The following is a 526311-nucleotide window of genomic DNA, read 5'->3' as shown; positions in this document are numbered from 1 at the left end:
GTCGTGAAATATTAGAAAGTGATATTAATTATAACATTTCAAGAGTAACGCGCATCTAAACAGCATATCGCCGTAATTCGGTTGTCAACATTTTAAGCGTATTGCTAGTTTTTTTTACGAATAACATAATTATAACATAATTATAACATTTCAAGAGTAACGCGCATCTAAACAGCATATCGCCGTAATTCGGTTGTCAACATTTTAAGCGTATTGCTAGTTTTTTTTACGAATAACATAACAGTAACAGCCTGTTAATGTATCACTGCTGGGCTAAGGCCTCCTCTTCCTCTCCCTTTTGAGGAGAAGGGTTGGTCGAATATACATGTAGCAGAATTTCAATGAAATTAGACACATGCAGGTTTCCTCACGATGTTTTCCTTCACCGTCAAGCACAAGATGAATTTTAAACACAAATTAAGCACATGAAATTCCAGTGGTTCTTGCCCGGGTTTGAATCCACGATCATCGGTTAAGATTTCTTACCACTGGGCCATCTTTTTATAAAAGTACATATAATATGTACTTTTGTAAATAGCTCTGTGAATAAATATAAATTGTTTACCAATATCGGAGATCAAACGGCAAATGAAACTAAGAAAGGCCTTTCCACTGTTTACACTATAATTTATTTTGTCTGATCGTTTTAACAAAATCACTATCACATTATAAATATTCAGTAGCGAATCTAGACAGCGCGAATCAGGAAATTGACAGATTTTATTACCGCCATCTATCGCTACCGAGTAGTAATACACAATATACTCAATGACGCTAAAGACAAGGATGAGGTTATTTTATTTGATAATAAGCAACATCTTTTTTTATATATAGAATAGGAATGGGTGGTATCTACCCAGACGAGCTTGCACAAAGTCCTACCACCAGTAAAAATGTACAAATAAAGCATTATTTTAATAGCGTTTTTTATTAGTTTCTAAGTTATTTGCTTTGGTATTATTGTTCAAGATTACTATTTGATATAAGGCCAGGTCTACACATCGTGAATATTCACTGAAACAACGGAAACGCCAATCAATGTTAGAATGGGGTTTGAATAATTCTTAGGAATCCGTTTTAGGGATCCGCTCATTTCTCATTTGGTCCGAAGTGTACAAATTACGAGCGTTACTGAGTTGCGTCAGACGTTACGATCCTACTACGAGTTTTGATTTTTTTTTGTTTACACCAAAAAAGTATTTATTTAAAAATATTTTCCGAACGTGGTGAGGGGATTGTTAGGTACCCTATATACTTTTCTGTACATGATCGGTGGAGTAAATATGTGAAAGCGTAACAAACAAACTAACTTTCGCATTTATGATATTATATTAAATATCTAATGAGTTATGTTACCAAAGAACTCAGTGAGATTTGACAAAATAGGTCAAACTCGATGAGAGAACGATAAGCAACTAAAATTTAACACGAACATCAGCAGTCCTTAAATTACAATTGAAATGTTGCTTTGAAATAAAAACAAGTAGGCGCATTCATACTAATGTTACAAATGCGATAGTAAATTTGTCTGTCTGTCTGTATGTTATATTCACGAGAGCCGTGATAGTCCAGTGGTTAAAAGATGAGAATCAGTGATTAGAAGATTAAAATCCGAGCACGCACTACTGAATTTTCTTTTTGCTTAATTTGTGTTTATAGTTAATTTCGTGCCCGGTGATAAAGAAAAACATCGTGAGGAAACCTGCATTTGTTGGATACTCTTTCATGTGTATCTAGCAATCTACAATGGATCAGCACATCGATAACCTGCTAGATAAAAGAGGCTAAAAATATCATAACCAAGCGGCAACATTTATGCGATAGAGGTTTATAATGATATTTATTAACAAGTAGTAAGGGCTACGATGTGGAACAACGCCGGGTCGTAACTACTCCTAATAGGATTGTTTAGCTAATGAGTGCTGCAGAAAACTGTTCGTTTTGCTCTATTACGTTTCCAGATATCTGATGTTTCTTAGTAGGTAAGCGATTTATTACAAAGCATGATATGCTTATAGCTATGTAACAAGATTGGTAATTTCAAACTTTCCGACCGTTTGCTGTACATTGGATAAATTTACAGAAAAAAAAACGATTGTGGGCTTTAAGAACATACATTTATTAAATTTTTGCCTGTCTGTATGTACGCGCTAATCTCTAACGGATTTTTTTTCAGTTTTAACAGGTAAATTAAACTTGGAGCATCATTTAGGCTTTGTTTCATTGAAATCACATGACAGTGAAAAAGTTATCGTTAATTAAAGATAATTTTAAATCCTTCTTCTCTACATAATTATATCAAAGTAGTAAAAACCGTGTCTATACATTGAATAAATTTATTAAAAAAACAAGCGTGGGAGATAAAAAGAGTAGCAGAACACGAAAATGCATTATTTTTATATATTGTAATAAAACCGGCTTTCATGCAGACGAAGTCGCGAGCAGCTTAATTTTATATTTTATTTTATTTTTCATTTATTTATTGGAAATAGTTACACCATCGACTTATCACTAACACATTCACTTAGCATTAGATACAGGGTATTAAATCTAGGTGAATAAATCATAACAGGTGTAAACAACATTGACCTTAAGATAAGACTATACTAACCTAATTATGTCTTAACTAAAAATTAAAAAAGATAAATAAATTATAGATAATCAAACAAAACATAAAATAAAATTTAAATACAACAACAAAAATCTACAAGGGTTGAAATAATAATTTATGAATAAAATGGTTTTAAAGTTATACTATGAGATCTTTACAGAGCTTCACAAAAGTTGGCTTGCTTTGGGCAAAGATGTCGATATTGCCGTTAGAAGAATATACATTATATATAAAATGTTAAATTTAGCTTTATAATAATAGATGGCGTTACTAGTCATCTAAATCACCCTAATGATTGTATCACGCTAAATGTATATAAATATGTTGTTCAGCTTATGTTCCCTAGAGCTCAGCAGCAGCAAAAGCGCTCTCCACCCCACCACACCATGAGCCGAGGTGCAATCTCATAGAAGATACCCTCACTAGTACTCACAACAATGCCCAGTGACGTTTTAAAGGCCAGTAGGTTCAACACCCTTAACACAATTAAAACAAAAAAGTCTTTAGTAGCTAAACAGTATTCCACTGTAAAAATATAGTAACAATGGTTTTGGATATAGCTTCACAATTCTCTTTTACAAACGTTAAAACCTAACATTTTCAAAACATCTTTTATATTTCCCCGACACAACTCCCCGCGGTCCGCTCAAATGTTATCGATAACGCAGAGTAAAAAAATGACACGAACGGAATACATATTCGCCAAGCCTTCCCCGTGGCTTTGAAAACATAGTTTTTATTCAATGTTAACTGCCATTTATTTATTATAAGAACTTCTATTATATATAATCATATCAAATTATATATATTTTTTAATACTATCCATTTTTTGATCAGATATTTTGTAAGAATATATTGAAATATTAAAAAGTGTTTCTTTTTAGTATATTCAAATTTTGGATGATTAAATATTTTTATTTATTATCTTGTAGTCTTCACAAGAAAACATAAATATATATTGTATATATGGGGTATACGGCGCACCACACCTTGATGGAGTGTGCTGTTTGTGGGCCCTAGGGGTATACCGGCGGCGATAGTTGGCGGAGACCTGGATGTTGGATGGAGATGGTCTCTTTTTGCGAGAGTGTCATGACGCAGAAGGAGGGCGCGGAGAGAGGGCGTGAGGGGAGTGCCGTCGCTGACCCGCTCCGCCGAAGAAAACTGGGGGGAGGTGCCGAATCTATGCGCTCCTTTTTCCACAACGTAAGTGCCATTGAGGTTAGGAGGGTATTTCGTACCCCGGGAACCCCCCTAGGAATGGAGGCCCGCTTAAGAGGGCCAACCGTCGGTGTGTCACGGTAGGATGCGCAAGCGATCCCGTGACGCCCCCTCGAAAAGAAGGAGGGAGTGACGCTGATTTTTTAGTGGGTATACCGGCGCCTTCAGCGCCGGCGAGTCCCACACACACACACCCCAAATCATGTGGGCGAAACGCGTAAATGCGTTTTCCCAGCGTATATAAAAAAAGGCCCGTCTGGGTAGGTAACACCCGCTCATCAGATATTCTTCCGCTAAACAGAAATACTTAGTATCGATGCGTTCCGATTCAAAGGATAAGTGAGCCAGTGTAACTATAGGCAAAAGGGACATAACATCTTCATACCCAAGGTTGGTGGCAAATTGGCAATGTAATGACTTATATTTCTTACATTACCGATGTCTATGGGCAGTGGTGACCACTTAACATCAGGTGGCCCTTAGTCCGTCCGACAACCAATTACATAAAAATATATACAATAAATATTCAGACACTTTTTTACATACTGAATATCATATAGGTTTTATATTTTCAAACAAAAATCAGCGTATATATACATATAATAAATGTCTACATACATATACCTATCAGCGAAATACGTAAAAAAATCTATCCTTTCCAAGAAACATCGTTGTTTTATATCCATTTACACCCGTAGCGTATGTCTTCCGTAAAATTGAGACCGTTGCGACGGAATGCGGTCGACATTTCGAACAAATTGTTTTCTATCACATTAAACCGTATTATATTTTCCGTAGAATTTAATTTCATTTAACTCAGTCGCAAGAAGGATTTACTGAACCATACCTATTGCAGTATAAAAATATAAGACGTAAGTGAAAGTTTCGTTTTGTTAGGTTTTCATAACGCATGAATTGCTCACATTACGAAATTGTATTTTCGAAATTTATTTTTGCTTTATTAATTATTGTTTATTTATTTATTTAGTGTTTATTTAGTGTACAGGAAACAAACAGTGAAATAATTACAATAAAATAAAAAATATAAAACAATTCATAAACCAAAACAGTTTCCATTTATAAATTAATCATAAGTAATTACAAAACAAGACATTTTTTATATTTAATAGGTGCATGAAATTATATAATTCATTTATATAATTTAATTTAATATAAATTTAATTTTTAAATCAAGAAAACATAATTTAATAATAAATAATCAATTTATAATTAATTAATTAAAAATGCATGAGTAAATTAAGGCTCTTGAGAGTATAATATTTCTTTTACTTGCAGTTTGAATTTTTTAAGGGAGAGATGAAATATATCACATTCAATAAATGTTTTATTGTACTGTTTAGACGATCTATTAATAAATGCATTTGCTGCATATTTAGTCTTTGTCAATGGAAAATCAAAAATAGATTTATTGCGACTACCAGGGCGAGGACACTTGATATTTATTTTAGAAAGGAGATAAGGGGAATCAAATATGTTGTGGATCAATTTATATAAAAACACCATATCACGTTCAAGTCGTCTCTGTTCAGTTGTCGGTATCTTTTCTATTTGATTCAAATTATTTATAGACGAAAATTTTAAATATTTTAAAAACTTTTCCTGAATATTTTCGATGAATTCTATATATTTACTATACCGTGGATTCCAGACAGTGCAAGCGTATTCTAGAATAGGTCTCACAAATGATTTATATAAAAGAGCAAAAGTTGAAACACGCTTAAACTCTCTGGAAATCCTCAGCACAAATCCTAGCATACGAAACGCTTTAGAAGTTATGGAATTTATGTGTTCATCGAAAAGAAGTTTAGAATCGAGTGTTATTCCAAGATCTTTGACCACTGATACACGTTTTATATCATCTTCCTTAAATCGGTAGTTGTAAATGATCACTTTTCTTTTTCTGGTATATGTTATACAATTACATTTCTTTATATTCAAAAACAGCGAATTGGTAGTACAATAATCGCTAAGTAAGTTCAAATCTTTTTGCAGACTAATACAATCATCAACACTCTTAATAATTTTATAAGTTTTTGTATCATCAGCATATAATAGAAATTTAGAAGATGCAAATACCGAAACAACATCATTTATATATATATTAAAAAACAGTGGTCCAAGATGTGAGCCTTGAGGGACTCCAGATGGAACTGGTAGAAAAGATGAGCAATATCCTTTCACAGTAACGGCTTGACTTCTATTCAATAAATATGACTTGATCCATCTAAGGAGGTCACCATGTACACCGATGAACTCCATTTTTGCTATTAAGATAGAATGAGAGATTTTGTCAAACGCTTTGGAGTAATCGGTGTACACAACGTCCACCTGATATCCTTTGTCCATTGCAGTCAAAACATAGTCAGTGAATTCACACAAATTAGTTTCAGTTGATTTCTTGTTAATAAATCCATGCTGCTGGTCAATAATTATGGGACGTATGCTTGGAAAGATTTTGTCATAAATTATACGTTCAAAAAGTTTTGGAATTGAACTTAATTTCGAAATAGGACGATAATTTTTGATATCATGTCTATCTCCATTTTTAAAAATAGGCACAACATAAGACTGTTTCCAAATTGAAGGCATAGTACATGTATGAAGGGAAATACAAAACAATAAATGTAAAGGAATAGATATAGTCATATAGCATTTACTTAGAAAAAGAGGTGGTATACCGTCGGGTCCGCTACCTTTTTTAATATTTAAGGTTTTCAAATACTTACGAACATCAGCAAGTGAAATATCAACAGATGACAAATTAATTGTATTAGCATATCCACTATTATTTTGACTGTTACAGGAAAAATTGTTAAGATGTGTACTATGTTCAAAGGATGTATAGAAATATTCATTAAATAGATTGCTTATTTGCTGACCGTCACTTGTTGAGATATCGTTATAATATAGCCGCTCAGGTATGTCATTTGTATTCTGTTTGGTCTTGACAAATGTCCAAAAACACTTAGAGTTTCTCAAAATATTATTTTCCGCAAAATCAAGATAGTTATCGTAGCATGTCTTTTCAACCCTTTTTTGTCTATCACGAAGTAATTTAAAAGTACTGTAATCACTGTAATTATCATACATTTTCCATTTTTTGTGATATTTTAGTTTTTCTTTAATTGTTAAAAGAAAAAGAAAACCGTTAACGTTAATGTGTAATATGTCCTGAAAAGGTAACTTTTTAGGACACATCACGGTACACCATTCACCACTTATATAATGTGAGTACAAGGAAAATATTTTATATAATTCTCTAAGTTGAAAGCGGTTTATACCAAGAAATATTTATAACTGAATTACATGAAAATTGACGCAAACACTTTTCAACATAAATTCTTCAGTATATATTTAAGTTTTTTGCGAAGATTTAAGCTCTTAAGGGATGAGAAGGGAAATTATTTACTTGGTAAAATAATATTCTTCGGATTACTATTCGATTATTATGATATGGATTGATATTCTTCGGAATTACTTCAAATTGTCATTGCTTAGATTACAAGATATTAAATACAAAATGTAAATCTGCACTACGTTTTATTATGCCATAATAGCCAGTTTAGTTAATTTTCAAAACACACGAGCGGAGTTTTTTATAAATTCATCGCAGTAACACTACGCTTCGTTTAAACTATACTTTAATTCCAATGTAAACTTTTTTATTGAACTTGGTGGTAGGGCTTTGTGCAAGCCTGTCTGGATAGGTACCACCTAACCATCAGAAAATTCCCACCAATAGCAGTAGTATTATTGTGTTCTGTTTTGAAGGGCGAATGAAACAGTGTAACTTCAGGCAACATGGACATAACATCTAGTTTCTAATGTTGGCGGCGCATTGGCAATGTAATGGTTAAAATTTCTTACAGCGCCAATGTTTATGGGCGGTGGCGACCACATACCATCAGGTGGCCCATTTATCTGTCAGGCTACTTATTACATTTATCGTTAGTGTGGATGATATTACATTTTTTTTTTTTTTTTTTTTTATATCGCCGGGAGGGCAAATGACTCTACTCCACCTGATGGTAAGTGGTAGTAGAGTCCAAACGCGACGACGGCCAGTACAGACGGGAAAAACGTTCTGCACTAGCCGCCTTCGCCTTGCCGGCCCGCAAGATGCCTCTTCACGCCTCGTTTGAAGGAACCTGGGTTGTAAGAGGAGGGGAATACGTGAGCTGGTAAGGAATTCCATTTTTTGGAAGTGCGACAAAGAAAGGAGTTGCCAAATTTCTTTGTTCGCGATGGAATTGATGTCACAGTTAGGCGGTGACATCGAGAACCAGCTCGCGTGGACTTAAGAAGGAAGGGGGAAGCAGGAATTAGAGAGAATAATTCCTCAGAGCACTCGCCGTGATACAGTCGATAGAAAGCGCTCAGTGCTGCTATCTCACGACGCAATTGTAAAGGTTCAAGGGTGTTTGTGACCTTTACGTCGCCAATGATGCGTACGGCACGTCGCTGCAACCGGTCCAAGGCCTCAAGTAGGTACTTAGCGGAGCCATCCCAAAGGTGCGAGCAATATTCCACGCAAGACCGTACCTGTGTTTTGTACAGCAGGCACAGTTGTTGTGGCGTGAAAAAGCGCCGCACCTTGTTCAGAACTCCGAGTTTCCGTGAAGCTGTTTTTATAACAGCCTCGATGTAATCCCTTGGACTAAGGTCGCAGCGAACGTCAATCCCCAGCATGGCGATTTTGCTTTGCATCACCAGCGGAGTACCACAGAGGGAGGGAAGAGGGGAAAATGTTGACTTTTTCGCCGTGAGAGCGCATACCTGTGTTTTCTTGGCATTAAACTCAACAAGATTATCAGAGCCCCATTTGGCGATGAGATCTAACGTCCTATCGAGTTCAATGACAAGATTCTCCCGCCTCTCCTCAGTTTCCGCCCGCCCAGCCACTGCGCGTCCGTGGTATCCACCATGCACTGTACTATCATCTGCATAGCAATGTATGTTCCCAAGGGAGAGCATATCATTGATATGCAAAAGAAAGAGTGTGGGAGATAGCACAGATCCCTGGGGGACCCCAGCATTACCTACATAGAATTGTGAAGCGCAACCATCTACTAAAACACGAAGGCTACGCTTGTGTAGGAAGCTGGCAATCCAGGTGCATAGCTGAGCAGGCAGACCATATGCCGGTAGCTTGGAGAGAAGACTTCTGTGCCAGACCCTGTCGAAAGCCTTGGAGATATCAAGGCTGACAGCCAACGATTCTCCATGCTTGTCGATAGCTTCACCCCAGAGATGTGTTACGTACGCTAGAAGATCACCTGTGGACCGTTTTGGTCGAAACCCGTACTGACGATCATTAATTAGACAGTGATCTTCTAGGTAATGGATCAGTTGGTTGTTTAAAATCCGTTCCATCACCTTACAAAGTACTGAGGTGATAGCTATTGGCCGATAATTTGCCGGGTCAGACCGATCCCCTTTTTTGGGAACCGCTTGCACATTAGCTCTTCTCCAAGCCTCCGGCACACTTCCCGAAGAGAGAGAAAGTTGGAACAGGCGCGTTAACACAGGAGACAGCTCCGCTGCGCACTTCTTCAGCACTATGGCTGGTATTCCATTGGGACCGCTAGCTTTCCGTACATCAAGTGATTGCAGCTCCGCACGCACATCACTTTGCCTGATTTTAATGTCAGGCATCGTATGGCCACATGCAGGTATTGTAGGTGGCAGTGCACTACAATCATCGATGACGGAATTGTCGGCAAAGAGTTTAGCCAGGAGATCAGCTTGCTCTTGCGGACTGTGAGCTAGCGATCCGTCCGGATTTCTGAGCGGTGGCAGCGAAGGTTGGCAGAAATTGTTTTGCACAGACTTGGTCAGACGCCAGAAGCTACGGGAGCCCCTAGGATGCGAAACAAGGTCATGACCAATCTGTACAATGCGCTGTGCATCCGCTCTCGTGTATGCCTTTCTACAGGACTTGGAATTTTTATTATAGTTTGCTTTCAGTGAGTCAATGTTAGATGCCCCGCTAATGCAGCCGTTGATCCACTTGCGATATGCCGCCTGCTTAGATGATACAGCATCGGCACATTCACGAGTGAACCAACGGTTACGCGTACTCCTACTGACGAGATCTGAGCTAGGAATGTAGTATTCCATTCCCAGCATGATCTCGCCAGCAACAGCAGCGGCACTAGCTGTCGGGTCATTCCCACTGAAGCAACGTTCCTTCCAAGGGACCGACGCATAGTAATCGCGCATACCGTCCCAATCCGCCGACTTATAGTGCCAAACGCGACGTTTGCATACCGCTAGTGGCGGCAGCTTGGCCTGTGGCACTCTGGTAGAAATAAGGCTGTGATCCGAAGAGCCAAGAGGAGCCTGAACCACAACCTGATATTCCACCGGGTGAGAAGTCAGCAGAAGGTCCAGTAGAGAAGGTGCTTGCCCATCAATGTCTGGGATCCTGGTGGGCTGATCAACCAGTTGGGTCAAGTCATGTGTGAGAGCAAAAGCATGAGCAGTCCTTCCAGCATGGTCAGTTTTGAGGGATTTCAACCAGGATTCGTGGTGAGCATTAAAGTCCCCCAAAAACACCAATTCCGCGTTAGGAAATTGCTCTTGCGCAGCATCTGCCACCCGACTAAGATGGTCAAATAGTCGGCTTGTCTCCAAGTCACCATTGTGGGATCTGTAGAGGCACACGTAGACTCGGCTCTGACGAACCAGGTCCACACGTACCACCAACATGGAGAAGGAGGGGTCCTCCAAGCAGCGCAGTCGGTGACAGCAAACATCCGTCCTGACGAACAAGCATACTCCGGCTTTCGCTTTGAAGGATTCTTCAAGCGTGTAGCCGGGATAATTAAGGTAGCTGGTATCGGCAGGACGGAGTATTTGTGTCTCCGTGAGAAACAACATTGCTGGCCGTGCTGTCTCGAGATGGTGGTGGACAGCGTTGAGGTTAGTGTGGAGTCCTCGGATGTTAGAGAACTCGACCTCAAACAGCGAGGGTATGGTGGGGGTGAGCACCGCTGTACGACCGTTATTTCTTTTTTGTTGCGCCATTTGGGAGAAATTAAATGGAAAAGAGACGTGAAGCGAGCGATGTATTGCCACGATAGGGATGGGCAAAGTGTGGAGGCGTGTTTCCCCAAGTGGTTGCCAAAAGGAAAAATACACTGACCCGCCGGACGGAAGGGCCCCCGAACCCCCCCGGAAGTGGCTGCCGGGACCCCACCTACCGGTCACCAACCGGCACGACGGTCCACCCCGAGATTATGCGTGGCCTGGTGGGGCAGCCTCACGAGCTGGTTAGGCACGCTCGGGCCCCTGTACTATGCCACGGGCGGCCAGCGGAACAGCCGTTTCTTCGGGTCTCCCTGACCGGCAGGTCAATACAGTTTCCCCCGGCATTGGTTCAACAGCCGTCTCCAACCGGACCAACACCCATCGCGGCAATACTCGCTCGGGCTCTGGCTGTACGCTGGCTGACCTCGAAACGCGGCTGCAAGCCACTTCACGAGTTTTTCACCATGCGTACGGTGGTAACAAGCCAGGCGGATGTTAGCATCCTACCACCAGATGAGCAGATGGTCGCTCAGATTATTTCTCAGTAGATATTATATACGGAAAATTTATAATTACATAAGGGACCTGTCCAGGCCTGTGCTAGGTTTAATTCTCTATTGTATATAACATGAATTTATAGATATTATATATATAAGTCTTACATACAAAATTTCATATATCTCTTATAGTTTCTTAAGCGTTTGATTAGTAACCGAATAGATAATTTAACGACTGCCTTGTAATAATATGTCTCAAAAAATCTGCAATATAGAAGCACACTATCAGCTTGTGATCAGCGGTGAAGGAAATCATCCTGAGGAAACCCACATGTGTAGGATGCAAATCTGTTACATAAATGTGTCATGTGTATTCTACTACTCCGCATTCAACGTGGTGAAATAAGTTACTGACGTTCTTCTCACACTGAGAAGAGAAAGTCACCTTAGCCCAGCAGTGGGACATTTAGATTAACTTTACATATTGTTTTTAATTTTTACTTTTATTTTTACACATTGAAACTAGAAAAAACAAATAGAACTAAATATTAATACATATATTAAATCTAATCGTTAATTGCCACGGTGTCGCAACATCTTTATAGTAGATATTCTTTACCATATCATTACTTTTAAATATCGATGACTGCCTCTTTAGTCTAGTAGCTATAGTAGATGTAAAACCAGACTCGGAGGTCCTGGGTTCTATTCCCAGGTCGGGCCAATAAAAAGTTATTGAAATTTTCTGTCAGTAGCAGCCCGGAGTCTGGAAGTTGGAAGAGTGTACACTCCCGTGCCTTGGAAAGTCCTGCACCTGATCTATTTCCGATCGTGTCGGATTGCCGTCCCATTGGATTATGAGAGCTAGGGAATAGTGAGTGCACCTGTGTTTGCGCACACATTTGTGCACTATAATATCTCATGCGCAGTTAGCTAATCTCTCTAGAGATTGTCCGAAATAGGCTTGGAGGATATTTTTTTTTTTTTTAAATAGAAAAAAAGTCACGCGTATGTATATTCCTCATAAAAGGTACAAACACCAAGCACATTACGGAACTTTACGATACGCACAAACGCTCCAGACACTTGACTAAACCAAATGACTACAAGCATTATTTATTTTCTGCGCTTGTACAACAAAAGACATACATTTTTCGCAAAAAAACTATTTATAAAAGTTTTTTTAACCTAATTATTGTAGCAAATAATTAAAATAATCGAATCAATTGATGATGTACTCTTGATCGATTTCGGCCACAGTGTCGGCCACAATCTCAAGAGAGTTTAGTGTTATATAGTGCACAAGTGTGTGCGCGAACACAGATGCACTCTTTATTCCTTCACTCTCACAATCTGATGGTACGGCAATCTAACTTCCAGACTCTTCAGCTTCTACTGAGAATCCAATATTTTTCAATTACCAAGAAGTTGGTATAAAAGTATGGCATTTGAAAAAAAAAAAACAAATAAAGTCCAAGTAAAATATAATATGATTTTAAATTATATAAATTATTAACATTTTTAAAGGTTCACTGACGGCGGCCGTTAGTCAAAATTATATGGTGCATAGTTTACATGGCCGCCATTGCACGTTTTCGGAGTACATTTAGATGAACGAACTTCGCGGCAGATGTAATATGGGAAGGAAAAGTATTTTCTGGAAATGTTAGCGATTAAACACTGCGGCATATCATATTTTGAATCGGTTTTATACGGCATTTTAATAATAATGGGAATTATGAATAAATATATGTTTTGTAAATATTTTAGTGAAACAAAATGCAATACTGTGTATACGGGATTTATATGTAGTTAGGACAAGATATTTTCGTTTATATACAGTTTAGTTTTCAACAATATATGTCATAACATATGCCTAATTTTATATTTATATTATTATGTATATAATTCATCTCGTTATCGGATCATGGTATCCAGTATGTTTCTGATGAAATCTTCCACATGTGCTCCACCAACCCATATTCGAGAAGCGTAGTGGAATAAGCCCCAAGCCGTGTCCTAAAAAGGAGATGAGGCCTTAGGCCACCAGTCTCAGTTAGTTTTTTATTTGTGTACTGTACTGTAACTAAAGATTTTTGTTTATATTTGGCGGTTACTTTTTAAAATTGATATATAACTAAAATTAATCTACCGCTTTGCTTCAGTTATTAAATCAACTTTCAATACAAAAATGTGTCAACATTCTTAAAAACAATTTAGGTAAATAAAATTTTAGCATATTTGATGCTAAAATATATAGCGCAGCGTATGGAACTGTCAATTTGTCACCACATATTGAAATACCGGTTAAATTGTTTTGAAGCGCCGCAAAGCGCTGTCGTTTATGATTTATGAAATAGATTTTAGCTACCTGTTATAAGATAAGGAAAAATAAAATTACGAACATCAAAGCTATTATTTCTACGGACGGAACAATTTCACGACTATTAAACGCAGAAACAGTCTACCAAAGCACCGTGGCAAAAGATTCCAGGTATTTCACAAGGCTGTTGGAATTTTGGCAGTAAAGTGTGGTTTGGTCTGTCAAATGCTTTCCTCGAATTGAAACATCTAAATACAGATGAAATCGCATTGGACGACCACCGCAAAGCACTTCGATCATGGTTTAGGCAAGTGGACACTTGTGAAAGTGTAATTCAATTGTTGGAATTCTGTTAACAAATTATACAGACGAGCTTCAGACGAGCCAATACTTCGCACGACTAAGCTTAATCATCTCGTGTTATATTTTTTATAGGTAGAGGTAGGTTTAAACAAACCTTATAATGCAGTCAGCTAGAGGATTTACATACCTTGAGCTTTCATCCAATGCGCATATCACATTGACCATTAATAATTTTACAATACAAATATACTATAATAGTTCGTTTTGTGAAAATGTTATCATGTATATCACATGTGGCAAAATTTATCCAACACTTTTTTATTTTTTTGTCTTTTATCTTTTAGCCATATCGGCTCTTCACTTTTATTACTAGTAGAAGAAAAATAATGATAATGATTCGAGAAGCTGATACTTATAAGCAATATGTTGAGCTAAATTTAGCATCCAATTTTTGAAATAAGCTTGTCGGCGCCTGAATAACTATAATAGTAACTATAATCGGTGCGCAGGGCACGACAAGATGCATCGAGTTAATTGCGAATTACATCGATCATCAAGACTATATATATCTATATTTTATTGATAAAGCATGGGTATGAATTAAATTAATTTGGCTTTAAAATGAAAATGATCGTTGGTCAGTGGTAGCTGATTATGCAAATTTATAGGCGCTTAGATTAATGTCAAATTAATATTATTAATGAAAGAGTTAATTTATATAATTATTATATAATTGTTTTAAATCAATTTAAAATATTTGTACAAGAATTTTCTTGACATAGTTACTTTGAACTTTCGAAGATGAATTTTCAGACTACTTCCATCAATATCTTGGAACTCACTGACCTAAAATCGTTCCCGGGAAAGTTTTTCCGATATCGTTGATATTACGCTACTTAGCAATAGGTACTTGTATTGCTCAGTAGCAACAAACATAGCCCGCCTTTTAGGTTTAGGCTTCTTTGTGAAATTTTTGAATGACAAATTATGTTCCATTATAAAAAAATTATACTACACAACCGCCAAAGTGAACTACTATATAGTAGTCTGATCCGAATTTAGTTTCTTAATTCCGATATATAATATAATTGATATGATATTAAAGTCTGATTTTTAATATATACTTGATAAATGTTTATTATAAGCGATGTATTTATTAAGTATTATTATCTTTTTTTGTTTAGATGACAATACAATAATACATGAATATCAAGTGAACATAAGATTTATAAATTAAAATAGATTTCTCTATATTTTTAATATATTTCCCCTGTTACATAAGTATCCGCTAAAAAAATATTTTTGGTAATTTGTTCCGAAGTCAGGACGGGCAGCTAGTATAAAATATAAAGTGCTATCTTAAAAGACTAATAAGGGCATTTTCGTAAAGCCACGTATTGTGATAGAAAACCAAAATGTATCTTCAAAAGCATTCCCAAGAAAACGTTACTTAGCACACATCAGGTCGACCGTAAAAGCCTGACAAATTCTTTTTTCTTGCAGTTTACAGACGACACCGACCCTAAATAAATGGTATAAAAGCAAGCCAGTATTTCAATATGAAACACTATTCTTACGAGCTTTCTTCAAAAAAGCCTATAAATACAGACTCAAACTGTAGAAGAAATGACAAGAGATATTCTTTTTTTTTTAAGTTTTGACGAAATAGGTTTCTGAATTTCCCAAATGTGGGATCAACAATCATAAATTAAATAGTTTATTTTCGGCGTTTATATAGCCCAAACGCTGATTCTAGCGGTGCAGAGAGGCAATAGTGCTAGCGTCTTGGGTACAATGCCACAGGACAATCTTTTAGACGGCGTGTTTTTGCTATTAATTTGTAATGTGTATTTTGTTTTTTTTATTTTATTTTAATTGTACATACTTTACTAATAAATGTTTATTTTTTATCATATTCAGATTCGGATTATCATAATTCACCGCTAATGGTGAATACATATTATTAATTATTAATGCTAGCTCCAAACTTGTAACGTTAAGATATACCTATTGTATATATACTGGTGGCAGGGCTTTGTGCAAGCTCGTCTGGGTAGGTACCACCCACTCATCAGATATTCTACCGCAAAACAGCAGTACTTGGTATTATTGTGTTACGGTTTGAAGGGTGAGTGAGCCAGTGTAATTACAGGCACAAGGGACATAAAATCTTAGTTGCCAAGGTTGGTGGCGCATTGGCTATGTAAGGGATGGTTGACATTTCTTACAATGCCAATGTCTAAGGGCGTTGGTGACCACTTACCATCAGGTGGCCCATATGCTCGTCCGTCTTCCTATTCTATAAAATAAAATAAAAAAATTACCTATTTATAGTCTATTCAAATAGAAAAAAGATAAACAAGCCTTCGATTTACGTATTTCATGCGACGCGCTAATAGCTCTGCTATATTATGCACTGCAAACAGTCCCTGATCAATAAATTTTATTACATCACTAATCGACTGAATTACTTATATCCACTTAATTTTGATTGTAACTTTGGTGTCTTCAAATCCAGAGTAAACAGGTTTCTTATAGGCAAGCATGCTACTAAGCCGTGTCGATACTTAACATCAGGCAAGTCAACGGTCAACTTCAAGAAGTGATAATAATATTATAGATTATTCAAGATATCGACCAATGATATCGCGTCCATTTAATTTCAAGGTTGTTTTTTTGTCTTTATTACTCTTGTGGTTGGCATATTTTACATATAAGTGTTCTTATATTTCCATAAAACTAGCAAACGTTATCTTGCTTGTGTATTTACTAAGTAAATGTGACGCAGCGATCTAATGGCGAGATACAACAAAATTGATTGTATAAAAACGTTATCCATAGAAAAAATACATATATGTCCTAACTTTCATGGTAATCGGTCAAACGCTAAGATGTTAATCGTCATATGTTTTATATACGAGTATATAGATAATAGATATAGATAAAAAAAAATCGAGATGACCCAGTGGTAAGAACGCGTGAATCTTAACTTAATCGTGGGTTCAAACCCGGGCAAGCACCACTGAATTTTCATGTGCTTAATTTGTGATTATAATTCATCTCGTGCTTTACGGCGAAGGAAAACATCGTGAGTAAACTTGCATAACATCTTAGTTCACAAGGTTGGTGGCGCATTGGTGATGTAAGCGATTAACATTTCTTACAATGCCAATGTCTATGGGCGCTGGTGACCACTTACCATCAGGTGGCGCATCTCTCCGTCATAATCGTCCACCTTCCTATTCTATAAAATAAAACTACTCTCCTAATTAAGATTTAATATATAAAAAGATATTTTTCATCCGTAAATTATTTCAAAATACCGACTAAAAACTTATTAATACATATTTTATAATAAGACCCTCCACAGCAACGAGCTTAAAATTAAAAACATTTCAGTTATTTTCCGCAGCTTTTCAAGCCAACAAAAAGATTAAATTGAGCAACTCTTCAACTTCATTCCGGATAACCCTAACTAACTTTTTTAAACCAACGTTGTTAAAGAATTTAACTAACTGTTCAGACATTACTTTATTTAATGTAACTCAAGACTCTAAATACGAAATAAAGCGTTTTTCTTTATCTCTTGACTATTTTAAACGTTTTACTGTTATATTTAACTGGATACTTCTTGTTTTATAACTTGCCTCGTTGGCATAGATTTTTTATTGAAAATAGGTTGGCCGACTGGAAAATGGGTCACCTGATGGTAAGTTATCACCACCGCCAATAGACATTGGCGTAGTAAGAAATATTAATCAACCCACTAAGATGTTATGACTTTTGTGATTGTAATTTCTCGCTCCCTCATTAAAAAAATACTATTGCTATTAAAATATGTATTGCTGTTTGGCGGTAGAATATATGAGGAATTCTTATTGTCTACCCAGACGGGCACAAAGCCTTTTGTAAACTACTATGTAATGAATCAATTGGGTCAAATTGCTAGACTTTATCTATTCATTATTAATAATAGATAAATAGCATGAAATAAGTCAGAATTACTTGGAAAAGTAGTTCTTAAATTTACAATATCATCCGATGGTTTTTTTTAAATATTTGTCTCGCTAGATTCACAGATGACAAAGTGACTGAGTTTTCGTGTATATTCTAGTATAATTTTACTTCTTTAAAAAATATTAAAATGTACAATATATTTCTTATAAGTTTAAGTAAGATGATGCTTATATAAGCAATGGTTCCTTGATTGGTATTTAATTGGTTCTCATTTAAGAATTTAAAGATATCAAAGATATCAGAAAGTTAAAAATACCTAGAACTTTTAATCTTGAGCACATCTTATCCCCAGAAACTGAAGGTCAAGTAAAGGACGGGCAGTGATTAATTGACGCTAATGAAGCAAACCACCACTCCGCTACGATTTCACTAATTTGCAAACATTTATACGTACCATTTGGGAAATGAAGGCTCTTTAATTAAAAATATAAATACGTCTGAAATTTTGTTTGCTCATGTATTTAATGGCTTCAACTGTTATACACGTTTAAAACAAAATATCCTGCAATTTACTTGTTGCCATTACTTTGTAGGTGTTTTTGTGAGGCAAATTGTGTACTGGTAAAATGCTACGAACCCACGACCCGACGAGCCTCCGGTCCGAGCAAAAAAGTAACTTAACATTTTGAACAAATTTTGGTAAAAAATATAAATTTTATATAATTACTTAAAATCAATTAATGTTAGACATAAATAAAGAACATATACGAATTCAAATAAATTATTAGAATTTCAACGCATTCATTAAAATTTTAGTCATGGTACGGACGAGCTAATGATGTATTTGTTATTGACAGACTAGTCGTCAGGACGTCATTATAATATTGACAGCTGACATTTGCACTGTAATACAGGCAGACTGGTCGTCAGAAGGTTATCATCATATTAACAGCTGACATTTGCACTATAATACAGGCAGACTGGTCGTCAGGAGGACGTCATAATATTAACAGCTGACATTTGCACTATAATACAGGCAGGCTGGTCGTGAGGAGGTTATCATCACATTGACAGTTGAAATTTGCACTATAATACAGGCAGACTGGTCGTCAGGAGGTTATCATCACATTGACAGCTGACATTTGCACTATAATACAGGAAGACTGGTCGTCAGGAGATCATAATATTAACAGCTGACAAATTAAATAAAGTTAGACACAACTAAAGACCACTTACAAATTCAAATAAATTATTAAGATTTCAACGCATTCATTTAATTTTTTGTTGCGGTAAATTGGTGGTGCGGACGAACTTATGATGTATTTGTTATTGACAGACTGGTCATCAGGACGTCATACTATTGACATCTGACATTAATTGCTCTATGATACAGGCAGATTGGTCGTCAGGAGGACATCATTATACTGACAGCTAACAATTTAATTAATGATATTATTATGATAGTCTAATATTTTATAATGCTAATCTAAATCTAAAGAACTATAACATATAAAGATTGATAAGATTTTTGCGTTATATTGCCCACTTTTTGAAAAACACTGTAATATATTATACTGACTGACTGATATATCGACGCATTGCCTAAACTTCTAGGCCAGAACCATAGGATATTTGCCTTTCACACAGCAAGTTAGCACTAAGGAAGAATTTTTGAAAATGAAACCCCTAAGGTAGTGTTAAAAATTTGTTTGGAAATACTTCAATTTTGGAGAATATATGGAAATTGCTAATTAGCAATTCTGAATTATGACTAGATATTATAATAGACTATATATACATCACGTTACCACTGACAAGACGCGAAGCCACGCGAAAAAGATAGCGCAGGAATAAAAACAAACATTAAATTATTCAAAAATTTATCAATAGTAAAGTAGAAAACTAATTTTAGGACATCTACAATATTGTCAACTGCTAGATTTATCCTAGTGTAATTTTAAATCTTGCCACCAGAGGGAGTTGGTTCTCAAGAATAGCTTGAGGCTATAATCCGTCAGAATGGAATCTCTTTACAGGCGACGTGATTGTGACAACATTTTAACGATTTCACACGAGTCTTGCAACGTTGTCGTGGAATCAATTTAAATTTTGCTACCAGGAGGATTGTTTCCCTAGAAATCGTCATAACATTTCTAAAAATGGCTTTTAACATGTTACGTGCTCGTAACGACCTCGTAACGTTTCCCCACAAGTATTTCTGCTACATTGTATGGAGTGATCGTTAAAGCATATAGGACATTAATTATTTGTTATTTACATTAGGCATAATCAAATGTAGGTGGACTGGTTCATTTTACTCTCATAATTCTCTGGGAATTGCAATCGCGATTCGACGGGTAAATTCGTGTCGGCTATATTTTAATTTGATATATTATATTTAATGTAACTAATTTTTATATAAAAAATAACCTAGTAATATAAAAATAGTTTATTAATAAAATTACTTAATATATACACATGTATATAATTAATTAAATGACTGAAACTGACTGACTGAAATGGAAAATATCTGTTCTTCAGCGCCATATACGTTAAAAATAGTTATTATAATAATTATAAAGCATAAAATTTCTGTACGAAACAGTTTTGAATCAAATAAATACAGTTCAGTACAGCGGAATGAAAACTCCCTTTTTATGTATTCAATGACTGGACTAATGTTAGTTTGTCCAAATTAAACATTAAACGTAATTATTAGACTACACGTTACATTTTACATTTAATGATATAAATATTTATGAAATTTGATTCAACAAAGGTTCATTTCATTTATTAATATCATACAATTAAATGTCGAAGATTAAAATTAAAGTTTTTGATTAATGGAATTATAACGATTGCGATTAATTATAAATAAATATTTTTAATGTCAATTGCAGATTTAATAAAAAAATCGTTATATGGTTAATACAGTGCTTAATTTTTTAATAAAATATTTTAACAAAACTAAAAATAATTACAGCGTATCTAAAGCGGTTTTGTTGTCAAGCCAAAATGCGCTGCTAAATTTCCAATAAGAGACCGTGTTCCCCGCTAACAAATTTTTCAAAAGTCCATGTAACTCGACGAGGTTACGAGGTAATTTTTTGGTATCCGCAGTCCCTACGACTGCCTTTTTTTTACTTCACGTGACTTACCTGCTTATATGCGGATCGGCATTGGTAGACATTCACTGGGAGAATATTTCTTGCGCTGTAAGTGTCTTCGAGCATCCCGTTGTGTTTGCGCGGTTAGTATGATTGTATGTACCGCAGCAATTTGGACAATAATAAAATTAGCTTACTTACTTAGTGGTGATAGTGTTTAATTTACTTGATGGTAGAGCTTTGTGGAAGCTTCGCTAGGTAGGTTGGGTGGTACACGCACTTATCACATATTCTACTACCAAACTGCAATACGTTTTGTTGAATTTCAGTTGGAAGGGTGAGTGAGACAGAGTACCAAAAGATACATGTACATACATATATTAGTTCCTTAGGCTTGTCCCTCGTCATAACATCTTTTTTCCCAAGGTTGATGGCGCGTTGATTATGTATACCTATATTATAAAAAGAGTACTTGTTAATTAGTCCTCTACTATTTCACTAATCATAGAGATCGCGTCTGTGTCTAAAAGACTTCGTGCTGGACACGCTACGTACTGGACTCATGCTACGTGCCGGACATGCTACGTGCTGAACACGCTACGTGATGATCATGCTACGTACTAGACATACGATATAGACATGCTACGTGCGTACGAATTTACTTTTACGTGTAAATTTTTTGTTACAAGTGTCGTATCGCTGTCGTCTCGTGGGCATATACAGGAGGTCTACGGCTAACAAGCGACCGAACTGTGTTCTTAGCGATACTGAAGAATCGTCGCCCTACGCTAGATTTTAAAAATACTGCGATAGAAATTCTATTTGAAATGTTCAGCAATTTTCTATGGTAAGCTGGAAAAGTCTGTGTAATTTACGTAAATAAACTTTTGAGATTTTAGTCCGATGCTATTTTTATTTTAAATTGATAATATTTTTTTATTTTAATCGATGATTGCGGGTTCACACCAGCTTCTATTTGAATATAATTATTATTTATTAGAGATCTTTGTCCTAAGTATTAATAAATTGTAATTTTTCTTATATTATACTAAAACTTTCTCCACGGCTTCGCTCGCGTCACTGCCTTAGGAGTTAATTTTTTAAAAATCTTCCGTAGTATTTACTTAATGTGTATACGAAACCCGTATGCAATAATGCAAAATTTTCATGAGTATAATCACAGTAGTTTTGGCTGTGAGTTGATACGACAGATTCTTTAGAATAACTAAAATAACTTTAGGTTTAACTTTTATAAGGTTATATTTATATATATATATATTTATACCACATAAATATATATATAAATATAACCTTGTATCAGTTATTCGATACCAACTCAAATACTAGTGTTAATTCAAGCCGATTAATTCGTATTCAAGCCATTATTACTACTGATTTTCAGTATTCATTGCTGTCGGTAATTCTACTTCGGGGAATTGACAGTTCATTGCTTTGTTTGGGAAATACGGTAGCTAAGTTAATCGTCCAGCTAGAAATACGATACCAACGAATGAAGTTAAAGGAGACATTCTTTGACGTTGTTGAATATTTTAAGAATTTATTGTTATTAGTATTTATTTTTAAATCCTTAAATAATTATAAATAAAATTAAAAATAGTTACTGTACAAATCGTGACCACGTGGAATCGTGTAATGGTGGAAAGAATGCTAGCAATATTTCCCCATTGAATTGCAATTTACAAATAAAAGAAAATATTTTTTTATTCAAATTATATGCAATAATAGGTTAATAAATTAAGAAAATGTTTGTATTCATGAACAATATGACATTTTGTTTTTTGCGGTAAATAATTTTGAAAAAAGAACGTGAAATTCACGCTTATTACCTTAATAGTCTACACAAGCAAGGAAACAAGCAAAGAAAAAAACGCGAAGCGCAGTTACTTATATTTAATTTATTATATAATATTTTATACTATACCCTCTAGAACGCGCTGCATCTTCCGTTTTAAATCTTACGTTCTTTTTCTAAGTTTTTTTTTCAATTAGCCAGATATATATATGAAATATATACTTTTTTAGAAATAAAATAACAGGCCAGGTTAAGAAGCGATAAGCAGCTGGAATACAGGAATATACATTTTTATTATTATTTTATTCTAATAGGCCAGCGTTTGACGCTGAAATGCCCGATGTTGAGCATTATTAGTTTATTTATTTTATTTTTTTAACATTATTTATCCTGATTTTTATTTTAAATTTAATAAAATATGTTGTCTTTTTATTTTTAACGTAAAACGATTTTTATAACGTTGCTGTTGTTTTAAGAAGAAAAATATCTTTGAAATGTTTTTTTTTAAGGAAATAATAGCATTAATAATAAGTAAAAGTTAAAAGGGTAATTATTTAATTATTCATACATTTATAAAGATATAATATAATAATCCAGTGGATCGTGACCCAAATTTGTCAAATTACATTTGATTGTATTGTCGCTTTCGACCAATTACATTATAATCACGAAAACATGAATCTAATTAGTAACAGCCTAGTTGCTAACCTAATCTGTTATATGCTTATGTAGGATATAATATTACCAAACCTTAGCTCAAGGTCAGATGTATATGGTTTCTTTAAAAAAAATATCCTTAGGTATGTAAATTAACATCCTGTATATGTCAAATTGCTAGAATAGGAAATTGCTCTCCTTTTGAGGAAAAGGTTTGGAGCCTATTTCATCACCCCCTCCATATTAGCAGAATATCAAGCGACACATTGTATTACAACATAAATTACTACAATAACATATATTTAGCCGAATTTGAACCAGTGATCTATCCGACATTGAGCCTCTGAGCACTCCCCTTATTGTAACAGAAGTATCAGTATCACCTTGATTTATTGTGTAAAGGAAATGAAATTCGAACTTATATCGAAATAGATCAGAAGTGTTTCGACAAATAAAATATTCGATTAGGCGAGCTCACAATTTAAAACTGTCAAAACTTTACCGAGGATACCGAAGGCAATATTATATACAATCGTAAGTCTGGAATCCTGGATTCCAGCATAGTATATCGTGAGTTAGTTCAAGTGAATAAATTCTGATACTACCGATCAATAAGCACCCGCTCGACTGTGAGCGAAGCTTAAACTATGAATAGCGTTATAAATAAAAAACTATTTAATGAATACTGATAGCAGTCAATGGACTGGTCTGATGTCTGGATGAACCTTTAAAATTGATCGGATTGACGTTTAACGGATATGAGTAATGGTTTTTGTCACGGAATATTTATATTAAGCCATTAATAGCTATAGCAGATCAGTTTAGTGTCGATAAAATAAAATTATATAGAGGTAATTGCGGTTCTTTCCAGTTCTTGATATGATTCCGAACTAGTATCATATTTAACAAACTGTATAATGATATTCGTTTAGAAATCTAAGCACATGAATGGATTTTGTTTTAATTTTGTAATTTAGCAGTAAGACAAATAAATTACTCTAAGACAATAATAATGGTTTTTCCTTAAGAAATAAAAGGGTAATAAAAATATTTATTGTTGTTTGTCTATTAAATGTATAATATTATGCTATCGTGGTCATTTAGTAGACCAACAAATATTTTTATATACGTATATATTTGGTTGAATGTTTCCTTTTGTGTTGGCTTCGGTATAGTCGAAATTCCGAGGTGGCCAAATATCAATTTCATTAGCGTTCGAAGTTTACATTTTATTTGAAACAAAAAAAAAAAAAATCAATTTAAAATAAAAACTGACTTCTTACCTGTGTAATAAGAATACAATATAAGAATTACAATTTTTTTTATTTAAAAGTTTTTGAAAACTGGTCAAAGCGATGATTTTTTTTTTAGAATAGGAGATCCGGACGGATAGGCGGACGAGCATATGGGCCACCTGATAGTAAGTGGTCACCAAACGCCCTTAGACATTGGCATTGTAAGAAATGTTAACCATCGCTTACATCACCAATGCGCCACCAACCTTGGGAACTAAGATGTTATGTCCCTTGTGCCTGTAATTACACTGGCTCACTCACCCTTCATACCGGAACACAACAATACCAAGTACTGCTGTTTTGCGGTAGAATATCTGATGAGTGGGTGGTACCTACCCAGACGAACCTGCACAATGTGCTCAAACGCCATATTGTGGCGAGTTATTATGGTGGGTGGTGGTAAGTAGTGAGCACTTACCATTAGGTGGCCAACTTTCCTACCAATAAATAAAGAATACAATCACATACATTTAATAATTATATTATGTAAAAATTTAAATTATGGTTAAATTGTATTTTCTATCGTTCGTCTATCTTTCAGACATAAGGCTCTATTTAACCTTCCAATTGGATCTGCGATTTGCACTTAGCGGTTATAAGTTTCGCTTAGTTTAAATTTATTTTATCTACCTCCGTTCGTGGGAAATTAAAATTAACTACAATTCGATAGATAAATTTTGAGGCTTAAACTTTTTTAAGCATATTTTATTGGTTGGATCCCGAAATAATTTTATTTTTGTGTTGATTTTTTTTAACTGAATTAAAATTGTCTGTTAAATTCTTAATAATATGGTAAATACGAGTGTCTGTTTATTGGCTTATCATTCTTTCACGCAGCATGGACAAGTTTTTGTAAGGAAATAGTTTAATTACCTGTGAGTTTTTCTCCTGGAATAATGCACAGTTCCTATAGGAAACCTGTGCCTTTATTTTATTTTTTCACGTTCACCTGTTGTTAAGTGACTGCCTTCGCTCAAGGACCATTGCATTGCTGATCTTTAAGGTATCTGCTTTTTGAAAATTCCCATATTGTATTTTTTAACACAGTAGGTTGAAGTAGTTACGTACACCATAGTATGTTGGTACGTAGCAGTAAATACCTAGAATAACGAAGTGGAAGAAGACGAGGCGTCCAGGTGAGGATGATATTTGTTTCTGTGAGATCCTAAAAACACAAAATAATAATATATAATTATAATGTGATGAAATGATTTATATGAAATTTGGTTTTTATTTTTTAAATATTGATCCTTTTTTGATTTGATTTTCATTCCAAATTTCACATCGATATTATTAGTCATGTCAATTTTCATTTACATATGTACAATGGTTCTAACTATAGTATATCTAAATAAACATGGATTACATAGCCCTGTAAATATAATAGTATGTAGCTTTTTCAATAAACGGATTATCACGTATTTTTTTTTACATAGAACAGGCCTAAGATTAACCCCTTTAACCGTACTCTTTATCAAATAAAATAAATACAGATTTAAGCAATGTCTCGGCTTAAAACCGTCGGGGCTTCACGATAGTATATGCGACCTTGAAGACCCCCCCCCCAAAGACAAAGTTTTCACCGCTGGTTTTTAGTGGGTAATCTGGCGTAGTCCCGGTGAGTGCCAATTAATATGGGAGAAATAAGTAAATGTGATTTACCAGCGAGATAAAAAAAAAGAATTAAAAACAGTTATTTTATACTTTTCACCCCGTATTCGAGTATTTTATTTCGAATGTGATTTTTTGTTTCAGACAGTGAATGAACTTGAGTTGGCGATATCCGAATTTATATCCCGATTCGAGCTCGATAAGTTCACGTTAACTGCAATTTTAAGTGAAAAGTGTTTTATGTACAGTCATTTGAATTGGAAATGTCGGAGATAGACTACGACTGAAAACTTTTCCGGAAGCTTTTATTATTATTTTGAATCGTTTGATTTTTTTCATTAAATGAAGTGATGAAATAGACGAAAATTATATTAAATCAGATTAATTTGATATTTCAACAATTGGTTATATGAAATGCCACTAAAAGTTATCCAGCAGCCTTGGTAGGTAAAGGCTTGGATTTGCAAGTGATAAAGATAATATATTCTACCGCCAAACAGGAATATTTAGTATTGGTGTTTGTATTTAGTATTGTGGGCACAAGAGTCATAACATCTTAGTTCCCAAGTTTGGCGATTCTATAATGGTTAATAATTCTTACAGTAGCAATGTATGTGGCGGTATCAATAGTGGGCGGTGTGATAACTAGCTACCTTTTTGTCTGTCTTTATTAATACGAAATATAAATACGAATGTCATTATAAATACGAAAGTAACTCTGTCTGTATGTCTGCATTGCCTTCACTGCTAAGCTATTGAATCGGTTCTGAAGAAATTTGATATCAAGCAAATATGTAGGAAGGGTGACGCCGCAGGCGAAAACTAGTTTTAAATAAATTAAAAATAATAATAATAATTAAAAAAAGGTTCGTATAAAGTTCATAATTGCTATTATTATTATACTGTGTAATTATCAAAACCAACGTGGTCTCGTTGTATTTAAAACAAGAAAATTATTTAACCCGTCCAAAAAAAGAGAGCGCGGAACAATAAGGTACATTGTTTATTATGCATACCTCTCCATTTAGTTAAGCTATGGCATAAATTTGTGGAATAAAAGAAACGTTCAAGACTCATTTAACTTCCAAAACAAAATGGACAAATGGCAACCAACGAATAATTAAGACCTATACACCGTATTTCAAGCAAAAATTTAGAAAAGCTTTCTATTTGCATATATTTAAGATATAATGTTTGCGTATCAGCTATCGGCATGCCTTATGTCTCTTTATTTTATTTTGTAAATCTCAAAACACCCTGAATAAAGGTTCAATTCAATTGGATAAGTGGTAAAGTATACGGGACAAATAAATAAAGACTAAAGTTTATATATTTGTAAAAAAATATATATCCCAACCAAACTCCAGCTATTGAATGTTGAATATTCACATTCAAGCAATTGTGAACTGTATAGAGGTATAACTCAATATATATAGGGCTTCATACTCGACCAGTTAACGACCACGACAGAATGTCTGTCAAAACATTGGGCGAAATAATAAAAATCATATGATCACACTTAATATTATATACATCATAATAATCTTCCAGACCGATTTCGGCCACGGTGGCCAATCTCAAGAGAGATTAGCCAACTATGCAGGAGATATTATAGTGCACAAGTGTGTGCGCGCAAACACAAGTACACTATCTATTCCCTAACTCTCGTAATCCGATGGGACGGCAATCCGACACGACCGGAAAGAGTTCAGGCGCAGGACAAACGGCTTTACGTGCTTTCCGAGGCAAGGCAGTGTACACATTTCCAACTTCTAGACTCCGAGCTGCTACTGAGAATTTTCTGACAGAAAAACCCAATAACTTTTTATTAGCCCGACCTGGGAATTGATCCCAGGACCTCTGGGTCTGCGGCCTTACATCAAGCCACTAGACCAACGAGGCAATTTATTATATACATAATATACAAATAAATAAAGTGTTATATATACATATTTGGAATGTCAAAATACATTATTATAACACGTACTTTTATAAATGATGAATAATTGTAATAAAACGTGCGTACCACTCACCAGTAACGTTTTCAGACATTCCGGATATTCGACCACTCTATGATTATGTTAAGCAGTGGCTCAGTAGAACGCGTGAATCTTAACAGACAAATGCGGAATCCACACAAGCAAGCACTGAATTTTAATATGCTTCATCTGTCTGTCAATCTTCATGATGATTTCCTTTATCCAGCGATGAGATCTCCATATGTCGGTTGTAAATCCATCACATATTTATCTATCAAACCGCACTGGAGAAGCAAAAAGGTGAGAAGGCTGTAGCATAACAAGGGGAAATTAACAAGATATCGTTTTAATTACCGAACGATTATTGTGTAGCTGTAAACATATTAATTTTGTTGGTATTATTAATGATGAAGTAAATTATTTTTTCAATTGCTTTATTTACTGCTATTTAAGACTATCATGAAACTGTAATTAAAACGAGCTCGCGTAATTAATTGTTTTTTAAATAGCGAAGTTCTCATTTTATTCAGACAAGCTATTTCGTAATGAATTTGAATTATTAAACGGAAATGTTAAGCGCGATATCATATTTTTTTTTTCGAATAAATAAGGAAAGATCCAAAAAATACTTTTACCTTGTTTTATTATTTTAAACTTAATTAATATAAGCAACCAATACCAATACAGTTAGTACTTTTTTCTACTCTATTTTGTCTTGTCTATGGCTAGTTTGTTCAGTAGTTATTGACGCGCTTTAAAAAAATTGAAAATAGAAGTAGAAATAGAACATTGTTTTCTTATGTTTTCCCTTAATTATCAATAATGATTAGTAAATTAGTAACTTGAAAGAAATATCAATGTTATTGATGATTTATATATGTTTTATACTTTATAATGATTGATCGTTCAAATTGCTTAATAAGTTATTAATGACCTTATTATAGATAGTTGTATATACCTACTCATGAATGTTTTGTCAAAACGGGACAACTTTACTGGTCAGTGAATAATTTCTTGTGTATTAAACTCAATATGTTATAAACTGTGCGTAAAAAATATGAATTTCACATTAAAAAAGTGTGATATGAGTGTTGATATTGTTGTTATATATTAACATAAAAGTAGTATATGTAACAGCCTGTATATATCCCACTGTGGGCTCAGGCCTTCTATCTGTTTGAGGGGGCTAAGAGCTTATTCTACTACGCTACAATGCGAATTGATTACATATGGGAGATTTTCATCTGATAAATGTAGATTTTTTTACAATGTCGTCAAATTCATCGTCAAGCACGAGATGAATAAAGACAAATTAATCACATGGCAGTTCTTTGATAGTTATCCGTGTTTGAACAATCAATCAATTGTTAAGATTCAGGTGTACTAACCAATTGGCCATCTTGCTTTTTAGACCTGCAATGCATAGCACTCTTGTAAGGCGTGAAGAGGCATCTTGCCTAGTCTTTGGGTAGTCTTACATTCTTCCCGACTGTACTGGCAGTCGTCACGTTTGGACTCTACTACCACTTATCATCAGGTGAAGTAGAGTCATTTGCCTTCCCGGAAAATATAAAAAAAAGAGAATACAATATATATTAACTAAAAATAGTTTCATAAAGTTGCTAATGTGATACTGGTTTTAAACAACCTAATTACACTCATTGTCTCATACGATTATTCAAACAAAGTGTTGGCGCTGCGCCATTTCGCGGTTATATTACGGACCGTGACTATATCGTTCTTGTGTCGGCAGATTTATTTTTTAATTACCGCCATTTCTACAAACAATAATGGTTTTAAATAAAATTTTGTGATTTATTATTGTTATATATTTGCACTACTGTTTTTTCATGTTTATTTTTCTGAGAAGTATTTTTTTTTACAAAACGTATATTTAATTATTCGTATTAAGCAAAAGAAATGAGTTTTTTTTTAGTTTATCCCTAACTCAAGCCTTACGCCTTGTGCTAGGTAGAAACTAAAAGTTATCTGCGTGAGACGAAGTAGCATGCTTTTTTCGTTTTTTTTTTCATTTTTTTTGAACTCTGGAAAAACGCTTTACGCGTTTCCCCCACGGGAACAGTGAGGGTATGTGGGGCTCGCCGGTGTCAAAGGCGCCAAGTGCGCCCCGAACATCGGAATACCCACTAAAAAACCAGCGGTACCCTTTTCGTCTTAACGAGGAGCGCCACGGGATCGCTTTCGCATACTACCGTGACGCTCTGACGGCTGGCCCGTCTATGCGGGCCTCCATTCTCTAGGGAGGGTTCCCAGGGTAAACCCTCCTAGTCCCGGCGGCTAGTGTTGGCGGTCTACCGTAACCCGGGGATTCTTAAATATTTGTACTGATAATATTTAGTTATTTATTATTATTTACTTGTGTTTATTTATTTATAGCCATTCCATTTAAATCATGTACCTGTAGCACTAAATAGTGGGTAATATACCCATGTGTGATCCATATCAATAGAATAATGTTGGTTTAAATCCATGGCAAATACCGCTGAATTTTTACACACATTCATTTGTATATGCAACTCACACTCTCAATGGTGATGGAAAATATTGTAATTGTTCGAAGCGTCAATAGCGCAATGTTATACAGCCTAACGATGAAAAGATTACTAGTTCGATTCTGACTCCTTGGCCTATTGTCGTTCCCAAACGTACTACAAGTTTTACGCTTAATCGGAAAGTAAATAGGAATATTAGTAATTCCTTGAAAAATGACAGCAGTATTACTTATTACAAACAAAAAGTTAATTTGCATTTGTCAGATACAATTCTGCCACCACCAATATTCACGATGGAATAAAAAGAAAGCTTTTACCCGATAGTTAATATATGCCCTGTTACTTATTTAATTATCATATACTTTATTGCTGAATAAAATTCAATTACACCAAAGTTGGGCTTAACCCATTATCTACCAAAACGTATATTAACAGATAATAAATAAATAATTAATAAAAAAAAAATAATAATAATTCTAATGATAATGTTTAATCATTTATAAATAACATATCGTAATTTTTCATCACTGTCATAACTCATACTATAAACAAAAGTGAATACTGTTAAACATTCGAATATATTTTCTGTAACAAATATATGCTAAAGTATCCCTGTCACTTATCTTCTGTTGTTATGCATTCGGAACACAAATCACCTCTCCCTTGCCTTGTTTACGGTTTCTAGTGGCCTGATAAATTATAGCACTACGTCATTCGGTTGATTTCTCGAGACAACGTTACGCTATTACTGCTTTATGAATTTATAAAGTAAATTAATTACATTAGTTTTTCTTTCTGTACAGACATTCTTATAAAATACAAAATTAAAATAAAAAGAACAAAATACATATTATCAATTTATAATTCTTTTAGTTTTCTATTATATTGATAATTATATCGTAAGAGTCTGTGAATGTCCCACTGCTGGGCTAAGGCCTCCTCTCCCTTTTTGAGGAGATGGTTTGATGCTTTAGAGCTTCCACCACGCTGCTCCAATGCGGGTTGGTGGAATACACATGTGGCAGAATTTCAGTGACATTAGACACATGCAGGTTTCCTCACGATGTTTTCCTTCAACGTAAAGCATGTGATAAATTATAATCACAAATTAAGCACATGAAAATTTAGTAGTGCTTGCCCGGGTTTGAACCCACGACCATCGGTTAAGATTCACGCGTGCTTACCACTGGGCCATATCAGCTCCAATGTAAATGTAATGTAATGATAATTATATTTAATTGTAACGATTTATTGGTGTATTGAGATATACTAAATAATAATTTAAATATTAAAAAAATACAAATTATTATGAGTAATTATTATATGTATGGATAAAATATAATTATTATAAAGCTGAAATATAACAAAAGATATTAAGAAAATTGCCTTCCTCGTATTTTCCGTGCAATATGTAAAGTTTAATAATTTCACCGCTTCGTACGAGAAGTTTTACATTAACCTAAATATTCAATGTATAAAAACTGCATATAAAAGAATCCGAACTAGTCCCACTTATAAATTAATTCAATTTTACTGCGCCAGAACTGCAGCTGCAGATGGGACGACTGTCAGCGACAAATACTTCGGTTGAGATGAGAAAATATGCCTGAACTACCTACAGTGAATGTAAGCCACGAACAAAGTGTGCATTACACGTTTAAAAATGGCGTACTATTTAGGATTCTTATTTAAAAAACTCGGTAGTATAGAAGCTTACAAGATTGGAAAGTTAAGTTGTTCTTACAAGAAATTTTCAGTAGCGACCTGGAGCTAAAAAGTTGGTAGTATTATACTCCGGTGCTTAGGTAAACATGTAAAGCCGTTAGCTGGACCATATCTCTCTTCAACAGTATAATTTTTGGATAATTGTTAAGAGTATACGTACCAAATCCGACGCCACAGCCTGGTGATTAGGAGTTGACCGCACCCCTACTACGCGGTGACTTGTGGCGACATGTCAGCGACTAACGCGCTCACTTGTCCGGTACTCGAATTATAACAATCATTAACTGTCAAAGGAAGTAGCATATACATATATAAGGTTTTACAACAAGTAATGTGATATGAAGTCGCATTCTAATCCGCGATAATAATAAAACCGCCAACGTTTGCTGGCCCGCGGCCTTAGTGTGTAGACATTTTATTTCATGTCACGTCGTTACCAGCTCACAATGGAGCATGGCGATAGAATAAGTGTAAGACTTAAGAGTATAGAAGGCGTTTGTCTATAGTTTTAAGGGATGTTACATACTATTGGTTGATTTGAAGGAGCAAGCAAATTCATTTTGACATGAAATTTACAAACCATCTTTTATCAACTGGGATAAACAAGTGTTCTATTTTTTTATCATAATCTAGAAAAGAACCCTATGTCCTAATTCGTGACGTAGACGACTTCTATGGCTTATGATAATTCGTGTAGCTAATTGAATTTGATTGTATAACAAATTAAAATACGCAAATATTAAATTTCAATGTTAAAAGCATAATATTCTTATCAGCCGTATGTTCATAAATTCGTGGTCTGCATCGCTGGTATTACGACAAGTCTGGAAATATTTAGCACTCGTTGTGTGGTGAAAAATAAATATTTTATATCGCAGACATCCGATTTGATCCACGATAAAACCGGAATAGTGGAAGTTGAACTATGTAATATAGGAGCGTTTGACTTACTCGTTGTGTTGTGTATGAACATACGTTTTAAGCCAACTTTAAAAAGAAACAATTAAGCTGTAATTTTTGTATGTATATGTCGCGAGTATATATCTTTACACATAAAGTAATACTTAGTAGAAATTGTTCTTTTAATAAAATTAATTTAGGCAAGGAAATCTCGCTCTAAGCTTATTTTTTGTATAAAATTGTATAATGTAACAAAATCTTGGGTTTGATTTACTTCCGTTTATTTCCTTGTTTTCAGAACTTTTTAATAAAAGCCCGTTTTGTTAAATATGTTTTTTTTTTGTTAATCTTAATTTATTTACCATAAATTTGATTAAAAAGACATTCAATATCTTATGATTACTTGTTATCATGAGCTAATTGCACATTCTCTAACTTTCATAATCTGCTGGCAAGCCAATACTGCAGAGCTTTATGTTCAGGATTGAAGATTTTACGTGATTTCTGGGGCAGAAAAATGAAATACTGCTATAAATTAACTCCAAGTACCCACTGGAAATTTCAGAAAAACTCAATAACATTTTAAACACCTGGGATTTGAACCGAGTCCCCCGGTACCTACATACCAACGAATACGGCAAGCCACAAGACCAACGAGGTTAGCACTTAAAACATACTAATAAACCCTCAAAATATTTGTAGATGTCGATATCCAACTGTGAAAAAAGAAATGAAAAAATATCACAATCAAACACGTTGAAAACCGATCGAAGCACGTTGGCGGAAATTTCCACGAAGTTTTCTGGAAAAAACTGATGACGTCACTGTTTTTTTAGTAGCGATGAGATTAGTCTGTGAACGACAGATCGGCAATATAACACTGTTGACTGCTGCTGAGAGTTTAACGTGACAGACGCATTTGTTTTGGCTCTTACAAGAATGTCAACAAGATACAAAAACATAAGTGAAAAAGTGAATTTGCATTTTATTTTATAATTTAGGTAGTAGGACAGGTAAATGCTGATACCATCCATAGACAATGGCGCCGCAAGAAATATTAACCATTAGTTACATTTCGTCACCAACCTTGGGAACTAAGATGTTATGTCCCTTGTGCCTGTATAGGCCCTACTAGTACTCACCCTTTTAACCGGAATACAACATTTCTAAGCATTGCTGTTTGGCTGTAGAATATTTTACAAGTGGCTGGTACTCAGATGGGCGTGCATAATGTGCTACCGCCAAGTAATAATAATAATATAATTGTATTATATAATTATTTTTGAATATGTCAAATTATTGTATACAAGATTATGTACATGATAGAAGTTCATAATACGTCAGTGACGCGATGGCGACGCGTCCGTTTTAAAAAGCTTTTTAAAAAAAAATTGTTAGTGAAAGCTTAGTGCTGTGTTTTATTATTGGATTTTGATGAAGTATTTAGATGTAATATGACCCACTGCTGGGCTTAGTCTTCCACTCCGCTTGTGGAGAATGCATAAAGTTTATTTCAAAACGCTGCGTTAACGTGAAAAATACATGCGGCAGATTTTTATCCAACACATGCAGGTTTCCTTCACAGCCTAAAAAGATAAATCATAACACAAATTATGCACATGAAAAGTCTGCCCGGTTTAAATTTGCGGTTCTAATTTTAGTACCATATTCATCAACTGTTTCTAGGACAATTATAATACAAAATATAAATCTGAGATGGTCCTGTAGCTTCGATTGAATTAGTTCCATTGGTCATCATAGCTTGATGTACTGACTCCTTAGATGAAAGATTTTAATTAAGATGTCAAGGAGAAAGGACGAAGTAATATCCTGTCAGGAGCATCCGTGAAGGGTTCAAACTCGTTATTTCGTGTAATAATTTAACCAAATTAATAAATTAACCAAAATCGACTATTTGTTGTAATTTAATATAAAACAATCACTTTAAATAAAGAACCGAGATGGCCCAGTAGTAAGAACGCGAGAATCTTAACCGATGATCGTGGGTTTAAGCCCGGGCAAGCACCACTGAATTTTCATATGCCTAATTTCTATTTATAATTCATCTCGTGCTTGACGGTGAAGGAAAACATCGTACGGAAATCTGCATGTGTCAAATTTCACTGTAATTCGGCCACTTGTGTATTCCACCAACCCGCTTTGTGCAGTGTGACATTCAAAGGCTGCTACTGTACTGTACTTTACTTTATATTACTAATAATTTTGTACATCTGTCTCTGTGTGTGTATTTTTATACATTAGTGTTTATATTTAATATTTACATTGTTAAAATATAATTAATATTGAATATTTGGATTGGTAATGGATATTACAATTGAATTGAAAATTAGATGTATATTTATGATCATATCTATTAGTACAAATGCAAAAGTGATATGTCACTGGTGGTAGGGGTCAGATATTCTACCGCAAAATAGCATCAGTGTAATTACAGGCATAAGGGACATAACACCTTAGTTCCCGAGGTGGGTGGCCACATACCATCTTATGCTCGTCCACACATCACATTATATATTAGTTTGTTTTAATCATAAATTAATATTATTTTATTTATTATAACAGCACCTACCTCATATCCTATCAGCTATTACTTACACCATTGGTTGCCTGGAAGAGATCGCTATGTAGCGATAAGGTCGTCAAAATTGTATGCTACTTATATTTAGGCTGTATCTATTTTTTGTATTTATTTTTCTCTTTGTGGTGTACAATGAAAGTAAAAAGTAAAGTAAAGAAATATTAACCATCCCTTACATTGATATTGCGCCACAAAACGAGGTCACTTAGATGTTACGACTAATGTTACGACTGATGTTACGGACTGTATCATACGCACATTGGAAGCTAAGATATGTGATGAGTAGGTGGTATCTATCCAAACGGTCTTGCACAATGCCCTACCACTGAGTAAACCGTTCACCGTACGATGCAATTTATTTGAAATCTCAAAGGTTTTATTTGCTTCTATAAGTTTACACTTAGTTGCTGATGCAAACCCTTAGCTTGAAAACTAAAATAGATTTTAAATCCTCGAGAGCGCGGCGCCGTCTCTCCAAAAGCTAGCAGTCTCTTTGACAGATAAGATGTATCTTATAAGCCACTTACTTAGTGAATTTCAAATTTAGAATTTGTTTCATATAAAAATTTAAAGTTTTTAAATATAGAAACATTCCTTTTATTTAAATCTTTATGTATAAAAATCCGGTGTGCGTGCGTTCGTGATTATTCTTCTCCTAAACAGTTTGATCGATTTTGATAATTTCAAGTGAATGTTATATGCTACTGGACCCAGGAGATAAAAATCATATTCTTTGTTGTTTTTTTTAACTTTAGCTCATGAGTAATGTATGTTTTAAAATAGTCAAATTATGACCTATACCGTATATATTTAAATCGTATTGTTGCAAATAATGTGTATGGATTGTAAAGCTTCGTATTGTGTGGTGCTCGCATTATGCCCTGGATGGATTAACATCCACAAAAACGTAACAACATATCTTAATATATGTATAACGTTCGCTTCCTAATTAATAAAATAAAATACATTTTAATTTGATTTGATTGTTTATCCACAACAAAACTCACTATTTTTCTTTTATACAGACGCTCTAAGTATCTCTTTTAATAATATCTTGAACTGAATTAATATCGCTATCCTAAATTAACGCGCAGCAATGAAGCAATTATTCGAAAACTTCTTAATTTAGCTGGAACGTGCAAATTATGCAATTAAATGAATATAGGTGAGATGCTTCGAATTCTTCCTACAAGAATTTGGTATTAAAATGTAACATATATTATTTCTATACCATTGTAAATATGAATTGAATTGGCATTGTAAAATAAAAAAAATCATCTTAGGGGTGTTAAGCAAAATTGCTACTATATTTTTTATTTTGCATGATTAAATCCAGATCAAAGATGAAAATAAAATGTTTTACGTATAATATTAGATTTTCAAGGTTTGTGTCTAATCAGAAACATTAATGAATATGTAGGAAATGGGTCGGACATAGTGAATGAGAGAAGTACACATGATGATAAAATAAATCCAAGATAGCTAATATAAATTGTAGATACTAAGACAAAAAGCCGAGATGGCCCAGTGGTTAGAACGCGTGAATCTTATCCGATGATCATGGGTTCAAACCCGGGCAAGCACCACTGTATTTTATTGTGCTTAATTTGTGATTATAATTCATCTCGTGCTTAACGGTGAAGGAAAACATCGTGAGGAAACCTGCATGTGTCTAATTTCATTGAAATTCTGCCACATGTGTATTCTACCAATCCGCATTGGAGCAGCGTGGTGGAATAAGCTCCACAACCTTCTCCTCAAAAGGGAGAGGAGGCCTTAGCCCAGCAGTGGGACATTAACAGGCTGTTACTGTAAGACAAATTTAAAGTTGAGAATAATAATTTATTCGTTTTCACAAATTAATTATCTAGGGTGTCTAGTATAAGCTACTACTAGGCATGCCTTTTAAGTTCTGTCGTTTCCATATTTCCCGGCAATTTTGAATTTGGAACTGTTCTAAATTCGAATGTGTTTAAATTTTGAATCTAAAACAGTTGAAAGTATTAGGATTAATGCTATTGTTTAGTCACAGCGTCGATTGGAATCTGTCAGGTTACGTACGAAAATGAATGTTTCTAAGGAAAATGTTCGTGCAATAATTTTCTACAACTTTAGAAGAGGCTTGACAAGGCTTCAGTGTTTTAAAGAGCTAACATCTGTGTTCAGTGATGAAGCCTCATGTCTGCGGGCTGTCGAACGCTGGTATTTAGAATTCCAGCGTGGACATACTAGTGTTAGTGACAAATCTCGCAAAGGACGCCCAAAATCCGCCTTTACTGAAGATAACATCATTGCTGTGAGACAACTAATTCTCGAAGGTCGTCATGTGACATAGACACATCGAGAGATAGAATCTCTATTAGGCATCTCAGGGACAACCATTCAGAAGATCTTGCATAAAGCGCTTGGTGTGAGAAAGCTAGTTCGCCTTTGGATACCGTATCTGCTTTCCGACGATCACAAGGTGGACCGCGTCAGATGGTGTAAGAAAACTCTGTAAAGGTTCAACCGAGGAGAGTCAAATCACGACTACGACATAATCAGTGGTGACGAATCTTGGAATTATGCCTACGATCCTGATTCCAAACAACAATCTACCATCTGGGTCTTTCAAGACGAGCCAAAGCTGACTAAAGTTGTTCGTTCTCGAAGCACTTCAAAGAAGATGGTGGTCACGTTCGTTGGAAAAATCGGCCATGTAGCGACTATTGCACTTGAAGGTCGTAGAACGGTTACCGCAGAGTGGTATACCACAGTTTGTTTACCACAAGTCATCGCCGAATTTCAAAAATCTAACTCAAAGCGATGCATCATCCTACACCACGAATACGCAAGCTCACACAGCGCTCGTCAAACAATTGAGTATTTGAAGCAGGAAAAAGTAGAAATTCTTGACCATCCTCCATAAAATCCTGACCTAAGCCGTAACGATTTCTTTACGTTTCCTAAAATTAAGAAAAGTCTTCGTGGTCAAAGGTTCCAGTCCGGTGAAGAAGCTGTCGACGCTTTCAAGTCAGCCATTTTGAACACGACCCACTTTAGAGTGGAATAGATGTTATAATAATTGGTTTGAGTGAATGGACAAGTATTTTAAGCTACGTGATGAATACTTTGAAAAACAATAAAAAGTACTATAAGCTTCTAGTTGGGTTTTTTCTTCAAACGACAAAACTTAAAAGGCATGCCTCGTAGCAGATCACAACAAGTGCACCGTGCCACGCCAGAGCCTAGACTGCCTTGGCCGCGATTGCTGCGGTCTTACTGATCACAACGACTCGAATTCCCCGACGGCGGGGTCGACGACCCTCTTTCATTACGTCCCGTCGACGCTTAGGTGTATGACGGCATTATAATGCAGGAGTCCTCCCCTCCCGATTTCAACGGCGTCCTAAGCCGAGGTCCGGCCTCACAGGAGGCACCCTTAGGACGTCCGTCTCGTGTGGCTCCCAAAAGCAACTGACATTACGAAAAAAAAAAAAAAATACTCGAATAGTATGGTCGAATGATAAGCTAGGTGGCGTGAGCGGTGCACGTGTTGTTTACAGATTTATTGCCAGCTGCGCACGGCGGCGCAGACGCCGTCAAATATATTTTTTTTTGATACAGAAATAAAGATGTTCATATTTACAAATAAATAATCGATGGCTGCCTCTCGAGATTTTTTATAAACGATTTCATTTTATTTTTACAACAAAAAAAAACACCTGTTGGCGCCTATCAAATTTTCATTTTGCGAAAAAAAAACATCTCCTGTCGCATGTCACTCATACTTCAAATACATATTTGTTTCTTAAATCAGTCGCTGCAGCGCTGTTGAAACGAGTGGAGTACAGCTTTTTTTTTGACAGCGAAAAACTGTATCATATTCTTTAGAATAATTTGTAAAATATCTGTAACACGAAACAAAATAATGAGATACAATACTGATCGTATTGTTCGTATTAGATAGAAAATGTATTGAAAATTCGATAGTTTAAGGCACGTGGGGTGAAATAAGAATGGCTTCTAGATTTAGATGCGCTAAGTTTTGAGGCTTTTCCACTACGTCATTTTGCATGATTTTTATATATGGCAAAGATTAGGCACATGAAGATGCATTGAGAATTAACCCAGTTTGAACCGTAACCTTTGATTACAACTCACGTCTTTTAATCATTCAAATATAATTAATTGGCTTTAAGTCGCATTTCGTTTGTTATAACTTATATTTGAAAGTCGGTTATTATTATTTATCGTTATGTATATTTCTAAATGTTTCGAGAATGTTTGCAATAATAAATAATATGCATTAAAATAAAAAATAAAAATAGCGATTTCCATGAAGGTGTGATCAGTTTATTTTAGAAGTGACACGAACTATACGTAAAGAAGAAGCTGTAGCTCAGGTAAATAATTCTTTTTTTTTTGTTTTTCATGTTTAATGGTCATTGAAATTTCCCAATTTATCTTATATAATTTGGCAACTCCTTCCTTTGTCGGAATTCCTTACCAGCTCACGTGCTCCCCTCCTCTTACAACCCGGGTTCCTTCAAACGAGGCTTGAAGAGGCATCTTGCGGGCCGGCAAGGCGGGGACGGCTAGTACAGAAAATTCTTCCCAACTGTACTGGCCGTCGTCGCGTTTGGACTCTACTACCACTTACCATCGGGTGGAGTAGAGTCATTTGCCATCCCGGAGCATATAAAAAAATATATATTTTACGATAATTTTGTTAATAGACTTAATAAAGATTATTTGTATGCCATATTTAATACATATTGATGTATTTAATAATATTAAAATAAATATAAACAAACGCTCTCAGTATATTAACCTCATTTATTTAATTAATTTTACCTGACAATAAGTTATACCAGTTATTAATATCATTCGCGAATTTCAAAGGAGAACCCATTTGTATTCATTAAAGGGTCCTGGGTACATTTGTTTGTGTTTGTGGCACTGACAAACAAAAGGAAATCGTTTTTTAAATTATTTTCACGGTGATGTACGAATTTATACACCTCATTTACTTTTTTTTATTAGATTCTATTTAATTGGCGTGCCTTAAGGATCGACTCGCATGCCGTGACGGCAAAGGGCATGTCGCTCTTTTATGCCGTCTTTCCACGTATGTGTATACTGTATACTTCGTTACTTCTGTGATGTGTAATGCAAAGGTAGAAGAAATATATTTATTTTACTAACAATACTCTTATGTTTTTATTTATTTTGCTCCATATTTATACATTGTTTATTAGTAGTTTTTTTTTTTTGAATTAATATATTCAATAATAATAAAATAGAAATTGTATTCAAGTTATCAAGAGAAAGAAATAATAGTCGTTAAAATCTATTTAAAATTATACAAGTAACTTTAATAATCACGCTTGAAATGTAATTTTAAAGATTGGACGAATTAAAGTTACCTAATGGATACTAATCAACTATAGTAGACCAGTGCAGGGGTAGTACAGTTCTGTATACGTGCAGATGTAATTGCAGCTTATGGTTTACCCTCTTCTAAGGGCTAAGAGCTCAGGACGAGTTGGATTGTGATGTTGAACGAAGTGATGAATGAAACATTCAAATAATGGTTAACTATTGATTAATATTTCCTGTTATAATATTCTACATAATAATGTCCTCCTGATCGATTTCCACGATAGCCAATCCCCATGGAGGCTAACTAACTATCATGAAAATTTGTAAGGGATTTGAACATTCCTAGGTTATATGGTCTATCTAGCCACTAGACCGACGAGGTACTCAAAATTATACATAATACGAATAACTAATGAGAATGTCATAATGCATCACGTACTGTAACATCATCATCATAGAATCATCTTTCAGTGTCTTAAAATTTGTAAGGGATTTGAACATTCCTAGGTTATATGGTCTATCTAGCCACTAGACCGACGAGGTACTCAAAATTATACATAATACGAATAACTAATGAGAATGTCATAATGCATCACGTACTGTAACATCATCATCATAGAATCATCTTTCAGTGTCTTGTTACATGAAACGTAACCTTATATACACTGCAATAATTAGGATTCTAACTACTTATCTAATATAGTTTATATACACGTTATATAATTTATTCATAAATATTTCTTGATGTATTGATTTTATATAAACATAATATCATTACACGAGGACGGATGTTTGATAAACTTTATTTGTTACAAGTAGATTTAGAACTATTTGTGTATTTCTTAGAACAATATAATATAATATAAGTATACAATTTGAATATCGTCTATCAGAACTTCAGCATGGGTTCCGTTCGAGTAGCTCAACTTGGACAATGTGTCAATATGTTGTCATTGAAGAGTTATGTGACTGGAGATATGGATTCATAGCTGAATACTATATAGGTACTTTGATATACAACTTGAATATATATATATATGCACTTAATATGTCAAATATCACTATGATCAAAGTTGCTTGTAGTGATATTCAATAATAAAAATTTATTCATTTAAATATATATACCCACATAAAATAAAAATAAATTGTGATGAAATTTTTTTTTTATCTACAATTATAAAATTAATATATAATTTCAATAAAATATAACACAAAAACAAAACAGGATAGCAATCAAAGTCAATTAATATGTTATAATTAATCATTACATAATATTTAGTGTTATCCTAGTATTTCTAGGTGGTAAGGTGCAAGCCCGTCTAGGTAGGTACTACCCACTCATCAGATATTCTACCGCCAAACAGTAATATGTACTTAGTATTGTTGCGTTCCGGTTTGAAGGATGAGTGAGCCAGTGTGACTACAAGCACATCGACGATGTCTATGGATGGCGGTGACTGTCCGCTTACCCATAACATAAAAATAAATGGCACTCACAAATTAAATGGCTCGCAAGCCGTAGGTACCGCAGTGCGTTTTTCGTCCAAGATGAACATTGAGATAACTTTGTAATTTTGCACGATTATGCAGATTAATAATTAAGCTAACTCAGAGGTTGCTATTAGATTTTAATTTTTTTTTTATTTCATAAACTGCCGTGGAGTACCGGCTTAGAATAGTACTCCCCCAATCTCATCCCGTGGGTGTCGTAAGAGGCGACTGAGGGACGGGGAAAAGGGGGGATGGGCAGCAGCGTCCCCCCTCCCATAAACATCTTACCCCCTACTGCGCTCGCCAACACGCCTGTCCAGCGCGGCGAGTATGGGCAAACCCCTCCCTTAATGGCAGATGCGCCCAAAAAAAGGCCCCCAGTTACCGGCAAGCCCGCTAGGCCCGACCAAGGTAGCGGTCGCGGTATCGGCAGGGCAGGGGGTGCTAAGAATCACCGGTTCACGGCAGGCTACCGTATAAAACGACTGAAAATGGCAACGTATAATGGACGCTCGATGAGGCTGGACCATCACCTCGCCGAATTAGAAGTAGAGTTAAGTCATATAAACTGGCATATACTAGGGTTATCTGAAGTCCGAAGACAGGGGGAGGACACGATAACTCTAGAGTCCGGTAACTTACTCTACTTCCGCGAAGGTGATAACCTCTCCCAGGGTGGTGTCGGTTTTCTAGTTAAAAAGGATCTCATTAGCAGCATTGTGGAAATCAGTAGTGTGTCGAACCGGGTAGCGTACCTTGTCCTAAAACTTTCCGACAGGTACTCCCTGAAGGTTGTACAGGTATATGCGCCAACTTCGACATACTCTGATGATGTGGTCGAAGCGATGTACGAGGACATCGCAAAGGCCCTCAACGACACCTCGAGGGCCCACTACAATGTTGTTATGGGAGACTTTAATGCTAAAGTGGGAGTACAAGATAGCGGTGAATCGAAAGTCGGACCTTACGGCTTGGGCTGCAGAAATCACAGGGGGCAAATGCTGGTAAACTTTCTCGAAGCGCAGGGGCTTTTTTTGATGAATTCTTTCTTTCAAAAGAAGCCTCAGAGGAGGTGGACCTGGCGAAGCCCCGATAACGTGACAAGGAACGAGATAGACTTTATCATTTCAAATAAAAGGCACATATTTAGAGATGTTTCAGTGATCAACAGGTTTAATACCGGAAGTGATCACCGCTTGGTTCGAGGCACTCTAAATATCAACTTAAAAGCCGAAAGATCGAGAATGATGAGGTCTACTCTCCGACCTACCATGCTCCAAGCTGCTCAAGGCTCCGAAAAGTTCCAAATGGAACTTCAAAATCAATTCACCGCGTTGGAAACCATAAGCAGCATTGATGAGAGAACCGACACGCTGGTCAAAATACTGCAAAACACATCCCGCAAGTGTTTTCCGCCACAGAGAAGAGACAACGCACCAAAACTCTCTGCTGAGACACTCGAGCTCATGAGAAAACGACGAGAACTACCATCGTTTTTGTCAGATAAGGCCTTAAACCGAACAATAAAAACGCTGACGCGACGCGATCTCCGACGCTCCAATACCCGTGCCATCAAGGCTGCGATTGAGCAAAATCGGGGATCGAAAGTGTTCGCTCGCAAGTTTGGGAGGCCGCGTCTGACAAAACTTAAAACTGAAAATGGTGGGGTCGTTACCTCTAGGCCTGAGATTATCGGAGAAGTAGAGAGGTTTTATGGGCAGTTGTTCTCTTCAAGATCGGATAAACCCGTGGGAATCAGTATTGATGACCAGCGCGCCCCTCTTATGCGCCATTACTCCGAGGAGCTCCCGGTCGTTGACCAAGGAGAGATTAGGGCGGCTCTAGAACAGCTTAAAAACAACAAAGCTCCGGGAGATGACGGAATCACAACAGAGTTGCTTAAGGCAGGCGGGACTCCGGTCCTGAAAGAGCTAGCAAGCCTCTTTAATTCCGTCATCCAACATGGCAAGACCCCGGAAACGTGGAGCGGGAGTGAGGTGGTACTGTTTTTCAAGAAAGGTGATAAAACCCTCTTGAAAAACTACAGACCAATCTCCCTCCTGAGTCACGTGTATAAGCTGTTCTCAAGAGTCGTCACGAACCGTCTCGCCAGACGACTTGACGAGTTCCAGCCCCCAGAGCAAGCCGGCTTTCGATCAGGCTACAGCACCGTGGACCACATCCATACTGTTCGGCAGATTGTGCAGAAGACCGAAGAGTACAATCAGCCGCTGTGTATGGCATTTGTGGACTACGAGAAAGCCTTCGACTCCATCGAAACCTGGGCAGTGCTCGACTCATTGCAGAGATGTCATATCGATTGGAGATATATCGAGGTACTGAGATGTCTGTACAACGCCGCTACAATGACTGTCCACATCCAGGACTGTAAGACGAAGGCGATCCAACTGCGCAGAAGGGTGAGACAGGGGGATGTAATATCCCCGAAACTGTTCACCAACGCGTTGGAAGACGTTTTCAAAACGCTGGATTGGACTAGGTATGGAGTCAATGTAAACGGCGAGTACATCTCACACCTTCGATTTGCCGACGATATCGTCATCATAGCAGAGTCGCTGGAACAACTCACCGAAATGCTGCGTAGCCTAGGCGAGTCTTCCCGGTGTGTCGGTCTCGGTATGAACTTGGACAAGACCAAGGTCATGTTCAATAGGCATGTCGTGCCGGGACCGATATACGTCGAGGGGAAACCTCTCGAAGTTGTTAGTGAATATACCTACCTAGGACAGATAATACAAGTCGGTAGGAACAACTTCGAGAAGGAAGCCGATCGAAGAATTCGCTTGGGATGGGCAGCATTTGGCAACCTTCGTCAAGTCCTCAAGTCGTCTATACCGCAATGTTTGAAGACGAAAGTCTTCAACCAATGCGTCTTACCTGCCATGACATACGGTGCCGAAACGTGGACACTAACTGCGGGACTAGTCCACAAATTCAAAGTCGCTCAGCGTGCTATGGAGCGAGCTATGCTCGGAGTATCTTTGAAGGATAAGATCAGAAATGAGATTATCCGGAAAAGAACCGGAGTCACCGACATAGCTTGCAAAATTAGCAGGCTGAAGTGGCAGTGGGCTGGTCACGTATGTCGTAGGACCGATGGCCGTTGGAGCAGACGAGTCCTAGAGTGGAGACCGCGAATCGGCAAGCGCAGCGTAGGGTGCCCTCCAGCCAGGTGGACCGACGACCTTAAGAAGGTGGCGGGCACCAACTGGATGCGGAAGGCGGAGGACAGGGAGCTTTGGCGCACCTTGGGAGAGGCCTATGTTCAGCAGTGGACAACGATTGGCTGTTGATTGATTGATTGATTAAATTATACTCATAAAGTAGTCCTTTAATAGATTCTCTATTCAAACAGCAGACACTAATTAATAACAATAACTTACATACGTATATGTAGTGCATTAATGCATTAGGTGGAAGAGATCGCTGCTTTCGCGTAAGCCAATATATTGCACCTCATGCGACCTTTGTTAATATTAGTGTTTATTTGAAAGTCTTTGTGTACAATAAATATTATATGAATAAATAAATAATATTTAAACAACCATGAATCATATAAGCTTTACACGTTCTCCTGAAAAAGGGAGATCAGGCCTTTAGCCCAGCAGTGGGACATTCACAGACTGTTACGGAATCATATAGATAAGATATGTTATTATTATATATGTATTATTATTGGGGCGAAGTTCAGCATGGGCGTGACTGCGATGTTGAACGAAGTGAGCAATGAAACACTCGAATATTTAATAACTACTGATTATTATTTTTCATTATATAGTGGATAAATTCTACATAATGATGTTCTTCTGAACGATTTTGGCTACGGCGGCCATTCTCAAGAGAGACTTGTCAACTGCTCGGGAAATATATGATGTGTATGGCAAACACTTCTGTCTTTATTTTCTCAGTTCCATAATCCGATAGGACAGCAAATCTGTCATGACTGGAATGAGTTCAGGCGCAGCATTAAAATTTACGTGCTTTCTGAGGTACAGGAATCAAGGGAGTGACAACGGATGACTTCTAGAATCTGGACCGTTATTGAGATTTTTTTAAGTAATAATTTGGGGCTTGAAACCCAATCGTCATACTATCTATGGTGCAAATATGCTTTCAAATGTGTCAATTTTTTAATATTTTAATTAATATAATAATAACGTAAAAATATAATTAAATTTTAATCAATATTTCTATGATTTTTTTATCCTTCTGGTATTCTTCAGTCTTTTACACAACACAAAGCAAAAATTCCGTACAAAATAACAATTTTTTAAGCGTTTTTAAAAGCTTGAAAAAATGATGAAAGGTGATAATATGAACGTGCAAACTATTATATTAATATTTGGGCCAATTTATTCTGTTGATTTTCGGAAAAGTTTTGATTGCCCAAACCCCTAAGGATTGTTGTTTCAAGTTACGAATTATTAGGATATAAAGTTATTATATAATAACACAAATATATTAATTTCAAAGTATACGTAAACATTACCTTGACTATATGAACAACAATAACAATAACATGAATATATAAAGAGTAATAATAATCAACTATTAAATTTAATATTTTAAGTTTTGGTAAATAAATCGTATAAAAATACGACAGTCTGTTAATGTCCCACCCCTGAGCTAAGGTCTCTCGTATGAGGCTTTGAGCTGATTTCATAACGATGTTCCAATGCGGGTTCACCGCGGAGTTTGAAATATATTAGAAACACAAAATAAGCACATTAAATCTCAGTGATACTGGTCGCAATTATCAGTTAAGGTTGTTACATCCAAACCTTATTTTTTATTACACGTATTAATAAAACATGTAACAAATAAATTTGGGACAAAACAGTTTATAAAAAATACTGAAATGGACAAAAAATGTTGAGCTATAAACATTTCTACATGAGGATTATATTCTAAATCCAAAAGGTTAAAAGGATATAATGCTATATATCGCAAAAAGCGAGTTGAATTACCGGCTCCATTTTTATCATTTTCATGCGGCTGCTGAATGACATTCATCATAATATTACTTATCATTACCGAGGTTTGAAACAAAAGAAGACATCAATCTCTGTCGAGTTGAAAAACGTGTGTTTTAGGGTTCCACCATGTGATTTCTTTTCGAATATTAGTTAATAATTAAATTATATGTAGATATTTTTTAAGATCTCGTGTGGCGGGCGGGCCACACATGATGAAGTGGTCATCATGGTCATCAAAAACATTGGCGCTGTAAGAAATATTAACCTTTCCTTATATTTTTTTTTCTCGCTGGAAAAACCCATTTATGCGTTTCCCCCATATGAGGTGGGGGGGGGGGTAAGTAGGACTCGCCAGCCCTGAAGGCGCCGCAATACCCACTAAAAAACCATTGGTACCCACTCCGTCTTTTCGGGGGATGTCACGGGATCGCTTGCGCATACTACCGTGACATCCCGACGGTAGGCCCGGCTCTGCAGGCCTCCAAATCCTACGGAGTTGTCGGGCTACAGAAACCCCCTAGCCCCAGCGACACTTACGGTGGGTTGAGAAGGAACATAGCGTCGACACCCTCTCCTCGGTCTTACATACAAACCCCCCAGTCTTGCACGCTAGTTTAATCTTAACAGACCGTGTTGTTAATATTTCAGTTTTATAGTCACGATTTTATTTTATTATCTTGATATCATAATAACAATTTAAATATCGAATTGGCAATGAATTATCTCTGTAGAATAGTAAATGTAATTAAAAATGATATAAAAATGGCGAATTTTTTTGCAAGCACTTCTTACTTCTAATGGCAGGCAGGTGATAGATTTTGACAAGCAATAAGCAAGTATAACGCTTCTATGTTGAGTAAAGTTTTTAACTTTGTTGACGGAATCTCACACCTTTTTCGTACTATGGGGAGTTTCTAATCTTCCTTTGCGCTCTTATTAAGAAAAGTGTATACAGACATATCATTTAATTAAATTTTGTACAATGAACCCGAATAATAAAATTGTATTGCATAAATTTATGAAATCTTCTCGTTGGGGTTTCTTTAAATTTCTCACATACTTTAAAAAAAGATTAATAAACTCGCTCCTCTACATAATTGCATTTTAAAATTTTAAGTCACGCCCAAAATATTTGAGATTGACTCGTTTGTTTGTACATTAAACGTAAAAATATAATTGGAAATATTTTATTTTTAATAATGATTTTTTTGCTTCCTCCTATGTTTAATCTCGAACGTTTTTTTTTACAAAAATTATAAATTTATCCATCTATTCAAAACATTTCTTATGTGCGAACCATATATTTTAGGCTTAAAAATAATGTTCTAAAAATCGTGGAGGTTTAGATTGTAGAGATAAAATATAAAATGAACAATCAGTAAAAATAAAAATCGTATTAACTATCATTAAACGCGTCTTTTGTATTGAAATATATTGGATATTTAATTGAACAATCCCGATACCGGTATCCTTTTTAGCTGCAAAAAATACGCTAAATTCCAAAGCTACGATAAAATCGAATACGCATTGAATAAAAATGTTGCGTAAAATGTTTCCATCCGACGGATTACCCACTGCAGGCTATTTCACCAGAAATTGATGACTATTTTAATTGTGTACAGTTAACACTGGAAACAATTACTTACTCTAAAAACTCTATGTACTCCCACTGAAGCGATTTATTAGATTATTCGATTCGGCTTTTTTATGTCAATAAAACTTTTCATAAATTCAAAACTGAATAGGATAACGTCTAGGATAGTATCTGAAACTCATTATTATTTTCGTCTTCTGATTGAACTCGAAATAGCATGCACGGATGACATAATAGACAAAGTAAACGATATCTAGTTAGGTAAAATACTTAAGTGTAAATATGTTTTTTTTTTCTGGCATACATAGTTATTGGACTTTTTTCTATAAATAATTTAGTGGCAACACTTATAATATTCATAACGATAACGATCAATTAAAATGTTTCAGTAAATACTAGTTTCCACCCGTGGCTTCGACAGCGTGTTAAGGGGGATAGGTGTAAAGGTTATCCTGTGTTCTTTTCAAAATCCCTGACAATATTTATACAAAATTTCAGTTCGATCGTTGGAGTAGTTTAGACGCGAAAGCGTACCAAATAAATAAATTTTTAATATTAGCTAGGATTATATTACTGTATTGCTAATTTAATTCATTATAATCGTTAATTCTCTATCCACTCTGAATTAGATGAGCGGTCTCAGCGGATATCCCGTATATCACAGACGGATGCCGAATCGACAATCTCAGTTCCAGCGTCGAGTTTAGTAACATCTAAATTTCGATATATCCTCGACACTAGTGCTATATCGGAATATTAAATTAGTTTATTTATGCAGATGCAATTGAATGTTACGTCTTATCATATAACTGAATATAATGCAGAATTGAATCTTATTCTCTATATGTCTTGTGGTTCCGGTGATAATCACTCCGTCTCCAGCTTGAGTGAGGTAACTGGTTGAGCGCTTTTCGTATCTCGTTTATCAATAGAGGACTTATGCCTCTTTGTTTCATTCACAAATGCACTCTCATAATTCAATGAGAAGGCATATCCAGTACGACCTAAAAGAGTTCAGGCAGAGGATAAACGGCTTTACGTGTTTTTCGAGGCACGAGAATCAAGCATTGCCAATTTCCAGAATGAGGACTGATTCTGAGAACATCTTGACAGAAAAACCTTATAACGTTTTAATGGCCCGAACCGAATGGGCTTGACCAAGGCCTTCGTTATCAACGGCCTTAAAAGCTAGCTGACGCAAACATTTCGTTTTAGATTGCACTGATATATCCTGAGGTTAACGCGTTCAAACAAACAAACACTTCCACTTTATAAAATTAAAATAGAACTGTAGGAACTTTATAATATCTAAATTAAATTTGTTCACACACATACGATCATAATTTATGATTATTATTATTAAATGTCACTGTGTAGAGTGACAATAATTTGATAGATATGGTGATACTAATTGGCGTTTTAGCTTAATTAGGAAACGGCTGTGATGACGTCATAAACCAGATGGTTTCGAATTGTTTGGGAAATCGAATAACATTGAGTAATTATAGTACGGATTTTGATTTTGCGGTAAATTATAAGTGAATTAGTTTGTACAATAAACGATTTTGGGCTATGATCGATTAGTGAATGTCTTAGTGACGTCAGATGTCAAAAGTAGTAGCAACTTATATAGAAAACGAGGCTTCTATTCATACCTCGAGCCTTTACGTACGAAAAAGAGGTTTAAAAAAATAACTTTCCCTTAATTATAGCATGTTTTGGAACTATATTTTATACCTTTGCTAAAGTTTTATATTTATTTATCATTTTGATATACATATATTGCTTAGATTCCTTGTGTAATATATAAAAATGTGTAACAGAATGCTAATGTCACACTATTCGGCTCCTTTTATTTAGAATAGAAGATTCGGTGTTTATTCAACCAGATGCAAATTCCTTTACGATATTCGGCATATTACATAAATAACATTATTAAAAAGAATGTTCCTTATAAAATTTTAAGAAAATAATTATAACAAGTATACTATGAACTGTATAAAAGCTCGTAATTAGATGAGACCTCAACCATTTAAGCTTACTTAAACATTAGAAATTTGAACTCGTCTAAGATTACCTTAATTATCAAATACATTTTGGCTATGAATGTATCTATTTCTTCAACAGCTAAGATATAAAGCCGTGCTATAGTTTCTTTATTTGGGTTATTTCCCATAGGAAAGGGCGTAGAATTGGGGATGGAAGATCCTATTAAAATCTTATTTGTTGGTTCTCTGCCAACACGTTTCATTATTTCTTTCATCTTCAGTTTATAGTGTATATTGTTCATAACAAAGTTTTGCTTTCGTAAAAATTAACGGCCTTACTTATAAATATTTTAGCGGGTGTTTAGTTAAACACAGATTTCTCTCTTTCTGAAATATTTGATTTGACATTCGAAAGAAGAAGACGGCATTATTAACCACATTACGCCCTAAACTTGTACAACTCTAGTTTATGTTTTAGTAAAATATTTAACTCCCTCAATAAAACAAAAACTTCTATTATTCTTTAAATATTTTAAGACGAATGAGTCGATTTCATCAAAAAATTTTGATTTTATGTAATAACTTGGCCGGATATTAGATACAAACTATATGTAATACAAATATAATGTTAATATGGCCTCAACGAGTTGTATTCTTCGAATTTAATCAAAAGGTAATAAAAACTTCATTAAAACATTTGTCTTAATTTATTTCAGGCAAGCAAATGGTACCTGATGGTAAGTGGACACGCCTTAGATAATACACGACTTACACCATCAATGCGGTGCTAACCGTGCAATTTTACTTTAATTTATTAATTTACTTGTAATTACATTGGCTTATCTGTAGAGTTTTTGCAAGTCACCACAGACTCATCATATATTTTACCGCCAAATAGCAATACTTAATATTGTTGTGTTCAGTCTGAAGGTCGAGTGAGCTAGTGTAACTACAGGGTACATAACATCTTAGTTACCAAGTTTGGTGGCTCATTGGTGATAGATAAGAGACGGTTACTATTTCTTATAGTACCAATGTGTGGCAGATTTGCCACTCTGCATACTAATTTTTTTAAATTAAAAAAAAAAAAAACTTACCATTTAAAGGGAATACGGTGTTAGTGATATATAAAGTTTTCATCAATATATAAATAAACATGCATAAATAACTCTCATCCCCTCTTTATTCTAGTAAGTGACGCCAAATGCGCTCCCTACTACATTATTTAGAAAAGCCAGATTGTAACAATTTCGGGACATACATAAAAACAATTGCGGTCCGCCCTAATAGCCTATCTAAGAAATTATTCAAGATACGTCGAAGTTAAAACAACCCAGCCGAAAACACATGTAGCAGTTTTAATGCTTTACCGAAAAATAAAACTGAAACGAAAGATATATTACGTTATAAAGGCGCTTGAATAAATAAAATTGTTTAAATTTATTTGCTTTTTAATAAAAGTCGAATCCGATTGCTTGAAAGCAAAGGATATAAATAGCTTATGACTGATAAGAGTAAGTCACTGCAAACACAATAGTCAAATGTCAGAATATATATATGTATATAATATAAAAAGGCATACGGACAAATAAACAACTTGATTGCGTCATTGTCGTTGCAAGTTACAACCAATGCGCCACCAACCTTGGAAAAAATATGTAACGTTCCTTGTGCCTGTAGTTACACTAGCTTGCCTTAAAAATGGAATCCAACAATACTAATTATTATTGCTGTTTAGCGGTAGAATATCTGATGAGTGGTACCAACTCAGACAAGCTTGCACAAACCCGCCAAGTGAATTATGCAGTGGTTTTGCGATATTTTAAGAATAGCTTATCACGGAACGTCAGTTTACAATATTTGACGCGTGCGATGAAATTTTGAATAAAGAGTGCACCTGTGTTTGGGCACATATATATATTGGCGTTGGTGACCACTTACCATCAGGTGGCCCATTTGCTGGTCCGTCAACCTACACTACAAATAAATAACAAAAAATTATCGTCCTCGTTATCATATAAAATACTTTGTGAAAATCAAAGATTTTTTTTTATTTCATTCAAACATATCTCATTGAAACATCTAGTAATAATAACTGATATCGTTAACATTAAAACAAAAACAAACCTAGCCAGAATAATACACTTAAAGTTAAACATATTATTTCTTACCTCACTATTGATAGAAGAGCTTACTTAAGCCATTTATTACGTATAGCCAAAGGTAAGTGGACTTAGGAGATTTCCCGCATCAGCGCGTTGAAACATTGCTTGCAATAATTATCGAGAAAAGAAATCGGTTGGAGAGAATTTACGGATTGTGGCTTTGGATTCATAAGTCTTGATTACTGTTATTGGGGTATCTATTAGGATTGGATTGGATGTGAAACTATTTTATACTTTTAGTATCACATATGTATATATTATATATGTAGATTCTTTAGAAAAATATTGCAGACATACATAAATTACATTTTAATAATAATCTCATGAATGTAAAAATTAAATGAAATAATTTACAGATTTTGTTATAATCAAAAAGATAAGAAAAATGTTCAATTATAGGGAGTTCGGAAAAAAATAGCTCAAGGATTCCTCAGTATGCCAATTAAAAAAATTAGCATAAGAATTTATAAGCAATACTTAAAAAAGATTGCTAGAATCTTTTTTCTTTTTTAGTTATATATAAATTTTGTAATTATATATACAAGTGTAACGTTTTAATGAGTAAGCTACCATTTGAAAAGTAAATATTTAAACTAAATGTTATACAGGGTTACAGGGTAATATGTCACGATCCTTTTAAAGGGTTATAGTTCAGGACAATAGCTATCAAATGACCCCCAAAATGCTTATGCAAAAGTGTATCGTTTTCGAGTTTTAAAAAAATATTAATTTTTTAATATTTTTTTTATTTAAAGGATGTTTAAGATTCTAAAATTCAATAAAAAAAAAATCAACGTATTTTCGCTATTTTTTTTTGTATTTCTTGCTAGGGTACATCCTAGTTAATAATAACCAGTTATAAAACAAAAACAATCTTCAAGCATTTTTAAATTACAGATCCAAAACTGTACAACTTTTCGATTTTTAATTTTGATTCTTTAAGTTACTCGCAATTTTTTTGTAAAAATCACTATGGCTGTTATCGTGCGGATCATTTTAAAAACATCTGCGTTTCCTTAGCTATCCATCGGTACATAAAAAGTACAGTAACAATCATAAACTCAGGAGAAAATTAGATAACAAAGAGACCAGGTAGGAAATTCTAAGAAATGCTATTGTTAAGAAATTAAATCTGGATCAAAGACAAAAGGACCTGAATGCAAAGTAGTTAAAGATTATTTTTAATAGGGGTAATAGGTAAAAAAGGAGAGATAAACCAGAGCTGTTTGTGGAATACTATTATCAATTCCTTTGAATTTACCGTCATTTTTTCTAATTTCCTTTTATCTCATTTCTTTTAGGAATAAGAGTAATAAAACCTTGTCGGGGTACATAATACTCACTGTACTTGCACTGCTCGTATAGTGTGGACGCGTTTTAGTGAATATTGATCTCTTAAATTTTTGAAAAAAACCGCTTCGTTTACTGGACTCTGTTTCTTACAACTTCGTGACTCGGCTAGCTAAAAGGAATTTGTGATTTGTTTACGATAACTTGGCGCGTAAAAAGGACTATTATGGCTGCAGAACAAAATTCTTCTCGTCGTTCGTACTCTGATGAGGAATACGCTGACATCTTATTTTGCTATGGATATTGTAACGGTGACGCCGCAGCTGCTCGTCGTGAGTATAATCGTCGATTTCCGGATCGCCGGACACCTGACAATAGTGTCTTTATTGGTGTGTATCGTCGAATTAGAGAAACTGGTCGCGTGCAAAAGAGACAATCTGATTCCGGACGCCCTCGTGTCCGTTCTCCAGATGAAGAAGATGTAATTATTCGTCATTTTCGAGAGGACCCTACAGTTTCCACCAATATTGTGGCAAACCGACTGGGCGTATCTCAATGGAGAGTCTGGTTTACTGTCCACGCGGCTGGATTGTATCCCTATCATTACACACCCGTACACGTGATTGAAGAAGGAGATCCTGCAAGACGTTTAGATTTTTGCCGATTTATGCTACACTGTGATGCAGAAAATCCCAATTTTTTGAGAAAAATTTTATGGACAGACGAGTCAAAGTTTGACAAAGATGGTATTACTAACTACCACAATATTCGATATTGGTCTCAAAAAGAACAGGGAAACCCTCACAAAAAGCGATTAAGCGGTTCCCAAAAACGATTCTCGGTAAACGTCTGGATGGGGATTATCAATGATAATCTTATTGGGCCACATTTCCTACCTGATAACTTAAATGGTGAAAGTTATGTAGTAAGTAATGTACTAATAAGCTTGCTTAGAGAAATCCTGCATGAGTTACTCGAAAATGTTTCGCTGAAACTTAGGCAGAGATTTAAGTAGATATTCCAGCATGATGGTTGCCCCGCACACTTTCGAATGTCCGTAAGACAGTGGCTAGACAGCAATTATCGTAATAGATGGATTGGCAGAGGAGGACCAATCCCATGGCCAGCGAGAAGTCCAGATTTGACTCCGATGGACTATTATGTCTGGGGGCATATGAAAAGCCTGGTTTATGATGTTTCACCAGTACAAACAATTGAAGAACTCAAAACAAGAATAATGAATGCTGCAAATTCTATTCGACATAGCTTGAGTAGTGTTGTAGTAAAAAGTGAATTAAGAAAAAGAATGCGTATTTGTATACGAAATAGGGGATCTCATTTTGAACACGAATTATGAATAATAAACAGTGTAATTTCGAAAGTATGGAGTAACTAAAAAGATTAAGTATTTTGCTTTTGATTTAAATTCAAAATTGCAATGACAGCTCTGGTTTATCTCTCCTTTTTTACCTATTACCCCTATTAAAAATAATCTTTAACTACTTTGCATTGAGGTCCTTTTGTCTTTGATCCAGATTTAATTTCTTAACAATAGCATTTCTTAGAATTTCCTACCTGGTCTCTTTGTTATCTAATTTTCTCCTGAGTTTATGATTGTTACTGTACTTTTTATGTACCGATGGATAGCTAAGGAAACGCAGATGTTTTTAAAATGATCCGCACGATAACAGCCATAGTGATTTTTACAAAAAAATTGCGAGTAACTTAAAGAATCAAAATTAAAAATCGAAAAGTTGTACAGTTTTGGATCTGTAATTTAAAAATGCTTGAAGATTGTTTTTGTTTTATAACTGGTTATTATTAACTAGGATGTACCCTAGCAAGAAATACAAAAAAAAAAATAGGGAAAATACGTTGATTTTTTTTTATTGAATTTTAGAATCTTAAACATCCTTTAAATAAAAAAAATATTAAAAAATTAATAACTCGAAAACGATACACTTTTGTATAAGCATTTTGGGGGTCATTTGATAGCTATTGTCCTGAACTATAACCCTTTAAAAGGATCGTGACATATTAACCTGTAACCCTGTATAGTACCCGCATTGGAGCAGCGTGGTGGAATAAGCTACAAAACCTTTTCCTCAAAAAGGGAGAGGAGGCTCTTAGCCCAGCATTGGGACATTCACTGGCTGTTACTGGTTATATAGTTTAGTTTTCCTTGAAGTGAATAATGTAATGCCTTTGGTGAATAATGTCTTTTGATGAACTTTCTTTGTCTAGTGGCTAGCTTATGAGGCTGCACTCTTGAGGTCCTAGATTCGAAAACCCATCTTGGACCAATAAAAGTTAAGATTCGAAGTGTAAAGGTTCACAGTATTTACACCATTCTGCCTACGCCTAAACTTGTTCCTTTTACTGTATAATTACTACACATTATAAAACAAAACCCACCGCCGCGTTTGTTTCACTATCTTACCGGTGTGTTTTAAAGTATTGTCTGTTTGTAAAGTTTGTAAAGTACTGTCATTTTGACGAACCGGTTGGCGTTGTTGGTGGATTGCATTTCACGCCGAATTTTGTGGGTTCGATTCCCACCCAGGACAGATATTTGTGTGCATGAACATGCCTGTTTTCCTGAGTCTTGGTGTAATTATCTATATAAGTATGTATTTACAAAAGAAAAATAGTATATTTAGTATATCAGTTGTCTGGTTTCTATATTACAAGCTCTGTACAAGCTTAATTTGGGATCAGATGGCCGTGTGTGAAAAACGCCCCAGGATATTATTAATATTATTTTGAATATCTACTTAGTTTAAAAGTTGACTAGCAGTAAATGCTTAGATGGCGTTAATTTCGATTTTATACAATACATTGGTTTATGGACAATAAAGTTAAATTATACATTAAAAAAAGAAATCTCACAACAACAACAAAATTTCGATATTGATTTCGAACGCTGTTTTAAAATAATATTTTGTAAACATTTAAAAAACGTAATGTTATATGAATTTGCTTCATAATTAATACAAGCAATTTTAATGCAACGAAATTAGTTTCATATGTGTCATTAAATGTATTTTATATGACATGTCACTCTGAATATAGACTAATATATTTTATACAACGTTGCGCCCGCGGTTTCGCTCGCATAGAAGAGGTAAAAAGAAGTATATATCTTTCCTTGCGGTTCAACCTTGTTTCATACCAAATTTAATTAAACTCGGTTCACTGATTTAATTGTGAATAGGTAACAGACAGAATCACTTTCGATTTAATAATATGAGTACAAATTAAACGCTTTTTAAAATGAAACGCAATTTAGGTCCTTACAATTGAATTAAAAATACTTAATTCGAAGATGACGTCATGATACTCAAGAAATCAATAATAACAACTGAGCTTTACAGTGATATACATATACATATATGTTTTCTACGTGTATATGTAGTCTTATACCGATATACAGAGTTCGATTAACCCGTTAACCGCGCCTGACAAGTCCGACCTAATGTGACCAAACAATTCGATACTTAAGGATATGTTATTGATAATGTCATATTGATTATTGTATTGAAAATTGTAACCAATTACAAAATTTGCCTTAAAAATGCCTACTTTTCTTTAGTTGGTATTTTTAGATCTGGTCTCTTTGAATCTGCGGTACTTTGAGTATTAATAAGAAATTGTTTTTTACCATACAGAAGCGTAGTTGTTCGTATGTATGCGTTTACGTAATTAAATTAATGGGAAATTTTTATTTCAAAATATTATTCTTTTTATATGAGCATTTTAAAAAGTACACGTTTTATATGTATTTCTGTTATATTGTGTTTTTTAACAGATAAAGTAATAATATAATTTTGTTTTTTTCTTCTTCAATCATACAAAGTGGCGCAAATCTTTTGATAATAATGAAGGAGTTAATTATATAAAATAATAAAAAAAAATCATTTAAGATTCTCGTGATTTATCCATTGTCAAAATTTCTGTTTTATACTTTATAATGATGTTTATTTTAATTATCTGCTTTATAAAAATTTTCTATAAATAAATATGTCAAATCTCCTGCATAGACTGACCATCTGATCAATCTATGAGACTTTCTGTTTTATACAAAATTAGGTTAAGTGGACTTTATTACTAAAACATAAAATATTTTTTTATTAAATTATAATCGCTTAATTTTATATTTAGTTTGTTACAAATGAAGTAGTTTCAAGTATTTCAAGGACATAAAGTAGAACCGTTATAAACGAGCTAGATAATTGAAATAGTATTTTTTCAAATAAGATTACGTCCCGAAATTTACACGATTAAGCAAATAAATCATACAGGCTTATAATGTTAATACAGATAACAATTGAAATTTCATTAATAGAAATGTAACATTAGTTCGAGCGTCTCAAAGCCTTAAGCAAATTATAACCGAATACAGCACCTTAAATATTATAATTACGTATCGTTCTAAAGTTTATTTCATTATTGTAGAATTAATTGTCATTCTTTATATATATTTTTATATAGAATAGGAAGGCGGACGAGCATATGGTCCACATGATGGTAAGTGGTCATCAACGCCCATAGACATTGGCATTGTAAGAAATGTTAACCATCGCTTACATCACCAATGCGCCACCAACCTTGGGAACTAAGATGTTATGTCCCTTGTGCTTGTAATTACACTGGCTCACTCATCCTTCAAACCGGAACACAACAATACCAAGTATTGCTGTTTTGCGGATATAGATATAGTATATCGGATAAATGTTCTAAAGTTCCTACTCTGGAAAATGGGTTGGAAAGTGTTCTCCATCGCCTATAGACAAAAGCGCTGTAGCAGCGCTGATGGTAACTAACCAGACGGGTTTGCACAAAGTCCTACATCCAAGTATTTTATTTATAATTCTTATCGATTACATTAAAACACATTACAATACTTAAGTTATCTATAAGACAATTGAAGAACATTTTATTGAGGCTTATAATAAGAATGACGGTATTTTCTTAGTATTTTATATTTTAATTATATATTTTGAGGAGTACAAGAAAAAGATAATAGATAAATCTTTCAACTATCTATGAAATGCATTATTAAAAATAAATCAATCAAAATAAATTTAATTATGAACATATAAAATAAAATGATTACTTTGTTCGTTATGTGATATGTCAATGTGTTTATTAATTAGTATTTGCTGATGAACATATTTTATTACAATAATGATTATTTTTTGCCCATTAAAATTATGTTTGCCTTATCGATTTCATGATTTCATTGTGGGTGTGGACAGATGCTCTCTCTTTTCCTTTATTCTCATAGCCCAAAGTGACCGCAAACTAAGTCGAACGAAGAGATATCTCGCGCTATGCCAAGCGGCAACGTCTTTACGAGGTACGGGAGTGTAAACATAGAGAATTTTTATATAGAAAAATCCAACAATTGATTTGAACCCAAGACATTGGGACCTGCAGCTATCGTAACCATCTAGTGTTAAAAAGAAATTTATGTATTTAAGTTATTATAAATATATTTTGTTTTCTTTGATTAATCAAAAGTAACATCGTAAGAGTGATTGGTAATTGAAACATCTCAAACTTAAGCGTTAGACAAAATTCACGTTCAAGTATGCGAAATTTTATGTTTAAAATAGTTTAAGTTTTAAATAATTGAGTTGTACTTAAATATTTAAGTGATGTTTCAGTATTCGGCCGTAAGTGGGCGATTAGTTGAAAACGACTAAAGTCCGAAAATTCCCCAACACGTGGTCACCCTACCGGAGGCCCATTAGTGAGTTCAAACATTTGTACTTTCACTGTCAGATGCGGAGTTCAGCGAAATTGAGACGATACATTTAAGGGTTGACTTATTTTTGTTTCGCTTTTGATTGTTTAGTTAATGTTTTGAGTACATATATGTTTTATATAAATAAAAACATAACGTTTCTTGTGTGTTTCTAATACGCAATTTTACAAGTAACTTAAATAAGTATACCTACGCCCACAGAAAATCTTCTGTAAAAGAAATTTACTACATTTATTTATTACATTTGCTTAGTTATATACTCACTCGGTGACTTGGCATGAGTAAGCCCGTCTTGGCAGTTAGGCTCTTCTCACATATACTACCGCCAAACAGCAATATCTAGCATCGTTATGTTCTGCTTTAAAGGGTGAGTAAGCTAGTGTATATACTTTACTTGTACAGGCATAAGAGACCTTAGCTTACTATTTTTGGTGGCACATTGCCGATGGTTACTATTTCAGTTTAAAGAACTGTATTACTCATACAGAGCCTTACATTCCACTTATACAATGAGCATATACATATACATATTAAATAATATACATAGTTAGGTACAGTGGTAAAATTTGTGGCAGTACAAATAACCATGACTTAAAAAAGTACATTATATATAAACATGTGCTTAATTAATTTAGTAACATTAAAATTTACATATAGAATTTTACTCATATACATTTTCTCTTACAAAAAGTTTATCAATTTAATCCCTAACTTAGGATATTTTTAACCACACGATATAGTTCTCTGGCTGAAACTCAAGTCATGGAGATAAGGTAATCTGAACTAATATCACTAATGTGAAAGTCAGTTTGTTTCTATGTTTGTTACGCTTTCGTATCTTAACGTCTTTTCATTGACTGAAACTAGTATTCGATAATTAGGTTAATATACAAAATATATATAATATACGGAAATGGATACTGTTTTTTTAATGAAAACGCATAGCGAATATTGTTTAAAAACATGTGAACAATTGGTCTTTAAAAAGTGGTCTGCCTTGAAACGACTTGACATGTGTCAAAAACAGATTAAAAACTTATTTTTATAATTGACATATGACATCTGTCTTCAGAATGTAGTATTTTATTTGTTCATCGAAAAAAAAACACATATTAATCAAAATTTATTACAGGCACTATTCTAACCATTTCATGAAATTAGCCAAACTATGGCGCTTGATTAACCTTAATTCATATTGTTTGTTGTTCCATACTAACCGTGTTAATTCAATTTATATGATAATCCCTTCTATTATCCTTATAGTACTGTGAATGTTTTATACATTTTAGTTTCGTGACGTTTATGTGATCACGACGGATATGAACATTCGCTTATTAAATTTATATTGCATTAACTGCGGCTCAGCTTTCAGTTATTTTGCTAATTGTTAAATATCGCAATATACCGTAGTGTTATGGTAACTAAGGTTTGTAATTAAACCACTGTATCTTGAACTCTTGAAAGTATGGAGGTATTTATTGATGTTCACTGGACAATATAATTCTATATTTATACCAGCTGGTTGTCCCGACTGTTACCAAAAGTAATAAAATCAATACGACGAAGTAATGTAATCAATGTAAATTCAAATACACAAAAAATTAAACAATATCGATCCAGTCGTTTACGAGGAGTTCAGTGACATGCACACGTACAGAATAATTATTATATAGACTATTTACGAATAACAGAGATTCGTGATATAAACTAGGCCGATAGCAATGAAGCCATGCACTGACATCTACTGTCATATGAAACTAGGAATCAAGGCGTTAAATGGGCAATTTTCACGAAAAAAACACGAGGGTATCGCTTGTTCGGCTATTAATTTTTCCAAAAGCTTATATTCAATTTTTTCTTGTTCCTTCTCGTGAACAGCGTCTACATAAATTCGACGCCATGTAAAGCTATAATTGACAACTATTATACGAAGTCAGACAATTATTGTTTTTTATTTTAGACGCGAAAGAGTAACAAACAACATTCGCATTTATAATATTAAAACGGATTATTGTCACGAACACATTGTTTTGTAAAGTTACGAACGCTGATGACCAAACACAATACCGACTGTGAATATTTTAGAAATCTTCGAATATTATTCAAATTCATGAATACACAAGTGATAAATTTCGCGAGATAATTTAAACGTTTTTTTTTTAATTTATAGAATAGGAAGGCAGACGAGTATATTTGCCACCTGATGGTAAGTGGTCACCAAACGCCCTTAGACATTGGCCTTGTAAGAAATGTTAACCATCGCTTACATCACCAATGCGCCACCAACTTTGGGAACTAAGATGTTATGTCGCTTGTGCCTGTAATTACACTGGCTCACTCACCCTTCAAACCGGAACACAACAATACCAAGTATTGCTGTTTTGCGGTAGAATATCTGAAGAGTGGGTGGTACCTACCCAGACGAGCTTGCACAAAGCTCTACCACCAGTAAACGTCTTGAAGATAAGAAAGTGATCATGCGTGAGCTATTACGTTTACTGCCTTATACGTAGTCTTTGATTGGGCTATTTTAAATAGCCTTTTAAAAGTATATTTATAAAAATATACACAGAATACATCGTACTAAATCTCCACTAATAAGACGACTTATTTTTTGAAATACGAGCATATACATAGATAAGATTATTTTCTATAAAAACATATGTATATAATATATCCGCAATAAAGAACCTTTTACTGGTGGTATAGCTTTATGCAAGCTCGTCTGGATAGGTACCACCAGATGTTCTACCGCAAAACAGCAGTACTTAGTATTGTTGTGTCCCAGTTTGAAGGATGAGTGAGCCAGTGTAATTACAGGCACAAGGGACATAACATCTTAGTTCCCAAGGTTGGTGGCGCATTGGTGATGTAAGCGATGGTTAACATTTCTTACAACGCCATTGTCTAAGGGCGTTTGGTGACCAGTTACCATCAGGTGGCCCATATGCTCGATCACTTTCCTATTCTTTATAAAAAAAAAGAACCATAATCAAGTTGGAGAACGGATTTATTTAAAAAGTTGTATGAAAAAGATATTAAAACAAAACATAATTAAAAAAAGGTCTTTTCTTTTAATATAATGGAAACCCTAAATGTGACACGACTGGACAAAAGGCCTCCATTGAAGATCGGGAATGGAGCTTATTCAACCACGCTGCTTCAAAGCGGCTTGATGAATGTCGACCTAATATAACTAAGACTGTATGCGTGCGTTTACGTAAGACAACTTTGCCTCACGTATACGCAAACGTTTCAAGAAATCGAAAAGGTCAACGTTGACAAAATCTCAACAATATTTCATATTTAGTCGATCGGATTCAACAAATAATTATTTATCGCCTTATATAAAGTCGTATTTCAAATATTTCGATTTAGCTTTATTGAGTTAAATATATTGTTCGCGGGTTTGTTTTTGTCTTAACTCGGTGGTGAATAATAACAAATACAATTTCAACTTGTATAATTTGTCATAGATATATTGCTAAGATATGAGTTAAACGTGTACAATTTTCTGATATCATTTAATTTTATGGCCATTGACTTATTTGTATATACAAGTTTTAATAAAGTATATGTATGTGACTAATGTAAGCCGAGATGGCCCAGTGGTAGGAACGTCTGAGTCGTGGTTTCATACCCGGGCAAGCACCACTGAATTTAAATGTGCTTAATTTGTGATTATAATTCATCTCGTGCTATACGGTGAAGGAAAACATCGTGATGAAACCTGCATGTGTCTAATTTCACTGAAATTCTGCAACATGTGTATTTCACCAACCCACATTGGAGCAGCGTGGTGGAATAAGCTAAATACCTTCTCCTCAAAAAAGGGAGAGGAGGCCTTAGCCCAGCAGTAGGACATTCACAGGCTGTTACTAAAGTGACTAAATACCTTTGTTATGTTAATGAAGATAATTAAAACGTCATTCCAATACACTTGACAGAACGCACTGGCAGATAAACATTTATATTAGTTGTTTTTTTGTACATGTTTTGTTTTTCTATAAATGTTTGGTTTTGTTCTTTATATATATATAAGTAGGCGGCTAGGTCATCCGATGGTAAGTGATCGCCATCGCCAGACATTGGTGCCGTAAAAAATATTAAACATTCTTTACATTACTAATTCCCCACCAACCTTGAGCTAAGATGTTATGTCTGTGCCTGTAGTTACATTGGGTCACTCACCCATTCTTCTTCTTTTTCGAGTGCCACTCCGACTAGTGAAGGTTGGCAGTCAGCTTTAAATACTCCACTCACCCATTCAGAACACAGCAATACTAAGTATAGCTGTTTAGCGGTAGAATATATGATAAGTGCGTGCGATAATCGAGACGGGATTGCGCCTTGCACGAAGTTTTTAATTTTCAAATTTGAATATGAATTATAAACCATTGTATAATAGAAATAGGCCTATAGGAAGAGACAATAGATAAGTCCATCTCATATTATAATTCAAACCAAAGAATAATTCAAATGTAATTAAAATGAACGGCAATCCGTCGATGACGTCCAACCACGATATATGGTTGTCCGTTTGACGTTCTCCAGAGTGAAATAACAATAAAAATTCTTCTATCACTCTCGTCTCAAATTTAAGAGTCGAGATGGCCTAGTGTTAGAACACGTGAATCTTAACCGTTGATCGTGGGTTCAAATCCGGGCAAGCACCACTGAATTATCATGTGCTTAATTTGTGTTTATAATTCATCTTGTACTTGACGGTGAAGGAAAACATCGTGAGGAAACCTGCACATACTTCATTGAAATTCTGCAACATGTGTATTTTACCAACCGGTATTGGAGCAGCGTGGTGGAATAAGCTCCAAACCTTCTCCTCAAAAGGGAGAGGAGGCCTTAGCCCAGCAGTGGGACATTAACAGGCTGTTACTGTTACTACTGTTACTGTTAATCGATGATGGCGCCACACTCTCGCCGTCGCCGTATATATAATGAATTGATGATTCAATGAATACATCTATTGTCTTTGATATCTCGAAACAAAAGATTCCACGGTATCACGAGGGGTAATATCACGGGGCCGCTCAACCGTTACTTAGAGTAGCAAGTCATATTAAATCCATTCAATATTTTGTCTAACATCCGTTTTTACATTTAATAAACGAAATGACATTTGCAACGTATAGTTTAATAGAATTAATGAAAGTTTAACCAATCGAAAAATACATTTTATCAAACTCAAGATAAAACTATCTCAATCAAGAGCTCATCAAGTAGAAGTCTAGAGAACTGAAAAGCCTGACATTTCCTATGTGATTCGACTTTATCTTAACATTTGAAATGCTGCCAAATTTATCCAGATAACTTTTTGGACTTAGAGTTGAACAAAAGGTCAAAATCATTTTAATTTTTACCAAATAATGAAGCTATACTGTCATTAATAAAAATAATAATAATAAATGTTTATTTACAAATAATAATCCATAGTTTTATTTACAAAGCTTAAAATATACGTTAGTAAATCTACTGACTATTATTTAATTGTCTCTATTAAGCATACATAAGGGTTCTAAAACAACGAGTAGATACATCAAAAGGCATTAGTTATTTTCATATAAATCATGTGAAAATAATCCGATAAAAACGTTTTAAGTTCATCAAAATATGTTTACGTTTAGGTATGATTTGGGGATGTTCAAATTGGAAAATTGTTTCTAAAGTTCTACGTAAGAGTATTTGATTGAATACTATATATATTTGGAAACTATAAGAGCACTCCACGTCTGTGGATTAGCGATGTGCTTGCATTAAAGTCGTGATGATCCAATAGTTGGAAGACGAGAATCGAAACCAATAATTTCATTACTAATCCGGGAATTGAATTTTCATGTGTCTAATTTGTTTTTACAATTATGTTAGTTTAAGAATTAATGAAAAAATGTATTATAATAATAATATAATAATATCCTGGGACTTTATTCACACACGGCCATCTGATCCCAAATTAAGCAGAGCTTGTGTCATGGAAACCAGACTACTGATATACTACATATACTACTATTCTTTTGTAAATACATACTTATATAGATAATTACACCCAGACTCAGGACAAACAGACATGTTCATGCACACAAATGTAGTCAAGTAAAGTTATTATTATTATTTAATTTAAATTTTGATATTTTTAATTCATTAATATTCATAGTTTTTTATTTAAATTATTTTGTTATGTGTTATTAATGTGATACATGAAATTAGTGCACTCGTTAATTATAAAATTTACAGCTTCATTTTCTATGTTATTAATGATTATTATTATTTTTGATTGAATCTTTGTTCTATAGAAATTTAGTTAGCAATTTTTAGTATTTTAGTATTATAAAAACTGTTGTTTATTTTATAATCTATTATGATTGATACAAAAAAGAATGTGTATTGTACCTTAAAATGCATGTTGTGGCCGCCTTGAAGAGTCGCACGCTTTATATTAAGTCTGAATGTGTTTTTTATTATTACATGTTTAAGTGTAGTGACTGCTGATGGTCCTTCATAAAATAAATAATTCATCTTGGACAGTGAAATAGCGCAGGAAAATTCTTTCAGATGAAAATCTGCGATGTGTATGCCGCCCGCACTGGAGCAGCATGGTGGAATAAGCTCCAAACGTTCTCAATCGGAATACTTTTTATGACTGGTATAAAAACTGTTTCAACTCAGTTCTTATATTATATTAATACATTGATGATGAAAATGGATAATCTATTTGTTAAACATTGGGGGCATCTTCATGTATCTACTCGTTGTTTTAGACCCCGTATATGTATAAGCTTTGTTTTTTCATTATTCACACATGGCCATCTGATCCCAAACTAAACATAGCTTGTACTATGGAAACCAGACAACTGATATACTACATATACTACTTTTATTTTGTAAATAAATACTTAGATAAAAATAGCTAAATGATAGTTAATATATCGACTAAAATAGTTTTTAAGCTTGTAAATAACTCTATGGATATTTATCCGTAAATAAACATTTATTATTATTATTATTATAAATCAGAGTTTGTTTCTTCAACAAATTGATTTAATTTTTATCTTTGATTCTTACTTTTGCGGTTGATATGGCAACGGCCAACTAATAAACACCGCAGCTGCGGCTTTATTACTCACTGGACTACGGTCCATTTCATATTGATTTAGTGGTTACATATCAGTTTATTACTTTTAAACTTCGTAGTATTATGTATGCTCATGTTTTAGTATTTCTATATAAACCATATATAAGCCGAGATACCCCAGTGGAAAGAATGCGTGAATCTTAACCGATGATCGTGGGTTCAAACACGCGCAAGCACGACTGAATTTTCATGTGCTTAATTTGTGATTATAATTCATCTCGTGTTTTATGGTGAAGGAACACATCGTGAGGAAACCTGCATGTGTCTAATTTCACTGAAATTCTGCCACATTTGTTTTCCACCAATCCGCACTGGAACAGCGTAGTGAAATAAGCTTCAAACCTTCTCAAAGAAAAGGGAGAGGAGACTTTAAGGCTAGCAGTGGGACATTCACAGGTTCTTACGGTATATATAGTTGCACAGCTGGCTAGTCTTCATTTTATTGTTATCGTTTTTGCACGATATTTTTGTTGTTAATATTATTATACAAAATCAAACTACACATATTGACAAGTTTAATAATATTTAATTTTCAGGAAATAATATTCTTAAAAGTATAGAATAATGTGGACATTTTTACGACATTTCTAACTAACTATGGTTCTAAGTTTGAAAGTTTTTCATCGTGTGTTTTTCTTTTGAGTCTCGGCTAACCTTATGTTCTATGACGTACTTACATGAAACTTTAGTATGCTTACAATTTAAATAGTTCAATATGAGAAGCTTACGTTTAAGTTTGTAGTTGTGTCTAAATACAAACCCTAACGATTTTTCCTTCACCGCTAAGTGATGAAGACAAATTAATTAACATGAAAAGCGGTGGTTTTTTGTGTACCGATTTTAAATTCGCATTCCTCGGTTAAAATCTACGAGCTCCGTCAACTGAGCCATTAGTCATAGTCTTTACTATTTAAGGATAATGTTAAAGTTTTTTCGCCGTAATTATATTATCTGTCTTATAATAATTTATAATTGAATAAATTATTCAAGTTGAAATTACGTTTTCACTTTAAGGTAAACTTTCCTAGATACATTTAAAAACATTAATATTGTTAGTCGAGTCGCAACGTCAGCAATCTGTATAATTATAAGCAATCCGTTAAGCCTACAAGGAACTAGAACCGATGAGGGATTAGGCTGAACCGTTGTTATCCGCAGCTGTAGGACGGTCTTTAACAAGACTAAGAACTGCGGCATTATAATAACAAAAAAAAAAATAGTTTCAAAATGGCATCTTTCATCAACTTGCAAGGAAATTAGTTTATAAGATACGACGGTAAATAAAATACCTACACTGTTGTTTTATCTTGGCATGTTCTTGAATACGTTTGGGTGTGTATATTCACATATACATGCGAGTTATGTGTGTAGTAATAATACTAAGAAGTCACTGTTATTTTATCTTCTGCATGTTCTTGAACTTTTGATATTCAATATTATATTATTATTAAGGACAATCATAAGTTAGATTCAATTTAAAGTTATCGTTGATTAAGACATTATATTTTGTTTCATTGTTTAGAGATTTTATACATTAAATAAATTTAACCGTTAGAATATAATAGTAGTGTGTAGGTATATACGGCTATTAAGCTTACAAGGAACTTGTCGACCAATGAGAAGGATTACGTACAGTTGTTATCCGCATCTGCGACACTCGCCTCTTACACGACTAAATCTTGAACGTATGCCAAATTCAACGTTTGTTATCCGTTTCTATGGAATATTTACACTTATTTAATACAAGAAAAAATATTTTCTACGTAAGTATACATACCTAGATCTTAATTGTATCTATGTTTAATATATTGTTTGGTTTTAATGTAAGTGAGCCGCTGTAACTACAACCGTTCAGACTACCACGAGGGACATAACATCTAACTTCCCAAGGTTAGTGGCGCATTGGCGCTATGAGGGATAGTTAATATTTCCTACAGCGCCAATGTCTATGAACGTTGGAGACCATTTTGATCAAGTTTCCCATTTGAAAGTCTGCTAATATATTTTCAATAAAAAAACCCCTCCAGAGAAAGTTTTAAATAAAAATCCTAAAAACAAAAATTGCAATTATTATAAACAATAATAAAATATACTTATGAACTTAAAATATTCAAAGTCATAATGTATATAAATCGAATTTAAAAAGTGTAATAAAAACCAAACATATGTATTAAATATACTCACGGCCAGGAAATGTATACAAAATATTCTTTTAACATTTTTCCTAGCGCAGTTCGCGCGTATGGAAATTTTTAAATTGAAAATTATACCCCTTTAGGAGTAGTTAAATGTGACCAGAGAAAAGAAGTTTTTCTAGTTTATATTACAATTATTTTAATAATGTAACTTTTGTTTTAAATTACTGTGTATTCTGCAATCTATTGGTTATCGTTGTTAAATTTATTGCGTTCATATATTTTTAGTACATAATAATGCGATTTAAGGGTAAGACAAAATAATCTTTTATTTGATTTTGTAGGGGTAAATCCCATATAGTATTTTTCCATTTGCTTAATCCACCAACCTGCATCGTTGCAGCGTAATGGAATAGGCTCTATACCGTCTTCTCAAACAGTAAGGCATGAGGCTTAACAGTAATCGTTTACAATCTTTTAATTTACTTTAAAAACTAAAGAACCAAATACCTTAAAAGCTAATATAATACGAATATAATACTACTTCCTTACAATCATTGTTTAGCGGGTGACTAATTAAATAATATTTTCTTCTTCTTTCAAATGTCAAATCAAAATGTCAGAAAGGGATAAGTCAATGTTTAACTAAGTGTTACTAAGTATACAACCGTTGTAACGGTTTATATGCACTCAGTGCTATCTAGTGCAACTGATGAGTAACATGCATAAATTTTGCGTGTCTTTCAGTCAAAGTTGAATCTTACATATTGTAATGAGGTATTTGTCATAAATTTAATAAAAAAACGATCATTTCAAAGAATAACATCGTGTCCGTTATTCAAGTCTAGATGTTCTACAAGGGCCATTAGAACGTCATTAAAAGCAATCGGAGCCCTAGTCACGTGCGTAATGTAGCTTGTGTATTACTGTTTTTTGTTCTTGCATCCCTAAAAGGAGGGCCACGAAACTTGCTATTGTACATAAGCATGCTTTTTTACAACGTAAAGTAAAAATAGCAGTCATTATTAATATTAATAATAATTAATAATATGTATTTCTTTTTACAAAAACATACATTAAATAATTAAAAGGTAATATTTTTATCTAATGATATTCATTAATAGTCTAGAATGTGTGAAGAGCTAGTGTCTTTTTTGTCGCTGTAAAACCGCTTTTATGCTTTTCCCTCATAAGAGGTGGGGGCTTAACGGGGGGTATGTGGGGCTCACCGACGCTGAAGGCGTCGGAATCACCAATAAAAAACCAGTAGTATCCTCTCCGTCTGTTTGAGGAGCGCCACGGGATCGCTTGCGCTTGTTACGACGTGACGACCAGACGGTCGGTCTACCTGTGCGGGTCTTTATTTCCAGGGGGGTTCCCGGATAGAGGGAACCAACTTAGACCCCGGAGAAGATGTGCATAGCGCAGACAGGTCTTCTCCCCTGGTCTTCTTCGTTGGATCGAATCAGCGAAAGCACTTTCCTCATGCTGTCATGGCACTGACAGGGAATGCCTCTGGGGCCCACGCAGTACATTCCATCAGGGTGAGGTGCGCCGTGTCCAGTGGCGTATCACACTTGTAGCAGGAGGCTGATACCTTCCGAATCGCTATCCAAGAGCTGGTGTCTAAGTTGCTGGCATATGAATGTATGTTTTACTGATCACCAGGTCTCCAATCTACGGAAAAACAAGAGCATTATTACGAGATCATTTATAATACGAAACATACTAATATGCCTAATATAATAAGGTTAATAAATTTTACAATATTGTATTTGCAATACTGTTGAACATTAAATGCCTATTCTCTTGAGGCTTAGAGTTTTTCTAAGGCTGGTCTAGTACGGCTTGGATATATAAATACTAGTTTCCAGCCGCGGTTTCGCTTTCTTTTATAGGCGTTATTAGGTACATAAAATTTCATGACAATTGCCTAAAACCCTATAAATTTTAATTTATCGATATTTTTATTTTAATTATAATATTTTTTGTTATTTTTTTTTTTAATTATTTTTATTAGTAAGTAGCTAAGACGTGAAAACGAAACAATTAAAAAAAACACATTCACATTTATAATATAAGAATATATTAGTCAAATCGATTTCACGTTTAAAATATTCTTATAACAAATCTTATGTACATATTCATGCGTCGAAAAACCGTTCTCACGATCTATTGATCACAGGATTTGTCAATTTGACATTTATCAAAAAAGTTTAATACTATTTAATAAGTATATTAGTTTTGACCATATAACAAACAAAAAACAGAATTGTGAAATAATAATTAAATGGAAATAAAGTTTTATGTATTAGCGTTAATGGCCACGATCTGGACAAGAGCTCGCAACGCGTGGATCGAATGGAAAATGTTCTCATTACTCCCGACAGAGCAAAATCTTAGCTTTTTACACTTAACAGTACCGTGCAATATCTAAGTGCCAGGACTCCTGAATTGTATTTTATTACACGTTTTGCTAAACTTCTAATAAACTGTCGTCAGCCTGTCATAATAAAAAAAATTAAGTAAATAGTAAACGGTAAATTATTTACGCGTTCAACACCAACAAAAAAAAAAAAAACCACAAATTCCTCAAATATACCGCAAATAAATCAAAATAACTTAACATAAATTTATCCTAACTTAAAATTAATCCAACACACCCATAACTATAAAAAACGGTTAACAAAGATAAGGGTAAAGTAATTACAACTTAATTCACAACCCTGTACGGGCTCAGCGAAATTAACATTTAGGTACGCTGTTAATTTTATACTCCTATTAAATTACCCACTATGCATGTTTGTATAGATTAACTTATTTTTTTTATTATTAACATTGAATAAGATTAATTTATCGGTTGTTTTTAACAGATTTTATTTAATAGCGCTTGTTAATAAGTGGTCTTACTTTGCTATTGAATTTTATACCAGTTCTTACCAACGGATGGAACTGTTTCGAATATGTATGTTACTTATTTGTTTTTATATAAAATAAGTAGGTATAGCTCCAGATGGACCATCTGAAAAATTAACAACTTCTTACATCTCCAATGCAACACGAACCTTGGGAACAAGATGCTATGTCGGAAATCCGACGAAAGACGAAACTCAAAGATATTGGGAAGCGTATCACGAGGTTAAAGTGGAGATGGGCTGGACACTTGGCCAGACGGGAAGACGGAAGGTGGACTAAAGTCGTCACGGAGTGGTGGCCTAGAGAAGCAAAAAGGCCAGTGGGCAGACCACACGCCCGATGGTCAGATGATTTTAGGAAAATGGCGGGTGCTCAATGGATGCGACTAGCATTAATGTGGGCTGAATGTGATGAGAATATCTGATGAGTGGGAGTTACCTACGTAGACGGGCTTGTTCAAAGCCCTACCACCAAGTGAAAATCGCCGACATTGCAACAATATAGTATCGTAGTCTGTCTGTCTATTTGTCTGCGGTAATATTCAAAATGTCAAAAAACTGATTTATTATAAGGAATATACCACGGTACCGTTACTTACCAAAGTTAGTCTTTATTTCATCAAAATCAAGTCTGTCAAAAGCTATAATAACTTACAAGTTCATGTACGTGTCTTTGATGTCTACTATTTAGGCTTATCTATACAAATAAATATCGAAGTGTCCATCTGTCTGTGATTTCAAAATAACTACCGCTTTTTAAGTTATATGGCTATTTGGGAGTTACCAAAACCAAAACAGCTATTTTTTTTTTATTTTAGGCCGCCGTTGCTATCTAATATTTTATGTCTAATTCAATAAAAAGTAAGAAGTTAAAATTTTTATGTTATAATTTAAAATTTTTGAGGGAGAGAGAGTTCTTCCTGACTGGCCCAAATGCCAGTCTGGGTACGGGCCTCGGGGTTGCCTCTTTACGCGGGCTGTTATCTTGCCGTGTCTTTTAATTTTGGCCCGAAGAGCCGGGGTCTTAATGAACCTGTGGCTGTCGAGGTTATAAGTGAAATCATTTATAATGTAAAATTAACATACGTTCAATTGATGGCGCTGATATACTTCTAAATCGCGTTATAATTTCAATCACATCAAAGGCATATTAATCGATATTAACTTCTTGCTACCGACCACTGGATAGAATTGTACTTGTATCCTTGACCAAGACCGTTTCGCTCGATTAATTGTAATATCGATTTCGTTACTTTAATAAAAAGTTAAGTTCAATAACAGTGTTGAGTTTGATTTATGTAGTGCAAATAAGTTATCTTTTATACGTTAAAATGGCCGTATTTAAAGGATTTTCATTGAAAAATGAAATCCACACTGGCATAGCCCCGGATTTAGCTAATCCTTCTGTCTGCGCCATTTAGTAAATAAATAAAACTAAATAATAAACAATAAATACATATAATTAATATGTATGGAATAAAATTGAATATAAAATGACTGCCTCGTTGGTCTAGTGGCTTGATGTGAGGCCGCAGACCCGGAGGTCCTGGTTTCAATTCCCAGGTCGAGCCATTAAAAAGTTATTGGGTTTTTCTGTCAGAAAATTCTCAGTTGCAGCCCGGAGTATGGAAGTTGAAAGTGTGTACACTTTCGTGCCTCTGACAGCACGTAAAGCTGTTTGTCCTACGCCTGAACTCTTTCCGGTCGTGTCGGATTGCCGTCCCATCAGATTATGAGAGTTAGGGAATAGAAAGTGCACCTGTGTTTGCGCACACACTTGCGCACTATAATATCTCCTGCGTAGTTGGCTAATCTAAATTACATTGGTAATACTCGCACGCACACAAACGAGAGTTTCAATCCTTGTCCCTATTCGCTCCTCCCTCGCCCCCGCTCAGTTGCTTGTTTATAATCAATGCAGCGCGCGCGTTGATTACCTCCGCAATTTGTTATAAAATCACTACAATTAGTGAAGGGACAATTACTATAAATTATTATACAAGTAACTAAAATGTCTGTGTATTGTGTGACTTTAAAACTAACTACTGTTGGTGGGTAATGATCACAAAACTACGTTGGGAAATCCTCTACTCGTCCTCTATCCTCTATATCAAAGAACGTCCAGTGAGTACCTTCCTATACATCCATCCTAATTGTCTCACACATCTTCAAAATGAACGTTATATATAGACAATTTTTTCACACAAAAAATTTGGTAACTGGTAAAAAAATAAAATTCAAACTAGAAATACGTATGCTATATACTTTAAGATTTAAGTAAAGCTAGCTTAATCACAGCATGCAACGCAGACAACTCAAAACGTTTTACTTAAGAACTACTCAGACGGCAAGTAACGCTTAAACTACTGTTCTACCTGACGCAATGTACTCTGAAGTCTTATGAGTGTACATAAAGGGGCGTGCTCAAAGAACCGTGTGAGTATTTCACATTTTATAATAATAAAATGAACATATAACGCTTGTTACGTCAATAAACGAAATTAAAATTGGACGAAACTGCGTAGTGTAACTGATTATAAAATTAAAGCACTTATAATTTTATGATATTTTTAATTAGATTTTTCGGTTAGATATTTTTAAAAAATCATCCTAATTTATGTATTAAAAATATTACCATGAAGCATTCCTATTCACTTGAATAAATTTACGAAACGAGTTACAAAATTCCGTTATACATTTAGAAGCATTACACTTTTATTAATAGTCAAATTAAAACAAAAAAAAAATGGATTTGCATGTTAAATTTTAAAATTGTTTATAATTTTTGAATTAAGAAAACCGGGAGGCGATTTATTGAAATATTTGCTATATATATATATATTTCACAGACGCCCTGATGTTGTAACGGATTATATTTTAAAGTCGATTGAATTCTCTACCCTCTCATCGTATATTCCTTTCCATGGCTTGACGTTGCTAATACTACTTTTTTACTTATGGATTATTTTTAAGCATATTTTGATAGCATGAGCAATTTTGTTGAATTAAATTTAATTCAAATAGAAACTTTTTTGAGGATGTAAACAACATATTCATAGTCTTATTTCTTTTACTGTAACATATTTTTCTTTCTATAAAACTCCGTATAACATTACATAGATGTAAACATAAACGTTAAAATTTAAAACATCTTATGAAAAGGTTTTTTCGTAGCTTTGATAAAACTACGAAAAAACCTACTCATTTGAGAAACAGCTAAATTAGCTTCAGTCTCGCAGCTCCAAAAAATTAAAGCGTTAAAGTGGCTTTTAAAACTTTTTCTGAAAGGAACTCACGTACTCTGCTCCATGCTTAAAACTATTAAAATGCAATTTTGATATACGAACATCTAAGGTTGAGATTTTGTGATAAACAAGAATATATATCGCTTCTTTCGAAATATTTCTTTCATTTTAACGTGTAAAAATTAATATACTTTTTCTAAAATATATAACATACATATACGGTTAAATGTCCAAGGACGAAAAGCTCCCTAGGACACTTGCCGCCTCATAGGATATGTTGTAATATTCCCGTACTATGTAGATGGCCAATGTTCGCTGCTTTCGAAGTTTAATTCTGAAGTGGCGCATGACAGTCTAACAGGATAACCCCGTATCATCAAACGCGCGGCACCGTCATATAGACAGCAAACTACAAATTTTGTACATATATGATATGGTTAGTATCAAATTAATCCGTCTTATCTTAATATACGTAATTTAACAAAGTATCTACGCAAACTAATCGATTAAAAAATGAACACCAAAAACCACAAGATAAATTATGAGAAAAAAACCTCGTAAGCCTTAATGAAATGTCAAACCCATTACAGCATTTAAAATTCTAGAATGATATAAAGGTAATTTGTAAATTGTATTTATATTTTAAGTAAAATTATATTTAAAAAAAAACATAATAAATAGTTCACCCAAGAATCAATAGTGACGGAAAAACGATTTTTGAGTATAATGAATGCCCTTAAAGAAAATTCAAACGTAGAACAATTCTTAAAATTTATAACCAACAATATTTTTGTTAATTTTGAGTATTTAATCTCGCTGCTTATATATGAAACCTTTAGTGCATTTCCAACATCCTTATCGATACAACATCTAACTACCACTTAACCTAAAAGATCTGTATAATTCTTAATTTAAAACTATTTTTTATTAGTCCTATAAAATTTTACCCAATTTAAAATGATCTTATTTGTAACATAGCTATCTTTGAAACATTCTTAGTTTGATCGGGAAGTTACAGAGTCGTTGATTTAGTAACGGAAGTCGCCAGCCTGTCTGCTGTGGTTAGGGTGGCCATAGTTTCAGTATAGTCAAGTGTTGATACAATTAAATTGTAAATTACCTGTACGTATAATATATTTTAATATATCTTGAGGAGCTGGTTGGCGTGGTTGGTAGATACTTTCACACCGAAGGTCGTGGCTTCGATTCCCACCCAGGACAGACATTTGTGTCAATCATGATTTGACAATCTTAATTTGGGATATAGATGGCCGTGTGTGAAAAATGTCCCAGGATGTTATTATTATTATTATTATTTTGAATCACTTCGTCCATGGTTGAAAACCATATTAACCATATGGATTGCTTGATAGTTTTCAACTTTATCGCGTCATAAAGTTTCTTTTTAAAAAATACAGATAGTATACATATACATATATAAATACTAGTGTTAGAAAACAGTATGGAAATAGGTTTTTAAAAAGAGATAAATCATTCCCCGCCTACGTACGAAGCGCTTTGAGTTTACATTCATCATTCGCACTGCGAAACTTTGGAATGCTTTGCCTGAGTCCGTATTTCCCGATAGGTACAATGTTGGTGTCTTCAAATCTAGAGTAAACAGGTTTCTTATAGGCAAGCATGCTACATCTTAGACCGTGTCGATGCTTAGCATCAGGCAAGTCAACGGTCAAACGCTGGCCTATTAATAGTAAAAAAAAAAAAACAAAACATCTATACAACAATAAAGTAAACGGGTGATGAGCTCGGCAGGGCCAGTACCCACCACTATGATCATCACGTGATCAAGTCGAGCCGCTAGGCCACGCCCAGTCGGAACACAATCCTAACACTAGAATAATAGGTAGTTTAAATTATATGATAAAAAAAATGATACATCGGATATCGAATAAAAAAATACAGATTTAAAAATAGAATTAATCTGTATATTTTAAATTCGACACAAGCTCACTACAAACACATATACATTGCCACAAAGCTAGCCAAAGCTTATGGATACGCCATTACGGTAAAAAATAAAAGATCCCAGAGGATTAAGGAGATGGCAGTGCAGTTCGTTTAAATAAATAACAGTGGACATTGATGAAGTAAATAACCACCGTGTTAATGTCCCATTGCTGGTCTATTTTTTGAGGAAAGTGCTTGGACCTTATTACACTGCTCTAATGCAGGTTATAAAAACTTAGTAATGTAAATCATTTTTTTTTATATTTGCGATGGCCTAGTGGTTAGAACGCGTGAATCTTAACCGAAGATCGTGGGTTCAAACCCGGGCAAGCACCACTAAATTTTCATGTGCTTAATTTGAGTTTATAATTCATCTCGTGCTTGACGGTGAAGGAAAACATCGTGAGGAAACCTGCATGTGTCTAATTTCATTGAAATTCTGCCACATGTGTATTCTACTAACCCGCATTGGAGCAGCGTGGTGGAATAAGCTCCAAACCTTCCCCTCAAAAAGGGAGAGGAGGCCTTGGCCCAGCAGTAGGATATTAACAGGCTGTTACTGTATACAGGAAATATTTATTAAATATGTAAGTAATTCATACATTCATTATAATCCGAATCCTGGAGTAACTATTTAGGTTTTAGACCATTACTTTCGGTAGTATATACAGTCTGAACCAATGATAACTATATATAAAATACCGTATAGTATCAGCCTATGAATGTTTCACTGCTGAGCTGAGACCTCCTCTCCTTTTTGAGGATAACGTTTGGAGCTTATTCCACCATGGTGCTTCAGTGTGGGTTGATGGAATACATTTTTCACGATGTTTTCCTTTACCGTCAAGCACGAGATCAATTATAGACACAAATTAAGCACATAAAAAGTATTTGGTGCTTGCCCGGGTATGAACCCACGATCATCGGTTAAGATTCACGCGTTCTAACCACTCTCGGCTTTATACATATATAAATATACTACTCCTCAGTTTGTCAATGGATTTTACAAATATTAACAGTATGCGTAAAATTTAACAACAAAATGTATAAAATTATTTAAAGTTTTCCGGTAAACTGTAGACCAGACAATGACGTAATGTGTTGACTGAATATTGCATTATAATTCTCAAAACGGAACAATAGGAAATTGCTTACCACTGATTTTATCATTTGTTTTTCATAATTAATTTAAATAGAATTATTTGTAAAGTCCGTTAATGTTCAACTGTCACGATCACATCGGACGAGATGACATTTCAGTAATTTAAATTTTGTTTTAATTATCTCCTGTCAAATTAATTTGTATTATAATTAATTAAACGACTTACAACAAATCAATAAAATAACATATAATATAATAGCGAAAAATATATATTTTATTAATTCCGATATCATGGTCATCCTATTCACGGGGTCAACATACAAATAAAAGTGAAGTGACTTGTTTGTCGATTGTCACCGAGAGGATTAAATTCATCCAGTTTCCTTTTTTCACAGATGAAAGGTAAATATATAAAAACTCTTTTCCGGACTCCGACAGCCGAAATATCTTTTTTTTTCAATTATATAGGTTTATGCGCTATGACATCTACGACCTGCTTGTGTCTACGCTCTCGTGATTTAGTCTGTTTTTATTTACCATTTATAAATAATACCGATTAATACATTAACTAATAGGTCCATTATTAATAGATTATAATAAATACTCTGAGAATTTAGAAATCTTATAAAAGATCCTGAATTGAATTCAAAATTTGCTTTTCTTTCTATTTTTTCCTGTCTGAAAATAGGAGGAGTTTTTCATATCGACCGTATGTCTGTTCAGATATATACGAGCAAGAATTGTACGCTTCAATGGAATGGTAAATGGGAAAACCAATGAAGATTTACAAATAAACATAGCTTATGTATATCTTGATAATACTGGCATAATTTTATTGAAAACTTTATTATCCTTTATTATTGGAAACTTTATTCGTATGTATTATTTCTCTGCTTTAGATAATAATATAATAATAATATCCTGGGACATTATTTACACAAGGCTATCTGATTCCAAACTAAGAAGAGCTCATACAATGGAAACCAGACATGTTTATACACACAATTAATGTCTGTTCTGGGTGGGAATCGAACCCACGACCAGCGGCGCGAAAGGCAAAGGTTCGTCAGATACTTATAAAATGTTTTATGCACCTACTTTTTTATACGATCCATGTATGAAACTTAATTTATTAGAAATCCAACGTGAGATAAAATATAAATCGAAATTTCAACATCAAAATATTATTTATTCAAGTAGGCTTTTACAAGTGCTTTTAAATCGACACTTTCCAAGATTAAATTAAAACTACCACTTCGAAATGTAGATCATAACAAGAGAAACGTGTGAGAAACTCAGGAGTTACTCTTTAATAACAATAAAATGTCATTTTATTGTTATTAATTGTTAAAAATACTAAAACTTTACAAGCTAACTCTTTTTTATATTTTTTGTATAAATATTTAGTAATTGCCCTCTAGAATCAGACATTACCTGTTTTTTTTACCATGCCTACTGCGTTCATTCTTAATTTCAACGATTTTCTGAGAAATTCTGTTATTTTTAACAAAAACAAGAGGAACAAGCACAAACTTATTATACTTATCACTCGACTGCGGAGAACTAGTAACTCTTTTGTTAGGCAATATATACGGTGTACAACAGTTCAGGCTACGTTCAACTTGCCTGTGTTTCTCATCTTAAGCTTAATAGAACATTTGCATCCAAAAAATACGTATTTAAAAGTGACGACGATGATGTCATCCTGACAGTCTCAAGTGAGAGTTCAGGATATAATAATTATTATGTCCTCCAGACCGATTTCGGCCACGGCGGCCAATCTCAAGAGAGATTAGCCAACTACGCAGAAGATATTATAGTGCACAAGTGTGTACGCAAACACATGTGCACTCTCTATTCACTAACTTTCATAATCCGATGGGACGGCTATCCGACACGACCGGAAAGAGTTCAGGCGCAGGACCAACGGCTTTACGTGCTTTCCGAGGCACGGGAGTGTACACACTTCCAGACTCCGGGCTGCTACTGACAATTTTCTGAATTGTGGTTTGAACCCATGACTTTGGGTTGTGCGGTCGTATATCTTGCAAAAAGAACAACGAAGCACGGTTATAAAATATAAAAGCATTACGTTTCATCCCGTGACAATTTGTTCAAGTGCTTACAAAGGATTTTCTTTAAGGAGTCACGTACGTCATTTGAACTGGGGTGAAGAATAGCTGGAGAATCACGAGTACCTATGTATGTTATGTGATTAATTGTTACAGGTGAAGCAGTGAATATTATTTATATAATATGCATCTTAAATATAATATTTGATGTAAATCATCGATAATAATATTATAAATATACGAAAGTTACTTTGTCTGTTATGCTTCCATGGCTAGTACCGATTTGGATGAAATTTGACATGAGCAAGTTTGAACAAGAAGGAAGAATATAGGCTACTTTTTATATCTAACAATTGGTTCCCTCCCCACCTATCATGCGGACGAAATAGCGGGCGAACACTAGTACCTTATAAAAGTCTCATTGATTTTGTTTTTTTTTATTTTTTTATTTTTAATTGACTGGAACTATTTGCAATACTAAAAAATAGCCTGGAATTAGGCAGTGATGACACTCCCGTACCTCGGAAAGTGAATAAAGACGTTCGTTTTGGACCTCAACTCTTTCTTTCAACGAGTTTGAGAGAATAGGGTAATACCTGTGTTTTCGCACACACCTTTACACTAATCTAATATGTCCTGGGTAGTTGTCTAGCCGCCAGAGTATAGCTAGTGCTCGTGACTAAAATCGGTTACGAAGACAAAGAAATTTGAGTAAATATATGGGAAAATAAAAATACAAATAAATTGATTATAATATGTTGTAAAGTATACAAAGTAGTATTATAATACGAATATGTAACAAAGACTGTCTTGTTGGTCTAGTGGCTAGATATAAAGCCACTGACCCGGAGGTCCTGGGTTCAATTCTCAGGTCGGGCCAATAAAATGTTATTGGGATTTTCTGTCAGAAAATTCTCAGTAGCAGCCCGGGGTCTGGAAATTGGAAGTGTGTTCAGTCCCACGCCTTGGAAAGCACGTAAAGGCGTTGGTCCTGCGCCTGAACTCTTTCCGGTCGTGTCGGATTATGAGAGTTAGGGAACAGAGAGTGCACCTGTGTTTGCGAACACACGTGTGCAGTATAATATGTCCTGCGCAGCTTGCTAATCTCTAGAGATTGGCCGACTAATTAATGTAATAAATATAACCCGCCGGCAAGCACCATTCGACTGTCCAATCAACTGTCAACTACGAATTATATCATTCGTATTCTTTTATATATGCTTAAATATCTTCGAAGATAATATCGGAATATAAAAAGTTATTTTACAGGAAATGTTATTTCATGGTTATTTTATTTATACACAAAACTTATAACAAAGTTGCAGCGCGTTTAAGAGAAAGTATATTATATTATTTTACTATAAGTAGATGCGCTTCGCAGTTATATTTATGTATATACACAAAAAAATATTAATGTTAATATTCATTTTATGTTATAGGACGGGCAAATAGGCCAAAATTTAATTTTTATATTAATTATTTTATAATAGTCCGTTTGTTATTAACCATTTAAAGCGTTCTTGTTCGCTCAATTCTTTTTTTATGTTATAGGTAGACGGACGGGCAAATAGGCCACCTGATAGTAAGTGGTCACCACCGCACCTAGATATTGGCGATGTAAGAAATATTTACCATTCCTTAACACCAGCTCCACCAACCTTTGAAAATAAGATTTTACGTCCCTCGTGCTTATAGTAACACTGTTACTCACCCTAAAAATCGCAACAACACTAAGTATTGCTGTTTAGCTGTAGAATATCCAACGTATTTTTGCTCCGCAGTCGAATTCATCCGCATAGAGTATATAATAAGCTTTCTATGAAAGTTACTGCAAAGTTTCTACGGTTTTCTGTCATACTTCACTCGGTTATTTCAGTTCAGAAGCACAGTATGAAAAATTGAAAACTTTAATTTCTAAGTAGGTTTTTCTTGGTAGAACTTACATTCCAAACAGGACTTCAATCATGATTCCGACTCTCGTCGTCGAGATGTAAAATAAGCCAGCTCGCCTTTCACTATTGAAGATATTCCAGGTTATATTGATGCGTAGTTGAGAATATAATAGATTAAATGCCTGACGAAAAAATCCCTTAATTTTTACGATACGGCAGTTTTAGGGTATCATTGCTTTGTATATGCATTACAAACTGCATTGTATTACAAATTAACAGTCTGTGAAAGTCCCACAGACTAGAAGAATATCATCCGGATCGACTAAGGAATCTAGAATCACACGACAACTAATACCCATTCAAGTAAGTCAACTGCCACACATTTTGAATGAAGAAGTCACCTGGACTCTGCGCTTAATGCAAATCAATCTTTATTTTCATATGAACATCATATTGTGCCGCGTGGGGGCCCAGAGGCATTCCCTGGCGGCAGTTGTCGGTGGAGACCTCTCCTTGCCGAGCATCATCAACGCGATAATCAGAAGCGTGAAGTGCTAATCGGACATGGTCCCTTCTGTCAAAATATGATGTCGCAGAAGGAGGCTGCAGAGCGGGAGCGGGAAGAGGACGCCGCTGCAAACCTGCTCCGCCAAAGAAGAATGAGGCGTTATGCGCACCTTCTCCCTCCGGCGCAATAGGCGTCGCCGGGACTAGGGGGTTCTCAGTAGCCTGGTAATCCCCCTAGAGAATGGAGGCCTCCATATGCGGGCCGTCCGTCAGAGCGTCGCGGTAGCATGCGCAAGCGATCCCGTGGCGCTTCTCGTTATGACGGTAAGGGTACCGCTGGTTTTTTAGTGGGTATTCCGTTGTTCGGGGCGCACTCGGCGCCTCGGACATCGGCGAGCCCCACATACCCCCCCACTGTTCCCGTGGGGGAAACGCGTAATGCGTTTTTCCAGCGTAAAAAAATGAACACTATGTCTCTCTCAAATTCTAAAACTTAGATGGTGATATTGCTTGGTAATAAGCATGCAGGTACATTTAAATAATATTAAAATAAAGATAAGATACACCAAACGCGCAGACGTGTTGTCTGTGCTGATTCATTGGTGGTAGATCGTTGTGCAAGCTCGTCTGGGTAGATACCACCCGCTCATCATATAATTTACCGCAAAACAGCAGTACTTTGTATTGTTGTGTTTGACACGGTTTGAAGGGTGAGTGAGCCAGTATAATTACAGGCACAAGTGACATAACATCTTTGATCCAAAGGTTGATGGCGCATTGGCGATGTAAGCGATGGTTAACAGTTCTTGCAATGCCAATGGCTATGGGCGTTGGTGACCACTTAACATCAGGTGGCCAATATACTTGCCCTCCTACTTATACTATAAAAATAAATAAATGTTAGTAATTATGTATAATAATCTTATTATGTCTATTTAATCGTGGTTTTTTATATGATTTTGATTCAATAAACAGTAAACGTAGAACGTAAGGCATTTAATTATAGATTCGAATCCCTTTTGAAATCTTAACATTTATTATCTCGTAAAGGTGAGGATCGGGTGCTTAGCTCGTGATGATAAGGATTTTAGTCTTAAGATGCGGTATAGATTAGATTCAATGTCAAGAAAGGATTAAAGAGGTGATATACCTTTCATTAAGGTACTTGATTTATATTGTACGACCTAACATCCCAAATGTATATCTAAATATAACATAATCATATTAAAAAATTAGATACACTTAATAAATGTACTAGTTCAATTTTTAATGTATCTTTTTGGCATTTAATGACATTCAAAGAATTCTTATACTTCTATTTGTATCTTTAATTAACAAAAATCTGCTTTTTTATTTATTTATTTATTTACACACATTTTACAAACATATAATAACAAGTAGTACATTTAGTATTCAAAGGCTATCACTTACAGTTTTGCCTGTGAAGAGAAATATTTATGTTTTTTTTTTGCCAGGATCATGAATCTAAAAAGTTGTATTGTAATGCTATAATAGTTTGTATTGCAATTGTGAAAAATACTATGGAGTCGAATATATTAGAACTGTAGAATTTCTAATATAAATTATTATAATTTAAAAAGTAGCAATTAATAAAAAAAAAACTACAAGCACAAAATCTGCCATAATATTTGCATCAAATGAGTAAACAGAAACAAAAAAAATTATTAAAAGTATGTCAAATAAAAAAAAGTTTCTTTTTAATAAATCGTCCCAAAATAAGTTAAAAAAACACATAGATTACAATCAAATCAAAAATTCTTAAAATATACCGTAACCGTACCCGTAACAGCCGGTTAATGTCCCACTGCTGGGCTAAAGGCCCCCTCTCTTCATTTTGAGGAGAAGGTTTGGAGCTTATTCCACCACGCTGCTCCAATGCGGGTTGGTAGAATTCACATGTGGCAGAATTTCAGTGGAATTAGACACATGCAGGTTTCCTCACGATGGTTTGCTTCACCGTTAAGCACGAGATGAATTATAATCACAAATTAAGCACATGAAAATTCAGTGGTGCTTGCCCAGGTTTGAACCCACGATCATCGGTTAAGATTCACGCGTTCTTACACAGGGCCATCTCGGCTTTTAAAATATACAATGGAATAAAATAGTTGGATAATATATTATCATCAAAAATAATCACATAATCATTACAATTACATAAGCATTCGCCCTATCTATGTTAACGTATATAGCTATTAAGATTAAAACAACTAGTAAATTATTTTCGAGTTACGGGTGAAACGAACGTATCGACGCCAGTAACCAGTAATTATACTCGTTCCTACATTTAAGAAGTATTTAAATATACTGGAGTTTCACGACGTTTTAGCTTTTTATTGTCCTTAATATGACTAACTGCCTCTATAGTTTTTAGATAGTTTGTACGCTTACAGATCACAAGGTCCCGGGTTGTATATGTAAGTTAATGTTTTTTTTTTATTGTTAAATATGTGTAAGTCAGTGACAGGAGGATATCATAATGGGGAGGTCAGTGACCTCAGCCTATGAAACCAGAAAGCCAATGACAGGTGTAAATCCATCATGTGTGTATGTAAAACGTATTGGAGCACATTGGTGGAATATGATCTAAGCCTTCCCCTCAAATGGAGACAGCCCAGCAGTGGGACATTTACATATTGTTACTTTATAACCAAATATTAATAAATAAACTCTATCTCTCTTGTTAATTAATTATTATTAGTGATCACTCAGAGTGATCAGAATAGTTATATTCTGATCACTCTGAGTGGCCCCAATCAATTGAATTGATTAAGGACCTTATCTTCAATTAGCAACACCAATTAGTGATGAAAACTTTGGAAACATGCAAATTAAATTATTAAGTGAGTTTCGAATATTATCGGAGCATTTGCGGCACAAGGGACAGAACAACATGCAACTGCACGGTTAGTTGTGTATTGGTAAATATTGCGCGAGCAATTCCCCTGGTATTACCAGAGACCATACTTTAGCTTATTACTTTATCGACGATAAGTTGAAGTCGCAAATTGTGAACAGTTATGTTTCTAATAGTAGAAGTATTTATAAATGTACTTTTTTTTAATTGTATTATAAGCTTTATACGGGTCAGTATTCATTGTTTTGACGGTTTCTGATAAACTACTATTTTAACATTAACCGAGTGCGCTTAACTTTTGGCTATACTTCTATACTAGTAATATTTACTTTTCACTGAATATTATCTGATTAGTTTTGACTGCCATTTTAGTCTAGTGGCTTGGTTTAAGTATACACTCCCGTGCCGCGGAAAGCACACAATGTCATGGATACAGCGCCTGAACTCTTTCCGGTCGGGTTAGATTTTCATCAATCAGATTATCAGAGAGAGAATAGAGAGTGCACCTGTGTTTGCACACACACATGTACAGTATGTCTTACACTGTTAGACACAGTGGACGCCTCTCTTGAAACTGGCCGTCGTAATCAAATTCGGTCAAGACAAATTATCTGTTTCAAATGATGTTAGGATAGGACCTTTTGGAATGGGATACCTGCTTTAATTAACTCATATCCGTGAGCAGTACCTCTTTAGACTTTATTTATTACATTGTTTTATTTTCTACATTATCTTCTTTTACATTTATCTTTAAATCAAAATATCTTTTTCTTCAAAGTCATTGCATATGCTGGAAATATTGGCCTAGATAAGATGACAATGGTACTTAAGTAGGATGGTTGGAGTTGCTCAAAATACGCACGTCTTATGGGACGGCTCATGTGAGGTCAACCATGAGAAATATGAAAGCTCATCTAAAAGATGAGCTAATGTACTCGGAAAATGTTTTGGAAAGTAGCATGGTGTCTCTTTTGAATAATATAGATAATTTTTTTAATTATTTTCAACGTGTATCAAACTATCGTGGTGATAGAGTATAGATTTTTTACTTTTTATTTTCATATACTAGGTACTGGCTTCTTTATTTCCTATAATTGATAGTATATTCTTAAATAAGATCAATCAAAAGGCATTAAAGAATTAAAAGTGCAACGTTATACATTAGCTAATGCTACGAAAATTGAATTTGTTCGTAACAAATTTCACTTTAATGAGCAAAGCAATTTCATAATCCTAATGAACCAAGTCGCGTCTGTTTTGTACTTGAGACCCTCTGCTGCGAATCCAAGCGTTAAATTGGACTTAGGAATTCTGCCTTTTATATGATATTTATGAATAATATGAACGCGCATGAAATGTTTTGTGTTTTATTTGTTTTGTTGTATATACTCTCTCGTTCAAGGATTTTGATAACTTCTCTTGCAAAATGTAATATGCCTTGTTCAACGAATATTATATTCCGATGTTTTTTTGAAATATATTTTTGATGGAATTTTCAATATATTTATTTCATCATGTTAAATCGAAATAGTTTTTTTTTATTGACAGGGTCGTTAGCAGTTTTTAATAAAGTCTCTTGGATATTTTTTTTACGAGCGAAAATATCAACTCATGTGGTTTTTTTTAAATTTTTGTCTTTAATTACAACTGTTTGTTCTATGATTATGTACTAATAAGAATAATTAAAAATAAAAACGAGTGTTATTAAAGTGTAATTTGAGCAAATATATGAGTTGATACTTGATAAATGATGGCCAATATGTCGAGCTGTTGAAAGGTTAGAAAATAGCTCAAATCAAAACGTGATAATGCATTGCCCGAAATTTGACGAAGGTTTTATACACGCTTTTCACCAAATTAAAAATAAGCTTTATTCAAGTAGGCTCTCGCGAGAACTTATGAATCGAAATCGTACAATTTTAATTTAATTGTAAACCTAACACCGGGTTATTATGTAGATTTAGTTACTATTTTTAACAAAAAAAAACACAGGTATACTATGATAGAATAACATATGTAGCTCATGAATGATTACAACTTGTGCTTTTTATATTTATGGGCCAATATATTATATAAGCCCTTCTGGGTAAGTACCCACTCAACAGATATTCTACCACCAAACAGCATTACTTAGTATTGGTATGTTCCGGATTAAAGTGTGAGCTTAACTACAAGGACGTAACATCTTAAGTTTCCAAAGCATGATTAATATTTTTTAAAGTTCCTTGCCTATCTCTATTTGCGGTGGTGAACACACGTTATCGTGTGGCCCATTTGCAAGTAGAATAATAATAATTAGTATTATTATTTATTTATTCAAGTAACAAGACTCATATACAAAATTGCAAAAATTAATTAAACAAAAAGAAAAAAAAAATAGTATCTACTACTTAAGTAAAAATAGATTGATAAGATAAACCATAAACCATGAAACATATTTTGATTATTGTCAAAATAAATGTAAATGATAAGTTATATCAGAAATTTATAAACATAGAAAAAGAAAATTGAGTCTTAATCTGATCCAATGAATGCACAAGGACAAAAGGATATATAGGATATATTAGTATATAGTATAACGGCTTACTTTTAACTTTTACAGGAAAATCGTTACCTATCACAGTGCATATCCTTATTGTCCTTATGATAGGCAGTCTATGTGCAAATGTTGACCGTTTTTACGCGTACTTGGTTCGAGATAGGAATTATATGCTCATTTATGAGAATAAGATAGCGGTTCTCTTCCAGTGACATATATTTATAGAATTTCCAACATTTCTAACGCAAATATTTTTACCAACATTGAACACCATCGTTATAACATCGAATTGATCGATATACATTCAACATAAAAATAATTTTAACGCACTTGCGCATGCTTTTACACATACACACACACACACACACACACACACTAAACCATATTTTAATATTTAAGAATTTCCGTGAACTTACAAAATAAGTTGTATCAACTGAGGGATGATGACCTAGTGTACTTTTTTAGGATAATCCATACATGATGGAGTACATAGTTAATATGACGTGTCCTTGTAATGTATGAAAAAATTCAATCATTCAATTTTCTCTGAATGTTTTTAATGATCCATATAAACCCAGATTGATTCGCTCGTCCCTTTGGAATTAGATAAAACGCTAACGTTTTCGTTTTGATTTTTAGTTTGATTTGATGATCTATTTCTCTCGACAAGAATAAATCTTATGGTTCATGTTAAACTAGCTGCTCCAGTTTCAGACTTCAAATGTTCAACCTAACTTTACCTCGTTAATTGTTAACCTTCCTCAAAGACTGGGCAAATAAAATTTTCAAATCCGATTGGAACTATTCCAAAGATTAATGTATCTGAACAAAAAAAGCAAGCTTTATTATAGAAATAAAAAAATACATATAAAATATTTATAATAATACCATTTAACATTCTTATATATATTATAATTAAAAAGAAATAACATTTCTAGTGAAAGATATGTTATTTAGCAAAAAAGGCAATATTTATAAAAGTGCGCTTAAGTATCTTGTTAAAATCAAGCAGCGTCAATTTACATAAATGAGAATAATATATTTTACGTCCGCAACCCGTGAAAGTGAAATAAAACCGAGTTCATATCATGTATGTGATGAGAACTCGGTTTTAGCTTACTCACGACGGTGCATTTTCCGTGTTAATCGTGTTATCATTAATGTCACGGAAGATTTTCCTTCACCTTCCCACCCTTCCTCCTCTTAACTTATACTTTTTTTACTCTCTTTTATAATTTCACATACTATGTTTTTCAATTGAAGACCCTACGGCTGTAATATTAATATTTAGTTTTCAGTTTAAAGCGTATTTCTTTTACAGAGGGTCGAAAACGAGTCTATTTCAAATAATATATGTTTAGCATACCGAATTGAAACTGATTTTATATAAAACCTCGAATTGGTCTTTTTTAAAATACCAAATTATAAAAATTGGTGTAAATAACTCACTCTATTACTCTTAAAAATCCAAATAACACATTTGAACACATTCAACAATTCACAAGTCGCGCTAATGATTAATAATTAATTTCTGTCTACTAACAAAATGGCGGTTTTAAATCAGCGCTCGTTTTTTTTAACAAGGCTGTTGTATTGATTAAGGAGTCGCCTAACTATATATATTATATTTAATTTCAAGTGGGTAGGTTGAAGGGAATATTTAGCAGACTGGCTACCTTACCTGGTAGTGATCACAAAACATAAATTATACCCTTTCACTGATGCGCCACTAACCTTGAGAACTGAGGTCTTAATTAATGGCCCCTTTGCCTGTAGCTACACTTACATACTCACCAATCATAGTGGAATACAACAATACTAAGTATTGCTGTTTGTTGGTAGAATATGTGATGAGGGTGGTACCAACCCAGTCAGGCTTGCACATTACCCTACCACATGTGTATGGGTTAATCACTAGAAACCACTAATTGAACCACTGCCCTTATTATAGTCATTAAAAATTCCTCAATCGATTTAGTTCGCTACGTATATTTTTACGAAGCCCTCGCGTATAAGATATTGTAATCGGGTTTGCGATAATGATAATAAATAGCCATTAAGATAAGCGTCCACTGAATTTTGTGCTATCAGTGCATCTCGATTAATTTTGTTTTATTATTTACCTGATATTTAGCAATATTTTCTGTCCACATTGAAAGACGTGATTATTTTTCTATTTTTTATTTTATTATTTTTCTAAAATAATATTTTAAGATAAATATGTTAAGACTTAGGAAATATAAATATTAAATATATATATACTGTTTCTGAACTGTGTTTTTGGCCCTCTGTAGTCGGAAGAAACTATGAGCTTCATTAATAAAATTAATATTATAAACTACTTTTTATTATTGAAGAATATAGTGTTCACGCCATGCCAAACAAAAGAGTAGATGCAAGAGATGGAAGGGGCGTATCGGTAGCTAAAAAAAGTAGCAAAAAAGTAGCTTGCTTATAAAACTCTAAATTTTGAGGTCTTCTAGTCGGACCAATGAGTAGTTATTGGGCTTATCGGAAAATTATCAGTAGTCGCCCAAAGTTTGGAAGCAGGCAGTGTGCTGAGTGCGCTGAGAGTACCTGGAACCGATAGTCCTGCGCCAGCTAGTCAGAATGGAGGACGCTCAATCCAGTTTTTATAAATCGATATTATCTAGTTACCAAATATTATATCCCGTCATCATATAATTTAAGCACCTATGCACTCTGAACTCATATCGTTTTTGCATCTGAAATAGCTATCAACGAAACCATACATTACGATATTATCATAATAGAAGAAATCTATTACTTAATTATAAATCAAGTAATGAATTTAGGTTCCTGTAGACAGTTCTCTTTTTAATTCCAGTAGAGGATTACTATTATGTCGTAGTTCAGAATGAATATGTCGGGACAGTATTGAGCCAAGGTTGGGCGTAAAATATCCATGAAATCGATTAGATGTTGAATATCCTACACAATAATGTATTAGCATCACAAGGAACGTTACGTTACGATCGGATTTATGGACATACGTACAATAGAAGAAAATGCATATAAATTGTTAGATTTGATCCCTCCTTTTTTTTCGTTATTTGTTGTTCTTTTTATAAATACATTAAAAAAACGAACCATGAAAAAAATGCTTAATCTTTATAATGTTATAGGTTTATGATAGGTTTCAGTAAAGCTTAAATCTGTTATTTTCAATTAATATCGACCTGAGGAAAACTGTTAAAGTAACAAGAGAATATTATCCTGTTTCCAATTTTCAACTTTCCTTAACAATTATAATTTGTAACTGATACAGCTCGGAGAGAAAGCCTCCTCTCATTATCAAGGCGTGTTATCGCAATTATAGATGCCACAGTAAGTGTGGCATTAATTAATTTCAATTAAACTCCACAAAGTTAAATGAGTTCATAATACGTTATGCTTCTATCGATTCCCCTCAACAACCTCTGCTCTGCTCTGCTCATAATAAATTGATTTTAAAATCTGTTCGTTAAAAAACAGGACACTTCAACGTTTGAAATTTCCATGTGCCTGTAAAAATAGAAAGTTTATAATCCGTGCCGGTATGGGAGGTGATCTTGGTATGTAAACCTCCTTTTTATGATACTTGAATACTCATAAAATGTCATTTTATAGGTTAGTTTTACACCGACGCTGTGTTCAACTTGTTTCAAGTTGTAGAACGTAAACTTTCATATACTTAGCGATAAGAGAAGAACTTGGCTATAAATAAATATAGGGCTTAAGTACTTCTCGCTTTTAACGGACTAAGATAAAAGTACCTACAAGTCGTTTCAAAAATAACTTTTAGAAATAAATTGTTTTTTTTTCATCGGCGTTGTTTATATTTTTATTTTTAACCATTAAATTGTTTGTCCTGTTTGGCAACTGATTAACGCAAAGTCAAAATTAAGTCTTGAAAAATTAAATTTGGAACATTGGTGTTTGGGGTTACCCGGTAGTACTACTACTGTACTGTTATACTTTAAAAATAAATTTACCAAATATGCACTGCTGGTCAGATAGCCTTATTGTTCTCTCACATTTTAAATATACCAGGCCTTATTAAGTACTTACAAAAATTTATAACTATAGTGCCACTTAAAATAGCGCCATCTGTTAACGAAAAGGAAAATTAAAATAATATTTGAAATTATGTAATTTGATCTCGAACAATAGGTTTATTTTATAACGTAAGCATCCGCTAAGAAATAAGTTTTAGAAATTTCAAATTGAGCGGCGGGAAACGGATCAGGACGGGCAGCTAGTCTTGCATAAAAGATTGTGTTAACACTGATTGAGATGTACTTTGTACAGTGATTGTTGGCACGTGCATGCTTTACTTGATGGTAGGGCTTTGTGCAAGCTTATCTGGATAATTTGCACCAGCTCATCACATATTCTACCGCCAAACAGCAATATGTTGTTTTATTTTATTCTATTAGGAGGGTGAACGAGCCAGTGTATTATTAAGAAAAAAGAAACGAATAAGAAAAAATACACTATAAGCTTTCTGGTATCATCATATCATTAAGTATGTTAAGAAGTTATTTCAACACAATGTTCCAATGAATGTTCCAATGAGGTTTGGTGTTGCGTGGGACACATGCAAGTTGCCTTGCAACCTATTTCTTTACTGCTAAACACGTGATTAATTGTGAATGTCTCACTACTGGGCTAAAGGCCTCCTCTTCCTTTTTGAGGAGAAGCTTATTCCACTACGCTGTTCCAATGTGGGCTGGTCGAATACACATTTGGCAGAATTTCAGTGAAATTAGACACATGCAGGTTTCCTCACGATGGGGTGCATGTCAGTCACCTACACGTGGTGCTCCCTGGGCAACGGGGTTGATAAGTAATCTGAGGTTTTCTCGGAGTGCCTGTCAACTGCGGCTGAGACTGACACGGCGGAAGTACCACGGGCCGTTCCTGGTACTTCTTTGTTCAGCAGAGTGGACCATGCGAGCGGCTTCGTGGCAAGTAGGTGGACTCCGGGGTCCTTTTGGGCTGCCGGAGAGAAGAGGAGTTGGTCTCCGGGATCCTTTCGGGCTGCCGAAGATTGGAGAAAGTAGAAGGAGGAGGGAGAGGCGGGTTCGCCCAGTGTCGATACTGAGTGGACAGACTGTTGTCACCGCCTTCTCAAACTCGTTTCCCCATCCAGGCGTCAGCCTGTGGTCCCACCACAACGTCACCACAGGCTGACGAGGGCCTTGCCTTCACCGGCTGGGCCAAGAGGAGACAACCTCAATAAAAAACTGTATGTATGTTCAGAGGTAGATCGCTAACCCATAGCGACGGCCGTTGGCGGGGTCATGGTGGTAAACCATGCCGAGCGTTCCCGTAACCCCACCGTCATGCGATGAGGCGGAAACAGGGGAGGTTTTAGTGGGTAGGACGGTGGCCTTCTGACCCGTGAGTCCCACATACCCGTCCCAGTCGTGGACCGGGTGGTAGGCGTAAATGCCTTTCCTCCCCGAAAAAAAAGGTGTCCTCACGATGTTTTCCTTCACCGTAAAGCACTAGATGAATTATAATCACAAATTAAGCACATGAAAGTCAGTGAAGTCAGTTGTGCTTGCCCGGGTTTGAACCCACGATCATCGGTTAGGATTCACGCGTTCTTACCACTGGGCCGTCTCGGCTCTTGTAAACACGAATTAAGAATATAAAAACACAGTCCTGCTCGCTAGGGCTTGTACCAGTAATCAGTATATCAGTATATATTTATGTGTTCTTGCAATTTGGTTTGAAAAATACAATTTTTGTGACAGAATAAACTATAGGAACTATCCATCGTATCCCAAAGTAATTCTTTTAAAATCCATCTCATCTCAAACACATAGCCGAAATGAATACAGGGAGAAAACAAAGGCACATTTTTCCGTACAAATTATATAGCGGCGGGTTGTACCGGACAAAGCCCTGTCACTCCGAGTTAAAGAGGAAAATACTTTTAAAGAAACTGAATATCCAGACATCACGGAATATTATCGTAACATTTAAGTGGATTATGTTCTTTGGATACCAAGAAAGCTTGATCATAACAACATAATAGCATTTATAATTATTATTTATATAAGCACTTTAATAATTTGTTTGTATGTGATTGTGAGTTAAAAGAGGCACATACGTTTGCTGAAAATATGAATGTATTAAAAATACTTATATCTAGTAAATATTCATATTTTAAATAAAGTTTAACTTTTTTATAATAGATGAAATCATTCGTAGCTTCTTTCTTTTAAATTGATGTTTATGTATTTAACAATGTATATATTATTAAGGAAGGCTGCGAATAGACAATTATTTGAAATTGTTTTCGCGTAATAAACATTTATATAACAAAGCTAAATATACACGCTATTTTACATATAAACAAATTTATATGAGAATTATTCGACTTATTTAGATATAATACAGCTTCTCACAAGGATCCTATGGATCTAAATAATCATAATAACCAAAAAGCAATGTACTATGAAATATGTAGATGTGTATAATTGTATAATCCAAATCAAAAGAGGATGAAACTACGGGGTACAGCTAGTAATAATTATACAAGAAATGAATAAAGCTTTTAACAAAATTAAGTAGGTCGTACAAACTGACTAAGTGGATATGATTGCCATTTCATGCTCTTAGTATGTTTTGAATTAGTCCCTCAATCGTTGAATAGAACAAAAGACTCCGTCGAGAACTCAACTAATTAAACTTCAACACGCCTTAGATCTTGCAGATATGTAAGAGCCTAGATAAATGACAAATTAAAGATATATAATTATCAAAAATACTATAAAATGATATCAACAAAAAGAGAAAACAAAATAACGAAGAACTTTTTTATTTTTTTATAGAATAGGAAGGCGGACGAGCATATGGGCCACCTGATGATAAGTGGTCACCAAACGCCCTTAGACATTTGCATTGTAAGAAATGTCAACCATCGCCTACATAACCAATGCGCCACCAACCTTGGGAACTAAGATTTTATGTCCCTTGTGCCTGTAATTACACTGGCTCACTCACCCTTCAAACCGGAACACAACAATATCAAGTATTGCTGTTTTGCGGTAGAATATCTGATGAGTGGGTGGTACCTACCCAGACGAGCTTGCACAAAGCCCTACCACCATATATCAATTACATATATACAATGTTTAGTAGAACGATTGGAATCAGATAACTCGCTTACTTAATTTATTAACCACAGAAAATTTATTGAAAGAAATTTCTATAACTTATGTAACCAGAATCAGGATTTAAGCTCGGCCAGTACTTACAGTACATAACCCAGTCTTTCTCCTTTCTCATTATACGCAAATATATAATGTTATATATTTTATAAAATAAAATTAAACGTCGAAGTAATTTATAGTCTTCAGTGATATGCTTTTCTGGAAAATACTGCAAAAGCGTTTCAAGCTATGCAAGAGCTGCAAAATGTTGCTAAATTATTATGTTTTATTCGTATGTAACTTGACGAGCAAAATTGTGACTAGCTCACGTGCGATAATTATACCTTAATATACTACAAGGACTCTGCGAGATGCTTCGAATTTATAAAAATGAAGAGCTAAATTCTAGATGTTAAGCACATGTCCTCATCTTAAAAGGCTCTAAGTAAAAACCTTCTAAACGAAGAACATCTGTGATGAACGTATCTAGATTCCAGATCTCTTAATTTTGTCGTGTTACAATTTTTAACCTTCTCCTCGAAGAAAGACGAGGCCTTATTATTCTTTATTTAAATTTTAACGCAATTCGGTATTAAAATAAGAAAGATGTGCTTATAAAATGTACTTTTAAAAACTAACAAAGGGAACATTTTCTACGTGTCATATACGTGCACTATCGCTCCGTTGCTAACGTACCGTTCATTGTGCTAAGAATGTCTTAGTCTTAGTCTAGTAAAGATGTTATCCGATCGGATGTTCTGCCTTTCTTAATTCTATAGGAAATTACGGTTTGTTATATTTGTATGTGTAATAATAGTGGCTCGTTGATAATAATGATGATGAAATTTGTTTCTCTTAGTAGTTTTTTGTGGCGATGGCCATATGGATCAAGGGAGACTAGCTAACTGCACAGGAAATATAGATACAGATATGCTCAAATGTGTGAAATACAAGTGGAATGGGCCTTTTGTAGTTTCTCTATCTGACGTGATGACAAATCCGACACAACCAGAAAGAATTCATACACTATACATAGAAAGATTGCACATAAATTCGATATTTAAAATATTTTTCTAATCGCACCCATAGAAGTTTCATATAAAAAATCTGATAAATGTGGTAACTTTAGTAACGGTGTACACCGAAGCGTAGTGGCCCACCCCCTTTTAAAGTGTAAAATTGTTAAGAAAAACATAAAAAAAGTTATATAAGAGGCCCCATTTAAGATACATTTCTTTTTTTAATAAGACGGCTAATGCTATTAAAAACTGATGATTGCAATCGTTTTACAAAAAATATTAATATTGGACCAATTATAAAAGAAAATATACTAAAAGAAAGGTAAGTTACGTTAAAAAAATATTTTTTGTCTCGTTCAAAAGTCAAACAGTAATTTAATAAATACAATTCGCGCCAAACTGAGACAAGATCTAATTTCCAATGACCGTCGGTTTTTATATTGTTTTCGAAAGTCTCAAGAAATTGAGAGATTAATAAAATGCAAATCTACCGTAACGGATTTTTTTATTTATAAAAGGTAAAGTACGACGAAAGATACTGAAAACGTCTTTAGCAGATTAAATAAAACTTCACTGCTTCTGATTAGCTTAATTTATTTTTTTAAGAGACCATTTGATTGTATTTTTTAACTAAAAATTTTATATAATATTTACTTCAATAGTATATGAATTGCCTGCCTCGTTGGTCAAGCGGCTAGATGTAATCCCAATTCAAATCCCAGGTCAAGCCAATAAACAGTTATTGGGTTTTTCTGTCGAAAATTCTCAATAGCAGCCTGGAGTCTGGAAGTTGTGTGTACACTCCCGTGCTTCGGAAAGCACGTAAAGCCGTTAGTCCAAGACCTGAACTCTTTCCGGTTGTGTCATATTGCCGTCGCATCGGATTATAAGAGTAAGGGAATAGAGAGTACACCTGTGTTTTTGTATATACTTGTGCACTATAATATATCCTGTGCAGATTGCTAATCTCTCTTGAGATTGGCCGTCGTGGCCGAAATCGTTTTGGAGGACATTATAGTAGACAGTATAGTAGTTTATAAATTAAAATTAAAAAAAGCTACAACACATTTGTACACGACTGCGGAAATGGTGCATTTCCAAGTCTTTGGGCGAAAAATGAATGAAGTTTTTCCTAGCTTTGGCAAGGTAAGAAATATAATACAATCCTTACATGGCTAATGCGCCATTTTGAGAATGATGAGAAGATGTGTTGTGGCTGTAGTTACACTGGTTCACTCACCCTTCCAAACGGAGCACAGCATGACTAAGAAATACTGTTTGGCAGTAGAATATATGATGCGTGGGTTGTTCCAACCAAGCGAGTTTACACAAGACAAGTAAATACGGGGTGTTATATGCTTAAGAATTTTTTAAATGATCGTCTGTCTATTTAGATCAGATCTGAGCATTTATCAACTGAAAAGTTAATTATTGACTAAAATAGTTTTTATTTTTCCATTTATATGTTTATGTTATAAAGATTTTTGTGTGTTTATTATTGTTAATATTTTTTTATTTAGAATTTCTAATGCATTTTTTTATATTTATGATAAAGTATACTTTCAGTTGATATCGTAGTTAAACATATTATATATTTTTCCCAGGGACGAATATCTTTTTCTAAATGTCCATTTAGCTTGCATACAGCCATATGCCATTACAAGCATTGGCACTGTAAGAAATTCCTTACATCGTCAATGCAATACGTTAGTGCTACTGTTTGCTTGTAGAGTTATTGATGTCTGAAGAGCTTGCACAGTCTTACCAGTAAAGGAAGATAGTCAAACAACATGTGTTTACATAGCGAATTCTATGAAACTTACGGTTAAAGTAACTATTTGCGAATATAGACGTCTATGTACAGAAAGGAGCTGTTCTGAAAACTATATAGGAAATATACAGTATTAACGTGAAATATTATTTTATATGTATATTTATATGAAGCCGAGATGGCCTAGTGGTAAGAACGCGTGAATCTTAACCGATGATCGTGGGTTCAAACCCGGGCAAGCACCACTGAATTTTCATGTGCTTAATTTGTGTTTATAATTCATCTCGTGCTTAACGGTGAAGGAAAACATCGTGAGGAAACCTGCATGTGTCTAATTTCATTGAAATTCTGCCACATGTGTATTCTACCAACCCGCATTGGAGCAGCGTGGTGGAATAAGCTCCAAACCTTCTCCTCAAAAGGGAGAGGAGGCCTTAGCCCAGCAGTGGGACATTAACAGGCTGTTACTGTATGTATATTAGCTGCCTATTCCGACGTCGTGCGGGTGAAATAAGAATATACATATATATATTTCGATTTCGTAACGCTGTTGATTACAAGTAAAAATAAATAAATAAAATTAAAAAAACATGGTGGTCGTATGGAGCGACACCTTCCGGATCCAATCTCAACCGGGCGACGGGTCTCTCAAACACACAAAAATCATCAAAATCGATCTAGCGATTTAGAAGGAGTGACAAATATATAAAAATAGTTCAAATATCGCAAATAATTGTTCTGTTTTACAATAAGTAAACCTTGTGTGACCGACCCGATAAGTGTATCGAGCTACCCAAGGTGCGTGATATTACGGACCGACGCGGACCAGCCCGCGCCCTTGGAAGATACCTTAATATATTCTTTAGATCATTCATAGAACTTATTAATACAGTCAAACAATAAAATTACTTTGGAATTGATTTCATCATCATCGTTAATTTTCCATGCAGCACGCAATCCCACTTTAGTATCTGTTATTATTATTTTTTGTCATTTGTTTAAAGTCGCAATTTTTTTATGACGAATAAATGTTATAAAGTGACTTATAATATCTTGATTTAATTTAATTTTCATTATACAACTAAAATACCATCCACTTGCTTATGAAATATATATATTGATAGAATATGTATATTTATTGTAAGAAATTTAATCCTCAGAGTCCTGAGTTGTTTTTTTAATGCAATATTATAGCATTTGGACAGACACTTTGTATTATAGAATTATAGAATCTTCATATCCCGATGATATTATAGCTGTAGCTATAGATATCTTATCGGCTTTCATCTCGCGTCCACTGGCTATTTCCCCTGGCAATTGGACACACCTGCACTGCATGGCTTCACGAAGTCGAACTTAAACTGTTATGGTTACTAAGCTCAGACGATATCCTTATACGATCATATATGAATAAGGCAGAATGAAATTTACTTATAAATAAGTTGTCTAGCAACCTATTAGAATAATCTTATTTTGTAGGATCGAGAAAGAATAGTCACCTACACAACACATGTGTAAATTTGTTTTTTACATCTCGGATATTTCGAGAATAATCGATTAGTCAAACTAATCGCTACCAACACTTAGGTGTATAATGATTTTCATTATACTAATTGAGTTTTCATTTAATTCAATTCAGCGGATTTATATAAAAAAGCTGCATACTAGCGTGATATGTTGAATTGTCTTTATATAACAAAAAAAAAAACAATATATATTCAAACAACAATACACTTGTGAGTTACATATTATCTTTTTATACGTGCCAACAACGACTACGTATAGAAAGAATCAACTTGATTGTATGAGTAATTATGAACGTTTATAATCCACCATACATTAGAGTAGCGCTCAAATTTACAGGCTCAAATTCAAATATTCGTCATACATTTTTTTTTTATAGAATAGGAAGGCAGACGAGCATATGGTCCACCTGATGGTAAGTGGTCACCAACGCCCATAGACACTGGCATTGTAAGAAATGTTAACCATCGCTTACATCACCAATGCGCCACCAACCTTGGGAACTAAAATGTTATGTCTCTTGTGCCTGTAATTACACTGTCCCAATCACCCTTAAAACCGGAACACAACAATGCCAAGTACTGCTGTTTTGCGGTAGAATATCTGATGAGTGGGTGGTACCTTCCCAGATGAGCTTGCACAAAACTCAACACCAGTAGAGTGGTGGAAGATTTCTTATAAATATATACAAATTATTATCCTTAACTAAAAAGCGCTATTTAACTCTAATTCACTAAGACATTAGTCTGTTTACTGATTCCATACAACTTTAACTTTGTAATGCAACTCTTTGAAAAGAAATTAGTTGGAAGGTGAATGAGCGAACTTTTAATTCATTCACTCTGTAATTTGAATATGGAACTAGCAACTAAGAGTGCGGTTTTAAACATGCATTAAATCGTTATGAAAGGAATTGAAAGTTATAAGCGACAGAAGCTTTTAGTGCTTTTAAACGTAGCTTTCATTTGTTCCTGGTTTTAATTTAAATGGATTTTTTTCTAATTATTACGGAAATATTTACGAAATATTGTATGAATAATACGATATAATTGCAAGAATTTTGCGTATTTTGTGACTTCTTACAATGCATTTATAAAATAAATTAATAAACTTATACCCATAAATAAAGATTAATATTTTAAGATGAATAAAACTACTTCATGTTTTTTTTTAAATATTTTGAATAGAATATTATCTTGACTAATATCGCAGTCAATGTAAACGGCGAGTACATCTCACACCTTCCGCCGCTGGAACAACTCACCGAAATGCTGCGTAGCCTAGGCGAGTCTTCCCGGTGTGTCGGTATCGGTATAAACTTGGACAAGACCAAGGTCATGTTCAATAGGCATGTCGTTCCGGGACCGATATACGTCGAGGGGAAACCTCTCGAAGTTGTTAGTGAATATGCCTACCTAGGACAGATAATACAAGTCGGTAGGAACAACTTCGAGAAGGAAGCCGATCGAAGAATTCGCTTGGGATGGGCAGCATTTGGCAACCTTCGTCAAGTACTCCAGTCGTCTATACCGCAATGTTTGAAGACGAAAAGTCTTCAACCAATGCGTCTTACCTGCCATGACATACGGTGCCGAAACGTGGACACTAACTGCGGAACTAGTCCACAAATTCAAAGTCGCTCAGCGTACTATGGAGCGAGCTATGCTCGGAGTATCTTTGAAGGATAAGATCAGAAATGAGATTATCCGGAAAAGAACCGGAGTCACCGACATAGCTTGCAAAATTAGCAGGCTGAAATGGCAGTGGGCTGGACACGTATGTCGTAGGACCGATGGCCGTTGGAGCAGACGAGTCCTAGAGTGGAGACTACGAATCGGCAAGCGCAGCGTAGGGCGCCCTCCAGCCAGGTGGACCGACGACCTTAAGAAGGTGGCGTGCACCAACTGGATGCGGAAGGCGGAGGACAGGGAGCTTTGGCGCACCTTGGGACAGGCCTATGTTCAGCAGTGGATAACGATTGGCTGTTGATTGATTGATTGATAATATCGCAGCAATCTCAAGAGAGATTAGGCAACTGCGCAGGACATATTTTTATAGTGCACAGCAGTGCGCTCAAACACAGGTGCACTCTCTATTTCCTATCTCTGAAATTCGATGAGACGGCAATCTGACCAACGGCTTTACGTGCTTTCCGAGGCACGGGAGTGTACACACTTCAAACTTCCACACTCCTTGCTATTGAGAATCTTGGACAGAAAATTCAATAACTTTTTTATTCGACAGACCTGGGATTTGAACCCAGAACCGCCGGGTCTGCTTTACATCTAACCACTAGACCAATGAGACAGTCATGCTTCATAATAAGTAATAATTCAATAACATTGCTAATATCAAAGGAGAAAAATATACATTTTACCAAATTACCTGTCATTGTGTTAACGCATCTCGTAACGCCACGCGAAAGTGTCCATTTTTAAAATTAATAAATTTCAATATTGCCTTAAAATAGTTTTTTTCGTATTATACAAGTTAAGCTTTTACGCAAGAGATGTTATCATTATATTCATTGAATAAGAGTTTTTCTCAAAAATTACCTAATAATTATTCTTCTGTTTCCAACAACAGACCTTAATATCCACTGCCACACGAGCTATCCACAACACCGACAAGGTATTTGTGTATATTATCAATAAAAATTCTTAATAAAGGGCAGGTTACATGTTTCATTCGAGTCACGTGCGAGATCCGGTGACCTCAATTATTACATTTCTACGAAGGTATGAATTTCATTGGCATAGTCGAAATCTTATTCTACGAGACAGAAAAAAATCGTGAGTATCTATATATTAATATTGAATTTATTCGTAATACATATTTTATTATTTCATTTTTATTAAATATCACACCTGTCGTAGAAAGTGAAATGAAAACATGCCTTTTTATTTAAACGATAATCATTTCCACTGGTATATTGAAACAGTTTTCATTCTTTATGATGGCATCATCGCTAAAATTGAAGATGTGCGATATACATATGCAATATCCAGTCCAATTAAACGTCTTCTAACGCGTTGATGAACAAATTCGTTGATATTTCCGTCTTATATCTCTACACAGATGTGAGACGGAAATATCAACGAAATTATAGATTTGGACAGTTCTCGTAAATGATATACATACATGTCAGCACCTCGATATATGATATGTGTAGTGTGTGCAAAAATCGATATATCAGCTCCACCCAGGTTCTGAAAGAGTTAAAGCATATGGTAAAGGTGTAGCGACTGGCCTATTTCAATTATTTTCATACATTAACAAAAGCTTTAAATAGAACATTTTTTGTGTTATTATATTAACACGTTGACTGTCCAGGCCAAATCCAACAACCTTCACGTGGCGTCCTGCGGTTTTTTTATTAAAGGTAGTTAGAAATACTTCACATTTAATAAATTTATACTTGAAATCTCCGTCACTGTAATATTACAGTTATTTTCAGCATGTATCACATGTGATACAAGGACGTCTCGTCCTTAATTTTAGTGTATCACATATGATGCAGGGAACGTCGAAGCAAAAAATGTGGGTATTCATATAACTAATTGTTTTAGTTTTCTTGCGGTAGTTGCATAAAAATAATTATAAACGTTAATCATAATTAATCGAGCATCGCAGATCTATTGTTGCACAAAATAGTTAGCAAAAATGAGTTCCCGACCGTTAAGTGATGCTAATTTGCTGCGTATTTTGGAAGAAAGTGATGGAGAAGATGAAGTTTTCTTGGAATTAGAAGATGCCGCAATCAGTGATTCCATTGATATCCAGTTACCTTTGGAAGAACAAGAACTTTTGGAAAACGAAGATTCCATTGAGGTAATTGAGCAATTTATAATGGAAACTAACGATCCTGTCGAACCAAGTGGTTCACCAGCTCCCACTTACCCGCCCTCTCAAGATTGGCATACTAATTTGGTAACTTTGCCCTGAGAAAGTTTTACAGGTTATAGTGAGGGACTACGCCATGAAGCCTTATTCCATGTAAATGACGATTTATTATGGAATATTTTTTGTGCTATTTTTGACCGTGATCTCATTCTGTTAATGGTGGCCGAAACAAACCGATATGCAAGGCAACAGTTAGAGTCAGGCAGAAGCAACACACGCAATTGTCGTGTTACTCGTTGGAAAGATGTGTCTCCAGAAGAAATGACCAGGTTTTTGGGAGTGTATCTTTTCACAGGCCTTTTAAATTTTCCTACTCTAGAATCATACTGGAAAAAGGATAAGTTGTATTACCACCCACTTCTTCATGAATTTGTGGAACTGTCAGAAAAATAAGGCGAGGGCTTCCTTATGAGGTGGTACACCAACCATTGAAAAAGGGTGAAGTCGCCGCTCAACAAAATGACTGCATGACGTGCCTCAAATGGCACGACAAACGTGATATTTTCATGTTATCTACATGCCACAATCATGAAATGCAGCTATCTGGAGGTTTTCGACCTATTATGAAACCAAAGATGGTGCTTACGTATAATAATGGAAAAAAAGGAATTGATCTAGCGGATCAATTAGCAAGCTACAATTCTCCTGTGCGAAAGACATGTATTTGGTACAAAAAGATAGCAGCAGATATTTTGTCTATTGGAGTTGTGAACGCCATCATCCTTCACAATGAATTAAATCCAACCAAAAAATTTAGATTATTAGCTGGCCATGAATACATAATAAAAAAAATATTGACAATTGGAGCATTAGCTGTACCCGCTACAGGGCCATCAAGATCTCTAATGGCTTCATCGCATAAAATTACCAATATACCTAGAATAGCTAATGGTAAAATTGCAAGAAAACGTTGTCTTAGTTGCTACAAGAAATTGAAGGATGCTGGCAGCACCACAAAAGAAGCTCAGAAGATATCACCTCAGGTACACACAGAGTGTAAGCAATGTAATAAGCCATTTTGTATCCCATTCTTTAACGAATTTCATTGATTTTTTGTCTTAGCAATATTTTCATTCAGTAAAAAAAATGTGTTGGTTCATTGGTGTTTTACTTTTCTTAATATCTATTCTAGACGTCCTAATAATATTTATTTCCCTAACTCAGACGTCCTCGCCAATAAACGGTGTAGAGTCTGTACGCCTACTTGCATCAGATGTGATGCAAGGACGTATGGTGAAAGATAAATTTGTATCATATGTGATGCAGGGACTGTCAACGTGTTAAACATAACTGTTGGTCCTTACCCTTTGGGATTAAACAGCTTAGTTAAATAGAATGTTTCATTAAATTTATCATTTTGTATGTTCAAAATGTACAGTTTTTTTTTACAATAGTATAAATTTTTAGTTTTTTTTGTTAATTTTTTTTTAATGGGTTGAAAATGATCCAATGGGCAGATGAGGGTTATTTTCTGTCATGTGTTCAGAGTTGCACGCGCCCTATTTTATTTATGAAAAGGAATTTATAAAAAATAATTCAAAATTCTTTTTCACTTCGTTAAAATACGAGTAACTAAAACTTAATGTTAAAAACGTGTATTTAAAACTGGAATACCGAATTTGAAATGTTTTCAAGAGATGCGTTAAAAAATTAATGGTTTTTTACATCACGTTTTAATTTCATTTTATCCTGTTTTTAAACGTTGCATTTTCCACTTAAAACAATAGTAACATTTGTAACTTTAACGAATATTAAGGCGCGTTTCCATTAAAAATAGTTAATCATTTCTCGAAAGATTTTTAGGATGGATACGGCTTACTCATTGTGCAATATATATACTTAATATTTAATAAAATAAATTCACAATCGAGTAATTTCACATAACATAACATCTTCGGTAAAATACAAATAACATAAATTTTGTCACTGACGAGGAGAAGCATATTTTTTATTACGTATTTGGAAGAATTTATCACAATATATACATAGCTCAATGTCTGCTTTTCTATTGAATATATTTTGCTTTTTTTGTAAGTAGTTTATTAAACTATTTTATTTGGTCGAAATTTTAAAATGACATTAATGAATACGATAAATATACGTGCTGTATAAGATCTTTGCAATTTAAGTATCGGAAATTAATATACAAATATTATATATAGCTCAGTCGATAGATTGGAACTATTATAGTTTAAAATGCAGTTATGACAGGTGAAGTAAAAAAGAAACATGCAAAAACGATAAGTTAGCAAAACTAACTAGTTTAAAACTAATTTCAAGGGGGGTAAGGTACCTACCTTACCTTATGTCTTTTTTTGTACCCTTAAGTAGTTAAAAAGAAGCCGAGATGGCCTAGTGGTAAGAACGCGTGAATTTTAACCGATGATCGTGGGTTCAAACCCGGGCAAGCACCACTGAATTTTCATGTGCTTAATTTGTGATTATAATTCATCTCGTGCTTGACGGTGAAGGAAAACATCGTGAGGAAACCTGCATGTGTCTAATTTCACTGAAATTCTGCCACATGTGTATTCCACCAACCCGCATTGGAGCAGCGTGGTGGAATAAGCTTCAAACCTTCTCCTCAAAAAGGGGAGGAGGCCTTTAGCCCAGCAGTGGGACATTCACAGGCTGTTACGGTAAGTAGTTAAAACGTGAAAGCGTAAAAAACAAACAAACTCACTTTCACATTTATAATATTAGTTAGGATTTTGTTTAATTGGAACGCTGACTTATTTGTTTTATATCAAATAATTCATAAGATATGACCACTATAATTATGAAGTAACTATTTATTTAAGAATTTTTATTTACATTACTAGTTAACATAAGGTATAAGAATAGCATAACATATATTATTATACGTCAGCCTTAGTTGCTTCAGAATCATACACCCAGACCAACTATAAACTTGTAAATATAAATATGTAGTTTTAATATTTTTATTACTATAGTAAAGGATACCTATATAAGATATTAAAGGCTTTTTAAGGAACTTATATTGAACAATATTGAAATGGTGGTCGTATTATTCAAATAGTTTTATTTCTAGCTTGAGAACCCAAATACTTCTCAGTTATGCTTCAAGTGAAAATAAATTCTTGATTATTCTGAACTACAGCAGCTATCTTTCACTGTTTCCGGTTTGATGCGTGAGTGATCCAGTATAACTAATGGGAAAAATCTTAGCTCCTCCTTAGGTCGGTGATTCATGGACATCATGAGGGATGATTAATATGTCTTAAATTGCCTGTCTACAGGTGATGACTACGTACCATAATTAAATAAAAAGTGGGGTTAATAGTTAACATGCTAAGATTATAATTGAAGTGATTGTTAAAATAATCGTTTCTTCATTACATGATTAGTAATAATAGTAGTTAAAGTAAAAGCTTCCAAACTAAAATATAGTGGCCTGGCCAATTTCGTGGACGGTCTAATACTAACGGAGACTGGCCAACTGCGCAAGAGATACACAAGTGTGCACACCTTGCGCAAACACAGGCTCACTTTCATACTCCGATGAGTATTTTGAGACACGGGAGTGTAAACACTTCCAAATTTCGGTGACAATTTTAATTGGCCTGACTCCAGTTTTGAACCCAGGACTTAAGAATCATTATAACCAAGAACAACGCGGCAGTATACCGGGAAAGCAAATGACTTCACTCCATCTGGTGATGGTAAGTGGTAGTGGAGTCCAAACCCTACGACGGCCAGTACAGTCGGGAAGAATGTCCTGCACTAGTCGCCCCCGACTTGCCGGCCCACAAGATGCCTCTTCACGCCTCGTTTGAAGGAACCCGGGTTGTAATAAGAGGGGAACACGTGTGAAAAGGTAGAGTAATGTAAAGAGTTCAATTTTTTAATGGTGCGACAAAGAAAAGAGTTATGTAACATGATGTATTCTTAAATTGTTCTGAATTTGCTCGTGAGCAATAACTGCTACATACATATCCACCATAGGAGAGCGTTCTGGAATATGCTCTATACTATTTCCTTAAGAGAATCGGAAATTTATGCCCATCAGTGGGATATAAACAGGCTGTTACTTCATTTATACTTAACTAAAATAGACGCAACCTCTCACAGGAACTCACGTCTAGTTACGAACCCTCTAGTGATTTCACACACCTGCACTGCTCTCTATTGCTTCGTTAATGCGACTTACTTTAGCTGAAATTGTTATAGTCAACTATTTATTTTAATGAATGCTTGGTTCGTATAATTTTATATAATATTAGTTTGATATGAAACTCTGGTTTAATTTATTTCTTTAATTCTCAGCAAATTCATAGTACTTTCTGTATTTTTTTTACTAATTACAATGACTATTTCAAAATCTGTGACGCATGAATTATGTAGTAATTTATATAACGTAATGATTATTGGATGTCCTCTTTTTTGAGGAGAAACGAAACTTATATCACAATACTGCTTTCATACAGTAAGTAAGTGCTCTAGTGGCATTTCATCTTAAACATGCAGGTTTCCTTGAGATATTTTATTTAACCGTTGAGCACAAGATACCTGAATTATGAACACAAATTAAATACATGAAAATTTACTGGTAATGCATTTGATTTCTTTTAGGAATTGTTGTAAATATTGAACATATCCAAAAATATATAAGATTTACATTTTTTTGACTCTATTAAATCTTATATCTATGTGATAAAATGTTTTTAAGTTAATGAAGGCTTTCATTAACTTAAAAACATTTTATCACATAGAATAGTTTGTACAGTTTGGTTGTTATCAGTCTTAATCAAAATCACACCTGACAGTAAGTACTGATTATACTAGCAAACTGGATAGCAACAATAGTAGTATGTATTAGAGCGAGTATAAGCTATTTTCTTTTTGACAAACATTCTCACAATATCTATTTACTTTAAAAAATATATTTAAAATTAGCTTAAAATTTTGTCTTATTTTACGATTATAATTTTGATGTATTGGTTGATACTCCGTTCTAACCGAAATCATTATCACCGCACATAAGGTTTCAAGTGGGCTGATACGGCACGACGTTCCATTATAAGGGTCATACAAAAACGGCCTCAGTCAGCTTTATTTGAAGTTCCGTGGTATCTGCCACGGGCTTAGTAGGTAAAACATTTCCACGTAGGAGTTTCCCTTGTCGTATATTATTATGTTCTCAAAATTCCTATTGTAATATAATTGAAATTTTAACTACAATATTTTCAAGAATAATGAAACTTGATTTCTTTGTTTTCTACTGAGATAAATTACGCAAATTAAATAATTATAGAATGAAAAATATAGGATATTCGAAAGGCTTTCTTATCGCCACTAAGAGATCGATCTCTATCAAACTTATTTCGGATAGATGAAGTAATATTTATTTATTTTATGAAAAACATGTATATGTGGTGAAATATTATAATTGTATATATATATTATATAATAGGAAGGCGGAAGAGCATATGAGCCACGTGATGGTAGTGGTCACCAACGCCCTTAGACATTGGCATTGTAAGAAATGTCAACTATCGCTTATAGCCAATGCGCCACCAACCTTGGGAACTAAGATTTTACGTCCCTCGTGCCTGTAATTATAAATACGAAAACTATTAACATTATTATCTAATTACCTGCATCAAACCTGATTGAAATATGTATGATAATTGATTACAAATTCATAATATGAAATACGTTCTCGAAATCTTGTTACATTTCCACACGTGTATGATTCGCGTATTAATTATTTAAAATATTGTTATAATACAGTATTTCACTATTTTTTTTAAAAGTAATTTTTTGATACAGCACACACATTATCTATTTTTCGTTCGTTATATTTTATTTATGTTGATAAATTATTAAATAAGCTGATAAATAATCTTTGTCTCGAACAAAGCTAAATATATGCAATGTGGAAATGTAACAAGATTTCGAGAACGTATTTCATATTATGAATTTGTAATCAATTATCATACATATTTCAATCAGGTTTGATGCAGGTAATTAGATAATAATGTTAATAGTTTTCGTATTCATAATTACATATATATATATATAAATATATATATGAGGAATATAAAGTAATTTTTTTTTATAAAATATATGCAGGTAATTAGATAATGATGTTAATAGTTTTCGTATTTATAATTACATATATATATATAAATATATATATGAGGAATATAAAGTAATTTTTTTTTGTAAAATATATTTAATTAATCAAAGTATGCACCGTTATTATCAATGCACTTTTGCCATCTCATAGGTAGTTCATTGATCCCTTTACTAAAAAACATGGGGGTGAGAATCAATAAAACTTTTGAAGGCGGTTTGGACTGCCGCATCGGAGTTTAATTTTTTTTAATGTTTATGGGCGTTGGTGACCACTTACCATCAGGTGGCCCATATGCTCGCCCGCTTACCTATACTATAAAAAACAAAGAAAATTTAAGGGTAGGTATTAATTATTTTCTTATCTTAGAATATACGGTTAATAATAATTTAATAAGCTAAGTTTAACACAAGTTGAATCGCATAGGTATATGCTCTTTCCTGGCATCATGGATAGTACCCTCAAAGAGTGATGATGATTGTTAATATATGAACCTTTTAACACCTTCGTTTACGCTATCACTTCAATCCTCAATCACTTTTAACAAGTGAAGCGTGGTTTTGTTTATATGATTGTGTTCATATTATGTCTTTAGTTATATGACGTCGTCGAATTGAACATTGACATTGAGTATCTTAAATTCTTATAATATAACTATTTTACCGTATTGAAGCACCTCATCGACGGTCGAGCCCAAATTGAATTTTTCTGACATAACCTCACTTTATAATATTATCTATAAATAGAAAATTCTAAATTTATCACATGATGAATATTCTTGGATCCAAACTACTCCTCTGGATCAGTACTTTGGTATCGATACTCGCCTTCAAGTGTTGCTAGTATAACTTGTCTCGCTTATGTGCAAAGCAATAAATACTCTTATAAATTAAAAGTTTAACTTCTAATTAGTTACTTCTAATTTAATGAAAGGATAAGTATCAAGATGATAATATAAGAAAAACTGAGCCGAGATTTCCCAGTGGTAAGAACGCGTGAACCTTAACCGATGATCGTGGGTTCCCGCACCACTGAATTTTCATGTGCTTAATTTGTGATTATAATTCATTTTGTGCTTAACGGTGAAGGAAAACATCGTGAGGAAACCTGCATGTGTCTAATTTCACTGAAATTCTGCCACATGTGTATTTCACCAACCCGCATTGGAGCAGGGTGGTGGAATAATCTCAAACCTTCTCCTCAAAAAGGGAGAGCCTTAACCCAGCAGTAACACATTCACAGGCTATTACTGTTACTGTTTACTGGATACACAACATAATTTGACAGAAACTAAAAAACCGTAGTCGGTATTTAACTTTATCAAATTTTCACCTCATTCGTTACATGAGATAAGGTACACGAACCGATAAACTACATTGTTTTTCTTGTGTAAGTAAGTGTAAGTATTGAACTACACTATCGCATTAGGACTGTCCGTAATTATAGTTGTAAGAAGTAAAATAAAAAAAAAATAATAATTTTTGACACTATATATTCATATTATAATTAATAGGTCTACTAATAACACGTGTGCTTTAAGCACTGATTTCTTTATAGAAAAGTTATGGACTGTAACGCTATATTAAATGTGCGACATTTACCTCGTATCATGAAAAAAATGTTAAGAACCGTAGCGATTCCAATTTAAATTATTCTACATTTGCAAAGGCAAATGCTGATCCTTGCCACCATTCCACGTGTCATCATTTGTATAGCTATCGTTATTATTGATTTGTATATTCTTTGTGTAAGTCTTCAAAGTAAGTAATCATGTAAATAAATGTATATACACAATTTCTCTATACCTGAATATACATGGATAGATTTTTTAACTATTTTATCTGAATAACGAAGTGAATAATTCAAAACATCACTCCCAAAACTTCTTATACAAAGTTACACTTGCATGGAATTGGTAAGCAACCTTAATGAACTTATTCTGTAAGATTAAAGAGTTCCTTGGAGTTTTGTTTAAGGCATGTTATTTATCGGATAAGATTTAGATAATGAAAATATTATAGATTTCTTCATTCTATACTTTAAGACATTATTGTGATATAAATATTATATAGAATAATTGACTCCAGACTGCCTCGTTAGTTTTGTGAGAATTATCTATATAATATTGATATAAGGACACAAATCCCGAGGTCCTGGATTCAAGTTCTAGATCGAGCCAGTAAAAAGTTATTGGATTTTACCCGTGCCTCAGAAAGGACGTAAAATCGTTGAACCTGCGCCTGAACTCTTTCCGGTCGTGTCGGATTGCTGTCTCATCGGATTATGAGAGTGAGAGTGTATCTATGTTTGCGGACACAACTATGCACTATATATGCCTTTAGCCTTTGGCTTATCGAGAGATTGGCTGCTGTGTTCAAAATTCGACATAGTCTATCATAGAATAAATGGTAACAAGAAGACAAGTTTTCTCATAGTACAAACACAAATCGAGTTAAATTAATATGACTGACACACATATCTTTCTCGCCCTTAACAAATACATGTATCATTTGAAATATAATTTAAATGTCATAGGTTAATTCAATTTCTTTAGTAAATACGAACACAAAATTAAACTGAGAAGGAGTTGAAAATAACAAAATATCTTCAAAATTTAATTATTAACTTGATACCGTCTTACTTAGATCCGAGCGGTATTCATTTTAATTGAGACAAAAGATCAATATACACATTCAGCTTGTAACGGGGTCAGTATCTGAATATAAAGTGATGTTCTTCTTCTAAATCAATCACCTTTGATGTAATACTGTTTTATATATATATTATTAACCAACCTTGGGAACTAAGATGATATATCCCTTGTGCCTGTAATTACACTGGCTCACTCGCCCTTCAAAACACAACAATATCAGATATTTAGAGATAGATATTTTGCGGTAAAATATCTGATGAGTGGGTGGTACCTAACCAGACGATCTTGCACAAAGTCCTACCAGTGAGTATTAGAGGAGCTATCTCTTTTGCTAATATTATCTAATCTACAGGTGGCAGGGCTTTGCAGGATCACCACGTCACCATTTACCTATTGATATACAGAGAAACATTAATACTTTGTATTCTGGTTTGAAAGTTAATGAGCCGACGAAATTGAGGTCGGCAAAGGTTTAAAAATCTATTGGTCTCCTTTGTTTCCGGCATATTGATAGGAAAAAAACTACGTAATGTTTTGAGTCAGTTATCTTTCTTGTTGTCAATTGATCTTAGGCCGGTTCTAGATTCTGCCAGCCTGCACATGATAGGGTCACCCCTGTTATGGATCGCCATTTTAAGGTCGTCATTGTCGTTGGTGTTATATAAGAAGTTCTTGGTGTGACGCGTTACTGTAACCATAGCATAGGATACGATGTGCAATTGTAGCTTTTTAATATGAGGTTGATCGTCTCGTAATTTAGTCGCAGTGCCTCATGTATTGTGAGAAATAAGACATTTAAGAGTTTTAATTGATATCCTAATTTAATATATGATCGCCTTACTTAGAGATATGAAATCTAAATACTGAATTACTATATTCACGAAGAAAGTAGTCGGCAAAGCTCATCTTTCTCGTCGTCTAACTAAAATGAATTAATTAACTTTGCTTCACGTAGGGTTTCCAGATATTCGGGAAATTTCGGAATGTTCAGGAATCTACCGTGTTTAGTAATTAAGGTTGTCCAAGATTGTAGATTCTAAAGTTTTGAACAAGTTCCCTGACGTTCAGAAACAGACAATGCTATTGAATACACCTTGTAGATAATTATAACAACTTCACAGCGGTATGATCGTAACTATTGTTATTAATCTTTCCGGTTCTTTGAGGCAGAATCGAAACGGCGGTGGCTGTATATTTAATTTGTATAATTAGAAACTTATTAAAGACTTCTTAATTAAAGTATACTTTGATTTATTTTATATACGATTCTCATTACTTTGCCGTTCGATTTTCAGAATTTGTACAATTATACTTTTCACGATTTGTGGTTCATATAGTTCAGCAAATATTTTGTTTTAATTTAGTTAATAGTCTAATATACAAAAACATTAAAATATACAAATGGTTCTTCTCGGAATAATCTATATTTCGACCTATATGTGGGCTTATATATATCATTTCATATGACGATTCAAAAGTTCTCGTAAGACCCTACTTGAAAATAGCACATTTTATTTTTGTTGATATGTCGAGTACAAAAATAAAGCAAGTATGAATAAACTTATATATACATATAACAACTATAATAACATATAATATGAATAATACATAAGCGTTGATATGCTAAATGTCTGTTCATTCATTATCTATTCCTTTTATAAAAGCGATAGTGAATTTTCTTTTTTTTTTTTTATTATTATGTGTTATGATTACATGTCTTGACTACTCAACTATATGTAATTTGGCTTCCACATTGTCAGAGGTAAGAAAAGGACATAAGGTACCTTCTCACAGTTAGAAAAGAGTCAGGCCAGAAACTAATTTAAAATAAATTGATTAATAAAAAACGACATATTATTCTAAAATTAAAATTGATTATGAACATAATCCCAGTGAATAAATGAAAATCAGTTGTTTACTTTTTAAAAACTGGAGCATATACAAACATATATAGAGAACAAAAGCAATTTTTTAAAACGGTTAAAAAAGAGGTTTTCAAATTAATTGAAAATTCTATGCTCCGCTTTATTAAATTTCTGATAACGTAACGTCTGCGAAATTTAACTCTTCTACGAATTTAATTACGGCTGATTCAACCATATGTCTGAGACATTTAGACCTTATATTAGATTGATTACAAACACATTTTAGGTAGCTGTTACGATGTGGAAAAAAGTCTTCGATTTAGTCTTAATAACAACTTATAAGTATCGGATACCAAGGTATTACAGGTATTAATTACAGGCACAAGGGACATAAAATCTTAGTTCCCAAGGTTGGTGGCGCATTAGATATGTAAGCGATGGTTGACATTTCTTACAATGCCAATGTCTAAGAGCGTTGGTGACCACTTACCATCAGGTGGCCCATATGCTCGTCCGCCTTCCTATTCTATATAAAAAAAAGGTAAAAGTTTCAGTTAAAAAAAAATAGTAATTTTGTTTATAAGTAAATTTATTGTACTTTTATTTTTTGGTTATTAAGATTATCTTTTAGCTATCAGTAATAAAATTCGATTTTGATCCTGTTTGAAAATAAAAACATGCAGCGCTTCAAAAATAAAGCCTATAAAAAAGTAAGGAATAAGTAACTATATATAATAAAAAAAACGATACCCAAACAACAAACTATCCGTTACAAGTGTTTATGTTTTTCATATATATTTTTAAATCAATTCCGAATTTAAAAATGTTTGAATTGTTTTTATTTAATTTAACTTTCCGAAGATGTTAAGTTAGATAAAACCTATAATCGCGGTGCGAGTGAGAAAAAACACAGTGCACCATAAGATAGAAAGAGATATCAAGAGCTTCACCTTACAACGTGGTGTTACGTATTCAATGGATGGTAAGAACAAAGAGGTTCGATCGACATAATTAATTCTCTTTCCAATTAAACGTAAACATTTGGTACATATTGGTCGATAACAATGCACGTGTAACAAATTGCTTGTTCTTATTTCAATGTTAATTATCAAGTTATTGTTATTTGTATATAATTATAAGGATATTAATTCTTTTTTTAATCCAGTTTCAGTATCACCTGCCTCGGCTTACACCTCGGTGTCGGATTTCCGTATAGCACGGATTATGCGACTCAGAGAATAGATCGAGAACCTGTGCTTGCACTTTCACATGTGCTGTAATACCTCATGTGCAGACGGAAAATATTTGAGATTGACCACTATGTCCTATAATTCGGAGAACCTAACTTCAGGTCAGCACAGACGGATTGTGTGCATTGTATCATGTATTTTTGTATTCAATGAAATATAAATAAAAAAAACTTATGGTCACCGTATTACATTTGTATTCGAAATTCAAAAAATCCTAAGTATTTTTATAAAAATGCGTAGCGCAAATGACAAAAGTGACGGATGAAGCAATACGACTTTAATAAAAGTCTTCAAGACTAGACCCAGAGTGCTGTATTTAGTAAGAATATATTTTATTATGGTCCTTATTTTTTGTTTAAGCATAGATAATTAATTTATATTCAAGACGTAATGTTCCACGCCTATTAATCAGTTTCAAGTAAATCTTCGTAATGCCTGCTTATGTTTATGATAATGTTTTAGAGTTCAGTTCAGTTCGAAAGTTTTTTTAAATATTTTGAGAACTGTACTTTTTTAGTTGTATCTTATGTATGTTTTGATATGCCTGCTTCGTTAGTCTAGTGGCTTGATATAAGGCCGCAGACCCGGAGGTCCTGGGTTCAATTCCCAGGTTGGGCCAATAAAAAAGTTATTGGGTTTTTCTGTCAGAAAATTCTCAGTAGCAGCCCTGAGTCTGGAAGTTGGAAGTGTGTACACTCCCATGCCTCGGAAAGCACGTAAAGCCGTTGGTCCTGCGCCAGAATTATTTCCGGTCGTGTCGGATTACCGTCCCATCTGATTATGCGAGTTAGGGAATAGAGAGTGCACCTGTGTTTGCGCACACACTTGTGCACTATAATATCCCCTTCGTAGTTGGCTAATCACTCTTAAGATTGGCCGCCGTGGCTGAAATCGGTCTGGAGAATTATTATTATGTTTTGATATTCATTTTTGTATCTAAGTATATATAATTCAATCATACATCTTGATTAAGATTGTAAAATGAAATCATTGTGACTCGCAGACCTGGTCTGGCTTATAGTGACGGGATGAGGTGCGTTTATCGCTGTCTCTTTCGGTCATCTTTGCCGAAGCGAGTTAGAGGAAGTATCATACGCTCCGAGGAAAGAAGAGAGAAAAAGAAGGAAGACAACGCCGATAAGCCTCTTTCGCTATCGATCATTATACTTACCACCTTTAAATACCACCTTACCATATCTTTAAATCCATCAAGTCGTTTGGGTTTAAAGAAAATGTAAAAAATAAACATATAATTGCTATATAAAATTAAAAAAACATTTCCTTATTTTTGGGTCAGTTGGGTGAAAAAAGAAGTTTACACTAGTTGTGGTTTAACTGTCCAGGTTTTTCCGTAGTCCGGATATAAGAACAAATTAAAATGAGTACATGAATTCCTCTGTATACACACACGCTAGTATATATCTAAATATGTTTCTTATTAGCTTGCTTGGTAACAGCCTTTGAATGTCCTACTGCTGGGCTAAGATCTCCTGCCTCCTCTACCTTTTTGAGGAGAAGGTTTGGAGCTTATTCCACCACGCTGCTCCAATCCGGGTTGGTAGAATACACATGTGGCCAAATTTCAGTTAAATAAGACACATGCAGGTTTGCTCACGATGTTTTCCTTAACCGTGAAGTATGAGATCAATTATAATCACAATTTTGCAAATGTAATTCAGTTGTGCTTGCCTGGGTTTGAACCCACGGTCATCGGTTAAGATTCACGCGTTCTTACCACTGGGCCATCCTTGTTTTTTTAGAAGCATGTCTATGTAGCAATCCGAAAAGTTTCTACGTTTTTTTTGTAACTTTTCCAAGTTATAAAATTAAGTTTCATTTTAGAAAAAAATATTTTGTATTGTAAAGAAAAGAATATTTGTTTGAAAGATGGTGTCAATTAGGTAATAAATGTTTTATATCAGGAGTGAATTTTTTCACCCTGCATTGCTAATTACTTTAAAAAGGCCCTGGTCTAATAAAGCAAGAAATTAGGTCGATAGGGTCGCGATAATTTTAACATAATAAGCATTTTTTTGTATAAAACCAATTCTGAATATTATGGAGTGATTAATTCCAGGGCTATGATATCGGTTATGGTTGGCTCGATAGTTTAGTGGCTAGCTTGTATGGCTACAGAACATGAGGTACTAGATTTATGGTCCAGGCAATTAACGAATTGATTTTTCGAGATGTCTCTTTCAAAATTCGATTTCAATATATGGACTATAAGTCCATATTTAGGAAGTTTGCTAAGTTACTTGCCTGAGCTTTCAAGCTTGTTGCTCCTATTAGCTGACTACACGGGTTTAGTAAGTAAGCTATTTTGTGACGCCTAACATCTTAGATCCCAATGTTGGTTGCGCATTTGGTTAATATTTGTTACAGGACAAACGTGCCAAGAATACAGAAAAAGATAAAGATTACCTAGCGGGTAGCAGGCTACCCACTATTCGGGCTCCATGGGCACCATGGATTGAAACTATTATAGATTATATATTGAATACACTTATGATAATTGCTTAGGTAATACTGTTTTAAAATTATGCTCAATCATATCATGATTATAGCATATCATTATGTAGTTGACACATATCTGATATTATTATGAGTCGTCTGTTACTAATATATCACGGTGTGACTCTAAAATGCCCGCCTTGAATCTTTATAAGGAAACGCCTATTTTTTCCTGGGACCCGCGTCAAAAGAGGTTGTTCAATCACCTGCCATTGTGTTCGGGGCACAAGATCAGCGTGAAAATTTCCTAAATATTGTATCAGAAAATGGCGTAAATCTCATTCAATTTCGAAGCTCAATATTAATTACAACTCACAAGTTATTTCCACGATAAAGTACTCAGTTTTGTTTTTGTATCAAGAATTAGTAGGCAAGTATAATTTCATAACAATTATCGTTCATATTTTTGCCATTACATAACATACACAATGTTCATAAGTGTGTGCGGAAATACAGGTGCACTATGTTTTATCTAAAAGGATGGTAAAACATACCAATGACTTTCCGAAGCACGAAAGAATACCTTTGCTAACCAAACTGGAACTTTTATGTCAATTTATCACCTGAAAACCAAATAACTTAAATAATTGTACCTGGATTGGTGTAATTTATGTTGTTGACTTGTTCATCTTGTATTCGAAACTGAGAACTAAAAAATTGCAGTCGTATAAAGAAAATGATATATTATTATTTCTTATTTATAACAACTAGGTTTTAAAACCGATGTATACTACGCTTACACGGTGGCCCCACAATAGATTCTACTGCATCTGCCGGTGACAAATGAACGCGGTTTTTTAAGCGCAACGTACGCTACAATGTTTCGTTTATTCATTCAATTATTTGCTTTAGCGTCTAAGAAATAAAATCTAATTTCGAATGTATTAGTCTTATGCGATAACTAAAGATAAACAGGCGAAAGCAAAACGTCGGTCGTTAAAGCTATTTAACGTTAAGTCAAGCTGAATATGTTTTGTTTTGTAACAATTTTTCGCGTCACGTACGAAATATTAGGGTTCCTTATCGATAAAAGAAAAATGGACAGCTGTAGCGAATTTCATTTCCTTTTTCAAACGGTATTTTTGAAAAAATACACTATTTTTATGATATTTTTAATTCATTGATTATTTCTTGATAATTTTTTTATTATCTTAAGATTTTATCTTAAGACTTCTAAAATATAATGGATTGATACATAAGACAAAACTATTATATTAATAATATATTAAAGATATTGTTAGATAAGATAAAGTTTTAATATGTATATTTGCTTGTGCAAGCACTTGTACAGTATGATATATCTTGTACTGAGTGCTGAATCTGTATGGCTACTATCCAAAAAGAATGACTGTCGCACCCAAAACCGGTGAGATGGACATCATATTACAAATTAGCTGTTACCCGCGACTTCGCCCGCGCGTAAGTATAAGTGAAAAATAAATGATTGTACTTCTTGTACGTGATTTTAAAACATGAAATGTTATTCTGGTAAAAAAGTATATTATAACGATTTTTAAATTTTAGAATAATGATTATTATTTTAAAAATCATCAGTGAAATTAAAGTGAATGCTAGTAGTACTTAATATTTTTATACTGACCTAAATGGGTTATAAAGTAGCTCAAATGCATGTTGGAAATAATTAATGATGTAAATAAGAAAATTTACAAATATCTATCTATTCTAAAATCACATTGAAGAAAATTATTTAAGTCACTGAAAATATTATTTATGTCAAGCTATCAAGCGGTCCAGGCAAATAAGCCGGAAGCTGCACTTTACCAGCAAAACTTCACTTGGATAGCGAAGTTTTGTACAAAAAACATATTTCTTGTACCTGCCTAGGAGATATTTATCTTGAGACATTGTGTATTTTGCAATTCATTATTTGCATTATGAAGTATGCATATAGAGCTTTTAATGTAATTCAAAAATGACGGACTCGTTATGCAAATTTTCAACCCCTATTACAACCTCTTGGGGTTAGATGTTCTACTGGTGGTAGAGCTTTATGCGAGCTCGTCTAGGTAGGTACCACCCACTCATCAGATATTCTACCGCAAAACAGCAGTACTTGGTAATGTTGTGTTCCAGTTTGAAGGGTGAGTAAGCCAGCGTAATTACAGGCACAAGGGCATCTTAGTTCCCAAGGTTGGTAGCGCATTGGTGATGTAAGCGATGGTTAACATTTTTTTATAATGCCAATGTCTATGGGCGTTGGTGACCACTTACCATCAGGTGCCCCTTTGCTCGTCCACTTTCCTATTCTATAAAAAAACCCTAAAATACATATTTATTTATATCTCACCAGAAGGCTGTATATAAAATTTCATGCTTCTAACTTTAGAAATGACGGGCTTACATACAGTTATCAACCAACAAAATGTCAAGTTAATAACCCGTGGTTTAGGCTCTGCGTTGATGAATCAGTCGGGACAAGTCATTATATATTTATTAATAACAACAAAAATAAGTATGTTTTTATAACTTGTGACAGACTCAACCGATTTTGATGAAATAAAGACTAAACAAAACCTTGAAATACTTATACTTTACTTATTAATTCAATTTGTAATTTTTAGCCGTTTCGAAGATTAGCCTGGACAAACAGACAGATGGACATACAAAAATTAAATAAATATTGTTTTGGTAAATCGCAAATTGCATTGCATTGCAATTAACTTTAAGAAAGGTTATTTTGAAATTACAGACAGACACAGACACTGAAAATTTTCGCATCATATACAAAGTGTAGCTTTCTTTTTGGATTTGGTGAATTATGAGATGCATTAAAAGGAAAATATTGTCTCATTTAAATAAATTACATAACAAGTTGTGACTAAAAGAGATAAACAGGTATGTACACTCACACATATACGTGTAGAATCATTAGCCTAATGGGCTTTTCCAGTCGAATTTTGCGAAAGTAATTTAGAAGCGCCATGACTTTAATGGCTAACACACATCAATTTTCATAACATGAATCATTCATGTCGATTTGAATATTAATGAAATAGAAGTCAATAAGCCAAATTTACATAAACATGTAGATAGGCATCCAAGTTCCCTAGATAGCTTGAGATATATTAACGACATGTGGTGGAGGCAGACGAAAATTTTTACTTTTATTCATTAGTCTGCGATTGCGAATACTTGCGATTTGCAAACAGTAACAGTACAGTAACAGTAACAGCCTGTTAATGTCCCACTGCTGGGCTAAGGCCTCCTCTCCCTTTTGAGGAGAAGGTTTGGAGCTTATTCTACCACGCTGCTCCATTGCGGGTTGGTAGAACACACATGTGACTGAATTTCAATGAAATTAGACACATGCAGGTTTCCTCACGATGTTTTCCTTCACCGTCAAGCACGAGATGAATTATAAGCACAAATTAAGCACATGAAAATTCAGTGGTGCTTGCCCGGGTTTGAACCCACGATCATCGGTTAAGATTCACGCGTTCTAACCACTAGGCCATCTCGGCTATGCATCTATGAATTATAATATTACTTGCGATTTGCAAGTAATATCATAATTCATTCTGATTGTTGTTTAAATGTTTCAATACGATGTTACCATTAAATTTATTATAGTGTGAAAAAATGAGCTATGGGTTGAATTCCAGGCACTGTTCAACATTAGTACGAGTTTATGGGGCTTGCAGTAACAGCGGAGGTGGGGCGGATCGGGGTTTTAGACCAATGAAGGGGTCATTGGTCTAAAACCCCGATCCGATTTTTTGTTTTTTTTTTTTTACGCTGGATAAACGCATTACGCGTTACCCCCACGGGAACAGTGGGGGGGTATGTGGGGCTCGCCGATGTCTAAGGCGCCGAGTGCGCCCCGAACAACGGAATACCCACTAAAAAACCAGCGGTACCCTTACCGTCATAACGAGGAGCGCCACGGGATCGCTTGCGCATGCTACCGCGACGCTCTGACGGGCGGCCTGCGTATGGAGGCCTCCATTCTCTAGGGGGATTACCAGGGTACTGAGAACCCCGTAGTCCCGGCGACGCCTATTGCGCTGGAGGGAGAAGGTGCGCATAACGCCTCATTCTTCTCCCCAGTCTTCTTTGGCGGAGCAGGTTTGCAGCGGCGTCCTCTTCCGCTCCCACTCCGCGGCCTCCTTCTGCGACATCACATTTTGACAGAAGGAGACTATTTCCGACCAGCACTCATCGCATTGATGATGCTCGGAAAGGAGAGGTCTCCGCCAACAACTGCCGCCAGAGAAAGCCTCTGGGGCTGGTCAGGGTGTGTTGCGCCGTCTCGATTGCGCACCACACTCGTGGCAGGAAGGTGACATTTCCCGCCGTGCTATCTTGTATAGGTACTTATCGAAGCAGCTGTGTCCGGTAAGTACCTGCGTCAACCTAAACGAGAGCGTGCCTCGTTTTCTTTTGACCCAGCAACTCAAGTGGAGACGTATCGCCTCCACTGTCGCCAGGCCCGCTGTGGGGGACCCCAGATCTTCCTCCCATCGGGCTATCAGGGCTTGCTGGGCTAAAGCCCTGATCCGCTCGACTTCCGCCGACCCTGGACGGTCGCCGCGGTCTCTTGCCTCGGCCCGGAAGCGGTACACCTCTGCGAGCACCTCCGCTTGGAGTTTCCAGGGCGGATCGCCCACGAGGAGCATCACCGCTGTCCAAGACACCGTACGATACCCTCTTATCGCTCTTACCGCTATGACCCTCTGCGGCCTCCGCAGGAGGGCCCGGTTGTGAGCAGTGAGCGTATTGACCCATATTGGGGCACCGTACAGTGCCATCTACCTCACTACGCCGGCATAGAGGCGCTGACATAGCGATCCCGGTCCTCCCACGTTGGGTAGGAGGCGACCCAAGGCGGCAGCTGTGTTGATGAGCTTCAGGCCGAGTTGCACGACGTGCTGTCTGAAGCTCCATCGCCCGTTCAGGATCAAGCCCAGATACTTCATCTGGGCCTGCACCTTGATCACCGTCCCGTGGACGGTCCAAACGCGACGACGACCAGTACAGACGGGTAAAACGTTCTGCACTAGCCGCCTTTGCCTTGCCGGTCCGCAAGATGCCTCTTCACGCCTATGACTTCACGAGCTATGCTCGGAGTATCTTTGAAGGATAAGATCAGAAATAAGATTATCCGGAAAAGAACCGGAGTCACCGACATAGCTTGCAAAATTAGCAGGCTGAAGTGGCAGTGGGCTGGTCACGTATGTCGTAGGACCGATGGTCGTTGGAGCAGACGAGTCCTAGAGTGGAGACCGCGAATCGGCAAGCGCAGCGTAGGGCGCTCTCCAGCCAGGTGGACCGATGACCTTAAGAAGGTGGCGGGCACCAACTGGATGCGGAAGGCGGAGGACAGGGAGCTTTGGCGCACCTTGAGAGAGGCCTATGTTCAGCAGTGGACAATGATTGGCTGTCGATTGAATATGTTATAATTGTATTCTTTATTCTATTTACATCGTAATCAAATGATTCTTTATTAAAGTAGGCTCATAAAAGCACTTTTAACTCGCCATGTTACAGTAATGAATAACAAGTAAAGCTATCACCAATTCCAAATTCGAAATTCTAGCCAGAAGAACCGGCAAGAAACCCACTCGTGCATCCCCTCTATCTAAAGACAGAGAAGACATGATTCATTGCTGCGTCTAATATAATTTTAACAAATTACATACCGAGATTGGATGAGTAGAAAAATCCTCTACACAACTAGATTAGTAGGAGAGCGTTCAAACGAATATAATTGTCATCAAGTTATTTCATACACTTAAGTTATTTTACGTTTCTATATTAAAGGACCTTAAAGAATTTTGGGCGTCAAATGGCATGTTTTAGGGACAGTAATAAAATTATACGTCGTACATGTGTGAAAGGAAGCTGTCAATACGAATATTGGATTAACTGAGAAGCGTTGACATTTGAAATTCGTACATTTAGGCTGCATATTGTAAATGTATATCGATCTTTATTGTTATGGCTATAAAGATTATAATCCAGTGGAAGTATTTAATATCTTGAATTTCGGATGGCTGTACAATCAATATCGGGAGCTGATCTTGTTCTATTTACGTTTGAACTGTATTTTATTGCCAAACCAATTTAGCTCATTCAAAGCTTTGATGCGATGGTAGTGAATGTCTTTTCAACAAATAAAAAGACTTCATATTTGATCTTTGTGATAATTTACTTCAATAATATACTTCTTTGTTTAAGATTTAACGTTGTATTTTTGTTATACTAAATATGTTACACCAAAATGTTCAACGCTTTAAAATAAAAACTGATTAATTGACAATACATAAATATCTCCTAGTAGTGATCGGCAGTTTTTTTTTTTATAGAATAGTTAGGCGGACGAGAAAAAGGGCCACCAATTGGTAAGTGGTAACCAATGCCCATTGATATTGGTATTGTAAGAAATGTTAACTATCGCTTACATGCGCCACCAACCTTGGAAACTAAGATGTTATGTTCCTTGTATCTGTAATGCTGTTTACAAAAAAACTGCTGTTTTGTGGTAGAATATATAATGAGTGGGTGGTACCTACCCAGACGAGCTTGCACAAAATTCTACCACTAGTAAAGTTTTACTTATTTAAGAATATTAACGGACGGAAAACAACGTTTTTATATTTGTTGTTGTGGTTCAAGACGAAATTACATTCTAACAATAACTTAAACCAAGTAAGGTTTATTTCCAATGTGTATGTATTAGAGAGATTAGATTTGACAGTGGAAGCAATTACAAGCATTTCCATAATCAATATATCGCGCTATTATGTAAAATCAAATATCAGAAATTGTAACACGCATCAACACAACGTATAACTGTGAGTAGGTTTTCAACATTTCCAGAGTGAAATACCAAAAAGTTTTTTTTTTTTTATAGAATAGGAAGGCGGACGAGCATATGGGCCACCTGATGGTAAGTGGTCACCAACGCTCTTAGACATTGGCATTGTAAGAAATGTCAACCATCGCTTACATATCCAATGCGCCACCAACCTTGGGAACTAAGATTTTATGTCCCTTGTGCCTGTAATTACACTGGCTCACTCACCCTTCAAACCGGAACACAACAATATCAAGTATTGCTGTTTTGCGGTAGAATATCTGATGAGTGGGTGGTACCTACCCAGACGAGCTTGCACAAAGCCCTACCACCAGTAAATTTTACAGAATAGCACTGCCGTTTCTAGACATAATGGATTCATACATATAAATAATATTTAAGTGTTTTAGAATTCAAAACTGCGATTATTAAAGGTACATGATTTTAAAACCAAAACGGGCATAATTTCTGTTTGTTTGTCTGTTAGAGATAGACATAGAGAGAGTTTTAATGTTATAATGAGTATATTAAGGTACCGGTTCGTCTTCATTTAACTGAATCGGTTCAGTATATTAAAAGTTATGATAACTTTAAGTTTACGTGCATATTTTTTATCGCTTTATTATATACACTGTTAGGACGTTCGGTTACAATTTTCTTTTATTTCCATTTGACAGCAGACGTCTTGCGTTGAATATTGCTCGCACCTTTGGGGTGGCTCCGCTAAATACCTAAATGAATAAAATAAAATAAAATGAATGAGCGACCGAGAAGGTTTACAATTGTATTTATAATATCGGCTTATGACGTCAGTCTACAAGTGACGCCACTAGATTCACTCAAGTATTTTAAGAAAAGTAAATTACAAAGCCATATATTGACAACACATTGAATAAATACATTAAATACGATACTGAGAGGTTGAGTGGAACTAATGACTCACAGCGCCATCCGTTGATATAATATAGTGCTAAAATAACACCTAACAGTAGGTAATTAATAAGCACTATAAACGATTTTTAATTTGTAAGGTTCTATAAAAACAATGGTAGTATTATAATAACAGTAAGAACCTTTTTAGTTTGTCATGATCGTTGTATTTCGTATTTACTAATTTGTGTCTAAACTGTGAATAAATAGTGGTGTTTTTTGCATATCGATGTGGAATGGTTTTGTCTATCAGCTGTCTAGACGTGTTCGTGCCTTCATAGTTTTATCCAACCCACAACTTGTCTCAAGATTGTTTAAGTGCTTTCACGGCATCATTGTACCTACATCGCTTTATCACGTGTTTAAAACGGTTTTGTATGGAGGTGTCGACGTTTGTTTTAAGTACTTTTTATAATAATTATTTGAATAATATATAATATATTCAAAAAAAAATGTCTTTATTAAGTATTAGCGAGTGAAGGGATAAGTCATCGAAATTGATATTTATTGAAATAATTTATAAGTAAGGAAAAGCAATAAATAAATATGGTTTGAAAAAAATGAATATATTTTCGTTATTTAATTAAAAAAAAATTATCATCATTTTAATTACATATATCAACGAAGTATGTAGAATACACGCCACGCACACGCAAGATACAGCGCGGGGGCGAAGCAGGGGTATGACGACTTAAGAGACTGTCGGTCTTAATACAAAAGCTAGTAGATGAAAACATCTTACATAGGCTTCCATTTGTTAATAATGAGTTTTTTCCAATGAGAGGTTGGGTACATATGTCCAAAAACTTCAAACGATACCTCTACGTTTTCACACAATTGTTTTCTTTTAACTCCAAGCAAAAGACGTAAATAATAAATATATAATATTTAAGTGCATAGCTAACACGTGTTCTAACCACAAATCTGCGTTATTTATTTTTAAAATTAAAAGAAAAATTACACAACATTTTCAATTGTCCAGGAAGTAATGACGCTGTAAAAGTGAAAGTCCGGGGTGGCAAATTAATGAGCCGAATACCAACCATTAACTTCATTCAGGATTCACATTGTCACGGCTCAAGTGTTCATGACGGAATAAATTTTCCTTGTCACTGAACACTTCTGACACACTGTTGGATAGTTGGAAAGGCAATTTGTGTGTTGAATGCATAGCAATCAAACGCTTTGTAACCGTAAAATAGTTTTTAGATTTTTCCTTTTATATATTTGATCAATTTAAGCCACAATACAGTATATACAAAGTAATCAATGCAAATAGAATATAGTATGTGTTATTACTGCTTTATTGGTTTAATTGCTAGCCTAATAGGTTGCCGTTTCCGAGGTCCTAGGTTCAACCTCTGAGTTGATCCAAATAAAATAATTCGGAGCTTCCGTCGAAAAGTCTTGAAAATGGCAATATATACTCCCGTTATTCGATCAGTTTCACTTGGAAAATAAGTGAAACTGATCGGATCGAGAAGTCGAGATGGCCCAGTGGTAAGAACGCGTGAATCTTAACCGATGAACGTGGGTTCAAACCCGGGCAAGCACCTCTGAATTTTCATGTGCTTAATATCTGTTATAATTCATCTCGTGCTTTTCGGTGAAGGAAAACATCGTGAGGAAACCTGCATGTGTCTAATTTCATCGAAATTCTGCCACATGTGTATTCCACCAACCCGCATTGGAGCAGCGTGGTGGAATAAGCTCCAAACCTTCTCCTCAAAAAAGGGAGAGGAGGCCTTAGCCCAGCAGTGGGACATTAACAGGCTGTTACTGTACTGTACTGTACTGTACTGATCGGATCCATCGGATTTTGTGAGTAACAGAATGGAGAGTGACAAGTCTTCTTTAACTATATGAAACTTCGTTTATCACATGAGGCTGAAGTCTTTGATGTTTGAACTCGTTAATCTCTAAAACTATAAATTTATAAAACATTTCGCTACGACCCAGAGGAGTTGAGCAACGTTACGTTAGTTATTGTTACCTGTTTAATAAAATGAATGAAAATAAAAATCGCGCATTGTGATTTCACCTTGCATTCTTAGCTTAAGACTCTTTATACAAATTTAATTAGAATTTATTGTTTTGTTTTACTCATTTCGAATGGAAAATGTTACTTTATGAGTTCAAGATTTCTTAAACAGAAAAGAATTAATAACAAAACATTTTTCAAAGAAAATAATTTTATATAATACCTGAGATAATCTTACCTACCGTATAAGGGCATTGTGCGAGCCCGTCTGGGTAGGTACCATCCACTAATTATATATTCTACAACCAAGCAGTAATACTTAGTATTGTTGTGTGCCAGTTTGAAGGGTGAGTGAGCCAGTGTAACTTAAGGCACAAGGAACATTCGTGCAATAACTTAAATATGATTATTATTGAATTGAACAATAATGATTTGGTTCCATGGCAGTTATATCGCAAGTGTTGACGGAACATATACCTATCGAATTTATGTGTTTGAAATGTAAATGTGTGCGTATATTTTGAAAAGGCTTATGAAAATCGAAGTGTGAGTGCCAATAGTATGATACATTAGCAAAGAGTGATAAGTGGTCTGAATCAGCTTTAATATCGCTTAGCGCGATGCTGGGCCTATTGTAATATTTTTTATAAACAACTAGCATTTCCCAGCGCGGTGTCACAAATATTTAAAAATAAATATTATCAAAGCGACATATTAGCTGTATTATACTAAAAAATTAAATCAGGTATTTATTTATCTTCCTATGATAATATATTTGAAGATTGAGTTGAAAATTGAGATGTGTAGTATTCTCCTTAAAGTGAAAATTCCCATCAGAATATAACCAAAGTATTCCAGTTTCAACGAGTTACAGTTTTAATTGTGCTTTATAGGCTTTGTTTATTTCAATCGTATATGTATTTCTATAGAAGGATATTTTTACATTGAAATTATATTATTATTATCATCTTTAAATCGTTCTTTTTTAATTTTTGTCTATTATGACATTATTCATCCTATCATAAACTAAGTCTATAAAAAACCTGTAATTATTAACTATTAAATATTAGGTTTCCTCACGATGTTTTTTATCGATATCCTGGGTTAAGGTTCTATTGATCTAACCACTGAGCATGATTATTTATTTACTTATTCAACAGTGGACGATTTGAGACCAGAACTGTGCAGTAAAATTTTAGTGTCCCACGAGCATCAAGAACACTTCAAGCGATCGTGGTACAAGCCGATTACAATCAATTCAGATAGTTTGAGAACTCACGTACCTAAGTGATTTGATTTAACTTAGTCGTATTGAGCTATGTTATAATGCTTGTCCAGACGACGAGTAAAATTCGTACAAAGCTACCCTTACAATTTGTCCCCCTCCTTAAAGTTGAAATTTCTAATAAAGTAATAAATCCTTTCTTAACGGATGCTTACGTAATAAAATAAACCTTTGTTCTGTGACTGCGCTTAGTTCTTTTTATGTTATCGGTAGGCGGACGGGCATATGGGCTTTATGATGTTGGCATGACATTGGCGATGTAAGAAATATTAAACATTCCTTACATCACCAACGCGCCACCAACCCAAAGAACGAATATTTTATGTCCCTTTTACTTGTAGTTACAATGGCTCACACACCTTTTAAACCGGAACGCAGCAATACTAGGTATTGCTGATTAATACAACAGAGCGATCGCGTAGAAATCATGTTGCCATGTTGCCATCTTATTATTAGTAAGTCCTGATGTGGTAGAATTTCTCGACACGTATACATAAATATAACTATGTCAAAGTGAAACTGCTACATTAATAATATTAATATTATAAGTAACTATTCACTCACACTACAAGCAATATTGAATCGTCATTTTACAAGCGTAAAGATACCACCCACTAGAATCTCAGTAGTTACTCCTTTTCATCAATTATACTCGTATATTTACAGGTATGTAATAATCATATACAAAGAAATATATGTTAACTGTTTGAAAATCAATGAATACTAACTCCAAGCTCTTTTACATATGCGCTAAGATTATTAATGTGAAAGTAGCTCTATCTGTATGTTACGCTTTCATAGCTAAACCACTTGACTGGTATTGATCAAGGATCAAGGAAGGACATAGGACTTTTTTATACCTAACAACTCCCCCCCTCCCTATCTAACACGTGATTGAAGTCGCGAGCGCAACTAGTCATCTATATAATATTATACATATGTCCCTTATTTAATAATACTTAGGAATATAATATATATTTTTAATGCATCATTGGTCACTGATTACAATTAAAATCAATATATTAAGTTTAAAAATAAGTATGAGTGAGAAAATGAGAACAAAGTTTCTCTTATTCACGTAACTGCAAGCATATTTATTTTAATAATTGGCTATTATTATATATCGTGCAATAATAAACATTTTTAAGTTTCTTATTTTTTCTTTCTTGTTTTAAAACTAGCTTATTCATATGAATAAGCTAGTTGCTATATGCAGTAATATAAGTAAATTTATATAATTTACTTATATTACTGCACCTCTTACCATTTTCTTCATACCTTTAATGAAAAATTGTGCAATTTCTTTTAGTTACCTTTGTGACAGTTTTCACGATAAAAGAGTGCTTGCTGTTGACCTACAATTTTAAAATATATCATAATGTTCTCGCTTTTGAAGTTGATAAAATAACTCATTTTTATTATGATGGCGTATAAACTTATGCTTGATTATAAATTATCAGTCTAACCCCCTTTGTTATTAAGCATAGAAAAGCAGTTACCAGATGGTAAATACCACTGTCCAACATTGGCAATGTAAGTAAAATAATAATGTAATGTAATGTAAAATAAAACCTAAGTAACATTATAAATGCGAAAGTGTGAACTTGAAATTTCATATCTTAAATACTCAAACGGTGTACAGAAAAGGATATAGCAACATATTATCCTGACATCTGTCCCTCTCGCACGCGGGTGAAGCGGTGGGCCAAAAATAGTTATTCCATGTACCACATAACGCCAATACGTTGCCAACCCTGGGAACTAGAGTATACACTCCCTAAATACATCAGTCCCTCTACCCCAAACTGCAATACAATTTGATTGTCTTTAAACGATATTTTTTCTGAAGTTGTTTTTAGAAATAATCTAAATTAATTGTAAGATTTATCATATAATTTTCTTACAAAATTATTCAATCTGTTTAATAAATCTGAATGAAAAATAAGGAACATTGATGAAAAATAAAATTGTATATTAAGATTTTAACATAATCGTGTTAGGTTAATGCGGGCGTATAAATTATATTTATTATAAAAAAATCAAGATCATATTTCGTATCAATCAAAACTTTCTGTCACGTTTTAATTATTGGTTGGTTATTTTTACTCGATGTTTTAAAATACTACTTGAACAAAGAATATTTTGATGTTGCATAGATTATTCTTAATACCAATTATATACTTTTATCGAATGTCTAATTAAAAATGACAGAAAGAGCGAAATTAGGCAATTTAGCTAATTAATCAACAGTATGATGTTACTCATTTTTATGACAGAATAAATTTTCTCTACCGAACTTTTCCTAACACACAGTTGGACATTTGGAAAGCAATTTTAGTGTCGACTGCACTGCGGCCAACGTTACGCTTTGCCGGATGAAAGGTTATTTCTGTTGATTGATTCTCTAAAACTTTTTAGAAATACTTTAAATGAAATTCAAGAAACTCGCATTTATGGAATTGAAAAATATTGGAATTTAAAATTCGAACAGAATAAAATTATGTAAGTATTTCTAATTGGGTTTGATAAAATTGATCAATTAATGTGATATAAAATATATATTTATATATCGATAAATACTTTTTTCTCTGCAAAATTCTCATTGTGGATAATTTATCTTGCGAATTTCTTAATTCCAACTCAATGTATGAGTGAAACAATATTTAAGTCATTATTATACAAAGGTCAACTTCATTTTGTTTTATTTTCTGTAGATTTTAAGGCAACTCGAAAACAAAAATGACCGAATAGCTTGCAAATGTTCGCGTGGTCATTTATCACGCTTTGTGGCCACGACACAGTGATTTTTTACCAACAATGGCTTGCATTTGGTTGTTTTATTACGCTCTTAATAAGTTTAATAATGTCATTTTTTTGTTGTATTTTTTTCATATACAAAAATTTTCATCAAGAAATAAAGTATAAGTTTGTTCACATTTCACTGGAGAACCAATGTCTCCTTCCTTTTTTCAGGAGAAGATTACTGGCTTGTCCCATCACGCTGCTTCAATGCGTGCTAGTGAATTACCATGTGATATAATATTCTGAACCAACACATGCAGATGTTTTTCTTCATCGCTGAGTACGAGATGAGATATTTATGGTGCTTGCTCAAGTCTGAACACGGAATCTTTAGTCATGATTCTAACCACTGGACCATTTTGGATCCTTGTTTCATAACTAATGGCTATCAATTATAATTAATTTGATTTTAATAGACATCTTGTTAATTTGTGATTGTTAACTTTGATGATTAATTATAGGCACAGGATGTGACTACATAGTCTCCTGCGTGACATAACACTTCCAAGTAATAGCATATTTAATCAAATCAAATCAAAATCCTTATTCACGTAGCGTTACATTTATAAAATACCACAATAATAAGTAATATGTCTAAATTTAATTGAGATCAAGTTAAATAAGATAAGGCATAGCTGAACACAGTTCAGTTCGACTAAGGGGAATGACAATTCCCTAAAAGAATGCTTATATAAATATCTAACTTTCAAGTTACGTTTTTTTTAATTAGTATTAATATTTAATTAGCTTAATAACCTGTAAGATGGTATAGTTGTAGTTATATAGTTATAACAGCAATTATTTTTGTTTATATATTACCTCCATTTATTCATTAAGTAAGAAGATTTTACCATTTTAATTTAAAAAAAAAGGATTTTTTTTTTATCTATTGGCTAAATATTGTTTCAGATTTTGTACCGACGATTCATCGCAATGTTGTCTAATCTGATATATTTAGATATATCATCCAAATGTTAATTAAAAGAAATTGACTTCGTCAAAAACAGCTTATGCACAGACACGATCCCGTTATTTTTATTATATGTAAAAATTAAGATTTGCCGTTTAGGTGAACAGACAGACAGAAAGATTATAGATACCGTACCGAGTCTCGGCTACGGAATGAATTTCCATCGCCTTTTCGATGACACAGTTCAACGGTTAGAAAAGCAATTTTGACGTAAACTCCGCGGTAGCCACTGAAACGCTTCGCTCACTGAAAGGCTATTTCTCATGATTGATTCAACAAATTTCTAAATATACTTCATATTTGAAACTTGAAAATTTGTTGAATTGAAAATATCGTCTACTCACTAAGTTATTTATTTATTCCTACAATTTACAACAGAAACCGTTTCTTAGAAAATGGCTACCTATTTGGAACCTTTTGATATTTAAATATAAAGGATAGATACAATTACGACGAAATAGTTATAAAATAATTGTTATTATATTGAGCCAACATGGCCTTTGTAACACGAGAACCTTAACCGAAACTGTAGGTTCAAACCCGGGCACAGCTGATTTTTCATGTGCCTAACTTGTGTTGATGATTCAGCTCCCTCATTGGGACAGCATGTTGCAATAAGCTACAATTAATTAACATAGTGAAATTATTTCTTGATATTATTAAAAAATTAGGATTCGCTCGCACCTTAGTATAAGGAAAGGATAAATGATTATTTGGAAGTCTGTGATTTTAAAGTAAGAACCATAAAATATCATTCTGATTAGAAAAAAGGTAAAGGGTTTTTTATTTTTACATTGAGGATTATTATTTTAATAATCATCAGTGTATTTACTGTGTGTGTTTCACTTAATATATTTTATAGTGACTTAAATGGCTTGAAGAAAAAAATATTTTATACAAATATACAGCAGATCTACGATTCTGTTGCTTAAATACCCTGGCATCTATTCACGCCGTTGGATATAGTAAATACTGTAAATGAGCAAGCGTTTTTTTATTCTATCAAACTCAGGTTAAACAAAACTATTAAACTCACTGAAAACTTTATTTATAACAACCCATTACAGATATTCTACAGCTAAATAGCACTACTTTTATTTATATTAAGAGATGTATAAATAAAGTCAAAGTCAAAAATATTCATTCAATCTATATTGAATGAATATTTTTGACTTTACAATCTATAAGTAAATGTAACGGTTCTATAACCGTTACATTTACTTATAGATTGTCATAACCTGGTTATGACAATCAATAAGTAAGTGTAACGAGGAGCGCCACGGGATCACTTTCGCATGCTACCGTGACTAAACTAGCTAACAACCTAAACAACGTACCCGACTACCCGTTGTAATAATATCTCAAAACTATAAAAAGTACTAAGACTGTCTATGGTATTATCTCGATATCTTTCACAAGAATTAATATTTTATAAAAAATGACTTTTTAAATAATGCATTATTTTAGAACAACCTTGATTACCGTACAAAAGGTTATCAAACTTAAAAGATAGACGTATATAATTGATTTATAAATAATAAAATTATATTATATATAATAATAAAATAAAACAACACTAAATTTTAAGTGATGTTAACCGCGATCAAATCCGTCAAGCCGTTTCTAAGATTATCGTGCACAAACGCACAGACAAACAGATAAACAGACAAGCAGACAAAAATTCTAACAATCATTGCTTTGGGTTCTATTTACTATTTTACTACTTTATTTATTACTCATTTTTTTTAGCCTTTTGCCTTCCACTGCTGGACGAAAGCCTCCCCCATAGAACGCCAACCATCCCGATCTTGGGCAGTCCGCCTACTGCTCGTATATCTTCAATGTACAGACAGCGATCAGTTACAGATTTATTATATTTATAGATATAGTGAATTTTGATAGATTTATTTCGTATGAGTATTACAATAATACAACGTATGATCTATTGACAGCTGTATTATAAGCAATACGCGTTACGAAAATAGAAAGAAGAGAAAAATAATTTTCAAAAACTAATCCATTTTATATCAAGCTCATTGTTGCTCACAATTTCCGCGGCATTTAAGCTCAAATGCCTTAAAAACAAAATGTTAATTAAAAAGCTGGTGAATGTTTGCGAGGGCATTTATAACGCTTTGTGACGTTGATTTTTCTCGACGATGGCAATTGTTCAAAGTTTAAAAGAAAATTGAATTGTTTTTAATTTATCTTCAACTATATTTTTCTTGATTTAGAATTATTGTAGGTGTGTATGGAGATCTCTTAACAAAGGTAAATAATGGATCTCGGAGTTATATACTATATACTTTTTAAATAATAGTACTATTCTATTTCTAAATATTATCAAGTAAAGAAACAGCCCGTATGTGTCCCACTGCTGCTAAGCCCTCCAATTTTTTTTAGGGTAAGGTTTGGAGCTTATTCCACAACGATGCTCCAATGCGGTGAAAATTAGACAGTTAGTTACAGATACTTGATTTTTTTATAATATAGGTTAGCGCTAATAGGCCACGTGATGGCATGTGGTCACATAGACAGGCTTGCACAAAGCCGTTTGCAAACCAACAAACACACACACACACATGTTGTAAATATTGCCATATATTATACGGCATTCATAATATTTGTTAAGAAATCTATACTAATATTACTATACATATGATAAATAAATATCTATAAAATCTATAAATTTTTTTTTATCAAAATCGCACACAAAGGGTAGTAATTGGATTTTGTTATAAATTTCTTTGAACTCACTTCCTTAAGAGGCAATTCTTCGAACTCAAGTGATCCTTAAAACTGGAGAGAAATACTTGAATATTTGAACAAATTCGCACACGCTTTATATCAAAGGTGATGAAAATTAGTCAACCGTTGAATTTTTAAATAGGTTAAAAAACTTACAAAAAAAGTTTACAATACATTATCATACCGCTAAGAAACTATGACAGTATAAAAATTCATCATTTTCATGTTTTTAATATAAATATAGAATAATAAAAACGTCATTCATAATAAGTTAACTCATACAGTTATATTTAATAAAAAACTTATGTTTATTATATATTATTCTATGCATATATATTTTATATATTCACATCATATTATTTTATTACGTTTCGAAGTGTTAAAAAGTCTTTCACGGCTACCGTTACCCTCGTTTATGACTGGTCCTACAAAGTTATTTTCCTTGTTATGGGGGGTGCGTTCATAAGACTGACGGGTTCTTTATGGGGGTCAATTATGTTCTTTCGTAAATAAGTGTGATGGTATTACATACATATTATAGTGATATATATCTTATGTAAGCATATGTACAACCAGAAGCGCGTGCATTGGCGATAAAGAAAATCATATTTGGAATGTGTCGTAGGATATATCCTACATTTTTTCACATGGATAGGAATAGCATGATGAAATAATAGGGCTTTGTGTAAGCCCGCCTTGGTAGGTACCATATACTCGTCAGATATTCTATCGCCAAACAGAAATGCTAGGTAATGTTGTGTTTTGGTTTGAAGGGCGAGTGAGCCAGTGTAACTACAGGCCCAAGAGACATAATATATTGGTTGCCAATGGCGATGTAAGGATTGATTTTAGCTGGCCCCAGGGGTATCCCAGTCCTCCTACCTCATACATAAATAAAAAAATTCTAAGCCCTTTCCAAAAGAGAGGAGTTGGCCTAGCAGCAAGATATATACAGACTATTATTACCTTACTTTTTTAACCTCATTCCTAAAGTCATTGGGCTTGATAAAAAATTTATCCGTGTACATTTTATTTTATCGAATTACATATTCGACTGGGTTTCATATAAATGGTTATGGGTGATTCAGACGTGAAAACAAATGATCGTTGCCATTAATATTAAAGTCTTTTGTGAAATACATAAGCAAAATGAATTGTTTCTTGAATATAATAGGCATAAGGGAGATAAATAATAATTTACTGTTATTTATCAACAACCTTAGCACCTTTTTTATAGAAAGCAGATTCTAGTTTTACTAAGCATAAGTGGCCTTTTTGTTGTTGTGATATCGTCGTAAAATTGTATGCAATATTTTTATTAAATCAAGTAATTCTGGCGGTAGGGATTTGTACATGTACTCATTAAATATTATACTGCAAAACATCAGTATTTGGTATTGTAGTGTTCCGGTTTGAAGTGTGAGTGAGAAATTACAGGCACGTGGGACATAAGCCGAGATGGCCCAGTAGTAAGAACGCGTGAAACTTAACTGTTGATCGTGGGTTCAAACCCTGCAAGCATCACTGAATTTTCATATGATTAATTTGTGATTATATTTCATCTCGTGCTTTACGGTGAAGGAAAACATCGTGAGGAAATCTGCATGTGTCTAATTTCACTAAAATTCTGCCACGTGTGTATTCCACCAACCCCCACTGGAGCAGCGTGGTGGAATAAGCCCGAAGCTTTCTCCTCAAAAAAGGGAGAGGAGGCCTTTAGCCCAGCAGTGGGACATTTACATACTGTTACAAGACATAATATCATAGTTCCCAATGTTGAAGGCGCATTGGCGATGTAAGCGATGGTTAGCATTTCTTACAATGCCAATATCTATGAACATTGGTGACCACTTAGCATCAGGTGGCCCATATGCTAGTCCACCTACATATTCAATAAAAAAAGTTAAAGCTTAACTTAATGTTTTATATTAATAAGTAATGCATAGTATTTTTTAATATGATTTTGGAAATATACTTAATTGATATACGAAAAACTCACTTTTTGTTTTTTTTATTTGTTTACTGTTAGTCTAAAATCAAATTAACTTATTATTTTAATTTTTTCGTTATATATCGTGAACATTAAACAAATAAATAACGTCAAGTCTTTTATAAGACCCTCGGCTTAAGCAAGCTCTACTACCAAAACGGATGCTTTTAAAAAAGTGTTTTAGTATGTTACAAACATAGTACTTTATTATTTAGCCTTAGCAGCATGTAAAATGGTTGACCAATGCTTGTAGAAAAACTCCCAAATTAATTATAAATTTAATGTTGCACCTAAAATTCGTCGGCGCAAGATCCACGCACGGAGACGTGTGACGTCATAAGAGAGCGTCATGCCGTTTGCCACCATGGCATACGATCGATCTTACCCCTAAAACGCGAAAATAGTTTGCTTAATCCCTAACTGAAAGCACAACTAAACCAATTTACGTAAAACTTATACTAACAGATGCGTTTTGCAGTAGGTTTTAGTAAATACTCATAATATTATTATATAGGCAGCTATGCTTCGCAGTTTTACTCGCTTAATTAGACTTAAAATTAAGTCTATGGACATATACCTGTATTTTAGCCAACCCTGGTAGTATTTAAATTTGGTAGTCAAAGGTCGAAAGTGAAGTAATCTCTTTCGGTATTTCCATAATATATCCTAGAAGCGTCTGATACAGGTTAGTCAAATGTCGAATTGTTTTGCTCTTCTTTATATATTTGTAACAGTTACTACAGTATTTAATGGGATACCCGAAATTAGTATACCGTCCATAAATATTACCTCTGTAAGAAATATTAACCATCTCATACATCGTCAATGTGTAAAACCTTAGGAAATAAGATATTATGTCCGTGCAGTTACAGTTGCTCAGTCACCTTTCAAAATAGACACCACAATTTTAAGTACACAACAATATTGCTTTTCGGCAATAGAATCAGTTAGTTGTATTTTACTTAGACAGACTTGCAATCGCCTTCTACCAAATAATACTGTCCAGCATTGGAAAATTTTCAGACTGATCTTTCTAAAATCATTTTAATTTTCCTAGATATAAAGTAAAAAATAAAAGTAAGAAAATACTTGCAGTACATCGTAAATTTTTTATAGAGAACTATAAACAGTGTTGAAACTATTACTTTTTCACATCTTGGTCTTGACTTGAATATATTTCAGAATATGATGTTATAAATATTTCATATAATCTAGCCTTTTTAAGTAATGTTTTATTTATTTGTTTTTTAGGTAGTCACCTAAGTATACATGAGTCTAATAAAACAAATAACAAAATGAAAAGGATTTCTTACGTATAAATAACAAAATCAAAAGGATTTCTTATGTATAAAAAAAGACCGGATCCTAAGTGGTCTACAAGGTTTTTTTTTATATATCATATTATGTAGGCGGATGGGAAATGGGCCACCCATGTGGTCTCAATTAATCTAAGACATTGCCGCCGTTATAAATATTAATCATCCCTTACATTGCCAATACGCCATCAATTTTGCAAACTTGGGAAAATGTTTTTTTTTTATTTATATATATATATATAGAATAGGAAGGCGGACGAGTATATGGGCCACCTGATGCTAAGTGGTCACCAAACGCCCTTAGACATTGGCATTGTAAGAAATGTTAACCATCGCTTACATCACCAATGCGCCACCAACCTTGGGAACTAAGATGTTATGTCCCTTGTGCCTGTAATAACACTGGCTCACTCACCCTTCAAACCGGAACACAACAATACCAAGTACTGCTGTTTTGCGGTAGAATATCTGATGAGTGGGTGGTACCTACCCAGACCAGATGTTGTATCCCTTGTGCCTGTAGTAACACTGGCTCACTTTCTACACACTAGTCTTTCAACACAATAATACTAATAAGTATTGCTATTTGTCGGTAGAATATTTGATGAGTGTGTGGTACTTACCCAGGCGGGCTTACAAAAACCCTTACCACCAATTATTTCACAACTCCGCTCCTTTATGTGTGAACACGTGTAATATAATTCCTACGACGCATTCCAATTATCTCACGATGATTTTCTCTATCACCAATGCACACGCTTCTGGATTTGTACCTCTGTATATGTAATCTGATATATATCACTATAATATGTAAAACCATAACACTTATTTACGAAAGAACATTATTTAACCCCAAAAAAAACCTATCAGTCTTATGAGCGCTTACCCCGTACTTACCACCAAGTCATTTAATTTTACGTAACTAAAGAAAAATAAAATAGCTATAGACTTTTACATGGTTACAAGTGCTCCCATCTTTTATGCATATCAACGTTTTAAATCGAATTCATTCACATCATATATAAACTACTGATATCGGTATGCAGTATTTCAGATCGTGAAATGCCAGCAAATTGTATACGACATTGCTTATAATAATTATAACGTTTAATGTATCCTACACATCATATTTGCAACATTTCACAATTAGGATATGAAGTCAGATCATACAGATAAGCACTGTTAATTAATATTTAATTAACATTTTAAGCTGTTTGTTTTCACATTTTGATATTAAATTATGATAGAATTTGTTGAAAGGATATATTTATTAACTATCAAATATATTAACCCAACGAAATAAAGTAAGGCGGGTGAAGTACACGTGACTAAAAAGTCAATTATTTTTGGAACCGAAAATTTGAACGTAAACGTTACATGTATAAACTTTGTATCCAAATTTGACCTTAAAGAAGATTTTCTATTATATTTGCTGATTAAAATCTCCATCTAAGCGATTTCTTACATTGTAACCATTCTCAAATGAGACTAGCCAACCGCATAGGTATGAATGTGTGTGACTTTTTATTCACACTCACTCATTCTCAAAATCTTATGGGATAACAAATCTTACACGACCGATAGAATTCAGGCGCAGAATGGTTTACGTGTTTTCCGAGAAACCAGAACCACAACAGAACGTTGCAGAACTCAGGCTGCTACTAAGTTTTTTGCAACTGACACCCTAAAATTAGTTTTTTGTTCTGATCCTGGAGTTTTAACCCAGGACTTCAAGATATACGACCTTATAAGCTAGTCACTAGACTTAAGAGTCAGAGTCGATAATAATACGTCGACGACAATAATTTTAGTCACTTAAGTCCTTTCGTCACATCTAGTTCAATGAAAATCGATAAAACACTATATAAGACTTGTAGTTAAAGATATACGTCATAGGAGATACTGAACTGTGAGCTTATTTATTTTATTTTGTAAAATAGTCAGTATTGTAAGAGCAATAAGAATCACTGATTTATATCACTGTGAGGGCAAGTATACGTGTGTTACCTTAGGGGATTTCCTAGGGCGAACGGATCGATGCACTAGAAAGGTGTTGTTCGAATATTACCACTATTTTTATTTCCACTGAAATGTCGCATGAGCAACTTTAATGATTTATCTTGGGAATTGTAAAATAATGTTTTACAAAAAAAATTTTGGTATTTGACATTTTTACTCATCTCATAATAGCCCAGTGGTTCGAGAATCTTAATCAAGTGTTACGGTTTAAGGCCCACTTGCTTGGGGGCTATGAAAAGTACTCTGAGAAATACTTCACGTCTTGGATGATAATCTGCCACATTTGGATCCAACAACCCGCATTGAAGATGGTGGATTAAGCACATGCTTATCCAAGGCCAGCTGTGGTACATTTACAGGTTGTTCAATATACGAAAAATAAAAAGATACTAAATGGAACTATACACTCATAATTTTGAATACTAAACTTGCGGTATATGATTTTTTAATAATATTAAGATATCACTAAGTATGGTGTAGTAGATATTTTTGTGTGTACTTAAATACCTATAAAACACTTTCCAAACCAAGTAAGTACTTACTGTTAGATTTTGTTAGAAATAGTTGTAACTCGAAACATCTTAGCTTTGTCTCAAAATCAATAGAGGATAAAGTTTCGTAAGAGTAAGTACACACATCGAGTATAATAATAAAAATTATATGTTTATACGCTTTGAAATACCTAACCGTAACAGCCTGTGAATGTCCCACTGCTGGGCTAAAGGCCTCCTCTCCTCTTTTTGATGAGAAGGTTTTGGAGCTTATTCCACCACGCTGCTCCAATGCGGGTTGGTAGAATTCACATGTGGCAGAATTTCAGTGAAATTAGACACATGCAGGTTTCCTCACGATGTTTTCCTTCACCGTAAAGCACGAGATGAATTATAATCACAAATTAAGCACATGAAAATTCAGTGGTGCTTGCCCGGGTTTGAACCCACGATCATCGGTTAAGATTCACGCGTTCTTACCACTGGGCCATCTCGGCTTTTTTTTTTTGAAATACCTGAATGATTTTATTGGTGATGTACTCACTACACAGCACTACTTAGTAATATTGTGTTCCGGTTTGTAGGGTGAGTGAGCCAGGGTAATTTAATTATTACAGGCGCTAAAGACGTACCCTTTTAGTTACCAAGTTTGTGGTCCATTGACGATGAAAATAATAGTTAATAGTTCTTACAGAGCTCATGTCTATAAGCGGTAGTGATCACTTACCATCCAGTGGTACATTTGCCATTTCATCTAGGTATTATGATAAAATAATATATGTATTTGATATATATTATTTTATCTTAATACCTAGATTAAAATCAACATAACTCGTGATAAATTGTGTAACCAATAATATATTTAATGCCAATTGGTTGATCTAAAATTAAACAAAATCACATTTATGTCGCTTTCACCTATTACACTGGCATATGATACACAAGGCAATGTATTTGTTTTGGTTGAAAAACTTATACAAGCTGTAGAGGAATTTTGATTAATAAGGTTTTTTATGTGTTATAAGCGCATTACGAGCCAGCTAAGGAAAATTGAAAACATCTACTTATGAGCTATTTGTGAACGCCATAACTCTAAAAATGCGTGACAGAGACTCCCGTGGAAGTGATGAAGTGATTTAAAGACCTTGGAATGTACATTGTTTGTTACTTCTTAAAGTCCTGAACAAAAATAAACAAATATAATATTCAATAAAAATATTTATAAAAAATCCTTAGAGGCCAATGCTTGTTACGTGCGCGTCTTCTATAAAATTCTCTCGCTGGTCAGTCTGGGAACAGTAGATAGTACTTTACTATTGAGTGGACTTTAGGATCTGTTGGTATCAGTTTATATTGTGGGCCTCTTAGTACCGATAGATCTGGAATGTTCGACGTACTTTAGTATTTGAAAACTAAAGACTCTTAAATAAAATCATCTAAAGTCAGAATACAAGTAACATTTACTCTCATAATACATGACGTCATGACCCAATTTAAATGAAAGATGGCCGTTATTTAAGAAATTATATATGACAGATAATACAATTGGTGTTTAACAATACAATTAAATACGATAAAGATACACAATAATTCCATTACTTTAAAGTTAATCATGACGAGGCTCCAAACCTTCTTCTTAAAAAGCAGGAAGGACAAGCTGTTAGTCTTGTTAGTCTTAGAAATTGTGATAGAGTATTATAATCATGGGCAGAATATTCAGTTTAAAGTTTCTGCATATCTCAAACATATACTTTATCCGATCTCCTCAGTTTGATTCAAAGATCCGAGTAAGAATACGAGGCGTACGTGATTCTACTAAATTCAGCTTTGTAACTGTGAAATAGAGTGAAAGTTTTTCGCGTGACTCAACTTCAAGTCCGGTCTCTGATTACGCAGACTTTCTTTGTTAGACTAGTTTATTTGGTATAGTTAACATTTAATAATCGTTATCACAAATTAACAATACCTTATATATATTAACAGCTATATATTGTAAGTAAACAATTTTATTCGCTTGACTTTTACAAATATTTAATAGTTTAATTTTTATTTTTGGAATAATTCAGACTTTATTTTTAAGACAAGCGAGTAAGTTTATAAACATGTGTCTGACCATTAATTTGTCAAAGTTGATTTCTTGTCTCAATAAATCTTAAAGATACATAAAATTTATACTAAATTGGCTGAACGATTTAAACTTAAAATGGAACGCACATGACGTATAAGATTGATCAAATAAGATTTTCGAATCTATACCATTCCGATATTTGCTAGCAAATAAAATTTTAAATGTGTGCATGCTGGTATAGACTTTAAACATTAGACTTTACTTAAAACGTTTAACAATTTCCATTTTTAAATCTTGTACAATTATTTTTAATGATTATTATATTAATATTTATGTAAATAAAATTTACAATATGTGCTATTGCTGCAAGTTGAAAATAAGGTTTTTGTATTTCTCAATTTAATACTATTTTGTCAGAAATAATGCCTTTAACTTCAACTCGTGGACTGATTTAAAAAGGAGCCCAATTTCTAACTTTATGTTCATCGAAGTTTTTAAAAATATAATGAACAATAACCAAAGTAGACATATTATAAATATAAATGCTTAAATAAACAAATTGATATCATTTTATTTTTTAGTGATTAAACATATAAAAAAGCCGAGATGCCGTATTAAGAATGCGTGAATCTTAACTGATGATCGTGGGCTCAAACCCGGGCAAGCACCACTGAATTTTCAGATGCTTAATTTGTCTATATAATTTATCTCGGGCTTAGTAAAGGAAAACATCGTAAGGAATTTCTGAAGAAATTCTGCTACATATGTATTCCACCAACCCGCATTGGAGCAGCGTAAATGAAGGAGAGGAAGCCTAAACCCTGCAGAAGGACATTCACACCTGTTACTTCACTTAAACATATAAAGTATATACATATAAAGGACGTTTAAACTTTGTATTTTTATAACTAATTTACTTAATCACTTTGTCAACGTTGTTGAGTAGAAAAACATATGTCATATTCATTTAGATAAATACATCAATTATTAATGAAATATAACTTATCTTCTTTGTTGTTTGTTTAAAAATATTGGTCCTTTTTTAGATGAACGCTAAAAAACTATAACATATTACATACACCCCGAATTCGCATGGCAGCAATTAAGGTATACATCCAATGTATACTTTCTCAATTATATATTTGTATTAATTATACCCGTGCCGTATTGCGGCAGGTAGCTAGTATTTCATATTGTTAATACGCTGTCAGCTGAACGATCTAGCTTAGTTATAATGTCCCTGATGCGACCTATTGCAATGACCTTGTAATTTAACTAACAACAGTATATATAAGCCTTACTTGACTGCCTCGTTGGTCTAGTGGCTTGATGTAAGGCCGCAGATCCGGAGGTCCTGGGTTCAGTTCCCAGGTCAGGCCAATAAAAGTTATTGGGTTTTTCTGTCAGAAAATTCTCAGTAGCAACCCGGAGTCTGGAAGTGGGAAGTGGGTTCACTCCCGTGCCTCGGAAATCACATAAAGCGGTTGGTCCTGTGCCTGAACTCTTTCCGGTTATGTCGAATTGCCGTCCCATCGGATTATGAGAGTTAGGGTATAGAGAGTGCACCTGTGTTTGCGCACATACTTGTGCACTATAATATCTCCTGCGTAGTTGGCTAATCTCTTTTGAGATTGGTCGCCATGGCCGAAATTAGTCTGGAGGACATTATTATATAAGTCACATAAAGATCAAAATATAATTGATTTTGCTTAACACGTACAACTATGTCTCATAATTGATTGTCATCGAACTATTGCAGTGACCTTATGATTTAACAGACAATGGTTACCAAAGTGGCTAATGGCTGACAATGGTTGGCAATGGTCAGTGGTCTTATATATAACCATACATATAGTCTTATTCATTCAATTGATTTTGTTTTACAATGCGACGCATTTGCTTTTGTCAATGTTATGTCATTAGTGTTTAGGCGAGGCGATATCGTATTATTTGACCAAATGTTTGTGCAACCACAAATATGACAACAGTATCAAAGACAATTGTAATAATTTATAATAATATCGCAACAGCAATGCTATTGTGCTAGTGTTTTAATGGTCAATATTATGCCCTATTTAACTCCTTTTATGCGAAACCAAATACCGACAATCTTATTCAATAGCTATTTGTTATTTACATTATTTACCGAATAAATTGCCGCTAATATTTTTTCATTAAGTAGCAAATATAGTCGAAAGGGTCTTGTATAAATAAATTTCTTGTGTGGCTTAAGTTTTTTAGTTTATTTGCAAAAAGTACTTGGTAGTCATATTTTCCTTTATCGAGTTACAATTCATAATAAAATTTAAATATGCTCGACACAAAAAAGTGTCGCGTCGTTGCGTCGGGGGACTGCTTTTTCAAATTATTCGGACCTGTGAGTTGTCCTTTTGTCAAGTAAAACAGATGTTTATAACTTATAGCTATAAACCATCTTGATCACTTTTTTTTTAAACTGAAAAAAAAACCGCATTAAAATTCGCATTCCGCATCGCATTTGTTTTAGAGCTACAGTGCCAGACACAGATTCACAGGTACACACGTTAAGCGTCTGGGGGTTAAAAATGAGAATGAGATTAAAAAGTACAAATAATTATTAGGAGAAAGCAAAACATACCGAGTTCGTGATAAAACTCAAATGAACCCAATGAGCTATGAAACAACGTTTACGATTTCTGCGGGACCTAAATGTAGGAGCGAGCCTCTGCTATATCTATCTTAAAATTTATTTAACTGAAAACTTAATTAATTATTGTAAAGTATAAAAGGTTCTATATATATGGGTTATATTACTGGCGATTACTGGTTTTACTGATGCAAAAACTTTGGTCAAGCTCATCTTAAAGTTTCAAGGCTGTATGAGTTTAATTATAGGAAATAAGGATGAAAGATCTTTGTTTCCATAGTTCGTATCACTTTGGGGTTTGACAAATAGTTTCAGAACGTTTGTGGGCGAAGGGTTTAAACGATGTATATAACACTTATTGCAAAACTAATAAACTAAACTAGCGACTTAATGCATAGCACGTTGGAAATGATATGACCACTTTCGTTTGAGTCCCTTTTATTTGAGTAAATAAGAACTATAAAATCGACATGTTATTGTTATATGATTAAATTGAATGTAAAACTAAACAGTAAGTCCAGTAAGTTCAGTTACAGCCTGTTAATGTCCCACTGCTGGGCTAAGGCCTCCTCTCCCTTTTGAGGAGAAGGTTTGAGGCTTATTCCACCACGCTGCTTCAATGCGGGTTGTAGAATACACATGTGGCAGAATTTCAACGAAATTAGACACATGCAGGTTTCCTTACGATGTTTTCCTTCATCGTCAAGCACGAGATGAATTATAAATATAAATTAAGCATATGAAAATTCAGTGGTGCTTGGCCGGGTTTGAACTCACGATCATCGGTTAAGATTCACGCGTTCTAACCACTGGGCCATCTCAGCAAACTAAACAACTGAACACTTAATTTCTTTCACAGGTTCCTTCTAGCCCTTAGACTTTTAATTTATCACACTTCCAATATCTGCGGTTAGTGTACACTTACAATCGTATGGTTCGACTATTGTCTGCTTTAAAAATATACTATGAATATATTCTCACTATTATTATAAATACTGCCTCGTAAGTTTAGTGGCTTGATGTGAGGCCGTAGACCCGGAGGTCCTGGCTTCAATTCCCAGGTCGGGCCAATAAAAACTTATTGGGTTTTTCTGTCGGAAAATTCTCAGTAGCAGCCTGTCTAGAAGTTGGAAGTGTGTACACTCCCGTGCCTCGGAAAGCACGTAAAGCCGTCGGTCCTGCGCCTTAACTCTTTTCGGTCGTGTCGGATTGCCGTCGCATCGGATTATGAGAGTTAGGGAATAGAGAGGCTAATCTTTCTTGAGATTGGCCGCCGTGGCCGAAATCGGTCTGGAGATTATAAATACAAAATTTGCAGTTGCCACGACCCCAGTTATTATATAACTATTATGATTCAATGATCATTACAAACTCATCATAACATCTTATCAGATAACAATATACAACTACACACGTACAAAATTAATTGTTCAACATATTATTTCTTATGTATTAGTATTCTAACCATAGATCCGGTTTACCGCTAAGCCAAGCAATCTTATCATTAATAATAAATAACAACGTCACGGTTATCAAAGTGCCAAACATTAATTAATTATTTTAATGCATTTGATACATTATTTCTATTAGTTAAAACAATTGAAATTTCATAATAATAGTCTGTAATTGGTTATAAGTAGTAAAGTCCATTGGATAACAGTAATAAAAGTTGTGCTCTCGCGTGTGTGTGTTTGTTCGATGTAAGGGTAAATATCGAATGAATGAACCGATTACAGTAAAGTAACAACTTGTTAATATTCTACAGTTGTGCTAAGAGCTCTTTATCTTTGGAGAAGAAGTTTTGGAGAAATTATTTGAACAATGCACTAAAAGAAATATTTAGTGTACTAGTTAAAAATTAAATTATTATTAGCACCTAAAACGTGCGTATATACTATATTGCATTCTGCAATGCGTTGTATGGAACTGGTATAAAAATATTGAAAATTTATAATAATTAGACCCACACGAAAAACAGGTGAATAGCAGGTGAAGTTCAATAATACTTGTAAAATCAGTAGCTAGCTTAAAGTACGTTTTTTACAAGACTTATTTTTAGAGAGTATTATCGAGTTATTTTTAAAGTCCTTATATTGTTTAAAGTCTGATTATTATTTCTGTGTACTTTACAGAAATGATAAATAATAATGAAATATAAAAAAATGCTTATTTAATAGTTCTTACAAGATAATTATTAGGCTGAAGCCTCCTTTTAAGTACAGTGAGGTAATGGTGAGTAAGTTTATTTCATAGCGTTACGTTAACTTTGATTTCTGAGGAATGCCACTAGATGGTGCTATTTTCTTTACGTATAAATCTCATTTAATGTCAACGCTATCGGAAAAGTGATTTTTTTTTCTTTTTCTGCGTGAATTTGCAATCAGCCCTAAGACTTAACAAATTTGTTCTGTGATGCTGTCATGCGGATTGGTTTCCCATTGGAAGCGTCTACTCATCTTCTGCCAAGAGCTACTGCCGGTCTTCTAGCTCTAGGATATGATGAAGTTTTAGTCGTCTCACATAATGGTCCATGGTGAGATGGTGAGCGAGTTCGTTAGGGTGATAGATTAGCTATCGGAAAAGTAAAAAAAAAACTTTCACTAAGCACACACTAAGACTTTACCGGTATCCTTACATATCGACTAAGACTTCGCCCTTCCATATCGACGTATGTACATACTGTATAGAATATGTCAGGAATAACATTATACGATCATTTATATAATAAAAAACAACGAACAAAAATAAACTCTTGTAAATTTACTGAAATGCCAATTAAACTTAAGACCCACAGATTAAAAACGACAACATATTACTGCACAATAATTAATATAATTCGGTGTAATTTAATTGTTCACTGTCTAACGAAATTGAAACGAAATTTACTTAACATTTCAGTACATGTTTAAAGACAATTTACTGAGATAAAATATGTAGTCTACATTTACCAAGAGCATGTGGTGTCTGGTAGCACGTAACGGTTGAAATTGTTTTGAACTTAGAGTAAGAAACGTTGTGAAAATGACATCCAATCTTGTGATATATTTATTCGGCGGCTGTGTAAAATCGTTTGTGTGGGTACCGCCCACTCATCATATAATCTAACGCTAAGCAGCATTACTAATAATTGTTGTTTTCTGGTTTAAAAGGTGAGTGAACCAGTATAACTATAGGCATAAAGGACATAACATCACAGTTGTGGTAACTGTAGGCGGTGCATTGGCAATCTTAGGAATAGTAAATAATAATAAGATTTCTTACAGTGCCAATGTCTAGTGGTGATAATTATTTACCATCAGGTGGCCCATTTGTCAGGCTGCCTACCTACCGATGGCGTTACTATACCTATGATGAAGCAATTAACCTCTTTATCCGGAAGACCAAGACTCCATATAACGTGATCATTATGACTTGAAAATTCCTATGAAAACTGATGCGTTGCGAATTTCAACGAACTGACCAAAAACAATGATTACGAAAAAAAAGTACTTTTATTATGAATCAAAATATAACGATTCATAAAAAGTGTGAACAAAAATACAAAAAAAAAATGACACCATATAATGATAAGAAAGAAATAATTATAAATTTAGAAATATTTACAGTATTAAAAAATAAATATCACTAAGCAATTAATAGTATTAATACGCATGCCACTTCCATTGTACATATATTCTAAGACGCTGAATAATTAAAACACGCAAGAATATGCGTCATCTAAAACTTTGGTCGCAAGAGACTCGAAACAAGAGCGAAATTTTAAGGACGGCTTTTGGAAGTTTGTCGTCTCATTTCTGCAGTTTTAGACGTTTTGTTGTTTTAACTTGAATCACAAGTTTATCAAAATACTCTATACAATATTAAGTCTTGGTTTAGTCTTCACAAACTCTTTAGTGCCTTTCTTTAATACTTCAAATTGTATAAAGATTTTTGTCATGTTGCCCAAAAAAATTTATAGTAGAAACTGGAGTTGGAAATATGGAATGCCATGAAGAAATTAGAAATCCCGTGCCTCAGAAAGCACGGAAGCCCTTTGGATCTATTATTATTATACATTATTATTTTGAAATATAAGAAAAAACTAAATATATGTTTCTAGCTCACACGCAAATAAATAATACTAAATAACACGATATTGAATATTTGACATTAAATAGGAGAATTATACATAAATATAAATACATGTTAGGTAATTACAATCGAATTCGCTGACATTTTTTGTAATAAAATTACTATAAGCAACATCAATAGCTCTAGACGTACGCTAGGAACAAATAATTAAATTACATCTAATTAAAATTAAAAATGGCATTGTTATGTCAACTTTCAACACTGTGTTTGTATCTCCAAAGATGTGTTGTCCGTACTTTTGGTATCTTATGCTTAATTTACATTAACGTTATTCAAATTTGCCTAAATGTTTATTACAAGGCATCACTGTAATGTTCACCCTAACTGTGCTTTAACTTGTAATATCAGTATTACAAATTAAATAATACAGATTATATTTTATTTATCAGCTCGCTATGCACACACACCGTCTTCACTTCGCGCTAAGACCAATATATATATTATATTTCCCCGCGCTCCGCGATGTGTGTCATCCGAGATAACAGATAAATAGATACGCAGATAATACACAGATATATATAAAACAGTAATTAATACATTATTGTAGATGTGTGTACACTACAATTACAATATACGTTTCGAGATTAAAAATTGCTCGAGTTATTATGGTATTCATTTGCAATATAAATATTTGTTTCCATTTGACGTCGTAAAGTCCAAATGAGTTTTTGATTGACTCGGATTGTATGCCAGTTGTGTGTTTGTTGTCTTGAACTGTCATATTACTGGACATCCTCATGGAGTTATAATTGTCTGCTATTTTTCTCAGATATCATTCTTTAGTTCCGTTTCATTTGTTCCATTTTCTTGTATGATTGTTAAATCTGCGATTTTAAAAATAAGCAATTAAAAATATGAGTTTACTCAATCATACTCAGATTTTTAATTATTTATTTGCTTCATCACTTAAGCTTCTTTAAGTAGTTTTTGTATCAAGCTTGGATATAAGTTTTAGTTCATAAGTTGTAAAAAACTTTGTGACTGGAAATTTTCATCATTGTGACATATTTCATAATTAAGATCAAAACTTCGGGCGACTTGTACTGCAGCTCTGACTTTAGATCAACTCTATCTAGTCTGAGAACTTCGAAGTATATGCTGGGATGAAATATTTTGAAATTGGAAATCGGTTGAAGACATTTTAAATAAAACGTGCTTTACGTTTTATTAATATTTTCAAAACAAGTGAAGATGTCATTATAACTTTAGATATTTATCAAATCAAATGGCAAAAGATGTCTGCCATACATACATGAACGTTTCGTAGTGCTTGGGTATTTTTATTATCTTTTCAGCAGTAGTTTCATCATTTCGATGCTATAGACTTATTCGAATGTTAGAATGGCTAATTACATTCATAAAATATTTCAAGTTAATATACTATTTCGGCTTGTTATCCACTTGTGGACTATGACACGAGAAAAGCTGCTGCATACATAGCACCAACTATACTTATGTGAAAAAGGTCACATCTCATCATCATCATCATCCCTGATCTGTGTTGGAGGCAACCGATGAGGTTTTAGTGGATAAAAATAGGTTGGTACTGATAAATAACCTAACCCACGCAATATTTTTAATACGCCTTTAGAAATCGTTTTGATTTACTTTAATCTTTATTAAAACAAACAAATTAATAACAAGCTTTAATTATTAATAGACATATCAACTTAGCTCAGAACATGATAAAATTTTAAATGACGAATGTTTAAGTAAGGTAATGAGACTTTTTCCCCTTTTTAACTACCTCTAAAATGTAAGTTAAGTAATACTTCAACAATAAAAGTAAAACTAAAAATGAACCTTAAATTTGAATGAGTAAAGCTTATTTCAGAATGACAGGTAAATTTATGTCTTACATTACAGTACTCGTCGCTACGAAAGAGGTTGTAAATTAATTTTTGTACGACTTACATTATGACAAATTATATAAGAAGTTACTTAATGTTACGTGTTGACGGCGTATTATTAGTATTGGGGTATTCATTTAATATTATACTATCTACCAATCCTGATTTCATACGGGTAAAATTCATAGAAAATTATCGATTTTATTTCCTTCCTTAAAGTTCAATTTTACAAAAAATATTTTTTACTAGATGCTTACGTTATATATACAGCTTCGTAGACTTTGTATTTTAATTATGGTGTTTACTTTTTATGGAATATATATTTGTAATTTATGTTACAAAACAAAATTCCGCTATCAATAGTAATTAATATCTACGTAAGATATATTAAAAAAAAGTATGTTTTAACGACGATAATTATATAAATGCGGTCGCACGCAATTAGAATGGTTAGTTAGGCACTAAGTATGGTAGAAACGGAGAAGTATTAAGTCTTCATTTCTTCTAAGGATGGTAATTATGATACGTCTTATTGGCCTGAACTACCAACCAGTGCAAAATTATTATTTGCGATGTATATTTCGAGATTAGTGTGTTATAAGTGACCTTACTACTACCCTTACTCTGACAATCCTATGGAATGGTAATTTGACACGACTTGAGAGAGTTAGGTCAGTGTGCCAGTTATTTTACTTATTCAATAGCGTTGACGTTAAATGCGATATGTATATAATGAAAACGGCGCCATCTAGCAGTAAAAATCTTAATTCCATACAAATTGCAGTAATTTTTTTATTTTTGTTTTTCTGTATGTCTGTCTATTTATTAGAGTGCATATTTTAAAGTTTTATTTTATTCGCATCGTGTGGTGGGTACCTTAAGATGTATGCATAATTAATAATTTATATAAAATGTATTTACACTTTATACATTTCACTGATAGTTCAAGTTTCGCGGATACAATAGTAGCAGTAGTTAATTATTATAAATAATATCTATATTCCGGTTTCTCTATAATTATTCCAGTATAGGATAAACAGCATTGTCGCGTTAATTACTATTTTTGTTTTAGAATTTTGTGCATATAATACAAATTTAATGCTTGTGAAACTGCGGGGCAGTGATATTATATAAGTCAATTTACATATACATTAAAATTATATAGGATATTTAGTGGGAGTGGATTTATAATTACGTTGACGACTGAAAAATATTTTGCATTAAATAAATACAAAAATATACCGAGTCGTAAACATTTTAATAGTCCACTGACCCGTTTAGTTGATAAAGGATACTGAAATATATAAAACGAGGCTTGAAACATCTTTGCAGAAAAATCTAGCAAAAAGTGAATGCAGCGATTATGAATGTACCGTAAATACTACTTGGATGAATAAAATGCTGAAATACTTAAACCTTTAAAGCTACAAGATAGTAAGAATGATCAAAATGAATTCAGATTTCAGAGCTTTCGAGATTAGCGTATTCATACTCTCTGAAAGCGGGTAAGCAACTCTTGCCTCACTTTTTAAAAGATTCAGCGACCATTTTTTTATTTATCTTTTTGTCATTTTAAACGAAATATAACAGTTAGAGGTTTTCGATTGGTCGTGTAAAATAATAATAAAACGTTGTGTTTAGAATTCGAAAATGAAATCTCGATTTTATTATTTGTTCTTGATGAAGGTTTTTGGAAGGTAAGAATATAACCATCACCAACAAGCTTCTAGCTTTAATTCATAGTGTATTATAAGCCGCGTAGGTTTATGATGCAGCTGTCTCACAACTACACAAATAACATTAAACATACATTAAAAAATTTAATAATGATATTTACTATAATATATTACACGGAATTTTAGTTGTATAAGTTATACCATTTTAAAACGCAATCAACGAAGCACATACAAAAAATTCAAAAAAATGTCATGAGATTTTCTCTATGGAGATAAAATTATTATTAATAAAAAAAATTGTAAGTACCATTATCATCCATAGATACTAACACAACGAGGAGCTCATTCTAGTCATTACACTGTCATTGTGACGTCAGTGTGAGGGGTTTCAGATCTTATGTCCCTTTTGCCACTGGCTCATCTCATATCACAATTCATTAAACAGGAAAAAAGCAGTACAAAGTGGAAAGAACTTGATCTCAACATATAAACAAAAGGGTTCCTGTTATTATTCGCAACCATAAAATATCGTCATAGTGTATTTTACCACACAATGCTCCGTAAGAAAAATTAAGAGTGAGTCAATTTCTCGCCATGAAGATTAAAAACGTAAAATATTATTGTTTAATAATATAATAAATAACACACTCTTCAGTAATATTAAATAACAATTCGTATAACATGTAATGATATCTATTACAATTTTATTGATTATTATGATCTAAGGTCCAAACTAGGGTTGATCTTCACCCATCTACTTACCGGATGATTTTTTTTGGGTCAAATGGCGTGGTAATTGTTCATGACCACTTTTTCTCAAGCAACCCTTTATCATTATATTCGTGATAAAATTATCTTTAGTTTTATATAAAAATCAATCGGTAATCAGATGACTACAAATTGCTAAAAAACTCACCTGTTTACATGTGGCAACCAAGGAGTGGTGACAGGAAAATGTGGGCAACCTAAGTGTAGTATATTCTTTATATTTCGTATTTTCGATTGGTGTAAGATTCGAGTGGTAAGCACATTGGTGAAGAATTTAAACAATAATTAAGAAAAGAATAATTAATTCGAGATAGTCATGACCATATTTTATTGGGCAACCTTACAAATGCATCTTTATTTGATTGTAAAATTTAAGAAAAAAATATTTTCGTCCGGTAAGCAGATGGGTGAAGATTAACTCTAATTCGGATCTCGTACTATTACGAAGTATGAATATTTAGTGATAGAATAGCTGATGAGTTGGTACCTAGACCATCCTGTATCACACATTACTTCTTACATAATAATCTTAGCAATAGCAAAAGTAATATTGGCAATGAAACAACTACTCTAAGTGGCTTAAACAATACTTGGATGAATTGCTTATACATTAATTTATTAACAATATTAATACATGTAGTAATTATTTTACCACTCTCGCGTTGATTTTCTAGTGTAACATGTTTTTGTTTTTATTTAATTATATTTTTTGTCTCACTTTAATTTACATACAATCATAGCAAACCAATGGGTCTGCTATTATTAAAGAAAAACAAAATTTCATTGTAATTCAGCTCCATTTTAAATATCCATGTGATGTGTCATTTTTAAAATAATTATACAAATAAACAAATAAAAAAAAATAGCTTAACAACAATCTGATATTCTCGTGACGATTAGAATCTTATTCTATTGCTGCCTTAGTCATTATTGTCTCGTCAATTTATATGGTTTGGAAGCGTTCGATACAAATCGATTGAACCCAGCGATATCTCCCTATATTGAGTCGTTCGTCTATTTTACGACCTCTACGTTGTTTGATCAGCTCGGACCGTGTATTGGACCTTTCCTGTGATAAACGGGTTAAGTATAAGATCTTTTACGTATCTACAAGTTTTATGTCTCACAATATAGATTTAATATGCATTTCCTATTTTAAATAATAGTGTGAAATATATACAAATATAAATCTCGAACTTTATAGTGCCGATAAACCAATGAGAACAAATTTTAAGTAAACGGATCACAAAGTATGGAAGCTCATTAGAACGGAATCTATCTATCTGTAAACAATATTTGTAAACATAATAAAGCTATTAATAATAATGTCATCCAGACCGATTTCGTTCACGGCGGCCAATCCCAAGAGAGATAAGCTAACTACGCAGGAGATATTATAGTGCACAAGTGTGTGCGCAAACACAGGTGCACTCTCTATTCCCTGATTCTCATAATCCGATGGTACGGCAATCCGACACGACTGGAAAGAGTTCAGGCGCAGGACCAACGGCTTTACGTGCTTTCCGAGACACGAGAGTGTACACGCTTCCAACTTCCAGACTCCGGGCTGCAACTGAGAATTTTCTGACAGAAAAACTTCATAGCTTTTTTTATTGGCCCGACCTGGGAATTGAAACAATGACCTCTGGGTCTGCGGCCTTACATCAAGCTACTAGACCAACGAGGCAATCATAAAGCTATTACAGTTAATTTGATCACAGAATATGTTTATCTACCTGCTACCATAACAAGTAAACAAGTAAGTAATTACTCGAGTCCTACTCAACCTTGTCCGGTTTTATCGAAGCCGTCACGTCCAACTACTGAACAAAGCCCTCATTTCCTCCTAAGAAGGTAAGCCGCGTTATTAATTAAAATTGTCATCTCTCATTCTTATCACTTACTTATCGTGTACTTTATTTTATTACTTAATATAAATGTGTTAAGAGCTATTATATTTTTTATGCTATAAACGTGACATAAGTCATTTTGAACTCGTTTACCTAACGATGACAAAGAGAAACATATGGATGTGAAAATGAGGACCATCTTTACCCCGTTCATATAATGCATAATAACATTTATAAAGTACGTGCATTCAAAAATCAACTTTATGTCGAAAAATATAAAGTTGCATTTACGCTCTTAAAATTTTAGTGCAAAATTGATGAGAACAACTAAATAACGCCTCCGCACATTATTCTTACTTGACGATAGGAGCTACAAATTAAATTTTAGGACTAGTTTTGCTATGACAAAGTAACAAATGCTTTTAACAGTAATTCCTTAGTTCTCTTAATGGAACATTGTCCCCCATAAACCGCAAATATTTCTTTCCGTGTGAGGATATTTTGTAGCAAGAAATTATTCCCATTTACTTTATTAGCCTAAGATGTCATAACCATCGCACATATGTATATTCAATTCTTGCTATCATGTTCATACACTTGTCAAAAGCAGATGTTCATTCCGTTTACACTTGAGAACCACATACACACAGACATCAGTCGAATCATACACTCACATTGGTGATAATTTTCAATCGATCAATAATAGTAATGATAATAATTTAAAAATAAAAGTTTTATGTGTCGTGGAGCCGATATAGCCTAGTGATTAAATACGTTAAGCTTAACCGAAGATAGCAGATACAATTCGCACAAGCTTCATTGAGTTTTTATGGGTTTAATTGTGCTTAAGATCATGTCTTGCTCGGCATGAATCATCGCGAAGAAACATGTGTCGAATGAAAATCTGCGAAATGTTTAATGTATATCTAGATATACATTAAACAAGCCGTATACAAGCCGCATTAGATTAGGGCGATGAATTACGTCTGACTGATCAGGTATATTTCTAGTAATAATATTTTAAAATGTCCATAAAAGAATTCTAACGGAATTTCGTCAAAATGAATAGCATTCAATAATAATGAAAGGTCTGAAAAAAGTATGAATACCTTATAAATATAATACCAACAATAAATTTCACATGCTCCAGAAAACCACCGTCATCTACATCTGCCGTATCTCTCGAAAGGTTATGTTCTTCATCTCTACAACCACGTGCCTAGTATAAACACTCCTGATCGTTTGGCTGCGTTCCGAATTTTAGGTTTGAAAAGAATCGATAGAATCGTTCAATCATAATTACAATATGGTAGTATGTATTTGGTTTGAAGTGTTAATTTCCACCACGGGGGTTGATTTTTGACGATCAATAACAAAGTGTGCAATAGTTTCTTTCTTTAATGAATAATTGATTTAATTGAATTGAAAAAAAAAACTGCACCATATTTGAATAGTAATTCCTGCACGGCACATAAAATATGGGCATATTTACGGTTTTCTGGTATATTATTGTTAAATAATAACTAATATTTATTTTTAGATAATACTAAAATAACGATTTATTAATATTAATATGAAAATTAATGTAAGTAGATTTATCCCAATAAACTGCTTGTGCTATATGTTGTTTTAGGTCCTTTAGCTTGAGGGTTAGGTTTCGACCAAACTGCTCATCAACAAATTAAATTGTAAGTAATCCGAGGGTAATATGCGTGTCATTGATGCAAATTATAAATTATTCAGGGTAAACGTATTGAATACCCACTGCAAGTATGGAGTAAACGCGACAATATATTTTATATAATCGATTTTACACATGGCCTGCTAATAATTTACATCGAGAGCGCGCCTATGGCTAGAAAATTTTGAGATTTCACCCACGAGTCCCTTTCACGCCTCGGTGCGCGAACTCATTTCTATGCTTTTTCTATCTACAACGACCGGCAGTATAATGTTTATATTTTTTTGGTGTAATTATTCTGGATAATATCAGTTCAGTTCAGTAAAGTCCTTTTAACTATAATATGATAATTAATCCATAATTTTTTTTTGCGATGTCCTCTCGTCTTAACAGCGCCGCACTGACTGATTTCAGAAACAAATAAATATTTGAAGTATGTAAAACAAAAGGGTTTTACAAAAAATCCTTAGAGGCAGCCTTAAATTATTTGTAAATATAATTAATTATATAGTTTTTGTCTCAATAGCAGATAGAATTACGAATATAAATTACAAAAATAGAGATAAGAGGATATCAAAGAACAGAACCCTTGAAAATATTATGTATTATTTCGAAATTAATTGATCCATTCAAAATCAACAAGATTAAAAATTATAATATCTAGATATTGTAAGTTTCACTCGGAAGATAATTTGTATTTTCCAAAATATTATTCCAGTATTTTTAATTACATTTATATTTTATCGAAATTTTTATTTACGTTTATATTTTATCTTATAGTAAGTAATTATGTTTTTTTAATAAATAAAAAAAATGAAAACAATTATCATTAAAACAATATATTACCTGAATGTAATTCAGGCAAGACACTCGATGAAATTGTATAATGTAACAAAATTATGGGTTTAGTTGATAACAAAGTTTATTTAATGGGTTTACTTTATTTCAAATTCTATTCTTGGAAACAATTGCCTCTACGAACTTTATGGTCGTAATGTATTTCACATTTATGTATGAGTAGTTGAATGTCGTCACGTTTTCTTTAAGATATCGTTCCATCCGATGTTCTGTGTTTTAATAATAGTCCAAGGCAGAACAGAATATTTTTTGGGCTTTATTCATATTTTTTCTTTTACTTACTAAAATAATAAAATTAAAACTAAGTTAAAAGTAAAGAATAAGGCTCGCTACCCGGGATAAACCTCGCTTTGAAGAGAAGGTTAGGAGTAATTTCCACCAAGCTACTCCAATGCGTAATACATAATATGCAAATTTCCTGACGATTTTTTCTTTCGCAGTCGAGCACGAAATGATTTATTATTATAAACACTTTGTGTTTCAATGATCCCAAGAATATTTCGATGTTCTAACCACTGGCCCCTCTCGCCTCTTGGATGCAACTTGTGATGACAATATTTACACAAATCTATTTAGTCGGTTTTATCCTGCTTCTGATTTCTAATCAAAAAATAGTTACCAATTATGACAGCCCCAGCCACGGTGACTAATCTCAAGACTAAAGAAACTAAAGCAAGATATATGCTCAAAAATATGCACTATCGTAAAATTATATGGAAAATGTATTTCATTATGATGAATATAAATTAAATAAAACGCTTTACGCCTTTACTTTAAGCCATACCAAAAAAGGCAACGTATTCTCATGGTAACTCGTTATTTTAAGTTCAATTTTACTATCCAGTATTGCATATTATTGTAATAATATAAGATTAATATCTTTCATATACACAGTTGGATAAATAAAAAGATTAAGAACGTAGGTTTATAGAAAAAAATAAGGGCCTGTAAATTGTGCTGGTAGTAGGGCTTTTTGCAAGCTCGTCTGGGTGGGTACCACCTACTAATCAGATATTCTATCGTAAAACAGCAGTACTTGATATTATTGTGAGACAGTGTAATTGCAGGAACAAGGGACATAAATCTTGGTTCCCAAGGTTGGTGGCGCATTAGCGATGTTATGATAGTTAACATTTCTTACAATCCCATTGTCTATGGGTGTTGGTGACCACTACCATCAAGTGGCCCATATGCTCGTCCGCCTATTTTCTCCACTCCTTTTAAGAAGGTTTGGGAACTCATTTCACCACGCTGCTTCCAAGTACCACGTACAATCAGCTTGCCTATTTGCAAGTCTGCCAACATTTTTTAAGAAACAAGATAAGTAAAAAAGTGACCTACTAAACGCTAATTAATTCTTAAGCAAATATGAAATCTGCTTACGAAATTTTCTCGCTTATGAAGGCATTTTTTTAGACTTTCCTGATCTATATATTATCTTTATCTCTCCGCTCCTCGTTACGACTAACTGGCGTAATAATAAAATTTTACGAGTCCTAAAGATCGAGTAATAACACTAACGGTTTTGCCATTCAGAATTGATTCTGATGATAGTGATTTTAAGATTGATTTTAAGAAACTTTGTCATTTCGTTCTTCTGACTTTTTGTATATTTAAATTTATGAATATTTTAACGAATCGTAACTGTGATTGAGTTTATTAGGTGTATTTATTATTTTTTAAATGATAGTATTGTTTGTAATGTTAAAGTCTCTCTCTCACTCTGTCATATTTAATTTATAATTTTTTATTTCAATTTTATTATGTTTTGGTTATATACATCATCTTCTCTCCAAACTTTGATATTAAATTAATCATTCATCAGAAACTATTATTGGTTGAGTTTCATTAATGTTTCTTATTGTACATTAGTGGTGTCCACGCGAATTCGTCCACGCGTAAGGTTTTATTACGATAAATTAAAAAATGCATTTTCGTTTTCTGTTACTCGTAGTTTATCGCCCACACTCTTCTTATAAATTTATAAAATGTAAAGATACACCATTTCCACTGCTTTATTATTTTTATAGATATTGTAAAAATTGTTTGTTTTCAAAAAAAAAAAATTACAGTAATTGAAGCACCTCACAGGTTATATAAGTATATAACCTGAATATTTGAAATAAATTCTGAATGTGGAAATTGCGGGTTCAAATCTGAGTAAGCACCACTGAATTTTCGTGTAGTATAAATCATCTCGTCCGCAGTAGTAAATGAAAACATTCGTGAGGTAACCTTGATCTGTTGGATTAAAATATATCACTTTTATCCCGCTATGGGACAGTTACGGAGTAACTTGTTTAATTTATATATTTTGAAATTAAATATAGGGTTGGTCATTTTAGATCAATAGAGAAAACCTGATTATGGATGGACTGGCCGTCTAGATTAACCGAGGAATTTACAATTCCACGAAGACCAAGAACACCAAGGAAGACGACTGAGTCACTGACATTATATGAGTGAATTAAGAAATTATTGAGTCCAATGCAAACTTTAATATTATTAGCATAAGACTGCTAGTAGTAGACTACTAGTAGTATGACTACTAGTAGAAGTACTAAATTGTTATCAATTTGTAATCGTAAAATAACGTAAATTCCAATATAGACAAAAAAATTATATCAATAATAAAAAAGGTTACGTGTATAATGTGTATGAAATATACTTAAAGAACCTGAAAATTATCTTTTGTACGTGGTATTTTGTTAATTTAGATATCAAGCCCTAGTTCAGTCACCCGTGCTTTAGGGGTGAATTTAACCAGCACTAAGCTCCTTTTATCTCGCTACTTTCACGTCGAAAATTTCAAATATGAACTTTAAATTTTAGATTTCATACTCAAAGAAGGATTCTATGTAATAATATGTATGCATTTCTACTACATCTTTGTAAAATAATGTACAAAACGTCACACTTACGTAATAACGTATTATTTTTCCACATAGTACTATTTTGTCTTATACTAGTTACCCATCCTGGCTTCGCACTGGTAGAATAAGGGTCGAGATATAACGTTTTATCGTAAAACACATAACTCTAATGGTTTACGCAGTATACATTAATAAAGCTTTGAGTCGATGTGTTTTTTTTCCAATTCCACCTACTGTGTTTCCCATAATTACAATATGGAACTTTTCAAGAAGTGGATTAATAAATAGTTTAAAAGCTGGCAACGCAGTGTTCAACTTGGTTCTGCAAAAATCCATGGAATCTGGTAATCACTTAACATCAGCTGGTGAGCAATTCACTTGTTGACAATATAAGAGGCTAAAAATGATAAAATCTTTTTTCGAATATATGTATTTTCGAATATATATATATAAATTAACCGAATGTCATTTTATTTATGAATATTTATAAATTAATTATTAATTTAAATCTATTTCAAATTTGTGTTATCAATAGTTATTACCTACAATTATAGTAATTTAATTTTCAACCTTATATAAACAGAAACAAGATCTAAATTACGAAAGTCAACCCATAACTGATCAATTTGCAACTTTTATCGATGATCTCGTGAACGTATATCACAAGTTATGAAGTTTCAAACAGTTTATACATCAGGAAGTTCACGCGTGACAAAGTCGATAATTGCTCTCAATGTTAAAACATCCTGAGAGGAATATTAAGCGCGGGTTGAGTGTGAAGTAATACCAATTTTTACGACGCTATCATCGCTGAATACGTAATAAGATGGTAATAGAAAGAGTTGCTTTATACTTGTAATGTATAGTGTGCGACCTCATCCAGATAATCGATCGTTGTGAATATTAAATTGTGCCGGTTAATATACCGTAGTGGTTCTCATTATTGTAAATAACAACAAAAGACCATTATATCTGAAAGTGAACGTTACCCTTTAAATAACTGGTGATGAAAATTGTTAGTTTCAAAATACAATAATAATACCCTTTATACATTTATTGCATCCCAAAATCATAATTGCTTTACATTTTACTAGCAAAATACGCGGCTTCGCCATCGTGGAATTTAATTAGAAAATATCGAAAAACCACAACAAATCCCACAAAAAAATATTAATAAAAAAAATTGCAGATTCCATTTTAAATTTAGATTTACGAATATGTGTAAGATACAAATATATTATACTCATAGACAAATCTAGTTACTTTTAATAATAATAATAAATATTCTGATTGCACACTCAAGCAAAGAAAAATATAAATAAGAGAGTAAAAAATGTTGAGACTATGAATACAAAATAATAGCATGCAGGGGACGGGACGGTAACTGTAATAAAATTATTTTTATATTTTTAAAGGTAGCTTACCTTCGATCGATCGTAAGTTATTAAGTACTTTCATTAAATAAGATTCGGATGCATCTGGTTACACTGGATTTATCAACATTCAACCAAAACTTTGCTGTTTTTGCGGTAGAAAAACAGGCGATACGATGTCTTGCAGTACTTTTCTGTAAGAACTCACTTCATTACTCACCCGTAAAATGTAGACCGGAGATATACTATTTTGATGCGTGTAGTCTTGAAATATTATCATTTTTATGGTCAATGTTGCATATCACTTTTTGCCATTTCACGACCGTTTTCTTTGGAATTTCGAGTTTATTCTTACAGAATAGCTGACTCGAAGGAGTCATAGTTGTCCTACTGATTTATTATTCCAACACGGAAGTTACATTTGAGATCCCCGTGGTATTCCTTATTCATTAAGCCGTACACGCTACTTTATTTTTATTACACGGGTTTCCACCTTCAAAAGTTATTCGACTCCCAATGACAGCGTAGTATTCAGCGCGCATTCGGCAGAATTCTCCTCAGGGAGGGGAATGAATCGTTTCGATTCGGGCTAAGTACGAGTTGAGATGAGGTAACATTATTTTACTCCGCCGGAAACCACAAGGTAATTATATTATATTATATTCATTATATTGTAGTCTATTTCGAACTGAACCAACACCACAATTGCTGTTAGCTTGTAACACTGAAATCCAAGTAATATTGGGTGATCGTAGAAAATAAGATGTATATTACGTGTCACTTATATATATTTTCCCATCTGAATACCCAAATGACAAATATTCTATTGTCATCATCATCATCATCATCAAACTTTCGTCGTCCACTGTTGGACATAGGCCTCTCCAATGGCACGCCACTGAGCTCGATCGTCAGCTCTCAGTCTCCATCCGCAGCCACTGAGTAGTATTCTATAGTATCTATATTCTACATCTATTTAGATATATGTAATTATATGTATGTTTATTTTATTTAATAATCTAGCAAAACACGCGGCTTCGCCAGCTTGGATTTAAGTTTGTGGTAACAATCATTCAAAATCTATCATTTTAATATTGTAAAATCTGTGTTCTCTTATATTTAATATCACTGGACTACATACTAAAATCTCTGTAAATATTGTTTAGTGAGTGGTTAGCTAAACAATGCTGTCTTCTTCTTTCGAGTGTCAAATCAATACTGACAGAAAGAGAGAAAGTGTTTAACTAAACAGTCGCTAAGCAACGTACATAAGTAAAACCGCAAATTCGTTTTTGGGCTCAATAACCTTCAAGTGATCCATATATAAAGCTATTGATTGTAGTTTGAATTATTCATAAATTCATTTTACTAGAAATCATAAGCTTTGTAATATAATTTTTATGAATGCACACGTTTTGTTTTTTTATTACATCAATTAGCGCCATCTATCGTTAACCTATGTAATGTATGTAATACATAATTACAACGCTTACTCTAAGAGATCCTAAGACGAAAGACGGCGTTTTTCTTTTTATGCTTAAATCATAAAAAAACAAGTTTTCACGCGCACTATACATATAAAATTGATATGTAAGAGTTATAAAACTTATATTATTTGTAATTTCGTTCAGAATTACCTGAGCCTTATACAGCCAACCCTATTGTAATAGTAAGGGCCAGTATTCACTCAATCAGCGCAAAAAAAATGTGACCCATATCGACAAGGTTCCTACGGGATCCCCTTGAGAACTACGAAGAAGAAAATTCAATAGATATGAATTTTTTTGTTATATTCATACGATTTTTATTAAATTTATGCAAATACAATTTCTTAACTATGATGTCCTTCTGACCAATTTTCGTCACGTCGGCCAATTCAAGTGAATTTAGCCGACTGTACAGGATATTATACAGAATGCACTCTCTATTCCCTCTCATAATCTGATTGGACGGCAATTTGATACGACTGGCAAATGTTTAGGCGCTGGACCGACGGATGTACGTGCTTTTCGAGGTACAGGAGTGTGCACACTTATAACTACTAGGCTGCTACTGAGTATCTTCGACAGAAAAACTCACTAACTTTTTATCGGCCCCACCTGGGGTTTGAATCCAGGACCTCTAGATCTGCGACCTTATATCTAGCCACTAGTTCAACGAGGCAGACAAACTCGACTATAATGGGGTTATGTATTGACATGATTTTTGAAATAATGAATACGTTGTGTAATATTTATACACAAACTATATATATTCAAAAGTATTTTATATATTTGTGTAACACAAAATCTTATATATGTATTTTTGAGTTTAAATTTCGAGTGTTTAATATTTGTTTTGCTAACTATAAACAAAGATTATTACATTTCTAGTACACTCTATGAAAAGTTAATTAATATTAAACTAGAAGTATTTCCACATCCAGTAAAGCGTATATCAGGTTAAGTGGGTACAACGAGCCAGCGTTGGCGCGGACAGGTGTAATAGTGCGAAAAATCGCTTCGAGGTCAAACGGACAAGCCGTTATATTGACAACTTTCGTTTTATAATGGTAAATGGGAATTTTATGTAGACCTGACCTTGATTTTTTGATGTTTTGTGTTTTGCGTTAGTTGTAGATATTATATATGTAATGTATCGAAATCGCGAAAGGAGTAAGGGCGACTCGTACGCCGTGACGGCAAACGACATGACGCTCCCTTATACTGCCGCTCTCCACTCGCTTGTCTGTGCGTAGCACGTATAGCTTTTTTATATATTTTTATATTAATAAGAAAAATGTATTTATTGTGTTAATGAAATTATTATTATTTTATTAATTTCTCTCTTTATATTAATAATAATAATAATAATAAAAATTTATTGCTTCAGATAGGTCGTACATTACAAAGTAACTCTTAAGAAAAACATACATTTTTTTATGAGATACAAATTATTCATACTGGACACATTTTTCTAATTTACCACTCTTTTTCATTGACGACCGTATCGCAATTGGTTGCAAGCTCAGCTATGTGCTGTGCTATGCCCAGCGCTGATTTTCAGCTTGCTCCTTCTATATTATGTTGATTTAGTTGAGAGCGCCGCACCGTTCCGTATCATATTAAAGTATAATGAAAATGATAAAACAAAAAAAAAAAAAAAAACAAAAACTGATATAAAAGCAAGTAAAAGAGAAACCGGTGACATAATTATATAGCACAAAAAGAAGTAAATAAGCAATTTCTCCAGGTCAATAACTACATTTTAAAGCTGAACATTAATAGAACAACCAAAAACTTAATACACGCACGCACATCTTCGCATCATAACAACCATAACTCTATGTGTACGTCACGGCTAGGACAATTGAAACTATGACTAAATAAAAATAAAGAGAAGTCCAAGTTTTTAGGATTCTATTCTTTCATATTTTGCTTCATTCGCATTAATTTGTAAAGTTTTTGTTACGTAGCCACTTCTACTTGTAGACGAAGGTAATATTCTTTAGGGCATTTTTTTAAAATTACAATTGAAAAATGACATTCACGTAAGGGAGGTGGTAGGTTATTCCAAATTTTTGCTGCAGCATATTTGAAAGAACCTTTAAATCCTACTGTCTTATGTTTAGGAATTAATAGTTTAATCTTCTCATTTTCTCGGACACTCCTATCTTTTCTATTCTCTAGCCAGTCAAGCTTTTGATATAAGTAATTTGGCTTTTTTTTTTTTTTAATTGATAAGTTTCCCTTATTTATAAATGATCAACAACTAATTTTGATGTGATGTGATTAATTCTCATTTGCGTGAGGTCATAATATTTTTTTTTTCTTTTCGATGACAAAAACCTGGAATGTAATAAACGAGATCGGCAAATTGAGCACGTTAATCGTAAAGATGGTCTAAAATCTAAGGAAGCATTACTAACTATTTCTAAGGTACTAAATTTGTGGATACATTGTATTTCCTGCACAGATAGAAATAAAAATCTAACGGCCTTATAAACGTCACGTTATAAACGTCAGTTGCTGTTTAAATGAACACTGATTTCGCTCTTTCTTTCATTATTGATTTGACATTCAAAAGAAGAAGACACAACATTGTTTAACTAATAATCCGCTAAATGTCGTTTATAAGTAAGGCCGTAATTGTATAAAAAGTGTTATTTATTAATTTTCATTTGGCATTAAAAATCCTAGACTGTTAACGTAAACATTATAATTGTTTAAGTTTATACAGACTAACAGAAAAAGTGCGATTAGTCAGGACTCACTCTGTGTCACTCACTAAATATTCTAATTCATGATAACAATGCTTGCAAGTGTGTGTGGCTTAATTTTATTATATATAATAATAACATAACGATTTGAATGTTAAGGGTATCCTGTATATATAATAAGCTCCAAACATTCTCCTCCAAACAAAAAGGAGAGGAGGCCTTAGCCCAGCAGTGGGACATTCACAGGCTGTTACAATACAGTACAGGTAGCCTGTAGTAATTTAAAAATTGGCAAATGCCTTATGTGATTGTTAGTTCTTCCTTATATAAAGTTTTCAGACATAGAATATTAAAAATAAATAAAACAAATAAATACATATTTCCTTATAAATAAATTTTTTTTTTTTTTTATAGAATAGGAAGGTGGACGAGCATTTGGGCCACCTGATGGTAAGTGGTCACCAAACGCCCTTAGACATTGGCATTGTAAGAAATGTCAACCATCGCTTATAGCCAATGCGCCACCAACCTTGGGAACTAAGATTTTATGTCCCTTGTGCCTGTAATTACACTGGCTCACTCACCCTTCAAACCGGAACACAACAATATCAAGTATTGCTGTTTTGCGGTAGAATATCTGATGAGTGGGTGGTACCTACCCAGACGAGCTTGCACCAAATTCAATAAAGTAAACAACTCACACATAAAAAATATCTACAAATAAATGTTCATATGTGAGTTTTCATTTCTGAACAAAAACCATAGAAATCATTTATAAAATATTAATCATTACCCACATCGCAACCCACATTATTGACAAATGCCTGTGTAGTGTGTTCGTATAAAATATCCGTTTGTCCGCTAACGGGACACGCATAGCCCAGAATAAATTATCCCTTATTTTTATCCAGATTGCGATAAAATGGGTTTTTATACCATTTCAGAAAGCTTTACCTATCTAACATTTCGGATGTAAATTTAGCATTAACTGATAGTTGGAAATTGTTTGTCTATAGCTATATTGAATCTTAAGAATTATGCCTTTACAAGAAAATAAAATGTTCCTGTAATCCTGTAACAGCCTGTGAATGTCCCATAGCTGGGCTAAGGCCTCCTCTCCCTTTTTGAGGAGAAGGTTTGAAGCTTATTTCATAATTAATAATAAATAAAATATAAATGAAATTTGATATTATTATGTTTATCCTTTTTCTTATGAAATATGCGGCTGGGCAAATGGGTTACATGATGGTAAGTGGTCACCAATGCCCATAAAGATTGGCACTGTACGAAATATTAATCATTCCTTACATTGCCAATGCGCCACCAACCTCGGGAACATTACGTCTCTTGTGCCTATCTTTTTTGTTTTATTATTATTTATTGAATGAGCACCGTGACCGATAGTTTTGGTGGACCTCATCTTCTGGGGATACGGCAGTGATCCCGCCAAGATAAGACAACGGAAGCGCAGGGCATTACTTGCCTATTCTCGAAGCGTTTCGGCGTATTTTTGTATATTTATAGATCCAGTCAGTGCTAGAAAGTCCAAATTCCCAGAATATCAGGTCAATATAGTACTTATTAAACATGCCAAGTTTGAAATATTCTTCAGTTCTCTACAAACCCAACAGATCTAAAAATCTAAATCTGTAGTTTGGTCGTTTTGACATCTTAAGAAATAAAAAAAAAAGATTGAAAAATTTCAGCAGATACTTACAAAATATGTTTTTAGTTTTTTTTTTATATTAGAGTGGGCAAACGAGCAGGAGGCCCACCTGATGATAAGTGACTACCACCGAACGTGGATACCTGCAACACCCGAGGGCTTGCCGGTGCGTTGCCAGCCTTTATGGAATAAGTACGCTCTTTTCTTGAAGGTTCGTATGTATATAGGTTATATTATATCGGTTAAGGTCATGTGTGCTTTAAACATCAACATCACCTTTTTATTCCCTTGGTATTTTCGGAAATACAATAACAAAGTTAGTTTTTTCTTTGTATCTGGAACTTACATTCTATTTTATAGTTAGAACGGGATTTTTGAAGTTGAAAGCTCCTGGGAACTTCCTTAGCTGTTAATATTTATTAAAATCAGTAGAACTTAAAGTAAAGATCATATTTAGAAGTATTATCCGGAATCCTTGGGGTCCAGTACTAGAGCGGTAAAAATGCGGTACTAGGTTGCAAAAAAAACTGTTGTCTTAATTTCAAGGTCAGGGACTTAATCACAACTACCAATTTAGAGGTAGCAATTGATAATAGAGATGACATACGATGTATTAATTCTAAGTATAATACGCGAATGATGACATCACTACTTCTTAAAAACGTTTTCAGTGATAAAAAACTAAGTGAATGGCCCTCAAAAACCAATTCTGGGCCATTATATTGGCAACGAGGATCACCGGTGCGACGAAGAACTTTCTTAATAGCGATATAAACCAGTTACTATTTATCGGCCATAATTTTTTATTTCAATTGAAATAAAAATACAGCCAAAAGGCCAAAAGTTCAAGCACATAAGACATCAATTAGCTGTAACTTGCACGCTTGGGGAACCTATTGGATGTAACTTAAGCTACTATATGTAACGAATAAGCACGTAGACTTTATATGAAGACATTTTTACTCTCTGCGTTAAATCCTTAGAGCTGATAAGATGAAAACACAAGTGCAGTACCTCGTCAAAACTCAGACACAGGGGGAGTGCTTTGTTAGGGAAGGCTATGGTAAGGCTATTCTCACTAATTGTAAACGAAGCACAAGGAGAAAGCTTGTAAAAAGTAGGACAGTGGTTTATATACGTATAATACCGGTGGTAGAGCTTTGTGCAAGCTCATCTGGGTAGGTACCACCCACTCATCAGATATTCTACCGCAAAACAGCAATACTTGGTATTGTTGTGTTCCGGTTTGAAGGGTGAGTAAGCCAGTGTAATTACAGGCACAAGGGACATAACATCTTAGTTCCCAAGGTTGGTGGCGCATTGGTGATGTAAGCGATGGTTAACATTTCTTACAAGGCCAATGTCTAAGGGCGTTTGGTGACTACTTACCATCAGGTGGCCCATATGCTCGTCCGCCTTCCTATTCTATATAAAAAAAAAATAACTGTGAAACTGCAGCTTTGTGATAGCGTTTTAGCTACAGATACATATCATGACACAGCCGCCCACTTTATTCGAAAGACCACAACTGCTTCAAACAACTTGATAAGATATATTATACAATTTATATATAAAAGTAACACGTAGCTTATTAATTGGCAAAAATGACACTGAACTGAGAGGACCCGGTGTAAGAAAATCGGAAGAATTATTCTCTCGACAGTTTCAATTAATAATTAATAAGTCACGTGACCAAAAATGTAATCTGCCCACTTAAATATCATTTATTATTATCATATTTATTTATTTAATAAATGCCTAAGCTATGTTTTACTAACTTCTTTTTGTTTAAACATACCAACGAAAAACAATCTAAAATATTACATTTTTACCCGTACATTAATTTCTGAATTTTCACACATTGTCAAAAGCCCCATAGGATTCACCTTGTCATGTCTTGAAAACCTAAAGGAGAGAAATTCCTTATTTCATATAAGATAAAGACTATTTTTCGTCAAAATTCCCTCATTTGTACATTTAAGGGACGTTTCCTGAAGTAAACCACATCTCGCTATCCATTGGTTTCACAACGATGAGCTATATAAAATATATTATATCAGTATGTATATTTTGTAGTAGCAAATTTAGCAAATTTTAATAATATATATATTACGGTTAAGATTAAACTTTGAATATCAGAAAAAAATACTATCAACATTTCATACATTGAATATAAAAGGCAAAACATGAAATTGATACTGGTAATAGTTTGTCATAAGCCATTATTCTAAGCTAAAATTTAATATTGCTATTATTTATTATCTTTAATAATTTAAAAATATATATTTATTACAAGGAATTCAATCATAAGTGTAATAAGTATTCCCTACCATGAATAATCATTGTTTTTCAATTAATACAGTGACAGTCAAATCTAGTATTTTCCATGGCAAAATATAGCCCTATGTATTCGCTGGATAACAAGCATCAGGCAAGGTGTTAGCATAAGTTTTATTTCGCTTGGGGAGAGAGGAAAGTATGGAAATAGCCACTTGCACTCAATCTACATAATAAGGCGGTAACGCGTCCCAGGAATGATAAATTGACGCTGTTTTATTCATGGACATTTCACTACGGACCTATTTTCATCATTGAATTTTAAAATATATTATCTGTAACGAAATACTTGGGAAATTAATAAGGAAGCTCTTGAAAACTTACGGAGACTGTTATAATAAAAACAATGTATTAATATTGCGATCCCTTTCTTGTGTGGAGTAAAAAAATATATCCAACGACTAATGTCAAATTATATAATTTTTTGTAATTTATTTGAATTAAGAAGGCTGGACATATGGAGCACCAGATAATTTGTTAATTTGTTCATAGATACTGGCACTCACTACTGCAAGAAGTATATATTACTTCTTAAACGACCTCGCCAATAACGGGATCTAAGATATTCTCTTGAGTCGGCTCACTCGTACTTTAAGTTGGTTCATAAGATATAATGCGTATAAGTTTGATAGTATAATAAATGATGATGGCCCATAGATATTGGTGACGTAAGAAATATTAATTAAGATGTTAAGTCCTTTGTGCTTCTAGTTATACTTACTCACTCGCCCTTTAAATTAAAACAAAACTATACCAAGTATCGCTGTTTGGCGATAGAATATCTGATAAGTGGCTGGTACCTACTCAGACGAGCTTGCACAAAGCTCTACAACCAATTAATCCTTAAAATACGTCACAAGTAAATAAGACCCTGCATAACACACAAAAGCGACTACCATCGTCTATCACCAGTCTTATAAAGCGGATGGGGATTTTCATCAGATATTTTAATCACTACATTCTTGCCTTCTTTTAAACATAACAAAATGTAAGCAATACCTTGCCTTTCTATGTTGCATTTGCGTTTTAAATATTATTATTAAACACAACATGTATTATTTAGCTAAAATTTAATCTGACCTAATAGAATTAGTTCTTTTCATAGCTGCAAAATTAAAACAGTCAGTCAAGTTTGGTGTGGTGAAAAAATTATATATCATAAATCAAAAATACATAAGCAGTTCATTCGCTTCCTTCGACCTTTATATTTGGATAGACGATAGTTATTATCGTCTTCGTTTCTTTTATCATAGTTTTAATGGTCCGTCTTTATAGTTTCTAAACAACATTTATTTATGATAAATAAATTCTAAAAGTTTTGATTGCAGAAGTTACATGAAGTATAATAAGTATTATACTTTTTAAATATCAAGTTTACGACTGTTAATTTGAAATTCTATTATTGAAATTAAATCAGCTTTACTTTTTATTGTATTATATGTCGGATTAAATTCATTTTTATGTTTAAATTAAAATTAATTAAATATGGTTAGGCTGACTGGAAAATTGTTACTACAAGAGTCCATATACTGGCATTATAAGAAACATTAACCATCCCTGACATTGTCAACGCTCCACCAACTTTGGAACCTCTTCAAGCCGAAATATAAAAATATTCAGTATTGCTGTAAGGCTACCAACTTTCTGTAACCACATGACCTATCTGTAAAGAACCAAGATGGCTAGAATACTAGACCATCGTAACCGAAGAATGCGAAGAGAAGGGTTCGCTTAATTTTTATGTGCTTAATTTGTAATTTACGGACACAGATCAGCGAATAAGCGAGCTGACTTGGACAAATCACATTTGCTGCAGAACTGTTGGATAAGACTGGTTCTTTAATGGACACCGTGTCGTCAAACAGGGGATCCTGTAGCCGGGGGGGGGTTGTTCATAGGGTATAGAGCAGAGATTGGAGGAAAAAAGCTAAAGATCGAGCTCAGTGGCGTGCCATGGAAGATCTCTGTTCATTCAAGCTTCCCATGTTCAGCTCTGGAGTGAAACGGGCTGATGATGATGATAATTTGCATTTCTAATTCGTCTCGTACTCGGCGGTGATGGAAGCACGTGTGAGTCAAAATACATATTATGTCGAATGAAATTCTGGCACATGTGTCTATCCACTTGAGTGTTGGTATATCAACTTAATGGAATAAACTTATAGATGATAAAGGTGATCCGTCTCAATTACAATTTCGGCTTATTACCTATTAATTAAGAAAATGAATTAGATTATATGAAACATTCATAAAACTTATAAGTGAGTACTTTTAGTGAGAGCTTAGCGATTTGCAACTGTACTTAGTTCTTTTCAGAAGTTCTGGCCTAAATAAGACTGACGACTATTAAATAGGCCGAAACATAATGAAGTATTAATCTTCGTGTCGGACCTTTGTCTGGGATTATTTTCAAAATTGATGAATAATTTTCACGAAACTTAGAAATAGATTGATGAAAGAATGAAAGACACATAGATGAAAAATAATAATATATTTGGATTACATAAAAAAATAAGCCGAGATGGCCTAGTGGTTAGAACGCGTGAATCTTAACCGATGATCGTTGGTTCAAACCCGGGTAAGCACCACTGAATTTTCATGTGCTTAATTTGTGATTAAAATTCATCTCGTGCTTGACGGTGAAGGAAAACATCGTGAGGAAACCTGCATGCGTCTAATTTCATTGAAATTATGTCACATGTGTATTCTACCAACCCGCATTGGAGCAGCGTGGTGGAATAAGCTCTAAACCTTCTCCTCAAAAAGGGAGAGGAGGCCTTAGCCCAGCAGTGGGACATTAACAGGCTGTTACTGTACTGTTATTGTTACATAAAAAAACCTTCATAATAATAATAATCGTAACAATAAAACGAAACCGCATATTGGTATAGGTAAGAATTATAACATTACTCCATCAAACTCCGGTACTTATAATAATTAAGTAAATTTATTTGGATTTCGTTATAGTTTTTCTAGATTTGCAAAAAGCTTAAATCTCTATGTACATGTGTCTGGATAATAATGGTGTTTACAGTATATATTACAAAAAGTGCATAAATCCGCTGATCGTGTGCCTTTCCGGTACTGTTGGTTTTGTCATCCCATCGGAGTACCATCATCATCATCATCTGAGGCGTTACAGCCGCGGGTGGACCTTAGCTTGGTCCAGTAAAACTCTTCAGTCCAATCTATTCGTGGATTTTCTTCTCCAACTTGGCACCCCTAAGACCTTGGTGTCCTGATCGACGCCGTCACAAACACCCTTGAACCTTTACAATTGCGTCGCGAGATAGCAGCTCTGAGCGCTTTCTATCGTCTGTATCACGGCGAGTGCTCTGAGGAATTATTCTCTCTAATTCCTGCTTCCCCCTTCCTTCTTAAGTCCACGCGAGCTGGTTCTCGATGTCACCGCCTAACTGTGACATCAATTCCATCGCGCACAAAGAAATTTGGCAACTCCTTTCTTTGTCGCACTACCAAAAAATGGAATTCCTTACCAGCTCACGTGTTCCCCTCCTCTAACAACCCGGGTTCCTTCAAACGAGGCGTGAAGAGGCATCTTGCGGGCCGGCAAGGCGGGGACGGCTAGTACAGAACATTCTTCCCGACTGTACTGGCCGTCGTCACGTTTGGACTCTACTACCACTTACCATCAGGTGGAGTAGAGTCATTTGCCATCCCGGGGAATATAAAAAAAAAAAAAAAACATCTAAGCTTGGCCTTCCAGGAGGTATTTGGGTACCATTGGAGGTGTTTGCGCACACACTTGCGCACTATAATATGACCTGCGCAATTGGCTAGTCTTCTTTTAAAATTCCTGCCGCGACGGTATCAATCACACAAGAGGACATCATCATCTACCCAAATGGTCTTGCACAATTGGAAAGAATAATAGGAGTTATTACATCTAAAGGGAGTCATGATTTATCAACATAATAAAATGTTCGTTATCATTATAAAATCCTCTTATGTTCAACAAAATGTCGACGTTTAATATCTCACATTGTGTTAATTAATGTTTACGTCCATACGAAATTATTGTTTATTGGTCATTATCACCAAGTTCGAAATTACAATGGGTTGTGGTTTTATGTAAGCTTCGTATATATGAGGGAATTTTCACCTCGCGTTTATCGAATATTTACGAAATTCGTTAATTTTTTTGTGAATAAAGTAAATGAATAACGTAAAAAAACGAAAGAATAAAATTGTTTCATTGATTACATTATTATAATAAGCCACTCAATAAAAAATTAAAATGACTGACTGATTAATACGTATAAACTAAACTGCTGGTACGATACGATGAAATTTTGCACAGAAATTTCGTCGTATTATTTTCGTATTATTTTTCGTTTCATTTCAGAGGTTAAATAAGGGATACATGTTTGTATGGAAATGTCATTTCTGGCACTGGCACCTTCTTATTAATGTGTGTTCTTTAACACATAGTTAAGATCTTTGGTACAGGGTATATTTAGGTTCTAAGCTATTTATATAGATTACTGCAGTATGAGTAGTTTGAATGAACAATAATATTAAATAGTTTCATCCATCATTTAATTAACTATTTTTGGCATATTGATTATGTGAGCTTCGGATTGGTTTAGAATTTTGTAAATTTTGCGGCTGTATCCATAAATTAATAACGAGTTCGCTCTCAAATCTGAAAACAAAATGAGGTAAGCTGTGAAATCTCATAGTTAATTCATTGCAGACAACTTTGTTGGTTACCAAAAAACTCTAATGCTTTAGAAAATTCGATCGGTTTCTGAATTATATTTCCAATGATTCCATCGTTCACGGCTAGTATAACATATAATTTTCACTATCTATATTGGAATAATTTCGTTCCTGGGTACATAGGAACATAAGTAACTAGCTGATTCACGTGATATCACCTCTGTACGTACGTACTTACGTTACTGTTCCCCAGTGGGTTATAGCGTGATGTTATATTAAAAACCTTTCTCAATTAATAGGCTATATATAACGCAAAAATATTTTTTTCAAATCGAACATTGATCAAAAGATCCTGAGATTAGTGTCTTCGAAAAGAAAACTCTAGCTTTATAATATTAGTATAGACTAAATAAGACCACACATTCATTAGTATCATATGTCAATACAAACTATTAACTTACTTTTAATACTATATAAAACATAACACGGTTAAAAACAAATTTTTATTTGTTTCTTAAAAAAAAATCTTTTTATAAGTAACCGATTCCCCATATTTTCTCATAATTTATATTTTTATCCTGGACATAAACTATTTCTTCACAAAAATAAAATTACTATCGGTTCAATGGTTCAGAGATGATGACCTAAACAGACATAATTACTTTTGCATTTATTTCTAAAAACAAATGTTGGCAGTTAAAAAAAAAATGTTCTCGTAATTGGTTTAAAAATGGAATGGAGTGTATTCATCATCAAAGCAAATCATTCATGTTTGTTAAATGAGTTATCTATAAATATATCTATTATAGTTTTAATTTCCGTTTGTCTGCCTTTATTTACTACAAATTATACTACTAATTTTATCTCCATAAAGCGCTTAATCCGTACCAACGAGGTGATGAAAATTATTACGTCACATATTTAATGTCATAATAACGAGAATTTATGTACTCTACGAAAAAATGAAATTCAATTTAACTAAAAAAAAATAAATTTCAAATTCAATAAATGAATGGCGAATTAAATTAATATAATATGATCCGAACACTGGATATAAAAAATATCTCTTACTGTCTCTTTAGTCTGTCCATAAGAGATTTTGACCTATTTTCTCTGATGATGACCTATTTTCTCTGAATCTACTAAAAGAAAAAAGTTACATTTTAGTACTTATAACTTTTAGTACTTATAATTTTTCTGGTCCATAACGTCACAAATTTAATGTCGTATTGTTGACAATAATTAAGATTTACGCTCTCAAATAATAGGCATAAAAATGTATGTACGAGAATGATTATATTATTGTCTAAATTATTTTAAAACAATTCAATTATTTAGTAAGCGAATGAAGTATACACCTAATAACAATCTAGTCCTGTCATCTGGATTACTCTAGAGAATGATGACCGCGCGTAATGCTTATTGAAATTTGATGTAAACACGGCTAATACAATTATATTCCGCAAGAGCGGTGATCTATAAAATTGTTAGTTATTCAACATCATATATCATGACAATTCAGACCGGAGCTACATCCATTAGCGTTTGGTTAACCATCTCATTAGTGACGTTAGATTTAGGGCTATATTGTGACATTGACATGAAATTACTAGATGAATTTATTTGTAACCTAATAATTAATGTTTGATTTTAGTGGTAAGATTATCTATTGGCGCTCATAAAATGTAAAAAATACTCGTATACCGTGACGGTAAACGGCGTGATAACCTTTTATGCCGTCGTGTCTCTGCTACTTTGTGTGTGTCAATTTTTATAAAATTATACCAAATTTCATCAAAATCGGTGCAGTGGTTTAGCCATGAAAGCGGAACAGACATACAGAGTTACGTTCGCATTTATAATGTTAGTACAAATATCAATTCAGGTGTTTCCCATCGGAGAGGCATAACGGTTCCGATACCGCCTTCAGTTCTATCATGTTACACATGATTTCCTATGGCGATGATCTAGTAATCTGTAATATGGGTTTATGCCAGAAGACATTAGCTCCACACATACGAGTACCATAGCTGTAAAATATTATTTTAATGTTTGTTTTAGGTCTATATTCTAAAATGTGGTTTAACGCTGAGGAGTAATGATTCATTTACCATTTATACGAGTTATGTAAGATAATTATCTACATAATCAGTATGAAATAACTGCCATGGAGAATGAATTGTGCTGGTAAGAATCTTCACAAAAATGAGTTCTTACTTTTAAATTTTAATTAACCCGCACATAATATAAATAAGACGTATTACAACTTATTTTTACAACCTTGTAAATAAAATATAGAAGGAACAGGTTCTCAATTCGTCTGTACATGTTTTTTATATGTGCGGCTATAACTTTTTGCTTATGAACCGATTCTTATGATGTTTTTTGCGGTGGATTCAGTATAGCTCTTTAGCGGTCCCATCGCTGTTTTATTGATATCGGAAGTCTGATTTGAAGTGCACATAACAGTAAGCTCTAAACCTTCTCCTCAGAAAGAAGAGGGGACTTTAGCCCAGCTGTGGGACTTTAACAGGTTGTTCTTTATTTAATATTAAACAGGTGTTTAGTCTGGCAAATGCACTAACTGATGGTATCTGGTCACGTCCGACCACAGATACAAGCACTGTATGAATTATTTCATATGCTTATGCTAACTATCCCTTAAAGCGCCACCTACCCTTGAAACCCCTGTTCCTGTATTAAGTTTATGTTTTTTTTTTAACAATAAATAATATATATTTTATTATTTTTATATTTTTTATTCGTTTATCCTAAAAAAGCAGATAAGCCAATTCCACAAACCACCAGGTGATAAATGACATAGTAAGACTTCTAATCCAATTATTAGGTACCTGAAGGCTCATTTATCCTTCAAATTATAATACATCGAGACAAAATATTAATATTCGACGATAGCATAAATGAATAAGTAATACTTAACAAAACGATCTTCACAAATTTACCTTACCTTGACCTTAGTCCAAGAAATTACATCGAGGCTATTATAAAAACAGCTTCATGGAAACTCTGAGTTCTGAACAAGGTGCGGCGTTTTTTCACGCCACAACAACTGTGCCTGCTGTACAAAATACAGGTACGGTCTTGCGTGGAATATTGCTCGCACCTTTGGGATGGCTCCCTACTCTGTCTCTAATCGCTAAGTACCTACTGGAGGCCTTGGACCGGTTGCAGCGACGTGCAGTGCGCATTATTGGCGACGTAAAGGTCACAAACACCCTTGAACCTTTACAATTGCGTCGTGAGATAGCAGCACTGAGCGCTTTCTATCGACTGTATCACGGCGAGTGCTCTAAAGAATTTTTCTCTCTAATTACTGCTTCCCCCTTCCTTCTTAAGTCCACGCGAGCTGGTTCTCGATGTCACCGCCTAACTGTCACAACAATTCCATCGCGCACAAAGAAATTTGGCAACTCCTTTCTTTGTCGCACTATCAAAAAATGGAATTCCTTACCAGCTCACGTTTCCCCTCCTCTTACAACCCGGGTTCCTTCAAACGAGGCGTGAAGAGGCATCTTGCGGGCCGGCAAGGCGGGGACGGCTAGTACAGAACATACTTCCACTACTACCACTTAGCATCAGGTAGAGTAGAGTCATTTGCCATCCCGGCGCATATAAAAAAAAATCCCTACCACTATTTAAAGGTTCCGTATCAATCGGTATCAATTGCCTTTTCCAGTATCAATTGTTCTTCAAACCACTCAATATTAGAATGTTATTACGTAAGTTATAAGGGATTATAACCTATTTATGCGATGATTAATTGACATTACATTCAACGGACACCTGTCTCGGAAGCTGGTGCTGATTGCGGCTTAATGATGTAATTAACTTAGTCAGTACTATATCGTATTAATGTACGTTTATGTCAGCTATTTGTTACGAGCGCCCGATCTGTAACTACGCGTGAATATCGACAGTTGTCGAACTTTTATTTTATTGTTTAAAGGAATCAAGAAAAAAAGTAAATCATATTGGTTCACTATTTTATACCATTGATTCCTTTTTTACCGAAACATCAACATTAATGATTATTGAAGTAATTTATAACAAAAAAAAAAAAAAACAAATTTATAGTATAAATATAAATAAATTTCGTTAAAAAAAGAATATATTTTTAGTATTATAATAAAATATAGAAACAAAGTATATAGTACTTAAGTGCCACGAAAAACAAGGCGAGGAGAGGGGCCAAGACGACACAGTTAAGAAAGTGTGTACCCGTTTATCGTCACGGTATAGGAATCGCTCCGTCGTGGCAATTTAAAAATAAACAATATGTGTATAAAACATAATAGTAATAAATCACTTTTCTAAAATATATATAAGTTAACAAACTTGTCTGTAGTCACAATCTCCCTTTGACATAATTTGGTTACCTTGGCTAATCTGGACGATAAGCAATTTTTTCAGAAGACACTGGTGGTAGGGCTTTGTGCAAGCTTGTCTAGGTAGGTACCACCCACTCATCAGATATTCTACCGCAAAACAGCAGTACTTGGTATTGTTGTGTTCCAGTTTGAAGGGTGAGTGAGCCAGTGTAATTACAGGCACATAGGATATAACATCTTAATTCCCCAGATTAATGGCGCATTGGCGGTGCAAGCGATGATAACATTTTTTACATTGTCAATGTCTAGGGGTGTTGGTGATCACTTACCATCACTTGCTCGTCCACCTACCTACAATCTATATATAAAGATACTATTATGCACAAGCAAGTGCGCAACTACACCTGTAGAGAGCAAGAGTCCTTGCTATTACCTTACCCTATTAATCCAGTGGAATATTAATTCAATATGACTGGTGAGAATAAAACACAGGAGATGTCAATGGCTTTACGTTGTTTGCAAAGCTTTCCGACAATTTCTAGAAGAATAACCAAATAACATGTTATTTACTAAATGAGTTCGCTATGGAAACGTTTTATTAAATGTTATATGTAACCTCCGACTTCAGTGTTCCAATCGAGTTTTGAACAATGTCTCCAGGGATCAATATGTACCTCAGCAGCGAAAGACAACTCGTACAATAGTCAATAAACAGCGCTCGCGTGCAGCAATTTTGCGGCGCTTGTGTTACTCGAGGAAGATAAACAAATACACGTCGCAATTTTTAAATTTCTATCAGACATTCAATTACCTAGCTAGGATATGTTCTTACTCGAATTTGTTGTTGATGATGGTGAATTTAAATTAATGCCACGTCTTATAAAAATATCAATTTGATCAGGATCCAGAGTATACACAAGAAATACAATTTAACTTCACAGGTAAGCTCGACTTGGTATTTTAGCTAATGTTTGCAGAGTTTTTCATTCACCAACACATATGGACCCTAGTCCAAATACTACCTTAAATACACTATTTTGGTAACACGTTGTTGAAACAATATATTGTTATTTAGATTAAATAAGGTTGCATACAGTAACGACTTCTGCAGCAAAACGAATACATTATAAAATTTAATTAATATGATCGGGCTATAAAAAAATATGTTTAATGTAATAATGTCCTCCAGGCTGATTTCAGCCACGGTGGCCTACTTCCAGATTTCGGGCTGCTACTGAGAAATTTCTGACAAAATACCCAATAAATTTTTATTGGCCCGCCCTGGGAATTGAACCCAGGTCCGCGTCAGCGGCCTCCTATTTCGCCACTTTTTCTTTCACGCAGTAGAAACCTTCAGAAAGGTACCCAGCTCCCATGGGGGGGGACTGGGTTATGTGGGATTCTTACCCACTAAAATCACTCCGATGGCCGTCCTCGGCACGGGTCGGAGAGGCTGTGGGATCGTGTTGATATAACGCATCCGCGGCCTCTCCCGTGCTTTGCTCCCCTCGTGGCTCGGCGTTTGGATTTTTTTTTTTCAAATTTCAAATTTTGGCCCTTTCCCGTTCCCGCTCTGGACCATGTCTCCTTCTGGACCATGACGGTCTCACAGAAGGAGGCTACGGCCCTCCACGCCGATTCCCTGCGGAGCATCGCCAACACGATAGCTCGCAGGGACAGGTCTTGTCTGACTTCGCGGACCAGGATCTTCCTCTCCGCATTCAACGCGAGGCACGCCTCCAGCGTGTTCTAATATAGAAGTCGCATGAAAACGTGTACAAAAATAGCCGAAATTTAAAACCAAAAATAAAAACAAAATTCGCATACTTTTTCTTAATTTGAAAGTTATACTGAAAATAAGCTGAGTATTAGAAACTTTTTAATAAAAACATTCAATCGTCTTTTCTTAAAGTTTAGCGAAAGATTGTTCCGAGTTAATAAAATGTAGATGAAGAAAATACGAATTCAGCCGGAATTTTATTCATCGAACGCAGGCTTTTCTATGTGGCTTATTACACTTTTTTCATGCAAATGTTTAAAAATGTAGTCCGAGTGAAAAGTTTGAGCATCACTGAGCAGTTTGGGTAAATTACACTGTTATCTCAGTAAATGTTGTAAAACACCAAAAACATTTTTGAATCGGCACTAATGTTATAAAGGATAAAGTTGTTAGCTTGTTACACAAAATAGCAACTACATTAAATTTAAAAATGGAACGCTATAAACAATGTTGTCTGTTGTTTCGTAAATAGTAAATACGTTCATAACATTGTTATTAGATTATTATAAAATAACTAACGACCTATATGATACTTGCATGCAATGATTTTAAAATTTTTTGAGTTATTAATTACGTATGTTATACGAATTATCCCCCTATATTGTACGTTCGCAGTATTGTGCTAAAGACCATCCCATCAAAAACATAAATATGAAATGAGGGTCAAGTTCAATATTGTGATATTAACTAGGATTTAGTATTAATTATTATTTCAATATTTAGCGCACATCAATAGTGTAAGGAGAAGGTTATGTAAGATAGTGTAACTTACAAATAACTATTAATAACGTAATAAATACGAAAGTCGACTATACTCTTAGTTATAAGTAGTTATAAGTAATTAAACTGATACGTTTGGATTTAAAAAAAAATTAAGGGTGGTATTCCACTCGTTATATATTCACGTGAAGACTTTAAAATCCACATAAAGACCGGCTGTCATCAATTTTAATTGCTGATTCTTACATTGCCCTATAAGTAAGTGTTCCTAAAATAATCAATTAATTGAAAAAATTTAATAAAATGATAAAATTTTACTAGTTTTTGATTTATTCCTTCGTATTCACCCAACTTCTTATCTGAATGCCAAATTTGAACTTTCTAGATCATCTGGGACTGAGTTGGAGATTTGATCTATAGGTCAGTCAGTGATAAAATTTGTCGATTTTTGGACGTTAATATCTAAATAGCCGATTGAGGTGTGTTCATAAAATTTAGAGCACATATGTATCTCGCAAGTTTCAATATATGAGTCGAATTTGACATATTTAAGTGATATAGTTTTTGAGTTATGAGGGGGTCATTACACACGGTGCTGCTCGCCAGTTCTGTAAGCTTGAACTTGGCTTGACACGCTACCGCGTGTCTAGATAAATGAAATTGGTAGCGTCTTGTGTGTTCCACAGCAGAGCTGTAGCCGCTTCTCCTCTCTAAGACAAGAAGTTTAAGATTTATAGACATTCGTTACGCATAAAATCACTCTCGATTTATCGATTGGATTATGTTAGAGAGTGCCCCATAAGTATAAAACCGAGTTTTTGTCATCCCAGAACGTGAGCGTTAGCCGCTATTTTGAAAAACTTCTTTAGTAAATATCTCAGAAACGGTGACTTTTGCGTTAAAAATAGTAGAAATCCTTTTTGTAGAAGATAAAATTTCCCATCGTTTTTATTTAAAAGTTTTTTCTCTAATGTTAATATTTTCCGAGATATAGTTCTCCAACTTTGATTATGAATTTTTTTCGTATTTCCAAATATTATTAAGATAATTTACAAAAACAAAATTAGCTGTTTTTAATTAAGTATATCTCGAAAAATATTAACAAACGCATTTTTGGTGCTAAAATTGTTGGATTTCCGTTATAGGCTTACTCAAATACACTTTAATGCGGGTTTTTCTTCACGAAGTTGTTTTTCTAATTCGAATTTGATTACAAGCACATATTAAGCAAATGAAAAAATCAAGTGCATGCAACAATTGCTGTAATAAATTCAACTCGGATGAATCATGCGTAAACGATCACGATCAAAAACAAGCATTAAGGCCTAGATATAATTATGAGCCTTTTTCCACATTAATAGCTATCGAAAAAAATAAACATTAATCTACATCATGTATATATAGCATTAAAGATGAATTATTTGCTTAATATATATATTTTTTAAACAATATCAAATAATAGGAATAAACATTTTACGTTAACTTTTAAGCTACCTCTCGATTTTTTATGGATATCAGCATAATAAACAAAATAAGAACAGGTTTGCAAAATATTTCTTCTTTGTTTGACCCTATTCCTAGTTCAGCTGGGATCGGGTCTCCTTGTACGACTGCGCCAGAAAGCTCTGTTCTGGCTTGTCTGATTATTGATGTCTCTCTCTCTCTTTGCATGTTTGATTACCAGGTTGCGGGTTTGAAAAAGCTTGCAAAATATATTTCATAATATTTTTTAGGGATTTTTTCACCAAATCGATACTTGAACTTTTGCGTTGCTACTTCTCTGTGGCCCAATAAATCAGCGCGGAACGAGATGCTGTGCAAACTAGTGACAATTTTCTCCGAGAACAGTTAATCAAAGTAGAAAGAAATAGGCAAAGGGTACTTGTCCTGCTTGGGTATATTCATCGACAACCTCCAATCGAGCAAAGTAAACGGCCTATATCTAACTCTTAATTTTACATAATAACATATTCATAATAATTATATTTACTATATTAAAACATAATAAAGTAATTTTATTTGATTTGATTTTCGTGCATCATTTTTCTATTCCTTGAATGGTATTTGTTACAGTAACAGTACAGTAGCAGCCTGTGAATGTCCCACTGCTGGGCTAAGGCCTCCTCTGCCTTTTTGAGGGGAAGGTTTGAAGCTTATTCCACCACGCTGCTCCAAATGCGTGTTGGTGGATTTGTTAAATACCTCCTATTTAAAATAATTGATAGGTACAAAGTACGACTCTATCACATATACATAAACGCACAAATAAACACATATGTATATATATAAGTACAATCATACACAATTACGGAAATCTATAACATCGCCTTAATACAAGTGACTTTGGTTATTAGTGAATGACATTAAATGACAAAAGATGGCGCGATATTTGAACACGGACCCAATGGATTGGAATGGGCAAGGTTTGGTAAAGGAGTATTTTCCTTAAAAAGTACAAAGGCGGAATGATAAAAGGCCTTTGACGCGGATAAGCGACACTTTTCCCTAAAAAAGAAAATAGAAAAGAGAATAAAGTTTAATTTTGTAGAACAAATTTCAATTATCTCTGAACTAATTCCGGTGAAAGAGGCTTTGGAAAACCTGCCATCTTTATTATAATAAAGATAATCAGTAAATTAAGACAGGAAAAATGCTAGTATCTTCAACTATAAAAATAAATGTTTATATTTACAACAGTAACATAGAATATTCGTGTTATGATCGTCATACTTTACTTACCCTTCTACCATTTATTTAAGTCTTCATCACATTTATCGCGGAATTAGACAAACTTTTACGACCTAACTGACATCGATCTTCTTTGAAAATGCTTTTGCTGGTGTGCAAGATCGTTGTCAATGTACGGGACATTGAAATATTTATGTGCTTGGAAGTGGTTGAATAATAATCCAATTATCCGTAATAAAATAAATAAATAAATAAGCCTTTACACGTCTTTGCCACATTTTACATATTACTAAAATTATCACTCTGGTGAATTGACATCGACAACTTAGTATGTTAGCCACATTTGGCAAAGGCATCCTCCATTCTTTTTCATTCTATTTTATTTAGTGCGGTCCTGGTCCATGTATGCTCTGATGTTGCTTTTATTTCATCTTCCCACCTTCGAAACGAACATATACTTTGTCAATATACTAGTTAGTTTAAATCGTTTATAAGCTTTGTTTCATTAATTTAAATATAGTTATTGCTTTTTTGTACTATATTATTGATAATTGAGCAATAATATTTCGTTTTGACACTTTAAAAATTAACTTCTTCTTCTTTGTTCCTGTCTAGGATATTCTTAGGACCTTTAGTGTTTAAGCAAGATAGGTAATAAGTTGTTTTATTCACAGAGAGTGTTTTTATATATAGTTTGTAAAATATATTACAAAAGTAATATAATATTGTTCGGTGGTCTCAATTGAGGAATTGTTGCTGTCTCCAACTCTCCAACTCTACTGTTAAGTGGAGGAGAAGAAGCTTGTCCAGTATCGTGCTGTTGCTGCTGTTCTTTGTCGCTTTGCACTATTTTTATTTTTGTAATGGAACAAGGATTTGATTTTCTTATTTTCACTGCATTGAGGGTTTGCACCATCCTGCTTATTTTTTAAATCTTTATTCTATGTTAAATCGCTCTAATCTCTTTTTTTAACAAGGGGGTGGCCTTTTTATGTTATAAGCAGGCGGACGAGCAAATGGACCACCAACCATGGGAATTGAGATGTTATTTCCCCTGTGCCTGTAGTCAAACTGGGTGATATCCACCCAGGCGGGCCCGCACAAAGCCCTACAACCAGATATATTGTTAATTTAAAAAATTAAAAATTTGATAACCTAATGTAGGTTTTTTTATTAAAAATGCTGACTTGGTTTAACAAACTCTTTTATTTGTTTACCGATCGTAACAACTTTCTTAACAAACTTTGTATCTTACGTTTATCTTCTATTAATTTTATATATATATTTTTTTAAAGCTAATTAAAATTTTATTTCAGCGTTGCACTCATTCCAAAACATTTTTTTAAATAAATAGAAATATCTTTTATATTAAGAATTTTTTATGTACTTCTTAATTTTCTTTTTAAAATATACATCAGCACTCAATACTTAACAGGATTATCTTGGGTTCTCGAATATATAAAATTTAATTAAAATGGTAAAATCAATTCATACAAATACATATTCTTTGGTAATTCAAAACAACAATGAGAAATAGCTGTGCCGCGAGGTTTCATGTTTAATTTATGATTATGTAATATTTACTGTTTTTCTTTTCTGCATATGGATTATAAGAAAAAAAATATCCTATTATTGTCTACAATTAATTATATACTTAATAGGTACATTACACTTCATCTCAATATAACAGCTATCTAATACAAAAAGACCTTTTTACTCGTAGTTCCTAAAATCAGTAATTCAGTAATCAGTAAAATGGTACAAAATATCCAGCTGTACCATATTTATAAAATAAACATTCTTATATGGTGGTATAAGCGTCTTAACGGACGAATGAATCTCGTAGGTATTTACGTCTTTGCCTCTATACAGTGTCTTCCTATTACATCTTAGTTTCTTAAGAAGATTAAAAACTTATATTTTAATGCTACTACGAATCTACAAAAATAAATAAAATTGAAGTGTCTGTCTGTGATTTTAAAATGACTGCCTCTTAATTTTTGTCTGTGTGTCTGTCTGTTTGTCCAGAATAATCTTGAAACGGCTAAAAATACAAATTAAAATAGCTGAATTATTATAAGAAGTATTTCAAGGTTCTGCTTAGTCTTTACTTCATCAAAATCGATTAACTCTATCAAAAGTTATTAAAACGTACGTATTTTGGTTGTTATATGTTGCGGCCAATAGACCATAGATGCGGTGTGCTAAATTGACTTATTTCTGAATCGAGGTGTCCAGATTTTACGGAGTGGAGTGACCTTCTGCTATGCATTCTGTCGTTTTTCCTTTGAATTCCGTTTAATTAGATTTTCAATAATGGTGGGTGAAGCCAAGCGCTAGTTTACTAATTAGTTCGCAATTCAAGAAAAATTATAATATCTATCAATTTCTCGAAGAACGGCTTATAACCAAACTTCAAACAATAATAAATTGCAAGTATTTAAAGTTGTATGAAAACGTTAAAAGTAGAGGTATACGATATCCTTCAAAATAACAACATATATTCATATGTCAGTGTAATAGGTTTTTATAAAGAACTTAATTAAAATAAACCCATTAATCGAAGTTCTACAGCACTTATTACTATTTCGAATACGTCAAAAGACGTCCTCCTAACTAATTTTGGACATTCGTAATGAAAAATGCCAAGTTTATTACGCAGGTGAAATTGTAGCTTACGCTAATATACGTGCTTCCTCTATCTCTGTACTTTCATTGCCCAATAATCCAATATGAACAGATACAGTTCAAGCAAAGAACCTACAGCTTTACGGGTTTTCCAAGAATTCCTTGTAGGATAACGTGCTTGGATTTCAACTATTTCATAATATATTATATTCTATTATATTTAGACAGACAGTTTTGTGTGATACGTATAAAACAGGCAGATTAAAAATAAAAGTCCAATTTCTGTACTTGTAATAATAACCCTGCGATTAATCTTTTATTGTGTGTAGGTTTTCAACATTCCGAAGCCACGAACAATTTTCAGAGATCAATTTCAATGGAATACTCGGTCGAATGGCTGTTTCTATATCACGAAATGAAAAAGAAACATTCTATCTGAAATAGAAATTGAGACATATTTTCGTTTAAAAATAATTACATAGAAACCAACCGAGTACAAAATACAAAGATGAAAGTAAGTTTATCTTATTCATCTTTGAATATCTATATTCAAAAGCAAACTTTAACTGTAAACGACCGGTCCGTTAGACCGAGTGCTAATCACAATTCGTGGAAATTGCCATTTCTCCCACTTGGGTGTGCTAAGCTTCTAAGTACCTCTCAGTTTAGTAGCGCTTACGGCGGTAAAAGTAGTGTTTATATCGGATCAAATTCGGTAACTTACATCGATTTGAAATTCCAAAGCTGTTAATAAGGCTTGTTTCGTCAGTGTTTATGTAGTTTTTTAAGCTTGATTGAAAACAATTGAACTTCTTTTTCTGTAAAAAACTAATAAGTTCTCTCCTTTTTTTTCAATGCCATTTGGTGGATATTCATATCACACATGGACGTTTCATATTTTTTCTGTGCAATTTTACAATATAAATTAAAATAAAGTTCAAGAATTCGATTTGATTAATTTAGTTCGTGATTATTTTTATGTACCATGTATGTGCGCAGCAGTGCTGCTGTTGCTGTGTATTCATTATTTAAAATTATTTTTTTATAAGCAAGGTAATACTAAATAGGCGGCTCGTTTACATTGCTGATGAAAAGAAAAAAAAATCGCTTAAATAATATTTCGGACGAACCTTTTCAACAAAAAAATAATTACTTTTAAAATATGAAATACACAGAAACAACGATTACAGAGGAAACTCTACCAAAATAACATATTCATACATTCTCGTTAACGTATTATAAATACGGTTAGTTTGAAATTGAGTCGAGTGTTGAGAATTCTGTATAAAATAGAAAGATATTATTATACTACACTATATTAAAATATTGTTGAAATTAGCATCAGCTTTACTCATTTACTCAACATCTGTGTAACTACAGGCAAAGGGACATATAACATCTTAGTTCTTGGGGTTGGTGATGTATGTGAATAACAATGTAAGCAGTGGGTGGTAATATTTCTTACAGCGCCAATATTTATGGGTGATAGTGAAAATTTGCCAGCAGGTGTTCCACTTGACACTACCTGTTTAAAAAAAATTATTCTGATCGATGCAACTTATTATCCACTTAAATGTCAAAATTGTAGTCTACTAGTTACTTGCCTGTTGCCAACAATTTTCGGGAATGCTTGAGCTGGTGGTTCGGTCCCTTGCCACCATACAAACTACTGAAGCGCTTCTGTGCTCAGATTAGCTTATTAAGCGATAAGTTATATTCTACTCCAAATGAAACACCTACGTTGAAAGTAATAATGACTGTCTGTTTTAATACTAAGCCAAAATAATGATGACAGACTAACACCGAAGGACCAATTCAATCTTACCTATAGGTAAGGATCGCTAATACAAAACCGCACAAAGCATCAGTAAATTAATGGATCAAAGAAACTTGTAACATTAAACAAAAACAGAAGTTCAGAAAAATGTTTTAATTCATTTGAAATGAAAATTCGTTATTTTTTTTTTTAATATTTACAAAACATCTTGTATATCTCCACAATTTGTTGGAGTAATTTTACCTTTTTAAAAGCCCCATTGTACTTATTCCATTGTGATATTGGACTTCTAAATTATTTCCATCATATTGAATGAGCGCTGGCTTTGAAGGGTAACACAAATATTCGTTTGCGGAAATTTCATTTGTTATTATGTACGGATAAATATCGTTCAGCAGTGTTATTTGAATTCTGTATGTTAGGAAGGGATTTTAACATAACATATAAATATCTCGTATCAAAGTCAAAGTAAAAACTTTTGTTCGATGTATTTTATGATTTAAAAAAAATATAGTAGATAATATAATTATCGCAGTATAATACTCCATCCAGATTTATGATTGAACATTTGAAGATAGAAAAGCCGAGATGGCCCGGTGGTAAGAACGCGCGAATCTTAACCGATGATCGTGGGTTCAAACCCGGGCAAGCACCACTGAATTTTCATGTGCTTAATTTGTGATTATAATTCATCTCGTGCTTTACGGTGAAGGAAAACATCGTGAGGAAACCTGCATGTGTCTAATTTCACTGAAATTCTGCCACATGTGTGCCAACCCGCATTGGAGCAGCGTGGTGGAATAAGCTCCAAACCTTCTCCTCAAAAAGAGGAGAGGAGGCCTTTAGCCCAGCAGTGGGATATTCACAGGCTGTTACGGTTACGGTTATTTGAAGATAAATAGCACCAACTATGAAAAGATTTTTTGGAGTGAAAACTTCTTTAGGCGTGTTGTGCTGTTTTGTCGTATGTGATTGACTCGTGGTTTTGCGTCACCGACATGCTAATGTTAATATAATGAAATCGTTGAAAGTACAAATAATTGAAATATTTGAAATTTATATAAATACTAACAGTATATACAAAACTATAATTGTATTTTAGCTCTTATTTATTTAAATTAAGCTATATTCATATGTTGTATCGAGTTAGCGACATATTAACTGGTTATTAACTGGTGGCTGGTAGGGCTTTGGGCAAAACAGCAGTACTTGGTATTGTATTGTGTTCCGGTTTGAAGGGTGAATGAGCCAGTGTAATTATAGGCAAAAGGGACATAACATCTTGGTTTCCAACATTTCTTACATTGTCAATGTCTATGGGCGTCCACATACCATCAGTATATGCTCGTCCACCTACTATTTTTTTTTATGAATAAAAAGCTTTATAATAAAATGGGATAGAATTATTACTTGGAGTGCCAATAGATGTGGAAATTAGACAAATATATTCAACAGTGTCAAGATTTCACTTCTATGGGCAGTCCTTATGACTGCTTCTTTTTTTAATATATTAGGTTCTTACATATGAAATTAGCTTTTTATCGTAATAACCACTTTGATCTGAATTCTAAATTCAAATTTATAAATTCATTTAGCTGGTACATTTGAGTTTTGAAAACAGTCATTCGTTTGTTTTTCCTCATTATTTTTTTCTTTGGCGTCGCTTATTACCACACAATGGAAAACATGAAATATCGGTATATTTACGAGTATGAGTTCTACCGTGGCACCAGTGCTGCAGAAACAGCTCGAAGGATTAATGATGTGTATGGCGCTGGTGTCGCAAAAGAAATCACTGTACGTTTTTGGTTTCAGCGTTTTCGTTCTGGAGATTTCGGCCTTCAGAACCAACTCCGTGGACGGCCGGAGATCAAAGTGGAAAATGAAGAATTAAAGGCTATTGTGGAAGCGAATCCATCACAAAGCACTTCAGAGATAGCTGCTGGCTTTGGGGTAATTGATTAAATTGTATAAATCCACTTGAAGCCAATCGGGAAGGTAAAAAACTTGAACGATGGGTACCTCATGAATTGAGTGATTCGAACTTGCAAACACACGTCGACTGCTTTGTTACTTTGCTCAACCGACACAATAATGAAGGGATTTAAATCGAATAATTACTTGTGATGAAAAGTGGATACTGTACGATAATCGGAAGCGCTCGTCGCAATGGCTGAACCCTGGAGACCCAGCCAAATCCTGCCCTAAACGAAAATTGACTCAGAAAAAATTACTTGTGAGTGTTTGGTGGACTAGCGCCGGTGTCGTTCACTACTGCTTTCTAAAATCTGGCCAAATGATTACGGCAGATATCCAATATCAGCAACTTCAAACCATGAAGGAAGAACTAACTGTTAAACAACCGAGATTGGTCAGTCGCTCTAGGCTACTGCTGCTTCACGACAACGCAAGACCACACACTGCACAACAAACAACCACTAAGTTAGATGAGCTACAACTGGAATGTCTGTGACATCCACCATACTTCCCGGCCCTTACTCCAATAGATTACCATTTTTTCTGGAATTTGGACAACTTCTTACAAGGAAAAAAATTCAACTCCGATGCGGCAGTCCAAACCGCCTTCAAAGAGTACATTGATTCTCGCCCCCATGGTTTTTTTAGTAAAGGGATCAATGAAATACCTATGAGACGGCAAAAGTGCATGGATAACAACGGTGCATACTTTGATTAATTAAATATATTTTACAAAAAAAAAATGACTTTATATTCCTCCCGTACAAAACGCCAATTTCATATGTAAGCACCTAATATATAATTTGCTTATTGCTAAATAATAGCTTACCAAAACCGCTTATGGAGAAAACAATCGAACAATCGAAATTTTTTATAGTACCTAAAGCCCCCCCCTACCTACTACCATATTTGTACATATACTTACAATCTTAGCGTTGAGGGCAAAATCGTTATTGAACTAATATATATTTTTAAAATTTTGTGTGCAATATTAATTTAAACGAAATAAAGTACAAGTTTTGAACCTCATTTTTTATAAATTTCAGGAGTAGTCTAGAGTTGGTAAGGTATTCGTGTCTTGAGCGAGTAAGGTGAGTAAGTAAGATAATTAATTTTTGACTCGACTCCTACAACTAGTCCAACTTTACAAGTTAGAAGCTCGAAATAATTCATAAAAATAAATTTAATCTTCTGCAAATTATATCCTATTAACAAAATCACTCCAGAAACTCAATGGATAAGTTAACATAATTTGTAGGAAACTAGCTTACTTCCGTGGCTTCGCCCGCATATTAGGCACATTTGACAGGTATGATAAAAGTACGTAATCCTATAAATTTTAATTTAGCAACAATTTAATTATAATTAATTTTTTTTATTTATTTTACTTAATTTAATCGGTTTATAAAACAAGTTTCGGTTATTGAATCGGCATTCATTGTTTCATTTTATTATTTGTTTGATTTGAGAGATGGCAGCACTGCGTTGTTCGACGTTGACGTCGTTCATTTGGTCGTTGAGCAGGCGCCAGTCGCTAATGGACTCATGTAAGTTTTCTAACGATTAAATATAAGAAGATTTGCAAGTATATTAATTGAGCATCACAGATTATTGGCATGGAATACATTGTTTGTACATTTCGTTTTTTGGTTTTTATATTCGTTTCAGATTATATACAAATCTCATGTAACGGAGGGTTACCTACTTCATCTACTTTGTAAAACTTATTAAAGAAGTTCGGGTTGCCAAACCGTAAGTAAAACTCATTGTATTCGCTTAGTCGAGGCTAATTCATTTTTATTTGAGTGGTATTTAATCGATTATTCGTTCAATTCCAGTTTTTCTATCAAAATCCGCCACGTGCAATGTAAGTCATATATTGTCTAAATTTCGAAATATGTAAAAACTCTTGAGGTTGGTAATAATAAAAATAATGCATTAATTACATTCAGTAATCAATATTTTTTTTTATTAATTTCTTCAAAATTGACTCAAAACCTGAACAAAGACTTTATCAATGTAATGGGTGACCTAGGCGATTTAAATCATTCAAAATCTGTGTTTCATTAATTATAATATAGTTCTTGCTTTCTTGCACTATTTTATTGCAAATTAAGCAATAATTTTCCATAATTTGACAGTTTTAAAATTGTTGCTGAGTTGAAGCTGTTGAATTCTCTGCTGTTTTGTCCAGTAGCCTGCTATAGCTGCTGCTGTTGTTTGTTGGTTTGCACTGCTTTTATTGTTGAAATAAAACAACTGTTTCATTTTCTTATTTTGACGGCGCAAAAAGGGTTTGGTTTGTTTGGGTTAAATTTATCACGTCATTTTAACCGATGCCAACTCACTTAATCCTCACTTATAACAACACCACTTATGATATTTTTCTTTCTTATGATATTTTTTTTATTTCATAATTTCATTAAACAAAGATAAATAACTTAACTCTTAACTATAACGGTTGAAATACATTATAGTATGTATCAATACATACTATAATGTTTTTTATTATTTTTAGCTTAAGTTATTTTATTATTTTTACATGACCGGATGCTGTTACAACAGCCCACCGCCTGATTTTTTATTTAGTTATAAAGTAATTAAAATTTTATACCCTAAATTTTATTTTATTTATAAAGCTGTATTTGTGCAACAATAATAAAAAATAATAATAATAAAAAAGACTAAACAATTATTTTTCATTTTTTTAAATTTATTCTTTCTTCTCTTGAAAACATATTATAAATGTATTTATTATATGTACTAATCAAAAAAACTCAACATGTAATATTATTGAACACTTCATATTTCATTCACAACGATTTTAATTAAAATATATAATATTTACAATCGCAAAACTATTAGGAAACTCAAGTAGGTAGATGAAATTAAAATACTGTAGGCGAGCAGCATTATCGCGTGTTGACGTCACGCAAGGCTTTAGGTGCTTATTTCAAGGACCGGGCCGATTCATAATATTGTATATATTATAACTTGATAATGCCTATGTCCTTCCTTGGGGTTCAATCTTATATCAATTTTATCAAAATCGGTTCACGGTGGTTTAGCCTTGAAACAGACAAAGTTACTTTCGCATCTATAATATTAGGGTAGATGTAGTAAACGCTACCGATTGACAGTATCATCGTTAAAAAATACGAAATAATCTAATAAAGTTAAATAAAATGTATATAAAACAAAAAGGTGTGCTGAAATCGCTTTTTCGCTTCGATATTGAATAAACCTGTCCACAAAAAAGTCTTTATTCGGGAGTGAACCACGTACGAATTAAAATAAATTACACTATAACACGACGCGCTACATCGGCCAATCTCTGTTATTGCAACCATCTCATGCATGTTATATCAGATGAAAATCCAATTATGAATGTTATGGTTTTTGTGGAAATGGCGTAACTTTAAGTTTTAAGTTTAAAATTATTATAAACAGAAACAGAGCTAAGCTATGAGCTCATTCAGGGACTCTACGTGTTGTATAAATCTGTACTCATATTATAAATGCGAAAGTGAGTTTATTTGTTTGTTTGTTACATTATCACGTCTTAACTATTCAACAGATCATAATGAATTTTGTATACACGTTGTCAGGGGTATTGAAAAGAGATAGGGTACCTAAAACCACCCCGTAAGAGTAGTAACTAATAAATGCGAGCAAATAAGTGAAAATAAGTGAATAAAAAACAATTGAACTACTTATGAATAACATCCTGAAAATTATTAAAAAAAACTCATTCATCTTAAATATTAATATTCAGTTAAAGCAATCAATCAAACTATAGCAACACATTTAAATTATTGAAGAGAGAGAGATTGAGATATTTTTTTCGATAGGAAAACCCTATAAATTTTTATCAGCCCACCTTGAGGTTTGGACCAGGACTTTAGGGCTTTATATATAGCCGCTAAATTATCGAGACAGTCCCCTAAACTTAACCAGACTATGTAAGCCAAACAAGAATTAAGCGTTATGTCGTGGCCACACCGATGTTTCGTATTCTATAGCGTGATGATTAACAGCATTACTTGCAGCAGCCTTAGTGTTACCGATTAAATACACTTGCGTTTCTTCAGTGTTATTTTACTGATCACCACTATTACAAATCATTGATTTACTTTAATCATGACTATGATTCTCTTTAAACACAATCTTAGTGCAAAGATATTTTTTTTTTATAAAAATGGAATTGTTGTAGTTACAATCATAATAATTATAGGATTTTTTGTTATTTTCATATTGCAATCTCTTTTGACCATTTTTAATAATATGCTATTGGATATATTTTAAGCTCCAATAAAAATTTTAGAAAATAGTTTGTAATTGATTGATCTTTGTTAAGATTTTCTTGTTTATTACTCTAAAAATCTTCATAAAACGTCTGTTACATCTTAACATTAGTTCATTCATTTATATTTAATCATGTGGCGTACAAAATATCTAAGGCTTTGAAAGGCGAAACAATTCGCGCTAACGTACTTTGAGCGTTGGAAGTCAAAACGCTTCTCGCTAAGGTGTTTTAATCGTTGGAAGCAGAACCGCTTAACGTTTGTGTAATGTAGAGCTGGAAGCCAAGACGCTTCGTTGAGGTGCTATGAGTTCTGTAATTCGTAATGCTTCAAGGTAAGCTATAACGCTTTCTGCAAAGGATTGTGGTTTTATAATGTAGTGATGTTTTCCTAGTGCATTATGGCATGGGAACTAAGCCACTTGCGGTGAATATGTGATTACATATATTAAAAGTTGAGAATAGCGACGGCCGCTAAAATTACTTAATTGTTTTTTTTTCAATGTAGTTGAACATAGTTTACTAACATACTACACTACATATTAATTGTATTTTCAAATTTACGTTTGAGAAACCGCGATGCTTCGCTAGTATTATATACAAAATTTCTATCATACGCTTGAATATGATAAACGCATAGGGAATCAATGCTAAGTGAGATCTGGGATGGTAATTCATACATATAGTGTTATAGTTCATGTATTAAATTTGATATATGGGTGTGACATAGCACAAATGAAGCGCTTTGAGACAAGTGAGCGTTGTATATTGTCAAATCAATCTGGTATTCGTATTATTTCTATGAAACACGTTATCTGCTTCAAATATATACGTTATGTTTATTATCTACACTAATATTATCAAGCTAAGGTGTTTTGAGCCGAGATGGCCTAGTGGTTAAAACACGTGCATCTTAACCGTTGATTGTAGGTTTAAACCCGGGCAAGCACCACTGAATTTTCATGTGCCTAATTTGTGTTTATATTTCTTCTCGTGCTTGACGATGAAGATAAACATCGTGAGGAAATCTGCACGTGTCTAAATTCATTGAAATTATGCCACATACATATTCTACCATCTTCGATTCTATATAATAGAATAAATAAGAAGATCAATATTTTCTCACTTACGACTTACCAGTGTAAAATGCAAATGACCAACTGGCTTCTCAATTTGGGCTATGATGAGACTGAATTATTACTAAAACGATCAATATAACATTGACCTAACTTATTTTTCCTTCCTACCCCATCCCTTCCTTATAGTATATATATTTAGATGTATATATGTTTATATTATATTTTGTTAAATTAAATGATATTTGATTGTTATGTTTGCAATGAACAAATAATAAATAAATGTGCTGTAGAATTGGAGGGCGTTAGTAGCTACGACACAGTATTATACCATTGTAGTCACTATCGTATATATTGTTTAAGATATGTATAATTTGTTCAAAATGAATAAAATAAATACCAATCCGCATTGGAGCAGCGTGGTGGACTAAGCTCCAAACCTTCCCCTCAAAAAGGAGAGGAGGCCTTAGCCCAGCCGTGGAACATTAACAGGCTGTTACTGCTAGTAAGATATATATCAACGACGAACTCATTTGTGTATCTATTTATGTATGGTTATGGATATCCTCGTAAAAAACTTACGTAAATTAACGGATAACACATTATTTATATCATTTATTTATTTTTATTATTACCAGACATCTAATATGTTAGTTGGCTATATATTATAATAATTAAACTTCTCCTCAAAAGAGAGAGGATGCTTTAGGCCTTAGGATATTAACAGGCTGTTACTGTACTAAGGTGTTTTGACCTTAGATTGCCCATTTAAAAAATATATAAGAATGGTGAAATTTCACGAAATTTTGACGACCGCAATTTTAATTTTGCCCATTTCGGAAATAACTGTATTATAATAATTGTAAGCACTACACATATTATAATAACACAGATAATAAATATGATAATAGATGATGATGTTCTCCTGATTGATTACGGTTTCGGTGGCTATTCTCACGAGAGACTAGCCGCAAACATAAGTGCATTATCTATACCCTTACTCTTATAATACGATGGGTCGGCAAATCCGCAGCCAGAAAGAGTTCACAGTATCTAAATACGCTAGCTTAATGATTGTGATTTGTATTGAAACTTTAAAATTATTATTAAACCGCACCTTTAGTCTCATAATTTACTGATAACATAATCGTGGTCCCAAATTGTTATTCCAGGTGCGGTGATGTGACCAATAAAAATCAATGGGTTTATTGAAATTAGTAAGGATAAAAATGAACCTCATTAAGAATATAAGTGAGTTCGTGATGGGCCAGCAGATAATTACGAAACGTTCAAATTGTTATTAAAAGAGTATAATTGAAACAAAACCAATAAATATGGATCAATATAAAATTTAACAACAACATTGAGTTTCGTTATTAAAGCAAATATATTAATTTTGCGTGTGCAGTACACATACACGGAAAATTAATGAAATACATAGTATACGCACCACGCATACACAAGCGTGTAGAGATTGGTGACGAGGAGGCATGACTGCTTGCCATTTGCCGTCACCTCATATGAGTTTTACGGATTTTACCTTCAGAGCGAGTCATTAAATGTTTCACATAAAAAAAACTAGAATAAAAAGAAGTAAAGTAACAGCCAGTAAATGTCCCACTGCTCGGTTAAGGCCTGAACTCATTTTTGAGGAGTTTGGAGCTTACTCCACTACGCTGCTCCAATGCGAGTCGGTAGAGTTTCAGTGAAAACAGACACATGCAAGCTTCTTCGCGATGTTTTCCTTCACCGCTGAGCACGAGATAAACTATAAACACAAATTAAGTACATGAAAATTCAATAGTGCTCGCCCGGGTTTGAACTCAATATCAATGTTTAAGATTCCTGCTTTTAACCATCATCCATTACGGTTCAGAATGAAACCTTTTATAAAGCATAGTGGGCCTTTAAAGTTTTTTTCGCATACATGTGAACACTAAGAAGAAAGATGACGACTTCTTACGACTAATGGGCCATCACGGTTCGGAATAAACCTTATGTAATGGTTACAGTCTTCATAGCAGAGGACATAATGAATTTATAAGAAAAAGTAAATAAGGACCTTGGCCTTAAAATTTTTCAAGTATTTATCTTCAAATGGCGAAAGAAAGAAATAAAACACACAACGTATTCAAATAAGATAATCGTATAAAAAAATAACATCCTCTGGTTTTACGGTAGACTTTTATGACGAGATTTCGGAGTTATTTGCATATAAATTATATTTTCATTGCTAGTGTCCTAATATATTTATTTTAATACAAGTACGACTCACCAATTTTGTGGATGGATATTGAAACTTAGATATTTTATTAAAAACAACTTATCAACATATTTAATATGTAACTTCCACTTGAAGTAACTAAAATATATCTATCTTTATCTGTAAACAGATAAATTATAGATTAGACGGGATACTGGTGGTAGGGCTTTGTGGAAGTGGGTAGGTACCACCCACTCATTGCAATACTTAGTATAGTTTTATTCCGGTTTGAAGTGAGAGTGAACCAGTGTAATTACAGGTACAAGAGACAAAACATCTTAGTTCCCAAGGTTGGTGGCGCATTGGTGATGTAAGCGACCACTTACCATCGAGTTCACTTATAATCTAGATGTCAAGTCACCTTCAAGATAACCTCTTAGCTCAGCAATGTAACATTTACAGTGGTCACTTTAATTTTAAATAATCTTCACGTATAAAATACACGCTATGTACTCCATTATAGAATAAAGTTGAACAACAAACGTCTCTAATAGTTGAAATACTCAAAGATAAACGGAAAAGTTTTAGAAATTCAACTTCCCGTCTCATTTGCCTACACCGGTGACAGGAGGGCTGGTTCATTTTCCGCCCAGAGAATTCGAATTGCGTTTCAAAATGGAAATGTTGCCAGCATTCTTGCTACCATTCTAAGCGTTCATGATTTGTATAACAATAGTTATTTAAGTTTTTTTATTTATATTTTTTATCTGTGTTATACTATATGTCGCGATAGTTATTTTTCTGTTGTTCTTTTATTTTAACTAATGTCTTGCAGCGGTTCGTCGTATTTTTGTACCCTTATAAATTCGGTTTGGACAGTGGTAAAAAGTCCAAATTTTCAGATTATAAGTTGCAGATTCCGGCCCCCTTTGGCTATTAACCAATTTAATTGGATGGAGGTTACCCAAGCTTAATTAGAGAGGGTAGATAAGATATTAGCTATTTTTTACGAGTATTTTTTACAAGATGTATATATATAAAAATACTCGTAAAAAAACTTATGAAGGTTAATTATTAAAACAAAAGTTATACTTTACGATATTTATTTGTCAAAGTTTACCTTAAATCTAATTTTATTACATATTCTCTGTTTTTCTAAATTAATAATTTCTGTGATTAAAAAACGTTTCATAGAATTTTCTGTTAATCCTATTACGTATATTTCGATATTCCTAAAATAGAAAATTTTAAAGTGTGATATAAAAAAATATATATAAATAAATAATAAACGTTATTAAACATCTATTCTAGTTTGATCCATACTTAAAATATATAACAGAAGTCTTAAAAAATGTTTTAACAAGTTTGTATATTTTTACTTCTGTAGTACTGGAAACTTGGTAAATTTCAATTTATTATTTTTATATTAAATTATATTAGAAATTAGTATGACTAATTTCTAATATAATTTATAGTCATAGTCAAGTCATAGAAAAAAACAGTCTTACTTATAAGCTTTGCTTAGCTGTTAAGTTAAGCACCTACTCATTAAAATTTCACATAATAGTTAATTTCAAAAATCGAAAAACACGCAATAGGATCAGTCGTTTTATTTATTATAAAGTTAAAAACAATATTGCCATATGGAAATAATCATACTTTTAAACATTATTATTTACAATTTATTTACATATTACAATTATTATTATTAAACAATATCAATAAATAATTCTAATTATAATCATCTAGCAAATAATCTACAATTAATAAGAGATCGGTGCTATTTCGAACAGTGAATTAAGTGTTTAATTAATTTTAAATTTAAACAGAGATGTATTTACAGAAAATATAAGATTTTAAAATTTAGAATTAAAAAAGTTAAATTCAACACTCGATCATATCCTTTTTAAAAGGTTCTTTACTAGTGCGTCTTATTTAAATATTGCCGTAACGATTTTATCAATCGTATGAAACTTTCATGTCATATAAGTGATTATATTTATATACAAGCACCAACGTTTGTATAAAGATTTCCAATCAAATAAATCATGGGCAATGTGCCCATTTGTATGAATCGATTTGATTCTTCATCCTATGTAATAATTTCGCACCATTTAGATGATTTGATTATATAGACAGGCTTGGCTCTTCAATGACTAGTAAGCCTCTCAAATTTGAACATATTTTAATGTAACGAGTTCTGTATTTTACATTGTCATAAGCGTGCTTTCAATTTGACTAAATTATACTGGATAATAATAACAGAAATATATTTTAAAATCATTTTGAATGTTTAATATTTCACAACGAGTGTGTTTTTAAAATTTAAAATATAAATTTAGTTATTGCCTTATTAAAATAGAATTGCAGTGTGCTTAAAATGTATGGCTAATTAAAAAAAACTGCTCTTAAAGTAATTAATAACGATAAACGTGTCACTGCATGAAAATTTTTAAACAACGCTCTGAAGTTTAACCACGCTTGCTTGCGATAGCTTGCGCTTACACTTACGTAGGTTAATTTATGTGTATAATTCATCTCATACTTAGCATTGAGGAAACTGTGCCATCAATCTCATCATCATCACCAGCCCATATATAAGCAGCGCAGTGGAATAAACGTCACAAGGCTCTCAGTGGAGTAGGCATTTTCCAAGCAGTGGGATACTTACGAGCTGTTATTTTACAGTGTAAACTTTAGGCATGATTGCCTGATAGATATACGAATGAAATGCTTTACAACTTCAAAACTAAACAAATATTTGTTAAACCACTTTTTATATAGTAATTGTCTTACTAACAAACATTATATAGCGAATTGAATATTTGAACAGGCCTCTCTTTCCGTCATCAGTAATTTGACATTCGAAAGAAGAAGACGAAGTAATTACAGAATAGCCTTACATTTTTCTTTTGTCAGGGGTTAGCTTTTAATTAATTAAAATAAACATTATGTAGTACAAGAACAATTCTATTTGTTGATTCGCGTCATACTTATACTTACGTCTCTTTCTATCACAAGGAATTTGACATTAGAAAAAAGAAGACACACAATGGTGTAATTATCAATTGCTGTTTATGTTTATTAGTAAGGTTTGATTTTATATAATTAAAATAAACATTTAAATACAATAAAAAGAAGTTGCTTTATTCGTTCAATTCTAACTTATTTTCTTCTACTCAGTCTGATAAAATTCTGAAAGTAATGAAAAATCTAAGAGATATCTAAGTTGAGATAATTTTCGTTCTAAAAATATTACCGCATTGCTTTATACAAATCATATAAACTATTTACTTTAGATAATAATGACAATCTTTTAACTCTCTTCATTTATTTTAAGTGGACCGTACTAATTTATGTAATTTCAATAATAAAACGGCTACAATAAAAAAGATTAGAATACGAAACAAAAGAATTATTAAAATATCTTTCAATATTAATTATAACATATTGCATTTACAGAGTTCATTATATTGAAAGTACATATTATTTAGTAAGATCCAATTAAATTGCCGATTTCTATACAAAATGTAAAAGTCTTTACAATATTATATCTATTTAATTTACACTTGCATTGGAATCTGTTAAGTTTTATGTAATTTTCACCTGAGCCCGTCAACAGTGCTGGTGTAAATCGTCGCAAGGGTGCAATATAGTGAAATTAATAAGTTTACGGATAGGGCGCACGGTGACGCAGTGTTCGCGTTTCCGTGCTGCATAGCTGCTGGATGTTCACCTGTTTAAAAGAAAATTATTGATTATTTATTTGAGTAATATTAAAGTAACAGCTTATAAATGTTCCACTGCTGGACTAGGGTCTTTTAAGGTCTCCTTTTTAGCCGTGATGGGCCAGTGGTTATAAGAACGGGAACCAGTAATCATGTGCTTAATTCGTGTTTAAAATTAAACTCGTGCTCGGCTGTGGTGGAAACCATCGTAACGACACCTGCGAGTGGTGAATGAAAATGATGAGTAAGCTCCAAACATCATACTCAAAAAGGTGAGGCCTTTGCCCAGCAGTGAGATATTTACAGGCTATTGCACACCTTACGATTGTATATTATATGATATGACTACGATATATACATTGATTTTTTTCGATATACCCACAAATCTTATTTCATAAGCTTACAGTAAATCTAAATTTTGTTGAACTGACAACATTTATTTTTTGTATGAATAAAAATATATTAATCATGACGACATTAAGGAAATAATAAATAATACCGTTAAAATTTTAAACCCATTCATGTTGGTTAATAAGGTCTTAATATAACGACACTGTATTATATCTAAGCGAGAATGTTTAATCGTCTACAATTATAAAACAGTCCGTTATATTAATGAATCTCAACTCGTTCGTAAAGACCTTATCATCATCTGTTATTTTGAGAAAACAGACTAATCGTCTGCGTCATGATATAATTAGAGCAATTAAGTGCACATTTAAGTTTACTATGTTTTCGGTTGACAGTAACAGTAACATTCTGTTAATGTCTCACTGCTGAGCTAAGATCTCCTCTCCCTTTTGAGGAGAAGGTTTGGGGATTATTCCACCATGCTGCTCCGATGCGGGTTGGTAGAATACATATGTGGCAGAATTTCGATGAAATCATACACATGCAGGTGTCCATGGATCACGAGATGACTTATAAGCACAAAATAAGCACATGAAAATTCAGTGGTGCTTGCCCGGGTTTGAACCCACGATCATCGGTTAAGATTGACGCGTTCTAACCACACGGCCATCTCAGCTCCGGTTAAATTATACCACTATTTGCAGTAGTTATTTTATATATTATATAAATAATATGTGGTGAAATAAAATTGTTTTTACTTAGTTATTTTTTCTTGACTCGTGCAACAATATTTGGTCGTGATTTTGTGATTTATTTGGCACTAAAGCAACATAATTGTATTACTTTACATATGCGTCATTCTACCCCGTACGTAAAAGTTTTTGCTTCACTCTTTGTAGTAGTTTTTTTTCTTTTTATTTACACACATCATGTGAGGAATTCTCTTTTATTTAGTATTAGTAGATAATTTTATAACGTAACAAATTTTCAATCCAGTACAATTCGATATTTAAAAAATTTCATTAATCTTAATATTTCGAACTTCGATCAATCGCATAATGGCCAAGAGCCAGCGATCGGCAGACTTACGGTATGTTAGCAAACTTCATATTGATGCTATTGAAACTATTTCAACTGCCGCAGCTGAAGTGGGAATTTACTCCTTACGAGGTTTTGAACAGTACGCAGAGAAAGCATCATATCGTCTGTCCGCATATTGAAACCGACCTATGCGTCTACTGCTTCAAATTTATATGTTTAATCATAATGTAAATAACATATATAAATTTCAGCTTTGCAGAAATAACGTAATTTTTTATGAAATAACTTTTGAAATTTTATAAAACACACTAGGAACCGGAATAGGGCGTGGTATTGATTTTTTTTAATAAAAAAAGTTATATACTTTAAGGTATTAAAACGGCAGACAACCTGAGATCACGTTTTAAAGTCAATTTTGACGTATTTGACTTCTGGATGTTCAAATGTACCATCGACGGGAATTATAGTGAACCGCCATTTCACCTACGTGAAAAATAGTAGGTGAAATAGTATACCTAGCATCAATATAGAGTTTGATAACATATTGTAAGTCTGCCGATCGCTGGCTCAGTCCATAATATCAGCTTTCGGTTCGATATGAATTAATAAATTTTATCTCAAAAACAAAAACAACCGCCATTAAACTCAACAAATCCCATATCACCCCTTAATATCAAAGTTTCCCACGATAAAATATTTCCACATTTCGTATTATAGTAAAATCCGTTTCTTATAATATCTTTTCTATCAAACTTACTAAAGATCCATTGGAAGAACTTAAGTCTATTTCGAAACTCACGACACCGACTTTCCACAGACGCAAGTTTTCTATACTTATTTATCTACAAAAAGGCATTGACGTTACAGATGGCACGCCTTAAGTAGTTTTATTTATAAACGACGAGTAAAGTTACTCAAATGTAAACAGGATAATGTATCAGTGAACACTTAGATACCTTAAACGTTATATCAAAGTGTGTTTTAAAAGCTTTACAAATACGTTTCCATTCTAATAGGTTATTCAACTACTATTATAAGTTATGAAGCCGATTTAAATACCAAAATAACAAAATTTTATATCGATAGCTCCCCATCATTCAGATGAGATTTTGAGAGTATTTGAATTGAATAATACTTGGAATGAATGTTTCAATTTAATCTTTTTCAATTGAAAGCTTGCAAGAAACAACCATTAATATTATCAACATTAAAAGTAAATTTGTTACCGTTTATAACGTGAACATTCACAGAGGCAGCTTCAGCCATCGTTGGCACACAGCTGTAGTTCCCGCTATCAGTCGGCAGAAGTTTGTCGATCGTCAAACGAGACGTGAGCTGCTCCGTCCATTCTGTTTTAAGCCTGATTCTTGGAACTTCTATAATTTCATTCGCATCTACCTCCTTATATTCTATTAATTTTGATCCTGTAATAAATGGTATTTAAACAATTAGTTATAGAAAAAAAACGTTACAAAGATTGTGTGATGTTTTGAGGGTAAGATTATTTTCATAAATTACAAACAAATCAAATGCGATAAATAAAATATAGCCTACCATAAATGCTTTATTTTTTTAATAATAGAAAATAATAGAAGCTTATTGAAACGGAAATATGGCAGACAATTGAAAGATTGTTCCGTCTGGTTAAAACGTATTAGGGCAAGAATAAAGAGCGAAGTAACCAGAAACGCTAGTACGGCAACAAATAGGCAATTTGCCAGAAGATACGAGTTTCCGTCCAATTAATGGTCTAAAAGAATCGCTTCTGTTATAAAAGTGTAAAATGAAAGTAGTTCGAAATCGTACTTGGTGCAATCAAAGCGAGAATCATAGGGCGTGCCACGAAAAAGGTTTTTTTAAAATGAAATTGGGTCAAAGCGTTTAGCGTTAACACTCTCTTAAAACTACATATTTCAGAAAAATCATACAAACAATTCAACACTATCATGAAGAGAAAATGATAATAGATATACTTTCTGAAATTGAAAAATTAAAAAGAGATGGTCAACAAAAACAATAGTGAAACAGTGAAGTAATAGTTTTAGTGTCTATTCATTTTAATTGACGTTAATTTATACAGCATAACTTCTTAGCAATCCTAGGTTTATTACCTCTAGACTTAGAACGTCTTCATCTATTTTCAAATTTTAATTTATAATGCTATTAAATTATTTAAAAAAAATCGTTAAGGATGCTTGAAATATTTTTTTTTTTTACATAATTAGAAAAAATATCTTTATAAAGATCTGTAAAATGATTATTTTCATTTCCTTTTTAAAATTATGTTCTTATTAATTCGGCTTAAAATGTTAATAATTAACATATTGCTGTAAGAAAAAGAAGAGTTTTTTTAACTGTAATTACTAACCCTAGAAACCCACTGTATCAAGATGTTTATATACATATATAAGCTAAAGGATCTTTGACGTGTTACCCCCAGGCCATTATTCAAGTCTTGTTTTGTTAAAACTTTAAACATGGTTTTGGAAGTTGTATTTCTTAGTATGGACTTCTGCAATTTTAGGCACAAGTTACACGTAGGTCTAGGTAATGATTGGCATTGCATTCACAAAGTTGTTAACACCTATTTTCTATTATACTTATTCATACAGGCTTAGTTGCTTATGTATACTTGTAAGGTACTATTTCATGCATTTTATTTAAACGACCAACAGAATTGTATGTATTATGATCTAAAATAAAGGTGCTCAATACACATACATAACCATTCCAAGGCAGTTACAGCATGCATTTAAATAATTCAATAAAAATAAAATATCAACCACATACCCTTATACCAAAATATCGTCCCCAAATCATGAGGACCTTGACTCAAGATGCAAGTCAGTGACAACAAACTCCCTGTCTTCACGTACAAGTCTGCTGGACCGAGAACCTTTGCTTTCGCTTCTGTCACAAAAAATGCTTTATTAAAATTAAACACATAATAATTATATAAGAGCAAAGTTTACGTTAGTGGCTCTGGACATATCGGATTATTTCTCCAAGTTAAATTGTTAATGTGACTCGCATAGATATTTAGGGATTATAAGGGTACAGGTATAGGAGGAAAAGCCGAGATGGCCTAGTGGTAAGAACGCGTGAATCTTAACCGATGATCGTGGGTTCAAACCCGGGCAAGCACCACTGAATTTTCATGTGCTTAAATTTGTGTTTATAATTCATCTCGTGCTTAACGGTGAAGGAAAACATCGTGAGGAAACCTGCATGTGTCTAATTTCATTGAAATTCTGCCACATGTGTATTCTACCAACCCGCATTGGAGCAGCGTGGTGGAATAAGCTCCAAACCTTCTCCTCAAAAGGGAGAGGAGGCCTTAGCCCAGCAGTGGGACATTAACAGGCTGTTACTGTACTGTAGGTATAGGACAATTACGTCATTTCGGTTATGTGTTAGATTGTTTAAGGTAATAAAGTGTCTACATATATTTGAATAGGATTCACACTAAGCATAAAATTAAACATTTAATTATAAATTCACAGCTTAAAGTTTTAAGGAAATAAATACGAAGGTGCAATGACATATAAAATGATATAAATATTGTGACGACACGAAATCTTAATTTGTTCAAACGATTATAGAATTCAATTAGTTCAGATTACATTGAAAGTAACGTTACAGTAAGAATATTTTATTTAAACAAAACTTAGTGAAAAATATTTAGCATTAAAAAGGCTTACCAAAACGTTATATGTTGAAACTGTACCTAAATTCGAATCCCTTATTTTAGTAACACGGTTGACAACTCTAAACCATGCAGTATATACATGACTATTAATTCTATCTGTCGCGTAGCAATTTCAATATGATATTTGAATATAAATAATGCATTATTATATATAAAAAGACTGTCTTCTTATATTGGGACCATCTCTGAAGCTTTATAGTTATCAAAGAGAGATTTTTAAATAAACTTTGTAAATATAGTGTTGTGTGAGTTCTAGAAACAAGAAGAAAAATATATTTTATTAACTGCTAGAGTTAGCTTAGTTGACAAAAAAAATTAATCCGTATTCTTCAGAAGCTGAACAAATAAAAGATCTTTGCAAGGAACTGAACCACGCTTCTAGTTACCAAAGAGCTGGTGTATACTCAGCTTACCAGTTCAGAGGAAATAGCAAAAGCGTTCTGCGTTACATTTCCTTTGGAAAATCTATTGGACTGCATGTATTTACTAAAAAATTATATTAAATATTTTTGTTTTTGTATCTCCATGGACATATTGTCCGTGCCTCTGGTGTTATCTTTAACATCTTGTTCTATATTTCAGTATAAAAATGCTGGCTTGCATTAGAAATCGTAGTCCAAATAACTTTATCAATTACTCGGATTATGTGCAAGTTATTATTAATTGTATGGCTATTTCGTTTTATTTTTAATTTATTATTTTATATTTTTACTCTATACAATTAAATATTATATAAGTCGTAATTATGACAAACTCTTATGTTTGTCTGATTATAATTTTTCAATGTTCGAATAATTTTGAAGATAATTCAATATGAAATAAAACTTAATTAACAAAGTACATATAATAAATTATGTAATATTTGTTTGACAAATACACAATTACCATTAAATCGGTAATAATTGAATAGTATAATAAAATTTGCAAGTTAATTTTGATTCGGATTTGCTTAAACAATTAGTAAATTTTATAAATAATTCAATTTAATACACATTTAATTTTGTCATGTGCCTACGATATATAGTTTATTTATATATTTTAATATACGGCGGTGTTCTTCAGGAAATTGAGAAAATGACTTTCATCGATGTTAGATTGCTATTAGTTTTAATTCTTGTATTATCACTGAGTCCATGTGAATAAATTATATATATTATATATTCTATAAGTATATATTATATATATTCTATTTCTATATATATATATTTATAGAATAGGAAGGCGGCCGAGCATATGGGCCACCTGATGGTAAGTGGTCACCAAACGCCCTTAGACATTGGCATTGTAAGAAATGTCAACCATCGCTTACATAGTCAATGCGCCACCAACCTTGGGAACTAATATTTTATGTCCCTTGTGCCTGTAATTACACTGGCTCACTCATCCTTCAAACCGGAACACAACAATAACAAGTACTGCTGTTTTGCGGTAGAATATCTGATGAGTGGGTGGTACCTACCCAGACGAGCTTGCACAAAGCTCTACCACCAGTAATAAAGTATATGACGTAATATTGATTGTATAGTTTGTTTAAAAATATTAATGTAAAAAAGTATTTCAAGGTCAAGCGTTATTTGAACCGTGCGAAGTCGAAGCGGTTAGCTAGTGTTATAGCCATAGCTAGTAATTATTTTTAGCAGTGCTTTGTATTGCTATTGATTAATCGCTCCCCCGGATCGAGACTAAAAGATTTATTATTTTCGATAAATATTTCTAATTAATCACATCCAAAAGATTAATAACCTAAAGAAAAGCACTTTATTACGTCATGAGCTCTTGTTATACAATTTCTGGGTCGTTATTAACAGTTTTAATAAAAAGGCAGGATTCTTATTAAGCGCCTTCTTTAATCTAGCAAGGAACGCAAGCGAGATAAAAGGTAAATAATACCCTAAAACAAATTTAAGATTAAATCCAAGTATATTCAACAACCTTGAACATTTTCATTCGGAGATTTAATCTTCTCACTGCTTTCTTGAATGTTTTTGGGTGACTTTTTGTAATACCTTTAAGTTGATAGGCCAGGGGAAGTGTCATTGGCCAATCTAAGTTGGATAGCGAAATTGGTTTTCTCTTGTATCGGTTAGTTTATTTTGACTGAGTTATGTTTTTTTGTGATCAACGAAATTGAATTATGATATGATTGAATATTGCTTCACATTTGGGAGATATTTTAAATTAAAGTAACAGCTAAAAGTTAATGTCCCACTGCTGGTCTAAGGCTTATTCCATCAAGTTGCTCCAATATACATGTAACAGATTTTTATCCAACACATGCAGGCTTCTTTACAATGGTTTCCTTTACAAATTATTAAGCACATGGAAATTGACTTGACTGGGTATAAGCGTGCAATCATCAGTTTAAACCACCACTGGCATTTTAATATTATAATGAAGTCCAACTTTTAAATTCCGTACTTTAGAAATGAAAAGTAAATAATAAAATAAAGCAAATTACAGCGATTAAATCGCTTTTAAATCTGTACACATAAGCCAAGCTTAAAACTCTCTTGCGATACTAATGTCTATGAACTAAGGTGACAGCCGAGATGGCCCAGTGGTAAGAACCTTGGTGAATCTTAACCGATGATCGTGGGTTCAAACCCGGGCAAGCACCACTGAATTTTCATGTGCTTAATTTGTGATTATAATTCATCTTGTGCATTACGGTGAAGGAAAACATCGTGAGGAAACCTGCATGTGTCTAATTTCACAGAAATTCTGCCACATGTGTATTCCACCAACCCGCACTGGAGCAGCGTGGCGAAATGAGCTCCAAACCTTCTCGTCAAAAAAAAGGGAGAGGAGGCCTTTAGCCCAGCAGTGGGACATTCACAGGCTGTTACGGTTACTGATCGTAATAAATTATATTCGATTGGTAGAAATTCATCTTAAGAATAAGTAGTAATATTAATTATACTCAGCATATCATTCCTAACCTTAATTAAATTATTGCTTTTATATTAACAGCAGTTGTTGTTTATGACTTTTTCAAACAGTATTTTCTTCTTGTGACGTATCTTTTGTTAAATTACGCTGTGATTACAGTATTATAATCAAAAATCGTATTTCAAGCCTAATACTTATTATTTCACTGATTTAAATAAAGTAGTATTCACTTAATAAGGTCCTCCAGACCGATTTTGACCACGGTGGCCAATTTCAAGAGAGATTAGACAACTGGGCAGGACATATTATAGTGCACAAGTGTATGCGCAAATACATGTTTACACACTATTCTCTAGCTCTCATAATTCGATGGGACGGCAATCCGTCACGACCAGAAAGAGTTCAGGCTCAGCATTTTGTGCTTTCCGAGGCACGGGAGTGTAAACACTTGAAACTTCCAGACCCCGGGCTGCTACTGAGGGTTTTCTGACAGAAAAACCCGAAAACTTTTTAGTGGCCCAACCTGGGAAGTGAACAAGGACCACCAGGTTAGCGGCCTTATATCTAGATACTAGGTCAACGAGGCAGTCATTCGCTTAATAATCGATATTTAATCACAGTTATTATTGAAAAATAGAGGATAATGTATATCGGTTCAAAAGTTTTGATAGTTGTAAAGATTGTCAGTTTCTCAACCCAAATTCACAAAAAATACTGTTTTAATTTAAAGCTTATTTTTTATTTTAACGTATTCTAATATATATTTAAGAAGATAAATATTTAGACGTAAATTTCCTAAGGCTATATAGAGACTGTAGTAGCCAACACTCTCACTAAATTTTGTAATAAATAATAAATTTGTCATCATATAGGCCTCTGCATCGTGGCAGATGATTTAAGCGGCATCGCGAAGGCACTTGCGTTCATGACTGAAAAGACCAATGCGAGAGAGGATCCTTCGGCCGCACTCCCGACAAATGTATGCGCCCCTAGATGGGCGGGGGTTTGAAGCCCGCTCATGACGCCTAGTGCGTTTTTCTTTTAGTAATTTAAACCAGGCATCGTCATGCTTTGATTGACCTTCGTGAATAAGGCGTCGCCACTTGGCACGGTCCTCTGCCAGTTCCTCCCATCGATTACTAGGGATGTTAAACGCAACCATATCACGCTTAGCGCAATCTTTGTAACGGAGCATAGGCCGCCCAACAGACCTTTTTGCATCCACAACCTCTCCCAGTAGTGTTTGCCTTGGAAGGAGTCTGCTCCATTCGATGCACGTGTCCCAGCCACCGTAACCGATTTTTTTTTAGAATGGCCATGAAGCTAGGCAGCTGTGCCTCGCCTAGAACAGACTCGTCACGCGATCCTGCCATGTGATGCCCAGAATGTTTCGAAGACAGCGCAAGTGAAATGTGTTTAGTCGGCGTTCTTGTTTTGCGTACGTTGTCCACGTTTCTGCTCCATACAAGAGTGTGCTTAGGACACATGATTGGTAAACAAGCATTTTCGTTTTTACCGTAAGGTGTCTGTTATCCCAAGCCCTTGTACAGAGCCTCCCGAACGCAGAGGCTGCTTTGCCGATCCGGAAGTCAATCAGCAAGCGAGAGATTGCTCGACAAATGCGACCCAAAGTAGCAAAATTTGTTAACCACCTGTAAAGGTGCGCCGTTAAGCTAGATGACTGGTTGCTCTAAACTTCCTTGCGCTAAAATAACGGTCTTCTTGCAGTTTATGGACATTGAAAACAGGTCACACACACGCTCTGGCAAATTTGTCCATTAGAATCTGGAATTGAGCTTGGTCATGAGCAACGAAAGCAGCGTCGTCAGCGAAAAGGAGACTATCTACAAATAGGTCCTCTCTGTGGCGTTTAGACTTGATCATTGAGATGTTGTACAGCCTACCATCGGTTCGCGTGTGTAAGTGGACGCCTTGCTGTTCATCACCAAAAGCAACCTTCAGAAGCACCGAGAAGAATATTCCGAACAAGGTGGGGGCCAGTGCACAACCTTGACGAACACCACGGCGTACGTCGAATGGCGTGGATGTGTTGCCATTGTGCAGGACGGTGACTTCCATACCTTCGTGGAACGATTGCACTATCCTTAGGAGTTTTGGTGGCATCCAATTCTGACAAGAACCGAGTACTTTTTTTTATTTATTTATTTTTTTTATTTTTTTTATATGCTCCGGGATGGCAAATGACTCAACTCCACCTGATGGTAAGTGGTAGTAGAGTCCAAACGCGACGACGGCCAGTACAGTCGGGAAGAATGTTCTGTACTAGCCGTCCCCGCCTTACCGGCCCGCAAGATGCCTCTTCACGCCTCGTTTGAAGAAACCCGGGTTGTAAGAGGAGGGGAACACGTGAGCTGGTAAGGAATTCCATTTTTTGGTAGTGTGACAAAGAAAGGAGTTGCCGAATTTCTTTTTGCGCGATGAAATTGATGTCACAGTTAGGCGGTGACATCGAGAACCAGCTCGCGTGGACTTAAGAAGAAAGGGGGAAGCAGGAATTAGAGAGAATAATTCCTCAGAGCACTCGCCGTGATACAGTCGATGGAAAGCGCTCAGTGCTGCTATCTCGCGACGCAATTGAAAAGGTTCAATTGCGTCGCGATGACCTTTACGTCGCCAATAATGCGTACTGCACGTCGCTGCAACCGGTCCAAGGCCTCCAGTAGGTACTTAGCGGAGCCATCCCAAAGGTGCGAGCAATATTCAACGCAAGACCGTACCTGTGTTGTGTAACAGGCACAGTTGTTGTGGCGTGAAAAAACGCCGCACCTTGTTCAGAACTCCGAGTTTCCATGAAGCTGTTTTTATAATAGCCTCGATGTAATCCCTTGGACTAAGGTCGCAGCGAACGTCCATTCCCAACATGGCGATTTTGTTTTGTATCATCAGCGGTGTGCCACAGAGGGAGGGATGAGGGTAAAATGTTTTTTTGGCATTAAACTCAACAAGATTATCAGAACCCCATTTGGCGATGAGCTCTAACGTCCTATCGAGTTCAATGACAAGATTCTCCCGCCTCTCCTCAGTTTCCGCCCGCCCAGCCACTGCGCGTCCGTGGTACCCACCATGCACTGTACTATCATCTGCATAGCAATGTATGTTCCCAAGAGAGAGCATATCATTGATATGCAAAAGAAAGAGTGTCGGAGATAGCACAGATCCCTGGGGGACCCCAGCATTCACTACATAGAATTGTGAAGCGCAACCATCTACTAAAACACGAAGGCTAAGCTTGTGTAGGAAGCTGGCAATCCAGGTGCATAGCTGAGCAGTCAGACCATATGCCGGTACAACCCCTCTCTGCTCACGGAGTCAAAATTGCTTAGGTCTACAAATGCAATGACTAGGGGGGTATGTAGCTCCCTACACTTTTCTTGTAGCTGTCTGAGTGAAAATATCATGTCGACAGTTGAGCGTTGGGACCTAAAACCAAATTGTGCCTCAGGGTATACGCGGTCGGCAAGCCTTTGTAGTTTGCCTAGAATGGCCCTGGCAAAGGCTTTTCCGACGATGCTAAGAAGAGATATTCCGCGGTAACAGTTGCAATCGTGAGACGATGATGAGAGTGACGATGTTAGCATCTCGCATATCCTGAGAAACGTAGTTTTCTTCCCAGCACTTAGTCAGATGGTTATGAAGGATGGACAAGAGGCACTCAAGCTTGACGACTTCGGTGACAATCGTCTTTTCCGGGGCTCTTTCCGCATTTGAGCTTCTTGACGGCCAGATAAAGTTCTTCTACTGTGGGTGCAACGTCTAGCTCGTGCCAAGTTGCCAGATTCGGGACAAGCTCCACTGCTTCTGGCTGAATATCCACTGGGCACGCGTAGAGCCCCTTGTAGTATTCTACCCATCTTGCCATCTGACGGGTGCTGTCTGTTATAACAGAACCGTCAGTTTCCTTGAGAGGTGCCGTCTTTTGTGGAGTAGGTCCAAGAGCTCTTTTGATGCCCGCGTACACCCCGCCAATATCCCCCGCGTTTGTGCACGCTTGGATGCTTTGGCAAAGCTTTGTCCAATACGCATTTAAAAAGGAACGCGTGCTACGCTGAAGTGAGGCTTTTGCCTTCGTGAGATCTTCACGTGTCGCATCGCAAGGGTAAAGGCGAAAATTTAAAGCGGCTTGACGTTTTGAGTCAATCAAGGGAAGTAAGTGCTTCTCGTTTTCTTGAAACCAGTCGTAAGATTTTGCCTTATGATAGCCAAAAACCTTGTCTGCAGTGTCAGTGAGAAGAGACTTGACTTTTTCCCATTCGACTCGCGCTGAAGTCGTACTGTCCCAAGTTGCAACTTCTTCGTGGACGAGTTCCCCAAATGACTCCACTACTTCCATGTCACGAGTCTTGAAAAGATTTATCTTTTTTCGACCGAGTGGCTTGGAAGAATGGACTCTCCTAGGGACAAGTCGGACTTTAGTAGCAACGAGGCTGTGATCGGTGTCGCACTCGGCACTGTGAAACGCCCGCGTGTGGAGCATTTCCCGTAGATCCCTCCTTCTTGTAAGAGCAAGGTCTAAATGGTGCCAGTGTTTAGATCGAGGGTGCATCCACGAGACTTTCCGCATCATTTTGCCTTTAAAAAAGGTGTTGGTAACACACATCTGGTGCCTTGAGCAAAATTCCAACAATCGTTCTCCGTTGTCACCCAAAATGTGCAGTCTGTCAGTTGGATTTACCCTGCGCACTGCCTCATCGAGCTGGCCGTAGAATTGATCCTTGGTCTGAGGTTTTGAACTAAGCGTCGGTGCGTAAGCGGAAATTAGCGTGACAAAGCCGCTTTTTGAGTTTAGACGCAAGACCATAATCCGCTGGTTTCGAACCGCGAAACCTACACCATGCTCTCGTGTTTCCAAGGAACTTTTGCCCTTCCAGTAAAAAGTGTAGTTAGCTTCACGCAACGACCCTTCGTCTTCAGTTCTGGTCTCTTGTAAGGCTACAATATCAATATTGAGCCTTTTAAGCTCCACGTCGATACTGTCAGTTTTGCGCAGTTCTTGGTCACAATCGGAGCTTCCGTAGGTGTTCGGAAAGCCTGTCTTTATCGTTCGGACTTTCCATGTCGCAAAGCGCATGTAAGCAGCGTTGGTGTGGGTTTTTTGGATTTTTGTTCCTTTGAGCAGGTGGTTAATGTCACAGCGTCAACGTCGCTGTAAGGCTTGTGTTCCGTTCACCCAGGCGGAACAAGTTAACGCTGAGGCGGATAGCGGCAGGCAGTAGCTGATCAATGGATCTACGATGGATCCTTCTACTGTCAAGAGTGTACCCTGGCGTCCGCACTTACGCCTATTCATGCTGACTTATAACCAGTGACTGCCACTCTCCGTGTTGTTTTCCACCTGCAAAAGAGGTGAGCGAAGTGTCCTCTCCGTGGATGCTGCTACGCCTGGGCCAGGCTACTTTATGGCAACACGGGCTTGCCCAGTACCCATGCCACCCTCTCCTCCTCCCCAGCAGGAATGACGAGTCAATACGTGTGGTGCTGGTTTGGCCGCAGGCTTACGCCTAAACGGAGGCACCGCTCCGGGCTTAATATTAGTTTTCCTTCTTTTTTAGAGACTCGGTGTTGACGACTCTGCCGTTGGGACGTGGGACGTGGGAGCAAGGGCGTGACGCTGGGATAATTTTGGGAAACAGCGTATCAAGAAGAGGGGTGAGGATACTGTGATCACGGAAGATACAGGAATGTGACACAAGTAGCTAGAGCAGTCCGGGGTCGCGTACCCGTAGTGATTCCAATAATAAATTTGTAATAAAAATATAAATAATTACTAAATTTATCAATTCGAAATTTAAAATTCAACAGATTATAAATGCTTATGAATACTTCCATATTGCAGTTGCATTAATTAACACATATAAACCTTCTTTATTATTATACGCTGCAATGTAATTTAACGATACATAAAAGAATTAAATTGATATGAAGTATTATATTTTCTTTGGTAGATTTAAAACAAAAAACATGAAACGCGCAAACGTTTTAATATCCATATTGCAGGATGTACTCATACACGTTATATTACAGTATCTTCCTTGGATACGTTTCATTTTCAAGTAGCTTCAACTCAAGACCGTTTTACGAATATGTAAAGAGATTTTGATATTATTTAATCGTAAAATATAAGGCTTACTTTTTTATTTAGCTTTCATCTGAAATGTTTTAGTATCGTATTATTATAATTTTATGTTGGTTTAGTGGCTTATTCGACTGCAGACCATGTGATTGAGGTTCGAATCACACTGACCATTAAAATTATTTTTAGTTCTTTTCCAGCAAGCAATTTTCAGAAAGTGCGTAAATCTTTGCGCATGATCTCTTTCTGATCATGTCGGATGACCGTCCCATCTTATCTTGAGAGTAAAGAATATATAGTACTTACATCAGTGTTTGACACATAAGTAAAACTTTAACGTTTGTAAATGTCATGTCAATGAAGTAGATTTAACTACAATATTTATCACTCCCTAATTATACCGTATAATATGATAGTATGCTTCTTTTCACATTATTTCATGAAAATATCCCGCGCCAAGGTAAAATAAATAAGATAAGAAAAATAAACTTTTCGCGTTTAAATTTACTAGTTAGCAACTGTTGAGCAATTCTGAGAGAAAAAACTCGACTTAACACGATCGCAAAATATCAGAAGGTGATATGCGACATTGACTTTGATAATATAAATATATTAATTGCGCATTAAAAAAAAAGAAATAATAATAACGATATTGAGGAAAAACATACAAAGGTCTTAACCACCACCATTTACCATTGAAACAGTGACTTTTTTCAAACAAAGAAAGATACTCACAGGATACATCTGACAATGTATAATATATATATAATGTATGTGCTATTTATATATAAATGCGTATAATATACATAAATATACACTCATTATATGCCAAGCGTTAGGCTTATTTTGTGTTATCTTAGTCTTTAGTTATCTGTATTTTGTGTGCAGTAAAAATATTGTTTTTTTTTATCGCACACGAATCAAAACGTCGGGTCCTATAATTTCACGAAGTGGATTAATACAGAACAACACTGCTTTGCATCGTTATGAAAACGAGTTTTTGCACGTATAAGGTAATGATAAATATTTTTATAATACAAGCGGGTCTTTGTTGTTGTATCCGTGTTATGTTCAAGCTGACAGGGCCATTGTGGGTGAGGTGTTTATTAATATATTTTATGGAGTGACAATTTATCATTTCGCTATTTTCAGAGCAAAAGGTTGTATGAAAAATTGTGAATTTTACAAGAGAGTGTACACCTGATTATTTCTTTATGTTTTATAGTTTTTTTTTTAAGATGTGAATGCCCAGTGGTCAGATGAACTAATGAGTGCCATGAAAGCTTAATTTGTGTTTATATTTTCTAGTGAACGATGACAAAGGCAACGTTGTAAGGAAGCCTGCATGTTTCCAATGAAATTCTGTCACATGTGTATTCTATAACCCGCATTCGTGCAATTGTTAGCTCAGGGCGGTAATTATATATTATATTAGTTTATACTTTTATAACAAGAAAATCAACAAGCGCATGTCTTACATCGAACACGTGACCTACATCGGGACTACATTAAAGATAAAATGTTTTACTAATTCAAACGTTCATTCATTCTTAATGACGTCAAAAGTTCAAATGAAGTTTAAAGAACGATAAAATTTTCCATATCATTAAAAAGGCGAGAGCTCGGCCATGAAATAGTCAGGAAACAGGAAAATTGCAAGAAATGTCGGCGTAGACTGCAATTGTCGAGTCTGCGACAACTTTGAACACAATGAAGCTTAAGATTTAGAATGAAAGTTTTAATGGTTAGAACATTCATTGTAATTCAATCTTAAAATCTTGTTAAGTTTCCAGATCATGGATATTTAATCGAAACTGCAAATGTGCAAAAGGAACTGCTTCCATATAATTTTAGTTTTTTTATTTCATAGTCGAAAAGACTTAGAAGGACCAAACCCAAAGGTTGATGCATTAAAAGCAATTGGATTTCTCGGTCAAGATATGTTGCTGTAGTTTAAAAATTGGCATTGTTCTTCTGTAATTAGACCTGAGCCTGATCTCTCACCGGTCCATGTCTGATCGATGTCCAATCGGACTATAGTAACAGCCTGTAATTGTCCCACTGCTGGGCTAAGGACTCCTCTCCCTTTTTGAGGAGAATGTTTGGAGCTTATTCCACCACGCTGCTCCAATGCGGGTTGGTGGAATACACATGTGGCAGACTTTCGATGAAATTAGACACATGCAGGTTTCCTCACGATGTTTTCCTTCACCGAAAAGCACAAGATGAATTATAAACAGAAATTAAGCACATGAAAATTCAGAGGTGCTTGCCCGGGTTTGAACCCACGTTCATCGATTAAGATTCACGCGTTCTTACCACTGGGCCATCTCGACTTTTTTTTTTATATCGGACTATAAGATTAAGGGAATAGTGAAATGAGTCAACTGTGTGAAATAGGTGCTGCACTCTTATAAGCTGATATGAAAAAAAGGATTTACAAGCTTTCACGATAAACACTCCCAGTTTCCAGATTTCGGACTGCTATTGAAAATATCTGGACTGCAACATCTAATAACCTTTTAATGGCCGAGCCGAGGCTTGAGGACCTCGGATTTCAATGTTGTATTCAGTAATACTCGGTTTGCTACATTCAAATAAATTGATACAAAATGGTTATTAAAATTGACATGTTTTTTAACTGTGTCTTTGAAATAAGTGCAACGAGTACCATTATGTAATTAACACGAATTACTATGTAGTCATATCGTCTGGGCTTTGAGTGTTTCAGTCAAGAAATGGTCCGTCGTCTAGAGGTTAAGATGCCCTAAGTAATTACTGGGCCATGTTAGTTATCTCAGCTTTGAGCGGAGAGTGAATTTGATTAATTACGAGTCCGGGCTATTTGGCTATGAAATTCATTGGTTTAAATAATTTAACTTGATTGTAATAATTTCAACATATTATGTTTTATTTTACAATATCAATTGTTTAAACAATAAATTACCAAAAAGGAAATGCTACAAACCAGTTTCATTAGCTTACTAACATATTAAATGTCTGGTAATAATAAAAATTAATAAATGATATAAAAAATGTGTTCTCCGTCAATTTACGTAAGTTTGTTACGAGGATCTCCATAAACATAAATAGATACACGAACGAGTTCGTCGTTGATATATATCTTACTAGCAGTAACAGCCTGTTTATGTCCCATTGCTGGGCTAAGGTCACCTCTCCCCTTTGAGGAGAAGGTTTGGATCTTATTCTACCACGCTGCTCCAATACTGGTTGGTATAATACTCATGTGGCAGAATTTCAATGAAATTAGACACATGCAGGTTTCCTCACGATGTTTTCCTTCAACGTCAAGCACGAGATGAATTATAAACACAATTAAGCACATGAAAATTCAGTGGTGTACGCCACTACTGGTGGTAGAGCTTTGTGCAAGCTCGTCTGGGTAGGTACCACCCACTCATCAGATATTCTACCGCAAAACAGCAATACTTGATATTGTTGTGTTCCGGTTTGAAGGGTGAGTGAGCCAGTGTAATTACAGGCACAAGGGACATAAAATCTTAGTTCCCAAGGTTGGTGGCGCATTGGATATGTAAGCGATGGTTGACATTTCTTACAATGCCAATGTCTAAGAGCGTTGGTGACCACTTACCATCAGGTGGCCCATATGCTCGTCCGCCTTCCTATTCTATAAAAAAAAAAAAAAATTTTGGCGTAGTTTATTTGCAATAAATATAAATGTAATTTACGAAAACAAACTTTAATATTTAGTCTTGTTAGTTAAGCGTGTGTTACTCACACAGCGTTGTGATTAAGATGTCATATAAATTTTTCATGGTTTTCCTTGAAAGTTTTCGGGGGTCTTTCGCTTTTCGCACCGACGCTTGTCCCAAACGCTGGCGTCAAATTCCTAAGGGTGTTCCCGGGGTATACAGAACATAGCGATATAATCATAAATTATTTACTTTTTTCTACTACTATTTATAAAATAAACGACAATGTGTTATACATACATAATATAATATATAATTTTCTCTAAATTAAAGTAAAAATGACATCAAAAATTCATTACGTGTATATAAATACAACATATAGATATATATGTCAACTGACTTACTGGCAAACATATCAATGCACAGCCCAAACTACTGGGGCAACATGAAAATCGGGAAATACTTTTAAATAGCAGAAACATAATATAAATAGTAGTAAGATAATAAGTAATACTTATTATTGTGCGTGTATATGTTGCATTCCGGTTTGAAGGGTGAATAAGTTTAATTACAGGCACAAGGGACATAACATCTTAGTTCTTAAGGTTGGTAGTTCATTGACAATGTTATTCTTAAAAGATTGTTGTTATTACTTACAGTGCCATATTTAAGGTGGTGGTGATCGCATACCATCGGTTGGCCAATTTGTCAGCCTGCCTATATGCAGTTTTTAATATGAGCTTTTATAAAGCTTACAAAATTACCGATTTGTTATATAATATAATTAAATATTTTGTCCTCACTTTGCAAAGTTATTGTTAAAAAAATTAAGATTATATAAATGAATATTATGAGTTAAGGTAAATTCGAGCTAAGTGTAGGGAAGACGCTAGACCGCATTCATTAATAAGCTAAAAATTTTCAAAGTCAAGTATTCGTTATTCACAGACACGATCTTTGTAAGAATATTACAAAAATAACGTAATGAATGGATCTCATAAAATATATCACCTAAGTCAAAATTTTGTTTGAAACATACATATAATTTTTAATATTATATTAATACAATTATAATGTATAATATTCTGAAATTAAATTATATCAAAAGATGGATAATGCATATTTTTGTTTTTTTTTTTAATTTTTATTAATATCGACCACAATCAAAAACATCAATTTATGATGTACATGTACAATTTATATATACAATCTTCTAAGATGGAATAAGCTCTCCTATCTTAGAAGATAGTTTGATTTAATTAATGGCCAACCCACTTGTAAAATCATAGCATATGTTATATAATTATAAAGCAACTTATTTTCGTATGTTGGTTGCTTTGATTGGTTTTTGGTTGTTCAATCAATCAATTTATTTCTTGGATGTGTTTGAGTAAATATCTATATATATACTATTTTCTCCTTTGAACTCTTTTGTTACGTTTCCGGCCCGTATAATAAAATGTTAAGTAAATTGATATTTATGACGAACGCAAAAACATCTCTGGCTGTTTTCTAAGGTTTTTAGATTGGAGACATTTTTTCGATTTAACGTTTATGTGTCTCTCGGTGACTATCTCGGTAATAGTTTGTTTATATTACAATAATATAAAGAAGCAGTCACCCATTTCCCATACTATTTATATAATATATATACTGAAAATATGAGTTAGTTATCAAATATTTCTACCATATAAAAAATAATTGATTTAATATATATGAAATATAAACAAGTGAAAAAAAGGTCGGTGGGTGAAAATACATATGGCAGAATTTCATTTGACATTTAAAAGATTAGTCACAATGCACATTCACCACAAAGGACCAAGAGATGAATCATAAACAGCAATTAAGCAAATGAAAATTCAATGGCTGACTGGAATAGAACGCGATTCGTGTATTCAAGTCACTGAAATATCTTTATAATAATATTATAAACGCGAAAGCTTGAATGATTATAGTCTGGAGATAATAATTATAATAATAATATCCTGGGACAGTTTTCACACACGGCCATCTGATCCCAAATTAAGCTTGTACAAAGCTTGTACTATGGAAACCAGACAACTGATATACTACACATACTACTTTTCTTTTGTAAATACATACTTATATAGATAATTACCCCCAGACTCAGGACAAACAGACATGTTCATGCACACAAATTAATCTCTGTCCTGGGTGGGAATTGTGGGAACCCACAACCTTCGGCATAAAAGGCAAGTATCTACCAACCACGCCAATCGGCCCGTCAGACAGATTATACTCTGGAATTTTCCATAAATCCAAACTTTCGCATTGAGAATATTAGTAAGTAGTGAATGTTTCTCTTTGGTTTTACGATTTTATTTACGATGAAAAGGATGTTGCTTTTATATATCTTTAATTTAATTAAGTATTTTTATTAGAAAATAATAATATCTAAGCTTCGTACGATGGCAGATGAAAGATTTACTTGGAAAAATTTAATACTACACGCGCGAAGCCTCAGTTTAGTTTAGCTAGAATATTATAAAACAGTAGAGACGATACCTCGTTAAAATATAACAATCTTTACGTAACTTCAATAAGGAAAGTATTATATTTCTGAGTGGTGAAATTGTATCAGATAGGACTTTACATTATACTACTAATTGTATCAGAGAGGACTTTAGACTATATTACTAATTGTATCAGACAGGACTATGGACTATAGTACTAACTGTATCAGAAAGGACTTTAGACTATACCACTAATTTAGCTACGACACAGTATTATACTATTATTGTTACTATCGTATATATTGTTTAAGATATGTATAATTTGTTCAAAAAAAAAAATAAAAAAAAAATCTATCAAACAGGACTATGGACTATAATTAGACTAATCTATAAGGCTAGGACTAGTAACATGTTTGATTTTCTTCCCTTTGAATAGAAATATTTTTATATTTGTTTTTTATTGAGTTTTCAATCGTAATAAGAAATAATAAATAAAAGTTTAATGAAATATAACTTCACGAATATTAAAATGTTAATAATAAAACTATATACAAGACGTAGTTAATTGAACCAATCTAATATAACAAATGCGAAAATTAGTTTGTTTATTTAATTGCTTGTTACGCTTTTACGTTTCAACTACTCAACCGATCGTCATAAAATTTTGCATACATATTTTCAGGGGTACATAAAATGACGTAATGTCAACCTAGCACACAATCTCTCCTCTCCTGTACAGGCGGACGAAAGCACGAGCGGATACTGGTTCGAAATATCTATATCAAGCTTATTAAAATTCAGTTGCGTTGGTACTTGAATTTCAACTCTCAATGATCAGTTATGACTTATGTGAACCTCTGAACAATGTATTATTAAAGAGCTAAGTTTATCGTTCATTAATTTCCTTATTGTTTACCGAATGACCGTATTAGAAAAACCCCTCAACACAATATATAAATGTTTTTCATACTATATAAGTGTATGCTATCACGATTTGTAAATTGTATGGTAATCGATTTAGTACTTTTGATTTTACTTCATAGTGCGGCTTGTGAAAACCTTCAACTCAACTACCAAGCAGCAATAAGTATTGATGTATTCCGAGTTTAACGGCGAGTGAGCCAGTGTAAGTTCAGGCACAAGTGACATAACAGCTTAGTTTTCAAAGTTGGGGGCGTATTGGCGGTGTAAGAAGTGTTTAATATTTGTTACATTGGTAATATCTATGGGTGGTGGCTTATAACTATGTTTGTTACCTAAACAGACTAACCGACTGAATAAGGATAAACACATTTAAAGTTATTAATAAAGGATTTACAGGAAAATATCGGATTTATGGGATGTCTTAAGACACGGACATAGTCGCGCTAATTATTAACATCAAGGGAATGCGAATCACAAGGAAATGCGTTCACATACATAATTAATTTTCTCATCAGATCTAGATTAAAAAAACATTGATTAACTTAAACTACTAGATTTTTATTTAACAGATAAGACTAACCGACAACATTCAGTTGAAACGCCAACGACATCTTCGGTTCTGTGTTCACTTGGCATTCGTAGATGCCAGCGTCTCGCTCTTGTGGAAATTTGATTTGCAGCGTCCAGTTCTCTGACTTGTCCGGTCTGATAACCTAGAAACATTCCGAAACTTCTTAATCGATACAAATTTATAAATTGAAATGTCTGGTCGTAATTTCAAAATAACTGTTCCATTTTAATTAAAATAATTTTATGGTCCTATTTACTTTATTTCATCAAAATTGGTTGATTCTTTCAAAAGTCAAGTTAAGTTGTCATAACTTAAAACTTCGGTATATATTAATTCCGCCGCGAGACAGAGATATTCAATAATTATCGCTAATTTGTAAGAAAATACTACAGATTTAATTAAACTACGATGTCAACAAAAGTCTAAACAAAATTAACAGTTCATAACTGTCTGAAAATGAAAAATGAATAATTATCGTCTTAATAACTCATTTATTACATAATTATTGCATTTGTTGTCGATATCATCATTTCTTAATTGAATACATAAAAAGGAAACACGGAACGATAAATATTAAATTTTATTTCACTACAATTCTGTCGCTACATATATATTATAAGGTGGTTTCACTAGCATTCACTGAACGTGTCGGTACATATTGAAATCAGCCATACCACTAATTAATAATATTTCATACACTTACTTGAAATCTTTGATCTGATGTGTATGTTAAAATTCCAGCTGTTAAAATATGAAGATCTCTTTTCCTTATCCACGAAACCTGCAACAAATACGTAGAAAATGTATATAAAGCGTTTACATGGGCTAACAAATGGCCGTCTCATATTGACGAATTCCATTTTAGAGCGGAACGTAAAGGAAATCTCAAAGATACATTTCACAGAACAATAAACTTGTAATAAAACCTATTTGCTGTAGCGGCGTAGGAGCATGAAGCGCTTTGTAGGTGCATTTAAGTGCCTCGCCTTAAGTATTTAATAAGTAAGGTCCTCCAGACCGATTTCGACCACGGCGATCAATCTTAAGAGAGATAAGCTAACTGCGCAGGAGATATTATTGCGCACAAGTGAGCGTAAACATAGGCTTACACTCTATTCCCTAGCTCTCATAATTCGATGAGATGGCAATCCGTCACGACCAGAATTTTCTGACACAAAAAAACAATAACTTTTTATGGGCCCGACCTGGGAATTGAACCCAAGACCACTGGGTTAGCGGTCTTATAGCTAGCCACTACATCAACAAGGCAGTTTTATTTGTTTTAAAGTAATGTGCTGTAACCACATAACCTTCTGTCAATTTCAGATCATATAACGTAAACATATTCTGACATATTGTAATTGTTGGACACTCGGCAAACGTTAAACATCGATAATTACGGTTATCGAAAGAGAACATAATTAAACAACATAATTAAACAAAAGCAATAAATAATTAAATTAATAGTGTTATTAATAAAAAAATAGATACATTATTCATGTTATTATAATAATATATAGCAATTAAGCATATAGCGCCACGCACACACAAGCGAGTAAGAACCATTGGCCGTCACGGTACTCCAATAGTTTCATATCAATATTTCGCTTTATTCAACTTAGTTGTGATATTTTTTTAAATAATATAAAATGTTTTAATAATCGCGTGTAATCTTAGTGTTTTTCAACTATGTTCGACCATTTATTTTGCGTCATATTTTCGTGTAATAAATTCTCTGTCTGCGGTATAATCTTCCGGCTAATGACCCTTCTTTCAATGTTAGTAAGTAGAGCGTGAACTCCTACCTACTTACGTGCTGGGTTAGTGAATGAATCGAGGCGTTTATTATACTAATGTTATGTGTGTGTAATTAGTTTAATGTATTCTAGCCCTTTTAAGTCTTGAATAGACGTGACGCACTTATTTACGTTTATACTTACATAACGAAATACTTGAAAATTATTTAAAAGCATTTCTATATATCCTATATTATGATTTTTTTTTAAAATCAAATCCAGACGTGCCCTTGTCTTTGGTGAATCTTTTATTTTTTATTTTAATACTTTCTTATATGCCAGCATATCTTTATTTCTAAACGACATCACAATCTTAAATTTAATATTACCTACTATTTAAATTTACTTCTTTGTATTTCCATATATTATCAAATCAAATAAACTTTATCAAAAAATACTCTACAAACTTCAGCCACCAGTAGAGCACCAGCTAGGTGGTCAGATGGATTTGGAAATATTCAGGATCTCGATAGATGTGACAATTTGCGTGCGTGAGGAGAAGCCTATGTCCAGTACCACCGGTTCTGAAAGTTTTTTCCGAGAATAATTTGCAAAAAATTCAATTTCATTTAACATTTTTCCCAAATTAAATAATTTAGGTATGTTAAATACATAATAAAAATAAAAGTTCATAAAAATTAAAAAATATTAATAAATTAATAAAAATATATAAATACATTAATATTTTAATAAAATTTAATTAAATTTTATAAACAAAAGTATGTTATTGCTTTATACCACATTTATATAATTAAACGAAACCTAATATAAATATATAGTAAATATGAATATTGTTAATACTGTTAACATCCTTTGATATGGCAAATATCTTAAATCATTTAGACAAATATTGGACTCCAATATTTGTCCAAATCATTTAATCAATCCAAACATATTCAATGCAGGTAATTAAATTTGCTCAGTGGTGTCCTGGCCTGGAATCCAAGCCTCGACTTGTTTAACTCATCACCTGCTGTATTTCGCAAAACGGCAGCGGAATACGTACAAACAATAATAATTAAGGAATAAGTGTATTAATTAAATAAGTAAATGCTTTAGGTTAAACCTGTAATGTTTACTTATATTTTGTAAAAAATAAATAAATAAATTATATCGTTCTTAAAATAGTTTCATTTAATACTCTATTTAAAAACTAAGAATTCGAAATTTAAAAATATTGTTGCTAAAATATGAATTCGTATTTTGAAAAAAATGTAGTTAGAAACTTATTTAAAACGATTTAAAAAAGAAAGTTTTCGAAGAATGCTATTCTTATTTATCAAGCAATAAAACGGCTACTTCTTATATCGAAATGGTACACAGACAAAAAGGAATCGTTGAATACTCGTCGAAATCAATTTCAATGCGCTTATAAACAACGTCAATAGAAACCCTTTGTAGAACAAAGAACCATATTTCGTATTCCATATCATATTTGGAAACGGACAACTTAAAGCGATCTTATATTTTTTATCGTCTTGGTATAGTTTGATATAATGTTTGTTTAGGATGAGAAATCTACCCTCGTCACTTTCGTTTTTTGGACTTTTATAACACACTGTATATAATACGAAATAAAGTTTTATTAAAACGTTTATGTATTCTATATTATCATAATTGCATCACATTATGTACATTGGATATATTTTATATTATTAGGATTTTTTTTTTATAGAATAGGAAGGTGGACGAGCATATGGGCCACCTGATGGTAAGTGGTCACCAAACGCCCTTAGACATTGGAATTGTAAGAAATGTCAACCATCGCTTATAGCCAATGCGCCACCAACCTTGGGAACTAAGATTTTATGTCCCTTGTGCCTGTAATTACACTGGCTCACTCACCCTTCAAACCGGAACACAACAATATCAAGTATTGCTGTTTTGCGGTAGAATATCTGATGAGTGGGTGGTACCTACCCAGACGAGCTTGCACAAAGCCTACCACCAGTAAAATATTTCCAAAAAGGAATACAAGTCTATAATTTACACTACAAGTCTATAATTTACACTAGTTATTTGTCTATGTGCTCCCTAAATTATAGGAAACCGCAGCTTCCATAATATATAACTAACAGCTAATATTACAAATGATAATAAGCGATCGATATAACAAATACAAACTTAAATTTTTGTATTTAATAATATTTAGTAATATTTAAAAATATATTACAGACTCTAAAAGAAAAATGTTTGGCTTGAAAATAAATGAAAGAATGAAATGTTATACTTTATAACATTTTTTTATAGTATAGGTAGGCGGACGAGCATATGAGCCTGATGGTAATTGGTCACTAACGCCATAGATATTGGCATTGTAAGAAATGTTAACCATCGCTCACATCGCCAATACGCCACCAACCTTGGGAACTTAGATGTTATGTGCCTTGTGCCTGTAATTACTCTGGCTCACTCACCTTTAAAACCGGAACACAACAATACCAAGTACTGCGATTTTGCGGTAAAATATCTGATGAGTGGATGGTACCTACACAAACGAGCTTGCACAACGCCCTACTACTAGTAACTAATAATTAATAATAATTTATACAGTACAGTAACAGTAACAGCCTGTTAATCTCCCACTGCTGGGCTAAGGCCTCCTCTCCCTTTTGAGGAGAAGGTTTTGGAGCTTATTCCACCACGCTGCTCCAATGCGGGTTGGTGGAATACACATGTGGCAGAATTTCAGTGACATTAGACACATGCAGGTTTCCTCACGATGTTTTCCTTCACCGTTAAGCACGAGATGAATTATAAACACAAATTAAGCACATGAAAATTCAGTGGTGTTTGAACGCACGATCATCGGTTAAGATTCACACGTTCTTACCACTAGGCCATCTCGGCTTAATTAGGGGGTCCTGGTCTCCTCGGTAAGTCGTATATACGTGTCAAAACGTATATACGACATGAGATGATTTCACTTTGACCAAGTCAATAATTTATAAACTAATAATAATTGTTTTCATTATTAAATGTAATAAAATAAGAAAATATACCAATGGTTAATATGTGTATTTAAATTTATCTGAATTTTTGCTCCACAATATTAAACGCGAAAATTAAATAGTCATTATTTTTTTAATGCGATACATCAACAAAGTTTCTTTCTTTCTTAACATATAAAAAAATGTAAACATAAGATATTTCATAAATATATTCTATAATTAACAAACTGGTAGAAAAGTTCACAATGTATAGTAAATATACAAGAAATGATTATTATTTTAATATAAATTATAAATAATTTTAAATTTAGCTTCCCGCCGTCTGAACTATTTAAGTACATTGCACCGGACTAAAATAGTTTAATCAATACTTGTGTATTCATAAAGGGAATTCGTATATATCAAGCATGTGTCGGCTTCCATATTATATTGATAATGTTACTACTCTCGTCATTAAATAATTTCATAAAAATAATATGACATAGCTTATGAAATCTTGGCGGTAATAATATGTTGTACAGAAAAGTATAAGGACGACAAGAATACATTCTTAAAAATTAAATAAATATAAAGACTTGTTTATTTTTTAAATTTTACACTTTAAATTTAATAAATTTAATAAATTAAATAAAAAGTGTTATATTTAAAAAATAAACAAATACTTCGATATGTTTTAATATTTATCGCGTTGATATATATTGTAAATATAATAATAAAATAGCTAGAATGTATTGACAGAAAATCCAAATAACTTTTCATTGACCCGACTTGGTGGTGACGTGGTTTGAACCTAGGGATCTGAAACATTATAAGCTACTCACTAGACCGCCAAGATAGTCTAGACTGAGTACATAAAAAAACCAATTTGATCGTAAAATATTTTATAAGTAACTCACCGCCTTGTCACCAAGCTGCTCAACCCTGCAATGCAGGAAAGCGGTCTGCCCAACCACCGTCGTCACATTTCTGGGGACATTGTACTCGAAGTATGGAAACGAGCCCTCGCTATCTTCTCCATAATGTGCGGTGCCTGTAACAATGATCGAGTATTGTTATTGACACGAGAACAAATTAAAAATTATTTGTTTGAATCTGTTTATGCGAAAAATTAAAATATAACTATCTATCTCAAAAACTATTATATTTACACATAAATACGACATTAGCTAATGGCTTAAAACTTTGTTTCTATATATAGCACATAACCATATATATATAATACTGTTATATTAATCGCGAATTCATTTACAAAAACCGAAGGAAAATAAACGTATATTTCGTTGTAAATTTTGGCTTGGCGATGGTTTCTTAATATTATTTAATATTTAACAACTACAATTTAAAAAAAAATATAACTGTATAGCTCTAAGATAAATAAAATAAACCTAACCAACATGTTTATCGGTATCTTTATATTATTAGTATAAATTAATACAAATTTTAGGTATATTTATGGTACGATATTGTAACGGAAGCGAAATCGACCAAACCGGACGCTTTCGTAACGAAACGAACGGAACGATGACAAAACGAAATATAACAAAACTAAATTATATATCTCAGAAAATTCTAGACAATTTTATAAGAACAAACATATTTACTGTATATAATTGACTTTACTTACAAAACCGATATGATTGATTTTACGTTGAAGTCTTACACAGCGGTTATCACGTGAAACATATTGGTGCTCTAAATGATACATTTCGTACGTTAAAATTCAAGCGGGAGAACATTATGCACTATGTAGAAATTCGAAATTCAATCAAAGATGTAAATAAAATTAAAGATTAAGGAGCTAAAATAACTTTTCTATTTAGAAAATATAAATAAATTTTAAAAGGGGGTAGAAATAAAATTCTATCTAGAAAAATAAAAAATCGCACAACACACGTTTAATACTCGTTATTGAGACAAAACTTGACACTTGAGATTTTTTGTAAAACCCTTTTGTTTTTATTTTATATAACTATATCATCCTTTCACTAAATATTTATTATATTTTTTTATACAGAATAGGTAGAGGAGAGCATATGGGCCACGTGATGGTAAGTCAATGGTGGTCACCAACGCCCATAGACATTGGCATTGTAATAAATGTTAACCATCGCTTATATCGCCAATGCGCCACCAACCTTGAGAACTAAGAGTTATGTCCCTTGTTGCTGTAATTACACTGATCCACTCACCCTTCAAACCGGAACAAAACAATTATTACCAAGTACTGCTGTTTTGCGGTAGAATATCTGATGAGTGGATGGTACCTACCCAGACGAGCTTGCACAAAGCGATACCACCAGTAAACATGCAATACAACAAAGATATTTCTTCGAAATATCTAATACCCTACAAGTAGGATAAAAATAATTTAAGGATCAGTTAATTACTTGATTGTATAGTAATCGTTTTTAATCTTAAATATATTACATGAAAACATTGTGAAAGGAAATCAAAAATTATTATTAATTTTCATATATGATACATATACTACTTTTCATATATGAAGCTGCTCTTTTACTTCAACAATCTGAACTAGTAAAATATATTAAAAGTTCTTAGGTAACAGCTGGCTTGGTATGAGTAGATCGCTTAGTGTAAAGTTAGAATAATGCACGAATATATTCGCATAGTGCTATATATTTTTTTCTTAAATATGTACAAATAAAAATTAAAAATAGTTACTGTACAAATCGTGACCGCGTGGAATGGTGGCAAGAATGCTCATTTCCCCTTTGAATCGCAATTCCGATTCTCTGTGCCAAAAATGAACCAGCCCCCTGTCACCAGTAGAGGCAATAAGACGGGGTGTAATATTTGACGAAAAAGTGTTATATTTAAAAGAAATTCACTAACTAAAATTTCAGTAATACCCTTGTTAGTAAATCTAAAATATATTCTCTTTAAAACGCCAAATACGAGTTATTTACTTTGAACAATAATTAAGGCAACGTCACTCCAGTAATACATAAATAATGTGACAAAGCTGGAGTGTGGGTAAATCTGAAATAAATTTCCATACGTGTTTACAAACCTTTTACAAGGCAATGTTTTTTGGAATTCTGTTTGTAACTGGGCCCAAATAGAATGCCAAATGACACAATTAGCTTAAACAAAGGTGAGTTGATTAAGAAATTATTCCGTACTGCGAAAGCATCTGAGCTCTAATGTGGGTTTTGGCAAAATACCCTTAATATTAAGGGCTACAAGGACCTTTTTTACGTGGAATTGATGCTAGAAAGTTTGGACTTGGCAAATTAGGGTTAGCGGATTATATTTTTTTGTTTTTGAGATTGAATTACAATCTCTTAAAGTAAAGTTATAATCAATTAGGCGAAAAGTAAAAAATTAGAAAAATCTAAAAAATAAAAAGAATTTCTTAGATAAAGTTTCGAGATATAATTTTAATTTCATCTTTCTTAACGAAGAATCAATGGCTTTGTTATAAATATTCAATCGTATTAGTAATCAAGGTAATTAAAAATATTAATTTAAAGAAGTATATATCAATTTATTTTTAATAGTACACATAGCAGACAAAATTATTTCACCTTTACTTACTATTGAAAAATATCAATGAAATATTTATTCAAATAGGTGCAAACGTAACTCCTTGGACAAACAAATATTCTGAAAAAGTATATGTAGTAGAATAAGCTATTTATCTAGTACTTAACAGAATATCATGATCTTGCCTATCTTCAATAATGTAACAGTTAAATTCATTAATTGTTATAGGTGGGGGTGGGCGGTGGTGGGGAGTATAGTATTGAATAATTATTGTACATATCCATCTTTAATAAAATATTTTAAAAAAGGTTTTCTACTTTAATTTTAAAAATGGATACGTACATTCTACTGAAAAGTTTATTCGTAATGTTAGGTAGAAAGGTAGATGAATTTAAAGTTTTTTTCAACGGTTTTCGCACAATGACAGTAATGATGACGCAACTAGGATACACTTGGAGCCTTCAAACTGAAATACATTCGGATGTATTTTCTGTAAAGTATTCAAAATTAGTTGCTCACAGAAATAAATTGTTCAGGCTATGGAGATTCATTTCTTTAGAAAATTTGAAAAATTTGAATTCGGTTTGCTTGAAACATTTTTTAAAACACATGCAAATTTCCTGAAGATTATTTTTGCTGTTGAAATCTTGCTTTTTGGAGACTCTAGTTGTACTTAAGTCCTTTGAATTTGCAGAATATGACTCATTACGTCACTTCTTTCTTGACACGATTGCGAAATGTTCATTCAGGTCTTGGAATAAACATCAAAGGATACGTGACGGCATGATTATGATGGTAGAGGTGATATGTATACACTAGCTTCTGTCAGTGGCTTTGCCTGCGTGTGGAAAGGGTTTTAGGCAGATGTTACATAGCTTATGTGCTTAGTTGAGTATAAGTTATTTCTATTCAAAACTTTATCAAAAATCGTCAAGCATTTATAATATTAATTTGATATATAATGCATATACACAGACAAATAATTGCAATTGTATCGTTGTATAAGGTGTTTTTCGATTATAGACTTAAAGGTTCTGATGTTAATTCTTTTCAAGCTGCTGAAAGTAATATATTTGTAGAAAGCTTACATATTTGGAAAACAAAATTACGATAACGTCACAAAAGAGAACAAATTAGCAAATAAGTCTGAAACAATCCCTATATTTAGAGGAGAGCTCTGTGTCAAATGGTACGATATTTACTGCGATGCAATAAAAATATCAAGCAATGACATTCGCACTAAAATTACAACACACATGAATCATAACATCACAATTAATAAATACGAAATATTACTCGTCGTTATTCGAAATTTACATAAATAATTCAAACATATCCGATTCAAAGTTACTTAATGTTTTGTGTACCTCGATCTCATTATTAAATGAACAAAACTAACTTTGTCTACCACATCCAACTTTGTGACATCGGCCCTTTTAATGTAGGTACCGTCATTTAACTAAATTGCTAGCCTTAAATCGCGTGGTTCACATCTCATTTACCCAGTTTTTACGATTCCAGAGGTGTTTTTAAATGACGAACTCAAATATAATGGGTATCGTCTCGTGAATTATACTTTTTAGTACTAATTTGGTAACTACCTTTGTTGTAAATAACAACATTTTCTGTATAGTATTAACCTTACTCTACTTTTCACATAAAATTTTTCGGTAAAGTATGCTGTTGAAAGGTTTGGAGTTCTTGTTTTAAAACATTATATTTATGAAATTTATACCGCATTTAATGTATCGTTACTTTTTTTTAGAAAATACGTAATGTATTATTTTATCTAACCAAGAATATTAGAATATATTTTAGTATGAATTAAGTTTCTGGTAAATGACTCTGCCTATTGACGTATGGGATTGGTTGTCATGAAAAAAAACAATAGACATTTATAATTCACTGCCACTCATAAATATAGAATTATTATATTATTTAAATCTTATAGTTCATATAACCAAACATAACTCTGAGTTTCTTTCGCTGGTTTTTCTCAGGTCCGAGAATTTTCTTTTCCAAACCGGTGGTAATTTCTAATTTGACAATCAATAAGTAAATATTGCTATATTGCTTCTATATTGAATGAATGATTTTGATTTGATTCTTAGACTAATTATGTCTGCACACACACTTGTGCACTATAATATGCCCTGCACCGTTGGCTAGTCTCCCTTGCCACTATCGTAATAATAACTACCGTTGAAATGTGTTAGTAAAACATCATCTTCCTATACCCATTACGAATATCTAGCCAGCGCAATAAAGAAGCTTATCCTTTTAAACTAATTAAGAATCAGATTATGACAAAACTTTATTCAACAATTTCTGTAGCCTATTTCTTATAAGGTTAATAGTTCTCGAATTGTTATTGTTTCATTTGAAACAATATTTGGACTTAGAAACAAAATAATTACAAGAAATACAAAACCATTAATTATCTCGATTAATTTTAATATTATCTTTATACATTTTAAACTGAATTGTCCGCCTTATTTTGTAAGGATATTTAGGTTGTTTGAAAGTGAATTTCACTAATAAAAAGAATGAAACATTCAACAACAACAAGAAAATAAATTAGAAATAAACGTATTGTGATCTCTTTCGCCAATTATTCCATTTATAAATATATTGATGGAGGAATTTTAATGATTTATTTTATGTGCGTTTGAGTGGATGGTTTAGATTGGACCTGGCGGTGTTGCGATTGGATTTCAGGTTATTTTAAAAACAAATCTATATTAAGATTATTAATGTGAAATTAACTCTGTCTAACTATCACAAGAAAGAACATAGGAAGCACATTTTTAAAGCCTACGCCTAGAAAAAAATTCAATCGGCCTATGCAGAATTCGTGTGATTGATCTTTTCTCTTTATCAAGTAAAAATTTTTTAAACCTAGAGTAGGTAAGTATTATTATAAAATGTATGTAATACTTACTAATAATAATATCAAATTATATTTTCACAGTCTGTGCAATATTTATTTTACCCACACATACACACATGTAAAGAAGGCAAGAGGTAAAAAAACCTTATAATGTAAGCTACAATAATTTAAAATTTAATTTCAATTGGAATAATGTTGTCATAATTATGTACCATTAAAAAACCAACATAATATATTTAAATATAGCCGAGATGGCACTGTAATTATTACCCGTGAATGTTAACCGATAATCGTGGGCTTAAAACTATTGAACTTTCATGTATTTATTTATAATTCATTTCATGCTAGGTGGTGAAGGAAAGCATCGTGAGGAAATCTATGTGTTTAATTACACTGAAATTCTTCCACATGTGAATCCCAACCCACATTGGCGCAGCGTGTTGGAATAAGTTCCAAACCTTCTCAAAAGTAGAGTAGGCCTTACCCCATCAGTCTTACTTTTTTATTAATTTAAATCCTTAATGCCACGCAAACTATGTTCTATATTCAAAATTAAGTTATTTTATAAATTAAAAATATACAAAAGTTCAATTACGATATTCTGGTTTTGAGATAAGCCGTAATTTTAGCTTTCAGTAAGTCTATTTCGTGTAATACAAGCATATTAAACGTATAATATTGTTGGTTGAATTTGAAACTAGTGTTATGAAAGTTTAAGCCTGCATTACAATGTTACGTTAAATCTAAATTGCGGTTTCGGTAATGGAGGTTATAAAAGCAAAATATTAGAAAACTAAAACATTGTTCTAGTGGGTAACATGTGATACATGCAGATCTTGAGGTCTTGGTTTTAAGCCCAAGTCCAAAAGTTATTCAATATACTTTATTTAAGTAGGCTTCAAGGTGATAAGGGTTCAAACCCGGGCAAGCACCACTGATTTTTCATGTGCTTAATTTGTGTTAATAATTTATCTCGTGCTTGACGGTGATGAAAGAAAACGTCGTGAGGAAACCTGCATGTGTCTAAGGTCACTGAAATTCAGCCACATGTGTATTCCACCATCCCGCATTGGAGCAGCGTGGTGGAATAAGTTCCAAACTTTTTCCTCAAAAAAGGAGAGGAGGCCTTAGTACAGCAGTGAGATATTCAGACTATTACTTTACATTTTGAAACATTTGGTTCTGCATCTAATCTTTCCACCCGTGTTGAACAGTAGTTCCATACAACTATAAAAGCGATTTAAAAGACAACCGGTGCCTCCGGACACACATTAGCACTATAATATTACATATGCAGTTGGCTAGTCTCCTAGACTGGCCACAATAATCGATACTCATTCAAGAGAATATTTCTACATTTTTATTTGATTATATAATAGACAACATTGTAAGAAAAATACAATATTTTTCTTACAATATTTTAATGTGTTAATTAGCTAAACGAAAATACCAATTGCTATCTAATAGCTATAATACAAACTATACGTAATATTGCATCTTGGTATTGTCATACCCACATTATTTTAAGTGAAGAGTTTAATTTGTTGTTCTTTATATTTGTACCGCCCGTGTGTTGTATATATAATATTTAAGTATGTTAATAATTTTCTCAAATATTTAAGGTGAATTGTATTCTTTTTTTGAGAAATAAATTCTTAAACTATAATATTATTATTTTAATATTAATACCATGATCGCAAATGATATATTTCAATAAACACAAGATGCGTATCGAAGACAAATGAAACATGTCTTAATACACTAATATAAAAATGAGAATATTTTTAGTTCGTTCGTAATGATTGCTCTGTAAAATTTTCTTTTATTACTTTATAAAATACTTGACGTAAAAGAATGAGTTAGGAATGCCCAGAGTGAACCGTTTTCATATTAATGGTTATCCTGCGCTGTTGATTTCTTACGTGTTCGGATGAAATTTGGCCGTGTCTCCCAATCCGCATTGGAGCTTGTGGAATAAGCTAGCAACTTTTTCAACCATACATGTTTTTCCATTCTTATCTAGCTTTTGTATACCAGCAAGTTACTTTACATAAAAAAAACTCATATTTTATTGATGATCAACTAGCAAAACAAAAGACTGTCAAATGAATCATATATTATTATATATAAAAAGCATACAGTAAATAAATAAACGTACTTGTTATCCTATTTGATCTATGACGCAAACATAAATAAATAATAAAAGGTATAGTGTTCTCGTTTCGTTATAAAAAATATATTGTACGAGTATAAAAAAATGATCGGCGTCAGTTACAGTAATAGGTAAATATAAACGATTTAATCCCTATATTTTTATTAGTTGTATTAGCATATTATTATAATGATGATAATATCAAATGCCTTATTTTCTTTTAAAGGAATTTAAAAATAGAACGCATATTTGTGCCAATAATCATTTTGTATTTATTAATTGTATATAATGTGACTAATATTATATATTTTTATAATTATATTTAATCATATTATGTTATATTTTATTTTTGCAAACTTAGAAAAAACCTTTAGTGTACGTCTTGATATTGGTTAATAGAGAATGCAAAAGAGTTTTGACCTTTTGTGCAATTTCATTTTGTTATGCTGTAAATTAAGTATCATTGTTGAGTTTTGTTTATTCGATCACAATATTAAAGTATTCATTGGAAATAATTCGACAAACATAATATGTTTTTTATTCTGACGTCATTCTATTTGTACCTAGAAATAATAATTTTATATTTCTAATGTTGAAATAACTAAAGCGATACGAAGTTATGTTTGTATTTTTATCGATTATAAATTGAATTTGATAATATATTAAGTAAGACATAGTAGACAAGTAAGACCCTTATCACCTAAATAATCTACTGAAATTGAGCGTGACTACCTGGAGGGAACTTAGTTTTTAGGGATAAATGTTAATATTTCCTAAATCCGAGGTCACGTCGCTTAGAAAGGTGTGCTTAAATTTTTTGAAAAATTGAAACATAATAGGTTTATTTTTAATGATGTTTACCATGGATAAGCTCAAGGGGAAATAATAGTGCACAAAAGAGCATTTACAGATACGCTTTCATAATCAGATGGGACGGCACTTCCGACATACCAAGTACTATTGAGCATTCAGCGCCAGATTTGAATCAACGTTCTTAAGATCTGTAGCGCTAGACCAATGAGTCATGGGCATATTAGAAAAAATAAAAGTCTAGTCTTATCTATATATTTCTTAGGTTTCATTCATGATCGATTTATAAATCTTGCCTAACGTTTTGAAAGATGTACGTGTCGTCGTTACGAGCTAGTTGATTTCCATGTATTTGTCTCTCATAGATAAATTGTCTTTAATAGCGTCTGCGCTCTCCGGTCGTTTTTGTACAATAGAATAAACTATATAAAAGTAACTTTATTTATACTGACTATATTTTTGTATTATACGAAACAAGACGATCTCTCAATTATGATGAATCTACTGAAAATAATAAAAAGGTATAATAACAGCCTGTGAATATCCCACTGCTGGGCTAAGGCCTCCTCTCCCTATTTGAGAAGGGTTGAAGTTTATTCCACCGCGATGCTCTAATTCGGTTTGATGGAATACACATGTGGCAAAATTTCAGTAAAATTAGTCACATGCAGGTTTCCTCAAGATGTTTTCCTTAACCGTAAAGCACGAAATGAATTATAAACACAAATTAAGCACATGAAAATTCAGTGATGCTTGTCCGGGTTTGAACCCACAATCATCGGTTAAGATTCATGCGCTCTTACCACTGGGCCATATAGGCTTTTTATATAAAAAGGTTTAATCATAATATATGATACACAGATATATATCGTATATCACACTATTGCTCACATGAAATGTATATAAATTGACTAACAGTAAGTGAATGTAGATGTGTGTAAATTTTAACTTAGAATAAATTAGTAACGGGATCAAAATTTAGCAAAACTCTTAAAGTGACATAAACACCTTGCACATAAAAAAAATGTGTACAATATAACAAAAGTTCTACGCAATATCAAACAAAACATTCAAAGTACTCGCTATTCGATAAGCGATTCATTTATACAAACTATTTTGTTTTTCTTTTCTGTTAGAAGATTTTCAAGGTAAAGGAATGGTAATTTGAAATGTTTTTCTTGTTTTTCAGTTACGGTTCATTTGCTTTTAGCGTTTTATTTCTTTTGTTGTGGCTGTCTAGTCTTCATTCTGCTGTTACGCTTTGTTAGAAATTTCTCACGATATCTTGAATGTACTAAGATTTATTTTAAAACAAATAGTAAATAGATGGAATGCTTTAGAAACTCAGTGATGGATTACGCTTCGTTGCATGACAAGTTAATAAGCAACTATACAGAAAAAAACATCTTTGTTACTATAATTGGCTTTTTCAAATGCATGAGGAATATAAAATAAAATTTTATAAGTAAAAAGTAACGAGGCAGTGAATGAAAACATAATGAGGAACCTAAATGTGGTAGAAGAAAATATGCTACGTGTGTCCACCGCATTGGAGTAGTGTAATGGAGCTCCAAACTTTCTTCTTAAAAAAGCAGAGGAGCCCAGCAGTAAGATTGTTACAGGCATTTATTATAACTTAAAGTATAGAATAAATAATATAAATAAAAGTAAATGTTCCACTTCTGGGCTAAGACTTCTCGTCTAAAGAAACTTCGAAGCTTATTCCAGGACATGGTGACAGATTTTGGTCTGACACACATGTGTTAGACAAAATTAATACATTTATTTACATAAATGTCCTCACTATGTTTTCCTTCACTGATGAGCCCGAATTTAAAAACAAGCAAAAACAAGCACATTGATTTGTTTTGAACCAGCTGATTCTTGGTCCAGTTAGAATCAATTTGTTTTTACTACTAAACCATCTCCGATCATAGATGAAGTAAACACGGTAAGAGATTTTTTTTTATTTACATTAAAAGAGTATATTAAACACAATGCTAACCCCTTTTCTCTTCCAAATATAAGCTAGGTCGGGTTAGATCAAAATCAGGCACATAAGCAGCTCACGTAAGTGTTGAAACCGTCTAAGAATTTCCACTTTAGTCAAAGGAATAACACTTTCGTTTTAAAACTAAGCGGTTTAGAGGCAGGTCAAATGGGCTCGTGCGGCTTCTAAGCCAGTTACATTAATAACGATACATAACGTCCATAAGTCTTAAGTTGTAAGGTATAAAAAATATCTTTTATAATATTAATCTCCTTATCTACCTCATCCTTCTTTATACATATATAGTAATTTTCGTTGGTGACTGTTAAAAATTCAAAACGAATCGAATTTATTTTAATTTTAAAATAAAGTTATTAAATTATTTTGTTTTTCAATTATTTATACTACAATTGCTTGTAGTTGGAATTTGTTGAATTTTGTATTGGTGATATAAATTTAATTTTATTGTTAATTGAACAAAAGTACCGACTAAGTTTTTTGTCACACATTCGCAAACAGTCGTAGCTTTAAATTTGATTTATTTTATAAAGTGACATTTTAAAAGAGCTCTTAAGCCGACTTAAATAAAATACGTAGTTATATTTTCGATTTTAATATAAAATACAATAATACGCGTTCATCACTATGTCGGTAGGCATATTCTTTGTTCTAATTAAAATCAATTATTTTGATTTGATTTAATATCGCAGAAACTGTTTAAGTTATGATATTTTGTTTTTATAGTTTTTTGAGCATTCGCCATAAAACCCACCAAACAATCAACTTTTCACTTCGTATTTTGGCATTTTGAAGCGACCAACGATCAATCTTATGTCAAATTTGATGTAATTCATTTTGTCCTATAAAATTCATCGAAAATAAACATTCAGTGTATGACTATCTATAATGTTGTAATCAGTAATATTTGTAATATTTATTTACAGAATATAATCAGGAACTACATTAAAATTACGAACCTATACAATTTCAAATTAGATTTCATTCCTGAGTACACGGCATGCTCAAGTAATATGAATACAGTCAGTTGCTTATATAATAAGCAATAAAATTAGGGTAAATAATACATTAAATTATGATGAAAATTGATGAACTATTTAAATTAATTGATTTCGAAAATAAATAAAATTAAAAAATATGATCGTCCGATACAATAAAATCATAAAAGATATTTCTAAGAAACTGGTACATACTTCTGGTGACCCAAGAGCTGGCGCTTATTTAGCTCAAAGTCTGAGTCTAGCGGTGCAGAGAGACAATAGTGCCAGCGTCTTGGTTACAAGGCCAAAGGACAATCTTTTAGACGCAGTGTTTTTGCTTTTAATTTGAATTTTGTATTTTATAAAAATGTCTGTACATAAATTAAAAGTTACATATACAAAAAAAGTTAATTTTTTCAGCCTTTTGCCGTCCACTGCTGGACGAAAGCCTCCCCCATAGAACGCCAACCATCCCGATCTTGGGCAGTCCGCATCCATCCCGAACCTGCCACCTTTTTTAAATCGTCGGCCCATCTTGTCACACTTGTTGTATATATATATATCAAGCTATAATTTATAGCACGCAATAAAATATATAATTTTGTTACTAATAATCTCACATTGCAAATCTTATCTTTTAAAATCGGTTGAGAATAAGCCCTTTTCACTCACGACATTGCGTGTGACAAGGCTCTGACAATTCTAATCTCGGCATATTCAAGTCGGAGACCCATTTCGTGAAAAATTTAGTGGGTGCCCGTGACATTCCAGAGCTTGGAATGATTGATAATGTTTCTACGAATATCCGTCAAATCGTTTCAATGTGTACAACAAATGACATTTGATTATGGTTGTTAGCATATTTTTCACAATGATAAAAATATTTATCAGCTCACATGAACTCTTACTAGAAAAATGTCTTCCTTTTAAGAAGGTTTCGAGTTTTATCTATCACGCTGATCATATGCGGGTTAGATTTACGTGAGGTGGATTGTTATCAAAGGTTTCTTCAGGATCTTTTATTTTACCATCAAGCAAGAAACAATAGTGAAAACTCATGTTTGTAGAACTAAATGTTTGTCTGATTTAATTCCACGATTTTTGGTTAATTTACACGTCATCTAAATTGACCTAGCTTGGCTCATCACATCTCAAGCAAGTAATAATTTTAAATGGCCACTAAGGTATAAAATACCTATTATTTTGTATACGCGATATACGTTATCTTGTTAATATATTCGAATTTAATAACGCTCGTACCTAATACAAGTATTATTTTGGCCTTAAAATAAGAAAAAGGTTAGATTGGTTCCAACCCGGACAAACGGTAAATTCCATAGGTATTAGGTAGGTAATTCATTCCATGTTCAGTGGTAAATGAAAACGTCGTGAAGAAACCGGAATGTGTCAGATATATTTCTCCTACGTTTACCCATTGCGGGTAAAATGAGGCACCGTGGTGGAATAAGCTAAGAAGGAATATTGGCTCAACAATCTTACTTTACTTCTAATTTTCAACTAAATTAACAAAAGTATTCGATCTGTATCAAAAAAAGGTGAAATTGAAACCTGTATGATATAATTCACTAGAAATTAGGAACAAACTTTAAAAATATCAAAACATTACTGGTCTTACTTATAAATGTTATTAAGCTACTATTTAGTCAATCAATGTTTTCGCTCCTTCTGTTACCATCGATTACACATTGGAAAGAAGAAGACACATTTATTCACCACCTAAACAACACTTACAGGTAAAGCCCTGTTAAATGAAGCCGTAACTAAAACTTTTTCAACAAACTAAATCATGACACGTTCACGATTAACCTTTCAAGTGGAAGAGCTATGATATTCACTTTGAATGTGGAACAAGCACCTAAACTTTAGCAATAAACTTCGGCGTGCGAGTATGTAATGTAAGTTACCGGAACGGAGAGAGCCATATCAGTGTATCACAGTTTTAAAGCAAGTGTTTTTAATATGCACGTGTTATAAAGTTTGAATAAAGAGACGATAAGTTCTCATGAATTTTTTAATGGTTTACGAAAGGAGCTGAGATAAACCAGTGTTGAAAACATAAATCTTAACCAAATGATTGCGTGTTCAAACTTACGCAACGACTGCGCTTTTATGTGCTTAATTTGTGTTTATAATTCAGCTTGTTATCGGTGGAAAACACCGTAAGAAAACCTACACGTGTCATATTTTCTGCCACATATGTATCCATCAAACCGCATTAGTGAAGCTCAAGAGAAAAAGAGGATTTTACCCAAAAAAACAACAAGAATACATTCAAATAAAAGGTTTTTCCGACTTTTAAATTTTAACAAGTTTAATACGAATACACGCAGAGATGTAAAATAAAAGTACGTAAAATATTTTTTCCTTCCCCGTAACGTACGACAAAATGAGATTTTCGGGTGAAGAATAAAATATAATATAATACACGGAAGATGAAAAATTTTAATATTTGCACAAGACCTACAAAAATTTAATAAACCTTGTATATTTTTGTCAGAGCACTAAGGGCATGTAATTTATCTGTGCTCTGTATTTGAGAAGTGAGTAATATTACTAAATATCCATCAACTTTCATCTATGTGCACGATATAGTTGTAAACTTCGATGAAAATTTTCAGTGCCTGAAGTTATCACTAGTATAGTATAGTAACAGCCTGTTAATGTTTCACTGCTGGGACCTCTGTCTCTTTTGAGGAGAAGGTTTGGAGCTTATTCCACCACGCTACTCCAATGCGGATTAGTGGAATACACATGTGGCAGAATTTCAATGAAATCAGAAACACGCAGGTTTCCTCACGATGTTTTCCTTCAACGTCAAGCACGAGATGAATTATAAACACAAATTAAGCACATGATATTTCAGTGGTGCTTCCCCGGATTTAAAACCATAATCATCGGTTAATATTCACGCGTTCTAACCACTAGGCTATCTCAGCTTTTTGAAGTTTTTTTGAAGTTCTCATTAAACGAATTAAATGTAGCTCAATAAAGTAAATTCCTGTAAATTTCCCACAGCTGGGCTTCGTCCTCTCATTTTAATAAGAAGGTGTGGAGTTGTCACTGCTCCTACTCCAACGCGATTTGGTGCTAATTTAATTAATAAGAATAATGGAAACACGATGAAAGGAACTAAATTCGGGCAGAGATATTTGAAAAAGCATCTAAATAATTTATATGCATAATTTATGTTAATTAAAAACAAACATACGTACCTACCTTTCTACCCTTGGATGAGTGTTGATGAATTTTTAATAGTAATTCCATCCTATTTTCACTTAAACAATATTACTCTTTTTAACCGACTTAGAAAAAGTGGGATATATGTTTGGAAATGGCAAAACCATTTTTTTTTTTGGTCAGGTACATAGAACAGATGGCTGTTGGAATATACGAGTCCCAAAGTGGTCAATCAAATCACGAATAAGCATAAACAAATAAACTAATTTTAAGTTTTATAAGTCATAATATAAAATATTAAAATAAATATATAAGAAAAATCTAATTAGCTAACCGAAAATGCTTTAGTAATTTTGCATTTTATTATCTTATTAATCAGATTACTTAGCTCCTTGTATTCATTTCAAATTGTAAAATTAACTTACTTCACATATAACAGAAAATTCACTTAACATTGAAAAATAGCCCAATTGGGTTTTTTTATTAAAAGGTTTCATGTGTTCTATGAAACTGTTTGAAGTCGGTGCCAAGCGCAAAGTGTAGTTCGGGATCACTTTCAGGAAATTGTGGGCTCATTCAATGTGTGTAGTAATGAGTATGAAAAAGCTTTGAGACGCATTAGAGAGCTGGAAATTAATCTTTCTGAGGTTGAAAAGTCAGCGATTGAACTAGAAAAAAATTAAAGTGTCCTAGGAATATAACAAGAACCAAAGAATTTACAATGATTTGTTTTTTATACTTTATATTTTCCTTCCATCTTCACAGACTTGCACTCGTCTTTTTTTGAGTTCCCTTTTAGTATATGTAACAATGATACATTCTTATTAATACAATTCTCATGACTATTAGCTAATTTTTTGCTTTTTTGTGTAATGTGTAAGACGTTATCTTAAACGAGACGCACAATGACGTATTTATTACTAGAACATATTTTTTCTTAAAACATACCTCTATTCACAAGCTGTGAAATTTTATTAAAATTCCACTCAGGTTATTTCGACAGTATGCTTTTTAGAGCCAAAGCCTTCTACAAATTGAACACTTTTTTATTAATATAAATTAGTCACAAAATATAACTTCACTCACACTACAAACGCACTTGATTGTATGTTAAATGAATCAAAGTTAAAAACTTTGATTCATTTAACCAGTCAGTAATTTCTGAAACATTAATCTTTTAAGATTTAGAAAATCGTTCTATTTCGTGGTTTTATTTTATGTGTTGTAATTTTATGTGTATTTAAAAGGAGAGCTTGTTTTTATACACTCCGTACAAATAACCAGTACTTTAACATTACTGTTATTTTTTTAATTAATACAAATTCAGCTGTGTGGAGAATTATTAAAAATATTATACGTTAACGTTTTTGATCTCGAATAAATTAAGCCGTTTAATTTTAAACATAAATATTAAACATATACAAATCTATTTTGTTATTTTAAAATATATAATTTATTTTTAATAAGTAATATAACATCTGACCATTGCGACTACTCTTTATAAACCATTTATTATTTATTTAAAAATAACATACGTATGCAATATAAATAGATTTTTTTAATATTGTGATACTATATTTTTTTTAATCAATTTAATAACATTTTAAAAATTTAAGCAGGTTACGCGTCTGTTAGCTTAAATATACAAATAAATTATATAACTGGGGATAGAGTTATGTGCAAGCTCTTCTGGGTAGGTACCACCCACTCATCAAATATTCTACCGCAAAACAGCAGTACTTGGTATTATTGAGTTACAATTTGAAGGGTGAGTGAGCCAGGGTAAATACAGGTGCAAGAGACATAACATCTTAATTCCCAAGGTTGGTGGCGCATTGGCGATGTAAACATTTCTTAAAATGCCAATGTCTATGGGCGTTGGTGACCACTTAACATAAGCTGGCTCTATAATATTATAGGATGAGCACATGGGTTATATATATATATATATATATAACGGATATCCATAGTAAGATACAGTGTTAACAATAGGCTACATTCTTAAAATATGTTAAAAGATGCTCTTTAAAAATGTTGATATATTTTAAGCAATTTCTATAGATGTAAATAAATAAATAATATTAATAGCTACTGGGGAATAGATAATAAAAGTTGACAGTTTCCCAAGGATATTAAGAAGGAAAGTTTGTTCTTCGTTAATAATCTCAGTAACTACTAAGACGTCAACTTAGTTGCTATTTTACTTGAGATCTTATCGACTACATTATTATTGATAAAACTGTAAAAAGTATATAAGCATATAAGAGTCAGGATTCCCCTTGGGACCTCTTTTGTTATTTTGTAATCATATCTGAAAGCGTTAGCTTTTTTTGCTAAAATAATTATGTTATCATGTCTTTTATTTTTGTAGTGTCGATAGTATTTCGACTAACCTCACCAAATCTAAATCCAAACCTATAACTGATGCCTTTTACATCGTTGTATAAAGGAGTGTATTTTACTATCATTAAAAAAAAAACAATTTTATTTCGAGACAAGAGATTAAATTGTTTTTTTTTTAAATCAAAATAAGCGAATGAATTATATCTTTAATTCTATCTTTACTTGTCTCAGTAGGTAGGTTTGTCTGAGACTTAGTACTTATGCCAAACAGCAATATTTTATTATAGACAGACACACATTCGCATTTATAATATATGTATAGATATATATTATATTGCCTTGATGGATATCGATGACGGCGGCTAGACCGGCCAACAGCTGCTTAGGGCATAAAATCGTGTGGATCAGGGCTATACTCGCACTTTCAAAATACGATAGAACCGACCAGAAAAAGCTTAATCGTCCAGAGGTTTTACATAATTTCGCACAGAAATGTAAGCACTGTCATCTACCAGACTCCGGGCTGCTACTGAGAATAGCTCAAAAGAAAAACCCTAAACCTAACCTAACCTAACCTTATACTAGGCCAACAAGGGGTTTGACCTTTGGATCTGCGTCCTTGTAAACTAGTCACTAGACAAATAAAATAATAATCAAAATTATAAATCGTGAAGAATTGTAGTGATTATAATTATTGAATTTAAACAAAGGTTTCTTAGGATAGGGTTTCTTGAGTTATTCAGGGAACTTCAGCACGAACCACTACCGTAAAAGGTATAAAACGGACCTGCTATTGTATTGAAAAGATCCTACCTAATAGGTAGTAAAACTAAAATAGGGTCTGGTGGCGTCTTAAGTTGCGGATGGATCGTAAAATAGTTGACGCGGGAAACGTCCAGTTTAAAGAGGTCGCCTTTGAAACTTTGAGTAGGATAAAAGCTATACGTAACAACTCCGAACAACGAATAATATAGACATCTCGCTTGTACTTAGTGCGATATCGTCTTCATAAAAAAGAGAGGTCAGTTGTCGTAGATTACGTAATCTTATATCTCGTACGTACGAGAATACAAAAAAGGGTTGGATTGATTATCAATTATCATAAGAAAAATTACCGAACTATGATATTCCAGCCAGTTATGTGATATAGAAAGTACATCATGAACCGGTCGTATCTTTTAAATTAACGAATTTCGAAAAATAGAGGTTCAAATATTTAAAATTATACGAGCGTACCCAAAAAAGGTTTAGTTTAAAACTAAAATTTAAATTTCGAATCAGAATGCAATGAGGTTCAAATCAATTTTCAATTACAAACCACGCGAGTATAACGTTCTAGTATTTTAGTTGTATATTTGAATTTGCTCTCTGTATTTTGTTTCGGAAATTGTTGAGTTTGCGGTCAAAGAGATATCACATTTGTGTTTGTTATTAAACATGAATTGTTCTTTAAATTTAATTATAATATTTGTTATAAAAATTAAACATTAATAATTATTTACCGTAGCAGCCTGTGAATTTCCCACTGCTGGCCTAAAGGCTTCCTCTCCCTTTTTTGAGGAGAATGTATGGAGCTTATTCCACCACGCTGCACCCGTGCGGGTTTGTGGAAAACACATGTGGCAGAATTTCAGTGAAATTAGACACATGCAGATTTCCTCACGATGTTTTCCTTCACCATAAAGCACGAGATTTTAATCACAAATTAAGTACATAAAAATTCAGTTGTGCCTGCCCTGGTTTGAACCCACGATCATCGGTTAAGATTCACGCGTTCTTACCACTGGGCCATCTCGGCGTAGTTTATTTCCCATAAATAGAAATGTACGAAAACAAACTTTAATATTTAGTCTTGTTAGTTAAGTGTGTGTTACTCACACAGCGTTGCGATTACGATGTCAAATAGATTTTTCATGGTTTTCCTTGAAAGTTTTCGGGGGTCTTTCGCTTTTCGCACCGACGCTTGTCCCAAACGCTGGCGTCAAATTCCTAAGGGTGTTCCAGAACATAGCGATATAATCATAAATTATTTACTTTTTTCTACTACTATTTATAAAATTAACGAGAACGTGTTATATATATATATATAATATAATATATGCTTTTCTCTAAATTAAAATTGAAAAGACATCAAAAATTATATATAATTTTATAATAAGTATAGATAAATACAACATATAGATATATATGTCAACTGACTTACTGGCAAACATATCAATGCACAGCCCAAACTACTGGGGCAACATGAAAATCAGGAAATACTTTTAAATAGCTGAAACATAATAAAAATTAGGAAAATTGAACTCCTAAGGAGTTAAGGTTAGGTTTAAAGGGGATGAAAGTTGCATAAAAATCCTTAATTTTTGAAGAGCTATGGAAATTGGTATTTTACAATACTTCATTATTATGAGAGCGAAGCCGGATACAGCACTAGTATAAATATAGGATAAGCCTGTAAGAGTGTACAATAGTTTTCTTATAAACAACATTTTTTTTTCATATAAAATATATAAGCTATAAAATTAGTCTTCCAGGTAATTAAGCAAACTTTTTTAATCGATACTAGCGCTCGTGAAATAATTAATCTTCTTAAAAGGCTCTCAAACTTTGTAAAGTAGTTTGATAACTTTGATGGGCTAGACCTATCTAGTGACGTAATCTTTAACATATTTCCTTTATTATGAAGTTGTTTTCCAAAACTATTGCACGGTCAGCATCAATATTCTTCTCAAAGTTTTCTTTTTCAATAATATTATTATCTAAAATCAAGACTTGTGTTTCATAATTAATATAAATAAATAGATTAGTTGAACCAAATACCATTTTTTTTTTAAACTACAATAAAATTTAGCGAAAGTAAAAACGTCTATTGAATGATAAGACAAACAATGCTATTCTGTAAGAACTTACTTCATTACTCACCCGTGAAATGGTGACAACCAATTTATGGTTATGATATACTTAACTGTTTGATGCGTATATTCTTGAAATGTTTGAATTATTATGGTGAATATCGCTATCAATTTCTGACGTTTCTGATATTTTTACAGAATAGTCCTAAAATTTACAAATCTCTAAATATTATTCATCAATTTAAAAAAAACTACCCATCGCTTCGGAATGTAGATTCTACCGAGAAATACCGGCAAAAAACGTTTTTTCGTTTATAGAATAGGTTGGTGGACGTGCAAATGGGTCGCATGATGGTAAGTGGACGCCCAGAGACATTAGCATTGTAAGGGATGTTAACCATAGCTTACATCACTAATGCGCCACCAACTTTGTGCCTGTAATTATACTGACTCACTCATCCTTCAAACCGGAACACAACAATACCAAGTGTGTGGTACCTACCCAGACGACAAAGCCCTACCACCAGTGGTAACTCAGTTGTAACTCTCCATCACCATTTAATTACATAATTTTTTCAATCAAATAAAATTAATTTATATGTTATATGTAGGCAGGATGCCTGGAAGTCAACACTATATAATTATATTATTTTATATCATTTATATAATCTTGCGATTAATATGGTTATACCAATGTGGCTTGTTGGTCTATTGACTAGTTTACAAGGTTCGGGTTTTTAATTATGAAGTTGAAAGGGTCGACAATAACCACAACACCGTTAGGTGTGCGTCTGATCTCTTCCAACACACGTGACTATTTGAGTTAGGAAAAAGAGAGTGCTCCTGTGTTTACACCCATACTTTTGCTCCTTTATACAACTTTTACTGAGGGTAAGATAAATATATCAGACGATCCGATACTGTTATACAACTAGTAAAATCTTAATTTAGAGTCCTTAAGCTGAAAAAAAAAACTCTTCACCGACGCTTACCATAATAAACTCAGAGTGTAAACTGTTCGTCGCTAGTTCGTCAGTCGATAGAGAACTAGCAGCTGCTTCAAACTTTGTTACAATCCAGATTTGCATAGAAACCGAGGAAATTTAAACCATTTCAAGACTAACAAAATGCTTTTCGAATGGTACCAAAGTGTTGTGCTTACAAGCTAATCTGGTAATGTCGCCAAATCGGAGTGAGTTATCGTATCAGCCGCCGGCGCTCAGTAATTCTCCAAATTAATATACAAATACTTTTAATTACGTTTTTTAATGTGAAATCAATTCGTATGATGATGTTCTCCTGAACGAATTCGGCGATGGCGGCCAATCACAAGAGAGATTAGCCAACTGCACAGGACATATTATAGTGCACAGGTGTGTGCGCAAACACAGGTACACTCTCTATTCTCTCACTCTCATAATCCAATGGATCGGCAACCCAACACGTCCGGAAAGAGTTCAGACGCAAGAAAAACGGCTTTACATGCTTTTCAGGGCACGAGAGTGTACACGCTTTCAAAGACTCCGGGCTGCCACTGAGAATTTTCGACAGAAAAACTCAATAAATTTTTATTGGTCTGACTTGGGATTTGAACCCGGAATTACTTTGGGATTGGCTTTATGTCTAGCTACTAGACCAACGAGGCTGTCAATATACTGTGGCAGCAAATGGAATGACGGTCTTTTATACCGTCGTTTTACGGCCTGTTTTTTCTCCCTTGTGTGGAGTAGCACGTAAACGTACTTCATTGTTTTATATTATTATAATAGTAAAAAACATATATTTCTAGTATTGGATTTTCTTTGTTCTTATTTATTTTATTCCGTATTTATTTATTTAATAGCAGTAATTATAAATTATATTAATAACTATTAATTTCGATCATTTTTAACAGCTCCCTTAGTTGTACGAATGGGCATGAGCAGCGGTAATCATTAAGGTGATCCGCCTGCTCAATTGCTCGCAAAAAAAACCAATGATTAAATAAAACGTGGAATTACAATTAGAAAGCTAAAACTTTAATCACATAATTGTATCTCAATGAATACTTTGTAAAGGAGCCGAGATGGCCTAGTGGTTAGAACGCGTGAATCTTAACCGATGATAGTGGGTTCAAATCCGGGCAAGCACCACTGATTTTTCATGTGCTTAATTTGTGTTTATAATTCATCTCGTGAAATTCTACACATTCTATCAACCCGCATTAGAGCAGCGTAGTGGAATAAGCTCCAATGCCTTCTCCTCAAAAAGGAGAGGAGGCCTTAGCCCAGCAGTGGGACATTGTTTTATAAATAAAAATATTCTTAAATCTGCCAGTCACTATGTCCGTGTGGACACTAAGACGACTTTCGGGTTTAACTGGAACTCATTAGTCATACTTACTTAAAGGGATGAGTTTTGTTTGTTCTACCGGATGTCGTGGACCGTTAGTTTATACATTTAAGAAATATATCGTTGTAACTTCATGTTTATTTGGTGTCGGTTTTATTTTTTATATGAGATAGATTACGCTTAATGCCAACGTAGTACTATAAGAATCTTGTAGCTCTCCGTAATCGTAACAGCCTGTAAATATCCCACTGCTGGGCTGAAGGCCTCCTCTCCGTTTTTTAATTTCTGTAAAATTAGAAACATGCAGATTTCCTCGCGATATTTTTTTTTTCACCGCAAAGCACGAGATGAATTTTAATCTAAATTAAGCACATGAAAATTCAGTGGTGCTTTCCCGGTTTTGAACCCACGATCATCGGTTAAGATTCACGCGTTCTTACCACTGGTCCATCTCAGTTCTGTTAGAAAGTAATATGCGATATTTAATGTAATGATTATAACATTAAAAGTAAACACTGACCAAAATAGCGTATCAGTGTAAGTCGATTTACAACATTAATTTACGAGTGAGTGATGAAGTAAAGAGAATGAAACGTCATACAATGCTGAACGGTTTTAAAGTCTAAGGTTCGCTTAGACTAGATATTCTGTAAAAAATGGACAATATAAAAATATTATTTAATTTAATTTATCGAAACACGTTCAAATTGATCATTATTATTCTTTCCTGTTTTACAATTCAAATATTTTGTATATAATTCTTATTAAAAATTGAAACATTTTTATAATAATTACACTTAAATTTACTGTTTGAAAAATTCGGTTTGTACCAGTTGTTTTGATTTACCGCCGTTTTGTTTTATTATATAAAAATTAAAACAGGTTTAGCAGGTTAGATAAAAGCTAGGATAGTATAGAATAATTAATAAGCGGAAGCTAATAGGTTTATAAAACAAAATTGTATCCCGTTTCAATAAAAAAAAAATATTGCTTAAAATCATAACACAGGTAAAATCTTTAAAATTATGCAGCAAAATTAAATCTCAGCGCTCAAAGTTTTGAAATTAGCGCTGTTATTGTCGACTCTACATTGTATTCCTTTTGGGAACCATTGTTACGGTACAGAATTAGTATGCAAATGGAAAAGGCAAGCGCTTAACGCTTAAAGGTACGTCTTGAAATGGAATCGCTTTAAACGATCACGATTAACGGTAATGGGAATATTTTGGTGTTGTCTTTATATGTATAAGAATACTCAAGAGGACAATGTATAAGTAATATAACAAACATTATCTTCTATCTATATAGAACATACTAACTGTTTAATATTGAAAACTAATTTTGAAATTGACGAACTCCTTTGATCAACCTTCACATAAAAATAACGTCGTTTATTTGTTTGTCCCTAAACACAACAGTGATGAATGAAGACTCTGCCAAAGATAATCGACAAGAAACTCTAGTTACTATTTTCCAACATTTACATTATATTTGAATGTAATTCAAATAAGAATTAATTATTATTTATCAATAATGATAAATAATCAACAAACTTACTGGTGATAGGGCTTTGTGCAAGCTCCTCTGGGCACCATCAACTCATCAGATAGTCTCCGCAAAACAGCAGTACTTAGTATTGCTGTTTTCGGTTTTAAAGGTGAGTGAGCCAGTTTAATTACAGGCACAAGGGATATAGCATCTTAGTTCCCAAGTTTGGAGGCGCATTGGCGATGTAAACGATGGTTAACTTTTAATGCCAATGTCTATGGGCGGTGACCAATTACCATCTGGTTTGCCTACCTATTCTATAAGAAAAAAAATACTAGTTTCTTACTGAAAAAAAATTTTGGTGTCGCTTTTGGATTTTAAGTCGTATGGACGTGTGTCGTGCAAAATATATACAAAGTTTCGTAACATATTCTATATTTATATTCGATTATATACAAAAAAAATATTAATTTTGTGTACAAAAGATGATTTTATCGCTAAGAGAGCTATCTCGCACAGACAACCTTTATATAAAAGACACGAGGCTGATAGAGCGGTAAGGTGGTCTATAGTTCTAAGGATAAATATTATAAACAATATTATAAATACAACAATACATATTTATGTCTATATATGTATGTCTGAGATGACACAGTAGTTAGAATACGTATATCAAGGGTATTACGGGTTCAATTAACATAAGCATGACTTAATTTTCAAGTACATAATTTCTGCTTATAATTCATCTTATGTTTGGTGTAGTTTACTTTTATATATATATACACAAATGTAAGATAATATTATGGTTCGTTTATTTATTATTGTGTGTAAAATACTTGTGAAAAAATCATAAGGTCAAGGACGACAATGAATTTAAATATATAAAGGTTGAAATATAGCCTTAGCACTCCTTTACCAAGATTGGCCCTGAAGGGTAATTATCAAAGTACGTTTTATAAAATATAAGCTGTACAAGCTTAATTTGGGATCAGATGGTCGTGTGTGGAAAAAAGTCCAAGGATATTATATTATTATTATTTCAATGCAACAACCTGATGTTAAAAGTAAAAGGTCAAAATTGTTTTAGATTGATATTAAAATTCAATACATATAGTACATTTGTCAATTAGTATTTTTTGATTTGGTAAAAATAAGAAAACAATTCAGTCGCTGAATTTCTCTATCGATGAGCAAAATAACAACCGCGTTCTCAATTAAACTTTTATTTTATAACCGTTTTTATTTAGATGTAAGTGATCACCTTTTCACAAAGACATTCACTCTTTATGATATCATTCATTCTGCATTCTGCAAGTGAATGTCAGATACCTAAACAATTCACCACAAAGTCTACAGATAAAATATGGAAATATTTATAATTTTTAATTTTTTTAAATAAAAAAAAATCATTTTAACTTGATATTAGCATATTAGACCCTACGACCTTTCTTTTAATAATCCTTACTCAGGATTTATTATTATTAAAACTTCAAAATTTCATTCATTTTTTTTTAAATATTACACTCAAAACTGCTGTCTTCCGAAACACAAAAACTTATTAAATTGAAATCTATTTATTGGTTCAGTTTTGATACAAAATTGAAATTGTCTGAGAACATATAAAATGATAAAGATGGATGCTTTATTGCTTTACATTATTGTAAGTCTGTTCAATAGAAAAACGCAAATCGGAGTTTCAATAGCGCAATCGTTTACAAGCTCCTTAGCGATGTAAAAATCGCAGGTTCGATCATGATTCCTTGGCCTTCCAACTTCTAAATATTATTAATATTATTTCAAGAAAAAATATATAAAAAAGATGTTGTATAAGATGTTTATAATATCAACGTTATATTTATGATGGTTAGAATAAAATTGTCTACTCGTTTTTGAAATGACTAAAATCATAATTGTTAGAGGACGTTAAACATATCTGTCTATGTCATTGATTAATTATAACGAATAAAGAATAAAACATAAAACAATAAATCACTTTCACGTACGATAATTAATATTAACGTACATTAATTCCTGTCACATCCAGTTTCTATGTATGCAGGTACGCTCTAATGAAAAACATTAATAACATCTGTGTACACTAAAATGTCCTTTGTTTCTTGGGCGATTTCCGAAATTGTTACCTTTTGTTACGATGACGCTCAGAACGATCTGCTAAGAAATGATTTGAACTTTTATATACTACTTTGTCAAATCCAAAGATATATTTTATTAAAGTTAGCTGAACGGATTTATTATAAATGGAATTATATACATTATTCGGTTTGTATTATACATGGAATAACCTTGAAAATTTTTAACAATTTCATTGGTCATGGCTATGTTATAAGATTGCAAAACCCGTGGTCCTAGTGCAATCTCTGATTCGAAAATGCTCCTGTGGTTATGCACACATTATAATATTTTTGTGTTGTTTGCTAGTATCCCTTGAATACCACCATCATCTTTATTTATCATCTCCATGATCATCTATTCTATGTCTAATACGATATTTTATATGAACCACAAAAGGATAAATATTAATGAAATGTTTGTATAGTTGACATATATATTAAAAACAATATTCGTAACATCGTTTTAGGTACAGTAACAGCCTGTTATTGACCTACTGCTGTGCTAAGTGCTCTCCCTTTTGAGGTTTGGAGCTTATTCCACCACGCTGCTCCAATGCGGGTTGGTAGTATACACATGTGGCAGAATTTCAATGAAATTAGACACATATAGGTTTCCTCGCGATGTTTTCCTTCACCGGCAATTACGAGATGAGTAATAAATACAAATTAAGCACATGAAAATCCAATGGTGCTTGCCCCGTTTTAACCCACTATCATCGGTTAAGATTCACGCATTGTTACCACTAGGACATCTCGTTATAAGTATTTAAATTTATTTATCATGCTTTTGTAAATTTTCTGCAATTGAATTTAATCTTCAAACAGAACGAGGAATTGTAAAAATGTAAATTAGTATTCGTTAGAAGCCTAATTATAGGTAAAAATAGGTTATACATGCTATTTTATAGTCGCAAGTTTGATCATTCTTGAACTATGGACGTGAAAATTCCTACTACAATATTTACGAATTACTAAAGATAAAACATTTGTATCATGTACCAATTGACATCAAGCAAGCTTTTTTTTATATATATAAAGTATATATTCCCTAAAACTTGTTGGTTAATCAACATTCATATACATTTGTATTACATGAAATTGTCATCGATTTGAAATTATTTTTTACAATATATAAAATAAGAAACATTACTAAAATAAAACAGCCTAACTAGTTGCTAATAACGGCTCTACTATTTACTGTTTAGTTAAACAGTCGTCTCTCTCTTTCTGGCATTATTGATTTGACATTTGAAAAAAGAAGACTCAACATTTTAATGAATAGCCCGCTACACAACGTCTAAAAGTTATCCCATAAAAACATGATGACAATAGAATATAGTGGAAAAAAATTAAAGGCATATCCGTCAAATAAAGTGAAACAGTATAGTTAATCTTTAAGGGTTACTTATAATGGCTGTTAAATGTAATTACTTAACTCTGCTGGCTGATATAATCCCCAACACATACATCATACGTAGCCAATTAAGTAATTAGCGTTGGATTGTCTGTGGCGAGATGCGTAATAAATTTATTCATAAAATAAAATAAGCCTTTCAACTACCACAACTAACATTTTAGATTTTAAGCATTTATTTCACAGATTTCACGTTATTTATTTATTTACTCACAACTTTTGTTTACAATTATAATACAAGCCTTGAATTCCAAACTAGCTTTCGCTGTGTTTTTGTATATCAGTTCCTTCCCAAATATTAGTTTAACTAAAATTTGTACTATAATTTGTATTATAAAGTGGTCACCACCGTAGACATTGTCTATGTAAGAAATATTTGGCAAAGGATTGGCCATAAAAAATCTGTTCTCTTAATAAATATAATGAAGAGAGAATTATGATGATGATAATGATATCCAAGGAATACATACAATGAATTTAAACAGAGAGCAGTGAAAAATGTATGCTAAATATAGTACAGCTAAGTGAAAATAGTACATTACTTTTTATATTTTTAACTATGTATATATTCGAAACGTAAAACCACACAAACTTGATGAAAGTATGTAAACAAAAATCATTATACTGGATGATTTTGCTTTGCGTGAACTGCTTTGAATGTACATCAAAAGTGATAAAGTGTATATCCGCTTAAGCTAGTGTACTAACAAGCAAACCAAAGAGATATTTTCATATCTCTTCAATTCAACTATTTCCTTTTATTATTTGTTTACACAAATATAAATATCAATGAACCACTCACTAATCGATTACAGCCTTTTCTTTAAGACGGCTGAAATTATTAGAAATATTAATAATTATAGTTAAAAAAGTAATAAAATTGAAGCGATAAGCGTTCCTGAAGAGTGAAAACTGTTAAGTATAGAAATAACTGTAATTTTGATAAGGTGCTATCTAATGGACCTAACTAAAAGGACCATTCATACTGATGGTAAAATATGTTATTTTTATAATAATTCGAAAATAAAATACCTATTTTCGGTTAACAATTCATCCACTCATGTATATTTATTCAACAAGTGTATTAAATCACAATAAATTCATCGAAATCGTAATCACTGTTGCAATATTTAACATCAACATTCCAATTTAAATGTCAGCGCAATACATCGTCCAATCATAAAACATGAGTTCAAAGTAAAAAAAAACAGCCATATTTGTTCAAACATTTGTACAAACATTGATTAAACGTGTTGCAAATACATATTGCAAATTCCCAATATTTACAAAACCAACCCATTGGTAATAACATACTACGTTATGTGATAAATCTATTTGGCCCAAATAATCGCATTTGTTGATCAAACAATTGGGAACAAACATTGTATAGAACATATTTACTAATGGAGGGTTGGCTAAGCGAAATAGTTTTGATGTCGTAATCGTTCACAATAAACAGTTCTTGCTTAGGTCAAATATAATAATTTAAATATAAATAAAATAATAATAATAGTCTGGTCTCGTTTAGTCTTGTATAAATTAATATAAATATTTATAAAGTAAATAATATATCCTTTGAATGCCTCGTTGGTCTAGTGACTTGATGTAAGGCCGCAGACCCGGAGGACTTGGGTTCAATTCCCAGGTCAGCCGAATAAAAAGTTATTGGGTTTTTCTGTCAGAAATTCTCAGTAGCAGCCCGGAATATGGAAGTTGGAAGTATATACACTCCCGTGCCTCCGAAAGCAAAAAAAGCCGTTGGTTCTGCGCCTGAACTCTTTCCGGTCGTGTCGGATTGCCCTCCCACCGGATTATGACAGTTAGGGAATAAAGAGTGCACCTGTATTTGCGCAAACACACTTGTGCACTATAATATCTCCTGCGCAGTTAGCTAATCTCTCTTGAGAATGGCCGCCGTGGCCGAAATCGGTCTGGAGAACAATTTTATTATTAAAATATCTTTTGATTTTAGTGTTTCATGGTTTATTTAAAATCATATTTTAAGCCTTAAAGGTTCTCATAATACAGTCTAAGTGAAAACTAAAAGACATAAATACTGTACATAAGCAGTATTTAAAATAATTATAATATTAAAAACATATACGCTTCTAAGGTCAGTATCACCGTACGTCAGTTTTCAACATGTATAAGTGTTCATAAGTTCATAAATTTTACCAGGAACTAGTTCGATTTGAAAAAAAAACTTTTTACATCAGAAAGTCATGAAAACCAAACCTAAGACTCATAAGGAAGCGAAGCATCTTACATAAACGACAAACAATAAAAAAGCAATGCGAGCATGGACTTCATCGAACACTATTAATAATAAAGCAATTTCGTATTTAGAATGCACATAAATTCTAAATACAAAAGTTACTCGTAATAATTTCAATAAGTCACCGATGTATTTGGATTCCATTATTGGAACGGTAATTATTGATAAATCAATAGAAGCTTCCGAGTAATAACAAACAAAATTCACTTCCATATTGAACAATCTGTAAATTCTCACTAATATTATGAATGCGAAAGTGTGTTTGTTATTGTTTCATAGCGTAACGGAGCAACTGTTCGATGTATATTTTTACATTGTTGTTCTACTATTAAAATTTATGTAAACATTAAACCGTAATTTAAAGCAAAAAGTCAACTGTATTCGTTATTTAAATTGAATAATTTGTGGATTTTAAAGTTATTAAAAAATTGTAACACATAAGGGTAAGTGGTCATCACCGCCCATATAAAATGGTGGAAAAATTAGTCATTCCTCACATTGCTTATGTGTTCTTGGGAACTAAAATGTTATGTCCCTTGTGCCTATAATTACACTGGATCACTCACGCTTGAAACCGAAACACTTAGTGTATTGCTGATAAGCGATAGAAATGTGTCGAGTGAGTAGTACCCGGACCCTACCATCAAGTAAATGAGAAGGTTTGCAGCTTATTCAATCGTGCTGCTCCAGTGGAGGATGTGACAGAATTCGAGAGTCCAAATTAATTATAAGCACAAGTTAAGCACAAGATAAATCAGTGGTGCTTGTTAGAGTTTGAAACCGAAATCCGTGTTCGAACCGCTACGCTATCTCAAATTTTTATACAAATAAAACAAATCAGAACTAAACTTACATAATACTTCATTTACGTAACGGTAATACGATTAGGCTACTTTTATATACTCGTATATAATAAAACTCGCAAGTTATAACTAGTTCAATATAAAGTGGTAACTAAATTGCGAATCGAGGATTTCATATTAGCTTTACTATCATACAAAGCAAATATGCTTTGTATAAATAAAATATAAAAGTGGGATTTCGTTCGCGTCAGTCGCAAAGACAAATATTCCATTTTATATGTAGTTGTTTGAAAAAAAGAGAAAGTGCATACGAATTATCAGTTATGAAAGTTTGTGTGAGATAATAAATAAATAGAGACTGGAATAAAACGTCTGTTTATACGTACTTATTTTGAAGACATTACAATTATGTTATATAAAATGTAAAAAGCAAGAGCCTGTCCTTTTTAGCGGTTGAAGCTTATTCCAACGCACTTTAATAGACACTCGTTTCAAAACACGCCATTTGCGGTTGGTATTTTTTCTAGAACGCATAAGCATTTTTGCTACTTATAAACAGTAATTTAAAACTGAATTGTTGATTCAAAAATAAAACGACTATTATCATTTTGATAAAACATATTTAAATTTAAAGCTGGTATGTTTATAATTACCTACATTTATTGTAGCTAGATTTATAATAATATAATCAATTGGCATGAACCCGAGTATCGTATTTTTTTTTTTTTTTTTTATATCGCCGGGAGGGCAAATGACTCTACTCCACCTGATAGTAAGTGGTAGTAGAGTCCAAACGCGACGACGGCCAGTACAGACGGGAAAAACGTTCTGCACTAGCCGCCTTCGCCTTGCCGGCCCGCAAGATGCCTCTTCACGCCTCGTTTGAAGGAACCCGGGTTGTAAGAGGAGGGGAATACGTGAGCTGGTAAGGAATTCCATTTTTTGGAAGTGCGACAAAGAAAGGAGTTGCCAAATTTCTTTGTTCGCGATGGAATTGATGTCACAGTTAGGCGGTGACATCGAGAACCAGCTCGCGTGGACTTAAGAAGGAAGGGGGAAGCAGGAATTAGAGAGAATAATTCCTCAGAGCACTCGCCGTGATACAGTCGATAGAAAGCGCTCAGTGCTGCTATCTCACGACGAAATTGTAAAGGTTCAAGGGTGTTTGTGACCTTTACGTCGCCAATAATGCGTACGGCACGTCGCTGCAACCGGTCCAAGGCCTCAAGTAGGTACTTAGCGGAGCCATCCCAAAGGTGCGAGCAATATTCCACGCAAGACCGTACCTGTGTTTTGTACAGCAGGCACAGTTGTTGTGGCGTGAAAAAGCGCCGCACCTTGTTCAGAACTCCGAGTTTCCGTGAAGCTGTTTTTATAACAGCCTCGATGTAATCCCTTGGACTAAGGTCGCAGCGAACGTCAATCCCCAGCATGGCGATTTTGCTTTGCATCACCAGCGGAGTACCACAGAGGGAGGGAAGAGGGGAAAATGTTGACTTTTTCGCCGTGAGAGCGCATACCTGTGTTTTCTTGGTTAAACTCAACAAGATTATCAGAGCCCCATTTGGCGATGAGATCTAACGTCCTATCGAGTTCAATGACAAGATTCTCCCGCCTCTCCTCAGTTTCCGCCCGCCCAGCCACTGCGCGTCCGTGGTATCCACCATGCACTGTACTATCATCTGCATAGCAATGTATGTTCCCAAGGGAGAGCATATCATTGATATGCAAAAGAAAGAGTGTGGGAGATAGCACAGATCCCTGGGGGACCCCAGCATTCACTACATAGAATTGTGAAGCGCAACCATCTACTAAAACACGAAGGCTACGCTTGTGTAGGAAGCTGGCAATCCAGGTGCATAGCTGAGCAGGCAGACCATATGCCGGTAGCTTGGAGAGAAGACTTCTGTGCCAGACCCTGTCGAAAGCCTTGGAGATATCGAGGCTGACAGCCAACGATTCTCCATGCTTGTCGATAGCTTCACCCCAGAGGTGTGTTACGTACGCTAGTAGATCACCTGTGGACCGTTTTGGTCGAAACCCGTACTGACGATCATTAATTAGACAGTGATCTTCTAGGTAATGGATCAGTTGGTTGTTTAAAATCCGTTCCATCACCTTACAAAGTACTGAGGTGATAGCTATTGGCCGATAATTTGCCGGGTCAGACCGATCCCCTTTTTTGGGAACCGCTTGCACATTAGCTCTTCTCCAAGCCTCCGGCACACTTCCCGAAGAGAGAGAAAGTTGGAACAGGCGCGTTAACACAGGAGACAGCTCCGCTGCGCACTTCTTCAGCACTATGGCTGGTATTCCATCGGGACCGCCAGCTTTCCGTACATCAAGTGATTGCAGCTCCGCACGCACATCACGTTGCCTGATTTTAATGTCAGGCATCGTATGGCCACATGCAGGTATTGTAGGTGGCAGTGCGCTACAATCATCGATGACGGAATTGTCGGCAAAGAGTTTAGCCAGGAGATCAGCTTGCTCTTGCGGACTGTGAGCTAGCGATCCGTCCGGATTTCTGAGCGGTGGCAGCGAAGGTTGGCAGAAATTGTTTTGCACAGACTTGGTCAGACGCCAGAAGCTACGGGAGCCCCTAGGATGCGAAACAAGGTCATGACCAATCTGTACAATGCGCTGTGCATCCGCTCTCGTGTATGCCTTTCTACAGGACTTGGAATTTTTATTATAGTTTGCTTTCAGTGAGTCAATGTTAGATGCCCCGCTAATGCAGCCGTTGATCCACTTGCGATATGCCGCCTGCTTAGCTGATACAGCATCGGCACATTCACGAGTGAACCAACGGTTACGCGTACTCCTACTGACGAGATCTGAGCTAGGAATGTAGTATTCCATTCCCAGCATGATTTCGCCAGCAACAGCGGCGGCACTAGCTGTCGGGTCATTCCCACTGAAGCAACGTTCCTTCCAAGGGACCGACGCATAGTAATCGCGCATACCGTCCCAATCCGCCGACTTATAGTGCCAAACGCGACGTTTGCATACCGCTAGTGGCGGCAGCTTGGCCTGTGGCACTCTGGTAGAAATAAGGCTGTGATCCGAAGAGCCAAGAGGAGCCTGAACCACAACCTGATATTCCACCGGGTTGAGAAGTCAGCAGAAGGTCCAGTAGAGAAGGTGCTTGCCCATCAATGTCTGGGATCCTGGTGGGCTGATCAACCAGTTGGGTCAAGTCATGTGTGAGAGCAAAAGCATGAGCAGTCCTTCCAGCATGGTCAGTTTTGAGGGATTTCAACCAGAATTCGTGGTGAGCATTAAAGTCCCCCAAAAACACCAATTCCGCGTTAGGAAATTGCTCTTGCGCAGCATCTGCCACCCGACTAAGATGGTCAAATAGTCGGCTTGTCTCCAAGTCACCATTGTGGGATCTGTAGAGGCACACGTAGACTCGGCTCTGACGAACCAGGTCCACACGTACCACCAACATGGAGAAGGAGGGGTCCTCCAAGCAGCGCAGTCGGTGACAGCAAACATCCGTCCTGACGACCAAGCATACTCCGGCTTTCGCTTTGAAGGATTCTTCAAGCGTGTAGCCGGGATAATTAAGGTAGCTGGTATCGGCAGGACGGAGTATTTGTGTCTCCGTGAGAAACAACATTGCTGGCCGTGCTGTCTCGAGATGGTGGTGGACAGCGTTGAGGTTAGTGTGGAGTCCTCGGATGTTAGAGAACTCGACCTCAAACAGCGAGGGTATGGTGGGGGTGAGCACCGCTGTACGACCGTTATTTCTTTTTTGTTGCGCCATTTGGGAGAAATTAAATGGAAAAGAGACGTGAAGCGAGCGATGTATTGCCACGATAGGGATGGGCAAAGTGTGGAGGCGTGTTTCCCCAAGTGGTTGCCAAAAGGAAAAATACACTGACCCGCCGGACGGAAGGGCCCCCGAACCCCCCCGGAAGTGGCCGCCGGGACCCCACCTACCGGTCACCAACCGGCACGACGGTCCACCCCGAGATTATGCGTGGCCTGGTGGGGCAGCCTCACGAGCTGGTTAGGCACGCTCGGGCCCCTGTACTATGCCACGGGCGGCCAGCGGAACAACCGTTTCTTCGGGTCTCCCTGACCGGCAGGTCAATACAGTTTCCCCCGGCATTGGTTCAACAGCCGTCTCCAACCGGACCAACACCCATCGCGGCAATACTCGCTCGGGCTCTGGCTGTACGCTGGCTGACCTCGAAACGCGGCTGCAAGCCACTTCACGAGTTTTTCACCATGCGTACGGTGGTAACAAGCCAGGCGGATGTTAGCATCCTACCACCAGATGAGCAGATGGTCGCTCAGATATCCCTTAGTCGCCTCTTACGACACCCATGGGAAAGAGAGGGGCAGTGAAATGTATTCTTTCTCCGTCACTGCACGGATAAAAATCATTATAAAGCGTACTTTCTTACGAAGTATCAAATACTTCGTAAGAAAGTACGCTTTATATAAAAAAAATGTTAACATTGTTAACTTCTTGTTTAATTCAAATAACATTTAAAATAGTAAAAATAACTAAACAAGTAAATAAATGCTGAATATAAATATGGATCCCTATGAAGAGATTACTTCCTGACAACTCCAGAAGTAGTGACAGATGAGGTTACAGGCCAGGTAGCTCTGAAGTTTTACAAATTAATAGAATACCTAGAATTATTAATAACGAGGCTTATATAAAACAATTATTTAATAAGAAAAAATCATTAACTTAAATAATCCTGTATTTATAATTATAATAGCTGAGTCCTGTGACTCCGTTCGTTATCATAATTTTTTTCATTAATTTCATCATTTACATGACTATGCCCTTATCCAGATCTCAGATAGCTACTACGTCAACCTTCATTATGATTAGTTTAGTGACTTAGTCGTAATTAGTTAACAAACAGACAGAAAGAGTTACTTTCACATTTATACAATATCATATTTACAGTACAAATATAAACAATTAATATAAAATAAAAATTTGAAATATACGTAGTTTTACATTTGTTGTAATCTAAAAGTGTAATAGTTACCTTCGTTAAAAAACGAAAACGTAAATCATTTAACGCATTGTATTCAATTAGTATTTGCAAACCACATATCCGTTCATTCATTACTAACAGCGATAAAACCAACCATTTGAAAATAGTTTAAAACTAAAAAAAATATTCTAATAGCTGCGACTACATTTTCCAATTAAAATTGAAACCGAAAATTGCTTTCAAATCGACTTTCAAATAAAAACACGCACAACGCTTCTGTCTAATTCGATAATCCAGACTGAATTTACTTACAAGCCGGACGCCGCATTATGCGATGACGGTAGTCAATTTGTATGGCCACTAACTAATATTCAACGAGTATTCTGCAGTTAGCAATTGCAGTTAAGTGAAAGCGGTCGTAAAAAGTAAGTAATGGTCGATTAATGTCCTAACGCAAAGACCACTAATTAGGCTTATGCAGAATCGGGTAATTGGAATAATGCTTTGACCTGTTTTTGATTACAAACACTGTTCAGAATTAGAGAGAAATACGTAAATGAGGTGACTCAAAGTTAATTAAATGCAGATGTTCAAACAGATTTGGACGCAGAATTTATGAAGGCTTTGCTGTGTTCGATTCAATTGCACCTTTAACAGAATTTAAGTATATATATAGCTTGGATGACTCAGTGGCCCGAAAATTGCGGGTGCAAATCGAGATGCCACTGAATAATAATAATAATAATTTTTATTTATAATTCATCTTCGGCGGTGAAGGAAAAACAGTGTGAAAAACGTGTATACCAACAGGTATTGGAGCGTCGATGCGGAATAAGCTCCAAGCCTGCTATCAAACAGAGAAGAGAAGTTTTTTGTCCAGTAGTGTAAGCTTGACAGGCTGTAAACTTCTGGACAAAAGATTTTGCTTTCGTTATATAGAATTCCTGAAGTCTATAAGACAATTTACTGCACTGCGGATCCATGAATAGTTTAATGTTTAAAAGTTTCTTGTAAGACTTTTACAATTATCAAGTAATTAATTTGACTTTCTTGTTGTCTAGTGGCGAATTCGATTCGATCGAAACCCCGATTCGGGCCAATACCTTCCCTTTTAACCAATTACAGAATTTGGAATCAAAAGTTAATCTAAAAGCCTTGAGGTTTATTTTAAAAGAAAAATAATACGAACTTGTATATCTTGAGATTGGAGTGTCCATACGAATAATATCTTCAACTTATATAAATATAGATAATCTTAAAATTATTTTCCATATGGAATATTAAGCAATGAGTAATATTGCGATACCCAATTTAAACTAAGTAATACTGCTTTCTTTTCTCATGTGCGACTAAAAAAGATACAAGTCTTCCAGTGCTATTGAATTATTTTTAAAAATGTACTATAGATTCTACATCAAAAACTACATTCAAAAGTACAAAAATAAAATAAATACTTTGTTGTCGTTCATAATAAATTGCAACATATCATAATAAATCACAATATCGGACAAAAAAACGTTAATTTATATTTCAAATCTCGAATTGAATCACGTTCTCTAATTTATTTTAAATGATACCAAGTTTATTAACGCTCGTTAACATAACGTTTAATATTTAGTCGCCAGTAAAATATTTAATAACTTAGGGAATGGATCTTTATGATAGAAATAATTAAAAAAAACGTATCTGAAGGAAATTGATAATAAAAAAAATATTTAACACAGATACCTGAATAAAAATAGCTAAGGGAGGAAGACGTGCCAATGACCTGATATTACGCTAACGGAGAACTTCTCATTGTAACATTGGCTCGCTTATACCCTATTTGGTATATCAGCTGGTGAGTAAGTTTCCACGTAGATGGGCTTGTATATAAAGCTTTAAGTCTTATGTCTAGTACAAAAAAATTAAACCAAAAATTGATCTTGGTCGGGCAATAGAAAATATTTCTGACAGAAACCCCAGCGCAATCTCGGCTAAGGTCTTAACCTTCGATTAAAATCAAAGCCAGATATTTAAGCTCTCCTAAACAAAACATCCGTATAAACAAATTAACATTGTTCCAATCATAATCATCTTATATAGGTATATTTGTCAGTCTGACATGACATGACGTCAAGTACGTGACACGACAGCAAATATTCCACATTCAAAATTATATCTTCATAAAACTTTGTTGAATTGACGCTAAAAAAATACGGATGACATTTAAAAAAAATGCTTTTCGTCGTCCATATATCATGGTGTAAACATTTTTTTTCTTTTATTTGTATCGCCACCAACGTGTTATCCGTGCCTTTAGTGTAACTTATATTTAATCTTTATGAATGTTATCTTAATGTGTTTATCATCAAGCATCATAAATTACATTTAAGGATTTAAAATTTTATTTTTATTAGATCTAACAAATCAAAACTAGTAATAAGCATAAGAATTATTTCATGACTTACCTTGACTTTCATTGAAGAACCCAAGAACCATAATGATAATAACCACCAGACCAATCTTGAGCCGGTAGCCCAAGAGACGAGCTGCTCGCATTTCGACTAGCCACGTCATCGCCCCGCTAGCCCTGACGAATCCATTCGTTATACGAAATGCTCAGTAGCGAGTAGATTCGATGCATTGTCTGAAATGAAAAATATTAAAATAATCTCTTTTTATCTTTTTTAAATTGATAAATCTCTCTGTTTTATAATATGCAAATGGACCACCTGATGGTAAGTGATCACCACTGCAAATATAAAATTCTATTTGGCAGTAGAATATTTAATATAATAAGTGGGTGGGACCTACCCAGACAGGCTTGCACAAAGCCTTACACCAAGAAAGTCAATTTCAATCAAACAAAATTTTGTTTTTGTAAACATAGTATTATGTAAGTTGTATAAGATTTTGTACACACTGTTTGCAGGTGACAGGTACACTATATACTTTTCTGTAACCTAGAAAACGTGTCTGCAAAGATTTATGATTATTTATGGTAGTATTCTGTGATTCTAACTCATTTCAATAATAAATAAAATTGAGAAAAAAAATAAAATTAACATCGATTTGTTTTATTCATCTTCCAATAACACAATTTTAATGAGAAGTTTGCCAGCGCCAATACTCGTTGCCTTTTAAGACATCGTTGAGGAAATTTTAATTAAAATACACTATAGCGATGCAAATGCTGAAGTGAGCATCGCATCAAAGGTCTTAAGAGGTATTGTCAATTTTAAAACTGGAATTTATTTATACATAAAATTTTATACAAAAAAGTATAAAATATTTTATTGCACTATGTTCCAAATTTGTTTTTTTTCTATATAAAAAGTAAGTAACAGTCTATGAATGTCCAACTGCTGGACTAAGGCCTCCTCTCCTTTTTGAGGAGAAGGTTTGGCTTATTTCACCACGCCGCTTCAATGTTATAATAAGGTAATCAATAATTAAGCTTGAGCCGGGATGGGCCATTGGTAATTGGTTCAATCCCAAGTAAGTACCACTGACTTTTTATGTGCTTTATTTGTGTTTATAATATCATATATATATATATATATCCGTAATCCGTAACAGCCTGTGAATGTCCCACTGCTGGGCTAAAGGCCTCCTCTCCTCTTTTTGAGGAGAAGGTTTGGAGCTTATTCCACCACGCTGTTCCAATGCGGGTTGGTGGAATACACATGTGGCAGAATTTCAGTGAAATTAGACACATGCAGGTTTCCTCACGATGTTTTCCTTCATCGTTAAGCACGAGATGAATTATAATCACAAATTAAGCACATGAAAATTCAGTGGTGTTTGCCCGGGTTTGAACCCACGATCATCGGTTAGGATTCCCGCGTTCTTACCACTGGGCCATCTCGGCTCCACTGGGCCATCTCGGCATGATATATATATATATATATCATACATATCCTGCTTGACGGTGAAGGAAAATATTGTGAGAAAACTTGCATGTGTCTAATTTTACTGAAATTCTGCCACATGTGTATTCCACCAACCCGAATTGGAACAGCAATGTGGAATTAGTCCAAACCTTAACTTGAAATAGGGCCTTAGCCTACTAGTGGGACGTTTACAGATTACCTTATTATTTTTTAATTAAACTTGGATCATCAATAACATAATACACAAAGATAATTTGGCAATAGATATCGATTATCTTGTATTGAATACGTTAATTATGTAGTTATGATTTGAGTTTCTACATATAGTAATATTTCACAGCGATTCTTGTGTCAAATTGACCATAAAACCTATTATCAGTAGTATAGACAAAAAATACAAGATTTAAATTGAGAATCAAAATTGGTTTTTTGATGAATGGCATCACTGTAATACATTAAAGATCGTAGTCTGTTTTTAATAGATATATATTTTAGTTGCACGTATATAGCCGTAGCTTTTGTATACTGCAATGTAGGATTTACTTATAATCAAAATTTTCTTAACGTTATTAGTAAATGAAGTTTTTATTGCATAGCAACAAACATACTACATTAGACTAGGCACCAACTTTCGCCAGTTATGCATTACATTAAATTGGTTTTTAATGCTTTTTCTGTTGACAAGAAATTCAATAGATAAATTTTTATACGGATTATAAAAATGATTATAAAAGTTCATTTTGTTTGCCTTTAAATATTATTAAGCATTTATATATTATATACCCAATAAAAGTATATTACATTTTTCTTTCAACAGCGTGTTGTTAGAATTTCTTTAAAAGGATAAACTTTCAATTACAGACTTCAGTCTACTTTTTTAAATGTCATTGTTGCATGTTTTCTTTTTTGTCTTAATTTATAAGCGTCACTGTGCTACGGTATTACTTTCCTTATGTATTTTTACTCAATAGATAAACTCGCAAAGTTAATACTAATATTATGTTTATGCAGTCTGTACAGCTTACAGGTATTTATGTATCGTCAATTTACTAGATCGAATTAAATCTAATCTTTTTTAGTTTAGATTTTTGTGTGTTTTTCCTCGATATTTTAAAAATAATTATTAAAATTAGTCATAATTGGAGAATTTTGAATAATTTTGTTATTTATTTTAAGCTTAATAATATATTTTTATTAAGTCGGTTATATCTTGGACGTGAAAATAGAATCAGGGTAGAAGAGCATCGCACTTTTTGTAACGTGCACCATTTATATTAATTTATATACTTAGCAAATGTGAAAAGATGTAAAGAAAAAAGTCCTATGGATGAAATAATGAAGGATGAAATCAAACTTGATATTTTCGCCGATTCTCACCCAAAAGTAACAGATTAACGCAAAATAATTTAATATTAATTCAACCTTCTCTCTAGCTTTAGGTGAAATTGTTTTTATTATATTGTAATCGACTAATATTGGCGGAAATTCGTTAATTCTGCGCTTGTTTATCTTTGTCCGATATGACTTAAAAGGGAAATCTAATATAAAGTATTGTCAAGGTGCTTATATTATAAGGAGGAAAAAGTTTTGATGTATGTTAATTTTTTTTTTTGTTACTTGATAATAGATGGCGTTGGTAGTCAGTTAAATCGCGCTATAGCTTGTTACTTGTTAAGTGATTATTTGATATTGTTTTTGTATAATTCAAGCAAAATTTAAGTGTACATCAAGAAGTATTAGTTTAATTGTGACGTAGTATTAAAAGTGAAGTGCTTGGAAAGTGGAGTTTGTAGAGTGTCGAACTTGATGCATTACAAAAAGCTATATTTAATTTCCATTACGAAGATTTAGTTTATTGTAAATGTTTTGTAGTCACGTTTTCAACTCATATAAAAGCTTTATTGTTTGTTCGTAGAAAACAGAACTAAGCTCACATTACAAAAAAAAGATAGCACTAGACGTAAGTTTGGTCGAAAAATCTACTTTTAAATTAAAATGAGTTAGAAGGTAGCGCCTAAGAGTAAATCCAATTTGTCGACACACAAGCCTTGGCCGCCATCTTGAATCGTTCGTTTTTGTTAGTATAATATAATGATTTTGACGAGCCGGTTGGCGTGGTTGGTAGATATTCGCCTTTCACGCCGAAGATCGTGAGTTCGATTCCCACCCAGGACAGACATTTGTGTGCATGAACTATATATAATGTATATAGTGTATTTACAAAAGAAAAGTAATATATGTAGTATATCAGTTGTCTGGTTTCCTTAGCTCTGCATAATTTGTAATGTCGCAGGATATTATTATTATGATTGCATTAAAAATAAGGACAGTTTTTTGTAAAATAATATTCAATTTCTCGTTTTTTTAAATAAATTATTGTGTTGAAGACGTTAAAAATGTAATAATGATCGAACTTTTACAACCGACTCTATCTCGTAAATTAAAAACATCGAAAAAGGTTACAAATAAAAGTTATAGAAAACGAGATAATTCTACAAAAAAGGTCTTATTATTTTTAATTTTTTTATGTTTATATTTTATATAAATAAACTTCTGTGTAAGAGCTTGTTTTTTGCAATTATTTTTATATTTTATATATTGCTTGCGGCCGTTTATTATGGTCGTTTTATATTTCATATTGGGTTTTATTTCTTTAGCACAGCAGTCATTTGCAGTGACTACTGTGATAACCAGATTATTAGACAGTCATTGTGATTGAAAATTATTAATAAACTTTAATAAATTAATTTAATAATGTTCACTAACTAACGCATAAATACTTCGGATATATAAATGTTTCATATTAAATCCCGACCGCAAATCGCAAAAATAAAATAACCGTGTTTCAAATGCAATTTCGATTCATATTTGACTGCGTTAGCGTTTTCCGTCGCAGCTTCCGCGCTTGACGTCATATCCTTGTCACAAGTTGAAGCCAATGTATCAACGCATATTGCACTGTACAAAGGGCCCGTCACGGTCAATAGATAACAAACGTCTGAGCTGATGTTTGTTCCATTGAGCATCAAATGACGGAAATGTCGATGTAACCAAAAGCCTTTTAAATAACAAGATTTTATCACACCTGTCATGTGTAATTCTACTTTGGTAACAAAAAACTAACCAATTCCACTAATCGACAACAGCTGACCTGAAAAAATATTATTTAAAAATGTCTGCCAAATAAAAGATTATTATAAGAATAGTTTTGTTATATTTATTATAATATTAAAAATAAAAAATAACCTTTTATTTAAAATTAACAAACAGCTTGTGATTGCAGATGTAATTGTATCAAAAGTAAAGCAAAATAAAAGAAGCCTAAAATCCAGTTCAATACCTAAATTATACATCCAGGTAAAATTGTTTAGCATCTTTAATCTTTTTATAACCTAACTGTAATCTGCATACCTTTGAAGTACAATAACATCAAATATATATTTATTTTCATTCTAGCCGTAAATTTAATTTAATAATAAAACACGATGATATCGAAGGGATTTAAGCATACTCAAATTAAGTATATTTTGATTTGATATTAATTATTTGTGTGTATTTAATTGTATCTTAAATTGATATTTTTATTATAATTTGAAATTGTAAATTAAATAACAAATGAAACATAAATTTAATTTATATTTCGAAATTCTAATTTTGCTTCCATTTTCTTTGACATAATAAAACTTAAGCCTTACATTAAAATTAAGATTATGTGGTTGATATGCAAATAATAATTAATGTTGTTACCACTGAGAGGAATTTCTGTAAGAAGATTATAAATTTTGCGTAGCTTAATACATTTTTGCATTATTGCTGTAAAGTAATAAATATAAATTAAAATTATTTACACAAAAAAAAAAAATGCTTAACAATAATTAATTCGCATTTAAAAATAAAGCTGTTATATACTTAGTGGTACGGTTATGAGCAAGTTAAGTCTATTAAAGTCTGCGTAGGTACGTCCCACTGATCAGATATTCTACCGCTAAACGGCAGTACTTAGTATTATTATTTATTTATTTATTGACACTTTATTGCACCCAAACTCAAAACTAAAAATTACAATTTTTAAACAAAAAAGTTGCATGAGGTGCAACAGGCGGCCTTATCGCTAAGCAGCGATCTCTTCCAGGCAACCTTTGGGCAGAGGATATTATGTTCTGGTTGGAAGAGTGAGCGAGCCAATTTAACTACAGGTACAAGGTGGTAGGGCTTTGTGCAAGCTCGTCTGGGTAGGTACCACCCACTCATCAGATATTCTACCGCAAAACAGCAATACTTGATATTGTTGTGTTCCAGTTTGAAGGGTGAGTGAGCCAGTGTAATTACAGGCACAAGGGACATAAAATCTTAGTTCCCAAGGTTGGTGGCGCATTGGATGTGTAAGCGATGGTTGACATTTCTTACAATGCCAATGTCTAAGAGCGTTGGTGACCACTTACCATCAGGTGGCCCATATGCTCGTCCGCCTTCCTATTCTATAAAAAAAAAAAAAAAATAACGTCTTAGTTCCCAAAGTTGGTGGCCTATTAGCGGCGAATGGTCCGTAAGACATACTAATCATTAGTTAATGCCAATATTTAATAATAATATTTGACGAATAATGCAGACATTTGTGTGCATGAACGTGTCTGTTTGTCCTGAGTCTGGGTGTAATTATCAATATAAGTATGTATTTACAAAATAAAAGTAGTATGTATAGCATATCAGTTGTCTGGTTTCCATAGTACAAGCTCTGCTTAGTTTGGTATCAGATGGCCGTGTGAATAATGTCCCAGGATATTATTATTATAATAACTGTGGTTACCACTTACCAAAAGGTAACCCATTTGCCCGTCCGCATACCATGGATATAAAAAAAGTGATTAGAGAGCGTCAACTTTATCCCGTGTTTTAAGAAACATCTCTTTTCAAACACTTCTCAAACTTCTGAGTTCCCCAAACATTTTTATTATGTGTAATCTTGTTTTTCACGGGACCGACCAGCCGTGACCGCAACAAAAGGAAATTTTCGTCGAAGACATTAAAACTTGTACGTTAACAACTTGGAATGATCCAGAAGCCTTTTAATAGGGGAAAACTTTCAGACGGTTCTTTTTTTAAACGTAAACTTACTAATTATGAAGTTTTATAATAAAAAACGATAAATGAATCAGTGAGTTGTAGTTAACGTGTTTTGAAGTAACTGAGGTGGGTGTATTTTCGTTGCTCGTTTGAATGGAAGTTAAATTAAAAAAAAAAAAAACATTAAAATAATGACAGTGACATTAACTTCTACTAATTGGTATTTTGAACGACGTCGGAACGACTTGCAACGACTTGAATTTATTTGAAATTCGAACGTTCTTTTATCGTTGGAATGAAGTTCTTTTTGCTAAACATTAGGTATTCAATAAAAGTTTGTGAGTATTTAAATGAAAAATAAGATAAATGGTAATTATGTTGATGTTGACGTGTCCATCGCACGTTTATGTACTGCAGTTATATACGAGTATCTATACATATAGACATACACTTGTGTTAGCCTATAACATTATTTAACAGATTAAAAAATAATTTTAAATAATCATTTTAGGTTATATAAGTAAAGTTGTATTCTCTCAGTTATTTAGTTATATTTAATTAAAGATTTTTATTAATGTAATAAATACTTCTTGATATAGATAATGATTGTTGATAAGATATATAGTTATTGCTTTTTGAAATAAGGAATAAATATAATTACCGTATTATTGTTTTTTTTTTTTTTAAACTTCCCGTTATCCTGAATCCGTGTGTCTTTAAAACACTATACATACAAAAAGTGACGTAACAATCTATATCTTATACTTATTTCAGCCTAGCTTTCATCTGACAAGTGCCTGTTTTGTAATGTGCTATTTCTGATGATATTGTATGCGTTCATGCATCGGTTTAGCATTTATGTGAATACTTCTGACTGTTAATCACTTGAATTTTGAATTAAATATCAGACGTTTTTTATTTTATTTTATGAACAATGAAGTAAAAGATTCGATGTCCTCCTGGCCAATTTTGGCTACGGCGGCCACTCTTAAGAAATATTAGACAACTGCGCAGGACATTATATATTAGTCCCATGTGCCCTGTGTGCGCAAATATAAATGCACTCTATATTCTCTCACTTTCATCATCCGATAGGACGTCAATCTGACACGACCAGCTTTATGTGCTTTCTGAGGCAGGGAATTGTACACACTTCCAACTTACAGACTCCAGTCGGCTACTGAGATTTTTCACAAGAAAAACCCAAAACTTTTTACTAATCCGACTTGGGGGTTGAATCCAGGACCTCGGGTTTGCGGTCTTATATCTAGCCACTAGACTGAGTCAGTCATATACTAGTAAACATTCTTTTTTAAACTAATATGTTATATATCATAGGTGTTAATGAAATCTGTATCTAAAAATCAATGGAATTTATCTAATAGAAATATTTATTACATAGTTTAAAATATTAATATAAAACAGCGTATTGCATATATACATATATAACATTTTATTTCAAATTGAACACACAATTTACGCAAAGGTTAATCTTATCGATAAAATAATATTTAAACCTCTGTTTCATATAATATATGGGTGAGATAAATCAAGTAAACCGAATAGAGGAAAGAACTCCTAACAAAGATATATAGCCATACATATTTTATGGGAAAGGAAGAATATCCTTGAACGCCTTTCGAACTTACGTAAGGAATGTTTACGTTCATAAGCGGAACGTTAGTGGAGCGGTAGCGGCAGCAGGAAATATTTATTCGTCACTTAACAGTAGACGAGCATATATTATAAAACTTTAAACACTGTGAGATGCTTAAATCATTACTGTTAATAAGCTGCTAATTTTGCGATCGAATGTTACGTCCCTTGTGGCTGTAATTACATGGACGGACTCACCCTTCAAACCGAAACACAGTTTAACGGTACAATTTCACACAGACGGTGTACCCGTTACAGTATTAACACGACTACATGTTATAGTTGTTTTAGGAGTGAGTACGAAAATAGTTTAATTGATGACCCGTATATGGTTTTAATGTCTTATCTCTGTGTTTTACTTTTAATATTACGAGTACATTTCGGTATGGTGAATCTTTGTAATAGTGTTTTAATTGCAAATCAATTATTATAAGTCGAGATGGCCCAGTGGTAAGAACGCGTGAATGTTAACCGATGAACGTGGGTTCAAACCCGGGAAAGCACCTCTGAATTATCATGTGCTTAATTTCTGTTTATAATTCATCTCGTTCTTTTTGGTGAAGGAAAACATCGCGAGGAAACCTGCATGTGTCTAGTTTCATCGAAATTCTGTCACATGTGTATTCCACCAACCCGTATTGGAGCAGCGTGGTGGAATAAACTCCAAACCTTCTCCTCAAAAAGGGAGAGGAGGCCTTAGCCCAGCAGTGGGACATTTACAGGCTGTTACTTGTGTGTTAAAATATATTTGCACTCAATTTTCCGTCATTCACATAAATTAAAATATATACAACAATAAAGCTTCCTTAATAAACTGTGATAAAATAATAAAATAAAACGAAAGCTATCCAATAAAAAATATTAAAAATCAAAGAGAATAAATTAATTGACTTAACATATACGTAATAAATACTAAAAGTAAATCTTTAAACAAATAAATAAAAAGGAAATGCAAATAAAATAAATAAAAATATGAATTGAATAATCATTTATATTTTTACATTACTGCGTACAGACATTTTTATAACATACAAAATTAAAATAAAAAACAAAACAATATACACATTACAAATTTATAGCAAACACACGCCGTCTAAAAGATTGTCCTGTGGCATTGTACCCAAGGCGCTGGCACTATTGCCTCTCTGCACCACTAGACTAAGCCTTTGGGCTAAATAAGCGCCAGCTCTTGGTTCACCAGAAATGTGGACCAATTAAATTTTATTAAGTGCCTAAATTATTGTAATGATCTAATGGGACAAACCGCTCAGTATTAGTGAGGTGAATGACACCTAATACTGATTTTCAGTGGTACTGTGGTTGCGGCTAACAATAACAAAATTATACAATCATATCAATATACAATTAAAAATATGATTCATAATTGTGATATTTATTTTCATTGTAAAAATATTATATATAAAAAAATAAATAACTTGCTGTCTATTAGTTAACGATTAAAGAAAAGAAAACACGCTATCGCTTCCGCAATATATTTAAATCTCACGGGAATCGTAATCTTAACTTCTTTAAGCTATCGGTGAAGGTCAGATAAGTGGGTCGAATAACAATATTTTTTTTATCTGTGGTTTTTACAAGGGTTGAAACATCGTCTATCGATGTAAACAATTGCGGTCTATTTTATTTTAATCGTTCATATTTTATTACCTTAAAAACTGTAGGTCATAATCAAAGTATCTGTAAATTCTCTGCTTATACAAAACTACTAAACCAATTATGAAGAACCTTTTTTTGTATTTAAAAACTTAGAAGGCTTAAAAAAGGTATACATTTTATCTATGATGACAGGAGCTGGACTTTTTAACATCCTAATTTAACTAAAACAAAAAGACCATATAAAATATATAAATATGATAATGTATAGTTAAGTCATAAAGACAGGGGGAAGGAAATTTTGAATGTCTGTTACATAGATGATCTTGGGTTCTAGCCCAGGCAAGCACCACTGAATCTTCAAGTGCTTTATTTGTGTTTATAATTACATATCGTTCTTGATGGTGAAAAAAACATCGTGAGGAAACTTGCATGTGTCTAAGTTCACTGAAATTCTGCCACATATGTATTCCACCAAACCGCATTGGAACAGCATGGTGGAATAAGCTCCAAACCTTCTCCTCAAAAAAGGAGAAGGCCTTAGCCCAACTTTGGGACATTTACAGGCTGTTACTGTACGTTAATGATGCAAAAGTGCGTTTATTCTTTCTATATTCATTCCTTTTCCTTATACAGTGGAAACATAACGGGTTAAAACGAGTAACGTTTAATATTTTCTCTTTTAATACCTCCTGCCTTTAAATATACTGAAACTCAACAATTTTCTTGTTGAACGTTACTTATGCTTGATCACGTTTTGTACAGAGCATGACAAGTGATCGCTAAATTATCAGATCGTCGAGGCGAAAATGTCAACTTTTAATATCGATTTTCATACAATATTCCGGTTGATTTCACCATTTTTAGATTTATTATAAAAATGATTTAAAATTAAAATATTTTTATTCAGATATGCAATAATGAATCACTTTTTTAAGTTATCCTTATTAATTTAAAAAAAAAACGGTTATTATATTAAATGATTTGAAAAAAGAATCACTCTGCGATCAGATCATATATATATTTAATACTAAAACCTTCCCTATAAAGATATGCATTTAATAATTAAAACTCCATCCAAATCAGAGATCAGTAGTTCTTGAGAAAATCTCGGACGTACAAACAAACACACCAATTTACGGAATATAATAGATAACTCTACTATTTGTATGCTGTCCGTGAACTTGTAAATACAGATTGTGGGACAACTGGGTCTGGCCTGGTCTGGGTCCTGTTCTCCCTTCGATGGGTAGATTCTGGAGCTTATTCCACCATGCTATTCTTATGAGTGTCGTAGGATACACATGGCAGAATTTCAATGATGATTAATGACTTAGACGCATGCGGGTGTCCTCATTATGTTATCCTTCAACGCTTAGCACGAGATGATTTATATTAAATTAAGTCCATGAAATCAGCGGTGCTAGTCTGGGAGTGAACCCGCGATCTTCGGTTAAGATTCACGCATTATAACATATGGGATATCTCGGTTCGAAAGCAAGGCGGCAAGCAAAAATGTAAGAAAATCTTTATGATAATATTTGAAAAGTACTTAAATAACAAGATAGCTGAGAGGCCCAGTGGTAAGAACGGGTGAGTCTTAACTATACGCTGAATGAAAACATCGTGAGGAAACATGCATGTGTCTAATTTTACTGAAATTCTGCAATAAGCTCCATACCTTCTCCTCAAAAAGCGAGAGGAGGCCTTAGCCCAGCAGTGGGACATTCTAAGGCTGTTACTGTTCTGTACTGTACTGTACTTAAACAAGAGATATTAAAATGAAAACTTATTTTAATGTTATACGCCCTTTCTGCCCTTGATATGTCGATATCTGAAAACATAAATTAATCCGAAATTTTAAAATAATTTTATACAAGAATAATGAACTCTATCAGCAATACACTAAGTTATAAAATAAATTGACAAAAATGTTATAACTAAATGAACCAAGATTTTAAGTTTATTCCATCACGCTGCTCTTATATGGCAAAATTTTAGCCGACAAATGCAGGTTTCTTCACGATGTTTTTCTTTACCACCTAGCCTGAGAGCTTTTATAAACAAAATTTGCACGTGCACTCGCCTGATCCACTGAACAATTAAAATATGAAAAATTAATTAAAAACTATTAAGCAAATATTTACGAAACGCGAAGCAATTTTAAGTATATAATAAAATTATATAAGCAGCTATGCTTCGCAGTTTAATCCGCAGTTTTATCACGAACGCTTATTCTGTAGAGATTCAATAAAAAATATAGATATATAAAACATATTATTACAATTTGAAACTGAGCTAAACAATCCAGAACAACTTATTTTTAATATTTATAGAATATTTTTATTATTTATTTATTGAGTAGAAAAAAGTAACAGTACGAAACAAAATACATAGATAATGGGTAGGAAAAAGGTTCTAATTGAAGGCCTAAACTGTAGTACCTGAAGCATTTATTCAGTCTAGGATTACTACATGACAGACATTTGTCGTAATATTTGCTAGGCGCGTTAAGCTCTGGATAAACATTATTCTTACGGTATTAGGTTTCCTCTTATAATAAAAGTAAGCCACTTGATCAGAAGTAGACTTTTTAGTAATTGGTACTAGTTCTTATGATCTAAATCACTTGATGAAGTACAACCAAATCAGATGAAAAATATGACAATATTAAGTCATGAAAATTATTCAACAAAGATACGAAATACTTTCGGTATCACCAATGTATATCATCATCAACATCAGAATATTCATAATAATGTTGTATTTATCTACATTTATACCGATTATTTTTATAGAAACATTGATTGAAATGTGCTGAGGTGGCCCAGTGACGCTTGCGGGCTCAAACCCAGGCAAGCACCACTGAATTATCACGTGCTTAATTTGTGTTTATAATGAATGTCTTGCTCGCCGGTTTTCGAAGACATCATGAATAAGCCTACTTGTAACTAATTTTGCTGAAATTCAGCTACACATATATCCACCAACCCGCATTGGAGCAGCGCAATGAAATAAGCTCTAACCCTTCTCCTGAAAGGAAGATGAGGCATTAGCCCAATTAAACGATATTCACAAGTTGTTACTTTATTGACAAACATTGTATAAACATGAAAGAAAAAAACGAAGAAGCTACTATAATAAAATCTGGCAAATGGCCAGATTTTATTTTGTTAATATCATATCATAAAAATATTAATAAATAATTAGTGAATAAAAGATTATACAGATGATAAACGGGCTTGGATTAGTATTCGTTGATTTACATGCAAGATAAGAAATTAATTGTATTTAATTAGTATACTTATGTAATTTAATCGATAGTAAGGAGGAACTACTTCTGTTTTTCTTGCTGGTCTCCTCAGTAGTTCTCCCTTTGTTAAATTTAATTCGTGTTAAATAAAAAAATACTTATATTAATGATTATATTAGAAAATATTTTTATGTTTTTAATTTGGTTTAGTACCACTAAGCTGTTAATGTTCAAAACAAAAGGTCAAGACAAAATGTCTGCAAGTACCTTACTTTTTTTTAATAGACAGTAAAAATAAAATATAATAGTATAACACTCTTTTTCTCTTTCTGTCATTTTTGATTTGACATTTGAAAGAAGAAGAAACGGCATTGCTTAACTAATACCTCGCTAAACAACGCTTAAATGTACGCTATAAGTTCATAGCAAATTACTAAATATATAAATAGACATTATATTATAATGTCTCTTCGTATAATATAAGATATCTATCAACCTATATATTTTAAGAAGTTACTTCAAAGGCTCAGTTTCCAATAAATTCTTCGACGAAGGATGTCCTCAATTTGTCTATTTTAATTGCTTATAAATAATGAAATCGGTTATTTGCTCAAATTCCTGAAATTGAATGCAAACTCGTTCTTCATTTAAATGGATTAAAAATTCAAAATTATTAAATTTACATTAACATTTTACGTTATAACAGAATTAATAACAGTAATAAACGGTTAATGCCCCTATACTGGTCAAAAGACTTTTTTCCTGTTACGAAGAAAACTTTGAGCTTATACCAAAACATTATTCCAGTTCAGACTTAGATTTTCACCAGACACTTTTTTTTTATTGAATAGGTAGGCGGACGACCATATGGGCCACCTCATGGTAAGTGGTCACCAACGCCCATAGATATAAGCATTGTAAGAAATGTTAACCATCGCTTAAACCGTCAATTCGCTACCAACCTTGGGAACTAAGATGTTATATCCTTTGTGCCTGTAAGTACACTGGCTCACTCACCCTTCAAACCGGAACGCAACAATACCAAGTACTGCTGTGTTGCGGTATATTCTATTACCAGTAGGAAATGTGTCGAAATGAATAATAAACTCAATTATGCAAAGGAACGTTACCCAATGTTACTTTGTAACCCTAAAAATTTTAATTTTCCAAAATTTTAATTTTTATTAAAATATTGTATTTATTTTACCTAATCTAACTGGTTTATAAAATAAATTATGGTTATCGAATCGGCATTCATTGTTTCGACATTTATTATCTATGCTGTTTGAGAGATGGCAGCACTACGATTTTCGTCGTTCCGTCCTTTGGATCGTTGAGCAGTCGCCGGTCGCTTGCCGAAGCCTGTCAGTTTTAAACAATTAAATATATTCCTTTTTATTATATAGAAAATTATACTAACGGAGGGTTACCTACGTCATCTATTTTTTAAAACGTATTTGAGAGGTTCGGGTTACCAAACCTTTTTGTATCAAAATCGTGCCACGTGCCACGTGCAATATAAGTCATATATTGTCTTATTTCTACATATTTAAACACTCCTGAGGGAGTGTTTATTTTTCTATAAAATTTTATATATACTTTGTATATTGCATTACAAACTAATATAATATTTTTCGGTGGACTCAATCGAGGAATTGTTGCTGATTTGGAGCTGTTGGAGGCTCTGCTGTTTTGTGGAGGAAAGCCTGCTTATTCAATGGCCTGCTGTTTTTGCTGGTGCTATTTGCTGCTTCGCACTGCTTTTATTTGTTTGCTCACTCATTGTGACATTGCGTACAGGGTTTGCACTATCCCGCTTATGTATTTAAATCTATCACTTAATTTTAACCGATGCCAACTCACTTACAGCTTACTCACTTATAATATTTTATTGTATTAATGTTAACTTAATTAACCAGATACTGTCAACGGCCCACCCCCTGATTTTTGATGTTGTAAATTTTATAATTGAAAATTTATAATCTTTATGACGAGTTTTATTAATGTAACGGTCTTGGTGAAAAAACCCCTTACACACGAGAACCCCGTGACCACTTGTTTAGATTTTGACCCTCAATGTTTTACTACCAAACTAATATATAAAAAAAAATCAAACTTTTTTAATATAAGTTATATTTACCATGTCATACGTCTTCATTGCAACAGTTAGTAATTAATGTATTTGCAATTTTTACAATTTACCGAGAATTACTAACATAAAATAATAAAGGTTATTATTGACGAGTCTAGTTAACAGAAAATTTGAACTTAAATTAAGGTAAAGACACACCAACTCGTGTTGAATACACAAGCTCCCAATTTCCTATTGTGATGACGTAGCTTTATTGTAAATACATATACGAAACGGCTACAAAGAGAACACGTAGATATACATTTAATGAACTCAAGACACGTATTACTCTATATCAAAACACTAATCATCTGTAAAAATATTACCACAATAATAGAAAAGTCCAAATATAGCTCTTTGTATCCAACTTCATAAAATGAACACTTTATGAAAACATAACTTCTACTAGTTGTCTTTATAGACGAAGCTTTTATGGCCTCGTAATAAAGTTCAAATTGGATTGATAATATATTTATTACAATGGATTGACATGATTTTCAATGTTTACAATATTATTTTACGACATTCTTACATTTTCTAAAATTTCTTATAGTATTAAAGAGTGTTGAATTGTCTCCAAAGTACGTTTTCTATTAAGTAATATATTTTTTAAATCGGTTAAATTGAAACTTGGATAAATAAAGTATAAAATAATAAAATAAATATTGAATTAAAACGTAAGCGGTACAGAACTCTTTAAATAATTCAGCTTTTTGATATAAATTTAACTTACTCTTTACTTTTTGAGGTTATTTGTTTTTGCTCACATTTCAACTACTTGTCGTCAAACTCACATTCAGAGCAATTTTCATGCACCCAAAATTCACATACAACGCAGGGAAGTCTGTCTTAATAATTTGCTTTTCATTTTAGTTTTCTCCACTGTTCTCTATACTCTATTATTTTTATTCTTTTATTCTTATTTTAATATGTATAATTTTAATATGTTTAATTAATTTAAACATATAAATTTAATCTTTAATTTGCTTTAAAAGACGCGTTGTCAGATCGGGCTAGTAATTAGCTAAGAATTTTTTTGATTTGTAATCTCTTTCTTATTACTATTCGATTTGACAAGAAAAACGTAAGCTGTTTTTTAAGTAGTTATCGGCTTCTTAATAAAATAATTTTAGACAACAGTTAGTTACGTTTTAAGTAAATTAAAATTTTATTGGTGGTAGGGCTTTGTGCAAGCTCGTCTGGGTGGTGGTACCTAACCACCCACTCATCAGATATTCTACCGCAAAACAGCAATACTTGATATTGTTGTGTTCCGGTTTGAAGGGTGAGTGAGCCCGTGTAATTACAGGCACAAGGGACATAAAATCTTAGTTCCCAAGGTTGGTGGCGCATTCGCTATGTAAGCGATGGTTGACATTTCTTACAATGCCAATGTCTAAGGGCGTTTGGTGACCACTTACCATCAGGTGGCCCATAGGCTCGTCCGCCTTCCTATTCTATAAAAAAAATACAGTTTTAAAGTTATGTGGGTAAGTTGTGTTAGCCTTGTATGTTTGAATATATTTCATCGCCATAGGAATAAACCAATATGTTACGTATTTTAATTATGTTCTTATGTACTATTCTCGTCAAAGGATAAACTTTTGTTTACATTTTTGGGTTAATTAATATTTTATCGCAAATATAGCTATTGATTTACAAGTTGAGAAAACGTTAACTTTTAATCATAAATATAATTGATATATGTAGTATTTAGTGTGGCCTACCAATAGCAGTAGGCTGCTTTATAATAATTCTGAATAATTAAAATAATTAATTGTATTCTTTATTGCACACCGTCAATCAATCATCCGCGTCCAGTTGGTGCCCGCCACCTTCTTTAGGTCGTCGGTCCACCTGGCTGGAGGGCGCCCTACGCTGCGTTTGCCGATCCGCGATCTCCACTTTAGGACTCGTCTGCTCCAACGGCTATCGTTCTACGACATACGTGACCAGCCCACTGCCACTTCAGCCTGCTAATTTTGCAAGCTACGTCGGTGACTCCGGTTCTTTTTCGGATAATCTCATTTCTGATCTTATCCTTCAAAGATACTCCGAGCATAACTCGCTCCATAGCACGCTGAGCGACTGAATTTGTGGACTAGTCCCGCAGTTAGTGTCCACGTTTTGGCACCGTATGTCATGGCAGGTAAGACGCATTGGTTGAAGACTTTCGTCTTTAAACATTACAGTATAGATGACTTGAGGACTTGACGAAGGTTGCCAAATACTGCCCATCCCAAGCGAATTCTTCGATCGGCTTCCTTCTCAAAGTTGTTCCTACCTACGACGCGCTGGTCATCAATACTGATTCCCACGAGTTTATCCGATCTTGAAGAGAACAAATGCCCATAAAACCTCTCTACTTCTCCGACAATCTCAGGCCTAGAGGTAACGACCCCACCATTTTCAGTTATTAGTTTTGTCAGACGCGGCCTCCCAAACTTGCGAGCGAACACTTTCGATCCCGGATTTTGCTCAATCGCAGCCTTGATGGCACGGGTATTAGAGCGTCGGAGATCGCGTCGCATCAGCGTTTTTATTGTTCGATTTAAGGCGAATCTGACAAAAACGATGGTAGTTCTCGTCGTTTTCTCATGAGCTCGAGTGTCTCAGCAGAGAGTTTTGGTGCGTTGTCTTTTCTCTGTGGCGGAAAACACTTGCGGGATGTATTTTTCAGTATTTTGACCAGCGTGTCGGTTTTCTCATCAATGCTGCTTACGGTTTCCAATGCGGTGAATTGATTTTGAAGTTCCATTTGGAACTTTTCGGAGCCTTGAGCAGCTTGGAGCATGGTAGGTCGGAGAGTAGACCTCATCATTCTCGATCATTCGGCTTTGAAGTCGATATTTAGAGTGCCTCGAACCAAGCGGTGATCATTTCCGGTATTAAACCTGTTGATCACTGAAACATCTCTAAATATGTGCCTTTTATTCGAAATGATAACGTCTATCTCGTTCCTTGTCACGTTATCGGGGCTTCGCCAGGTCCACCTCCTCTGAGGCTTCTTTTGAAAGATAGAATTTATCAAAAAGATCCCCTGCGCTTCGAGAAAGTTTACCAGCATTTGCCCCCTGTGATTTCTGCAGCCCAAGCCGTAAGGTCCGACTTTCGATTCACCGCTATCTTGTACTCCGACTTTAGCATTAAAGTCTCCCATAACAACATAGAGTGATAACGTCTTAAATGAGTAAATGAATGAAGCAATTAAAGCTAAGTCTAGAGATAATTTAAATAATAACAACCTTCACAATGTTATCCTAAAATTTAAATCGTCCAATAGATCTTAAACTATTGAATGTTGGTTTCGTAAATGAGCATCACAAAATATACATATATATATATATATACTGGTGGTAGAGCTTTGTCCAAGCTCGTCTGGGTAGGTATCACCCACTCACCAGATATTCTACCGCAAAACAGTAGTACTTGGTATTGTTGTGTTCCGGTTTGAAGGGTGAGTGATCCAGTGTAATTACAGGCATAAGGGACTTAACATCTTAGTTTTCAAGGTTGGTGGCGTATTGGTGATGTAAGCGATGGTTAACATTTCTTACAATGCAAATGTTTATGGGCATTGGTGACCATCACCACCACCATCAGGTGGCCCATATGCTCGTCCGCCTTAAAAATCACTTTATAAAAAATCACTTGGCTATTAAAGCGGAATACAACTGCACTAATAAATATTGCTATTTGATGGTCAAACGTTCTCAGTAGTAGCCCGGAGTCTGGAAGTTTAAAGTTTGTACGTCGTTAGTCTTGTGCCTGAACTCTTTGCGGTCGTGTCGGATTACGGTCCCATAGGAATATGAGTGACAGAATAGAGAGTGCATCTTTGTTTGCGGACACTTGTGCACTCTAATATGACCTGCGAAGTTGGCTGATCTATCTTGGGATAGGTCGTTGTAGCTGAAATCATTCAGGAAAACTACATTTAGTTGTAGAATATGTGATAATTGGGTGGTACCTACAGTGAGGGGCTTTCACAAAACCTTACCGCAAAGTAATCTAATAGATTACATAAAGGTATTATTGCCTTGATTCTGGATATGATTTGCGAATAAACATTCTCAGTCCTCAATTATACATCAATTGTCATGGTGATTGGTAAAACGGTAAAGTTGATGAATGTGATGCAGGTCCCTAGAAAAAAATTACCACAGAGTAAATAGAAAACTTTCTTCATGGAAAAATTAATGTTTGTGCCACATGGTGATCGGGAAAACAGTTTTGAAGTTTATTAACCTCAAGCAGATATACCAAAATTAAAAAATAGACTGCCAAAACCTGGCAGACGTTTTTTTTCTCTGTGTATATAACTTAGTGCCATGCCAATTCATGGTTATCGGTCACACGGTGACAAAGTCTATTAATCTCATATATCAACAACAGTTTTCATATAGATATAAGATTAACTTAACTAGTATAAGCTGCAATCGTTTTAACTTGTGTTTTATTATACGTCGATTGGTATTCCAGAAATAACTCCATCGGACGAGTGGTATAGAAATGGTAATGGAAAAACTGTCATTTTTATATACATCATATTTATATATAACGATTTTACCTCGTCCTGGGCTAAGCCCTCCTTTCCTATTGAGAAAAGCTCAACGCTGCTTTTATGCGCATTGGATACACATATGCAGGTTTCCTTATATACCATGTCTTCCTTATTATATATAAAAGTAATTTAAGTTTTATTTCTTTTTTGTTTACATTATATTGAAGAGTAACATCGTGACTTTGTAAAATTACGATTGATAGGAGTGTCTAAGTAAAGTACATTTTGATCTGGGGATTATTTTATGTGCGTTATTAAAATATATTTCAATATAAATTTACTTCCACTCTAAACAGAACATGAATTAATTATTTATTATTTACATTTATTTTATTTATATTTGAAAACTGGTAATTTATTGTAAAAGGTTATCAGTACTGTTTTATTATTTTAGTAATGAACGAAATGAACAAAGTTTTGTTGAATTTATTATAAATCTTATTCGTAGTAAATACTAAGTATTTTAATTAATTATATTTGACAGCCTAGTAACGGGAATAATATTTACAGTTGAAATTGACGTTGGACCAGAAAATTCGAGGATTTAATTATCACTAGATGAATAAAATTGTGTCTAGTTATATTTTTATCATCATCATCATAATAGATGGATTTAATTTCCAGGAAAGATTATTTCTGTACACAAATGTTTCATTGTTTAAGTGACATCCTCTTAGCAAAAAATAGGTTATCTCATTTGTCATGATTTTATTTTTGTAAACAACACCAACCAATCGACACCAACCCGATCAACGAATTTGCCTAGCGAGGTGTTTTTTTTATTACAGAAGTAGGTGGAAGAGCAATTAGTAAGTGGTCATAAAAGAAATATCAACCATCTTCCACATCACTAATGTACCACTAACTTGTGCCTATACTTACACTGGCTTACTCACCCTTCTCACCAAAATACGAAGTATTGCTTGTTGGTGATGTTTGGTGACGTAATGAGTGGGTACCTACCCGTCGGGCTTGCACAAAGCCCTACCACCAAGTAGTACTCTACTTTTATAGCCACTACTGTGCAAGAAAACTTGAGAGTTGACTTATTTATAACATTCATGCATAAATAGTAAACTATCTTAAACAATGACATCATGTAAAATATTATTTGGTGTTATTTGTTTTCACTATTACTGTTTAGACGTGGTGTACATAAAATCTATTATTATTATTACCATCTGACTCTTAATTTGTTACTTATTTAAAAGTGAAAGTTTGTAGAAAATTATTACAATAAAGATGTATATTTCTAGTCGCCAGAAATAAATATTATTAGCATTATATTTTTTACAACTACATGTATAAATTTTTTTTTATATTTATATTCAATAAAATATTGTTCTATTCATTAATAATTTTGGATTTTCTTATATTTTTAGACTGTTTTTACTGCACATTTTTCGCAATAGGGGGTAACTTTTAAAACGCATATGTTCAATAAAACATTCGATATCGAATAGATTCGTAATATTTAATCAATGAATCATAAAAATCCGTGGAATTCATACATCCGCAAGCACTATACAGTTTTTATTGTTGCTTAGAGCCTGTGATAAATTGGAAATGAAGGAACAGTCGCACTGCGGGACTCATATATTGTACAGAATTTGATTTATTTCAATAAAATGCATTTTTATTGGTCAGTCTAGTACTGGCGTGATCGAATATTCATAGTCTATAAATGTTTCATCTCACAATATTAGTTTTAGTTTTTATGTCTTTTGTTTAAGAACTAATTCAGATGTCAAATTCAGATAGCAAAATACTTTATATCTTTATCTTGTATATCAATAATGAAACTAATATCATGAAACTGATATTCGATTCTGCTTCAGAAAAGTTACTATTTTAGTACATTGGTTCGATACTTAACTCAGGGAATTTTAGTTAAGTATCTTCATTTTAACTGCCATTACTTAAAGAATTGAAAAATGTACACTAATTGTTGACTAGCCCACACAGACAATGTCGCTAAGCATGATAATACGAGCTATACTTGGAGCATCTTTGAAAGATAAAATGAGAAATGAAATTAACCGAAGAAATCCTATAATTACCAACAAAGCTTGCAAAATCAGTAAATTGAACGGGTAGTGAGCGTCACTAAATATGTATATCAAAGTATAGTATATATGTAAGTATGTATATCAAAGGACTGATGACCATGGCAGCAAACAAGTCCTAGAATGCAAACTGCGGATCGGCATATGTAGCGTAAGGACGCAGTTGGACCGATGACCTTAAGAAGGTGGCAACCCGACTGGATGTGGAAGGCGTAGAACTAGGAGCTTCGGCGCACCTCAGTGAAGGTCTATGCCCAAGTTTGATAACAATTCGTTGAAGATAATGATGATCTTCTTCCAACTAATCACTAACCACTGATTGGTTATCCGTCTGTAAAAGTCTGTCTATCCTTTTCACACACTACCCTAAATAGATAATACAAAAGCAAGGGAATGATAATAAATAATCTATAAACTTGAAACAATTGATCATTTCAAAGAACTTTTCATTTACATACATAGTTCCGTAACAGTTTTATCACATTAGATATGGATGCGAATTTGTAATGCTCATGTAAGCAAAGGATATGCAAATTCGTCTGCTAGTGTTCAAAGCCCTCGCACATCTGTTTAATCTGAATAGCTACATTTCTTCAATGCAAGAAGTAGAATACATATATCTTAAGATACTGTAAAATGTGTTCTTGACTTAATAGAACTCTAACCAATACATGCATGCTACCACATTGTTTTCTGTTTTTAGTAAAAAACTAAACTGTGTCATGTAAAGATGTATTCCTTCAATTTTGATTTCTGCGCGCTTCGCATAGGTTTTATTAATTATACACAATGTCTACTACACTTTTTTATCCGACTTTAATTGTTTTTGTATTAACAATAAAATGACGAATTTTGTCAAAGTTATGGAAATGAAAAATAACGGGTGATTTCATGTTATAATACAATAACATTTTATTTATTCATCATTGAGACAAACACGTACAGACCGGTATTGATGTAGCAATTAAAGTAATTGATGAGTTTTACAAAATGCAACTTTATAATTTTTATAATAGAGTTGCAATTTGTAAAGCTCAAGTATTTTTTACATGACATGAAAATATAAAATCAAATATTACGTTTTAAATGATATATTGTATACGGCTTGCGAATATTTCAATATAGTAGAATGCACAACCTGCATTGAAGCGGAGTCCTGACTCCAACAATAAGAAATTTAAATTTTTGTATTTAACGAACAACATTTACCTAGCAAACAAGTATAATGATAAAAAATTCTTTCAATTGTTCTAATCAACGACACAGCAAATGAAAGGGAAGCACGATTTACCTAAAATGAAAGCAATTTCCTCTTGAAATCAACAATTATTCCGTAAACTTGTAATTCTCTGTTTACCTTTACAAGTGATAAGCTCGTTTGTCCAATTAACTAACTCCTGAATTTGATGGAGTTTAATGATGAACTTTGTTTTCTAATTAACCAGTGAGTTTTGATCAACGATGTTCTGTTGTTTACGGGATTACTAACTAAAAGCAAGACCATTTAATGTTTCTTTTAGTATATAAAATAGATTATCCTTAAAAAAAAATAAACTATCTTTTCAGGGTAAAATTTCAGGCGATTTTTTGTAAGGTTTGATTAAAATATTTCTGATATGAATAGATTTCATTTTTAAAACTGTAATTATATATATATATATATATATATGTATAATTATCTATTATATGCAAGCATATTATTTTTTTTAATTTAAAACTCGATTTTTTTTAAATAACGTAATATTCAATACTAGATGTATTGTCCTTTCTTTCATTATGTTTAATTTTGTAGATTTTGTCGTTTGTAAACGCAAAAAAAATCACACGAGGATCAATCGAACACTAAATATATATATATATTTACATAGGTACTTAACAATAAAATTATTAATTTTAATAAGTACTGGATAGTGTGCTGAATATATTTTTCTCTATTTAATAATCCCAAATTCATATAAAGCAAATATGTAAATTTTTTAAAACAGTTATTGCAATAATAATATTCATGTATGCTTTTCATTAAAATAATTGTTTCACTTTATGTAAAACGCCATTTCGTTTTTTTTCATGCTGGAATAAAGCATTTCGCGTTTCCCCTTACGGGAACAGTGAGGGGGGGGTATGTGGGACTCACCAGTGTTCTGGGCGCTGAATCCGCCCCGAACATCGGAATACCCACTAAAAAACTAGCGTCCCCCTATCGTCTTAAAGAGGAGCGCCACGGGATCGCTTGCATATGCTACCGTGATAATATAAGGATCTAATAATGGTTCAGTAAACATAAAAAAAAATTAAATACACGCGTGAAACATACGCCCGTATTACGACGCATTATTACTGTCCGCGGAAACAAATTTGTTGACGAATGCTTATATCTCATTCGTTTAAAAATAGAAGGAGATAAACTGTATGAAATTGTCATAAAATATTATATATTTTTGTGATTAATTATATCTTAAAATATTGTTTATATCAATATTAACTAACAAGGCTGTTCGTTGTCAACCCCACGTGTCCTCATTCAAACATACCCATCCTTTGTATAGGAACATTACATTACTAATAGGTAGACGTGTACCGGTACAAAGCCCTGCCATTATAAATTGGTTCTGAAATCTGTACAATGTACAATCAATTGTGTCTTTGTATTGTACCTATAAGAAAATCTTACCTAAATTCTGAAACGAACGTGCTATTATAAGCATCGACTTTGAGAAGAAAAAAATCTATTATAATAAATTATTTCTATTTGCTTAAAAAGACGTCTATAAATGTAGTGTATATAGTGTATATAGATATGTCATTTAAGTGTGTGCGTATTTTTATGTATGTTTATTTCCCCTCGTACTTAATAATGTTAGGAAGAAATTTTAATGATGATTAATGATTTATGTATATTTAATCATGATTATTATCTGATTAGAATTTCAGTTTTATTTTATTTAAAAGTTTATTGTTCGACACAAATGTTTATAGTAATCAAACCGTAGCCATCCTATTGGATTTCATGCCTAGCTATTGCTAGGCACGAATATTAATACATTTTATTCAATCTGAAGTTACCGGCGGTAAAGTTATCAAAATATGAATAAACTACTATTAGAGTATAAAAGATATATAATAGATGCCAGAATATTTGTGTAACAATAAAAAGTAAATTAAAATTTTCATGCTGCTAAATTTTCACCAATAACTGAAAGAACCTTGTCAGTTCCTTGGCGATTCTTATCGGTTGAATCTTCACTCCGAAACGGTGGTAGCGTTACATTAATGTAATTGTGCAATCGTCATTATTCAAGTGTTCGTTAAAGCCAAATGTAATGAAATAAAATGCAAATTCATATTGAGGGATAATATAAATTATAATTAGTGGGTGGTAAGCTAAACGAGCTGCACAAAGCTATATCAATACATGATGCTAGTTAAATGCTAATAGGCTATTTTCAAGCCATTATCACGCGTGTCTGACCTCTATAGTTTCGTACATAAACTAATTATCGTTCCGACTTTACAATAAGTAAAAAAATAAAAATATTTATATATGTATGTTTAGAAGCAGGTTCCATAAGCCCATAAATGACAAAAAAAAAATATAAAAAAACCATCGTTGGTGTTTTCAGTATCCCGATAAGCTCTTAACGCGAGAGAGACCTGCAGATACAGGCTAACAATCAGAACGATACAGTCATATTTGCAAGTCAACCCATGACGCCTTCATTGCTGAAGACGTTACCACTATTGTTTTGTGGGTAGTCTGACATTCAACCAGCAATCACAAGTACACCTATAGGGCATTTGAATGGTTATACGAGACGACCAAAAATATTAATATATAAGACGAACAGCTTGACATGCTCTTGATACAGGATACAGGAGAATTTATTTCTAGCTTACGGTTATAAAAAAATCTTGAATTATTGAATCCATAATAGTCCAATCCAGATTAGAACTTGGAACATCATAATCTGCAACCATATAACCTAACCACTAGACCAACAAACAAATCGATCGATAAAGTTGAATTATCGTGTGATTATATAAAGCATCGTTTATTTTAAGTTTAAAGATACTTTTAACATTAACACCAGTTCTAACTGCAATGAGTGTTAAGTAAACTTGTAAACACACTTTACTTAATGCCTTTTCTTACTTATTAATATCCGAAGTTAATGGAATTATCGCTTTTCGTAAGGTAAGTTACTTAAGTAACTTCTGAGATTATTTTGTACAATGTTATTAAATAATTCTGAATATTTATTCGGGCTCAAACTCATTCAAACAAATTGATTGATTGAACTTAATAAAGTTCGGTTAATCGTTACCTGTCGTATATTATGTTGTGTGTATTACAAAGGAGTTTTCGAACTTAAAACGTTACTTAAATGATATGATGTACATAGAAATTATTTAATGTTTGTAATAAATTACTCCAGTCACTTTAGTCTCCAGGCGCATTGATGGCCGATGGAGCCGACACGTGTTGGAGTGGAGACCACGCTTAGGCAAACGTAGTGTAGGACGCCCTGTGACAAGATGGGCCGACGATTTAAAAAAGGTGGCAGGTTCGGGATGGATGCGGACTGCCCAAGATCGGAATGGTTGACGTTCTATGGGGGAGGCTTTCGTCCAGCAGTGGACGGCAAAAGGCTGAAAAAAAAAAAAAAAAAAAAAAAAAAAAAAAAAAAAAAAAAAAAAAAAAAAAAATTACATAATTTTTATGATGTTCTCGTATAATGGTAGTTAGCTCAATGAGGAATTTTAATCGAAGATCGAGTTTTGAAACCAAGAAATCATCACTGAATTTTGGGCTCAGTAAACTTTATAAGGAAACCTGCATCATATAAAAATGTGGAGAAGCGTGACGGAATAAATTTCAAACCTTCATTTCAAAGACGTCTACAGGCTATTTACTTTACATTAATCATATTTCATGCATTTTCAAACGTTACATTTATATATGAACATAAATTTAGTAACTGCCGTTCTGCTTATTACTTGCCGGTCCAGAATCTCCAGGTCCAGTCTAGTCCGAGAACTTTACGTTCCATTTATGACTTTGGTAATCTTTAAATAAGATACTTTAAGAGTGTTTAAAAACATACTTATAAAAATAAGATATTCAATGCAACTTCTTGTTGCATTTAGGAATTGCTCCTTTAATTTTAACAGGCTATCTCGTTTCAAAGCCGATATCATTTGAGCATTTGATTTTAGCTAAATGGCGCATAAATGACCACGCACCACGCACACGTTGCTAATCATATTATGTTTGGTATTATTCAAGTAAAATCTTTAGTGTTTCTGACTTTGATATCAACATCGATTAGTTTATTTAATATTAATACTAACTAGCTTAATTTATTTCTTATATTTTTATTTTACCATTGTTTATTGACATGACATCTATTGGCGTGCCTTGAAACAATCAAGTTGTACGTCATGATATCAAACGGCATATCGCTCTTATATGCCATTTCTCCGCCGCCACTCTTTATTCCCTTCTGTGTGCGTGGTGCGTATTCTTCGTTGGTATATATTAATAGCTAGCTGGTATCTGCAACTTCTTCGGCGTGAAAGTAGGTTTTATTACGACATGTTAAAAACTAAAATACACGCGTGTTTTGTTACTTTTAATTTATAATATTTCCCACATTTTTTGATTAATTATTAAATAACGATAACTTTTTATTGTTATACGATTTCATTGAAACAAAGCCTAACGACGTTAAGTAATATAATCTAGTTTTTAAAAGCACAATAAAAGCTGTTCAGTCGTTTTGGAGATTATCTTGTACATACAGACCGACAAATAAACATTTCATGGTCAGAACAAAACATATTCTATGATCAGCGATGTCATATATCATGTCATGTCATATATCAGCGATGATAGTTTAAGGAATGGTTAATACTTCTTACAGTGCCAATATCTATGAGCGCATGTGATTACTTACTGTCCATATACTTATCTGCCTTCTTGATGTAAATAATATAAAAATGGTTTTGTATAAATATATAATATAATATACTTATATTTAAATTATATAAAGGTATAGATTGATAAATATATAGTAGCTATATTCTTATATAAAACACAAAAGTTTATTTGTTTCAATACACTTATTTAAAACGTTTTGAGAGGTATTTCAAATTTTATAAAGCTTACAGCTATTGACGCTTCTATTTTCGAGCTGTCTTGTTTGACTTTTAATTTGGCTACAAATCTAGATTTGCATCCAAAGTTTAGAAAGCACTATATTTATTTTGTATTCTGAAATAAGGAAAATAAGTGGCTCTAGTTGTCATCGTAAAGGATGACAAAGGATCTTGAATCATAACTCCAAGCAACATAGGCTATTATCGTGTACGGTGAACGAAGTTTTATTTATTCATATTTGGAAACCATCCAAATAGGTTTCGGGGTTCATGTGCGATTTATTTACGACGCGGAATATTTTATACGAGAATTATTTTAACTGTTTGTGGAAATAATACAGTATTGTTGAAGGTAGTTGTCAAAAATTCCCAATCCATCAAAAACTAGTGTCATTTTTAACCGATTCCAAAATTAAATAAGTTTTCAATTTGTCTGTATTTATGTATATGTCCGGGTATAACGTTATTGCTTATGAACATGAGTCATTTACTGGTGGAATGGCTTTGTGCAAGCTCGTCTGGGTAGCTACCACCCACTCATCAGATATTCTACCGCGAAACAGCAGTACTTGGTATTTTTGTGTTCCGGTTTGAGGGTGAGTGAGTCAGTGTAATTACTGGTAGAAGGGGCATACCATTTTAGTTCCCAAGGTTGGTGGTTAATATATATTACACAATTTTTCAAATATTATAAAATTTGTCACTATAATTATGAGGTGCAAATATTTTAAATAAAAGTAACTATTAAAAAAATCCTTTAAATTACACTTATAAAATTAATATATAAATATGTTAAACATTTATTGCAGGAATTCTTTTACGTAAATTATATATATGAAATATTTTAAAATTACTTGTTTAAATGATAGCTTATATTTAAAAGTATATCTGGAAAATATTAAAATTTAATACTTGGTGAGTAAAACAAATTTTTCTTAAAATACAAAATAACATAACATTGATTATCCAATTTTGATCTTGTTAAACTAAATTGACTGAAATACTAAAAACAATTAAAATATACTCCAATACAAATAAAAAACCTGCACTAGGATTACAAATTCATTTTATCAAAGACTCATTCTAAATTAAAGCTTTCCTTTGTGTTAAATATTTGATATTTTAAATTATCAGACATTTCACTCTTGAAAGTAATCGGTAGCATAATCAAAATATCATCTTGAAAACCTCTAAGGCTATGAAGTCAAACTCCTATCTCCGTTTCTAAGAATTCCGTTTGAAACGGTGTCTAATTTGCACAAGCATTAAATAACCGTTTAATGTTTTATTCGAGGTCAAATCAACGAAAATCCGTAATGACTCAGTGAATAGATGTATTAGTTATCATTGAAGATTGCAAGTTCAAAAGTTCTCTCGTCTCATCAACGAAGAGAATGATATTTTTCAACACTGTAATGATATGAATGTAAATACTGGCAACGCAATTGTGATAATGTACATAATTTGAATCTGTCAATTAAAAGCTTAATCGTTATATTAATTGAAGCTATAATTGGTTAATATTACCTATTCATTAGAAGACAACGATACAAAGCGATATTGCTTGACAGTTAATAAGGTGGATAATTAAAGAATGTTATCTCTTTCTAACTTATTAGAGAAAACAATTCTATTTTTAAGAATTGGGCATATTATAGCCTATTTAAAACAAAAATCGGTCTTCATGCTTTACAATTTGAACGAAGATTATTATTGAAGATATTTTACATTCGCATATGAATAGTCTAGGTCTAGTCTATAGTCTCTTACTTAGCTTAAAGCTTGACTTGCTGATGATACTTAATGGCATTACGTCCAATATTTGCAACAATTTTTTGGGCAATAAAGTTTAAATAAATAGCTAAAGATCTCTGAGTAAAGTCACGATCGTATCCGTGCAAAGTTGGGATGAAAAAACAGTAAAATTTATAGCTATATAACATTATAATGCTAGCCCTTTAGGGTGTGACAGAGCGTACTGCAGGTGCGGAAGTTATGCATGAATTCCCATTTGGGTTTCGTACATATCGATTCCATTATTTCGGGAAAATGTTTTGAATTGAATATTTAATAGAATTTGGTGATTCAGTAACTATGTTATATAATTTCAGAAATGTTTCCTCAAATCTTGGAATTGAGTTTAAATATATAATATATTCTCAATATCTAAAATCTAAAATCAATAAAAAACAAAGTCTTCAGGTTTAAGAAATTATAATTTTGCTAATTTTTTTTTTACATAAATATTACTTATTGTGTCTTTTACGTCACAAGATATTTAGGTTTGGTTGATTGATTTGTTTACTAACACTTTGGTTAAGTTAGTTTCATGTGTGATCATGCGGGTTGAAACAGAAATCATGCCTGTCCACAAAATAAATTCATACAAAAGTAAAATATATATATAATAAACTTACTTATAAAGTGATATATAATACATACTACGCAAATAAATAATTGTAGTGTGGAGACGGTCGGGTTCAGGGCGACAGTTTGAGAAACCAGCAGACTATAATAATAATTATTAGTTGGCTATTCATTTTTCATAATGCCATCATTATTTTACTTACCTTACCTACTTATTTAGTGTCGGTTGTGTGTTTTTTATTTCCATTCATCTCATATCTTTAGTCAAATTTAACAAGATATAATTTGTTTTGTTTCCCGAGTTATTTCTTAATATAAACATAATCTAACATGAACATTATTGTAAAAAAATAGTAATTTATTAGGAAACTGAAACCTTATGAGACGAGCCGGTTGGCGTGGTAGATAGATAGATAGATGGCGTGATAGATACTTGCCTTTCACGCCGAAGGTTGTGAGTTCGATTCCCACCCAGGACAGAGTTTTGTGTGCATGAACATATCAGTTTGGCCTGAGTCTGGGTGTATTATCTATATAAAAGTGTATTTACAAAAGAAAAGTAGTATATGTAGTATATCAGTTGTCTGGTTTCCATAGCACAAGCTCTGCTTAATTTTGGATCAGATGGCCGTGTGTGAATAATGTCCCAGGATATTATTATTATTATTATTAAATAAAGTAGTAGCTAGTAAATTTCCCACTGTTGGGCTAAGCCCAGAAATTATATCATTTTAGATTCACGTGTTTTAACCACTACACTATCTCAGTTCATATACATACAAATAGGCTAGTTTTTCTTGTTGTTGTTTTTTTACGTAATATGTAGGTGGCCGGCAAATTGGCTACCTGATGATGAAGAAATAATAACAATTCAACCAATGTTTCGTTCTAATTCTAGTTCTAATTTCAGTTTTGTTCTTGTAATTTTTTATATTTTTAATATTTAATTTGTGTTATCCCCGCGTAAGATGTGAGAATTAAATCTGTCATATTTTGTTATTTTAAATATTTTATAATTATTATTATAGACTCATAATAATATGTAAATATTATACTCATAGTTATTTCATTTATAAAATATTATTTCCTTAATATTTAAATATTACGTGTTCATTTGTTGCCAAAATAACTTAATGTAGGTCTTTTATTAAATTTTTTTATTACGTAATCCTCGAAATTGAAGACAAAATAAAGAAAGTATGACGCGGAGACGAAATGGATATTTCGAAACGTTTTCACGATTTCAATTACAATATTTAAAGGTTTAATTTAATTTGCTTTAATATTTTTATAATCAAATAAGACTTTCGGGAGTTTCAAGGATTTTAATTTAATGTTTTGCAGAGTCCAATATAGTATAACTTTTCTTACAGCAGTGACAATAAAATTTTTATAACTTCAAAACAATACTTATTAGTATTTTTGTATTTTATTTCGAACGGTGAATGAGCTAGTGCAATTTCAGATACAAGGGAAATTATTACTCAGTTCATAAGGTTTGGTGCGATTAGTGATTTAAGGATTCATTTCCTACAGCTCCAATGTCTATGGGAGGTGACTACTTACCATCAAGTGCCACTTGATAGCCCGCCTACTTACTTTAAATAAATATAAAGTAGATAATAGTGAGATCTAAGAAGATATGCTCAGCTCAAATTGTATTAATAATTTACATTTTACTAAGATAAAATATCACGAAAAAACTAAAAAAAAACCACAAATGCCCTGTGAAGCAAATCAAAACAATAATATTTAAAAGAAGATGTTTATGTCAAACAATGTTTCTTTTACAGTTTGTGTGTTTATTTTTTTTATATGAAAAGTATATAACGTTTTAAATTCTGTTACGAGTCCCAATACGACCATTCGACAGACTAGCCAATAGTACATGGCTCCAAAGCCGGCTTTTCTCAATGTATTTTGCGGGCACAATTTGTCGACGAACAAACTCTCCACTACGTGAATCTTCTCACGCTTTGCTATTGCTTTGTATGTGGTTATAATCTCTTGTTCTTCCGATAAAACGGATTTCTAAATGGCTGACAAAGCTAAAATATATATACTGTATTATGTATAGTATTTCCTAGGGCTATAATTGCTAATATTAGGTCCTTACATATGAAATTAGCATTTTGTTGTGCTGACCACTTTGATCTGAAATATCTCCTGTTTGGTTAAGAATTCCAAATTCAAATTTATAAATTCATTTAGCTGGTACATTTAAATTTTGAAAACACTCATTCATTTGTTTTTTCCTCATTATTTTTTTCGTTGGCGTCGCTTATTACCGCACAAAGAAAAACATGAAATATCGGTATATTTACGAGTACGAGTTCTACCGTGGCACCAGTGCTGCAGAAACAGCTCGAAGGATTAACGATGTGTATGGCGCTGGTGTCGCAAAATAAATCACCGTACGTTTTTGGTTTCAACGTTTTCGTTCTGGAAATTTCGACCTTCAGAACCAACCCCGTGGACGGCCGGAGATCAAAGTGGAAAATAAAGAATTAAAGGCTATTGTGGATGCGGATCCATCACAAAGCACTTCAGAGATAGCTGCAGGCTTCAGGGTAAGTAATAAAACTGTATTAATCAACTTGAAGCAAAACGGGAAAGTAAAAAAACTTGAACGATGGGTACCTCATGAATTGAGTGAATCAAATTTGCAAACACGCGTCGACTGCTGTGTTACTTTGCTCAACCGACAAAATAATGAAAGGATTTTAAATCGAATCATTACTTGTGATGAAAAGTGGATACTGTATGATAATCGGAAGCGCTCGTCGCAATGGCTGAACACTGGAGACCCAGCCAAATCCTGCCCTAAACGGAAATTGACTCAGAAAAAGTTACTTGTGAGTGTTTGGTGGACTAGTGCCGGACAAGCAAGACCACACACTGCACAACAAACAACCACTAAGTTAGATGAGCTACAATTAGAATATCTGCGACATCCACCAGGACCTTTCTCCAACAGATTACCATTTTTTCCGTAATTTGGACAACTTCTTGCAAGGAAAAAAATTTAACTCCGATGCGGCCGTCCAAACCGCCTTCAAAGAGTTTATTGATTATCGCCCCCATGGTTTTTTTAGTAAAGGGATGAACTACCTATGAGATGTCAAAAGTGCATAAATAACAACGGTGCATACTTTGATTAATTAAATGTATTTTACAAAAAAAAAATACTTTATATTCCTCCCGTACAAAAGGCCAATTTCATATGTAAGGACCTAATATTTACTAGGGCAACTATATCATTACTTACACATATAAAATATAATACGTATAAAAGAGAAACTATTGAGTATTTTCCAGGTCTTCTGGGTGTAATTTACTTTTTGATCGGATAGCTTAAATTATTCCTTCAAAATAAAGATTTTAAAGTGAGGCATATTTGAATGCAAATTACATTTTTGTTTGATTAAACGAGCTCGCTTATCGCAATAATAAATTGGCTCCTAAAACCAAACCTATATTTAGATAAACATTTGTCATAATCTAGAATTGAACACGCTAATATACTACATAATGCAAAAGCATGTAAACTATTCATAGGAAGCCTATTACATATGTAAATGTAATAAAATTCGAGTTTGAAATGAACTTAGCTTATCTATTTTTAACTCGACGCTGCTAATATTCGAGCATTTTCGCTGTACACCTTGCTGTTATGCTGCGGTTTTTATTTGCACTCAATTGTACGTACTTATACAAGTGTGAGTTTATTAATTATGAACATGGTTTGAACCCGTCTCACGGTCGTGTGGTCAGGTTAGAAATTACTTCATAGCAAATTCAATGAATTAAAATTAGGTCGAGTTTATTATATAAATAAATTTATATTTACAATAAAATACTTTGAATAAATAGATACTTTAAATTAAAACTGAATATCTAAGTTTTCTGGTGTAATTAATGCTATGAAGAAGGCCTAAAAGATATAAATACCTATACCGTGGGGGTTTTCAATCTAAATTGCAGGTTCAACCTGAACCGAACACTTCTTAGTTTTCACATGATTTATATATTTTTTTATTTTATTTTTTCTAAGCAACAAATAAACGTAGTTTCGTATGTGTGTTTATTTGTCTGTTAGATAATGCATTCTGTTGTGCAATAAAGTAAATAAATGTATAATTCATCTCGTGCATAGAGGATAAAAAATTCTTTAAGTGATGGATGAAATTCTGTGACGTGTTTATTAAAATCATCTCCTAAAACAAGAGAGGTGATACTTTTAGTCAGGGAGCACATGATGGTATTTAACTATGTGAGTGAAAAAGAAATACTTTGTATTCCTGAAATGAAATGATGGGTGAGTGATATTAACAGGAGCAAACGACGTGACATCTTAGAGTCTGTGTTTAGCGACGCGATGTTATAAAAAGTGGCTTATATTGATAGCTAATATCTACATCCAAAGATGATTAATTATTATCAAGAAACTGGTTTTTGTATATGCCTAAAATAAATTTAATGAAAGGTTACTAAGCTTATATCTCTATAATTAATATTAATTATAAGACGTTGTCATTTTGAATAATTTAATTAGTTACGGTAATACAGCTCGAGGGGCCAGTTAGGAGAAAGTTTCAAATTTTGTAGAACACGTAAGAACTTATTTAACCTTAGCGACTTTTTTGGGAAATACTATTGCTGGTATATTTTGAAGTGTTCATGATAATAAATAACATTTTAACCCCTACTAGAATGAACATTATTGGTCGATAAAAGTGGTATGGTGAATTGGTACGTGAATCTTAACATAGGAGGACTAGGCAAGCACCATCGAATTTTTATTTTGTGTTTTATTTTTAGTGTTTAACTAATACATCATTAAACCACGTGTGGAATGAAATTCTATTACATGTCCCTGTATTGGAGCAGCCTGATAATATAAGCTCAAAACTTTCTCCTCGAGGATAGAAGGTCCTTGGTTACTTTTGTGACTTAGCTTATTTATTATTACAATTTAATTAGATTACATATTGTCTTAAAATCAACTTATATAATAATCAACTGATATTCTACGCTTTTTATCTTTAGACTAAATCTGTATAGAATAATAAGCTTAACATAATTATAATCTTATTAACCAAATACGACTGTAGTGAATTGATAATATCAAGGAATAATAGAATGACTATGGATTAAAATAGGTTGTGCATATCTGTGATGTTAGTATACAAAAATGGTTCCACTAATGTCTACATAAAGATTATACATTCAAAAGCAACTCTGCCTGCCTGTCTGTCTGTTACGATTCCACAGTTAAGCCACTGAGCTGATAATGATGATGAATAATGAAATTTTGTATGAAGCAAGCTTGAACTCCAAGAAAGGACATAATATGTAGGCTTAGTACTTTTTTTATATTTTATAACATTTAGGTATGTTATGCAGGTGACGCCGATATATATGCAAAATGCTAACATATCCATGAAATTATAAAATTGATAAGTACTGTTTAAAATATGCACCCTCAATGTTACAGCAATGATAACCACTCGAGAGTTAATACTGAACTTTGTCTTCTTAAAACACTATCCATCACCCTCGACGGCCAACGACAAAGAAATTAAGTATTGGAATCGTTTTTTAAACGGCTCAGCCTACCATCAATCATATGCTTAGTAATTTTTCACTGTCTATTTAAAATGAAATGGGTGTACCGAAGAAGTAATGATGTGATTTTTTAGCAAATGAGGCCATTTAAAGGTTACTGGTTGCCTGTTCTATTGATATTAATGATGTTCAATCGTTTTCAATAAATCTGATGGGAGAATAAAGCTTTAGGATTATTCCAACGCAACATTAATACTTCGTATTGGTATATTTCAGTTTGAAACCAGTGAGATAGTGTAAATACAAGTGTACGGGTTGTGACAATTTCAATCCTATATTTGGCATTTGAAAATGTTAGTTGAGAGTTGAATGTCTTAAAAAATGCAGAAGATTATATGTAACGTATTTTTAATGTATATTCATTTATGAATACCTGTAACCAATTTTAGTAATTATAAATATTAAACACCAGTATTATATGGAAGAATTAACACCACATTTGAAAAAAATTTATTGATTTGTCTTTTTATATATATTTATATTGTTGCAATGTGTAGCTTTTAGAAGCCGATATGGCCCATGGGTTAGAACGCGTGAATCTTAACCGATGATCGTGTGTTCGAACCCGGGCAAGCACCACTGAATTTTCATGTGCTTAATTTGTGTTTATAATTCATCTCGTGCTTTACGGTGAAGGAAAACATCAAGTGAAAACATGAATGTGACAAATTTCACTGAAATTCTACCACATGTGTATTCCACCAACATGCATTGAAGCAACGTGGTGGAATAAGCTCCAAATCTTCTTCTCAAAAAAGGAGAGGACGGGTTAGCCCAGCAGTGGGATATTCACAGGCTGTCACTGTCAAAGGCTACCTTTAGATTAATTAAAATCGAGGATTTAATACGTACATACAAATTAAAAAAAAAATTGTTCAAATCGAGACTATGTGGTATGGAGGAATGCTAACAGCGTTCTCCCCTTGAATCACATTTCCGATTCTCTGGATGAAAAAGGAGCAACCTTCCTATCACAATGGGAGGCAATAATATTGGGATTGGATGAATATCTTATAGCTCCATTATAAATAATTATATTGCTCTTAAACGTTTGAGCCAGAAATCCCTAGCGGAGAAAATGAATCAGAATACTTTAAAAGTATAGATTGTTTTATAAAGTATGTTTTTAGAAATAACGTACTAAATTTTGGAGCGTACGAGTATAATCTTCTAAGCCGCTCAAGTGCTCGCTTTTAGAATATAACATGTTCCAATTTAAAAAATCCACAAAAAGTCTTTATTTTCAACTTATTCTTTTTAGTGATTATTTCCCTATATATGCTGTGGCTGGCAAGGCTATAATTAATGAGGTCGATGCAGAATAATTTGCACGTGACATAATATTTAAGGGCCATTTCTAGTAAAGCCATATTGTCTAAAATTAAATTTTAAATAAAAATCTGTATTAAGTACAGTTTAAATAATAGCGATACATAATTAATATATCTATTGATATACAGACAACCAATAATACTCGCAATTGACACGATTTCTCATAATTTTGGTATCATACGTGATATTGGATCTGCCTTATGTTACTAATACAACGCCATTTACTTGATGTTTTAACACTTTAATATATACCCATTACGAAATTACTCTTCATATCATTGTTGTATATAACCAACGTGAGTTCTTCAACAATAAGAACAGATTTATTGTCTCCGCATTTTATTTCATTGTCAACGTAAAATAGTAGCACCATTGAATTCAATTCAAATACTTTCCATCACAATGTTTCCAGACGTAGATTTTCGAGTGCAATGTAGAATCTATTTTCTCACGGAGTTAGAAAGTTGGAAGGCTAGAGATGTCAAGATCCGAGACGTGTTTTAGAGGCAGCGTCAAATATTGCTTTTCCGCTTACAAGCTCCTCTGGTTTCAAAACATCTTAAAATTTTGTTAGAGTTTCAGTATTTGTATCATTTATTAAACATACTGTAACATTGTTTGTTTTCAGAATGAAATCTAATAAAGTTCTATTTGTATTGTTTTCTTGTCCAATGGATAGATTGGACTGCAGATTATTTCGTCCAGGTTTCCTATTTGGTCCAATGAATGCTATGATATTTTCAAGATATTGTCAGTCACAGCACGGTATTAGAAAGTTGGCTCCACCTCGGGAAGCACGCAAATTCTTTTATGCGCGTAAAACCTCTGCTGTTGAATCAACTTATGGCAGTAGTAAATATAATTTACTACTACACAAAGGTACACTTTCTCCTGTGCATTTTGTTAATCTCTGTCTAGAAATAACGCCATGTCTGAAATGTATTCTGGTTTGAAGTGAGAGTGAACTACACTGGTTCACTTTCACTTAAAACTACAGGTACTAGGGACATAATATCTTAGTTCCCAAGGTTGGTGGCGCATTGGCGATGTAAGGAATAGTTAATATTTTATTACAGCACCAATGTCAGTAGGCAGATGGCCCACTTAGCTACACATATCCCACTTGCCCGTCCTACAAAAGTTAATTAAAAATTATTTCAGACGGTGATCAATATTCGCATAAATACTTCATTTTTCTACTTCATAAAACTTAAGAGATATTATTATTTGTTATTGCGGTTATTACGCTATTTTTTCCCCGCTTCAAAAAAGATTCTCTATTCATATATGTGTACAGTTGTGTATGAATTTACTTCAATGAGTCTCATTATAATGGACGTTTTAAGCGTTCAAAACTTCGACTGATTTTTATATTATATAACATTATTGTACAATATACGAGCCATCACAATTTCCAATCTTGTGATTGGAAATTATGGCGGTGGTCAGTGTCACAGTATCATATTCTAGATTTCAGAATTATCAGCATATTTATACATAATTACATAATGTTCACTAGTTGATGTCCGCGACTTCATCCAAGTGAAAGCCAGTTTTATTACGATATATGGCATGGCATTTTCGTATACTGTTACTATTCTTTTATCGCCTATACTCGATAAATTTATTTAATGCAAGCCGGCTTCTACCGCTTTATTATATATATATATATATATAAATATAATACATTACATACATAGATTTTGACGCGATGCAATGCGATGCTTGCAAGATTTAAAAAACATTAAAATTCCGTATACAATTTCAACCTTTATTTACGTTATTTATTTAATAGCTCGTACGTATTTTTTATCTTTTACATAAATACCTCTGTCGTTTATAATGGGATATTGGATTGTATGAAAATGATGACGCAAAGGGTATGAAACGACCCAACATATCATTAGCGCCATTTTACGTTAAAATTGGTTTATTGTTTCCAATTCATTTTGATCGTCATTAAGAATATGTGTATATAATAAATTAGTCTACACATAATAAAACAATAGAAACCGTGTGTCTGTACAATGAATATTTTTTTTTAAAGAATGTGAGCGATGATAAAAGATTAACAGAATACAAAAATACATTTATATAAATATATAATAAAACTGCTTTTACGTCGAGATAGTATATATAAATTAGATAAAAAAGCAATTTAGTGTTCATTGATTTGAAGCAGCTTACACAAATTTAATTGAAGGTAACTGTTCTATTTAGAAAAAATAATAACAATTCGCCATAACCATTTTTAATCCCAAACTGACACATTCTAAACTTATGTCAAATATACTACTAATTATTACTTGCCAGTAACGGCAATATTAACATACATTAAATTACCATTACAATTAGAAATATATCAAGTAAACTTACAACCAACTATATATATTAAGAAAATAAATAATAACACATCACATGACTTCAAATACATAACACAAAGAACAACATCCATGCAACAACTCTCGCTGCCAAGCATGGCGTTAATCACGTTCGGCGGTGAGAGGTCTCCACTAACTATCGCCGCCAGGGTATGCCTCTGGGGCTCCCACGTAGGCAAAGAACATTTTTGTATAAAATCTTAAATAACTAATTTGGGTATCTTACAATTGGTACGCATTTCTGTTTTGGTCTACGTGTGGAGCTAGCTATATTTAGACAGGGTGCTAAACTGTCGTTACTACTACCACCAATTTCATCTGACCCACCATCTCCTACTGGTCGTGATATCGTGACAGCATTCTCACCCTCAACCACATTACACTCTTTGTTCGGGCTAGGGAAATAGAAATTTGGTAAAAGTGTTCTTTTTTGACCTGGTCAACGTCTCTTTTTAATATCTGACCTTGGGTATTCTGTTGATAATTAGATATTGTTCCAAACGTTCAACCTATAAATACCAATCATCTGAATTTACTTGTAATTTACCAATTTTACCTATTGACATATTTATTTAATTTTACCTTCGATTAATTAATAAAAATACATACGCATTTGTGAGTTTTAAACCACTTCGTCGCCACTAAAAAATAATATCAATTCGCTGTAACCATTCTTAATCCCAAACTGACACATTCTAAGCTTATATCAAATATACTACTAATTATTACTTGCCAGTAACGGCAATATTAATATACATTACAGTAACTTAGACTCCAGCTGTTACATTTATGAAAGAATTGTTCCCAGTTCTTGAATTTGTACATTTCCAACCAGTGTTTCTGTTAGTAAATTTATATTTAGTTAAGTAAAATTAATCGTATACGGTGAAGTTTCATAAAAATATATAAAAAAAAGAAACAGCACATAAATGTTTGAGGAAATAACTTGGATAACTTATTGTAGATGCAGTGATGCTTCCCCGAGTTTGGATCGGCAATCTTCGGTTAAGATCCACATGTTGTATCCATTGGGCTATGACGCCTCATACTCAAATTATTGTTTTATAATATGTATATATATAATTTGTATTTGTAATACAAATTCATCATCATTCATCATAATAAGTATATGAAAATAATTTGTAAAACTTTAAAAAAACTTATAAAATAAATATTTTGTATTGTATATATTGTCAGAAGTCAGATGTGTCCCTAGCCGTAGTCTAGAGGTACAGTACCGTAACAGCCTGGCCTCTTCTCCCTTTTTTGAGAACCTCTTTTTATATCTCTTCCGTTATTGATATTCTTTTTCAAAAAAGTAAGTGACATTAAAAATGTCCACCATATTTTTGCAACCTTGATAAATGATAAACGCAACGCAACGCAAACGCAAATCAATTTTAAAGTCTAGATAGATATAAAAATGGAATAAATAAGAATACATAAAAAAGGTCCAAAATCTCGTATTATCCTATCAGTGTTACTTCGTAAGCAACTCAAGAATTCCACGTTATATTCGAAAATCAATTTCCTGTGTCTTTACATTGGATAGTTCTCCGAAATCCATTATCTTTCAATGTTTGCTGTTAAACTGTAAGTGGACATTTTATTCAATATAATATATAATTAGTTTTTTCTTCTGTGCATTTATACTTGATAAAACCCATGTCACTTGTAAAGACGAAACTATATACTTTGAAAAACGTTCAGATTTAAAACGAGAGCTAAATTTTCAATTAATTATAACAAATTTAAATATCGATACTTCTGACAGAATGGGTCTGTATTTATAAAATACTATAAGTAACGTAAGTATTGTAACGTATGTGTAGAAATTTAAATAACATTTCATTTATTTCATGCTCATATAAATTTACTATTCAATTTTAAATAGGTAACAGACACCGTCGTCTGCCTTCATACATTCGTGTTAAAAATATGAACAACTTATTTGCTACGAATAAAATTCGCTTAAAATTTAAAATAGCACAGATGTATTTAAATATATTAATAATGTGATATAACACAAATGGCTGACTAATGGCTGACATACAATGCATAGCCTAAACCGAAGGGTCTAACAGGATCATTTATAGGTGAGCACTAAAATAGGACTTTTCAATTCACCTCCTAAGGGGCTTAAATAAATGATGAACCCTTGTGTAATACAAAAATGTGTCGTCGTTTAAGTAAAATCACGCGGCATTTTCAAGGCTAAAGGCCTGTCACCATATTTTCTTCGAGTGTTGACGCTCCGCCTTCGACCACTACTTTCAGTGACAATATTATTAAAATATAGGGTACAAGGTTTTATTTTGCCACTCAAGCCAACCAACCACTCAAGACTTGGTACCAAGATGAAGTCCCTTAGAAGCTGTCTGTTATTAAAGATCAAAAACATCGTTTATTTTACGTTCATATGTAATTGATTTTAAGAAAATTTAAAAACAAAACAAAAAACACTAATTAAAATTACTTCTCAATATCTCTTTCTCTCCATTTCGTGTAATAAAAGTACTTTTCTTTTAATCACATGTTAAGAGCAACACGTAAATGGAACGTGCTTCTACTAAAAAGGCGCATTGCTCGAGTTTTAAAACTTATCCTTGAGCTGATGGCATCCGATGTGATCCGATCCTCCCGAGACCACAAACAAACAACTAAACAATCCAGGGGTCCTATTCAAAGACACACAAAAGAAATATGAAAATTGGTTCATCAGTTTAGGATGAGTTCAGTATTATACACGTACATATTTCAGTATATAATCATAGAAAAAAATAAAATATTCAATAAATCGCAAATGTGCTAAAATTACTCCTTCGGGATTTTGTGTCAGGGTCATTATATTCTAATGAATTTTTTCACGAAGCTATTTCTTATTCGAAAAACTTTTGAAATACATTTAAATTTTAGATTTTATTCGTAAATTATCATAAGCGATTAATTATCATTATAATATATGAAATGTAAATTATCACGAAATTCGTTGTACAATTTTGTTTGCAATTTGTTTTTACAAAATTAATGACTTCATAGATAATGGCATGGTTAAGAATAAAGCTTTCGTTCAGTCCTTAAAACAATAAATATTTACTGTAAACAAAAAAATAACCTTTATATAGTACATACTTCATACCACGAACTGTTCACTAGATATCCGAACCTATAGGTTCTATCGACTTGAAATTTAGATACTTACTCCATTCGCAACGTAGACGCTCACGAAGAAAGAACTTTTGGAAATATCAACTCCAAGGGGGAGAAATGAGAGGCGTATTCTTTATGAATGAATTGAATGAACAAAGTCGTGAAGCTAGTTATGTATAAAGCAGCTGAGTTTCTTGCATTAATTTTTCTCAAATCTGATAATATTTTTCGGAACCGGTTTTAGAAATTTTCGACATTACTAATAAATAAAGTAAACACCTAATACTGATACACTAAAGATTTCGATTTTCCTAAAAATCACCTGAATTATGGTGAAAGGTTACAATCACATTAAGATGTATAAGAAAAAAAATAAACTATTTCTTACGCCGTCAATGCGGCACCAAAAACAAGAACTGTGAGCCTGAGTGTGTCTCTTGTACCTCGTTCCTTATACCATATATTGTATGTGATAAAAACAACTTCGATTCTTATCTATCATTAGATCTATTCTAGATATAGTCAAAAATATTGTTTCATAATGTAAGCAAATAAAATATGCAAATTTATAATTAAATATTTAGTGGCTATTCAATTTAAGGAATGAAATAATCTTTACTGATAATAGAATAATTATTTCTTGAGTTTCCTCACCCCTAGAAATCAGACATCATAAATTGACATTACAAATTATATAATAATAGCAGCGGACATAAAGAAAAATAAAGTCCATTCGGCACATAATCGTACGATTGTTGGGCAAAATGCCAGGAATGAAACTGGGATGAGAATAGCCTCTTTAATAAATAGAAAAATATTGATATAAAATATTGATGTACTAAATTGATTAATTACTTTACTAAGTACATTTATTTATTATTTATTAAGTACTTCCTACATAGAAATTTACAAACTTTTCCCTCTTTACGTTATAGAAGAAGATAGATGAAATCAAAATATTACAAGAATGTATATTTTAATCTAAATTCACGAGAATGTTTTGAAATATATTCACGGGACTTAATGACATAATTTAAGATGCAAATCCAATTCTAAGTTTAAATTAGATGGTATGAACGTTCTTAAGGTAGTAAAATATATCGTCGCTTTGGGAACCCTCAAGATACCAATGTGAGAATTTAAGAATTAATTATAATGAATACATGAAAAATTCTTGTCTTTTTCTTAGGAAAACCTGTTTTGTTGAACAGAGTAAGTATTCATTAAAAACGTAGACGTAGATTTCAATTATCAAAATACGGAAGCAGAATTTTAAGCGGACAACAAAAACGATCGTTATGGCACGCTTTAAAATTTCATGATATACAAATATATTACCAAATGTATATTTTAACCTTTATCATTCCTTGTTAAAATTATAAGAAACATAATTGTGTACGTAATAAGTGGCTCTACGTTTCATTAACTTTATTACAAATTTAACGTTTCAACGTTTTTTCTTATTACATGAATTTATTTATCCTCTTTATAATATTTGTGGATCAAATCTTGCAACAGAATTTAAAATCATTTTTTCCCAACATATTTAGCTGATCTTGTTTACAGTTTAAGGACATTAGGAATTATTCTCTCTAATTCCTGCTTCCCCTTCCTTCTTAAGTCCACGCGAGCTGATTCTCGATGTCACCGCCTAACTGTGACATCAATTCCATCGCGCACAAAGAAATTTGGCAACTCCTTTCTTTGTCGCACTACCAAAAAATGGAATTCCTTACCAGCTCACGTGTTCCCCTCCTCTTACAACCCGGGTTTCTTCAAACGAGGCGTGAAGAGGCATCTTGCGGGCTGGCAAGGCGGTGACGGCTAGTACAGAACATTCTTTTGTACTGGCCGTCGTCGCGTTTGGACTCTACTACCGCTTACCAACAGGTGGAGTAGAGTCATTTGCCATCCCGGACATATAAAAAAAAAAAAAACATGAAATAAATTATAAGTTTGTATTTAAAAATAATTTCTTTAACATGTTAGAATAAATAATTTTATGCCTTTGCGTTAAGTGTCATCTATGTGTTATTTTGTTATCGCGTTGTTATTTTACATTTTCTATCTGGACATTCCTAATTAAGGATTTGAAAATTTATCTTCTTATAGAGTTCGATAGAGTTGCACATATAATCACAAAGCAGTTGGGAGATTCAAAAAATGAATTATGATATAATTTTTTATTTATATTTTCATATGACCTAAAATAGAAGTTTTTTTTTTAATTTAAAATAGGCTGGCAAATGGTTGACCTGATGGTCTGATAAACGGTGCTTACCAACCATAGACATTGGCGCTGGAAGAAATATATACCGTTCCTTTTAAGATGTTATATCCCTTAAGCTTGTAGATACAGTGGCTCACTCACCATACTTACTAGAACTCAACAAGAAAAAAAAAACAGTTTGTCGGTAGAATATGTGATGATTGCGTGGTACCTTCCCAGTCGCATGTACGAAATCCTACCGCCAAGTTAATATAAATACAAGTAAAAAATACACCTAGAGACTTATCACCAACATTTTGCAAATTCAACTCATGCCGCTGTTTTTGCTGTTAAAACTTTACTCTGTTATCTGTCAAAAGTTTCGGGTTTTCAAACAATGGATTACCGACGAGGTACAGAAGCAACTTTCTGTGTGATCCGCATCAGCTTGTGTTTGACGTGCTCTTATACAATTCTGCTGTTCGTGTATTGAATAAAATATAAAATAAATTCGAAGTTTTTTTAACAATAATAAAGACCAGCAAAGTACATCAGAGAAAAAATAAGGTATATTAAGTTAATATTGTAATCATAAAATTATTGGAATTAAAAACGGGTTACAAATTAGAAAGATGATTGAGCACAAGAGAAACGTATTATCGGTTCCCAATAATATTCCTTACATCACTGATGTCTATTGGCAGTGGTGAATACTTATCCTCAAGCGGTCCACTTGCTAGAGAATTAAGAGAACCTTACCCAATACAATAAAAGAGTTAAGTTAAAAAGACATAATGCAATATAAAATATTTTATGTAATACAAGATATCTAATTATTTGCTTGGTTACAAATTTTATTTCTCTGCGTATTTTAACTTTCATATTAACTGACTAAATATCGACATACACAAAATAAATGTGACTGTGGTTTGAATCACTCACTAGCCAATTCGTTCCAAAAAAATTTGGATTTTATTCATTTCCAAATATATCCTTCATTTATGCCTTTTGCCTTGAATAATTTTATTTAAGTACAAAAAATAATATTTATTCCAAATACAAAACTTTCTTAAAAGTTGAAGCTAAAATGCCAGAAGGAATTATAATTACATTTCAATGAGTTTGTTAAAGCTACGAGGTCAGTAAATAGCTTTCGATGATGAAAATATCTCAGCTACTTAAAACAGATCTATTTATCAAAGAGAGCTTATGATTTTAGGAAACGATAAGCTTACTGTCTTGTACCTGTTAAGTGAATAAATTATTACAATATAAACGCGAAGAAAATATTTAGGTTGTGCGAAATATTTTCATATTTAACTAGATGTGCCCCAGGCTTCGCCTGCGTGGATTGTGCTTATAAGAGAATTGTTATAACTGGTATAAAATATAGCCTTTATTACATGTTGAGAAAGTAGCTTTGAAATGGCGATAGAATTAAATAGGTTCAATGTCACATATTGTATTGATAAGGAACAAAGAAATATTTTCTATTTATACTATAAGTATACATCCAATACTTTAATCAGTATAAAATTTTTATCTTAAGTTTTGTCATAAGAAGTTGTATGTTATTTTTGGTAATGATTTTCCAAAAATAATATACAATTGTATCTCAAACATAAAATATTGTAAACTGATTAAGGGTGATACGCTATTTTCTACGCGTATCCTTTGGTTGTTATAATAATTAAAAACAATGTCGCATATCATTTTCTGAGATTTCACGATCATATAGCTTTACAGCATAAGAATCGTAAAAATACAGATACTAGTAATGAATACAAACACAAATACACATATACGTGTATTATCTAAAAATCACAAACACATTGATAAAAATTAATTTCTATTTCATCGTATATACGTGGATATACGATGAACCACCACTCATCAGATATTCTACCGCAAAACAGCAGTACTTGATATTGTTGTGTTCCAATTTGAAGGGTGTGTGAGTCAGTGTAACTAAAGGCACAAGGGACATAACATCTTAGTTCCCAAGGTTTATGGCGCGTTGGCGATGTAAGGGATGGTTAATATTTGTTATTGTCAATGTCTATAGGTGGCGGTGATTACTTAGTCTGGCTTCATTTTGATTTTTCATTTGCTTAATTTGTGTTTATAATTTTTTTTTGTAAATGGTAAATGTAAATATCATGAGGAAACTTGCACGTATCTGATGAAATTCTATTACACGTAAAGTTATTAAAACGCACCCACGCCTGTTTTTTACTACCTTGGTATGTAAAAATATTGCATATCAATATTAAATTAATAAATAAAATTAAAGGCAGGCGAATGAGCGAATGGGCTACCAGATGGTAAGTAGTCACCACCACCATTGGTGATGTAAGAAATGATAAACATTCCCACATCGACAATGCGTTACCAACCTTGGGAACTAAGGTCTTATGTCCCTTGTATCTGTAGTTACACTGGCTCACTCACCCTTCAAACTGCAATGCAACAATACTAAGTGTTGCTGTTAAGCGGCAGAATATGATGATGAGTTGGTGGTACCCACCCAGACGGGAATGCACAACGCCTTACCACCGGGTACCATATAAATATTCTCGATAAGATTTAAATTATTTTTGAAAAACTAATTTTGCTGAAATAAAATCAGATTCTAATATGGACAGTCAATGAAATGGTTTTGAATTAATGATTTAGTAAGCCTTTAATATTCATCCAAGTTGTAAACACGATTGGAGTTTGATTATTTCCTGATATTAATATTATAAAATTATTTAACCACGAAAAAGTCGGTAAAAGCTATTCATTTATGAACTAGTTTTGCTTATATGTCGCAACAAACTTGTTACTAACAATTTCCCCGATGGCTACTGGTTTACCTTTTAACCCTCAATGAAGTCCTACCACTATGTGTTATAACAAAATTAATATTATATACTATTTTAGCCTTTATATCTATTGGTAAATGTAAGCATATAAATTGTATTTATGAGGTTTTTTTAACTTTTTTGTATGAATATAAAAATAATAATAATGGCATTACTGACCGTCTACTAAATTTTGATATATTTTATTCTAAATTCTAGTTTTTAGTGTCGGTGAAAGATAAAGCACAGTTGTACATTCCCTTATTTATTATATCTTTTATATAAACTATACACTGCCACCATCTTGACATCTCACATCTGGGAATTTCTTGATAGAAAAAAAAATATAATTTTATACCCGAGATCCGAACCGAGGACTTTAGACCAGTTTCGTTATCAACAAGAACAACAAGTTCAATATTATAAAACAAAGTATACATGAATTCTAATGGAAATTATTACGTAACTTTCCCTTTTACTGCTTGCTAAAGTAACGGGGTCTTGATTAAATTATATCAATAAAGAAGGGTACAAACAAATTTGATTAACCTCACTCATTTCTTCGTCAAACCATTCGGTTACAGTAACAGCCTTTTAATGTCTCACTGCTAAGGGCTAAGGCCTCCTCTCCCTTTTGAGAAGAAGGTTTGGAGCTATTCCATCACGCAGCTCCAATGCGGGTTGGTAAAATACACATGTGTCAAAATTTCAATGACATTAGACACATGCAGGTTTCCTCTCGATGTTTTCCTTCAGCGTCAAGCACGAGATGGATTATAAACACAAATTAAGCACATGAAAATATCAGTGGTACTTGCCCAGGTTTGAACCCACGATCATCGGTTAAGATTCACGCCTTCTAACCACTAGGCCATCTCAGCAATCAACCATTTAATTATTATTATTAATTACATTTTATGTAATAAAGATCTTCTTTAAAGAATAATCGATTCAATATCTACATTATCATGAAATGTATGATAATATTTGATGAATCCAGAGTAAAGATACTATAATAAAAATTCCGTATACATACCGTACAATACCGAAAATATAGTATAAAATCCCTTGTTCTGACTGTTTTTAAATGCGGAGCCAAAACTAGTAAGTCTAGAAAGCTGAAATTTGGACAAGGTTTATTCTATAACATAAACATTCACTAAAAAGAATTTATTGGAAATTTTAACTCTGTTCGTCAAATGAGATTTTTTATGAGTTTTATGCGTACGATGCGTACGTTTGATACGTACGTTTTTGTATATGCCGTCCGATCTGGACGGCATATACAAAAATATATGATATTATTTTACAGGCATATGTTTCATTTAACTGTTACCAAATATTTTACATACTAATATTTTTCCGGGCGTGAATAAGACAGTGAACGAAAGGTACAAAGATTCAATCAAACACAGACATTTCCGCCCCTTGAGACTTAAAAAATGTCACTTATGCAAAAAATGCTGCGAAAAAAGAGAACGTCGAAAAACTTCAGTATACGTAATTTAAATTGAGATTAAATAAATTTGTCAATTCGTGAATCTAAATGTTCTCGTACTTAAGGAATAGTGCTCAAGCTCAAATAACATTATATCAAATGACATTATACTTTTTCTTAACATCAAAAGATGGCGCTTTTTGTATTTTAAATCGCGCTGTAACTATGTATTTTTGTGAGTACTTAATAAGGCTTGACCTATTTACGGTTAAAGATATTTATTTTCACAAAAGATTTACATTTAAATCACTTACAGAGAAAATTACAAAACAATTAGAAAAAAAATAATAATCGAATAGGCGTACATATTACATAGTATTTCATAGGATGAATGTTACAATAACCTGATAATATCATAATAATATCGGTACAGTAAGTATGAATAGTTTGTGACGTGAAGTAGGATAGTCCAGTAAACAATATAGTGCGTATACAAAGTAATGATAACTAAGGAATTTAGAGTGAGAGAACAATAAAGCTATCTAACCAGCAGATACTACTCGGTAGATTCATTTTAAAAGTGTCACAGTACAAGTGCTACCGGGTAACCCCAAACAAATAATGATCAGGAAGAATCAAAAACCAAAAGATAATAAAATAAAAATATCATTATCATGCTTATTAATTTCTATTCATTATCTTTATACGAGGTCTGACTTAAGCTGTACTTCCATTCAAAAGAATAAATAAGAAATCTAACCATAAAAGGGTTTATACTTATACTTTATTCAGCTTGAGTTTTGATCTGTACCTAAAACGAGTTTTGGATGATTAGAGTTTAAACGCTACTTGAGTCACTTTCTGTAATACGAGCCTTAAACTTTTATCATCCTTTATATCTTACAACAAAAACTATAGTAAATAATTAATATGTCATTTTATTAAAAAAACATATATTATTTATATTCATTAAATTTTATCAATTATTTTATTTACTTTATCAATCTATTCATATTTATCAAAGTTAGTAACTCTGTTAACAAGAATAATGCCTTGGGTATTAATAACTTGAAGTTTATTTGCTTCTAAGATTCAATTTATAGCAGCAATTATTATTGAGGAAATAAATCAAACTTTAAATTAGTTTTAACTTACCTAACAATAAAATATATTATCTATTAAAACGTAATCTATCAATGCTTTATGTACTATATTAATATACGTCAGAGAAAAGTCGTCCAGATATTTTCAGATATACATATATGGAAGTGCACATGTCATTTTTCATTAATAGGTAATAAGTTCAAGTGACAGTAGCAGTATATATGATCACTTGAAATCTATCCAAATCAACTTAACTAAAAAGCTTAAAAAAAAAATTCCGGGTCAGTCTGTGAATGTCCCACTGCTGTCCTAAGGCCTCCTCTCCCTTTTGAAGAGAAGGTTTGGAGCTTATTCCACAACGCTGCTCCAATGCGGGTTGGTAGCTTTTTATTCTATCTCATATAATTAATACTTAAAGTCGCAGCAAATACGCAACGGTTCCTGTCAATTGTTAATGTGATGGTTATTATGTAAAATTAAAAATAATGTATGCTAATATTTGATGCATACTGGAATAGTCTCTCACAACCTGGAAGTGTTTGTGTATAAACAGATTATCAATTGATAACGTAGACGTTTCAATTGATTTAGGCGTTTACAAAGTATAAAGTATAAGTATAAACCCTTTTATGGTTAGATTTCTTATTTCTTCTTTTGAATGGAAGTACAGCTTAAGTCAGACCTCGTATAAATATAATGAATAGAAATTAATAAGCATGATAATGATATTTTTATTTTATTATCTTTTGGTTTTTGATTCTTCCTGATCATTATTTGTTTGGGGTTACCCGGTAGCACTTGTACTGTGACACTTTTAAAATAAATCTACCGAGTAGTATCTGCTGGTTAGATAGCTTTATTGTTCTCCAGCTGAATCTTATTTTAGAACGAGTTTTAATTATTACTCAGTTGAAACTAGACTCCAGCATCGAATTGATATCTGTTTAAATTGTCTTTGATTGAAATCCGTTCTCATTTACCATTTTTTAATAATTTTCTAAGATCTAGTAAAAAGTGACGAAATATTCCTATTCAAAACAAAACTTAAAAATACAAATAATGACATAGTTAATGTAATTAACAAGAATATGTCCAAAATATTAAGAAATAGCAGCTTATTACATAATAAAATAATATATAATACCTCAATCTAATATTACACTAAATTTAAATAGGAGTGTCTAATGTTATACTCGCCAAAAGTCAACATTTTTTGTCAATTTAAAAATTCAAGTTTGTGTTGCGGTTCCACTTTATTTGCGTTTTTTTGTGATAAAAAATTTCGTGAAGTGAAAAAAACTAACCAAATAAATTATTTAATATTTTGTATTCTTCTCATAAATCTTAAAAATTAATAATAGATTCCGATTGGTCAGTCCTTTTGAATCTCTCCGAATAGATTATCAGTTTTAAAATATAACTTACGTTTATTTTTAAGCTTATTCAGCGCTTGTTAACTATAGTAAATAATAGATATTAAAAAGAGGATGATATAGGAGTTAAAATTAAAGTCTAATTTTTGGACTGTATATAATATTTTTAACTATTGAACAGTTGTCAGTCTCGCGCTTCATATCATACACATTTAGTAATAAAAAAATATGTGTAGTTCATTATCTCCTGTCAAATGATTTGACAACTGTCAAAGCAACATTCAACTGAAAGTTGGTCGAACAATTAAACTAAATTCCGAACAAGAGGATAGTAGTTGTAGGTTTCCGACAGAGTATAATAGAGCTGCAAGTAAGATAAATTTTGGTGTTAACCCTTTATTACCTAATAGCGGTCCATTATGCCGGGGATGTTATTTATGTCGATTCACTTGTTTCTGTTCTCGTATGCCTTCCATCCATCAAATCCATCATCAAAAGTGCCATGCATATTCCAGCAAGATCTTAAGTGCACGAGTTTACAAATGTAATTAAAAACTTTTATCACCGATCTGAGCGACCTTGGATAATTTTATTTTGTTTTAACATCAAATGTGATTGAGTAATCACGCAATCATTGAGAACTGGTTGGACGAAGACGATTCTGATGATGAGAAATGAATTAAGACTGCAATGACAGTCAACGGATGAGACTATTTAGTGCTCGATAAATTGAAATTTTAGGAAAAGTCGGTACTTATTATAAACTCAACACTTCATCTTATGTTTTTGATATTATATGATTTTTTTATTGATTTATTTATTAAAACTAGTACTAACACCTTAAACTCACTTGCATTGAAGAGGCAGTAGATGTGACCTATGTGAAAATAGCTCTGCAGCTTCTTCGATCCTTATTAAGGACGCAAAGGTTTGGGAAGATAAGAATCCCTCATAACACGGTTCTTCCCTAGGGCTAAGACTTGAGTCCTGTTCATATCGGACCACAAATAAAAAGGATTACTTCAAGCTAAGCTCCAATAATGATAAATAAATAACAGAAGTAAAATCAAATATTAATTAATTATATTATTAATGAGCGTTTTTGCAATTCGAACGAAATTGGAATACATAATAAAACTATAATATATTCAAAACGTTTCCACGAAACTTCGATTATTCAAATATTCAGAAGAAAATAATCACAACATTATGAAGACTAGAAGAACCTCGTATCATAATCTACTTATCCAACGAATGATCTATATATGGTCTAATGGAACGTCAGCCCAATAAAAACTCAGGTATGATATAGGCACGTGATATATTATCCTGGAATGCGTCTGACAACATGCCATGAAAGCGATTTGCGTATGATAATGTAATTTCTCTGTATTTTTTGCTGTTTCTTCGACGTGGCATGAAATTGAAGCGTGAAATCACTTTGAGCGATTATATTTGTTGATGAACTTGCTGGTCTTTATATGATATTTTTATATTTTTAAAGAAAATATTTAAATATGATTGCATAAGCGTCCAGAGTTTGAATCTGGAAAAGCATTGGTGACTTCTCATATTTAATATTAGTGTTCATAATAGACGATGAAGGAATCCTTTATGTATTTACACAATTATACCGAATATGTATCAACTCACGAACGTTTGGAAATGCCATAAGACGGCTATTCTATGAACATCACTACGTCTATATATATACTTACTATATGATAAATATTGAATAATTTCTATATAAGAATGTCAGTCAAGAATATTTTCTTGTTTCGAATTCTTCATTAAATTTATAGGTCTCATATGAAAACGAATAAAAGCTATAATTAAAATTAATTAATAGGCAATGCGTTGCACACTTCTTAATGAAGCATCAAAATCGTGAGAGCATTCGAAGCGTACAAAGGGAACTCAGCACAATATAATTATGAAACTCGCTAGAAATCCGTTGAATTAAGCTATTCTAAGCGTCTTAAATCATCAAACTTCCGGCTTTCCTCAGTATATGGGAATTCCTTTGCATTGTTAGTAGGCTATTTTAGCCTCGCTATTAAAGCCCCTTAATAAATTTTGTATATTTTGTATTGCTTAATCGCTTTTGAACAAGGTTTTAGATAAGATTTAAAAAAAAAATCGCACAAAAATATTTATAGTTTACGTTAATTTCATATATATTTGTTTTTTGTGTTATTTTTATCCACTGTCTTTTGTTCAGGATGTAAATGGCAAAAAGTATAGTGTTGTTTTTGTTCGATGTCCCCCTGACTGATTTTGGCCACGGTGACAAATCTAAGGGAGACTAGCTATATTATAGTGCACAAAAAGTGCAATATCTATTACCACAGTATATCAGACTATGGAAGAAGAGCCCGATGGGATGGCACAGATGATTTTCTGTCACTAAAACCCAATACCAAAAATAATAATAATATCCTAGGACATTATTCACACAAGGCCCTCTGATCCCAAACTAAGCAGAGCTCTTACTGAATACATACTTATATAGATAATTACACCCAGAGTCAAGACAAACAAACATGTTTATATATACATATCTGTCCTGGGTGGGAATCGAACTCAGGGCTTGGGCGCGAAAGGCAAGTATCTACCAACCACGCAAACCAATTTTTTATCGATTCGACCTAAACTCAGGACCTCAAGATTTGCGACTTCATATCTATTGATTATTACGGAAACTGTCACAAAATGTGTCTAGAGAACATAAGTGATGTATGTGTCAATTCAAAAATGTATTACAGATTGCGTGTGATATACGCAAAAAAAAAATTAAAATTTAAAAATGTTTCGAATCGACTAGAATAACAAATCTGACGTTTACGTGTATTGACTATATTTTTTTATCATTTTGAAATATATAACGCTTCAATTCTACTTAATATAACCAGTGACCAGTGACAAACAGTAAAAAATAATTTAATCACACAACTGAACATTATGTAACAGTATGTAGACCAATTATATTGAATTGATTATTCTTCTTCTTAGATTGCCATTCCGACTAGCGAAGGTTGGCAGTCAGCTTTGTATACTTCTTCTTATTTATTTATTTTCAGCCTTTTGACGTCCACTGCTGGACGAAAGCCATCTCCCATAGAACGGCAACCATCCCGATCTTGGGTAGTCCGCATCCATCCCGTACCTGCCACCTTTTTTAAATCGTCGGTCCATCTTGTCACAGGGCGTCCTACACTACGTTTTCCTAAGCGTGGTCTCTACTTTAACACGTGTCGGCTCCATCGGCCGATGGAGCTCCTTCTTATATGAAGTTATTATTATTACTTAAGCTGAAAGCAAATGGACTACAGGGTTTGAAATGATAAATATTGAAAGGTTTTCTTTGTATAGCGTAAAGCTAAATAATCTTTAGAAATCTTATGAATTATTACAATACAGTTTATTAAATTATATTTCCACTTCATTAAGTATTAATAGAAACACTTCGCTTATTAGCTTTCTGTATCACAAATCCATAAAATCTATTGTAAATGAGTATGTCATATACAAATACAAATCATTTTAGATTTATCAATAAATAAATTTATAGCTTATTTGATAATAACTAAGGTATATTATTCTTTGCAGGATTATATCGATGATGAAAGTGATTGGAGTAAAGTTCGTTGATTTTCATACAATATACATAAATGTAATTGTTATTACAAGCATATATTTGTTTAGTATGGAATCGATCTTCAGAGCCGGTGATAATTTTAATACATCTGTAAAACTTCGATTCAAAAGTGCCTGTAGGTTAAAAGTAGAATGAAGTACATATAATGTCATTTAGAATTTACTTTTAAATACTTTTTAATTGGAAACGTATTGATGATTTCAGATTTAACTCTTCTCCAAAATATACTCAACTCGTAAATAGAAATATAATTTCGTTTCATGTATCTATTTTTGAAGCATTATTAATAGGTATTATGTTTTAAAGTGCTATTCTCACAATAGGATTTGATTTGATGAAATATACTTTAACAAATTACGCTCTTAAGTGCCTTGTTATGATCAATTTTATTTGGAATATTTGCTTATCAACGAGGTCGTTTTCATCAATCAATAGTGGAAACGATTATATGTTTTACAAGTTATAATATTCTGACGACACTGTATCAATAAATCTGTTATTTTTTATCATTATATTTTTCTATAAAAAAATATTTTCATGTTTGTTCTCTAAAAATAATATATGACGAGAAATTGAGATGTAACGTAAAAAATCTGTTCGTTTGTACAGTATCGTTTGTGTTGCTGCAGTATCTGCCATGTTTGTCGATGAATATTTCACGTAGGTACCTTCAGTTACGAAAATTATGAACTAAATATTAAACCCTTATTGGTTGAATATTTCGTCACCGACTATACTCGACCAATGATGATTTAGATAAAGATTAACAATTAAAATTTGATCAGCGTTCAACAGTTTGTAAGAAAGTGTCTTTATGATATCAAAAATGAGCCTTAGCCATACAAGATACGTTCGAGCACACGTTCATTTCATTCAAGTTCATTCGTGCTTGCATAACTAGCCAGCAACTGAAAATTCTCTCAAACATTTTGATGCGCTTGTTTGACATATATGAGTATAGATAGCGTAATATTTCGAAGTGTATAACACACACACACACACACACACATATATATATATAGTGTTGGTTCAATTCAACGTAAATACGAGAAAAATGACAAATTATACGCTGTCAATTTGCCGTCATGAATAAAAGATTGCAATCACAAATTCATATAACACGAAAATATTATACAGCATCTATATAATCCTGGGAATTTAATATTTATCGAATGCTTTGAATATTCGTCTCATATGCGTCATAAAGTCTCTTCAAATGTATTTTGAAATAAATAATATTATTGTTTAAATTTCAATTGAAAAATTGTTTATTTTTATTTACTTACTAATTATGTACCAAGAGGGCGTAGTGGCTTAACTCGTAAATCTAAACTGTTGATTGCGGCATCAAGCTCAGGTGGGCACCACTGAATTATTATGTGCTTAATTTGTGATTCTTAAAATTGATCTCACACTTGGCGGTGAAGAAAAACATAAACATCACGAGGAAACCTGGCATGCTTTGACATACCAGGTCTCCTCGTGATGTTTTTCTTCATTATTTGAACACACCAACCCACATAGGAGCAGCGTGGTGGTGGTCTTAGCCCTGTAGTGAGACATTTACAGACTGTTACTTTATTTAACTACTTACTATGTTATCTGTCCACTTTGCCCAGCGCAAATTAATAAATGTATTATAAATATCCTATATATTTATACATTTATTATATAATACGGACAAAACACAATCGATCTATATTAAATATTATTAAAGTTACATTAATGAGCAAATAACATATTTGGCAATCAGTCGAAAATGCTTAAAGAAGACTTATAGTGATTGGCAATTTTGAAACTTTTATTATTTAAATATTAATATAGCTGGAAATGTCGCTAATCAAAATAGATCACTTTCTGACATTTCACGTTCTAATTTTGCATTTATTTTTACAGAATAGCTCCCCTGATATTTACTAACGAACACATATAGTAATTTTATTGCGTTCCGATTTCAAAGGAGAGTGAGCCAGTGTAACTAGAAGCACAAGGGACATAACATCAAGATTCCCAAGGTAGGTGGCGCATTAGCGATGTAAGAAATGGTTAATATTTCTTACATCACCAATATTTATGATATGGTAGTGACCACTTACCATCAAGTAGTCCATTTGCCCAATACCTAAACCATAAAAAAGAAAAGGTTTTAAGTCTGACATTAGCTATATCCACGCTGCTTCAATGCGGGTTGGTGGAATACAAATGTGACAGAATTTCAGTGAAATTCGACATATGCAGGTTTCCTCACGATGTTTTCCTTTACCGTTAAGCACGAGATGAATTATAAACACAAATTTAGCAGATTTAATATATATTTTTTTATAGAATAGGAAGGCGGACGAGCATATGGGCCACCTGATGGTAAGTGGTCACCAAACGCCCTTAGACATTGGCATTGTAAGAAATGTTCACCACCGCTTACATCACCAATGCGCCACCAACCTTGGGAACTAAGATGTTATGTCCCTTGTGCCTGTAATTACACTGGCTCACTCACCCTTCAAACCGGAACACAACAATACCAAATACTGCTGTTTTGCGGTAGAATATCTGATGAGTGGGTGGTACCTACCCAGACGAGCTTGCACAAAGCTCTACCACCTTATATTTATTCGTAACACACATTATATCTTTACCCTTTTTGCATTTTTCGCCTTGGTGCAGACAATATGATTAAACAATAATAATAATACAAAGTCTTTAAATCACATATATGTATATACATTATTATTTTTCGACAGACACGTGACTATTCATATTATATAAGGCGTTAATTTTTTGATTGAAATATTTAATAAAATATATATGTATATATTAACAAAAAAATCCAACAATATATTTTAGTATATTTTTAACATAAAAACGAAATTAATTAAAATATCGTTAGTGAGTGTAAATTGCCTCCACCGAAATTTTTTCAGTTGCGATAAAGTGTACGAAAATGGGCCAAGAGGGGAAATTCGGGGAAGAGTGCCAAGAAATGGTATGCGTTTCAGCGCCATTTCGTACTTAGAGGCTCTGTATTATACTTTCTTGTGAATTATTCATGTTTCATTTTTATTAACATTAAAACGTTAATTAATATCTTATTAAGAATAATCTTCATCTCACTCGTTTCTTAACGATGCTTGCTATCTGTAAGAAAATAACTCAAAAATGTAACTGCGATATTGATTTTAATAATAACAACATTAAGAGGATAAGCGTATCAAAATAGCGTACCATAGAAAGTCGGTTTCGACGTTTCACGATTTAGATACATTCAACATACATATGAATAAGCCATGCTTATTTTTCAGCAGGCAACATTAATACAACCCGCCTGCAATACTTGCGAGTATTGTATATGAAATAACTGTCGAACCATTATTTATTTACTTTTAAATTTTCAATCGATGACCATAAAATCATTGATGTATAATAATATTATGAAAGAAATCGTGTCGTATCGTATATATTATTCATTGCAATTGATAAACTTAAATATTTCAAATAGATAAAGCGACTTTTTGACAAAGCAATTTAGATACCTGGCTTATACTTCTTATGGAAATAATATATTTCTTAATTTTCCTTTTTATTTTAGTACAAGTTAATATTTGTGCTTCCGTATATTTTTTTTTTTTATATATATATGAAGATGTCTTAAGCTCCAAATCGTTTAGCCGTTATAAAATGACAAATGACATGACCTTGATAAAATGACAAATCAGATTATATTTATAGTACCAGGTAGCATGAGCCTCGCTCGTAATAAAAAAATAGTGGTTTAAATAAACTTAAAAATCAATTTTCCATATCTTTATCCAAGAATTGTTCATTGAATATTAGTAAGGTAAATTCCTCCAGACTGATTTCGGCCATGGCGACCAATCTCAACAGAGATTAGCCAGCTGGGCAGGATATATTATAGTGCACAAGAGTGTGCGCAAACATAGGTGCACTCTATTCCCTAACTCTCATAATCCGATGGGACGGCAATCCGACATGACCGGAAAGAGTTCAGGCGCAGGACCAACGGCTTTACGTGCTTTCCGATGCGCTAGTGTACACACTTCCGACATCCAGACCACGGGCTCCTACTGAGAATTTTCTGACAGAAAAAAAAACAACTTTTTATTGGCGCGACCTGGGAATTGAACCTAGGACGTCCGGGTCAGCCTTATATCTAGCCACTAGACCAACGAGTCTAGTCATTTAATATTATGTGACTGTAAATTAAAATGTATTGTAAACAAAATTACCGACATTTTAGAGTCGCTTCTAGTCTGTTTTAAATTAAAAATAAATTGTTGCAAACAAAATATATATAACCTCACAAATATTTTCAATCGCTTTGTCGTCTTGCAATATTATAACAACATAAAACATATTTTAAGGAACCTTCTTGGGATGTCAAATATTAACACAAATTCAGATTTTTACGGCTGGAATAGAACATGCGGCGAGTCACTCTTGTTCAGTAATTGGCTTTATATTTTTCGGTATACGAGTCCAATTTCTCTCCGATTTTCCGATTCGGTTTTCCTGACAGAATATTTTACAGTTGTAGGAAGCGGAGAAATTGTTCCGGACGTCTTAATTTTTTATTGTTTTTGCGTGACCGTTTGTTTTTTAATTCCTTTATAATTTGATCAGATTTTAACAATTGTTTTAATAAAGAATTTATTTTGAAATAAACTATATGCTTGATATAACAATATAAATAATAATAATGTATTTAATTAACAATTTATAATGTAACTTTTTAAAAATTTTATTTGTATTTATTTAAGGCTTTCATAATATCAGAGGCGTAAATTATTATGTATTATTGACTGTAAATGTATTTAATGAACATGTCTATGTAATTTGATCGTCGAATATAAGTGACGATGTTAATTAATTTTTTACCTTTTCTTCTCAATATTATCTACATTCCAGAACTGTGACTATCCTGTCTTAATTGAACTAGTGAAAAAAAGTTTATTGCGAAAAGCACACACAGTAGACAAAACATAAAATATTAAATGTGCAATTCATGTGTATGTATAAACTTATTTCATGTATGTCGGAAACGGTTCTAACAATTGTTTTATAGTATAGGTCGGTGGACGAGCATATGGGCCACCTGATGGTAAGTGGTCACCAACGCCCTTAGACAAAGGCATTGTAAGAAATGTTAACCATCGTTTACATCAACAATGCGCCACCAACCTTGGGAACTAAGATGTTATGTCCATTGTGCCTGTAATTATACTGGCTCACTCACCTTTCAAACCGGAACACAGCAATACCAAGTACTGTTGTTTTGCGCTATAATATCTGATGAGTGGGTGGTACCTACCCATACGAGCTTGGCTATTTTGTATTTTGATAAGGTTTTGCTTTTTAAGTGTACCTACATATGTGTGAAAAACGTAATTTTTCAACACAAACATACAAAATAAAAGCCGAGCTAAGCTCGGTCAACCAGGTCATATAATATTAATGCAGGAGAAAATTTAAATTTTATTATAAAAACGTATACAATACATATTCAAAGTATTTATAACGAAATTATCATAAACAAATTTAATTTACCGTTGCAGACGTTGGACGAGAGTAAATAAAACCAATCCATTCCTTCACCGCCAAAAAAATAGTATTGTTGTGTTTCGGTCTAAAATATGAGAAATCCCTCGTATACGCGCAAGAAATTTAACATATTAGATCCCATATAAACGACCGTATAAGGAAAACTTTACAGATTGCCGCTTGCCTTTCTATTTTCATTAAATTAATCATATTATATTGTGGAGAGATTAATTTTGTTTATTTGTTAGTTACTAACATAACTAAATCGATTAATATGGAACTTCTAATAGGATGGACTTATATTGTATGAAGATGTTAGAGATAATAATTTAAGCGGGAATACGACGTCACTTATTTTATTCGAATGACAACAACACACAACGTGATGGAGATTGCCAGACGTCAAGTTGTGAAAATATAAGACGGGTACCAAGTTTACTATGCAGCCGACTGTTGGAAATATAAAAATATAATGGTGTATTTGTCAGTAGTGCGTGTGATCGTTTACGAATGATACACTTGGTTTCTTGGTCTCTTACTCTCAGGACAGCGCCAGCGCTGGACGTGCCCATTGAATGATTTTATACAATCAACATGTTGGACTACAATGGCAGCCATTTAGATGGCGATCCATTTGTATCCGCGACATATATATGTTTAAGAATTTCAGAGACAGCTCATTATATCCACGTAGTCGGTGAGAAAATTGTCTTTCAGTCGGTTTTCAAGTTATTGGTCTGGTTTTTTGGCAAATATTGACTGGCTGTAGATTTAGGTTGTGGTTTTTATTTTTGCCGTGAGTTTGGGTATATTATAGTATATATTTGTACACTTATTTAAATGTTGTCAGCTGCTATCAGCAATACTGGCATTAAGTTGCCTACCTATGAAACAGACGGCCTTGTGTGTAATTAAAAAAAGTACTAATCATTATTACCGATACATACAAATTATGTATGAAATATTTGTAAATATCTAAAACCACACATGCCATTAACGATTAATGGCGTTACATTACAAGAAAAATCAATGAAAGATATCTGGGATTGAGACTGGATAGCAATTTGACGTGGAAAACTCACATAGAACAATTAATCAAAACGAAACTTTCGTCATTCATTGGTCCCATTCGTAATGTTGTTTGTTGTATTCCACGACCACTACGCTATAAAATCTATAACTCCCTAGTTAAACCACATCTTTTATACATGGTTGAAGTGCGGGGTACTGCCGCTAAAACTCTTTAAGCAAAACTTCAGATTATCCAAAACAAAATTATTAAACTTATTTTTCGATTCCCATATTTAACACCTACTACAAAAATTTATACAGACACTAAAATTATGAATATTAAACAATTATATATATATATATATATATATATATATATATATATATATATATATAATATATGCATAGTAATACACAAACTACTAAAAAGTTCTCTCCATACTGACTTGGCATTCACGTTTAAAAACAAAGTAACAAAGCGGAGTTGTCGCCGAGATAGTTGGTTGGTACTCCCGTAGACTCGAACAAAACTACAGTAAAAAAATAATTATCTTCGAAGGTGCGCAGATTTATAACAAATTACCTCAAATAAATAAAAATTATAACTCAATGCAAATGTTTAAATCCAAACTAACACAACATGTTATAATGACCTATTTTTAATTTTAATTATGTACACCCCTACTACCACCGTATTGTTTACCAGTTTAATTATTATTTTCTTTTGTTTAATAACGACATTACTGTTTTTATAATTAGATTAACATTATATTACATACTCAGTATTATATTACTTTCACAATATTATTAATATGACAAGAACAACGAACTACATGCATTATATTTTTTTTTTAATTGTAAACCTTTCTCATGTGAGTGACAGTACTGTCGTTTTGAGGAATGAATGTCTATAAACTGAACTGTCTTCAAACATTTTTCAGAAGTAGAAATTATCATGATAGTTGGTGGTAGAGCTTTGTGCGAGCCTGTCTAGATAGGAAACATCACAGATCGCCATCACTTATTACATTTTCTACTAAACAGCAATACTTAGTATAGTGGTGTTCCAGATTAAAGAGTGAGCGAGCCAGTTTAACTACAAGCATAGAGCCATAACATCTTATTTCCTAAGGTTAAGCGCATTAGCGATTTAAGGGATGGTTAATATTTCTTACAGAGCCAATGTCTATGCACAGTGGTTATCACTCGCCCATTGCCCATTTATTTTTTATTTTTTATTTTTTTATAGATTAGGAAGGCGGACGAGCATATGGGCCACCTGATGGTAAGTGGTCACCAACGCTCTTAGACATTGGCATTGTAAGAAATGTTAACCATCGCTTACATATCCAATGCGCCACCAACCTTGGGAACTAAGATTTTATGTCCCTTGTGCCTGTAATTACACTGGCTCACTCACCCTTCAAACCGGAACACAACAATATCAAGTATTGCTGTTTTGCGGTAGAATATCTGATGAGTGGGTGGTACCTACCCAGACGAGCTTGCACAAAGCCCTACCACCAGTGCCCTACCACCATTTGTCAGTCTACTTATTTTTAAATTAAAAAAAAAGTATAAAACAATATTTTTGTAAACAACATTTTCACTTTAAGACTTGAAGTTGAGCGCTTAATACACTTCAAAACTTTTCTGCAAAGCAAACAAGAGTGAGCGCTGTGACAACGAACAGACATTTTTTAACAAAATAAAGACACGCTTAAAATAATACGAAGGGTATGCAAACAGATCTAACGGTATGAAACCATTGGACAAAGACACAGATGTCTTTGTGGATTATTGACGCTTATGTGTAAGTTTTTTTTTTTTGTTTAATTTGGGAAACTGTCAAATGCATAACCTGATAGTCAACATTATCCATAGACATTCGACACCGTTTACGATTAAATTTAAATAATTCTAATAATAACATTAAATGTATTCTTATAAATATAGATTTATAAAAGTTAAATTGAAACAAAATATATTTATTCTTATACATATATAGACTTTTTCTAAGCATTAATGCGAAAAGGTGTGCCTCCTTGGTCCACAGGGTGCGGGCCAGCTCCAAGAAAATTCTAAACATAGTTGCTAACATACTAGACTGTATATTTATAAGTCGCTGTTTTAAGTTTCAGCTGGACCAGTAAATTATATAAGTAGTAAATAGCATATAGAAGTGTTTATTTATTTTTTGTAATTTTGTACATTAGTCTTGTTACTTGAATAAATAAATTATTATTATTATTATAAATGATGTTTGGTTGAGTAATTAAGAATCGATAGCGTAACATATAAAAAAGAAAATTCACTTTCAAATTTATAATATTAATAAGGATATCATTGCATTGCTAATCATTGGTAAGCCAGGTTCGGTTATTATTTTTCTCACTGATTAACTCATCTATCTCAGTCAGTTAAGGTTAACGTGAACCAACTTTTTTCACCAAATTGAAGTTATATTAGTACTTTTTTAATAAGCAAGTCAGTACTGGACTACTAATCTGTCAAATATTCACAACACATAACCAAAAAACTAAACATTATTAAAAAAATACCAGCGAAAAAATTATTATTCTTCAGAATTTTTGCTATATAAATCATGTTCGTCATGACAATGGCCATAAAGATCTATGTGTCGTCAAGGGTGAAAATGTCCGAAAAAACGTAAATAAAACTAAAAGCGTTATTTTTTCCGCCCACGAACACTCGCGAAACTAAACTTGTCAAAACAAGATGCTATTTTCTTGAAATATTCCCCTTTAAGACATCGTGTCATTTATCCAATGTTTGTTTTGGATGCTTATGTATCAGAGCTATCTCTCAGCCATTTAATGACCACGAGTGAAATATGGTCAACACTTAAGTAAGGCATTGAAGAATTGAACAACGGATTTTATACAGAATCACTCCTTCAATGACAATGTTAGTTATTTATGGTATCGATTCTGTATAAGAATCGGTGGACTGTGATCTTAATGTTTACGGTAAATTATGGGTAACTAATTTCTGCCCTTGGCTTCGCTCGTGTGTAAAGATGGAGTTGCTAGGTATCCTTTGTCCTTTTCTGTACCTCTGACAACGTGTATGCAAAATTTCATAATTATCGGTTGATTAGTTAAAATGTGAAAGCAAATAAATTAACAAACTCAATTTTTCATTTTTATTATTTGTAAGGGTATGATAAAATAAAGAATAGTTTGACAAAATCGATTTATTTTAACTTAAACGAAAACTTTTTACAGCTAATAAATGTCCTACTATTCTTTCTCCCATATTTCTTCTATTATTGGAGGTAACTTAATCAATAGGCTGTTCTAATCAGTGGATACACATGCGGCAAAACTTCATTTAACTCATATCGTTTCCTCACGATATTTCCCTTTACCAATGAAAATGAGATAAACTATAAATTGAAAATCAACGAGACTTGCCCGGGCTTAAACCCACAATCTTCAGTTAAAATAATAATTTCACCGGTTCCAGTCACAATTATCTCGATTCTATTAACTCGTATAAAATGATGTTTAAAACAATGCACATAACACAAAATAGCTAAAATATAACTTTTTTAAAAAGGGTGACGAAGCAAAGATTGACGGAAATTCCCTAATGAAATATTTTTACAAACAAATATTTATTACCGACACACACGACGGGAATGTTTTTGCGTTTAAATCACAACTAACACGTAAGAAATCGGAGTGTTGAAAGTTGTTCAATTATTCAAAGAAACATTTTGTAGCCAAACTAAAAACTATTTCCATTGTTATGAGATGTCTATTGTTTATTTATCATTTGTGTCTATAACTACAGTATATATAATTTATACTTACTAATATAAACTATACGAATATAAGATTTTCCTTATGAAGCATTAAGATAAAAATATTTTAGGCAATTACTTAAAATAATTTAATATTTTAAATTTCATTAATTGTTTTATTTTAATCGAGTGAATTAAGAAGACAAGATCAAATTTAACACAATTAGATTTTACAACGGTAGTTGTATTTATAGCTATAAATTTATTAATAACACGTCTTTTGGCTGAAATAAAGGTTAATATTATAAATAAATATTGCCTTACTTATGTCACAATTTCGAAAAAACTTGTTTTTCATTTTTATGGTATCAAAAATGTCGTAGTAGAATGGAAATGATGTCACAAGACGTTGCGTGCTAAAGATACAGAATTACACAAGTTAGATTATTGTATAACAAGGGTCGAGATAACGCTTGTAAGCGAGAATTATTGTTTGAAATGTTGGAGCAACTTCGTGCGTTTTGACTTAAATCGTGTTATAATTATTGGGATATTCACTGAGTTTGTAGTTATACCAAAAGTCTTATATAATTAACTTAGGAATGTATTTATGAATTCATTTGGTACAGTAATCAGTAAAGTCATCGAGCTTACAGTGAGTAAATTGATTTAGTCAAATGTAGACTGAAAATATAATTTTGATAAAAATAATATTTACAATGAGAAAATTAAGGACAATGTTATTTATTATCCAATATAAATTTTAGGAGAACTTTATAGCCTATACTTCTATAACTAAACTAACTATACTTAAACTCTGTATGTGTGTCTGTTACGTTTTCACGATTAATCCACTAAACCGATCTTGATGAAATCTTTTATAATATGTATATAAAGCAAGCAACCCCAAGGCAAGACATAGGTTACATTTTTCCTATTTTTATTTCATACCCGGAGATGACCACATTCGCGGACACTCTTCTTCACACTTCAAACAACCAAGTCTATGCCAAGTCTAAGTCTATGCCAGTTAATATGACCTAAATCTACTTCTAAGTAAGCGAGCTGATGCGTCAACCTCCTCGAGCTCGTTTATGGCTAAGTAATTTTAAAACCATCATCGGGAATAAAAACCTTCCTTTCGAAATATCAGTAATACATTATATAAATTTTTGGGATCCAATGCTCGTTAAAAATTACATTTAAAATTTCTGATATCCATTTTTATTGGAGTGAAATATATGATTCCATTGCATATTTTATCTTTAAATAAATATAGTAATTCAGATCCAGATACGACATCTGATTTATGTATCGCTCCCATTATAACATCAGAAACTTAATTAATGGTTAACTGATCACTAATCAATGACATTAAGCAAATGTTTATATACACATTTACCAATATTGTACTTAATTATGTTTCCGCCATGATTGTTACCATAATATGTAATATGCATACAATATATTCTACTAATTTTATCAACGCAAAGCAAGTTAAAATTATGAAACTTGTCAATGCACTGGTGGAATAAAATGAATTTTGTGTGATTTACGTGTGATGGAAGGAACAGTGCAATTCTCTATCTTTAGCTTCATAAAATTGACTTGTCCGAAGCGTTTGTATTACTGAGAATTCCAATAGCTTTTATTAGTCGAACTGAAGATACGAGACTCAAGATTACAAGCTAGCACTAGAGTCTAGTGAGGAGACCATTGATACTGTTTATTATAATATTTACTAAGTTACTCATAACAACAATATATTGACAATAATGATTATGTCTGATATATTCAGGAGAGAAAATGATTAATGGAACAAAAGAAATTGGATCTTTCCGCTGTAAGTGATCACTTCATTATTTTTTCTTCCATTATATAATCTTAGGTATAAGTAGTAAGGAAAAATCTTTCCTGCGTGATTCAGATATCACGCGAATCAATTAGCACCAATTTATTTTACCTAATTGTAACATCGTTATAAGAATAAATGCTGTAGCAAAAGGTCGAAAATTATTGACGACAATTTGTGTGGCGCTTAAAGCCCTTTTAGCACGGAGTTATGAAAATGACTCGGAGAACATAAAATATCATATGAGACCTGTGTTTGATTTAGCTCCAGTTGTGACGGATGTCGACCCAAAAAGATTTAAAAATTAAGGAATAGTGAATGCATCTTGAGTTTTTGTACTTGGCATGCACACCTATCTATTCCGTCATAGTTATCGTATCATATTACGTATTAGTCTTTAAATAATGAAATTATAATAATCTCAAGTAATGAACAGTATCAGAGATATTTGTAAAGAGCAACCGGAATTTTCAATTAGAGCGTCCGAATTGATCAAAATTAATCAAAACAAGCAAATCGCGTAATATAATTTCAGTTCCACATTTGTATTGTGAAGACCTTTGATGAAATTCTCATATATATTAAGTGTACGGAAAACGATCTAAATGGCTCTAATAAGCTTTGTGTACTGTACTATTTAAAATATTTGATACATTTTAAAAATATTCCGGAATTAAGGTAATTTTTGAAGTGAAATGTGAAATTCACCAAATTTTGTATACATGCAGAGAAATTTGAAACCAGTGTTACTTTTTATGATAAGTTATAATTTATATATTAAATCGGTTAGGACTTCTAGTTCAATGCTACAATTTATTTCAGCCACTTAAAGAAAATATATGATAAATTGACAATTATTAAAATAACAAATTTAAGAAATCTATATAATATCTGGATTAAAATTTTGTTCCTTTTATGAAATCGATTAATAAATAAACACAACGCATTAACGAGAGTATACAATGAAACCGGCTTGCAATAAATCCAAGAGCAAGAAATATGAGAAGCAACTTTAAAGTTTTTAACTTTCTCCTATAATGTTGCAAGTCTATAAAGTTTCTCCAATAAATAAAAATAAAAACTAAGTCTAGTCTACACACACATATTTACATATTCGACTAAATTTATAATAAATATAAATATATATAAATAAATGCTTTCAAAATATGTTCACACATATCATGTATATAAAATCAAACTAAAACGAATTATATACAAAAATTTAAATAATACATTTTAATGAATATTATATTTTAAATAAAGAACGTTAACATTTTTAATACAGCTATATTATGAAATAAGGACAACATTTTAATAAGTAAAAAATGTTAAATTCTACATATTAATGAAAAATTTCACCGTATTACAAAAAGTTCTAAATCATGCTATCGTTTGAACAATGCAAATTCTACTAATGAAAACATTTTACTTTATAATAAGGAATTGTACGCTGTTCCAGATTGAAGGTCAACGAACTCCACTTATGATAATCTCCCATTTGCATAATAATAATAATATAAAAACATAACTGTCTTAGTAATATTGTAGTAGTTTTAACAATTGATAAATATTGTAATGTTTTTGAAATTTTAATACACTCGGTGGTAAAGCTTTATACAAGATGCAAGTGCGACTAGATGGTTCTACCTCAAATACCATTAGCTACAACTTTGATGGTTTGATGAAAAATGGTTAATATTTCTGACTGTGGCAATGCCAAGGTGGTCGTTAATTACCATTTGACCACCCGTTACCGATCAGCCATCCTATATTAAATTACCAAAGTTACGTCATACTTAAAATAAATTATATCCAACAATCTTTTGTTTACATTCTGAACAACTTGCACCGAAATGGGTCATACATATACCGTGAAAAGATATCACGAAAATTTTAGTATTTTGTCGCCAACGCCATTATACGTACACTGTTGCAGCTCAGAAATGTGTTATTCCTTAGAGAATCACGTTTCAAACATTTCATGTCGTACAGCTGAAGTGAGAAATACTATCGCGTATTTGATAATATCACTAGCGTGCTAAGAGAATTGTGACAGTGATTTATAAGTGAATATTTTCTTTCTTGTAAAATAATGATAAGTGATTAATTTGTTAAACGCAATATAGATTATGTATTACGAAAAATAACTATATATATTTTGAATAGTTCAGCAGGCGAACAACTTGCCACCTGATGGCAAGACTTGGTGGTAAGGCTTTGTGAAAGCTCGCGTGGTAAAGTACTGCATACTCATCAGATGTTCTATCGCAAAACAGTAGTAAGGGCTATTGTTGCGTTTCGAAGCATGACGTCTTAGTATCCAATGTCAGTAGCGTATTGACGATGTAAGAGTTGATTAATATTTCTTATAATGCCAATGGTTATGGGTGTTGTCGACCATTTACCATCAAGAAATATAAAAGAATAAAATGAAAATAAGTCACGATGGCCCATAGACATAGACTCTGTAACCATATATTAATCCTCCCTTATATCGTCAATGCGTCACTAAGTTAGGGAACTAAGATCCCTTGTGCCTGTAGTTACACTGGCATAATTGTAAACTAATATTTTTTATGTTACACGGAAATTAGACGACGTAAAACGAAGCATAACTTTTTAAATAAATGAAAGTAATATAGGCGATGGTATTTTTTGTTTTAATTATGGCATATTTTTAAATGAGCTGCGTTGAGTAATTCGTCACCGTCATTTACTTATTAGCACTGTAAGATATTAATGTGATATAAATAGCTTACTGGGCGGCATGTGATTTATAACGAATTATATTATTTTTTATATTGTTTAAAATAATAATTAATAACTAACTAATTTATAACATAAAACACAGCATTATTTTGTTTGTTTTTTTTTGTTTTTATCTTCTTATACCACCGCGCTGCTCCAATAAAGGACATAAAAATTCAGTACTGCTTGCCTGGATTTGAATCCGCAAATCGATTAAGATTCACGCATTTAAACTAACTTGCATCTTGGCTCGTCGGGAAATATTATTTGTAAATTACTTTTAATGTATTCATTTTGGTTTGATTAAAAATTAATATAAATTAAGCACTTGTATTCCTGTAAAATATGAAATGCCTTAATAAGAAATATAGGACTTTAATGTATTTTTTACAGAATAATGTATATAATGTATAAGACACATAAATATTCAGCATCTTACGTTAAATATTTCACTCAGTACAAGTTGAGTCAGAACTTGCTATCGCGTATTAGATAATGTCTCCAGCTTGCAGAGAAATATTTCTCAATGGCGTCAAGGGAATGTATGGTAAGTATATATGTTTAACATATGGTTTTTTTATTTATTGGATTTATATTAAATATAGCTCGTTCAAATTAGGCCATCAAGACAAACATTTACTGGTGGTAGGGCTTTGTGCAAGCTCGTCTGGGTAGGTACCACCCACTCATCAGATATTCTACCGCAAAACAGCAATACTTGATATTGTTGTGTTCCGGTTTGAAGGGTGAGTGAGCCATTGTAATTACAGGCACAAGGGACATAAAATCTTAGTTCCCAAGGTTGGTGGCGCATTGGCTATAAGCGATGGTTGACATTTCTTACAATGCCAATGTCTAAGGGCGTTTGGTGACCACTTACCATCAGGTGGCCCATATGCTCGTCCACCTTCCTATTCTATAAAAAAAAAAAAAAACATTGTAAGAATCTGTGTGTCGGATGATTCTAGTACACGTGTTGCACCACTTGAGTGGTGTGGTGAAATAAGCTTCAAGTCTTTTCCTCAAGAGAAGATGAGGCTTTACCCCAGTGGGACATTATAAATATTATTACTACTAACTATGATTCACGTAGCCGGTTTTTAGTTTCATTGTATACAAGCGGACATTCTTTTTACGAAAAATAATGATTAAGATGTTTATTATATAATAAATAACTGCCTAGTTTTTGTTTTATGTAATAGGTAGATGGAATGGCAAGTGGGTAAATGGTAATCGGATTGGCAAGTGGGTAAATGGTAAGTGGTCACCACTGCTTATAGTCCTTAGCGATGTAAAAAATATTAACCATTCCGTAAATCGTCAATGCGCCACCAAACTTAGAAGTTATGTCCCTTGTGGCTGAAGTTGCTCACTCATCCTTCAAACCGGAACACAACAAGATACTAAATATTGCTGTTTATTATAATATATATGGAGTGGGTGGTACCCACCGCCAAGGGAATTGCTTATATTTTTTATCAAAAAATGCTATAAAATATGTTGTTACCGTCGTTTCTCAACGTCAAATATTTCACTTTGCACGTTTCAAGTCAAGTAAGGAATTACTATCGCGTTTTTGATAACGTCACCAGCTTGCTGAGAAATATTGCTGCTATGTGTAGTTTACATTTTAGTGCTTAGTAAATTTACAAAGTGACTGTTATAAAATATTTATTTACGTGTTATATTATATACTTGTTACGGTTTTATTATATATTACTATACTATAATATACTGTAAAAATAATTAAATAAAAAATATTCATCTACCTACTAAGTAAATGAATACTAATAATTATAATATAACCCCTTTAGAGTTGCTAACGTTACAAGCTTTAGTTTACGTCACACCATCAAATAGCTCATCTTAACAGCATTTTGAAAGCATAATAGATTTTTACAAGTATTTTTTTATTATTAAATTACTCACCCTAATGAACTAGGAGTAAGAGGGTAAGCCGTGTGGTAGGAAGCACGAACATATCCCGAGCCGTACCTGTAAAAAGCAAACAATACGTAGAAATACCTAGAAATTTCGGGAATATTTTGATAGCTTTTATTATTTTAACAAATTATTATTTACTTGTATGATATACTCGTACAAGAACGTGAATTTCACGCGTGTCACGTCATTACGCTAAAGCGGGTTTAACTTACAAGATAACTTACAAGATAATATTATATACTTAAACTATACCCGAAATGCCCTTTATCTTTTAAAAATCACGAGAATGGAGACCATAACTTTATAGTCGGACAATGAATAAAATGAAAATTAGTTTTTATATTAAGAATATCGTTATGCACACTTTCATAGTACAAATCTCTTTGGTCTAGTGACTATACAACTCGAGTCAAATCATAACTTACATTTATATATCACAAATGTACATAAAATATTTATAACTGTTTTAAATACATATTTTATTTATTTATACATATTAGCACAAAACAATGCATATTTTTTTATTTAATTCAAATCGCGACCTCAAAAAATATGGAATATTTTAAATTATTCTAAAAATAAAATAGTATTACCTGCTCAATGTATTATAAAATGAAGGCTTTTTTATTTAACAAAAAAATCATGTAATTTAATTTCGCCATTTCGCTTAGGACGTACAATATACTTATAGTAGCAAATCAAGAGTGGGTCTAACAATTCAATACAAATAGACTTTATTGTACATCAAATCATGAGCAAAAAATAGACAAGGAATACTGAAACAAAGTTGGTACAAAGACTTACTCATAAAACAATTTCATCCAGACAACGTTTGGGTAGACGATATCATGTTCAATAGATCCTAATCTAAAAGAAAATGTTGACTTTGTGTTGATTTAGTCGGTATATTTATTTTTATTGTTCTGACTATGATAATAGCTATAAATAACGATAAAAGAACCTGTAAAATAATGTCCTAATGCTGTACACAGATCTTCTCCCGAGCAGAAGGTTTATTGCTTTATATACGACACTGTTCCAAGAGTCAATGATGATGTTGATCTTCTCCTGGTCAATTTTGCTCACGGCCAGAAAGATTCTTAAAAGAGATTAACCAACTGTACAGGACATATTATAGTGCATACGTGTGGGTGCCAATACAGATGCACTCTGTATAAACTCACTCTCATAATCCGATGGCACGGCAATTTGACCGGAAAGAGTTCAGGCGCTGGACCGACGGATCGACTTCCAACCATCAGACCCCGGGATACTACTGAGTCTTTTTCGAGATCTTCGACAAAAAATCCAATAGCTTTTTATTGGCTCGACCTGGGGTTTGTACCAGGACCTTAGACTCTTCGGCCTTATATTTAGCTAGTAAACCAAAGAATCAGTCTATAGTCGATACACAATATGTGGCGTCATGTCATCTGACACATGCAGGTTTTTTTAATTATGTTTTCTTTCTAGATTAATTATAATCAAACATACTTGGCCATCTCGACTTTATCTTTGCTCATCTGCCTATCTTAATACTCATATGTATCGCACGGAACAGGATATTGGTTAGATATAAAAATAAAAAATAAACTTTTGAAATTGTCATAGCTGCAATACCTCATTCAGTTAACGTTCGTTAGTTATACGGCTTTACTAACACCTCACGTTTTGTTTTGACAGCTCTTGACGGATTTCCACTTCACACGTACTCATGCAAAAATCGCAAAGGATAACCTTTGACAATGATTTCCTCTTCTCAAAAGACCAACTTTTCAGGGTGGAATCGATTGTTAGCTTCCGCATGTTTTGCTGAAAACTGTGTTTAGTCAACCATACTTATGTCTACTGACTTTTCCAGTGCGATAACTGACAACTAAGATCTTACAAAATACATTAACGGGAGATTGCCGGTTCAAATCCTTGCAACTGCCACTGAATTTTCATATGCTCAAGTAGGCGAATAGGGCACGTGATGGTAAGTGGTTACTACTGCTAATATACATTGGCGATGGTGATATAATTATGTGGGATTACCAACCAAAATCACTGCGATGTTGTCCTCGGTATGGGATCGTATATATATCGCGTCCAAAGACCCTCCAGTAATAGAACATTATTTATATATATCCCAACTAAAACTGACTTTAAGCTATAAATTGGCCGATTTATCAATAAGGTATAATAATCATCATCAGAATGGACACCTTTTCCTTTAACAGTAACAAACAGTAACAGCCTGTGAATGTCCCACTGCAGAGCTAAGGCCTCCTCTCCTTTTTGAGGAGAAGGTTTGGAGCTTATTCCACCACGCTGCTCCAATACGGGTTGGTGGAATACACGTGTGGCAGAATTTCAGTGAAATTAGACACATGCTGGTTTTTTACGATGTTTTCCTTTACCGTAAAGCACGAGATGAATTATAATCACAAATTAAGCACATGAAAATTCAGTGGTGCTTGCCCGGGTTCGAACCCACAATCATCGGTTAAGATTCACGCGTTCTTACTACTGAGCCATCTCGGCTTTTTTTCGTATAAGCACGTCCAAATTGCTTGATATATACATTTGTAAATATAACAATAGGTTAATGTGTATGTCTTAAACATTTTAGGAAAAATATCGTATTACGTATATAAACAGTATATCTTCTTAGTTACGTTTTGTGTAACCAGTTTTGCTGTTGTATCATTGTAAGACACATTGATATAGGCTACTTATGTAACTTGGTTATGTAATAAATTAATATTTAGTTTTAGAATGTTCTTTTTCAATGAACTTTATAAACTTAGGCTTTTGGTAAATAATTATAGTTACTGATGTATTAACTTTAACTTTTTATGATCAATGGTTTTTAAGATATATTATATGTACAAATTGAATTGAACATTACAATTGTAATAGCACAAATTGTAATTCAACCCTTTAATTTGTAATGTATTGAACTCATTAAAAACATTATTAACATTAATATGACGAGCCTATCCACCTAGCTTCATCGTCAAATCAGGGCAACGCCGCTATATAACTTAGTGACAGGGACTTGTTTAAGCTGGATATGTACCACCCACTCATCATGTATTCTACCGCCAAACAGTTCTAAGTAATTTAATTGTTGTGCTTCTGTTTGAAGGGTGTGGACCATTGAAACTAGACACAAGAGACATATCATCTAAGTCCCTAAGATTAGTGGCGTATTGGCGATGTAAGGATTGGTTAATATATGTATGATGTTTAACGTCGTTAACGTTATGATATATAGCCGAGATGGCCCGGGGGTAAGAACGCGTGAATCTTAACCGATGATCGTGGGTTCAATCCCGAGCAAGCATCACTGAATTTTCATGTGCTTAATTTGTGATTATAATTCATCTCGAACTTTACGGTGAAGGAAACATCGTGAGAAACCTGCATGTGTCTAAATTCACTGAAATTCTGCCACATGTGTTCCACCAACCCACATTGGAGCAGCGTAATGGAATAAGCTCCATACCTTCTCCTCTAAAAGGGAGAGGAGGCCTTAGCCCAGCAGTGGGACATTCACAAGCTGTTACTGTATAGGCGGTGGTGACTTACGATCAGGCGATCCACTTATCAGTCTTCCTGCCTTCGATACGATAAAAAAAATACATACGAATTTTAAAATCGATACGACGATTTTTATAAATATATTCAAATCGAATGTACAGACACAAAGTCAATATTTATGTAAATATAGTTAAAGCTACAGTTAGCGAAGAGTCAAAGCTACTATAAAGCGTACAAATAAAAGTATTCTGCGTTATTTCTGTTAGCAATAATAAAATCTTTAAAAACAAAATGGTATGCATTATGTTACTTTTTTTTGGGCAATTTGTAGACAAAGGATTGAAAATTTCACAAACTTTATTATAATCTGTATTGTGTCTAATTTATTTCTTAGTTTGATTTAGTGATTATTTCTAAAAATGAGACATGGTCCTCTAGAATCATGCCAAGTAGAGCACGGTCCATGCCAAAATAAGGCAGAAGATATTTTTATATATTTTTTAATTTTAACTCTATATGGCTAAATATATACTATTGAGAGGATGTTTTGGAAATAAAATATTTATTACACGTGTTTGCTGTATCGAATGTAGGTTTACAATATAATTGGATTTTTTACCCAAATAAAAAAAAAAAACGTTCCAATTTCGAAAACGCTTGTGCTATTGATTGAACCCATTGATGCAAATTTGATCATAACAATTATAGAAACACTTTGTTTAATACAATTATTGCCAATTTTTTCGTTGATAATAACACTACAGTTGGTCAATTGATAACAAACAAAAAATGGTTGACAAACAGAGAAATAAAAGATACTAAACTGTTTTCTTTTTGCCTATTTATATACAGGTTTTATACAAACCGGTTTTATTTATGTTTTCATACTCGACGTCAACGATCAATCACTGATTTAGATACACCCAGTCCAGGATTATAGGAATAGTAGACTTTTCGAAATATGTCGAGTGCTTAAATGAAACCAGAATCTATAATAATATATAAAATATAATAGATATGAAGTTAAGTCAAAGCAGTATTTTTTTATTATTAGTTTCCATACGTAGCTGTTTTTATTTATGTGCTTTTTTAACAAAAATTATAAACTTTATTCAAGTAAACTCTTCTAAGCGTTATTGAATCGTCTTGTCACAGATTTAAATTCATTCGGATTGTGGATTATGTAGTTACACTTTTTTACAAATTAAATATATAATCAACTATTTATTATATTATGCAATTAAATTTATATTATATGTAATGAAAATCTACATAAATGAACTCCGCGGTTTTATATCTTTTATTTAAATTTTGACACGAAGACTTGGAGTTATAAGTATACCTTTACTTCTCGTGTTGGATAAATCTTATTTAATATTCCTTTTCAAACATAAGATTTATAATAATATTCAATTTTGTATTCTAAATATGTTTTATAATTAATTTACAAATTTGAAGCAGTACCGAGTTTTCATGTGCTTAATTTGTTTTCATAATTCATCTCGAGTTCTACAGTAAAGGAATATTGTGATGAAACTGGTTGAAATTCTATCAAACTAAATCACTTCTCCTCAAAGGGAGGGCTTAGTATTAGTCCATTTAAACGCTCTGACTTTAAACTTCTTTTATATAATCCTAACTAATATTATAAATGCAAATTTGAATTTGTTAATTTGTTAACGTTTTAACTACTAAGCCTGTTATCATAAAACTTTGCATACTACAAGTATGCGAAAGTCACAGATACAGTAAGACACCAAACACTTGCCCGCCGGGCTTCACATGTGTGCGCAGCTACGTATGGAAACTAATAATAAAAAAATAGAAAGAAAGAAAAACGTCATATATTAATATTTTTTATTAAAACAACACATCAAAGTAATCATTTAATCAACTTTGTAATACTTTTTGCTGGCGATTGTCTCAATCTTAACTGAATGCAGTTCAAATCTTAAAATATTCAAAGTGACGTAATTGCTCTCTGGACCGAGGTCGCATAAAAATAAGACAAAGGGATTTTTCTCGTCTGACAAACAAACACAATGTCGCCTATTGTGGCAAACAATAACTTGACAACAAAAACGGCGGGCAAAATGTTTTTTTTTTTTAAAGGAGACCGACTGAGGTAATTGCCTCACGGCAATGTCAAGTACACAATCGTCATATTTAACAAAAGAATACGAGAAAATTAAAAAAAAAGTCATAAAGGGCTTCTACTTAAGATATAATAACATTATTTATTTAGGAAAATTTTACTACGGTATAAAAAAACATGTACGCGCTTTCACTCAAACAAAATATATCCTTTGGAACACAGTTATATTGACACAACTCCTAAAGCGCCATTTTTAATATAATGTTCAACTTTGCCATAGAAAATGTCACCAGCAATATTAACCATTTCCAACATCAATTGTCCAACCATGGCATCTAAGATGTCACATCCCTTGTGCCTTTAATATTTACACTAGCTCACTCACCATCAAAGTTTTCATCACCATATCTAGTACAACTTAGTACTAGAAACTGATAAAGAGTACATCTAGATGGCCGTGCATTTCAATATGTAGAAAAATTCAATCAAATGTCACCGTTCTCTATATCCAGCAAACTATATCCAACTATACTTGAATATTATATAGACTACATAAAATTCAATTATACAAGCCTGTCAAAAAAATCTAGATAGCAGTAATAGTTTTTTGAACATCACAACGATTATAAACTCTATTCGAAGTGAACTTGAACTATTATGAAAACATGTTCAGTTTAAAAAAAAAACACGTGAGTCTTTTTTTTAATATGGAAGAGCGTTTAGGATAGCAACAGTATTTGTTATTAGTTTTAAAATTCATACGAAGCTTAAAAACTTTTTTGTTTCTTATGATCGAAGAAAATATTTGGATAATAATTCTCCACACGTATTATTAAAGGCCTTTGTATTGATAATAAAGCGAAAGGAAATCCAAATTTATTGGAATGTTTCATTCCAAAGTATGTGTGAAAAACCGTACTTTTTGTTGAATATTTATTCTTATAATTAAAAAAAAAAATTTCAATTTACACGAAGCCAGATTTGTTCATAAAAATCTGAAACAAAAGATAATGAGTGTGTGCGACTTTAGCTGCATGATAATTACAAGAGAATAATAAAAGAAGAACATTAGTTAGAACAAACGGTAATTAGCCGAAAATATCTCTTGCGAAATTTGCAAAGGCTTACACGCTAGTTAAGGAGGCCGTAAAATATATATAACAGAAATGCAAAAACTTCGCTTACAAACATGTGACAAAGTATTGTTCTTAAAGAAGAAAATATTAAAATATTTTTTTTAGGATCTAAACAAAACACACAAAACTTTATATATATATATATATATATATAAAACTTTTAATTTATACAAAACTTCAGACGTTATATTTTCTATGCTACAAATTCTCTCTCTTGAACTCATTGTAAAGTAGATTTTGTACTTTTAAACCACTCGAAATATTTTAAAGAATATCGGTATTTATTTATGATATATTTCAGATACATTGTTCTGTGTGGTCTTATAGAAGAAAACATTAAGAAATTTTTTGTTTTTTGAGCAATGGTGACCATATATCATCTGGTGGACCATTTGCCTGTCAAGCCACCTATCATAAAATAAAATTATTAGTTGTACTCTCCTTATTCAAAATAAACCTCAAGGCTTTTCTACTCTATTTCTTCTGAGATACCTTCCGGAAAGAAATGTGTCGGTTTTGTACTTTTGTAAATGTTCTTAACATGTTTATTGTAAGACTTAGTCAGATTGTAATATATAATACAAATCGAGATACGAATTATTTTTAAATATTATACTACTGAAGACTTTCATTTTTTATATTTATCAATAATAATCTATATTTTTAATCTGGCAACCAGAACATCGACAGATACTCTTTATGGCGGGAAACTGATAGACTTTGAATTATTTTTACGAGCATTGCGGATTGCGTGTTGAGATCTAGTTCTTACATTATCAACTTATTATTTTTATTTTTAATTAAACTTTTAGTACCACTTGAGGACATTTTAAGTATAATTGGAGACGCAATACGCGGAATTCCAGTGCAATAAATTCTTTCATATTTGCGAGAAGTGAAGAACACATCAAAAACTAGCAATGCAATTTTTAACCACGTCGTTACGCCTGTGCACATTAAAATTCGCAAACATTGCACAATTCACATTTCTTTTTTTTATTTTTATAGTATAGGAAGGTGGACGAGCATATGGGCCACCTGATGGTAAGTGGTCATCAAACGCCCTTAGACATTGGCATTGTAAGAAATGGTTGACACCATCGCTTATAGCCAATGCGCCACCAACCTTGGGAACTAAGATTTTATGTCCCTTGTGCCTGTAATTATACTGGCTCACTCACCCTTCAAACCGGAACACAACAATATCAAGTACTGCTGTTTTGCGGTAGAATATCTGATGAGTGGGTGGTACCTAACCAGACGAGCTTGCACAAAGCCCTACCACCAGTAAACAGCACAATTCGCAGTCATTGTAGTAAACAAACTAGTGCGAGGACTATGTCGATAAATTATAAATGTCAATACCGTGGCAGAAGTTTTTAAGACCGATTACCACCATGGAAATTTGCAACACCGGAGGATTTGCAGGTTTGATGCCGTCCTTTCAGGAATAAATTATAAAATGATGTAAAAACAAAGAATATATTTGTATTTATATAATTATTATTAACGGTAAGATTAAGGGAAACAGTGGTTTTATAATAAAATTATTATAAGCACTTGTACCCTTTTATTGCTGATCATAAATCTGATTTTTAAATAGATTATAAAGGTAACAGATCCTATAAATAATATTTAATAAATAATTCAAGTAATATTACATCCATTGGTATAAAAATATCGATGTTAAAACTATGGGAGGAACAACGTCCTTCTTTTAGTATTTCATACTTCCTTTCATTTTTGTCGTATTACTTTTCCATTTTTTTAAACAATACTTAGTCATATTATTTTGCTGTCGTTAAGGTGCCAGGCCTTATTTACTTTTTTACAACCATACCCAATTCCTTTTTATAAAACAAAATGGCAATTCCCATTGACACACATTACATTCGATACAATCATCAACTTACCTTCTTAAAGATTGATAAATAGTTTGTTTTCATACTTAAAAAGTAACTTCGATAGACGACGTGTCGTACAGAACAGAACGTTACACACACAGACACAGCAAATGCACAGGTTTTGACGAATATATTTATAGTATTGGCCTCATAAATATATGTTTTTGTACAATAGATCTATATATAAATCATAATAAATCACATATAATTTTTACACTTGAAAATTGACTATATATTCATATGTTTTAAATTTTATAAACCTTCATGTTTTTATCAAAAGTTATTTAGAACTAAGACTAAGTCTAAGAACTAAGACAACACAAGACACCATAGATAAAATTATATATTTTATTTTCAGGCATTTATTGAATATATTTTACGATTTGTAACCAAGGCGTCTTCGACATTTTTATTCAAGATAATATACTGGAAATTGGCAAAATGTGAGATCTGTATTCACATGAGGGATCTTTGTGTTGTGTTGAATTCCGTGCCACTTGTTATATATAACGGAAATTACTAGGTTCTTGTACGTTGGGTATAGAAGTTGGCCTTGTAACGCCTACGGTTGGTCTACTACTAAAACCAAAAGCATGAAATGTGTAGTAAATAATATTAAATTTTGAAATATTAGGTCCTTAAATACGAAAGTGACGTTTTGTAGGGAAGGAATATAAAGTAATATTTTTTTTGTAAAATATATTTTGTTAATCAAGGTATGCACCGTTGTTATCTATGCACGTTTGCCATCTCATATTTAATTCACTGATCCCTTTACTACAAAAACCATGGGGGCGAGAATCAATAAACTCTTTGAAGGTGGCTTGGACTGCCACATCGGAGTTCAATTGTTTTCCTTGTAAGAAGTTGTCCAAATTCCAGAATAAATGGTAATCTGTTAGAGCAAGGTCCGGAGAGTATGGTGGATGTCGCTGACATTCCACTTGTAGCTCATCTAACTTAGTGGTTGTTTGTTGTGGAGTGTGTGGTCTTGCGTTGTCGTGAAGCAGCAGTGGCCTAGAGTGATTGACCAATCTCAGTTGTTTAGCAGCTAGTTCTTCCTTCATAGTTTGCAGTTGCTGACAATAGATATCTGTCGTAACCGTTTGGCCAGATTTAAGAAAGCTGAAGTGAACGACACCGGTGCTAGTCCACCAAACACTCACAAGTAATTTTTTCTGAGTCAATTTTCATTTAGGGCAGGATTTAGCTGGGTCTTCAGGGTTCAGCCATTGCGACTAGCGCTTCCGATTATCGTACAGTATCCACTTTTCATCACAAGTAACGATTCGATTTAAAATCACTTCATTATCGTGTCGGTTGAGCAAAGTAACACAGCAATTCATGAGGTACCCATCGTTCAAGTTTTTTTACTTTCCCGATTTGTTTCAAGTGGATTAATACAGTTTTATCACTTACCCCGAAGCCTGCAGCCTCATCTCTGAGGTGCTTTGTGATGGATCCGCTTCCACAATAGCCTTTAATTCTTCATTTTCCACTTTGGTCTTCGGCCATCCACGGGGTTGGTTCTGAAGGTTGAAATTTCCAGAACAAAAACGTTGAAACCAAAAACGTACTGTGCTTTCTTTTGCGACACCAGCGCCGAACACATCATTAATCCTTCGAGCTGTTTCTGCAGCACTGGTGCCACGGTAGAACTCGTACTCGTAAATATACCGATATTTCATGTTTTCCATTGTGCGATAATAAGTGACGTAAAAAATAATGAGGAAAAAACAAATGAATAACTGGTTTTAAAACTCAAATGTACCAGCTAAATTAATTTATTAATTTGAATTTGGAATTCTTAACCAAAGAGGAGATATTTCAGATCAAAATGGTCAGTACGAGAAACTACTAATTTCATACGTAAGGACCTAATATTACATTCTAAGAACTTGTACGCTTATAGTTTGAAATGTATTGACGAATGAGTCACGCTTAACATGAAATTTTCATTCAAATAGGTAGTGTATAAATAGAACTTTTACTGGTGGTAGAGCTTTGTGCAAATTCGTCTGGGTAGGTACCACCCTTTCATCTGATATTCTAACGAAAAACAGCAGTACTTGATATTCTGGTTAACATGTCTTACAATGCCAATGTCTATGGGCGTTGGTGACCACTTACCATCGGGTGGCCTAATTGCTCATCCGCCTACCTATACAAAAAAAGTACAAATATCTCGTTAAAGAGATTATAACTCAAATTCTTTGATTGATTATTGCACACTTTATTACATTTATGGATTCAAAACAAATCACAGTCTAAATCAAGATTGTATAAGCAAATGCGAAGACGATAAGTAGTTTTAATTTATTTGACTTACCTTGAATTATTATAAGCAATAATTTACCGAAACTCGGGTTGACTTGTGCCTCTGCTATCGCTTGGAGCCCTTTGTACATTGCTTAAGATGATTTGTTACTGCAGCCTAATGTTTCCTTCTTAAAGCTGATAAAACTTAACAAGCGAAAATAGTCTTTACTGATTAAACTGTTAGATCATAAAATAGCATGCATGTATTATGTATTGCTGTTGAGGCGAATAATAGGGGGTATGTTACTTTCATAGGTTATGTTGTATGTTTATATTTTATTAATAGTGAATTATTATATTAACGTCTATATGATTATATTTTTTCATAAAACATAGACTTGATTTAATTATTCACTATATACTTCCAAAATACCATTTATTGATCATCATCATGAAAATCTTCACTCATACCCTTGGCATAGTAAGAAGTATATAATTGTTTTTGTTTTAATCTTACGTCATATAGTAATTTTGAGGTGTGAAGCCTATAACATAATCAGTACTTTCCTTCTCGTGTGAGCTGCGACGTTTGAATCACCCGAGCATCGTGATTAATATTCGGCTTGTGTAACAATCCATTGTCTTTTTCCTATCCCATATACACCAACACACATTTCTCACACCCACCCCCCGGCTCGTGTTCTTCAAGTATATGAAGACCATGTCAAGCTCTTAGCAAAAATATGGTTTTTATGAGTCCTTCATTTTTCTTTCTTCTAAATAATATAGTCCACTGATTATCACTAAAATGCATGAACTAAGTGATCATCATACGCCAAATATATTATCTCTCTTGTATATTTTTAAACCAGAAAACACAGAACTGATGTATATTCATCGAGTGGTAGACTGATAAATGCACAAATCTATAACTCTGGTATAGTCTATTGATAAATAACCTTTAAAATGCTCAAGCATTTTCTTTCGACTCCGTAATAATAGAATCCATAGTGGCCGTAACTAAAATATTAAAAAAATAACGTAAAGGATTTTCTTTCAATAAAGACTTGCTCCTCTCTGGACGTTTGCCAGCAATTTTACTTTTATTTCAAACTAGTGATATTTTTGACTTGAGTCTTTATGAGTAACACAAAGCCTTTAAAGTTCAAGATAATTTATATTATATTTTAAGGAGAGAAGAAAAAATGATTTAATTTTAAAGTTTTGATAAAAGGAGAAATTTAAGATTAATATTGATTATGCCTAGCAGTTTCTAAGATGAGTGCGTTCAACGAAATAAAGCCACAAGCTTTATAAATATTAATAAAACATAAATTATATATAATAGTATATAGCGTTAATTAAATGAAATTTTAGTTTTATTTCAATTATATTAGTTGATAAACAAAAGAGAAATTTAATATTCAATTTTCATAAAATTTCAATTACATCTATTTAAATTAGGCCATATTTATTAATTTCATAGTTTTATTTAAACACGAAATTTAATATAAAATTGGGCATTATATATTGTTCTATAAAAGTCGAGATTGTCCAGTAAAACAGAGTTGTGTGGCAAATTAAATTTTCTCTGTTGGTAATCCAACAGCAGCAATGTCTTGGGCGAATATATTTGAAACCTTGTGCTTAAGAGAAGAAGCCTTAACCCAGACGAGCAGCGTAAATGTCCCATCACCAGGTTGTTACTTTTTATTATAAGAAAATCTTAAGGATAAATTGTCTGACAGTGTGTTTGGAAGAAATCGGATCATTCATAAATATTCTGAACAAAACAAACACAAGAATTATAAAAGAAAGTATATATTCCTGAATTGGCTTTAAAAGGTTAATTATGTAATACAACAATACCCCAAAGCACATTCTCAACCTTTTTACAGGGGACATCTCTAAATTAAAATTTGAAAGGCTTTGACCCTTTATAAAAGAACTCTTAAAAATGAAAATGTTGCTTTCAGTTTTTGGTTTTGCTTTAACAAAAAAAGGAATAGTTTCGTGTCAGTGGCATTAAATGTTGTATTCAATTAATTAATAGTAAATTAACAAGATATCTAATTACATAAAAAGTTTAATGATGACGTTTATAAAGAAATGTTAAGCAATAAAACCTCCTATCTAACTTCACCTGATGAGTCGTGGTCGCTAATAGTCATCAGACGTAATAATTGGAAATAATATGATAGCCCATTCCATTTGCAGTATTAATAAAAATAAACAAACCTCATTTTAATATATCCCATGCGATACACAGCTCTTTTTTATTAAATACTATAATCAGTTTTTGATTAATGTATCTTTATTTATAATACAAAATGATGCCACATTATACATTTTACTTCCTAAACTCCGATAGCAGTTTCGTTGACATTCAAAGCGCCATCTTTTTAAGAATCCGTAACGACTATTATAGTTATTTTAGATCAAAACTACAAAGAACAAAGATTTGTCTATTTAAGGTTAAACTTCTTTAGATAATCTTTATTAACTTTAACTTCAATTTTACAGGTTTATATATCAAATACGAGCGGTAAAATAAAGTATTAACTTATTGTTTGTCATATCAATTATGATATAGTTTTGGATATACAAAAATAGGACTTTTTTTATAGTATAGGTAGGCGGACGAGCATATGGACCACCTGATGGTAAGTGGTTATCAACGCACATAGACATTGGCTTTGTAAGAAATGTTAACCATCGCTTACATCGCTAATGCGTCACCAACCTTGGGAACTAAGATGTTAGGTTCGTTGTGCCTGTAATTACCCTGGCTCAGTCTCACTTCAAGCCGGACCACAACAATACCAAGTACTGCTGTTTTGCGATAGAATATCTGATGAGTGGGTGCTACCTACCCAGACGAGCTTACACAAAGCCACCTCACCAGCTTTGTACAAGCTCGGGTACCAAACACCCATCACATAATTGTTATACCGCCAAACATTATTACTTAATACGCCAATATTTAATATTGTTGTATTCCGGTTTGAAGGGTACTATGGGCACAAGGGACATTACATCGTAGTTCCCAAGGTAGTGGCGTATTAGCGATGTAAGGAACGGTTAATATTTCTGGTGACGACTTATCATCAGGTGGCCCATTCGCTCGTCCGCCTACACATTATATATAAAAGAGGACGAAAGTTTTATGCCAGCCGACTAATACTGATAAATACACTAAAATTTATTTTACTTTGTTATATTTATTGTAATGAGACTTGCAAATATTTATTTCGTTGAATTTTTATTTCACTAAAATTTAATCTTTATTAATAAACAATTACCCTACTATGTTATGATTCGAAAATTAAAACAGAATTTTATACCAATAAAGCAGTAGATTGATTATAATTATTAATAGTATTTAATTAAATTTACTTCATTAAAATATAAATCCGAAGTTTTAATTTATTCAAAAGTTAATTCATAAACAAATTGACTTTAATCGAACAAATTATACTAATTAATCGCAATGTAATTTCAAGGTGAAGTTATAAAGTATATATCACAGACATCTAGAATAAATATTAAAGATGTTTTTGTTGTTCGATAAGCTTCACTTTGCGTAAGATGTTTTCTAGAGATGAAACCAATAATAACTGGTTAAATGAATTTGGATAGTAATTGGAAAAGTTTTAGACGATGTTTTTTGAAAAATGCCGAGTTGTCCTTGTGGTTAGAAAGCGTGAATCTTAACCGATTATCGTGGGTTCAAGCCTGGGAAAGCAACACTGAATTTTTATGTGCTTAATTTGTGTTATTAATTCATCTCGTGCTTGACGGTAAAGGAAAACCTGCATGTGTCTAATTTCATCGAAATTATGCCACATGTGTATTCTACCAACCGGCATTGGAGCAGCGTGGTAGAATAAGCTCTAAACCTTCTCCTCAAAAGGGAGAGGAGGCCTTAGCCCAACAGTGGGACATTAACAGGTTGTTACTTTACTTTACTTTATATTATAATTATAAACTTTTTTATTTTATACGCGTTGTTGAGAAAAGTATTTGTCATAACCCTTTAGTTAACGGTTTTAATTTTAGATGTCATTTAGGTGAAGATTAGTTAACAATGTTATGTCTTTTTCTCTCGAATGTCAATTCAATGGTGACAGAAAAAGAGGAATCAGTTTTTGACTATACATCTGCTAAATAAAATTCACTGGGCCATTAGTTTTAAGAATAAATAATTAATAAAAAAACATGCTTTATGCAACTTATGTATAGAAATCTTAAAAAAAAACAAAGATTGAGAGGTTCCATACCATATTATCAAATTATGTATAATTATTAAATTATATCTCATAGGTAAATTGCCTAATAAGTAGTGAAATAGATTAAAATCAACCTTTGATTGGCTTATGTGCTGAATTTTTTAGTAACACGACTGAAGCTTATTTAAATAAAAGCAGGTCAAAATTTATTCAATACTAACAAAACATGGCAGACGTAGTCCGGTAATTAATTTTAAATAGAATATATCACCAGACGTATATATATATATATATATATAATTAATTGTGGTTTTTTTTGCAAATTTACAAGTATTGCAAATACATAAACCAAGCAGTAGAAACGCACTATTTAAACTAAACTTGATAACCTGCATTCCAAATTTATTTTCTATATAATAATTGCTCATCTTTTCAATATTGTCCACACAAACGTTAAAGTATTTTTCTTTATAAACATTTTCTATACAGTAGAAACTAAGATTTCTTTCAACAAAACGCGCCTAAATGGCGCATCGACGATATCTAAACGATAATAGAAATTGAACGTCTTCAGAATTCTCCGATATTCTATCTACAAAGCAAATTTTATATAGTTTAAAGTAATAAAATTAAACGATAAACATTTTTCTTTTAAGATTTCTATATATATTTTTTTATTTTTACTGGTGGTAGAGCTTTGTGCAAGCTCGTCTGGGTAGGTACCACCCACTCATAAGATATTCTACCGCAAAACAGCAGTAGTTGGTATTGTTGTGTTCCGGTTTGAAGGGTCAATGAGCCAGTGTAATTACAGGCACAAGGGACATAACATCTTAGTTTCCAAGGTTGGTGGCGCATTGGTGATGTAAGCGATGGTTAACATTTCTTACAATGCCAATGTCTAAGTGCGTTTGGTGACCACTTACCATCAGGTGGCCCATATGCTCGTCCGCCTTTCTATTCTATAAATATATATATTTATTTATTAATTAAAATTCTTAAAAAATAATTCTTATAAAATAATGTTTCAATAGATGTGTTTAAGCGTTTAATTCGTTTGAGAGTGTTTTCGAATTGAATATCTGATTGGAAGAGTACCGAAGCAAGCGAAATGCGTAAGCTATTCATTTCAGTATTAAGCCCGTTTTATAAATCGGTCTCAGTACAATCCTCTCATCGGTAGATCGTCTGTCAAGCGTCAATATTTGGTTTAATGTTTTCCAGTTTCAATTATGTTATGTATCGAGGAATGCTCGATGTATTTTGGAAATACTTTATGATAATTCTGTTTAATTACTGTGTTCCCATATAACTTATGTTCTTTATCGAGAAGTGCTCGACATATTTTATGAATACTTTATGTCTGCTCGATGATGATTGTGACCGTTGTCGATCGTTTGCAGTATATTAGCTTCACTTATGCTATATTTAATCGACGAATATTACATGTTTTAGAAAGACTACACATCTACTTCATGATGATGGGAGCCCTTGTTGTGAGACATGTCGAGATATTTTCGACAAACGTAAATAAATATATGTATAAAATATCTAGAACATGTAATAATAATAATAACTTAAAGTTATTTCGTAGTTAAATGTAGGTAAATGGGGTAAATATGATAAAAATGATTGATATTTCTTCTACCAATATTGGGCAGGTAACGGCCCATGTAAGGCCCCCCCTCACACGGGCGGAAACTAGAAACTAATAGTGCATCTTGCGTCGTGTACTCAACCATTATCTAATAAAAAAATGATTGACATAATCTCTAGCATATCATTCCGTCTAGACGTATTATTTTGTCTTAAGTGACTTGACAAGTTTGACATTCGCCTCACATTGATATTACACAGGAAATTACAGAATTTTCATACATTACACTTTGATTGCCGCTTGTGAGAATTCTGATTTGAAACAACACTTAAAAATAAATAATAAAACATAAGGTTATAAGCGTTATAATATAAAAAATATTGTATTTTGTGTATTGAATATTTTTACCATTACCAAGAAAAAATAAATTTTCATATTATATTCAGGCCACATTAATCCACTGCTGGACATAGGCCTCCTCACAGGCGCACCAATTCCCCCGGTCCTGTGCTAATCACATCCATTGAGCACCCGACATTTTTCTAAAATCGTCTTACCATCGGACGGGTGGTCTGCCCACTGGCCTTCTCTAGGCCACCACTCCGTGACGACTTTAGTCAACCTTCCGTCTTCCCGTCTGGTCAAGTGTCTAGCCCATCTTCACTTTAACCTCGTGATATGCTTCCCAATATCTTCGACTTTCGTTTTTCGTCGGATTTCCGCGTTTGGTAATTATCAACGAGAGAGATGCCTAGCATAGCCCGCAGCGTCGCCCTTGTGCCACTTTTATTTTGTGCATGCTAGTAAGCGTCCATATTTCGGTCCCGTAGGTGAGTATAGGCATGACACGTTGGCTAAACACCTTGGTCTTGAGGCCCACCCTAAGCCAATGCCTCATTCGATCTCCTGTATTTGAGATTTACGGTCAAATGATAAACGATATCTAAGATAGATATAATCGCTGACCACGGTATCCTTACCTACGATTATGTTAGACGATTGGTCATGATTTTGGTCTTGGACATGTTCATCCTCAGATCGATCCGCAGGTAAACTTCTTGGAGATCTGCTAGCATAAGTTGAAGTTCTTCGGGGCTCTCAGCGACGAGATTCAAGTCGTCCGCGAATCTAAGGTGCGTCATGCGTGCCCCGCTTATATTGATTCCTCTCTCTCTACAATCCAGCGTCTTCAACAGACTTCTAAGGCGGTGTTGAAGAGTTTGGGCGAGAGGTTATCGCTTTGTCGGACCCCTCTGTCAACAGATACAATTTTTACCAAGTTTTTTTTATAGTAGCGTGTAATTAATGTCCGACAGCCTGGGGGGATGATGTCCTCCCCTATTAAGGAGTGGTGGTGGTGCCCTATTATTAACCACTAAGCCTTCTCAGTCATTTTTCAAAAGATTTCTTATATTTTAATACATAATGTTTGTAATAAATTTTCAAAATAAGGTTATGTGTAATAGATACTTAATTTTCTTTTCTATTTTCTTTTTTATATAATTTAATATGTGTTTGGGAGAAAATCGTAGATATTGAATGTATTGGAAATTCAAGGACACGCCCTTTACAAAAGAGCTTAATATATTCAACGGAAATGTAACATATATTTATATTCGGTCGAGAATAATATTAAAATTATCCGTTGGTGTATTTACTGATTATATACTGATTACCATTGATTTATTGCGAGTTTAATATATAAACACTGTTTACTGGCGGTAGAGCTTTATGCAAGCTCGACTGGGTAGGTACCACCCACTCATCAGATATTCTACCGCAAAACAGCAGTACTTGGTATTGTTGTGTTCCGGTTTGAAGGGTGAGTGAGCCAGTGTAATTACAGGCACAAGGGACATAACATCTTAGTACCCAAGGTTGGTGGCGCATTGGTGATGTAAGCGATGTTTAACATTTCTTACATGCCAATGTCTATGGGCATTGGTGACCACTTGCCATCAGGTGGCCCACATGCTCGTCCACCATCCTATTCTATAATAATAATAATAATAAAAAAACAATTTGCAGATCATCTCGAAAATAAAAAAAACATTGTATGTATTTAATAGCTTCAATTGCAAAATTATTCGAACAAAATAATATATTATAAGATTTTCCCCCTACTAAGACCTGTCCTAATGAGTCAGCAGCATGGCTTTGTTAATAAAAAATCAACAGAAGCAAATCTCTACGAATTTGTTCATCGTTTGGTTACATCCATGGAGAGATGGCACCAGGTGGATGTCGTGTATACCGATTACTCTTAAGCCTTCGACAAGATCTCCCATACGCTATTAATAAACAAAATTGAAAGTATCGGTATACACGGCGACCTTCTACGCTGGCTTCTTATCTTCGCAACCGTAGTCAAGCTGTGACGATAAAAGCTTTTTGTTCGTCGTTTGTACCTGTAACTTCGGGTGTTCCCCAGGGTTTATAAATCCTAATTCTTTAATTGAAATTTCCACTTCTCTCATGTTTTTCTGTTTTATTATTAATAAATTGTTCAGCTCTAATGATGTTTTAGTTATAAGTAAAAACTTGACTGGTATGTGTGCTAACATTAATATCAAAGTTTTAAGAATAAATGTACTGTTTGTTTCCCATCTAATAAAAATAAAAAAAGAGTTCAGCTATCATTATGATGAGATTAATCCAGGGCAAATTGACGTAAGTACTCTTCTTCGTCTATATATATATACAATAATATTGTAATAATATTGTATATATATATATATATATATATATATATATATATATATATATACACAAGTAAATTATTTTGAAAAAAAAAGTTTTACTTAAATTTTATCGTAATATCTGTAAAGATAATATATAATATATAACGATGCTTCGGGCAATAAGCGTGTAATCGTAAAATTCAAATGTAACCGGAAAAATAATTCACATCGTATGCGGTACATCCCTGCTATGAAACGGAATATTAAAGTTAATGATTTATCAAATTATAGCTTTTGTTGAAATATATGCAATTGAAAAGCATATGATGAAACATAGGTAAATACATTACTATTTGGAAATGTGTAATATAAAATTATCACATAAATAATATGTATATATACTGAATGAAATGTCTATATTAAATTTAACATAATCGATTATGGAAATGTATCGTATCGACTTTTTATGGACTATTAGATGTACTCTTAACCATAATCTTACCTGATGGTAAGTACTGATGCAGTCTAAGATTAAACACGCTTACTTAGAAGAAGCCGGCGGTTAATTTTCGCTGGCTTAAAATTGTCGGTCAATTTTGAGACATATTTTGTTATTTCATGGGCAAAGACATACAACTAAGTTGTTAATTGTTTATCTAAATTTTATCTCCATTTCCCATGAATTACATATTTGTGACTTACTTCAACCTTCAAACCTTCTCCTCAAAAAAAAAAAAGAGGTGCGGAGGCCTTTAGCCCAGCAGTGGGACATTCACAGGCTGTTACGGTTACGGAGGTTACTTCAATGTAAATGAATCTTTTGATGAGTTTTCGATTTTAAAATAAATAAATATTAGGAACGGACGTGATACAAATGCATTACTCTTGTTATTTTACAAGCCAATATCATCTTTTAATAACAGACGAGGTTAGTAACGTGAGTGGGTCACGTCGAAGATAGGTAAGATGTGACGCAAATATATTTCTTTAAACGTCTCAGAGCTCTTGATTATGTGATTTATACAACTTCAATATAAGTGTATGTTAGTTATGATTGAAATCTGGATAACCATACTGTATATATTAATCTATTTAACAACACATCGTTTTAGTAAGGCTATGTGAAATATTGACGGAATATGTAATGTTCTTTGCTGCATTGCGATTTAAACAGTATTTTACGGCTGAAATATCTAAAATTACAGAATTAAATTAATATTGTATAAGTATCCTTATAGGGCAGAATTTTTTTCTAATCATAAATAAGGTTTGGAGTTTATTCCACCACGGAGCTTCAGTGTAATATGGAGAAAATGATGCTGAATGACTTCCAACAATTGTAATCAATCTACTAAGGCCATCACAGCCCTAATAAAGATATTGTAATATAAGTATCTGGTGCTTATGACACCGTCCTCGTGAAAGTCGGTTTTATTACGATATATTAAAAAAATGCATCATCATGATATGCAGGTCTTTTAAACGTTGCTTCAAGCTGAACCTAATCTATCTATTAAAACCGCAAGAAAATAGTTCAATAGTTTCGGAGATTAGCGTGTACATACCGACAGATAGATAAAGAATATGCATTTTTTGTTGTTTTAGTTTTTATCGCCCATACTATTGTTTTTTGATAAATTCAATGTACAGGCACAATTTCTACTTGATTATATGTAAATATATATGTCTATAGGCGGTAGTGACTACTTACCATCAGATGGCCCATTTGCCTGTCTGCCTACATATTTCATAAGAAAGATAATTTAAGTAAAAAAGAAACAAATATTTCAAGTGGTTGCAACGTCACTACAATTTTCTTATGATAAATGATTGGCTATTAGGTGGCGGTTTCTAATTATGCTTGTCAATTATTTACTTGTCTGCGAGATACGGAAATGAATTTTGCAGAAAATTAAAAGCAGACATAGCATCAATTTCATATTATAATCATATTGTATTTACGCAGAAATATTCTATTAATTTCATACTGTTTAAAACTAAAAATATTCAATGCAAACCAAACATATTTTCCATGGTATATACCAAAATGTGTGTAGTAAATTGCTTTCCAACGAACGTGATGTAATCAAGTTAACCTTTCTTATAACTGGGGAATATTATCTTTTAGTGGGTGAAGCGTCTGTAAAGTGGAATTGGTCACGTATTATAGACACTTTTTACATTGATGATTTTTACAGGCTGACATTTTAATCGTTATTAAACTATGTTTGTTTATGCGATACTGAACTTGATTCTCGAGTAAAATATTTAAATAGAAAAATTAAACCACTTGGCTATGTCGAAATAAACGGTGTTTTCTTTCACCAGTCTTTTCAATGTTGTGGTGTTTATATCGAAACTTGGTGGTAGATTTTTGCAGTCAACAAGAAAATCTGACGCTTCTATAATAAGTGAAGATTGGACTATTGTATATGTAGTTAAATTTAGTTAAGCATTCAAAAAAGGTATTTTGTTTTGTATACTAAGAACCATTAAATGCTTGCATGTTGAGCCTAAGCTGAGCCTGTTTCCTACAAAGGAAATGAGTTTGGAGTTTATCCTAATACGCAGCTCAGGTGCGGATTAGTGGATATACATGTACTTCGTCTAGTGACTGGAATATAGATATAGATTAAAAGGTTACAATTCAGATCGGGCTTGTCAAAGTTATTGGGTTTTTCTGTTAAGAAATTCTTAGTAGCATTCTGGAGAGAAGTTGCCAGTGCTACAACCTCGAGTTTTGGAAAGCACGTCATTAGGAGTCTACTGATTGCACTTTCATTACTGTAAGAGTTATATCAGTTTGTTAGCTTACAACATACGGAGTAACAAAACTGCAACAAAATGACTGGACAGCACTGACTTGACTTTTAACCATTACTTTAGAAATTCAATGCATATTTTCGTAGTAACTATATTGTAAGGTACGTAGTAAATATATTTTCAATGGTGGCAGGGCTTTGTTCAAGCTCTGCTGGGTAGGTACCACCCACTCATCATATATTCTACCGCAAAACAGCAGTACTTGGTATTGTTGTGTTCCGGTTTGAAGGGTGAGTGAGCCAGTGTAATTGCAGATACAAGGGACATATCGTCTTAGTTCCCAAGGTTGGTGGCGCATTGACTATGTAAGCGATGGTTAATATTTCTTACAATGCCAATGTCTGGCGGGCGTCAACGAGCGTTGGTAACCACTTACCATCAGGTGGCCCATATACTCGTCCACCTATGCTACATAAAAAAGGAAGTATAAGCAAAGTAGCATAACGTTCCTCTTGCCTGTAATTGGTTCACCCACACTTCAACTAAAACTTTATCAGGCGAAATATTTTTGCTGCTCGGTAAAATAAAGGCTGTGTGAGTGATATTTGCTCAAACTAGCTTATCTTTTTCGTAAAGTCAGAATTGTTCTGTATCCTGAACTGGTTTATTTATGGACTTATATCATAAAGGATAATATTTATGAAAGAAAATAGCCGATAGAAATTTTAGCTTTTGGATTCACGCCAACTACTTAGTTCTATATAAATGTATTATTTTATCAATACTTCATGGGATGAATCGCTTAGTGTATTCGCGTTTGATATAAAAATTTATAAGTCTATTGTTTTTTTTTATTACAATAAGTTAAGCACATTTGCATTGTTATGTTACATGATTTATTTGAATGAAAAACTATCAAAATTGTAAGTCCTACTGTAAAGAACCGGCTAGAATTGGCTTATTTTATCAATACTTCATGGGATGAATCGCTTAGTGTATTCGCGTTTGATATAAAAATTTATAAGTCTATTGTTTTTTTTTATTACATTAAGTTAAGCATATTTGCATTGTTATGTTACATGATTTATTTGAATGAAAAACTATCAAAATTGTAAGTCCTACTGTAAAGAACCGGCTAGAATTGGCTTATTTTATCAATACTTCATGGGATGAATCGCTTAGTGTATTCGCGTTTGATATAAAAATTTATAAGTCTATTGTTTTTTTTTTATTACATTAAGTTAAGCATATTTGCATTGTTATGTTACATGATTTATTTGAATGAAAAACTATCAAAATTGTAAGTCCTACTGTAAAGAACCGGCTAGAATTGGCTTATTTTATCAATACTTCATGGGATGAATCGCTTAGTGTATTCGCGTTTGATATGAAAATTTATAAGTCTATTGTTTTTTTTTATTACATTAAGTTAAGCACATTTACATTGTTATGTTACATGATTTATTTGAATGAAAAACTATCAAAATTGTTAGTCCTACTGTAAAGAACCGGCTAGAATTGGCTTATTTTATCAATACTTCATGGGATGAATCGCTTAGTGTATTCGCGTTTGATATAAAAATTTATAAGTCTATTGTTTTTTTTATTACATTAAGTTAAGCACATTTGCATTGTTATGTTACATAATTTATTTGAATGAAAAACTATCAAAATTGTAAGTCCTACTGTAAAGAACCGGCTAGAATTGGCTTATTTTATCAATACTTCATGGGATGAATCGCTTAGTGTATTCGCGTTTGATATAAAAATTTATAAGTCTATTGTTTTTTTTATTACATTAAGTTAAGCACATTTGCATTGTTATGTTACATAATTTATTTGAATGAAAAACTATCAAAATTGTAAGTCCTACTGTAAAGAACCGGCTAGAATTGGCTTATTTTATCAATACTTCATGGGATGAATCGCTTAGTGTATTCGCGTTTGATATGAAAATTTATAAGTCTATTGTTTTTTTTTATTACATTAAGTTAAGCACATTTACATTGTTATGTTACATGATTTATTTGAATGAAAAACTATCAAAATTGTAAGTCCTACTGTAAAGAACCGGCTAGAATTGGCTTATTTTATCAATACTTCATGGGATGAATCGCTTAGTGTATTCGCGTTTGATATAAAAATTTATAAGTCTATTGTTTTTTTTTTATTACATTAAGTTAAGCATATTTGCATTGTTATGTTACATGATTTATTTGAATGAAAAACTATCAAAATTGTAAGTCCTACTGTAAAGAACCGGCTAGAATTGGCTTATTTTATCAATACTTCATGGGATGAATCGCTTAGTGTATTCGCGTTTGATATAAAAATTTATAAGTCTATTGTTTTTTTTATTACATTAAGTTAAGCACATTTGCATTGTTATGTTACATAATTTATTTGAATGAAAAACTATCAAAATTGTAAGTCCTACTGTAAAGAACCGGCTAGAATTGGCTTATTTTATCAATACTTCATGGGATGAATCGCTTAGTGTATTCGCGTTTGATATGAAAATTTATAAGTCTATTGTTTTTTTTATTACATTAAGTTAAGCACATTTACATTGTTATGTTACATGATTTATTTGAATGAAAAACTATCAAAATTGTTAGTCCTACTGTAAAGAACCGGCTAGAATTGGCTTATTTTATCAATACTTCATGGGATGAATCGCTTAGTGTATTCGCGTTTGATATAAAAATTTATAAGTCTATTGGTTTTTTTTTATTACATTAAGTTAAGCATATTTGCATTGTTATGTTACATGATTTATTTGAATGAAAAACTATCAAAATTGTAAGTCCTACTGTAAAGAACCGGCTAGAATTGGCTTATTTTATCAATACTTCATGGGATGAATCGCTTAGTGTATTCGCGTTTGATATAAAAATTTATAAGTCTATTGTTTTTTTTTTTATTACATTAAGTTAAGCATATTTGCATTGTTATGTTACATGATTTATTTGAATGAAAAACTATCAAAATTGTAAGTCCTACTGTAAAGAACCGGCTAGAATTGGCTTATTTTATCAATACTTCATGGGATGAATCGCTTAGTGTATTCGCGTTTGATATAAAAATTTATAAGTCTATTGTTTTTTTTTTATTACATTAAGTTAAGCACATTTGCATTGTTATGTTACATGATTTATTTGAATGAAAAACTATCAAAATTGTAAGTCCTACTGTAAAGAACCGGCTAGAAATTGTTACTCTTTTCCTAGAATGAATATGAATATGAATAGAATATGCATAGTTTATAACTAAATAGTAAATAAAATACATTAAAACAAATTAAGGTTTCGTATTACATAAAAATATCAATTTGTTTTTAAATAAAATAAAAATGGTCGTACTAATCCATTATTCATTATGCTTTTTGTTTACAGACGAAATAAATTTTAGCCAAAACAGGACAAATTAGAATTGTAATTTTATGCTTTTTAAATCCAGGTGAATTACGAAATAATATATTCTTCAGAACATTTCATTGTTGATATTTTCGAGTTTTCGTCGTCGAAAAATAATTGAAAGGCGGTCGTAATGATCGAAACGCGTGACTTTTATAACGAAATGATTCATCGCATATTGAAATATCGTATTTAATATATTATTGTGTTATAATCGAAATAAATTACGATGAACTCGGAAGGTGAAAAAAAAATTCTTTGAATAAAATAATTGATAGGTATATAAAAATATATAATGAAAATACAAATATAATTTAATTAAAAAATAAAACATAAATTAAAATGACGTGTTATGAAATTAAAAATAAATATCTCACTACTAAGTAAAACTTTTGAGCGCAACAACTTAGAAAATAATATATACATTGTTAACTGTATAATTTAACCTTCGTGATGTACGTTATCCCTCTTATATATCTGGGGGTACGGCAGTGCCCCTGCCAAGTCTCGCACGACCGAAACATCCTTTTCCCGAAGCCATTCAGGCAATTTGGAACCCCTGTAACTTCGTTGTGAACAAAGCTAGAATCCTGAATTTTCAATAACCAAAAAGACTTACTATGACTATGCTTTTAAATTACATAATATTTAATTTGTTTAAATAAGTTTATGAGCCAGTTATAGTACGCTTATATTGTCAGTCACTCACCGATCATCAATATTTTAAGGAACTTCTAGAAGACACAACCTTAAAAAAACGCATAAAATTAACTATACAAAAATATGAAAGAAAATAACATGATAAAATTTATGTTGCAATGTCTGTAACAGTACCAATTACGTTAACACGGTTGTACTTTTATTGTATAATATTTAAGTCGTTCATTTTCATGTCTTCCTAATTTCAATCGCTTCGCGTACATAAAAGCTGTACTAAAGACATTTGGATCACGAAACTCAATCCAGTGGTTTGTTCCCGAGTTTGATAGGTTAGATTAAGGTGAAAATAATTATAAAGAGATAAGATTTGATTTTTTTTTTAGGTACTCGTAGTACCTACCTGTAATTACTCGGTAGTTACTCATATTTTTTAATCTTACATCATTTTGTCTTAAAAAAATCATAAAATAAAATAAATAAATAAAAAATTATTATACTTTTATAAAATTTTTCATATTCCCTTTTTTTACAATATATTGAGCTGTGAACGGCCCATCTGTCCTACGGGAAAGTGGCCGTCACCATCAATTGACATTAGTGCCGGAAGAAATATTAACCATTCTACACATAACCAATGTGCCACTAAACTTGGAAACTAAAATGTTATGTCCCTTGTACTTGTAGTTATACTGGCTCACTCACCCTTCCAACCGGAACACATACTACGTATTGCTGTGTGGTGGTAGAAAATTTGATGAGTGGGCGGTACCTACCCCGAATTCCTAACGATTATGCAGAACCCTAAAGATTATTCCGAATGGTGATTTACATTTGAAAACACAATATTTGTGCTGACGGCACTAGAATTGAAAATTAATCAATTTTCAATTAAGTTTTAAGTAATAAAAGCTATGATTGTTAATATATTGATAAAAAATCACTGTCCTGCAAAATTCGTTCCACATCGGCTTTTTGACGGTTAATTTGTAAATTTCATCACAACGCTCATTGATCTCAAATTGATGCAGGCAGGTATAATACACGAACACCTATGATTTTAGTTGATGAAAACACAATATTGAGCCACGAAACTAATATATATTTTACCCAATAACAGGTAGTTGCGAAAATATTTTTCACGTGGCTTGATGTATTTGACATATAAATATTAATAAAGAATTAAAAAATTAAAACGAGAATAATTCTATTATCTGCCTTTTATTAAAAAAAAACATAAGTGCACAGCGTAATATTCGAAAAAAATATATATATTTATATATTTCGTATTAATTGTATACTAATTTCCGCACGCGACTTCGCCCACGATTAAAGAGGGGAGCGGGCAGGTGTTAAGTAGTCTGCAAAATTTCATGCAAACAAACAAACTCACTTTCTCATTTAAAATATTAACAATAGATAATACGTGTAAATAAGCGTCTTTCGGTAATCGAAAGACGTAAACCGTGTGCAGTGTGTTCAAAGTGTCTTAATAGATATTGCGCTTTTTAAAATATCCCTATAAATTTAATTTATAAAACTAGCTCAAAAGCGGTTTACATCTGAATACAATTTTTATTTCACAAAATAGACAAATTATAAAATTTTGTTTGTTGTTTTATCGAAAAATTACTAAAGCGGTGATGGTACTCAGACATTTTATCTAAAAATATTATAATCCTAAAAAAATTATAATCCTAAAAAATTAAACACAATCCCGCTTAAAAGCAAAACACGAATCAATTATGACCCACACAATTAAGTAACTTAGTATTGAGCGGACGAAGATCGGTATATCACTGATATGAGTTATGGTGAACCGTCAGATGATTTGTAAGAATGGCAGGAAATAGGTCGAGCTCAGGAAAAAAAATATAAGGAAAATGGCGAACTAATATTTGTAATCAGCGTTGCGTTTCGTAAACAAAATAGTATATCCATCACTGAAACAGATCGATCAATATACGATCTGGTAGTAAAAACTTGGCTTGATTAATTGAAGCGGACTATTTAATAATATCCTGGGACATTATTATTCACACACGGCCATCTGATCCCAAATTAAGCAGAGCTTGTACTATGGAAACCAGACAACTGATATACTATATATACTATTTTTCTTTTGTAAATACACACTTATATAGATAATTACACCTAGACTCGGGACAAACAGACATGTTCATGCACACAAATGTCTGTCCTGGGTGGGACTCGAACCCACAACCTTCGGCACGAAAGGCCTATCTACAAAACACGCCAACCTGCTCGTCAGCCGCCGTCATTTGCCGATAAACACAAAAAGCAATACTTATTATTGTTGTGTGGCGGTTTGGAAGGTAAGGAGAGTTTACAGGCAAACGGTATAATATAGTTCTCAAGACTGGTGGTACATTGGAGATGTGCGGCATGATTAATTTTTTTTTTCTGCCAATGTCTATGAGCGATGAGCAACTTTTGAACAACAATGAAAAAAAATGTTCTGGTGACTCTGATTATTTTGTAATAGTATTTTTCAAAGTGACGCATTTGAATTGTTTTTTTTTTGCCATTAAATTTTGCCTGGGGTAAAAATGATATTTGACGTAATCTTTGTCTAGGCGACATATCGCTTGTAGGATAATTAGTGACAATCTTTGAGCAGTTTTGATCTTTGTCAGTTGTAACCTAATGACGTAATTTTATCTCTAGGTAATAAAAGCTTAATTGGGTGACTTCATATATGTTGGATGTTTGATTACGACCTTTGCCTATTATTTATCAGCATCTATAAAAGCTTTGAAAAGATGGACAAAAAAAATTTAATATATCTTATTATTTTAATACAAACCGTTTTTTTTCGCTCGCATTGTTGCTTTTTTTTTATTAACATGTGCTTTTAGCCATATGATGATGAGTACAAAGTATTATTTGTTGCTCATATAAATATTTAAAAATTTGAAAGTTAAAATAAATTAATTGCAGTATTTTTCGCATATTTCAAAATAATTTAATTTATTCATATTTCGTTTAAAAACACGTGTTATTCATAAAACAATGAAATTTTGATTATTTCATTGTTTTATGAGCTAATATTTGTTTTAGTTTATTAGTCGAATGATTGCTGTGTATATTAAAAATCTGCTTTAATGATTTTGTTGTAAATTATAAACACATGGTTTTTTTTTTTTTTTATAGAATAGGAAGGCGGGCGAGCATATGGGCCACCTGATGGTAAGTGATCACCAACGCTCTTAGACATTGGCATTGTAAGAAATGTCAACCATCGCTTACATATCCAATGCGCCACCAACCTTGGGAACTAAGATTTTATGTCCCTTGTGCCTGTAATTACACTGGCTCACTCACCCTTCAAACCGGAACACAACAATATCAAGTATTGCTGTTTTGCGGTAGAATATCTGATGAGTGGGTGGTACCTACCCAGACGAGCTTGCACAAAGCCCTACCACCAGTGGTGTCAGGGTTCGAATCCATGGTCGAGCCATTAAAAATTTTAGATTTTCTATATAAAATAAACTCAATAACAACCCGAAATGGGTAGTTTGGCACTGTGTACGATGCCTGGGAAAACTCGTAAATTTTTTTGTCCTCAACATTAAATTTCTTTAGTCATGTCGTATTTTGAGAATAAACGAGAAGAAAGTGTACCTGTGTTTATGCACTCACTTGTGCATTTAATTTAAACCTATAAACTTTTTTCCGAGTCAATTATTATCTCAATAATTATGCTTATTTTCTATACGACTATGGGAGTACAGTAAGTTCTCATCTATTAAAACGATGCTTGTTTGCGTTTGCCCGATTTAATGGTACTATTTCATTATTTCTATTTTATTTATTTTTAAGATATTCAGTAAATTAAACGTGCTTCTCTTATCATACTCATGTTACCTAAAAATCTGTTAATGAAGAATATGAATTTTCTGTAAGTTTTAATAGTCCACACTCGTCTAGCTTCATCGTGAATGCTCCACTTTCAAATGCACTCAGCAAGCTTTCAACTTGACCATCTCTAACATCGACCATTTCAAAGCAATTTGCGTTTACGACGTAAAGGTCACCGGACTATCATACTCTTATTTGTTCGCTTAATAAAATATCTCAGGTCCTTCCAAATTTATTAGCCAATAAAGCTGTTACTCTTCCCATAACCAATTTAATCTGTAGCCCTTTGATGGGCACTCGATTCGCAATAAAAGGGATTAAGGACAAGTGCCTGGAGATGTATCCGTAATACTCTGATGTCATTATATTATCTGTTTCAACATGTGCTTCTGACGGAATTAACCTCCTTCAATATGATGAGTTTTGTTGCCAGTTCGATAAATTAAAAACGTAAAGTTAATAAGATTTAATAAAAATAATTAATGATTCGAAATTTGAAAAAAAATTTAAAATATTATAAATTTAATGCAAGCAGATAAAGGTTGATATAAATTGTTTTAACGTATGCACTTTAATGTTAGTTCTCTTTCAAAATTTTTTGGCCTTGAGTTTGGCCGCTTTGCCCGAAATCGGTCTGGAGGATATTATTATTATTATTATTATATAACTTAATATATATTTATGTTATAAAATTAAAATAAAATAAAATATACCTAAGTATTTTTTATAACTATTAATACAGCCTTGGGAGATTAAAATAAAATTTATTTTTTAAAAAAATATTTATGAACATAATAATCTCGGGCAATAAAGGACTCATCAAGCGAAACAAAGATCAGGCTAACTTAGTCAGGCTAATTAAATAACTTATATTAGGGATACCTAGTCCTCTCCCTTTAACTAGAAATAATAGAAAACCACCAGAAACATCACCAAGACAAATCACAAATATTACAAATTCACGTAAAATTTTTTTTTAAGTAGCGTAATGTAATTCAGTGTATTTTTATGTGTGTGTATTGAGAACAAAGAAAAAATAAGTTTTAATCAATGCATGTAACAATGAAAGTTACGTTCATATTATATATTATTAGAGATATATTAAAGTATAAGTCTTTATTATATAATGGGACGACATAGTTTTCATTTTGGCCAAATTAAATCTTTACAGTTTATTAAACCGGGGCTTCGTATCAATGGGTATTGTTTTCCTACATCAATTTATACTATAAATGATGAAAAGGTAAATAATTAAGAACTTGATAAATTGAAACAAATAGTTAATTAACTGCGACGGTCGAGGTGTGTAAAATTATTTATTATACCCGGGTCAATATCACACGGGTGAAAATAATCAACTATTACTGGTGGTAGGGCTTTGTGCAAGCTCCTCTGGGTAAGTCCACTCATCAGATATTCTACCGCAAAACAGCAATACCATATATTGTTGTGTTCCGGTTTGAAGGGTGAGTGAGCCAGTGTAATTACAGGCACAAGGGACATAAAATCTTAGTTCCCAAGGTTGGTGGCGCATTGGCTATAAGCGATGGTTGACATTTCTTACAATGCCAATGTCTAAGGGCGTTGGTGACCACTTACCATCAGGTGGCCCATATGCTCGTCAGCCTTCCTACTGTATAAAAAAAGTATATAATAGTTCTGGGTTGGCTATATTTATAAATAAGTAGCTAGTAAAACCCTGCAGACGTTCTCGAGCCATTGCATGTATTTGATATATTTATGCTTACTTTCATGGTGATTGGTGAATAGAGTGGAAGTCTATGAATCTCAAATAAAAGTACTAGCAATTTTTTATATATAAGAAACTAGAATTCACCCGCGTGCTAGAGGACGGTTATTAGGTAAAAAGGGTAGCCTATGTCCATCTACGGAGTTCAATCTTGCTTTATACAAATTATAAAAATCGCTTTAGTGGCTTTTTGTTAGCCTTGAAACGGTAACAGAGAGACAAAGTTACTTTCTTATTTATCTTCTTCTTCTTCGAGTGCCACTCCGACTAGCGAAGGTTGTCAGTCAGCTTTAAATACTCCTTCTTGTTCTTTGCGAGGCGAAAGAGTTCGGCAGCACTCCCGATTCCCGTCCATTCACGGACGTTGCACAGCCAAGACTTTTTTCTGCGCCCAACAGCTCTCCTTCCGTCAACTTTTTCCATCATAATCAGTTGTAAAAGTTCATATCTTTCATGCCTAAGCACGTTTCCGAGATATGCAACTTTTCTCTTCTTGACAGTCTCCAAAAGTTGCCGTTTTTGGTTGACGCGTCGCAGAACTTCCACGTTCGAGACCTTTTTAGTGCAACTAATAGCCAACATACGTCTATAAGCCCACATCTCGAAAGCTTCTATACGTTTTTTGAGGTCTTCTTTAATTGTCCACGCCTCGCATCCATAAAGAAGTATAGGCCAGAAGTAACAATGTAGGAGTCGTATGCGCACAGGGATCTTAAGTCTGCGATTGCAGAGTACTTTTTTCAACGTGCAGAAGGCATTTCGAGCTATTTCGATGAGAGTCTTTACCTCCTGTTCACAGCTCCAGGTGTCATTAAGCCATGTCCCCAGATATTTGTACTTGCGCACCCTCTCAATTTTTTGGTCTGCTACAATGATAGCAATGTCATCGAAGCTATGTTTAGATAACACCATGATCTTCGTTTTTGATAGGTTCATCCTCAGACCAGCGTTTTCACTGCACTCATTAACACGGCTCATAATTAATTGCAGCTCTTCAGGAGATGATGCTATTAGGACTGTATCGTCAGCGTATCTGATGTTGTTAATATACCGGCCATTTATTTTGACTCCACACTCTTGGCCTTCAATTGCTTCTGCTATTATTTGTTCCGAGTACAAATTAAATAGCGTGGGTGATAATATACAGCCCTGTCGGACTTCTCTCTTTATTTCTACCTCATCAGTCTCCTCATTGTCAACTCGTACAGTAGCCTTCTGGTTCCGATACAGATTCTGGATAATACGTACATCTTTGTCATCTAAGCCAAAATTATGTAATATTTCAATTAAACGGTCGTGCAGTACTCTGTCAAAGGCTTTTTCGTAATCGATGAAACAAAGGAAAACGTCTTGTTGCATGTCTCTGCATTTTTGTACGAGAACCTGCATTGCAAAAAGAGCCTCTCTCGTGCCCACTCCTATTCGAAAGCCAAACTGACTATCTGCGCGATGTTCGTCACATTTAGCTCTTATTCGCTCGTGGATGATATTCAGAAATAGTTTCAATACTTGGCTCATAAGGCTAATTGTTCGAAACTCTTCGCACCTTCTTGCGTTGGTCTTCTTAGGAAGCGTAATAAAAGTTAAGGTTAGCCAGTCTTTGGGTAAGTGGCCAGAGTCGATTACCAAGTTAAAGAATTTAACCAGGAATTTTTGTCTTCAATAAGTTTGAGTACCTCTATGTGAACATTTTCCGGTCCGGTTGATTTTCCCGTTTTAGCTTTTTTAAGAGCGTTAGTGACTTCATTTTTCAGGATAGGATATCCCTCATTTGAATCAAAATTTACCGCTATGCTTCGAAAATCGTCGGCAAACATTGATGAAATGTATTGTTCCCATAGATGTATTTTTCCTGATATATCTAATATGGGAATATTATTTTCGTCCGTAAGTTGATGAGTGGTCTTTTTGTGTCCTACCAAAGATTTTATTTCCTTATGCAGGTTAAATGCATCATGTTTAGCATAAAGGTCCTCCACAAAATCACACTTGCACTGATACCAAGCATCTCTAGCATAACGAACTTATCTTATTTATAATATTAGTAAATATAAAGGTGCGTTCAGATTAATATCAACATAAAATGTCATAGAAAATCCTTCGAGAACCTTGTTTTATATATATGGACGTTTTACGTTATACAAAACACCACAATCGATTCTATTGTAGATTGTTTCATGAAAATTTTGATAGAAAAAAATTGACACGCGTCAAGATTATCACAAACGGGTCACGTAGCGAGCGTAATTTTGAAGACAGTAGAGGGCACTGCGCCAGAGGCACTGTCCTCTTTAGCGATGTTTGAATATTGTATACTCGTAATTACGTGATCTTAATATAGTATTTTTTTTTATTGGCAACGGTTAATTTTTTTTATTATTATTTTATTATTCTTATGAATTATTCTTTAAAAAATTTTAATATTCCATATTCCGAGATGGCTTAGTTTTTTAGTTAGTGTATGTAGGTAAACAGGCTACCAGATTGTTATGCTCAGAAAACAAAAAAAAAATTGTGGGTGTGCCATCGTGGTATTCACAGTAATTGTATAATGTGTAAACATATGAGCTCTCAATCTTAGCTAGCCCCTATCGTGTACTGAACTCACGCGCACATTAACGCATTTTCAATAACAAATCTTAAGCTGATGTCATCTGACGCTCGAAGTCTCAGGTAGCCGTGTACCGAGTACCGAGTACTGAGCCTGAATTATGCACATCAAAAATAAAATAAATTTTAATTATTGTTAAGAACATAGTAACGATATTACTTTTTTACGTGAAAATGTAAATAAACATAAATGTCACGTGATCAGCGTATTCAAAAGAACAGGCGCCAGATAGTAGAAATTCTAATCCAATATGAAAACTAGTCTAGAAAGCAAAAATCCTTAAAATCCGTCTCAAAATCAATCACCGCACGAGATATAAGTGGATAGTAATCCCCAAAACCAGGTTCCTCAGCGACCCTTATCTTTCAAAGTTATCCTCTGCATATAAAGGGCTCAAATCCGATCGAGAAAAAATTATATTTCATTTTTATCACAAAACCAGTTTCTGTTTCTATGAGACACGATATATTTAGCTGTAACGCAACGAAACTCAAGTAAGATTTAACGGTTACTTATATATTAGTCTTTCAATAGTCTTGGCTTAGCGAAGCAACCTTCTGTCCGTTCATTAATTGCCTTTGATGAAGTCTGGAGCCGATAAAAATCTATAACGTTGTTCTGATAAATGAAACTGTCAAAAACAGTTGACGTCAAGAACATACAAAATTACTTTGTCAATACTAATTCTGATTATATAAAAGTTGTTTTTAATAAGGCTGTATAATTTTTCTGAAGTGAAATGTATTGATATTATTCGAAAACTAATTAGGTTTTTTGAATAATATTATATGACATAAAGGCAGAAATCAATTTTAAAAAATTTAGCAAAGAATAGCTGTTTGATTAGAGGCAGTTTATCAGTTTTACAGCAGTACTTGGTATTGTTGTGTCCCGGTTTGAAGTGTGAGTGAGCCAGTGCAATTACAGGCACAAGGGACATAGCATCTTAATTCAGATATAAGCGATGGTTAAAATTTCTTACAATGCCAATGTCTATGGGCGGTGGTGACCATTTATCATCAGGTGGCCCATTTGCTCATCCGCCTAACTATTCCACAAAAGAAAAAAACTAAATATAATTGTTGAATTTAATTGTATATGACATAATAATATGATTTTAGAAGATAATTTCCAGATTAAAAAATAGTTCAGAAGATAATTCAATTAATGTTTGTTTACGCAAAGGCGCATTTAACAGGTATTTTAATAAAGATACAACATAATCACATTATTACGCTACCCTGTTGTACAATACAACAGACAAGCTTACACAGTTAGGCGTGTGCAAATGTAATAAAAACAATAACTCACAAAAGCTCTGAAGCGCTTGAATAACTGGAAATATGATTAATTTGTTAACTTTTCATTTGGAAGTAAATGTCCGCGTTTTAATGTAGCCAAAATTCAACTGTATTTTTTAAGAAAAATGCTTGGGTATTTGGTATACATACTTGTATCATCTTCATAATAAGTTACAATTTTTACTCCAGTCGACTTTCGTTTGACGCAAAAATAATGTAATATTAATGTAATAATGTCAAATTGTATAATGAACTCATAATTAAATTTTACTTTACTATAATTATTATAACGATTGAGTGATGTAGCTTAATACATTATTTATCGAAAGCTTAGCCTAGTGGCTAGTTTGTCAGGCTTCAGATCCCGAGATCCCAATTTCAAAATTCAGGTCGAGCCAGTAAAAAATATTAAATTTTTTCGTCGTAAAATTCTCAGGATTATCCCGGAGTCAGGTATTTGGTAATATTTGGTTATAAAGCCATTAAAGTCTTGCCTCTTTCTGATCGCATCGGATATGTCGTCCCACAGATTATGAGATTGAGGGAACATAGTGCACTTGCGTTTGCTCACACACTTGTGTCCTGTAATATGTATAGAGCAGATGGCTATTTTCCCTGAGTATGCCCGCCGTGAGTGAAATGGGTCAAGCAGACCTCATCACCGCAAGCTTGTAATGTTATAAAAATTATAGTTTCGATTATCATAAAATAATAGTCATAATGATAATCACAATAATAATCATAATCTTCAAATTTTTGAAAATTCAAGTATATACAAAATAAAACTCTCATTTAATGTCTCAATTATTTAACCACAAATTTACTACAAAAATTTTGTACCACTAATAATTATAATAATTAACGAAATACATATAAATCGGCAGTTATGTGGATTTCTAGTTTGAAATAGACGTGTGAATTACGAACAAAAAAATTAATTTCACATAAAAACATTTATTTAGTAAATTGATATACGTTCTGACATAAATTGGCCAATTTCACTTAATAATTTTGATTGAAATGTTAAGTATATGGTAATTTTAATTTATTTTGTTGTGCAAATTTCGGTTTGAAATTAGCATTTTTGTAAGAAGAATTAATGTTGAAAAATACAGGCATATTTTAAAGTTTCGTATAAATATTAATATTTATGAATATGTGTGCCGAGATGGATCAGTGGTTGGAGAACTTGAGTCATAGCCGAAGATTGTGAACCCGGTCTGAAAGTTGTTATTTCAGAAATTTATCTCGTGCCCGATGAGTAGGAGAAGAAAGATGTCGTGAGAAAACCTGGTGAAAGTCATCAAACCGCATTGTAGCAGCGTGTATGCTCAACCGAAGAAGAGGCCCGTCTAGCAGAGGGACAGTTAAAGACTGTTGTAGTGTGTAACTGTGCTCCTCCCAACGCATATATACCCATACAATATAAAAGATTGATACATTTATTATTAATTTGTTAAAGTCCGTGCAGTTCCGTTTTATTATTCTTGGTCAAACAAACACGCGTTTTATTGATTGATTTTGATTATAATTTTATTGTCACTTCATATTCACTATAAAAAATATGTACATATGTTGCAATTTGACCGTCCAATAATATTTTTTACTCATTAAATATTTTTATCGATTGCTTCTTGCTGATTACTATATAATATTAAAGTTGTTTTGTAAAATATTTTTCATAAAAAATATTTTCATGTATGACGACATATTACATTTTCACAGAATGTTTAATGACTCAATTATAAGACCTCGTCCATAATGTTGTATTTGTTAGTTAGGCCTAACGCCATATTCACCTGACGCTATATTTGTATATAGCTTCATATATTATGTTCAAGTTTAGTTTTATTAGGTCAATATTTATAAATGATGTACAAAAATGTTGTTCATTCGAAGATAAAACGGATAAAAAAATACATGTAAAAACAAGCAGTTTTTGAATCGTAAATTTTCATCTTTCTAGTAAATGTTAAAGCTTCTCAAATGTTTATATGGATGAACATGTATATTTTAATGAATATTAGTGTTGCTAGCTTAGGTAACATACAAATAGGTTGTATTTTAAAAATAATTTAAATCTGAAACCAACATCTATAACAAACATTTTTCCAAAATCATGTAAATTTTCGTAGATGTTAAACGTAATTTTTTTAGATAAAAAAAGCCAGCTTGATCTAAATTTGAAATTAAATTGACGAATACGCTCAAATTTACGGCGTACTTATAAATAATGTGGTATTATAATTTATATCTATTTATATTTGGTGGACGGTGATCCTTAATCACATTATTTCGGTCGACATATTTGAAATTGCTATCTAAGGCCTTGTTTCGGGTTTTCCGAATAATAATATTCCAAATACATTAAATTTGCAAGTCAAGGCTTTTTCGCTATAATATAATTTATTTCGTATACGTTATATCAAAGTTACAACATAACGTTATTAATTTAAATATTTTTCACTCATAACGTGTTCGATATTTTGGAAAATTCAATCATTTGGTGCGGTATAGAACGAAACTATTTCGTTTAAAAATGTATGAAATCCCACGAGTTTGTTTTTTATCTATCTATTTATTAATTATATATGTATTTATATTTTACTGTATAATTCTTGCTAGAAAAGGTTTTATAAAAATACAACAAACTCGGGTCTTAGAGCTCTTAGACACATACTAATTGTCACCAAAGGATAAACTTTAGAAAATAATAACGCTAGATGATTCTCTCCTAACAGACTTGGGCTACGACAGCGATTCTCAAGAGAGATCGCGCAGCAAGCAACTTGGCCAGCAACTGCGCGATTATTATAGTGCATAAGTGCCCTCTGCTCTTGTTTTTGCGCGCACTATTCTCTCACTTTCATAATCACACGGGACAGAAAATCTAACCGGGAAGATTACAGGCGCAGCTTGCAGTATAAATTAAATCTTAACGGGCATAGGGGTTAAGCACTGCCAACTTCCGATCAGGTTCATAGTGAGAATTTCTCGACAGAAAACCTAACTGTTTATCGGCTATCTCAGGATTTGAATCCAGGACTTGGGACAAGATCTTAAAAATTGTGGCCTTATAAGGACACTTCTTATTTATTTATATTATTTTTTTGGCACGTGAAATCACCAAAATGAACTCGGATCCTTTCTTATATCTTTCGAGTCCAGAAACAACGAGGCAGAAAAATAAAATATATATCAGAGTACATCAATGTTAGTACCTTTACAGGCTGTTTTCATGTAAGTACAGGCACAAATAATAAAACAAACGAAGTTCCATGATTGATTAATCTGAAGTGTAGCAGCGTGGAATATACTTTTAATCTTTTTCCTTAAGAGAAAGGCTTCAAGTCGACAGTCGGCTATTATTCAATGTTCGGCTATTACTTTAAGAGATAGTTGACTATTTTAAATCACAAAGCGAAATTGCGGTATCATTTCTCAATTATTAAGAAAGAGATAAATTTTACATTGACACAACTTCGCTGTTTAAACAGACCAATTTGTACTTGTACCAAAATATTTACTTATCTTAAGCTTCTGATAAGCATCTATAATGATGTTTTTATTTTAACATTTTCATCTCCGATTGTGCCGCTTTGTGAAGGTAAGCTAAATATTTTATTTCTTCTACCCCTTATTTTTTCCCTGTTAAATCTATCTTTACAAAGGTAACGAGTTTAACTGCTGCGGGCGCTTTGAATAATGTCGCACTTTTTTCCTCTTTTATTTTATCAACATAATAATTCTTTATCAATATAATTTTTGTCTCTTTAAATGTAATTATTGAAATACATATATATAAATATAGGTAATTAGCATAGAAAAATTAGACACTTTCTGCAAAATTTTATTCGCGTCATTTTCTGAAAGATATTTTAAGTCGTCAGTCATCCAAATATTTGTTCTTTTTCTGCGGCATTAAGGAAACACCTTACAGATTTTCTTACGGTGTTTTCCTCCAACAACAAGAACGAAATTAATGAGCACGTAAATACTGGTATTTTCCAGCATTTTTGTTCGCAATCATCGGTTGTGTTCAATTCACTTGCCCATTTCAGCTCTTCCCTCCAATAAATGTATTTATTGTCGATTAGAATCATGTGTTGCGGCTTAAAAATGCCATATCTATATCGTACCAGTAATTTTTGTCATAGTGGATTTCATAACCAATAGTTGTTGGCGCCTTAAATTTTTTTTTTTTCATCCTTTTGCCCTCATTTTCATTGTACATTGTACAGTGTCCTGTCTCGTAATCTGTTAACGTATATCTATTTGAGAATCCTACTAATATTATAAACGCGAATGTTTGTATGGATGTTTGTTACTCTTTCACGCAAAAACTACTGATTGGATTTTAATTAAACTTTAAAATAATATAGCTCATACATCAGAGTAACATATATGCTATAATTTATACAGCTATTGATTAAATTTGCCAAAATATAACAATAAGTGTCACGTAAGTAGGAAAAAAATCTCCTCTTTGCGAGCCATTCTGGCGTGCGTGCTGAATAAATACTAAAATCCTACAAAAATAAAACTAAAAATATTGTATATACTGAAATATTGTAAGTCTACTCTTAGTGATTTTTTTAAGTTATACGCGGGTGGTTTCACCACGGGCCCAGCTGGTACAATAATATATCAAAACGGAAGTGACGAAGTGAGCGTATACAAACTTTTGGTGAAAATTAAGAAAAATATAGCGATTTTTCAAGGCCAATCTTTTTATTTTATAACAGTATTTTACCGTAATAAAGTCTAACTTGAATATAATAAATGTCCAACGCTTAAAAAGTATCAAAAATGAAATGAATTAGTTCCGAACAAAAATTCAACCTAAATTTATCTTTTCAGGTCATTTGTTTTACTAAAATTTTGTTCAACAAACTGAGAACATTTCAACAATCAATCTGTCTATTTTATTACAGTACTTAAAAAGTTAATCCGAAAAAATGAAAGATATTAGAAAAGTTCCTCTTCAAATCGATAAAGGAGAAGCACAAAAACAAAATTCGTTGGAGCTATTAAAAGACCTTGTTGATGAGTTTTCTGGCATTTTTCCTTTAATGTTCTTGAAACCGTTAAGTCATTAAGATAAACAGAAAGGCTACACTGCCTGTAAGAGATTGAATGAAAATCAAGTTGATAATGAGAATGACTTGCTGGTTTCTATAACTAAATAACTATCAGATTTTTATGTGTTTACAAAAGAAAAGTAGTATATGTAGTATATCAGTTGTCTAGTTTTCATAGTACATGCTCTGCTTAGTTTGGGATCAGATGGCCGTGTGTGAATAATGTTCCAGGATATTATTATTATTTTTCTATTTAACTAATTAAAATATAATATATACTTATTACAAAACCACTTTATATGATTTATTGCAAACAAATCCTTTGATTTATAGTAGAGTTATTGTTGAAGCTGTGACATGGTGATTATTTTATAAAAAATGGAAGACAGACGTGCATATAACCCACTTGAGAACATAATCAATCCTTAAATACCAAATTTAATATATATTGCGGTTGTTACTGCATTGACTCATTCTCTAAACCAGAACACAACAATACTAAGTATGTTGTTTTGTGGTAAAATATCTAATAAGTGGATATTGCTTACCCAGACGAGCATGCACAAAACCCTACCACCAAGTGACAGAATTTTGTAAGCAGATATTGCAACGTCAAATTTCATATATAGACTTATATCAAGTATACGAAATAAATATTGTAATACTTAAATACTCATATACTTTGACATGAGAGCTGCGACAAAAGGGATATGGTACAAAACAATACAGCCAGACTTAAGTCGCAAACCTTGGTTTATTGGTGCCAATATGAGTTGGTCTGAAATTGTAACAGCCTTGCGGCTTCGCTCCGGGCACATTCCACTGAATAGTTTTGCCTTCTTAATTGGTAAAGCGGTGTCATCTGCTTGTGCAGAATGCCATAAGAATGAGGATGTATACCATATATTAGCAGAATGTGTCCGAAATGAAGCAGAAAGAAATATTTTATTAATAAGATTTAATATTAATTTATTAGATATGGGAGCTTTTAACAGCATACTTGCCTATCCTGTCTCGGATCAGGCTAAAATGTATGTATATAGAGTAGTACAAGTAGGATTAAGACATAGAATTATTTAATTTTTGTTATTTATAGGTTGATTTTGTAAACTGATGTTTAGTTATTCCTATAGGGGTGGCATGATCACTCGGTGACCAAACCCCTCTTAAATAAAGATTAAAAAAAAAAAACTTAGATACTCGTATATAAGAGAACCTGATTGTCAACATACGTGACTATAATGCTTAGAGAATAAGTTTGAAATGTAGTGGAAAACTATGAAATGAAAACGCGATATATATTAAAAATATTTTATATTTCTAACAGATTTGCTTTTAGGATTTTTCATGTTTATTTTTAATTAGAAATGGCTCCGTTTTTCGACAGAGCAGATCAAATTGATCACGATTGATGTTTTTTTATTGCATAGCAACAAATGAATATTTTATAACTTGACGCAATTACGTATTTCTATAATTAATTAAATAATATAGAAAAAAGCAATTTATATGAGTACATAAATGAAAAATTTAATAAGTGCTGCACGCTTATTAATTCATATGCGTGATTCTTAAATGACTAATTTAAATTAATTTGCTACTTTAACTAATGAAATTAAAACTTTTTTTTATAATAATCAAAGGGAACATATGCAAACATTTGAATTGGAATTTTTATTGTAATTTATTACAAACCACATTAAATTTTAATTTATTTAATTAATTAAGTTTTTGATAAGGAATAACGCTTAAATCACGCTCTGATATGAAAGATGGGTAACTTTTATCTTTAAGAACTCTTTCACTGATACTGTGATGTTTTTTCAATACTGAAAATGGCTATTGATAATATAATGATCAGCTTGTCTAAACTACATACCTTTATTGATTTATGACTATATATATTATATACACTAGCACTCGCGTCATAATTTGGAATTTCCATGGACCTATTCATCTCTTTCTTAAAAAATGAAGGATTTTCATATAAAATTACATCCCCTTATCATCACTTACTATGTAAAAGGAAACTGAATGCGAATTTTCATGGTGCTAAATTCTAGTGCCAGTAGTTTGGACTTTGCGTTAATATGTCAGTCAGGTATTCTTTTATGTATATATATATATATATATATATATATATATATATATATATATATATATATATATATTACATTTTGTTGCGTAATTTTATTTTTCCATTTGTTTCCATAACAGCCTGTGAATGTCCCACTGCTGGGCTAAAGGCCTCATCTCCCTTTTTGAGGAGAAGGTTTACAGCTTATCACACCACACTGCTCCAGTGCGGGTTGGTGGAATAGATATGTGGCAGAATTTCATTGAAATTAGATACCCAGGTTTCCTAACGATGTTTTCCTTCACCGATTCTATTTATTTACTTATACATAATATGCAGTTGTATGGCCGAGTGAAACGTGAAACTTAACTAAAGATTGCGGTTCTTACCCACGCAAGCACCACTAATTTTCAGGTATTTGTGTTTAAAATTATCGTGGGGAATGCTGTAGTGTTTCGAATGAAATTCTTTCACACGTGTATCTATCGAACCGGCATTGAAGCAGAGTGGTGGAATAAGCTTCAACCCATCTTCTCAAAAATGTTACTTTATTTTTTACTTATACAAAATGTCCTCCAGATCGATTTCGGCTACGGCAGCCAATTTCAAGAGAGATTAGCCATCTACGCTGGAGATATTATAGAGCACAAGTGTGTGCGCAAACACAGGTGCACTCTCTATTCCCTAGCTCTCATAATTCAATGGGACGGCAATCCGACACGACCGGAAAGAGTTCAAGCGCAACGGCTTTACGTGCTTTCCGAGGTACGGGAATGTACACACTTCTAACTTCCAGACTCCGGGCCGCTACTGAAAATTTTCTGATAGAAAAACCCAATAAATTTTTATGTCAAGCCACTAGACCAACGAGGCAGTCTTAGACATACATGTTATATTTAGTTTATTGAAACTCAATTAAAATATGTCGTCACATATTTCTCTTATTCTTCGTAAATGTATAAATTATGTTAAAATGTATTACAAATAAATAACGAGGATGGAATTGAAAACCGTCTTATCATTTATTTCGAACAAACTCAACTTTATCTAAGTCGTTCTCGTTAAGAAAGCTCTTCTGAAACGCTACCAGTGTTAGAATGCTGATTTTACTGATAAAAATTGGCAAGATTTTTTTTATACAATTTTTCACACGTATTCTCAAAAGATAACGTAATGGTTCGTATCATTGGGTTAATGCTCTTATACTTTATGGTACAACTGTTCTAGCTCTCTCTAATATATAATAACAATACTTTGTATTATTGGGTTTCAATTTGGACAACATTGTTATAATAAATACTAAGGATGTGCCAAGTAACTATGATACATATAGCTTATACATTGTACATATATTTATTTGACATAGATCATAGTTAATACCTTATATCACCATTTTCCATTAGCGGAGATGACCCCATTATAATATAAGATTAATAGCTCTATTTGGATTCCATTTTTCTATTTACATATACGTATACTTTTATTCAATATTTTAAAACTAGTTTATAGTGTTTAGAATGTTAAATTAAAGTTTACGCAGGAAAATGAAAGGTAAGCTTTCAATCTCTTCTCTCTGCGGATATATATGACGGAATATCTATATATCTATTAGGCGGAAATCGTGTTAAAATATGGTGGGAGCCTATTAACGAGGAGTACACAGGAGGTTAATATAATGTAAGAAAACATCAAACAAGAAACACTTTATCAAGCTAATGAATAACTTTCTGTTACTCCAGTAAGATATCAAGGCTGGCTAAAAGGTTACTTTTACGGAAACCCAATTATGGAAGTCGTTTTTCTTAACAGTCGTAGCTTATTGTTGACGATACGAGAGATTGAAAAGATAGAACTTTAGGCGGTAAATTAAGCGTTCTTTTTCAGGAATGTCGATAATTGCTAGAAATTTCTAGTCACTTTTACTCACAATATGGTCTCCTAGTATATAGCAACTAGGTAAGGAATTAAATATTTGTTGTATTAAGCAATTATTTTAATTTAATTGATTATATATATAATAATAGAAAAATGGCGAAATTAATAAACTTCTATTCTTAAGTCCTTTAAAAACGGTATTTTCATGATGGAATATCAAAGAGAAAAGAAATAAAATTATATTTTAAGATACGAAATACGAAATCATTTTGTTATTTTACTTTTTTCAAATATTTTCTTCCCTTGTTAAGCACAATATTAAAAGCTATAAAAATCAAATCTATATGTAAATTTTGAAAACAGAATCACTAAATTAGACGGAAAAGAATCAGATCGGTCACGGCCAAGAACAATCATAACATTTCTATCGATTTTTGTAACATCCAGTCTAATACTTCATATTTTTTTACTATATTGAAAATCAAAAATGAGTATTCATATATTTTGCACTTCAGTCGAAACTATCTGAAATAATCTTATCGGTTATATTTAAAAGATTTGAATTATTTAAAAGGTAACACTTTATTTCTAATGATTATTAAGGCTTTTTTCGACACTTACCTGACTGCAATCCAAAACAGTATTAACACCTTACAGCAAAAATGTCACTTATCACTTCACTTCACTAAATACTTTAAAACTAACTTTTACAAAGTTTTTTCTTTCTAATCCACAAGTTCACGAACTTATATAAATTTATACCATTTATTTGAACCATAAAATTCAATCACTAAACTTTGAAATTTATTCACGATGTTTGTCTTCGAAGTTCACATTTCGTTTCACTTGGCGATCCACATTACCACGGGAGTGAATTAACACATCCACTCAGCTCGACACCCTGTGGTAGACTAACGTACATTCTACTACTGGGGTGGATTTTCTCTTGTGTGCGTGTGCAGCGTCCGTACATAACGTCTACACTGAAAATGTTTGGTTGATGTGTGAGTGATTTTAGAAGCTAGTGTCAGTGATTTCAGACGATTCTGCGCTACCCTGATAGTGCAAGATTATGGATGTGTTGGTTGCCGATCACCTCAAGCTGTGCATGTATTTGTGTCCAGTACTGCCGGGAAAAACGGATCGCTTGGCGCATGCTCGGATACGTATCAAAAGTAAAATCGTGTTTCGCGCTACTTAAATACTGATTTGAAGGGACAGATTATAAATCCTATGTAATATTGACAAAAGCTACTTACTCAGAGGTTTTTCGTTAGAGGTATTTTAAGAAAAAAGCTTTAGTGTCTTAATATTTGTATAAATTGAGTTATATTTTTTACTCTTGTTTGTTTAGGTACTTAAATTTGTAACTTTTTGTTTTTGCTGTTAATGAAATATATTTTTTATTATTATTATTATGTATAATTAATATGACAACAAATAAAAGTGGAATTGTTTAAAATTTTGTACTTTTTTTATTATTTCATAACCTTATATTAATAAAAATAAATAACTTACACTTTATTTGTGAAAATCAAAATAAAAAAAAATTAAAAATGAAATTTATAGCTTCGGATTGAGAATATTAAATCTTACAAAGAATTTAGCCGCTTTATTTTTAAACTTATATACTAACCGATGATCGTGGGTTCAAATCCGAGCAAGCACCACTAAATTTTCATGTACTTTATTTGTGATTATAATTCATCTCGTGCATGACGGTGAAGGGAAACATCGCGAAGAAATCTGCATGCGTCTAATTTTACTGAAATTCTGTCACATGTGTAGCGTGGTGTAATAAGCTCCAAATCTTCTCCTCAAAAAGGAAGAGGAGGCCTTAGCCCAGCAGTGGGACATTCACAGGTTATTACTGTACTGTTATATGTGTATCATGCATAAATAAAACGAATGCTCCATCAACGAATTTTAATAAACTATATCAGTACGTGTTGAGAAACTTGGCGTGTTTAATATAAGATTAAACTAAAAATACATGACATAATCGTCCAAGCAATAATCCTATACAAGAGTTGTTATTATTATATTGTTATTAGCGGGGATTAAGCCCGCGATCTTTGAAGTCAGTAATAACTGGCTTAATACTTTTCAAGTGTTAGATGTTTGTATAGTTTACAGTGGAACTAATCATTATCAGTTGTATGCTAGAAAATATAACATACAAATAAATAATCATATGATTAATGTCAGATTTGAATTTATAAATAAAATGTCTGTAAAATCTTGTTCGTGTATTGTCTTGGTAAATTTTAGATTTTCATATAAACTAACAGCCTCTATCAATCGCCTAATAAATTAACTATGGGGCTGATTATTACAAAGTTGGAAGGATTCCAAATGCATGTTTTACAATCTAGTTTTGTAGCAACATGCGGTTACATGATATACATCAGTAATTTAGATGATAATATGTGAAGGAAAATACCATTTATTGCCATTTGTTTGTATAATTTTGAAATAGTAAACGTTTCATTAGACGCAGAGCATGAAGTTTGAATACCGGTTTAACTATTAGGTTTTTCTGTTAATATATTTTCAGTAACTGATGGAGTTTATTGGAAGTGTTTTAAAACTATTGTCTGACAATAATTTTAAAAACTTTTTTTCCCTTTTATTTTTCAAAATATATAAATTAATGAAATAATATCAATGTTGACGACACTACCAATCTCAACAGTATCACAGTCGCCATTTACATAGTATAATACGTCATATATTTAAACCGATACGTTTAGTATATCCATCATTTCAGTCGGATGAAAATAAAATTCTACTGATCCTCAGAAAACAGTAAAAGACGTGCGTTATATATCCAAATCGCGAGCACGGCTCGTCTTTTTTACGTAGATATTGCTATCCCAATTTAGCACTCAGCAAAATTCCATCATAATTTTATGTTTGATCGTCCGACGCAGTCTCAGCAAATCTTAATCTAACGCTGGTCGGGCTCTGATTCCTGATAGGTAACAGATATAGGTGTTTATTTCCGTCCAAACCTTAGGGAAACTTGTTTTAAAATAGATTCGTAAAATAATCAGAAGCATTTATAAGAGTTTCTATACTAATATTATAAATGCGAAAGTAACTCTGTCTGTCAGTTATGCTTTCACGGCTAAACCACTGAACCCATTTTGATGGTATTTGGTATGAAGCAATCTTGGACCTCAAAATAAGACATAGGCTTTTCATATCTTAAACCCGAGACCAACAAAAATACGTGAGTGAAGCCGCTAATCGAGCAGGTTTTCATGTGCTTAATTTGTGTATATAATTCGTTTAGCGCTAGGCAGTGAAGTCGTTACATTGTAAGGAAACCTATATGTGTCAGATGAAATTTTGCTAAATCTGCAGATTTGTGTAATAAGCACCAGACCTTCTCGTCAAGATGATCATCGAGTGGGATGTTGCCTAGCAATTGGACATTTTCTTTAATTTTTTGTTTAATACGTTAATTGAGAAATTAATTCGTTAGGTAAATTAATATTATGTTCAGTAGCATTAAAATTTAAGTTATAGTTCGTTTTAATTAATGATTTTTGGATGAAATGCAATGATCTGAATGATCCAAATGAAAATTTGGATGCAACCTTTATAAAATCAAGTGACTATCATCTCTTGAAATTTCATACAAAAATTGTGAACGAATTGTGATTTTGGTAAAATAAGAAAAAAAAATTATTAAAAATAAGTGGAACATGCGTAAATTTTAATTTCAATATTATATTTTCTACGCATGTTCTACTACATAAAATAAGCCAGCCAGCATCTTGAAAGTAGGTTATCACCAACTTATAAGAGATTATATAATTTTAATATAAAACTCATTTAAAAATTAAGCAAATATTTTTCTATCTGTATACATACTGAATTTAATTATAAGCCAGTTTCCGAGTTAACCGATTGAGCTGAAATTTTGCACACATTTTGGTAAGCGTGATAATACAATAGTACAGTTTTAGTACACGGAATAAATTAAAGTTGGTTTTTACCTATGTTTGTTTTATAACTTTTATTTTTGTTAAATTTTATTTATTCATTCCCGTCGAGCGTGAACGTGTAAACTATAAATTGTAATATTATAACATTATCATTTAACTTTTAAAAAATCTGTAATCCTGTTGTTAATCAAGCACTACAAAAATTTTTTTTTTCTTATTTTCGAATGAAATTATTATGAACGAAACCGTTTTCATGATAGCTCGACTCAACTTGACCGGTTTTTATGTCTAGTTATAAAATATAGATTGGGGGCCTCGCGTGTCCTATTTCAGACGGCCCTGAAGAGGACGGCAGCAGGGATGGACTCACGCTGCCGTACGCACTAGCGAGGAGTGCGGAAGGGCGAGATAACCGATCCGTGCCGAGGACGGCGATCGCAGTGATTTTAGTGGGTAAGAATCCCACATAACCAAGTTCCCCCGATGTGAACGGGGTGTCTTTCTAAAGGTTTCGACTTCGTGAAAGAAGAGGTATAGAATATAGTATATCTAATACATTATAGATACGTTGTGAACTCAACAAACCGCTCTTATTATTTATAAACCTAATAACTACGTAGTCTTCACGTACCTAAGTTATTTGTTAGTATGAATTATATATATTTGTACAGTTAATAAAAAAATATTTGTATTTATTTATATATTAAATAGCATGCAAGTTAGTATTTCTTCAGACTTATTTTCCTTTAGTGGTTCGGCTACTGAGAAAAAATATATAAATAAAGATAAAAAACAAATTGACTAAACATAACAAAAAAGTCAACATAATAACAAGTTTTGTTGACAGTGTTTGCTTTGAACCGTTCTCCTACTAGCCGTTAAAGGGACTTCACAAACAACAAAAAACTTTTTCAACTCAAACTGGACACAGGTTAGTTTCTCCTGCGGCATATAACAAGGATGAATTCTAGAAACATTTGACTTCTATCATTTTATTATTCTTCTAGTCGTGTAGGCATAAAGTAGGGTCTTGTAGAATAATGTTATCTTCAAATAAATAGTGTAAATTTTCAAGTCATGTCATTTTTTTATAGTATAGGTTGGCGAAGGAGCATATGGGCCACCTGATGGTAAGTGGTCACCAACGCCCATAGACATTGGCATTGTAAGAAATGTTAACCATCGCTTACATCAGCAATATGCCACCAACCTTGGGAACTAAGATGTTATATCCCTTGTGCATGTAATTACACTGGCTCACTCACCATTCAAACCGGAACACAACAATAACAAGTACTGCTGTTTTGCGGTAGAATATCTAATGAGTAAGTGGTACCTACCCAGAAGGGCTTGCACAAAGCCCTACCACCAGTAAAAATATTATGTTTGATGTGTGTGTGTTTTTATTAAATATGTTCGTTTGTCTATGTTTAAGCAGCACCCAAGCTGAAATCACGTTGGTAGTAGTCCGACTGTAGAAAAAAACCATTTACTTAAAATATTCTAATAATAATCTACAAATTACAATTAAAACTTAATATTAAATTATGAGTAACTTCTAGATCGAAGTTAAATCTAATACCGTAACACCGTAACAGCCTGTGAATGTCCCACTGCTGGGCTAAAGGCCTCCTCTCCTCTTTTTGAGGAGAAGGTTTGGAGCTTATTCCACCACGCTGCTCCAATGCGGGTTCTAATCTAATCTAATAATTTATATAATATTAATCGATAATGGGTGTCAAGAATAAAAATAAATATTCATATTTTGTTGTTATAAATAAATAAAAAATATCAAATATACGTTCACAAGCATTCGCAAATAACCGTCGAAAGCAATAAGCTTCTCTTTAACCGTAACCGTAACAGCCTGTGAATGTCCTACTGCTGGGCTAAAGGCCTCCTCTCCTCATTTTGCGGAGAAGGTTTGGAGCTTATTCCACCACGCTGCTCCAATGCGGGTTGGTAACGCGGTCAACGGACGGTAATACGGTCAAAACGTAAATACGACATGAGATGATTTCACTTTAACCAAGTCTCTTCAACTACTTTACATAATTAGTAATATAACATAAAATAAAATTAACATTCTGTATAATATGTTTCCATCATAAAACTTACCACATAGTGAAATTAGTATTATCCGTTTATCTAGTTGAATGTTAATTCTAAATAGGGAAACAACTTCCGAATTCAACTTTAAAAACTTAATTAAGTCGAATGCCCAAAGGATACAAATCCAAGTTCATCCGTAAAATTTTGATGTAATTTAAATTCTGAATTAAAGTAGCATTATATATATAAGTTAAGTTGGCCTAGTAAAAATATCAATAGGCAATTTTTAATATTACTAGAACCGTTATAAAATTATTATTTTTTGTTCGGCCTTTTTTGTTATGCCTTTTAAATTACTTGTTAATACTTTACTTTATATACTTATTTACTTGTTAAATAACTTGTTCTTGTTAGGTTCACTCCAGGTATCAATGTAAAAGTGGAAACTTTGTTATTATGTGAAACTTATTTTGCTATCAAATGTTTATATATTACATAATGCTGTATATTTGCCAAAATAAATAAATAAATAAATAAAATATTAGTTTCCACTGTTGGTGTCACCTGCGTTTTGGGGGGAGGAGTTGGTAGATGTTATGTATTATATATTTTTCCTTTCACAACATGTATGCAAAATTTATCTGTTGATTATGATGATCAATTGAGTAGTTTAAATGAAAAAGCGTAAAAACAATCAAACTCATTTTCGCATAATAGAATATCAATTATGATATTATGTAATTATTGAACTCAATTGCTGGAGAATAAATTGAGCTGGTGGAACACTGTAATCTAATTCGTTACATTTGAAGCTTCTAGACACGAACCAAATCGTAGGCGTTTCGATTGCTTTAGTACAAACGCAATCCAAAGGGTCGTTATCAATTAGAACGTGACTGTTATTGCAAATGTGTTCGATAATTTGTTTGCGGGTGTTAAATAAATAAACGCCATACACTTAACAGGCCCCACTAAGATCCTTATCGAGAAATACACGTCACATAAGCTTATATCCCTTACAAATATTTGTCTTGAACGAAATTTGTCTCAAGCAGTTTGTGTCTCTTTGCGAAGCAAGTAATTTTCCATCATCAACGTTCGCTTACTTTTATTCTATTTATTTGTGAAAAAGCGCAATTTTTTATAATATGAAAAATTTGGAAAACTAACGAATGGCCAACTGCCTGATGGCGACCCTGATTGATAATATTATAACACAAAGTTTCAGGTTCCGCGAGGTCAATACTTCTTTCGTGGGGCATAGTATTCGTTTCTATATAAATTTTCCCCGTTAGTAAATTGAGATCTCATGTTAAAACGATATTGATATTTAAAGCGCCATAAAAGCGCAGAGTTACGAGTAGTAGTATATAATCCTGTTAAATGACGAAAGCGCTTATAAGAGCCTTTTGCCTTAATTGATGTTAGTACAAAATCACTGTATAAAACAAAATCCCACGTCGCTTCTTCCTTCCTTCCTTCCTCATGAATCACTCCATGACTTGGTTTTTAAATAGCTATATGTATAACAAATTAGTTTAAGAAATTACGAATACCCACCCGTTCCATTATTCTCATAGTTACTTTTATGATTTAAGTGTTTTTTTTCATATTAATTTATGAGAAATAAATGTTTTAAACCGTATGTAGTCGTTTTACCATTTAATGTCGAGAGATTTAAGTAAAATCAAACAAACTTAAGCAAAGTATCACTTATTGTCCTAAACTCAGCAGTAGATTAATGTGATTATAACCAAACATTTACTTCACTTTATTCAAATTCACGAGTTCATCCGTAACCGATGCTAAAATGTAGTAATGTAGACACTTAAGTCTTAACAAATCAAGGCAATCTGAACTCTTAAGCCTTCGGATCCTCAATCGCTATTGTTTAATATGAGAGGATCAATTTACCTTCAATTTATTTTATATTCAGCCTTATCACTTTTCTAATAACAAAACTCTTCTGAGAAATTCGAAACTTTTTAAAGTAATTTTTCGGCAAACATTCTGTGTACACAAACTCGGGAGGTTCAATTTTTATTAAGTGTGCGCGTGTTATTGTTTTCAAGGAATATAAGAATAGTAAACAAGAGCAAAACAAATATTTATAATAATTAAACACAGCAGTGCTATTCTAAAAGTCACATTGTAACTGACTTGTTAATAGGTAAAAACGTATATCTTTTAAATATTATACTTACTATACGCACCGTCACGTATAAATTTCTGACATTTCACAATCGTGTTCTACGGGAGGTTTTGAGTTTTACAGAATTTTTCTCCAAAGAATAAATAATCTATTTTTCATTGCTTTAAAAATAGCTATATTATCACGTGCGACTGTCTCGTGTTAGTTTGTAATTTATTTGGCTATAGATCCGGTTACTCTGGTCCGTTTCTTGATAAATAAAAGCCTTTGACTATTAAATAAAATTAAATCTCCTTGACATAAAATAACACATTTATCGCATCCGGTCAATCGTACGGACACTCAATGGAACGAAAGGCGCACCAACGGTCACGTCAGAGTCGTGATTGTATCGCTCGGGTCCGGGCAGAACACTCTCTGCGAGGCATCGGTCAAGTGAGGTCACGGAACTGTCTTACCGTTCCATAAAGATTTTTGTGTTATATTAATTGTGTAGTGTAATAAAGTGTGATTATATTAACTTAGTGTTGATCATCTCACGATGACTTACTGTACGCCCACATGATGTTCGACGATAGTGATCAAAGATCAGATGTCCCTCCGACATATATATACATCTTTTGCCACGAAATTTTAAAATTTAAATTGTCATAATGTACATTTGCGTTCGATAGCTCAATTATTGAGAAAGATTATATAGACTATAACACATCACACTGGGACTAACGGGTCAGAGCTGTAACGTTTAAGGTTTTGTCAATATAGGTATTAATACAAAAAACAAAGTTGTGAGTATTTGACTATATGTACGTATGTATATGTATGTATATATTTCTAAGTCAATAGCTTATATTTTTTATTCCAATTATCGCTTTAGGTAGCCTTTAAGATCTAATTTATCGTAATGATTATGATGACACAGTACAAACAAAAAACTACATTGTGATTCAACGATACAATCATTATAGCTTATCATATAAATTGTCCATCATAATAGCTTATCATATAAAAATAAACTTGATCAGTAACGTTAGCAATACAAAGTTACATATAAATGATCCGCTGAAAAAAATGGGGGTTTTTGTTGAGTTATGTGTATCTGTAGCTGGTAATATATTGAGTTTAAAAATTTCTCGTAGTTCTAATTGGACTAGTCGGTCAGCAAACACAAAGTCAGTTTAACAGTTTCACTTTGCATTTGACAAAAGGTCCACTGTCAATTGCTGCTGGAATTCTCGCAAAGTTCTGTCCTGTTTTTCGTGGAATTTTCCTATCGACTGGACGAAAAATTATCATTACATGCTTTTTTTTAATTTTACTTGCTTTTATTATTATAATTGAGATATTTAATTTTAAGCATATAATGGTAATTTTGAAATAGTTGTTAATAATAAAATATGTACATTAAAATTTGGATAGATCTGTTCTATTGGATATTTTCAAAATAAGAATAAAGTTTTAGGCATTACGAATTTTATAAAAAACTTTATTTGTAAAATAATATTGTGTGAGTTTGCTTTTGGAATAGAAAATATTCTTCTATCATTTCCGCTATGATTCTGATTCAGCCATTTCAGTTTGTTACAAGTTAAAGCATATATTCCAACAATTTTTTACGTTCCGTACGATCAAGGTCATTTATAAAATAAAGTTTTCCATCTACCAGTTGATGTGAAACGTCTTTTTAGAACAAGGACGAATTTAACAAATACAGTACTGATGTAAACAAGGCATTTCTATTCGGCGTGTCGCCCTGCCCGAGGGATTAACGAGTTGTTCCAGAGGAAAATTAGGAGGAAATATTGGGAGCAGGTACAATCAATTAGAACATATTATGATGAAGCTCGAATGACAAAAGACTGACGTTATTAATAAATTGCCTTATAATATGACTCTGATAAGCTGTCACTAGCCTTGCACTGAAACATATATGAAAATAAAATAAAATGTTTTATCATTTTATCCTAATCATTCAATGAAGATATTAGGAAATCTCCAGACATCTTTAATCTGAAAACATTACATTTTTAATTTTTAACATTGCAAATTTTATTTTCATTTCATTAAACGCCAAATACTAATTCAAAATTTATTAGTATGTGGTTTATAAAAAAACACACAAACGAATGGCATTTGAATGATATGTTTTTTTTTTTAAATAGAGATGATTCATGATATAGGAAAATCGAATGTTGACAAGTCTATGTTTTAGGTATCACGAATCAGCGCGTATATAAATGTAAGTGTGTGTGAAATTTGTGTGATGTGTTCGTAAATGTTTACGCATTCCATTTTTATTTTATTTTTTATTTTTTATAGAATAGGAAGGCGGATGAGCATATGGGCTACCTGATAGTAAGTGGTCACCAAACGCCCTTAGACATTGGCATTGTAAGAAATGTCAACCATCGCTTACATAGCCAATGCGCCACCAACCTTGGAAACTAAGATTTTATGTCCCTTGTGCCTGTAATTACATGCAGAGTATGGGCAAACCCCTCCCTAAATGGCAGATGCGCCCAAAAAAAGGCCCCCAGTTACCGGCAAGCCCGCTAGGCCCGACCAAGGTAGCGGTCGCGGTATCGGCAGGGCAGGGGGTGCTAAGAATCACCGGTTCACGGCAGGCTACCGTATAAAGCGACTGAAAATGGCAACGTATAATGGACGCTCGATGAGGCTGGACCATCACCTCGCCGAATTAGAAGTAGAGTTAAGTCATATAAACTGGCATATACTGAGGTTATCTGAAGTCCGAAGACAGGGGGAGGACACGATAACTCTAGAGTCCGGTAACTTACTCTACTTCCGCGAAGGTGATAACCTCTCCCAGGGTGGTGTCGGTTTTCTAGTCAAAAAGGATCTCATTAGCAGCATTGTGGAAATCAGTAGTGTGTCGAACCGGGTAGCGTACCTTGTCCTAAAACTTTCCGACAGGTACTCCCTGAAGGTTGTACAGGTATATGCGCCAACTTCGACATACTCTGATGATGTGGTCGAAGCGATGTACGAGGACATCGCAAAGGCCCTCAACGACACCTCGAGGGCCCACTACAATGTTGTTATGGGAGACTTTAATGCTAAAGTGGGAGTACAAGATAGCGGTGAATCGAAAGTCGGACCTTACGGCTTGGGCTGCAGAAATCACAGGGGGCAAATGCTGGTAAACTTTCTCGAAGCGCAGGGGCTTTTTTTGATGAATTCTTTCTTTCAAAAGAAGCCTCAGAGGAGGTGGACCTGGCGAAGCCCCGATAACGTGACAAGGAACGAGATAGACTTTATCATTTCGAATAAAAGGCACATATTTAGAGATGTTTCAGTGATCAACAGGTTTAATACCGGAAGTGATCACCGCTTGGTTCGAGGCACTCTAAATATCAACTTAAAAGCCGAAAGATCGAGAATGATGAGGTCTACTCTCCGACCTACCATGCTCCAAGCTGCTCAAGGCTCCAAAAAGTTCCAAATGGAACTTCAAAATCAATTCACAGCGTTGGAAACCATAAGCAGCATTGATGAGAGAACCGACACGCTGGTCAAAATACTGCAAAACACATCCCGCAAGTGTTTTCCGCCACAGAGAAGAGACAACGCACCAAAACTCTCTGCTGAGACACTCGAGCTCATGAGAAAACGACGAGAACTACCATCGTTTTTGTCAGATAAGGCCTTAAACCGAACAATAAAAACGCTGACGCGACGCGATCTCCGACGCTCCAATACCCGTGCCACAACAGAGTTGCTTAAGGCAGGCGGGACCCCGGTCCTGAAAGAGCTAGCAAGCCTCTTTAATTCCGTCATCCAACATGGCAAGACCCCGGAAACGTGGAGCGGGAGTGAGGTGGTACTGTTTTTCAAGAAAGGTGATAAAACCCTCTTGAAAAACTACAGACCAATCTCCCTCCTGAGTCACGTGTATAAGCTGTTCTCAAGAGTCGTCACGAACCGTCTCGCCAGACGACTTGACGAGTTCCAGCCCCCAGAGCAAGCCGGCTTTCGATCAGGCTACAGCACCGTGGACCACATCCATACTGTTCGGCAGATTGTGCAGAAGACCGAAGAGTACAATCAGCCGCTGTGTATGGCATTTGTGGACTACGAGAAAGCCTTCGACTCCATCGAAACCTGGGCAGTGCTCGACTCATTGCAGAGATGTCATATCGATTGGAGATATATCGAGGTACTGAGATGTCTGTACAACGCCGCTACAATGACTGTCCACATCCAGGACTGTAAGACGAAGGCGATCCAACTGCGGAAAGGGGTGAGACAGGGGGATGTAATATCCCCGAAACTGTTCACCAACGCGTTGGAAGACGTTTTCAAAACGCTGGATTGGACTAGGTATGGAGTCAATGTAAACGGCGAGTACATCTCACACCTTCGATTTGCCGACGATATCGTCATCATAGCAGAATCGCTGGAACAACTCACCGAAATGCTGCGTAGCCTAGGCGAGTCTTCCCGGTGTGTCGGTCTCGGTATGAACTTGGACAAGACCAAGGTCATGTTCAATAGGCATGTCGTGCCGGGACCGATATACGTCGAGGGGAAACCTCTCGAAGTTGTTAGTGAATATACCTACCTAGGACAGATAATACAAGTCGGTAGGAACAACTTCGAGAAGGAAGCCGATCGAAGAATTCGCTTGGGATGGGCAGCATTTGGCAACCTTCGTCAAGTCCTCAAGTCGTCTATACCGCAATGTTTGAAGACGAAAGTCTTCAACCAATGCGTCTTACCTGCCATGACATACGGTGCCGAAACGTGGACACTAACTGCGGGACTAGTCCACAAATTCAAAGTCGCTCAGCGTGCTATGGAGCGAGCTATGCTCGGAGTATCTTTGAAGGATAAGATCAGAAATGAGATTATCCGGAAAAGAACCGGAGTCACCGACATAGCTTGCAAAATTAGCAGGCTGAAGTGGCAGTGGGCTGGTCACGTATGTCGTAGGACCGATGGCCGTTGGAGCAGACGAGTCCTAGAGTGGAGACCGCGAATCGGCAAGCGCAGCGTAGGGCGCCCTCCAGCCAGGTGGACCGACGACCTTAAGAAGGTGGCGGGCACCAACTGGATGCGGAAGGCGGAGGACAGGGAGCTTTGGCGCACCTTGGGAGAGGCCTATGTTCAGCAGTGGACAACGATTGGCTGTTGATTGATTGATTGATTGATTGTGCCTGTAATTACACTCGCTCACTCACCCTTCAAACCGGAACACAACAATATCAAGTATTGTTGTTTTGCGGTAGAATATCTGATGAGTGGGTGGTACCTACCCAGACGAGCTTGCACAAAGCCCTACCCACCAGTAAAATTTTTCTTAAAGACAAATGATATATATCCACTTTGTATAAGTAAAAATCTTCATGAAAAAAAATAGAATATTATCGCCAAGGATGTTAGAAGATATTGACAATGTTAGCAGACTAAATCACACCCTGTTTTTTTCTAAAATTAGCTGTTAAATTCAAAACACCTACATTGATTTATATCAGAGTTAACTCAAAGTAATCCGTATAATAGTGACAATGGTTTGCTTAATCCATCTGAGTATTTATTTTAGCAGCAGCGAAACGTAGGGCGTTGTATACGTCACATGCATTCTAAACAGCTTAAGATATTTCGTGATATGTTTAGCGTCGAAAATAAATTTGGTCATGTTGAACTTTTCAAGTAATGAAATAGCTAAATTTAAGGTGAATTTATACTAACATTATAAAGAGATATGGTTTGATTATTTATATGTCTGTTTGTAACGGATAAACTCAACAACTACTAAATCGATTTTAAAAATTCTTTCACTTACAGAAAGTTTTATTATCAGCGAGTAACATATGCTACATTTATATATATATATATATATATATATATATATATATATATATATATATATGCTTCTACCGTCATACAATTCACCTAAACATATTACATATTACAATTGTAAAAACGTAACTAAGTTAATTATCTTAGTTACATTTTTACTGCATTGTATCATTATACCCTTAATCTTATAACCAGGAATCTTATATTTTGTATGTATTAGGAATAAGCTAAGTTATAATTTTGATAAAAATATTGATATTATTTCACAATAACTCGAAATTAATGATTGAAAACTTTTATCCAATAGATTTTCGTTGCTCAAATTTGATTAAAAAATCGCTGTTTAAATCAGACGATTCAAATCATTTTAGGTTTAGGCGTCGATTAGGTAACATTAACTCGTGTGAACTTGATTTTAGATATACTATTGTGTTTCAAAAATACTATATGGAATAAGGTTAATTCGAAATCGAAGAAATATTACGAGATATTTTTATAAACGAGTGATAATTTACTTGGTTGTAGATCTCTGCAGGCCAATTTGGGTACAAACTACTCACTCACTACATATTCTAACAACAAACAACAATACTCGGTATTATTGTGTTCCTTTTGAAACAGTTAATGAGCCAGTGTAGCAACAGGCACAAGGGTCATAACATCTTCGTCCCCAAGGTTAAACTAACAGCATCTTATTTGATGTGAATGTTTTCGTATAATGTAATATTATTACTTTACTAGCAGCCTTGGAACAATTAAATCATGTATCTTAGTAAATATTATGTAGATTCTATAGGAAAATTTTTGATACCTTGGGTAAAATGTAGCATATGTTACTGGCTGATAATAAAACTTTCTGTAAGTGAAAGAATTTTTAAAATCGGTTTAGTAGTTTTTGAGTTTATCCGTCACAAACAGACATACAAATAATCAAATCTTATATCTTTATTATATTTGTATAAATTCACCTTAAAAGTAGTATTTCATTACTTGGAAAGTTCAACATGACCAAATTTATTTTATATATATTTAAAAAAATATTTATAATATAATATTATACTTAAAATCACACCGTTTTATAATCTCATATATGTTAGAGATGGTACTTTCCTGTTTCAAACAAAATAACCAAATGAAGTTTATAATGTTTTAAGTTCTAATGTTTCGAACACTTTTAGTGTTTAATTTTATTACGATATGACAATTACAGGTACTTTTATAATTATAGTAATGTCCCTATATAAGGAATTAATAATATTTCCATTAAGAGTAAATCTGGCGTTAGTAGTGGGGACTACAATTGCCCAAGAGATCAAGATGGAACCTTTTACGTCGCTAGGCGGTGGAGATTAAAGTAAATGTCATGTTAAGGTTATTTTTTATTATGAATATTTTTAACGCATTGTAGCTAATTTTGAAGCTGAAAATGGAGATAAGAAATCTTGTCACTCACGTCACTGAATTTGTTCTAAAATGTGTCATGTGTTCAGTCCCAAGTCCTATCTTCAGATTTGGTTAAAGGTCATATAGCTTCACCCGAATACATTTTTTTAGTTACACATATCATAATAATATTTTCATGCCTCAGAAACTACCTCGAGTTCCGAGCTCATGAAGATTATTTTTCGTAAGTGCTTTCTCTTGGTCTTCACAAACTTGAAAATCTTGTTTGATGATTGTATTCCTGGGACAGAGGAAGAAATGTAGCTAGATATACGAATAAAATTTATATTTGAGTGTTATGTACACTCAAAATTGGCTAACAAATTATGCGTCACCGCAGCCTATACAAGAAGGGTAGTTGTCATACAGTCACAAACGTATAATGAACACACAAATTTATATAATTCTGTGTAATATATTGGAAAATTTGTTTCTTAGATAAGGTTTTGCATTATAAATATGTATAAGTCAGTACTGAAAATACACAATTTAATTATAGCTAATTATTAGAGCAGAGTGAAGCTTTATCGCCGAGGTACTGTTCGTAAAAATAATAAAAGCATAGTTCATTATGATGAATTGTTTGACATCCATAAATATTTGCGACGTTATTTAAGACAAAAATAATAATGTTACAAAAAATACTAATCAAATAATAAATAAAGGAGTTCTTTGCTAAATAATAATAACTTGTAAATCTAATTATGTTTACTGACATCGTTTCTATGAGATTTTCCTTAACAAAATACTGTATACATAGAAAACTAGTATTCGTTTCAATATAAGGGGAATGATTGCGTGACGTGTATCCCTAACTAACCTAGTAACTATTACATATTCTATGCTCAGATTATTTATCAAACATGAATGTGATACATTTTTTTATTGTGAATATATATTTTTAACTGATATATGCAAAGGTGACCTTGAAAATTTCGGTGGGTATCCAATCATCCCATTATCTACCACCAATCGACAAGGTTCCGTTTTCGAGGGTCATATTTAAGATCCCATGGTTTGTGGTCAAGAACCGCCATTACAGGGGTTTTAGTGGAAATGATTCGAAAACGATCCGGTTCGCCAGATTTTCTTCTATAAATATTCTATAATATAAAATTTTGTATCTATAAATAAAGGATTAGTAAATAGTAAATTAAACCATTATTTTAATAATACAAATATGTTGTGTGAATATGACCAACGATTATATATGTATGTATAAACATTATCGAGTGTAGCTCCGGAAATAGCTAATGTCTGGAACAGTAAAGAATTCCGAGAAGAAAAAAAAAACGTTTAAAAATATCGACACAAGTCCAAGCTGTCAGATATTCGGCTACATTCAAGAGTGATTCTTTGTCATAATTAATGAATTAAGTCAATACAATTTAACAGGATTATATTATATATTCAACACGAAATTATATTATTCAATTTACAGAATACAACAGCTGTGTAAATATGACAGGGCAAGGGTCGATAATTGACATCACTTTAACAATGTCAAATAAATTAATTGAACATAAAATTGACAATGTTTGATAAAAAAATATACAAACCGAGTTCATTTAACTGTATCGGTCCTTACACTGTTTTTTTTTATTGTAGAACTTTCTTTTAATTTAAGAAGGCAATTTCAAATATTTTTGAGTGAATAATCCGGCAAATAAGCCACTACCAATCACTTTCACCCATGGACATGGATATTGCAGAGAAAAACTGTTAGTTATATCTTAAATATGCCGATAACAACTTTAGTGAGCTACTAAAGTGGTTATCGGCATATTTAAGATCAATCATACTATCTCACTCTCAATTCAGTTAGACTCGTATACTGGTGGTAGAGCTTTGTGCAAGCTCGTCTGGGTAGGTACCACCCAATTATCAGATATTCTACTGGAAAACAGCAGTACTTGGTATTGTTGTGTTCCGGTTTGAAGGGTGAGTGAGCCAGTGTAATTACAGGCACAAGGGACATAACATCTTAGTTCCCAAGTTTGGTGGCGCATTGGTGATGTAAGCGATGGTTAACATAAAGTTAACCATTTCGTTTAAATTTTATTTTAATAATTTTTTTTTTCTTAAACTTCAAATAGAATTGTTCCTATAAGTGAGTAAGTAATAATAATATTTAAGAAATTAGTTCGCTTATCATGTTCCTTGCTTTTAAGGCACATCTATTTCATCGTTATTCTTTGATATAGTTATCTTTATATAAGGTAATAAGAGATATTACTTACTTTAATTAAACTATTTTACTAATTTGGGACGTAACTATATTTAAGTAGTGATTCGAAATTTAAAAATATATTCTTTTAACTATACTTAGGCACGCAAACGCAATTCTAATTAATTAACGAATGGGTAGTTTTTTTAAAGAATGCTATAACATTATTTTTAATAGAATAGCATTATTTATACAAAAATTTTAGAGCTTAAAAATTAATATTTCATTGTTTAAAATTGAAAAATTAAAATTAAACAATTGTAACATTTATGAGTTTAAATTATATTTAAAATACATATTAACATCAGTACATTAATTTTTGAAACACACTGCAAAATATGGACGCATCGATATGCAATTTCTATCTTAATTTATTTACAAATAAAGAATAATTTTCATTCTGTGTCTAATTTTAAATTACATAAATGATCTTTTTCAAGTTTTTAAATATTGTATGTAAGCGCATACGATGCGGTTATACAGCTCAGGTGTAGTATGCAGCTCAGTCTACCATAATCCACTACAGATTGACAAATACGTTTTTTTTATGAAATAGTTAAGCGGACATATTTGTGACATCTAATGGTAAGTGTGAACATTCCTTATGTGTGTAACCATTCCTTATATTGCCAATGCACTTCCAACCTTAGGGACTAAAATATTATGTTATTTGTGTCTGTCTCACTCACCCTTCCTACCAGAACACAACAATACTAAGTATTGCTATTTGGCAGAAGAATGGGTGGTGCATACCAATATAACCTTGCACAAAGCCCTACCATCAAGTTGATTCTCTAAATATGACCATATACCATACACTGCTGACCAATTCATTGTTCGTGCTTAACGCATGAAGCAGAATCAATTAAGCTTTCTACTAAGGATTATCATTGACACTCAATAATATTCTTTTTCATTAATTCAACATGAGATTAATTATTATATAAAAACGAATATGTACACATATTATATAATTGTTATTGGAATTCCGCGATATAAGCGCGCTAGTATTTGAAAATAATCTAAAGATGTTTCTTAATTGGAACTTTGATCGAAAAATTGCCTTAATATTATTATTTAATATTTAGCTATTGACTCGTGGTAAACTAACGATGAAAGAAAATTTGCATATCGGTATAAGCCTTACCGTTTCCTCAAATAGCGGCGGCTTGTTTTACATAATAATGTTAGCTTTTACATAATAATGTTGGTTTAAAAATAACGATATTTAGTAAAACTCATTTCAACTTTATCGCGACTATTTATTTTTATTAAAAAAATTCTATTTTTGAATCAAATTTTATGGGAGTAAACAATTGTCACATTTTTAAGCGGTAAGGCTCTTGTTGCTCTCGTCTTTCAATAGAACATATGTTCTCGTGTGAAGTGACTTAAATAAGAGAAAGACAAACATATAAGCGAGTTAACATTATTGCATTGTCAATGACTTGCTTAAGTGTTCGGAGTGTGTTTCTACCAATGCTTTTAGACATCAGACCTTAACATCAGTTTTTACTTGTTTTATAACTTAACTCAAATCATACAGTTAGGAGTAAATTGGTGTAAGAGAAATTTGTTGTATATAAAAATTTATTTAGTGAAAAATAAACAATTATAATTTACTTTACTTAACCTACTGTAAAGCCAAATTATATTTAATTTAGTAAAAAAACTCATTGTTTATCCAAGATTTAATAGAACGCTTCTCGTTAATAAGCTTTATTAGTTATTCATTAACCGGAAGAGAAAAATTCCGACTAACTTTTTCTAATTATATTTTTTCAAAAGGACTGTATGTTCGCCAAAGAATAGAAGTGTGAATCAGCTTTAAATTGCTCATTTGAACCGTTTATGGGATGTCAATTTAGCTTAGTCAAGCCTTAATTATATCTACATGTGACAAACTAAACATTGATATCAGCTAAACAAATATAATGTTATATCACCTAAAAAAAATTTTTTTTGCTTCATATTTAAAAAATACGACTGCCCTGAATGAATGAATGACTAGTAATAACTCTATATAAAAAATAGGCAAAAACAAAATATTTCATTATTTTTGTTTGGTAACGTTTGACGAGTTTTTGGACTCACGGAAAAAATAATGTTCGAAGCATCAAAATTAATATTCGTTTTTCTTATTTATTTTTTAATTATGATTAATGATTATTATCGAATTTTCAAAGAACGTGCTAAGATTAGTTAAAATAAATATATATATACATATATCTCAAATAAATATTCAACAGACGGTCAGATTAAATAATAATGAAATAATCCCGATTATCGTTGGTTAACTTATCAATTTATGTCGCATAGAAATTCACCCCAAAAACCGCATACCACATTATTTGGCTTATCGAATCACGGGTGACTGACATACGTCAAAATTAATTACTTCTGACCCCAGGGACATCATGAGACTTTGTCAGCGCAGACATCAGACAGCTTAATATAAAATTTGTTGACACATTTAAGCGATAACAGATTCAAATAGAATATTTTATTAATAACTTAATAAATGGAGCTCTGATAAGTACCACTGAATTTTCTTGCTTAATTTGTTTTTATAATAAGTACGCGAAGTAAATAATCGTGAGGAAACCTGAATATGACAAAAGAAAATCTGCCACATATGTCTAACTGATCCACATTTGAGCAGCGTGGTAGAATATGTTCTAACCTTATCATCAAACGCAAAAGATCGACTGACCTGAACCTCAGTGTAACTGTATTATATACAGTGATATTTACAGGTTTTATAAGCAGCAATCTGATGATGTTGATGAAAATCAGATAAATAACTTATTTACTGGTGGTAGGGCTTTGTTGAAGCTCGTCTGGGTAGGTACCACCCACTCATCAGATATTCTACCGCAAAACAGCAGTACTTGGTATTGTAATTACAGGCACAAGGGACATAAAATCTTAGTTCCCAAGGTAGGTGGCTCATTGGATATGTAAGCGATGGTTGACATTTCTTACAATGCCAATGTCTAAGGGTGTTGGTGACCACTTACCATCAGGTGGTCCATATGCTCGTCCGCCTTCCTATTCTATAAAAAAAATGTTAAGAAATTCATCGTTATAAAATAATAATGAAAGTTAAATGAATATATATTTTTTTATATATGAAAAAAAATATATTGTCGTCGCATCCTATTAAGCAAATATAATATTTACTTTATTCAAGTGGACTACAAAGAGCCCTTTAAAAATCTTTATTAATCAAACTAAATGTATATTCACTATATACAATTTTTATTTTCTGTGGATTCGTATATACATATTTTCTTCCACGAGTAGTATTGACAGACTGTCATTTCGACTGCGCCTCACTTATATCCGTTTTCTCTCTTTCCTGATAGTCGCTTATCTTTCTCACTCGTTTTACGGGACTTCTATTGTGGCATTTATTTGATTTATCTCATGGGTAATCTGCCACGTGCTCCTTACTTCGACTCTTCCATGCACCACTAGACCACCACTTACATCACTTGGTGCAAGCTCGTCTGGGTAGGTACTATCTACTCATCAGATATTTTAACCAAACAGCAATTATGTTCCAGTTTGAATGGTGAGTGAGCCAATGTTACTTCAGACACAAGAGATATAATATTTTAGTTCCCAAGGCTATGACTCATTTGCGATGTACGGAATGGTAACTATTTCTAACATAGCCAACGTATATGGTGGTGGTGACTACGTACCATCAGGTGGCCCATCTGAGAGTTCGTCTTTTTCAGAAAAAAAATGTACATTATGGACTTTACGCCTAGTCAAGTGAAAATTAAAATTGGAAAGCGGGCTTGAATAACAGAAAATGGACATTGCTTGAAGCCTTGTTCTCCGAGAATTGACTTGTTTGGCATAAACGTGTTTCATGACACTCTTAATATGATTTTTCTACGGAGAATCGACGATTCAATGTGGCCCTGCTGGTAGTATTTTTTCCACGTATTCAGTGCGTCTAGCGCGTGTTTTTTTTTCTTATTTAATATCGTTGACGTTAATTACGATTTGTATGGAATTACGATAATTATCAGTAGGCGCATTTAACGTCAACGCGATCGTATAATTAAAGCAACTCGTACTAAGTACACATATTTCAAAAGGTAGTTAGCGCATACTTCGTAATGTACTACTTAATTATTTTTTGTAAAATAAATATCTGACACGCGACTTTCATTGTACTTTTATGGTACACAAGGTGCTCGAGTATCTTATTAGGCAGGCTATGTATACAAGTCAATGAAAAGCTTAGGAGTAAAATAATTGATTTTTTCTGTAACTGCCCACTGATCAAAATCTCCCGACATAGTTATCATAATATAACCATTAATACTATGCCATAACATATAAACATACAGTTCAATTATAATGCTTCTACTTTTATTATATTACTAGAAATGACGACAGTATAATAGTTCTAATTGAATTTTCTTTTAACTTAAATTTGAAAAACTTGTAACATACCAGCGGTTGGAGGTTCATTAGAGAATATAAAATGAATAGAATCTTTACAAGATTACACAGGTATTAGTTGCTACATTTTAAAAGCACAGACCACTTCGTCTTAGTGGTTATTTTTAAAACAATTATCTTTAAACGTGTCGGAACCATGATGCTAATGGATGTCACACCGCTACAAGTATCTTTTATACTCACTTATATGCTACAGCGTTATATTTTTCGACGTGGATTTTTACATATAAATATGTATGTTCATACAAATTTGTATGTTATATGTATGTATGTTATTAAATTAGCTTACAAGAGGACATTGAAATGTAAAAACATTGTATATAAGAATCAAATAAAATCAAAATGTACTTTATTCAAGTAGACTCCTACAAGCACACTTGATTCGTCATATTATAAGATTAAATCGAGTTTAAAGTTATCACCGGTTCAGACTGTAAATACTACCGAGAAGAACCGACGGAATATTAGTAATTACTTTTTTCCACCAGTAAAGCTACATACATAATTAAATACAATTAAATTATTATTTATCCTTTATCATCAATTTAATGCATAAACAAAAACGATTCATTTTCGCCTCATTTTATTGATATAAAAATTATTTACGTGATTTAAATTTATCAATTGGCATAGTGTTCAGGAATGGGAGGTTTCTCAGAAAGCACATAAAACGTGTGCCTGAATTCTTTCCGATTGCGTTGAATTTGCCATCCTATTGAATTTTAGAGTGAGGGATTAAAAAATGCACCTGTTTTATACATATTTGTACACTTTAATTAATGTCCCGCATAGAGGGTTAGACTATCTCATGAACCGTTGCTATGGCTGAAATCGGCCAGGAGGACATATGTAATTATAAAAAAATTATTCAAAACTAAAACCCGACAACGAAACAAGAAAAAAATATTGTTTAACATTTTTATCTACAAATTAATATTTCTCATCTAATTAGCAGACAACTTACATTGTTTAAGTTAGTCTACTTATTTTAATTTAATTAACTACAAATACAAAGTTATGTTCTAAGGACAGCCGTGGTCTTATGCGACTTTTTAGTTCCAACTTTCATCTTTTTATTCCCTTCATACTCAAACGCTTCAATATTATATTTTAAATTCAGAACCTTATGTTATCAGAGAGCATCTTATTTAATTCAGGGTGACGTCACATAGCCTAACGCTATCACATTCGTCGAATCGTGATAAGTATTTTAAAAATTATGCGCGAACATTGAACATATATATATATATATATACATGTTGAAATGATATACCTAGTCGGGTAATAATATGAAGTACATGAAAACAATCGTAGGATCAGCGACTAGTGAACGTAATGCGTCATTTGCGTGTATTGCATAGCCATTTAAGTTGGGATCAGGTTGCATCCAATAAAAGACCGATCCCATTAAAAGCATTATCGAAGAACAGTTTTATAGCGAACATTTCAAATAACTCTTGATGTTGATGGAGAACAGTTAAATGAAATTTTATTTGTCTCTAAGAATTCTTTATTTTCAAAATAAAAATTGTTCTAAAATATGTTTTAATTGATAGTGGTATAATTTTTTGTTTTGAGTTTTCATTCGAAAATTCTGTATATATTTTATATTTAAACACATAATTACATTCACTAAGTAAATATTTTATAGATCACAGGACCCATTTAATATAACTTGCAAATAGAAATTTAAAAAGGACATTGCTATCATAGACCTGCCTCTACGTAAATAGTACTTGGTTCTGTGATAGCACCAACGATAACATCATTAAGTACAAGCTCACCTTAGTCAGCCATAATCTAATTAATTGTTTAGTCTTCATTTCATTTCAAAGTAAAAAATATTGTAAAACTTAAATAAATTTATTGAATTAACATTATATTAATTTCTTTATTTTTTAGATTCGAGGGAGCACCGTTGATTTTTTTTTTGGACTTAATTCGTGTTTAGAAACAAGACACGCGAGGTCCCCGCCTCATGCGTCCACATCCGTCTTATATACATACAAATATACAGTATTGCTAAACTACATCGAAGGTGTGAACACAAATAAATCTCTGTTTTTCATATACATTTCACCTTAAATAGAAGAAATCAATGACAACAAAAAACTGCTTAACAATGTTTATTAGTGAGGTATCCCTCATGTACATTAACATAGTTCACGAACTTTACTATTTCTATGAGTGTTAAATCTAAATCTAAAGTTGTTTTGATATTCCTTTTGTAATTGATTTTAATAGGCTTTTAGCCATCCTGTTCATTGAATTTTTCATGGTCATTGGATATGGATAATGAGATTTTATGAGGTTATATTCCATTCTGCAAGCTGAGCTTGGTAGTCGTCGTTAGTCGTCACGGCAGCATGCGAAAGCGATTCAGTGGCACTCCTCGTTAAGACGGAAAGGGTACCGCTGGTTTTTTAGTGGGTATTCTTGGCGCCGAAGACACCGGCAAGCCCCACATACCCCACACTGTTATCGTGGGGGAAACGCGTAATGCGTTTTTCCAGAGTTAAAAAAAAGCTAGTCACCATTTGTTCATTCTTCATTCGTTTGCATCATCTTCATCACTGACGCCAGGCCAGTATGATGTACTGATGAATAATGTACTGTGCTTATAATCTTCGGTTTTGTCGTATGGGCGATTTCGTATTATGTGTCAGCTCACACATGTATATTATAATATCTCGTGATATCTCATGAGCATAGCTGCCGTTGATTGGGATACTAGCGTTAAGATGATGATAAAGGAAATATCTCATTGATGCTAAATCTTTTAAATAAAAATATTTAATCTTTTGTCAATGTTCTATCGGATTGTATTGATTTATATTTTTAGGTTAAAATAAACCTTACATTTTTATACATTCTAAAATGCTTTCAATTTAAAATTGAATACAAACATTTATTGTTATTTGAAGCGATATTTTGTCGCGAGCGCGGTCAGGAACAAAAGCCAGTCATAAATATAATTTTATTTACAAAGGCGTTGCATAACCTTGTCATACTTTCGAACTCACGTAAAACTTCGTAACTGCAGTGTCGTTAATGGCAAGTTAATCGTGGAGAAGAATCTGCGGCGACTTCTTGTTAGCAAAGTTTTGTATCTTTTGAAATTCTTTGAAGAATTATTATACAAAGTAATAACAGCATTGTTTTCCAAGGTTTAATATATAAGAAATTTAACTTTGATAGCTTTTTCTGGTCCTTCGAGCTGGATATTTAAGGGTTATTAATATAATAGTAACTTAGATATGACGCAGTTCTATTTAATTTGAATAATATTATGTTAATTTTATAAAATCCTTAGTGACGATAATATATATAAAACAATTATAAAATAAAAAAAAAAATTGTGAATCAGTGTTAACACTTTCTGTTAAGATGCCATAACAACTATTTAGCTAGTGTCTAGAGTACTATGCCTTAAAATGTTAATTATTTTTAATTAATATTGCTACAATCCAATTGCAGTAAATACTATTAAACAACAAAAAAATTATACATTATTACCCGAAAAAGTAAATATTGTAAATATTGTAAAAACCTACGCTATATTCGATATACTCGTATATAATCTATTTAAGTCGTACTTTTTTAAATCGTCGACCGAAACTGATAGGATTTTTTTTGTTGCCTCGAACGTTCGTAGAAATGCCATTCTCATAAAAATCACTCCCGTGTTTAATAAATATACATATTATATATTCCAAAATACGTTTGATAAGGTTATGGTTAACTTTAAGCGTTTTTATTGTAAGGCTACAGTTATGTATAAAAAATATGGTAGTTTTTATTGTAGCGTATAAAGAATAAATAACCTATTATATTAATTTAAACTAAGAATCGAAATAGGATTCCATCTGAAATCTCGGCCTCGTCAGGTGAACAGCTAAGTTCTAAAAAACGATAAAAAAAGCGAAATATTCAAATAAACGAGTTCAAATTAATTATTATTTGAATTGATTAATATGTTAAGTAATAAAATTATTTAAATAGGTTGGATGAATGATGGTGAGAACAGATCTGTTACATCTTCGTGGAGCAACCTGTACATCTTCTCCTAAGAAGAAGGTCTATAGATCTTCTTCTTAGGAGTTGTTAGCGCGGTGGTCCATAAAAGGTATCTTATGGCAAAAGCTCCCTCTTGCTGGTGAGTGTCATAGTCTAAAAAGAGACGGCAGGACGAGATAGCTGGCATTGACCATCGTAGAGGTTCCTCCTAAAAAGCCGGGTACTTTTTGAAAGTTTTCCATGCGGAATAAATAGTACTATAAAGTAGTAGTGAGCAAATCGCTGACACTTTAACCGTACATCCAACTGAATCGCTCCGCTTGCCACCCTCGTCCGCGACAAAGCGCATCGAAACCATAAAGTATAATTGGCGATTCTTATTATGAGTTGTCATAAAATATAAAATGACACACATTGTACTGCATTTAAATTTCAAGAGTGCGTATATATAAGTAGAATAAATTATTACTCGCAAAGAATGTTTACTTAGTGAATGAATTTCTGCAATAAAATGGCTTGATTTCTAACAGAACTGATTATTATGATATTTTTATTCTTCTTTTTTCATATTCATCATGTTTCTCGTAATTAGATTTGTTCATTCTTCATGCAAATATTATTTACGTAATTCGTGGAATTGTTGTGCTATCATTATTATAAGTGCTTAATGTAACCGTGGTGTTTTTCATTTCATTAAAAAATAAAATAAACAATGTACATAATAATTAAATATTATTGAAATTGCACTGGTTCGTTCTTGATGGAAAGTAAATACTCTGTAGGTAATGTTTACAAACTTTAAAAAACATCCCGAACGGGAAGAGAATTTAAAATTTTAAATGAATTAAGTTTTAAATTGTTGAGTTATTACAATACGCTTTAGAAATTTTATTTTTTATAAACATAATTCAAAAAAACATTGATTGATTTCCGTCAAGGTCACATGTCAATTAGCACATGTCATACGGAATTATTATTGTGCACAAATTTGCGATCAGAGATTCGACCCAGGACCTCGGGATTTCCAACCTTTATATACGAGCCAGTTATTTTTTTTTTGTTGTCATATACATATTATATAACTGATAAGATTTATTTTCAGTATATAAGAATATAACAGCTAAAATATACATAAAAAAGTACAAAGATGCATTGAGTGTAACAGGCGGGTTTATCGTTAAGTTTTAAGCAAACTTTGTAACTTTTAAGCGTGTTTTAACATATGTGTGCGAACGCTCCCCTCTTGTCCATGCATATTTTATAATCAGTTTAATGTAAAGAAATTGTGTTTTAATTCTAAATATTTTGGTTTTAGAATTTGAAAGTTGGTTTGGGTATTATATTTATTATAAGGATATCCTACTTGGATAAGTTTTGCAATGTTTTTACATGAACTTCAACTAAGCTTAAAGTATATTATATAAAATAAATACGTCATACTAATTTGTTATTTATTTTTATTTACCATCTGTTATTAAAGAAAAACATTATTCATCTGCAGTTTGGCACAAAATGTCGGTCGAGAGTCATCTATCAACAAGTTATAAACTAAATTTGCACGTTCGAACAATATAGCGGGCAACATTTTAAGCTTTTGCTTAACATTTTGAATAAATATATAAATCGATCCACATATTGTTTTATTATTAAATTTATTTTATTATATCATAATGATAAGACTCTATCGCATTTATTATGTATTTCCCTTTTGTCCTCATCATTATCAGATAACTGCAATTCACTGTTAAGTAGTGGCATCTCCTTAGTTGCACCTAAGGTCTCGGTTCTCCACCATACGCATCTAATCGTCACCGTCTTCTAGACAACGGTTCACCTGACTGAAGTGTTCTACGCAGCGTTTTCAATCCATCGAACTCACTTTAGGACTCTTAAATCTGGTATAAACCGTTATTAAAGTCAATGCCAGTAATAAATGCCTGCATGATAATCATTTCGTCAATCATTGATCGCGTGACAGATCGATTACTTTTGACATATTTTCCATACAATTCCATTGAGCGATAGACTACAGATACATAAGTGGTATTATTCTCGTATTACCTGTGTATAAGAACAGTTGGTTAATTTCCAGTAGATTGCCCATTTACGCCCATTTGGCCTTTTCCTCAAATTAATTAGTCTATATATGTTATTATATCAATTCAACCCTCGGCAACATGATATTATATTAAGCCCAACATTGATATGGAATGTAGTACTTTTAATCAACTAAAATGTGAAGTAAATCTAAAATTAGATGCCATTTATTTTTATTAGGTTATTTTTATATAGTTTGTGTTGTAATTACGTCATAATAATAATAATAATAAAATATACTTCTAGCATGCCATACTATTGGGTTTCCGGTTAGAAGTTTTAAAAGCATTGGCTACTCTAAGAAGATGTACTGACACTTGTGTGTCACCACCTTTTTTTAAATAAAAATATGCTTATTTAACCTTTTAAGAAAATTTAGCAGGAAGACTTCCTAGTTAAAATTATAATATAAATTTTAATTTCCTTAGGTAAGCATATATATAAGCATAATTTCAGTGCTAAAGAAATAATAATGTAACCCTGTAAGGGTATGGACCTTATGCCGGGGTAAGGCCTCCTCTCCTTTTTTGAGGAGAACGTTGGAAGCTTACTCCACCACACTGCTCCAATTCGGGTCGGTGTAAGCACATGTGGAAGATATTTCCTCACGATATTTTATTTCAGCACCGAGCACGATATAAATTATTATAAACACAAATTAGACATGTAAAAATTCAGTGGTGCATGCTCGGGTTTGAACTCCTAATCATAGCTTAAGATTCACGTATTCTAGCCACTGGACCATCTCGGCTCTTAAAGAAAACGTAGGAAATAATAATGATATTATTCAAGTCATTTAATATATCAAATAAAATATTGACTTCATTATTTAAAAAAGTTTCATTTTGATGTAGTTGACCAAATTATAGTTATTTCACCACAATTTGCTTGCTAGTACATACATTATATCATTATTTTTATCTTAATCTTGATGAAAACTTAATATAACTTTGTCACGTTATTTTTTATCGGTATAATCCCTACTCAGTGAGATTAATCAAACTGTTAACCCTTTTTTATATCGATGGAAAACCCATTGAAGCGTTTCCCTCACAGAAACTACGGGACTCAATGGTGCCGATGCTCCAGAATATCCACAAAAAAACCAGGACTAACTACCCCGTCTCTTTTGGAGGTCGTTACGGGATCGCTTGTGCATCCTACCTTGACCGTTGGCCCACCTCTGTGAGCCTCCAATTTCTAGGGAGAATTCCAGGATACAGAGAACCTTTCTAACCTCAGTGACTCTTACGGTGGGGAAAAATTTGCTTACATAATAAAGCAATTTAAATACAATTTGTGACAGTTTAATTGACTTTTGAATTTAAAAGATTTTCTTGGGAACAATAATGAAAAGAGTTTTCTTAGTTATCTATAAATACAGCAACTAGCTAACGAAGTTTGGTCAAAGTCAAATTGATCTTATGACGTACCTACGTCATTACACGTATTTACGTTTTACCGAGGAGAGCAGGACACCCTGCTAACGAAGTTTAGTAACGAACTTTCTTTCTGAAGTCATAGTTCAATGTTATACATCTTAGTATATTTTATAAAATAATAAAATTAATTAGGGGTCATATGTAGATATATGATGTATATTTCTTAAAATTCCTATGTTTATGGGTGGTGGTTACCACCTAACATTAGGTGGCCCATTTGCCTGTCTGCCTTTTTAATGAAAAAAGAAAAAAATTAACTACAGACTTAAAAATGCTTAAAAAAAATAGAAGATTGCGTACAGTCAAAACAAACCCTTCAATTTCATTATCTACCGGTGTTTATTTACATTAACTTTAAAGCTATGGATATACAAGGGCTTATATACATTATTCATCTTTCTATCTATATAGCTTCAGCCGAGCTATCCACTCATTCGTGGACATAGGCCTCTCCGAAGGTGTGCCAAAACTTTCTTTTCCGCATTCCGCATCCAGTTGAATATGCAAACTTCTTCAGGACATTATTTATCAGAATACTATTATTTCAAATAATTAAATACAAGACGATAGTTTTCTTAAGACTAATGAAAACACAAATTCATTCAAATCTATTAACTGAATTCAATTCCATCTTAAGCGAGCTATTATTCTTCATGCCTCTCTTCGGTAACGAAGAAATCACTATAAAAATCAAAATAATAATAATTAAGATAAACGGAGTGAAAACAAATATGTTAGTATGTAAAATGTATCAAAATATCTGTGGTTTGAACTACTACTAACGCCACCTAGTGAATAAAGTTTACATCACTGATCCCACGTGTTTTAAAAGGTTATGGTCCTCGTCCGAATTTATCAGTTATTTAATTTAAAATAGATAAATTGTGTTTGTTATTCACGGAAACATGAATTCAAACTATATAACAAGTGTGCCAAAATTAAAAGGCAGGGAGAATTATGATGAGTGGTTTTTTACGGCTGAAAACTTACTGGTCTTGGACGGGATGGGAAAGTACATCAAACCACCAGCCGGTTTCGAAATTAAGCCAGCAGAAGATGGCGAAACAAAGGCAAAGTTAATATTGACGTGCACATAAGAAATACCGAAAGTTCAACGGCATTATGGACTAAATTAAAAACCATGTTTGATGACTCCGGTTTCTCGAGGAAGATAATCTTACTTCGACATTTAATTTCCATTAGACTGGATAGTTGTGACTCAATGGTTAACTATGTCACACAAATTGTCGAAACAGCTCAACGGCTAAATGGCACAGGATTTACAATCACCGACGAATGGGTGGGATCATTATTATTAGCAAGTTTAACCGATCGTTATTCTCCTATGATAATGGCTATAGAGCATTCAGGAATTCCGATAACTGCTGATGTCATTAAATCAAAATTGCTTGACATGGAAGTTGCAAATGAATCCGAAGCTAGCGGCTCTGCATTTATGGCAAAAAATAAATATTATTTAAAAAATCGGAAAAGTAAGCCGAAGCAAAATGCCGATGCATTTACGTCAAACAATAAGTCAGTGACAGATTCAATAACAGAGGAGGTTATTTGTTACAAATGTAAAAGCACCGGAAATTATCGGAACCAGGGCCCGTTATTAAAAAAAAACACTAATAAATGTGTTTTTAACATTGTTTTTATAAACGGCAAATTTAACAAGACGGAATGGTACGTCGACAGTGGCGTGAGTGCGCTCATGACTGTGAACAAACATTGGATAAAAAACATGAACCTATCGACGTGTTTACCAGAAATCGTTGTCTAACGAATCAAAAATGTCAGTTCATTGTTATGGAGATGTGGACATTATTTAAAATATAACAGTGAAGAACGTACTATGCGTGCCTGGTTTGACAACTAACCTATTGTCAGTTAGCGAGCTTATCAGGAATGGTAACAATGTTGTATTTAAAGAAAAGCATTGTTATATTTATGGCAGAAGTAATGCTTTAGTTGCAATAGCTGATTTAACTGATGGTGTTTATAAACTTAGGTTGCAGGCACCGAATAACACAATGGCAGCTCCTGCAGTTACCGGACAATTATGGCACAGAAGGCTAGCTCACATCAACAGTCAAGACATGAACAAAATGAAGAATGGCATAGTATATGGCCTTTCATATGATGGTTCATTTGATGTAACAAAAGCAGTATGTATGACGTGTTGTGAGGGAAAACAAATGAGATTACCATTCTCTCATGTTGGTGAAAGAAGTACAGAGACATGTCATCGAATACACAGTGATTTGTGTGGACCAATGGAGGTCAATTCTCTCAACGGCAGTCGATATTTCAAAAACAGTTTGGTATTATTCACCAGAAAAGTAATAGTTTGTTGAAAATGAGCAAAATGGTATCTGCGAAAGGGCTAATTGCACAGTGGTTGAAAAAGACAAATGTCTATTGTACGATGCAAAGTTGGGCAAGAGATTTTTGGTGGAGGCCGCCGCAACAGCTGTTTATTTAAAAAACAGGTCCATTGTGTCAGGAGTACCGAAGACACATATCCCAAAAGAAAAGCGACTCAAGTGGAATAAGAAGGCCACACAGCATATCTTAGTTGGATATGGAGAGGATGTAAAAGGTTACAGGTTGTATAACCCTACCAAAAATACCATAATCACCAGCAGGGATGTCATTGTGATGGAAGGCGAGACAGGTGCAATTGCACCCAGTGAAGAGGCTATATGGATACCCGATGACGAGACAGCACAGTATAGAGTAGAAACACCAGAGGTCAGCGTGAAGAAGAAGAGTAGCATTTCAGTGTACATCCTATGTTACAGAAGTAGAGAATCAAACTGATAGCTCTTCAAATTCTTCAGTATACACTGACGGTGAAGATGAATACTCTTCAAGTGGGATACAGGTGCAGGAGGTCCAAACATCAGTTCCAAAGCCAGCGCCTTATGAAAAACAACAGCGGCAAAAAAAAAGCCCAATCGGTATGGCTTTAATAACTTGTGTGTATCCAGTACTGTTCCGGCAACAGAGGAGATCTCAATCACGGAGGTTCTAGAGGGGCCTGAGAAGGAGCAGTGGAGGCGTGCCATGGCTGACGAGTTGCAGTTATTTGAGGAAAATGAAGCATGGGAGCTTATCGAAAATCCTGGTGATGTGTCTATAGTGAAGTGTCGTTGGGTGTTTGTGAAAAATTTGATGTAGACAATAATGTGCGGTACCGGGCTAGGCCTGTGGTCAAGGGCTGTACTTAAAAGCCAGGTGTAGATTATACTCAAACTTTTGCTCCTGTAATTCGTCATTCCACTTTGAGATTATTATTTGCTCTTAGCGTTAGAATGGGAATGAGTATAATACATTTAGATATAACTACTGCTTTCCTAAATGGTGTATTAAAAGAAAAAATATACATGTCAATACCTGAAGATTTTGCAAACAAAAGTGGGGGAAATGTGTTAAGGTTAAAAAGGGCTATTTATGGACTAAAACAATCGTCTCTAGCATGGTATGAGAGGGTAAAAGATTGTCTTTGTAAATTAGGTTTCAACAATAGCCGGTATGAACCATGTTTGTTTGCAAAAACTAAAGATATTGTTAAAATAATCATTGGGTTGTATGTAGATTATATGTAGATGATTTCTTAATTTTTTCAAACAACAACAAAGAAACTGAAAAATTGAAAAATGCATTAGCTTCAGAGTTTAAGTTAAAAGATTGGGGTCCTGTTAGACAGTGTGGCGAGTGCACAATGCGTCTAAACGCAGCACAAACATCACCTGATCAACTACGTCATTGATCAGGTGATGTTGCAGTGGTCTGTTGTATGTCGTCACACGTATGGATACGCCCCTTCGGCAATATGGTCGCATGCGCATCTATTGTCCTCGCAGCGACGTCACACGCTTGACCACACCCCCAGCAAGATGGCCGCATGCATCGCTTTTGTTTTCGCCTAGGAGGAGGTCCCAAAAGTGGCAAGCACGCGTGGTGGTCATCGTGAGAGGGGAATGCGTATATAAGCGCTGTTGTTGTTGTTTATTTTTAATAAATTAATTATTTCAACTATTTTTACTGTACGCTCTAATGTAAACATTGTTGACTTGTCACAATAAATAACTCTTAAAGTCTGCCGGAGTTTTTAATTGGTGGTTAAGCTGCGATCCTCTTCACTGGTGACCCCAACGTTTGAAGCACGAAGAAGAAGAAGACCTTTCAAGATGTCAATGCCGGACGCTCCATTATCACGTGACGCCACAGCTGTTACCGCCCTTCCGGCCACTGGAGAAACGATGCGAGTTGGAGTGAGAGTACCTGTATTCAACCCAGATGATCCAGAATTATGGTTCGCACAGCTCGAAGGCCAATTCACCCTGTCCGGCATCCGAGAAGACTCCACGAAGTTCTATTACGTACTAGCGCAACTGGAACCACAGCACACGGCGGAAATAAGGGACCTGGTCGTAGCTCCACCTTCCACCGGCAGGTACGACAAATTAAAAGCCGAATTAATACGGAGGCTGTCAGCTTCACAAGAGCGTAAAATAAAACAACTGCTAATGCACGAGGAACTCGGTGATAGAAAGCCCACACAATTTTTACGGCATCTACAACACCTAGCTGGGCCAACTGTTCCAACCGATTTTATCCGTACCATCAAGTAAGTAAGTGGTCAAGTCGACTCCCAACGCATTTGCAGACGTGTATAGCAGCGCAGCATACGAAGATGAGCCTTGAAGACATGGCAGAGCTTGCCGACCGTATCAACGAAATCGTTCCAGCAACATTGCAAGTGTCCGAGCAAGTAGCCGTGCCAGTAGCCGGTCGAGTAGCCGGGCAAGTAGCCAGTGCATCTAGTTCCACTCTAGGAGTACCAAGTACTAGTTTCGAAAGCCTGAATCAGACCGTAGCTGAGCTGAGCAAGCAGATGGAGATACTTAGCATGCAACTTAACCGAAGACAGCCACGATCCCGCTCACGATTCGCCATAGACAGATCGCGACGACATTCCCGCGCACGTTCCCGCTCACAAACAAATAACTACCCGTACTGTTGGTACCATCATAGATTCGGCGAGCGCGCACGCAAATGTATTCAACCGTGTAGCTACAAGAAGATGGGAAACTCTCAAGGCAGCCAGTAGTGGCGGTAGACGACTGCCTTACTATTTCGGGCCGCCTGTTCATCACGGATCGCAAGACCAAAGTGCAATATTTAGTTGACACCGGTTCAGACCTCTGTGTCTTTCCAAGATCCGCTGTTCGGGAACCTAGAAACAAAATGGGATACGAATTGTTCGCTGCAAATGGGACTATCATTTACACATATGGCTTCCTCCCCTTAACGCTGGATCTAGGACTTAGGCGCGCTTTCACGTGGCGTTTCGTCGTAGCAGACGTCTCAAAGCCCATCATCGGCGTCGACTTTTTAAGTTACTACAACCTGCTAGTCGACTGTCGCAACCAGCGCCTCGTTGACGGTGTTACCACACTTGCTGTTGCACTCCCGAAACAACGTTCTACGGAAACAATTTCCTCAGTCCGTACGACTTTAGAGGATACATCTTATCATCGCCTGCTTAGAGAATTCCCAGAAATCACTCGTCCTGCTGGAAAGCCGCACATCACCAAACACTCTACGGTGCACCATATCCGTACCACCGATGGACCACCGGTATCTAGCCGCCCGCGACGGTTAGACCCGGAAAGACTAAAAATTGCTAAGCAAGAGTTCGATGAGATGTTACAGAGTGGCACAGCAAGAAGATCTGACAGCCTATGGTCATCACCGTTACATTTAACTAAGAAGAAAAACGACGGGTGGCGACCGTGCGGCGATTACAGAGCCCTAAACGCCCGTACAATTCCCGATAAGTACCCTATCAGGCACTTGCATGATTTTACGTGCCAGGATCTATCTAGGAATGAGAATAAATGTAAACAAAGATTTTATTACTATTGATCAAACACAGTATATTGAACAATTAGTTGAAAAATTTCAGATGTCTGATTGTAAGCCTCAGAGTACTATTGAACCTAAATTGAATATCGAAAAATCTACAGAATGTTGGCTGATGTTCCTTATAAAAACTCATTGGCAGTTTAATATATCTGGCAGTATTAACAAGACTAGACATTTCTAATGCTGTAAGCTATGTCAGCCAATTTAATACTTGTTATAATGTCAGTTGCTACAATTATGCAAAATGATTATTGAGATACTTGCAATGAACTAAAAATTATTGTTTAAAGTATACCAGTAGGGACATAAATTTGCATGGTTTTGTAGATACTGATTGGGCATCCGATGCCTTAGACAGGAAGTCCTACACTGGATTCTGTTTTATGATGTCCGGGTCAGCAATTTCATGGCAAAGCCGTAAACAGAAAATAGTTAGTCTATCTAGTACTGAATCTGAGTATACATCTATGTCTGAAGCTTCTAGAGAGGCTGTTTATTTAAAAAAATTAATTCATGAGATTACTGGAAATTCATATGTAGTTATTTTGCATTGTGATAATCAAAGCACCATAAAACTAGCCTGTAGTGAACAGTTTCATAACCGGTCAAAGCACATAGATGTGCGCTATCATTTTATAAGAAATGTTATTAATGATCATATAGGCCTCTGCATCTTTGACAGATGATTTAAGCGGCATCGCGTAGGCACTTGCGTTCGTGACTGAAAAGACCAATGCGAGAGAGGATCCTTCGGCCGCATTTCCGACAAGTGTATGCGCCCCCAGATGGGCGGGGGTTTGAAGCCCGCTCATGACGCCTAGTGCGTTTTTCTTTTAGTAATTTAAACCAGGCATTGTCATGCTTTGATTGACCTTCGTAAATAAGGCGTCGCCACTTGGCACGGTCCTCTGCCAGTTCCTCCCATCGATTGCTAGGGATGTTAAACGCAACCATATCACGCTTAGAGCAATCTTTGTAACGGAGCATAGGCCGCCCAACAGACCTCTTTGCATCCACAACCTCTCCCAGCAGTATTTGCCTTGGAAGACGAGTCTGCTCCATTCGATGCACGTGTCCCAGCCACCGTAACCGTTTTTTTTTTTAGAATGGTCATGATGCTAGGCAGCTGTGCCGCTGATGCCGTACTGCCCCAAGTTGCAACTTCTTTGCGGACGAGTTCCCCAAATGACTCCACTACTTCCACGTCACGAGTCTTGAAAGGATTTATCTTTTTTCGACCGAGTGGCTTGGAAGAGTGGACTCTCCTAGGGACAAGTCTGACTTTAGTAGCTACGAGGCTGTGATCGGTGTCGCACTCGGCACTGTGAAACGCCCGCGTGTGGAGCGATTCCCGTAGATCCCTCAAGGTCTAATTGGTGCCAGTGTTTAGATCGAGGGTGCATCCACGAGACTTTCCGCATCATTTTGCCTTTAAAAAAGGTGTTGGTAACACACAGCTGGTGCCTTGAGCAAAACTCCAACAATCGTTGTCCGTTGTCGTTAAGCTTGCCTATTCCGTGTGCACCGAGGCATTCAGGCCAGGCTGATGTACCCTGACCGACGCGGGCATTAAAGTCACCCAAAATATGCAGTCTGTCAGTTGGATTCACCCTGCGCACTGTCTCATCGAGCTGGCCGTAGAATTGATCCTTGGTCTCGGGTTTTGAACTAAGCGTCGGTGCGTAAGCGGAAATTAGCGTGACAAAGCCGCTTTTTGTATTTAGACGCAAGACCATAATCCGCTCGGAAACGCCTACAGGTATCTCTATGGCGTAGATGAGATGGTTTCGAACCGCGAAACCTACACCGTGGACTCGTGTTTCCAAGGAACTCTTGCCCTTGCAGTATAAAGTGTAGTTAGTTTCACGCAAAGACCCTTCGTCTTCAGTTCTGGTCTCTTGTAAGGCTACAATATCGATATTGAGCCTTTTAAGCTCCACGTCGATACTGTAAGTTTTGCGCAGTTTTTGGGCGCAATTGGAGCTTCCGTAGGTGTTCGGGAAGCCTGTCCTCGTCGTTCGGACATTCCATGTCGCAAAGCGCATGTAAGCAGCGTTGGTGTGGGTTTTGAGATTTTTGTTTCTTTGAGCAGGTGGTTAATGTCACAGCGTCAACGTCTAGCTGTAAGGCTAGTGTTCCGTTCACCCAGGCGGAACAAGTTAACGCTGAGGCGGATCAGTACCTTATTGATCGGGGGCTGCCCAACTTAAAGCAGGCGGTAGCTGATCAATGGATCTACGATGGATCCTCCTACTGTCAAGAGTGGCCCCTGGCGTCCGCACTTACGCCTATTCGTGCTGACTTATAACCGGTGACTGCCACTCTCCGTGTTGTTTTCCACCTTCAAGACAGGTGAGCGAAGTGTCCTCTCCGTGGATGCTGCTACGCCTGGGCCAGGCGACTTTATGACAACACGGGCTTGCCCAGTACCCATGCCACCCTCTCCTCCTCCCCAGCAGGATTCGCAGGAATGACGAGTCAATACGTAGGTGCTAGTTTGGCCGCAGGTGACTGGCTTACGCCTAAACGGAGGCACCGCTCCGGATTTAATATTAGTTTTCCTTCTTTTTTAGAGACTCGGTGTTGACGACTCTGCCGTTGGGACGTGGGACATGGGAGCAAGGGCGTGACGCTGGGATAAATTTGGGAAACAGCGTATCAAGGAGAGGGGTGAGGATACTGTGATCACGGAAGATACAGGAATGTGACACTAGTAGCTAGAGCAGTCCGGGGTCGCGTACCCGTAGTGATTCCAACCAGCTATCGGACAGATAACTGGTAGATCCATCCTCTGGACAAATATAAATTAATTAATGATAAGATAATTAAAATCAAATATATTCCCACTGAAGAAATGCCTGATGACATTTTGACTAAGGGTTTGTGTCACTTAAAGCATTATAAGCTTATGAATATGTTGGGTATAGTAAGTACATAATGGTTGGTTTATTTTGATAACTGGGGGTGATAGTATGTAAAATGTATCAAAATATCTGTGGTTTGAACTACTACTAACACCACCTAGTGAATAAAGTTTATATCACTGATCCCACGTGTTTTAATAAAATAAAACGAAATAATTGAATTTAGAAAAGACTTATCTCTGAAAATATATTCCAGACAGCCTTGAGGATGATAATACGGTCAAGGATCAGTTTATCTTAACAATTTTTACAAGACCATCAAGGTGAATATATGTTTAGATTTAAAGGAATACACACAATTTTTAATATTCAATCTTATACAATAGAACACTACGACAAATATTAAAAAGTACTGATATTTTTATAACTCCTAATTAAAAATATGTGCACGGACAACTACGTTTCATAAACTCAATGGGTTTAGAGGTACGAAAATTTCGTAAAGAATCTTTACTGGATTTTTCTGTCGTAATACATACCTAATATGGCAAACTTTTTTATTCCCTTTTTAGATTATTGACTAGCACTTATCATAGGACATTGACTATTTTTTTTATTTTTGGTTGGGCTTTATGCAAGCTCGTCTGGGTAGGTACCACCTACTCTGATGAGTAATAACTGGTGATATTCTATCGCAAAACAGCAGTACTTGGTATTGTTTTGTTCCGGTTTGAAGGATGAGTGAGCTAGTGTAATTAGGCACAAGGGCCATAACATCTTAGTTCCCAAGGTTGGTGGCGCATTGGCGATGTAAGCGATGGTTACCAATTTTTAACAATGCCAATGTCTACCTGGGCACCATCACGTGGCCCATATGCTTGTCCGCTTACCTATTCTATAAAAAAAGTATTTCGTTTGAGAAAAAAACGTAACTCTACTACTATTGCGTCTCTTGCTATATAATCTCGTTAAAAACAAAATTTGAAATCGGCGGTAACTTTGTATTCAATTTAATTACGTTTCATGATGGTTTGAAACTGATTGTTATTGACTGATGTTGAACAATATATTTGTTAATTTTGATATTACGTAAATAAATTTCACTATGGTGAAAGCTTATGCAAGATACTGTAAATAATATATTTTTAAACTTTACAATTAATTTGAGGAACAGTATATTTTAAGAAAAAAAAATTTAAATAAGCGTACGGGGAATGAACCTATTGTTCTCCTGGACCTAAAAATCATTAATCATAAGAAATCTACCATAATTTGCTTTGGTCAGACCCTTGTAATAGGAAGTGGAATTCGGTAGCTATTTGTTCAGTATAATACGAAAAATATAATAATTTTTAGAAAGGTTAAATTCGTATTACGTTTAATCCAGCTAAGCTGGTTAATTCACCGTAATGAACCAGTGAAATATGTAATTTGTTTTTTAAATTATGTGTACTTTTGTGTATGTAATGCCCACCTGATGATGATGATGAGGATGACTGCCCACCTATCATATTCTACAAATCAGCAATATTTAGTATTATTGTGTTTCAGTTTCAAAGGTGAGTGAGCCTGTGTATCTACAAGCACAAGGGTCATAACATCTTAGTTCCCAAGGTTAGTGGCACATTAGCAATGTACCGAATGGTTAATATTTCTTACATCGCCCATCAGATGACCTATTTGCTAGTCCACCAACCCTTAAATCTATATTATCTAGGTTATGTAATAAATTCTCAGTAAATATCAAATTGGCCCTTGTCTTTGGAGATAGACTTAGAACTTACGCTGGATCACTGAGGGCTGATGGAAACGTAGCAGAATTTTATTCGACATCTACAGTCTTTCACGATGAAAATAAAGTGGTGCTGCCCCTTATACATCAGATTAAAGAAGTGATTATTTTTTTAAAAGCTGGTGCCCGCAACTTATTCTGCGTGAAAAATTATTTATTATTTTGTTACTCTTTCTTTATCGACCAGAATCGTATTTGATAAATTTATTCAATGTACACACAAAATTTCTATTGCTTTATAATATCTATAAAATAAAGCAGAGATATTGTGTATTCCATTACTTTTTATAATATTTGTGTAATTACAAAAAAATGAAAACTAGGTGTTACATAACATTTAATAAAGTTAATTGAAATGTAAGTAAACGTCTTTGCTTGAGTTGCCTTTTATAGAACAGTTCTTTGTTTTATTTACATTGAATACATTTTTGTACAAACCGCAATTGTTTTGTTTTGTGTTCCTAATTAGCTGTTTTAAAAGGAACTCGGCGTGAAAAGGAAAATATTCTTGATTTAATAAAGGCTTTTTCATTTAAATTTAATGAAAATATTTCTTAGATATTGATAGATAAAAATTAGTGTCTGTTGGTAATTGATTTTATTAACTTTTTCGTCTGCGGCTTCGTCCATGCGTTAAAGGGAGGGGTGGGGGGTCATTATAATATAAGTTTGGAATAAAAAAAACAGGGAGTCATAGGGACGATAGAAGTGAAAACTTGAAACTGTTATATATTTGTCCAATTTCCACATCAATTGGCACTCCAAGTAATTATTACTTCCTAATTTCTACTTACTATTTATCGCAATACACATTATGTCGCAAATTCGGTATAAAATGTTAATACAGTTTAATTTAAATAAATATTGTATTTAAAATACATTTATAATATTTGTATACATTGTTAGTATTTACATAAATTCCAATAATTATTGTCCTCATTAATTTCCACAATACTTAAATTATTTGTACTTTCAACGATTTTATTATATTAACATTAGCATGTCGATGACACGAAGCCACAAGACTATATCCTACGATATAACAGCGTTACGCGCCTAAAGAAGTTTTCACTTCAAAATATCTTTATTTTTTTTATTTTATTTTTTTATATTCGCCGGGAGGGCAAATGACTCTACTCCACCTGATGGTAAGTGGTAGTAGAGTCCAAACGCGACGACGGCCAGTACAGACGGGAAAAACGTTCTGCACTAGCCGCCTTCGCCTTGCCGGCCCGCAAGATGCCTCTTCACGCCTCATTTGAAGGACACCGGGTTGTAAGAGGAGGGGAACACGTGAGCTGGTAAGGAATTCCATTTTTTGGAAGTGCGACAAAGAAAGGAGTTTTGGAATATAATTATTCTTTAATTATTTTATTATTACCTATGACTATGTGTAGCTGAGATGGCCCAGTGGTAAGAACGCGTGAATCTTAACCGATGATCGTGGGTTCAAGCCCGGGCAAGCTACACTGAATTTTCATGTGCTTAATTTGTGATTATAATTCATCTCGTGCTTGACGGTGAAGGAAAACATCGTGAGGAAACCTACATGTGTCTAATTTCACTGAAATTCTGCCACATGTGTGTATTCCACCAACCCGCATTGGAGCAGCGTGGTGGAATAAGCTCCAAAAACCTTCTCCTGAAAAAGGGAGAGAAGGCCTTAGCCCAGCAGTGGGACATTCACAGGCTGTTACTTGTGATATGACTATGTTATATATCGTATTTGTGACAAACTGAATAAAAATCCCATTTGTAATAAATAATAACTTTTAGCATTATTTTAAAAGTACTTCGAGTAGGTACTTAAAAAAGTAAATTTTTTATACAGTGCTGATTGATTATTTATCAATACACAACAAAGATCATATTCAAATTGATTGTGATATTACATCCCGCAATTTAACAAGCTTAAGTTATATTAAAATACCAACTGAAACTAACTTTGAATAAACTCAGAATCTCATCCCATACTTAGTAAGAAACTTTACCGAGTTTCTAAGCTGACAATGCAAATAACTTAGTTTAATTATGCTATTATTCTGTTTGCAAAACAGTAAACAATATAAGTACACTGCGAACTGTCAAATAACAAACAATCAATCATTTTTAAGTGCGTATCCTATATATTGTTTTAAAAATAGTTTTTAAAATTAATTCTTTGACCAGATGTTTTATTTGATTATATTATTATATAAATTATAATTGCAACATAAAGTAAAAACGATTACAAAATCTAATATTACAATAACACTAACAAAGTAAAAAAGTAAAGTAAAATGTTAGTGTCCCATTGCTGGCTTACGACTTCTTCCTATTTTGAGAGGTTTATTCACTCGGCTGGTGAAATTCGTGATAGTAGTACATGGGATAAATATTTAATAAAATAACATAAACTAACCACATGAAAATTGTATGATGCTTGCTCGTATTTGAATCAATATGCTGAACACGATTTAACTACTGAAAAATTAAATATTAGATCCTTACTAGAATATAAAGTTTTTTTTGTAAAATATATTTAATTAATCAAAGTATGCACCGTTGTTATCAATGCACTTTTGCCATCTCATAAGTAGTGTATTGATCCCTTTATTAAAAAAACCATGGAGTCGAGAATCAATAAAATCTTTGAAGGCGGTTTGGAATGTCGCATCGGAGTTAAATTTTTTTCCCTGTAAGAAATTGTCCAAATTCCAGAAAAAATGGTAATCTGTTGGAGCAATTTCCGGGAAGTACGGTGGATGTCGCAGACATTCCAATTGTAGCTCATCTACCTTAGTGGTTGTTTGTTGTGCAGTGTGTGGTCTTGCGTTGTCGTGAAGCAGCAGTGGCCTAGAGCGATTGACCAATTTCGGTTGTTTAGCAACTAGTTCTTCCTTCATGGTTTGCAGTTGCTGACAATAGATATCTGCCGTAATCTGGCCAAACCAGATTTTAGAAATCTGTAGTCATCGGCATCGGTCTAGACATCGGCGCTAGTCCACCAAACACTCACAAGTAACTTTTTCTGAGTCAATTTTCATTTAGGGCAGGATTTAGCTGGGTCTTCAGGGTTCAGCCATTGCGACTAGCGCTTCCGATTATCGTACAGTATCCACTTTTCATCACAAGTAATGATTCGATTTAAAATCCCTTCATTATCGTGTCGGTTGAGCAAAGTAACACAGCAATCGACGCGTGTTTGCAAGTTCGATTCACTCAATTCATGAGATACCCATCGTTCAAGTTTTTTTACTTTCCCGATTTGCTTCAAGTGGATTAATACAATTTTATCACTTACCCTGAAGCCTGCAGCCTCATCCAGAACGAAAACGTTGAAACCAAAAACGTACCGTGCTTTCTTTTGCAACACCAGCGCCGTATACATCATTAATCCTTCAAGCTGTTTCCGCAGCACTGGTGCCACGGTAGAACTCGTACTCGTAAATATACCGATATTTCATGTTTTCCATTGTGCGATAATAAGCGACACCAAAAAAAAAACATATAAATTTGAATTTGGAATTCTTAACCAAAGAGGAGATATTTCAGATGAAAGTGATCAGGACGACAAAACGCTAATTTCATATGTAAGGACCTAATAATTAATTTTAATCAAATTTATAATATCATTATGATACAAAAATAATTATTTGCACCTTTTGCGCCAACTGGCTATACCCATCTAATAGATTGTACTGATTTTGTTGGCAGATTACCTTAACTACTGAAACGTAACCTCAAATTATTCCGCTTTAACACATTTCACTAGCGTGGATTTCTGGAATCTTCAGAAAACAGGTTACTCGCTTGTGGTTGCTTTGCTAGTGACAGTAAAATTTGCTAATGTTAGCTGAAGTAAATACGAATATAAATTCTTTAAACCTTACTATAATGTTTAAAATTTGAATATTATAATGCTAAGTTCATATGTTTTACTAATAACATCAATTATTAACAAAAGTAATAAAAAATAATAATATGATTATGATGTTCTTCTTAGATTAGCAGATTAGCGAACTGTGACTGTCATACATTAATGCATAAGTTGATCCGCAAAACAGGTGCACTCATTATTCCCTTATTTTTTTCTTATGAGACGAAAAATGCGACTACGAAAATAATTCTGGAGCAAGACCTACGTGGTTTACCTGCTTTCTTTTTAGAAAAACCCAATAACCTTTTCTTGGCCCGTCTTGAGTGCGACCCCATGTCCGTACACTTCTGGACCCCCAGGATTTTACAGATCTGCAGGGTTCATAAGATAACTACTATAACCCTTACGTATTTTAGTTTTTTTTTTAATTTGTTTGGCATACTTACTATTTTTAGAAACAATAAACATAAAGTGTATGTCTTTAAACGTATTCCTTATCAAGCCCTGGTTGTAAGCTATGCGAAAACCCCATTTCTGTAGCACAAAGATAGTATTGATATTCTCTATAATATCAGAAAATGGAATGCCATCGGATTACTCTTAGGAGAATCGTATACACATCAGTTAACAATCTAATTGCACTAATGCTGCAAAGCTGAATTTACTCGAAAACTTATTAAGCTGCGGGTCACATTGCAGCTTAGCATCTATAATGGTACAGACAGACAACCTGCTTCGTTAGTTTAATAGCTCGCTTACATTCCATGTTAAGTTTTCTATCAAGTTAGGAATTTGGCAGATATTACATTCCCCAGCCTTATAAAGCACACTAAGCTTCTAAACTTTTTTCCATCGTATCAAATTGGAATCGGCTTATGAGAAACATCACAATGATACAAATTAATTATGGTGGGTATAAAAAGCCTAATGTTGCCCAATTTAATATTATGTTATTTCACATATGTTATGTTTCAGAGCAGTAAATTTTATTATTTTTCATCATTTTACCACCGAGAACAGAAAAATGAATGATCCCCATATTTGCGCCCTCAGGGAGCCCCTAAGCCCTAGGGATCTCGATCTTTCAATCTTACGTATCCCCTGAATTTGGTTGATAAGATACGAAATCAGATGTATACGTCACTAACGCCGTAGCGTCGTAATTTTCAGACTAGTAAGTGACGATATCTCAAAGAAAAGGCCTTAGATGTAATTTACAATATCCCTAATGCATCCAATGGCGCATACAATGTGATTTTTGATACAATCAACACCGGCGTCACTCCTGGTAATTGCAAATTACATTGCATATAAACTTTAAACATTGTGTTAAAAGTATAATTGTCATTACTTATCATTGTAGTTTTAATCAAACATTTTTTAAAACGTAGAGTATGTTATAAGAATCGAAGTACTGGTAACTTATGACCTTCTCTAAAGAAAGTTTTGAATCGCAGTCATTCATTAAGCAAAAACGTTCTCGTGTGTGATTCTGATACATCGGCCTAAATATTTCCAAGTTCTGTATAAGACAGGCAATGTATTGTTTTAATGAATTAGTCGTACCTCGTGTTGTGGCGTTTGTATTTGCGTTCGTACCAAGCACAGAGATTTGGTATTTAATAAGGATGGATGTTTCGGTGAAGCGAAGATTTATTTCCGCTATTTACTTTGAATATTTATTTTTAGTTTTGCTATTATTTTCGTATTAATCAGTGTATTAGTATATACATTATTTAATTACTCTGGTTTCCCTTCAAAACGGATAAATCTTTCGCCTTTAATTACATCTAATATTATTATATTTCGGACGTTATTAATATCTTAATAACGGCGATCCGTCAATGACGTTCAACCACGAGATGGCTGCCTGTGTAACGTTCCGCCAGAAAGAAATCACAGCAAAAAGTATATAATCTCTCTCATCTAAAATTGATCAGATTTATTACAAAACAACGGTGATTTTAATCTTCAACATTCTTCTTTACCACTAGTAACAATAGTCTAATAATAAACGATATCAAAATTTTAAAAAGCTGCAATCAATTCAAATTCAGAATTAAGCCGTCATATTGCATTGAAGGAAAGCATGTATGTATGTGTATATAGTACCTAGCAGTGCACCGCCATTTCACCCACCTTAAAATAAATTAATTATTTATAAAAAAAATTAAGAATACATATGTCGCCGATCTCGATCCCAACCACTTTCATGTTATTAATAATTATATACTATTATTATATAATATTTATAATTCTATACCATTCGAATCGCCCAACATCGCTATTAGTCTATTTGTTCATTTGTTTGTACATTGTCGTTATTTTTTCTATTTGTTCATCTACTAAGATTCGTAGCGTGATGTGGAACAGATTATAAATTTTCTCAAGGGCTATTAAATGCAAAAATAATTTTCCAATTCGACTGATAGGTAAATTTTACAGTGTTCAAACAAAGAAACTCTTCAATTTAAAAATATTAGTATAAATTATAGTGAAGTAATCGTAATAAATTAATCACAAGAAATGATATTATTTAAAGTATATTAAGTAACATTAAATTTCATTAAGAATCACTATAGTTAGCTTTACGTTTAAGTGGAACGAAAGCCTGATTTGTTAGAAGTTTGTTTAGTACAGCACACATTGTTTTCAAAGTTCCTTACAAGTGGCACTTAGCCAAGTTGGAGGTTTTTGCTCCGTGAATTGTGATACCCATGATGTTTTCGTTGTGATTACAAAAGATCTAAGCATTGTAGACACATACATACTATTTGTATTGACGGAGAATGAATGTTTATATATTGTGATGGCTTTGTTTATCGCGATTATCTTAAATTACTTTCACTTCCTAAAAAAATAATATAATCAAATAAATTTAATTAATATGAATGTAACGACTTTCAAATCTTATACTGGTGGAAAAAGGTGTCCACTTTTCTTGAGGAGAAGGCTAAGAGTTTATTCCACGCTTGTCTAAAGTAAATTGATAGATATACATGTGGTAGATTTTCATTCAACACGTGCTGTTTTCATCCCGGTGTTTTCCTTCCATGGTGTACGAGATCAAACTGCAGTAATACTATTCTGGGTTTGAACTTTCATTTTTCGGTTAAAATTGACTTGTTCTAACAACTAGATCATTTCGTCATTTATAAATTTTTATCATATAATAATTAATTACTAATATATTAGAAAGTCCGAGATGGCCCAGTGGTAAGAACGGATGAATCTTAACCTATGATCGTGGGTTCAAACCCGGGCAAGCATCACTAAATTTTCATGTGCTAATTTGTGATTATAATTCATCTCGAGCTTTACGGTGAAGGAAAACATCGTGAGGAAACCTGCATGTGTCTAATTTTACAGAAATTCTGCCACATGTGTATTCCATCAACCCGCACTGGAGCAGCGTGGTGCAATAAGCTCCAAACCTTCTCCTCAAAAAGGGAGAGGAGGCTTTCAGCCCAGCAGTGGGACATTCACAGGCTGTTACGGAATATATAAGAAAGAGGACTCACGAGAAATATATCCTGGCTGTTATATGTATTGTATGGATCATAAACAAAACAAAGCCATTCCTTAAATTGTTAATCCATTACCAAATTCAGAAAGCCAGTTATATCAGTAAATGTCCTTAGTATATAATGGTTGCATGTCCATTCGAATCGAATCAAACACAAGACAGCCCAGTACTATAACTTACAAAACGAACTTGCATTTATATCTTGCAACTAAATACTTACAATTATAAAAAGTGGCCTAATAAAACAAACCTCGTTGCTTTAATGAGTTTTAAGGTTGATCTCGAGGTTCTGGGTTAACCTAAAGTTGAGGAATTCTCAATAATAACCTGCAGTTTGAAAGATGTCAATGTTAACACTCCCGTGATTAGGAAATTGCACGTAATTGCGCTGTAAAATTGTCTCTTGTTTGCTATTTTTAATTTTCTTCAGAAATCGGGCATAAAGAAGTGTGATTTGTGTTTCTTAGGTTTTTATTATTTATTATAATAAAAAAGAAAGGCTACTTCTAATGCCCCAGAAATGCATGAGAAGCTATATATAAAAAACTATTTCAAATATTCTAGAAATTTAAAACATCTTTCAACATCCTTAAAGTTACTCTCTAAAACACAATTAAACTTCTAGAACTCAAATCAACATTTGAATTCGCTGGTTAGCCGCAAGATTGCAATGTTTTGTTAAATTCTTTAATTAACTTAGATAGCACCTGGTCTCTCTAGCAAAAGCTTAAACAAAGTTCCCACACTCTTGCTTTTACATTATGTTTAACTTTGTCGACGTGTCTATTAAGTTTTTTCTTTTGGACAAGAAAGTGTCGTGCGGTATTTTTACGACCTACACGGAGGTCTGAGCCACGCCTTACGTATTAACAGCGATTTACTTTTTGAACATGTTATCACAAGTATTCGCGAGAGGTCATAGGAAAATGTATGTATTTATATTGTATACTTGTAATTTTATATGTATTGATACTATAATTTATTTATTGAAATATATCATGTGTATTTTATTTACATTTATTTATAGTTTGTTTTAATAATAAATTAATATTTATTAATTTATTTATTATTACAGCACCACCTACCTCACATCCCATGAGTTATTACTTACACCGTTGGTTGGATGATAGGCATTTACGCCTCCCGCCCGGACACGACCGGGACGGATATGTAGGACTCACGGGGCAGAAGGCCACCGTCCTACCCACTAAAACCTCCCCGTTTCCGCCTCACCACATGGTGGTGGGGTTACGGGAACGCGTTAGCACACCACCACGACCCCGCCTGCGGCCGTCGCTTTAGGTAAGCGACCCACCGGTTGTTTTTTATTGAGGTTTTCTCCTCTTGGCCCGGCCGGTGAAGGCAAGGCCCTCGGTCCCACCACAGACTGACGCATGGATGGGGAAACGAGTTTGAGAAGGCGATGACCGATGTCTGTCCACCCAGCATCGACACCGAAACTGGGCGAACCCGCCTCTCCTTCCTCCCTCTACATCTCCTCCTGTCTCCGGCAGCCCGAAAGGACCGCGGAGACCAATTCCTCCTCTCTCTCTCCGGCGGCCCATAAGGACCCCGGAATCCTCCTACTTGCCATGAAGCCGCTCGCTGGTCCACTCTGCGCAACAGAGAAGTACCAAGAGCGGCCCGCGACACTTCCGCCGCGTCAGTCTCAGCCGCAATCGACAAGCAATCCGGAAAAAAAAACATCGGAATGCTGGTCGACCCCTGGTCTGGTCGATCGATCTGGACTGGTCGATCGATTGGTTGCCTGGAAGAGATCGCTATGTAGCGATAAAGTCGCCAAATCAATTTTGGCTACTTTTATTTAGGCTGTATCCATTCTTTGTATTTTTTTTTTCTCTTTGTGGTGTACAATAAAGTATAAAGTAAAGTTTATATATATTATATAAGTTTTATATACTCGAATTTCGAAAAAGTCTTACGCCGGTGTTATCTTTGTATCTTTGTAAATGAAGCATTATAATCGACGCATAAAAACACTACCGCTTCTTTTTTTAATTTAGTTATAAATAAATAAAGTAGCATCTCTTACGAGGAAGATAAAGAACTTTTTCATTACGGTGCCTTTCATCCTACACATAAAGGTTTCCTCGTGATGTTATACTTAATCGCCCAACACCAAAGGCAAGCGCTTAAGAAATCAGTGAAAAACCTTTATTCTATCCTTTCGAACATATTTGTGCTACGCAAAATAACTTTGATAGCATAAATGATTGACCTGACCAGGAATCTGCGGCATTATAAACAAATCATTTAATGAACGAAGCAGTCATTGAGAGTTTACTTGGTGGTAGGGCTGTGAACAAGCCCGATTCGGTAGATATGTATAAGTGAGTGGTACTTATCAGATATTCTACCGCCAAGAAGCAATACTTTAGTATTGTCGTGTTCCAGTTTGAAGGGTTAGTGAGCCGGTGTAATCGCATTCACAAGGAACATAACATCACTTAGGGGACATTTCTAATTGATAGCTATTCATAATAAATACATTTATTTTTAATCATTTACTTTCGAAATCACTACAAATTTGGCTTATAAACTTTATAACCAAGCTACTAGTGAAAAAATTGCTACAAACGTTTGTGTGAAATAAGAAGTAAGTGTTTTTTTTTTATATTTCCCGGGAAGCAAATGACTCTACTCCACCATATGGTAAGTGGTAGTAGAGTCCAAACGCGACGACGGCCAGTACAGTCGGAAAGAATGTTCTGCACTAGCCGGGCCGGCAAGGTGGGGGACCTTGCCAGCCCGCAAGATGCCTTACGCCTCGTTTGAAGGAATCCGGTTTGTAAGAGGAGGGGAACACGTGAGCTGGTATAGAATTACATTTTTTGAAAGTACGACAAAGAAAGGAGTTGCCAAATTTTTTTGTGATCGATGGATGTTGTCACAGTTAGGCGGTGACATCGAGAACCAGCACGCGAGACTTGTGAAGGAAGGGGGAAGCAGGAATTAGAGAGAATAATTCATCAGAGCACTCGTCATGATACAGTTGATAGAAAGCGCTCAGTGTTGCTATCTCTCGTGTATACAACCATGTTTATGTATGTGTGTACATAAACAATCTCAGTTCCACTGACGACATAGCGATACTTAAGTGGCAATATTATTATTGAAATAACTAAGTTCATTAGATATAATTTATATTAAATTAGAAGATGCAAATAGACACTGCAATGCTTTAAATGTGTGTAGTATAGTGAAACTATATTTGTGTCTGTAATATAATATTAAATATACTTTTCATTTATTTATTTAGTGTTTGTAAAGTAAGTGGGTGGATAGTGGTATAGTTATATAATGAATGAAATATAAGTTTAACAATCATTCGTACATTCAATATTCGATTGATTTATCTAACAGTTGACCATTAGCCTTTCAAAAGTCAGTCATTATAGTCATAAGCAACTTGGTAATTTGTGATGTATTTAATTTTTTTTTAAAAGTTGAAAAAAGAAATGGGTCGAGATGCAATTGCGGACTTGAGCTCTTACAAGCAACAGTGAATTTTCATCTACTTCATTTGTATTTATTATAAATTTCGTGCTTAGTGGTGAAGGGAAATTGGTGGAAGGCTCGTATTGCTTGAAGGTCTGACATATTTGTATCCACCGTTTGAATGGCATGGAATAAGTTCCGAACCTTCTCGTCAGGTGGAAAATAGGTTTTACCCTGAGAGTGTGCCCTTTGCAGGATATTAATTTCATCTAATTTTACTTTTAAAAATATACATAACTTCAGAGAATCTTAACTAAATTGTAGTGTACGCGTACAAGTTTCGGTTCTAGTAGTGTAAATTTTTATTATGATTTATTAGGGAAAAATTTATATCCCATACACAAAAAAAATCTATAAAGTGTCTCAATGTTTTTTAGTTTAATTAGTAAAATTATTTAAGAGCTAAAAAGTTACTATAAAATTTCAATAAAATACCAGACAACCTTTATTATTTAAGCGCAACGACATTGAATATATTTTTGTCATAAAAACAATTCAACTTCAAAGTTACGTAACCGTAACCGTAACAGCCTGTGAATGTCCCACTGCTGGGCTAAAGGCCTCCTCTCCTCTTTTTGAGGAGGAGGTTTGGAGCTTATTCCACCACGCTGCTCCAAGTTACGTAAAATAAATTTTAATTATTTCTTTATTAATGCTCGAAAAAGATAATTAATACCACCCACTCATCATTTCAAATTGTACAGATTTTTATAAAATTGGATGAGTAGATAGCTAGAGAGAAGGGCTTTTAAAAGGCTTTAGTACCAGTAGCGAGAGATTAATTTAAATTGAACATTATATTGATCAAAATAAATAAAATTAGGTAATTTGTAAAATTTGGAATATAACTGCTTACCTGGTAATTGAAGAGGTAATTGCGTGTCGGATTTGCGTGGAGAATACCTTGTGTTGTCAAGATAGATAAGAAGAGGTAATTATTTGGAGTCTTCAAATATATATAAAAAAATAACAAAGTTTTAAAAAAAGATGTAAAATTCTATCAAAATACAAAAAAAATTCGTATTGATGAGTCTATTTCAAATCAGATCAATGGTTATGTGGAACTGATCAATATATCAGCTATAACTTTTGAACTTTACATACTAGTAAGTAAAAATTAATTAGATACAAGGGTGAACATACATTTTCACGGTATATGCCAGCGATTCCGTGACGCACCCCCCCCCCTCCTTTTTTAGTAGGTATTGTGGCGTCAGCGTGAAAAACATACTGTGCCTTTAATAATTGTAAGCTTCTAAACAAGATATATTACATAATATGCAATGATTATAAACTTTTGGTTCACGTGTAATGTCGAATTTAGTAAATATTTATTAAAGAAATACATAAACATATATAACTTCTTTCATTTCAAAGTTACATGAAATATATTTTCAACAAAATCTAAATTGATTATTTTAGGCTATACATCTATGTTACGCTTTCGCTGAATTTGTACTAGTACCAAATGACTAATTTGTTCATAGGATATACGAAACAATAATTTAAAAAAAAAGTCATTTTATGAAACCTATTTTAAAGCACAAATTTTATTCAACCATTATTATTTATATCATAATATATAAGAACTTCTTGTTCGAATTTTCGTACAAAACTAATATAAATATAGTTGTTATCTGAAGTGGAAATGGGCGTTTTAAGCATTATCTTAGCTTGCTTCTTACAGGAAATAGGAAAGCGGGTCACGTGTTGGAATGACAAGGAATGGGGCCGCCATACCTTAAGCCATGCTTTACAACTTGGCTATAGTACTGAAACATACACTATGTGACCTCGTTACTACTTGGAAAATATTATTTCCTTATTAATCAAATGTTGGATTGTTTTGATAATATAATTCGATTATTTATTCATATTAAGATGCTCTAAATTTATTTAAATAATTAATAAGTATAACATTTTATTATACCTTATCTTATTAATGTATACATATAATGAATCTGTAACTGATCGCTGTCTGAACATGGAAGATATATGAGTAAAACTATTACCGGGAGCCTTTATCAACGCAATAAAACCCAAGATGTATGATTCCAATTGTATGTTGCTGTATCTAGATTCGGGTGCAGCTAAAACTAATAAATGCTAATATCCCACGAAAACAAAACTAAAAATGTTGTATAAGCTGAAATATTGTAAGTCTTTTAGTGATTTCCATAAGTTATACGCGGGTGAAACCGCGGGCAACAGCTATTTATCAATAAAAAATGATAATTGTATAGATAAAACCTTCAAAAAAAGGAATGTTGAATTTATAATAAAAATATTTTACAAACAATGCAATAGAAATAATCCTAGAAATCATCTTTGTAATCTGACAAGCTGTTCAGAATAATTAAGTAATGTAATATAAAAACATACTTTATACAATTAGAGTCAAGTTAAAAACTTTTTAATCGTCATTTTGCAAGAAACGGTACAAATTTTAATAGTTATTCTTGTTATGGATTATTTGAATTAATTATAAGGAATTTAAATGCTATCGTTTTAATCATTGTATATTATGAACTGTAAAACTGTGTATATCCAACAAATACGCGCTACGCTACGCCGCCTTTTTATCGCTTCTAGTTAATTTTTAATCAAATAATAATATGTTGACTATAACTATAGGGCTTTATGCAAACCCGTCTGGGTAGGTACCTATCACTCATCATTTATTATACCGCTAAACAGCACTTTTTATTATTGTGTTCGTTAGCCAATCCGCTATTATAATTTTTAAAAAAACGGACTATATTCCAAATCTAAACAAATATTTAATTACTAAATTAGAAATAATTTGTTAAACATTTGTGTATAATTCAGTAAATTTTATACATTTTAATTCACATATTATTAAATATACAAATTTTATAATTCTAATTGTGTATCTGATTACAATATTACTTTTCTTTTATATTACAGAAATCATGATCATTACATAGTATTTGATTTAAATTTAGATTATTAATTTTTATTATTTTAGTCAAATTTTAAAATAGTCCCTCCCGATTCCCACCCGACGCAAAGCTGCCCATAATGTATGTATGTATGGCAATGGACAACCTTTGTGCCAAGTGTGACCCGGAGCGACTGTCAAATCCCCTCTCTCTAAGGCGCCAGCCAATTTCCCTTATTAAACTGAGGGCATCCGACCCCCAACATCCCGACGTCTCAACCGCTAGTGGCACAAATAAATAATTTTTAAAAAAGGGGACATACTTCTCCCGTTTCCTCGCTGCTGCACTCTCAGCAGCCGCCCCAGCCGTCCGTGTTGTGTGGGCCAGGTGAGAGGCCGCGAAGGTATTGACACAGGTAGCATCCCATATCAAACTTCTTCCCCTTTGCCATGGGACCAGTGTCAAGCCATCCGGTCTCTTGCCATCGGAGCGACTGAGACCTGGTGGTTCCAGGACGCATGGGACATTCGCCGAAACCAAGGCTCTCCGGACAATGTCGTTTAGAGCGTGGTGTCGGGGAAATCTCCCCGAGCATCGTACGCAACTCAATGCGTGATGACCGTTGGCACCCACCATGGATCCGCAGATGCATCGGTGTGGTTGACAAACATCGCAGCCAAGGCGGAGAGCCACAGCCACACGTAAAGAGTCACTGTCGGGAAGAGTCCCAAAGTAGGGGGAAGGCAAAGCCTGCAACCAAGCTCCAGACTCCGCCCTCGACACCGCTCTGAGTCTGGCCAAATCCGCTCCCCCAGCCGCACTGACAAGTCGGTCGAGCTCAGACTTGTACCCCACATCGTCCCAAGAACGCTGCCTTTCTGGAAATCTAGGAAGGGGTACATTCGGGAAGAGCGTCTCCCACTTCGCTACTCCCTCAGCAGCAAAAGGTATGATAGTCCTGCCTCCATCGGACGATAAAATTTTAGAGACCAGACTAACAACCCCATCGCGGATGCGAGAAAGGCAGGCAGACACACATCCCTCACTCGTCGCACACCTAGACCCCCAGACCGTACAGGCAAAGAGGCTTGGCTCCACTGAGTTTCATTCAATGACACATTCAAAATACTTTCCACCGTACACTTTAAGGAGCTATCAAAGGAAGATATATCTTGAGGTAACAACCAGACAGGAGACGTCCTTAAAAGATAGGTAATCTTTGGTACCGCAAAACACATTCTCAACAGAACCAAGGCTACATGCGCAGAGATCCCAGTGAGACGGTTCTGAGCAAGTAAAAGAAGACATCTCCCGACTTCAATAGCTTCGGGAACAGCCTCCGGAAAAATAGGTGATCCCAGAAGATTAAAGGTTTCACGAGACAGCTCCTTGAGGCCAGGTAGAATGGAAGAGAAAAGGGAGAATTTATTAAAGGGGCCGCCTCCACATTGAAAAAACTCGCACTTATCCGAGTTAATCTCTAACCCTAAATCTTTAAAGAGGGGAATCAAAGTAAGGATATCTTGCCTCACGTCTTCTGGCTTTCCCCCAATAGTGCCATCATCTAGGTACTATATATTAAGAGGAGATTTTAAGGACAAGATTGCCTTATGGATTGCAAGGCTGAAAGTAAGTGGTCCAAGCGGATCCCCCTGCTGTGCACCAACTTGGGAAAATATTAGAGAATTCTCGAAGAAGAGCTTAGAAGGGAACTGATAGACCTGTTGAAGAAATGGATAAAGAGAAGGAATGTTTCTACTGACCTCATCAAGGAGTACGTCCCTTTCCACTGAGTTGAACGCGTTCTTAAGATCTAATTTTATCACTACACAATCTGCGTTCCCTGGCTCTGTTACAAATGTACGTGTTGCGTGTATTGCTCCCTCACACCCCATTTGGGTTCCGAACCCCAACTGGTGCGGCTGGAGGTATTTGGCCATATCCTCTCTAATAGCACGACACCCTAGCTTAGCCACTAAACGACGAAAGATGCTCCCCATTGCAATTGGTCTAATGCCCCCATCTTTTTTTGACAGCGCGCACAGACTCGCCCCGTACATATATGGATAAACTTCCGGATTTAATCGCCCACTAAGAAGGAAGTTACACAAATCAACCAAAGATTCAAGCAAACGTTGCCCGTTGTCCCCTGCAGAATTCGTGATCAGCTCTTTTAAATGAACTGGACGAATACCATCCAAACCGCCCGCTGAACCATTATGAAAACTGCCTAGAGCCTGGACTACGTCTTCCTTTTTGACTTTTAAGATTTGAATGGATCGATCCGGCGCCAGAGGAAAAGCCAATGGACGCGATGGGGATGGAAGTTTGGACCTCAAGGAAGCCATATTATTAGTACATATTATTAGTGCTTAATCAAAACAACATAATTCATACATAAAAAATGAAAATAAAGGTATAATACCTATAAGTTTTGATAGCTGTATTAATTTTTACTTCAAACATTGACATTTGGGTCGAAAATCGGTCTTTATCCGAATAGTCTAGTCGTTACAATTAAAGCTATACGGTCATCAAGAATTACTGTCTAACTAGTTAACGCCTGCGGCTTCAATCACGTGTAAGGGGTGATAGTCTTTTTTTGTCACATTGATAATGTATATGCAAAATTTAACGTTGATAGATTAAGACGCGAAAGCGGAACAAGCAAATAAATATAACAGAGAACTAAGTTACTTTCTCTTCCTTTCTTTTTCAGACTACTTTTTAAGCTTGGGATTTATTTGGTCACGTGGTTATCGGATTTCACCATTATGTGAACATCCTAAATGACTGAAGCTTCCTGCCTAACTTTATTATCCTCTTCTTCTTCCTATGAAACTTACTGATGTGGAACTTCTTAATAGAAAACTTAGCAGAAATTATTTGGTTTGTGAGTTCATAAAAAGGTGATCACGTATCCTCATAGCATTGGTATGCTTATATTATCATTACGCTTCCGAGAATACGAGACCAAATGCTTAAAATTCCTGTTAAATAGAATATAAAATAAAATAACATAAATTATGAACAAAAATAAAAGAAGGAATTACGAGTAAGAGGCGATGTCTTCTAGAAAACCTTTGGAAAAAAGACATGAGAATATAAAGTGTATGTGCAGTTGGACAAAATTATCGGACAAATAAATATAAGTAAATATAACAATATACATATGTTAGATATATGTCACTAGAAATAAAATTGGTAGGTAGCTTTCCTATCGAACAACGAATCAAATTCATTATTATTATACAATTCTTGACTTATTGCAATGACCATCTGTAGTCAGACGGATTATACTTCGTAAGCATCAATAGCGCAATTGTGTCAGCGATGTATAAACCGCAGGTTCGATTATGACTTAAGCTGTTGGGATCCTCACACAATCTATACATGTAATTGGAGGGGTAAATAAATATATCAGTAATTCATTAAAAACGAATATTTGTAGTTTTTCTTTTAAAAACAAAATAAATAAATAATACTTTACACCTTAAATGATCAGATTTATCATATACTTTTCAAATTACACACGCGTTTAATTTCGAACATCCAAAGCAACATTTATTTAATATAAGTTTTGTTTTGAAATGAGGTGTGGATTTTAATTAGTGTAACGAATAAATGTTTACCTTCTTTAATTTAAAATGCTTATTTACTTCCATATTATATTTGTATATTACAAAATCGTTAAAATGTTTATCTTGTGATACCTTTCTAACCATCGTAGAAAGAATATTTTTTAGATCAGCTTAGTGGTCACTGCCTATAGATAATGACGATGTAACCATTTCGTACATCGCCAATGCGCCACTTACCTTGGGAACTAAGATGATATATATTTTGTGTCTGTAGTTACATTGGCTCATCCCCCCTTCAAACTGGAATACAACAATGCAATTGCTGTTTGGTAAGACGTGCTTGCACAAAGCTCTACCATCAAGTAAGAATAATGTCTAATAAATGATTATGATTACCACATTTAAATTAAACGAAAAAAAATTGTACTTATTTATAGTATATAATAAGCTTATATCCAAAACCCATAAAATTCAAAATTTACATACATAAGTTCCTTTCAGAATTAAAATTAAATGCTTAGAGAATCTATTTTTTCGCTGATAGGGTGAATCATACAAATATAGATTGCCTTAACATACCTTTCTTTTTATTCGTTCTCTGATTGGAAACAATTACTTTTATTTTTTTGTTTTATTTATACTAAAAGAATTTCAAAGGTATATAAATAACTGTATTTATTTTATTATCCTCGTAATATTTAAAAATAAACAAAATTGTTCAAACTTAAAATTTTTAAACTTGGCACGTATGGTTTTATTGGCATTTCCGTGTGTGATTTAAAGAAAGGTGAAAATAAAATAAAATTTCGACGTTCGTTCGAAAAATATAACAAGCACTTTAATTGTAGAAAACAAAAGAATAATCAAACAAGTTATATAAAGTATGTTAATACAAAATGGAACATGCTAAAAGTTAACATATAATAACAATAAATATATTAAACGCTAATTTAAGACCATAATTTACACTAAACTGTCGTCGTATCGTCTGACATTTCATTGGGCAGGGGACCGGATACGTCTGCGACGCGTCCGGTCAGATTGCAATCGAATTTCAAATTTCGAATTCGCATTTCGAACGAGACCGCAATCGTATGGAATGCAATCCGTAAGTCTTTTATTTTTTGGCTGCTCTTCCGGTTAGGAAGAAATCAAACATAGATAAAGTGTCATGCATTTATACGCTTCTTTAATGTTAGCCGTGACGTCACGAGCGTAAGCTTTAAGGGAAATAATTGCGATCTTTATCGACTTCGTTGACTTTGGATTCACTTTTAAAGTAAGTTAAATATTTGTACGTAACTTAAGCCCTTATTTCTTGACGTATTTTTGTTTTTAGTTAAAAACTATGTGTTATTCTTTATTTGTAATTAAAAAATATAGAAATGTTTATAAAAAATATCTTCTGCCTCGTCTCCGTCACTCTCTAGTCCTTTATGTATATATAGTATTTATGTGCATATAGTATATGTATATATCGTTTTCATATAATTTTTTTTTTTTTGATTAACGAATTTATTTTTACTTATTTTATTATATAATTATTTATTGATTTCCTTTAATTATAAATTATTTTATTAATCACTAATTATAATATTTTAAATAAGCTGGATATCCCGAGATAGACACATTTTTTCAACGCATCTTACCGATGTGTAAATAATGACTGTTAACATCAATTTGAAAATCCACAATCCGACTACGATTCTCGTCCAATCCAACAGTCATTCACGGTTTATTAGGTCGAATGTTAATAAACGGACCTCGAACCTAAATCAAATATTAAAAGGCTTTATTGCTCAAATTGAATGGTAAAAGCTTAAACGAATATGGTCCAGTTCGGACTGTATTTCAAAAGTTTATTAAACGCTGGTGCGTCTGTGAATGACAAATTCAAGGACGTTTTTGTCGTATCTGTTTTTAAAAATGACTTTGAAGTTATTTTTGAACGAACTGTCCCGAGACTTCGTTTAGTTGGATTTGGAATTTTAGTTTTTAGTCGTGCTTCCGGGGACTTTAATTTCTAGAATCTTCTAGGGCTTGAAATTGCCAAAAACTAAAATTACTAGTTCGATTCGATTTTTATTCGAAGGTGAGTCAGTGCGAGTATGAGTGATTTTTCTAAATTGAGTTCTTAATTAGTTTATTGTATAGCACATATATTATTAGCGTTTTTTGCAATAATTCATTTTAAATCATTAATAATTTTCACATAATATTAAGTTAAATAAGTAAATTTTCATTTCATACTAAACATACTGCTGGAAATTATTGCTCATTTAATAATTTAAACTTCAGAGCCATAACTATTAAAATTGATTTTATCATGAATATATATTAACGACATAGCTTGTAAATATAATATTTATGGACTCGTTGGTTTGATAGCGAGCTCATTAGGCTGCAGATACCAAGGTTCTTGATTATACTCCAGGTTAGGTCGGTAAAAAAATTTGGTTTTTCTGTATATACTTAACTTTATTTTGTGTATTTCAGAAACGGCTCTGAAGCTTTAGCTCGAGTTTTATATTTTGTTTCACTTTTTAAGTGTATCTATATTAGTATCTTTCCTGAAAAAAAAACACAGATTCCACTTATAAAAAAGGCGAGTGAAGTTCAACCGCCTACGTGCTATCGATCTAATAAAACTAATCTTCAACTATATTTTGAATCTTCGAATAATAATAATTTATAATTATATATAAATTAATATAGTATCTACTTCAAATAATAAATTCTAAAGTTAACTATTAATAGAACATCAAGTGTATGCGATCCAAAACAGGATGTACTAATTCGCTCATAAGGTATTCCTGTGCGTTGTATGAATTATTGATCAATGTTAACTCCACCATAACCACTGTGGCCGTTTTAATGGCTCTCTCGGCAGCAATTGGGAGTTATGGAACATATATGTCACAAGAAATTGTTATAAGTTCGGATAAAGTTCATACTTTTGCGTCACAGTGGACTTAAGCTAGGGTTGCCATAATTTATTATAATATTCTACATCATTTTTCAGTTAATGTTTTTTCTAATTCACACAAAACTAATATTTCTTTATGAATATTTATTATTTAGTTTATAATCAAATAACTTTATTCTACTTGAATAAAGATTATAATAAATGATAACCTGCAGATCGGAATGTAGAACCTACTGAGAATAAACGATAAGAAACTAAGTCATAAAGTTAGTAGGAAATCTCCATTAAATTAGTAACCTAAAACCAGATATGGATAATTAAGCAGTTATTCATCTCAAAAATAAAAACACTCCTTTCATTATCATAATTTCAACGGTCTTCAAGTATCATGTGCAGCTCTAAAGCTTTCGCACTCTCGGTATACATAATTTCAAATATCTAGTCTGCTGGACTTACAGGTGACAAATCTGTGGAGTGCTTTAGTAACTTCAAATTTTAGCTTGGCCAATAAATTTACATCTTATGCAAAAATAATTATATGTTTTAAAATATGTTGTAAGTATTAATTATTCATTTTCATACAGGATAAATAATTGTAATTGTATTTAAGTAATTTTTACTGGAAAACAATGATTTTCTTTTTGTTTTTCTTAGAAGAATCTAAATTTCAATTAAATTAAATTTAAACTGAGATTCTTCTAACTTAAAGTGCTTTTACGAAAACCTGCTCGAATACAGTATATTTGAATTTGATTCGATTCCAATCCTCTTGATTTTTTTACTACTTACTCCTCAACCTTATTTTCATTGTTACTCTTTTCAGTAAATATTTTGGGGATCCAATTTACAAATATTGTCTTTGGAAATATAAGAAACATAACCCAAGTTACAAATCTGAAGGATTTACAGTTATGACATGGGACTTTTTCTTGGGATATGCAATACCTTCTGAGAGTCAAATATCGTGGTACTGAAGAGAATAAATGTTTGACAAATTTAAATTTTAAAGATTATATACTTAAGGATGATAATTCTTTGATGAATAACAAAGTAGGTTTTTTTTTATCATTGATTATTATTAAATACGAAAACAAGAAGGTAAATTTTGTCTTTTACCTAGGTAGCTAATTTTTGGACCTATTATTTTGTACTTTAGAAAGCTTAGGCCATTGTATTCAGTGGCAGCTTTACTTATAAGGGTTGTTTTGGGGTGATTATTAAAGCAATGATATGTCTTCTTCTTTCGAATGTTAAACCAATGGTGAGAGAAGGAGAAAAATAAGTAATAATAAATAGATTCTGACCATTTAAAAGCCTAATAATTAAAAATAATAAGCGATTATTAGAGTAATTCCATTTTAACTAATTATTTACACTAACTTTACCCAAATCCGATATCCGATACACAGCTTAGTATTATATTATTAATATACTTGTAAGAGTATGTATGACGTCATCATAGTACACATACCTCCCTACAAATATAGAATGCACACTTGTATCTTATAACAGTTTGATAGGAATTTGGACTAATCTTGAATCCCAGAGGAACTGTGCATCTCAACAAATTTCGTCGTTTAGATATTTGAAATAATCTTGTAATGTATGAGTGTAAGCTGTTTGCATGTTTTTTGTACACACCTACACCTTTTCTGTACTTTCTTAGGTTGGCTGCCATTTTAAATTTTCATTTTCGTTTAATTTCTACAATATAATATAATATAGTTATTTTTATTAAACAATAAAGCATTTTATAAATAAATAATAAACGTTTATAAGTAACTCTGAGTAAGCTGAGAAGCGTTACTTATTGGTGTAATATTTTTGTATACAAAACAAAATTTGAAAAAGAACAGTAATTTTTTTTTAATAGTATAGGAAGGCGGACGACCATATGGGCCACCTGATGATAAGTGGTCACCAACGCCCATAGACATTGGCATTGTAAGAAATGTAAAACCTCGCCCATATCGCCAATGCGCCACCAACCTTGGGAACTAAGATGTTATTTCCCTTGTGCCTGTAATTACACTGGCTCACACAACCTTCAAACCGGAACAAAACAATACCAAGTACTGCTGTTTCGTGGTAGAATATCTGATGAGTGGGTGGTACCTACCCAGACGAGCTTGCATATGCCCTACAAACAGTATGACTTGTAAAATTAAATTGGTGGAAGACAGTAATATTAATTGCATAATATGTAAATCCAATCATACTGTTAATATCGTATGATTCTATTGACAATGCTAATAAGTAATATCAGTCTACCAATAAATTATTTTTTGAGATTGTACCCATCATGCTATTAACCCTTTGAACTACAAGCTCAGTTAATCAGCTAGGCAAGCACCAGCCTATCACCTCAGTCTTACAGAAGGGCCTTTATTATTTATTTGTCATGTAAGTCAACGAATAATTTTATGGTTTAAGTATGATAAAAGAAAAAGACAATTAAATAGGAACTTACGTTTTGCAAACAAAGCTATTTAAAGAGTATTAAGAAATCGTTTCAGGCGATATTATTCGAACCGTAATATTTTTGAACGATAGCTTACATAGTAAATAATCCTCTTGCCAATAAAATCTCGAAAACCTTATCTAGCAATCTCGCTAATGGTTTCGAATTGAATTATTGAATGTAGCGTTTTATCTTTCAGTTTGTAATAACGATTCTAATAAGTTTACTTATTTGTTTGTTACATATTACCTCATTGAATAATGAACGAGAGAATATTCCAGTTATTTTCCAGGATAATTTCCTCCTAACCGATGTTGGCAACAGTGGCCATTCCGTAGAGAGATCTTCTGCCAACAACTTGCAATATATTATTGTGGGCAATGTGTGTGCAAACATGGGAGCGCTATGCTCTCCCTGACTCTGATAATTTGATGGAACAGCAAATGCGACACGAACAGAAATAGTTCAAGCATCAACTGTTTTACGTAATTTCACTATGAATTGAGAAAACCCCCAATATTTTTAAAGCTCCAAACCGTATTAACATAGTTTTATATTTTGTTATTATCATTTTAGAATTGCTCTTCCAAGCAATAATGCTCAATATTGCTAGATCGAAAGACGTCTTAGTCAAAGTCTTAGATAAAGTCGCTTCTTTTGCAGCATCCTAGAAAACATAATGTGCATGTTTCATTGATGTACAATTAGAAGTATATGTATTGTATATTATTGTACATAGTATATACTTTACTCGAAATGTATGCCTACCGTTTTGGTTTTTCATTATCAACAGTGTGAGATATTAGTCTATAATCTTTATTATTCTTAGTCGATAATTTATTTAATTAGTAATGTATGTATTTAATATAAGTATTAATTACTTTTATTATATTTAATATACAGTATACTACCTCCTCTTTTTTATGTAGCAATAGTTTTCCTCTACCGTAAGAAATTAAAAAAAAAAAACATAAGGAATCAGAAAAACGTTGTCTGGTAGGAATTATTTTTTAATAATAAGACCGCCAAATTTTACTGCTGTTTGGAGAGTATATATTTTTTAAAATTTTGTTAATCCTTATTTTGGTGCACAATAAAAAGTATTATTAGTAATATCGATACAGACGCCAAATAAGTTGGTTTAAGATAAGAGCTTCAAACAAATAGCCAATAATTAAAAAATAATACAATTTATATTTCTAAATACCTATTTAATATTTTTATTAAAAAAAATTTTGCAATATTAATAAATATATCACTAGAAATCAAAGTAAAAAAGTCAATTTGTATAAATAAAACACAATTGAAGTAAGCAACAGAGAATATTCCTTATGCATTTTACTTGATCACGCTTCCCTTGAACAATCATAAAGTCAAACGGCTGGTATCGAGAATCGTACAGACTTCATATACTTAATAATTTCGATAATATTTATATAACTATAAAATACTCAACGGTTATTGTTTGCCAGTCGAAATTCGACCGTAATTATTATTGAAAATATAATTTGCATGTTCCTTTTTCTTCTACTATTATTGCCAACACTTTTTATAAATAACACTAAAGCTTATCAATAGTCTTCAAGACAAGACGTGAAAAGGGTACTGAACTATTTTTATTTGATATATATTTTTTCAATTCATTGTTTATAGGTAAACTGACAAATGCCTCCTAGTAAGTGGTCACTATGGCCCATAGACATTGACTCTATGATATGAAATTTTAACTATCCCTTACATTGTCAATGCGTTACTAATCTTGGAAATAAAGATGTTGTGGTTCTTGTGCCTGTAATCGAGATGGCCCAGTGGTAATAACGCGTGAATCTTAACCGATGAACGTGGGTTCAAACCCGGGCAAGCACCGATGGATTTACATGTGCTTAATTTCTGTTTATAATTCATCTCGTGTTTTTCGGTGAAGGAAAACATCGTGAGGAAACCTGCATGTGTCTTATTTCATCGAAATTCTGCCACATGTGTATTCTACTAACCCGCACTGGAGCAGCGTGGTGGAATAAGCTCCAAACCTTCTCCTCAAAAAAGGGAGAAGAGGCCTTAGCCCAGCAGTGGGACATTTACAGGCTGTTACTGTACTGTTATGCCTGTAGTAGCAATGGCTCATTCAAAATAGTTGTTAATAAATTCATAGGGTTTTGCTTCATTGATTCCTCAAGACATTAAAAAAAATGATTTTAGCCCATATTGTGTACTTAGACACATTATTATATGTTATGAATTTAATAGATGGAATGGTGGTAGTATAAGCAAGGTATAAAGCATATTATAATCAGTTATTCCCACAAAGACTATTTTAATATAATAGTATGAAAATATAATGATTTTTAATGTTGAATTTTAGTTTGTATAGTAAGAGAGCTTGTAAATATAGGACAAGACAGTTACATAGTTCATTCACACTAGCAAGTCTCTCGGTTAAAAAATGCTATTAATTATTCTCCTTCACTTGCAATAGATTATCGTATTTTTATATTGGAAAGAGCAAAAATCGATGTACATCTCGTTTGAAATAACAGCACAAAGAGGAATGTATAAAGTTCCATATTTTCATTCATTCCTTCCCTCGCATGGCGGAGAGCGAATGAGTGAAGACAGGAATAAATAAGTGATACAGTATGTCAAATGCAATGTAGGTCTTTGGGAAGCGCGCTCCATAAATATGAAGGTATTTAAATTGCAAATGCTTGTTACAGAAAACTTTGCGAGTAAACAGAAATGTATGAAGGGAATAATGAGAAGAGAACTCAAACAGCCCTTGGTTATTGGGGTCGATTTTATCCGAATATATTTTTGGTGACCTATCGCATTATACCTTCTAATTTAAAATAAAAATATATTCTGCTATTTTTCGTCACGTTATTTTTATTTATTTTAAAAGTTCGAGAATTATATTACTTCTAACATCATTACGCACCAACCAACAATACAAATTATAATTGGCGAATTTGTGGTAGCCTCAGTAAATAAATATCACTGATAAATATTGTTGAGTTTATTCCACCATGCTGACACATAGAACAAACTTATGTACGTGTACATGCGTAACAGCCTGTGAATGTCCCGCTGCTGGGCTAAAGGCCTCCTCTCCCTTTTTGAGGAGAAGATTTAGAGATTATTCCACCACCCTGCTCCAGTGTGGGTTGGTGGAATACACATGTGGCAGAATTTTAGTGAAATTATACGCGTGCAGGTTTCCTCACGATGTTTTCCTTCACCATAAAGCACGTTACGAATTATAATCACAATTTAAGCACATGAAAATTCAGTGAAGCTTGCCCGGGTTTGAGCCTACGATCATCGGTTAAGATGTTCTTACCACTGAGCCATCTCGGCTTCACATAATACTAAGTAAAATAAAAATACATATAAATAACAAATATTATACTTATGTTTTATATATATTACCAAATTTTAATTCTAGTGCACCAGATCTGTACATTTCATTGTGTGAACGCGTCAGCAGACGAACGAACTTGATTACTTCCCGTGTTGACACCCTTTAATCCGACAGATCGTGACGCAATTGCATCCGTATTCAGGCTCTTTACTTACTCGATGACTCTTTCAATCGATTTCTGGATGTACTACTAATTTCGTGTCCAATCTATGTAGCGTATTAATTATTTTTTTAATATTTATTAATTGGAATAGTCAGTGAACAAGAGTCAAGAGAATGTTGAGTACTTCCTGTAAAGCACGAATAATTTAAATGACAGAATTATCTCTTTTGGTGTCATTAAACAAATTTTTGTGTTTTTAATTTTAAACGTTGATATGTTTTAAAAAAAACTAACAAAATTTGGATGTATTTGTAGGTATTCCAAAAAAACTGTTAACAAATAAGCCATTAGATGATTTTTTTTATGTATAGTAAATGAAATCTAATTTGAAATAAGAGATTCAAATGTGAATATTTGTTCATTTTCTCATATTCGCTTGGTATGAGAGAATCAACGTCCATACATCAGTCACCTAATAACGATATGTCATTCGGAAATCGAAGATTGAAAATTAACCTCTCATTTTCCAATGTACGATTTCAGCTATTGCCATAAAACTATAATTATGACATAGCATTATGAAATTGCCGATAACTATAACTGTCAAACTAGTAATTCATAAACAAAGTTAAAATCAATGTTGTTTTTTGATATCATAAAAAAATTACCACGAAACTATTTTAGATATTATAATGATTACATTAGGTTAATGGCATTCAAATATTGAATTAATAATAGTAATGATTGGTCTTCTTTTACTTTCATTAAATTATGCTTAGTAGAAAAACGTTTATTTAAGATTTTATGTTATTAAATCCATTTCCACAGAGGTGAGATGGCCAAGTGGTTAGAACGCGTGAATCTTAACCGATAATCATAGATTCAAACTCGGGCAAGCACCACTGAATTTTCATGTGCTTAATTTTTTTTTTATAATTCATCTCGTGCTTGACGGTGAAGGAAAATATAGTGAGGAAACCTGCATGTGTCTAAATTTACTGAATTTTTGCCACATGTGTATTCCACCAACCCGCATTGAAGCAGCGTGGTGGGATAAGCTCCAAGCTTTCTCCTCAATAAAAGAGAATAGGTCTTAGCCCAGCAGTGGGACATTTACAGGCTGTTACTTTTATCCGTACGGTAACAGCCTGTGAATGTCCCACTGCTGGGCTAAAGGCAACAATCGACAAATTAAGCACATGAACAGTGGTGCTTGCCCGGGTTTGAATCCACGATCATCGGTTAAGATTCACGCGTTCTTACCACTAGGCCATATCGGTTACTTTTATCCATTTTATTGTGTTACAACTTCATTTTAATTATGCGAATTGAGTAGTAATTTAACTGTATAATCCTAATATTTGGTCTAGCTGCAATATCTATTCATTACTACTTCAATATTTCCATTAATTCTGGCTGCAGCCTAAATAATATGTGTTTTAGTATTCAACTCAGAGCTTTCGAGCATCATACTGATATTATATAGGTCGGGGATACATTTAACCTCAAACCATTTTGTTCTTGGGCAGAAAGTTATGGTTCACTATTCATTATTGACGCGACTTGTGAGTAATTTACTTTAATTGGTATGATTTGGTACTTTATTTTAATGAAGATTAATTCAATAAATTTTTATAAAATCAATGTCACATTTGCTTGCTAAATATATAATAATAAATACTTCATGGTAGACAAAAAAGGGCTTATAAAACATACATTTAAATTACAATTATAAACTGCAAAAATTTATTTTATCCATAGTAATATGTTTGTAGCAATTGATCATAATAAATATAATTGATCCTTAGAATATAATGTTTGTATTATTGCCTAACCCGTTTCTATATGACTTACAATGCAGTGCGCTGTTCTGCGCCAGTTGACTAGTTTATCTTGATAACGAGTGTCGTGTCCAAAAACGGTTCAAAGGTTCATCATCATCATTATAAGTATTATTAGAGCCGTAATAGAAGTAAATAGAAAAAAGCATATATACTGTAACATCTCATAAATAAGCGCATGAGAGAAATAACATGGTTTGCGAACAATGTAAATTACCATACGGGCGAAATGATAGTTCTGACAATGGTTGAATTTTTCTTATATTTTACTAGTATCCGCCCGTGGCTTTGCCCGCCAATTCGGTAGAGTTGGTGTTATTTAAGCTAAATTCTATTCACGTTCAACGTGCATGCAAATCTCATGATGATCAGATGAGTAGTTAAGACGTGAAAACGTAACAAATAAACAAGTTCAGTTTTTTTTATAGTATAGGTTGGACGAGCATATACGCCACCTGATGGTTATTGGTCACCAACGCTTATAGACATTGGCATGTAAGAAATGTTAACTATCGCTTACATCGCCAATGCGCCATCAACCTTGGGAACTAAGATGTTATGTCCCTTGTAACAATAACAAGTACTGCTGATTTGCGGTAAAATATCTGATGAGTGGTTGGTACCAGACGGGCTTGCACTAAACCCTACTACCAGTTTTCGCATTATAATAGGTATATTTGAAAAAAATATCCTTAGACTAAACCGTGTTACCAGTACAAAATTGGGACGAACAACAAATTTATTATTACATAATATTGTGAAATGTATATTTATACAAAAGATAAGTTGAAACAAAAAAAATTAAACAAAAATGCATTCCTCAACGAAGCCTAAATAAGCCTAAAATGTATAAAAGGTTTTGTAAGCGTAGGCAATCTTTCAAAATTCAAAGCATTCGAGTTATTTGAATACAATTTCTAACGAGCGAAAGCTCCTAAAACCGCTTCGAGTAAAATTTTTGTCCTGTATTATAAAACCAGTCCATTTTATTTTCACATTCAAAATATAAATATTTTCTTTTGCTTATAAATTTTGTTATTCTTTAGTGAATCTGAAATAGGTATTTATTTTATGCAAGCCGCTTGTTTTTTTTATTTCGTTGCACGAAGATTATTATATGTTATTATTATGGTCATGGTCTGTGACCAACATTAGGTAAAAATATACTTCCCTTGAGCCTATAACTACACTGGCTCACTTAGCCGAAGCGCAACAATACAAAGTAGTGCTGATTAGCAGCAGAATAAGAGGTTAAATACTCTTTACCACCAAATAATATGCCAAATAATTGTCATTATTAAATTAATTTTATATAACTAAATGCCTTTAAACACATAATATCCTGGTACATCATTCACGCACAGCCACCTGATCCCAAACTAAGCAGAGCTTGTACTATGGACACCAACTGATATACTACATATACTATTTTTCTTTGGTAAATACATACTTATATTGATAATTACATCCAGATACAGGACAATCAGACATGTCCATGCACACAAATGTCTGTCCTGGGTGGGAATCGAACTCACAACCTTCGCCGTGAAAGTTAAGTATCTACCAACGAAGCCAACCGAACCAAACATAATATAAGAATGTCGTCGAGTTACGGCAATAAATGAAATCAAACAAATTTCGAATTTCTTCGTAAATGCTCAAACGTCAAATCATTAATACGAATCACCGTAGTAAGGACAAATATATTCACATATCACTTTAATTAGTTGTAATATCTTCTTAAATTGTTGTTAAATTTATAAAGTAAATTTCTTAAATATCCATCGTGTTTATATATCGAGGCTTTATATTATATTATATAATATGCTTAGTAATTATTCAATAAAAACTATTTTCAATTAGAGAATACTGTATCATAATTATATGCGAATAAAATATAGAATATTTAGTTTCAGTTTGATATTAAACTAACGTCAATATTTCGTTTTAAGCTATCAACGTTTATCAATATAAATATAACATAACTCATTGCCTCGTTCATTACTTTCCGGCCGTCCATAAATCTTGTTTTTGCTTCTTAAATATTGAACAGGGCTTTGTATATAACACAATCAAATAAATCAGAATTAGGAGACAGCTACGGAAAATTTTCATTTTCTGTTGAAATGTTTTTAAATAGCTATAAAGTTATCGTGTTAATTTTTGATATTGTAACGCTATTAATGTTTATTTTATTATTTTTAATAATATATAAATATATTAGGTATATGTATTTAGAAAAGTTTATTAGTGCATATAAAGTACACTATTACAGCGATAAAAAAAAACAAAGCAAACTACATACATACTTGGATTACAATGAGTGGGAATAATTAAGTAAATTAATATAAGTTATGTTTGTCAAGGTAACAATAAAACAATCAAACAGTTTCTTGGAGTAATACTATTCAGAAATATAAATTCAACTCTACGCCTAAACAAAAAACTTTCATCATATTTATGCTGACGGTGAAATTGCAGTAATTTAAAATTTTTCACAATTACAAAACTTCATGTCAAAAAAATATGACATTTGAAAACGCCAGTCACGTAAAAAAAAATTGACAAGTAATTTTTTTTCTCACCGCAAACGACAAAGCCTTTTCAGCCTCATAAAGGCTGTTCTGAGATTGGTCACGCGATTTGTTCGCAGACGAGAATTGCAATTACTATAGCTTTTGTTGTTACTCGCTTGAAATCATCCTGTTCAAATTCATCAGATAGTTCGCTCCAGTTTAGTTTCATTCTACTCCAAAAATTCAAATGACTGTGGGATTTTATTTAAAGTAATGAATCCTTCCCTCTTGAGCCATTTCGCTGAATACTCTGACAGATATAACTGAGTGGATTTTAAAGTAAAATTTTGCTACCTTAAATAATATTTTTTTTTACTGGATGTGTTTCAAATTATTTTTGATTGCAGTAAAACACTAATGATAATTGTATTAAATATGTATGTTTTTTTATAAATACGAGAAATAAATGGTTTATGGTATGTTTATTGTAATACGATTCAAAATTACCAACCTAATTCATTTATCAATAAATACATTTATAGATCATGTTACAAAAATGACATAAATATGAAATATTAGTATTTGATTTTGACAGAATAATTGATGAAAAACAGTATGTATTACATTCCGAAGCAATGGTTAGTATATAATAAATTAAATCTTGTTAAATAATTCTTTAGTGCTTGTAGGAAGAGCTTACATCAATAAAATATACTTTATTTTTATGTGGCTTAATGCAAATATAATACTACACTTCGGAATAAGAATGTCATTGTATCAGTCATCCAGCTTAAGCCAGACTATGTACTTCTGCTGAACGCACTAGCGAGGAGAGAGGGGTGACATCACATTCGCCCCAAAGGGGAGCTCCGCTGAGCCACGAGTCAAACACAGCACGGAAGGGGATGCGATATATCGACGCGATCTCGCAGCTTCTTCGATCTGAGGACGGATATCGCAGTGGTTTTAGTGAGTAATATCATCATACATAACCCGTTTACCCCCAAGGAACCTTGAGGTTCTGAATATTTGCACTGCCCGAGAAAAAAGTCTATATACTCACTTACCTGCCTCTTAACTAAAACGTAATTTTCCATTTTTTTTTATAGAATAGGAAGGCGGACGAGCATATGGACCACCTGATGGTAAGTGGTCACCAACGCCCTTAGGCATTGTAAGAAATGTCAACTATCGCTTACATATCCAATGCGCCACCAACCTTGGCAACTAAGATTTTATGTCCCTTGTGCCTGTAATTACACTGGCTCACTCACCCTTCAAACCGGAACACAACAATACCAAGTACTGCTGTTTTGCGGTAGAATATCTGATGAGTGGGTGGTACCTACCCAGACGAGGTTGCACAAAGCCCTACCACCAGTAAATTCCCATCTCCAACTGTTCACATTCTTTTTGCAATTTTATTAATCAATCTTATATTATTTTTAATCCTTCTGTTTTGTTTATAATGAATTCATGTGTTAATAAAATAGTGTACGTATAATGAACTTTGGACTTCACACATATAACGTTCTATAGTAGATTTAGATTTGGCACCGTTGTAAGGACTCCAGAACAGACTAGGTCTCAATAGAGTCAAAAGCCTTCTCATAGTCCACAAATGCTATGTATAGGGGCTGATTATACTCTTCAGTCTTCTGTATAATCTGCCGCACTGTGTAAATGTTATAAGGTTGATTTTTTCACTTAGAAATGGACAATAATTTTAGTAGATCTTAAGCATTATAATAAATATAATGTCTTCCAGACCGATATAGGCGGCGGCGGTCACGGCGGTCAATCTCAAGGGAGATTAGCCAACTGCGCAGGACATATTATAGTGTGTGGGCAAACAGGTGCACTCTCTATTCCCTAACTCTCATAATCCGATGAAATGGTAATCTGATACGACCGGAAAGTTCAGGCGCAGGACCAAAGGGCTTTACGTGCTTTCCGAGGCACGTAGTGTAAACATTTCCAATTTCCAGACTCCGAGCTATTGAGATTTTTTTAAAGAAAAACCAATTACTTTTTATTGGGCTAACCTGGGATTTTTTAACCCAGGATCTTTGTGTCTGCAGCCTTACATCCAACGATAGAACAGACAAATCTGATTTCGTGAGAATTCAATCCAACTAAATCTCTAGATCTGCTAATATTCAAGCGGTATTATAACATTAATCCCAATTGTCATCAATACAATAGGTAATCAATCAAGACTTAACAATGTCCCCAGTCATATATAACGGCATTTGTAATGAATAGTCTAATTTATTACTCATTATTAATACTAAATATTAGAAGCGATATACCAATTTAAGGTATATAGATATATATATATATATATATATATATATATATATATATATATATATATATATATATATATATATATATACCAATTTAAGGTATATATATATATATATATATATATATATATATAGGTATTGTTGTGTTCCGGTTTGAAGGGTGAGTGAGCCAGTGTAATTACAGGCACAAGGGGCATAACATCTTAGTTCCCAAGGTTGGTGGCGCATTGGCAATTTAAGCGATGGTTAACATTTCTTACAATGGCAATGTTTATGGGCGTTGGTGACCACTTACCATCAGGTGGCCCATATGCTCGTCCATCTACCTATCTATCTATAAAAAAAATCCTGTGGTAAAAATACGCGAATGTAAATCCAGGCGAGCACTACAGATTTTTATCTGCTTATATTGAGCTTATAATTTCGTACTCGTATGTCTTGAATGAAAATCTGATATATGTATGTGTAACCCGTATTGTAAAAGAGTGATTATATAATCTCTAAGACTTCTTAAAAAGACAGTAAGTCTTAACCAATCATTTACAGTTAGAGGCGTGAAGAGGCATCTTTCGGGACGGCAAGGCGAGGGCGGCTAGTGCAGAACATTCTATCCGACTGTACTGGCGTTTGGACTCGACAACCGCTTACCATCAGGTGGAGTGAAGTCATTTTTTTTTAAGCCCGGGACATTATTTATACTCGGCCATCTATCTGATCGCAAACTAAGCAGAGCTTGTTTTTTTTTGAAATTAGGTAAATGGAAATTCCGTCTTGCTTGCCTGGGTTTGAGCCCGCTATCGTCAGTTAAGATTCACGTGCTCTCACTTAGCTATTGCGACTGGAATAGTAAAGCATTAACTGTGACGTAATTATGAAGCTCAATGCATGACTCAAGTAGAAGCGAACATTTTCAATGCAAGTTGACTTCTTTAGACGTTTTAAGTAGCAATAGTAACTTTTATATATATTGTTTATTTTATTTAGAAAATAAACAAATAGAAGATTTGTATGGATTTTATAAAGGAACATAGAATTGAAATATTGATCAATAGCTTTATTACATGTACATAATATTATACAATGCATGCATATGAAACAAGAAGGGTAACTTACATCATTCGTAACTAATGAATATGTGTTACATTAAAAAAAGATAAAAAATATTATGGACAGTTATTAAGCTAATTTATCATATATAAATAATATATAGGTATGTATATAAAAAATAAATCTTAATATAAAATTTAAAAGTCAAGACTTATTATAAATGTATTTTATGAGTAATATCTTCAAAGTGTAAAAAACAAATTTAATAGACATAAGCTTTGCATCCTCAGTGGATAAAGATAGTTGCTATAGTTTTTTATATAAATTCTTATTTACAAGCGGGCTGCTGAAAAAGTTAGCCCCGATAAGAACATTTAGCGAATGGTTTTACCCTTATTTTATATATGGAGTAATTTTTTTTTTAATTATGTGAACCTTAAAGTGATTTTTTGTGGTATAAAGAATCATTAAGATTTCTTTACAATTGTTAAAGATATTAAGTATCATATTGTAAAAGTGCCAAAACCTCTAGTTTTCCCGTATTCCACTCACATAATAAGTTGTTGCTGTAGCAATTTAATATATAATTAAATATTATTATATTAACTATTATTATATTATATATATAAATATATTTATATTAATATAATATATATTTTATATTAAGAAATTTATAATTATTTTATTAACGAAACTCTATGCTTTATGTATTTTACTCAATACTTATAACCATCAATTTCAATGTTTAAGATAACGGTATACCTAACTCTTTTCGTTATATAAGACCATACCATACTCAAGTTTTATTGGTGGTAGGGCTTTGTGCAAGCCCGTCTGGGTAGGTACCACTTACTCATCAGATATTCGACCGCAAAACAGCAATACTTGATATTGTTGTGTTCCGGTTTGAAGGATGAGTGAGCCAGTGTAAGTACAGGCACAAGGGACATAAAATCTTAGTTCCCAAGGTTGGTGGCGCATTGGCTATAAGCGATTGTTGATATTTCTTACAATGCCAATGTCTAAGGGCGTTTGGAGACCACTTACCATCAGGTGGCCCATATGCTCGTCCACCTTCCAATTCTATAAAAAAAAAACCTTTACAACTAATAAGGAATCAAAAATCGTTTCAGAATCTGCAATGATAACACGTGACTTTTATAAAAAATAAAGCCAAATCGACGACCTCCTTATTTTTTGAAATCGGCTAAAAACTTAAGGATCCAATAAAAAATGAGTATGAAACACGATGCTATAAAGCAAAATCATATGTATGTCCGTTGGACCCATCTCCGCGTGTACACGATTTGAACTATCGCGATTGTACTGTACGTATCGACAATTTAATCACTGCTGTGATAATAGACCTTATTTCTTTTATATAAGGTTCAAATCGTTGAAATTTGCAATACGTTTCTGAAGGGTTTGTTTGCTTTACGAATGGCATTCCGCTACAGCTGCATGTTTCGCTTGTATCGCTGGATTTACGAGTAACAGCCGTGAACTAAAGCCTGCATTTCATTATGGACTACGTTATTGTTTTAAGGTTTCAAAATAATCCTAACTAAAACTCTTTCCTGAAAAGTATATATTTACTTTTCCATTGTCTCCATTAATATATATATATATATATATATATATATATAACATCTGCATAATTTAAGGTGTGGTTTGCTTGCTTGCTTATAATGTCTTATAAGCCCGTGGTCCTAGGCTCAAAGTATGGTTTAAAATTATAAAAGTAATTGGGTTTTCATGTCATGTTATCATGGCCACGCTTAAAAATTTATCCACAAAAAACACATATTATGTAAAATAAATCATAATACAGTAACAAAAATTACAATAAAATCTTTACACGCAAGAGCTGAATTTAATCCCGCAAGTTTCCGGACTAAGGTGCCGCAAAGCTAAATGTAAATTACTGTGTGATTCCACTGCAACTAAGGAACGTCTATTCGCTTTCAATTTCTAAACCGATTGCGTCTGACTTAAGCTAAGCCGTAATTATGCCACTAATGGATACGAAAATTACAAACGTAGCGTCGTACTTCAGGAACGTTCTGGATAGCGCGTGGGAGTGTTTTGTGATGAGGCATATAGGCTATACAAATCATCGATTTTTTTTGGTATTTTGGTATTCATTTTAATTAGATGCGCTATTTTAAACTAATATGTTTTTTTATTTACGTAGAGAAAAGGGCCTCCACCTTATCTTATACAATTTTTTTGTTTATTACCAATATTGATATTAATTTTATAGATATTTGATATTGTTAAGTTTTTATTGTAAATGGTAAAAATTTATAAGAAATAGATATGATCGCTGCTATAACCCGAACATCTCATAATACAAATATTGTAAGGAGGTAGGATTTATTTCTTAATAGATAATCAAGAAAATATTCCTAACAAATCAAAGTAAATGTTCGTATGGTCGTTCTCTATACGTTGCTAAATCTTGCATCAGATAATGATGAAACTTTGGTGAGTGTTTCTGCGTATACCCGCAGTCATGGCCCAAATTAAAACAAAAAAATGTGTCTCTCTATTTATCCTTCGATATAAATGTTCTATGTAAACTCTACCTAAGTTCTATCCGTGTAAAGCCGAGACGGGAAGCTAGTTGAATATATAGTTCATGTTTGTACGTTTTCAAATAATTGATTAATTTGTAACGTGTAATTTGAGTGTATTCTAAAATATTTTAGAATATCAAAATGTTATTGTTATTTAAAAAAAAAAATGCTTTGAAAGCCTTGTTCTTTTTACTCTTTAACCGGTTTTATTGTTATTTTAGTCACCGGGCGTCGAGCCAAGCTGTGACATTAACGTGATACAGTGAAGCGTGGGCGTCAAGCCACTTTTTGGCACAATGTGCTTAAACTGCAATGTACACTCAGCCACAAAAATATTTAAATACTATAAATACCAATTGTGATGTCCTTTATTCCAAAACATAAAAAAACAACAATTTTAAACAAATACTGTTTACGGGTAAGATTATGGGCAAGCTTGTCTGGGTAGATACCACCCACGCATAAGATATTCTACCGAAAAACAGCAGCACTTGTACTTGTGTTGTTGTTTTCCAGTTTGAAGGGTGAGTGAGCCAGTGGAATTGCAGGCAAAAAGGACATAACATCCTAGTACCCATGGTCGATGGCGCATTAGCGATGTAAGCGATGGTTAACATTTCTTACAAAGCCAAATGTCTATGGGCGTTTGTGACCACTTACCATCATGTGGCCCATTTGCTCGTTCAACTACTAATACTATAAAAAATTATTACAATTATGCGGCTGATGTTTTTTGTTGTATAGCGAGAGAAATAAATTAAGGTTGTGAATTTTCATAAGCTTATTTTTTGTTTATAATTCATCTCGTGCCGGCGGTGAAGGAAAACATCATGAGGATACCTGTATATTAAAGATTTAAAATTTGCGTATTTTCACCAACCGGCATTGTAGCAGCGTGGTGAATTAAGCTAACCCTTTTCAATTTCTTAAACTACTACCGTGTCATTTTCTATGGGCATTGACTTCAATACCTTACGGCTGCCTTCCTAATATTAATAACTCACTATTGAATGAGTCAGTGTAACTATAGACACAAGGGACAAAACGTCTTGGTTCTTACGGTTGGTTGACGATGTAAGAAATGGTTAATATTTCTTACAGTTCCAATATCTATGGGCGATAGTGACCACTTACCATTAGGTGACACATTTACCCGTACACCTACCTGTAAATATATTACGTAGATTATAATCTTCTTACTTGATATGCATATTATATACATTCAATTTGGCACATAAATCCATATTTTAATGGAATGCATTCTAGTTTCTTTTATCAAGCCTGCTTTGGAGACAGAGGACTCGACGTCCCAATTTCTTTTTAGTCATTTATTAACGTCACTTTACATGCTCACATCAGCCGAATTCTTCATTATTAGCCGACGCAATGAGGGACGACCTTCTTCTTTTCGTTGCCTGTGATCCATCAAGTGTCTTGAAAAGGTTCTAACATAATATCATTTAGTTAGGATATCTTGGTTCGATAAATAATGGCTACTATATGATTATAGATTTTTTCGGTAAATTTAACTACCAATGTCAAATTTTTGACCGCCCGTGATTTTTGATTTTTTTGATTGCACGAAGTATGGAAACAATGGAAAATTTTAATATTTATTTAATTTCCAAGGTAACTAACATTTATCTAAAAAGATTATAATGGTTTGAAGAAAATTTCTACCTATGAGATTTTTATTTCTACCTATATGAGTGTACCGTAGAAGAGATCTACATGCTATCGAATTTCTGTAGGCCTTTTTAAGAATAAGATTTTTTTAATACCTTGTTTCGATGTATGTTTTTAGGTTTAGTAATAATAAAATTAAACAAAGCTCATGATGTGACAATGGATAGAAGACGAAAAATTTTAATTTTTTTATAGAATAGGAAGGCGGACGAGCATATGGGCCACCTGATGGTAAGTGGTCACCAACACCCATAGACAATAGCGTTGTAAGAAATGTTAACCATCGCTTACATCACCAATGCGCCACCAACCTTGGGAACTAAGATATTATGTCCCTTGTGCCTGTAATTACACTGGCTAATTCACCCTTCAAACCGGAGCACAACAATACCAAGTACTGCTGTTTAGCGGTAGAACATTTGATGAGTGGGTGGTACCTACCCAGACGAGCTTGCTCTACCATCAGTAAAAAAATAATAACAAAATCGAGCGGTTGAGACCTTAATGGTCTCAAATCAGGTCATTTAAAAAGTGACTTCAATCGTTTCCGAAATCTAAGACGAAGATTCAGCTGCAAGCGAAACCTTATTAAAAGAAATCGCCAGCTTTCCTCTAACAAAAGTAGAGACCTAATCATTCCGTCATTTATGAGAAGTTTTCTTTTTCACATCGAATATTCATTGTTGTCGCGATCGACCAACAAAGTATATAATTTCGATATCATTTTTATAAATTATAAAATAATTTATTCTTTTTCTTTACAATATACGTAGGCTGACAAATGGGCAACTTGATGGTAAATGGTCAACACTACGCATAGACATTAGCGCCGAATATTATAACCATCCATCATATCACTTATGCACAACTAACCTTTTGAACTAAGATGCTATGTTCCTTGTGCCTGTAGTCACACTGGCTCACTCTCTCTCTTTCAAACATAACAGTACCATTTCAGTGGTGAAATACATAATGAGTACCTACCCAGATGGGCTTGCACAAAACCTCACTACCAAGAAGTGACGATACGTAGTACACAACAAATGATGGGAATTGATAATGTTGCATTTAGTACAACAAGTGGCCTTATATATACTATAAGCTGCGTATTATCCAGAGATATAAAATGTAATGACAAAAAGCGCACAATATTCTTATTATAATTACAGTTAGTTAATTGCTAGGGCACCCTTCAGCCAGGTGGACCGATGACCTTAAGAAGGTGGCGGGTACCGACTTGATGCGGAAGGTGGAGGACCGGAAGCTTTGGGGCACCTTGGGAGAGGCCTATGTTCAGTGAATTACGATTGGCTGTTGATTGATTGATTGAATTGCCATAACCTATCCCTTTAGCTTAGGCTAAATATGATTTAAATCCGTTCATTCGTATAAGCTCACGGTGTGACAATCAATCTTTCAAAAAGATTTTAAATTTCGGATCGATTGATGGTTTACTAATGACATTTAATTTAGTTCGTTACGTTTTAGGACAGTGTGTCACGGATATTCAGGCGCATTTTCTATGCCGTGAAAGAACCATTTCCAACTAATCTGTAATGTCCCAGAAAGGAATAAAGCTTTGGGTATTTTTTTGAATACGCAAATATATATTTTTCACCATTTGCGTCCGTCATTATTTTTCTTTGTTGCCTTTTAATATATTATTTACAAATATAAATATGTATGTATTCATACAAAATATTTTTACTATAAAATGTTGATTCGGCATTAATTTCAATGCCAAAATTATAGAAACCTTACCTCAGAGGCATTCATGAATTCCATTAAAGTTTGCAATTGATTAATTATTCATATTTATTTATTTACTTATGTTAGTTGCCTCTTAGTGAGTAGTTAGTACGTAATTAATGGTAACCAAGAAAATGATAAAAATATATGTATTCACTATGATTACAGTTGATAATTAATAATTTATTAATCGACGTTAATTTAATTACTAATAATGATATATTTAAAAAAAATTACTTGAAACAGTTAAAACGAAGGACCAACGGCTTTACATGCTTTTTATGGCACAACATAAACACAGTCAAAGTCTAGACTGAATTTCTATTAAGAATATATTGACAGAAAAACTCAGTTGAATTACCGGCCCGATCTGGCGATTAAGCTCAAAATCTATAGACCGGCATTCTTATTATACTAGGCAGTAATTGCGACCCTTGTGATATGACCTATAATACATATATATTTAAACGATTATTAATCAAAATCACTTCTAATTCAACAAAACAAGCAAAAAAATCGCTTCAAAGCGCTAAATAAAAGAACATGTTTATAAATCTGATGTTAACAGCAAAAACAAACAGGTCAAGAAAAAGTAATCATCGACTCTGAGAAAATGCTTGTAATTTGCGCTTCATAAACATTGTAAAGAAAATAAATAGAAGTACCCGAGCCTCGAGCACATCAATCCAACTTTTTAAATTAAACCAAGTAAGAAATTTGAAATAAATACGAAATGAAAGAAGCTCGAATGTTTTGAATGATGCAAAATCTTAGAATACAGTTTGACAGAATTATTTTTTTCGTTGATCCGTGAGACTAATCTAATTACTTTTCGAAATAACTTTGAATATAGGTTTCTGACAAGTTCTAGTTACGTCAGCCCTTAACGAAATATTGAAACGAAAAAGTACGATTAACTTTTTTTTCCTATAAAGAGATAAAATTATGTAGGATATAAAAATATGGATAACTTACTTTCGTATACTTACTTACTTTATAATATTATTAAGGGTTTGAAGGCACTAAAATATGCATTATTAAACTAGGCTTTTACAAGCACTTTTCTATCCTCATTTTACAGAAGACGATACTTAACTTAAAGTTCGATGTTTAAAATTCTCTACAACATTAAATAGTTGTAATATTATTGTCAAAATAGTCTTCTATTTGCTGAGAAGATTTTAATTAAAAGCATTATTTGTATTCGGTATTTCTATGGCTGATACACGTAACGATGACCTTTAGTATTCGTCGTAAGTCTACGAAGTGATTAAATTGCTTACGTATTCGGTATCTAAACAAAATGATTAAGTTAAGGCACTTCATTCAATGAGGACTGTTGTTAGAAAAGGTAGTTTTCAAAAAGAATTAAATGACAAAAACTATATAGCGAATTACAGCAGGATGACTTTAAGCAAGCATAACAAAAGCAAATAATTGCTATTCTCGTTTGCGAACAAATCTCAGAATGTCCTTCAAGAGACAGCTGAAAAGGGTACTCTTTGTCATTTGTGGTATGGAAAAAATTGCCTTGTCAAATTTTTATCCCTGAGTATTCAAACGTGAATATCATTACTTTTTTTTCCTTTTTGTTAATGACTAAACTTTTTGTAACCATAACAACTTTACAATTGATAAAATGACGTGTTGAATTACGTTGCGTATTCCAATGGAATTTGAATAATTATTTCTTATTTGGCGTTCCGTGGTTGGAGTCTTTTTTCAATTTCTCCATTTATAGTGTCAAACTTCTTTTTTGGAATGATTGCCCGGTGGCTAGGGTCTGTGAATGTGTGATTTATTAGTTTTATATTTTAATGTGTGTTTAATAATATAACGTGCACAGCGGTAAAGAAAAATATCGATCGTAAGGAAGCCTGCTTAAATATAGATAAAAATCTTACACGTGTACACATACATTACACAATAATATGTCTCGTGCGACCAAGAACCAACTACGATAAATAAAGTATACTATATAAAAGAACACTGTTATACAATGAATTAGCCAATAGCATTAAGGATGTTCAGTCTTTTACTTTATATAAAAAAAAACATTAAAACACCACATTTTAAAAGAGTTTTCAAGTTTTTAAAGTATGTGCATATGCTATGATATTATTTTAAAGTTTTATTTAATACTATCAACAACTACTATTTTACATTTTTATTTGATTATTGTTATTTTCTTACAAATTTTTATTTGTAAATTAGCTAAAAACAATAATATCAATTGCTATAACACAAACGATACGTAATATTGCATCTTGGTTTTGTCATACCCACATTATTTTAAGTGAAGAGTTTAATTAATTGTTCTTTATATTTGTACCGCCCATGTGTTATATATATAATATTTAAGTATGTTAATCTTGTTTTGTCAAATATTTAAAATGAATCTTAAGCCGTACACATGTGTGTCTACCAACACACCCACATTGTAGCAACGTAATGAAGAAGGCTTCATATTTTTAATTTTTCTTTTTTTTTTATATTCGCCGGGATGGCAAATGACTCTACTCCACCTGATGGTAAGTGGTAGTAGAGTCCAAACGTGACGACGGCCAGTACAGTCGGGAAGAATGTTCTGTACTGGCCGTCCCCGCCTTGCCGGCCTGCAAGATGCCTCTTCACGCCTCGTTTGAAGGAACCCGGGTTGTAAGAGGAGGGGAACACGTGAGCTGGTAAGGAATTCCATTTGTTGGTAGTGCGACAAAGAAAGGAGTTGCCAAATTTCTTTGTGCGCGATGGAATTGATGTCACAGTTAGGCGGTGACATTGAGAACCAGCTCGCGTGGACTTAAGAAGGAAGGGGGAAGCAGGAATTAGAGAGAATAATTCCTCAGAGCACTCGCCGTGATACAGACGATAGAAAGCGCTCAGTGCTGCTATCTCGCGACGCAATTGTAAAGGTTCAAGGGTGTTTGTGACCTTTACGTCGCCAATAATGCGTACTGCACGTCGCTGCAACCGGTCCAAGGCCTCCATTAGGTACTTAGCGGAGCCATCCCAAAGGTGCGAGCAATATTCCACGCAAGACCTGTGTTTTGTACAGCAGGCACAGTTGTTGTGGCGTGAAAAAGCGCCGCAGAACTCCGAATTTCCGTGAAGCTGTTTTTATAACAGCCTCGATGTAATCCCTTGGACTAAGGTCGCACCAAACGTCAATCCCCAGCATGGCGATTTTGCTTTGCATCACCAGCGGAGTACCACAGAGGGAGGGAAGAGGGGAAAATGTTGACTTTTTCCCCGTGAGAGCGCATACCTGTGTTTTCTTGGCATTAAACTCAACAAGATTATCAGAGCCCCATTTGGCGATGAGCTCTAACGTCCTATCGAGTTCAATGACAAGATCCTTCCGCCTCTCCTCAATTTCCGCTCGCCCAGCCACTGCGCGTCCGTGGTATCCACCATGCACTGTACTATCGTCTGATATCGTCTGATATCGTCGGATATCGTTTTCTGATAGATCCTGAGTTTTTTTTAAAATAGTACATATTGTAATAAACAAATAATATAAATTATTTATAGTTGTAACAGAATGTAACTTTATTTTATACTTATATATTTATATATATTATACTTTTGAAAATAATTAATTTTAAAATCAAGTAATTAAAATATTCCAAAAGATTCAGAAAGTTCCAACTAGTTCTAGAAAGCTAATTGAATATTCTAATATGTAGATTAGTGCTGAGTGCTAAGCGTCCACTGTTTGTACTCTGTTAATCAATTAAGTAATCATAGTAATCTCGAATAACGATTAATTATAGATGTTTTATTCGTAAAGGAATTCGAGGTTACAAATCATAATTTGATCGAGGTTAAAAATCATACTTGAAAGTAATTTCACATAGAATTGAGCAGAATATGTCTTATGCACCGATAAAGTAAAAGTTAAATACTGTTACAAATAATATTAATAAAAATAATAATATCCTGGGACATTTTTCACACAAGGCGATCTAATCCCAAATTAAGCTTGTACAGAACTTGTACTATGGAAACCAGACAACTGATATACTACATATACTATTTTTCTTTTGTAAATACATACTTATATAGATAATTACACCCAGACTCAGGACAAAAGACATGTTCATGCACACAAATATCTATCCTGGGTGGGAATCGAACCCACAACCTTCGGCGTGATCCACCAACCACGCCAACCGGCTCGTCGTGTTATAAAAACGACATAAAAATGCTATGCTCATGATATGTACATCAAGTGATTATGGGTGCGTTATATCGTAAATACTAGCAATACAGAGGTTTTAGATTATATCTCAGACTAATCCTTCAAATTATTTCACCAGTGTAAATACAAATTGAAATAGTGTTTTATTATATCGTGTGCAGGCAGATTTATTAAAGATTTTTCTCTAAATTAAATTCCATGATTTATTCCGTATTGAAAAATAAATTCATCATTCGAAATTCAAATGTTATCTACTCAGTGGCTCGGTATCGAATAAAGTCAACAAATAATGAAATTATTTGTATCAAAATATATTCTATATTCTATGTACCCTCACGAACCTTCACAATACTAGTTTTGTTATACGCACCTATTTTAAGATGATAGATTATGATGGATCGCTAATATTTTTATATACTTCGATATTGTTACAATATGAAGTGTATAAAATAATTTCCTTTATAAATATGCGGTATAAAATAATGTTAACTACACGTACTTAATAAATATTCACATATAACAAACATGAAATAAACCGACAATATTAAAAAAAACATGAACTTCAATTATATAAGAATAAACTTGAGACTTTGCATAACTTAACTATACATAAATACTATGTTTTCGTTTTTATTGATTTGCAAAAGAGTGTAAGGAGTTTCAATCGCTTTTTTTAATCTGTATTGAGGCCTGTCAAAGTGACAGTTTTGCGATAATCTTTTACACTCTGTTGCGATCATAACATGGTAGCAACATGTTACTCTAGTTTAAATGTTAAGTGAATTAGTGTAACTATAGGATTACAGATTAAGGGACATAACATATTTGATCCGCGTAAACTCAATGAAGCGGTATACATAGCTGTCACATAGAGACACGACGTTAACGCAAATATGGGCTTCTCTTAAATAAAAGAAATATTTAACATATAAATAAATCATAGACACTATAAACAGATGTCACGAACAGCTTACTTCAGTCGAGAAGGCTAAAATAAGAAAAATCACAGACTATATATATATTTTATATACAGTATTACCTACAATAATTACGTTGCGAAATGCTTAATTTTTTTATCGAGGGACAAAAAATTACTATATATTTAGACATACATAAAATTATTACAAAATAAATTCGTAATTGACGATGCGAATCAATATATAGAAAATAAACGAAAATAGCAGACAAAAAATATATGGAGATATATATAATTGATTATTAATAAAAAAATATACAAGTACATAATTTTTTACTATATTCCATAGTTGCAAGTAAATTCACGACCTTAAGAATGGTTTTATATACTTTTTTGACTGCCTCGTTGGTCTAGTGTCTTGATGTAAGGTCGCAGACCCGGAGGTCCTAGGTTCAATTCCCAAGTCGGGACAATAAAAAGTTATTGGATTTTTCTGTCAGAAAATTCTCAGCAGCCCGGAGTCTAGAAGTTAGAAGTGTGTACACTCCCGTGCCTCGGAAAGCACGTAAAGCCGTTAGTCTGGCGCCTGAACTCTTTTCAGTCGTGTCGGATTGCCGTACCATCAGATTATGCGAGTTAGAGAATAGAGTGCACCTGTGTTTGCACATACACTTGTGCACTATAATATCTCCTGCGTAGTTGGCTAATCGCTCTTGGGATTGGCCGCCGTGGCCGAAATCGAAATTTGAAGGACATTATTATTATTATATACTTTTTACAATATATTTAAAAAGCGTGACCTTCGAAAAATCTTACTCTTATCTTATCTTAGTCTTGTATAACATTTTACAATTAATTAATCTTTACAAACAATAGTTTGATAGTTAAATTTAATAACTTTGGTTGTAGTCCGGCAGCATTGTTACGCCGGTATATTTTATGGTGACCGAAATATTTGCAAAAGTAACCACAATTATCGAGTATTAAGGCGTGACCTCGTTGTCAATGTACCTTATAACTAAAACAGAAAAAGGATAATAATAGTTTCTATCATTTATAGGCAAAATGTTTTTAAACGTAACGGAATAAAAATATATAAAGTATTAAAGAATACTAATTTATTTAGCATTATTAACACAAAAGGCTAACAATTATTCGATTTATTGTATGTTTGTTTGTAATGGATAAATTCAAAAACTACTAAATCAATTGAAAAATTCTTTAACCTACAGAAAGCTTTATTACCAGCAAATAATAACAGCTGTATTTTGTTTTAAAAATTCCTACTTCCTAGAGGTTCCTACGAAAATTGTAATAATGTAACCCAAGGTATTAAAATATTCCTAAAAAACATCTACTAAGATAGATAATTATTCCACTAGGACGAACTCCGGGGGAGGGGCACTAGTAATAATAATTATGTTCAATGACTAAAAAGTAACACATAAATTGTATACTTAATATATTTAGTATTTTTTTTTTAAATTTACGAATTAAAAACTTAAAAAAAGTAACTAAAATACCGCTTTTTATACCTTTTATTACATGTATGTATGTATTAGTTACAATAAAAATAACTTTGTTGCAGATAAAGGGGTTCGCTGCCAACAACATGTCGCCACGGGAAATGCAATATCAGATATATTGCAACCATGACATTCAATCGTAAATCTTAAAGGACAACCTAAGCAAATGCCTATAGTGATGTACTTATGATAAATTTTATCGATATAATATAATATATTTTTATCATGAAACAAATTCAAATAACTACACAAATGTCGCCAATTATTTTAACTTATAAGTATTTTATTTAACGTTAGATTCATTACGAAGTTTCTTTTCCTTTTCTTTTTGATAATTGAAAAAAAAAATACTTAAATCAATCAATAGTTTGTAGGGTGCAGACAAGTGGGTCACCTGTGGTTAAGTTCACCACCGCCCCTAGACATTGGCATTGCAAAAAATATTAATTATCTCTTACATCTCCAATGCGCCACCAACTTTAGGAACTAAGATGTTATATCCCTTGGGCCTGTTAGATTGGCTTATTCGCCCCCGAACCAGAACACAACAATACTAAACGTTGCTGTTTGGCGATAGAATATATGATGAGTACCTACCCCGAGGGGCTTGCAACGCCATACCCTATCACCAAGTCAAACTACTAACTTATTATTTGAAGTAAATTTATACAGTAATTAAAACCTGTCAGTGATATGATATCAATGTTTTCTTGAAGATGATTTATGAAGATAGCAGTAGATTGCAATGTTATCGATTAATTATCTGTCAATAAGTAACGTTAATAAAAATTATCGATAAGAACGATATTGAAAACGTACTTCACTTGTAAGAATTGTTACCATAAAAGGTATGCCATGGGACACGTCATATTTCGTTATGTTTATTCCCTGAATATATTGAATGATTCTAAGAATGAGATTGTTTATGCACAAGTAATGCTTTTCCATTTAGAATATATGGTTATGATTTGGAAGATAAATTGTAATATTAATATAATACTCTCCCGACCGATTTCGGCCACGGCGACCGCTTCAACTTCCTGCATGGTGTCGTTCATGTGCTCGCATGTGGCTTATGTAGCCAATCTTCTTACTAACGATCCTCGCGCATAGCGGGCATGTGAGCACTCCATTGATATAATTGTAGTTGATTGCCGCGGGCGGTCGGGCTCTCAACTGGTCGCATCTGGCATCAAGCTCAGCGAGGCGACTCACTTCAAATTCTTGGATCCTCGCTTTAATGCTGGATCTCCATTGTTCCCTGTTGGCGGCCTGCTGCTCCCATTGCGCGGTTTTTATATTGCACCTTTTCATGTGCCGTTTAAGCACATCTTTGTATCTAAGGAGTTGTCCGCCATTCTTACGCTTGCTTTCCTTAAGTTCGCCATAAAAGATGCGCTTAGCGACACGCTGATCCGCCATCCTTGACACGTTACCACACCAACGAAGTTGTCGCCGCATAAAGTAAGCTTCAATGCCACCTACATTAGCTCTTCGCAGCACTTCTGAATTGCACACACGATCAGACCACTGGATATTCAAGATTTTGCGTAGGCATTTAAAGTGGAAGCGGTCTAATGTGCGAATATGATGTCGGTACACGGTCCAGGTGTATACATTGTAGTATATCTATAATTCTGTAGTATATTGTGCGTGTACAAAAGAGATTCTGGACTACAACCTTATAATGGAGATCCATAATTGAGATGATATCAAGAATGGCTGAATACAATTCAGAGCAGCCTAAGCATCCAGAATCTAACTAAGTAAAATCAGTCACATAGATAACAACACAGAAGAGATAAATTAATAATTATAATTCTGAAATTTTAATTCTGATGCTCATCAAACTACTCTCACCAAACTCGATAAAACAAAAAAAAAGATACACTAAAGGTACGAAAAACATGGCTGTAGTTTAAACCAACAAACTTACATACCTATTAATATTCATAATGATTATTGTCTATATAAATTCAAGTAATCATAACAAAATGTTATCATATATTTATATTTCTAGGAAAGTATAACATTATTTAAGAAATACAATATATTTAAGCCGAATTATCTTACGTTCGTTGAAATATTTTTCTCATACATCTAACCAAACGTAAAAATAATCGAGGTAACTAACCTTCATTCAATTTTATTTCAGAACATTTCATTCGATGTAAAATTATACAAATATAGAAATAATATATGTGTCTAATTTAATATGTTTTACGTATAGAACCTTCTTTTGTACGCAATTTGCTCAACGATATACGATTTTTCGCTTCATAAACTTAAATAAGGGCGAAAACTTCCCCGTTCATTCTTCTCGCAACGAATTGCGATATCAGCGAGGAAGTTTGAATAAAACTAACTTAAAAACTTTTTACGTAATATATTTCCAGCAAAACCGTCCTATATTCACACGTGAACAATATTTTGCTTTTACTTAAATACTATTATAAAAGCGCGATATGGCCTAGTGGTAAAAGCGCGTGAATCTTAACCGACGATTGTGGGTTCAAAACCGGGCAAGTACCATTGAATTTTCATGCACTTAACTTGTGATTATAATTCACCCGTGCTTGACGGTGAAGGAAAACATCGTGAGGAAACCTGCATGTGTCTAATTTCGCTGAAATTCTGCCACATGTGTATTCCACCAACCCGTATTGGAGCAGCGTGGTGGAATGAGCTCCAAAACCTTCTCCTCAAAAAGGGAGAGGAGGCCTTAGCCCCACAGTGGGACATTCACAGGCTGTTACTACTAATAAAAGCGCGAAGATGGAATATATCATCTATTTCAAGTATTATAATATATATTATAAGTGTAGTATGTAATCGCGTGTTAAATTTTCTTTTCTTCTAATGTCTTTGGCACACAGACAATTTATCGATGGTAACGTATTTCATTAGCTCGCTTAGGTGCGAGTTTTGGTGAATACGACGGAACTTTCAGAGACGTTTTGGAGTTGGAGAAGGCGTGGTCGATATGTGGCTCGATATTTCTTTAAAAAGCACTGTAATCTTTACTGAATATATTTTGAGATAAAGAAAACTACTAGTTCGTCTTGGTATAATCTACATCGTAACGTAATTCTAACGTGCTTATAAGAGAATATTTTTATTTTTGATTTATTTTAATTAAAATTCCAATCCATTAGTCGTGAAATCTTCTTGAAGCAAATAAAAATATCATGCAAATTGACATTCTTTTTTTATTGTATTAAGTATGCAGTCTGGCCAGTGGGGTACGTGAAGGAAAGTCGTCACCGTAGCCTACAAACATTGGCATTATAAGAAATATTAACCATGCTTTACATCGCCAATTTGCTACCACTTTAGGAACTAAGATGTTATGTCACTTTTGGTTAAATTATACCACCTCACCCTTTAAACCGCAACACAATGATAGTAGACGTTTCTGTTTGGTGGTACAATAAATGGTGAGTAGATGGTACTTACTCACCATATATTCTACTTGGGCTACCATATATATTTATATATGTCATCATGTTATATATCCTACGGGGTTGCACAAAATCTACCACCAAGTAAACCCTGCTATACTACAGGGTCTTAGTACAAATTATGTATTTACGTTAGATCGCATTACGTCCATGGTTATAAATCTCATTTTGCTTTTAAACTTTGAACAGTATAAAGTTCTGTTATACAGAATAAATCAGAATTATATGACAGGTCCTGATAAATTTTTCATTTATAGCACTCAGGAAGCATCTTGCAAGGCTTGAGTAAGAAATAGTGGATAATATGACTTTTTCATAAAACTTTCGGTATAATTTGGCTTAGTGTCCTTAGCCATTTATATTTAAAAAAAGCGAGGGAGATATATTTAACTATGATATAATATGTATATTTATAGATTTTTTGTGAATCACTGCTCCAATTGGCGGGCCGGTTAGCGTGGTTGGTAGATATTTGCCTTTCACGCCGAAGGTTGTGGGTTCGATTCCCACCCAGGACAGACATTAGTGTGCATGAACATGTCTTTTGTCCTGAGTCTGGGTGTAATTATCTATATAAGTATGTATTTACAAAAGAAATGTGGTACATGTACTATATCAGTTATCTGGTTTCCATAGTTCGAGCTCTGCTTAGTTTGAGATCAGATGGCCGTGTGTGAATAATGACCCAGGATATTATTATTATTATATTATTATTAATGTGTGTCACATTCTATACATGCAGATTTCTTCAAGATGTTTTCCTTCGTGGCATAGCACAAGATATTTTATTAACACAAATTAAGAACATGAAAATGCTGCGGCGATTGGCAAGATTTGAGCATACAATTTTTGCATAAAACTCAAGTGGTCTAAGGACTGGGCTACCTTGCAATAAATATGCAGGCATATTTATATAACATATATATATATAGATTAAAGATAAGATACACCAAAGGCACGGAAAATACGTGTATGGAGATACAAATATATAAACATATTATATTGTGTTGTATACCTAGAACAAATTTTTATTTTTATTTCTTAAATTTATACTATATAAGACAATTATACATATAAATAGTTTTACTGATAAGGCTTAAGTAACTTTATATTAATTGAACTTGAACTATTTAAAATAATTAAACAAAAAAATATTTTGTTAACCCTTTTACATATAGCAGGTGTAATGTATCATCATATCAGCCGAAAGACGTCCATTGCTGGACAAAGGCCTCCCCCAAGGATTTCCACATTGGCCGATCTTGCGCTGCCCGCATCCAACGAGGGAATATACACCAGAGAACGGGAAGCAGCGTCTCTCTGAGTACTATGACTAACTTACTGCGACCGCCAACCCGTCTGCCAAGCGTGGCGATTATGGCATATCCCCTCAATGATTCGCGCAACTAAAAATGTATAGTACTCGTAAAAACAAACCAATTAATTTCTTAAGCTCGAGTAGCTTAAAAGTAACCTTGAATAATTCATCTTTTCATTATTCATTAGAACAGCTCAATTGCACCAAATCTATTATACTATACCTAGAAACAATTTGAACTTCCTAGATTTGTAGATACTGTCAGTTAGTTCACAGAAACTCAATTTAAAAGTGTATACAAATAATTTCTGTTTATAAAAATTTTGTTAATTGTCTTTCTCAGAATGAAGATATGCATTTTATTAGTTTGTATTGAAAATAATTATAACACGTGTAAATGAAATGTTTATTTTATCCATATAACAATATTATGTTGAATGTCATCGTAAATTTAACTGTTTATATTGTCAATGAAGATTTATTTTATTACAAATAGAACTAGTACTAAGAAGTCAAAGCCAGTTCACATTATCGGATGATAAATCTGTCGGATTTTTATTGCCCTGATATAATTGTTTATGTTGTTTGAAGACGTGAAATCAAAATGAAAATATTTTTTATTGGTTTTGCGAAAGAGTGGCAGGCATTTATTAGGTGTCCTACGATTTTTCTTTTCATAATCAGTTTTTTCTGGACATTAGGAGTACAGAAATATATCAATCAATTTATACGTGTATGCAAATTTAATAAAAAAATTAATTTGATTTACTTAATCGAAAGCTAAGTCCTGAAAACGTATTAAATAAACACTAAAAAAATCACCATTAGTTAATAAATAATATTATTAAGATTTTTTTTTTAACAAGTTTTATTTCTTATAATTCGTTTTTATTTAATTTTTGTTAAATATTTCTACCTTCATCCCATTATTTACCAAAATACCATAAAGCTTGGGAACTATGTTACATATCTCATTAGTAGTTACACTGGCTCACTCACCATTATACTGCAACACAATAATACTAAGTATTGCTGTATACAAAGACGAGCTTGAGACCAAGTGAGTTTACTTCCTGTAGTCTTATATATCTTCTTTCTCGTTCCCTCACTTCTGTAGATCACAACCACATTTTTTTCCTTCAACCGGATGCCACCCCTTACTTTCTTTATTGTATCAGCCCATCTTGCAGGCACCCTCCCTCGAGCACGTCTGTCATCTATCTGCCCCAGAATAATTCACTTCTAACAGAAGCCTTGAAGAGTGCATAAAAAAAGAGACGACTCGTTTTCAGCATAAAACAGGAACTGTCGTCGTGTTGAGTCCTTTAAATATGGTTTCTTTAGTTCTAGATAATAGACAAACTAAAACAAAAAGAAAAAAACGATACAGAAACATTTGAAAATCGAATCTTATTCTACGAAATGTTTTACGACGGTAGCAGATAGACGATATTAATTTAAATATTCAACATATCAAGAAGTTCTTTGTAACGATAAATTTCACGGTTACAACGTATAATTTGTATTCAAAGGCGTACATGTTACTAATATATATATTCCTAAGCTGTATATTGTATGCAAACGACCACTGAACCTCATTTATGTAACCGCACTTGTATTGCGAAGGAAATAAATCTATAACGAATCTAGACTATTTAATTTAAAACTGTGTTGGATTTTTATTGGAATGATGAAAAAGAAACTGACTAACTGACTGCCTTGACTGTGTTGACTGCCTCGTTGGTCTAGTAACTTCATTTAAGGCGGCAAAAACCCATGACACGTAAGTTATTGTGTATTTCGTCGAAAATTCTTAGTAGCAGCCCGAAGTCGAGGAGTTTAAAAGTGTGTACACTACCGTGCCTCGGACAGCGCTTAGAGTCTGAACTCTTTTCGGTGGTGTCTAATTGCCGTCCCATCGGAGAAAGCTCCACTGAATTTTCATGTGCTTAATTTGTAATATATATACATTTCTACATAATTATAAATTTAATTCAATTATAAGAAGTAATGAAAACATAACATTTAAATAAACTCTAGTGAACTTAACGTCGCTCGTGAGGACTCTTTTTATAATGAGATACTCAAAGAAACAGGACATGATTCTTAAATGTTGTTTTTTTTTAAGTAAGCTAAATGTGGGAAATATTATGACATAATACATTTTTTCGCTTCTTAGACCTTTGACGGGAATGTCAATTTATACATAATTTATTATCTGTATTTGTATCGTTGATAATTTTTTTATCTATACTAATATAATAAATGCGAAAGTTAATTATATGTCTGTTCGTTACACTGTCGCGGCTAAACCATGTGTTAAAAAATTAGGTTAGTATATCCCCATATATCCTTCTTGGGTTTCATCAACCCCCCGAATTATGCCGAAAATGCATATTTGTTACCAAAATGTGAGTTATTTTTTTTAAATGATCATAATTGCTTTGACCTAATTGTTTTGACATTTGAATATTTAAATATAATAAATATAAGAACTTCTGTAATCTGACATAACTTATTTTTGTATTTTAAATTACTTTAAAAATATTGAGTAAGGTTGCTTTTACACTACCTCGTCAATCCATACATATTTTTGACATAAAACGACATATAGATAAGGTACCTATCGATGCTTATAATTGTTTGTTTATCTAACACAAAGAATTATAATTATTAAAATTATTGAAACCTATTCTATATAAGACACGCTAAATATTACGTTTTTGACTTTATGCCTCAGGTAGCACTTTACACTACCAAAGCTAATTAGTTACGCTTAATTAACTTACAGTACAGTAACAGCCTGTTAATGTCCCACTGCTGGGCTAAGGCCTCCTCTCCCTTTTGAGGAGAAGGTTTTTGGAGCTTATTCCACCACGCTGCTCCAATGCGGGTTGGTAGAATACACATGTGGCAGAATTTCAATGAAATTAGACACATGCAGGTTTCCTCACGATGTTTTCCTTCACCGTTAAGCACGAGATGAATTATAAACACAAATTAAGCACATGAAAATTCAGTGGTGCTTGCCCGGGTTTGAACCCACGATCATCGGTTAAGATTCACGCGTTCTTACCACTAGGCCATCTCGTCCTCCTTAATTAACTTAATATAATTTAACCAACTTGCATTGTATCAGTGGTTATGCTCCAATCCTTTTCTTAAATAATAAATGAGCCATTTGCCTATTAGTGGAATACTAACAGGTTCTCAATACAAAATCCTAATAAATATGGCTGTGGACACATGTGTAACGGAGTTTTAATATTTTAAAGCGAAATACGAATGAGATAGTAAGCCAGTGGCGTATTGACAGTGTATAATTACTTTGAGCTATATTTCTTATAGTACCATAGATATATCTATAGTGTTGACCATTTTTTTTTCGCTTGAAAAAACCATTTACGTATACGTGGGACTCACCAACGCTAAAGGCGCCGGAATACCCACTAAAAAAACCAGTGGTATCCTTTTCGTCTTTTAGGGGGCGCCACGGGATCGCTTGCGCACGCTACCGTACCATTTGACGTCTGCTTGAATGTAAAAAAAAAAAACTTTAAATAATTATATCTATAAATAATATGTTCTTGTTTAATCCGTTTTATATTTAACGGTGTCGGATTTGAATCTCTGTAATTATTACAGTTTGCTTAAATAGAGCCAAAAGACTTGACACCAGCTTTTAATATATCAAGTTAGTGTCATAACTTGGCTCAACGCCCGGAATCTCGGATTAACTAAATAAGTATTAGTTACTTAACACTTTAAAATATTATTTCACATCTAATTTTAAAAATACAAACTGTTATAAATTAAAATTGTATATAGCAATATGGTTTGATGGTTATAATTGGTTACAATACGTGAATTTTAAACAAAGAGTGCGAGTTAAAATCTAGGCAACAACCACAAAGTTTTAAGTGCTTAATTTATGTTAAAAAATAATTCATCTCGTTTTTAAAAAAAAACATAGGTAGGTAAACGGGGAAATGGTCCGGTGGTAAGTGGTCATAATTACCCATAGGCGTTGGCGCTGTAAAAATCACCAACCTTGGTAGTACCACCAAACTCAGTAGCAGTACGGTAATAATATAACTTGCGCAATTGACTAATCTCTCTTGAGATTGACCACCGTCTTTAATTATATCTAAGTTTATTAATGTAAAATTAGGAGTATTCGTATTTGGAAATTAATTCTACTGATTTTTTAGATTTGATAAGCCGAGATGGCCCAGTGGTAAGAACGCGTGAATCTTAACCGATGATCGTGGGTTCAAACCCGGGCAAGCACCATTGAATTTTCATGTGCTTAATTTGTGATTATAATTCATCTTGTGCTTTACGGTGAAGAAAAACATCGTGAGGAAACCTGTGTGTCTAATTTCGCTGAAATTCTGCCTTCTGGAATAAGCTCCAAACCTTCTCCTCGAAAACGGAAAGGAGGCCTTTAGCCTAGCAGTGGAACATTCACAGGCTGTTACGGATATATATTTTGCGAATAAGCGAATTGACGGTACGTGGGCACCTATTCTATTTAAAAAAAAGCAATAATTTGTAAGTCTGTTTGAATAAAGCACATTTTGATTTTAAACATGGTATATGTCAAATCACTGTGCTTTCGTGGCTTCATGATAAAATTATCGTCTCAATATCAAAGATAAATAAAACAAATAGAATTACGTTAATAGATTTATTCGTAAATAATCAAAATCATTGAAATTAATATGATCTAATTAATCAGTAAATCGAACATAACACTAGGTAATACCAAAACAGACGCTTCATCACGGAGCACGCCACACGCCATTCCTTAACGTTCCCGAAGCAATTCGAAGCCACGTTTGCAATTTTCGTATCCATTAGTGGCATAATTACCGTTGAGCTTAAGTAAGACGAAATAGGCTTAGAAATTGAAAGCGAATAGTTGCTCCGTGCAATGGAGTCATTCAGTGTTTATGTTTCACCTTCGGATCGATAAAAAGATAATAGCGTCTACATGCCATACCATGTAGTCACTATCTTTGTACAAGCATGTCATTTATCATCACTCGTTCTACCGCTGAACGATACTACTCATTATCGTTGTGTTCTGGTTCATAAAGCGAGTGAGCCATTATAACTACAGGGTCAGACATACAGGCAAATTCGCCGTAGCGAAGTGGTTAATATTTCTTTCAGCACCAATATGTATAAGCGGTGATGACCACATATTAAGTTGCCCATTTGCCAGTTTCAATGCCTATAACAAATAACAAAGTACTCATAATGTTGTAGCGACATATAAAATTTCACGTAAAGCTTCACATAAATTATTATTATTAATTATAAATATTTTTATAGCAACTTTGCAATAGTAGTTTCCACCAAATTATTAAAAAATACACATGCATAAAAAGGTTTTATGGAGTGAACTGTAATGTAACGGAAATTTGTAATGTGAACGATTAAAATCACGACGTTACCTCGTAAATACAGCAATACAAATGAAACATGCAACTATAGCGGGATTCATTATATCACGAGCAAATCGTTTATAACAATACTTTATCATGAGTTAATTTAAACCTTAACAACAGTGAATAAGGTCTAAAGTAACAGAGGTAATAATTTTGTTGATACGCACGGCAAAATCGCGATAGTTCAAATCGTGTTCATTCGGGAGCGGGTCTAAGAGACCGACATGTGATTTCCTCTACTTAATAGCAATTGGTTTCATATATACGACTAAATCTTTAACCCTTTCGACCGTCTCTGAATTTATTTCGCTTTTATAATAAATTTTCTTTCAATTTATTTCATGAAAGACTATCTATCTTTTTAAAAGCAATATAATCCTCAATGTAGTTTTAGGGTTGAGCATCAATTTCAAGTGTATTTGTGATATGAAATTTTATTTAATTACTATTGTCAGAAACTTGACAAATGAAATTTAATATTATATCATGAGTTAATTTTTAATTATATATATAAATATTTTTTTAAATTGATTTTATTATCAGAGTTAGACTTTTAAATTAATTTGAATAAAGACTTAAGAAAATAATTATTATATGGTAATTGTGACGTATATAGAGAGGCTTAAAAATTGCAACTATTTATTTCGCCATTTTGTTACATATAGTATTCAAGTAATCCGATCACAGGCATGTTCTATGTGCTGGAGCAAATTGGAGCATAGTATTACAAATATTTCTCATATTAATAAATATTTTAAAAAATGCAAGAAAATAAATATAAATTTTGAGAAAATCGTTCCAAACCAATTTGATTCTTTGAAACCACAGGCTAAAATTTAAATAAAAACTTAATGTATGACATTTACAATTAACAGGGAAAACTAAACGATCATCTTAACTTTTTAAATTCCTATTTACAATAGAACCCGCTCCGCATAAGTTCGACACGCACGTTACCAATTTTTATTAACTATGAATCGATATATAATATATATGCATATTCTATAGTATAGTGTTTTAATTAAATTCTTACAGGCAGGGCTTTGTCCAAGCTCGTCTGGGTAGTAACACCCACTCTTCAGATATTCTACCGCAAAACAGCAATACTTACAGTACTGCTGTGTTCCGGTTTGAAGGGTGAGTGAGTCAGTGTTATTACAGGCACAAGGGATATAACATCTTAGTTCCCAAGGCTAGTGGCGCAATGGCGATATAAGCGATGGCTAACATTTCTTATATTGCTAATGCCTATGGGCATTGGTGACCACTTACCATCTTACCATCAAGTAGCCCATCGTTATGAAACTAATAACAATTTGAAAGAGAGAAAGTAACACATGGCTTAGGTTGTGAATAATTTAAATATACTTTACTCCTCATAGTTTTAATAGAATTGAAGTAATTAGTGGATGAGCACTAAAATCTTATTGAAAATTCTTTGTAAAGTAAGCTTAACATTTTTTTTTTAATTAGTATTAAAATGAAATCCATTTTCGTTGTAAATTCTGGTTCTATTTAGTCACATTCTTAAAAACATAATAAAATATTTTTTTATAGTTATGAATATAAATTGAAAGCAAACAAGCACATGTGTATTATATGAATACAATAATAAAATGAAAAATATCATTAACCACTTGCATCGCCAATTCGCCACCAACCTTGGGAACTACAGTTACACTAGCTCTATCACCTTTCAAACGGGAAAATAATAACTTATTGATCTTTGATGATATAATATCTGATGAGTGGATGGTTCCAACCCAAGGGTTTGCACAAGGCCTTACCACCAAGTAGGCAGTTTACATTGAGGACTAAAATAAGTATATAGGTATGACCGTGAAATGAATTCTAAAATGTATTTAATTTAACCTTATAAGAATTTTGTCACTTTGATTGTGATGCTGACTCAAAATAATACACAACACAATGAAAATTCGTTGTATATTCTGGCTCTACTTAGTCGCATTCTTAAAAAAATAATAAAATTAAAAATTTATTAATTATCTTCGAATCAAGCTCTACCACCAATAAATAAAATAAATTGCATTATAATTATTTCGACAATTTGATACGATCGGAGAGAGTTTAAGCACAGGATCAACTAGTTAAAGAACTTCTTAAGGCACGAGAGTATTGACAAAACTTCTAAACTTCTGGCTGATACTGAGAACTTCTTGACAGGAAAACACTATAACTGTTTTAATTTGACAAGGGGCTATGAACCTAGGACCTTGTGATCTGCAGCCTTATAATCTACCAACCAAAAGCCTTCTTAAATAAAGAATTATGCGAGTCGACTACACCATCGTTGGTGTTATAGTGTATCGTTTAATTACTGTAACTGATACAATATTTTTACTTTCATTTATATTAATTAATACACTCATTGAATGAGTATTTCGTAATATACTTTAATAAAAAAATATATAGCAAAGTAACGGTTTCAAATAAATCGTGACGATAAAATATACTGTGGATCGCACGTCGTAAAGATAGAAATTTTATGACAAGTTAAATTATTTGAGTATTACTATTAACCGACTATATTTAAACAACATTCTCTACCTATTTGACACTTGAAAACATTACTCTTCTTCATATTTTCTTCTTAATAAAATGCCATGTAAGTGCTAATAAAGGTTTTATGAATCGAATTTAATGCACATATTAATAATCAGTTAATACGTCAGATGAGTCAGAAATTGATATTACCGATAATTTCATAAGCACCTGTACATTTACCTTATGTAAATACATATGCACGCACACATAGGCATCATTTAAAAAAAACCGTATCATGTTTTTAAATGGATGTCGTTTCCGTCCTTTTTTGATATCGATTGGTCTTTACGATAAAATGGAAATTGGCTCTCAATCTGGTCTCATTAATACATGTAATGATACTTCTTTTTGATTTGTCTCATGTTTACTGATGGAACGCATCAAAGACAGGAAATAAAATACATCTTTACCTTATGACCATTTCATATTTCGTAATAAAGTAAGAAAAAAAATCTCTGCGGGTTCGGTAGAAAGTTGAAAAATACGCGAACATTGAGTTCCGTGATTATTGAAGGAATTCACAAGAAAACGAGTTCTTATACGTGTTGGTTGTTATTTTTTTTTTATTCATCTCCATAGACTTAGCTGTACATGCGTTTTGGTATATTTCTATTATTTGATCGACTTTCGTAATTTGATATGAACGCGTATTATTATTTTGAGTCAGCATCACAATCAAAGTGACAAAATTCTTATAAGGTTAAATTAAATACATTTTAGAATTCATTTCACGGTCATACCTATATACTTATTTTAGTCCTCAATGTAAACTACCTACTTGGTGGTAAGGCCTTGTGCAAACCCTTGGGTTGGAACCATCCACTCATCAGATATTCTATCATCAAACATCAATAAGTTATTGTTTTCCCGTTTGAAAGGTGATAGAGCTAGTGTAACTGTAGTTCCCAAGGTTGGTGGCGAATTGGCGATGCAAGTGGTTAATAATATTTTTCATTTTATTATTGTATTCATATAATCCACATGTGCTTGTTTGCTTTCAATTTATATTCATAACTATAAAAAAATATTTTTTTTCAATTACTCACAGACTTTGGTAATTTACTTAATTGTTTGTTTAATACAAAACACACATCGAATGGAAAACACTTACCACGCCTCAAAGTCCTTCTTGATCTTGTTATTATTTGACAATAGGAATTAGAATTATGTTCAAATGAATATTGAAATGCACACCTAATATATAGTCTACATCCCTTCATTTCGAATCTAATGCGAAACTCACCGTTTCCACAGCTGGTACAATGTAATACGAATAATTAATAAACGTACATTGTAAGATAGAATCCACAACCGTAACCAACTCTATAAATATTCTGTAAAACATACAGAACTCTAAAATATAAGCGTCCCCAAGGCACGTTAGCTATAATTGCAGCTCCCGGATAAAAAGGACTTAGATGAAAGGATACTAAAGACTAAGGATGAATGGAACAGAAAAACACGCGTTAACGAAACGACCTTATTACAAAAGCAGTAAGGTAACGATTCGTGTGAAATAAGTAAGTGATAACGCCTGAATATTACAATGTCTAGGATTCCCGCAAAGAAAGCTTAACTACGCTTTCAAGTAAAGACTAGTTGGTGCGTTCAATGAACAGTTGAATTGTTGGATGGTATTGAACATTTTCATACTTATATAGATTCATTTTGAGTTTATTATTTATTTTCATAGTCTGAATCATTCTTATGCCATCTTATAAGACAGTGTTACGTTGTTTGACGTCACGGCACACGAGTCAGTCTTACTGCCAAAGCGTGGCCACAGACGTTTCACATCAAATCCAAATACACTGGATATTTATCCTAGAAGATCCGATAAGTACCTTCTTAAGGCCTTGGATCGGTTGCAACGACGTGCGATTCGCATTATCGACGACGCAAAGGTCGCTAACATCCTCGAGCCTTTGCAATTGCGTCGAGAAATAGCAGCGCTAAGCGCTTTCTATAGAAAGTATCACGGCGAGTGCTCTGAGTTATTATTCTCCCTCATTCCCGCTTCCCCTTTCCTTCACCGCCTTACTGTGACATCAATTCCATCGCGCACGAAGAAATTTGGCAAAACTTTTCTTTGTCACACCACTAAAAAATGGAATTCTTTACCAGCACAAATGTTCCCGTCCTCTTATAAACTGGGTTCCTTCAAACGAGGCGTGAAGAGGCATGTTGCGGGCTGGCAAGGCGGGGGCGGCTAGTGCAGAATATTATCGACGTCGTCGCATTTGGACTCCACTACCAATTACCAACAGGTGGAGTGGAGTCATTTGCTTTCCCGGAATATATATAAAAAAGATAAAAGAAACTGGTTTTGTATAAAGTTTTACAAACACTTCCAATTAAAGAAAATGAGAAAGAAAATAATCAGTAGGAGATCGTTTCATTTTCAAATTTCAAATGATTATAATCTACAAACTCATCATATTACTTATCTATCATAGTTCCAACCACAAATTGATTCCTCTCAAAAATAATACTGACTTAATGAAGTCTAGATATGAGGAAAGTTAACCATTAACTAATAACTATTATAATATAATAACTATTAGTTAATGGTTAACTTTCCTCATATCTATTGTCCTGCTGGACTTACCATTTATTATGAGTTAGGTCATTGACCCATCTTTTTTATGTGTGATAAAGATACCATTGAAATTAAAACCATTTGACTATTCAACTAACCTATTTTCAAAAGAAAAACGAATTAATATTTCTTAGGTACCAATGGAGGTCTGACAATTTTGCTTAGCATTGGTTCATTGACATTTTTGTTAGGTAAATGTTTTTAAAAATAAAAGGTAAAAAATTGAAATCTACCAAAAATATTTATTTATTTCAACCGCAATTTATACTTTGGTCATTTTGATATAAATAAAATAATATTTAAACTCATGTAAGAATTTTCTGTTTGTGACATTTTGTTTTGAAATATTTGTTTATACGTGCAGAATAATGAATTGAACATTCGATGTTTTCTATACGTCATTGAAAGTTTTCTTATGCTGGAATTTTTCTTTTTTAATAGAATAGGAAGGCGGCCGAGCATATAGGCCACCTGATGGTAAATGGTCACCAACTCCTATAGACATTGGCATTGTAAGAAATGTTAACCATCACTTACATCACCAATGCGCCACCCACCTTGGGAACTAAGACCCTTCAAACCGGAACACTACCACCAGTAAAATTATAATTATATTGCGTGAATATAAATATGAATGAATGATTACCTCATACATATTTATTAAATATAATATGTACACAATATGCGAAAGTAACTTTATTGGCCTGGTATGTATGATAAAATCGCTTGCCCGACAATTTTTATGGAAACATCTATTGGTATGCCTAGGGAATGAGACCAACTCGTTTACCATGACGGCAAATAGGATGACTCTCTCTTATACCGTCATGCCCCTAAATATACTATATATATAGTATATTTTTATATATATATTAGTAACAAAACTCTTAAGTTTATATATATTTTTATTAGATATTTAGTGAGCAAAATTCTTAAATTTAATTATGAATTCTTTAAGTAGCCATCAATTTCGATGTTTCGTCTCCCGGAGATAATGAGAAGGTTACTTTTTTTTAAATAAAAAAAGTATTGATGAATAAAACTAAATATTGAAGATAAATGATAATTGACAAAAGAAAAACTTACAGTAAATATTAGGGAAATAACAAATATAACCCCAAGATTGAATTATTTCAAAAAATTACATAATTCTAGTCTACCTGAAATTGCTTCAGTTTATTATAAGCAACGTTTTTAGCTCCGGAAGCTCACTCGATTCGTGGTCGCTCGAACTATAAAGGAGGATTTCGTGTTGCGTCTTCGCTGTTCATAACTGTGGTCACGGTTTATACTGCTGTAGGATCGTTCTATGTTTTAAATTATCCAAGCAATATACTTTGATTACCGTAACCGTACCGTAACAGCCTAAGAATGTCTCACTGCTGGGCTAAAGGCCTCCTCTCCTGTTTTTAAAGAGAAGGCTTGGAGCTTATTCCACCACGCTGCTCCAATGCGGGTCGGTTGAATACACATGTGGCAGAATTTTAGTGAAATTAGAAACATGCAGGTTTCCTCTCGATGTTTTCCTTCGTCGTAAAGTTCGAGATGAATTATAATCACAAATTAAGCACATGAAAATTCAGTGGTGCTTGCCTGGTTTTGATTATCGGTGAAGATTCACGCATTCTTACCACTAGGCCATCTTGACTGCCATACTTTGATTACTCAAATTGAAAATTAAATTCTTTTTAAGGTGAAATTAGGTGTGAAACATTTATTGGCATGCCAAGGGAGTAAGACCGACACGTATGCCGTGACAGGAAATCACATGAATCTTTTTTATTCCTTCATGCCTTCTCGCAAGCGCCGTTCTCTACTTCCTTGTGTGTGCGTGTATTATATACTATATACATCGCTACTATATAATACTATTATAATAAAAATAAAAATATATTTATTTTGTAACGAAACTCCATGCTTTTATTTATTTGATTATATATTTATTTGTTGGTTTTATAATAATTAATATAAATAATACAAAAATTTTCAAACGATGGAACTCATTTTTTTCATTTATTTTCATTATCATTTATCTCTTTTATTTATTATATTTTTCACAACGTAACCCTAATTCGAGAAGATGGTTGATGTACATTGTTTTGTGACTGCTAATAATTAACTTGCAATATTTTGTTATATTAGCTTACAAAGAAGACAGATAATATGATCGGATGCCTGGCAAGAGTTTACCTCAACCATATTATAAACTTTGGTACTGTTAGAAATACTATTTCTTACATTATCAATACGCCACCAACAAAGTGAACTAATACGTTTTGTTTCACTGTTCACTCACCCTCCAAACTCGCATAGCAGTTATAATACATAATAAGTGATACGTGAGTGAAATACTCAGATGAGCTTACACAAATTCCTTCCATTAAGCAATGTATTGTAGATCAGAATATGCACTGCCATTCTATAAGAACTTCGTATCACACTTGTGAAATATTCAAAACCAACTTACGTTGTTATGTAATTTAAATGTATTTATAATCAATGTTATAATTATTTTGTGGTGACCACTTGCTAACTGGTTGAAGAATCATCTCTGGTACATCAACTTCTAGACGTTAGAGCCTACTATGATAATAATTTTTAGTATTTTTATAAAACAGACTGTATATTTACTCTAGTTTTAATGTCACATTTCTATTTAAATTTACATAATTTTGACGTCTTAATTTGTAACTTTGTCACAGATGCTGATTTCGTAAAATCTTTTGATGAAATCAATTACGCAAACGGCTGTTATAAGCCTCTGAATAATTTCATTATATAATTAAATTTTATTAATGAATATTCAGGAAGTTAATATTTTATCTCGAATTACAAATTCAAATTTACTCAGCGTCAATATTTAAATCATTTGCATTGACAGTTGAACCTGTCGTTTGAAGAAATTAAATAAAATACTAATATTTAGACATTCGAATGTTTTTATCGAAGCATCAATAATAATAATAATTTCCTCTAGACACTCAAGAGAGATTAGCGAACTACGCAGGAGATATTATAGTGCACAATTGTTTGCGCAAACACAGGTGCACTCCCTATTCCTTTACTCTCATAATCCGATGGGACGGCAACCCGACACGATCGAAAACAGTTCAGGCGCAGAACCAACGGCTTTACGTGCCTCCGAGGTACGGGAGTGTACTTCCAACTTCCAGACTCCGGGTTGTTACTGAGAATTTTCTGACAGAAAAACCCAATAAATTTTATTGGACCTCCGGATCTGCGGCTTTACATCAAGCCACTAGACCAACAAGGCAGTCGAAGCAACAATAATATACTAATCGAAGCTTGGTTATTGATCACATAGTTCTGTATGTGTGCGAAAAAAAATACCATGAAATTAAAGAAGTATGTACATGCAATTTATTCGGAGTTATTGCCTACAAACATGGTACTTAAAACAATTTTACAAAATATTTATTCTACTTAAACTAAAAATTTAAAAATTATATTTAATCATTTACGAAGCTGGACTGGGTGTGAGGTAGCAATCTCATATTGGGTTTTATATCAATACAGTTATGAAGCTAGTCAAAAATATAAATTTGGTTTAATAAGTTACTATTTTGAAATACATGTATCTATCGGCGATGAGAACTTCTTACGATTAGGTCCATTTAATCATGTGCAATAACAGGCATTTGTTATAATAACCAGAATTGATAGCTCAAAAAGATGGTACCTTCATGGCTCATTAAAAATTTATTTGTAGCGTGTGTCGAAAACAAATAGTTGAACGCCTTTTTACAGAGACATGACAGATTGTTGCATTTTAATAGCGTTTAAATGTCTCACTGCTCTTTTCTTGAGTAATGCAGAGTAGTAAAAATTAATATATATAGTCATTTTCTAAATTCAAATTATATCGCGAAACGAAATTTCAAGCAACACTCGATTGATGCTTGGGAAAAAGGTTTGTGTTATTTGTAAACAATAAAATTTCCTTTTCCCCTAAAAATGTTTTGAAAGGCAATTTAGGGTGATATCTGACGTTTTCGGTACTCTAAATAAGCGATCTCATATAATTTACAAATTCGGAACTGACAGCACTAAGCCATTGAATACACATCCTATTTGAATCATACCATATACCTTAAAACAATACATTTCTTCAAATATATATAATTTCCTTTTCAAATGTCTACAACACCAGTGCTATTTTGTAAAACTCGCTTTGAATCTCACTCGTGAAATGTTGATGTACGATGATACACAAATTTGATAAGTGCATGTATCAAATATTATAATTGGTTTATCAACATTCTAAACATATGATTACGATCGAATTCTGCAGTGAGTTTCTCCTTTGCTCTTACGAATTTGCCCTAATGGAAAGGCTATGAGTGAATACCCTAACTCGTCTATTTTGTTCTAAAAAAGTGATGATGGTAGTATAAGTCATATATTATGTAGATAATCGTAATTATGGTTTCCTGTCAAAAAATTGTGTCAAAATATCATTTTACATGTCAATTAACTAACAATGTCATCTTCCACCGTTGAGCAAGATGAGAGAGAGCAATAAAAGTCACAGCCCAGATGTGAAGCGCAATCTTCGGATCGCGTAACACACATAAGCTGTGCTCAGAGCTATTTCGAATATATTTTGCAAGTTGAAATACAAAACTTGATAAATAAAATGAAGTTTCAGGCGGTATACGGAGTTTTTATGAAATTTTTGGAATTCGGCACATAATAAAATTTGCCCTTTTGTTTTAAATAAATTTCGAAATATTTTTATAAGTATTTTTATAAACTTTGTGGATATACAATTTTGAAAATATATTAACGTGAACAGATCCGTTAAGAATTCATAGTAATATTTAAGTGAGTCCTTGTGATTGTAAATCCCAATGGCTTATATTATGAATCATAGAAGATTGTGAGGTCACACCCGGGCAAGCACTAATTAGTGTAACTTGATTTGTGTTTATAATTCATTTCATGCAGTAAAATTGTGTGAAAACCCGCTGTTTGATAAAATTTTGCCAAATGTGTATTTATCCATCCAATTAGAGCAACGTGGTGGAAATTCCTGTCCTTCAAACTGTGGGAACCTTACAGTCTGGTAATTTTTTATTGAGCCGCGATGGCCCAGTTTTGAGAAGACCAGAATCTAATTCCAAGTTCAAATCTGGACAAGCACCTCTGAATTTTCATGTGCATAATTTATCTTTATTAATTTTCATCTGCTGGAGATCCCACACACTTTTTTATTTATATAATCAATAGCCTTCTATTCTAGTAGAATGACTAACGTTATCAGACTCATATATTCTGCACGAAAAATTATTAATACGAACCTTTCCCACCCTAATTCATATGTATGGTGAAAATCTGAATAAAATGTGAGCACTCGATTCGTTTATTACGAATACCTACGCTTCATTCTGCTCTCGGAAATTTACACGAAGGACTTTGGACGATAATTCAGCAAAATCCATTATTTCACGAGCCGAATGGTGCATTGGATATATCACGTAGATTTTAATCTAAGGACGTAAGTTTGAACCCCGCTTAGTACGCAGCTTTCATTTGCTTAATTTGTGTTTTTACTTTATTTTATACTAGGAAGGTAATCATCGTGAGGAAATTTGCGCATTTCGCTTAAATATACGCATAGTATATGTTTGTTTAAAAAAAAAATAATAGCAATCCCCATTAAATAGACTACTAATATTTCTATTTAACCACTTCAATTAAACTTAAAGCTTGTGTTAGGTAATGGACAATAGCCTAAGGAACAAGGATCGAACCTGCGACTTTTTACATCTCTCCGCATGTACACAATTGCGCTATTGACAAACCATTATTCAACCTGCAGTAGATCTGCGAGGATACGTAAGCATCTTACCATCTCCTTAAAAGTGAAATTGGAATTTGCTCAGCTATGAAATCACGGGGTTTCCTTTTTTATTAATTTTAGGAAACAGTTAGATTATTGGCAGAGTGATTTATATATTCCTTTTTTTAAAGTGATGGGAGGAGGGAGACGCATTAGGTATATTATGTCCTTTTATGTACCCCTGACAACGTGTATGCAAAATTTTGGTATGATCGAGTAAGTAGTTATGACGTGATAGCGTAACAAACAAACACATTTTCGCATTTATAATATTAGTAAGAAGTTGAACTAACATTATAAAGAGATAATAGACTTTTGTAACCCAGTGTTAATTAATGAACTAAAAAATCGTAAGACAATATAATTCGCTGACTATATAGTAATGAAAGTAACATATTAAATATTAAAATCAATATATTGGAATATAAACATGAATATGATATAAATTTGGGTTGTAGCTAATAATGTAGAAATCCTATTAATTATTTTCGGCACCTACAATGTCGATCGCATGACAAAGACCAAGCATTCATTCATTCATTCATTCAAAGCCGAATATATTTAAGAGAAAACTTACTGTCTGTAAAGCTTCAAGAAAAAATACATGAATGAAGTACAAGCAAGACGCTCGGTCTTTATAGCAAATAATCTCAAAACTACTAGTCCGTTCAACCCAAGAATTGGCTAACATTTGATCTCAACAATATAAAGCTTGGCGTATAAAAATAATGTTTTTTTGCGAATTAGTTTGGCTTCATAATAAATTTTCCATATGTGAGTTTAAAAAAATAAGTTCATGATATTTAAATTCTAACAGCTATTGTTTCTTTTACTTATTAAGGCTACTGTTGACAAAAAAAACTATAACAAATTATATATTATATACATTACTTTATACATATACACACAAACATATGCTTAAAATCAATCAGAAAGACATTATTCAACTATATATGTACTTCAAAGAGTGAAAAATAGATTAATCTTTATATACAATACAATAAAATTATGATTTACATGTTACATACATACATAATAGCAATTATAACATACGACAAAATAGAAAGTACTAGAAAAAATCAATACAATATAACAATTAACTTGATGTCACAGTGAATACAACATTTATTTACATTAAAGCATTAAATAAATACAATTAAAAATTAAAAATAGTTACTGTAAAAATTGTGACCGCATAGAATGATGGCAGGAATGCTAGCAACATGTAAAAGTCACTGCCCTTTGAATCACACTTCCAATACTCTGGGCGATTTTTTGCCACAATTATATTTATTAAGCAAAATAAAGAGCTTTATATCTTAATACAATAAATAAAACATAAATACCAAATTATAAACGGTAATTCGTTTTAAATTACACGTAAATCCCGCTAAACTACCTCCGTTCGTCAACGCGTCACTAAAGATTGATATTCAGTTACGCGGAAAGAGTTTTTTTTAGATATTATCACACGTCCCTGAACACATTTTTCGTACAAAAAAATTGGCTTTAAAGCGACGACCTTGCTACTTGTGTCCACTCACAATTTCATCAAATTCACTCATATATCACTTTGGATATTCAATGACGTGTATGCAATGTTTTAATTGAAATTGTTAAATATAAATAATTGTACGCACGCCGCCAGTGGCTTCACACGCGCGTGACGGTGAGAAATTAGTAGTGACTTTTATGTTCCCCTGACAACGTTCATACAATAATTCATAATGATCGATTGTATAGTTAAGACGGTAAAACTAATAAGCAAATACACTAAGAAACTTACATTTGAATTTATAATATTAGTTCATAACTTATCCCCCGAATTTAGTTCGGAGTAATCAATTACCCAGATTAGATTACCATAAGCGAGTAATTTCAAAAAAAGGCCCAATTTTCATGCAACTCACTTCACTTGGTTTTAGGGCTTTGTGCAAGTCTGTCTAGGTGGGTACCACCCACTATGTATCTACAGGCACAATGTACATAACATATTAGTTTCCAAGATTGGTGGCGCATTTGTTATGTAAGGAATGGTTAATATTTCTTACGGCTCCATAGTATATAAGCGGTGATGACCATTGGCCATTGACAGTTACACACTCACTCACCCTTCAAACCACAATGCAAAAATACTAATAAGTATTGCTGCTTAGCGGCAGAATATTTTATGAGTGGGTGGTACCCACCCAGACGGGCATGCACAAAGCTTCATATAGCAATGGATCGAAGGAACGGAAAAAGTATTTTGCTCTCGGAAAATGCACGGTTCTTGTGGGATATATCCAGTAGATTAATAATTTAATTATCCCTGCGCGCTACATGGATTACCCTAAAATTCGGTACGAAGGTATCGCACATTTAAAAAAAAATGTAGTTTCCTTTATAGCCTGGAAATATTGCATGATTCCTATATATATATATAGTATAATTCTGCAATTATTTCCAGAGACACGTAGAAACAGTGACAATAATTAGTGTAAACACGAGTAACGTTAAGATAAACGTATAACACTAAGTCTACGCAAAGTCATCCTTCCTGAAGCCAAGCAAATGCATTCTATAATTAAATCCCGCAAACACTTTTGTAATGTGTTTGTTTAATTTTATATATAACTATAAAACACTAGCAAGGGTATGAGTTTAAATATCAGGTTTAAAAAAACATATGGTTGTATATAATATATGCTCTATAATAATAAGTATATTTTATAATAGTATTTTATAGTAGTACCAGATTTTCATACCAAAAATAAAGTGTAATATTTTCGTAACGTTATGTTTAACTTTCTTGTAAGAACTAAAAAATTTATAGACTATTACGTCTTACAGTATATGCAGTTCTTCTTTCCTTTTGAGAAGTTTTGGAATTTAATCAACCACGCTGCTTTAATGCGAGTTTGTAAGTAAACTTGTAGGAGTTTTTCTTTTGCATGCAGGTTTCCTCACGAAGTCACCTTCGCAGATGATGATGATTATGAATTATAAGTGTCAATAGCGCAATGGTTAACGGTTACAGATTCGCTCTGACCAATTGGGCTAATTGACTAACAGTCTTACGCTTAATTAGAGTGGTAAATATAAAATTAAGTAACTAATTAAAAAACAGGCATTGCTATTAATCTTTAAGAAAAAAAAAACACAAATTAAACATTTGGAAAATCAGTGATGTTTGTCCGGATTTAAACCTGTGATATTCGGTTTTTTTATGTTATAGACAGGCGGACGAGCCGCTTGGTAAGTGACCACCACTGCCCATAGATATTGGCGATGTAAGAAATAATACCATACCTTACATCGCCAATGCGCCACCAACCTTGGGAACTGAGATGTTATGTCCCTTGTGCCTGTAGTTACACTGGATCACTCGCCCTTCAAACCGGAACGCAACAATACTAAGTATTGCTGCTTAGCGGCAAAATATCTGATGAGTGGGTGGTACCCACCCAGACGGGTCTGCACAAAGTCCTACCACCAGGTAAAAGGTTAAGGTTAAAAATCTTTCTGTCCATCATTTTAAATTTATGCAATAAGCAGTGACAAGATTGATTTCAATCAAAGTATCTATATTGCTTACTTATATTATGTAATTAATATCGTCTTGCCGCTATTTAGTAGGCATCAGTGTCAGTTATATGAATATCAGTTTGGCAGAACTTAACGGCAGGTATTTTCTAGAACCAAATACGTCTTGTCAATAAGAATATTTTGAATGAGCGACGCTAACAGGGGGACACGCCCTAGCTCAATCAGCTACACAATAAAATGAACGCCCCTTACTTTGATGCGTGTCCTAAAAACCATCAAGAAATCAATAAGGAATTTATAAAGAAATGGGAATCAAGAAATAAAAGTGCCAACGCAGCGTGGACCATATTTTTTATATTTTAGGTAACAAACACGAAATAGTTTTGGTTGTAGACTTTTCTAATTTTTATATTAAAAAAAAACCACTATCATTATATGGAACAACGCTTTCTCTGAAATAATTTAGGGTCAATAATGAACTGCTTATTATTCAAAGAAAAAATTAAAACTGTGTATTAAATTCTCTAACTCAAAAATAAGATACGTAAAATCGTATGTTTATCTGATTAAACACGATTTTAATACAAAGAAAAGGCATAAACTTGTTACTATTTATTTCACCCGATTAGTGATAGTACATTTTTACAACAAGATCCGAGAAATCATGTAAAAGTTTTCCATTTTTAAATTTAAAAGAATATTTCAGGAATGACAAAAATGTACACTGAATGTATTATTCAATTCAACATAAACATACTTACTGTAATGCAATTTGCAAATAGACTAATAAGTAAATAATAATAATAAAGTTACCTATATGCTAGATTGATATATGCGTTGAACCAAAATGCTTCTGTGTCTGCTTTTACACTATGTAGGTATGAAATGCGATTGGAACTGAACTATATCGTAAATATAATTTGGAGTTCAGGTGGAAGTGAACATCTTCATGAATTGTATTTAAGACGTTATGCTTCTACGATATGCATGCACTTTGCATATTTAACGAAAACAGTTGATTCTCCAAATTGCAAATTTATGACGTTCTATAATGTTCAGCGCATCGTTGAATATGTTAATAATCAACTATCTCTCCTTTGGCTTGTTAATAATGAAATTTTATATAAATCTTCAATTAATAAAACTTAAGAGTTATTTTAAAATTAGACGTCGTGAATGTGAAGAATTAACGTCACGGTTTCGTCACATTTTTGTCTAATTTCAAATAATTACATTGCCGTTATTTTTTATCTTTGTGACGAAAAATAATCACACTTTAAATGGGTCGTCCAATAATGAAGTTGAAAACAAAGCCAGAAAGTTAAAGCAAAAATTACATACGTTATTCTAATCTAAATATACATGAGCATACACAAATTATTTTAAAAAGTTATTCAACGCTACGATCTCATAAGGTAAGGTGAAAATATAAAATTATATTTTTTAATTTTCCTAAGCAAAGCTACGTCATCGCTAATTAAATTTAAATATACCACACCTATTTTAATTTCTATTACAACTAATAAACAGCTTGTTCACAAGCAAATATTGGACGTACAGCATCAAACGAAAAGTTAATAACAAAAAAATAAAATAACAAAGCCGTCTAAAATGCAACCTTTGCCCTATTTCCGTGGTAATGAAGTATTCATCACTCGCTTCCAGCGTGCAGCACTGTAACGTAATTTATACTCTTAAGCGTTTTAATTTAACAGTAAATTTACGTATATTTATTATTATCATAAATGTTACTAACGAATAATAATTCTAATATGACATATTCCTAAATAGTAACTTTTCCAGTCAGCTTTTGAATGTTAAGTAGAATGTACGGTTTTTATCAAGTTAAATATATGTATGCTTGCAGACTAACTCACATTAAACTTAAACACGACAGTACAAATAATGTTTGCCTAGAATAAAGTTTAAAAGTTCCAAAATATAATAAAAACAGCATACCTTACTTGGGATAATTATAGTAAGCAACCTTCCTTCTGTGCTTTAAGTAAGAAATACCCTTATAATTAACAAGTAAAATTTCCAGGAATGAAGACTTAAATCGCAAGCTATTCCGTATGGCTCAATCTGACGTGTAAGAATTATGATAAAATTGTGTTTTCTTTGTCTATGTAAAACGTAGTCAATAATATATATTTATTATTAAGTAAAATTTTACAAGTCGTAGCACACGATTTTATATGTATTGGACTTGTGATAAAACCAACAATTACACTAAATTTAATTTAAATCCGATAATAAGCTTAGTTAATATATTAATATATTAATGAGCTCTTGTTATTTTATACTCGCCATCTCTAGACTTGGTCGACGAGGATGATGAAAGGACCAACTAACAAACATACTTTTGTATTAATTATATTAGTTTGAATCTACATCACTTATTAAAAGCAATTTGTAAACTTATGAGCAAAACATTTGGACCAAGCCTCCCAAATAAAAATATACCAATCCAAACGTTGGCGACTATCATAGTCATGCTCTGTATTTTTGTCTAAGTATTTGCTAAATCAGTGTAATAAACGTATCAATATTAAAATATTTTTTATTGAATAACAAAATGAGAAATGAAAAATATAATATTCAAAACGCTGTTCGCTTCTCATTACAACCACACGCTTTTAGAATATATTTTAAGCTGTAACGAATAGCCATTCGATGTTTTTGATGATGGCTAATTATTGTGTAGCCGCATTTGCACTCTCGCGTAAACAGCGATTTATTGTATAAACAAATTAATGCTCGACGAGTTGTACGATGTGAGTGTTCTATTTGAAGAACAACATTTGAAAATTTTAATTAAAAATAATCGTACGTTCCGTAATCACGGTTTCTGAAGCCTTTCCATATATTTGTTCGCATTTTTTAGCCCATAATTATGTATACTGTATACATTTATAATTGTGGGCAAAAAAGTCCCAGGTGGTATGACTTTGTGCAAGGTCGTCTGGGTAAGTACCACCCACTCGTCATATATTCTACCGTAAAACAGCAATATTTGGTATTGTTGTGTTTCGGTTTGAAGGGTGAATGAGCCAGTGTAATTACAGACACAAAAGACATAACATCTTAGTTACCAAGGTTGGTGGCGCATTGGCGATGTAAGCGATGGATAACATTTCTTACAATGTCAGATTGTATCAATAAAATTTAGTATGCAGTGATGGCCCAGTCATCAGAAGACGCGTATCTTAACCGACGATTCCAAGTTATAATCTGAGCAAGCAATACTGAATCTTCAAGTCTTTACAATTAAGTCTGTTACAACGAAATGAAAAACATCATGAGGTAACCTGCTCCTGGCTGATAAAACCTACCACGTATCTACCAACGCGCATTGGAGTACCGTGATAGTAATCTTCAAAACCCTCTCCTCAAAAGGTAAGAAAGGCCTTACCCAAGCGTTGAGACACATAGGAAGGAAGGCCTTAGCCAAGCAGTGAGACGTGAGATACTTACAGGCTCATGCTTACTTTAAATTGTATACATTAATGAGAGTATGCGGTGCATATGTGCTTGTAAAGAATGCATACAAATGATCTCATGGCAACATACACTCAGAAATACTGAGCATAATTCATTGACATACGCCACTGAAGTTTGCATTACGACACCCTTGGGCGTTGAAATTTCAAACTCAGTCGATCTTAATTAATTAGTCCGTTGTCCCATAACTCGCACACAAACAAAGTTTTGGTATTAACTTTGAAAACTCGCCATTTTCTTTATAGTTTATTAATAATAATCTATCAAACTTGCTTAAGATAATATGTCAGATTATGAAAGCTTTTATATTGCTAAGCATATTCATTTATAAGAATCACCGAATAAAGTGACGTGACTACTTTTAGTTATTAAAAATTAAATGCGCTTTTATTTACACAAATAATTTTTACTTTAGGAACATCGAGAGAAAATAAAAAATAGTAACAAAATAAAATCTTCAATAAGCCCAAAAAATATAATTAATTAAAAAAGTCCAATAGAGAATCCACAAAAGTCTAAAATGTAATATAAAATAGGCTTACAAATAAAATTAATATTTGCTTATAACTTTATTAGTTATAAGTGCTTATAATAATAATTTCCACATGCATTACAGGACCACTCTCTATTCTGTCAATAGCTATTCGACAAATTTCACGCGCCACCTATTCTTTATAAATTATATGTTGATGGTGCTATACCAGAAACCTTTTCAACTTCGTGTCAACAACAACTATACGAAAACACAATTGTACGAACGATATATGATCGCAAAGGATATGAACAAAAGTAACGATATTTTATATAATATTACTAGCTATCCGCATATATAAACAGGAACTGCTTCGCACGGTTAGGGTCACATATGAAATATTTATATTGAAGGACAAACTCATGAAACTATCATTACAATAGGGTGAACAGTTTTTAACGCGTAGAAAACAAACATGCAAACAGTTATTTTATTTGTATAGAAAAATTAAGTATGTAGTGGAATTACAGGTGATATATATAAAACTAAATGCCAATTGCTGAGTCTGTTGAATATCAGTAAACAAATTAACCAAATTATATATGACTCGATCAATATACGAATACGATAATGTATACCCAGACATACAAAACAATCTCTATGATGTTGTGTTGGTCTCTGAGGTAATCTTTCCTCTTTTCATTTTTAATATAATAATACAAATCAGATTCATTATCCATAATTTCATTAAGCATTATAAGTTAAATAAATATACTATATAATAATTATATAAAGTATTACTAAACTAACATAAGGAATATCAAGTATTTCATAATTGCTGTTAACTTAGGACTTTAGCATTTACTTAGGAATATTGTTAGAGTCCTGCGGATAACAGTCTCGCCCAGTAAGCGAACATTCATGTATAGTAAATTCATTTTAATATATCATTTTAATATACACATGAAAATGTTTAACGCAGTTATAGAAAACGTAAATATCAGAAATAAATTAATAAATGTATTTTTTTTTTATCAAAAACACCTAAATATTTACTTGATTTGTAACACATATTCACGCAGAAACAGTGATTGAACCAGTGTAACACAGACAAAAGGGACATAACATCTTATTTTTTGCATTGGCGATGTAAGGATTGGGTAACATTTCTTAGGACTCCAATATATATATATATATATATAGTAGTTGCTGTCCATTTGCCCTACCACTTATTTATTTTATATGAAATCATGATAATAATTATGCTAATTTTTTATGATGCAAACGAGCAGGAGGCTCACCTGATGGAAAGTGACTACCACCGCCCATGGACTCCTGCAATACCCGACAGCTTGCACATGCATAAAAAAAACGAACAATAAAAATTAATAAAACATAATTGTCATAAATAGACAGCGATAACATTTATACTGTAATTTGTGCTGATTTATTTGGGAATTCATTTTATTAACAAAATCCATGTAACAATGTACATAGTAAGTTTATTTGCTTCAAGCTACTCCGCGTGGTTTAATTCGCTTTATTAATGCCCCCGTGGCTAGCTTATTTCTCAATAACTTAGCTATCAAACGGACTGCAGCTTTGTATATAAGTATAGATTACTTCAATATAATCACCTAGTTGGTTATTATGGTATCTGATAAAAAGTAAGTTTCATCAAACAAACGTCTTACATGCTATCTAAAATCAGTACCACATTTATCTTGCTTCTTTAGTACTGTTATTGATTAGTCGCCTCACCTCGAATTGAGTCGTATTTTACTTGAAACGTTACTGTACAGAATACAGACAGACATTTCGTTATTAACATTTAATGTTTCGAATTACATGTGAATGTATATTATTTGTAATGTAACATGTACATGTAACAAAGTGGGTATATAAGCAAATATTGGACTAATCATTTATTTTTATTTTTTATTCAATATCAAAGACAAAATTTAAAATATACTTTCACCTTTTAATCGTCATTTCATAGCATTATATTAAATATACATTCTACTACCGGTTCGGAATATAAATTCTACCGAAAAAAATAACAAGAAACCAAATAGGTACTCTTTTTCACTGTTAGAAAGTTACGTACATATATATTTTTTATCATCTATATCTTTTTGCTTTATATTAATGTTTTTTTATTAAACTATTTTTTTAAAATTGCAAAGCTAAAACTATCTGCGGAATTTAAAATTAGAACACAGACCGGTAAATGACTCACGTCATAGTTGGTGGTGGTCAACATTGCCCATAGAGATTGAAACTATAAGAAATATCAAAATCCGTATTCATCAATGCACCGTTAATTTTATTTATATTAACCCACACGTCCTACACGCTGCGTAGCTCGAGACATGAATACAAATATTAACCATTTAAATACCGAATAGGTTGAACCTAACCAAATGAGCTTGCACTTAGTCCTACCCCAAGCAAAAGTATATTTACAATACACGCTCAATAATCCCACCATTAACCGCCACGCGCTAAACTAAGCAAATCGGCTTGCACAGTTAAGCACGACCTTGAAAATATATCGCTCGCAATCCTAAAATAACTAGTTTTTGTAGTATCTGAATTATTATTATCAAACACTTCGATTAGACAGGAAGCTATTCTATTTGTAAATCTACCTACTACCACGAAGATATTGAGGCCGTGAAATTGTGACGTGTAGCGCGAAACGAAAGAATGGAGTGTAATTTATTTTACAGCAACTTGATTACATAAACGTGGCTATCCAAGTTAAATCAGGATAAATATCCTCATTGATCATACTTGAAATTGCATTATGCACGACCCAGAAAAAAGTTCGTGACGGAATATTTGTTATAATTGCCGTGGCGATCGTTTTAACGGTTATAGTTGATAAAGCAGCGCCATCTAGCGGCGAATTGATATAATACAAACCTTCACCATGAAAATACATATGCAGCAACATTCATGTTATCGATCAAAGTCTATTAATCTTGAACAGATTTTATTTAATAAATAGATATTTTATACATTTGTTCATCGATTTTTAAATTTAATATAAAGCAAAGATTAGGTTTAAGTAATATGATATCTTCGTTCAAACTAATAAAATAGACAATCCAAAGGAAGTGTTAAAAGCAAAGAGAATTTATATTAACTGTCGCAAGCTGGGTCGTTTTTCCAAGATAGGTTACTCCTTAAGCGAGTATACTATGTCAAACAAGAAATAGTTTGTATCCAGACAAAGAGCTGGACCAACTTTAGTTGACTCTTCACAGGTTGATTCATTGCAGTTCTTGCTTTTCTCACTAAAGTATATATTGCATTTACTTCGTATCGGCTTTCCAATTGATCAAGATTTACTTGATATACTATATTTTTTTATACTCGTATACATTTATTTAGTGGTGATTACTTGTATAATACTAAGACCAGTGTGCTGTAATTAGAGAATTCGATCCCGGGATTCCAAATCTGGTCGTAATAATTTAGCAAATAAGCTTGGTAATATTTAATAAAGTAATCTAAATACACTATTAATTCGTGTATAAAATCAATCTGCTTAAAGCATTGATCGCGCTGAATTGTAAATCGTGTATATGTTCTATGTGTGAATAGCGTATTATAATTTTGATATTACATATTTTAATTTATCTTACATCGCTGTAAAGTACATATTGATATCCTATAAGATTTACTAGTTTACAAAAATCCAATTATTAATGGAGAGCTCTTATTACCGCACCTTCGGTTAATCACAATACCAAATTTTACCTACCTCAGACAATATGGATTGCTGATCTATTGCATTTAATAATGACCTTTATTGTTTACGTATTAAGGCTATTTATCGTTAACACAATCGATGAAAAAGGATTCTCGCTAATTACTTATCATTCTATTGTATCTCATATTGGTGACAGAAGTGTCGACTAATTAGGGTTTATTGACTTCAGAAAATAATTGATACTGCGGCATAAAGGAGTACTATTTTGAGTTATAAGTTGTATTTTATGATCAAAAGGAAACATAAATACACAAAAGGCAATACGTGGAAAATTTTAATGAGCACATTTATAATATATTTTATTACTAAAAGGTTCTATGAATCAGATAATGCAACCATTTTTATCTTCTACATGATATATATCAATCAATAGAATAATTTCGATGTTTTTTTTTAATTGTTTATCTTTTTTTTCTGCATTACTACATATACTTTTGCGGTTTACTTTTATTGAAAAATATTGTACACATTTCGAAGTAACAATATTTTTTCTTCATGACAACCTCATTCAAACTCAAACAATCAAAATATATACGAATTTAAAGTTTCTAATAAGATATTCGATATTCATTTGTACTATTTTCATCATAAAAAATATGTAAATATGACGAGCCGGTTGGCGTGGTTGGTGGATGCTTGCCTTTCACGCCGAAAGTTGTGGGTCGATTTCCACCCAGGACAGATATTTGTGTGCATGAACATATCTGTTTGTCCCGAGTCTGGGTGTAATTATCTATATAAGTATGTATTTACAAAAAAAATAGTATATGTAGTATATCAGTTGTCTGGTTTCATAGTACAAGCTCTGTACAAGCTTAATTTGGGATCAGATGGCCGTGTGTAAAAAATGTCCCAGGATATTATGTAAATAATAACGAACGACACTTAATAAAAAGATGAATGTGACGTCATGAAAACAAGCAAAATTCAAATTGTTCAAGATACGATAGAGTTATTCAAACTGCTTAGTAAGTATATATACTAATAGATAAGTATATAATATTATCGCTATACATTCTGACGCAGTAGACATTTTCATACTAATAAGTGTCGGAAATGTAATTACGTCCAGTGGTTATATTGACAGGAAACGGAAACCTTTATTCTTTATTCGCTCCAAATAACACGTTCGTTTCAGTCTTGTGGGTATAATTAAATAACTTTTAAATTTATTTAATGTTTTTCACCTACAATTTAAAATAAGCATTCATTAACATATGATCGTCAAATCATACTTTGTATGTAGGATTTTAGAGTAATGTTTTTATTTTATGAATAAATTCAAATTACAGCTTTTAATGTCGATTAATCGGATTAATTGATTTTTTGTATCCAATTATTCTTTCTCAGAAATTAAGACGGAGAAGCATTGTAAAAAAATGTACGTCAAAATAGTACATAAGATGTTACTTACTCCTTTAATAACACTATATCACTCACTCTTCCAACAAAACAGAAATACAAATCATTACTTCAGATGGTAGAATAATTGATAAGTAAGCAATCTTCCTCGAAGAAATATATCAATATGTTCTTTGTATTGATTTTTTAATTTGATTTTCTTCTGTTTATATTTAAGAGTTGAAGTATTAAATTTATTTAAATATAGATATTTGAATATAGATTGTGTTGAGAGGAACAGGCAAAGAGTAGTTAAGTTTTTTTTTTGTTTTGCACGAAGCCCTTTCATTATTGTTGCATTACGAAAATCGAAATTTGTGATTTTTTTTTTCTAGAAATTTATCGTTTTGTTCAAAGGTACTTAATATCTGAGCCTATTATATATAAATTCAAAACAATATGTTTTTTTTATGAAATTCGTGCCTGGTGTTGAAGAAACACAACAATACTGAATATTGCTGTTTGGCGGTAGTTGATGAATGATTGGTAACTACCCAGACGAGCTTGAACAAAGCTCTACCACCAAGTGAAGAATATTGTCTTATATTCAACCATAAAAGAGTTTTAGTTTGAAGTACTTACGTATGAAGAAATTATCTTAGTTCTTGAGTAGTGAAATTCAAAGTTTTTACGATAATTAATCACAGATCTGTAAAATGGCTTTAGATTTTCAAAATCAATAGAACACAAAGCTTAAAATTTCCGTTTGAAACAAACAAAAGCAATCCCGGTTTTATTTAACAAAAATATTCAACGTCACCGTTACCAGAGAAAAAAAATCGTTTCGATACTAAAAATGCATTGTGATCGTTCCCGTGAAAGCTTTTATAATGGATTGGTCAACGCAAACACGATATTGTGTATGATAGAAAGAAATTATATATGAATCGATCATTTTCATAAATATCAAATTGATAGATGTAATCTCTGTTAGTGTATTTATATGTTTGTCGCTGTTTGTATAATATTTCTTCTTTATTTATTGACAAATATTCGTATCTTTTCTTTTTATTTACTCTTTTTTCCCTATTTAAGCGTAAAGCTTGTGTTATGATTGGGGCCAACTATAGCCCAAGGGATGTGAATCGAATTTACTACTTTTTCATCGCTAGGCTTCCCGGGAACCACTGTAATCTTGAAGATTCGTGTATTGTTTTTATTAAAATATATTAACACCTCAATACATCATAGATTTAGTGTTATAAAAATAACTTCGCATGGGTCAACTGTATGAAGTTGAGGTGAGCTTGAGGTACAAGTGCGCTAAAATTAAAATATCACAAAATCTTAAGTACCTCCTCATTGCAAAACGAAGGTAACCCATTTCAGTATATATGTGTCATAGTTTAAGCTGCAATTTGCTAAATCATAAATGATCAATTATGTTTATATAACATGACTATTCTTGAGCTTTTTTTTTCTTATTTAATTGTATTTGTTTTTTTTCCTTGTGAGTTTGCAATAAAGTTATTTATTAATTATAATAATAATCAGTTAATTAGGTCAAATCAGGAAATTGGTCAGTTACCTTTAAATATGTGATGATGATGATAATGTCCCTCTGACCGATTTCGGCCACGTCGGCCAATCTCGAGTGAAACTAGCGCGCGACGCAGGACATATGTGCAAAAACACAGGTGCAGTCTCTATTACCTCTCTCTACACTCTCATAATCCCCGAAGGAGTAAATATATTACGAATGCAAAGTTGAGGTGCAAGACTGACGGATTTTTATTTTATTCTCGAGATACGGGAGAGTCAATTTCGTTTAGATTATACAAGCCCTTCAAATGGCCATTGCCTGTAAATGTTTTTTTTTATAAATGCGGCAGTGTCTGTCTTTTACCGCTAAATCACTGAACCGATTTTGGTGAAATTCGGTAACAAAGCAAGTTTGAACCCTAAGGAAGAACATATGCTACTTTATTATACCTAACCTGCCCAAAAAAAAGGTTGGTAAAGCCGCGGGTGATAATTACTTTTAAATGTGTGAAATATAACTAAAACTTTAAAACGTTAATAATACTTCTGTATTAACGAAAAACACCTAACCACAGAACTTTTATAATAACAAAACGCAATAAAACTACGTTCTTTACTTAGAAAAATATATTAGCTCTAAAGTAATGTGATTTTGTCACAAGAAATTTAACATTAAGTTCCCTAGTAATTTTTCAGATGGAAAGGTATAGATGTTCTATCATTGCGTCTTAGACTTTATGATCAGTAAAATAAGGTCCAAATACCTAAATGTGATATAGGAATTGGTTTTCAGAAATTACATTTCAGATAAGCTACGAGCAGAAAAATATTTTAGTTGCTGTGAAAGGTTGAATTCTATATTAACTAGCAGGAAGCACACTCAGTGTAATTAATTTGTGGAACGAACGACTAAAGTCGTTGCAAAAAATATTTCTGTTGTGAATATTTTACCTGATTTTATTAGAACTGAAGACTGGTTCGCACTGGTTTAACCTAGATTTGACAGGCTACCTGCCTTATGCTGTTATAAGCACTTTAATTTAAATTAATTAGTTTAATTAAACGCAGAAATTGGAGATACTTAACATAGTTTTCTTAAATGAACTTGAACGTAACAAATTTTTCCCGTTAATAAATGTTTATTAAATTAAAATATAATTTATCTCTTTCTATCAAATTAGATATAATATTTAATAAAAGAGATGATAAATAAAACAAAATATATATTTAAACTAATTGATAACACAAATAAGATGTTGAATTTATTTTGTCACTCTTAGGTTTTAATTACAATCGTGTTCCATTTGAAAGCTATCGTATTAATATCCATTACATGAGAAACAAAACGGGAACTAATGCCATTAGTTGATGAATATTTTACGCTTAAAATATTTAAGGCCTCGTTACATTAGTCAACTCAGAATACGACAACATATATATAGAGTATTCTGATAACATCCAGTAATTGTCCCACTGTTGGGTAAGGCCTACTTTCCTCTTGATTGAAGGTCTAATACTTATTTCACTACGCTGTTCAATAGCGTGTTATTAATCGAATTATAGTTGAATTCAATGGTTGATGCATATTACAAATATTAATTATAAATAATTAAATTTTGCAATAATATAATTTTAAGTGTGAAATGGCTAAACCGTTAAAATTATTTTGTTGAAAATTCATGGCATACAAACGATGTATCAGACCTTTAAAAGACTTATACACAATTATGTTTAGTTTTAAAATGAAGTTAAATTATCATTAGACGGGCCGGTTGGCGTGGTTGGCGTGGTTGGTAGATACTTGCCTTTCACGCCGAAGGTTGTGGGTGCGATTCCCACCCAGGACAGACATTTGTGTGCATGAACATGTCTGGTTGTCCTGAGTCTGGGTGTAATTATCTATATAAGTATGCTTATAAAAGAAAAATAGTATATGTAGTATATCAGTTGTCTGGTTTTCATATTACAAGCTCTGCTTAGTTTGGGATCAGATGGCCGTGTGTAAATAATATCCCAGGACATTATTATTCGTTATTCGATTATTTCCAATAAATCTTTGTTCAATGTTAAGAATAGAATACTCATGACGTAACATCATTCAAGATCTTCAGAACCAATATGTCACGTTTGATATCCATACGATTTTTTTTTCACATTCAATAACAATCCTTTCACGGCCTGTCAATCGACTTCTGTACCTGACATCCAAAATAGTCGAGTTTTTATTTGTTTAGGGAGTTTTACGGTTCTTTGAATGTGATCTGAATCGTTTTCTATTCGATAAACTAAATTGGTATAAATAAAATAATGATTTATTTTATGACATATTTCATTTACAGCTACATTTTGGAAATTAATCTTATAATTCTATGTACTATCAACTAAAAAAATAACGGTCATCAAATGCCCAGCAGATTGAAAAATGGTGAAACGTGAACGTACTCGTATATAGTATATTTATAATCAAAATAATTATAATCGAACCTGTTAACAACTTTAAATGACATTTTAATAAAAGTAGACATGATTTTTTAAATATCGAAACACATAACATCCAAACAATTATTACGAAGAAATTCAATTCAATTTTAAATTCTATACACGTGCGTAAAAAGGTCTCTGACTTTGTGGAGAATCGAATAATCGGATAGAATCGATTCTTCGGAATTTCAGCGAACTCATATAAACGAATACCGATTATTGTTATGCAGCCAATGTGAATAGAATCGTCGGAAAAGACGTGATTTGATTAATACCTTTCTGGGAGCATCTAGGAGGCTTCGTTTTTTCATTGATTAAGGTAAGTCTAGGGTTTAGCTTATAAGACCGAAGAGTTTAATTCCTTGGTCGGACAAATAAAGTGTTATTGTGCCTCAAAGAGAAAAACCGCTGCGTCTGTTCTCTCCGGTGTTGTTGGTTTGCCATTCCATAAGACTATAAGAATGAGTCTACTTATATATAAGAATGAATATAATCTCTAGAGAACACCTGTGTTTGGACATATACTAGTGAATTATTATATCTTAAACAGATGGCTCTCTGAGATTTTCTGCGAGGTTCGCTATCCTTTACATAGCTCAACTTAAACAGTATTTGAATATTAATTCCACTAAAAATAAATATTCAAATGCGATTAAATACAAATTACGTATTGAAATAATAAACTAACTTCTAGTAATAAACCTCAAACAAACTTATCATGCGTATTGTTTGGTTAAATTTGAAGTTTCAATTAATTTAGCACCAAGATGATTCATATTATCTTAATGAACACAAAGCAGTTCTGCTAGGAATACGTGCGTAATACATTGGGTCAAACTTTCGGTTTGTTGTGATTCGTGTTAATTTATTTGAGTGATATTTTTTTTAAACAAAAAGTACTAAAATTATGCAGCACGTGTATCAGCGTATCCATATGTATGGAAAGTTCGTATATAAAAGAAAAACTATTAATATTTAATTTAAGGTGGACTGTCTTGATTGCTTGAAACTTTTATATTTTGATGTTTTATTTATTGTAAAAGGATTTAATTTACTTTGACAATATTTAAAAATAAAATCCGTTAGAATTAATATCATTATTCTGAATCAAATTTAATTATTTGATGCAATCAGTATAACTTAATTCCATTTGTATTCTGTTAACAGTAATAGTAACCTTTGAACAGACTATATTAAAATAATGTTTGTTTATATAATTTGTTTAAAATAAATAATTTCGAGTTACTTAATATTCTATAAAATAATAAAAAATATTTCAAGAATTATTTAGCGGTAATTCAATCTGCCTGAATTAATATAAGCTGTTAGTTGCTAATATTGCGAAGGTCATTTTGAATCGATTGAAAGATAAGAAAAAGACTGTTGCATCACTAAAATAATAAAAAGACGGCCCTGTGTAATTGTTAAAAAATAAATTTTGCGAAATTGATTTTTTATATATAACTTATAATGCCCTATTCTATAATTAATTTTGAAATAATTACTATTTTCCTAAAATGTTATTGATAAAATGATGATGTTAAACTACGTTATGAGTTCAAAAAATATCGCAAAAAGCATCGTTCATGATGAATTTACATTTTTATTTATGTGACAACCTACTTTTTTTATATATATTTAATATTTTTCTCAATTGAATTTTTTTTAAATCTAAACGATACCAAATTCAGTTTATTATATAAACCAAATTCAGTTTACTATATCTTCCATACAAGACAAGTTAGTTGTTTGTTTGCGATGTAACTAGGTTACAGGTTACCCTTTCTAATTTAGACCAACCTCGCACATATTTACTTCATGAGCGATTGACGGCAACAGCATAACCGAAACAGCCAAATACATATTTTTAGTATCGTTAAACCTTAAGTTCAAATATCGAATGATTAATTAAAACGGTAATATTTATGATAACGATCTTTGAATTTTACGAGATAATTTGCGAAAACTTATAAATATTTTTCATAATTTTAATAAAGATGTATTAGTAGTAGATATCCTTCAAATGTCCCAATGCTGGGCAAAGTCTACTAGTCTTGAGGAAGACGCTTAAAATTTGTTTCACTTCACGGATGCGTTATTCGAATGCGGATTTCACTTATTAAGCATATGAAAACGCAGTGCTGCTTTTCCGGCTGTATATAATTACCTATCTACAGTTTCTATCAGAATCTGAACTAACAGCTAAGTCTGCAAAATCATTCTAAAAAGGGTTAGCGTCAAGAAGACAGTCCTGACGGCAAATTTAATTTCATACACCCTAAATTGTTCAGTGACTTACTAAATCAGATACAAATAAACAAAAAAATGATGACGATGACACTCACAAATATAGTTATATCTCGTGAATATATTTTTTATTATATACGTACAGTATGAATATGTACTATTAAAACCGTGTCGAACTAATATTTAAACAAATTGAATGACGATACAAACTGGCAGCTCCGAATGATAAATGCGAAATGGTGTTATTTTATGAAATTAGAATATTGCATTTTTGCAAAGGCAATATTTGTTTATTGGAAAATGAAGTCTCATAATAAAAATAGAAATTTGGATGTAATTGAGATAATGTACAAATATTAGACATTATATTTATCAAGATAATTTACTAATTTATTATTGAAATGTGTATTTACAGTCATTTTTATAATATATATAATATGACTTCGCTATCAGTTTTGCGTTCCACGCCCTCTGCGGTAATATTTATATCAATCAATCAACAGCCAATCGTAGTCCACTACCCAATATAGTCCTCCACCTTCCTTATTATTTATATAGATTTCCGAATCTATATGTATTATTAGTTTTACTAATTAATAAATAATTAACGCTCATTGGTTGCCTATTGTGTCCGTGGGTGCCAATAACCAATTAAAATTCAGATAACATTAAAATTTGTTAATTCAACTTTTATTAGCGTTTCAGAGAATTGGTGTTAGTGTTCTAGATTGTATTGTCACCGGCTCCAAATATGTACGACATTTTTATTTCATTTAATTATATATTATGATAATATAAAAAAGCTTATTAAAATATATACTATTTAATTTAAAATTTCAGGCCCTACTATACTTACATACATACATCACCCTTTTCTCGTCCAGTGTTGGCCATAGGCTTTTCCAATGGCATGCCACTGAGCTCGATCTTCAGCTCTGAATCTCCACATACTTAATGATCTTAAATACATTATCATTCCCGAGTCCACAATTTTATATAACAATGAAGTAACGTCAATATCCTGAGACGTATACAAGTATTCCAATAGTTAATCATGTCATCATTCAAGTCGTAACCCATTCGATCTATTTCACCAGCACGACGATAGCATTGATTGAAGGATGTACGTTGGAATCGACACGTAACGTAAATAAACGTCAACACCATCGTAGTAACAGCACAGTGAGTGGGCTTAGACAAAGTTACATTGCATTGATTTTTGAAAGACCCAAATATATGGAAATGACATAAAATGTATTAAATTTATCACGTGATTAACAATTGATGTATTTTATTGGAATAATTAGACGAAAGTTGAGTTTGATATTACTTCGATTATTATTAATTTCGAATGCACTCCAGCCCACTCATCTAGCACTCCATGCAATGTAATAATTTACTGGGATTAACTTAACGACTTTACATTATGCCATGTTAGGCTGAGCGTTGCGCACTCTTTGCAATCTATTTCAAAAATGCTTAATCCGATAAAAATGTTTTGAACAAAAAATTTGGAAGCTGTTATACTGTACAACTTTTATAATGCAAATATCATTTAAGGCATATAAAGTGAGATATTTACAAAAAATCAAGTTTTTGACATTGATTTTCTCAGTACTTTATGAAATTTCTGAGACGACTTTTAGAATGACAAAACATAGGTTTATATAAATTTTTATTATTATTAAATAACTTTATTGCACACTCACAACGAAAAAAGAAAAGACAAACAAAAGTAAAAAAAAAGAAAAACAAAAGTTCAAGAGAAGCCATGTTATATAAATAAAATTGTGGACTTCAACATGATACGTGCAAGGGCGGTCTTATCACTCGAGTAGTGATCTCTTCCAGACAACCCTTTTTAGCTTATTATCTTTAATTCCGAGTTGAACCCCTATAGCCCAGTTAGGGCTAAGCCCCTTGTATTTAAGAAAACTTGTAAAATTATTTAAATTCTTGATTAGGTTTCATATTTAGAAAGTATAATTAATACTTTCTTAAATGAGAAAGTTTCTGCTTATAAATTATTTAAATATTCAAAGTCAGAAGTTACTTGAAGGTAAGATTAAACGTGTTTTGGTTAAATTGTATTTTGCCTTAATTCGAAGGAAATTTAGTTTGGCTGAAAGTTGCGAGGAATGTTTTAACTATAATAATTACTTAAAATCACTTTTTGATATAGATATATTGCTGTGAGTAAAATCTAAATAAAATTACATGTAAGCCTTTATAAAAAGAATGGTAATGATGCATAAGATTGTAAGGGGTTATATTTACACATCCTAAATTAAAACTAACAATTACTGTCATGACTAATCTATTATCTATGCCTACGAAGTGAAAATTGAATTGAAAAATGAAATATCAAAAATCTATCTATCATTTTCTACTGCTATAATTTTTTTTTTTTCGTTTTTTCACGTAAACACAAACTATAATGATAATAAAAGATTATACGCAAATTTGAAATCATGCGATTATCTAAAAAACTGTAAAAGTACTTTTTTTTCTAACAAACGACATTTCTGAGATATCACGATTCTGAACCTGGAAGGAGTTGTATTCTAAATATAACATAGGCTTACCAATTTTCAGCTCTATTGTTAATTGTTGTATATATTTGGATTAGACTATATATAATTACTAAAAAATATTATAAATCAAGTTTCGACGAATATAAATTTCCCACTCTATATAAGTATATTGTGAATCTATTAAATAGTCATTAAAATGTATACGAAGTTATATTGCAGTAATAATTTACTATATTATTAAGCTTTATAAACAGTTCTTATCAAGTTTTCTTATATTTATATTCAACTGGTGGTAGGGCTTTGTGCAAGCTCTGGGTAGGTACCACCCACTCATCAGATATTCTACCGCAAAACAGCAATACTTGATATTGTTGTGTTCCAGTTTGAAGGGTGAGTAAGCCAGTGTAATTACAGGCACAAGGGACATAAAATCTTAGTTCCCAAGGTTGGTGGCGCATTGGCTATAAGCGATGGTTGACATTTCTTACAATGCAAATGTCTAAGGGCGTTTGGTGACCACTTACCATCAGGTCCATATGCTCGTCCACCTTCCTATTCTATAAAAAAAAAAAAAACTAGAAATTCCTACAGAATAATATTAAATACTTCATTAAATATGTATAATTTAATGAGAAATTCTATCTTTACAACCTATTTTAAATTTACTAAGTCTTTTTAAACCTAAGATTAAGTACATATGAAACAAGATGATATTACCAAACTGTAGAGTTCATTTTACTTTGGCAATTTTAACTTGATTTTACATGGCAGTAGCTCAAGTAATCTCGTAAACCTGTTAATAATTCTCTGTTGTACCTTATCATAATATTTTAATAAACACTAAAATATTTTTTTTATTTCCTTCTTTCGATTGGTGAGCAAAAAAACTGTAACCTGTTACAGTATTTTTAAAATAGAAATGCCTTAATTCGTTAATTAATATTTTCAAATTTTAAGATAGTCATTCCATAAAATTTAGTGTTCATGTAATTAAGTGCTTGCTATACATTAAAAAAAGATATAACCACATATTATTATAGTATCAAATAATTATCGAGCCGAATGATTGTCTAGTCTACGTTAATCAAATATATTTGTACTTTAATATATCTTTTCTAAACTTCTACCCTATTAATAATTCACAATGTTTTTTTTATTACCGTCATTCATTTTAATTGTGATATTTATGTAGTAGTAACATTGTTGATTCATTCAAGATATTATAGATTTAATTTTTTTTGTTTTGTTATCAATATGATAACACTATATATAAATAGGCATTCTGTCACCTTTTTTTTTAACCTAAATTTTATCAATCATTTGAAAATAATATAAGATTTTTTTTATAGAAACATGCAAATGCATAATAACATGGTCCCAATTTTCGAATTATTATGATGTTCGAAATTCAACCAGTGAGCGAATACTAACAATTTTAATTAGGTCAATAAAACGACTTTAAATATAATTAATTATTTAAAAAAAATCCGAGATGGCCCAGTGGTAAGAACGCGTGAATCTTATCTTGAATTACGCGTGAATCGTAACCCACGATGAGTTCAAACCAGAGCTTCAAGCCAGGGCAGGCACCGCTGAGTTTTCATGTGCTTAATTTGTGATTATAAATCGACGGTGAAGGATAACATCGAGAGGAAACCTGCATGTATCTAATTTCACTGAAATTCTGCCAAATATGTATTCCACCAACCCGCATTGGAGCAGCGTGGTGGAATAAGCTTCAAACCTTCTCTCAAAAAGGGAGAGCAGGCCTTAGCCCAGCAGTGGGACATTCACAGGCTGTTACTGTACTGTAATTAGTTTTAATTAAATAGAACTGCAACTTGTAATTGTTTTAAAAACAAAAGCATAAATAAAATATTGTGGGCGTTATGTCGGCATCTTACGAAGTGTTGTCTGTGATGTCGTGTCATGTTATTTTCATATTTGATGCGAATGACTATCAAAGGCTTGTAACTTGAGGGTGCTACACACTTTTTCTGCTAATCTTTAGGGAAGAAATATTGTAAGTATCTATATTGGTTTTATTAAAATTCATTACTCTATTTGTATAGCTTGATTTTAATACCTTTTTTATTTTAATAAAAAAATTGTGATAAATATTCAATTTAAGTAGTTGCATATTATTGGTTTCTTACCTATGAAATTGCCGTTGTATAAAGAAAGGAATCAGTTTTTTTTATTTAAATTATATATTTGCTTGGTGGACGTTCGGTAAGCCCGTCTGTGTGGGTGCTCATCCAAAATTCTACCTATGGTAAGTGAGCTAATGTTACTACATGCACAAGGGACTTAACATCTTAGTTTCCAAGCTCGGTGAGGCATTTGCACCAATGTCTATACAAGCTCCGGACCACTTACCATCAGCTAGCCCATTTGAGAGTTCGCCTACCTACTTTATATATAAAAAAATTAATCAAAGTAATTGCTGTAAGTAATGGACTGGCTCTTTTTATCAATTTACTTTTGCTGGTTTAATGAAAGATCGGTGGACTTCCAGTATCTGGTGGTAGTGGTGCTCCATGCACTACGAAACGAACGCGCTCTTCAAAACAAATATACTAATGATGAACTATATTCCAAAAATAATATATATAGTACAGTTATCTTTATATATATAGTATCTTCTGTTGCACATGTTGTACTTTAATTTAATCGAAACTTTTGCTATAATTATGTCTTAAAAGTGATTTTTACTTAACCATATTTCTTTCGTTACAGTATTATTTTCTTATTATCAGTATTGTCATCTGTGCCTTAAAAGCATGTTGCTCCTCTATCCCTGTCATCATCGTTAACATCCAATGATAATTGTTACCACGCAGGCTATTAATTATGCTAGCTGTCGTATTTGGGTCTAGTTTAGTCCTTGCTGTCACTGTGAATGTCATCATTAAACGAACGCTCGTTACCAGGGTCGCAGCAATTAGTAGGAGGTTTGATTACTTAGACTCGAACTGCAGGAGTTAGATGGCACTCATTATGAGTAATATAAATTACATTACCGATTAAAATAATGTATATCTATGTTTTTTAATAAATGAGGAGACGTTTTTTTGTAATACCTAAACGAAAAAAACTACTAAAACAATACATGAAATTTATAGCAGAAGATGCAGTGTTTTGGAAAAGGTATTTTATTATATAGCAAGCGACGCTTCGCAGGAATATAACCAGGATTTTTTAGGCAATTGACGTGATAAGCATGATGATCTCGTATTACAATTCTTACTTATACTTAATCTATAAATTATTATATTATTTTTTAAATACAATTAATTTTTTTGTGCTATAATGTTTTTGTTGCCTTATTGTTCATGCAGTTACCACCTGTAATGGAGTTACCTTTTTGTCTTTATTTTGTCAACTCTATACTTTAATGTATTTGCGTGTACTTTGTTAGTGATCTAATAAATAAATATCATAAATTTGAAAATAAATTTGTTTGTCTGTTACTCATGTTGCGCTTGTAATGTTTGTTGATTGTCATGAAATTTCGCATACTCGTTACCAGAGTTACAGAAGGACCTAACATCACTCCAACAACATGCTAAACTGCTGGTGGTAACTAGAAAAAAATATTTAGGTATCAAGAACGCAGCAATTCTTATACAGTTTAATAATAACTTGTAAGCCATGTGTCTTATATATTATAATAGACAAGTACAGTACGGGATTGAATGAAATGTTCCACCAAAAGCTACTATCAAATCAAGTCAAAATATAATTTAATTAAAAAGGCTCTTGCGAGCACTTTTGTGTCGTCATTTTAATAATAATAATAATATATTAAATTAAATTCAAAATTACCATCAGTTCGGAATGTAGCTTCCACCGAGAAGGACCGACAAGAAACTCAGTAGTTAATCTTTTCTACGGTTTAGTTATACATAGATAATAATACAATTAAAATATTTTTTATCAACGAATACTATATCCACAAATTATTAATTAAAGTTTTAATGTGATTTCTAATTATTAATTGGTGAAGCTAAAAGTATTTGAGGAGTTTTACGAACATCTTGTCCAGGCAAGAATTATTATTATTAAAGAAACAAATAATATATCACGAGAAGGATGGATATATACAACATATAAGTGTATCTTTACTTATCGTGTTTTATTTTTAATTTGTAATAAATCATTAAAATAAAGGTTATTTACGAGTATTTTGCCCTGGTGTGAATGTCATCATAAAATGTAAACTCATTTTATACGCAGCAGTTAGTTGGGAGCAGTTACTTTGACGAGCATTTATAGTTGTAGATAATAAATGGTAAATATAATATCATAAACCATGAAATTTAAATCTCATTAATGTTCATAATTTAAACCCAGAACACATAATCATACAATGCACTAACTAACCGATGTGGTCTCGTGCACCCCAACACTTACAGTACAGGACCAAGATCAACTTTCATCACCCAGAATTATTATATTCTTCTACAGCCACTACAGGTTTTAGGATATTAGACCCAATTCCACCATCCTATATAGCTGATCCACGAATTGGGTCGTCGTTTTGATTTTCGATCGTAAGACCGTTACAGTCCAGTCGAGAAAAGGGCTATCTCGATTGGCATGTCCCTGACGAAATCTCCGCCGCGACCAGAGCGAGAGGGCGGTGAATATATATGTGAAAAAACACACACACACAGCCCCGGGCGTCGAGACGACCATCGCAGGGCCTTTATAGATCACATCGTGATTTTAACCCATTACTTTTTACCTTTTAGATATGCGTGTATAAAATATTTCCTAAACAAACGAAACTGTTTAAATATTAGAGTGAAATGTGTCAAAAGAGATAAAAATATATATTACGGCTTAAAAAATTAACCTTTTTCATTCATCAAGTTAATTCTTGAAATAGAGGGCAATGGGCCTGAATTCATTAGCCGTCCATATTATAATTGAAATTAAATCCCAAAATTAGGGCTGTAATCAAAAGATCGCTGGTCCATTGGGGTTGATGAGTCAATTGTATTTCATTTATTACACTCTAGAGGCGATTTCGAAATGAGGCTTAGAGCGAAAATTTGTTGAAATTACGGAAACATGGTTTTATATCTTTTAAGAATATAATTATTTAATTTCTATGGTTTCAAGAAGTAATTGTGACTGTTTGTAGTTCATCATGTACTCAGCGGTGTCGTAAGATTTCCTAAGAAAACCTGCATGTATCGGATGAAAATCTGTGACGTGTCATGTGCTTCCATTAACTCACATTGGAACAGCTTGGTTGAAACTCCAAACTTTCTCCTCAAAAGGATAGACGGCAGCAGCTCTAAAAGATATGAAGGTGAACTTCTGTATTTTATTCAGAAATATTGTAAATGATTCATAAAACATTCTAAATTCAAAATTAAAAACGAAAGAAATACATATTTCATAAGTTCGGTAATGTATAAATTCTACGAATTTATAGAAACAAACTGTAATCAAAGTTACATTAAGGCCAGACCTAAATTGTCTCTAGAATAAGATTTCGAATATTGCTTTGCCAATATTTAACACTATTTTTCAATGAGTTTTCTTATATGATATTAAAAGTATTTTTATTTTTAATATATAGTTATTATGTAAAAATGTATTTATTAGTAGATTTAATCTTTACTAATACAATAAAAAATAGGAACTCGTTTGATTCTTGAACTTGCTAACCTCTTGGATCTGCTGGATTTGAAAAAATATTTTGCATTTAAGGAAGGTTATTCGCTATTTAACATCACGTTACGGCCCTAGGGGGCGGAGCAGGAATGTTTAACACGGGTGAAACTGCTCGGAGCAGCTAGTAAAACAGGTCATGTATGAAAGATAATTTTGGAATAAAATCATAAACAGTGAGGTCATTTTCATACTATTTTATTTTCATTTATAAAATAATTCCACCTACTCGTCTCATGTTACAACAAAACCATTATTTACGATCGATTGTAATAAATTATTTTTAGTATGCATAATGACTGTTAAATGCAAAAATAACAATATACTGCAAGAAGCCGAAAAAAGCATAGCATGAAAGATTGTATAAACACTTTATAATTTCAAATAAAAATCAAAATATATTTATTCAGATACCACTATATCTATGATAAAAATATTTATGTTTGTCATAGCTTCTTTGGTACACTTTAATTGAACATAAATATAAAATTAAGTGAAATTAAAATCGCTGTAGCGGTTCGCGACCACGGCGAAAATAATAATAATTTTATTTTATCGTCAAAAACAATACAATAATTGTATAGTAAACTATACATAAGTGTCCTTTATATGTTAGATTACGAACAAAGAAAAAACAAATACATCAAAGTACAAAATACATTTGACAAAATAGAGACGAAATGGTACCACAATTATGCGTGATTTATTATAACTGTATGAACGATAAAGTAACAAATAAAATAAGACCACATTTTTTTAAATACAAAAGAAAGACCACATTTTTTTAAATACAAAATAAGAAATTAAATACTATGCGGTAAGTTCCTTTACAGTCTTGTACACAAATACAAATGCACTCTTTATTCTTTTCTTAACTTTCAAACTCCGACGGGACGCCAATCCGATACGACCGGAGAGAGATCAGGCCTGCGCTTGAACCGAATCTAACTTAAGTTTAGATGCTTTCCTAATCCCTGGAGTATATGTGGCACGCTTCAAAGCTACTGAAAATGTTGGTGTCGGTATTACTTATAGACCAATCACTACTACTACTAATAAATCAAATTAATTTATTTTTTAAATAAAATTACATTCTTAGAATATCGTAATATTTATCATGGCTCACAAAGGTTAAGATCTTCAAAAATACCTTTCGTTAGAAAAAAAAGTTCACGTTAGAAGAAAAATTGAATATTTTTATAAGGTTTAAAATAAAATGTTATCAAAGAATGCTTTTCTTAACGAATGATATACGTGCTCTGTCATACACATGCTTTCTGCTGGCTGACGTTTTGTTTTTTAAAGAACGTGAATTGTACTGCTAATAAATGAAAAAAAAAAAATATCTTGATATTTCTTGTGACTATTTTCGGTCTTAAAAACACTGTCTGTTTATATGTGAGCATAAATCACATATATTTATAAAACAATAATGTCCAAAATAACACATACAATTTGTGGTATTTTAAATATTAAACCACCGAACTTAAATTGCCTTGGCTTAGTGACTAGTTTACACGGATGCAGATCCCGAGGTTCTGGGTTAAAATCCTACATTGAACCAAGTAATTGTCTAGGAATAGATATAAATAAGATACATATACGAACTAAAAAACATAATTAACGATCTATTTGTATAATGTAAAAGTTTATATTTTAGCATATGGGCCACCTGATGGTAAGCGGTCACCAACGCCCATAGACATTGGCATTGTCAGAAATGTTAACCATCGCTTACATCGCCAATGCGTCACTAATCTTAGGAACTAAGATGTTTTGACCCTGGTGCCTGTAATTATATTTACTATTACGCTTACTATAGTTCGGAAGTTATAATTTTTTAATATGAAACATTTATTAGTGCACCACAGGGGCAAGACCGACTCACATGCCGTGACGGGAAACGCTTTTCATGACCCTCTCTTATAACGCCATGCCCCTTGTCGGCCACCGCTCTCTACCTCTCTACATTCCTTTTGTGTGTGTATACGATATTATATTTTGTTACTATATATCAATATTAAAGTCAGATTTTATAAAAAAAATCTTTTTTTGAATTTTGTAGTGATACTTTTGTGTTATTGTTGTGTTGAGATCACGCTCAAGCAATCATATCCTAACTAATATTATAAGCGTGGAAGTGAATCGCTTTGTTTATTTTTTACGCTTTCACGGCTTAAGTAATCAATCATAATGTTTTTTTGCATACACATGGTTAGGAGTACAGAAAAGAAATTATGATACATAACACCTCCTCCATTCAAATGAGGGTAAAGCCGCGGGCCGAAACTGGTATTCGTTAAAATAAAAATTATTTGAATTTACAAGTATATATTATTTAAAAAAACATTTGTATTTGAAACTGAATAAATAATTCGATTTCATAGTAATATAATAATATAATGTCCTACAGACCGATTTCGGCCACGGCGGCCAATCTCAAGAAAGATGAGCCAATTTCGCAGGAGATATTATAGTGCACAAGTGTGTGCTCAAACACAGGTCCACTCTCTATTCCCTAACTCTCATAATTCGATGGGACGGCTTTACATACTTTCCGAGGCATGGAAGCGTACACACTTCCAGACTCCGGACTGTTACTGAGAATTTTCTGACAGAAAAGCGCAATAATGTTTTTATTGGCCCGACCTGGAAATTGAACCCAGGACCTCCGGGTCTGCGGCCTTACATGAAGCCACAAGACCAACGAGACAGTTCAAAATATAATTCATATAATTTAATCTTAAATAAGTATCATATAATTTAATCTTAAGTTTATTTTACATTACGTATGTTACATAATGAAATTAAGTGTTATATACATTATTCTCAAGCATAGATGACTTTAAACATTGATATTATAAGTACAACATAAATCGCTTAGCCTTCGATTTGGTGAGGGTATAAATTTATGGGGGACCAACCCTAAGTTATGCGGGTAAATCTAATTTAAGTTATTGCACCTATGCTTAGTCTGACCACAAGTTACGTCACACCATAATCTATGTTCGAGAACGCATACAGTGTGGTGTTATTATAGCGTTATTTTAATATTACTGTTGCTACGGACTATGACTTCGTAGTTATATAGTTATAAAACTTTGTACTTTATTATAGCGTACCTACTGTTAGAAGTTTAGTTAAAATGTAACCAATCGTTATATTCAGTACGTAAGGGTTAGAATTCCAATGAAACAAATTTATAATTACAATTTTTCGTTCATTTTTAATTTGACGAAAAATAGCATTTCAATTTGATCCAAGAATTTAATTAAGTATTTTTGTCACGATATGACTATTGCAATATGAAAGTAACATAATCACTCCTAAAACAACAGTTAAAAAAATTATAACTCAATTCATTTTAAATTTTTAGTTATCTCGTTTCCATGTTTATAAGACACCTTAGGATGTGAAATTCGCACTTTCGCAAGCTTTACATTTTATTGGAAGCACATGTCATAGATGTTAGTATTTCCGTAAAAATATGAAGAACTAACTCGTTTAAATATATTGCGTAAACAAACTAGAAATAAGGGTCTACATGAAATGCCTTCCTATTACGTCTTCTTACTACGCCCATGTTTGTCCTTCAATATGAAGGAGAAATATAAAGAAATTGAAAAATATTGTTTGGGTAGCTACCACTGATCAGATATTCTACCACAACACAACAGCAGTACTTGGTGTTGTTGTGTTCCGGTTTGAAGGGTGAGTGAGACAGTGTAATTACAGGCAGAAAGGACATAACATCTTAATTCCCATGGTTGGTGGCGCGTTGGCGATGTAAGTGATGGTTAACATTTCTTACAATTCCAATGTCTGTAGGCGTTGGTGACCACTTACTATCAGGTGGCCCACCTAATTCATCGTCTCCTCGCTCGTCTGCCTACTTATATTATAAAAAAAGACAATTTAACTGGCATAAATAAAAACACGTTCGAATTTATGATATTCATTCAAACAATAAAAGCAACTATTTATCAAAAAGCACGTGAGGGGTGTAATAAAAAATTAGGCGCACTCGACCCACGATATATATAATAATATCACGTACCTCTAAATTATACCCATATCTCCCTTTATCATGCTCTTATTGAAACTGTAGAGTTCCCATGGGTTAGAAAGGATGACGTATAAAAAATGACCCCTTAAAAAAGAATATTTAGATGCAAGTTGAACGTAAAAAAATATAAAACCAAATTTTATGTGACTTTTAAAATAACGCTAATATTAAAATACGCTTATTAAAAATAAACGTAATTTTGTGTAACAAATATAGACAATGAGCTAAATATATTTAACTAGACTTTACTTAATATCTACGGGGTTATTAATGTCCGTTCAAAGGAATGACGTATTTATTATAATTTGAAAGTTTTTAATTGGAGGTTTTAGATGAATCTGATAGGAATTAAATAAAATGTTAGCTCTTTATAATATCAGACTTATGGCCCAATGACCCGATGGTACTATGGCACATCATAAATAATTTGACAGTTTTGCAAATGCCTGCCAGCCAGCCTGACACCAACGTTACAGATGATG

The 526311-nt window shown here is 33.2% G+C and overlaps 1 protein-coding gene and 1 long non-coding RNA gene across 2 annotated transcripts; one reads left to right on the top strand and one right to left on the bottom strand.

The window, feature by feature from the left end:
• The first annotated feature begins 74519 nt into the window (after window positions 1–74519).
• Window positions 74520–260506, top strand: LOC126777608 (uncharacterized). The gene is made up of 3 exons (XR_007670066.1): window positions 74520–74533; window positions 117034–117104; window positions 260449–260506. It is a non-coding gene; the product is annotated as an uncharacterized LOC126777608 (long non-coding RNA).
• LOC126777573 (zwei Ig domain protein zig-8-like) lies at window positions 204024–387310 on the bottom strand. The gene is made up of 9 exons (XM_050500637.1): window positions 387049–387310; window positions 341568–341633; window positions 269288–269466; window positions 231578–231711; window positions 226638–226715; window positions 225944–226076; window positions 208390–208509; window positions 206826–207023; window positions 204024–204215 (listed from the first exon to the last, which is right to left on the bottom strand). Exons 3-9 carry the CDS (start codon window positions 269394–269396, stop codon window positions 204082–204084), a joined length of 906 nt encoding a protein of 301 aa, XP_050356594.1. The 5' UTR covers window positions 269397–269466; window positions 341568–341633; window positions 387049–387310; the 3' UTR covers window positions 204024–204081.
• Window positions 387311–526311: the final 139001 nt, after the last annotated feature.

This window comes from Nymphalis io, chromosome 23, assembly GCF_905147045.1.
Source record: "Nymphalis io chromosome 23, ilAglIoxx1.1, whole genome shotgun sequence".
Classification (NCBI taxonomy): Eukaryota; Metazoa; Arthropoda; class Insecta; order Lepidoptera; family Nymphalidae; genus Nymphalis; species Nymphalis io.
This window is presented reverse-complemented; position numbering and strand designations above follow the sequence as displayed.

Bases quoted from the DNA above. Each gene is read 5' to 3' on its own strand.
- LOC126777573 (XM_050500637.1), bottom strand. From the start codon at position 269,396: ATGACGTGGCTAGTCGAAATGCGAGCAGCTCGTCTCTTGGGCTACCGG. The intron at 226,716-231,577 runs GTGAGTTACTTA...TATTTGTTGCAG, and splicing joins AGCAGCTTGGTGACAAGGCG to GTTTCGTGGATAAGGAAAAG. The intron at 208,510-225,943 runs GTTAGTCTTATC...TTTTTGTGACAG, and splicing joins GTTTCAACTGAATGTTGTCG to AAGCGAAAGCAAAGGTTCTC.